This window comes from Vidua chalybeata, chromosome 2, assembly GCF_026979565.1.
Source record: "Vidua chalybeata isolate OUT-0048 chromosome 2, bVidCha1 merged haplotype, whole genome shotgun sequence".
Lineage (NCBI taxonomy): Eukaryota > Metazoa > Chordata > Aves > Passeriformes > Viduidae > Vidua > Vidua chalybeata.
Genome location: NC_071531.1, coordinates 3,752,177 through 4,328,892, shown reverse-complemented (window position 1 = coordinate 4,328,892; position 576,716 = coordinate 3,752,177). Strand labels below are relative to the sequence as shown.

Here is a 576,716-nt window from a genome sequence, read left to right as displayed (position 1 = left end):
AAAGAAATTTAACTTGCCTGTCACCTCAAGAGAATTGTGACTTTGTTAGGAATGAGCTTTGGCACTTGAAAGGATTTATTGAGAGATATTTATGAGACACTGAATTTCAAAATGTCAGATGTATTAGGTTCAGCCCTTAATATAATGACATGGTAAGGTGGTCTGCCAGACTTATAGGGTTTTGTACAAACACCATGTTCTTTTAGCTGCATATGAACAATTAAAGAAGCACCATTTACTTAATATTATTAAAATATAAACACAGATATACCATAAACATCCTCAGAACTTCTTTAGATGTGAAATTAATAACAGTGACATGGATGGGGGAGTACACAATGTTGGGTGTTGGAAGACAGTCACAAGTAATTCTTCCCCTTTCCAGTTTAACTGCATTTTACCCCCTCTCCTAGTGCATCTTTAATCCTGGAAAAAGCAAATGAAGATAGAAGAGACCTGGGCATGAACTCAAGGCTTGCTGGAAGCAATGGGAAAGAGTCCATTTGGCTTTGGTGTGACCTGCAGTGGCCCCTGCCCACCCATGTGCTCACTCTTTCTGTGCCTGAGGTTTCTGTTCCTTCCTTCCTTCTCCAGCGTGGTCATCATGTTTGCCTCAGCACAAACACCTCCTTGAGCTTCTGGCCCTGGAACAATCCACTTAGAGAATCACAGAATCACAGAACCCCTGAGGTTGGAAAAGCCCTCCAAGGTGATCGAGCCCAACCTGTGCCCCATCCCCACCTTGTCCCCAGCCCAGAGCTCTGAGTGCCAATTCCAGGCCTTCCCTGGACACCTGCAGGGATGGGGACTCCAAACCTCCCTGGGCAGCCCCTGCCAAGGCCTGAGCAGCCTTTCCATGGGGAAATTCCTGCTGCTGGCCAAGCTGAGCCTGCCCTGGCCCAGCCTGAGGCCGTTCCCTCTCCTCCTGTCCCTGTTCCCTGGAGCAGAGCCCAACCCCCCCGGCTGTGCCCTCCTGGCAGGAGCTGTGCAGAGCCACAAGGTCCCCCCTGAGCCTCCTTTGCTCCAGGCTCAGCCCCTTCCCAGCTCCCTCAGGAATTCTCCAGCCCCTTCCCAGCTCTGTTCCCTGCCCTGGACACGCTCCAGCCCCTCCAGGTCTCTCCTGCAGGACCAGAACTGGGCACAGCCCTCGAGGGGCCTCTCAGAGCCAGCCCAGAGGGACAAACCCTGCCCTGCTCCTGCTGGACACACAATTCCTCACCCAGCCCTGCTGCCAGTGGCCTCTTGCCCCCCTGGGCACCCCTGGGCTCGTGTCCAGCCCCTGGCACCCGCCCCCTCAGGGCCTTTTCCATGAAGCCACTTTCCAGCCATTCCACCCCCAGCCTGTATCATGAAATTAGAGCAACTTCAAGGGGCTGAAATGGAAAAATAACAGCATACAGGAGTTCTGGTATGTGTCAGACCACTTTAGTGAGGGACACATCAGGGAAGCTGTTCCTCATGAGCTAAATTCTTTGTTTTCTCCATCCAAGATAAACACCAGACCCTTTGACATTATGAACTCGAGGCACTGGCCCTGGCCAGGTGAGTTTAGGTCTGTGGAGCATTTCTTGCCTGAATCAGTTCTCTGGTTCCAGCAACACAATGTGTGGAGCAGCAAAATGCAGACATTGAACTTGAAGACGACAGATTATTTACAGAAAATGTGTGGGTGTGTGTCTGTGTGTGTTTGTCTGCAGTTTTTGTGCTGCTGAAATGCCAGTGGCCATTTCACTACATTTATAAACTTTGCAGAGCATTTAAACCATCCACAGGTAAACACGGGGTGGTTTAAGAGTCAGCAAATTCATGACCTGCATGGTTCTGGATGTAGCTGGCATGGCTCATTCTCAGCTATTTTTTCAGTCAATACTGAAAAAAATATTCTTTTATTGCACCATTACTGTTTACTTGGTTTTCTAGTTATTCACTTTTTGACTTCTTTGTTTTTTCTAGAGCATATTTTTCCCAAGGATTGCAACCCACCTGAATTTCACAGAACTCTGATTGCCTCAAAAATATTTCAGGAGTTCTTGCTGTAAGCTTACATTTTTTAAGGGGTTGTATAATACGTTTTTCCATCTTCTGTGGCACCTTCAGAAAAATGTGTCAGGGGAAACATACTTAACACAGTAGAATTTAATTATGCATTAAAGTGCATCAAAATCCATGCCAGCCTGTCGACCAGAATAATGGCACAAGCATCTTCACAAAGATTTGCTGGATTTTGCCAATATATGTTTCTTAGAGTAGCTATGCTACTGCTTTGTTTTGGACATGCATGAAATCTTTATTTGTATAAGTTCTGCAGTCACATTTACTCTGTCTGTATATAAACAAATGAAAGCATCCCAGCAGTGTGATTTCATACATTTATCTCAAAGTTTATGATGAAAATTTGGTGACAGAAATATACCTAAGTACTTCCAGAACAACAGACCTTATTGGAGCTTGATCGCATTTTCTTCTTCCTCTTACTTTAAGACCTCTTTGTTTTAGTGATCTGTGATTTTTGCTTCAGTGATAGTGATTTATATTACAGAATCATTTACTGCCAGTAATGGATATGTAGGTACTCACAATCCTTTTGATCATTCTAAGCTGAAGAAATCCTCCCAGTGGAAGATCACAAGGAAAAATCAAGTTCTAGTTTTTCATTGATACATCTGCCCTCACTAGGTGGTGGCCTGAGTTCAATTTATCTAATATTGTGCAGAAAATTTGTGGCCAAAGGTAGGCTGGAACCATGAGTTTTTGTTTTCCTCATTGCCCACAGCAAGATTGCCCTATGGAGGGGCCAAAGTGTTGTGTAGTTGTGTTATTTCACAAAACAGCTCTTTCAACATGAAAATATCCTTTGTTTTTATGATTAAATGGGCCCAGTTTTTAAGGTGCAGAATGTGTTGTCTGCCCTTCTTTCCTCCTAAATGTGCTTTTAGAAAATGACTGCAAATTCTTGCAGAGTGATTATAGAGTGACAACTGCAGGAAACCTTCAGCTCTGCACAAAAATGATTGATGGTCAGTGGTGGACACCTGCATATTATGCCCCTCTTGAAATGCATTCACTCAATCTCAGGGGCATTCATTTAATCTAAACTGCATTTTGCAAACTTGAGCACACTGCTCAAGTTGAAGGGAAGTAGGGTTTTTTTTGACAGTATTCATTTGTGGGAATAGTGTATAACATGGAATGTGTATTACTAAACCTGTCTCAAAGTGGAAAGATCTGGACACTTGATGAGGATGAGATGGACTTCCGAAGTCCTGTTCCTTAAAATTCAGATAAAAATAGCCAAGCTCTTCCCTCACAGACACCACTTAATTTGTTCACTCTAGGTGACAGTCATTTAGTATTTCAGGGGCTGCAGAATCTTCTCTTTTTGGAGAAGAAAATTTTATATTCTGTCTCATTAGCTTCCTTCCAAGTTCATAATTTTTTTCCTGTGCCAGGCAATGTTTGCAAAGCTTCCAATCTCAGAAATTCCTTATCAATTTCACAGTGCTGTCGCTGTTTCAGTGTGTTTTTCCATTGACTCCACCAGGCTCCCTATCAGGCCAATAATGGCTATTTGTCAGCATATCCAGGAGTTATATTGACCTGTATCATGCCAAATTTCATCAGTGTGTTTGCAATTCCCAAGCGTTTTGGCACAGTAAGCACGTTACATAGTTGGCGACGCTCAGAAACTGCAGTTTTGTGGTGCTAGGAAAATGATCATAATTATAGTATATTTCCTATCAGCTAATGGGAAACATGAAGTTCTTTTAATTAATCCATAGGCTGCTGTTCTGATGGGGGCATTTGTCTCTCCACCACCTCCCCCCTGCCCTAACAAAATGGATTTTCTGACATTTCTGTGACCTCTTAGAGAAAGAATTAGGTGTACAGTTACCAAGCAACAGAAAGTCAGGCAACACACTTTCGAAGCCCTCTAATTGCCCATAATGGTAAGAGCAGAATCCACGTTCACAAAAGCTTCATATTCTTGGTACTTACTCTGCTGCAGGAACTCATTTACCTTTTATTGCCAGTGTGGTGTTAAGCTGTAACCACCAAAGGAGGAGATGGAAGTCTGAAGGCTCTGGAGCCTTGGAGATGCTGTGCATATAGAGGGCCATAAGGATTGTCATTTTCACATTTCATGCCTCACATTTCACTTATCCAGAATATTTTAAGTGCTTAACTCGCGAGAGAGAAGGCACATTCATCTCTACAATACTAAAACCAAAGTGAACGCAAAAAAAAAAAAAAAAAACTTACAAAGTCTTTCAAAGATTTAAATGAGAGACCAAAGAAAGGCTTTAAAGCACAATGTATTCTGACAACTTATCCTCTAAGGATTTAAAATGACATGTTTCATGAGTCACACAATGAAATCTCTATGGGGGGTGGGGGAGAAGTACATGAATGAGACTTTTGAGACTTCAAAGTTTGAGACTTTGAAGGGTTTGGGTTTTCTTCTCCTCCAGCTTGTGCCCTGACTGCCTGTGAGGAGTCAAACTGTCCCTTCCTTGCAGGGCATATCTGGACACTGAATGCCACTCTTCCTGAAGCTTTTCCAAGCTCTTCCATTTTATCCAACGACTGTAGGAGTCTCCATCCACTTTTCACAACCCACTTTCCTCAAGGGGGATTCAGGAAGTGTTTTTCTTCAGGCACTGAAGAAAAGGAGACCATCAAGAGGGGACAGTCCAAGTCTTTGCCACTGGACATTTTGGCTTTCCTGTGGAGGATGGTGCTGGAACAAGTGACAGTCACTGACTCCACTGTCCTGCTGCTGTTCCTTGAGGAAGCCCTTTCAGTCCTGGGTGGGAGAGGTGGTGTGTCTGTGCTCCAGATGTCAGTGATCTGCTTTGTCTCTCTCCAGCAAGGAGTAGTTTTTGTGTTCAAAAAGGGCCACTTGGTACTTCTGTGTGTGCTTTCATTTATTTTCAAGCATACACACATTTTTCATTAGAAACAAATAAAGCTCTAGATCTTCCTTCTCATGTCATGTGCACTGGAGTTAACTCTGGCAAAGTTAATAGACAATAAATTGTCATAAATGAAGACAGGGCCAGAAACTTCAGCTTTTGGTCCCAAGACATAAAGAAAACTGTGAGCTAAGCTTGGCACTGTGAGCAAGAAAGCACCTCGCACATAAGCTGTCCCTTCAATACATTTTTTTTCCTTTTGCTTCTGTCCTCCAGCAGAAATGAGGTTTAATGGAGAGGTATCATGGAGTGGAGGTGAAATGGCCAAGGGCTCAGCCATGCAATCTGTCACAGGCTGTAGCTCCAGCCCAGCAAAGCCCCGAGGCATCCAACACCTTTCAGAGAGTCTCACAAAATTATACAATTCTTCAAAATCAGCCATGAATTGCCAAGAAACGTGCACACAGGGTAGGTGGGGACTCAGAATTTTGAACTTAGAGAGAATAAAAAGAAGCTGGGGTTAAAGTATCTACAAGTACATAGACATTTGAGCTGTGTTTTTCTATTTAGGGCCTTTTTACTTCAATAACTGCGCAATTACCACCATTTCCAGTGGAGTTACTTTGAAAATACTATGTACCTTCTTGTATCTGTCTAATTAACTTGTCTCATGACTGTAAGTGGAATGTACCACAATTTCCAATGTGGAAAGAACTTCTTTGGAACCATGTTCTGACAATTCAAGAATATTTCTGCTGTTTTCAGTTCTAAGGGTGGGTATTGTTTGGAGACACACAGTCTGGAGGTATGAGAGGAAAGTGAGAGTTATTGTGTTTGCCTAGTGCCTAAAATGAAGCTATTTTTCCTGGGTTTGGCTAGCCTGTTTTTAATAGGAATTGATCATACTGTGAATTAGAATTTCCATTAGGAACTGCATGTTAGAAAAGTAGAAGTAGCTGTGGCTGAATTTGGACTTTTATCTCTATAGGGTCTCTTAGAGCATGTTTATGCTGAGTCCTGCTGTTAATATGGAAATACAAATTACAAATATACTAACCCCTCAAATCTTGCCCACCTTTCTATTATAATAAATTTAAATATTAACAATGTAATCAGCACTAGTGTTGATAGATACATCAAGGCAGAAATATCAAGGGTCCTCTATATGAGCCAGGTTGACAACTGGGAATAAGATTGGAGAAGCAGAGTTGTTGTGGAAGACTGCAGAAAAGTTCCCATTCTAGTATTTATTTTTAATTTTTCCCTATTATTGCAAGAGTTGTGGAAGCAAAGCTGATGTCCAGAACATCTCAGCTGAATTTTGTGTAGCATCCTGCTATCAACAATAGTTGTCTCAGTGTTTTGATAGCAGAAAGCCACACAGATGTGGTTCTCTAGGAATGATAAGCCTTCACAGGCTTTTTGAAAAAAAAAGGTTCATGTGCACAGGCATCTCCTGCAATATCCTAATGAAGGCTGAAAAAAATTCCTGATGAAAAAGTTGCTATTGACTCCAGTGAGGGCAGTGAGAGAGTGAGAGAAAAGTGTAATAGTTAGATACCTTCATGATAGAGGCACCCCCCTGGAGAAGGATGCCATGGCTCTCTCTAATTGGGCATGGTTCTGTTGGTATAAAGATACAGACCAGAAAAATAAGGGTTTTCTATTGGATTTTCATTGCTCATTCTTCTCCCCAGCCCAAAGGACACAATCATCCATACGTGTAGCCATCCACATGTGTTCTGTCCCAACTCTTTGTGAAAGCTCTGTAAGCCTAAACCACTACTTTCTCTCTTTCTCTAAACATGCTGCAAGGAATAAATCCAATATACCTCTGATGTTTTTCCTCTTAGTGGTTAGCATTAGACTGCATAGCAGAATATTAACTATCTGCCATGAATTTTCTTTACTATTATTACAGCTTTGATAAAGTCCCTGAAAGATTATTACTGGAACTTTAATCCCCCCAACTCACATCCCTGGACATTTCTATGTGGGTTACTTCAGAGCACTGAAATTCTGTGTTCCAGCCAAATCCTAATTGCAGAGTTCCACCTCTACACCACAACGAATTACATGGGCACCCCTCAGTCAGCTGCCTTAGGAAAATGCCAGAGGAAGTGATCTCTAGGGAGAAATTCCCTTTTCTGGTGTGTGTGGGGGAAACAAGAACTGCATCATTTGGAAACAAGTTGAGTGATCTGCACTGTTAAACAATTCCTTTCTGTGGGCAACAATGGTTCACTCTGTCCTCACAGTGTTTTCAAAGAGGAGAAGGTCAGACCCTAACCTCCTTTGCAGCACAAACCTGCCTGAGAAGTTTTCTAGCTCTGTCTTCCTCCTTGAGGACCTTTGGGTCTGACCTAGACACACCCTTCCCCCCCTCCCCCTCTAGTCAGAGTGGAATCTAGAGCTGTCAGTAGAGAAAAACATTAAAATATCTGTCATTCTCAAATTCCAGTCTCCTTTTTGCTGGTGGCACTTCTGGATTCTGGACTAGCAGCCCTCAGCATCTCACCCTCTGCAGACTTCTCTAGCTCTCAAAAATAGAAAATTGCTCTGGGATTTTTCCTGGAAGGCACCGTGAGTTTGCAAAAATGCTTGCTGCAGAGAACCTCAATTGAATAGCAACCCTTATGAATGTGCTCAAGAAAAACCACTCCGGAGTGTAACCATAACTGTACTTTCTTTATTTCATGAATACCATACAATATTACAGGCACAGATTAGTCAGTCAAGTCAGATGTAGCTGGCTGGGGCTTTTGGCCCTTGTTATGCAAATAGCAAACAGCAGTAGTAACTCACTCCTAAAGGTAATGACAACATATATCTGCTGCCTTATTTTGTGTGCTCAGTCTGCTCCTTGGAGCTGTCTGCACCTTGGGGCGAGTGTCAGGGGAAGACTTACTAGTTCCAGCCATGCACATGTAATATTAAAAAGCCAGGGAGCTGTGGATGGCATCTCCCTGCTCACTGTCAGACCCTTCTCCTGAAGGCAGTGAGAACCATTTCACAGAATTCACAGAATAAATTCACAGAATTCACAGAATCACTGGGTTGGAAGAGACCTTCAAAATCATCGAATCCAACCCAGCCCCAACACCTCGACTCAACCCTGGCACCCAGTGCCACATCCAGGCTTTTTAAAACGCACCCAGGGATGGTGACTCCACCACCTCCCCAGGCAGCCATTCCAGAACTTTATCACTCTTTCTGTGAAAAACTTTTCTCTAATATCCAACCTGTATTTCTCTTGGTGCAGCTTGAGGCTGTGTGCTCTGGTTCTGTCAGTGCTGCCTGGAGAAAGAGCCCAACCCCACCTGGCCACAGCCACCTTTCAAGGAGCTGTGGAGAGTGATAAAGTCACCCCTGAGTCTCCTTTTCTCCAGGCTGAGCACCCCCAGCTCCCTCAGTGTTCCTCACAGGGTTTTTGTTCCCAGCCCCTCTCCAGCCTCGTTGCCTCCTCTGGACATGCTCAAGCAAGGAACAGCAAGGAACAGCCTCGTTATCCAGCTTGCAGCATGGCAGCAATACAGCTGGGACTGATTGCTGCTTGTCTTCATCTGCTTGGCTCCAAAACTGTCACACTTGCAGCCTCAGATGTCTGGGTCCTGCCACAGATCATCTTGGATCTGGTCCTAACTCTCGAGGGCACAGCTCATGAGTAATTTCTGTGCCTGGCCCTTACAGACCCGCTCCTGGAGGTGTGATCCTGGGAAGGAGGTTTGAGCAGGGTTTTCAGAGAAGCTGAGGCAGCAGGGGACTGGCCGAGGGCCTCACAGCTGCTTCAGTCACTGCAGTGAGGAGCTGTCCCTGGTCCTTGTGGGCTCTGCAGAGCTGGGGTGTGTGCCCAGAGCGGTGTTGGGCTCTGGGTACCTTTGTGGAGCTGTCTGGAGCATCCCTCTGGAAAAGAGAGCTTTAAAAGGGAGCAGTGGGGTTTGATCACTGCAGGTGTCCCCGTTCCTGGTGGGGACACAGGGCCCACAGTGATAGAGGATTGGCCTTTACACTGACACTATTTCCTGGAAACAGTTTTGTTTTAAAAAATGAAAGCTGTCTTTTCAGCCAGGATGAAGATGAAGGGAAAGATTTTTGTATTGCAGAGCAACATTCTACAAAGTCTCCATTCCCAAATTATTTTCAGCTTTGGCAACCAAGAGGCTGGGTCATCAGAGTCAGAACAGAAATAAAATGGAAGAAAATCTCAAACTGAGGAGCCTTTCTTTTCCCTTCTGGACTTCCCCTGGTCAGGCAGATGTGGTTCTGTTTAGCTTTCTCTTTTTATTATTATTTTTTTTTTTCACGAAAAGAGTTAAGCAGCCAGCTTTTTGACTTTGACTTGGTTTGTCCTCAGTGCTTTTGTCTTCTCACCTCAGATCCTTATCCCTGTGGACTCCCTGCATGGGCTCAGCATCCCTGTCTGGGACTGGATTTGCAGGGCATTTGCTGCAGACCAGGCTTCCAACCTTTCAGGAGCATTCCTCACTCACAGCTTCCAAGCTCAGCTGGAGAGCAGAGTGCCCAGCTGTGAGTAGGGCAGCTTCACCCCTTCTCACTATTTTATTTTTCCTGAGGCGAGTTGCTCCAAACCTTCATGAGTGACAGCTTTGCTGTCCCTCAGAGGTGACCTTCAGTGCAGGTTTGGCTCAAGGTGGTAAATTTTGTGCACAAGCTCTTGGAGAGTGCAAGCTGCCACAGGGTGACCAGGTTGCAAACTCCTGGGTGCTCCAAATTAGTTTTTAACACTTCAGACAGACTCTTCAGGTGCTTCACTCAGCTGTTATCTCCATCTCTGAGATTTTTCTGGAATGCTTTGCCAGCAGAAAGTAAGATCCTCTAAATAACCTTTTCCTCATCTCCTGGAAGGCCCTTTAAGTAAGAGAAAATGAAAGTATCATTTCTGATGTAAACATGTTCACTTTCTGGATCTGCTTTTACAGATTGGATACATCTTATTGTCCTATTTACTCACAAATGAGAATAAGGCCAAATCTGATACTTTTCAGAAGCAACACAGGTTTGATTTTCAGGCTCACAATGACCTATGAATGCTCAGACTTGTTGGAAGCTGGGAACATTGTGTAGGAAAGGGATTTTACAGTAGCTCTTTCTCCTGAAGGCAGGGTTATGATCTGTTATAGTTTGTTCATGGTCTGTAGCAGAAATGAGTGGTTTGACCCAGCTTCTGGTGAGCCATTTCATTTCATCCAAGAGAGATGCAGTGTTTACTTCTCGTTTTCCCCATGGCAGAGAGGGCTGGTGCACTGCCCACTTTGCAGTGGGCGGGACAATGCAGGATAATGTGGGAACAGAGACAGGCATGGACCTTGTCAGCAACCTCCCAACCTGCCCACAGTCCAGTGGGCACATAATATTTCACATCAAAGGAGAACCAAGGCTGGAAAGCTCTGACTAAAGGCAGCTCTTGCAAACTGCTTTGCCAGGAGTGTGGGCTTAGCCCTGTCCTGCTCAGAGAGCTCATAGATCAGAGTATGTGACTGCATAATGGAATCTGTGCATGAATACAGAACTAGATTTATAGCTTCACATAGTTCCCTTTTGTTTGACTCTTTAAAAAAGTGTTTGGTTGAGCAATGCAATGTTTTGAATGTAGTCCTTTAAAAAAGAATCCTGGAAAATTGAAATCAAATAACATGAGACCTTAGTGAGTCCTTTGTACCAGCTGTCATTAGATTCCCAGTTCAGGTCTCAACCACATAAGCCCTGTGAATGTCAGGAAGCAGTGACTGCTTTTTCTTCTATCTATTATCCACAAAAAAAAAAAAAAAAAAAAAAAAAAAAAAAAAAAAAAAAAAAAAAAGAAAAAGTCTGGAAGGCAGACATTGCTGTGGGGTCATACTGTGTTTTCCAGCTAGAAATGTTTGAAGGATATATCTTAGATTTTATTTGTGACTTTGGGGAGTGTGGTCACTTAGAGATGTCACTGACAGGGACATAAACTTCATACACTCATGCAGAAAGACAGGATGAGTCATTGGTAGAGACCTGAATCTGCCACCTTACAGCTGAAGTCATAATTTCACATCTGCAGGGAGTGAAATATTCAACTGGCAAATGATCCCACATCTAAAATGAGCAAAATATTCTATTGGTCTGCTTCTCCTGTGAAGGTTTGAGACACAGTCTTTGTCCCTTGACTGGGATCTTACACAGGGAAGTTACAAGGAATTCCTAGTTTGTCTGGAATTTCTAGTCAGTAGTACTCTTTTTCCAAACCGAAGCTGATGTATCAAAAGGAGCCCACAAGAAAGATGGAGAAAAGCTCCTTACAAGGGCCTGGACTGACAGGAAAAAGGGAAATAAATAATGGGATCATGGAATCACAGAATGGTTTTTGTTGGAAGGGATCTTAAAGATCATTCAGTTCTAATCCCCTGCCATGGGCAGGGACACTTCCACTAGACCAGGTTGTTCAGAGCCTCATCCAATCTGGCTTTGAACATTTTCAGGCATGAGGCATCCACAACTTATTTGGGCAGCCTGTACCAGGGCCTCACCACCCTCACAGGGAAGATTTTTTTCCTGATAGCTAACGTAAATCTACTCTCTTTCAGCGTGGAGCCATTCCCCCTTGTCCTGTCCCTGCATCCCCTGGAAATTGTCTCTCTCCAGCTTTCCTGGAGCTCCTTCAGGCCCTGCAAGGCCACCCTGAGCTCAGCCCAAAGCTTCTCCTGTGCAGGTGAACAATGCCAGCTGTGCCAGCCTTTCCTCCCAGCAGAGCTGCTCCAGCCCTCTGCTCATCCTGGAGCCTCCTCTGGGCTCTCTGCAGCAGCTCCAGCTCCTCCCTGGGCTGTGCCCCTGGATCTCTGCAGCTGATATCTATTTGCTGTGTCATACTATAAATACAATAAATATCTGACCATGCAAGGGTCACTTGCTCGTGCTCCTGACAAATGGATGCTGCTTTTGGTGTCTCTATCAGCTTCCTGGATGAACATACACTAATAACAAGTGAATCAGAGCGAGCATGGGAATAGAAATCCAAGGCAATGCGAAAGAATTCCAAGCAATGTAATTCAGAGGTTGAGAATGAAACCAGTCTGTGAGGTCTGTGGGCAAATGGGGGGTGGGTGCTGCGTGGGCTCCTGGCTCACCCACTGGCACTGACACTGATTTGGGATGAGTGGCATTTGATCCAGTGCTTTAAAGGTCTAATGACATCTCCTGCTGTCCCAGCTAATAAACAAGAGAGGTGTGGACTGGCTGTGTGCTGATTGCAGTTTATGAAATGAACAGCAGGTGGGAGAGAAGCAATAGGCATCCTCCTAGACCTCCAGCTAACAATGCCACATCTGACAGTATGTAGCCTGCTGGACTCGAAATCAAACCTTTTACACCACGCTCCTTGGAAACGGGGAGGGGTGGGAAGGAGCAGAGTGCTGGGGTAGAGGAAGGGGGAAGGTGGAATAATGGGATTTGTGTATGAGATTATTTTTGGTTTCGCTCTCTTTAGTCCTTCTTTTCCCATATCATACTCACATTTCTCTGTTCCCTGAGAGTTTTGTCATCTGTCGGCCTTTCCCAAGCAGTCTGCCTCCAGATGATATCTGCCTGCCTTGGTGGCAGGCACCTCCCTGAGCATTCATCTGTCTCTTGCCTCCTGCCTTTATATTTTGTTCTCTGTGCCCTGTCTTGCTCTTGTCCTTATGCCTATCCATCTATCTCCATTAAAATCTGAATATTGAATATCAATAAAAATAACACAGCCTATTTGGGGAGGAGGTCGTTTGCGTGATGCTTTATGACTGACTGTTGATTTGTGGTCAAACTCCACGGTCATAAAAGGGTTGTGCATCAGGCAAACGACACAAAATGCCCACATCAGCAATTAAAATCAGCTGTATTATCTGGGCACCCAGCAGGGCTGCCTAGTTAAGGCCCCGCCAATGTTTTGATTATTACAACTCTGTACAAGAATTCACGCTGTTCCTCTCTCCTTACCCCCACCTCTGATACCTGACCCTTCCTCTCTTTCCGCACGCCTCGCTGCTGACCCTGCGCTTGGATTCTCCCCTGCACCATGGAGCTTTGCTTCCCTCCCTCCAACGCAAAACCCTCTTTTCCCCTCTCCTCCCTAAACACTGCATTTCTGCACTCCGGGATTCCTGCCGGCAGCGATGTTTTCCTGCCGTTCCGAGCGCCTGGTCGCGCTGAACCCCACCTGCCTCTGGCTCTGTCCCTCCCTTGGCTCAGCCCGCCCCGGCTCCCCCCTTGCAGGGCGAGGCGTTCTCATCACCTGAGCGCTGCAGGCTGCCGGCAGCGCCTGGGAGGACCTGGAGCTGTGCGGAGCTGCTGGGCTGCAGCAGGAGCCCCGGCTCTGCTGCCCGCAGCTGCACGGACGGGCTCTTCTTCTTCATCACCTTCGCGCTGGCTGTACGCTCCCGCATCCCTCCTCTCCGTGCGCCTCAACCTTTCTCCCTGCTGCATCTGCCTCCCTCCCCCAGGCTCTTCTCCCGTGCCCTTTCAGTCTCCCTGGATATCGAGCTCCACCGTGGGAATGCTCCCTGAATGTGCTGCCCTCTGTTCCCTCCGTGCCGCAGTGTATTTTTGGAGCCACTGGGCCATCTACCACTCACAGCATATATCGAAAAGAGCTCGTGGTGCACAGAATCTCTGGTTATATTTGAGCACTCACCTGTCTTTGCATCACTGTAATATTCCTAAATTGTAAACATTTGGGCTGCTTTTAATGAAATTATTTCAGAGTGGAAGCTCCAAGGAAGTACTGAATTTAGTGCTGTGGGTTTTTTTGGTGTCTGGCCAGTAGACACTCTTTAAAGTAATTCTGTGCCTCTCATTTTTCGCTATGAGCATGGTCAAACGCTGTCACAGGTTTCCAGACAAGTTATGGATTCCCCATTCTGGAAGTGGTCAAACCCAGGCTGGATAAGGCTTTGAGTAACCTGGTCTAGTGGAAGATGTCCCTGTCCATGGCAGGAGGCTGGAACAGGATAATCTTTAGGGTCCCTTCCAACCCAAACTATTGTACAATTCTAGGATTTTGTGATGTAGATTTCCTTCTGGTTGAGCAGTTGCAAAAGGGGCTGAAGAAAATTACTTCATGCACCCTCTTTGTGGACGTGTCTGGTCATGCAGTGAATCAGGGATGGTGTCACCTCACCACAGGCAGGAAATGCCATTTGAGACTCTTCAGAGCATCCAAAACACCAGCCAGTAGCTGGAAGATGTGAGGCAGGCCACTGAAGGGGCATCTGTGGGGACAGTGACTAAATGAACTCCCTCTTGACACTGAATCTTGCAGTGAGTGTCAAAACCAGACTGTCCTGAGGACACACCCAGATTCTGTGCTTCCTCCTTCCCACCTGGTAAGAAAATCTCCTGCAAGGTACAGGAATGGGCAGATTTAGGTTTTTCAGTTGCTTTATTCCCCCGTACTAATTATTTGCCTTCCACGCAGCCTTAGGAGACCAACTACTGGTCCAATAGTTAAGAGAATGAGGAGAAGGAAACCCTTGAGATGTTTTGGCAATCTTTGGATGGATTAGGAGGAACTCTGGAGAAAAGCCACATGCCTCCCAGAAAAAGCTTTTGCAGTCTATGAGATTTGAGCCTTCATAATACCCTGTTAACTCTCACAATCTTTGTTAAGTGATGGTCATTCCTGCTGGCAGACCAGGAGGAGGGAAAATTGCACCAGCTTGTGCTGACTACCTGTTGCATGAGGAAGGGATTTTACTGGGCGTTTTGCATGAAATGAAGATTTTTGCATGAAAGGATACAAAATAATATTTTTAAGTGGTGAGTTCCAAACTTTCGACTCATCATCTGGCTTGCTTAGACATGTATCTTACCTAACACATGGTTATAATTCTCTGGTAGAAGTTTTAGAATTATCCAAGATAATTAAAGAGGAAAACCAAGGGAAAGAAAAACTGTTTAATTCTCGTTTTCCTACTGTCTAGCATGCAAAGAAATAAAATCATCCAGGCAGCTGCACACCCCTAACTTTGTAATTGCTGGAAATGAGTTCTACTTACCTAGAGCACTGCTTCCATTTCCAACCACTTGTGGCTATCCTGGCCTTACTGGAACCAGTGACAAAATTCTAACTAGCTACAGTGCTGTTGGATCCAATATTCATGGCAAATACTTATGCTCCAGATGGTTAGGAAGATTTTCATTTTCCATGTGCGTTATTTCCATGTTTTGTAGATTTACAAACATATTTTGCTTTAATCTGTGGCATTTGTTTTACTGTGACAGTGAACAGTACATTATGCCTTAAAACTGATGCTTTCAAAGCTCTGAGACCAGCCTGAGGAATGTTTCATAAAGTTCTCTTCATGTTTGCTCAATGTCTAGCTTTAAAACTGCTTATTTGTGTTTAGTATTGTGTGAGGTCAAGCCAGGAAAGTGAGGCTGCTTGCTGAGTCACCACTGAGCAAACAGGGGCCTTCCTTAAATTCACAGAATCAGAGAATCACAGAATCCGAGAATCACAGAATGGTTTGGTTTGGAAGGGACCTTAAACATCATCTCATTCCAATGGGAGGCAGGGAACCTTCCATTAGACCAGGTTGCTTAATGTCCCATCCAAACTGGCTTTGATTGACAGGGATTTATAGCCCATCAAAACATATTTCAGTCATTTATTTTGGTGCCTTTTTCTCCATTCCTTTATGATACAACAGGCCAAATGAGGTGTATTTCTCTTGAAGGAAAATAAAGGTTGGTTTCCCTGTGTGTGTGATACAAACCTGAACAAACATTTGTCAGTGTGCTGCTTGGAAATGTGAAGTCAGCACCCGACCACAAAGGGAACATGTTAAAAAGTATTAACTGAGGTGGGAAAGCAGCTCCAAGGCACACCTAGAGTTTCTCACTCCTTTGCAGAGGTGTGACACGAGCATGGCCTCACACTTGAGGGTGTCAGCGGGGTGAGGCATCTGGGGCTGGGAGAACTTTCCCCTCCTGACAAACTTCTGCTGCTGTAGAGTGAAGAGGGAGGAGATGGAGGGGAGGATGAGGAGAGAGCACTGCCCCAGAGGGAGGGATGCATCTACAGGAAGAACAATTCCAGGGCTTAACTGAAGCTCAGGAAGTTGACAAGATGATGGTACAGGAGGTTTGTTGCTCTTACCATGCAAGAGGCTGCATGCCATGAGCTGGAAGGGTACGTGCCTGGGGAGGCAGGCAGGGAAATGGCACTTGGCAGGGGTATCATCAGCATGCCAGGCACGAGGCAGGAGCCAGCAGCAGGGTGCTTCCAGGAAACTTGCCTGTCTCTGCAACCTTTAGCAGCCTCATCTCCCCTCCGTGGCAGAGACTGGAGGGACGTGAGGGCCGTGCTGATGAGGGGATGGTTGTGCTGATTGGGAGCTTGGCTGCTGAGACTCTTCTCATTGGTGTGCAGGTGCCTGGTAATGCTCCTGGCTGCTGCTTGGGAAGAGGTGTTTTGCTCCCCTTTTAGTTTAGAGGGGTGGCCAAACACAAAACAAATTTAACATCAAAAATGTGTGTTGGGAGGATCCGAGATAAGCTAACAAAAGCTGAGAAATGTGGGGCTACTTTCAGTTTAATGCTGTGATTTTTACCAGCCTGGGGAGAACAAGGAAAAGGGTAGTCCCAAGGTCACTTCAAATTACAGGGCTTTGTGAAGCATTGCTACTGCTAGCAGAAGAGTTGAGCTGACAGAGGAGAGCTGCAGAGGTACAGGCCTATAAAATGCATTATTAAAGAAAATCTGAGTGAAATGGCAACCAGAATGGAAAACAGCAAATAATACTTACAGCATTAGAAATTCATTTCAGTTTTATGGCCTATAGCTTGGGTATAAATATAAAGCATTGCATTAAAATTCATGATAACAGATTACAGTCTTCTCCCCTATCTGCACCACTGCAGGCATTGTGCTTGCAAGAGAGCTGTGCTGAGCAATTTGGGGACAGGATTGATAACTCCTGTGGCAGTCAGTGGTGTCTTCCTCCATTCACCACTTCAAAAGCAGCCAACGAGCAGCACCACCATGCCCAGTGACAGCCATCCAGGCAATCCAGCCTGACATCAGGAGTCAGATTGCTGCAGGTGCTGAGTGATGCTGAGAGGAGCTGTGCTGCTGCATGGCAGTGGGGGACAGGGAGGGACACGCCTGCCTCCCCTGTCACTGCCAGCTTCTTGATCTTCTGCAATCTTCACAAATTATTTTCTGCAACTGTAATGTATTCTAATTCTCTTTTAAGATTATTACAGCTGAACTGGACACGTAGCTATGTGAAACAGAAGTAGCAGCAGCACAGCTAAGATTTTGTCACCATTTTCCTTTTAAGACAGCTTTACTAATCTTCTCACTCTGTTGCTACTGGAAGTTTTTGGTGTCGTGTGTGAGAGACAGAGATTGCCTTCTATTTCCCAGAATTTCCTGGAAAACATCATTAAAATTGTCAAGGTGGGATGGGGATTGATGGTGTAATTCAGTATGTGGAGGGCAGGAATGGATGTAGCTGCATTTCCTGTGGCTCCAAGTTTGGAAGCAGTTACTGTTCCTAAGTGTAAGGACAGCAGGGGTAACGTGTTCAGCTGCCTCTGATGGGACAGCATTTCTCAGTCAATTGATAGCTTTGAGAAACTTGCCTGAGGTATTTATTATGTTTCAACAATATTGTAAAATATGTTTTATATCCCAGATTCATGATTACTGGCCCGAGCTCCAAGTTCATGTGATGTTTCTTGTGAAGCTAATGTGCAGCACTGAGCTATTTTGCATTAAAATACTCTTTGATTTAGCACTGTGAGCAAAGTGCTGCTGTAGGGAATACCTGAGCTTAGGAGTTATCTGAGCTTTCTTTCTCCAAAAAAGACAACAGGGTTCTTCAAAAGACAATGAACATTTTGTAGTGAACATTTCGTGAGACACGGATGGCATTAGCATTGTGATTCAGAGAGAGAGGAAAAACTCACAGTTCTGATTGTTGTGGTTATGGCTCTGTCCATGCCTTTACACCTCCAGTTTCCTGTCCAGATTCACTGCCAGATTGCCCAGAGAGGGTGTGGAGTGTCCCTCACTGCAGAAATTCCAGAACCATCTGGACACAATCTGGTGCCATGTGCTCTGGGATGACTCTGCTGGAGCAGGGAGGTGGGACGTGATGACCCACTGTGGTCCCTCCCAGCCTGACCCATCCTGTGATTCTGTGACTCTCAGTGGATATCAGCCCAAGAGAGCTCCAAAGAGTGATTTAGTTATTTAGTTTCTCACAGCAGGCCACTGAGGGTCTCTGGAAAGCAAAGCAGCTCTCTCCTGCCAATGCATGATGTGCCTGCAGGAAGCTTTGTGTCTTTGAATCAGTGTTTGATGTGATAAACCCACATTGATCCGTGTCAATTCATGCATTTTACTTACTCCATTCAGTGAGGAAACTTCTAATGGTCACCAGTTTTGTGAGGATGTGCTTAATGCCATGAATAAAAATACTTAGCACTGCTCATCAGCAGGATGACCTCGGGATGAGCTGCCTGGAGGATCTGAGCTTCAAACAGGTGGGGGTGGACAGCACCGTGCCCAGGAGGAGCGAGTGGAAATGTCAGCGCTGGCTGCCTCGCTGGCTGTGCAGCTGGGTGCATTTTACACTGGACAATGCTCCTTTTTGGGAGAGGGACAGGGAATGAGCTCATCGCTCAGGGGCTGCATTCAGCAGCACACAATCCCCAGTGAGTCACTGCTGAAATGATGGCAGGGCAGGAAACCACAGCTGCCTCCTGTGCAGTTATCAAATGTTCCCCGCCGCTGGCAGACACAGCCACCACCAACACCAGCAAGAGGCGATTTTTGCCCTCTCCTTTGTCTAGCTCTGAATCAAGCCCAGCACTTCTACCCCCTCTATGTGTACAGAGAGGTTTTTAAAAAAATGACTCAAGCCATGTGTGACCAGTGTGGTGACAGCTCCTGTAGGCAGCAGTCAGGCAGCAGCAACAGCTCTGAGATGCATGGATTTGCCCAAATTAATCTTTTGGGTCAACTTGGAACCTGAAGTTGGGAAAAGCTAATGTAGCTAATTTCACTGCTAATCAATTTAGCAGAAACATCCAGTTAATATGGTTATGTGTTAATCCTAAATAATTTTCCTGGGCTTTCCCAAGGGCCTCCAGGATGATATTCTTTGATGCTAAAAGCTCTGGTTTTCTCCCTTTCACTTGCAACTTTGAATGTGCTGTTCTGCATTTTCAACAAAACTCTGCAGCGTGCAGAACACTGATGGTATAAAGCAGGATGAAATAAATTAAATTTACTGTAGTATAGATAGTGCAGTGGACACTGCATTACTTTATTTCTTTTCATGTTTATTTAAAAATATCCCTCCACTAAGATTATCTGATTATACTTCTCTGGATGTTTTTTTGCAGTCTTTTGTCAGATTGCTAGCTAGGTTGCTGGGCATACACAATTAAAGGAAAACCTTGATGATAGTGTTATAGATTAAGTAAATATATTTGAGGCCAGGACTGGGGATAAATTCAGAAATACAGCAAAGTCTCCAGGAGGGGCAGTGGTTGGATACACAGTCTGGGTCAGTAATCTGGCTGTGGAGAGGAAGCTGGACAATATGAGCCTTTCTCTACCACTCCTATGTGAAAATGTGCAGATCAGCTTCTCTGAGGTCCTGGGTGAGTGGAGCTGCCCCCACTGACAGACAAATTCAAGTGATGGGAATGACCTCCAGACCTTCTCGTGCCTTGAAGCTCTCCAGCAGAAGTGGCATTAAGAACAAGCCTTTCTGGAACAAGTGGTTTGTCCATTTTAGGGTGGCTGTCCCCACTGACTAGGTAATTCCCATAATTTTGAGCTGACTGTGTCTTGTGTTTGAGCTGACTTCAGTTCCCAGAGCAGATACAGGAGCTAAGAAGTAATTATGAACACCTGAATCTTCTGGATCCATCATTAGTGAGAAACAAAGGGATTATTTATCCATGGTCCTAGGAACTTTTGATATTCTTTTACATAATCCCAGAATCCTTTAAGTTGGAAAAGACTTCCAAGATCATGGAGTTCAACCTTTGACTGATGCCCACCTTGTCCCCAGCCCAGAGCACTGAGTGCCACCTCCAGGCCTTCCTTGGGCACCTCCAGGGATGGGCACTCCAAACCTCCCTGGGCAGCCTCTGCCAAGGCCTGAGCAGCCTTTCCTGATGTCCAGCCTGAACCTCTCCTGGCACAGGTCCAGTCTGTGTCTTCTTGTTCTGTCTGGGAGAAGACCCTGACCCCCCACCTGGCTCCAACCTCCTTTGGGGTATGAGCAGAACTATGAACCTGTACAGATTTGTTTTCTTCCATAGGTTTGGGGTTTTTTTTTCAGTGTTCTGCAGGGATAGGTAGAGAAAGAGAAAAAATTAATTTGCTGGATGTTTGTTTTGAAGGAATTGAGATCACCTGTCAGCCTGATGAAACAGCTTATGAATCAAAACTGGAAGTTTAAAGAGGAGAAACAAGTGTAATATTACAGAGATGGACTAAACCCAAGGAAATTAAGGGCTCAGGAGCACAACACAGCACGAAGGAAGTGTTGCAAAAATTGCAGCTGGGACTTTTTGGATGATCAGACAGGAACAGGACAGGATGGGTATGCACACACACTCTGAGCCTTAAATCCTCTCTTTTAATCTTTATCAGACACAACTATTTCCAGGGAATGAAGGCACTTGGTACAAAGAGAAGGGTGATATGACAGGAATACCTGTAAGCAGAAGCTGTCATGTGGTTTTGATCATTTTGCTGCTGTAAAAAACCCCCACATCTTGATGCATCCTGTCTTTCAAGAGATAACCATAGCTGTGTCTGTCATTCTGTCTAGTTACTTGTTAACACTCACTTCTCCACATCTTTGTGCTTTCCAGCTGCTACAGATGGGATAAGCTGTAGTGCCAGGCAGCCTTTGCATGTTTTGGGCATTCCTGTGTGGAACAAGACAATAAATTGAGCTACAAATGGGGAATATGGTACAGTGCTATATGGGAGACAACAGGGTGGGATTGTGGGGTTGTTGGAGAGACATTTATTGAGCCTTAGAAAGTGAAAATGTAGGAACAAGAAATACTCTTCACATCGATTCTGAATTTTGTATTTCCAATTTCTTTTATTACCCAGTAGTTCTGGAATCTTTAAGAAAACCAAGAGAAATCAGCAGGCTCACCAATCCAAGAAGCAGTTTTTTATAAACATGTCAGATGGTGACCAAACTGTGTTCAATTGCAAATGCACCCAAGGAAGCAAGAACACACCTACGAGAGAAACCACAGGCACCATCTGTCTTTATTTAGGAAGTGCAGTCTTCCCACTTCTTCCCCTTTCTTTCCACTCCCTTCCTCTCCAAATGACTTCTAAATATCAGACTGTCCTTGAATAAAACTCTCTCGTTCTGTCAACAGGTTTCAGTGCAATAACAACAAAAAAGCTTTATTTTTTTCTCCCTTATCATTTTGAAGTTATTCAGCTACTGAAATGAAATGTCCACCTTTTGCATGTTGCAAATTCCCTTTTTCTTGGTGGGGAAGTGAGTTGTGGGAGACGAGGATCACAGCCAATATTTCTTAGAATTCTTATTATTCATTAAGCTGCTGTTAGGGATCAAAACAAGCTGTTATTATTAATGGCAAATAACTATTCAGAGAGCACACTCATTCCAGCAGTGGACTTGCACCACCACGGAGCAGACCGCTCCCAGCTGGAGCAGAACCTTTGGGGCCATTTACCCAGAAGCAGAGGGTTGTACTGATGTCCTGGTGGCTCATGTGTGCACATGACCTTGAACAAATGCAGCAAACTCTTGGTCCTGTGTTTATCAATTCTTGCAGGTTCAAAAAAGGATCATCAGTCCCCAGGGCTCATCACTTCTCAGGAGGCTTTCACACCTTGCATCTCAGCATGTGTTTTTAATTTTGGCATAATATTGTCTTGCAGTTTCTTTTTCCAACCAAATTTACAGGCACTTATAGTACCCACTCTCATGGAAGGGCCTTTATGATGCTGAAGCTTTACATTGTAAAGTTTGCTGCATATTTTATTAACCTGAAGAAGCAATATATTAATGACATGCAAGCAGAGAGAAATAGTGGCAGTCATCACATTCATCCATCACCTCTGCCAAATACTGTGCTGCAAGAAGCAGCATAAGCTCATAAAACATTTCTTCAAGCTGTGCCTCGTCAGTTAAGTTCTTGCAAGTTTGAACTGCAAGATCAACCCCCTGACTGCTTTCAAGGGGCTGGATCTGTGCTGGGTGAAATGGCCAGAAAAAACAGATCCACCATTACCTCAGCATTTTTCTCCCTCCTCAAAAGTGAATCAAAGCCAAAACCATTTTTAAAGGTTAAAATATAAGAATTTATGTGAAAATCCAGACATAAGCAATAAATCTGCTGTACCCTGACGGTACTCAAATATTGAAAGTTTGAAACAACTGTGACTAGACATAGAAATGATGTGTTTATACTCTCTGAATTACAGAGTGAGGATTGGTTTTGCATCTTTCCCACTCCCACAGTTTCCCCCCTGTACTTGGCACTGGTCAGGCTGCACCTTAAATCCAGTATTCAGTTTTAGGCCCCTCCCTAAAGAAAGACATTGAGGGACTGGAACCTGTCCAGAGAAGAGCAGTGGAGCTGGGGAAGAGCCTGGAGCACACCCAGAGCAGCTGAGGGGGATGGGAGTGGTTCTCCTCCTGGAGAAAAGGAGTCTCAGGGGAGACCTTATTGCTTTCCATGACTATTTTGAAAGGAGGTTGTATCCAGGTGGGTGTCAGGAAACAAGTGTCAGGATGACAGGGAGCCAGGGGAGGTTTAGACTTGATATTATGAAGAATTTCTCCATGAAGAGGGTGGGTAAACTTTGGAACAGGCTTCCCAGGGAAGTGATAGAGTCATCATCCCTGGAAGTGTTCAAAAAACATGTGGATGTGGCACTTGAGGACATGGTTTATTGGTGAACATGGAGGTGGTGCTGGGTTGATGGTTGGACTTGATGATCTCAGAGGTCTTTTCCAAACTTATCATTTCCATGATTCTAAATTGCTGCATTCCACATGTAAAACTCCTTCCTATGTGAAATGCTTTTCCAAACATCTCTGTCTTGGCTCGACTTCCTCAGCAAGAACAGGGAAATCAAGGTGATGTTGAGGAGACTGACAGGGTGACTTTCCATGGCAGAAACACTGCACAAGGTCAGAGAAAATTTGTTGAAGCATGAAGTGACTCTCTGATCTAGACAAGTCAGGCAAGGAAGGAGCAGCCCTGGATGAACCTAACTGCACCCCAAGCCATCCTCAAGATTATTGTGGAAACTGAGGGCAAGGAAGGTGTCCTAGATTGCAAGGCAAGATGTATTCAATTGCCATTTGTTAGAGGTGTGGCAGTTATCTTCTCTTAATTGGGCAGTTTTCTTTATCTCTTCCACAAACCAATCCCCCCCCTCCCCCGGGGAGACATTTGCTGTTAATGGCCTATTGAATGTCACTGCATGACTGATAAGAACTAGAACATCCCACTGTGAGATGCTCCACCCAGAGGGAGGAGCCAAGCATTCCTACCTGGATATAATCTTGAGCTTCTGGATCACCAGCACAGCTTTTTCTGCACTAGATTTCCCAGAAGAACAGCTGCCTCTTCCATGGCATCTTCAGAGGAAGACTACCCCTTTCTACAGGATCACTGCTCCAACAGAACCACACCTGACATTCCAGGAAGACTGCAGCCACAATTCCAATTGGACTGCTGCCAACATCCTGTCCAACAGGGTGTCAGGTTGTATTCTGACTCTGTCAGTGTTGTTTTGGTTTGCTGTATTTTTTATTTTATCTTTTTATTTTCTTCCCTAATAAAGAACTGTTATTCCTGCTACCATCTTTTTGCCTGAGAGCCCCCTTAATTTCAAATTTATACAATTCGGAGGGAAGGTTTAAATTTTTTTTTCCATTTTAAGGGAGGCTCCTGCCTTCCTTAACAGACACCTGTCTTTCCAAACCAAGACAGAAGGTTTGCCTTGTCTGTTGTGTTGTTTGGGGTGGTTGTGCTGGATAACCCTGCAAAGTACAAACACAACGGCTTTCTCTAAGAAGGTCCTTGACAGATAGACTTTGTGCCAGAGTGTACTTTGGATTGCAGAAGGAGGGAAAAGTGTGCCTGTTTCTCTGCTTCTGGGGTCTGCACACACCCTGGTAGAAGCCACTAGTCCTATTTCTATGAGTCTTTGTCTGGGAAGAAAAACAGAGAAGGCAATTTAAGAGGGACTGCTGGAGTCAGAGAAAAAGAAGAGCACATTTGTCTACAAAATAGAGGTGGTACCTGGAATTGGAGAAAAGTGCCCCATTTAAGCCAAACAAATCCCCATGGCAGATGTATGAGTAGCTGCTATGTTTGGTGAGCACTGAGAGACACAACGTGTATCATATGTTTTCCCTGAGATTCGAGTGACTACTCAAACAACATATGTTTCACTGTCCTTGTTCATCATCAGAGCATCTTGACAGAATGATGGGCTCCAAATCATTCTGTTCCTTCCCTGTTACTCTATGATGTGGGACATGTCCTTCTCTGCAGTTTTAAAGTCAAAACCTAGGCAGTGAATGTGGAACCCACTGCTTTCCTTTTAGGCTTTTTCCTGCAGTGTGTTTGCACATCCATGGGATGATTTTGGATAGTCTGGCTCAGAAGAGAAGGTTCTGCCTGTGCACATAGACCATGATGCATATTCCAATGTTTTTTGCATTTTACAACATCCACAGCTTTTGAGTGACGTTTGTCATCTCCTCAGTAAGGTGGGAACAGAGAAAGCAGTAGATTTAAAAGGGAAATGTTTTCTCATTTTGAACATTTTCTTCTTTCAGAAGAGGAGTCCAGGTGCACCCAGTGGAGCGCTAGGGAAATATAGGGCAACCAAAGGAATGCAAAATTTTCAGTGATGGCCATAGACAAATTCTGCATCATTTTTTCTTCCTGCCTGCCAAACTAGTAATAAGGCACATCTTTACCACACGAGACTCATGCCCAGACTAGAAAGGAAAGGCTCTCTTTTCCCAAAACTCCATTCCAAACTAATTTCCCATCCAGATTTATTATAGTTAATTCAACTGTTAGCAGACCACCAGAATGCAGCAGTTCACAGAAAGCTCTGAACAAGCCAGTGTTTGTGTTCCTTTCCAGGTCCTTGTTTTCCAAGCCATTTGCATTAAATTTTACTGCAGTCATATTTCCTGAGACCCACCTCTTGACAATAATTTACAATCTTCTCCAACAAACCATATCACTGGGAGTTTTGCAAAAGTCCTGAAAGCAAATCCTGCATTTATTGACTTTCATCTTGTGGAATTGGCTCTGTTAATCTGCTAAACTGGTTCTTCCTCATTGCTTTTCTAGTGAGTAAAGGCCTTTGGCTTCATCATATTCAAAACTTCCAGAGTCTTTGCCTGTCTTTTCAGTTTGAGACCTCTGCTCTCTGCAGATCTTTCACAAGCGTCCCACAGATCTATCTTCTAGTAGTTGTCCTTCCTTGGGGGACCTGTCCTCCGTCACAGGAACCTGTTCTAGTCTCTTGTTCATGCTGTTTTTCCTCCAAAAAGCCTTTTTTCCTTAATGGAATCTCACTCCTTCCAATTGTTGCCAAAACACAGAGCAATGACTCTGAAATGTGACTTGCTTTGTACAGAGAATAACCACACTATGTGATATTATTTTTTTCCTTTAGCTTGGCCCATAGAAGATGAAACAGAACCACAGAACTGTAAAAGTGTTTCCTGGAAGGGACCTCTGGAGATCACCTGGTCCAGGCTCCTGCCCCTGCATAGCAGAATGATCACCACCACTGAGTCAGGGCAGCTGTGGCTTTGCCCATCCAAGCCCTGATGAAGAATCTGTGGTGCTTCTGGGTGACCCGTCCCAGTGTTGTCCTTCTCTCCTGGAGAGAAGATTTTGGCTATGTCATCTTTGTCAAAATGCTCATCAAGTAGTTGTTGGCTGACAGAGTTCAAGGAGTGTAAGGACAATGCTCTCAGGCACAGGATGTGACTCTTGGGGATGGTGCTGTGCAGGGCCAGGAGCTGGACCCCATTGTCTTTGTGGATCCCTTCAGCTCAATTCTGTGGTTCTGTGATCTACTGCATGATCCCAGATCCTCCCGTCATCAATTTAAAGAAGTTTAGTTCCCTCAGCTGATGTAGCCCTCCCTCAGCTGCTGTAGGCCCAGGGCCATCCTTTTGTTCTCCACAGGGCCCCCTACTTTTTCTTCTTTTGAACTGGGGTGCCCCAAGCTCAACACAGTAAATTCAGTTGTGGTCTGACCTGAACTAAAGGAGATTCTTAAGTTCCTTTGATCCCCTGATCTTGCTCCTCCAAGGCAGCCAGGCACACGGCTTGTTTAATTTGGACTGAGGCCACACCGGTGTCCACCACGACAAATAAATTTCAGCTGCTGCAGAGCTATTTGGTACTGATGTACAGGGTTGCTCCATCCCAAACTGCAGAGCTTTGTGCTTCTTCTTTAACCCCATAAGATTTCTGTTCACCATTACCGCAAGTTTTTCCCAGCCTCTCTTAGGGGAGGACTACAAGGAAGCCAGACAGGAACCCTTTTTCATGAACTGTAGTGACAGGACAAAGGGGAATGGGTACAAGGTGAAGTAGGCCAGGTTTAGATCAGCTATTGGGAAGAAATTCTTGTCTGTGAGGGTGGTAGGGCCCTGGAACAGCTGCCCAGAGAGGTTGTGACTGCTCCATCCTGGAAGTGTGCAAGGCCAGGTTGGACAGGATTCTGAGCAACCTGGGACAGTGGAAGGTGGGGTAGGAACAAGATGATCTTTCAGGTTCCTTCCAACCTAAACCATTCTGTGATTCTATGATTTCTCCCCCACCTACACAGCCCTGCTGTGGATGAATTTGTCAGGAAAGGGGAAGAGGAAACGTTCCACATCTGCGGCATCCCTCAGAAAAGCACTCTCCTGTGGCCCAGACTGCTGAAGGTGTTTCTGTGCATGAGAGTCTGGCTCTCTGTGCTGGTGTCTCCTCTGGTTTTTGGGGAGCATAGGGCTCCTGGGTGCCATGCTCTGCCATATTTTAGCCCTGCACACTGTCCAGGCTGAGGGAGCAGAGGGATTACCCAGCTGTGTCCTGTCTGCATGGGCAGAGATGTTTGTGCTATCAGTAGCTCCTGGGAAATTCAGCTGTTAGCGAGCAAAATGTGGCTTCTCCATCGTGCTGTGGGTAATGCACTCTATTGATCAGAATTCTTCACTACAGCACTGGTGAAATGTCTAATGACATGTCTGAGAGAGGAGTGCCTGGTGTCTGTGGTACCTCCCACATTGGACTGAAATGCCCTCTGCACTCAGAGAACCTAAAGCACTTTTGACAGCTGAACACAGTCTATGCAGTTCTTCCAAAAAGGTTTGGGGTGTGCTTCTTCTTCTGATTCTATGAAAAGATCATGAGCAACTTTTTAATGAAGCCTTTGTTTTGGAGGCAGTATGTTGTATAATAAAGCTGAAAATAGTTGTGTTTTTTTTTTTTTTCTGGGTCAGCTGTCTGTCATTTCTGCTGGTTTCCATATTCCTGCTGATTCCTCTGAGAAAACTGAAATTACAGAAAGCACACTATATGAATAAACAGATCAGTCAGGTAGCTTTCATTGAAGTTTTAAGGGGTTCACCAGCCACAGGCTCTGTAACTTTTTTCTGGTATTGTACTTTACAATTCCCTGCTCTTGGTTCCTCCTTTTCTTTCTTTGGTCAGCCTGGGTGAGTGATCTCCACACCTCTGCTATTGGAAATATACTTTTCCACCCATCCTCCAGTCAATGTGGTGCTCAAACCCACCCATTTAGATTCTCAGTTTAAAATTCAGTTTAAAAGTTTGTCCAAACCCCTTCCCATCCTCAGCTTCCCCATATCCTCTTTTCCTGGTACACAGTTCTCATGGAAAAAATCCATTCTGACTTTCTGTTTTCTGGGGTAAAAATCCTATATGTCTATAAAACTGTACTCTGAGATATAACTCCTGCACAGTGGCCTCTATAAAAACCTTTATAAAGCTTTTATGAAAAAAGCAACACCAGAACAGAGAAACGTGGGGGTTTTTGACTATGGCTCAGCCTTCTGAGTGAATAGAAATGAAAGAATAAATGCCAAAGATGATGAGTATGAAACTCCAGTACTTAAGATACTGTTAAAAGAATAGGTGAGGCTAAAGTAATATATGTGTTTCTCTTCTTTGTACACAATAATTCTACACAAAGAATGAGAGACGCTGGGCAGCGATGTCATGGTTTGACACAGAAGAAAACAGGGATTTTATTTTTAACTGCGCTGCCTCTTGATCCATTTTGTGATAATGTCAGGAGTTCCAAGAGGGCTGCAATTCCATGTGGTGACAAACAGCCTGGCAAAACCCTGCTGGTGCCTTTTCTGCAGCAGGAAGAGACATAGGTGTCTATTTGGAAACACTGCACTTGTGTAGTGCCTTTCAAGTCACTTTCCCTGCACCCCAGGACGTTGGATGCCCTGTTGGAGAAGTGGCCTCACGCTGCCGTTGGAAGAAATGTGAGATGAGAAAAGAAAGTCACAGTTTTCCCTTTCAGAAATGCTGCTGCATCAGGCCTTGATGCTGTAAATTCTGTTGAGGATAAACTGCAGGCGAAAATAAGGGATTCGTCATCAAAATGAGGTGATCTGGGCCACAATAAAATTGATTTGTCTGATTTAGGAGGTACCACAAGGACTATGCAGATAACATACTGGAGAAATTTATGCCTGGCATGATTAGTTCCTCAGTTCTAAGCAAGCAAAGGCTGTAAAAGAGAAGATGAGGGCTCCTGTGGAGATTTCTCAAGTGAAATTTAGAATTGGGTATTTATAGGATATTTGTACATAAAATGAAATAGTATGTTTTGTTTCAGATGTGATTTGCAAGTGAAACACAACCCTCAACCCTTGCTGACTCTCATAAGGACTCTCATTGTGGAGCATCTTTGCTATTTCAATGGATTGTCTTGACTGAAATTTCAACCAGACCAATCTGAAGTGCTTAGAAAAGATCAATGGAGTCCTTTTGTGGCATCTCAGAAGCTGACTGCAAATTTCAAAATAATTTTCCTGTCTAGATGCAGATACCAACATTTTTCCTGAGGTTGCCAAGGAAGTATTGTAGAGAAACTGCTGCATTGATTCTTCTTCCTACAATCAGTGACTCGAGGACAGGGGGTTTTGTGAAATAGTATTCAAGAGCCCTAATTAACACCACAATTGCATTTTGATGTTAGAGAAGGTGATGTCTTCATTGCTTTATACTCCCAACAGCCAGAGTCTGCTCTTCCAAGTTAATGGCACATGGGATACTTAAAATCCAAAGGAACTAATTTTCTGTCTTTTTTTCATATGTTGGACAAGTTCTTTTCCAGCCAGTTCTGGATTTTATCTGTGTTGCTCCTTAATTTTTGACATAGTTCATATCTTGTTCTGATATACTTGGATTTTCCATACTTAATTCCTAGAACTACTCCTGCTACTTTTAAGTTTAAGCATATTTGACTGGATGTATTCAGTCAATGGTATAATCACTACAGTTAATTGAAATAGTTGATATTTCAAGATTACTGTGAAATACAAAAGTTTGAAATAATAAAAACCCCAGAGCATTTTGCTTTTTTTTTTTTTTTTTTGGTGAACATTTCTGTCCATTACCTAGTACCTCTGGGGGATAATTTTGAATTCTTTACAATTCTGTTGGAAAAAAAAAAAAAAGGAACCACTCAGACTGCAGATATTATTTTAAGTGACAGCATTTTGTGCCTTTCTAACAACTCTCCTATTTGCAATTCAGGGATGGTACGGATCATCAGCTTTCACTTTTTGCACAGTAGACTGCAAAACAGCCACTCTGTGTATTGAACACAGAAAATTCAAGCTGGTGATTGTTTTTATAGAGAACTTCATTTTGAGATGCTGTGCCTATCCACTGGAAATTTCTGTTTCCCCTAATAGTTCACAATTCCACTATTTTCCTATTATGTATCCAGTGGCTATGGATCCCATTTGCCTTTTCTGCAAACACAAAAAGACTCCATCATCCTCTCCCTCATTCACATGTCTCAGGCTTTACTTCAGTTCTTGTCTTAACTTTCTCAGCAGATACATCAAGGGTCTCAATTTTCTCATGAATACTCTTTTAATTTTTAAAAATAGCTTTCATTCACAGAGTGAAAAGATTTTAGAGCATTTACCAGAATCTATACTAAGTACATTTTTTCAGAGTAATATAGGAATTCATGAATGCAAGCAATAAATCAAATTCTTATAATCTCTATCCCACCTTATCAATCATTTCTGTGTTCCATTTTGTAAAAGGTTAATATACATGACTGTGTGCATGTACACAGATAAAATTATAAAATAGTTTGGGATGGAAGAGATCTTGATTGAAATGAACAATATCAGTTGTTTTGCTCCATGTCCAAGGAGCCATTTCTGTATTTTTAACCACTATTAATCACACTGGTTAATAGTCTAGAGCAACATTCTTACAGAGTATACAGATTTTTCCTTCAAACCCCAAAATTTCCTTGTTACCCTATTCTTGTAGCTTTAACTTGGATATTTATCAAATGCACCTAAGAACTAATCAAATACAGTCCTAATGAGCAAAATTAAAACAGCAAAAGCAATGAAACTGTCTGCTGAATTTTGCAATTTTATGTTCCCATTTCGTAGCATTTACCTTTAAATGAAAGGGAGGTACACTGAACAAAGTCATTCAAAGCTAACTCAAATATTGGAAGCCTGCTGTGTCTCTTCTTTCCCCCAAATTACAGATAAAGTAGCTTTCCAAACAGCTCTACTCACTGAAAAAATTGAAATCAGCTATCCCTACAATGTGTTTCACTTGATAATGAGCGTGTCCCATCTGAAGGATGTTGCATGTTCGCATTCACATTATCCCAGTTTATACCATTTTTAACTATTCTTTTCCTAATGCCAGAAATAATGTAGAAAAATGTGAGTACAACTGATTTAAGAGCCTTTGTGTTACAAGAACACATTTCAGGAGGTTGGGTATAACTGTTCAATATGGACCAGATTCTGCTGCTTTCAGGGGTAGACATCGGGGTCCTGAGGGTGCTAAAAAGCCTGAATAACCCTAAAGAGCCTCAACTTGGACCCAGATCTGTGGCTATGGAAATCAAAATTCAGCCCTGCAAGGAGGTGTTGTATAAGCCTTTCACAGTAAGGAGCATTGTCATTTGCTGATATTGGCAAATGTTAATTTTATAACCATCATTAGTAATTGAAACAGTGCAAGCTGTTCTAGTTAAATTATTCCCTGTTATTATTATTCCTGCAAACCCCAGAGGTTTAGATCAGGGCTGGTCCAGGGTAGTGCTTGCTGTGTGAACGTGCAGTGAGAGACCAGCTCTGATCCTGAAGTGTTTTGTGCTAAATAATGAAAGGCTGAGGAAAGGGGAAATCATCACCTTTGCAGGGAAGGAACACCAAGATGTAAAAGGTCAAACTGATGCCAATCAGAATTGTACAGATGGAGCTGATCCAGCACTGGCATGAAAAAGCAGATGGAATGAACTTTTAATTTCCTTCTGGCACTCTATAATACTGGGGTTAATTTTTTTTTTTTTTTGTTTAAGTTTTGTGTGTGTTTGTTTCTGTTTGTTTGTTTTGTTTTTAGGGTTCATATTTCTAGTTCTCTCCATTAGGGAGGTGGTTGGGGTGTGGAAATGGAAATGTGAGAGGAAATGTGAGACTGGGATATGGTGAAGATCCAGGGTGGCTGCAGAGCTGGGGAACTTTGCTGCTGGGACTACGAGGGCCTTCAGCTCCACAAGTGCTTAAAGAAAGCCTTTGACTGAACACCATTTGTTGCATTTATTTATTTATTTATTTATTCACATTTAAAACTGATTTGGGTTAAGACAGAAAACCTGGGATGACTGTCAGCTTTTTCAAGAACATGGTGAGAGCTGTCTGTGACACAGCGTAGCAAAACTGAAATGGCAGTAACCTGTGTCACTGGGAGGTTTGAGACCTTTGCTTTCTCTGCATGTTTTTGGTTGCAAGGCTGGAGTTAAGGAAACTCTGTGTCGTTTCTTTTGGCAGACCCATATTCCGCAGAAAAATAGGTTTCTCAGATCCTTTTTCTCTTAAAGACCTTCCACAAAACTCACAAAATTCCCTGGTTCACAGAAATACCTGTGAACAGTGCACATCTATCACCATTTAAGACGTTTCACTCACCCATCACTCAAGAATTAAATCCCCCTAAGCTTTCTAAAACTTCATAAAGTTTCTGCTGAAGATTTTCCATTGCTTAGAATCCTCCTGCACTCCTGTCCTGGCTCAGATGAGGAGTCACTGCAGGCACCAGTCAGTCAGTAGTTTTTGCCTTTCCATCTGGGGATAATGGCAAGGGATTATAAGTGCTAGAGCTGAGGGATTTGGTATTCCTGCATATAAACCTGGAAAACTGTCTGCAGCTGCAGCAGGATATAATTTGAGCCAGCTCTGGTGCATTGGTGGTGGTTCACAAGGTGGTGATGAAATTGAATTATTCCTGTTGCACAAGATAATTATTTTCTTTCATAGAGAAGGAAAACAGTGTTTTAGAGAGCTGGTGGTGTTGCCTTCTCATGTTTGGGATATGCATTCTCTGCCACAAAAAAGAAAAATAACCACAAGTAACTCATTTTGAAGCAGATTTCTGAAGATAAAGCTCTGTTTCTCACCTCAGCACAATGAGTCAAGCTGAGCCCTGCAGAAAGGATGGGACAGAGCCCTGAGCTGACCTTCCCAAGCCCTGTCACAGCTCAGGTGATCCTCCTGGGGCTCTGCAAGACACAACCAACACCTGCCCAGCCGTGGCTCCTCCTGCTGCCCCATCACAGCTCTTGTCACTGAAGATGGATATGGAAAACGAGCTGGCTGATGGAGTAAAGCTCATTTGGCACACATTGCAGAGGAGCTGCTTTACCTGCAAGAAACGAGGTGCAATTCTCTGCTGCATTCAGCCCTGCACCATTGCCTCAGTGGAGTGACAGTGTGGGGGCAGAGCCAGGAGCTGCTGGCCAAAATTCCCCCCCAGAGGCTTCCATCATTCCCCAGGGCTTTGATGGTTGCTTTCAGTATCACATCTCTTTCCCTGAGGTCTCTGCTGACCCCACACCCCGGACACTGCTCAGCCTGTGACCCTCCAGCTTTTTGTCCTTTTTTCAGGGGTCCTGCATTTCCTAATGAGAAGAGAAAGCTCTGTTGGCTGGGTGGATTCACAGCTTGAGCTGCTGCCATCCCATCGGCCTGTTCTTTCCATGAGCACTAAATTCACTTTAGAAAGTTCCAAGGAGTTTTATGAGAAAAGCCCATCTTTTCATGGGTGTGCCAATATACAGAAACAGTTATTTCACATCTGGGATCTCTCTGTATGGTAGGTATACATAATTTTACCACTCATCCACTTTAATAGGTGCCCAAGAATGCTGAAAATAGGACCATAAATTTGTAAGAGATAAAACATTTTCATAGAAAAAGAAAATTCAAAAAAAATAAGCATGTTCTGGCACCCATTTGAAAAAGATATTAAAAACCCCAATCCTGCCTTTTATTTTATGACCGTGTATAAGAAAGCTGAAAAATTCCCAACTTCCAGTAAAAGATAAAAGATTAAAAATATACTTTTCCTCATTTTGTAGAAAACTGCTCTGTTAAATCTAAAATTTAAATCATAGTGCTTGATTATCAGTGCTCACCAAGAGGATTACAGAACAGTCATTAAATCTTATTACAAAGCGAAGTGCAGAAAGTAATTGCACATATTTGTAAGTAGCTTAGAATTGATTAAAAATGCATAAAGAAAAACTGGAAAGTTTTCTGCAGGCTCAAGGCTGCTAACCCCTCTGGGTAAACACACAGCAGCTCATCCCTCCAGGAACCTTCTCTGCATCCTCATGGTGTGGCAAGGGGAGGATTTCTCCGTGCTTTGAGGACAAGGGCTCTGCCCATGAGATCATTGGAGTTGCTGTGAGCTACAGGAGATAGGGAAGGCCTGCAGTCATGTTAAAGCCGGGAAGCTTTAGGAGAAGTTTAATTTAAGCTGTTCCTCGGGCTAAGCCTCCCCTTCCCCACCCCCATCCTGCACTGAAGGCCGCTCTGAGGCTGCATTTTCAAAGTGATGTGTGGGGAATTAAGCTCTCCGGTTCCATGGATGTTAATGTGATTTTGTGAGCAAATATCCTCCACTCCAGCCCGGCGCTGAGGCTCTGCTCTGCTCCGGGGGTTTGTGGATCCCTTGTGAGCAAAGGAGCTGTGCCAAAGCAAGGCAACTTTAGAAGCACATTTAACTCTGGGTGAGTTAGAGGCACACGGGATTTTGGCTGTTTGTTGGTCCTTTGGGATGGTGGGTGAGGAGCCTTCCCTGCAGAGGCTGAGCAGGAGGTTGGGATGGGTGAGGTGAGAAGGACATTGAGAGCCTGGAGTGCATCCAGAGAGGGCAACGGAGCTGGGGAAGGGTCTGGAGAGTGAGTCCTGTGAGGAATGGCTGAGGGAGCTGGGAAGGGGCTGAGCCTGGAGAAAAAGAGGCTCCGGGGGGACCTTGTGGCTCTGCACAGCTCCTGCCAGGAGGGGACAGCCGGGGGGGTCGGGCTCTGCTCCAGGGAACAGGGACAGGAGGAGAGGGAACGGCCTCAGGCTGGGCCAGGGCAGGCTCAGCTTGGCCAGCAGCAGGAATTTCCCCATGGAAAGGCTGCTCAGGCCTTGGCAGGGGCTGCCCAGGGAGCTTTGCAGTGCCCATCCCTGCAGGTGTCCAAGGAAGGCCTGGAGGTGGCACTCAGAGCTCTGGGCTGGGGACAGGGTGGGCATTGGGCACAGCTTGGGCTCGATGATCTTGGAGGTATTTTCCAACATTCTGTGATTCTCAGTGTACTCCCCCTCTGGATGACACAGGACAGAACAGCTTGAACACCTTTCCACCCTCCCTTGTGCTCAGCTGTGGGATGCTGAGCCCCCAAGCCAGCCTTTGCCTCAGCCTTGACAAGTGTGGCTCATAACACAACGCAAGGATAGTCTGAGCCTCTGCAACCCTGGCCTCAGCATGCAACTTGTTATTTTTAACTTTCCATTTCAGCTACTCACACATCTTCCCTGGCAGCGTGCAGAATATTCCTGAAATGCTGCATTGTGTCATGGTTTGCCTTGCATTTTGGATTCATTTTTTTTTCTCTCCACAAGAGTGGTGGGTGGTGTTTTGGAGGGGATGGAGGTTTTTCCTTGCTTGCTGCTTTTTTCTCTTTTAAACAGTGCTGTCTCTGATGGGAATCATACAAACCTCTTATTTTTCAGACTTTTTTCAGGGAGAGAGCTGGGCCTGTGCATGGGAAAAGAAGAGTGTTTCCATCAACACTCTTACCACACAGCGGCTGGACAGTGACAGAGCTGGGGCTGGTGTCTTTAACTTCTGGAAATGAGACACAGAGAACCATGGCCTTGAACCTGCAGTGCAGTTTCTCTACGGGGACCTTTTTGATCCAATTCCCAGAGTCAAGGCAGTTTGGTTATTCCCTGCTGTGCCCAAATCTGGGGATGTCCTGGTGAGGCCATGTTGAGTTTCTAATTGCCAGTCCCATATTGATAAATTTACACCAGTTCATCTTATTTTCCTGTTTCAGCTCTGACAATCATGTGAGAACAGAACTGGAGAGATTACAAAAGACTTTGCTCTTCTGTATTCATTTAGAACATCTATATGGGCTTTTGGATAATCTTTTTTTTGTAACTAGGAGAAAAATGCACATTTTGTCAGCTTATCTTCAACTCACTGCTTGGGACTAGACCTGGGTAGCTGTCCTTCAAATTAATACAAACATAGGAACTAAAGCACTACATAATGAGCTGAGAATATATCTCTCAGAGTTTACTATTGATTTACTGTCTTAATGTTTCTGAGAATTACCCAGTGCATAATCTATAGAACCAAATGATTTCTGCAAGGTTGATGCTATTTCTTAAGGTTTTATCTAAAGCCTTGAAAACTGATGTTTTTTCCTAAAAGCCACCTAAGAATCTCAGGTTTCTTTCCATACCAAGAAAATTTCTTGCTACAAGGAGTGTGGAGAAAATTCACAGATGTGAATGTCAGGGAGCAGGGAGGGTGTAAGGACAGGGATCTGGGCATGGAGATGACCCTGGCACTGGTCACCTCACTAACAGGTGCTGTCCTGCATGGTCTGGACATTGACACATTGGATACACCAGGACCTTGAGGGGTGCCAGCTCCAACAGACACAACATTTTGGTGCTCACACAAGATGATAAGGGAAAGATAAACCACAAAAAGCAGGTAATTGGCAGCATAGAAACCATTAGGTTGCTATGATTGCAACAGGGTAAAGTCCTGAATTAATGCCCAAAGGCAGGCTGTAGGCCCCTCTCAGACCTTGTAGTTTTCTTCAGTCTGTAACATCACAAGTCAGAGGTTATCCTACATCTTTTTGCTTATTGCTTCTTCTGGACAATCCTGCAAAGCACCTGTAAAAATGGTTTTCCTTGGAGTTTTTCCAAGTTCTTGCCATGCTGGTTTTTTGTGACTCAGGAATGGGAACTCCTGTAACAGGCTGGTTTGTTTCTATGTACAGAACTTAAAAAACATGTCCGTTGCATTTCAGATCCTCAATCCATTTGTCCCTATTCAGAAAGCTCCAGCTTGACTTGTGACTTCATATTTTGTAGCAGATCAGAGATTTCAGTGGCCCTTTAGCACTCTCAGATTATTACTCAGCCCAATTTCAGATCTACTTTTCTTCCTTTCCAGTCAAATCTTGAAGCAATGAAAGAACTTCCTCAAAACCCCAGAACTGAGTTTGCCTTGACATGCAGCTGGGAGAAGCCAGAGACCAGGTGTTACTTTTGAAAGGGGTATTTTCAGAATTCTTTCCATCCTGATTTAAGAAATCTTTTCTGTCCAGAAACATCACTTCAGCGTGTTTTAAGCACATAGTGAAGCCAGGGAAGTCAGAATATTTCTGCTCATGTGCTTGAATGTGATCCTGAATCTTTGCTGGTGAGAAGGATTCCTTGTTATTGTTTTCACTGCTCTGCATTTTTCTATGCTCACTTACACCATCATTTGTTTATCAGCAGCCAAGTAAACTTAAGGCAAACTGCAGTTTGTTTAATCACTGCCTTGAGAAAACTGTAAGCTGATCCTTGTATAAATGAGCAGGCACTAGAATTTGCTTTAACAGTTTTCAGTCCCTTTGGTAATGCAGAAATTTTCTTTGATTTTTGCCAAATTTTTTTTTTTTAACTCAGTGTTTTTAGGTAATCACTATTTAGCTGGCTTATGTTCTTGGATTTTCCTTTTTTTCTCCTTCCCAGGAGATAAACCCAGTAAAATCCTCCCCTATTGAAGTCAGTGGCAAAACTCCCACTGAAGCCAGGGTTTTATTCAGCCAAAGAGTTTCTTGCAAATAAGGTATTTAGATACTGCACTCTGGGGTGATAGTCATAAATTTAATGCTGTTTCCTCAAAATAAAAATTCATATATGTTAGTGAGCCTCTGTGTGGCTCCCACGGAAATGCTTCTCCTTAAAAACCTATTCACTGTCCTGGAGTTTAATGCTTTCACCAAAATCCATAAGACAGCAGTGAACTTGGCTGCCCTGACTGCTTTACATGGTGCAAATAACATTGTCAGTGGTTTGAAAAGGAAAATAAACAAAAGACCCCACAAATGGGAAGGCTGCCTTCCTGCCTGGACAGGTGGGACACGTTCAGATATGTCACACTGGGGTAAATCTCAGCCAGACAGTGGTGCCAGACATAAATTTCTGAATCTGTGGGAGCCTTTCAGGTCCCAGAATCACTGAGATTGGAAGAGACCTCTGGGATCATCGAGTCCCAGCTGTGCCTGATCCTCACCTTGTCCCCAGCCCAGAGCTCTGAGTGCCACCTCCTGCCCTGGACACCTCAGGGATGGGCACTCCAAACCTCTCTGGGCAGCCCCTGCCAAAGCTCAACAACCCTTTCCATGAAGAAATTCCTCCTGATGTCCAACCTGAACCTCAAGTGCAGCCTGAGGCCACTTCCTCTTGTCCTGTCCCTTGTTCCCTGGGAGCAGAACTCCACCCCAACCTGGCTTCAATCTCCTTTCAGGCAGAGAGCAATAGTCTCCCCTGAGCCACATTTTCTCCAGGCTAAACCCGCTCTGCTCCCTCAGCAGCTCCTTATTTCACTCACAGGTAGCTTTAGTTAGGTACTTGTTGGGGAAGATGAAACAGGAAAGCCTCATAAATATGATTGCCTGGCAAAAGATTTTGAGAACATGGAAACTATAAGTGAGATTGAAATGAAAGCAAGCTTTTAGATACCAAGCCTTAGTTACTGAACAACTAGAAAACAATAGTATGGCCAGCTGAAGGTAATTCCCTTTTGATTAAACAATACCCTCTGCTTGCAGACAAGTCCAAGACTCAGAATAAACCCTACTAACTTAACAAAAAAAAAGTCCAAAAAGTAGTTTTTAAAATGTAAAAAATAACACAATATAGTAATATAATAATTCTCATAAACTGTATATAAATACTATAAGATTTATATCATATACTAAATTAGTTAATAAAAATTAAAATATTCAACACAAAAAAATGTATTGTATTATAACAAGGACTTCTCTCTCTTTACTCTCTCTTACTCTCTTACTTTTTCAACTCTCTCTTTTGGGCCTGCTTGAAGCTGCAACTGGCAGCCCCTACACCCACACCCTTTACAATAAACCACAAGTTCCAAAACCTAACTTCTAAAATCTCCCATCTCCATCCATCCCAACCATCCTACCCACCCTCCCTCCTCCAGGTACTGACCTTGGAATTACTTCTGCATGAGCCACACTTTGCACTTGGCTCCCAGAGTTTTCCAGTGCTGGTCTCACAAGGTCTGCTCAGACATTTGAGTTTCTCTCTGGCCCCAGAGTGAAGATCCCCAGCTCACCAAAGGCCTCTCATGGGTGAGGTTGCCCAACAGGAAATAATTTCTCCCCAGGCAATGGAAAGTTCAGGTGACAGGGTGCAACAGGGACCTGTTTTCCTGTGGCAAGGCTCCTTTTGGGGCAAGTTCTCACATATTGGCTCAGGGCCCATTTACCTGTGCTGAAATAAGTAATTTAAGAGGGAAGCAGGGTTACTTTGTGTTTAAGAGTACCCCCAGGACTCTCCACTTCCATGGTGATTGTTATTTTTGTCTTACCTGGGTGACATTAAACAGCCAGGTTTGCATGGACCATGGTGCTGTGAATCTTTAAATTTGAAGAGATTGGGCAGGTTTCAGCTTTTTATGTCTGTCTTCCACTCAAACTGGTTGCTCCACACAGGGACATGCACAACATGAGATCTGTGATATGACCTAACCTTTAAAAAATGACTGCTGAGTTTGAATATCTCTGTGCCTCCAGGCCCCTATGGGCAACACTCAATACATACTGAAAATTATTCCTCTTAAAAATGTCTCTGGATAGGCATCCAGGAGGAAAAGGCACACAAAATCACAGGTCAGCAAGCTGAGATCAGGAACTGCAATTAGAGATGTGCATTCTCACACATGCCGACATGCACAGACTGCAAGTCTCACCGCAAAGCTAACAGGTAAATTCTACCTATTGTTAAACTGCATGCCAAACCTACATAAAATGTACCTAATTATGCTACATGAGCTCTAAAAATAAAATATTAAGGTAAAATGCTGCCATAGTCTTTATGCAAGTACTTCAAATGGAATACATAATACAAAATATTGATTCAAGAGGGGTTGGCATATTGAAAATCAAATGAGTTTTTGCCATTGCTGAGAGCACAGGAGCCCAGTGTAATCAGCCTGTTCAACTAATCATTACAGCAGTGCTGTTTGTGGCCCTCTACTTAACAGTCTGTCAGCAATTCTGTGAAAAAAACTTATTTTCCAGGGATTTTTATTTCAGCCATAAAAGGCTGCTCCAATGTGAAATTAAAAATACATACAGAGATGTGAAAGAACAGAGCTCCCCCACCCCTCCACCCAAGTGGCTTTTGGAAGGTTTGATGCTGGGTCACCAAGGACAGCAAGAATTTTGCCTTTTATGTCAGTAGGAGTAGAATTGGGATGAAAGGGTCTTCTGGTGATTAATTGCAGTCAACAGGAGCTTTGCTTTTGACCTTAGCTGAGCTTAGTTTTGCCAATGTGTTTTAATCACCACTGTGTGGGGAATTATGAGGTGTTTTTCAGATTTTTTTTTTTTTCCTAAAATCATTGTTTCCTCTCTGGTAACACCCTTGGAAAAAGCTTTTCTGATGTGACACTTTAGTCAATGAAGGCCAATGCTGCAGCCCAGGTTCCAAGTCCAGGAAAAGCTGTTTCCTTCTGTGCCAAAATGGAGCTGTTCCACCACAGCATTTATGCTGAAAGCTGGCATCAGAGGCAGCAGACATCAGGATGGGGAGTAATGTATTAGTTTGAACACTCCTGACTACCCTGCAAGGTAAGATCTGACACTCCTGAACCAGATCCTGAGCAGCCTGATCTAATCTTGATGCTGGACCTGACTGGTGGGGGTGGAGGTTGGAGCAGGAACGTCTGAGGTGCCTCCCCATTTCCATTATTCTGTGTCTCTGGGAAGTTATGCAGGACTAATAACCTCTGCTGACACTGAGAGCTGGTCAGATCCCAGTTTAGGGTCAGCTGTGAGGATAAAACTTCCTGTTTAGGACATTTAGAGGCACAGTTTGCTTTGGGCCCTTGGCACAGGTTGCCCAGAGAAGCTGTGGCTGCCCCATCCCTGGAAGTGTTTAAGGTCAGTTTGGATGGGGCTTGGAGTAACCTGGGAGAGTGGAAAGTGTGGTTTGGAACTGGATAATCTTTAAGGTTCCTTCCAAACCAGGCCATTCTATGATTTTAGGATCATAGACATGATTAAACTTGCAGGAGAAATGACTTGGATTGCTGTTCCATCTCCAAAATGAGTGATTTATCTGACAAGATCTGGATTCAAATTATTCATTTTCTACTCTCTTTGGGGACCACTTAAAACTTTATTTATACAAAAATTAACTTGAATTCAAGTGTTGAAGTGCTTCTGGAAATGTTGCCCTGTAGACTTACATTAGCAGTAGCACTGGAATTATGTTCCCTTTCATTTTGTCTGAGCTGCTAAAGCTGCATTGATGTGGTGGAGGTTATTGAAAGGTATTTTTTTACATTTCTTAGACAGTGACTAAGACATAGTTTAGTAGCTACAAGAAAATTCTCAAAATCAAGGGGCATGTGAACAAAGTACACCACAATGCCATAAACCATGCTAGATCTTAATGAGATGCTAATTAACTATTTGCAGTCATGTAATATAAACCACACCAGTCTCTTTGTTCAAAAGAAAGAAAAATCTATCAATGTGATGAAAGAAATATCAGTTGCCAAGTAAAAGTAATGAGTTTTTTTGGAAGCTGGCAAGCTCTCCAAGGCAGAGAGGGGAGAATATGACCCTGGGGAAAATTTGAAGTATGGGTGACTTGGTGAACACTCTGACTTTACTTCTATTCCTAAAATGGAACAGCAAGCTTGTATTCAAGTTGTGACAGATAATATCAGAGTGAGAAGGTAAAAATGAACAACATAAAGCTGTGTCACTTTGCAATATTAAATGTATTAACAGATTTACCTGTGGTACAAAAATAAAACATAAAATCTGTATTCACATTTATGGGAACACTCTCTAAATATTTTGCTTTTATGTTGACTTGTTTATGAAGTTTCCTGCATGTAGAGAAGCCTTTCTCAAATTCCACACAGCCCTTTCCTCCTTGTCTGATTACATTCAGACACATATGATCCCTCAGTTACTGGGACTTTCCAGCCATCTTACCAACCTTTAAAATACTTATTTTCCTTCATCTTTGCTGCCATCCTTTCAGTGACTGCTGTTTGCCTTTGTTGGATGTGATACTATCCTTTGGTCAGCAGCTGAGGTAATTTCTAAGCTTGGAAAAATGGGTTGCTTATAATGCAAAAAAAAAGGGGAAAAAAAAGGGAAAGAAAAGGTTGTTCTCTTGTGTGGATTTTAAAAATAAATAAACAAACAAAGAAACAGTAGCTTCTGTGCTCAGCCATTTTGCAGCCTTACACCTTCCTCCTGAGTCAGCTCCTGTGCTTGTTTGCTCCATCATTATCCTGGCAGAAAAATGTCAGAGTGATGGAGTACCTATGAGCAACTTCCCAGAGAAAAAGAGAAAGGGATTTGCTGAGCAAGCACGAGAGGTGTTCCACAGAGAATCCTAATATCTGACAGAAAATCCAGGACAGGAGCAGGCCCCCTTGCAAGGAGTCACCACTGGTGGAAGCATGACTGCCACAGAAGCAGAACTGCTTCTTACAGGTTTTATTTTTATGATGGGCTGTGGCAGGACCCACAGATATACATATATATAAGCTATAAGAATGCACAAATAAATAAATAAATATTATTTATTTATTTATTAAGAATATGTTTAGCCAGAGATATATTTACAAGTAAAACCACATCCCTAAAATATTATAAAAATGGTAAGGCTCTGAAGCCAAGGCTCCAAACCTTAGGGGATGCCAGAGTGAAGTTCTAGTGGTATGTACTTTAAATGACATTCCCCTCTGTATGTGGAATGATATAATCTCTAATTACACGACTCCATACTAATTTTTTTCCATAGGCAGGGTGTGCCCTTCAGCCCATGCAAGAGGCGGAGCCCTTGGAATGGGGTGAAATTTTTTTGTGACTTGACTGATTTTTGTGTGGTTTTCTGTCTGTATTGCTGAGCAAAGCTTAGCATCTGAAAAACAAAATAATCTCGCTGAATATTTCCCTTCCTCAACCCCTTTTCTGCCCTTCCTACAGACAAGTGGGGCAGCTGCAGACAAGTGAAAATTTGAGAACAAAATAGAAATATTCCTCTTGTCTTCTGCTCCCATTCCTGGTATCTCTGTAGTAGGGCTAGAAATTTTAGGAGGAAATCTCATTTAGCACCTCCATCTCTAGAGGGGTATTTGTTCAGTAGCAATGCAAGAATTTATTTCACATGACACCAGGAACTTGTAAAGACATGAAGCAGGCCCAGCTCCACCCTTGTAGTTGCCCAAATAAAACATGGAACATGCCAGTCTGCATTAGTGAATTGGAATTTTCACTTTTCTCTCGAGGTTAACCCTTAGCCAAACTCAACCCCACAGCACATCACTGGGGTCAGCCTTCCTCTGCCTCCCCATCATGTTTCAGGTTATTGAAATGCAATAAAACACCTAGAATTTCTGAAGTAAACGGTTATGATGAGGTTATTTTTCTACATGGTCAGTTGTATTTTGCAGAGAAGAGTCCAAAAGCCTTTAACTGAAACCTCTTGTTGGAGGCTGTGAAAGCTCCATAAGTTGGTCATCACAGTTCAGTAACAATGAAAGCTGCTGAAATGGGGTGGGTTTGAATGGAAAATTCTGGAAAATCTTCTTGAGGTATAATGCTGCATTACCAGCCTGATCTAGGACAACATCCATCCATCCATCCATCCATCCATCCATCCATCCATCCATCCATGCAGCACTGGGGGGAGAGGGGAGGCTTTAACTGTCTGATGTAGGGCTTGAGGTGGTTCTACATTACCTGACCCACACCATCACAGCTGTGGAGAAATATTCATCATCTGTTTGTGCCAAAAAGAGAAAATCCCCAGACTAGGGAGCCCCGGAGCTCTCTAACCCAGCTGGAAAGCAGCAGGATTTGTCCTGTAATTCCCACTGCACATAGCAGGAGTATGGTTCATATCCTCAGGGAGGAGAGTTAAGGTTTGTGCCCCACATTGCTTTAAAAAGTAAAACAAATCAGCTTCCTGTCCCTACTCTGATTTGAAACGAAGAGATGTTCTCCTGTGTACTGCCTGTTTTCTCACTCATTTGTTTCTTTAGGAAAACTGGCTCTCTTTTCACTGTTAATTATTGTGTTCCACTGACGGCAAAACCACCAAAATTATTTGTGGCTGTGGAGAAATTAATTATTTTTTAGCTCAGGTCTGAGACCATACAAAAAGGGAAACTTGAAACCTTTGTTCTGTGCAGTTTTATTCCGTCCAGCTCTGAAGAACACAGAATGACGCCGTTCACTGGAGAGAGATGTACTGTATTATTTCAGGGGTTTATTGTTACCAATATAATTTGGGAATGTGCTTTGCTCCCCATGGAAAAAGAACTGTTTCACGATGTACTGTACTTTCTCTTCTGAAGTTCTGGGTCCTGCTGGATGCAAGCGGTTTGGAGACGACATTCATTCTCCGACAAAGTGGATAAAAATTACTCAGAGGATGTCTCCTGGTCGCACACTGATCCTGTTTCTCCCACAGTGGAACCCACAAATAGCTCTAGCAATGTCTGCTGTCTCCTGTTTCTCCCTATTTTCCATAATGGAAAATAGGAATCATGCAGGTGAAGGGGCGGTGGCTCTCAAGCTCGGGGTTGAATGATGACAAAAAGCAGGGGGTTTGAGCAGCCTTTCTCTGTCCCAAATCCCTCACAGGCGAAAACTGGCATAAAAACCTTTTTTCCTGTAGGAATTCTGTGCTTGGAAGTGCCATGGGAATGTGTCAGTAACATGGGATGGTGTAAGAGAATATGGGATGTGCTGAACAAAATATGAACCCCACAAAGGCTGACTTGGCCACCGGGCACACCTGATTCAGGGGTGAGACCAAAGATCTGACCACTGATCCAACCTTCAGTCAGGAACTATGTCGGAATCACCCCCAGACTGGGGTGCCCCGGGTGGTGGTAAAGTCTCTCCTCCAACCCGTGCCTTCAAAGAAAGACTCAGTAGTCTTCAGTTGTCCGGTCTCAAGGCAGTTTATTGCATGTTATCTCAAGGCACACAGACTCCCTGACATTGTCCCTGACTCCTTCTCCCTCTGCGTCTCTCTCTGTCTCCCCCGCCCAAGGGCTGGTGCCATCTTTTATATCACACATTACGTATTAAATGTTTATAGTTTTTCCCCAATGCCTATCACCCATATTGAACAGTGACTTTCTACTCTAAACCAATCTGTGAGTGCCAACATCACCAAGAACATGGAGGACAGGAAGGAGAAAGAAGGAGGACGGGACACGCCCAAATCCCTCCATCTTAGAACTTCTGACCCCCATGTACAAAACTCAGACCCCTCTGTACAAGGCCTAAAACCCCCCTGTACAGCACTTAAAAATCCTACCTTTCACTCTGTGACTACTTCTATTATAATATCTAAACTTTTGTGATTTCTTGTTCTTCCTGCAAAGTTGGTAAATTGTTCCATGGGTCAAATTCAAAACCACAGGGGTTTCCAGCTGCCTGCCAGGGTCTCAGAGGCTTCTGACCTGGACCTGGAGCATCCAAGAGTGTCTGAGGGACATCTTGGGTTCAGACAGAACTACAGGAAGGGAATTCTCACCACAACACCACTTTCAGAGCTGTCCTCCCAGGAGTAATGAGATGCTCCATGAATTGATGTGGGTGGGTGGGGTGCTCAGGGATATTTTTGTGCTTCTGGAGATAGAGGGGAGTTTTTGGCTTCTTTTTAGTCACATTTCAAACAATAAAAATATTTTTGGTTGCACTAGTTTTAAGAGGCCTTAATTATCTCTAAGTAGAGAAAAACATGATCAATAGGAATGAAAAGAGGATAAAAGAAGGCTGTTATTTTATCTCTTTTTCAAGAGGAACACAAAGGAAATTTTGGAGGAAATCTTACTTTTAACCAAAAAAAAGAGAAGGTCCTCCACTCAGCAGCTGGCAGGCAGCTGATTTTTATGCCTCATACTCACATCTCAGGGGTGTTGCACACTGTAATGACCATGGTTGTAGGAATATAAAAAGGTAAAAGACTTTAGAAAGTGCAGAAAGGCCCCAGAAAGTAGACATAAAGCTGAGAAAGGCTGGGAAATTTCTAAACCTTCTCATGAGAAAGCTAGGAAGTTAAGAACCAAGTGAATACATTTATATTTACCATAAGGAACAAGAAAGAACAAGAACTTATTGATAGCTCAAGATGTGAAAAGTCCTAGATATATGCTTTGCAAAGATAGAAAAAGTTTCCATCTTAAATAATGAATTATTGTGTATTGTTTGAGGTTCATAGAAGTCTTTTTGTGAATGTTAAACCCACGTGGGTCCTTTTCTAATTGGTTAGAGTATAATGACTTTACACCTTTTCTTTTATGCTGTTGGTTCAAAGAATATGTAGAAAAAGGCTTTGCATGGGCTGCCATCTTGTCTCTGATCATGTTTGCATGGATGTTGTTATTTTCCTGTGTCTCTTGCTTTTTGTTTGTATGATACAGTCAGATAATAGATCCTAAGTCTGCAACCAGTCAGGGTCCCGTCCCGCTTGTGAGACACGGACCGATCCGGCACACACGGAGTCTTAACGAGCAAAACCTCTCCCCAGTGACAATGAGATGCTGACTACCAGAAAGTCAACATCCAGCCAGGTCAGATGTGCTGCCCCAGACTTTTCTTTCTGATCTGTTAAAATATGACAGACTCCAGGAGTGACTGTGTGTGTTTGGGCTCAAACTGCTTTCTTTTTGCTGAGGGTTGAGTGGTCATTCTTTAATAAATTTGAGAACAGTGTTCTGACCCTGCCAACTTTTCCTCAGAAATGCAACCACTGTAGTGTGGTTTGTTTAGGATGGAGTTATTTTCTGGGAGAAGTTACTCCCCCAAAAATGTTTCTTGTTGACTATAATTTTAGTTAAAGTGGACAAATGCCCACAGTCAAAATATGTATTTTTGTTCCAGAAATGACTGGATGTGGCACTCAGTGCCATGCTCTGGCTGACAAGGTAGTGATCAAAGGTTGGACTCAACAGTCTCAGAGGTCTTTTCCAACCTAAATGATTCTGTGATTGTTTTAATAATTGAAGTGAACTTTTAACCCAGTTTTTGTAACCTAAAGATATACAACTTACTATATTCCCATATACTCCTTTATCAAACACTAACAGAACAACTAATTTACATTTAAAAGCCCCCTTTTTTTTTTAATTTAGAATAAATATGGCAATGAAAAATGTCATACTTCTCTAAGAGGGGGAAAAGTCATGTTCTCTTAAAACCTGTATTTTAATAATTTTAGAGTGAAAGTTAAAATCAGATTAAAGGGAGATTTTAGAGCAAATAAGTGTAGAAACCAGGTAGGGAAAGTAATTCAACAGATCTCTTAGTTTCAACTGGAAATTTTGTCACACAGTAAAAGCTTCATCCTTTCCCTCGCATAAAGAGCTTTGTCAGGAAAGTTTGCAGAAGCAAAATGTTATGCTTTATTCATCTCACAAATGGATCTCAATCTCTTGTAACCTTAATAGCAAAGGTTACATAAGGATTGTTCAAAATTCAGTTTTCATAAGGAAAAACCCTGGAGAACAAATGATATTAGTCCCGAGGAAATTACTTTTACTGCATATATGTGACTGTAACAGACTGAGAGCAAAAATCGATGGCTTATCCGCACACCAAGTACCCCGGAGATTATGAAAAAGCAGGGCCTGAATAACATATTTTACTTTCTGAACAAGCATTGGGAAAAACATAAAACAAAAGCAGGAAGAAAAAAAAAACAAACCAACCCATTCTTTGTGCCAGGTTCAGTGCTTGCAGCCCTTGGCCTTATTTTCCCAATGTCTGTGGCAATGCTGCAGAGCACCTGGGCCTGAGGGAACACCAACCTCTTCCTGGTGCTCAACAAGAATATGAGAAATGCAGGTTTTTGCTCCAGTGCAGATTTCCTGAGTGATCCTTAGGAATCCATTTAATCTCCCTGTGTATCAATTCCCTACACTACAAAAGGGGGCTGCTATTTCACATTTTTTCCAATGGTATTTTGAAAGTGTATTGTAAAAATTTTGGAAGGTAGACAGCCATGGAAAGAAAATATGATTATATATATATATATATATATATATATAAGTTCTTCCTTCCCTTTTTCTGTTTTCTTTTAGTTGCCTTTATTTGTGATTTTAGTAGAAAGTAATGACATAGGAGCTTGTGTCGTCTTGAGAACTAATTGCATCAGGGTTTTTTTTTCTTTGTAAGGCAATTGGGTTTCTCTTCTGGCTAGAAGCAGTATATTTACAGTGGAAACTGCCCTAGAAAATACACAACCTGAGTGGCTTGTTGTAGTTTTATATGGTCATTTGACAGGGGAACATTGCTCTGCCAGTTGTTGTAATTTAGCTCAGTTTCTATCATAAATTCTTCTTCTTTTTTTTTTTTTTTTTACTAGCTGATCTGGGCAACAGATTAATGTTGGTTTTGAGTTGCTGCACAGATGACTCAGCTTTGCCAAAGTAATTTGCAGTGCCCTGTTTCTGGGTTCCTTTAAGTCAAGAGGGTGATTTTAAGGGTTATTAATGCTCCCAATCTGATTCTTCTGCCCAGATCAATTCACAAATAAAATCCTGGCATTTGCTGTTGCACCCTGGAGTTGTTAAGTCAGGGTTACTCAACCTGCAACTGGTTTTAGTACAAGCATGAGAGAAAGAGAGTGAACAAGATGGCAACTCTTCACGTTTGACTCATGTAGGTGCAATGGATATAGACAGACAAAGATGAGATATAGATGATATAGATATAGATATAGATATAGATATAGATATAGATATATTTATTATTTAATGATGTTTTTTCCCTCTGGATTTACTTTGGAGCTAGGGGATGGCAAGCAGCTTCTGAGACTTAAGAGTAAATTTAAACATTCGTATTGGGCACCACGTCCACACCAAATGCTCGGAACTCTTTATTCAACCCCCCCAACTCATTTTCAGCCTATGACAGCCCAGGGGCTCAGGGCACTTGGCCACATGGGCAAGTGACATTGTGGCTTGGTAGGGTGAGTGGCAGCTTCAGTCACTGGAGGTGACGAGTGTGTGTTCAGCTTGTCACGGCTGGGTCCCATTTTCCTCCCTATTTCAGCCGTTCCCTTTTCATCGCAGGTTTCCTCTTTTGTCTTTCCCAGGCAGTGTTGCCATAGCAACGATGTCTCTTGACCACCCTGCCTTCCTCCCACCAGGGCCACCCCTGCCAGCCTCCCACCTGAGAGGTTTCACCCACCCCAGGAGCTCTCCCTTCAAGCTTTCCCTTCAAGCTTTCCGAGCGTGCACACGGGAAGTTGACGTCCTCTGCTGTTGAGGTGTCTCTGGACATTGCAAGTGGATCCACCGGGCTGGAATCCAGTTTTATGTTGGTAACTGGCACAATTTTCCATGCAAAGTGTCTGCAGGAAGCTGCTCTTGAGCAGTTCAGCCAAAACTCGAGGGATCTGTCAGTGTTTGTAGGCAGGGATGTGGCATGGTAGACACAATACTCTGGTAACTTCAGTGTTTGAATCTGTCTTTTCACAAGCCAAGAGCTTTTCTGAAGTGACTAACTTATGATTTTGATTTGCAGAATCCTTTTCTCTTGAAAAAAACCACACTTTTTCAATATCCTTTTGGTAGGTCAAATATTAACAGCCTCTTTTCCCTCCTGAAAATCTTCTCTGTATTTAGACTTGACCTGAGCCTGATGCTGTCCAGCATCACTTTACCAAGGCTAAAACCACAACTTCAAACCCATTTCCTATTTCCAGGACAGAGTTTTATTTTTCCAGAAAAATAATACAAATAGAATCATAGAATGGCTTGGGTTAGAAAGTACATTAGAGATCACCTAATTCCAACCCCACGCCATGGGCAGGCACACCTCTCACTGCACCAATTAACTCAGTGCTCCATCCAACCTGTCCTTGAACACTTCCAGGGATGGAGCATCCACAATTTCTCTGGACAACCTGTTCCAGTGCCTCAACACCCTCACTTCTGAAGAATTTCTTCTGTTACTGGTTCCTCCTCAAGCACCTTCCTAAAGCCTTTTTGATTTATTGCACTTTTGAACGGGATCCATTCAGCAGTTGTAAATATTTCTTCTCAACAAGACCTCAGTGTATAGAAGAACCTTTTATAGGGTTTGAGGAGTGTGTTGAAATGATTAATTAAAAAAAGGTTTCCACAAATATCTAAATGCATAATCAAATACATTTTTAATGAATTATGTAACAGTCTGTCACAACAGTCTATTTATATGAGACATTTCCATTTGACATGAAGTAATGCAGCTGTTTATTAAAATAAGGATTAATCTCATGTGTGTTACATTTGCATGCCATTTTATACTTTATCACAAAGAAATGCAAGGTCAGACTTAAATTATAAACTTCCATATGTGGTGTAGCTAATGAACAGATAAATGGGTCTGAGATGGGTGGAAAAGAATATCTAGAGAGAAAATATCTGGGAATAGACAATATCATCTATTCTGGAAAACATGTTATTTAGCAATAATTTACCCGAATCTAAGCTGAAACTTCTATGAAGAACAGAATTAAGACTATAGGAGAAAATTGCACAGTACTGTGTTAGTAAACTGAATTTCCTGTGTGTCATGTAATCACTGGATATCTGGGCCAAGGATTCTGCCTGACATTGCTAAAAATACTGACCCAAGATACTGCTGTATCTATTGTCCAGTGATCCAGTAGATAATGAGTGGAAGGGTGGTAATAAAGTTTGTGAAACTAGTAGCTTATTACTCTAAATGGTGGAGTGGATAGGGTTGTACTCAATATATCTCATAATTTTAAGCAGAAGCATAATAGACTCCAAATTAGCAGATACTAAAGAGTCCTTAGGGAAATCATTGTGAATAATCCTCTGAAAGCATCATCTAATTGTCTGTAGGGTTCAAAAAAGCAAGTTGGATCATGAAAAAAAAGAGAAGTAAATACAAACTGGAAAGGAAAACCTTGTGTCTGTGCTAAACTCCTTGGTGTATTTATATCCTGAACATTTTACAATTCTGGTCATGGCTTCTCAGAAAGAATCTCAGTGAATAAAAAAGGTATGGAGAAGGGAAGGAAAGATGGCCAAGGACACAGAGTAACTTGTCTGCTGAGTGAGAACAAAGTATGCTGTATTTTTAACTTGGAAATGAAATCTGCACTAACAAGGGTAACATGGGTGCTGTGAACAGTGTGAATAGGGAATAAGTTTTGGGGTTTCTTGTCATACCAAAATACCCAGCAAGATGATTAGGTAATACATTAAAACACACACAAAAAAGTAGATTTTCATAGACTATTTTATTTGTGTTATAGAGTTCATAGCTCCAGGATGCTGTGGAGTTTAAACTATAATCAGTCTTGAAAGGAAAAAAAAGTAGATCAAAAATCATGGACATACCTTTGTCAAGAAAAGAAGCTCAGATGCAGCTGAGGCTGAGGACCTGTGAGATTTGTTGGGACAGTGGGGACACTGGGGACACTGCTCTGTGTCCTTTCCAGGGCATCCACCACTTGGAGTGGGAGACCTTTCATCCATGTGAACTTTTGATCTGGTGAAACACAGCTGCTCCAATGTACCCTCTGATGTGATATAATGGAGAAAAAAATGTTGCTCTTTACAGGTGAATGTGTTTTTCTCAATTTCTATATTGATGGATTTATGTAGACATAGCCACTGCCCAAAATATATATCTGATTGCTCCCTGGGGATAATTTTCTCACTAGAAAAAAAGTATTTAACCTAATTTAGTATTTTGTTTAGTAAGGAACTTACCAAACCAAGTTATTTCAACAATTAAAAAAATTTAAACAAGTATTTTAAAAACGAATTATTTCAATCATTTCATTTAAGTTAGAGGACATAAGGTTTCTTATCTTAGAAATACCCCAACCTATCAAGAAGCAGCAATAAAATGAAATAGAATAGGTCAAATTCCTGTAGAACTATATAGAGGTTGAATTTGATTTTAAATAATGCTTTACATCCTTTCTGTCAAAGCACTCAGAGTACTTTGGACTTACATGGCTTAAATCTCAGCTGGGTTTTGGAAGCTTTTTTTATGTATCACCACAAAATGGTTTTTTTTTCAAGTTCGTTTTCATAGGTTTTTTTTCCTCCCTATTGCTTTGGGCATGAATTACTTTTCCATTCCTGGTAACTAAGTCCTGGGTGGCATTCACTGCCTTGAAGTAGCAACAGGAAATGGAAAAATTACAGTTTATTTTGTTGCAGTTGGGTACCTTTAAAAACGTTTGTAGACACTGCAGTTCTATTGAGACTTTCAGTGAACTGTTGCATGTTCCTTAATTACAGAGAAAATCAGGTCAAGAAATGGATTCTATCCCCAAAGATTATTTTATTCCTGCTAAAGCCAAGCTGTGGTAAGAAATAGCACATCTCTTCTTTTCCCTTTAGATAAATTTCAGTTTGCACTGTCAGAGACCAGCATGTGATGTGGAACCTAAGCCAACCTGTGGGCAAAACATCTCCAGGCAGACATAAAATTACACCAGGAACAAATCCTCTCCGTGTATGTGTAAGAATTTCACTTTTGTTTGGAATAATTGTAACATAGCTACATCATTGATACCTGCTTGAAGATGTGGATGTCCCTGCTTTCTGATAACAATTCTGAATGAAGATGTGAATGACTCCTGGTCTTCATTTTACTTTCAGTTTTGGGGGAGCAAAGGAAAGAGGCAGATGGGAGCTCTTATTATGTTCCCACTGTTTATGCTGGGGAGCTGCAAGTGGGATGTCACATCCTACTTCATCCGTCACAGTGAGTCAATGCATGTGAAGAGTTCAAGATGTTCCCTTCAGCAAAGCGAGGCAGAGCGCGCCAGGGAGAGGAACTCAGAGGTTTTGTGCACACAAATAACTGCAACTACTTCAGGAAACTACACAAGTGCAAACCTGAACAGCACAACTCTCTCCCAAGGTCAAACGGCAGCGCTCGGGGAAAAACAACGAAGGGTGAAATGTGCCAACCCCAACCACTGCTCTGTTTTGCTTGTCCCACCCAAGCAAGGGGGAAGAAGTGGGAATGACTCAGAAGAGACAATGAAAATGATTAGCAGTATGAAAATGTTCCTTGACAGAGTAGATTATACAAGGTAAAAGTAGATCATTCCTCAAACGGGAAGCATGGCAGGTCTGCAAGAGAAAGTCTGATGGAGACGATGGTAACAACTTCAAAATCTTCTATCAGGTTATTTTTCCTCATATTATTCCACACAAAAAAAAAAAAAAAACAAAAACCTGATGGAACTTATAACATCATAGAATGGTTTTGGTTAAAAGGACTTTAAAGATCATCTCATTCCACCCCCCTGCCATGGGCAGGGACACCTTCCACTAGACCAGGATGCTCAAAGCCACATTCAACCTTTCCTCGAACATTTCCAGGGATGGGGCATCCACAGCTTCTCTGGTCCAATGCCTGACCACTCTCACAGTTAAGAATTTCCTCCTAACATTAAAAAGGCTCACTGCTTTTCTTTTTCATAGAAAAAACCTACTGCTACAAGACATTATTAAACAGCATGCTGATAGCAGTGAAAAGAGCAGAGGATGAAAAATGGAAGCCATTGTTTTCCAAAGGATGCAGTTTTATGAGAGCCCAACTCTTGCATTTCAGGATATAAATTAAGAACTAATTAACTTTCATCCTAGTTATGAGGGTGTTTATTTCTCTGTAGCTCTCTGTAAAGCCGTGTCAGACACTGGCCAAAGCTGGTGACATGTCTGACCACATGTGAGAATGCTCAGTTGGTTGGATTGTGGTGCAGGTAACACCAAGGCTGTGGGTACAATCCAAGTGTGGGTCATTTACTTAAGACTTGGACTCCATGATCCTTGTAGGTCCCTTCCAACTCAGAACATTCTGCGATCTGTGAATGGCCTGACTGGATATGGCAACACTCCCACATTTTGGAGAGCATGGGGTTGGGTTGTTCCTCTTGTGTTTTATCCTACATGCTTTGTCAATCCCAATAGTGATAAATATGAAGAGATTATGCTTTCAGGAGCTTCATGTACTGAGCTGATGCTGAAATACAGAGCAAAGCTTAGAAGGCAAATGCTTGGAAACAGAAGTTTAAGGAAAGAGAATGTAAAAGGTGTTAGGTTTGGGATCAGACCACAGCCATCTGATCAATTCTGCATTACATGGTGTTATTGTCAATAAAATATTCTCTGAAATGTTGTCTCGTGATACTGTCCAGGCCAGAAAGGTTCTTAGTTGCTCAACATAAATATACCAGAACTGTGGTCCATAAAAAATGTGTTGAATTGTTCATCTGACCTCACAGTTCTGTCTTTTCAGTTTAAAAACCTGAGCATTCACCAGATTTGTGGGCAGAGTCTGCAGCCTGTGCTGAGCAACATCACTGCAGCAATATTGCCATAATCTATGGAAAGCAAAAAAAAAACACTTGGAGAGAGATCAAGGTTTTCCAGTGGTGTTGGCAAAGCTGAATGAAGGCAGCCTTGGGGGAAATATGGTCAGTTCTGATGGCAGTAAAGGGTGGAGGAAGGCTAAGATGAACTGGATGATGTAGGCTGGAATAGGACCACAGCTTCAGGAACTTGCAGATAAAAGAAAGATATTTGGATGGGTTCCTGGAATTTCTGTGATCCTGGGACTGATCTATGGGGTTTGTGGGGGCTTGTGCAGACTTTGGAAGACTGTTGGTGTTCATAGGACTATTTCCCTCTCTTTCTTATCCCCGAGATTTTAATTTTTTGGAAGAAAACCTCCTGCTTCTTTATCATGCTTCTCACATGGTACAGGAGCTTTTCCATCCTGCCCCAAGTGTTGTGAATGAGTGGTTCAGGTTAATTAATCAAATATTTGGGCAAAAGCAGGTTTAATATCAATATGACCATGTTACCTGTGCATCCCTGACCAAATACTCTCTCCCTTCCGAGTGGCATCCTCCTCCTGCTGAGGTCTCAGGAGCTTTTTCTCACCTGAACTGCTGCTGCTGTGTGAGAAGGAGGGGACAGGGTGGGGGCAAGGCCTTCCCCTGCAGCACAGAAAGGCAAACAGAAGTGAGCAGTGGGAAATCAGTCAGGAGAGCAGTGGCAGAGGACTTTGGAGGTTGCTCAAATGCTGGACCTTCTCTCTCCTCTCATTCTCCAAAGAAGGGACCCTGGGGTGTTCAAGTCAGCTGCCAAGGCACACATTGATTTTGGCTATACATAAATCCAGCCTATAATTGCCTACATTTGTTTGAGCTACACTCATCTCTATGGCTTACAACAATACTCTTGAGTTCCCCAGTGTTATCTGGGCACTTTTTGGGGTGTTTGGGAGGACAAAAGGGAGGAAAATTAAAGAGAAGGGCTCTGGTGTCCCCAGCACAAGAATGGCATTGATCTGCTGAAGTGAGTCCAGAGGTCACCAGGTTGATTAGAGGAATGGAGCAACCCTGCTGTGAGGAAAGGCTGAGAGCATTGGGATTGTTCAGCCTGGAGATGAGAAGCTTCAAGGTGACCTAATTGGCCTTCCAGATGGAGAGAGACTATTTACAAGGGCCTGGAATGACATGAAAAGGAGAAATGGCTTCAAACTGACAGAGGGTAGGGTTAGATTAGCTATCAGGAATAAATTCTTGAGAGGGTGCTGAGGCCTCAGCTCATATTGCCCAGAGAAGTTGGGGCTGCCAACCCTGGAAGTGTCCAAGGTCTGCTTGGAACTCTGAGCAGCCTGGGATAGTGGAAGGTGTCCCTGTCCATGGCATGGACAAGAACTAAGTGATCTTTCAGGTCCCTTCCAACCTGAGCCATTCTATGATTCTGTGATTACTGCTGCACTCGCAGAAAGCTCCTTCACATTGCCAAAGTTGTTTGTCTGAGAGTTAGACAAACATCTTGGAAAAATAGTCTCTTTTCTTGTGAGCATCCCACAGTCAAAGCGCAGGCACGCATTTATCAGAAACCTATCATGTACCAGATGGCAGAATAAAGTGGTTGTTTAAACACACTGTGACTTAGGGTAACCTGGCATAGCACATTCTCAAAATACGCCGCATGTGTTTCTTCACAGATCTCAACTTAAGTATAGCAATGAATAACTTCTTCAAAATCCTGGTACAACAACATGTCTTTTGTTTCCCGCATGTTATCTAAGAGCTGCTGCAGCAAATGCAAGGAAGGAGTTAGGCCTGGAAATCAGCTTTGCTGAAGACAGTGCTGAAAGTTTTCTTTTAAAATGTAGGCCTGCACCTGTGCTGTAGGTGAAATCCTCAGGGACTTGCCTTCTAGAGTCTACCCAAAGCACTCAGCTGCCATCAGGTTGTCTGGCTGCTCTCCTCCACAGGAAAAATCTGTGCCTTTCACAGGATTCTGGCCCAGGACAGAGCTCTGTCTATGCACAGAGGTTTTGGTCAGGTGTGGCAGGAACATGTGGAAGAACTGGGAGCTGTAGTGGGTTCTCATTCCCCTATTTTGGGATTCTGTGAGGAAGTTTTGTCAGTCCATGTGGCTAAAAGAATCTTTGCCCAAAATCTGGCCATGAAGAGCAGCCCTCACTCCCTACCTTAGTGGTTGGTGTTAGTCCTGCTTCCATTCATGCATTATGGAATAAGCTCAGCAGCTTCACAAGACAATGGTTGTGGTAAATCTCAATAAACAAAGCAAAATCTTTTTGGGGAAAGGTAACTTTGTTTGCTGTGTGTCACTGCCTTGTACTGATGTGTCAATGTTCTGGGACTCAGAGACCTGGACAAACTCCCCAAAACTTTAATCTTTGATAATTTGCACCGATTTCCTTGGAGTGAGCTTCTCTGAGATTTTGACCAAACCCAGAACTTCATAAGAAAACATTCTTATTGAATTTTGACCTGTATCCTTCCGTAGTTTCCAAATTACCCTTCTCAGTTCCTAAATCTTCAAGTAGAGAGAAAAATGGAAAACATTTCACATGAAGATTTGCTACAGTTTGATTGTTTTCCCTTCTCTCTCTGTTACATAACTGTTTTTCCCTTCACTTGGAAGAAGTGTTATTACTCACATGTGATGCATAATCCTCTCCCACACCTCCCATCTCTGCTTTCCGTACTGAGCATGATCTTCTAAATTTTCTGACAATGTTTTTTGAATTACTTTCTGTGTCTGCTGATGCTGTGAGGGGAACACAGGCAGCAGAGAGCACGGAGGTCTCTACTGTCGCTCGCCTGCTGTCTGAGGAATTGTGAACTAAATTTTGCTTGCAGAATCTCCACCTCAAATAGAGGCCAAAGACACTTTCAGACCTCAGCTGGTCTTCCTTATAACAAATGTTGTTTGCCAGATTTATTGGTTTGATGCCAGTGAGAGAATCTGCAGTCGTGGCTCTCAGAATCCAGCGGGTGACAGTCAGAACAAACTGAGTGGGCTGGATCTGAACGTGACTGCAAGACAATAAGCACAGAACTCTCACTGCAGCTACTTGCACACAATCTCTAGAGAAGAAAAACAACAACTTTTAAATCTGTCAACAATGGTTTTATCAGGAGACAAGATTTCTTGTGAGAAGTACCCTGTTCTGTTAAGCATATGGTCAACAACTTGCTGTGTCAAACGAGCAGTAGCACATGTCTGGGAAATGCAGAACACCACAGGATCAATGAAAGCAGAAGAAATGTTCAACAACCAAAAATATATTGGAATGTTCTCTCCTGTCAGTGCAGGGCCCAGCATAAAATCTCAATGTTTAGTCTTTTAACCTACTTGATCCTGTTTCTATCATTGAAACAACTTAATCTTTGCCATATTTATAATGCTTTGTAGAATTCTGCTTTGTTTTTTTTAAAAATCTGTGTGTCACCGCTGCTCTTTCTCTGTAAGCTAAACATATGTCTTGTAAAATGGTTTGCCATTATCTGAAGGTTCCCTTTTCTCCTCCCCAGCTCTGAAAATTAAATATATTTCCTTCAGGTGTTTGCCATAAATATACAATGATTTGGGACCAAATGCCAAGGAATGACCTCTCAATACCCTCTCAAGCCTTGCACTCTATGGCCTTTTTGCTTTAATTTTTCTTCCTCTGTGATAACAGGATGGTGAGGGGGGGATAAAAAGGGGGCAAAATAAAGTATTTTTGTATTTAGATTTTAAAGTGATGATGACTGGGCTCTGCAGACTTTTCTCAGATTTGTGCTTCCTGGGACAGCACTTTAGGGGCTGAGGAGCCTGTGGCAAGAGAAATCCTACAAAACATTGGAAGGGTAACCCTAGAGACTCCTGGGATCTGATGTCTCTAAAACTGGAAATCACAGAGAGGAGAATAATTCATCAAGTGCTATTCAGTAGTTAATTTTTACGTCAATTATACAGCAAAGGAAAGAAAGCAAGCCACACTACAAAGATCAATAGTAGGATGGGATTAACTGAGTTTTTTTCTTAACCATCTTAATTCATAAATAAATATAACCCATGGAATTATCGATAAATGGTGTTCATGAGACTAATAGTCCATTCCTGTCCTTTTAGGGTACTGAATGGGGTTACTGAAATAGAAAAATAAAACCACATTTCAAAATAAACAATGTTTATTAAAGTAATTGGAAATAAATAATTGAATCATTTAAACCAAGAAAGCTTAAAATATACAGATGAATAATACTTCATGAAGTAGAAAGGTGAGTGAAAGTATATATCTTATTGAAATATATCTGTCACCAGTTTTAACAATATTTCCATTTCTATCTGAAAGAAGAAACTTTTTTTTTACTCAATATTCATGCAGTGCTGCTCTTTCTGGTCTATGACCAGGTCTCTTGGGCACTGCAGTAATTAGTAATGAATTAGTAAAAGAAATAATAAGTAATGTGGAAGCAATGACTTCAGTAAGAAACAGAATTTCATTGTGGCATTATTTAGCCTATTACTAATACCACATAAAACTTCAAAGGATATTTTTATCCCATAGTTGCAAGACAAGAGTAAGTCATTATTGAGATAATTTAGTAATCAGACTTAAAGGGATAATTCAATAATATGTGTTTATTATGCCCTAAACCAGGACATTAGTGAAGAAAAATAGTCTCAAATAATATTGTTTTCTACTTAATACCAAAGATCCTTAAAATAAAAATAAAAAAAAGAAAATAAATAGAATGGATAATACAATGCAGTCTAATTAAGACAGTTAAACCTCTTAAGAAATATTCATACTAAATCAAAGTATAGGATTTATAAAGAATGTTCAAGGTCATTTGCCAGTGAGTGCTCAAGGTCATACAGCATCTTTGTGCATATTCCATAGAAGGTAGAATAATTTTCAGGAGGGTTGAGTTACAATAATTCTGTTTTGTATGACTGTCAAAATTGCTACAGGAGCTCCAATTTATTATAGGATTAGTATTAAAAAGAATGGAAGGTAAAAAATGAGTTCAGTTAAGTACCATATAAGGAGAAAGTTGAAATTAATTAATATGAATATGGATTAAATGCTTTCAGGAAGTGCAGTGAGGTGTAGTGCTGGTGTTGTTCTGGAGATTAGAGATGCTCTCCCAAAGTGTTGTCAAATGCAAAGCCCACATGACAAAAAGGAGTAAATGCTGACCAATTTAGGATGCATAAAATAAAAGAAGAATGATAAACCCCAAGCTCTGAGCTTTTGGTATTTATTTAGGGTAATCACTATCTGTTTTAATTATTGAGCAAGAATGGAAATACAGCAGGATTCAAAGGAATGTGGTATTTGCACACATTGAATGGCTTCCATAAATAGAAATGCAGAACAAATTTAAAATGAATGTAAAAATGGGTCCTCCTTTTTTTATTCAACACAGCATGAAGGTTTAGAGCAAGACTCAGAATTATGGGGAATTTCTCCTTCCTTTGCCCCTCAAGCACACAGATGAGAGCTGTTACAAAAGGCAGTGAGATGCTTTTTTTTTTCTTTTGCTTGTGTTACTTGATATGCAAGCGCACATCAGAAGATTGGTTGGGAATGAGCTAAGCTGAACTTTCAGGAAAAGAAGGACAAAGCCTTGTTTAAATTAGTAACTAATTGCATTATGGTTAGTGTGACAGTACTATGACTAAGGAGTATGGCTTTGGCAGGGCTAAAACCTTCACTTTTCTGACAATTCTTTGACCTTTAGAATGAAAGGCAACCCTAAGACAATAAACTCAAAAGTATGACTTAATACAGAGTACTCTTGGGTGAATAAACTGCATATTATTGTCAGGCAAACATACTTCAAGAATTATGACTTCTTTGTACTTTAGCAATAATAAGACCAGTGGAAAATGTAACTCAGTATATTAGGTTATGATAAAATTCAGCTTAAAAAACAAAATGCAAACCATGTCTTATGGTTGCCACACACTCCATGTGTATTGCTTGTGTAAAATAGAAAATTTAAGTAGTTACTAGGGAAAATTTGTCTCAGATATCAAATGTAAATCCCATAATCCAGCCCGATTACTGTTTTCCAGAGAACTGGAGGTTGCTTTGGAGTGGCCTCTTTTCTCTTTTGCTTTTCTCATAGTCTTCTCAGTTAATACATGGAATGAGAATTCTGCAGAGAAATCTGTGTGAGCATGCTAAGGGTATTGATTTTGGATATTCCTGAATTTTTAGAACTAGGATTTGGATTCCAGTCAGGCCACTGTTCTAGAAAAGCAGTTTTTTTCACTCCTCAAGGACAAACTTTTGCATCCTTTGAAGCACAGAATTTCCCTGCAGAGTTTTTTAGTAATAAATATTGATTCATCTTCTCTCTGTCTGTTGGACTAAATTGCAACAGCCCCTCTCTTAGCTGTCATTGCATTTTGTCATGTGATTGTTAGTTTATGTTGGTCCCTTTGGCTGGAAAGCACCAAACCCATAAATCTCTTTCCCACCAGTTCATCTTAGATCACAAGGGAACAACCTCCTGCTGTGCCTTGGAGATTTCCTTCTTGAGGAATCTCCAGCCTTCCTGGACTTCTTTGCCCTTCAGCCCAGCTTCTCCTGTCAACCAGGCTCCTAAAAAATCTGAAGTCTGCCATCTGGAAGGTCAAGGTAGACATTGTGCTGATCCCCCTCCTTACTTCTCCAAGAATTGGAAAAACTCTATAATTTGATTATCTTTGTGCCTGAAATAGCCTCCAACCTTCACATTCCCCACCAGTCCCTCACTGCTCACAAACAGGTCCAGCAGGGCACCTCCCCTGGCTGATGCTCTCACCAGCTGTGTCAGGAATTACCTCCCACACACCCCAGGAACCTCCTGGACTGTTTCCTCTCCACTGTTTTGTATTTCCAGCAGACATCTGGTGAGTTGAAGTTTGTAGAGAACAAGGGCTAGCAATGGTAAGACTTCTCCCAACTGTCTACAGAATGTTCTATTGATTTCCTCACCCTGGCTGGGTGGTCTGTAACAGAATCCCACCATATCTGATTTCATCTTTGCCCAACTCTTACCCATAAACATTCAACCCTGTCATTGCCATCATTTAGCCCTAGGCAGTCAAAACTCTCCCTAACACACCCCACCACCTCTCCTTCCTTGCACTTCCTTTCTGAAGGGTTACAGCCATCCATTGCAGCACTCCAAGTGTGGAAGTCAACCCCCCATGTTTTCAGGATTGCAGCTATATCCTGGTTTTCCAGCTGTGCAGTGGCTTCCTGCTCCTCCTGTTTGTTGCCCACACTGTGGGCACTGGTGCAGATGAATTTCAGCTGGGCTATTGATGCTGCCACCCTTTTTTGGTGGTGACCATTCCCACACATGAATAACCCTTGTGTCTTTTCTGCCACGTGGATTTCCATCCCCTATCTCCACTAACACGGCAGACAGCAGGACCTCACCATCACCATCCCTCCAACATCGATGTGCCACCCCAGGCTTAGCTCTAGTGAGCCTGGTTTATCTCCTTCCTCCATCAAATCTAGTTTAAAGCTCTTTCAGTGAGCCCTGTTAACTCCTGCACAAAAGGTTCTTTCCCTTTTTTAAGAAAAGTGTGCCCTGCCTGTCCCATAGACCAACCCACGATTAAAATTCTGGTGACAGTGACACCAGCCTCGAGCCAGGTATGGATCTCTGGACTCTTCCTGTTTCCTCCTTCATCATTCCCTGCAGCTGGAAGGATAGAGGAGAGCACTGCTTGTGCTCCCGAGCCTTTAAACAGGTGTCTCAAGGATCTCTTGAGGTCTCTCTTGAGGTTTCTTATTGCAACTTGATCACAGCCTATTGAAAAAAATCACCACGGATAATAATCTGAGGGCTGTAGCAGGGTAGGAAGCTTTAACCCTGGTCCCAGGGAGGCAGCAGGCTTTCCTTAAAAACTGGGGACGTCTGCATATTCGACCCTCTGTTCTCCTCAGGACAGTCTCCTATGACAATATCCCTTTTCTTTCTTTATTGAAGTGGTTTTGGTGCAGGACATGGACCAACTTCACCTTGGAGACTCCTCCAACTTAGATGAACCATTGTCCTCATCATTGCCTGGTTTCCCTAGCACTGGAATCAGTTTGCATTGATCAACACTCTTGGCATTTTCCTGGATAGCTTTGAAAACACCTACAACAATATTCTTATTTATATTGCTAACAAGAACTCAAATTCTCAGATTTTACTCCTCATTTTTACAAAAATTCCTCTATTTAGTAGAAAATTGTTACTGCTGAGATTTATATTCATCACTTCCTCTAGAAGCCCCTTATTTGCTGCAGTCTGAGGGGCCCCTCTTGCTGAGGCAATAAAAACATGCAAGTCTCTTCGGTGAAAGGCATATAAGGGTTGATTTATCTGCTCTCATAACTCCAGAATGACAGGTTTGGAGTAGAAATGGGTAGAAAAATGAGACTCTGTCCATAGCAAGATATCTTCATGCTCTAAATTTGTATCCTCTGCCATATCACATGAGAAATTGGTAAGATAATGTATAGACCCTGCAAGACTTCCAGCAATATTAGATCATGGAGCTTTGCACAAAGGTAGAGCTCCTACAGGAAAAGAATTTGGGAGTGTTGGCTGGTCTGTTAAAAACAAAAACCATTTGTGCTTCCATGGCTGTGTGACTGTAGAACAAAAAATCACTGCAGTGTTTACCAAACAAATCTCAAAATCTGGGAACTTGTGTGGAAATAACACTTCCTTGCACGTGTTTTGAGTCACAGGAAGAGTGGCAGACTGGATGACTGGTTCATAAACAGAAAAACTTTCTCCCAGATAAAGTGGAACGACTGTGTTAACAATTCTTAGTGGTTTGGAGGCCTGCCTGTAGCCAGTCACATCATTTGTGGCTTCCTGGGTGTATTTGAAAGTGCCTCTCATAAAAGGTCTCATTCATTTTGGTGCACAGAAGCTTGAATCAAAGCATTCTTTATACAACTCTTGAAAAGATGCTGTTGAAGTTGTGCTTTAAGAATAATTATTTTTTGAATCTTTGGTGCATTGTATCAGAGCATAAATGGAACAACACAACCACCTAAACAGCCAAAGTTTAAATTTGGGCACGGAAAGGAAGGGGAAGAGTGAAAGACTGTCTTTTCTGTTTCCCAGAATATTTTGAAGAGACTATTTGTGATCAACAACAATTGTGTATTTTTCGCCTAGAAAGTAGGATTTGCAGACATATGGGGGCTCTATCTGAGGTTGCAAAGACCCAAAAATAATAAAAAAGCCATACTAACCTTAGTGTAAACAGGACAGTGGCACATGAGATGCAGATTGGTACAGCCATATGTGATTTAGATCCAGTTATTTGCTTACGAGGTCATTTTCTATTAAGTGAACAAAGGCAAAATTTCATATTCAACAAAAGTTTTTGTCTCAGTGACATCACAGGATCCTGTTTCATGGCAATTTCCCAGCTCTTGATGTGTGTTTTTCCAATTACTTCATACCCACTCTGCATTCTGGGCACTGGGTGGGCTGAAACCCCTGCACAGGGAGATGTGACAAGGACAAGGCCTGATGAAACATGGTGCAGACAGACTGGGAGCCAGGCAAAGCTGCCTCCAGGGAAGATTCCATCCCAGACTTGGAATAAAATAAAATAAAATAGAATCCCACAATCATTTGGGTTGGAAGGAACCTCAAACCTCATCCAGTTCCATTCCCTGCCATGGCAGGGACACTTTCCACTGTCCCAGGCTGCTCCCAGCCCCAGTGTCCAACCTGGCCTTGGGCACTGCCAGGGATCCAGGGGCAGCCCCAGCTGCTCTGGGCACCCTGTGCCAGGGCCTGTCCACCCATAAGGAAGAAATTTTTTCCATAAATCCTAACTTCCCCTCGTCATCTGTGGTTGAAAGAAGCCTGGTGAGCTGGGTGTGCCCAGAGCAGCCTGTGGATAATCACTGGGTCAAGAAACTGGAGAACCTGACTTTTGCCAGTGCAGAGTCCTTGAAGCTGCAAAAGAACCAGTCCCTGAACAAATCCCCTCAAGAGCAGAAGAGGGAAGTCCTTTAGCACATCCATGTTCCCTCAGCAGCATTTTTGCTCTGCCTGGGCCATGGTTTGAGCAACTGCTCATTTGTCACACATTGCATCTGGAGTGACTCCAAGAAAACTGGGAGATGGTCTCATTGACATCTGGTTGCTGACATATTAACGAGGACTTTGGCCTCCATTTCTCACTTCACCTCCTGAAATCATTATATATCAAATGGCGCCAGCACAAGGATCAACCAAACTTTAAAAGTTCCTTCAAAATCAGGAACTGTAAGAGATGATTGCAATTCACAGGGTGTTTCTACTCTATCGCATAATAAAATACACTCTTCTTCTCTTTTTCTCTTTTTTTTTCTCCTTTTTTTTTTTTTTTTTTGTGCAAATGTTGGAATGTTGGTAGAAAAAGAGCCTGCAATTTGATTCCTTCAAGTGTTTGTGTTGGGAGAGCTCTTGTCGCATATGTTCACAGAGAGTGAACATAAAAGGGGCCCGAGGATAGACAAAAAATCTGTTTGACTATCTGACAAATAGTTACAGAAACATTTTGCATATTTACCCATCTTCTAAGAGAAACATATTGCTGTGCAACAAAAATGTGTTTACTGTAAAACGACATAGACAGCAGCACTTAGAACACACTTGAAAGAGTTGGATTTTGTAAGCAGCTCATTTGCATAGAAACACAGGAACATTTGAAGCCTCAGAGACAGCATCAAGGAATAAAAGACATCCACTGGGACCAGTCTGCATTAACCTTAGGTTTGTATGGTTTTCTTTTCCTCTTAGGACTGTATATTTCTTAAACTATTAAATCAATTCATGAAATCAATCCATGTCCTTAAAAGTGCAGTGAGTTACTGCCTCGCCACCAGATTACTCTAAATTCCTCTTGGACAGATGCTAAATTTATATAACTTTGTTATATCACTGGCAACTTATAGTTCTATAATTTCATGCAAAATAGATTCATTCTCACTTATGGGGTAGTGCTCCTTCTCAGTTACAGCCTGAGACCTGCTGATTTTTACTGATTTATCCCAATGGATGGTTGGCATTCATGTTCATTTTTTCCTCTTTCCTCAGCCAGGCTGTGAGCCTGAGTGAGGCATCAAACTGAAGCCAAATTGATGTAGCATATTCAAATTTCAACCTTGTTACTGAAGAGAATGCCAAGAGTTTAAAAAAATGTCAGGCCCTCAAGATGGAAGAATAAAATGCTGGAAAAGAAAACTTTCAAACTCAGCAAGATGATGACTTTTACCTCTGGGAGTTCTATGTAAAAACTTCTGAGTAGAAAAATGAATGATGTCCTCAAGCACTAATAATAGAATGGTAAATGTAGCTATTATGATGCACATAAAAAACCTGAAAATCATTTCATTGTGCAATTTAGTAGCTAAAATCCTTCTTCCCAATCCAATACTTTAAACAGCTACATGAGAAAAGAAGCTTTGGAAACCTAACCAAAATAGCAAGTTTCAGTTACTTTCAGCTAGTGGGAGATTAAATATATTTTGCTTTGGGATTAATTAGCAGAAAAGAGAAATTTTTCACCTCTGTATAGTTCTGCAGAGTTCACCTGAGTTTAGAGCTGAAAGCTGTTGCCCTTTCTATGTAGCTGTTTAATATTTTCTCTAATTTCCTCTATGTTTTTGTAGTAAAGACAACCTTTTTCTGTTGGTTGCAGTGAAAAAGGTTAAGGCTTCTTGTTGATTTGATTGTACAGCTCTTGGACTTGCAAATTTGAACTTAAAGGTAAAAATAGAAATCTCTCTTAAATATTGCTCTCCCAGGAAGCATCTCACAATGTTTCAGTGGTACTGGCAGAGGCTGGTGCTATGCTTGATTTATGTCTTAAAAAGTGACAGGAGAGCTGTCTGAGGCTAAAAGGAGACCAGGTCTAGCAAGGCCAAGTGCTAAAATGGTGCATGGTAATGCTGGAGAAGGTGAGAAACAGCAAATTAATGTCATCACAAGAAATATTCACACTGGTGTGCATGACATGGGCACAATGTTCTGATGGCACCCAGGAATGGAATCACTACCAAAATTTCAGATTTTCTATGTCTGTGGAGATCTAGAAGAACAAATTAAATTATCACCTATTAGAAATAACACAATATTAAAAGTGGCCCTCTTTGGGGTTAGCTAACCCTTAACTGGGTTAGCTTCAATATTGCTTTAAATTTGTGTTTAATACAAGGTATTAAACAATTTAATTTAATACAAGATATTAAATTAATTATTTATTTATTTAATTAAAATAATTAATTAAATTTAATACAAAGTATTAAATTTGTGTAAAATACAATATATTTTCTGTCTATACCTGTGTTTTCTTAATCCCTCACAATCACATAATAATTAAACAAGACATCCAGTATATCTGATAGCAACTGTTCTATGTCCAAGTAACTTTATGGTGGCTATTTAACTGATAAGATAGGAATATATATTGATAATAACAAAGATGAAACATTGGTAACCTCAAACCAGGCCAAGGAAGGGCAATTAACACCTCTGTTACCAGTAGTACCAGTGTCCCAAGGGGCTTTCTTTTTTTTTTTTATTTACAGGGTACATCCTGTCTGCACCAGCAGTGCTACATGAAATGCAGTTCTAGCTGAGAGACATTTCATTTAGAGCAAATACTGAAACTTTACAGATGCTTGCCTGCAGCTGTACAGAAAAGACAAACAGCCTCGAGACAAGCTTCCCTTGCTCCGTTTTAGCAAGGCAATAATCCGTGCAGATGGGAAGCCAAGATCTGGGATGAGACATTCCCAGAACCCACTGGGAATCGGGGTCCTGATGCTGTCAGAGTCAAAGCCCCTTCAACTCTTCATGCAGAGGGGGAGATGTGAAGGTGCACAAGGCTCTGCTGAGCCAGAACACAGGGAGCAAGATCTGCCAAAGCCCCATGGCAGTGTCAAGAGCTGGAAGGAGGCAAGAGGGCTGTGCAAATACCTGTGGCAAGAATGCAGGGGAGGAGAACAGGAGGGAAAGCCTGCTCCATCACTAAAAGTCCAAGACATATTTTACAGATGAAATTTTGCTTCTGTAGAGAGAATTTGTGTCTCAGAAGAGGAAGTGACCCTGTAATGTGCACTCACAGCCCAGAAAGCCAAACTGTACCCTCTGCTGCTTCCACAGCAGTGTGGGCAGTGAGGGAGGGAATTCTGCCTCTCTGCTCTCGTGAAAATCCACCAGCAGAGCTGCCTCCAGATCTGGAGTCACCAACACAGGACAGAGGTGGACCTGCATGAAGATGATCACAGGGCTGGAGCACCTTTTCCTTGAAGTCAGGCTGAGAGAGTTGAGGTAGTTCAGCCTGGAGAAGAGAAGGCTCCAGAGAGACCTTGGAGCAGCTTCCAGTGCCTAAAGGGGCTGCAGAAGAGCTGGAGAGGGACTGTTTACAAGGTCATGTGTTGACAGGAGAAGGAGTAATGGCTTTAAGTAGAAAAATTGTAGATTTAGATCAGATATTAGGAAAATTCTCTGCAGAGATTGCCCAGAGAAGCTGGGGCTGCTCCATCCCCGTGAAGTGCCCAAGGCTCTGCACCTCCTCACTCCCATGAGGACATGCTCCAGGCCCAAACAGATGCCAAAGCATTTATCAAAAGGTAAAAACCCATCTGCAGCTTCTGCCTGCCTTTGTCCTTATGGACAGTGCCATTCCCAAAGCCACCTCTGTCTCCCTAAGGAATGCTCCAGGACCCTTCCTCCTCTCTGTTGGCCACCCCCAGTGTGGGCTGATGAGGTTTTAACCTCTAATCTGGTGTGGGAGTTTGACAGACAGACTCCAGCTCTGACACAGGAGGCCAAAAGCCTTTGAGGAACACGACTACCTGCTTATTAAACCTGTCCTATTCCAGCCAAGGAGTGCTCAATCTAATCTCTGGTAATAGCCACAGAAAGGGTCACTGCTGGAAAGAAACAATGTGATCAAGTGTTCCCTTGTGCTCTACTTTTCCAGCTTCTTTTTTTCCCCCCTTTGAACTGGAAGACTGTGGGCAATGGGGATAATATTTCATCGTCTATTTGGAAAAGACCTTACTAGGAAAACTAATTTACTCAGAAATATCTTCCTTTTCCTAAATATGCAGAAAATCAAAGGCACAGTGGAGCAGCAAAAAGGAGGGTCTTCCTTGGTTACAGTTTATTGCAGTGAAATTCCCTACTGTGCCAGAAGTAATGTCACAGTAATGAGTAATGTCACAGAGGTCCTGGGTAAGTGCAAATTTTGGGTGAATATCATGCCATACTTATTGTGAAACAGAATCACTGCTTTTAGGAAGGTTGAAAATGAGCTTTTCTACAGAAAAAAAGTGTGTTTTCCTCCCTTGCAAGTATAATGTATTTTGACGTGTTGAAAGTTGAAGGAAGTAAAAGACTTGTACTATCTAAATTGATTATGCTATTTCTGCTAAGGAAAATTCTGTATGCCAAGGATCACCTCTGGGTGGTAAGGGTCACAAAATGCCTCAGCTGAGTTGGGAATAATCTACCGGAAGGTTTTTTCACTGAAGTCAGAGTCAAACAAAGGTATTTTAGTTTCAGAGACAGTGTAGAAAATTAAAATAGAATTTGAAGTTCTCTTGGTTTCCTGCAGTGCTCCATAACCCTATAATACGCATGTGGGAGGACTTTGATTTTCCTTTATAAACATGCCGAGAAAATCATAATTTTCTGCATTCCCAGATCCATCATTCCTCTGTGGTCAGGGATTTTCAGGGCTTATATGATTCCAGTACAGGTCAATGACCCAAGTGCTGACACTTATTTCTCTCTTATGGATAATTTAAAAATCCTTTGACATGAAGCAAAATCAAATTTTGAAACCATTGAAAATGTTTACTAGTCATTCAGCATCTTAAAAACATTGTATGCTGTTTCCCTGAGGTGCTGGCATTTATTTGATGGTTCAGCAACAGACTCAGTGGTCCAACCCAAGAGATGTTGAGGTGAGCTGGCTTTCCAGCTGTTCTCTGCATGTGTTTGTGTGTGTAAACCTGTGTGTGTGCACACCTGAAAGTATCAGCACATTTGGTGCTGCATCAGCAGAAACATATTTCACTCTGTCACCTATTTGAGAAGCTGCTGTAAATGATGTGTAAAATATCATTGGATAAATGCATTTTGTGCCATAAAACTCTTATCACCTGCAAAGGCAGGTGTTGATGCTTCAGGAAAACACACACACAAACACACACGCATACACACAGTGTTGCAGAAACCTGGAGTGTGTTTGTGTTTCTTGTAGCTCTTCCTTTAACATTCGATTATTTGTCCAGGGCCAGCGTGTTGCTGCTGCTTATCTATATATTGACAAGATTGATTCCATGTAGAGCATTTGCCTGTATCTAACTTTGTTTGCAAAGACTACTTCAAGATGATGCCAGTGGGGGTGGGGACATGAGAGAAAGAGCAGGAGAGAATATTTTTAATTAGTTTTGTGTAGGCAGGAGGGAGAGGACAGACGTACACTGTAAATGTATCATATTTTTTACATTTTTGTTGTGATCTCAAGCAGCAAACAGACCAATCACAGCAGCCCAGCAGCTTTATTTGTGCTGTTTTTGGAAGACTTGGCGCTGCTAAGCACCCTTATTGTTGTTCCTGCTTGACATTCCCTGTCCTTGACATCTCCCTTCCCTGGAATCGATGATGACTGCCATCTCAGCCCTCAGGCTCCTCCGCGGCTGCTTTCAACTGAGATAGCCTCATCCCTTATTCCTTGCTGCCCTACTTTTGCCCCTCACCACCCCCTCTCTTAAAGTCTACAGCAACTTGAATTCAGCTCGCTGTGGAGAGAGGTTTTGAAAGGCGGGAGCTTTGCGCACCCGGCTGAATCCCTGGCGGAAATTTCCCCGCTCTGGTGCGCGGCACTGGTGGGGTGTTGAGGGGCTGGCTGCAACCAGCCCGTGCCTTTCTGCCTGCTCTGACACAATGTGGCAGCTGGGGACCAACACACCACATGGCTGGGTAAAACAGTTAAATATAAAAGCAAACAATTTGTGGTACCTCTGCCTTTCCCGACGGGCGCAGCCAATCCCGAGGAAATCGCGCCCGTCGGCGATGAGAGGCTCTGGTTTCTTCTTGGTGTCCCCAAGGACACGATTATCCCATGCCAGTAGTCATCTTTCTCGTTAGACCTTATTGCTTAATTGCAACAGCACAGCAAAAAAATAGGGGGGAAAACAGGGGAAAGGGAAAAACTGGAGATCAGGTGAGATATTGCTGAAATCATCGGAAGAGACGGTGATAGCTGGGGAGCTGCTGGCTATGTGTGTTAATTAACCCTTCTCAGAGGAAATCCACAGAGCTGTACTTTCAAGAGAGATCTCCCCCCGCCTCTCACACACGCGGAGATGTGGTGGAGTCTCTCTCTTGGTATCTCATGCACTGCTCCAGGGCTCTTGATGTCAAAATATACCAGCTGAGAATGTAGGATAAGAACAGCCATAGGCTTTCCTCTGGTCCTCAAGACATTTCAAATCTATACTTTCCTGATTAGTATAATACCCTGCTTCATCAGGAGCACAAATATTTTTTTTTCCTCCTGGTCTCCAAATGGGCAACTTTTTACAGAAATACATGAAAAGCCTTGAAATAAAGAAAACAGAGAAACACAGAAAATTCACTTGGGAGTGTGGAGCTCTAACCTATATTTACTTTTCCCATTGTGAGAAACATTTAAACAATTCCTTAACATTTATAACTGCACATCTATTTGAAATAATTGAAACGGAAACGTTAAAAGAAATTACATTTCGCTAATCCATTTACAATGGTACAAATTGCTTCTCATAGCCAACTGCCAGACTTGCTGTTTTATTTAATAACTTTAATGCTGAGGTTCCCTGAGGCAAGGAGACAGTTATCCCACCAACTGCAGGAGGTTTTACTGAAGTGTCCCCTGGCTATTGTCCAGGGACTGTGGAGGAGCTCAGCTAACGGGTTCACTTGCGTTCCCTGTCTCTGAGAAAAATATGCTTTAATGCAAACTGATTCTAAGTGAAAGAGAAAAAGGTGTAAAAGATGCACCCTAGAAAATCATACAATTTTATTGGTATATGATTGTGGCTGGGTGGCCAATAATTTATCACTATAAAATATGTTATTATTACATTTTGACAGCCAGCAACTGAGCAATGACCTTACTCCCCAACAGAATCACAAATAAATCTCAAATTCAAAGGTCTCTCAGGCAGAAATAGTGTCCAGTAGGAAAAATCCCAAGCACAGTCCCTTGATACTCATTGCTTTACAAGCTACAACTGTTTCTGTAGCTCTAATTCTCGTATTCAGTTGTGTCATGGGAGCTAATTCTTTCTCCTCTCCATGATGAGCTGCTGCATTAGGCTGACTTACTTTCCAGGATGTGAGTAAATATGCTTTTCCTGGCTCAGATCCCCTTTTTGTGTGTGTGTGTGTTGAGTTCCTCAGCGCAGGGGAGATCAGGATACAGCCCATTTCCCTGGTGTCAGTTCTGAAGTACTCTCAGTCTCTTGCTCATCCCATGAAGGACAGAGTTAGGCTCAGGCACACTGTCAGTTCCTGCAGCTTGAGATATGTGAGAGGAGCCTCAGGTTTCTGCAAAATCTGAAAAATTGCTGATTACCAAAAATGAATCCACTTTTCAACAGACTCTGCACATTCAAATGCTGCCAAACATTGTTTCTGAGGTTAGAAGAATTTGCACTTTCTTATAATGTGGAATACTGCAGAACGAGCTGTGAAATAAGTTTTTATAAGTCTTATAAAGAGAATATAAGGAAATTAGCAAAATGTACTAAAATATGTGGAATCCATGCTTTTGATTAAAAACACTTAAACGCTGTCAAAACAGCAGAGACATTCCCAGCCATGTTTGTGTTTTCAAATGGTATTGATCAAAACTGCTCACCATCTATGACTTCTATAGCATCATGGCTGCTTTCTTTCATCATTCCTCTCAAAGAAATACACTTTTATTTTTAGGAAACTTGCCCTGAGGCAAAGACTAGAAATTGTTCTCAAGCAGATAGTATAATTAAGGATTGATCTGCACAGTGGGGAGATGTTGGATGAATCAGACACTGACATTTCCTTCTTTCCACTCTTTCTTACGACTGAGAGCCTGGATTCCTTCCCAACAAAATAAGACACTTAACTATGTAGAAGATGTGGTGTTAGGAGTTTAGATACCCTTGATTGTCAAGGATTGTCAAAGCCCCACCGGTGTTTCCAGCTGGCAATTTATTCTCTGTTTTGTCATTGGCTTTAGCAGAAGCCTCAGGCAAACATTCTCCTGACATCTCAAGCAGGTGCCTGAGGTTGGAAGTGGGATGAAAGCAGGCTGAAAATTTTGGTTTAGTTCAGCAGAGAATACCTGTTCCCAATTACCTGATGTTGAAATAGTGATAAATATTCACACAGCAAACCTGTGGTCACACAGGGAGGTCTTTGGCTTGTCTTCAATGCTTTGATTCCCTCCTTTAAACATATTTTTGGATTAAGAATTGCTCAGCAGTGTGCCATGATTTGGATCCCCAGTGAAGGCATGAAACCTTTTATTTAAATGTCCCAAGTTTAATGCCAGCTCTAAATAAATTTAGCAAAAAAATTGTGTCATTTTTCCCACAGCAAAGTCTGGGTCCTGAAGTCATTGTATTTTTGCACATAGGGATATGAGAGATGGATATCTTTTGCCTTGTTCCTTCATGCAATAGTAGAAGACAGGAGATGAGCAATTTAATTTGCTTTGCCATGCTTGATATTTGCTTTGTTGAAAAATTATTTCCATAATAAATCAATTAAAGTATATAATTAATGAGCCACAGGCATTGAGAAAAAGTATAAAAAGTCTTTCAAAATAGCACCTGGTTGAGAAAGATTAAAAATACACCAGAAAAAAAAAAAAAATAATTTGAGTTTTGTGCCACCTATCAAGCTCTTTGTGAGCAATATGAAGCTATCTATCAATTATATATAATCATGCTGTCACATACAACAGTGAAATGCAAAAGGCCATAAAACAACAGCACAGAATATCATCAATAACACTTGTGTGCTTTATCAAGACCCAAGATTGAGATGATCAACACAGAGATACAGGTCATTATCTACAAATGCTTATGAAATTCATTTTGGTTACGATGAAGAGGAAACAGGAAGATAAGTCTCAAAATAAATTGGAATTTAATCCAAGAGTTCTGCAGATTGACCTGACTTAAGACAGTCAAAAACTTATGCTCAGTGAAGCCTCAAACAACAATTATCAACTTGATAGAGCTGGAGATATTCCTTAGCAATAGATCCAATTATTGAATATTATAAAACATTTTGGTCTTTTCATCAATGCAACTAAATAAGCATTTTCCTCCAATACTTTTTATTTTATGCTGTGAGAATTGATCACATCAAAATATTCTAAGTCTGCCAAGAAAGAAGATCCATGAAGAACAGCCCTTCCCCTGGATGAAAGGGCATTATCTCTAATGGGCTCTTCACAGGAAATGGAAGGAGGAACTGAGTTTATAACTCTGCAGATCAAAGAAATCAAGGTATCCGGAACCCCTTTTGTGAATAGAAGGACAAAATTTTGGTATTACCTACCTGACTTGAGGAAGCCCTATGAAGCTTTATGCAACCTCTTTAGCAAGACTTTTTGGCACCGCTGATTTTAAGTTCTGAGCTTTCTGGCTTTAAAACAGGCCAAACTTTTTATCTATCAAAGCAGAGAATTTACTTAAGGGACTACAATTATGATTTAGAAAACGAAAATCATGGTCAGCTGATTCAGCATTATTCAAGTAAGAGTTCCCTTCAGTGCCTGGCCAAGCCATCACTTGTATCTTGATTGCAGAGTTTCCCTCTGGTGCTGCCTCTCTGGCAATGCAGAGTTTTTTGCACTTTTCAATTACAGTCGGGGCTGCCACAATTCCCAGCTAGACAATCCTCCAGAATATATTTATTTAGTGCTATGGCAGTTTTTTCAGCCTTTTCCCCTGCCTTACTTCATGTTTTCACTTTGTTCCTTTGTTTGGTTAGACCAAAATGAAAATTTCTCTGACCCCCAAACCCAAAAGAAAATCCCATTTTTTGTAAATTTTGTTCCACACTCTGGCACAACCACAACTCTGCTATTTCCACACAATAATTCCTCTGCCAACTCTAAAAGTCCAAGCTCCTTCAGACTCTATAGATATATAATATTTTCCAAAATGAACATGGATACAGCGAGATTTAGACCTACAAGGTAGATGCGACCCCCTCTAAGAAATCACCTGTGTCCCACCTCAAGCAAAATCTCTCCTTTCGTCTCCTTTCTTGTTGGTTCATTTAATTTGTGAACCAAGAGGAAAAATTAGTTGTGTGAAAAAGACCCAAGTAGAAGACAAGCCTCACTTCTGTGCAGGAGGGAGGTGGTGGTGGAAAAGTTGCATCAGAAAGGTAAAACGACAGACCCCAAAATGGCACCTGGTGCGTCACTGCCTCTAACACTCACGAGCTTGTGAAGCTGTCAGCTCCGGAGAAAATAAACTGAGGTGGACTTGAAGAACCCTAGAAGTCCACGTTTTTATGTCTTTTTGGCTATATTGCAGAAGAAATGTTTAGCAACTCTTCTTTCCTCCTGGAGACAAATAGTTCTTACATGCTAATTTTTGTTATTTTGTTGTTTTACACCTCTTTTGTGTTTTTCAATGTCATCCTGACCTTCTGAATACCGTGAGTGAATTTTGTGACTGTGCCTGTATGACTGCTTCAAAAGCAGGGCTGTATTTCCTTTTTAAACCTTGTGGGAGAAAGAGACCAGAAGAAACCCGATCCATTACAAATGGAGATGTTCTGAGCCATTAAACCAGAAAAGACAAAATCTGAGGCAAGAGCAGAACAAAAACCTGGTCACAAATTTTTGGAATACATTTTTTTTTAATGGGGAGTTTTCCTGGAATTCTTTGATAAAATGGAGTTACAAGTGATATGACTTAGAGATGTTTCTAAATCAAGAATCGTCATCAAGAAGATGTGATAAGAGTAGAGAAGGGTTACATGGAATTAATGGGAAGGTCTGTGCCACAACGGTTTCTAAATCACTTTAAATATTTTTCTGTAGAAACAAGGACATTATTCAGTGGGGTTTGGATGTCAGATGTCTTTAAGTAAAAGCTTGAGACTCTAGAAAAGCAAAATAACTTTAAAGCAAGCTCTTATTTACTGATGGTGAAAGGTATTCTTTATGGGTTGGTTTTCTTGTTCATTGAAAGCCAAAAATTTTTCAGAAATCATTACAATAAATCACATTTCTGGTGTAAAAAGTCACCAGGTTCCTTTGTTAGCACCATGAGCAAGGCACATCTTATTGATTTTTACAGAAGTCAGAATGGAAGAAACTTTCATTTTTAATACTGCTTCTCATTTTAGTGTCTTTTTATTACACATGGATCAACCTCACCTGAAACATTTCCTAAACTTGTTCTTCAGGACAACTTCTATATTATTTTCTTTTTCTATTTATTTTTGGAATGGGGAGAAAAAACACCAGCATTACAGCATTCTTGGTGTCAAAAGCATTCACTCTCTAAATAAAATTATTTCAATTCCCTTTCAGCTAGCCCATGATGAGAAGAGGGGAAAATCCAATTTATTCTGCCTGAATTTCAGACTACCCTGAAAGGTACTAATGACAAAGGCTGTGTGGGAGTGAAACTCAAATCAAGGACTTTTTTGGGAGCTGTTCCATCTCCAGGGGACAGAGAACAGGGGAATTTCCGAGGACACTCTTTCTTTGCACATCTCTTTGGAGCATCTGGATGTGGAAGTTTCTCACCCAATCCACAGGGAATCTACTGGGGAATCCACCCCAATCTACTGGGGAAGATGCTCTGAATCCCAACATGCTTAGGGGGACACATAAATTTACTGTATAAGTGAATTCCTTCGCCTTTTGAGGCCTTTAGGAGGCAACTTTTAAATCTGTGCCTGGTCAAATGTGTGCAATCTTTAGAAGAAGTGATGATCACCTCAGTGAAAATGTTCTGACATCATTAATAACCCCAGTGAAGGCAGACCCAAGGTCACTGGCTCCCTGGGTATTGTTGCACAGAAGATATTAATGATAAAACTCTGCTCATGGAGCAGTTTGCAATTCATGGTTATGCTGGACCCAGCAACATCAGTTTCCTGGGGAAAAAAAAAAAAAAAAAAAAAAGAAATAAGGAATCTTTTGGGCTAGGTGAACAATCTTGCTTGAATTTTGATAATGCAAGTGGACTTTGATTGGTCACCATGTGGAAATCAACCAGGGAAAAAGCTCACTTCCTTTGGTGTGAACCAAGAGCAACTAAATCCCAGAGAAAGAAGGAGGAAAAAAAAACCATCAGGGCAAATATTTTCTCAGTCCTCCTATGACATTGGATGGTATCAGCTGACTGAGAGATCACCCATAAAACAGCAAGAATAATGAGGAAAATGCAAAAAAAGTGCATGTCCAGCTGATAAACTGTGATATTTTTGTGGCTACCAAACAGTTATCCAGGGGTATTTTTTTGGAGGAAAATTTGTAACAACCCTTGAAGTCACTTTACCTCTCAGCTCTGTGGTCTGAAGTACAACTTTTCTTCTTGCATCTTTGTTATTGCTTAAAATTGGTGCTGGAGGAGATTAGGATTGGTCTAAATTTGAGTCTGTTTTGTGTTGTTTTGTTTGCTTGGGGTTTTAAATTTTTTTTCTAAACTGGTGTGATTTGCATGCAGCTTTTGGAATTAATGTTTTCCTAAAAATGTGTTTCCAAGAGACATTTGAAAAATTTTTATATTTAAACTGAAAATAAGAAAAAAAATCAAATAAAATGTTGCTGACTTAAAAACTGTATTTTCAAGGTTAACTCTTTGTCTCTTCCCTGAACCTAAGAATTCTTGCTAGTTTTCATAGCTGAGTTTGAAGGCAGTGTTGCTATCACCTCTAAGGAGAAAGATCTACCCCTCTTCAATTAGACAAAGGCAGAAAAATGTAAAATACACTGATTTTTCAAACCTTAACATGAAATGCATTTGCTCTAATAGAAAGCCAGAGAGACTCAGTGCAGACTGCAGGGTGTGATTTTCAGACACTCTCAGCTTTGGCCAAACTTTGCTGCCCGTGAAGGAAATGTGATTTTTTTCCCTGCACCCTCACTGAGAGAAGGGTTTAATCCACTATTATCAGCCCTGGGTTAGAACCAGATTTCTGTTTCCCTGGCCCTAAAAAGAACCCAGGAAAAGTGGTATTGTCATATATTGATTTTCTTGGCCAGAACAGGGTTTGCTTATGGCTCTCTGCAGGATGCTGGGGAGTAAACGTGGCACAGCTCGTGCTGCCCGTGTTAATATCTGGCTAGAGAGCTTCTGTCCCATGAGGTGTGAGGCTGCAATGTTTCAAAAGCACTAAAAACACACTAATGCAGATGTTTTGGTTTGAAAAGACAGATGTCTGCTAAGGAATGTAGGAGCCTCCCTTGAAATGGAAAATGCAAACCACCTCCCTCCGAGTTATTATAATTTTGAAATTAAGCATCTCTCAGGCAAAGATATGGGAGTAGGAATAACAGTTCTGTACTAGGAAAATTAAAAATAAAAATGTAATAGTACAAACAACAAAAAAACCGACTGTCAGAGTCAGAGCAGGCCCTGGCAGCCTGTGGGTCAGGGAGGTGGCAGCAGTGCCATTCCATGGTGGCTCAGCCCTCCTGCAGTGCCAGCTGTGCTTCTGCTGGAGCAGGATCCTGGACAAGGCTGGAGTTTTCCTCTGCAGCTCCAGGGCTGCTGGAGATGGGCCTGGGCTTCCTCTGGGAATGCAGTGGGGAAGAAAGCTGCTCCTCTGGGAATGCAGTGGGGCAGAAAGCTGCTCCTCTGGGAATGCAGTGGGGCAGAAAGCTGCTCCTCTGGGAATGCAGTGGGGAAGAAAGCTGCTCCTCTGGGAATGCAGTGGGCAAAGGCTGCTGTGGTGTTCCCCAGGTCAGATTGTATCCAGGTAGGAATGCTTGGCTCCTCCCCTGGGCAGAGCATCTCCCCATGGGATGCTGGAATTTTCTCAGCCATGCAGGGACACTCACTGGCCATGAATAGAAGAGATCTCCTGGAGGGAGGATTGGCTGTGGGAGAGATAAAGAAAAAACTGCCCAATGAATAGAAAAGAACTGCCCCAGCTCTGACAGATGGTGATGCAACACACACCCCCATTTCCAAGCTAAACCAGAAGAGTTTTGAGGAGGCTCATGCCACCCCTCACTGCCCCAACATCTCAAGGCTCCTCGTTTGCCGGAGCTTGGTGAGTGACCTTTGGGGATCTCTGGAGAGCTCCCTTCCCCAGATGTTGTTTTGACAGAACTTGATCCCAGCAGCTTTTTGACAGTGTTTGAGGATTAACAAAACAACCAGTGTGGGAGATTCAATGGTTTGGGTGTTGCTAAATTTGAGTTGTCTTGGAAATGACAAATAAGTTAATTGGAATATAAAGCGTGCTACACAAGGAAGAATTTTTTTCTGGTTCAAAGTAAAAAAATGATGACAAAATCCCATAATAAATATTTAGAGAAAACTGATCTGCTTGCAATGTATATTCTAGCTCCCATATAAGGTTATTTTTTAGAACCTGCAGAAAAATTGCTGAGACTTTAAATCCTTAAGGACGGTCATTCCACACAATGTAGTGGAAGCTCTGGGTTTGCTACTTGTGAAATTTGATTTAAGGGAATTAATAACATAAATGAATGCTCTTAAATAACAAGTACAGAATTCGGGGTCCTAGGATAGAAACAAATTATCCTTAAATGGGCACATGGTGCCTCAAGATAGAGATGAGATATATTTCTCTATTGGTTTGCCAACAAGTTTTTACATCGTTGGTGTTTTTCACACTGTACATCAGCCAGATGTAAAGATGTCTATTTTCTAGGAAAAAAAAAACCCAAACAAAAACCCAACAAAAAAGCGTATCAGACATCAACAATTTATTGTAATTCTATCAATGATTTTTAATAATTATGTAATTGTGAAGTTACTGAAAAAAATGCACTATTTTTACTCTAAAATTATTTTCTTTTGCCTTTTCCATCATTTAATAACCTTGTGTTGATTATTTGAGTGTTGTTTAATAAAGACTCTAATCTCTGGACTTCGCTAAGTACTGCAAAAATATCAAATACACTGTTATTTCAGAAGTCACCCCTGGATATAAATTAATTATTTGGATGTTAAAAACAGGCTTATCAGCAAAACCAGAAAAAAACTAAATATCTCAATGGTAGTTTGGTGAGCTTCCATACAAAGTCTTTACACTTTATGTATTTCTGGGGGGTTTTGTATTGCCATGTGAATACTCAGGCTGTTACTCAGAGTTTTTCACACATAACCTTTCATCTCTTGGGTCTGAGCATCCTCTGAATTGCTGGAGTTTTATGCCAGAGTGACTCCATTTAGTTACTTCCTCATGGAGTCCCCTGGATTTACAGAATCTGCAGTAAAATCAGTTGGCTGCCTGGGGAATTGTGGTAGAAATGCATCTTGGTGAAAGTGGTGAAACGTGCTGGATGTTTGACCCTGTGACAATTTGGGGGTTTTGTTGCTGCTGAATTTCAAAATATGTTTCAACATTTGCTTGTTTTTAATGGTAGAAAAATCCCTCATAAAAGCTCTGTTAATAAAATTTATTAATCTAATATTTGCTGTGATTTTTTTTTTTATCCTGCTCCTCTTTTGTCCTGTTTAATTGCTGTCATGGAGTGCACTTCTGGCTGGTCTTTTATTTCCTTTCTCCCTGGTATTTACAATTATATGAACATGTGTGTATTTGTGTGAGTGTTGGCATTCAAGGTATCAAGAACGAATTTGTGTATCAGGCAACAGAGGAGAAACTGTGCAGCCTTCCTGCCACTGATAAAATCACTATTTCCATCCCTATTGCTAAATATTCTTGGTGTATTCAGAATTAAATTTTCTTGATTTTTTTCCCTTGAAGACGCATTGGATTTTTTCCCTTTCAGGAAAACAAAGGTCTGTGTTTGTTTTTTTTTTTTTGTTTTGTTTTTTTTTTTTTTTTTTTTTTTTTTTTTTTTTTTTATGCACATTTTTCTTGACCTTGGGTTAGTATGTTCTTTTATATTGAAATCATGTCCTTTTGATGAAAATGTTTTCCAGTATTTTTCTGTAAAATTAAAAAAAAAAAAAAGATAAAATGCTAAAACATTGCAAAACAGCTACTGAACAGAACATTGAACTCAGCAATATTGGTTTTGCTGAAGTTTGTGTATTTTTTCCTTGCCATCACTTTGCAGAATTCTAATAAAGACCCTTGAACTCCAGTGGGATTCAAAATAAGATAAACTTCAGTTATTCTTAACCCTATACCTTGAAAATTGAGATTTTTTTTTAAAGATGATATCAAAATGGAAGTGTAAATTCTCATGTAACTGTGAGCTAATTCTCAAATTGTCTCAGAGTTTTGGTTTGCAAATCTCTTCATGTTCTGTAGGTTGGGTTTTTTCCCTTATATTTGTAATAAAAAATGCCTGCTTTCAGATAACATAATTAAAGAATCAGCATTTTAGTTCAGGCAAGTCTATTGTTAAAAATAAAAAAAGTGAGACTATAAAAAGAGGTTACTTTAGAAGGAGGCAGAAACAGCAAAACAGGTTTCTAGATCAATTAACCTTCCCATAAAAAAAAGATAATAAAACTTGTGTAAGTTTCTATTTTACAACGTTCTACACTACAAAGAGTTACTCTTTCTTGAGAAGTTATTTATTAAGTAAGGTAAAATTGGAAATCTTTTCCTTAGAACACACAGCTTAATCACTATTTTAAGAGCTGGGAGACACTCCCAGCTTTAACCCCAAATCTGAACAAGGCTGGGAAGTGGGGAGAGATTTTTTGACATGTGATTGTTTCTGCTGTTTCATCTGCTGCAATAATATGACTTTTGTCTGTGTGCTGTTGCAGATTCTGGTTTTTGAAATACACACAGCAAGTAAAGTGATGCCAATTTACAGTGCTCAAGTTCAGTCTTTCCAAGCTGAAAGACTGGACCATGAAATCCTGACCATGAGCTGCTTGTGCAGCTTCACTGCAGCTTTCCATGAAGCCCTTCCCATCTGCCACTCACTCACACTCGTGGCTGCCCAAAAAGAAAATATCCAGCCTATCTTAAAAGTGATACATGTTTTGTAGGTGATCACAACAATAAAGTCTGGGACGGCTCAGATTATAATTAGAAACAAAGAAAGATAATTATCCATAGATCAAACCCCATTTGTAATTCCCTCAACAAAATCGTTCTGTTTTTATTTTAAAGATAGGTTGTTTAGATTTTCAATACCTTTTGTATTAATAATATTAAAATAAGTTAAAACGTTTATAAATAATATCATTCAATAAGTTGAGTGTTAATAAAATTAAGCAAAGTTAAGTTTTACTACATTTAGATCCAAGTACGCTTAAATTACATTTTATCACTTTGATATCCTGTTAAAATTAAGTTTTTATTCCTTCCTATCAGAGTTCCTTCATTCCAAGTTTAAGTGTTGTTTAATATAAATTATCCTAAGTTTAAAAATAATTTGTCCAAACTGTAAGATATATAATTATTTTCTTAGAGAAATAAGACAGCTCCAATCAAAACAACTGAAAAAATATATTGAGAAACCTGTTTGTGAGTGAAAGAAGATACAGTTCATTATATCATCAGTTTCATCAAAAGTTCTATTTTTCATTACATTTTCATTACATTTTTCATTTTTTTTATTACAGTCTCTACTATTTTTGTCTTCTAAAAATAACATCAAAGAATAGTGACTATTAATGTTAAACTGTTTAAAGTGTTTACTGTCTCAATATATAAATGTTTTAAAAATATTATCTTAACTTTCTCACTTATTACTATATATTTAATTATATGATGTAAATTTACTGATTTTTATAATAAACATTATTTATAAAATATTGTTATTATATTTTTAACCAGCTCTCATCTATTTTACAATCTCCTTGTGTGATCACCTACAAAACATGTATCACTTTCAAGATAGGCTGGATATTTTTTTTTTTGGGCAGCCACGAGTGTGAGTGAGTGGCAGATGGGAAGGGCTTCATGGAAAGCTGCAGTGAAGCTGCACAAGCAACTCATGGTCAGGATTTCAGCTTGGAAAGACTGAATTTGAGCACTGTAAATTGGCATCACTTTCCTTGCTGTGTGTATTTCAAAAACCAGACTCTGCAACAGCACACAGACAAAATTCCTCACTTTCACTATGAGGAATGCAGCACAGGTTGAACCATTTATAACTATTATTTCCTCTTTATCAAGTGGAACATTTGTGTGGTTTTCACATTTTCCACAGGAGACTCAGAGGTGGTTTCAGTGCTTCCATTGGGCCATCTAAGAGGAGTGAAGCCCCAAGAGCAGCCAGTGATTTCTCACTATTTTTTTGCCATAACACCACTGTCACTCTTGGAACTGGGGTTTGTAACTCACTGATCAGTGAGTGCTACAACCCACTGAGCCCAGCCCACATGAGAGCCCAGCCTCACATTCAGCTGGAGCTTTTAGTTAACTTTCAGCGTGATGGCCCTCATTCTCTCTTTGCAATACTGGGCTTTTTTGGAGTCCTTGGAGGAATATAACTCTTCCCAGGGCAATCTCATTTTGGCTTCTCTTCACAGGCTCCTCAGATGCTCGTCAGTCTCAGGAGGGGGAAGATAAAAAGCACCATGTTTGTCAATAGCTGCTTTGATAGGCAGGATCAGCCTTAATCTCACACCTAAATCCTGCCTTCCACCTCTGATCTGATGGAGAATGGGGAGCTCACTCTTCTAGGTCTGGCTGAAGGTGGCTGCAAGATGAACTCCAAATATCACTGTGGAATGTCCCCTCTGACAGAGAGGTGTGACTGATTTTGCAGCTAAGGGTGAGTCTAAGTAGGAACTGTCATATGTATGAGGAATCTTCTGGGATTTGGATGGCAATTTATCTCAGAGCAAGTTTTTTTTTTTTTTTTTTCTCTTTGGCTGATCTGAGTGTGTGGCAAAACTTTACCTGGAGGGTGCCAGAGCAGTGGAACAGGTTAACCAGAGAGATTGTGGAGTCCCCTGGCTGTGCATCAGCTCCAGGTAAACCTGGTTTAGCAGAGGATTTGGACTGGGTGATGTTCAGAGGTTCCTCACAAGCCCAACCATTCTGTGATTGATTCTGTGATTCTGATTTGGCAGTTCTGTGATCCTGCATTCTGTGTGCTGTCCTGTCACAGGAAATATTGGGCTGTCAAAGACCTCAGTCTGAGGCCCTGCTTCACCAGCTGAAGCTGCAAATGCTGCTGCTTTTGGTTTTGCAGTTCTCCCTCTCAGATCTTGAACCTGATATGGGCCATTGGATAGACCACACATTCTACTTGTTATTATAAAATTTCTGTAAGGTTTTCACTTGTGGCTACAAAAGACCACAAAGCAACACAGCACCTTTGAAATTCTTTTTTACTGTCCACACAAACCATGTGAGCTTTAATCAATTTTTTTAATGAACTGTGAATCTCACTGCTGCTGTAACCCCTCTGAAGTCAAGCCTTGGTCTGATCCCTCTAGACTAAAGCAGCAGAAAGTTGTGCCACGGAGTGGCAACTCCAATTCCTATTCCTACCAGTGAATGTATGAAATATGATGGCCCAGATCCTCTAAATATTTGTGTACCTGTGTAGTCTTACTCACGTGAGACAAGCACACAGATATAGAAAATAACCTAAGCAGCAAGGGAGAAAATGCAGAGTTAAAAATAGCTAAGTACTTCAGCAGTTATTGCTATGTTGATTTTAATGTGGAAAAAAAAAAAAAAAAGAGAACAGTTTTCCTTTGTCCATTTGCTGAATGATATGTTTTTGGCTTTAAGCTGTTCAGCTTTGCCTTGTGCCACAGCACAAAATAAAATGTCAAGTCCAAATATCCAGGCATTCTCTGTGTTGGACAGTCATGGATGGCTGTTTTTTTTCTGAGTGATTACCAATAAATATTCCTGTCACAAATACCGACTTGAATTTTTTGGGAAGTAATTAATTGTACAATCAATCCTCTAACAGTTGCAGCTGCAAGACACATCTTAGCTTTTTTCCTCACTAATAACAGGGCTGTACTTAACTGTTCTGAATGCCACCACCATTCTGCACATCTGAGAATAACATTTTCCGTCCCCCCACAAATTAATCCTGGCATTTTCTGTGAGCATCTTATTGTGTTATGAGGAAATTTAGAGAAATGGTGTGGGAAGGAACATTGTGGAAGAGGGGAATCATTGTCATTCTTCTTTCCAAGGCAGTCTGCAGTTATTTTGCAGTTGCTCTGCAGATTGTTGGGGACAGAATGTCTTTTAGCTTTGATCCTGGTGTACTCCAGTACTGCCTGCAGGTGATGACGAGGAAGGGAAGGAAAGAGAAGTTAATCTGTGAACTAGAAAAGAATATATAATTCTCCCAATTCCTTAAAAAAAAAAATTAAAATGCTCCTTTTTGGTGACCACCAGCACTGTATTCTTAACATATTCACTCCTTCTGTTATATGAACATCACCTCAGTATTACCAACAATAGTTCTGTGTAATACTTGCCTCTTCCACAACACTTTGTGTGCATCTCTCCTAAAATACTTTGGAAAATCAAATGGAAATTCTCAATTTTTAGAGGAAAATGTGAGCTGCACATTGATTTTGAGACAACAATATTGTTGCATGTCTTTTCTGTATGTGGAAATTGTAAATATTTTTTTCATATATAACATTAAAATTAACTATGTAAATTTTATTTGCAGCCTCTGGGAAAATATAAAGATCAGAGTTGTTATTTATTCCTGTTCCCTACAATCCAGCATCTATTCCTATTCAACATAAAAGAAACCATTGATGAACCTAAAAAAATGAGATCAGGCCCCTCATTGGCAGTTGTTCTGCTTCCATCAGTCAGTACTGCTGTGACCACAATTGTTTTCTCTATTTCAATCCTGTCTCCTAATCAAATGTTCCCTTAAGTCTTTAATGAAATAGCTGAGAAGAAAGAGTTAGGAATGCATCCTGGAGACAAGCTCAAGACAAAGGCTGGCATGTTTATGGAAAGGAAAAAAATCACTGGGAAAAAGCTCCACCTCCTTAAATGATCCTCAAGGAACCTGAGCATAACTACCTCACTAAATGTAGCCTACAACTGTGAGCTTGCTCTGCCTGCTGTATTGGCCTTGCAAATAGACAGGAAACACAATTCAGACTGACAGTCTGAATGGCATGTGCAAGGGGACAGTAATTAGCTGAAATACAGAAAAATTGAGATAATCTTCTTCCAGTTTATGTCTAAAAACACTTCCAGGAAAACAAGCATCTAATATATATAATATACATTATGATTTCTTTATTCTGGGACAATAAAAAAACACCAAAAAAAAAGAAGAAAAAAACAACAACAACAACAACAAAAAACCCAACCAAACAACAACAATAACAACAACAAAAATTAAAACAAACCAAAAACAACAACAACAAAAAAAAACCACAAAACAAAAACAACAAAAAAGGGATGGGGATAGGGAAACTACTAAAGAAAAAACTAGTGAAGTATAGTTATCAGAGAAAAATAACCTTTGCAGGGCATTGCCAGACATCTGCAAGAAATAGAAGCTGCAAGAAATGCAGGCGTGACAATGTGCTGGAAGCATGTGCAGGATACAGGAATAACCACTGCCAGATCCTGCAAAACTCCCCATTCCTGAAGGCTGCTGAAAGCATTAGAAAATGTTAATTTTACAAAGTGAGAAACTGTCCTTATTCATGTCCATAGTTAAACCCAGAAAGGTGAAGGCTGCCTGTTTGATTAAATAGAAATAATTGCAGTGTCTTCTCAGAGAATGACCAACCAAGCTGCCTTTTACTGTCTAAAAACAGTTCTGTAAGTTCTGTTTGCTCAAGAGACTCAGACAAGAGGCAGGTGCAGGTGCTGCCACAGTGGTGAGGAGAGACAGGATGGAATTGTTGTGTCACCAGCGAGACTGAGCTGGCAAGGTGAATTAAAAACTGTAATTATGACTCAAGTCTTTTAAAATATTGTTCACAGCTGACAGTAAAGGGATAAGTTCTAAAAGCACTGTTAGTCAGGCAGTAGTTCTGCTTCCATTGAAGTTACTGGGTAAAAATCTCTTTAATTTTGGTGGTACTGAACTCAGGCATATTGATCATTGACAATTCACTTTTAATTCCTCAACACTCCCAACACAGAGCTGTGTGCTCCAGGTAAAGCTGGCAGCAGTGGGGAGCAAACTGCTGCTACATTTCTCTGTGTATTGAAATGAGAGAGGACTGAGGGGACTGGAGGAGAAGGAGTCTGCACTTTCATGACTGCCACGTTTCAATCTTTGGGTTTCAAAATCCATAGCTCCTTCTTTGTGCAGCAGGTCCCTGAGGGAGAGCCACAGGCTTCTGTTCCACGCCTGGTTCTGTCCTGCTCTGCTTTATAAATGGACTCCAAAGCAGATTCTCTCCTTTATACACTGTGCTTTGAATCCTGGGACTTGCCTTCATCAAAGCTGCCTGAGCCTTGCAGCCAAATCGCTCCTCAGCTCTCACTCCTGCCCTGCTGCTCAGGCCAGGGGAAGGGACAGGGACACTTCTCTGCAGCCCTGCCCTCCCCACACACTCTCAAAACCCTGCCAACCGTCCTTCATGCAAATGAGTTTCCAGCTGACAATGTATGTTTTTAATTTAGCTCACATGGTTATACATGGGCAGGTGAGAAGGGTGCCATTTCCCTTTTTCATTTCTTTCTTTCTTTTTTTTTTTTTTCTTTTCCTCCTGAGCTGGTAAACGTATTTCATCTTGTAACTCTTCCTTTGGATTAAAAAGCTGTTGCCTTTGGCAGTGAAGCAGCACAGCAGGCTGAGGAAAGTAAAGCTTCCTTTCATTGCCATGTTTGAAACTAGAGGAAGTCATCATATTACTTTAACAAGCAGAAATGAATGAAAATGTTTAATACGATTATGCAAGCATGAGGAGCTGTTCTGGCTGCCACAGATTTTGCTCCGTGTGATTCATCGTGCTGGGGGAAAACGTGATCCTCTATTTTCCCCTAACAGTCAAGTCAGGATTTTGTTGTGAAGACTCTTGCAAGGTGAGATCTCTCCAAGGATCTGTTTCTCTCTCTTCAGAACATCGAGTCCTCAAACACTAGGCTGAGCTGCAGATCTGGCAGCAGGGTTTTTCATTTTTTTTTTTTTTTTTTTTTTTTTTGCCACTGAGCATTTCATACCTCGCACTGAAATATCACAGAGGAAGGAACACCCCTCTTCTACCCCAGCTTCTGCTGTGGGGACCTGCAGGATGAAAATCAGCTCCTGGCTCTGCTTGAGCAGAGCAAACTTGTGGCAAGCACATTTCTCTCTCTCTCAGGATCTTTATAAAGGCGCACAGAGAGAAATGAAAGAGAAAACAATTTCTATTTCTGCTCCTTGTTTTTCTCTTGTGGAATGTGTTTGGAGAATTGTTTAACTAGAGCGAATGCTTGGTTGGATCATGGTGGATTGTTTGGCCCTGATGGCCAATCGGATCCACCTGTGTCTGAACTCTTGAGAGAAGGTCATGAGTTATGAGTTAGTTCGATATGATAGTTAGAGAAAGTAGCATGTAGTTTTTAGTATCCTCTTTTATATAGTGTATTAATGTATTATAGCGTAATTATAATAAAGAAATCATTCAGCCTTCTGAACTGGAGTCAGACATCATCATTCTTCCCATTGGGTTCGCTGACATCTACAACACAAACTGCTCAAAGTCATTTGAGCAAACCCCTCTGTCACAAAGGCAGCCATGAGGTAACTGGGGTGTGTCTTGGTTTGAAAAGACAGGTGTCTGCTAAGGAAGGCAGGAGCCACCCTTGAAATGCAGAATGGAAAACCCCCTCCTTCCAAATTATTATCTTTTTGAAATTAAGGGGCTCTCAGGCAAAGATATGGGAGTAGGAATAACAGTTCTTTATTAGGGAAATTAAAAAGAAATACAAATGTAATAGTACAAAAAGAAAACAAACCACTGTCAGAGTCAGAGCAGGCCCTGGCACCTGTGGGTCAGGGTGGTGGCAGCAGTGCCATTCCATGGTGGCTCAGCCCTCCTGCAGTGCCAGCTGTGCTTCTGCTGGAGCAGGATCCTGGAAAAGGCTGGAGTTTTCCTCTGCAGCTCCAGGGCTGCTGGAGATGGGCCTGGGCTTCCTCTGGGAATGCAGTGGGGAAGAAAGCTGCTCCTCTGGGAATGCAGTGGGCAAAGGCTGCTGTGGTGTTCCCCAGGTCAGATTGTATCCAGGTAGGAATGCTTGGCTCCTCCCCCTGGGCACAGCATCTCCCCATGGGATGCTGGAATTTTCTCAGCCATGCAGGGACACTCAGTGGCCATGAACAGAAGAGATCTCCTGGAGGGAGGATTGGCTGTGGGAGAGATCAAGAAAAAACTGCCCAATGAACAGCAGAGAACTGCCCCAGCTCTGACAGATGGTGATGGAACACACACCCCCAGCCACATCTTGCAATCCAGGACAGGGTGCCAGGCGATATTACCTCATTAGCATGGTGCTGATTATGATTTAGTGGAGAACACTAGAATTCATCCCATCTGATTCTGGATGTTGAAGGGAGATCTGGCTAAACTTTGCTCATACTGGGGGAAAAAGGTGCAGCTGTTGTTACCAGCCTCATTCCTGTCTTGGCAGAACATGAATTTTCTTCTGGTGTTGATTCCTTTTCTCTAAGGACTGAATTCTTTCTAGAGATTGTATTTTTTTTTTTAACAGTTTTGATTTTGAAGAAATTACAGAATCAGGGAACAGTTGGGGCTAGAAAGGAGCTCTTGAGATTGAGTCAGTCCCTCTGCTCAAAGCAGGGTCAACTAGAGCAGATTTCCTTAGGACCATATCCAGACAAGTTTCTAGTATCTCCAAGAATGGAGTACTCAACAGCTTCTCTGGGAAAATTGTTCCCCGTATTTGATTAAAATTACAATTTAAAAAAATTAATTTTTTAGGTTTAAGTGAAATTTCATGTATTTCAGCCTGTGCCTATTTCCTCATGCCCTTTCACTGGGCAGCACTGAGGTCACAGCATCTTCTTTACCCCTCCATCAGCTGCTTTTACACACTGGCAAGGGATCCCCTTGAATCTTCTCTCCTCCAGGCTAAGGAGTCTCTGCTCTATCAGCCTTTCTTCATTTCTTCCAGCCCATTAATTGTCTTTTGAGGTAGGGTCTTTCTGTGGGCCCATGTCTCTTGTAACAGAGACTTCAGACTGTCTGAATTTGCCCTGAGCAGAGGGGAAGGATCATCTCCATCAAACTGTCAGCAATGCAATCAAAAATCAAAAAACTCAGACTATCCTAATGCAGCCCAGGCTGATCTTGCCCTACAACCAAAACTTCTTTTGAATTTTACCATAATTTAATGTTTTCTGTGACGCTTCAATTTTTAAGGTGACATTTTTTTATTTCACAATTCCAGCAACAAACTTGGCAAGTTCTGGCAGCATTAATCATGTTTCTCATATCTCTGCTCTGACACAGACAGCCCTAACTGCATCCAGACCCAAAGCTGGCCTTATTAGTGCACTAATTGGCCCACAGTGATATGACCTACCCCTCATTAATGAGGTTTTATGGCTTTTGGGCTGGAGCTGACTCATACCTGGCCAGATCAGAGGATGGGTGGAATTAACACACAACTGTCTGCATGTGGCCATGGAGACAGGCCTTTCCCCTTGGGCTGTAAATAAATTAGGGAGAAAATTATTAGTTACTGTGATATTGGGCCACTGCTTACAATCAGGTCTCTAATGTGTGAATATAGTTTGGATAATGCATGAAAGCAGAATACCCCTGTTAACATCCTCATCATTTGAGAAGGGGCAGTGATTTTACTAATTGAGCTTTTTTTTTCTTAATCTTAGGCACACAGATATATGTGATTTAGTGTTCTTATTAATCCAGCTAGTGGTGAATCTCTGAATGATATTTTGGTATGCTATGATTTAGCCTTGTGACTTTTCCTAATCCTCCACCTTCCTTTCTTCCCCTCTGATTTAAGTTACTCAGAGATTGGCACTCAACAGTAAAGTAGAAGAGCTGGGTTTCCTATTAATCACTCATTCCTTTTTTTTTTTTTTTTTTTTTTGCCATTACCAGCATAATTCAAAGCCATATATATATATATATATGTGTGTGTGTGTGTGTGTGTGTGTATATAGGTGAGTTCCTGTAATCATTTATTTTACTGTTTGAGCCTTAATTAAGAAGCAGGCCTGTGTTGTACTTGGCTTAGTAGAGAAAACTACAAATAAATAAATAAATTCTCAGTTGCAGGGAGCACACAATGTGCTTCTGGCAGAGAAGGGCTGGTAAGCACAAGAAATAAAGTTGATCAGGGTGTTTTGGAAAGGTAAAGGAATGCTTAGGGAAAAAATCAACAAAAATTACAGACTATCCCTTTCCTAATTCATACATGGCATCATCTAGATACAGTGACAGAGTGAGGGCCTGAGAATAGACTGAGGGTGATTTTCTCCAGTCCTGCAGGATATTAGTCCTCCCATGGAAAAGAGAGTATGGGAGTAAGGATGCAACCATGTGGTATCACACAAGGATGAACAGGACTTGGGGAGCAGGAAAAGTGGTGTCAGATTGTTTGCTGACTGGAAATGAGCAGATGCCTTCAGATTCAGGGTCCTCCTTGGAAATGGAAAGGAGGATTTTCTGTTTGCATGGTTTTGGTTTTTTATTTGTGTTTTTTTTTTTTTTTTTTACTAGAGAGTTATGATGTCACTCGGTTTCTGTGACCTACCTTTGGTGGAGCATGGTACTGAAATGTTCACTTGAGGATTATTTTATGTTGTGAATCTTGGCTCCTTTGCCTGCATCTTTTGTGAGACGTTATTTCACACAGGCAAATACATTCAGAGGCTTTTTTTTTTTTTTTATTTCCACAAGATATTGGACGTCAAATTTCATCTTTAAAAGCATCCTGAAGCTCATGTTTTCAGACACCTCTGTTGAGAAAGAAATCTCTGCATCTTGTGAGGCTGGAAGGTATTTCTAAGCATGAAACATGAGCCTTGCTAATTTAAACGATTCATTTGGATCTGAAAGACTCTGATTTTCATCGCTAGAAACACATTGGCTTATGTAAAAGCAGGTGCATGTAAGTTTAGCTGTTACATACATCCTACTTTCACTTCCTTGCAGATGAATTCTTGGTTTCCAAAGGTACAGCACATTTTGAGAGCAAGCAGTTGTTCTGTTAACTAGAAGTTGCTAATTACAAAAAAGCAGTGCAGTTCTTCCTATAGATCTTGTAACTGATCAGGCACAAAAAGAGGTTTTCCATTAATCTCTCCACAGCCATGGGAGCCCAGTGGAAACAGGTGTTTTAGGGATAGCACTGAAGGCTTTTTTAATATACAAGAACATTTCACAGATGATTTCTTAAAAAAAAGGTGTAATCATAAAGTTTTGTCATCAGAAACCTTTCACAATCCTGGTGTTTCTGTTTTCCCCAAGAGATATAAATTAAGACATTATCTCTGCAGTACTTGCAGATGAATCTCTGCAGCATTGCCTCGCAGAGGTGAGATAAATCCAAGCCATTTGGAGAAAACTCAGCATTCATAAATATTATCAGCTCATCTACAGATAACAATATAGGATTGAACCATTTAGTACCAGGTTACAAATCCTTAGCAGCCTGAAAATCAGTTTTATTTTTTTTTTTTTAAGTAACATAAATGGCTCTGGTTTGATGTCTTGATTTCTTTGGATTGACATAAACTGGAAATAAAATCTGCTCCTTTTTTTTGACAATATGATTTTTAGGAGTATATTATTGAAGGAAACTGAATGTTCAACACTTCTTGAAGCCAACAGCCTGCCCCCATGTATTGTCCAACACTGAGCAATCAATGAAATTCTGTGAAAAGTAAATTTCAACCCCAAAAGCTCAGCTCTTGCACTGAGGTGAGGCAAAGTCTCTTGTCCCTTCCCTGTCTTTCCTGCAACTTGGCACTTATTTTTCAGGGATGCAGAATAATTCAAAGCAATTGTGCTCCAGAACATGGAATAGAGAGGCACAGAGCTGATTGTGAACCTGAGTCTGATTTTACAGGCTGGAGAGAAAATGTGGGTTGTTTTTTTTTTTTTTCCTTTCTTGTCACCACATGGAAACTGTCAGTATTTTCAATTCTTGGTAGCACACTCAGAATGTGATGAGCTGTAAGTGTGAAACTCCTGTTTTCAGATATCTCTCCACTGAAAAAAAGAAAAAAAGAAAGACAAAGTCAAGAAAATATAGGTGTAAAGGAGCCTTCTCAGAATGGAGTGACCTTAATTTTATCCATGGTCTATTGGAAGACCGTGTAAGGTGCAAATACAATTTTTTTTACTTAAGTATGTCACTCTGAGTGCTAATAATTACAAATGTTATTTAGACTGCAGAATTAATTACCTCAGGAAGTCGTTAAGGTAATTCTAAGCCTCATGCTCCAAAGTTTAGGACTATTTAAGTTGTGGGAGAACGAGGATTAGAATTCCTGAGTTCTGTATGAAGTTTGAATTAATTTGGTGGTGAACCTAAACTTTGCCCCTAATGACTTCTAGGGGTGATGATTTCCATGGTTTAATAAGACATTGTGTGAAGAGGAATTTCTCCTTAGTGGTTTTAATCACATTGACAGACCCAACTTTCTAAGCTTGCTCTCCCTTTTTGATTTAGCAGATACAAACCTAACAAAACTCTATATACTTCCACACATTCACATTTATTTTATTCACAGGCACTTTCTCCTTGAGAAGGAAGAACGGGGAGGGGGGGAGGAAGCAATTTTAAAAGCAAGAAATACTGTTTTATAGGATTGATCTGAACTGAATGGCACAATTACATGTTTACCTTTGAAGCAATCAGTGGAAGCCTGAGGGAGATGAAGTTTTAGAACATTAGAGCCACAAACTTTGTTTTTAATAATACATGAAGTTGCCTTAATAAATCCTTATGGAAACTGTTACAGCAGAAGGTAATGGCTGGTTTTAGTTAATGACCTATTAAAATGTTAGCAAAGCAACACTAACTGTGATATTTGCTGAGAATCAGTCTCAAAGGGACAATTAATATTAAAATCGGATGTTGATTTATTAACCAATACATTTTTAAGGTATTAGTTTCTACCTGGAGCAATGAGTGCATGCTGCCATGACAGTGTTGGTAAATCAGTAATTCCATGAGGGTTAATAATCTCTTTTGCTCCAATTAGGCAACAAAAGAAAGAAATAGCTGTCCCTTCCCATGGATGTTATTGCTGAGGTAAATTTCTGTCTTGGATGATGCTTTGAAATAATGTTCCTGCTGTGGGTCTTAACTGGACACCCACAAATCTGAGCCACCTGAAAACAGCAGAGATGAAGACCTAGTTTTGCCTAATTAGGCTGGGGTAAAGGACCCTCCATCAATTCTAGGAAATAATATAAAAAGCCCACAGGCCTCTTGCAACTAAGAAACTGCATTGGTTGAAATAACTAAAATCACTTCTTTAACGTAATTACTTATTAACTGCTTTTTGTGCTCGTGTCACAGGCCCAAAGTCTCAGTTCTGCAGTGCTGCACAGTTGTGCACAACAGGAGACTCAGAGGCTGCATCCTTGTGGCTCTGCCTGCTGCTGGAATCAGTGCTGTTTTGGCAAGGCTGGCCTCTGTTATGTGGGGATAATTCTGCTTTTCTGTGTATTACAGGTTAGTGTCACCCATATCTCTGCTTTTGCTTTGTTTTCACCACAGGTAAGGTAAAAGCCAAAGAAATCCACCCACTTCAAGGGAAGGGTGGGAAAGTCTGTGCTGGCACGTTTTGAGGAGCAGGTTCCATGTTCTGTGGTAAACTTAATGAAATTGCTGTGTTTTGTGCATTAAATTTTATGTTGCTCCATGAAATTCCAGAATTATTGATCGTGGAGTTCATCTTCATTGCTTCTCAGAAGCAAAAGCTGCAAATTCCCCAGAGGAGCCTTTCCCTGAGCTCATACAAAAGCTGAAATTCAAGCACATTCTTGATGTGTTCATTAGCCAGCCTTGCCTGCCTGAGCAATCACCCAGTCCCAGCAGGCTTCCTTCCCTCTTCCCTCTTCCCTCTTCCCTCTTCCCTCTTCCCTCTTCCCTCTTCCCTCTTCCCTCTTCCCGTCTCCAGTGTGTGCCAGCCTGTGCCGTGTCCTGGATCCCTGTGGCCTTTCAGGAGAGCTTCACTGCTTTGGAAAGAAGGAAGATTTTCCTCCTTCAGCTCTGCAAGTGGAGTCACTGAGGTACAGAGATATAAAATTGAGGTCTACCAGTTCCAGCCCCTCGAGGGCTTTGGTGCTGTGACACCCAAGTGGTTCTGCTTGGTAGTTAAACCCCTTTTCTTGTTAGCAAATAGCATTGGGGTAGGGCTGAGGTGCTCAAACATTTCTCTGGGGGGTGAAATTGCAGTTACAGCACAGGAACCGAGTAAGAGGCCAGGTCTCACATCCATCACGGAGTGGCAGATGGCAAAGCCATGCCAGGAGGTGCTTTCCTGCCTGGACATGTCCAGGCACAATCAAAAACGATGAAGAGGTCATTTAACAACCATTATAAGCCAGCTATCCCCTGACTGGACTCCTGCCAGAGACATTTTGGCCGGTCACCTACAGAGAACATTCATCTGATGTTGACCCACGGCTTTGTTTTCCTCTGCGGTTTGTGTGTGTGTGTGTACTTTTGGTTTTGAACACTTGAATTATTTGCCAAACAGTTTGAGATGCCTGTCTTTGACCATTTTACTTCTGGAGCCACTGGGCCAAGAGAAAATGAGCCTGGCTTGTCACAGACCTCTCAGGTACAAGGCACTGCCAGGGTGTTGAGGGAAGATGGAGCTAAAGAAAAAAGGCAAAAAGCAATTAGTCCATGAAGAAATGTGGAGAAATGTGTCCAGTGGAGAATCATCTTTTGTGTAATCCAAAATCCTTTGTGTTCCCTTGAAAAACCAACAGCTTCACTGTAAAAAAATATTAATAAAGGCAGAGCTGATTCATGAGTCAGTGACAAATCCACCAACTGTTTATCACTGATCTATTGCTATGTGAAGTTTTTACAGGGTGATTTTTTCAGTATGACACTGGAACATGAAACAACTGACCCCAATGAAAAGTTCCCCCAATGCAGCACTGTCTTGAGCTTTGCCTCTTTGAAGAGAAAGCAGATTTATTTGGGGTTATTGCCATGTCAAAGGAAATTAGTTCAGTCATGCTGTTTCCTTATTGGTACCTCCTACTGTTTGCAGTTGCTGGGAATCACTAAAAACACTCTAGATTTGCTTTTAGTTGATACAGATAGTGTTTCATTGCAGGAGAATGAGGCCTGCTTTTTATAGGAAGCATTATTTAAACATCTGCTCAAGAAACTGTCTCCTGTCCAAAATGTCTTGCCCTATTTTTGAGTCTTTCTTTCTTTCTCTTCTCTACGGGTCAGCTGTGGAAGACACAGTTCTAAAAACCTCAGGAGTTCTCTGGGATGATAAAGGGAAGTGGAGCTGAGGCATACTCAGAAAGACAACTTTGCCTTTTAATTTATAGCAGTAACAGCACCTCAGCAGCATTTCCATGTGACAAAAATTCTAATGCTGCCTTGCCCTGAGAAAACCTTCCCTTGTCGGTGACAGCACTGTGAAAGACACTGGTCGTTTTGACTTTGGCTTGGATAAAGCCTGAAGCTGAGCTCTCAATAAAAGCAGTGGTCAGGTAGAGGTGACAGGGGGAGATTTTTATTTGGCCTAGGGGTTTTTTTAGATTCCTTGGCCCAGTTTTGCATGGCTGATACAACTTATTATTTTTAAATTTTTTAAGGAGTGCTACCAAAAATCACAGGGGGTGATACTGTGCAGTTCCTCACTGGCCTGAGGAGAGAATTCACAGCTCTGAAGTGACCTCCCCACTCTGTATGTTTAATGTGCAGCTGAGAGGGTGAGATAAAATAAAAGTCCAGGCCATGCTACCTTAATCTTACTTAAAACACCCACCTTTGATGTTTACCTAATCCAGCTCTGATGCTTGGAATGAGCACTTTGGTTGGAACTTAGGCGAGGCTGGGGCTTGGATAAATGCCAAGTTGCTGATCCTGACTGATGAAGACTGAGGAAAACAACTGGAAGATTTGGCAGAAATTATATCAGCATCCCTGATTGAGAGTGTGCACCTGCCACTCGCTGTTCAAGTCTGTAGCTCAGGTCTTTCTAAATTTACACCTGCTCCTTTTTCATGTTTAGTTAAAAGTTGTTGACAACACTGTGTGTTTTATTATCTGTGCATCTATTTCTTCTCCCTAATGTGGGATGTCAGGGCTCAGCGTGAGACTGTTTGGAACTTCAGCTGGCCTGGATGTGAGGAGAGAGCCTGTCATGACTTGCCACGTGCTCAGACACATTGAACCAGACCCAGATATTCTGGGAAGAAGGGGGAAAATGGCTTGAGCATGAGCATGAACATGGTTGCTGAAAATATGGTTATTTTGGGATGGAAAAGGGCCTTGTTCATCCACTCAAATAGGTTTTGTTCCATCTGGCTACAGGTTTCAGATGCTTCCATCCCTCTGAAGAGGAACTAACCCAGGAACTGTGGCATAAATCTCTGTGAGAATGAATCCTGTGGAATAATTGCAACTAGACAGACAGAAATATATTATAGCACAACCAGGTGCTGTGAGGAGATAGCTGGGCATGGACTGTCTTTCCTTCTCTATTCTCTCTTTCCCTCCTCTCCACTCCTCACATTTAATTTTTGAACATGCACAGATTCAGAGCAGTAACTGGGAGAAGAACAGTTCTGCATGTTGTTCACCCAGCCTGGAGAGAAGGTCGAGGTAATTTCAGCTAATTACAGAGGGCAAAACTGATCCTCAGTTACCTCTGGGGAGGTATTAATAAAGCTTTCACATGAAGATAAGATCTTTCATAAGATCCTTCATAATGTTATCTCTTAGAACTATCTCCATAACAATATATATAGTATTAGAGAGATATATATAGTTGTACTTGCATTTTTAATGACTTTGGATACTCATAGAAAAAAAGAAAGCGCTAGGCAGACGACAGAAGGGCTTGAGAACAAGCTGCAAGGAGGCTTTCATGAATTAGAAATTGAAAATAATGTTTAACAAATCAGAGGGTATGGAAGAGTCTGTATAAATTCTCAGGTTATTATGTACATTGCTCTAGGGTTTTGTGCAGAAAACCTTTCAGCAACAGAGTATCGCTGTGGGACTATCTCTAGAGTTGCTTCCTGCTATGAAGATGCTGATTTTGGAGGGTGCTGGAGGCACGAAAACCTCATCTGGCTCCCCAGGACGTGCTGGTCTGCTGCACTTGTGCCAGCAGGAGCGTGGAGATGGAGTAGAAGTGTCCCTCCTGCTGCCATACTCAAACCCCAAGAGCACAGGCTTTGAAAGTGTGGGATCCATAACCCAGTGCATTCCTGCTTGCTTTGGAGAGGGACTCCTGTTGTAGATGTTGGCGAACCCAATGGGAAGAATGCTGATGTCTGACTCCACTTCAGAAGGCTGAATGATTTCTTTATTATAATTATGTTATAATACATTAATATGCTCTATAAAAGAGGATACTAAATACTACATGCTACTTTCTCTATCATATCTCACTAACTCACAACTCATGACCCTTTCACAAGTGTCCAGACACAGGTGGATCCAATTGGCCATCAGGCCCAAACAATCCACCATAGTCCAACCAAGCAATCACTCTAGATATACAATTCTCCAAACACATTCCACAAAAGAAAAACAAAGAGCAGAAATAGGAATTGTTTTCTCTTTCATTTCTCTCTGTGCACCTCAATAAAAAATCCTGAGAGAGAGAGAAATGTGCTTGCCACAGACTCCCACTCTTTATCCCTCAGAGAAGATGAGGTTAATGTGGCATCATGTGGCATCTTCTGAGTCACAAATGGTCTCTCTGTGAAGAAAGACTATTTTGGAAAAAAGTAGGAGTAGGGCATTGAGTCTCCTAGGGAAGTGAACTGCCACAAGAAGACAAGGTAACTGGCATCAATCAATGTTTTAGTATTTGTCAGGGGCTAATTTGAACCCAGCTCTCTCTCTGCTGGGCAGAAAATGAGTACAGAAGTCAATTTTCTCCTCCTCTGCCTCTCCTGAGAGAATTCAGCCCACTGGTTCCTCTGGGCCACTGCAGGGTGAGTGTCAGGGCACTTTCCTTACAGGTGTTGCCCAAAGTGGCTCCCCACATATTTCAAGGGAAATTGAAATTTTACAGTACCTAACACTTCCACATCAACCCCCAGGACACTGGGTACTACCTGAAGTTGTGAGTTCCAAAATTATGAGACCACCTAAAACTGGGCTTTTGCAATATGGACAATTTCAGTGCCTGAATCTTCTGGTGGATTCGCCCTTGGCTTCCCTGAGCTTTAATTCTTCTTTGATACAGGAATAACAAAACACTCCAAACTTACAGGGATGCTGTGGAAGATCAGTGCTCAAAAGGTTGTCAGGGATTCTGAGGAGGGAGTAGATGCAGCTCTGAGGTGAGTCCTGATGTCTGGATCACATCACTTCAAATAATTAAAGGAAAAAAAGATCCTGCGCATAATTATCCTGTTTTAGCATTGATACATTCCCAAACATTCACTACTGGTCCTCATGGAAGCTTTTGCAGTAGAATTTCTGGCCTAGACAACGCTCTCAGGCACAGGATGGGATTCTTGGGGTGTCCTGTGAAGAGCCAGGAGCTGAACTTGGTGATCCTGATGGGTCCCTTCCAACTCAGCCCATTCTGTGATTCTGTGAATCAAGAAGCCAACAGCAAAATTATTTAATACAACAACCAACAATAAAATCATCCTTTTTTCCCCTCTGCTGGATTAAGAGACCATTTTGATAATTTCAAATCAACAAGAGAGTATTTGTTTCACAGCTGATCATTATTTTTTTTTGAGGAGGGTATATGTAATATAGCACAGGGAAATGTTTCTGGGCACAAACCACCTGCTATCCATCCTATAATAAAGAAAATGGCATGGTTCCACAGAATTCTTGCTGAGTTTTTTGCTTATTTAATTTATGCAACAAGTGAGAGGAAGCCAAGCCTATGTTTAGAATCTCACAAATAATTAATTCAGTATTTTTGAGGTTTGCCTTAATTTGAGAATTGATGATTCCCCCCTCCCTTTTATTCTTCTTTTCCAACAGTTCTTTAGCAGCTATTATGAAGTATTGCATTTGCAGTAATAACTTCTCAGAAGATGACTCAACTTACGGAATTACATTTAATTATTTCATAGCCAATGAAAATAAACTTTTAATTACTGATTTAGGTATTGAGAAGAAAGAAGACATTCAACTAAACAAACACTCAGAGAAACATCTTTCCTGCCATTCCTAAGACCCAAGTTCAGCTCAGACACCCTCTTCCCCCTTCCTATGTCACTGCCAATGTTTGCATCCTTACAGCTGCTCCAAGCCATACTTTGGACATTGTTTTTGACATCTCCCTCTTTCTCCCACTTCATGTACCCACAGCTTGCTGCTTTTTACTCAGCATGAGCATGGCCTGATGTTTTTTCCCCCCCATAACCCCATCATGTGTCTGTTCTCCACTGTAGATATTCTCTCTCTGCAGGACCTTACATTCTGTCCATCCAAGTACGTGTGTACAGACCTGTCTCATCCCAAAATCCAGAAGATAATTTGACTTTCCAGTGTAAAAAGTAAACCAATAAATATTTCCATATTTTAAATGCTTTGGCAACTTTGCATCTACTATTTTGTCTTATTCATCAATTCAAGTGCTCATGTACTAATCATCCACATTTTTTTTATTATTTGTTTGTGTTGCTGCTGTTTTATTGAGGAGTTTTATGCTTTTATCACAGACCCTCCTTCAGCTCCCCATAAAAACACCTCAGCTATTCTTTCATTCAGCCTCTTTATGGTGCTGCTGAGTTGGTGGTGGGACTGGAGGATCTTGAAGGTCTCTCCCAACTTTGATGATTCTGTGGTTCTGCAGGTCATGAAGTGCCCAAGACCTCTGTGACCATTTAAAATGCCAGTTTCCACCCTCTTGTCAGTGTGACTACATTCCCTTTGAGGGGAAATAATTTTTAACATCTTTCCACCTTGAGCTGCAGCTCATCTGTGTGAGAACCTAAAGAGAAGATGTTTCACTTTTCTCGTGCAGAGGATGAGCTAAATACCTGTAGGACCCAGGTCTGTGGCTTGGATCTCAAGCTAAACTAGCACCATCACCAATCTAGGAGAAAGTATTACATTCCAGAGAGCTCCAACACCCTCTCTCTGACTTTTACATGAGTGGGAAATCAAGGTATTCTATTCACTGGAAGCTGTGTCAAGGGAAATACAGGTTGGATATTATGAAAAAAATTTTCACAGAAAGAGTGATAAAGTTCTGGAATGGTCTGCCTGGGGAGGTGGTGGAGTCACCATCCCTGGGTGTGTTTAAAACAAGCCTGGATGTGGCACTGGGTGCCAGGGTTGAGTTGAGGTGTTGGGGCTGGGTTGGACTCGATGATCGTGGAGGTCTCTTCCAACCCAGTGATTCTGGGAATTCTGTAAATTCGGCAAGGATATCTCAAGCAAGAAATGTCAATAGCCAGAATAAATTATGTACAGTACATATAATTTCATATAAATGATTAAAAGTCCTATGAAACAAAGTAAACACTGCCTTAAACATAGTCCAGCCTAAGAGTTCTTCCCGCTGCTCCCTCCGGGGTGCCACCCAGGATATGCCGCTGGGTGAGACTCCTGCACTCTCCGTGCACACACCGATATTGTCACACCACAACACATCTCACACTGCCTGTTTCCTTAGGTCTCGCCTTCCCCCGCGCCGTGCGGACCTGGCGGTGCTCTAGGACTGCGGAGGGCTGGGGTTAGCGCTGGTCCCTCCGCCGCGCCGGGAGGCAGGGGAGGTGAGCAGCGGGCTCAGCGCGCTCCGAGCTGCCGGAGAGCGAGGCAGGAGGGGAGCAGAGCGAGGAAAGAAGCAGGCAAGGAAGGAAGATGTGCCCGCCTGCCCGCCCGCCTGCCGCCGGGCCGAGGGGAGCCGTGTGAGGAGCAGCGGCAGGAGGAAGAGGAGGAGGAGGAGGAGGAGGAGGAGGCGTGCGAGGAGCCGGCTCGCCGCGGCTCGGGGCCGGCCGCCGCTGCTGCCGGGGATGCTGGTGTGGCCGCGCCGGAGGATTTTGTCACCTGTGGCCCTGCCCCCGCCGCCCTGCGGGCGCCTCCCCGAGCCAAGGACACACCTGGGCCCCGCCGCGCACCCGCCCCCCGCCCCCGCCGCCGGCCGCCTCTTCCCCCGCCCGAGCGCCGGGCGAGTGTCGGCGGAGCCGCGGGGCTGCAGGCGGGGCTGAGCGCTCGCTGGGCGGACGAGCGGCCCCGCAGGCTCCGAGCAGCCACCAGCCGAGCCAGGCGAGGCGGGCGAGCCCGGAGCGGGGAGCGGGGGAGCGGCGGGGGCATGTGGATGTTGGCCGTCGCCTTGCTCCACAGCATCTCGCATGGTGAGCCCCGCCGCGGGCATCCCTTCCCTTGTCCCCTGCGCTCCCCGGGTCACGGCGGTGCCTGGCGGGGTTGGACGCGTCGCGCCGGCTGCGGGAGCCGCCAGGAGAAGGGCGGGCGAGCTCTGTGATCGCTCCAAGTCGCCCACCCCGCGAAGGGACAGCCCGCAACTGAGCGGCATTGTCTGCGAACATCAGAGCATCCTTCGCGGGGGGAGGCACGCAGGACATCTTCTTCCCCTGCCGTCCTCCCGCCCCCCCCGTTTGGCTAAAGGACCTGTTCTGAAACGGGAGAAATAGCCACCCCTGTGCCATTTGCCACCCTGCACAGGAAAGAAAACTAATACATGTGGCATTTGGAAGACCTTAGTTTGCGTTGTATGTTCTGAGAAGGTTACATGTGGTAGCTGTATCTGGTTTTTCTGCTGGGTTCTAACAGTTTCCTGTTACTCTTTAGAGAAACATCTCTTCCAAGGAGCTGAATTTATAAATAGGTTTAAATAATACCTATTGCACTCGTGGAAGGGCATTGGTACAAGAAATGATTGGGGCGGACTTCCAGTGCACAGAGGAAAATTCTGTTTCATGATTACCAAGCACTGACTTGTTGGGAACTCATTTCTTCATATTAACTATTGAAAACAAATGAGATCTCACCTGTCCCTGCCCCCATCACCCCTCCCTCACCTTGTAAAGGTTGTTTAAGGGGATCTGCTTATTCCTTATGTGAAAAGTGTGTGACACTTGAGCTGGATGTGTACATGTGGGCGTTTTGCCATTTTCCCACAAAGCTTTGCCAGCTCCCATCAGTCATGACCTGAAACAGCTGCTGATCACTTTTGCAAATTCTGAGGGCAGAGATTTGTCTGTGCCATGGTCTATGATAATTATCTGTTAGGGCTTAAAGTGAGATCACCAAACTTCTTTTTCTAGAACATCTAAATACACAAAAACAATTAGAAAACCACTCCTTACAGTAAAGTCCTCAGTATGTGTATTAAAACTAACTGGAAAACAGAAGTTTATATAATGTCCAATGACAAAAGCTAACCTGCTATAATTTCAGTTCTAAACTGACAGGAATCCCAAAATTCATATGGAAAAAATTAAATTACTATGTTTTTCTTATTCTGAAAAAAATGTTATTGTCATTTGAACATGCTAGTTAAGAAACTGCATTGAAATTTTGAACTCATACAGGAGAATGTTTCAAATGTACTGAATTCATTTTTTTCCAAAAATGAGGTGTTATGTCAATTAACTTTGTGTTCAACCTTAAACTTCGACCTAAATATGAAAGTTAGTACAATTCAATAATGCGGTGCCTCAGCATCTAGCATATTCTGTGAGTTTTTTCCTTTAAATAAACTTATTTTGATAGAATATCTTCTTGATTAATTTATTGACTTGTAACTAATTAAGCATAGCTTTATTTTTCCTATCCATGCTTTGGACAATAGCAGGGAGAAAGAGTAAGAAGTTATTCTTTCCACATTGCTGTGCAGGAAAGACGGGAGATGTTATGCAAGACAGGTATGTCTTTTTAAGATTTCTGGCTTAACCTTCAGCTAAAAAATGCTCAAAGCTTATTGTGTTGTGGTCATATGTTTCAAAGAAGGCGACAGCAGAAACAGACAGGACCCAGATATTCAGGAGAGTGATGGGAGCAGGGAGGGATCCTGTGTGAGAGGAATGTCAGGTGGGGAGAGAGGAAACAGCCTGCGTGGGGCAGAGATGAATCAGCAGGGATGTGATCCGTGTGGATGGAACAGGATGGATGGAACGTGCACCCCTGATGGCTCTGGAGGCAAATATTGCCACTCTGTGCCAGGTGCCATGTGCCAAAGTCCTTCCCTGCACGTGACTGTGGCCTGCACCCCAGCCACCTCTGTGTGCTGAGGGCTGGTGTTTTGGGAGAACTATCCAAAATAGTGGAGGAAATGCATTTTCAACCTGCTTCCCTCTCCACTGAACTGCAGCCCTTTACAGGGAAGGCAGGAAAGCTCTTTTTATTTGCCCATTTTTTTCTCTTGCACAGATGATATTGACACTGTTTACTCAATACATTTTATGAGCACTTCAACTCAGAGAAAACCCAACTGTGGCAACTGTTAGTAAATGGAGACTTTTTAAATGAACCACCATTACCTAAAAATACATGTTGGTGGTTAAGGACCACTTTTGACAGGTGGCTATACCTAAAAAAAAAAAAAAAAAACACCAAAATAAAACCCCAACCAAACTCAAAAAACAGTCCCCAGGGAAATGAACAAGAAGTAGCATAGCACCTGTCTGTGGAGAATGAAATCAGTGGTTTTACTACAGATCCATAAGGCTGATCTTGGCAGGTCTAGGCTAGTCCTGCTGTCTAAAGCAGGGTCACCTACTACAGCAGGTGGCTCAGGACTGTGTCCTGTCAAATTTTGAGTAACTCCAAGGATGGACACTCTGTAGGATACCTCTGTCAGTGGTTTTTACCCTCACTGAAAAAGTAAATGCATTATTTACATATATATAAAATAATTTCTTTAAATGTTGCTGCGTGGTTTCTGTCTATGTGTTTTGCTTTTTTTCTGTTCACTGAATACTATCAAGAAGAGTCAGCTACAGCTTCTTTACACCATCCTATCCACTATTTTTACTAATTACTGAGATCCTCTTGAGCCTTCTCCAGTCCAAATAATCACAGCTCTCTCAGCCTCTCCATGAAGGAGAGAAGGATGAGATTCTCCAATTCTTTAACCATTTTTGTGGTCGCTCTCTAGACTCACTCCAGTGTGTCTGAGTTTTTTGTGGTCTGAGGAGACCAGAAGTGGTACACAGTGCTGCAGATGGGTTGTCATCAGTGGGTGCCATGACAATTTTGATTTTTCTCCTTTAATACCAGTTCAATGTATTGCTGTCACGCATATTTACCCAGGCTTTCATTTTAATCTGAAACCCTTCACAGGGCAGGATATCCCACTGTTTCTCTACCACATAATTCTCTGCTGCTGAAGTTCTCCACAACACATCCCTACCAAACTTCTCCCACTAAGTACTTGGAGTTATTTTCTGTCTCCAGCCAGCATATGAAATCCCACTTGTTTGCCAGACTTACAGCCAAGTGCTTTTCTGCTCTTGTAGAAGAATTTCCTCCCCCAAAAACAGGATCTCCATTAGCTGCCTTCAGATCTTGCCTGTGGGCTTGCTGCTATTTAAAACCTCAGCAACAGTTGGCTGCTTTGGACATTGCTCATCTCGCTTAATTTAAAGTGTTTATGGTGCAATCCACTGTAGCCTCTCCACATAATAATTGGAGACAGAGGAATGGGAACTTCCAAGGTGTGATTTCTGTTCTACCTTGGCCAATCACTTTCAGGTGAGAGGAATCACCTCTTAGATGTGTTTTCTCCTCTCTTTTCTCTATTAAAGGAGACCAAAATAGATGGATGGAAGAGAGATAAGTGTCTGTTTTATAACCTTTTGTGTTTCCCTGCATGACTTAATGACTTGAAATGCACAGAGAATGTATCCATCTTATCTGTGAACTATTTCCATTGGTAAAACTTATGTTCTGTATTTAAAAGTAAATGCAAATGCAGTTTCCTCCACAGGAAGGAGGAGGTCCATAAATAATGATAAATTATTGATAAATTATTGATAATGATAAATAATGATAAATTTCTTTGGTCCATAAATAATGATAAATTACAGAAAATGCAATATAAAGCCAAAGTTTTTTGTGCAATGGTGTATAAGAACACAGTTTGTTGGTGCTAATGCCTACAAAGAGTGGACAGGCAAGAAAGTGTTAACAGAAGAGGGAGGGTCACAAATAATTTTTGTTGTTAAACTGAAAACCTTGAGTTACACCAGGGAGGAGGCAGAGCAGCACAGGGAACAGCTGGAGCCAGCAGCTGGCTTTGGTGAAAGCTGTGGTGTGGGGCATGGCCATGAGGAGCTGGGTTGGTGGGAGATTGTCCTTGCAGAGAGAGGCTTGGGGTCAGCCTTCAGAAAAGTCTTTCCAGCATCGGTGGCCCAGCCCCATGAGTTGTCAGGAGATTTTATTCTTGTTTATTCCTTCCCCTCTCAAACTGGTCCCTCTTCACCAGAATAGGTGAAGGCTGAAAGCTTTTAGGCTCTTGCCTAAAAACTTTTTGAAGGTCTCCTCTGATGGCATGCCCTCAAATGTTTATGTCCTCACAGAACAGGGACAAGAACTTTAGATGGGAAAAACACAGAGGCTCCACTTGTTGCACAGAATGGTGTGAAGGAAAAAAAAAATCTCCCCTGGATTGTGTTTCTGAGACATGGAGCATCCCAGACACAGATGTGTGAATGGGGCAGGCCTGGTTTCATTCTGTGTTCCTGAGTCTTGGGGCAGGCTGTGCAGAGAACCTACAGCAGCCTGCTCCTGCTCCTGCTGCATTATCCATGCCAACAAGTTGGCAAAGGAAGTATTTCCTAGGGTTCTCCCTGCTGCAACCTCCTGGAGCTCATGGTGCAGGACACACTTGTGGCCAAACCCTCTCGTGAAATCCAGACCCACAACTCAATGGAAGCAGGGGGAAAGGCAGATGGGAGGACTGCTGTGGCCCCACACGACCAAACACAGGTTATATCCCATTTTAACTCCCCCCCCTTCCCGTGGTAGGCTGTTGCTTGGCAACCCTGCATCCTTGCTCCACCGCTGCTCAGCGGTGCTGCTGCTCCCCTGCAGCCCCTCCCTTGCACCAGGCTTGGGGAGAGCCATGCTCACACGTGCTCCCAGCAGCCTGCAAGCAGAGACAGCATCTCTTCTTCAGTGCCTGCAGGTAGGTGGGAGTCAGGAAGATGAAAATGTGGAGGACTGCATTGCCCGAGGCATGGGGAGCTCTGCTGCTCCTGGTGCCTTCCTTGTATTGACTCTGGCCAGGGGGGTATTGGCTCCCAGTAGCTCAATTCTTGTTTTGTTTATGTGGTTGCTACTCCTTGTGAGCCACTGGCATCCAGAGCAGGCAATAGAAATCAGTATTTGGCTCAGGACCAGGGATAACCTTCTTCCCACATAATTACAGTCCTTAATGGATTGCACTGTAACAATTATTAAAGAGAGGTCTGCACAGCTTTGAAGCCATCATTAATTTTTTTTCAAGCCTTGTTGAAATTGTGATATTCCTTCAAATTTCCTCTTTTTCTACCACATCGTCTCAATGAGGAGCAGTTGTGTGTATGTAGACATGCCTGCATCCAAACTCAGAGGAGTTCTAGATCTATTGCTAAAATGCTCTGACTGCTAACCCAAATAATGGAAAATCAGATTTAGAAATGAAATCGTCCTCTTGACTCATCCCTGTCATGCTGCAAGGTTATGATATGTACAGAGTGGCACAGCTGTCCCTGTGATTTCAGTGTCTGTTAATTCATTCCATCCTATCTTGGCATTACAATTGTTCTATGCCAATTGTTTAATGTCTTGTCTTGGCACACACATCAGACACAGAAAGGGGTTCAGTTCATCTTTATATTTGGAGGCTTTCAATGGGTATGTCCAGTGCCATAATGCTTGGGTATGCTACTTCCTCTACTGAGAACCAGTTAGCACTGAGAGAAGCCTCTCTGCCCTTTTTCAAGCTCATGTTTTCACCCTGGACAGTTGGCTGAAGGGTTGTGAGCTTTGTCCCCACCTTTCTGATTTACCTATTTTTCATGCCACCTTCCTCCCCTACCCTATTTCATGTGTTAGGAACAAACTTGTCATTATGAAGATGTGAAAATTTAAAAAAAAATTAAATATATTTCTCCTGGCTTCTTCCCTCTGAAAGGAAATATTTTTCTTCTAGCTGACAGTCCTTTAAGCAATGAGAATCTTACCTTCTCTGTTTGTTTGCAAGGTGCAATGCAAAGAAAAGTCTACAGCATCAAAAAAAATAATCACTACCCTATGTTTTGATGATGTTGCTTGAAATAGAAAAATCTGTTATTTTCTGAAAAGACATGAATCATACACGGGCTTTAAAATCCTTCCCACAGACTGGATTTTTCCATGCCTTACTCTAACATGGATTTCTAAGAAACATCTTTGTCAGCTGCTCTCCTCCTTCTCTCTAATAATTTCTGAACCTACTGTCCAGTCTCAATCCATTTGCTTGCCAAGTTTAAGTAGAATATAATTAATTCATTGCTTTAATATGTGTATAAGAGTATAAACACTCACCTGGGAGAGAGAGAGACCAATCCCACTCCAAACTCTTGAAAAAACTGGAAAAATTCATAGACATCTGACTTAGGACTTCAGTCTTCTGACCAAATATCCAGAGGAAATTCCTTTTCCCTGTGATCCTGTGCTCACAGAACCACCTAATGGGGAGAGCTGGCTTGTTCACATCTTCCAGATGCTACTGGAACCCCAGGAACGAGCTGCACGAGAGAAGAGTAACTTCAGGCAGGGTAAAAAAAAAAAAAAATAATAATAACCCCCATTTTATGCTTTAAAGCTCAGTGTGTGTTAAGCCATCCAGAGTGTTTTGAAAGCTGCTGCTTTAATTCATGAGCATATCAAGACTGAATGGCTAATTGTGTGTGTACTGTAAGAGCAGGTCATGCGAGAAGAGCACATTTTTTTGCCAGATAACAATATTCCTGCACATTATCAGCTTGGAGCAGTCAATGGCTTCAAAGGAAGCAAATTGTAGTTATTCCCTTGCATTTTTGGGGTGGAATAGATAGGTATCAGCAGCACAGATGCTTTCACAAGTAGTTGCATGCAGATGATTAAGATTTCGTTTCTCCATCTTGAGCATTCCCAGATGCATGGCAACAACTGGTATCTTCTTAATGGCACTTAGAGAACCAGAAATTCCTTTTCCATTCTTAAGTGTCTCATGGAAAATATTTAATTTTTGCAGCTTGTCCTGATAAAAAAATGGCTGACTGTGAGCTTATAGATAGGAGCATTAAGCTTGGTAGCCAGTGAATATCAGAAGGTTTAGCGATTGGTTTTGACAAGCATTCAACATTTATCTGAATCTTTCCAGTATCAAATCGGGCATGAAGTCTTCTGAGGAAAACCTGTTCTCACAAGGCTTTTGATTCTCCTGTTTCCAGAGTGATGGAAGCTAATAAAAAGCTTTCCCACTTCTGCTCCTCTTCCCTTCTTAACTCCTGGTCCTTTTATCCCTCTTTGAGTTTATCTCCCATTATTATGGGTGCAGTGACAAAGCTTTAGTTTACCTGAAAATTTGGAGAGGAGTGGTTCAAACTTGTCTTCTTTAAAACAGATATGAATCAGAGAGAAGATGGAGAATATTTCCCAATTTGTTTCAGAAGATCGAGATTCAAATGTTTTGGACTATATTTCAGCCAAATATTCACAAATTCTTTGCATATTTTCATTTAAAAAGGATAAAAAAATGCTTCTTGAGCCACTCCAGATTTTGTTTCTTTATTGTTATTATCTCAGAGGAGTATGACGCTTTCTTTGTTTTTAAACTGACTGGGGCTACAATTCCTTTCTTAGCAGAACTGAAACATTTCTGAATCTTATTAAAATGAAAATCATGACTAAATGTAGAACTAAGTGAGTTTTCTTAGTTATAGCCCTCTGTGCTTATCTTTACCTAGTCTACAAGACAATAACTCATATTTTCCTTTCAAATTGCTACGCTGCAAGAAAATAGTCAAGAAAACTCCAGTCAGGGAAAGAGGTCAGTAACAACGAGAGACAGAATGATTTAGAAACGCAGGGATGACTGAGCCAAGGTGTCATCTCTCCCAGAAACTGGGCTGATCATTCACTTAGATTCTGATTTCAGGCATGTTCATTTTTTATTGTTTCTTTTCCCCAGGTCTTCTGACTGTTGAGAACTTCCTTTCTCACCACGCTTTCCCTTCACTTCCTCTCTACTTCCCTCCCATTCTTTCTTCCTTCAGGTGCTTTTAAAACCACTTTCAAAGCTGAAATTGCAAATGAGTTTTTTGCATTCTGAATGACAATGAGGGGCTCTGTTTGAATAGCTGAATGCTTCAATGGCAGATATTTGACTGAGTTCCCTAAAGCCCAAAGCCCATGAAACCATCCACGATCTGAATAGAACCAATTACCAATTACAAGGAGCTGCTGCTCCTTGGAAGATTCTTTTGGTTTTTTTTTTTTTTTTTTCAAGTCCCAATCAATGCAGACTTATTGTAGACAGACCATTTTATCTTTTTCTTTGAAGAAACAATTTCCCTGCAAGTCTGGTTATAGGTTATATCTGTCATCCACCAGATACATCATCTTCCAATGTGGGAATGTGAAAACATTCAACCACTTGGATCCTTAATTTTCAACTTCATTTTTACAAAGGCTTTCCACGAGGCAGCTCTTACTTGTGCTGGTCTGCTGTGGTCATCCCTTGTGTGTTTGCTCACTTAAGGTGAGGATATGATGCAGGTGCATTGCAAAATTGGTGTGCAGATCTCACCATTTAACCCTTCCCATGATTTTCAGTGGAGATATTTCAACAGCAAGCTGATGACTGGGTGGGATGTGGTCAGACTGATCATGCTGGTGATGTTCTGTATGTTCTTCATGCTCGTGGCTTGGGGTAGAACTGGAATGTGCATGGCCAGAACTGTCAGAAAAATTTTTGGTGTCCTGGATATCCCATTGGAGCCAAAGCCTCAAATGCTTTAGGGTTTCAGCGAGGTCCTAATATAAACTGTTCTCCTTGTGTATTCTGCAGTACATTGTGACCTGAAAAATTGCCTGAGATGCATTCAGGGTGATCATCAGCCGATTTGAATTGTTGCTGTATCTCTGTTAACTTCAGGAGATCTTCCTCATCAAGCTGTGTGGTAGCTGCAGAAAGCAAGGATGGTCAACCCAATACAGTCAACCAGTAGATGGTCTAAATCCAGATTAAGAATTTGAGACTACTTTAAGATTTTTGATCCTTACAACTAAATCAGTAACTTCAAAAGCTTTTTTTTTTTTTTTTTTTTTTCAGATAAGATATAGTTATATGCTGGGTTTAATTGAGATACTTTGCTGGAAAATCATTGAATTTGTTTTAGGAAGAACTAAGTATTTTCTAGCCACTTAGTCTAAGACATTATATTTTAATCAAACAAACAACAACAAAAAACCATAAATGGGGATTCTCCTTCATGACCTTGAGTAGCCTTGATTGCAGCTGAAGCCTGATCGTGCTTGATTTTCCAGACTTGAAAAGCAGCATCCTGACTGATGTCATGTACTTTGCGTGGAAGTTGTCATATGGTCTTCTTTCTCCACTTTGACAGATGGCTGACTTCAGGTTTCAGTCAAGTCTTTCCCTGAGCAGCAGGATCAGTGAACACTGCTCTCATGCAAAATTGCATCCTGCCTTCCCCCTCCCCTCCTTAAACCCAGCCCAGGACAAGATTATGCTGCCTAGTTGGTTGGATTCTGCTAAAAAATGTTAAATACCCTCTGGAAGTTGGTCCCTTTGCCTTTTGGTGCCACTGAAGAATAAATTAAAGATTTACTCTTTTACTTTGCAGCTGCTGTGGTTGTTTTAAATGAACTGAAATGCACACAAACTTGTTTGAGACAGTTCTACAGGAAGCTGAAATTTGCCAAGGGCTAGCAGAGTTATGTAGATGAGTAAAGGAGGTAGAAATGTATAAGAAGGAGGTTTATTTATTCTGTCATTGTAGAATGTCTAGAGCACTGTATCTCTTAAGCCCTAAACATGTTTTGGGCTTCAGAAGAGGAAACAAAGCAATTCTGAAAGAGCTGCCTGAAGAAATCTGTCATGAACTTCTCCCAAATGCTCTCAAATCTATACTTAAACGTTTCTGCTAGTCATCAGCTCTCTTCTAAACAGATTAAAGTTTTGTTATTTTTAACAGAACTTCACGCCCATTAAAACCAAATTTCTCTTTTTCCTTTTTTTTTTCTTTTTTATTCTCTGCCAAGACATTTGCACTTCTCTTTTTAATTTTTGTTTAACAGCATCAGATTCTATTTTCCCCTGAAGAGCTTCCCTGGTTGCCCATATCTTTTTTCTTAAATGCAGCCATGACTCCCTGCCCAGTATTGGTCTCATCTCTCCTGCTTTCCCTTCAAGGCTTCAGCCTCTCCTGGCTGATAGCCCAGCACAAATGGGATGCAGGGACCTGAGCTCTCTCCTGATGGCTTTCACTGTCCCTCAGTTTGGTTTTCTCAAGAATTAGAAAGAAGGGCCTTATACAACGCCTCAGGGTTGTGTTCTGATCTGTCCTCTATGGCTTCAGAAACATCTCCAGGCAGATCTCCTTCCCTGCCCAGTTCTGCTGCTGCTGAGCTTCCTGCAGATGTCCATCCCAGTGTCTTGCTGGGGGACGTCCTTTCTTGGATTTCATTGCAGTGCACAAGGCAGGGTGTTGGCAGCAGGGCAAAGTCTGGTGCTATCTTAAAAAAATATTGTCCCCTAAATGTGAAGTCATCCTGTTGGTAACACACTGGGGATGCTGCAGGTTCCTTATTGCTTTGTTGCGTTTGCTTTTCATCTTACAGCTTAAATCCAGAGTTGCCCTAATGCTGTTATGTATTTCACAATATTGATTTTTTTAGCTGTCTTCATTTAATGTTTTCCCCCCTTTTTTTTCCTTTTCCTTTTTAGACCAACCTTCACATCACAGATGTGAAGGAAGAATAGGCGCAGAAATTGCTTTTAGTTAGAGAGACTGTAATTTACTCTTTCACTACAGGAGGAAAAAAACGTCTCACCACAGAAAGAGACGCAGATGAAAGGCCAAATAGTATCTGGACCTGTGTAAGCACTGCAAGATGTGTGTGTGTGTGTATGTACGTATTTTCCTTCAGTGGTGCACAGAATCCCAGTCAATTATTTGATGCACTCGCCTGTCTGGGCTGTGACCTTCTAGAAGGGCCCCCTCCTCCAGTCCCCCCACACGACTTGTCAACACATTAGTCATATACAACTCAGCTGATGCCAAACGGCCGCAGTTCAGCCAACTATTGAGAGGCTGGAAATTCTGCTGCCTTCTTCTATTGGTCTTGGGTTTTTCCACTGTGCGGACCTGGTGGTGCTTTAAGACTGCGGAGGGCTGGGGTTAGCGCTGGTCCCTCCGCCGCGCCGGGAGGCAGGGGAGGTGAGCAGCGGGCTCAGCGCGCTCCGAGCTGCCGGAGAGCGAGGCAGGAGGGGAGCAGAGCGAGGAAAGAAGCAGGCAAGGAAGGAAGATGTGCCCGCCTGCCCGCCCGCCTGCCGCCGGGCCGAGGGGAGCCGTGTGAGGAGCAGCGGCAGGAGGAAGAGGAGGAGGAGGAGGAGGAGGCGTGCGAGGAGCCGGCTCGCCGCGGCTCGGGGCCGGCCGCCGCTGCTGCCGGGGATGCTGGTGTGGCCGCGCCGGAGGATTTTGTCACCTGTGGCCCTGCCCCCGCCGCCCTGCGGGCGCCTCCCCGAGCCAAGGACACACCTGGGCCCCGCCGCGCACCCGCCCCCCGCCCCCGCCGCCGGCCGCCTCTTCCCCCGCCCGAGCGCCGGGCGAGTGTCGGCGGAGCCGCGGGGCTGCAGGCGGGGCTGAGCGCTCGCTGGGCGGACGAGCGGCCCCGCAGGCTCCGAGCAGCCACCAGCCGAGCCAGGCGGCGGCCGGACCCGGTGCGCGCTGCCTGCCAGCTCCGGCCCGGCCGTGGGCGCGGCGGGCGAGGGCGAGCCCGGAGCGGGGAGCGGGGGAGCGGCGGGGGCATGTGGATGTTGGCCGTCGCCTTGCTCCACAGCATCTCGCATGGTGAGCCCCGCCGCGGGCATCCCTTCCCTTGTCCCCATCCTTCCCTTTCTGCCGGCCGGGAAGGGGAGCGGGTCGCGGTGGTGGCTTTTGTGCCGGGAGCGTCGCGCCGGCTGCGGGAGCCGCGGGGAGAAGGGCGAGGAGCGAGAGCGCCGTGATCGCTTAAAGTCGCTCACCTCGCAAAGTGACAGCCCGGAACCTCCGTGCCTGCCTCCTTCGGAATGAGACGGTGCTTGCAGAGGCGAGGAGGCAGAGAGGCGCTTTTTCTTTCTTTCTCATCTGGAAAAGTAGAGAATTTTTGCCAAGTGCCGTAGAAATCCGTCAGAGCACGCGGGGATAATTTGAAGGGCTTTCATCCTAAGCGGTCGCGTTGAGATATTGCTTCCTTTCGCATCTTTTTTTTTACTTCGCCCTCTGCTTTCACCTTACGTTTTTACATATATTTAAGAAGTAGTATTTTAAATTTATTTAACTTTCATAATTTCTCCGTGAAGGTACCTGTTCCGATTTTTTTTCCCCCCTCACTCATTTATGTAAAAATATGCACGGATAAGCATTACATCATCTGGAAAGGTTGAAGACTTTTAGTCAATTATAAAGTTAGGAAGGGAAATTAGAGTAGAGATAGAATAAGGGTAAACCTGTTATTCTTTATTTTTTTTTTTTTTTCCCTTCTGCCAACTCTTTGACTGACAAACATTTATTGCAGTTTCTGTGCGTTTTTAATAGTGGGTTGGGGTATTTTGGAACATTTAGATATATTTGATTGAAAACCATGGCATGTGTAAAAATATGCTTAAATTGCTTAAGTTTTATTAGAAATGCACGTTTAGCATTGCAGTTTTAAGGACAGAAAACAAATTATTCTGGGGTGCCAGCTATTCTATTGCACTGCCTCCTCCGATCCGAGAACGTAACATTGCCTGTAATGCTTTTCACCCTGCCAGATAAATCAGATTAAACACACAATTCTTGAAATAGGCAAAGCAGGTAGAACAGGGAAAAGGTTTCTCGTGTGGAATGAATGAGAGAGGAGCACAGGACAAAGTGTGAGGATTCCTGAAGGATGGAAATAATTGAACCTCTGGCAGAGGGTGAGGGATGAATGCTGGATGAGGGTGCCTTCACATCTTCTTAAGTAGACACTAGATGAAAAAATGCACTGACAGGCATGGCTGGTCCAGTGTGAAGTGCTGGGGAGGGCAGAAATCAGGAGGTGAATCTTAAATGTGTGGATTTAGAGCGACCTTAAAAGCATTTTTGTCTTCTGCGTGCCTCAGAACACGAAAGGATTGAAATCCCCCAAAGTGTAAACTTGGAAATTTTTTTTTACATTTCTTTTGGCAGTAAGAAAACTGCAACAAGTTTTAACATTAAGAATTTATTTATTTATTTATTTATTTATTTATTTATTTATTTATTTTTAACAGACAGCAGCACTCTGTCTTTCCCTCTGTCCTCTCCAGCCAGATACCTTGGAGGGGGAGATTTGCTGTTAATAGGACAGACAGAATCAGCCTGGAAATGCGCTCTGACCAGTGCTATTCATTTAAAACTAGATTTGCATAGAAATGAACCCTGGTTCTCTCCAGAAATCATATTTTACAAGAAAAAAAAAAAGCGGATATTTTTTCTACTGTACTGGTGCTACAGATTCTATGTTCTATCCTAGTTAGTCCTCCTTGCAAGGGTTTTTTGAAAAACACAATAATTTTTGCTTTATGAGGTCTAAGTACCATAAAAATCACTTCCATTTTTTCCTTGATCTATGAAGTCAGGAGTAATTTCACTTTCAGTTTCCAAGTGTTTTTGGATCACAGTCAAACCTGAATTTGTCTCCCAAAGAGTGAAGAGTGTAATGTGTACATGATGGATGCATCTGCATGGATTCTGTTCTGCCACACAGCAACATCTGTACAACTGTGACTCCAGAGGGACTAAAATTAAATGGTTTTGTGTATAGTAATATTTTAAGATGTAAGCATTGTGAAAACATGTAGTGGGTGGTTCAACAATTCTTTGCAACTTAAAAAGTCTTTTTGTTTTTGGCGTCATACTTGATGTCAAAATGCAGATTTTTAGGGTCTTCTTAAGGGAAATCTTTGAAGAAAATGGCACCTACCTTCATGTTAAGACTGGATAAGATGGTTTTATTAGTTGATAACACTTATTAGGACTTATGAGGACCATTTTATCAGAGTCAAGAGTCGGAGAATAATATTTTTAAAGGACTTCAGATTTTAATGCAGTGTCATATCAGATATGTATCTCTTTGAAGGAAATGACTGCATATATAAATAGATATGTCACGTACACATTTATTTTCATTATTCTATCTATAACTCCATCTGAACTCCATTGTGTGACAGGCAGGGCTCTTTTATGAGTGTATCTGGGTGGGGGGGGGCAGGGGGACAGATTTCTGCTTGGCTTCTGCCATTGCCTTTTCTAACCCCTTATGGAACCACACCATGTTTGCTTAAAATACCAGCACAGGTATAAGTGGTTTTCCAATGTGCTACATCTCATTCTGATTTTAACTTAAAATTTTGTAAGATTATTCATATTCATGTTGGGTTTGATTTTTTTTCCTTTTTTTTTTCTTTCTTTCTGAGGGGAGAAATAGGTTAAAAATAAACCCACAGGTTTAACTCTGCAGTTGTGGTCTTGGGCTTAATTTCTGTTGGAGATAATGGAAACCGTCTGAATAACAATAACAAGGTTGGCCCCCATATTTCCCTACAGTCACTCAGCACAAATACATTTTGTCAAATTAGATATGAGCAGTGTCACTGGGAAGGCTTTATGTTTGTGAAATAGCTTCCTTCTGGGGACAATAAAGTACTGACATGCTCTTCCATCCAATTAGTATTTCTGAAGCCTGAAACAAAAACCTCCTCAAATACCTGGTTAAAGTTTATGTATTTTGTTGAGGGTTTTAAAGTCTCGTTGCTGTGAGTTCCTTAAGAATACAGGTAACTATTAACCATAAATGCATTGCAGCCCTGGAAAGTGCGTGGGATGATATAGACATCAGTGGGAGCTCTGCAGCTGAATTCACTACCTTGAAAGCCTGAGTCATGCAGTTCTAATCCTGAGCAAGGCTTTTGAGTTGCCTTTCAGGGTTACTCTACCTGCACCACCTTCCCTGTTACTCTGCCTGAGTATTCCAGAAGTGAGCAGCAGAAGTCTGCTGTAGCCTGGTCATAATTAGTAATAGGGCATTTCACTAATTGCAGGGAGAGAAGGCAGGGGAGGCTCTGAGGGGAGAATGGCCTCCTTCAAAATCCTGTCTCTTTTTGGTAAGGGCTGTGATCAAGCTAGTTCAGGTGCTGCTTTCAGAAATGAGGCTCTTTCAGTATCACTCAGTCTCTGCTGTGGATATGCTGAACCCATTTCCAGGCTTCTCCCTGGCTGCATTTCTTACATGCCCGTTGCCCACAGATGCTCTGCTCAAATCAATCGAGCATCGGGAGGCACCAATACAGCACAGATGACACTAAAAATACATTTCCATTAAAATGATTTCCTGTTTGAGTCCTCTCCCTGCCGTACTTCTATCAATGTGGGTTTTAGCAGCGTTTTGGAAGATGGAGAAGGATCACACTGAGCTGAGAGCAGGGGTTAGGCTGGAGCATGAGGAGCCACAGCGACGGTGGTGCTGAGCCTCCCCAAAGAAAATGGTGATTCTCAGTGCTGGGGATGCAACATCAGAGCAAAAGAGCAAGCTGCTCTCTTTGTAGAAACATACTGAGTACCTGCATAGCTTGTGTGGAATTGTGTAACCAGATCCTCAGCTCGAGGAGTTGAATGGATGCGCAGGAAGCATTCAGCTGGGCGCTTGTGTGTGGATGGCACAGCACAGCTCAGGGTGTTTTTAATCCGGTGTTACACGAGCTATGAATAACTATTAATTAATCACCAACTGCCAAGGGAAAAAAACCTGTTATTGCTGGGCAGTCAGAGGACATGGGGATATCTATATCTGTTTCTCTTGTGCTCGGGGTGTGCTGCTCCCCCAGGTGCTGGGGCTCTCCAGGGGGATTTCCTCCCGTGATGTACCCAGTGGCTGTGCTGGAGCTGGAGCCACAGGACACTAGTGGGCAGCAAACCACAGAATCTGTGTCTTCCTAAGCTGTGGGAGCACACAGAGGCAGCTCAAAGAGGCATTTTGCCTGTGTTTTTTTCTAGCAAAGGTCACTAAAAGCTGGTGGATGCTGCATCTTCTTCCCGTAGCGCTGGACAGCAGATGTGTGTGGTAGTGAAGGTGTTTTTGGGAGTGGTTCAAAGAGAAGTTGTTTTCTGCAAGTTGTAAAAACAAACTTCTAAACCATCTTAAAAAGGGCTTTATTACAGATCTCAGCTCTTCACTGTGATTTCATGCGACCACGGGATTGTTTAGGTTGGGAAAGACCTTTGAGCCCAACTGTTCCCCCAGCACTGCCAAGTCCAGCACTAACCCCTGTCCACAGGTGCCACATCTGCAGCTCTTCCTGCAGGAAGGCTGACTGTTCCAAGGCTGGAAAACCCTTCCCATGAAAAAATTTTTCCTCATATCCAATCTAAATCTACCTGGTGCAACTTGAGGCCATTTCCTCTCATCTTATCCCTTGTTCCATGGTGAAAAGATCCCGACCCCCACCTGCCTCCAGCCTTCTCTCATGGACTTGTGCAGAGCCACAAGGTCCCCCCTGAGCCTCCTTTTCTCCAGGCTGAGCCCCTTTCCATTTCCCTCAGCCCCTCCTGGGGCTCCAGCCCCTTCCCACCTCCATTCCCTGCCCTGGACACGCTCCAGCACCTCCAGGTCTCTCTTGAAGTGAGGAGTCCAGAAATGAAAACAGAATTTTGAATGTATTTCAGTGGAATTTCCTCAGCGCTGCTGCATCTGGAAAAGTTTAGAAGCTGATTTTAATTTTGTTTGTTCTTGAGCAAATTTTGTCTCACAACATACTGCTAATTTGAATTATTTGGGAAAATCTCATGGGTTTTGGTGATTAGCTCATCCAGAAAGTTCCTCCAGCTCATGAGTTGTGCAAGTCTCTGAGCTGGGCTCAGGTTGGGCCTCACTTTTTGTGTCTTTGCCTGAATAAGAGACTTAACTATGCTGTCCTCTCAGGTGAGGGGGTTGTTTGGGGTGGGGAAATAATCTCCTCTACCTATTTAGTAAACAATTGGAGTGATAAAAAAAAAGTTGAAAGCAACAAAATGAACAATCTTTTTAGGCGTGGGAGGTTGGGGCAATGGATTTAGGAGCAAAACATATGGAATTTTTTGTTTTCTCCATAAAGTTTGCTCTAATTAAAAAGTTAAGATGTGTGTAGGATCAGGGCCTGTTTGAACATACCACTCATTTAGCCTTTGATTTTATTTGGCACATGCCATTTATCAATCTCTTGGTCTTGGAGTCTTTCAGATTTACAGTAGGAAGGACTAATTCCATCTTCTACTTTAAAAATTGAAGATGAGACTATAACATTATATTCATCTTTTATGCTAATGTACATTTTTTGACACTTTTAATGTATCATTTCTTTTGAGTCATTGAAACTCTAAATATACTACAAAAATCCATTTAACCAACATAGGTCTGCAACATACTTCAGAACACTTAATTATTTCAAGGTGAATGTGTAGGTGTCTGCAGTTAAATTACTTGTTTCACAATATATTTTGAGTTATTTCATAATCTTATTTAATCATCACTTTCTTTTCATTTAAGCTGTTATGAAATCAATGAAATTAAGATCTGAAATTACAATTCTTCAAAAGAAGCTTTATCTTCTCAGTCTTCACCTCCCTGCCCCTTAAAAACATTTCATCAAACAATTTGTATTTCTGAAAACAAAATAACACAAAATGGGAGGTATTCAGTAATAAAATTCTTTCACAGCTCAATATTTTAGAGCGCTGAAGAGAACATCTTCAAGAGCAAGCCACTGATTCCTCAGGTACTTGTTGGCATTGGGAGCTTTTCTTGTCATGGTTTATCTTTGGATACTGCCATTCACAAAAAAACAAAATTCTTATTACCTCATAAGTACTTTTTTTTCCCCTATCAGAGCATTGAGTTACTCGTCAGAAAAATAAAAAGTAGTGTGTGTCAATAAATACCTTTCGCAGTGGAGTGGGCAACAAATGCTATGATCTGTTTTGAGGGAGGAAAGAAAGGCAAGTGGATGGACAGACAGGCTGACAGAGATTAGCAAGTCTTCCCAGCATCCCTATTTAAGCTATTTTTACTCAGAAGGCAGGGAGTAAGACTTAAGAGTGAGCCAGCAATCCTATTTATAGAAAGCCATTTTTAAATGCAAAGGCTCTGAGAAGGAGAGTCACCTCCATCCTAAACACCAGGCTCCCTGGAGCTCCCTCAGCACCGAGGAGGGAGCAGCCCGAGCTGCATCACTGATGTGCTCCTGCTGAAGCTTCCAGAAGGACATTTCCCTCAGAAATGCAGGAGTTTTGGCCATGGGGCAGCCCAAGAGCACGGCTGAAAATAGCTCTCTGCTCCACATCCACGTGGCAGAGGCAAAGGCACACACAGGGATCACCTGAGGAATTCTTTGCCTGGTGCCTCTCCATGTATTCTCTTGGAGATCCTGCTCGTGTGGCTCTCAGTGTAATTTGTCAGGGGTACAGTTCCTTCTGAGATTTTAAAATAAACATATATATTTCTGCACATTTACATATGTAAATCTACATGGCTTATAATTGCTTAAAAACTACTGCGTACGGAAAATCTGGCACTTGCTTTGCTGTCCAAGTGTGCTTGATGCTATTTTCTTCCATTAATTACACTGTAATCCCATGCAGAAAATTTGTGGCTTAAGGTCTATGTTTTGCACTAGACTAAAAATTATTCTCAGTAACTTTCTGCCACCTAAATTTTTGGAGTAACTTTGGGGAGCCCTCCAGTGTTTTAAGAACATCAGAATCATATTTTTGAAGTGACCGGGACTATTTCAAAGCAGCCAGAATATAATTACACTGCACTGTAGCTGCAAATAGTTGCCTATCTACATAATCTACTCACAGTGATTCTGTAGATAAGATTGTAGGGTTGCTGTGTCTATATAAATATCTGTTGGTGTGAAATCCTCTCACGTGGTTTTGCAAATGGAGTGGCTCGTGCTGAGCCTGCACGCTCGGGGCGTTCGTCTCTCAGCATTGCAGAGTGGCAGCCCCCAGTAGCTCCAGTTTTTGGGTGCCAAAATGGAATTCAGGAGTTTGTGGAAGACCTGGCTCCCTGCTCTCTTCTTTATCCCCATGATAAGAACTTGTTCAGTAAAGTTTTCTAGATGTTTAGTAGTTAGTGTGGAGTTCAAACGACAAATGTCAGTCTTTGAAGTGTGGTTTTTGTTTAAGCTGGCTCCTGTTTTAGCTGGGAAGAGTTTTTGGGATGCTGGAATGTGCAGGCTTGGAGGAACCCATGTTCCACCCACTAATCTCATTGTAGGATTTGAGTGCACCCAAGTCTACTTGGTTGCTGTTTTTCCCAGGCCAGGGAAATGTGATGCATAAAGTGCAAGCTCTGGCTTCTGTTAAATTCTCTTGTGCAATTGTTTTTCTATCGGAAACCATTGTGTTTTGGTTGGGTTTTTTTTGTTTTTTTTTTTTTTGTTTGTTTGTTTGTTTGTTTTTGTTTTGTGGTATTACCTTCTGAAGTCTTTGGGTTTTTTTGTGTGAGTTTTATTAGGAATTTTGGCCCTGACTCAGGAAAATGCTGTGAGTGCATAGAGTCAGTCACTTGATAATTATGAGGTGAGCATGTGACAAGCTGTTAGAACACTCCTGGCTTGAGCTAAGAACAGAACAAGTCCTTGACAAAGTCCTTTTTGTTATGAAAAGCAGATTCAGATGTCCCTGGAATGGGATCTTGCTGGAAAAAAAAGTCATTCAAGCAAAATAGGCTTTAGGTGGACCTCAGCTTAAACTGCAAAGTGGTTCACCATCCACATTACACATTGTTCACCTGAATTTTTTCCTCTCATTAAGTGGCTTTTCTGTGGGGCAGTTTAAAAGCCAGTTCACATATTATTTCTAGGCAAGGAAACCATAATTTGTGTTGCAACTGCACTTGTGAAGCACAAAGCAAAGTGTTTGCTGTGTCATGATATGAAGGAAGCAATTTGGGAAGCTGTCAGTGGAACAGAAGTTCTCCAGTTATGTTTGCAGACATCCAATGTAGAGAGTTTTTTGCATAGTTAAGTGATTTTCAAATGTCTACAGTAACATTTGCATTATACTTTATGCTTTTAGCTGTATTTATTTAGGGAGCTTTCCTTTGTATCTTTCTATTTTTGTTGTGTGACCTCAAGGTTTCTCTTCCACAATGACGACCTTTTCCACAGCCCTGTTGTGTGGGGGCTCTAGAAACCAGATTTTCATCATTTCAGGCACGGACAGTGAGGTTCATCCCACTATGGAACTTGAGTGCTAGGTGATGATTACCATGGTTTTTGTTGTGTCAGCTGTGGCTGAGGCTTTTTGTTCTCAACTTTTTTTTGTAAATATTGATCTATAAAATGCAGAATGAATGCTTAGGGGTGAGGGAGGGATGGGGGCACAAAGATAACTTTCAGTGGGGAGGGTAAAGGAAGTGAAAAGGGTGAGTTGGAATTGCACAGGTCTCCAGCCAGCGATGTAAGATGAGAAGAGGGAGGGCAGTCACAGGGCATGAATCCTTGTGGGTCAGCAGGAGGGCAGGCTCTGAAGGCCAAATTCGAGCTGGACAGGTTATGGGGAAGGATCCTGAAGTCCTGGCTTCAGTTTGCAGTGGGGAAGGCAAAGCTGAGCCCGTTCCCCTGTGAGCTGTGGGTGGAGAACACACAGAATTTGGCTCTGGGACTACTCAGTGCTCTGTTTTGGCTACTGGTCTGTGCCAGAGGAAGCTGGTGCTCCGCATGGATCCTGCTGTGTGCCTAGGGACAGGGAGCTCAAAATCTCAGCTTTACTGCCTGTACTCAGATTTTTCTTTCATTCTTATCTACTCCTGTTATTTAATCTCTGCTGTGGGCTTAGTTTGAGGCCTACTACCTGTCTTCTCTCCAAATTTTCCCTAGTTATTTATATTTATTTCAACTCTTCCCATGGAGGCAAATGGATTTGGGGGAGTGGAGGAGATCAAGGATGGGCAGCAATCCTACAAATGTCAGTGTGGCTGTAGGGTAGGAAGGGCAAGTTCCTCATCTGAGCGAAGGAGGAAGGAGCTGAGCTCCTTTATTGGGCAGGAGGGACATAATTAATCCTTGGAAAAAGAGGCTGAGCTGTCAGGCTTTCAGAGCAGCCCTGGCAGGGGTGATTTGCTGTTCAGCTGTTGGGAGCTATCAGGTTTAGTGCAATGTGGTCTGCTCAGGGCATGTGCCTGATCCCCCAGCCTCTCTCCTGCACCTCTTGGGGTGGGAATCCTGGGAACACTCCTGGCTGGAGGGGAGCAGGTCCCCAATTCCCCACTGGAGAGCAGCTCTTTGTCTCTCTACCAAATTGGAGAGCTGCTGGCTTAGCAAGTCCTGAGGAACACCCAGCAGTCATGGTGGGAACACACCCGTGGTGTGAAATTTTCTTTCAGGGGATGAAAGAAAGGATCAGGTTTTAGCTTTTCTGTCCTAGTCTAGAGTAAAAATCTTGTCCAAAAATTCTTCTGCTCTTCGCCAGTTTTTGCCCTTATCCATTGTTTGTGCTCGAGGAGCAGTGTGGCTTCAGAGAAATATGACTGTATATGCTCAAACTGTGCTTCTCCCACTGGTGATGGAGCTGGAGGCCTTCTGGAATATCCAACCGCTGGCACACATGAAGGCAAAGCAGGGCAAAAGAAATGCCTGTGTGAAGACACTCCAGCTGCAGCAGTTCAGTGCATATTTATTAAGTCCAAAAGTTAGTCCCTAGTGGATAAAAGCAATTAGAGCATTTCTACCACATCTCAAAATGCGTTTCCACAGAAGAGAAGAACACTGGGCCTTAGTAATTCCAAAAGGACTTAATGAGATTTAAAAAAAAATATTTTCCTAAATAATAGTAGTCTGATTGCTACTTAATTTCAAGAGGTTTTGAGAACTTTTGATGTCAGTAAATTGAGTTTCTGTCTTGTCTGTGTTCAAGGATAACAGCCTTGCTTGCTCACCATGCAATGCCATTGCTCTCCTTCCCCACACTGTTTCTGGTTCTCTCACTCCCTGGCATGGACACTCATTGGAATAATTGGGGTAGGGGTTAAGGTTGGCTGAGCATTTCAGCTCTGCCATTTCCTAAGGCATGTGCAGCTGGACTGGTGCTCAGGAAATTTTACACAAAATGAGGAGCATGTATGGAACAGCTTCCAAGTGGGAACTGAAGGCATCATGGCATGGCACAGTGCTGGTGCTCTAACGGGTTGGGAGGTGGAAGATGTGGGGAGCTGAGCTGGGATTGCAGCAGGGGATGTTCTCACTTGGCTCAGGACCTTCCAGAGGGCAGGAAGAGAAGACAGATTTAGGGGTGATTTTGGGGAGATGGTTGCTGTGTTCCAGCCTCTGTCTGATCATGGAGCAGTCTCAGGTAATGTTACCAGCTCTGTGTCCCTCCCCACTTTGCCATGTTGGAGCTTTTGGGAAAAGATGCAAAATCTCCTGAGTTTCTTTTAAGCTGTTGCTTGGAAAGAAACAAACAGGAATTTAAAGCTGGATGTTTTAAACAAGGAACATATTTTAGACACCATAACTTTAAAATCTGAATGGAACTACTTTCACTTTTTAATTAAGTGGCTTCCATGTGTGGTGGTGTGGGATCTCTCTCTTTGAGTCAGGAGTGTGTGCAGCATGGTGGTTTAACCTTCATGTCAGTGAGAAACTGATTTATTGCCTTATAATTGGGCAACCTAAAGCAACCTGGTCTAGTGGAAGGTGCCCATGGCAGGGGGATTGGACTTGGATGATCTTTAAGGTCCCTTCCAACCCAAACCATTCCAGGTGTTTTTTTTTTTAATTAGTTCATCTATCAGTCACTTATTGAAAGTGTTTTAAAGGGACATACAGCTCTGTTGCTGGGATGCTTCTGGCATCATCACCTGCAAAGGAGAGCTGCTTCCTGCTTTCTTGAGAGTTTCCAGACTCTGAACATTGATTGCACATAGGAGGGTGCTCAATATGGGCAAACCCTGAGGTATATTTGCCCTGTGCTGTATCTGGTTGCCTTATTTTATTAATGTACACTCATTCTGAGGAGCTGAAAGGATTATTAGCAATACCTCTGTAAGAGGGATGCAATCAATTTAAATTAGCTCACGCTTGAGCCTGTGTGATCTGGAGCCTTTAAAATGTAGGTAAGCAGCTCATCACTTTGCTCCCTTACATAACATTGTAGGAAACTTTTCCCAAGCTCAATCCTGTGGCACGTAGGCACATGGGTTAATTGTGAACTAGTGATTAGATTCAATGATCTCTGAGGTCTCTTCTAATCTCAGTGATTTTATGATCTTCTCTGTAAATGTTGCAGTTCATAACATTTGGATGTTTTTACTGTCCAGAGGAATTATCCATTTGAAAACCTAAACACTTATTCAGAGTAATTCAACTGTGTTAGTTTGTGTAAAAAATCAAACAAGAGACACCTCTGAAGATCCTTTTCCCTGTCCAAATCCTGCTTCTCCCCTTCCTCCTTTCCATAAATTCTTCCAGGCTTTGCCCTGCCTCTATATATCTCACCCTAACCAGTGTCATTTGATTGTGTGGGTAAAGAGCAGGGGTGATTTTCCTGGTCTCTCCAGATTTCTGCCTTACAGAAGTGGTGTGATTTTGCCAGGAAAGCCAGACAGTATTACACAGCAAAGCTCCCTTAATATCTCTTGCTTTTCCATTCTCGCCTGCCCCAAGCCAGAGAAACCCAGCTGATTTAGACTAATTATTTCAAATGCAGTTTGTAAAAGGATGCTAATACTTTGCTGTGTCCCTGAAGGTCATCTAAGAGATCCATAGTTAAACATTCATGTGGGAGACTCTGGGGGAAACAGTAAGGGATGATTTTAATGGAAACACAGTGGGCTGAAGTGTGTGCTCGTGCTCGAGTCTTCACAAGGCAAACGAGTGTAGTGGAGTGCTCCTGTGCTTTTACAGCTCTTAAATCTGAGTAAACTAAAGCCTGCAGACCCTGCTTGAACATCTTTCACACTGGAGAACTGTGTGTGATCCAGGACTGCTTCAAACTGCTTCTTCAGCACCACAATCCTCAATCTCTGTTGTGTTTTATTAAGGGAAAAAAAAAAAAAAAATTATCTGTGCACGATCTCTCGTCATTAAAATGTGCTGGGTGCCCAAGGTGTTTCTTCGTCTGTTCCTCTGGCAGCTTTTCCCCTCAAGTGATTATGCTAATTAGTGTTTGATCAGATGATTAAATTATAATTCGATTAATCCTACGTGCTAAACGCTCTGAATGCATTTCCACCGCCTGAATGCCTTGTGCTTAAGCATTCCTGTTTGCAGCTTGATAGGAGGCTGCTGCCTTTCCCCGTGCCTAATGGATTTTCTGTATTAAACCCACTACGGTTCCCTTTAATGCTGGGATGCAGGGGAAAGGGCTTTTTGTTTTCCTCCTCTGCTGCACAGAACCAGAAATAGGTAGGTTCCTCCTAGAGGATCTGAATGTTGCTAGGGATTGCAGAAAATAACAGAGGGGGGGAAGGTTCCAAGCTTTTCATTTTCTATTAATAAACTTACCCCATGTCCCGTTCATAACTCATAACTTACCAAGGCATAAAACTATGGTACAGCTAAATCCTCAATCTGTTTGCATTCTGAGTGGTATTTTCCCCAAATAATTCCCTCCTTTTCAAAGCCAAAATATATTTTGGTCCAGAGACTCTCTTCTTTGCAGAAGAAATTTTCTGTCTGTGTGAGAGTGGGGTAGAGAGAGAGAAGGTTGTTTCCACTCCTACTACCTGCTTTGCCCTCCTTTCCCCCCCAGGTTTATTTTTGCATGCCATCTCTAGGAGGTAATCTCCAGCAAGGGTGTAGAATGAAGAACACACTGAAATTATAACCTTGGTGCTGCTGAGAGATTAATGCTCAGGTGCAGCATTGCTTCCTTTGTCTTTGGGGTCCTGCATTTTTAGGTCATCTAATTTCATATGACTCAGTTCTACATACTGGAGAAAAACAAAAAAAAACCCCACCAATAAAAACATTATTTTTTTTTAAACAAGAGGTGTTTTGGCTTTCAATATTAAACATTTACAGGTGTTACATAGCTGAATATGTTAACTGGCTTCTCTGTTTTTATGGGGGTAGGCACCAGTGTCTTCCTCTGTCAGAGTCTGATAGTAATGAGTGGCTGGAGTTTAGAGGGAGGATGTTAAATTTAAATCCCTTGGTTTGTTTCCATCCTACAGTGCAGAAAACACTCTCATGGAACAGCCTCCCTCCCTCTTCCCCTCTCTCCCTCTCCTGAATTTATCTCAGGGGAAGTGTGAAACAGATTGAGCACAGGGTTGCCAAGACCTGTCTAGGGGGATTTTGCTTTTTTGTACCCCAGGTGTGGGAAGGTAGAGCGAGGGAATAGGGATGTAAAGGATGTTTTCTCTTCCCTCTCCTTCCCTTTGTTTACCTGAAAAGCTGTCAGAGATTCATAGAGCTCCTTTAACATCTTATTTTACTCCTTTCAGACTGTCTAGGAAAAAAATTTACCTGTGAGTTGACTGGCATGCTACAATCTATTGCCAGCTCTAAACCAACGTGGGGTAAATGAGTCCTCTGTTATTAAAGTCACAGAGGCCAAAAGCACCTTCATTCTCTCAAAGAGCAGTTGTGTGCCAGTGATGGAATACTGAGATCTCATGATTTAAGAGAATCTATGCCCTGCCAATGAATTCAGCCTTATCCTTTGCCAGAGACCCCATCCTGGGAATCTTCCCTCACCCTTGGCTCACCAGTTTGCACTCCTGCCTCAGTTCTACTCCCTCCAAACAGATTGTGGGCAGATGTTTGCTCTGCCAACATCTGTGCAGATTTAAGAAATTAAAACCTATGGCTGTCTCCTGCTACGTGTCTGGGAGGGGGAATTGCCCCTGATCCCACATGGGATGGATGCAAACCCCCTGCTTTATATTGCAGCTGGCCCATTCCCATGAACCCCTCCTCTGTCAGGGTTTTGGGGTGCAATCCTCCATCTGGAAGGCAGTGATGAGTAGCTGCAGGCAGTAATACCTTCAAGTGATCCAGATAAATAGATCTGGAAGTAGGCTTGTGTCACCATCCTCATTTTAGAACTGAAAGAATTAGGCTAAGCTGAATTAAGGCTCTAATTCTAAATGAAAGTGCTAGCTTAGGATGCTGCTTAGCTCATTCTTTTTAAAAGTTTAATTTCAGATTCATTTCCTGAGTATCCCCATGTGGACAGGTCCTCAGACTCTGCCTGGCCTTGGGTAAGCTACTTAAGCTTGTGACCTGAGGATGTTACTGCAAAATACACTAAAGCATGTGTGGGAAGTGCATTAAAAATTCCTTGGGAGATAATTGTATGCCTTCTTTGGTTTTGTTCTTGTTTTGTTTTGTTTATTTAGCATTCCCTGTGTGGTTTTCCAAACAGAAATCAGCTTTGCAAAGGTGATCTTGGAGTAGGGGAAAGATATCCAAGTGGGGAAAATGGCTGTGCTGAATGAGGCACTCCAAGCTATTCCACTGAAGTCTCTAACTCACCTCCTGTCTGTGTAGTGGGAGCATATCCCCTGCCCACCTGACAAGCACTCTTTTGGATGGATATAAATATCCTTAGAGCTTTGAGCCTCTGGAAATAGAGGAGCTCATGGTGAGCAGCATGAAAACCCTTTGGAAAATGCCATTTCTGTGTCACTGCCTTGTCCTTGCTCTTTCCATGGGAAGAACACATTCCAATAGTCCAGCAGCAGAGGTCAGTGCTGATTTGCATTGGAGAGGCAAATCTAAGCTCAGAGGGAAGGGGTGTAACCTATCCACACCTCCTGTGTCCAAATAAAACCCCACCACACTCTTCATTGCCACTGGTGCCACGTGCCTCAGTCGTGTTTTCCTGCGGGTTCTTCATGTAAGAACTGCTGGCTGTTGATAGGATATCACCATCCAGGTGAACAGCATGAACCATTGCTGTTTTAAGCATAAAACTCTTCCTAAATGCTACTGAAGCAGAGCTCAATATATCTGTAACTAGTCTGGCTTCCCACCTTCAGGCAGCTACAAACAGATACAGATGAATTTTGAAGAGGATCTCTGGGGGAGAGAGGAGGGACACATGGCTGACATGCAGCTCTGACCTCAGTTAAAGTCTCTTGAGGCTTGCACAGAAATCTGATGGACCTCTTCCTCCTTTCTAAGGGTGGCATTGAATATTTTCATGTTCTTTTTCCCCTGAGCACCAGCAGGTTTTTCAGAGTGCTGCTGTTCTGCCTGGCACACCTATTGCCCTTGCTGGGAGCAGTCACGCTTCCCTGGCTGGTTTTAATGGGTGTAAACCTTTCTCTGCTTCCCTCCCTGACCTTTCTCAGTGTGTTTGGGGCTGGCTGGTTGGTTTGGCCACAATTTGAGTGTCCTGTTTTAAAGGGAGGATCAACTGAGGTTGTTCTTCATGGTCAGGGCTGCACACAATTGCATCTGACAGTGGGGAAAAGGGAAAGAGCAGGTTCACAAGCTGGGGCAGCCCCTTCCCTTCTTAAGTCTTTGATTTGGGGGGACAGCCTCACCCCAAGGTTATCCCACTCTCCAATCTGCCTGTATCTAATGACTCCTAATTTTTCCTTTTTCCCCCCAGAAATCAGCACTTACATGTTGGACAGTGAGAAATATTGTCAACTGCCTCCTTGTCTTTTTTCGTATGTGTTTTTTTTTTTTTTTTCCTGTTTTTTTTTGGGTTTTTTTTTCGGGTTTTTTTTTTTTTTTTTTTTTTTTTTTTTTGTTTTGTTTTGTTTTTTTTCTGGAAAACGTGGCTTGTGTCAGGTGCAGCTCCAGATTGCCCCCAAACCCTGTAAATAGTTTGGAACAAGTGCATGCAGTTAGTCCTGTCCAGTCTCTGAGAAATCCCTGTGTCTTGCAGGTGTCTCAGTCCTCTGCTGTTTGCAACATCTATTTTTTGTATATCTCAAGAGAAAAGGAGGTACATGAGGTTATTAGAATGAGGAAATGATCCTCTGCTACTAATCTGGATATTTTTCTCTTAAAAAACCCCAAAACCAAAGCAACAACAACAACAAAACAAACCCCTCAATGCCCCCCCCCCAAAAAAACCAAAAAAACAACCAAAAAAAAAAAAAAAAAAAAAACAACCCAACAAAAAATCCCCTGCAGCTTCCTCTTGGAATTGGGTCCATGAGCAGCTGACTACGTTTGCCATGACAATTAGTAATGCCTAGAAACAACAACTAAACAGAGCAGAAATAAGATTGTCTGGGGAGAGGGGATAAAAAAAAAACCCAACAAAAATCACTGGATAACCCATATGCTTTATTTTCTAAGTGGAATTAGTGCATCCAAACTATTTAGCTACTGTATGCACTTCAACTCTGGGCTACCCATGTGTGGAAGGTTTTCTTGGCTGGCGGGCAGGAAAATTTAAATTTTTCTGTCTTTTGCCTTTTCCTCTTGCATTAACAGCTAGTGCAGCACTAGCTCTCACCTCAGGAGGAAAAGCTGCTTCTTCCTGCTGTCCTCCCTTCTCCTGCCCAGGGCTGTCTCTGGTGCCATCTCACAGCACTTGCCAGTCCCAAAAAATTGGTTTGAAAGTGAGGAGAGTAATTTACCCATGTTTTAACTTATTTTTCTCCTACTGTTCCCTTTTCTGTCCCTCCTCAGTCAGACCAGAAATGTAAATATTCATCTTCAGAGATGACTAAAATTGCATGAGAAATTTTTCTTTAGCTCTGCCAGAAAGAAGTTTGGATTCACACACCTGGAGTGGATCTTATTCCCACTTGGAAAAACTGACTTAATGATAATAAATGTGTTTCTACAAAATCAATACTCCTTTCAAGTTCTGCCTGTGCTTTCATCAGCTTGGGGTGTGTATGTGGGAGAATGTTTAGAAAGAATATTCACAAAAATGCTTTCTGGCAAAGGAAGAGATCACAGATCAGATCAATGAGATTTCCACAGAAAAGAGAATTGAAGTGATTTAATTTTATCAGCCAGCAATCTTACATTCGGGACCAGTTATGTTTTACTGGTGTCTCTAGCAAATAAACTTCTTTGAGGAAACATCACAGACAAATAATTTTATAAAACCTCAAAAACCAAAGCCTGGAATGCAATTTCAAAATGAGCACATGCACTTCTATAAAACCATTAACATGCACGGCCTTTGATAGTGACAGCCTCTAACAAATGGGAAGGTCCTGGCAAAATGGTGTTTAATTAGTTGTTCTCTGGACTAAATGTGCAAATGTTGGAGAAAATCTGTCCTTTCAGGACTGAGGTTCTCAAGGGACCAGACACATCAACAGTGAGGAATAAGCAAAAGAGTTGAAAGGTGTATCTTGAATTTTTCCTTGTCAGAGTACCAGACCGTTTTCATCCTCTCATTTATGAGACCATGTCCAGTTTATTTTACCTGATTAAAAGTGGCTACATTAGCCCTCAAACCCTGCACAATTTGACTTAAACCACATGAGGAATTGCCCCCTAAAAGATTCTGTTATTCCTGTTTTCTCTGTCCTTGCTTCTCAGGAATAACAGAGCTGTTCTCTTTGTGTTGGGGCTGAGCAGTTGGTGGTGATCTAGTCTACAATTTTTTGTGTATAAATGATCTTTTGGGATTATTCCAGGATAAGAGTGTTTCTAATGAACTCTAAGTACAGAAATTGAGACTCCTTTCTGGAGGGTGGCTGTGGCAAATATTATCACCTGATGGACACACAAGTGCTTCTGGAAAAAGGCCTCTATAATTTTTTTTCTCCCACTAAGCAGTAACTGCAGTTGGAAATGTTATTCAAGTCCTCCTTATATTTAAATTTTCACTCCTGACCTGTGGTAGCTCAAAATTCCTTCTGTCTGAAATGGGCAATTCACAGTTTGTTCCACTTCATAGATGGAGTTGTGGTGCTCCAGAACCCAGGGAATAAAATTGAGGCAGCATTCCAGCCCCTTGAGACCTTCCTAAGTAATAAACATTAATAAAGACACCTCGTGTTATGCACTTACAGAAATTCCTAAGTATTCCAGTACATGTAACAAAGATTTGCTTGTTCTTGACTGTAGCTCATTGCTTTTGGATCTGACTGACAATTGCATTTGCCTTTACACAGCTTCCCAATTCATTAATAAATTGATTGGAACATGAAACACTACATAATACAGGATTAAATAACAACTCACATTTGCTAGCTTGCTCTTATCTTTAGCCAGAAAAGAAAGAAAAAAAAAAAAACAGTCATCACTGAGCCATCCCATTGGTCAATAAATAAAAATGTTATTATATGACCCTTTCCTAGAACTATTAAAAAAAAAAAAAAAAAGCATATAAAAGTCTTCAATTTTGTGTTCATAGTCTGTGGTTTAATGTATGTGATGGAAGAAAAATCCCATCACTTTCTAGACTCCTGATATACTTTCAGACATGCTGATTGACAAGTCATAAGTAGTGCTCCCAGCAACATTTTAGTTCTGTGGATTTACAGCTCATTATCACTTATGCTCTCTGGTAAAGATTTAAAACTGCCACATTTTTAGAACCTGAAATAGAAGTAAAAAAAAAAAAAGAAAAACACTAAAATAATTACCTCTGAAATGTGTATTACTGGCATTATCAAATCCTTATTTTAGCAGAAGGATGTATTGGTGTTTTAAAACTCAGCAGCAATTGACATAAAGTTTCAGTGGAAATATTTCTGCCAGGATTTTGAAACTATGTTTGATCTTTAATGGCTCCAGAATGAGGCAGAAGAACAGTTACGTGTTTTAGCATTAGCATAAAAGACCTGAGCTCAAATCCCTGCTTTCTTACCCATTTCCAGGTGCAGTAGCAGAAAAATCTACTTGGTTTTCATGGATTCCTCAAAAATCAAGAATATCCCGTGCTCAGGAATACGATAGGTGCACTCCATGCTGCTAGTTCCTACATGGAAGTCCAAAAGGAAAACCAAATTAATTTGCTGTTGAGTGAACCATTGCTAAAGAAAATAGCCTGCAGAAATGCTTATTTTAAGCAGTGTTTGCACTGTTCAGCAGGCACTTCAGAAGCCTTGGGGGTGATTGGAGAACAAGTGGTGGGATGCAAATAAATCAATCCCTCCTGTGTATTTTAGTGTGGAAAACACAGAAAACCTGAGCTGGAGTGCACACACAGCCAACTGCAATGCAGTCCGTGGCTGAGAAGGAAAAATGTGTTATTCAGGTGAGAAATAAGCTCCCAGGTATCAATTTTATTTTTTCTTCCCTGGATCAAGGGAGCTCTTTCAAGGTAATCTGATTTCAGCGTTCGCTGTGAATTCTGCTGGCTGCCTCTGGAAAGCTGTGCTCTCTGTGCCAGGCAGTAATTGCGTTAATCATCCATTTTTAAATAACTGCATTTGAAGTTAAGTTGAGAATTGCTTTTCAGATCTTTAATTTGCTTTGGAAAAGTGAAATAATTCCCACAAGGGTTGTGCTAATCAATATTCCAGAGGCAAGTAACCTTTGCTAATACTTGAATATGGGATACTCTATATTCTTCTGCTTAAAGAATTCTGGGGGAAAAAAATACAGCAATTCCTTCTGTAATATGGCAGGTTAATAACTTTTCTGACTGCCAGGCATAGGGGTTTTTAGTCAACAGGAGATTCATCAAGTACAAAATTGCATTATATTATCTTCCTTTCATTGTTGTTGTTTTTATTTTAAACCTTCTTGCTAATAGAAACAATGACAAATTGCAGGGCTGTAAATTTGAAAGTCCCTAAATGGCATTTTTGTCAAAGCCTTTCTGCTGAAATGCTTACTTGGAAAGATTTTTAAACCTTAGGAGCTGGGGGAGGGGTTTTAATTATTATTATTATGCATCATGACACAATGCATTATGCATCATGGTTGTTTTTCTGCTTTTTAAACACTTATTATGGATGATGAAACTAATACAAATGGACATCCAGGGAGAGCTTCTGCAAAACCTTCCTGTGATGTCATATTCTGTTTCCAAGGAATTGCAGTACTTGGAAAGGAGAGGATGGGCAAACTTAGAGCACACTAATAATTAGCTGACAGGTAGTCATCAAGGGAAAGTCACTTTTTTTTTTTTTCTAAATGTGTCCTCCTGTGGAACTGGATAAAAACCTCATGTTTTAAAAACTAAAACTGGTAGAATGTGGGCGTTGCTGTCTTAAACATGGGAGTGTTCAACCCTGTCTCCTTTGAAGCCACCTGCAAATTACTGCTGATGCTCAGAGCTTGCTTTCTTTACCGTGTTTTTCCCACCCAGACATGCACATAACTGAAAAATTAATTCGTAGTGAGGCTGATTGAAAAGCTGATGGGATACAATGGATTCAGTGCTAGAGCTGCTTTTTCAGCTTGCCTCTCTCCACCAAGTAAATATTTCCTATTCCCTTGAAATCAGTTTGATATTTAGGTTCTGCACAGGTACAAAAGGAATGAAGGGGAGAACTGTGCATTCATTTCTTTAATAAAACCTATTTTGTAAATAGTCACAAAGCTTGCATAGGCTGCTTCCTATAAAAAATAAGGGGGAGAGAGAGAAAATCTGAATAGATTTTTAAGGAGTCACCGCAGGCAATGGATTTGAGAGGGGAGAAAAGTAAAAATACTGTGCTTCCCCAGGAGTCAAGGAGAATCCAATATTTCATATTTCAGGGTTGGGGAAATGAAATGTCAGTGTCATTGTGGACATTAAAGGTGATACTGGTGGTGACTCACAGACAATTGGCAACTACATTTGTTTCCTGAGATGCTGATAAGGAAAGTCTGAAATCTGTGTCCCTCCCCTCCATGTATCCAGAATAATTGCCAGGTATTTGCACCCTGCTTTTCTAAAGGAAAAAACCCCAAAACCCCACAACAGTCTTTTCTACCTCTATACATGCTCTGCACCTCCAGGTTGGCTCCAGTTTCTGCCTGAAGTTGAAATCTGTGGTTGTGGTTTGGGGGTTTTGCCAGGAGGTTGTAAAATTTATTGATTTGTTATTTTTTTTTTCCCTGTGTTTACTATTCTCCCCTTATATTTTTCCAACTTTGTGGTTACAGAATGATTATTGTTTTTTTCCCCCTACCCTCTATGGCCCAAATTCAATGAAACCATAACAAAACCTTTGGTGTTACACCTTGGTGTTGCTGCTCTGCTGTAGATTTGGGATATGAAATCCTCCTTGCCTGATCAACCTTCTGCAAAGATGTAGAAAAAATTACTCATGTGTTCCCTTTTCTACTGCCATGCCAGGGAGCAGAAGCCTCTGCTCAGATTCACAGAATGGTTTGGGTTGGAAGCGACCTCAAAGAGATCCAGTTCCACCCCACAGGGACACCTTCCACTGTGCCAGGTTTCTCCAAGCCCCAGTGTCCAACCTGGCCTTGGGCACTGCCAGGGATCCAGGGGCAGCCACAGCTGCTCTGGGCACCCTCTGCCAGGCCCTTGCCACACTCACAGGGAAGAATTTTTTGCTGTTATCCCAAGTAACCTTGCCTTCCTTCAGCTCAAGGCCATTCTCCCTCATCCTGTCACTCCATGCCCTTGTGAAAAGTCCCTCTCCAGCTCTCTTGTAGCCTCAGTCTGAAACACCTGATGCCTCCAGGATGGATTCTCTTGCGCCCTCCCTTCTAGCAGGAATGGTGTTTGTCACCTTTCAGCAATTTCTACCCAGGGCTGCTCCATTCTGACACACTTTGCTAAGCCTGAGCCTGCTGAATGTATCCCCCACAAAACTGAAATCCTTATTGCCCTCAGGTGCTGCCAGCTGAATCAAAGGGAATTTTGACATCATGGAGAAACTCTTGCTGGATTGTTCCCTCTTCATTGTGCCCCTGCTGTTTAGGCAAACCTTTCAGGCATCTCTTGAGAAGAAAGCACAACCAGGTTGTGTTGTTGAGCTGCTGACTCCAATCTGAGCATGTTCAGCACATGTGCCTTGTTAGTTTGGTCTCCCTCCTATTGAACCCACAAGATTCTTTCAGTCACTTTCTGCAGGAATTGGAGGAAGCTGGTGGTATTAAATGGTTTTGCAAAGATCTCTGCTGGTTTTGTTTGTCCTTATAAATATTTGATGGCATCATGGCTCTGTGAAAATGCAGTGGTTTTGTGTAGTAAACCTAAATAAGGATAAGCCTGCACAAGGTTTTTTTTTTGTTTTTTTTTTTTTTTTTTTCTCTGTGCATCAAAAGAGAAAAGAAGAGGAGCAAGTTAAAATGCATAATGAGGCACAGCATGTTTCTAGTGCTGGGTAACCTGCATTGTTAGAAGATTTAGTAGAAATGTTTACTAGAAAATACAGTATTCAGGCTGAATTTAAACAAGGAATGTTAAGCTATTATTTGTATTTGATATTCAGGCTGGTGACAGAGAGAGCTGCAGGTAGTGGTCAAAGATTGAATGACAAACCTTGACTCACATTCCTTTTTTTAACCCTTAAAACTTACTCTATGTGTTCAATTAACTTTTTCCACTGCAAAAATGGAGTAGGAGTTCTTGTGGTTATTCTGTAGATTGCTTAATTTTTTTTTCTCTTTGTGTGTGTTTTTTCTTTTTTTTTTTTTTCTTTTTTTTTTTTTAACCAGGTAGTAAAAAATTAAGTTCTAATGAATTTTTGATTACATTATTATTAATGTCTTTATTTCAGAATCTGCCTCTACTGAGCACAGAATGGGAATGTCTGACTAGAAGTGAGGAGGGAAGAAAGACTGGATCTGGTTCTTTACAACTAACCAAAAATATTCACAGAACTTGCCCTTAAGGAAAAAAAAAATAGAGAGGAAATAATTTGGGAAAATTATGCCCTTTTTATTTAGTTAGAAACTTTGTCTTGTGTAAAAAAAAAGCCTTCAATTGCTATTAATTGACTGAGAACTCTCTCCCTCCATTTTAAAAATACTTCCTAAAAGTTTTAGTCAGAGAAAAATGTCATTCTGAGTGGAAGTGCTAAATAGGTTTGTACATAATTAAGAAACGAGCAGCAGGCTGTGCCTTTGAATGTTTACAGCACAGAATGAGGATTTTCCCTTTGCTGAGATTCTATTAAATTTGACAATGAGAGAATTCATGGTTGACTTGCTCTTGGTGGTCTGTCAAGGCTGAAGCCAGGGGCATATATTGAGGTTTATAAACTCTTTACAGAAGCTGGGTAAATCCTTTGCACAGAAACACTGTCTGGTACAGTAATTCACCTCCTTTTCTCACCAATCATCTGTACAGTTAATGGGTTTGGGTGTTTAATAGCATTAATCCAGTAGCAACATCTTGAGAGCACAGTAGCCACTGGAAAAGCCCAGCTCTGTGGTTTATTTGAATTAAAAGGTGGCTGCAGGACGTGTGCCTTGGCCAAACACACCTGATCATGTCCAGTTTGTCAAGTTAAACAAAACATTTTTAACAGGGGGAGATAAAGGTGGGGAGAAAAGCTGTTTTTCAGAGTGTAAAAGAGCTGAGTGCCCTACTTAGGCAGACAAATGTTGTGACAACGTGGAGGAGAAGCTGATATTTTCTAAGAGATTTCCTAATCTCTTTCTCGATGGAATGGGTTTTTTCCACAGAAAAAAAAAGAGGCTAATCCTCATTTTTTATTTACTTTTGTGAAAGTCTTGAGGTTCTCTGCTCTGGATCCAAGGGTGGGGCAATCTGTCTCTTATTTATTACTTCTGGATTTTTCTTGCTTGTCACATGTTGTCAACAATTATAATTGACTTGACAGTTATTATACTTAAAGTTTTAATTTGGAGACGTGTACATTTCCAACGAAACTTGATGCTATTCTTTAAAATACAGAGTTATCATGAGTTCTATTTTTTATCAAAAAGAATTTTTCTTCCCTGCTTTCCTTCCACTTCCTTTCTTTTGATCTCTTTCCTCTTCCCTGGAGAAAAAAGGCATTGAAGATGAAGTTAGAGGACACTCATATGGAATCTGAGGATACTGAGTGAGATGATAAAAAGCAGACAAGATGAAAATTTTGTTTGTGTATCAGTGGATATGGAGAAAAGTAGTTTTTAGAATTAGAAAGGCTCCAGCATGAGCTTGAATAAGTCTTGAGGACATGACTTGGTGCTGAGAGAGTTAAAAAGGGTTTGAAGTATTTCTATCCTTTAAAACATGCTGTCTAATTAGCTGATGTTTTTATACTTCAAAAACAAGGGAAATTATGTTTAACTTTGCACCAGCAAAATTTTTTTGCAGCTTTGCAGTCTTAAAATGTGGCGAAAAGGTGTACATGGATGGCTGCAGAGAGGAGAGGGAGACAGGGTAAAACTAAACTGTACTTCTGATTCACAGTAGCTAATTCAAATTATATGTGTTCTGTAATTATGTTGCCTCGAGCTCCCATTAACGTTGATGAGCTAAATGTATTTATCAGTGGAAAAATAGGCTTCATTTTATACATCTAAATAGTTTAATGTTTTTAATGCAGATTGCCTGATTTGCAGAGGCAGCATCATCAAATGACAAGGTGGATGAAGGATGTGTGATTTTTTTTTTGGAGCCTGTAAAATGCTACCAATTAATTCTTTCTGAGAGTGACTCTCAGCAACCTGAAGTTGTTGCTGTGTGATAGAAAGTCACTGCTCTGCATCTTTATTTGTTGTCTTCACCCAGGCTGTAGCTTGCCTGACTTTGTGGGTGCATCCTAAAAAAGGATGACAGCTGGGAAGTTGCCTCTGGTGTTAAAAATGTGTTTAAGGCCAGGTTGGATGGAGCAACCTGGGAGAGTGGAAGGTGTCCCTGCCCAAGGCAGGGGTAGGGACTGGATGAGCTTTAATGTCCCTTCCAACCCAACCCATTCTGTGATTCTGTGTTGCTGCACTTTAAAACAATGGATTCTCTGAAGTGAAAGTAAGGAAAAAGACAGGTTGGAGTGCTGTGGTATTTTAGATATACTTGAGGGCAAGAATCTGAAGAGATCCTGGCTTTTCTGGAGGAGTAGAGTTTTTTCCCATCTTCCCCTGACACTTTACTGTCCTCCTCCTTGCAAGCACGGATTTTGAGCTGGTATGAAGCATCTTCTTTTTTCTTTCAGCACTTCAGAATCAGTAAGAAGAATTAAAACCTGCCAGTAGTGGTCCCATCTGTATTTATTTGGGCTGCAGCTCAACTGTATGATTCAATTAGAACAAGCAGAGTAACCCCTCAACAAGCAAATAAGCAACAAGGGGTGTTTTCCTCTGAACTTCTCTGCTGGAAGTGTCCAGACAGGCAAGAGGGAGCTGCCCCTTCCTTCCTGCAGGTGATTTCTTGGTGGAACTGGGCCATGTCCTGCAAACCTTTTTCCATTAAAAGAAGATAATGGTGCCATTAAGTCTTTCTCATCTGACAAAAATGATGTTGCCTTCAACCCTTGCTCTGCTCCCCCTTAAATTCTCTCTTATTTTTTTTTTTTTTTGACTGGGAGATTTGCTCTGTGAGGGTCTGAGGCCAATATTCAGCCACAGTGATTCAATTCCACAACATCATCTCCAAGTCTTTTAAAAAAGTCAACTCTGTAGGTGAAATAAATCCTGCGTAACAGAGTGAAAAATTAAATTCTTCTTTCTCATGTTATTTACGCTGTTATTCTGTTAGTCATTGCTATTATCTGATTCATCATTCATCAGGATTGCAACAGCAATCCACTGGGCTAGCATTGGCTTTGGGCACCTCATGGTCTTGCTTCAGCAGTTAATGCACCTTTGGATCAGGTGCTTGTTGAGTTTCAATGATGGACTTTGAAAGGTGCTTTACAGGGGGGCTCAAAGTGACTGCTGAGGTGCACAGTGTTATTTTAGTCTATTTGTGTTTGGAGACGTCTTTTAAAAGCTGAGGGGTGTAATGTGGTACAGCTTGAAGTCAGCTGCCAAGATCACAAGACAACTTATTATTTTCCTTTCTTCCACTTCCATCTTGCCCTCCATTCTTTTTTTCTTTTTTTTTAATTTTCTTTTTCTTTTTCATTTTTTTTTCTTTTTGAATTTTAAATTTTTATTTCTATCATGAGTGGCCGTTCACCTTGAGATGTCCCTTAATAACCACAGGATCACCTGTATCACCTACAAATCCATATAAAACATTAATCCTCTATATAGGACTACTTGCCAGGGATCTGCTGTGGGGAGAGGGAAGCTAAGGCCTTCTCCCCCAACTTGGGGTCCTGCAGCTGTTGGTAGAACATGGGCTTGAGAGTCAAACCCTAAATCTGTGACAACAAAAATACCTTCAAGTGATAGGAGAGCACTTGAAATCCCCGCAGCGCTGTGCAGCATCACCAGGCAGGCTGCCAAACCCACAGCTTTTTAACTAAACAAACAAACAAACCAAAGAAGCCCTTAGGCCAGGCAACAAGAAAGTTTGTGATTCTGACAAAGAAAAACAAAAAATGTTTTTTGGAAAGGTAGGGTTTGTGTAACCAAGCAAATTAAAACATTGTAGTACCTGAGGGCAAGGGAATCCCTGTGGGGTTTTTTGCTTCAAGTCTTATTTGCATGAGGATTTGTAAAACTGCTCTTGAGTTAAATAAATCATCAACCATAATAAGCCTTTACTTTAAGAGGGAGATTCAATCGGAGATCGCCTGCTTTGAAAGCATTTCTAAAATGGTGAGGGGAACATGAAACAAGATTAAATCAAAAGGTGAAATAGAGGAAGAACCACGTGCAATCCTATGTAACTTTCATATTAGAAATAAACAGTGCAATCTAGCAGCTTTGCATAGAAGGGCTGAAAACCATATTTATTGTGGGGGAGAACTGGATTGTTCTTGCATTTCAAGATGCAAGAATCCTGTGGCAGGATGGTGTATTGCTCACCTTGGGCTCACATTTAGCTGTGTCTCACAGAGTTCCTCATGTTTTCTGAGCTGGATGTGCCAGTAAAACCTACACTGTAGAGGAAAGATGGACCCCCCCAAACCAAAGAGATCTGTTTTAATTGCCTTTCAATTTATATTTGTTTTGGTTGCTGACCTTTAGCATCCTGACTGATTCACTCTACCCACGGGATGTGTTCAGGTGATGGTGTGTAGTCATTTCTCCCTCTCTGTGCTTTGGGGACGGGTGACATTTTTTTTTTTTTAATTAGATGGTTTTCTGTGTGAGACGAGGGTGCAGTGAGCTTTTGTGAGCAGCAGCAGCCCAAACCTCCTGAGGGTCCAGCATTCCCTGGTGCTGTAGAGCTGGGAGCTCCCATGGAGAGCACCTGAGGGAGCCCTGCTTGAGCTGTGGTGAGGAGCAGGGAGGGAGCTGCAGGAGCTTTGCTGGGAATTCCTCTTAGTTCAGCTCCTGGGACCATGGCAGTCTTGCACAAAGAGCCCTGGAGGTATTTGTAGTAAGTCCTTCCATGTATCCTTCCATTACTGATTATGGGTTTTCCCATTTATTTTTGACCTTGTGAAACTTTTTATGTTGGACTCAGACGTGATGAATGGGAACACGTGGAATTAGCAGGTTCTTCTCCCCTCAGGGACACCACCTTAAATATTGCCCCAAACATTCTCAGTGTGAGGGTGGGCAGGCCCTGGCACAGGGTGCCCAGAGCAGCTGTGGCTGCTCCTGGATCCCTGGCAGTGCCCAAGGCCAGGTTGGACATTGAGGCTTGGACCCACCTGGAATAGTGGAAAGTGTCCCTGCCCATAGCAGGAGGTGGAATGAGATGATCTCTAAGGTCCTTTCCAACCCAAATCATTCTGGGATTCTATGATCTTAGAAGCCATGTAGGAGTGGCACTTTCAGGCACAGTTTAGTGCTGTACTCGGCAGTGTCAGGTCAGTGCTCGGAGCCAGTGAGCTTAGAGGAGTTTTCCACCCTAAATAATTCCATGTCAGATGTGGCAGGGGTGAGGACTGGGGATCTGTGGTCACACAGAGCCAGTGCACAAACAGTGTGTGCAAAGGAGCAGGCTTTTCATGGGACAGAGCGGTTGGAGGGCATCAGAGGGGTGGCACAGGGAGTGCTCAGGTTATCGTGGCTGTTTGCTGGGTTGGCACTGCCAGGGTCCCGCTGGGCTTGCTGCCAGCTGGGCCCCACAAACTGAACCTTGTTTTTCCTGTTTCCCACATAAAGCTCTGTGCTCAAGAGCCTGGTGCTCTCTCTGGGGCTGTGAAGGATCCTTCCAGCCACTCTGGGATACCCCAGTCTCCCCCAAGCTGGGCGTGCAAAGGGATGCTGCCACTTTCCCCCCCAGCTCAGATTTGGGATGAAGCAGCTCAGTCCTCCTCTCCCCTTCCTTGTGGCCATTCAGTGGTGCAGATTTCAGCACACCTTTCCATTATTCTTCATTTAAAGTCTCATTGTTACTTAGTCAATTGTTAAATTGAGGCAGGGTATTTGTAAGTGTTAGAAAACATAAAATATCTGTTAGGGCATTACTGCATGTGAGATCTGACTGCCTTTGCAGAGTTTTGTTCCTTCTTGAGGCCTCACATTTTGAGTTTTGGGATTTATACAGGAGAAAAGGAGCTTTTATTGTACTGTCACCAGGTTCCTTGGGAGAAAGTGAGCTTTAGCAATTTCTTAACCCTTCATTAAAAATAATTTGCACATTTGTGCAAATTATCCAGTCCTGAAGGGTTTTTTTAACATTTTCCTTGTTTTATAAGTGCAGCACTTTTTGTCTTTTAGAAAAAAAAATCTTTTTAAGTTGCCTTGGATTTTATTGCACAGCAAAATACTTTTTCTTTTCTTTGAAAAGGCCCACCTGTGTGTGGAGCCCTGTGATGGCATATGCCTGTCAGTCTTTGTTTAAAAAGAGGAATTTTTCTGACTCTTGAGACCAGGGAAGAAATCTTAAATCTTTTATTTTCTACTTAGGATTTTAAAGCTAATCATTTTAAAGCTTATAATTTTAACCAGAGACAAAAGGAAACTTTGAAATCTTGATTTTTTTACTTCTTTTATTTTCCAAGACACCACTCTGAGAGGCCTTAAACTCCCCCTCCTGCCACTTACTCACTCAACCCCAGTGTGCATAACTACCCCAGGCCTTCTCCCTATTTATTTCCAGCTGGGATAAACATGGTAGGATAAAAACTGTGGTCCCTTAGGCTGTGGTGAGGGTAGTTTGGTGCAGGCAGGTGTGAGGAACAGCTCCCAGTGCTGCCTGCCCTGGTCCATCTGTGCCACGTGAGGAAGTTCTGCTGCTTCTCCCATCGTGTGCAGAGTGGGATGGAGCCACCCCTGGAGCAGTGTCCTGGTAGAAGAACAACATGGAACATCTTCTTCCCATTTTCCTCCAGAATTTATTGCCTGCCCTGCTTCTTGTAAGCAGTTTCCCCTCTGTTTTATTAGGTGAAAGAAAGAAATTGCTTGCCTTGCTCAAAACCAGAAGTGCCCTTGGGGTTGTTCACTCAGCTACAAATTTTTCCTCTTGTCCTGCAGTGGAAATGAGGAAGAAAGACCTGGATTTAACTGGGATTGATCCCAACCTTTCCCTCCTCACCTCTACACCTCCAGCAGCTCGTACAGGTGTGGTCTGGGCACAGCTTTGCCCAGCACCTCTCCCTGGGAAGGTCCTTGCTGTCCTTTGTGTCTTGAGAGGGTTAATGCATTAAAGCCAACCAGGGAGTTGTTTGAATCTCTGGAGCAAACTAAAACAAAAGTGACATGAGAAAAGCAGTCATCCATTGTTGCCTGATGATAGAGGAGTTTTTAAAAATCAAACGCTCTGGTATAGCCTGGCTGTGCACAGAGAAAAACCTAATTAATTATAAATAAGATGGATAAATAATTTAAATGTATCACTTATTTCTCCTTTATAGTTTAACTCATGAAAAAATCATTTCAATTAGAAATTTCAACTCAATCTGAAATGCAGAGAAGCATGATGGTTCAAGATGGATGTGAACTCCTTTATGATCTTTATGATTTTCTTTCAAAAATGTGAGCTTTCTTTTCTCTTTTCGTTTGGCAACTTGGGTGATGAAAAAGAAAAAGGAAAAAGACTGCTGAGGGAGACAGAATCAAGCAAAATTTCCTTTGATAGGGTAACAGAATATATTTTTAATTTATGAATTAATAAGTATGTTGTGTGCAATGTCCAATTTGTCAAAAATGTCTTGGTTCCCTTAAAATTCATGTTAAATGCATGAAATAGATGCAGTTTCTCCCCATTAATTATAATATCCCATTTCCTCAAGAGTAACGAAAGATGATTCATTTCTCTCCGCTGGCCCTAACTGGCTTCTTGGTATTACTGATAATGGGTTTTCCCATTTATTTTTGACCTTGTGAAACTATTTATGTTGGACTCAGCCGTGATGAATGGAGTGGGAACAGGGAACACATGGAATTATCAGGTTCTTCTCCCCTCTACTCATGGACACCACCTCAAATATTGCCCCAAACATTCTCAAGCTCACTCTGCTCTACTGAAAGATCTTCAACCTTGAAAATGATGTCTGTGGTCTATAAGTATAAAAAATAATTCATGATCCCGTTACCCCTGATGCTGATTTTTCACCCCCTCTACTCCTGTGTCTTGGTTCTAATAATTTCTACATTTAGGGCTACATTTATTTCTCCATAGTTCTGTGTCTTTATGTCTCTGTGTTTTCCTCAAGTTTAGAGATGTGTATATATAGTAGCTGTATGCTGATGGCTCTCATCTGAAGCACAAAATATGTCCTAATTGCTTCAAATTACTGCTTTTGCTTTCAGTTAATAGTCTCCTGTTTTGTTTCAGTTTCTGCTATGCAATTTTCCTGTTCAAAATTGTATATGCAGAGTACATATATGCTTACATCTGTGGATGGCTGCAAGGGAAATATACTGGATGTGGTGAGAAATGGGGGTTTTTATTAAACTTGATTGAGATAATGTCAGGAGGAGACCAAAATCAGCACAGATGGAATCAGAGCAGCATCTGATGACTGTTATTGAACAGGAAGGTGTAAGGAAATGATGAGATTTGATTAGGCCAAGAGCTGGTCCTGCAACAAGCTTGGGGTGATCCCCGGTATCAGGGATATAGTTCAGCCTGGGGAGGAGAATCTTTGGGGTGACCTAATTGTGCCCTTCCAGTGCCTGATGGAGCCACCAAGAAAGATGAAGAGAGAGACAATTTCCAAGGGCAAGGGGAAATAGCTTCACTCCAACAGAGAGTAGGGCTAGATGGGATATTAGGAAAAAATTCTTGACTGTGAGGTTGATGAGGCCCTGGCACAGGTTGTCTGTCACACTACGACATGAAATAACTCACGCATGCACACTAAGACTAAAAGAGAAAAAGGAAGCAAAAGGAGTGAACTTTATGTCTGACCTCACAATATATAGAATTCTAAAGGTGACAGTGGATTGGAAGATGAAATTGCCACCTCTCCAACCACACTGGTCAAACTGACAGTCCATCAGTTCTCTCCTCCCACAGAGAAGAATGTAAAACAATCATTATTTACATGACAGTGCATGAGGAACTCCAGTAGAAATATGTAAACACCAGAAGGCATAGAAAACTTTTAGAAGAACTTGAAAACTTTTAAAAGAACAGGGCGACAGTTGCCCAAGGAAGCGGTGGCTGCGCCATCCCTGGAAGGGTCCAAGTTCAGGGTGCCTGGAACTTTGAGCAGCCTGGCATAGTGGAAGGTGTCCCTGCCTGTGGCATTGGAACTTTATGATCTTTAAGGCCCCTTCCAAGCCCATTTTGTGATTTTATGATAACTTTGATATCTAGGAAAACAAGATGAACTTAGGTCTTCAGCTGTCTTCAGGGCAGTGGGTGATTAGCATACGGACATTTTAACACCAGAGTAATTGGTGTTAGTTTTTCTATTGCTGGGTTTGTTTATCAGCAAGGGTGAATTCCTCAGCCACTGGTTCTGTCCTCTAAGACCCTAAAACAGAGACCCTTTTGAGTATTGAGGAGTTTCATTACTATAAAAATAATTTTATTGTTATTTTGCTGTAACTCTTAGAAACCAAAGCCTTAGTGCAAAAAATTTTAGTATTCCAGTTTCTATTTGAATTCCATTTTTGTATTTTCTCGTCATGACACATGAAAGTCCTGATGCCCAACAGGTCAACTGTGCACATCTATATTTAATGATTTGATAAGCTTCTTCCACCTTTTTCTGTTCTGAATTTCCCGAGAAGAACTTGTGAGTACGCATTTCTGATGAAGCATTTGATGGAAAAGCACTGGGATTTTTTTTCCTCCTTTCCTCATTCAAAGTACATTTAATGTGCAGATCTGGAGGGCTCAATTTTTAGCCTAATAAAAGAATCTGAGAGAGGATGGTGAGGGAAACAAGGTTTTGGAATTGAATTGAAGCTAAAAGTGTAGTAGAGGAGAAGTGCTGAAAAAAAAAGCTCTTTGCTCTTAGGCTTCCTTACATTCGTACCTGATCAGTCGAGGCTTTTAATTCCAGGGGTGTATCTGGAAGTTTGAGATTTTAGCATTTTCCCAATGATGCCCTGTGAAGGCTGACCTAGAACAGAGGCTAGACTGAGCTAAAGAATAAAGTAGGGATTTATTAAAAGGCCTCCATGGATCCACCTTGGGCAGCACCAGAGCCCAGCCAGGGCTGCACCCAAGAGGAACCAAAATGGTCCCAAAATGCACGAGCGCTCCCGGGGGCTCTCACTGGGATCAGCTCTGCTCCATTTGCACCTTGCAGTTCATTGTCCCATTCCAGCTTTAGCCCATGCACTCCCATCCTGCTTGTTTTTCTCTCTCCAGCCCACGCTGTTTGTGCTCCTGGGCCTGAGCTTTGGATCATTTGTCCTTGGTGCCCAGCTGGGGAAGGAATTGTTTTGTCTCCCTATTCTGTGAAGAGAGTTCACCATCCCCTAATATGAAGCTCAGACCCACACACAAAAGCAGCACAGAATCTGAAAAATATAAAAGCTAAAACCTGAGGAATCACCAAGGCTGCATTACTCATGGATGATGTGTTAATGACACAGATATTTTGTTTTGAGGCTAATAATGCACATGTCACTTGTGGTAATTGCCCAGTGCAATGTCGTGACCAGGGCAGGGATTGTCCCTCTGGGCTGGCTCTGAGAGGCCCCTCGAGGGCTGTGTCCAGTTCTGGTCCTGCAGGAGAGACCTGGAGGGGCTGGAGCGTGTCCAGGGCAGGGAAGGGAGCTGGGAAGGGGCTGGAGAATTCCTGAGGGAGCTGGGAAGGGGCTGAGCCTGGAGCAAAGGAGGCTCAGGGGGGACCTTGTGGCTCTGCACAGCTCCTGCCAGGAGGGGACAGCCGGGGGGGTCGGGCTCTGCTCCCAGGGAACAGGGACAGGAGGAGAGGGAACGGCCTCAGGCTGGGCCAGGGCAGGCTCAGCTTGGCCAGCAGCAGGAATTTCCCCATGGAAAGGCTGCTCAGGCCTTGGCAGGGGCTGCCCAGGGAGCTTTGCAGTGCCCATCCCTGCAGGTGTCCAAGGAAGGCCTGGAATTGGCACTCAGAGCTCTGGTGGGCATGGGGCACAGCTGGGACTCCATGGGCTGGGAGGGCTTTTGCAGCCTAAATTGTTCTGTGATTTATGTAGTTCAACAGCTGCTTTTCTGTTCCCTGACAGTTGTCTTAGCCCCTGTTTCTGGCTCGTGCATGAAAAGCTGCAGAAGCACCTCTCGAGAGGTAGCACCACCCCGGGCCTTCTGTTCAAGGGTCCCTGTGCCAATGGGCTGCCCTGTGATTATGGATTTATTATGTGATAGAGTGGCTGGAGAATAATTTTTCTATCTAGAAATTCCTTTGATTTTTTTTTAATGAAGTAAAATAAGGAAAAGTATTCCTTATCGAAGAACATATAAAATCAGGTAGTTGAACTTTGATGAATTAGTTTGCAACCCTAGTGAGCACAACAGTTACAGAGCTGGCCTCTTCACTTTTGGGTTCAGTAATAATTTCTGATTAGCTCTATTTGAAAATGAGCTTCAGCTGGTGATTTACACAAACTAAAGCTCATCATTCTTGCAAATCTAGACAAGTAGTCCTAATATGGCAAGGCTCCAAGTGGAATATATTCAAAATGTGGTGGAAAACTGTGATTTGTATCTGTGTGTTGAAATTTTGGTATTAACAAGGAGCACTGTGATCTTGCTAAATTTCACAGGGGAATCTTCCAGCAGCCTTAAAGAGAAACAACAGTGCTGGTTATACTGGGATAGACTGACAGATTAGGACAGAAATCAGAAAATTGTCTTGTGATTTTTTTTTTTTTTATTATTCCCTACTGAATTTAAACCAGCAACTTCAAAGTTAAGATGGGAAAAAAAACATGAAAAAAATATTCTTAGGAGAGTGTACAGGCCAAAGAGTCCGGGACAAGATTTTTTCTATAACAAACATTAAATGTAATGGCAAAAATAAGAATGGAGGAAGATTTGGGGAGCTGGGGATTGGAATAGGAATAAATAGATATGAAAATTCCAGCAGTTTGGAAAAATTGCTAACAATTGCATTTCACCCTTTTATTTTCTCACCTTATCTGTTCAGTGTAGTTCTAGCATCATTTAAAGGAACTCTTGATTGCCTTGTGGCTTTGGAGATTTTGTTAAGGTCTATACCCAAGCTCCAAATCACTGCTATAACTTCCATCCCCATTATGTTTTTGAGGGTTGTTTTTTATTCCTCAAAACCATGTTTTGTTTATGGAGAGGTAAGATGACCTCTTAGCTGTATGGAGAGAACTCGATTTGTTTGGCTTTTAAACCAGACTTCTAATTTCCCACCCTAAATATTTTCACAGCCACCTTTGTTCTTCTACCAGGATTATGCTTCAACTTAAACGTTTCTCCTACTCCCTCAGTGTGCACCTCTCTGATATAATTATGCTTGGAGGAGGACAGTATTTATACCTTTCCATTAACTTCTGTGCATTAGAAATCAGATACAAACATAATTGAACAAAATTAGATGCATTTTCTTCCAAAGAGTCTCACAGAGCAAAAAATGAATCATTGAGCATTTTATTTGAGTTCTGTGTGGGACTTGCCTGGCACCTTTTGACACTTAATTTAATTTTGTTAAATTTGATATTGAAATATATATTAAAATTCTTTGATGAAACACCGCTCTCTGCTTTCTTTCAATCACACTTTTTGGAAGAATTAACTCTTCTGTGTGTTTAAAAATACCTTTTAGACCAGCTGCTTCAAAATGCAAGGGACAACACTAATTTCATTTAGCAGTGGGATGTAGCTACACTGTTGTGGCTTGGAAAGGGAAGTGTCAGTGAGCTTTTAAGGATGCCAGGGCTCCCCCTGGCACTGGGGCTCACCTTTTTGGTGCAGGAATGAATATATAACCTCAGGAAATAGGGTGGAAAATCTGCCTGTATCACTGTATTATCTGCCACTCTAATCACATAAGCAGTTCATCAGTGCGTGTTAAGGCAGTGGCTGATTTTTTACCTTAAAATATTCCCAGTTTTACGTCTTCCTTAGTTCCCTTATCAGCCCTCTGCTGTTCTGTAGTTGCACTTTCCCTGATATGACCATTTTTGTTCACTGAGAGAACCAGCAGCAGCTTCTCTGCCTTCTCCTTGCATCCTCTAAAGGGCACAGATGCTGCAGGTGTCTGTGGAAATACTCCTGAAGATGAAAAATGATGTCTTAAAATTATGTCATAAAATTATGACTCCGAAGCTGTCCTGCTAAGATCGTTTTACATATTGGAAACATGCCCTCATCCTTCTTCTGCTCTCCTGTGTCACAGCTTCACTTTTAAAATAGCAGTAAATGTTATGCTAATATCTCCTTTAAAATCACTCCTTAGTGTATGTGTTCATCAGGGTAAAATGCAGTGCCCTAAAATATTGTTAGCACTGAGCATTAACATTGGGGGAAAAAAAGTCTAAATCCTACTTAAATGAGTATTAAAAGTTGTAATATTCTTTTAAGACAAGTAACTGTTGGATATTCTTTTCTGGTGCTTTGTAGCTCCAGCAATTTTTGTCCACACCCTGCATTGAACTGAAGCAGAATTTTTGATTAATTTGGCTGTTAATTTTGACATTCAAAGGTCAATGGAACTCTCTATTAAGATATTAGGCATAACATATGCTCATTATATCATAATGTAACGTTTATCTCACTTTGGTAATGCAGCAGCATAATGGTGTAATAATATTCTGTAAATCACAGCCAGGTATCCAACATCTCCTCTAACATCTATATGCAAATGGAATTGGGAGCAGATGGGGTTTTTTTGTCTTTATGAGTATTTATGGTGGTACCTGATATCCTGGTTGACCTATATACATGTCCTTTTCAGTGGAAATCACATTTCTGTCACTCCACATCTGCCATGTTCATCCATGGGCCTGGACTTTATTGGGGTTGCCCGTGGAGTTTGAAGGCATGGATAAAACACTTATTTTCAAGGTTGTCCAGTTCTCTGCTTTAGCTGAGCAGCATTTCGATCCCAAATGCCTCCCAGCCACAAGAATTCATGTGGAATAAAAGATCTTGAATGAAAGGTTTTTAAATGAAGATCTTTTAGTGGCTTTACACTTTTAAATTGTTGTCTCTGCACTTGGAATAACCTAAGAGCACTTATTAATATTTGATGGCGTGGTAAAAGCCCTAGGTATGCAGATTTATGGAGGCCACAAATGGCTCACCTGGGTTTAGACATTCTTTCTCCTTATCCTTTAACCAAGGTCTGAAAGGTGTAAATTCAAGGTGATAAAGCAAATATATCACTCAGAAGGGGCTTTCCATATGTGGACTTAATTTAATTAAAATATGGTCCATTCCATATTTATTTTGATAACTTTTAGGCAATGCTGATATGAAATGAAAGACTTTGCATTTTGCTTAGTGAGCAATACAACGAAAATGATTTTTTGTGTGTGTTTGGATTTTTTCATTAATAGTTTGGGAAAACTTTGAAAGATTCTTTACAAATGTTAACTTGTTGCCTGAATCTGCATGCTGAAGAAGGGATTGCTGGGTTTTTAACAGCTGGCAGCGAGATCTGTCAGTATTTTTGATGGGGATGCACTCTGATTTTTCTAAGCTAATGATTTGTAAGAAATTAGATTTGAGATCTGGAAGATTTGGGTTAAGGAAAGGTCAAGGAATTAAAAGATTATTATGGGCAATAAAAACCAGATGGAATACAACATTATGCAGTGAAGAGGAACTTCTGGCAGGGCGGGGTGTAGGACAAGTGGAGCAAAGCCAGGACCAGCAAAGCAACTGAGGTTTTCACATAAAACCAGCATGAGACACCTTAAATCTTAGTTTCTTTTGTGTGAGTGCAGTAACTGCTCTCAGACTGACACCTGTAAAGGTTCTGGCATCAGCCACCTTGCTTCCCTGCACTGCCGTTTCCACATCTGGTGAGAAATTCAATTTAGAGACATAGAACCTGAGCTGGGACAGCACCCTGAGCTCACTCCCCTGGGAGCTCAGGTGCCACATGTCCTTTGGCCACGTCAGAGCATTGTGCCAGTGCCAGCCCAGCCATTTCCCATGTGGGAGAGGAGGGTAAAGGCGTGGAGAGGGGGTGCAGGGTGGGGAGGCACCCCTGGGGGCCAAAATTCACGTGCAGGCAGCACCAGCAGCCAGGCAGCTCCTAGCCAGACCCATTAATCTGCTCAGCCTGTCAAAGATGAAAGTCAAACTTGCTGTGGGAGCACTGCCAGGCTCGGGTCACCCCCATGTGTTCAGACTCTGGAGGAGATTGTGGCTTGTCCTGGAAGGATTAGACAAGAGGGTGACACAATTATATTTTTATTCTGTCCGTGCTAGACAAAATATTGCCCATTACACATTTGTCCTGCTATTTAATTTGCTCTGATGGTGAGGTGATGTGTGTTGCTCATTTTTAGTGGCCATGTGCTGCTGCAGGAAGTTATCAGGACAGTGTCCCTCCAATTATGTAATGCAGGTTACTTAAGCCTATGGATGTGTTGCTGGCCATAATGAGAGCAGGGATTAGGAGCAGCATGTGCTCCAGGTTATAAAAAAAAAAAAAAAAAAAGCTTTGGACTGACCCAGAAATTGGTTTTTTGTGACCTTATCCTGCTGTAGGAGAATTTAGGTAAAGGTGAACTTTGGCTGGTGACTTCTTACTTGCAAAAAGTGATGCTGCTTTAAGCAGCGGGAGGAAAAACTAGAGAAAAATGTCTTGTTTCTACAAGGGAAGAATCTATAGGCTGAAAGAAAGATACTACAAATTTGCATACCTGCTCATTTTAATAGGGAGAGGAGGCACCACACGTTATAGATCAGGTGAGAGTCCCCCAAAATGGGGCAGGTGGGGTGCCCAGGTGGGGTGAGGGTTCCTGACTCTGTAACACACCAATAGCAGTGTCTGGGGAGCTTTCAGTGTGGGGAGCTGCATCTAACTCAGCCCACAGAGATCCTGCAGCCTCCCCATGGGATCTGCAAAACCAGACCCACATCCCTGGCCAAGGACATCCCAGATGGGGAGAAGTTTCAGGGTTTCTCATACTTATAAAAGCAAAGCTAAAACTTCACTTTTTTCTTCCCTAGCCAACAGGCTGCCACTTTCTTCTCTTAATTGTATTTTCTACTGAGACTTGCTCCAGGTGTAACATGTCAAAACTTTGTTTTTAATGAGGAAAAACTATTTTGATGAAATTCTGATTCAACACCATGTTTAACAAAGTTGCACATTTTTTTTATATCACCAATTTAAAAAACTGCAATGAAAATTAGAGCAGATGAACTCTTACATGTGCTTTCAGAATAAAGCTAGCAGGCTCCATTGTGCCATCTTTAATACAAAACTTATTTTTTTTCCTAGTTAGAACAAAATTGTTCTGTATGATTTTTTTTTTCACCTGAGAGAAAAATAACATTTTTCCTTTACACCCTAATTTGGGGAGAAGAAGAGGTTATTTTAAAAGTTGTTATTGCCTCTTTCATTGTTAAATACCACAAAAGATTTATTCCTGAGCAGCTTCAGGCCTTCTGAACACACTTTTATGCTTCTTTTCCCCCTAAGATTCATTTATTTGTTTTAAATGTGTTTTATTTCTTGCTTGAATGTTGCTGACTGGCACTTTTGATGCTATGGCTGAAACGAGTGGCACCAACTTTGCTCGAAATTCCATGGTTACAAACATAAGGAGCAGCAGCCAGGTCTCCATCACAGCAGCACTGAATGTCTCCAGAATTATTGCTTGAGCAGTCACTTGGGTAAGATGAGCAAAAATTGGTTTAAAATACATTTGCCACTCATTTTCCCAGCAAAGCATTGAAGTTGTGCTTGGTGGTGGTCTTGGCTTCATTTTTTAAGAACCTTTAGATTTGTGCTTGAGAAATGGCAGTGAAGTAAAGATTTTGGATTTAGTTCTGTTGGTCTGAGTCTAGAATTCTGGTCTCTTTTAGAATTAAGTTCTGACAGAAACGCTGTATGCATCTTCATCTTCTCTTGCCCTGCTTTCATTTTCACTTCCCTCCAGCCCATTTTTCCTCTTCTTTCCTTCCCTTTTTTCCTCTTCTTTCACCTTCTTACCTGTCTGCTCTGAGCTTAAGATCCCTCCTGCCTCCTGATGAAGCAACAAGAGAATGAAAACGAGTGAATTTTGAGTTCTTTATAATGCAGTAAATTAAATGCTGGACATGAGGAAGGAAAATTTGATTACTTTTTGTGGGTGAACTTCTGAGTTAAGAAATAGGAGGTGAATTTCATTTTACAGAAGAAACATTAAACACTTCACCAGGGCCCATGGATTTATGTAAGTCTTGTTCCTTTATGTATTCCCTGACCTCATCCTCTTCCACCAAGGTCCTCCTTGCTCCAGCCTTTCTCCTTGGTCTCTGGGGAAAGATTTTGGGATTCCTAAGGCTGATCTTGGATTAAATACTGGGGTGAATAAGGCCCTCAGTGCCTCATCCTTGTCAGATGAAGATGCCCAAGTGTTTGACAGCCTTTTCCTGTAGACATTCAGCTTTCACTTGAAAGTAAACATGTTTCCAGTGAATATCTTCATCTGGAAGTTACCCGTGGTTAGATATTCTCCTGGAAAGAGGACACAGCAAGCCGTGGTCCTGATGGCAAATTCTTTCTTCTTGTACAACACCTGCTCTGCTGTGCATTTGTTTTTGTCTTATCTGAAGGATTTTGCACTGTACTGAAGGACTTTCAGGTAGTGACACAGCCCAGATGTGGTACCTTTCTGCCTCTTATTTTTTTTTTTTATTTCCCAATTTAAATCTAGCACCATTCTGATCTTTCAGAGCTACATATAATGAAAAAGAATAAATCTGTTCAGTTACTGCCTTTTGGTTTCAACTACTATGAAGGCAAAATAAAGGTCAATTTTGGCAAAAGAAGTGTAGCTCTAACAATGTGACACTATTATTCTACTGTGCTGTTTATTTCCTATTAAACACATTTATTCTGTTTTCACCAGGTATCTATTTCTACTTAAGTCTTTCCTACAATCCTGTGTAAAATCTCCATGTTTTACAACATTTCTGTAATGTCAAATGCACAAATATTTGATTTTTCTGGGACATTTGGCCTCTAAATCAGTCCCTGTGTTTTGTTTGTTCATACTGAGTGGAGAGTTGCTGACTTACACCTGTGAGAGAGCCTGCTATAAATATGATCAATAGCTGTTTGCATCCTATTATTTTTATTCTAGGCACATTCCTGTGGTCAGGATGTCAGATTCAGTGTAATGTGGTATGTTGTCTAATCAATAGTAATAATGATAAGACAGCTTTTTATCCTGATGGCAGCTTCATGGGGGGATTTGGAAACCATTTGTTATCTGAATGGTGATATGAAACCCTCACATTAATGCCAACTATGCTGCATGTTCCCTCCGAGTTTTCAGTGCATTGTGTCACCTTCCATTAAGTTTTATCATGTCATGCAGCTGTACTTTGAAGTGCTTTACTTGTTCCTACATTGAGAATTTGAGGCAGAAGGTTGTATTTCGGCTTTCCCTGCTGCCAGTGCATCGCAGGAAGCATCCAACTTTCCTCGGAGTTGGGGTCTAATTGCTGCTTATTAAAAATAATGAACTATCTTACAAGTTGTACTTTTCTGCTGCCGATTTAATTAGTGTTCACCTCTCCCCACCCTCCCCGCGCTTTCTGTCCCCCCCCCCTCAACTCCTTTGCTAGGCTGACAGAGCTGAGAGGAGGGAAACTGAAGCAATTTGAAACCTTGTTAGAAATTTATGAAGTGCTAAAATGTTTTATTCCCAGAGGCTGGTTTGCCAGCTGTCACTGGTAAGCCATTCGCTGCCTGTGATAGCAGGGGGAGGCAGCAGGCCACAGCCAACACGAGCGTGTACATCGTTTGGCAGATTATACACTCTGTAATTAGCAGGAAGTAGAGTGAAACTAATTATTTTTCTCCTCAATTGGGCCAATGACAATTGAGAGGAGGACGGATGTGGTGCTGGATGGGGAAGTTGTGGAGAGGCCACAGATTCCCTCCTTTCCCTGCTCGCTGTGCCGGTGGTGACCCCACTTCCAGCTGGGAAAGGCAAGGAAAAGCACCTCTGCCTGGCTCCCAGCCTGTGGCCAGCAGGAAAAAAGCTGTGTGTTTGCTCTGCAAACCTTTCCTGGTCTGAGGGAATGATCCCTTTTGGCTGTGGAAAAGCTGGGCAGGGTTTGGTGTCTCGGGTGTCCCCTCGAGTGATGCTGTGTAGGGCAGGATGCAGGTCTTGAGAGAGGAGGTGCTTTTGTGTCCTCTCACTAAACCTACAAAGGCTCCTAAGTGGCTGATTTGGCTACAAAGTGCACTGCCAGTAGGTTCTATCCAGGAAAGTCTGTTTGTGAAAAAGGGATAAGCAGTCTATTAGAATTTTTAGTTTTGATTTCCTGAAATAAAATGAAAATCTGTCTGCTTCCATCTTACAGTTCTCATTTGCAAGCAACGCAGCCACCCCTTACCTGCACATATGAGCTGCAGCCTGGAAACCAGATCTTTTTTCTCTCCCCTCTAAGGCTGACCTTTAAAGTTCATTTCTATCTGTGCATTTCCAAGGGAAGACTTTCACAAGGTCACTTCAAAGACCTTATTATTTGAGTGGAGTCACTTGAAGTACAGTGCACATGAAGCATACTGCTAGAATATGAACCACTAGAAAATGCATTAAGGGCATTTAGAAACATAAAAATAGCTGCTGCTTTCTGTCTTTAACGCCAGGTGAGCTTCAGTCTTTTAAAAAAGACTAGCTTTGGCTTTTTGTTTTGTTTCTTTCCTATATCCTGATAAAACTGCTGCTTTATATTTTAGGTGCTGGGCCTAGATTCTGTTCTCCACCTCCTGTGTCATTTGGTCAGTCCTTTAATCAGACCAAGAAGTGTGTACTGGCTTTTTATTTTACCCTTTAAAAAAAAATTACCTTTTATTTTTATTTTTATGTTCCCCCACCTTCCATCTTGTGGTGGTCCCTTGGGTTTTGCACTGATCATGTTCTTAACAAGTCTAATGACAGTCCCTCAGTTCCCTCCCTGAGCAGATCATTTCTGTGCCTAACTGCTGTTAAAGTTAATAAAAGCCTAATGTGTGTAGCCTTATTATTTTCTTCCCCTCATTTGGTTTCAAAGTCTTTTCTCTTCATTATGCAAAACAGGAGTGAGGAAGTTCTTTTCAGTGAAATGTTAAGACCAGGAAGAAGTGGGTGTTTATGTGTACTCAGGAAGGGAATTCAACAATAACAAGGCATTTTAGTGTCAGCTGTGTATAAATTAAAGTGGATGTTCCCTGTAGACAACGCACATCCTTTAAGAATGAGCTATTTGTAAAAAATAAGGTGTTTTTTAAAAAAAACAATCATGTCTTTCTCAACAGCATTAGGTATTTCTTCAAAGTAACAATGCTTTTGTGTGAAAATTGTTAGTTTAGGTTGACTCTACATTGTAAAATCACAAAGGAGCTCAAGTCTGGAATGCATCAAATGGGTAATGCTGCATTTGCATTAGGGTGATGTTTACTGGGCCTTCAAAAGGCAGGAACTGAAAGTGTGCTTCGAGACTCTTGACTTCTCCCTCTTTTCCTGCCAGCTCTTCTGCACATCCTGAGAAGCCTCGCTCACGGAGTGCCTGGTTTTCAGCTACCAGGGTTTGTGTTCCCACTGCTCACAGGTTCCACAAAGGAACCCCGAGGTTCCTCAGCAGTGTGGGCAAACTGAGTCCTGCTTCAGGCAGGAAAATGGAGTTTTGTGTCACATCATCCCTCAGACACCTTTAAATTCCTGAGGGTGCCCAGCCTGTGGTGCCTGGTGCTCTTTGTCACTTGGCTCCTGCCAGCACAGGTGGCATGGAGAGTGGTGGCCAAGCAGGGACTGATCTTCCTGCAGCAAAGCTGCCCCTGAAATTAGGCAGTAATTCAGTGCAGGCATTGCAAAGCAGGCTTTGAAACTGTTTCTGTGGTAGCAGGATGGCTCAGTGGTTGCAGATCCTTTTGCATGACCAGAGGTGCGTGTCCCTGGCAGAAGGGGCAGTGCCCCCAGTGGAGTTTGCAGCTGCCTTAGTCCTTCCAGTAAATAATCATATAATTCTCACAGTTTTTTGCCCATCTGCTTCCATTCCCCTCCTTTACACCAGCCCCAGATACTTCCTGTAGACCTGAGAACAGTGCTGCTTCTGAGTATTTTTTCCTCTTAGAAGGTTTCTCTCAGACTGCTTCTTGTGAGGGAACTTTCTGGTCTCTGCTGCAGACTGTTATGATGTCTGAGTAGGTTTTCATCCCCTGGTGGGACTAAAACATGCATTTGCAATTGTAATAAATACTGCACTCTATAAAAAATATTCTGTAAACATATGTTTTCTTTAATAATGAGGTCTACAGCAAACCAACTGAGATTAAAGGGTCTTTCATATATTTATTTATCTTTTATTGTTCTTGTACTTGACATGTTAATGAATCATCTCACCATTCTAATGAAAGTTAACAAATATATGGTTTTCACAAAGTCAGAATGTAGTTACTGAATCTGCTGATTATTAACATTCTGGAATCCCCATAAGCTCTTATTTTTTGTCATGAGTGTTACCTGTGGTTTGCTAAATCCAAACTTAATCTACAAATAATACCAATACTATTGTATGCTGTAAAACTGTACTTAGATATCAACCAAATAGAGATAATGTCGAGTGCTGTTTCTGCTTGCACAGGCCTCCCTGGGAAATCTGGGCTATTTTCTTTCTGATTGTTTTTTAGTTACCTGCATGTAAGCTCTGCTCTCCAAATTCAACATTTCAGATCAAGACACATGACATCACCTGAGCATAGGCTGCTGGGAAATACAAAATGGGACTCACCACCTCCAAAGCACTTCTAGGACTCATCTGATACTTTATGTATTTTTAAGAGGGAGAAACTAATTATGCTTTTAACAGTTAAAAGACTCAGCTTGGAATAGTGCTTGTGATCTGTGTGGCATAATTGGCTTTTCTCCCACCAGATCAATTGCATTTGTTTATTAGTGAGTGATATGCACAGAATAAGGATCCCAAGGAATATGGAAGAAAGAAATTATTTCCAGTCTTCTTAAGGAGAAGAAACTCAGAATTTAACACTATTTTAAATCTCCTATTTTGAACCTGTTATATCAGCTGAACAGCAAAAGCATCAGGTTTCTATATAATGGAATCACAGGATGGTTTGGGTTAGAAAGGACCTCAAAGCTCATCCCATTCTTCCCCCTGCCATGGCAGAGACACCTTCCACTGTCCCAGGCTGCTCCAAGCCCCAGTGTCCAACCTGGCCTTGGGCACTGCCAGGGATCCAGGGGCAGCCCCAGCTGCTCTGGGCACCCTGTGCCAGGGTCTGCTCATCCTCACAGGGAGGAATTTCTTCCCAATATCCAATCTAAACGTACTCTGAGTTTGAAGCCATTTCCCCTTGTCTTGTCCCTCCATCCCTTGTGAAAATTCCCTCCCCATCTTTTCCCTTGGCTTTGTGAATGCAGTGAGGTTCCCAAGGCCCAGGCACATGCCCCATGTCTGCACACTGGCATCCATCTCACTGCTGGGGCATTGTTCTTTTAAATTATGTGAAAAGCAGCTCTGATATTTGTGTGCACCTTGTTCAGGATGGGGAGGTGCTGTGCTGGTGACTGATGGACTAGAAAAACCTAAAAATACCTTCTTGCTACTGTGGTTCTTCTGCAGACTGTTCCTCACAGTGGCCTTTTGTTTAATTCAAACACAGAACCACTTTATTTTCACATTTTCAGGGCTGATATTCTGGGAGTCTAAAAAGAACACCTAAGCTCATGAAACCTGATACAAAGGTCAATTTAAGCCCATCCTCCCCAACAAATCCTTGCTGTAATTAAATGTGCAGTACTTGAAGCTTACCCTACTTGCTACTCTTTTTTTTTTTTTTTGTTGTTGTCTTGATTAAACATGACAACAGATCAATGAGAGAGTTAAAACAGGCCATTAAAAATGGGCACAGGCTTAAGCCAAGTATTTGGTTTCACTATAGAATAATAAAACAACCCAAAATGTTTAGAGTGTTTTTAAATGGGACAAATCTAGATGTGAACTATATAGGGGATGGGATGGTTTGGTTGGATGGCATATTTTTTAAATTATTTTATTTTAAAGCCAGAAACCTTAGAACAACTCAAGAGGGATTTTACCAAACAGCTCATTGTATTGGGTTTTTTTTTTTTTTTTTCAGTTCATGAATGGAAATGGCTCAAGGTGATCATAATCAATAAAGCCAGATACCTTTCTTTAAATTCTGAGTGAAGAAAGGAAGAAATGGAAAGATGAAAAAATATTGCTGGATAAACCCCCAAAATTTCTCTGCTACATCAAATTCTGTATTAGGAAATGCAAACAGGCCCTAGGGATACTTTGGTATCAGTCTATGCCCTGAACTCAACTGGTGCTGCTGCACAATCTGATATTTCTACAGATTACATAAGGTCTTTTATTTGATTAGTGTGTCCTTTATGTCCTGTCCCCTTCACATCAACTTGAGGGTGAAATAACATTTGAAAGTCAGTATTTTTTTGTCACTGAGTACTCCTGGCCTTCTGTTTTATTTATTTTGTTCTTCTCATGTTACATTTTCAATGATGCATTGAAATATTAGTAAGGCCACATTTGGGACTTGATCCCCTGAGAAATGTTAGATATAGAAACACCTCTATCAAAAACCTGTGCAAGACAATGATGTTTGCAAACCTGCTGTCCTGATGATGGACAGAACTGACTCCTGTAGTTATCCTTTGAACTGGTCATAAAATAAAAGCTTTTACAAATACATAGGAAATATAAAAGCAACTAGATTTTTTTCTCTTTTGCTTCTGCTTTCTCATGATTTGCTGCTTATCAGGTTCATGGGAGCAAAGGAATCTTATTCCTCCTTCCTCTGCCTCCCCTTTACCCCTTTAGTCAGGTTTGTGTGTCACTGTCACATCCATTTGAGGTTACTTCTGTACCTTAGGTATATATTTGTGTGTGTGATGGGGTAGCAGCCTCCAATTGTGGCTTTCCAGTCTTAATATTGATATTTAACACAGAAAGCAAGATTAAAAGGATAGATATTAGGATTTTTGCCACACACAGCATGACCTCCTCATGTCTCACATCCAGGCCACTGCAGTTGGCTTGGGTTCTGAGTTTGCAGCAGAATCACCTGCTAAAGATTCAAGCAAAGGCTGATGTTTTGGTAAGCATTTGGAACCAACACAGAGTTAAAAAAAAAAAAAAAAAGTAGTAATATATATGAGACACTTTAATTCCTGTTCATATTCCTATTCTAGCACAAATGTCATTAAATTGTAATAGTGATTACACATAATGACTACTTGATACTTTGATTTTGCTCAAAAGATCCCTTTTATCTCATCATTATTTACACTTTAAACTCTGCTTCAGAATCTACATGGCTGTCAATTTGTATGATGCACATACTTAATTATCTCTGATTAGGAGTAGAAGTGTGTGTGGGAGAAACTATTTTGCCAAATACAGTGATTGTATTAAGCCTTAAATATTATGGTTTAATGTGACTGATGAATGGAAAAGGTGTATTTTCAGCTTGGTAGAGTTGGCTCATGAAGATGAGAGGTGAAAGGTGGGTGCTGTGGTTTGGAACCCCCAGGGAAGGTGATTTTGTCTTGGTCTAGCACAGAAGATTCAGATAGAATATTCCAAGAGGTACCAGCAACACAGGAAATTAATATTAGATAAAAAACAACACTTGCTTGAAACAGATTGTTTCAAGAAAAGGTTGAATTTTAGGAACTCTCTGCTCAGCCTTTTCTTGTAGGATCCTTTATCATCTGCCCTGCCCCAAAAAATGAGCTTTAAAAAAAATAATGGTGAGAAGAAGGACTAAGACTTAGAGGAGGAAAAGGAAATATTTAAAGGTAAGTTTGAATGTAATACAAAATGGATGGTTTCAAACTTAAAAGATAGAGGGATTTGACAAGTGTGGGGGTAATTGGCAAGAAATTCTCATGTAATTGGTGAGAATTTGTCTTCCAAGGGTGAAATCTTGAAGAAAAACCATGTTAAATCCTGCAGTCTTAGACAAAAAAGTGAAGATGAAAGATAGAGAACCTGGAAAATTCCCAGATAACCTAAGTGTTTGAAAATGGGCATCTGGGACAAAGCATCTCAATCCTTAAGGAACTGATGTTAGAAAATGAATTAAAAATAACTTTTTAAACTTCTGTAAATGCCAGACATCAGATGTGTTCTTGCTATTTTATTTTGGGTTCTTAATGTCCCAGGTTTTTGTTGTCTTAAAGGACTAAGGTAGAGAATTATAAGTTATCAGGCCTTAAAGAACAAAGTTTTTTAGAACACATAAATAAATGCAACACACTGGGGAAGGAAATCTGACAGACTTAGAAAAGGAAAGTTGTGCTTGGCAAATTATTACAGATTTTTTCTTTGAGGGAATCGAAGCAAGAATGGAGTCAGTATAACATAACTAGGTCTTTAAAACAAGTTCATCAAAATGTCATATCAAGCAGAATGGAAGAAAGATGCCATGGGGTAGGAGAGGTCCTCATGTAGATTAATGATAGGCTAGGAAAGAAATAGGAAACATATAATTGATTTTCCTGCTGGAGAAAAAACACTGTCAGTGATCTGTGCTGGTTCGCGGGTTGGTGACATAAATGAACTGAGGAAGGTTATAAATATTAAAATCTTCTGATGGAACACTATTCAAGAGACCCAAAATGCACAGAAGTGGAGCTGCAAAGAGTTAGAAAGATCATGCAATAATGAGGAATAAAATGGCAATTGGGGAAGAAAATGAGTGCAGAGCACTGCAAACAGCAAAGGTAATTCTAGTTATTTGTGTGATACTGGGCTTAAAATTAGCTGTCACCACTAGGGAAGGATTGTGACAGACTTTCCCTAAACATCCTTTATCAGCCACTGCTGGAGCACAGGTGATGGGTACTTGGACATTTGGAATAACACCCTATTCTACTGTTCTACAAAAGAAAAGGTGATTTATTTTTTTTAAAAAAAAAAGAAACTGAACACTGAATAATTATTTTTCCTTTCACTAAGATTTATGTTGAATGTAGTCATCTTTCTCCCAAAAGCGATAACAAAATAAATGAGTTTGTGCAGTTTCTCTTGAGGCTTGGTCTCTGTAAAGTGTTCCCAAGGAAAGCTGGAAGGGAACAGGTTTGTTTAGGCTGAACTGACACAAGTGTGGTCAGCAATACCTTCCTTGGCTGCAAGAAGGTGCAAGGACTTCATTTTCATTGCACTTCAGTGAAAAAGTGATACGTTATTTTTTAAAAAACTGTTTAGGAAAACTATTTAGGAAAGGCCCAAGCTCAGGTTGTCACTGGCATTTAAGTGTTCAAATTTCAATTAAGTTCAAATAATGCTGGTTTTTGCTGTTGGTCTTTGAGGCTTGTGATTGCCTTGATGTGACACAGAAATCCTGATGGGGGGAGAAAAGGGAAACCAGGATTTTCCAAGTAACAGCTCAGCCAGTTGTGTGCTTATTTTTCAGGTAAACAAAGAGACCTTCAAGGCAAGTTAGTGTTGTGTTTTGTCAAGAGTATATCATAAGTAAGTCTGTGTTATATACTCATCCTGTACCATCTTCATAGTATTTTCATATTATTTCTACTCTTCAACTGATTAACATGCTAAACGTGCCATTTCCAAACTGATTGTTATCTTGGGATCATTCAGAATGTTAAAATACTCTTGGATAACTTATTTTTTCATTGATAGTGTCTCCCCTCCATTTAACATATGATATTAATATTGAGTGATGTTATTTTAATTTATAATTATAAAAATAATAAATTATAACTTTGAGATATATTTATAAATAAATTATATTTATGAGATATATTTAATTTCTACTTAAAACCTTTCCTCCTCCAGCAAAACCCAAATTCCTGAGATCTTGTCTGCCATTGAGGAAAAGAAATTCCTCATGGACTGTGTCTATTTTATAATCCTATTAATATACCTTTTTCTTTGTATGCTATGCTGTATGAATTATACAGTAAGCCCAGGACTAAGAGAGTACCAGATTGCAGTTGTTAAGGTAGTGATCATTCCATAAGTTGTCTGTTTGCTTTTGTTAAGAAACAAAATTAAATCCTGAAGACTTGTTTTGCACCTACCCTTTTTAAAAATCCTCTTTTCCTTTCCCCTTCAAGTGATAGGTAGAGTGAAAAATCTTGCTTTTTTGGTATTCTTTTTAATTAAGATTGCAGTAGCTTGTCATAGCTATAGTCTTCTATAAAAATAGCCATGAATGCTAGGGCATTTTCTTTTCCTTTAATTTAGTGAAAAGTAAACAAAAATCAGTACATCATGGTGATCTTGAAAGCAGCTTAGGAAAAAAATGTGAGCAGTAACCAAATTATAATACTGCTTCTCATCTTCATTGTAAAATGGAATCATGGAATGGTTTGGGTTGGGAGAGGACTAAAAGCTCATCCCATTACACTGCCCTGCCATGGCAGGGACACCTCCCACTGTCCCAGGTTGCTCCAAGCCCCAGTATCCAAGCTGGCCTTGGGCACTGCCAGGGATCCAGGGGCAGCCACAGCTGCTCTGGGCACCCTGTGCCAGGGTCTGCTCACCCTCACAGGGAGGAATTTCTTCCCAATATTTAACGTAACCCTGACCTCTTTCAGCTAAAGGCCGTTTCTTCTTGTTTGTCACTGCACGTCCTTATATTCTATGTACACTTAAATTATGTTGTAATATTCTATTCTATCTTGTTTTGATGTCATATGTGAGTTACTCTCTGCCTCTGTCAGTCCTGGGTTTATTTTCATGATTAATACAGCCAAATCACTTTCAGAGCCTATCAGCAATTTCATTATTAAAATAGCAACTCCATACAACTTCTGTTTGCTCTGCAGCAGCGAGACTGCTCAGATCTGTTAGTCCTGGATGTTTGTGCTGAACAGAAGCAATTGCTATGTGGGTTTTGTGAGTTTCTCCTTCTTTTCCTTCCTCTCTCCTTTTTTATTTGGATGTTCATTGAGAGCCATCCCCTGAGCAAGAGAGGCAGCTGTGCCCTCTTCACTCCTGGGCTGGTGCTGGGTTTGGAGCACGGGGAAGGGCTGCCCTTGTTCTGCTGCTGTGACTCAGCCCCAGCCAGCCCTGGCTGAAATGACAGGCAAGCTGTCAGAAGGAATTCAGTCACCCAGGGCTTGTCCCCATGGCTGCAAAAACCCAGCAGGGATTTTAGTGCAGCAAAATGTTTGAGACGTGCCGCGTGTTCTGCAGAGGCTTGAGAACCCCCACCAGACAAGGAAATCCAGGTGGATCTGTGGTCCTGGAGGGATTTCTAATCCACAGAGCCATTTCTAGATCGCATGTGTCCTCTCCCTTCAGATTAATGTTCAGGGGTGTGTATTTTTTGCCTGTGACTCGGGAATTTCTTCCATTCCTGCATTTTCATGTACCCTGACCTCTTGCTCCTCTGCAGATTTGGGGAATAAGGACTTGTTCTTGCATAAATCACCTGCAGTTAACTTTGATATGAAAGAAGAAGAATCATGCTGGGGAAGTGGGGGACAGTAAACTTAACACTTCCAGAATGCAAATGCTCTTATACCCTGATATTATATGAAGTTTGATGCAAAAAATTCATCACACTAATACTAAATTTTGTCCTTGATGAGCTGGTGGTGACGGTGATGAATTTGGACTGTTAAGACTACAGTCTTTGTTCAACATTTCCTAACTAGGAAATCCAGTAGAGTTCAGTGCTACTCGTCTCTTTAGCAATTTCTGGAAGAACTCTGCTTTTCAGGATGTGCTTATTATTCCCATGATGGGCAGGTTTTGCATTTTCCTTTAGCAGGGACTACATCATGTGGTACCTAAATGGTGTCAGTGTTGGAAATACTGTGCCACCAAAGCTTTCACCTAATTCTCGTGTTTAGGAGTTTAGGATATCTTTCTGGCTGCCCTGACTGTCTTGAAACCCTGGCAGGGGGCTCGGAGACCTTGGCATGAAGTCAAAAACACCTGTGGCTTTGATTTTAGCCCATGGAAAAAAACTGCCAACTTTGTATGAGGAATTCTAAGCCACAAGGGTTTGAGTAGTGTGGTTGTTGAATTAGCACAGGGTGAAAGAATAGAATTTTGGGGCTTTTTAGAATGGAGTTCAAGGGGACAAGATGGAGGGATTTGGGCATGTCCTGACCTTCTTCTCCTTCTTCTTGCCCTCCATGTCTTGCTGTGCTGGTGACACTTTTCTATTGGTTTAAGGTAGAGATACACTGTCCAATATAAATGATAGATACTGGCACATTGTTGTAAACACAGTACATGTAGTTTTTGGTATAAAAGGTAAACACTGCCTCAGAGGACAGACAGAATGCCATGGCTGACTTGCTGGACAGAGCTCAGCAGGTCAGAGAAAGAATGTCATAGATAAGAGAAAATAAACAGCCTTGAGAAGCTGACCCTACGCATTTCAGACTCCTTCTTTGGCTACACGGGCTGGGAGAACAAGGACTTTTACAATCTTGGGGTCATCCCGACACCCAGACCCCGGGATTCTCCCTGCATTTTCTTTCAACACCCAGTGTGTTTAGCAATGTTTGTGTGATTTCTTACAGTAAAACCTCATGTTTTGTATGCCAGTGGCTGCCAGCCTGTTTCAGATCCTCCTGCTTGTCCTTGCTGGAGGAGCTCACTGATGGTGTCTGGGTAGAAGCTGTGCAGGCTCAGCCAAACCCCAAACCTCCATTCTTACCTTTCCCTTGGGGCAATATTGTTTTCCCTCAGTGCATCCAAGAAAAATAAAGTTTTTTTTTTCCCCCAAAGTGGCTCAGTGTGGGGGAGGAGTGGGACACAACCAGGCATCATCCAGATCTCCTCCTCTGCTTTCCTTTCCCCTTCTCTCCTCTTGTAGTTTTGGAGCAGAGCTTTCTGTGTTGTATGTTCAGCCCCGTTTTGGATTTACAGAAACTTTTAAGGCAGTCAATTTTCAGCTGTGACAACAACATTTACATCCAGGTTGTAGATGCAGGAGCCTGTGGAACTTTGCCATCATTACTAGTGAGAACTCCTGCAGGCTTCCTGAGGGCAAAAGTAGCATTATGGAATCATGGAATGGTTTGGGTTGGAGGAGACCTTAAAGAATATCTCACCTTCCACTATCCCAGGCTGCTCCAAGCCCTGTCCAACCTGGCTTTGAACTCTTGCAGGGGTCCAGGGGCAGCCACAGCTTCTCTGGGTACCCTGTGCCAGGGCCTCAGCACCCTCACAGTAAAGAATTCCCTCCTAGTATCTCATCTAAATCTCCTTTCTTTCAGTTTGAAGCCATTTAGCTGATTTATCTTTTGTGGGCCACTTTTGTAGGTACTCAGGAATAACAGTGGTGTGGAATAACAGAGCTGAGAGGTTGAGGTTTAAAAATCCCTTGACATTTTGGGGTTTTTCTCCTTCTTTCCTAGCTGGGTGGTTGGCAGGATCGTCTGCTCTGCTGAGAGGCAGTAGGGTTCACTCACTCACCACAAGCAGAGCTCACCCACACAAAAACCCAAAGGATAAGGTCCTGTCCCAGAAGGGTGTCCTGGCTGTTCCCTGCATCCAAATGAAAGAACTTTCAGGCTCTGGCTTGCAAGAGAGGCAGAGTCTTCATCTGGGATGTGGGAAAGGTGACAGAGAAGTCACCAGACTCAAAATTTAGCTGACTGCCCTTCTCTAAAGCATACCCTCATGGAATTTTGTGAATCATCCTGACACTTAATTATTTTCACTGAAAATTTTGATTTATTTTGCTTTCATTTTTGTGTGGAAGGGATGATATTTTAAAATTTTTTCTCCTTCCTGGACAGGTCTAATAAAAAGTATGCTCGGCTTTGCTGTTTATTTGTAAAACTCTGTTGTCCCTTTAGGATGTGAAGTTGGTGGCCATCAGGACTCTCTCAGAAGCATTAGCTCTACTGCAGCACTTTGAAGACAAGCCCCAAATTGAAACCTGTTAAATCTCAGTCAAAAAAGCATTGAAAATAATGGCTTTGCTTATGGAAAAATGATAATTTTATAAACCAGTTAAAAGAAATCTATGCAAATGTGGATTAATTCCATTTTTCAAAAACCTGAGACACATCTAATTATCTTTATTTCTCTTTCTCATTAAATATTTTTGAGAGAAAAATAAATCTGATGCTCTTCTCTAGTTTCTGTCCTACTGTTTTTGGTTTTCATGCTGTATGTTTCTTATGATAGGAATGAGTGGAATTGGGTTTTTCAGTTCAAGTACAGATGCATATTTTTTGTCCATAGATTGTCAGTTATTTGGGGCTTTTTGGTTTGGGTGTTTTTGGTTGGTATTTTTTTTAACCACAGATTATTCCTGTTTAGCTGATTAAAAGCTCCCATCACTTGCATTTATTGCATTTGCCACTCTGCATTTGTGCACTCCAACAAAACCCAAACTTCTCTCCCTGCCTTGAGAGTTCTGCTTCTTTTTATGGTTTCACCTGAGAACCTTTTCTTTTAATTGTGGAAGCCTGCTTTGATTTAATGGAAGTTTCTGTCCTCTGAGAATGATAATGTAATGCTGAGTGCTTTTTTTCCATAGTGATTATTATTTGTGGGCAAAACCAACTGCATACTTAATTATCCTCATTAGTGGTTCTGATTTTGAAACTGATTCAAACGAGTAACCCTTTGGAATAAAAGGTTGAGCACTGGCACACTGAATCAGAGTAGCAATTTGAAAAAACATCAATTTTTGTTGGGTTTTTTGATAGCAAATTTATATTGTTGAACCCTAAAATACTGGCTACCCTTACACAACACACAACATGGGAAATAGTTCTGCATTTTGAGATTTTATATTGTGGGAAGGATTGTGCTCTCCTTTGTTGACTTGACTTAAACCTGTTGTGGGTGGTGGTGCTTAATTGGTGTTTTTGTAATTATATTAGTTTAATATCTTCATCTCTTTGCTAATTATATTTTTATTCTCAGATAATTTTGGGCAATTAATTTAATTTTGTTTTTCACGTTAAAATATTTTGATTTCAGCATTATCTCATAATTCTCATTTAGGGCTTTCACTCCTCTTCATTTTAATAATTCCTTTTTAATAAGACTTTGTTTGGAGTCTGGTCAGAGCATCTTTATCCAGTGCTGTTTTCCTGTTCTTGAAGCTACTTATTCTGCTTCCACCTGAAACTTATTCCTCATGTGAGCTGTGTTTTACCCTCCTTCCCCTCAAACAATGAGGAATGTTCAATCCCCATCAATTTAGAGGAGCGAAAGAAATCCCTGTCCAGAGCCAGAATCAAAGCCAAGTTGTAAAAGTACATTTGCTTTACCCTTGCTCTAATAAAATTTATAATATTTATCAACCTTGTGTGCTAGTCATTAGATAAAACCCCTAGAGGGAGACACGATCACAGATGGATTATTGTAATGCCTCATCACTCTGATCTTTCCACAATAGCTGCAGTAATTTCTCTAGGTCACTTTGCATAGCCTGTTACTGGATAATTGAGTAGTGATAATAACATTCTTGTTTGTAAGTGTCTAATCAGGTTTTGATTCTTTTCAAATAAGGGCTTTTTTTTTTTCAGTTCATCAAGGGGAGATGTATTGGAGGAAAAAAAGGCCAATTTAGCCTCCTTTTTTTTGTAATCTCTCTTTTTAAAATCTCATTCATGGTGATCCAGTATAGAATCTTGAAAAACAAAATTAAAAATCATCCTAAATAGTGACACAGCTCATCAGCATTACACCCTGCCACCCACCCAGGCTCTCTCTCCCTCCCTGTGTTCTGCATTGAGTAATCAGCATATTTGTGATTGCATTTGTAATGTTTCTACTGGTTTGAAAGGCACAGCAGTGTATTCAGAAATGTTTCATTTATCAGTTCTGTGTGTGTGTTTATGCAAAAAAGATTATCTTAGTATACTGTATTGTTTGGATCTCAACAGGGTAATTAACCTGTAGCATGATCCTGGTAATTCAGTTTCCTTAAATATAATTTGTTGTTTAGATGGCTTCAGCCATTTTCCTACACAAGTTGGTTTGGATTTTTTTTTTTTTTTGACTGCTTTTTAGATTAATTCCACTAAATTTTCTTACAAGATATTTGTGTTTACAGTGAAAAATCAATATTTTATTTTCCTCTGTTAGGGAGGACTTCAATATTTTTCGCTGACCATATGAAAAATGAGGCTTAAATTCTCACTTTAAAAACGTTTTCAATTGTTTTGCTATAATTGTGTCTTTTGTTCTCTCTAGGTCTCTACCTCACAGCCATATGTTTTTAATTAATGTGGTCACAATGATGTTTTCTTGCCTGCTTTTACTCTGATTTCAGGCCAGTGAAAAAGGGGCTGTCTGGCTGATAGCAGATTTTTCAAGAGATATGAGATCCTGAGGAGTTCCTTGACTCTTCACATCCTTCTGACTCCCACCTGTCTTGTCATCTTTCTCTTCCATTTTGCCAAATAATCTCTTATTTAATCTCTTCCCTGTCCTCTTTTGGGGATGAAAGGGAGCATCTGGTGTGGCTCTTGGGGATGATCCTGTGCAGGGCCAGGAGCTGGACTCGATGATCCTTGTGGGGCCCTTCCAACTCAGGATATTCTGTGATCTTTGTCTTTTCTTGCTCTGATTCTACAAAATGTTTTTATGCGCCACCACCCGCACCAAAACAAAAGAAAATCAACAAAAAAAACCCCACCCTATTCTTGAATTTTCTGAAGCCTGGAGATGCATTTAGGAATTGCTGGTGTAAGGACAGGCAAAGGCTGTGATGCTTTTAGGCTCACGCATTAGCCAGACAGGCTGAACTCACAGCACAAGTGTCCAAAAATGTAGACAGCAAGCATCCACCCAGGAGCTAAAAATGTTGAGGCACCCAGTGTTGAACTTCTCCAGTTAACTGAGATGTTCAAGAAAGTTGGGGAGTTGTCCTAATCCTTCCCTGTCTGCTGGAGATGGTGGACCAAGGGAAGTGAGTGATTTGCCCCATCAAGGCAGGCTCTCAGCTGAGCCCAGGCTGTGGTTGTCCTACATTACCTGTGGAGAAGGCTCAAAAAACTTTTCTCCTACCCAAGGCATGATGCCTGAGGTATTTTAGGAAAAGGCTTCTTGCAGAAGTCATGCAGGATATTGATATTTTATTGTTTTTCTTAAACTTTGATTACAGCTTGATGAGCTGATAAGAATACACAGGTTCTTAGTCCTTAAAGCTCTTAAGGGAATGTGTCTCATCCTGCTGGGCATCTGTTTGCAAAAATTTTTCCAAATGTCAGCTTTTTCTGGAATGTGTTGTCCCATCATGGTAAAAAGGAATCCCAAGTGTCTGCCATTCCAATTCAGCACTAGGAGCTTAGACTTTATTAAATACTGACCTTTATTTCCTTTATTTTTCTTTTTCTGTTTTTATTATACTCCTTGGGTTTGCTTCTATGTTTCTTGTGTTTAGGCAGCTGTATTTAAAGTTGAGAAATTATTTCTATTGAAGGTGGCACCTTATACAGTCCAATAAATCTGAAGGAAAACTTGATTGCTGCTCAGTTCCTCAATCACAACCTCACTGAAGGGAAAAAGAGAGGGAGCATTGATGTCCAAAGCTGTGGCAAACCTGAAGTTCCACTGTAACACAGTTCAGGCTGTTTCTACAAACCTACTGTAGTGCAGGAGTGCAGTCAACTGCTTAATGACATAATTTATCTTTTCTCTTTTGATTTTTATTTTATCTAAATAATCTCAGTGGTCTCTTGGCTCCAGACTTTCACTTTGATTCATATATTTTAATTTATCTATATAAATATTTCATGCTGGCTTGATTAATCAAATGGATGAGAAATAATTTTTTCCCTTAGTTTGAAATTGTTATTCATTTAAGACCAAACCTTCCGCTTGCAAAGACATTACAGGAACAGCATTTAGTCCTTGAAAAAGGTACGGAAGGTGAATTAAATGTAAGTATCAATAAATTGTTCAGAGACATTTTATTCATATTTTTGAGTGTGCTGAATGGTCTCTCAACCAAAAGTATTTCAGTTCTTTCAAGAGCTGAAGAGAAAACTGGGGCTTCAAATGGCCAATTGCAGAATAGGGGAAGAGGGCTTTGGAAGAACATGAGGCCCAAAAAGACAACTTCAAAATCACAGAAGTGTTATTTAAACTTACTAAAAGATGAAAGAGCACATGATGAAAAGGAATTATGTACAACACTGAGGCTCAGCATTGCATTCTGGCACTGAGTTAAACAGATACAAAATTTTCTTTTGTTCCATGCAAGCTCCAGGAAAATTTTCACTTTTGGCATCTTTAGGATAAAGGTTCTTGCAGCTGAAGCAACGTGAACGGGAAACTTTGTGGAGGAAGGGAAGAGAACAGATGGTTTAATGGCTTTTGCATTTATTCTCTCATCACTTTGTTGGTGCTGATACATCCTTGTCACCAGATCCCACACGGGGCAAGCCCAAGCTGGATGCAGTGCTGTCATTTAAATGTAGGATCTTCTCTCTCACACCTTAGTGACACCCCCTTCTGCCCAGGAAACAGGAGAATTGAGAAACAGCAGTTTCAGCCTGGTGTGCTTTGTGAAGCCTTGACAAATCCCTCATAGGCAGGAATATCACAGGAGGTATTGGCTAGATCCTTGTGGAATTCCTTCAAGTGCTCAGCATGCACACATGTAGGAGCTGGAGACCTGGAGGAGTGACCTGCCCAAGGAGAGAAAAGGCCACCTCTTTAAAAACAAAAAATTACTCCATTCATAGCTGTGCCAATAGCTACAGGTGTTGGAAATGCCAAGCCCAGGCTAAATGTTCACAGCTGTGTGTCCATCCTGGTTCCTCCTGCCCAGCCTGGCTCGCAGTGCTCAGTCTCCCTGCCTGGGGGAGATCAGCTCACAGCCCCACTGAGCAGCTTGTAAAGAATCAGCTCAGTTGAAAAAAGAGCTCTCAAATGTCAACAGGAATTTTGCATCTGGCTGATGTGTTCAGCACTTTGCTAAGCACAGCAGCGTTGTCTCCCCTGAAAATCAGGATAAATTTCCTTGGCTATAACGCTTTTTCAGTTCCCCTTGTCGCTTCATATAGTAAAAATGCAGCGGACCCCGACTCAGGGAAGAAATGATGATGTCTGCTCCAGATCAGGAGGCTGAAGGATAGCTTTATTAAAACTATACTATATTATATTAATATACTATTTAAAGAGAGACTATCCCATTCTACACACTTACTTCTTACTTGCCTCTCTAACTAACTCAAACTCGTGACTCTGCTGAGAGCCTGAGCCACAGCTGGATCCATTGGTCACTGAGCCCAAACAACCTTCAGCAGAATCCAACCCAGCAATCACTGCAGGTGAACAATCTCCACACCACATTCCACATGGGGAAAACAAAGGAGCAGAGATAAAGATTGTTTTCCCTCCTTCTCTCTGTGCTTCTCCAAGAAATCCTGAGAGACAGAATTATGTCTCTCTGTCCAGAGAATGTGAATGTCACAGCTTCAACTACTTGAGCATAAGGAATACTGATTGAATTTGCAAAAAAATTATCCACCTCCCATCTTCCTCCCTCTCTCCCCTCTATTTTTCCCTCCCCCATACCCCTCTCCCCATTTTTGTAGGAGTGAGATCCTGGCATGTATTGAGCTTTAGACTCCAGAAGTGCTTCTTGTCCTTTGATCTGATAAACTGTTGATGTTCTTCTTTAACCACTCAGCCGAGGACACAAATCTCTTCCTTCCTGCCCCAAAGTGCTTGCAGGTGCAGATTGTTTGTCACCTTTTCATTCCAGCTGGGGCACCTGAGCACTGCTGAGGTGCAGCCTCCCTCTTGTTTCCCTCAAGAATTATTGATTTGATAATAAATAACCCTCATTCAGGAAGAATATTTTCTTCCTTTTCTTCCCTTACACTGTGAAATGATGTGATCTCTGTCCAGGCCAAGTGCAGTCTCTTAGTTGCAAGAGTTTTCAGTTCTGGTTCTGCCTTGGATATTATTTTCTCTTCTATGATTGCCTTTTTTTTTTTTTTCCTTCATTCTTCAGGTATTTCTCCTTGCTGTTTTAGTTCCATAACTTTCATCAGTTTCCCTGACCACTCTCCCTTAGTCTGAGTTGCTTCTGCTTTCTGGAAAACACAGTGTTTAGTTGGCTCATATTCTATCATTAAGTAACATATAATTAATTACACATCATCTTTGACTTAGTTTCAATTAGGTTCCAATAAATCACTTGTTCTGTCATTCAGCTACTCCCTTTCTTCCTATGGAATGCTGAGGAGAAATATCTTTTTAATAAAAACTTCTGAAACCCCATTTTTGTCATTGGATGTCTCCAATGTGGCTTACACAGTGCATTCCACCACAAAAAGCATCTGGGCTGTCAGCATTGTGTATAAGTGTGTGTATTACAGCACTGTGATTATTTTCCAGGGACATTGGTGTGTTTGTGGCTGCCATTAGGATGAATGTGTAGCAGATGCTGGTTTAAAATGAAGCGCTATTGTACTGGCTGATGGATGCAAAGTTTGTCAAAAGTAGTGAAAGCTTCTACAGGGGATACAAAGCAGCTGGAAAAATTCATTGTTATGTGCTGCTAGTATGAGTCTCTAGTTCAGCTGTGCTGTGTTTGATTGGGAAGTTAGATTCTATGGAACTGTCAAACCGAGTTCCTGATATTCTCTATTTTTATAGCATTCATAATTCGGTATTTACCTCTTTGTTCTTGGCCAGGAAATCTACTGGATTTGCTTGAATATCTGCTAAGAAGCAGCACAGCATAATAAAAGCTGGCATATATGAACTGTGTTTATTACTTCTACGTGAATGTCTTGTTGGCCAATGGAAATTTAAATGCCCTGTTGATTGTTTCATTTGTATTTGTAGAGAAAAGCTTGTACAGCAGATGAACAATGCTAATTGGTTTTTTTTCCCCAGTTCTCTATTATGTTACCAACAATACTGTTCTCTGCTTCAAAGTACAACTATAATTAGAAATGTGATTATGTAAAAGTGGCACCATCTTATTCACTCCTTCTGAATGAGGATTCAGCTTCTTCCTGTGTTTAGTCCTATTGTGCCTATTTTTGCTTTCCAGATGCCTGAGTTCCCCTTGGGATTGCACCCACTAGGTGGAACTTTTCTTGCAGGAGACTTTATTCTGTGCTGGCACCTGCCTCATCTAAATGCGGGAGCTCAGCTCCAGAGTTGAAATTTCTCCTTTCTGAAGCTCCAAGTGCCTTTCAGCCCTCTCTGTGCCACTCATTTATCTGTCTCCTGCATGCCAGGCATCTTTCCCTATTGGAGAGGGTATTTCTCTTTTTTTAATTTCCAGGGATTCCCAGAGCCAATTTTGCTCTCTTTTGAGTCTCTCCTGATTGATATTTAGAATAAACACCTTCCCACCTTGCATCTTTGCAAATTATCAAGAGAGAGAAGGAAAAAATAGTGTATTTTGTGCTCCAAACTATCATAAAATGCAGTGGCAGAGTTAGAGATCATGGCTTAGCATTGGGATTGCGAGTTCTTTCTGCAGGATAAAAGAATCCATCTTGTGCAAACGAAGGCTACCCTGAAATCTGTCTCATCACTGCTCACCGGGATTTCCTCCAGTGGGGTCACCTTTTCAAAAACTGACCCCTTACCAGCCTTGCTTTAGAAAATCCTGTCAGAATCCCTTGCATTCAAAATGTAGTGAAACATCCAAATTTCTGTTTGTGTCAAACAAAACTGACCATTTTTTTTTTACAAGTGAGCCCTATATGTAAATACAAAGCAGATTGGTGGTATTGGAATATATCCTACCATTTACTGGAAAACAAAAATCATGCATTAGGCTTATCAGCTCTCCAACAGAGGTTGAGAGGAAATGCTGGGGGACCTTTAAACCACCTGGAGACATCAATAGCCCATGGCAGAAGTGGTTAATCTGGTGCTCTGACAAATATTGACTCTTTCCAGTGATACAGATTCTTCAGTTTAAGGCTGGGTGTGGGACTCCATGGAGTCGCATGGATGGCAGAACCAAGATTATCAAAGGCACCTGGGTTTAGAGGTCTTTGCTAGAAAGACTTGACCAAATGATATAAAGCATTGACTAAGCTGTATCTGAATTAGGTGTGGACGTGTTACGATTAATGAGTTATGGAAGGTTTTTTTCCACTGTTTGCTCAGTTCTTTTTATGACTTCATAAATAATTTTTTGCCATGGAAAGACTGTAAAAATAAATTTAGGGATGCTAACAGAAGCTGCCTGTGTTCCAGGCAGAAATTTAGTCTCTGGAAATTCTATAAAGGCAGATTACTGATAGATTTTTGCTATTACTGATAGATTTCTTACAGATTTCTTTGTATGAAGAATGCTGCCTCAGCAAGTGCAGAAGTGGGAGGATCTGTATCCGAAACACCAAAAGTGGTTTCTAAATTTACTTTTGGGTGCAAACCACTTACTGTGTTTAACCTGGCGGTATTTTCTTCAAAAATAATAACCATTTTATTATTTTATTTATTTATTTTATTTTATTAGAGCAGACATTAGCATCCAGATTAGCTTTGATTGCCTTCCCTGGGCGCCGCGTTTGACTTGGTGCCGTTGCGCGAATCTCGTCGCGCGCCGCTGAAACTCCTCAAGTTTTCAAGGCCTGCTCTTTTTTCTTTTGTCTTGCAGTTTTCGGTGAAGAGCTACACGCCAGTCTCTATTTTGTCAATGCATCTCTGCAAGAGGTAGTGTTTGCTAGCACCACAGGGACTCTGGTCCCCTGTCCAGCAGCGGGGATCCCCCCGGTGACGCTCAGATGGTACCTAGCGACGGGCGAGGAGATCTACGATGTCCCAGGGATCCGCCACGTCCACCCCAATGGCACTCTCCAAATTTTCCCCTTCCCTCCTTCAAGCTTTAATAACTTAATCCATGATAACACTTACTATTGCACAGCTGAAAATCCTTCAGGGAAAATCAGGAGTCAGGATGTTCACATTAAGGCTGGTAAGTAGAATCTTTTATTGGGTTCACACAGGATTGAGGAGGGAGGGAATTTGGGGGTTTCGAAGAGTAGCAGCAGATATCAGTCAAGGGAGGTTGGCCAGAAGTGTAACATCTAAACTCTTAACCATATTAAATAATATTTCTTTCCTCTCCTCCCCAGTTTGAATTATTTTGGTGCTGAAAAGTTAGTTTGCCAAAGATCAGTTGAGCACAAATATAAGGAGAAACGAAATGATAATCAAATCAACAGTCAAACCATGCTTGCACATTAAGAACTGTGTGAGAAGAAGATGGATTTTGTACATGGGCTGGAAGAGAAGAGGAATGATTGGCCTAAAATCACACCCCTCCCCGTTTGTTTGTGGTCACTTGTGCTCTGTTTTGAGAGAGAAATTTGTGTCCCCTGCAATGATTCAGAAGCTGATGTGGGTCCACGGGCAGTGCTTTCTCTTTAAGCTAAAATATGCAAATGAGCAGGATGGTTTTGCATCTGTTTTCTGCACTGACTGGGTCAGCCAGTGGGGAATTACACAGGGATCAAAATCAGGCCTTTGTTACAACACACAAACACATGATTGCACAGCTTTTGAAGATTTTTGTCTAGCTGCTTCAGTTAATTAAAATATTCAAACAAACAAACAAAAAATAGTCTGGGAGCTGACCCTTAGCAAACGCAAATCCTTGGAAGCTCTTTGATTTTGGTGGAGCCATGCTTGGCTTTTCTCAGAAGAGAACAACCTTTCCTCTGGAGATTTGTCTTCACAGGACTCTCACAGGGGAAAAAAACTGTGAAGAGTTAACAAATAGATTTGCCTGAGACTTTCTTTTTAAATAATAAAATGCATTCTCTTCTTAACAGTAAGTTAACATTCAGAGATCTGTAGTTTGTAGGCAGCTGGGAAGCAAGAATAAAAACCAGGTTTCCATGAAATTTGTGTCTCATTAAAATTTTAGTCTAGGAAAGTGGGTTTTCTTGCACAAGAAGCATCCAGTAGAAGCAAGTTATCATGTTACATATATGGGGAGTTCTGTGATGGTCCATGCTTCTTATGAAATTATTTAGTTGTCCATAAAAAAAACACCCTTGAAAATCAAAGATTCATGTGAACACATTGTAACCAACTTTATGTTTGAATCTCCATTCTGGTTTTTGAGCTTTTGGTTTTAATGTCATGGATTCAAGGGCAAATTGTCTGGTAGAATTATATTTAGAGACAACATAGTATTTATTTTTGTCTTTTCTGGATTTGTCTCCATTTTGAACATCTTTTGGGCAGTATTTTTTTTTTCCAGGATTGCTTTCCAATTTTTACATTTCTTAGATAAACTAATGTGGTGATACAAAGGACACTAAACTTGCAGTGCTGCTGGCTAAGGCTCTGAACTGTGTTCCTTTAGGTGTAAAACATTCATCCATGGAACTCCAAAACAAGACTTCTCCCTCTGCTTGAGAAATGAACCTTGCAAATAAAAAAAGGACCTTGGAAAAGGACTTTGCTGTTGGTAGTGTTGGTGCTTGGCTCAGAAGTTAACAACTTTTTATTTGCCAAGTCAGGAATGCCCTCTTCACCTTTTTTCTTTCCTTTTTTAACCTTTTACCCAATTTCCACTAATTTCTCCACTTAATTACTCAGTTAAGCTGAGGTTTGGGTAACGAGTTCCCTTCCTTCACATGAGCTGATGCTGAGTGTCAGAGCTGTCCCTGTGCCTGATGGCAGACCACAGCTACCAGTGAGCATCTTTTCCACGGGCTGTGTAACCCCTCAATCACAGGAAAACACAATTTGGAAAACACAATTTGGAGAGTCTTCTGTGCATGGCAGTCAAGTGTATTTTATGCTCAGATGATAAACCCTGGGTTGCTCAAATTTGAAATTAGAAACTTCATTTCTTTATGTGGTGCTTGCAAATTATTGCTGTTCGTGTGAAATCTGAAAAATATTTCAGACTGGCACAAATTAACATGGTTTTGGGTTTTTTTTCCTAATTTCTTCCTTCCGGTTGCACTCCAACAGCAATTGGTTTCCTAAGAATGCAGAAGAAATCAGTGGATAATCTGGTCATAGCACAAAGACTAATATGGTTCTGCACATTCTCAAAGTCAGCTTGAGAAAATCTGGAGCTTATTTACCCCTTTTCCCAGGAATAAGGGCAGCAGATACAAAAATTCCAGCTCACAGATAATTGTAATTGTGGTTTTGCATGTAATTTGGGATACAGTGCAACAAATATTCCCAAACTCCTCTCAAAAAATCATAATCCCCAACCTGGACACCCAAACCTAATCCTCTTCCATGTCAGTCCCACATGGGAGTAAAGGTCTCCATTTTATCTTCAAGCTCTCCTGTGCAGTCATGGCAGTGAAGAGTCTATTTTTTTTTTTTTCCTTTAGCAAAGGCTGACATTCTTATATAAATTAATGACCTAGAGACTTGGGATTTAAAAAAAATAACAGAAAAAGTAAAAATCCACAATTTATTCATGGAAGCTGTCACAACCATGATCTGGAAATAGCTGAGGAGCCTCATAAATCACAATAATTTAAAATTTTTTAAACACGGAAATGAATCAGCTTCTTTCCAGTTTTTGTGCCCTGCATAGTTTCTGTGTCGGATTTTATTGACAAGATCAGTTGGGCAGATTTTCAAAGGCCTTTCCTGGGAATGATGGCTGGAGCAAGAGCACAGGCACAAATTAGCCTCGTTAAGATGATCCATGTGCCATTCCCTGGGTGTAGGACAAGGTTAGGGGACTGCTCCACCACAGGGCAGCCAATGCTGTAAAGTCACCACATTAAAAGTGCTTATAATATCAGTTTAACAGTCAAAACAGGGTTAAGAATCCTAACCTTTGTTAGAAATCAATTATTGCCTTTTAAAAACTATTATCTTCTAATAGAAAAGGGATATTATTTCCTTTTAAAAAACATATTTCATTTTAAATTAAACTTATTTTCAATTAGAGCTTCTATAAGTTATATTGTTATAGCAATATTTGGGATGGAGAACTTCAATCTTACTTTTTGCAGTGGTAACAATGGACCTGAAAATTTGATGCTGTTTGCATTTTGTGGTTACATTTCATTACAACTTCATTTTATCCTGGCAATATTAGTTTGGTGTGGTGGGAATGATTTTTCCAGTTGTGCTTTATCCACCTTGTCCATCCGGTTGTTCTTTTTTGTCTTTTTCCATTAAATTAATCATTTCAAACTCAAGACAATTACTATGCTGATTCTAAACATTTTTTTGAATCATGTTGGATTTTATTATAATGTGGGTTTTTTTTAAATACAATTGTGGCTTTTTTTTCTGGTTATTTTTTTTTTTCCCATTAACTGATCTCTTTCAGGGCTGGTCAGTCAAATATAGCTCTCTTCTTACTCTCATTTCTGTGTGCTCCTGACACATATTTCTTTTTTTCTTTCTGCAACCTCCATCGATTTTCTCCTTTGGTTCTCACTTCTTCAAAATCCTAAATGACACTGACCTTCTCCTCTCTCCTCTGGATGTCTAACTCACACACAGCACCTGCATGTCCCTCTGTGCTCTTTGATAGAGCACAAAACCCTTTGTGAAGGGAAATGTGGCTGAGGAAACTGCACAAGTAACATGAAACATGACACCCTTTACCCACACAAATATGCAGTTCCTACCCGAGCCTCCCAGAATCAGGTGAGGAAAGAACACAGAGTCAGAGATGGAGATGTTGTGGAAACAAAAAGATCTGGGAATGCTTTTGTATCAACTTGTAAATGTGTGTCATGCACTGAGATGAGAGCTCACAGCCTGACTCTGGGGGCACTTTGCAAGGCTGGCCGAGGCAGTGGGTGAGTTGTGGGGCTGCAGTTTATTTCTCAAACCCTCCTCTTGTCCCTGCAGTTTTACGGGAACCCTATACAGTCCGTGTGGAGGACCAGAAAGCCATGAGAGGCAATGTAGCAGTGTTCAAGTGCATTATCCCCTCCTCTGTGGAGGCATACATCACTGTTGTCTCATGGGAGAAAGACACAGTCTCGCTTGTCTCAGGTAGGCTCTTATGGCTTTTTATTTTTTTTTTTTTCCCAGCTGGCAATGGCAGAGATGTTTCCTGTTTCTTCCCCCCACCCCTGCCCCCACCAAATGCCTGATGTTTACTTTGGTTCAATTCTAACTGAGTGGGATGTCATCCTCCCAGTAATGTATTTCACTTCAGTGTTGCTGCATCCCTGTGACTCTGTGTGTGTGACATGAAGGCTTCAGACAGCCCTGCTTTTCTAGCCGACTTGAGGGGAAAATAACATGGTTTTTGTTTTATACCAGACATAAAACCAGCTTTCGGCTGCTGTGGCAGTGGGTTTGCATTTTAACTTTGATAAAGAGCTCCTGCATGCCAAAGAAATGTGAGTGTCATAAACATGTGCTGGGTTGTAATTGTTTTTAGTAGTGATGTTACTCACGGATTAGGAGAAATCCCGAGTCTAAATTAGTTTGGTTATGTTTAAATTAGGTATGTAATCAATATTTATAGTTTCATAACATTTTAATCCCAAATATCTTCACAGATAACAGGGGAGGCTTAAGCACTGCCATAAGCTGAAAATATTGAAGTGAAACAATCTGTACTAAAGCAGTTATGTGCATTAATCTATTCACTGATAGAGGGAGAAAATGTGAGGCATTGTTCAGGAATTTGAAAAGAAAATCTAACATTTTAAAACATAAATATTGTAAGAAATTCATGGGAGAACAAATAGGTTGGAGAAATATTTTCCGTATAGTACATATCTGAATTATATATAATGCAGAGTGCAGCTGTTGTTACACATACAAATGATTTATGTGTGCAGAAATTGGAAATGTATTGTTCCAGGGCTGTAAAGAATGGAAAAAAATAGTTTGAGTTAAATGTTGTACAGTCTACTCAGGAATATGTTTGTGTTTATGATGCTCAAGTGTGTGGAAATGTTTCTGTACACCTCCTCAGTATATTAATAATTTTTATTTTCTGACAAGCTGTGTCATTGATGGCAATACCTGTGTCTCTATATGGCTCATATTATAGATTTAATTTCTCTCCATGTTTTACTGATTCCTGACATCACCTTGAAATATTTTTTACACAAATTATAATTCAAAGAATTTTCTAAGCATTTGGTAGTTATTTAAAACCCATGTAATTGATGATCAGTTGTTCTATGTTGCTAGTGCACTGTCTAAGCTTGGTAAATTCACTTCCTTATTATGCTCTTGGATTTTGATAATATCATAATTTTTGGCCATTGAGTAACTGCAACTGGATGTGTTTGCACAAAGAGGTCTGGAATACCTGGATTGCTGGACTCACCAGCACTTCAGCCAACACAGGTCAGAGCTGTATTTAAATACAAAAACAAACTTTCCATTATTCTGTATATATTGATGCAGAATTATGCTTAAGGTTCTCTAAACTATGATTGCAACTATTTTACACAACAGTGGATGGGTGTGTTTATTTTGCTTTATCTTAAAATAATCTGCTACATGGTGCATGTACATCTGTATGTGTGAGGCTGGAGGAAAAAATATTAATTTCTTCATTATTAACTACCTTAATTTTTTTTCCAAGTTTATACATTCTCTGTTATAAGAAAATATGCATGTTTTCTGTGGAAACATAGGCTGAGAGGACACAATCTGAATTCCTTCTATCTCTGTGGTATCTTAGAGTGGCTCAATCCTATCTTCACCCTGGAATCAGGAGCAGGGGACACCCAGGTCTCTGTAATCTCTTCTTTAGGGAGAAAATAAGGCAGCTCTTCAAAACATTATGGCTGCCACTTACAGATAATTTATTTTTTTAGCTTATATTGGTTTTAATCCCAAATGTGGGGGGATAAAACAATGTAATAACATTTAATTATATGGATCTAAATCTGTTTTTTTTTTCTTAATGGACCCTCTGACAATGGTTGACAAGGCTACAATCATTAAAAATCTATTACAAATTTTAGCAAGTTTCTTATTATCTCACAATCCCTCAATTCTGCACTTGGGAATTTAAATGAAAATAAAACATATTTCATCAGAATGGATGTTATTAAAAAACCCATTTATTGTATTTTTTTTAGTGTGCAAGACCAGGTTCTTGCACACAGGAAAGTATTGTAAGCTATTAAGTACTGGAAAATATCAAATTCTCATTTATTTTCTTTTTTTTTTTTTTTTCTTCTAAATAACTGATTTGTTGGTCATTCATTAACATCTTCAAAAAGGAGAGCCAGCCTGAGGGAAAACCACTACTGTAAAAGGAAAGAATATAATTATAGATATAATTGTACATATATATTATATATAGGATAATATATATTATCTATTATAGTTATATAGTTATAAATATATGTGAGAGTGATGCTTCTCATGGTTTGAAGAGGAAAAGTTTTTTGTGGGGAAAAAAAGGTAGTATTTACTTGAAAAGTAAGAAAAGCAAAGAGAAGAAGAAAGTGTTAGTGAAGAGGATAAAGATGAGAACGTTTTCTGAAGGGAGCTGACAAGAAAGATGGGGAGAGACTTTTTACAAGGGATGGAGTGACAGGACAAAGGGGAATGGCTTCAAATTGTCAGAGAGCAGGTTTAGATTGGATATTAAGGAGAAAATCTTTACTGTGAGGGTGGGGAGGGCTTGAAACTGATTTCCCAGAGCAGCTGTGGCTGCCCCTGGATCCCTGGCAGTGCCCAAGGCCAGGTTGGACACTGGGGCTTGGAGCAGCCTGGGACAGTGGGAAGTGTCCCTGCCATGGCAGGGGTGGCACTGGATGGGCTTTCAGATCCCCTCCAACCCAAACCATTCTGGGATTCTTTTATTTCCATATTATTTATTTATGATACAACCATTTCAAACAGAAGCCAGAGAATTTTTTTTTTCCTGAAGGAGTTAAACCCCAATGCAATTCTTCCAACAACAACCTAGAGTAAATATTTAATATACGTGTCTATCTGTAGTCCCATTCTGACTACGAGGATAGAGAGATCTGGAGATGTAAGATGTGCCAGAATCCTTTATTTCAGCAATTACTGCTGTAGATGCCAGCTATTCTTTCTTTTCCTTCCTTCCTTCCTTCCTTCCTTCCTTCCTTCCTTCCTTCCTTCCTTCCTTCCTTCCTTCCTTCCTTCCTTCCTTCCTTCCTTCCTTCCTTCCTTCCTTCCTTCCTTCCTTCCTTCCTTCCTTCCTTCCTTCCTTCCTTCCTTCCTTCCTTCCTTCCTTCCTTCCTTCCTTCCTTCCTTCCTTCCTTCCTTCCTTCCTTCCTTCCTTCCTTCCTTCCTTCCTTCCTTCCTTCCTTCCTTCCTTCCTTCCTTCCTTCCTTCCTTCCTTCCTTCCTTCCTTCCTTCCTTCCTTCCTTCCTTCCTTCCTTCCTTCCTTCCTTCCTTCCTTCCTTCCTTCCTTCCTTCCTTCCCTCCTTCCTTCCTTCCCTCCTTCCCTCCTTCCCTCCTTCCCTCCTTCCCTCCTTCCTTCCCTCCTTCCCTCCTTCCTTCCCTCCCTTCTCTCCCTCTCTCCCTTCTCTTCCTTTCTTTTGTAATATTAAAAAAGCCCAAACAAACAAAACCCCAAAAAGCATGATGTTTTTACTTTTCTAGGGTAAAAATATCCTGCCTTTTTTAGAAAGAGTTTAGAAGGGTGTTCCTTTATTAAAACTGTACAATGTTTTTGGTCTTGCCACAGTGCACTATCCTGGGCATATCTGTATATTTGGTTTTCAGGGAGCACAGTGATGTCCACAGTAATCCAAGTGTGTAATAAATAGAGCTGGACAAGAGCATCTTCTGTTTCCTGGCTGCAATTTCATGTTATGCCTCCAGGTTATTGTAAAGTAATTGGGAGTTGAAACATATTAAGACCTATTACCAGAGCTTTTCCAAGGAGTAACCCAATAAATCACCCTCCATGTTCAACAAAGGGAAAGGTGCCCATGTTTGGAGCCAGAAATACCAATTTCTGTAAAGTTTCCATGTGCAGTCTGGAAAGGTGTGCAGGGGCTTGTCTGTCTGTTAGGAAACAGTTCCAGAATTGGGGTTTTGCTCCTACACTTTCTCTTCTGATGTGACAGAAAACCTGAGGCCAAATAGATTTTACAGGGTCTCCTCTAGGGGCAAAGGTAGCATGAAAAAAGATTTTTAAAGCAAGGCAAAACCAATTATTTGGATTAATCTATTTTGAGAAAAAGCAGAAAACACTGAGCTCCAACAGCAGATACAGAGAAATCTTTTCATACTGGAAAACTCCATTTTGAACAGTAATGGTGAGATGGCATATTCAGCCCTCTTCACTGGATACAGCTGTTTAACAATCAGACTTTGCAGTGGTGTCTGACAAGCTCTGAAGTTTCAGCAAAATTAAGGATTGATGGTAACTCTGAGAAGTCTCAAGGGGCTCACAAAGTGCAGGTAAGTGCAGCTCTGCAGCTGCAGCTACAGTCTCTTTTCCTAAAATTGTTATTTTCTGAAGAATTTTGCATTGTCAGTTGACTTGAAACTGAGTCTGAAATTAATTTGAATTATAACAGGGAGAGCAAGGCAGTGCAGTTTGCTCTTGTACCCATAACCAAATCCTATGTGTTTTTATTAATGGCACTAAACATAAAATCTTACATCAGCCTAGAGCATTGTGTTCATCCTAGAATCACCCTGGAATATCTGATGGATAGCTGCACATGGCTTGCTCAAAGGTCAAACTTCCTTTCCCTCTTCCTGCTTTCCTTCACAAACCATTTCCAAAGAAAAGAGACTTTTGGAATCAGCTTTGTGCTGACCTCGTGACCATTGAAAGCAGACTAAGCCCTACAGGACCAAAGAGCTCAGCAAAGCTGAGTTTTTTGTAATAACATCCAAATAATAATAATAATAATAAAATAAAACTAATAAACCCATGGGACAATAGGAAAGTGCCACAACACAGATTGTGCTTCTGCTCCTGTTGAGCAACTGTAAGGCAGAGGGGAGTCAAGTGCTTGGCTCATTTCTTCTTCACACACAGAACTGTGAAGCTGGACTAGAAAGGAAAGTGAAATAACTGCTGATTGGGCTGTGCCCAGGTGAAAGAACAGAGCAGAACCCACTCATGTCTTAATTAGTCCCGGGGAGAGCAAAGGATGGGTGTGGTTAGAGGGGAAGGAGGGCAGAAAGGGATTACTGGAAGTGAAGGTCAGTGTAAGGGATCAGCAGAGAGAAAAGAGCAGAATGAAGAACGGATGTAAACAAAGCCTGAAGAATTAACTTGGGTCTGTCACTGCATTCTGTATTTCTGTTAGGAATGCCTCCTGCCCTCATCCTGATAACTGCAAGGGATTTTGAGTTTTTCTGTGTTTCTGAACACTGCCAAGAGCAGGATCATGAGTGGGTTCGTGCCGTGACCTTTCTGAATTCCCATTTTCCTGTCTAATGACACACCATGCAAGAATCTCTCTGATTTATATATGGACTGTGACTGCTTAAAAAACGAAGTAGAAAAGGGGAGAGACAGATAATAGCACAATGTGCACAATGGCATATTTGAGTGTGCACTGGCAGAACAGCAGCTCTGAGGAAAGGTGGGCGAGCATGGATGGAACATGGTTCCCTGAAGGAGCCCTATGATTGACATGCTGGTGACAAGTGATGAGCCTTCCAGCCAGCCTCCTTCCCATCAGCCAGGAATTAGTCACACTGGACCACAGCTTGAGAAGTGTCACTGATGTACACTGACCCACATTTGGCCTAATGAATCGCATTATTTATTTACACACAGCTCCTCAAGTCTCGTCTCTAAAAGACTCGGGGGCTCTTGGATCTCTTTCTGCACAAAGGGCTTTCCTGAACTGCTGTGGTTGGCAGTAAGCAGTCAGAGTTTGCCAGGAGTTACCACGTGGTGACATCTGAGACGCAGCACTGCAGCTCTGGGCTCTGCTGGGGTTTGGAGATTACAGCAAGGGCTCGGTTTGCACAGGGCTGTTTTGTCAGCCACGAGGTTTGTACACAGTGCAAGAAAAACCAAACTCTTTATGGAGAGTGGTCCTGTGATCAGAATTAGATTATTGCTGGTGACTACAGGGATTAAGTCCAGCCATTTGACTGAGGCTGGGTCTAGTAGAGATGAGCAGTGATGTTTCTTGCTTTGCTTTGATGTCAGTGCTTAACCACAGCTGCCAAAACCCAAGCATTGAACATATATTTAACCTATATCCCTGAATGCTCTACATGCAAGATTTCTTCTGGCTCCAGGTGGAGTGAGATGAAGATTATATTTTTTTAATGATTAAATATCAGCAACATATATAAAATTTTAATAGATTTGCACGTAAACTGCCTTCTATCAAAAACATGTCAGTGAGGTTTAATTCTTTTCTTCAGAGTTGTATCAGCACTCAGAAAGTACAGCAGGCAAATCTCTCCATGTGCTGAGCTTCCTTCACTCCCTGGAAAGCTGATGGGAGCAGCATTCAGCCATGCTCAGGTCAGGCTGCAGGTTTGCTGTTAGAGTAATGTGTTTTCTGAGCTTCCTAAAGTGCACTTGCCCATCTCTAAAGACAATAAATTGCTTCCTCACTTTCTCTTTCAGCAAGGTTATTTTCCTGAGGGACCTAGGAAAAAATTATTTACTGCATTATTTAAGAAATGTCTAGTTTTCCATGTTTTTCCTGAGAGCTCTGCTCTTTTAAGAGGACAGTGTCTTATAGCACCAGAAAGTGGAGATGGTAAAAAATTAGCACTTCCTGCCTGTGCAAACAATTTTCACACTTTCCTCTGTTTCATGAACTAAAATTCTAACTGAGGCCATGTACAGACAGTTCACTGAAGGAAATTATAAGTAACAAGCAATAGGAGAAGAGGAAATGGCCTCAAGATGTGCCAGGGGAGGTTTAGGTTGGATATTGGGAAAAATTTCTTCACTGGAAGGATGGTCAGAACAAACTGCTCAGGGAAGTGGTGGAATTGCTGTCCCTGGAAGTGCTAAAAACACACCTGAATGTGGTACTTAGGGAGATGGATTAATGGTTGGACTCAGTGATCTTAGAGGTTTTTTCCAACCTAAACCATTCTTCTGTCTTCTCTGGGCTCCATTTTTGCTTCATATTGGAGTATTTTGATCAGGTGAATAATTTTAAAGTTATGCCTCTGGTATGGGTAGCATTGGATGCAAGGATTTCAACAGCCTGGTGGGAGTCAGGAGTTGGAAGCCACTTGAAGAGATGAAGATGGAAAGCATCTGATTCACATGTCAAAAAAATCACATTTTGGTAGCAGAGAGGAAAGTGAGCAATGTGGTTGTAGCACAGGAGTGGTTATTGGTATTTCCCTGTAGAAGAAACTTGTGGATTTTCCTCAGTGCGACTGGACATTTTGGCTGGTCTGAGGGCAGAGAACAACGGTGGCTGTTTGTGAGAGATGGAGGAGAAAAATATCTCTGTTGTGTTGTGGTGGTTAAAATCCAGAAAGTCAAAATTTGCTCTCTCTCACTATTCCCAGCAATTTTAATTCTAATGGGATTCACAAATAGTAGCAGTGGCTTTGACATTTCAGTAATGAAGCGTGTCTAGGAGAAAAGTGTGTCATGATTTTTCTTTCCCTTCTGTTGCTGCTGAGTTTTGGGCAGCCCTTCATTTCCATCAATGGGAGGGACTCTTTCCCTCTTCTCACTTTAAAACAAGCCAAAATAAAAGCCTCAAACCCAACAACCCCTGAATCCTCTTTCTCAATTTTTTTTCCTCAACTCTTTAATTTATTTCCTCTCAAATTAAAGCATGTGAAAAACTTGATTGGATTCAGGTCCCCTTTAGAATTGCTTTTGCCTTCTTGAGAATTAAACAGAGAGAGAGAGAAAGGATTGGAAGTCTGCTTCTGGGTAAAAGCTTCAAATATTTATTTTCTTATGATTTATGCCCTTCTCTCTCTTTCCATCTCTGTATCCATCAGTGTGTGTGTATATATATATATATATATATATATATATTCACACATATATGGGCACTTATCACATCTCTCCATGGGCCTGAGGCTCTGTTGGACCATGCATAACATTATCCAATCTGATGCCCAAACTGTTCTGTTTTACCACCTTGTTATTGATGTTGCCAGTCATGAGGAGGTTTCTTTCAGCATGGTTGAATTCTGTGACACAGTTAGTCTTTCACTGGAAATATCTGTGTCACATTATTTTCTATCCAGATGTGCTTGAAATTTCTTTCATTTTCCTGGGAGAAACCCATTTTATCACCTGGCCAGCTTTTTCTATTCCCCATGGTTTCTGTAATATTAATTCTCTCTGGGGCTTGAAGAGCCTTCAAATAAATATGGCCTGCATTTAAATGAACTCGATGTTTACCAGCTCTTTATTAAAGGTGAAATAAGAGCAGACTGACTGCTAACCTTCCCAGGTGTTCATTCAACATTCTTCCATTTTGTCTTTGCTCTTATTTCACCATTTTTCAGGCAGTTTTTTGGTTCATAGATATTTTTTGAATACTTAAGGCAATATTTTTATCTCTTTGGTTTAATTGCATGATTTGGGGTGGAAGTGTCTGATTTTATACACAGCAAAGCTCAGTGCTGTCAGATTTGGTATTAAAATTCTGTAAACAGGGACATGCTTTGATGAATCAGTGTGCTGGTTTTAGGTCCAGTTTCATGATTTTTTTTTCATTTTTGCTTTTTGAAATAGCGATTGTAGCACTGTTTTCTTCCTTATAAATCTCCCCTGCCAGGAGCTTGTGATCTTGTCACCTTCCTGAGCAGCAGTGGATAAGTAAGTGACCACACTAAGCGCTGTGTGCTTGAGGTTTCCCATCAAAACCCAGCCTAACCCGAGCCAACACCAACGAGCTGTGACAGCTTTGATGTGAGGGGACAAAATTGGTGCACGAGATTCATTTTAATGAGTGTGTGCCTCGCTACTGGGAATCCTTTCTGGCTGTGGACGTGGTTTAGCTGCACTCTGAGGGGAGCAGAATGGCAAAACTGCCACCAGCTGTGATTTTCAGGTTATTTTTAATACATCCAAAGAGATAGCTACAGATGACATCTGGAAAAAAAAAAAGAGAAACAGAATATTCTATTGTTGTGTGTTGTACCAGGTAACTGATTTCAATTAAAGCATTATTGTGAAGCACAGTGTACGAAGTTCATAAATCCACATTTTTTTTAGGGCTGTAGATGGTCGTACAATGCTCATTTGATTTGCCCTCCCTGTCAAGAGTCCAATTTTAATTGAGAGGCTCATTAGAAGAATGACTCATTAGAAGGAATTGGAGGTGCCTTTCTGGTAGGGCTTTGTTTCATTTGCTGTGACATCAGTGTTGTACCTGGACTGCTGATCTGTAAAGCCACATTTTAATTGCATGTGTGTTTTCCCTTTGGAAGAAGGTTATGATGGAGGCCAGGTGACCTTTTAGTCAGAATCAAGTGAAATTTAAAGCCTGTGATCTGGTGTGTGAGCTCAAGCTGTGCTGGGGCAGATGCTCTGACCTGATGCAGAAAGGTGATAGATGCAAAATCTAAACTTTTTATGCTGTGAACAGTTGCCAAAAGTACCTAGAAAACTTAAAGCCAGTGAATTTTTTGTAAGAGTGAGAGTACAGAAAAAAGATTAAATTGTTTAGATGCTGTCTACCACCACCAAAATCACATTATAATTACGATTACCTGTATTTTTCACAGCAAGAGTAGCCGACCAGTTTATTTTTTCATGGGTTATTTTTTTGTTTGTTTTTTTTTTTTGTTTTGTTTTGTTTTTTTTTTGTTTTGTTTTGTTTTTTTTTGTTTGTTTTTTTTTTTTTTTTGTTTTTTTTTTTTTTGTTTTTTGTTTTTTGTTTTTTTAAATAAGTCCTGCCCATTCTAGCCATGCACTCGAGCACTGGTGGTGTCGAATGAGTTGAAATGTTTCCTGTGGGCCATTGGAGACCAACGTGATGCCAACGCTTTCAGCTGCCAGAGGAGTGTGATCCACAGAGACCTGTCAACAAAAGCAGGTCAACAGGATTGAGCAAGGCAAAAAAAATCAATAAATCTTTGAATTAATCATGCAGCTGCCAGGGAGAATTATGGGTGCATGAAATGAAGGCTGTAGGTGTATGTCTATGGCAACTTATTCTCTCCTACCTCATTGTGTACTTTTCTGCAGGTTTTCCTTTCCCTGCTGCCATCTGAAGGGCTCTGTGTTTATTTGGGTACCTTCATGGATTACTCGCCGTTCATTTTAAAGTAACCAATTCTGTTTCGATTACAGAAATTCCCCTTTTCTTCCTCTCTGTCTGCACTGTCACTTTTCTCACTGTTGTGTGCACTCAGTGTGAATTAATCCCGGGATTTCACCTTCAGGATTGCACATCTTGTGCAGTGAATTGGACTGAAAGGCACTGCTGCCTGGGTGAACAGAGGAGTTAAGAATTCATGCCAGTGCTGCAGGTGAGGGGACATCCTTGTGAGTCCTTCTGCAGCAGCAGGGCTGGGGAAGGAGCTCTGGGCCAGCTCTTCCTCCCTGGGTGATGCCCAACTCTGCCTCACAGGCAGATGAGGCCACTGAACACCTCTGCCAAGGGGGGATGTCCCACACCCTGCTCCCTGAGGCTGGGATGCAGCCATGGGGAGCTAAAAGGGCAGCCCAGGGAGCAATGTGACCCTGGGACACGCTTGGGAGGGATGTGTGGAACTGAGAATTCAGAGGTGCATCCCATGTGTATCTCTGTGGCTTCAGCTCTGTGCTTTGGTTTCATTCTCTCCTCCTCCTCCAAAGGATTTATCTCTCACTGCAGGGCCCTGGAGGGATTGCTCTCTACAACTTCCCCATGCAAAACTTGAGTGTTTTCCTGCTGCAGCTCCTGGGCTGGCAGCAAGAGAGGATGGGGAAATGAATACCTCGGCATCTTTGAGTCTTTCATTCTGCTGCAGATGATGCAGAGGTCCCTCCTCTGTGCCCAGCTCGGCTCTCCAGCTGCAGAACTTGGTCCTGCACCATGCCAAGGATGCCTCCTTGGCTCCCTGCCCAGGGACCAGTGCTGGCTCTCTTCCAGCTGGGGTACAGCCCAGAACTGGATGCTCAATCTCACTGCAAATTCAAATTCATTTTCCTCTTTCATCCAGGGCTTTCTTTGCAAATAGACACTGATATTCATAAAATCCCGCAGAACAATTGCCCTGCTACTTGTGGAAGGTCAGGGCAGGCTCTGTTCAGGGATTACATATTCCAGTTGACATACAGCACTCTTGTTTTTCAATTGCATGCCTAGGGATTTTTTTTTTTTCCTAAAGGTTTTTCCTTCCTTCTCTGTTAAAACAGGGAATCAAATTCCTGACACACTCAGAAAATACATTGCAGTCCAGCTGTGGAGGTGATTTTTGAATTTATGCACTAACAAAGAGACAAGTAGATTATAGTTTTCTAGAGGAGGCAGAGATTTTTTTTTTTGTTGTTGTTGTTCTCCTTTTGTCAAACACCCTGCTGGTTAAATGCCATTGTTTAGTAAACCCACATTTTATTCTTTAGAGAGACATAAACCATAGGAAAGTAACATCTTTTTTCTTCTGATATTTGTCTTGCAACTGATCCTCCAGGCAATACCTGAGTGATAATGATGGAAGAAATATTTCCTCTCTTCTTTCAGACTCACATTTGTTTTGTGCCTCCAAGAGTGCATTTTCTCTACTGAGCACTGAGAATCCTTCCATGTACTCCATTTTCCCATCCAATTTAAAACTGCTTTTCACAGAACACTGACTAAAATGTATTTGTTTAAAAACTAAAAAGTATTTCTGATATGAAAAAGTAAAAATGACACCAACTGAAATGCTAATAATCACCATGTAGGTATACACAACTAGACAGTATTAAAACTCATCTTTTAAATGTGCAAAATATTTTGCAGATTTGTAAAAATAATAAAACTATATCGATATTTTCAATTAAAGAAATGCTCATTATATTCTCCTAAAATCAAAACATTTCTGGAAAATAAATTTTCAATATAAAATTTCACAAAAGTCTCCATAAGCACTGATATTTTTACATGCATGTGCAACAGAATTGAAAATATGTTGACTTATAGTATATAACATACTAGTATATAATATTTATATATAAAAATGTATCTATTATATAAATTATTTATAACATAAATATATAATATATAAGTTTATATATTTATATTTTAAATACAATTAGGAATGTACTGCAAAATAATAAAATGTGGAAGCAGCTGTGGATGTAGTGGTTAGCTTAGGAAAAAAACAGTGTGGATAAAAGAAAACTTGAAAATAAAAAATTGCTGACCTTGAATTGTATTTAAATGGAGAAGTCTTAGGGAAGAATCCAGAGGAATAAGGGGATTGATCATCCACATAATACTTTTTCTTCTGCTTAAATGTTTTTTGAATTCCTGAGTGTGCTGGATATCATGAACTCCTTGTGCTGAAAACAAATAAGACATTAATTTTCTTGGAATAATTCCATTAGAGCCACAGAAGCAAAGTTGATCTGCTTTTCAAAATGCACATTAATGACCTGCTGAAAGGCAAATTCAGGGCTGGGAAGCCAAAGTGCATCCATAAATAAGAGGTGATGGGATAATGTGTGCTGTGTCACAGCAGCAGTTCAGCAGTTTTATAGAAGGGGTGAGGAAAAGAAAACCCCTCTAAATGTCAGCAGCCCAACAAGATCTTGTGAGATTCTCTGTGTGCTTTCAAAAGAGATTTCAGAAAAAGAAGTTATTCACTGGATTTTGGCCTTCCTTTTCTTTCATGCATCTTCTCCTTTCTTGCACGAGCTCTGTTTATTATTAGGATTTCTTTGACCCCTTATCAATGGTTATTCACAGCACATTTTAGAGCTGACTTGTTTTTCAAGTGCTAAAGAAATTCTGTATCACAACCTCTGTCAAAAATCAAAGGAACCTTTATTTTGGCATCTCTCTTCCTTTATGAAAAGCCCAAACCCTCTTTTTAGTTAATTGGAATTATCATTCTCGTTTCATATCCAGGGAAACTGAAAAGCAAAGAAACAAGACTTCCTCAGTTTTCTCATTGCAAATCCTCAGGCAGGATCTCCTAAAACTTATCCTTTCCTTGGATCCATGGTTCCTGTTTCTTCCCAAGTACCAAAATATGAAATGAAAGAGATTAAGTGTGAAGGAAGCTTGCTAAATCGGTAGGACTGTTTTATATAATCAGTAATAACTTCAGATTTGTGTTTGTGCAGCTCTTGTTGCCTTGGACTGGAGTTCCCCGTGTGAGGAGGGGGAAGAGGAAGTTCAGTGGGAGAGCTGGTTATACACTGCTTGTCATTAAAAAATGCTAAAAATAGTTAGCTAAAAGAAGATGAAATGGGTTGTCTTTTTTTTTTTTTTTTTTTGCTTTCATTTTTATTTATTTTTTCACTACATCTGATACCTGATAATAAATTTTTGGAAGGAATTGACAGGAACAGAGGACCATAACTATGAATGCCGTAAATTTTCCATCTCCACCATCCCCAGACCTTCATTTTTAATTAATGAAAATTAATTGCATTTAGAATCAAACCTCTCTTCCTCCTTACTGTTTTGATGTGCAGAATTCTTTTCTCTCTCTTGGGATTGATATCCTTTGCTGCCAACTACTTTATTAGGAAAAATGTTTATGTATTTTGGTTAAAAATGCTGTCTTGCTATTGAAGAAGTTATGTTTCAGCCAAAACAAATAAATAAAAATCTGCAAGGGATGCAGAAAAAGCCAGAACTTTTCCTTTCAATATTTTCAAAATTGTGTATTTTCCTCTTTTCATTTCACAGTGAAAGCTGTTTGAAAATTACCCATGTAATTCTCTAGGAAAAAATTATTTCTTAGGATAAAGAAGTTGCGTGGGTTTTTATTGATTGCTTGATTCCATACCAATCTTAGCAGGTTATTTTTGTTGGTTTGGTTTTTGGTGGTTTTATTAGGTTTTTTTGTTTGTTTGTTGTGCTCCTTATTTTTTTACTTTCCTCCATGAATTCCTGTTTTGGGAGAAGGAGTATTTTGAGCTAATTAACATATGGCTATTAATTAACATATGGATATTAGCAAACTCTGTCACATCCAAATAGGATATTTTCTGTGGGAAAGAAATTGCCAGAGCTCAGAAAAATTTTGTGTGTAGCCATTTAACCACACCATTTATCCGGGATGCCCTTCTTAAATAAAATCAATGCTAATTTTGCATTTCCCTAATGGGAGACTATTAAGCTGAGTACACAGGCATTTTTAACCTCAGACACGTTGCAGGGGCAAGTCAGCACTGGATTTAATGTGGTGTATTAATGAGGAACAGGGAAATTCTGTGTCTGGATGACTTGGTTCCTGGATTGGGAAGGTTCAAACACTTATAATTCACCAAATATCTCTTTTACTCTTATCATGAAACATCATTTAATGCTTCTGTTCAGGGTCTTTCTCTTCTGGAGTTCAGATGCCCATAAAATAATAATCTGGGTTGAAACTTGGCTCCAAATTATTTTTATTTGAACAGCAAACAATCTATTAGGCCACTGAAGACCTTTCAAACGCCAATATGGACAGGAATTTCAAAGCAGTCTGTGCTAGCTGTATGACTGAATTCCTTCTGAATAGAATGGAGCAGAAAACTAAAAGAGCAGGGAAAGAAAGAGTAGTTTAGATTTATTATGATTTGGGAAGCGGCTTTTTACATGAAGGAAGAGAGTAATCAAGCTCAGGGTGGAACAGCGGCAAAATGTGTGGGCAGAAATGAAATGCCTTTGTGCTCCTCACACTGTTCTCAAAATCCCATTAGTGTTTTGTCCTGTCACCCTGGAAGCATTGGGAAGACACTGAGGAGGAGCAATTAGGCCAGGTCTCAGCACAACCAGCTGCTTCTGGCACAGTCCAAACGTGTCCATATGTTCCCAAAAGAAGAGGGAATGTTTCTCTCCACTTCTGAAATGCCAGGGGAGAGGTCAAGCCATGAGTGCTGCAAGCTCAGAGGAGCAGGAGATTCAAATAGAGTTGTTTTCCACTTGAAACCTTTTCATTAGGAACTTGAATATTTAACATTTCGCACTTAAAAAAAAATAAGTTATAAATTCCCACTTCCCTTTTTCCCCATCTCCCAGTGTAATTCAGAATAAAAGTCTGAATTTAAAATTTGTGGTAATGAAATAAAATTTGTGGTAAAAAAATCACCCCCACAACCTCTAATTAAGGAAATTTTAGAAATTGCATAATGTCTGCAAATGAGAAATGAGAAGTTGTGGAGGGAAAGAGGTGGGAAGAGCAAATGGTCGAGGTGTTCTGCTGCATTCAGTAACTTAAAGAGGGAGGAGAAAGGTGGGATAAAACCACCATGTCATCCAAATTTTCTTCTCCCTTGCGTGTGCATTTTGCCTGGAAGAGCAAGTGGGAAGTAATGCTGGACAGTGGCTGAGGAGAATGAATTCATTCTTTCTATGAATTATTTCCCTTTGGTAGCTCTGTGCTGATTCCAAACTCTCTCACCTACCACTCTGTTAAATCAACGTATTTCACCTCCCCATTCTCCCAGGAAACAAGCAGCAGGGTAAGAGGGAACGGCCTCAGGCTGGGCCAGGGCAGGCTCAGGGTGGCCAGCAGCAGGAATTTCCCCATGGAAAGGCTGCTCAGGCCTTGGCAGCGGCTGCCCAGGGAGCTTTGCAGTGCCCATCCCTGCAGGTGTCCCCTGGAGGTGGCACTCAGAGCTCTGGGCTGGGGACAAGGTGGGCACAGGGCACAGCTGGCACTGCATGGGCTGGGAGGGCTTTGCCAACTTTATTGATTGTTTAATTCTATTCTATCATTCTAAGATCCACAATCACTCCCAGGCCACAGGCTCTGGTGTTTCTCTCAGACTCAGCTCTTTCAGGTGCCTCCACATCAGAGCAGTGGATGAAATTTAATTTTTTTTTTTGTTTTCCCATCACCCTCAGACACCAGTGCAGATACTTACTTGGATGTAGCAAATGTTGAATTTTTAGATATGGGGAAATGTTGTTTTGATAAACCACAAGCATCTTTCAGTGGCTCAAAGGATATTAAATGTCACAGCCAAGCAACTCAGCATTCTCATTCTTTATTCTTTTCTTTGAGGACACACTTTGCAAACTGTGGTGGAAACAGATAATTTTCTCTAGGAAATAGGAGAGTCAGAATATTGCTGTACTGCAGTGAACAATTAATGATATTTATCTCTCACATAAGGCTTTACCCTTTTCCTCTATAAATCTTTTCTGCAGGAGCAATTTATGGAGTGATATCTCCATTTTGCACATCCAGAAGCAGAGACACTGCATGAGCACAGGGAAAATATCAAATCTGCTGTAAAGCTTTAGTAGATTTAAAGTTATGTGGGCATTGGGGAGATTCCCACTGTGCAAACTTTGGGTCACACTTTCAAAATGTTTCTCTCACTAAGTTTGTGGTTTATGTTTGATCTGTACAGCTTTCTTAATTTTGGTTGTTTTGGGATTTTACTTAGAATACTTTAAGACATTAAAAAGTAAAAAAGTCACTTATTTTATCTTCATAATAATTTATATCTATAATAATTTATAGAATTCATAATCCACCTGTGAACTCTATAATATTTATCCATCTACCTAAGCATTGCAAAATGCAATACAAGCAAAACAAAGAGTTATGAAAATGAAACATAACACCTCCTATTTTATGAGGGAAGAGGAGGAAGCAGGCAAATTAAGTAAACACAGAGTTATATTAATTTTTGCTGTCTTCTTATTTGACTTGAAAAATGTCAAATCTAAGTCTACATACACTTTTTTTTACAGATTTTTCTGTAGAAGAATCCTCGGCTCTTTGAGACCAAAGGAAGCTCCTAGGTTTTATTAGCACTGAAGATGAATATTTTTGTGATTCTGAAGATGAATAATGCCTTGTTTCTGATAGCTCTGGCTGCAACCTAAAACTTGTTTTTAGGGAACATTAGTCTGACAGAGCCAAGCTTGAAGCAATGTAAGATGTTTAAAACTTGACTTTTGGCCGGAAACACCTCCTTACACATTCATTATTTTATGTTTTTTTAATTACTCATAGTACCTGAAATAAGCAAGAGAGATATTACTTCAGAAGACATAAAAGAGTAATTTGCAGTCTAACAAATGTCCCTATATGTGATTTATTTCTTTTAATCAGCACTGACCTTTTGAATTGATTATCTGTGATTTACAGGAGGGCCTGTGTAAGACCAGAAACCCATGACTGAGAAGACTGAAATGACTTGCATTTCTAAAGGCAAACAATTTACAATACTAATTGAAAGAGTCACAGCAGAAACAGAAAGATGTGACTTAGAATTTTTGCAATTTGAAAAACATTCCATGTTGATGGCTTTTTGTTTGTTTTTATCAATGGTGTTAAATATTTCTTGACATTGTGGTTGACATAAATAGTGACAGGCAGTTTAGTTGAATTATTAAACTATAGATGCATGTGCATTTGGAAGACACTTACCTTGCAAATAAAGATAATAAATCAGATTTTTCAATCAGCTTTTCACCTGTTAAACATCCTATATAAAGCTATCCTATATAAAGCTACACGTTGAAGATCTAGCTGTGCATAGATCAGAAAATGAATTTTTTTATTGCTACAGCTGTTTGGTATTGGCCCTCAAATCCAAAGTGGATGACAGAGCTGCTCAGTTTGGAGCACTTTTTATGTTTACCTGCCTGTCTGAGGAACATGTCCCTCACATACAGGATAAGGAGCCTTTGGGGGATACTTGGTAACTGAGCTAAAAATGTGTGTGCCCCTGTAGACAAGTGCAAGTCTCTTCCTCAGGAATTCCCATGCCAAGAGATGAAGCTCATTTCTGTGAAGTGAAATTCTGAAGCCTGTCTTGTTTCTCTCAAGTGGAAAACTCCTAGATCAGGAAACGATGCTGAACAAAATTGCCTGGTTGTGTTGGATTTTAGTTTTTGCATACCTGGTTCTAGGCTGATTGTCTGATGTTCCTCAAAACAAGGGTTCTGTTCTCTGAGGGAAGAATATTGTTTCCTTTCAAATAATAATGATCTAGAACAGAAAAGAGAAAAAGACAGATTCTGCAGTGGGCCTCAACTTAGTAGGAGGTATTTTATTCCCCAAGCAGCACTGCCAGTTCCTGCTCATGGGAAGTCACAATTAGGACTGTTCATGTAATTATAGAATTACTTGGGTTTGGAAGGGACCTTAAAGCCCACCCAGTGCCACCCCTGCCATGGCAGGGACACCTCCCACTGTCCCAGGCTGCTCCAAGCCCCAGTGTCCAACCTGGCCTTGGGCACTGCCAGGGATCCAGGGGCAGCCACAGCTGCTCTGGGCAACTCATGCCAGGACCTCATAAACCTCACAGTAAATGATTTTTTAATAATATTCAATCTAACCCTACTGTCTGTTAGTGTGGAGCCATTCCCTGTGTCCTGTCCCTGCATCCCCTGGAAATTGTCTCTCTCCAGCTTTCCTGGGGCTCCTCCAGGCCCTGCAAGGCCACCCTGAGCTCAGCCCAAAGCTTCTCCTGTGCAGGTGAACAATGCCAGCTGTGCCAGCCTTTCCTCCCAGCAGAGCTGCTCCAGCCCTCTGCTCATCCTGGAGCCTCCTCTGGGCTCTCTGCAGCAGCTCCAGCTCCTCCCTGGGCTGGGACAGGGCTGGGGCAGCTCTGCAGGTGGGGCCTCATCCCCTTTCCTGTTCCCCATGATGCCTGGAGAGGCTGCCTGGAACTGAGGCTGGACAGTGTTAAAGGAATAAAGCAGGGATTTATTAAAAAAGCCTTCAAAGGATACACCTTGGGCAGTACAAGAGCCTGGCTGAGGCTACACCCAAGATGGACCCCTGACATGAGTTTTCACAAAAGTTTTGGTCCACTTCCATGTTGGGGTTAATTGTCCAATTCCAGCTCCAGGTTATGAAGTCCCATCCTCCCAGATTGCTCTCCTCAATTTGCTGTTGTTTGCACTTTTTGGGCCTGAAGCTGCAATGGTTGTTGGGCTGGAAAAGGATTGTTTTGTCTGACTAAACTGTGAGGAGAACTTGCTAACACTTTATATGAAGTTCAGAATTCTATACTAATGCAGTACAGAACCTGGAAAATGTGAAAGCTAAAACTTAAGGCATCACCCACGCTGTGGGATCAGCCCAAGACACAGTTGGTTCATCTGTAGATTTTGTGTTATCATTGCTTGGCAAACCTTGTAGAGAAACTCTGCTGATGTCAATTAAGGAACATGACAATTTTATCTATAGTGTTCTTAATCTAAGAGATTTACTTGTCTTGATTTCACACCTAATTGCTGAAAATATTGTGACTAGACAGGAATATAAAAGCAGTATAATATAATACCTGTTGACAGAATTTATTAAGACTGAAAAACAGAGGAAATCAAGTACCCTATTATGTGCCAGAGGTCACTGAAAAAGTGTATTTAAGGCTGCTGATATAAAACAGCTCAATATTCTGTTATCTATGGATGATTTTAAAAGCAAGTTGTTCTCTAATGGAATTCCCTTTTCACTGGACTGTCACTGCTGACTGCTCTATTATGTATTCAATTACTATATCTTTACAGAAAAGTACTTGTTCTGTAGAATGATAGTTTAAAAAAATTGAAATTATGAACATTTGAGAAGATGTAGCTGTTACCCAATATGCCATCTGATTTTCTCATTGTGCGCTGAGGCAGTTATTGCAGAGTTCCTATTTTATGCAAAGGCATAGCCCTTTTGTTTTGCCTTAAAGATGGATAATTTCTCTTTTAGAAGGAAAGGAAACACTTGACCTCTGTAATCATTTTGTGCTGGAAAAAACAGAATCATCCAGATTTGGATCTGCTACTACCACTTCCTCTTTCACATGTGTGGATTCCTCCCTTTTCTTACAGTGTGCTGTGTTTTAGTTTGTTAATATCTAATATATAACCTCAATGGCAATCCCTATGTAGCTCCCTTCTTACTGGAAATGCCAGATGTTTCTTCCTTGTGTAAAAGTCATGATACTTATTTTTGTTTTGCTCAATTTCATCTAAAAAAGAGGTATCACAAAACCTCCTTGGGTGCTTAACATTTGTGTCAAAACCATGGTTATTAATCAGAGTGAAAATGAAGAGAGTGTCCTCATCTCGCAAAGCTTCTCAATAATTTTATGGAAAATAATTCCAGTGGTATTTTCTTCCCGTGGAAAGTGTGGGGATGTGTTTTATTATTCACCTCAGTATTCTGATGAGACAAGCCAGTCTCTAGGCTCCAGCAAATGAGGCAATTGCCTAAGGCAGAGCCTGCCAGAGGGGCCTGAATGTCCTTGGCCACACTCTGTGTTTCCCAGAGCACAGGGGAGCCTTGGGGGGATTGAGCCACATTCCCCCACCACACCTGGCAGCAGGGATCTGCAGTGCCAGCTGCTGCTTTGTACAGGTGCTGCTGGGTTGGTCTGGAGCGGGACCTTACAAGAAATTTTCTCCTGGCTCCACCAAGGTCCCGGCTGTTCCTTTGGGATTTCTTCTGAATATCTTTGTCCTACCCCTAAGGAGCAAACACAGGATGGTGCTGCACCTCTCAGCTCAACAGCTGCCTGCCTTTGGGGAGGGAGCTGTCAAATCCCTCTCTGCTGAGCAGACCTTGGGAATAATTACCCCTCTAAAGATGGAGTACCCTGGGACTGTGACCTGTGGGACCTCTGTGTGGGTGTGAGCAGACAGAGGTAAGGACAAGGCTGAGGAGAGGAAGATGTATGGCAGAGTGTTCCTATTAATTGCTCCTGCTCCTCCTCGCTGCAAAAACTCTGCTTGGAGAAATGCTCCAGCAGCAGGTGACTGCACCAGAATATGAATGGGGAATGTAGAATCTCTGTGTTGCCCTTTGTAAATGGATTATTGCCTTCTGGCTGTGGTTTACTGTCACTGGCGTGCTCTGCTCGTAAGCAGAAGGTTGTGCCTTCCTAGAAATTGTCTAAAAATGGAAAATCTCCCATCTGGATTTCAAAAGGGAGGCTGGTTGTTGGCTGGTTTTGTGCAGACAGAACACATACAGAGGTAGATGGCAGCTTCATGCAACGTGGTTATCTTTGGGTTTTGCTTTTAAACAAAGCAAGCAAAATTTGGAGCATATTTCAGCGTGGAGGTCAGAGAAATGTGTGCCTTGTCTAATGATAAGCAGAGGACATCTGGTTATACCATCCATCAATCTATTGCCTAGAGCAAGAGATATCCAAGTTTGACATGTCTGTTTTGGGAGGGGGAGGAAGGAGCAGAGAGATAACAGACTGTTTTATTAAAATGCTGCAGCTGAAGTTGTTGGTTTCCTTTTTTTTTGTTTTGTTAGGCTTTGGCTTTTTATTTGTTTGTTGTTCCCCCCCCCACCACAAATCACTTTTAATTATATTTACTGTATTCACTCTTTGTGGGTGCAACCCAAAAAGTTGATCAGCTAATACTACCCACAGGATGAACATACTAATTATCGAAAATATTTAAATAATTTGAACATTAAGAATGTTTGAATATTATTAAAAAAAATATTCCAGCTTTAAGTTACAGAGGATTCTAAATGTGAGAAGTTCCTGCTCGGTAATGTTAAAAAAAAAAAAAAAAAAGACAAAAAACTAAAAGATAAACCCCCTTTATTTACACTCAAAGATACTAACAGTGCTCTTCTAGATTTGAAAATGGGTCAGAAAATCAGTCCAGCTTGCTTATTGCTTGATTTCACAACCAAAAGATTTTTGTTGGTTATGAATTCACAATATTCATGCTGTGTTGCTAATCCTAATGAAAATAAGAATCATTGGGAATTTAAAAAAATGTTTCATAGTTCTGAAACATTGTGCATTTCTAAAATATGTTATTTTTTAGCTTTCTGGTATTTTTCATGCAATCAGTTCATACAGATTTCCAATTATTTTAAAACAGAAAAAGAGTACTGAACAGTCTTTTCTTTCTTCCATTCATTTTTCTTAATTTTGCTTTTCCTTCACAGAATAATCAGGAAAGTGCTACATTGTGACATTTCTTTCAGATTTTGCCACTTACATCCCTTTTTTTAAGTGCTCTTTTGACACCAAGAAAATAATTTCTTGCCTGGATTTTGTTTTCTCTTCAAAAGAAGAATTCCTTTAGAATGGGCTTGTTGTTTTCACATCTAAATATCTTTGAATGTTCCAGATTTCCTTGAATGCTCCTGATTTATTTTATGGAGTTGCAGCCTGGTTTGTGTACTTTGTTTGAAAGCAAACTTTGAGGAAAATTAGGCCAGGTTGGACACTGGGGCTTGAAGCAGCCTGGGACAGTGGAAGGTTCCCTGCCCATGGCAGGGGTTGGAACTGGATGATCTTCAAGGTCCTTCCCAACCCAAACCATTCCATGATTGAAAATCTGTTGTGTTTATTTTTATGGGAGGTTTGGTCAGAGATGGATGTCATTCGTTTGAAGAGGGGTTTTATTATAAAATTATTAGTATTGAATTTTAGCTGTAAAAGCATTTCTGAATTGAAGTGAAAACTTTCCTCCGAAGTTAAAACCTTCCTCACCAAAGCATGTCTGGTTCAAGACAGATGCAGTTTTGAAAATCTTGTTGTTTAAAGATAACTCATTTTTTTTACAGACAAAATTTGTTTTCTGTCTGTGTCTTGGTGGTAAAGGGCAAATATAAGTTTTTACTTAGCTTTTAATAGAATTTAATAGAACTGCTTCTGGCAATGACTGATTTTCTTGTTCAGTAATAGGTAAAACAATTCTCTGACTGGGCTTTTATAGCAGCTGCATGAATAATCAAAGTTCTGTTCTGTTTGGTTACAAAGCCAAGTAAACACGTATTTCTTCTTTTTTTTTTAACAATATGAATCAAAAGTTGCTCTGTCCAGTTTTTCCCTAGTTTCCCCCTTCCTGTGAGTCTCCCAACACATTTATCACACTGAAGGAAAACCTTTGTTTGCACTATCAGCGTATATTCAGCTAAAGCAATAAACTACCAAGGATTAGATTTGAACACAGCTGATTGATTTTGGTATCTAACACTGAAAGTTTTCCTGGATATTATGCTCTTCAGAGCTGTGCTTCTTTTGCCTCATACCCATTTGGAAACCTAATGCTCTTTTGAACCCTACATCTAATCAGGTTTCTCTGGCTCCTTAGTCTGTCTGTCTATTTTTTTTCTCCATTTTTTTATAGAACTCATGGGATTATTCATACTTTTCCATTTGTATTGTAGTGAGCACCTTGTCCTGTGGAAGCAGTTTTATAATTGTAAATATTATGATGTCCTATTTTGCAGATGTAAAAATTAAAATAAGCTAGGACCAGAGCTGGTCTGTTTTGTGTCTATTCACCACTTGCTACTGAGACAGGAATTTATAAAATCCCCCCAAAAGATAAGTAACTTAATTTCTGGCCTTTCAAAGCTCAGTCACTGCAGTTTAAATGCAAATGTTATTATTTCTTCTATATTTAAATGAAAATTAGCATTTCAATAATAGGTGCTGTTTGGGAAGCTGGAATTTTTTTTTTTCCCCCCCGCTGTCTAAAGTTACAGAATTAAAATCTAGTAGAAAACAAATGTTGAAAGCATCCAAATTAATACTCTGTGTAGGTAATGAAGTCATAGGTTTTGTGATTCATATCTTGTGATAGAAGAATGATTTTCATAAAATGATGTGTTGTAAAATACATGTTCCCATTTTTTTTCCCCGTTCAGGTTTAAGCTGCTGGAAGTGCAGCTTTGGCATTTCTCAGGATGTTAATAAAGTGTTAAAACTTGACACTGAATTAAACAGAATATAGGAGTGTGTGGAGTTGTTGGTAGGTGTTTTGGAGCACTTTTAAAAAGATGTAAAGCATTTATATGTGTGAAGATAAAACCCCTCCAGCTGGCAAAAGGAAAAAAAAAACACAGAAAACATGAAGAAAATATTGCTGGAGTTACTGAAATAATAGGATTTATGGCTGGTTCTTGCAAGCTATCTCTCTGACATGTAGGCATTAATTGGGATTTTTTCTTCATTCAAAGTTGTGGTCTGGTGTGCTATTCTTTTCTGAAATTGCCTTATCTATAATAATGTAGAGAATAATTTGTTAGTTACATTCTAAATGAGGAGGTTTGAGCCAAATTCATAGGAAAAGTAGTTCTAAATACTTCTTGGTTTTTGTACAGGCAATCACTTTTTTATGTTAATCTGCCTGGAGGATTTTCTTGAGAAGGTAAAGAAGAGCATCTTTCAAAACAAGCAAGGTGGAAATACTCCCTTAGGGGAACAAGAAATTCAGCTTGTTAACCACAGGCTAATGAAATGCAGATTTAAATCTCCCAGTACCTGTCTTTTTCCAGCACCACAAGTAACACAATGAGATTATATAGACATTTACTACTTAAAATCATTTTCTGCCAAGAGATGGATGGATTATGGAGTTAGGATGGAATGTAACATTTATACTGGTTACTGTGGGGAAATTGAGATTAAACCTTTTGGACTATGGCCACTTGCCAAGTGGTTTTCCTTGAAATACTTGTATAGTGACAGTATTTTTCTGTCCCACCTGAAAAAATGCAAATGACATTTCAAATAACGGCAAAAACTGATTAATCACCAGGAATGACACAATATACCCTGTTCAACCACTGTTTCAATATTTTTGGCTTACAAAAAGCCTGTCCCTATTTGCCACTCTTCCTGGCGAAGAAATTTGTGTTCTTTGTCCTCTAATGTTTTGCAATCTCTGAGTTCTGTGATTTATTTGGTATTTTTTTGTGATAGCCATGTAACAAGAAGTGCAGCTGCTGTAGACCTTTTATCCAATATTTTAAACTCCCTACATCCCCAAAGGAATGTTAATTCTTTCCTTGGCTGCTGCTCTAGTTCTTCCATGCTATAGGATCTGTTGATCTGTCTTTTTTGATTTTTGCTTACATTTGTGCCTCTGCACATCTTGTAGAGGCATCTCCTGGGAAACATCTTCTCTTTGTTCATGTTTTAGTCTTGAAATCAGTACTTGAACGTAGCTGTATTTTACAGATTGGTTATTTTGCTATAATTAAGCCTCATGAATATGAAGATTCATGTAGTATTCCCATGGTGTCCTAGGAAGTTAAGTTTAGCAGTATGATTTCATTTCATCTCTCTGTAACCCATCATCATGTCACTTTTGCTAAACTGAAATATCACGTTGGTCCTTAGGAAATACAGAGGATGTACTTGCCAAATTTTGGTTTTATTTTTAAGCCTAAGTAGAGAGACTTCAATAATTCTTCTCTGGAGAGCTGAGACAAAACTTTGCTGGGAGAGAGAGAGCGGGGGAAATAAGGTCAATGAAAACCTTAAAATAATTTTATTTGAAAATTTATCCTAATATTGATATTTAATAAAACCTCTAATAGTTGGCAGTGTAGTTTACTGAACAAAGCCATGAATAAAATGTTTGGAGGCTTGATTGTATTTTTACGACTATCCTTGGTTTTCTGTGTGTTTGTTTTGGGGAAAGGCCCTATAGGTCCTTGCTTTTGGACTTGTTCCCATCTTGTTCTCTTTTTCTATTTTTGCTCTTTTTGTTTTGTGGTTTTTAATTTTTTTTTAATATATATATTTTTTTTAAAGATGTAAAAGATTTCCTGGGCAAGTACCACCTTTCATTTCATGAATTCACAGTGTGCAGTACAAAGGACACCAATCTCAGCTTGCTTTTAGGTGCCATACATATCCTGATAACAACAGAAGTTCAAAAGTATGCCTGTAAAAATATTTCAATATTTTCTAGATGGTGGAGTGGCTTTTAGTTTACTGATTGCAGCAGAAGAATGAGTAGAAATAAATCTAAGCAGACTGCTTAAGGTGGGAGGAAGACGTCTGAGTCCCAACAGAAGTCTTGCTTGACCCTTGTTGGTGATAAATCATAATGAAAATTTTATATTTTGCTCTGTCACTTTGCCTCTATAATTGTTTGTTTTGCAATTTACTCTCCTCATTATGTATTAGTGATTATGAGTAGCTCTGACTTGAAAGTTAAAACTTTGATTCTTTGGAAAATTAGCCTCAGTCTATAGGTGGCTGAAACCTGGACCATGTATTAAGATTTTATATTTAACCGTTTATAAAGCAAATTACCTCTGTGACCAAATGCTGGTTTTAGTTGTTTTACTGAGAATGGAATTCCTCCATTCAGGTTCTGGGACATTCTGCTTTTCCAGACAGTCCTAGTAACTTCAAAATTGTACCTTCAGCAAGTGATTTTAACCATCTAAAGATATCTAGATTAAAAATAGGCAATTTTTTTTTTTGTCCCCTTCAATAATATTTCTGACTCAAACCCTGCTATAATTAGTTAATAGATAATTATATATAGTTCTGCATAACTTGCTGATCACTTTCATAAGTTTCATCTCGTTTATATTCAGGATATAATTCTAGCTTTCAGCAAAGTGCAATTGCAGAGTACGATAGGGAGGTCTCGTGCTAATCAGATTTATTCATTCCCTCAGAATATAGTACAGAACATTAATTTCATGCTACTTCAAAATGTATTAGCCAAATGGCAATCCCATTCTGAATCACAGAAAGGCTGATCTGGGAATAAAAAAGAAAAAGACCCTCACAAGAAAAGAAACCCATCCCCCTCAAAAAAACCCTAAAACCTCCAAAGATGCCAACATAATTTTCAGTTTTATGGAAAATACGCCTTGTCTGGAAATTTGATCATGATTTTTTTTCCTTTATTTTTTGAAGACTCAGAAAATATATTAGAGAAGGAGTACTGTGATAATGGACTGTAACATTAAGTAATTGACTTACTGTCACGAAAGTAATTAAAAACATTTATCAGCATACAAAAACTACATGGAACTTTATTAAACAGATTGCAAAAACAACCCCCAGGTCACACAGGATACCTCAAAAATGATGTGTTCTGCGGTCCATTCTTGGCTTAGTCAATATTTTTTTCTACCATCCAGAAGAAAACATGAAATGATCCTTGTCAAATTGCTCGAGGGGCTGAATGTCAGGCAGTGAAGAAATCTTGCCCTCAGAGGGTGGCACTTGATCACACAGGACAAGCTGGGCACAAGAATTACCCTAAAAAAAGGAGATATTATTATCTCCTAAACAGAAATGTTAGCTCCAAACTAGGTTTGTACCATAATATCCCCTCCCTTTTGGGAACAACCTTAAGGGTCAAGCAGAGAGGGCAGGACTCAGATGTCCATTTTCTGCTCCATGTCCTAGGATAGCCCAGTGACCAGAAGGGAGCAAGGATTGGCCATTTGGATGTCCCACTTTGAAGGGGAAGGGAGCATCCAAGGTTTGTAAATGCTCTTGGTTGAAAGGAACGACAAAAGTCAGAAGGTCTGCAAAAGAAACAGAGTTTTATGACTGAATTACACACTTGGCATGGAAATTGGTGTGTTGGTCCCTGATTTCTTGGTATAAGCACGCGGGTTTAGGTAAAGGGAAAAGAGAGAGAAAAATATGAATTATAGAGCAGGAGAGAGAGAAAGAAAGGGAGAAAAAGAGGTCACCAGTGTTAATCCAGTGCCCAGGTTTGGGTAAAAGGAAAAGCGAGAGGAAAATATGAATTAAAGAGGGGAGAGAGAGAAAGCAAAGGCTCACCAGTGTTAATCCGGTGTCCAGGTTTGGGTAAAAGGAAAAGCGAGAGGAAAATATGAATTATAGAGGGAAGAGAGAGAAAGCAAAGGCTCACCAGTGTTAATCCAGTGTCCAGGTTTGGGTAAAAGGAAAAGCGAGAGGAAAATATGAATTATAGAGGGGAGAGAGAGAAAGCAAAGGCTCAGCAGTTTTAATCCAGTGTCCAGGGTCTTGGGATGCACGTGCTCCCAGGCTTTGTGGCATGTGACAGATAACTTGTCCCTGCCTTGGAGATAAAGTTCTTGCTTTCCATGCAAATTAATTCTCATGCACAGTCTGCTTTTCCAGACCTTTCTAGAAATGGGTTGGAGCCCTTTGGGGGTCTTTGGTGATCTTGACCCCCCTCCCAAAGTCCATGCCCACTCCTCAACCTGCTCTTGCACTGTGCTGTGTTGTGCTGATCTCCAGGAGCAAAAACAAGGAGTTTTGTCACAGAAAAGGGCTGTCCTAGCTCTGAATGGCCCCTTCTTCAGCCACATCTTGCTCTTTCCCACAGTGTTTTCACCAACAATCCTGCTAGGAACCATGGATGGAATGTGCTCTGGGATCGTGTGGCTGCAGCCTACCCTGCACTGGTGTGCTGAGACTACTGAACTGCCATGGGATTAAGTGAATATTAAGTGAATATTAACTAGAGTTGAGGAGAGGAGAAAATTTTGCTTTTAGCTTTGGTAAGACATGCAGCTGAATTCTGTATTCCGGGAGCAAGTCTAGAAAATGGTCTGGGTTCTGGAAAAACTATCCCAAAGTGAAGGCTGTAGGAGTTTAATCTCCAGCTTCTTACTGAACATCTAGGCAGAAATTCTTTATTCCCAGTTGACCTGGCTGGAAGGACTGTGGTGATACAACTGGAGCTCGTTAGCATGACAGGAGGAATAAATGCGAGGTTTTCACAGCAAAAACAATCCTTTAACAACTAGTGTTTACCTCAAGGTGCAGTGACTTGCAGAAAGATGTGCTGCAGCACAGCCAGAAACGATTAGCTTCGATCACTGGAGAAGGTTATAACCTGTGATGTCAGAGATTATTATTTCTTTCCTTTAGAGCTGCATCTCTCTTTAAAAGCAAATTAAAAAGAATTCGGGGCTTGTGTGTGCGCTGTCCAGGGTACTGATACGAGAGGTTTCTTCTGTCACTAAAATAAGGAAATGCTGTCCAAGAATTTTAAATATGTCAGTTTAAATTTGGAAAAAATACATTGAAAATGGAAATAATGATAGCTGTGTCCTCCTCCCACAGATGAACGTATTTGCTCCTGGGAATGTTTTGTTCATTGTGGGATATCCCCACACTTCCCAATCCCATTTTCACCTTTCTCCATGGGTTGAAGTATTTAGTTCTGTGTAACCATTTGTCTATTCACTGGCCAGGCATGGAAAAATTCCACATAAATTGTGTAAAAAAAATTAATTTCAAAATAACAACTCTGCCATAGACCGACCTGCTTCTCAAGGGCTACTTTTGATATATTATCCATGCCAGCAGCAAAAAAAAAGCTTTGTAGAGATGAGATCATCCAACATGTAATTTCATAATAAAAATAGGTTTTTTGTGTTGTGCACCAGTGTTCTGTAGGGGTGGGGCTGAGACTCTTCCCCTCATTCTGCTTCTCTGATGGTAAATTCTAAACTGGATTTCAGAAGTTTTTCAGAGACTCCTGCATGCAAGCTGGAATTCAGGATTAACTCTGCAGAGTGTTACAGTATTCATGTGTTGTCCCATCCTGCAGCTAATTTTCCCTGTGTTTGGAAAGTAATAATTTTGTTCTTTTCAGAGATATTTGTGAAAAAACATTCTATTGCTGAGTTGTGACCAAACATGTTCCACACTGCTCATATTTGCCTTTTCACTTTGTTATTTCTCTTTGGCTTGGGAAGTCACAACATCTGAGAGCCCAGAGAAGGTCATGCTCCGTACATGTGTCAGGCTTGATTGTAATTCCATGCTTCATTCTTGACTTTTCTTTACCCTGAGGACAGGCAAGCAGAAAAGAAAGACCATAATATCACAATTAACTCTCCTAAAGCAATCATGCTGGGGGAAGAAAAAGAAAAAGAAAAAGAAAAAGAAAAAGAAAAAGAAAAAGAAAAAGAAAAAGAAAAAGAAAAAGAAAAAGAAAAAGAAAAAGAAAAAGAAAAAGAAAAAGGGGAAGGGGAAGGGGAAGGGGAAGGGGAAAGGGGAAAGGGGAAAGGGGAAAGGGAAAGGGAAAGGGAAAGGGAAAGGGGAAAGGGAAAGGGAAAGGGAAAGGGAAAGGGAAGGGAAAGGGAAAGGAAAGGAAAGGAAAGGGAAAGGAAAGGAAAGGAAAGGAAAGGAAAGGAAAGGAAAGGAAAGGAAAGGAAAGGAAAGGAAAGGAAAGGAAAGGAAAGGAAAGGAAAGGAAAGGAAAGGAAAGGAAAGGAAAGGAAAGGAAAGGAAAGGAAAGGAAAGGAAAGGAAAGGAAAGGAAAGGAAAGGAAAGGAAAGGAAAGGAAAGGAAAGGAAAGGAAAGGAAAGGAAAGGAAAGGAAAGGAAAGGAAAGGAAAGGAAAGGAAAGGAAAGGAAAGGAAAGGAAAGGAAAGGAAAGGAAAGGAAAGGAAAGGAAAGGAAAGGAAAGGAAAGGAAAGGAAAGGAAAGGAAAGGAAAGGAAAGGAAAGGAAAGGAAAGGAAAAAGATACAGGCAATTGTTGATGGCAATATTGCAAAAAAATACTGCCCTGCTCTCTGAAAAGTTTGTGGAGGAAACTGCAGGAATTGCTCAGGCCGTCTTTTTGCACTGAAGTACATAATAATGCAATTTAGTTCAATCTTGTCAGCTTGAGGAGGTATTAAAGAAATCATGAATTGTTTGACAGCCAGGGACTGATGGAACGAGTGACAATCACTTTTTGCTCAGTGCACATCACAGGGTGCCCAGAAACTTTTTGGAAAATAGAAATGCAGAGATATCAGTGGATTGTGGTGCTGAAGGGACTGGTGGCATCACTGGGGTATAAAGTAGAAAAAAAGCCTATGAAAAAAAATGAAAGTGAAAGTGATTAAAAATAACCCCAAAACAATGGGGTTTTGTTGATCAACAGCATGAGAACACCATGCACTGACCTGAGGTTGATCTAACTGGCTTGGACAGTCAGTATTTGTGGATGTAGTTTGGAATAGCAGCAAAATTAATAAATAGATTGATTTCATAGCTGCTGAACTTTTGAACCTATAGCTTAATGGAGATATTTTCCATGTGTCACAGATGGTTACTGGTTTATTTTTGTGATTTTTGTTTTGTTTTGTTTGTTGCTGCTGTTCGGTTGGGTTTTTTTGGGTTGTTTTTTTGGGTGATGATTTAAAGAATGCAGAAATTTTACCTGAAAGAATAAGGAAACGGAACATAATTGTTGCAAATTGCAGCTCTGTAATTTTGATAGAATTATTTTGAGGGATTTTTTTTTTCCAGCTAACCATTCAGTCCAGTGTCATAATTTATGTCCAGAATGTTTCCTGATATTTATTAAATTCCGCATGCAAAAGTGAGATCTATTACAACCTTGGTATGTGAAAGTAACACTTTGCCTCACCTCATGTATGTAAATTATATTATTTTCTTTCTTTCTTGGATAGAAAGGGGAAAAGTTTAGTCACATGGACATAAATCCATCCATCAAAACAGAAGAGTTGGATAAGCAGGCTTGATATAGCATGGAGACAGCTTAGCTCTTCAAAAAATAAAATTTAGGCTGGAGAGGGAATAGATCACAAACCAAAAGCAGATCTTATTATTGTGGAATTTTACAATGTATTTGAAATCTCTTTGGATGGGACTTGAAAGCTTTTACAGACATTTTGCAGCACCTCTGATCAGGCAGCAGAAAGCAGTTTTCCTTTCAGTTCCTTCCCAAGCACACCTCCAGTGTGACACATCCCCAACACATTGCCATGGAGTTTGGAACTGAACAGCTCCTGTGATCTGGTTACAACCCCAACCAATCTCTGCAGTGCACTAAAGAACATTTTGTACTGCTCAGTGTCAGGAATACATAATTAACTCTCAAAAACCTGAAAGGGCTGCACAGTCTCTAAACAAAAGGAATCCTCATTCAGTTTATATTCACTGTGCCATACCTTTTTGTCATTGCATTACCAATTAAAAACATGAGGTCACTATGACGTGAGCTTTGCATTTGCTTGTAGACCTGAATTTAAACTGCTGTCATTGAACTGCCTGCAGATATTCCCATGTTAAGAGTTTAAATACAAAATATAAAGTGTAAGATGGAAGTTGATGTGTGTTGTTGGGGATTTAGTAGCATTGAATTTATAGGTTTAGATGACAAATCTCCTGTTCTTCAGAAGGCACCGCTGGAATCATAACTCCATCTGATCTCTCATGACATTCTTGGTAAGATAGAAACTTGGTAAGGCCTGATGGTGCTGAGGGTGGTGACAACAGCTCATGGGCCACTGAAGTTTGGGGTGGTGGCCTGTGGCTCTCATCTGCCACTGTCAGGGGACTAGCACAGAGGAGATTTTAAGATGGAAGAGGAGGAAAGAGGATGCTAAGGAAGAACTGTGAGGTGTAGCAGCCAGGTGGGAGAAAGGATCCTGTGACTGCTTTGGAGTGTGCAATGGGAAGGGGATAAAGTGCAGGAGGTAAAGAATTGGGTTTGAAATGCTTGAGAAAAAATATCAGGATGGTGCAGACAGAGCAGACTCAGATAAAATGTTGGAAGTTCTTGTAGGGAACAGGGCTTGGGTGTCCCTGTATTTACATAAGTAGTACTAGGTCCTTTCTATTTCACCTTTTCTGTGTCTGGGATAATGGGATCACAAATAATTGTGCCTGATGGGATTTTAATGTGAGCAGGTTTTTTGTGAGCAGTTTAACAGATCTCCTATTTGTACCTTGGTATTTCTGGGAAGTCAACCAGATTCACTCTTGCTGACAAATACTTGCATAAATTCACTCATAAATCCACCACACTCCTATTTTCTGCCATCAGTTCAGTCAGTGTGTGTTATTTACCTGATAGTCAGCCCTTTTTTTTTCCTTCACTTAACCTTGTCTGTCTTGCTCAACTCTTTCCATATGAAATAAATTTGAAAGCTCATTTATTCTGTACTGGATAGGGAGTACAAGGAGGCTCCTATTCTATGCATCATCCAGATTCTTTTTATTAAATCAGCCACATACACCAATAATCAAAAGAAAGACAATTTTCCAATTCTGTGGGCTGCTCAGCTGAGTCCTCAACTATATAATCCAGTCTCTGTGTTCAATTTCCCAAGCACTCATTGCCTTTGAAGCTCACAATCCTTTCCCAGCTTTGCATCTTTATCTGATGTCAACCTTTCTGCTTATCCACAGCCCTGTGCAAAATATGGAATACACTTTGCCCTTTCAAATGGACTTTGTTTAGCTTGGCTGTCTCAGTGTTTCTTTAGCCACATATTCATATTTACCCAGACATGTCATATTTACCAGGTAAGCATTAACAAGACATCATTTCCAAATGATGGACAGGGAACATTGTGAGTAATTTAGAAATACCAGACAATTAACTTCTGTGTGGCTTTGCTGAATCAAGAATAATCCCTTGCTTTGGTTTTTCTGTTAAGGCCTGAAAATGTGTGATACCTCAATGGCTTGATCTTCTTTTAATCTGGTCTGTGCTTTCAAATTTAGTTACAATATTTTTTTTTTTTAATTGCAACCGTACCAATTCAATTGCTAGCACCTTAACCCATGTAGAATCATCTTTGCTCTTTCACCTCTTGCCCCTCAAATTAGCTCATCTGTGACAGCTGATGAGTTTTGGCAACAAAGCTGTGAAGCCACCAACAAAAGCTGTGGTTATGAACATTTCTAAAGTGTCCCTGTATAAAGACTCTGTGAAATCAGAGTTTTTAAATCTCAGTTTGAGCATGACTCTGACCTTGCCTTCCAACTCTTCTGCACAGAAAGTGACTGAAATTCTGTTTGTGCTCACCAGGGGAAGTATTTGTTCAGCCACAATTATTCTGTTTTAACCTTGAAGAGGAAATGAGCTAAATATATATCTATAGATCTATATAGATATCTTCACAAAAATCTCCATGAAAAACCTTCTGATGATAATTTTGTTTTCTTTTCTGAGACAGGGCTCATAACTCAGTCTTGATAGGCAGCAAATGAATCAGCAAAAACCTTTTTTTGGCTCTTCCTGGAATAGATGCTGCCTCTGTGACAAAGGGCCTTGCCTTATTTAATCAGGCTGGAAAGTTCACTCCTCACGTTGCTTTTTGGACTCCAGGGCAGAAGTGAGGAGTTATTTTTCTTTATCTAAGAACATTTCTGCTCATAATCCCACCAAAACAATGACCTTTAATGCTCAGCTCCATTTCTTAGCAGTGTAATGCTGATGGCAGGGAGAATGTACCAAGAGTCATCCCTGGGTTCAGATCAGCTCAAACCTGAGTTCAGCTCCTGACTTTTCCACTGCTCCTCTCTCTGACCTTTAGGAAAGGAGTTAAATAAAGGAGTCACAAGTGCATTTGTGACCTCCAGCTGCTCTGAAAACCTTGCTGAGTGCCAGCCTCTATCTCCCAGGTGCAAGGTAGGAGGATGTTTCTGGAAGTGTTGGCCACCACCCTGTGGCTGATTTCTCCTTGGGTCTCTGCCTCCTCCTGTCAGGAATATTCTAGTTACTAATAAGTGGAATGAAAAATGCCTCTGTTCTACATTTTTTTCCTGTGTCTAATAATTTCTTTTACTTTTCTCACAGCAGCCAGGGGAATGAAATGCTTTTGTATGTGACAGTGGACCAGTTCATAATAAAGCAAGTTTTTCAAAATAGCTGAGATTTTAGGTGGTTTTTTTTTGGTTTTTTTTTTTTTTTTTGGTTTTTTTTTTTTTTTTTTTTTTTTTTTTCCCTCAGAGAATGGCATGTTAAAATGCTAGTAGCTGGCTGAAAAGTGTAAGTAGTGTATTTGTCAGAAATTTCTGCAGGAACCTGACAGAACAATGGTGCAAAATGAGACACAGTACAATTAGTAACATCAATAACTTTATATTCACTGTTCTGGTGGTGTCTGGTTTAGAGCAGCTGTTACAAGAGTCACTTGGCAATGCAGCATCTGTTCAGTTTAACATTCATCTTCATCCAGCCACCTTACTGGCAAAATTATACATTTTCTTTAGCAATTTTTCCTGCTCCCAATTCTTTTTGTGCGACACCTGTTAATATAACCTGTGCCTTTTTCAAAATGTACCCATGGAGAATTTTTGCAGGCCATAAAACAGACACATTCACTGCTGTCTTCATCAGTGTTTATCACCTATTTGTTCCTCACCATTACCGAGGCTCTAGGTAGAAGGCAAAATGGGGGAAAAATGTTAAAAAAAGGTCAAGGGAAGCAAGTAGATTAATACTTTATGAAGGAAAGCCTATTAAGTGGTTATACTGGGTGAAAATTTGTTTTCAATTTGTCAGCTCTATCAGAGACTTTTCTCATATTGAAAAAGCTGGTGTTAAAAGACAACTTTGCTAAACTTCTGTCTCCCTCAGCAGTGACACAGTCCCTGTAAAACTTATTTTTCGGGGGGTTTGTTTTTCTCCTTGGCTTCACTTTGCACTGTGCATTTCTAAATGTGAATTTTCTAGAGAAGCTGTAGAATGAGCTGGCAAAGATTTTAATTTAGTGCCCCATGTTAATAAAAATGGGAGACCACTGGTGGAGCTGTGCTGAGTAACTGGCCTGGGGTGGGTAGGGCCGGTCAGGCAGCAAGTGGCTGTGAGGAAGTAGAAGTGTCCTCCCATACTCTCTCTTGAGCTCCAGGGATGCTCTGCAGTGGTCAGTGCTCAAGGGAAAGGATGATGGGAACAGGCAAAGCCCAGGATTTTTCTGTGTAGTGTAAGGGAGACAAATTATCTGTGAAGGCATGAGGGAAAGGAAGTTGTATCAGCTCAGTAGGGCAGGTATGTGACTTTTCTTTCTAAACCTGGAAGCAAGTTGTAAATGTCCTCTGACTTCAGTGGGGCCATAATTTCACCCTATTTTTGTTAGTTAAACACTGCTATTGATTCACAATGAAGTCACTTACACTTGAACCCTGGGCTAATTAAACTCTGTGCTGATAGTTGCCCTTCACTCATATACACACTTCAGCTGAAAGAAGTTGGCTTCCTTGAGGGGGAAATAACCCCAAAAATAAAAGATACATTTATCCAGAGAAGTCATGGCTGCCCCATGCTAGCAAGTGTCCAAGGCCAGGTTGGACACTGGGGCTTGGAGCAGCCTGGGACAGTGAAAGGTGTCCCTGCCATGGCAGGGGATGCACTGGATGAGCTTTAAGGCTAAATCATTCCAGATTCTATGATTTATCTATCTGGAGTAACAAATAGAATTCAGCTCAGCTGTCTTTCCACTTCAGCTTCCAGCAGTGTTTCTGATATTACCTACTTCTTAAAAATGCAGCAGAAGCATTTAGATGTATTAGTGCAAGAACTGCTGCAGACCCATGCAGCACAGTCTGAGTCTAAAGCTGCTGAAGCCCTTTACAAACCAGCTTCTAAAATGTGTGTTGAAATATTCAGGGTTAAGGGAGATATTTGCGATGGTCAACAGAATTTTTTAAAGTTGAGATTATCAGTAATGAACCTCTTCTGCCTGAAAAACAAAACTGAAGGGATTGTTGTAGCACTATCAGTTATGTTCTGGTTCTGAAGTAAAGACTCTTCTTCAGTCCCTCTGCATAATGTGGGAGAAACAAATATAAAATAATTACATTTTCCTCAACCAGCAAGGTATTCCAAAGTCTTATCCAGATGTCCAAGGAGTTTATGAATTTCCTCACAAAAGCTTCCTGCTCTTTTATATTAATGATAATTAAGTGCTGGCTTGGGTTGCAGGAGGCCATTAAAATGTGACCTCCCTGCCAGGGGCAGGGGCATCTTTCACTAGACCAATTTTTTATACTTTTTGAAGGCTGCCTTAGATCAGAGGCTGGACAGAGCTAAAGAATAAAGCAGGGATTTATGAAAAGGATCTCCTCCATGGATCCACCTTGGGCAGCACCAGAGCCCAGCCAGGGCTGCACCCAAGATGAACCAAAATGGTCCCAAAATGCACGAGCGCTCCCGGGGGCTCTCACTGGGATCAGCTCTGCTCCATTTGCACCTTGCAGTTCATTGTCCCATTCCAGCTTTAGCCCATGCACTCCCATCCTGCTTGTTTTTCTCTCTCCAGCCCACGCTGTTTGTGCTCTTGGGCCTGAGATTTGGATCATTTGTCCTTGGACCCCAGCTAGAGGAGGAATTATTTTGTGTCCCTGCTCTGTGAAGAGAGCTCACCATCCCATAACGTGAAGCCCAGACCCACACACTAAAGCAGCACAGAATCTGAAACATAGAAAAGCTAAAACTTGAGGCATCATTTTCTCCAAACCCCATCCAACCTGTTTTTTTGAATGCTTCCAGGTATGGGACAGCCACAGCTTCTCTGCGTAATCTCTTTCAGTGTCTCACCACTCTTACAGTAAAAAAAAAAAATAATTCTTCTTTAGGTCTACTCTACCTTCTCTCAGTTTTAAATTGTTGCTCCTTGCTCTCTACAGGTCCTGGTAGAAAGTCTCCATGTTTTTATAAGCCTCCTGCACCTTGCAGACTTAGAAGCAATAATGTTTTCCCAAAGCCTTCTCTTCTCTGTGCTAAGCCACCCCACCTATCTCTGCCTTTCTTCACAGAAAAGGTGCTCCAACATTCTGAGGTGGTTTTTTGTGGTCCCCCTCTGGACTCAACCCAACAGGTTCATGCTGTTCTTATTCTGGGCACCCCAGAACTGGATACAGACTGAAGTGGAAGGGGAAAATCATCTCTCTTGACCTGCAAGAGGTCATGTAGCTCAGGATACAATTGGCTTTCTGGGCTGGAAGAGCACACTGCTGACTCATGTCTCATTTTTCATCCCTAAGTCATATAAAGAGGATGAAACTAAGCAAACCCCACCAACCAGATATACCTTAGCACCCAGAGAAGTGCTGAGGAAAAGTTGAGCTTCTCTATCTACCAAAAGATTTTTAATTATCACCATTGTTTATGAAATGCACGAGTAACTAACTCTGGGATGCTTTTCTTCTTGTTCACTTCATTTTAATTTTGAGAGGAAAACCCTTAGGACAGAGTCCTCATGAATAGTGGTTTATAAAGTTGACAAAGCACATTAATAAAACAACCCATTAATGGAGTTGCCTTGGATCGATGTTTGAAAGAATTTGGCTGTGAAATTACATTGGTTGTCTGCCTCCTTAATACGTGGAGAAATTATTTCACTCAAAGCTGAGTCAGAAGTGGGAAAGGGAATATCTGCTTTAATATTGGAGCAACAATTTGTTTCGTTTGCTCAGCAAAGAAGTTGGTGTTCTAGCACAGTCAGCAAGAACCAGTTCATAAATACCTGCTCCGAGCCCATGTAGGTTTTGCTTGGAAAAGTAAAGGGAAATTTAATTTTGTTGTGCTTCTGCTGAAGTAAACCTGCTTTGTAAGTGCTAATTCATCCATGACCTCTTGTTTTCTCTGGTCCTGCTTTTCTGCCTAACAAAATACTCTTCATTCAGGTTTTCATGCTATTTAAAGCGCTTTTCCATATATTTGGGTTTAAGATAAGCAATCACACTTTGAAAGTTGTTTTAGGAAGAATTTCTGAATGGAAAGGGTTGTTAAGCATTGGAAGGAGCTGCCCAGGGAGGTTTGGAGTCCCCATCCCTGGAGGTGCCCAAGGAAATCCTGGAGGTGGCACCCAGAGCTCTGGGCTGGGGACAAGGTGGGGACTGAGCACAGTTTGGGCTCCATGGGCTGGGAGAGCTTTGCCAATATTAATGATTCCTTGATTCTGTTTGCCAGGGAACAATTTTGGGTTCTCAAAGGTTGTTTTAACTTTTCACACTGTTTGTGATGGTGCAGATGTAAACTGACAGGAACTTCTATAAAAAGTGAAGTTGAGGCGTTTTTCACTTTTTTCAAGCTGAAATACATTGGACATTTTTGAAATTCTTGCAAAGGAAAGAGAGAGAGACTGATTATTTCTCAAGAGTTTATGTATCAGCTAGGTTCAATATGTTTGCATATTTATTTATCTATTTATTTATTTATTTTCTATCCAGTGGGATTCTTTCAGTAGAGGTGTAGATGGAATGGAATTAAAACAAATTCATTTTAGGCACCTTTTTTTCTTTCAAAACAAACATAAAATGATCTTCATAAAACTATTCTGTATCACTTGGTGGATTTCAATACCGGAACATAAATTTCATTTATTCTTATGCAACCCAGATGCAAGAACTGAGCAGCCCAAATCTCATGCAACTCAAAACAAAAGCTCTACTCCAGAATAAAATTTTACCTTTGTTACATGACCCAGTGCTATTGTTCCAAATCTTTTACTAAGATTTAGTGTTGCCATATATATATATATGTTATATATATATGTATAATTCCATCTTACTTTTACCATCTTTAAAATAATAAAAGAAACCACCTCTGGTCAGAACAGGTCACTCCTTATGGACTTCTAATATTCACATTTATCCTCCAGGACATATGTGGGATATTCTAAAAATTGCTCTGCAAGCCATCCAGGAATACGATTCAAATGTTATATAACATGTAATTAATAATGCAGGCTCCTGTGGAGACCCTGATGAAGCACAGTTCTGATGCTCTGAGAATCTCCATTTACAAAACTACTACATAGTGGAGCAGAATAGAAATTAGAGAGTTATGAGCTATTAAAAAAAAAATAGGTGAGAGGTGCCTTTGGGTTCTGCAAAGTAAGAAGTTTGTCATACTTATTTCAGGTTTATTGAATGCTGTGTACAGCACTCAATTATTACAGCACATTTATAAAAATTGTTATTTTTCTTTAACTCACCCTGTGTAGATCAAATTAAGAGTGTCCCAAATCTGTGCTTCTGCTTGGTGTCCTGGTGCAAAACCTTTATTAGGGGGAAAAAAATAAAATATTCAAGCAAATGTCACAGGACAGTTCTTTTCACCCCTCTGTGGAATGTATCTGTGTTATCAAAGTACCTTGGTACTGATAAAGTGCAACAAGGAAATGGAGCCCAGCTATGACTGTGCAGATGCTTGATTTTGCCATGCTTAGTGCCAAGGTTAAGCCCCAGCTTTGAAATTTTCCACACTTATATGCACATTAATCATCTAACTAGGAAAATCCTTAGGAGCCAAAGATGGAGAGTGCCAGGTGTAATTAAGCATGGGTAATTAAGTATCATTAACAGCACAGCTTTACAACGAGACAGAAATTCTCTTTCTTCTGTCACCATGAGGAAAGTGCTGTTTTCCAAATTTTATTGAAAATGAGAAATGTGAAACTGCCAGTGGTTTTATTTTATTCCTTTTAGAGCACAGCTAAAGGGAAATTATGATTTATTATGAATTGTGAGTTAATATAAATTTAAGATACAAAAAGAGACTGAGTTATTGTGAATTTAAGATATAAAAAGAGAGTGCTATACCTCGTGCTTGTCAGTAGTGTGCTCCCAAGTGTTCAGGGAGTGAATAATATTGCAAGGACAATTTCCAGCTGCTCTTTGCTGGTCAGAAGCTTGACTTGGTGTAGAGTCTCAGCTCTGTTGGATCACATTTGTTCCAACTTCAGAAATAATAAAAAACCAGCTGGTTTCCAGTTCCCCACCTATTTGAAATTGCCTTCCAGCATTAGGCTGGATAAATATAGCCTAGCCAAAGGCTGGACATGAGCTGGCAATGTGTGTTTGCAGCTCAGAAAGCCAATTGTGTCCTGGGCTCATCCCCCAGTGGGGGCCACAGGAAAGGGGGAAATTCTGCCCCTGTGCCCCCACAGGTGAGAGCCCACCTGCAGAGCTGCCCCAGCCCTGTCCCAGCACAGGGAGGAGCTGGAGCTGCTGCAGAGAGCCCAGAGGAGGCTCCAGGATGAGCAGAGGGCTGGAGCAGCTCTGCTGGGAGGAAAGGCTGGCACAGCTGGCATTGTTCACCTGCACAGGAGAAGCTTTGGGCTGAGCTCAGGGTGGCCTTGCAGGGCCTGGAGGAGCTCCAGGAAAGCTGGAGAGAGACAATTTCCAGGGGATGGAGAGATAGGAAAGGGGAAATGGCTTCACACTGACAGAGAGTGGGATTAGATGGGATATTATAAAAAAATTCTTCCCTGTGAGGGTGGTGAGGCCCTGGCATGAGTTGCCCAGAGCAGCTGTGGCTGCTCCATCCCTGTAAATGTCCAAGACCAGGTTGAGTGAAACTTTGAGCAACCTGGGACAGTGGAAGCTGTCCCTGTCCTTGGCAGGGGGTCTGGAATCAGGTGATCTTTAAGCTCCCTTCCAATCCAGGCCATTCCATTTTTCTTTTCTTTCTATGAGTCTGTGATCGATGTTACACCTTTTTTCTTTTAGAAATTTCCACAACAGCCCCATAAGTAGGAATTGCCTCGTGCAGAAGAGTACCAATGCCTTGCAGAATATTTTGCTACATCATTTGAAGTCCTCTGTCACTGCACACTCTTTGCTCTTTCAGCCAATTTTCCTGCTTTCCATTTCTTTGCCATTATTGTTTTGTTGCTTTCTACTGCTGCAACAATCAAAACTTCTGTCTTGCTCCTGTAGTGATGGTGTTTTTTCCTCCCCATCATTTCTAACTCTAGGGTGTGTAGAGCCTCTGTTTGGTCTTCCAGCTGGCAGTATAGAAGAAGAATCCACTGCTCATTATTCTGGAAAAATAACTTGAAACTATAACTAAAGGGCACTCAGAAAAGTCTTAAAAATAATATGCATTCAAAGACTTTTTTTTTTTTTCTTGGCAAGAAAACCTATTTCAGAGCTACTTTGTGTTTCAGGTCTTGAAAAAGCTGCTTCATGTGATGCCTTGTGCTGTAGAGTTCATTGATGTTCAATTGTGGCATCAGAGAGAACATTTATTTAGTGTTGCTGAGAAAACCATTGACTATGAGTTGTGAAAGGAGAGGTGGATACAGTGCCTGGCAGCTTTGAACCAGGCAAAAAAGGCTGGCAGTGGGAAAACTTTCCCAATCATAAGGTTGCCCATTCCAACCTGACTAATACAGGATTTATGAGTCATGCCAAAATTTTGTTGCCCTAAAAGTGCTACCGTAAAGCCAGGAAACTTTTCTAAGGCATTACATAAATGGGAGATTATCCACTGCTGCCTCATGTGAAGTTTACAGCCAGATTTCATAACAGGACTGGTTTGATTTTTCTAGGACTTCATTAGCGTTGTTATTCCTTCAAGTGGTATTAGGTTATGTGCGTCACTGAATTTAAATCAATTTATCAGTGATGCACCCTGTCCCCAAAATTCAAATCCCATTATATTTGCAGGGAAATAAATCATTCTTTTTTTCCTCAGGTTTGTTGCTTTGACCCTTTATTTTTAAAAAACTTAAATGTAAAAGGAGGCAGAGATTGTTAGAAAGTTGATGAATAAATTTGTGCTGGAGATATTTGAAGCAAAGCAGAGTGATTGTTTGGGCCTTGGCCTTCAGAACTTCCACAATCACTGAATGGATTCCTGAGGCAAAGCAGGCTTGATCCATCTCCACCCCCTCAAGATCTGTCTAGTCTGTAATGTCAGAGGGATGTATTGATAGGAACATTCATTTGCTTTTTTCCCCATCCTATCTATAAAAAATGTGAGTGATATCCAGGAGTCTGGTGCAGGACAGGCAGGGGCTGTGCAAGGACCTCAGTGATGCTGGACTGAGGAAGGAACGAGCTCTGACCTGCACACTTTGGTGTGTTTTTCTCTAAATGTGTCAGGTAGGGGCTTAGAAAAACCTTGTCATGAATAGAATTAAACCAGGAAGTCTTTATCCCTGGTTCAAAGCTTCAGTATTTAGAAATCTCTCCAAGTGCCTGATTTCTCTGGAAACTTTGGGTGCTTTGCTCTGCACAGGTGACAGTCCCTCCCTCCCCTCAAATCGTCCCCAAAGATTAGGAGTAAGGCACAGTTTGTACAACATAAAGGCTCAGAAATCCAAAATTAGGTAGGAGGGGATAGGGAAGCAAACTCCAGCAAGGTGGAAAAATGGAAGTCCTGCCTCCAGCCTCTCGTGTTTTCCTGCTTACCTGGGGTAAAGGCACTGAGAATTCCCTGCAGCTCCTGCCCTGCGGGCTGGGATCTGCCTCAGATGCCTCTTCTGACTAAAGCCTTGTAGCTGCAATAAATATAAACCAATTTATGCAATAGCTTGGCAATATGGAGCAGTGCCCACCAGGAAGCTGCCTGTGACCCCAGCAGTGTTTTATCAGCCATTCTGGAGAGGATGGTCTTTCCTGCACTGCCTCAGTCCTTTTTCTCACCAAGCTCCAGAAGGTGCAGCCTGATTTTAATGAAGTTTTAAACAGAGATCTTGTTCGTCTTGGAGAAAATGGGGGAAGAACTGGCTGTATCACTTTAAGGATGTAAAAATGAAAAGGCTGTTCATTTCTTTCGTATTTTTCCTAGCCTGTAATTATTCCTAATCAAACTACAACAAACAGTAAACACTAAAAATGAAATAAACGCAGTGACAGTTTGCCAATAACGAGCAGAAAATGTTCCATCTGTCTAGCAGTGAGTAAAATGTGTGTAATTACTGCTCATTTTTCTTCTAATTGCTGAGTTATTAGTTTAAAGCTTACGCACAACTGGTGAACAGTGCCGACTACCCATTCTCTAATTACAGCCCCTGCTTTGCTGTGCTTGAAATCAAGAAAAGCAAAAAGCAGAAAATTTGCATTTTAAAAGAGTTGTCTGAATTAACCCCTCTGGTAAGAGCATCTTTTCAGTTTTGGCATCACAGGTCAGACTCTTGGCTGACAGAATCAGTGTCTACTTCTATCAGCTGGAGATTCCTGTCTCAGTGGGATTATCATCTCTTTTTTTTCCCCTTATTTTTTCCAAGTTTACATTATAATTTCTAATTTAAAGAAGGTTAACGAATGCTCTGAAGTGGATGGTAGGTCAAGGGAAGTAATTCCTGTGAGGAAGCAAAGGTTATGACAGCCACGAGTTAGTAAAACTTTCTTCACATTGTGCTCCTTCTTCTTTATCTGATTATCTCCAACTGGGGCAGATGAGGGTCTGTCTGTGGTTCAGCCTGCTCTTTAGCACAGAGGGAGCTGAACCACCTTTCTCTGTCCTCCTCAGGCTCTCTTGGAGCCAGACTGTGCCTGGGATGACAGAGAGGTGGTTGCACATCTCGTGTGCAATCTCTGTTGGGTATCAGAATCCATCCCTTCACATGGGATCCATCCCTTGGGGTCATCAGAGGATCATAGGATGGCTTGTGTTGGAAGGGACTAGAAGGATCATCTGATTCCAAATACCCTGCCATGGCAGGGACACCTCCCACTGTCCCAGGCTGCTCCAAGCCCCAGTGTCCAACCTGGCCTTGGGCACTGCCAAGGATCCAGGGGCAGCCACAGCTGCTCTGGGCACCCTGTGCCAGGGCATCATCACCCTCACAGGGAGCAATACCTAATTCCCAATCTCCCATCCAGCCCTGCCCTCTGGCAGTGGCAGCCATTCCCTGTGTCCTGTCTCTCCATCCCCTGGAAATTGTCTCTCTCCAGCTTTCCTGGGGCTCCTCCAGGCCCTTCAAGGCCACCCTGAGCTCAGCCCAAAGCTTCTCCTGTGCAGGTGAACAATGCCAGCTGTGCCAGCCTTTCCTCCCAGCAGAGCTGCTCCAGCCCTCTGCTCATCCTGGAGCCTCCTCTGGGCTCTCTGCAGCAGCTCCAGCTCCTCCCTGGGCTGGGCCAGGGCTGGGGCAGCTCTGCAGGTGGGCTCTCACCTGAGCAGGGCACAGGGGCAGAATTTCCCACTCATCTGCATCCCAGGCTGTGGGATCAGCCCAGAACAAGGGGTTTTCTCTGTCCCAACACCCATGGACAGGGTATATCCAGCCTCTCATCCACCAGATGATCCCAGGTGGGTTGATTTGCTTTGTGGGCAGTTCAGTGTGAGAGGTGAACAATTGAGAACAAACCCAGTTTGGTCATTTTCAAAAGCCTGGTGATACTGTTATTGGCCATGAATTTCTCTTAAAATAGATGAAAGAGCAAGAATTCTGAAGGAGATTCAAAAAGCTGAAAAACAGAGGTGTCAGCTAAGCACTTTCTGGGATTACACCTCAGAGGGATCTGAGAAGGACAGCAAGGCAGATTTACTGGCAGGAGAGTGATAGTCACAGCATGGGATCCACACTTCTACTGGGTGACATTTAGGGGCTCACAAATGGGCCCAAATTGGGTGTGTTAGGCTCTTGTAAGCAGCCTTTTAATCACTTGCTGTCTTTTTAGGCTATTGGGAAGAAGGGTGAAGTCACAGGTGGAAATTATGCAATAAGACACCAGAAAAATCTGATGTAGAAGTGCAACAGTGAAATTCATTTCTCTGTGTGAGCTTTTAAGTGGGGAAATCTCCTGCTTTAGCAGCTCAGCATGAAGTCAGAGCAGTTAGGATGTCCCTTGCACCAGTTGTTCCAGTTGTGGCAGCATGGATTTCAGTGCAGATGGCAAACCCCCCTGGAAGCTGAGGAGGTGTGTAGGCTTTGTGTTATCTTGACTTGATTGCCATCAGCACATGAACTACTCAGTTCAAAACTTTCTGTCTCAATTTGCCCCAAAACAAAAACTTATTTCTCTCTAGCTGGTGTCGCTGCTGGTGCACAAGGTATGAGTTAAACTCTGTGGGGAAGCCAAGGAGTATAAATTAATACAAAAAATCCAACCAGCTGCCATTCCTTAATACAGGATTCCTTGGACAACTTTGAATGCTCAAATTTTAAACCCAGCTGTTAGCAAAGTGGGATTCAAGGGGGGATGTGCCCACCCACATTCACATTCTTTGAGGACTTCTGGCAATGGAGAGAAACACTTAAACAAAATTAAATGCCATAAAAGTAGAAGTCTGGGCACCATATTTAAGGGCTTGTCCTAGCTGTGGGAGTAGTATTTTCAAAATAGTGATGAGTGATGCAAAATATTTTTGGGGATAAACTATCATCAATAAAGCAACACTCTGCTGTGTTGTTTTTTTTTTTTTTTTTTTCTTTTTTTTTTTTTTTTTTTTTTTTTCTTTTATGTAGTCCTGTTTTTAGAAGATCATTTGCACATTTTCTTGCCCAGGAATAAGTCTGAGGAGAATGAATTATTCCCTTGCACTCACACCTGCCAGTATCCACAGCAGCCTTGTCTTGATGGGAGCCTGCAACTCTCACAAATGTCAGTGACAAATGCTTACCTAAGGAGGAGGAGGGAAGAAAAGATTCTGTATATCCATCTAGTTTTAAGCAAAAAAACCATCCAGAATCCACCAAAAAAAAAATAAAAAACCTCCACAAAAACCCCAAAAAAACCTCCAAACCTTTTTAAATCTGCAGTGGCTTGGCAGGGAGCAGGGTGGGTTTGGTGATGCTTTTAACCTTGCCATGAAAATGCAGGTGCAGGTGGCAAGAGGTTGGGATTTGAGGAAAAGGCTGGACGAGAAATAGAAATTTATTTAAGCCATTTTTCTCTGTGGCTCGGGAAGTAAAGCTTTCCTACTTCTTTTCAGTCCTGAATAAATGCATTTGCTTCATGGGCTCACATGCATATTATGCATAATCCTTTAGATATGCTTGCCAGCTGTGTGGTAGAGATATGGGCTGCTGGGACTTTGCTACATTAAAAAATGGTGGAGATACTTCACCAAAAAAAAGAAGAGAAATGGAATAATTATTTGCATAATCTTTCTAGAGTCACCTAGATTTCTTGAAAGCTGCTTAACATGTTTGGAATAATCTATTAGGGAAATATTAAGGGAAAAATACCTCATTTTCATACTGACCACATGTATTTTTATTTTCTCTCTTGGTCTAACAGATTGAAATTGCTTTATTGTAATTTTAAAAATCCTTTATTTCGTAAGAATAGCTTGTATTTTAAATACTGTAGGTTCATTTGCTTCCTACAGAAAAATAGGGATAAAATAAAGTTTTTCTGACAAGTGAGCTCACAGCAACTTATTTTTATCACTAGGGATAAAATAAAGTTTTTCTGACAAGTGAGCTCACAGCAACTTATTTTTATCACACATTTTTTTTTTTCCAAATATTATTTCTTTTCCACTTGGTCTTTATGACCTTTTGTTCTTTGTTTGTGATGCTTTACCTAGAAGAGAATGCTCACATCTCTGCAGAATGTCAGGAAGAATGTGAACACTATGTAGATATGTAACTCCACCATATTTAGCTAATTTACTTTCTTACAATAAGGACTATTTGTATAAAAGTATTTATTTTTATTGTCTATCTAAACCATCATTCTCTCCCATGTTGTTTTGCCTTCCCCCCACCCCCTTCCCCTTCCTCCCAGCAACTGAGATGAAAATTAAGTCACAGAGGAGAGATGCTTTTTCTCTCAGATTTTCAAATCCCTGTGTAGTTTTGGCTCAGGGAACAGCTGTTCTTCCGGAGAAGGGACAAAAATTCCATATTTTCTAATATTTTCAAGGTCAATTTTTGTGCTTGCAATGTAAACATCCAATATTTACACTCTAAATGTCCAGCAGAGCAAGGTAAATATCCAATTCCAAATCAAAATAGATGTACCTCACAGATGTTATTTTATTTTTTAATAAAAATCTGTTCAAGCACTTTGGTGAATTGATAAGATGGGGCACCGTGGATAAATATAGACAAAAAGTTTTGCACAGAAGCACCATCACTTTGATCTGCATTTCTGTTGAACATTATGTTGTGACATTATATTTGTATATTCCCATGAAAATAAGGATAAAAAGGGCTGGTAGGTGCTTTTTAATCATCTCAGTAGGTTTCAAATCAAACATCTCTTTAAGAGTACTTGGAAGCATGAAACAATTGTCTTATCTCCATCAGATGAGTCCCTTCTTGCTTTCAGCAGCTACATCACAGGCTCCACAGCTTTCCTGCACCTGCTTAATTTGTCAGGGTTAATCTATTTATAGGCTACAGTTTTGTTTGCCCCAGAAAGTTGCATTTATTTTAATAACAAGCATTTTTACGCCCATTAGCTTGCCCAGTGTTTCAGGCATTTGAAATGTGTTTATTTTTGTTCCAGCCTGAAGAGACTCTTGATCGCTTGGGAATGAGAAAAAAAAATCTGATTTAAATTTGTATGCAACCTCAGGTTCCTCACACTGGTTAACTGAAACAGTATGAAATAGTAAAAACAAAAATGATAGTAGAAGTCTATGATATCATCATAGAAGAAAGAAAGCCTTGAAAATAACTATTGCAGTCCTTTAGTGCTCTTGGAAATTGAGAAAGAGCAAGGAATTTAGAGGCAATGAATATTCCTTTGCCAATGTATAAAAATCCAAAGCCATAATTTTTTTTTAGACTTATGAGATGGTGTTACAAACCATACAGTAATGAAAACAAAAAGTAAAAGCTGTAAAATGTAGCTTTGTGACATAAAATTTTAAGAAAAATGAATTTGTGGGGTAGTTAACATCCTTTATAATACAAAGATAATTATCGCTTTTATTGTAACTGTAACATATGCGAGGATGTTTGTTTAACTCCCCAGTTGTCAGACATGAGGTTGAAAGTTTTTAATAGCCTCTGGGTATCAACTCTACAGCCTCAGGCTGCTGTTTGTAATTTAATATGAGTAATTTATTATGAAGAGAGAGAAAACAAGAATTGCCCAGTAGCTATGAAAGCACATTTACATTATAATTATTAGGCACATAACAGCTCAAAAATAGATAAAAGGAATTTTAGAGTAGCATTGGCAGTAGCAATAGTATCATCTGCTAAGATAAAGCAGGGAAATGTAGCTCTAGAGAAATTACTTGTGAGGGGAGCAGTGGTTACAGTCGAAAGGTCATCCCCATCTCAGCTGCTGACTTGGTTTTAATGCAAACCACTCATGCGAAGTTGTGTATAACTTAGAAATATCATCTTTCTGAGCTCTCTGAGGCTGTGTGGTGATAGGTATTCATCAGGACAAAAGGGGTTTTCAGGGCAGACTAGGTGATTTGTAATTTTGCTTGTTTTATGGAATGTTTCCACTTTTGGTAGACTCGTTTTTAATTAGACACTAATATTGAAAAGTATGTAGTGGTCCTCCCCTGAAAACTCAGAATCAGACTTCCCAGAAGAGCTTGGCACTGGAGAGCAGCCACCTGGATCCCAAGTTTGCAAAGGGTTGGTGTTCACTGCTTACAGCAGTGAACAGCTGAAAAACTCCCTGACTGAATCTCCGCTGGGACTGATTATTCCCATGGAGAATGCTGGTATCTCCATGTATTTCCTCCACATTTTAATGTCTCAATATCTGAAATAATGTCACACAACTGGCCTTCTAGGCAGTTAAGAAGATGCCAAAGCTTTGCTTTCTGTGTGTGATGCAGATTTACCTTATGTGTGGCAACCTAAATAACCCCAGGCATGGCAACCTGAGAGTTTCTAGGAGTGTTCCCTGTGGTGATTTCTCTTCTCTGCCTCCCCCAGCATTTTCCTTGTACTTTCTCTGTACCAATCATATCTCACAGTCTTGTATATGTGTTCTCAATAGAACTCTGAATGCCTGCTCAGAGTCCTCATTCATGGTGTTTTTTTTGGGGGAGTTATTTACAGGCTTTCAAAAATGTCTGGATAATGTTTTTTAGGCACAGGGTGGGATTCTTGGGGTGTCCTGTGCAGGGCCAGGAGTTTGCCTGTGATTATCCTTATGGGCCCCTTGCAAATCAGGATATTCTAGGATATTATGAAAAGTCTCATGGTGCACTTCCACCAGCTGATGTAAGTTGATATTTTTTTGTCCTCTTCCTGCTCCCCACCCTGGACACCCAGAAATTCATTAGTGCCAATATTTCCTGTGGGTCCTGCCTTCTGGAGCAGCTGTGCTCACAGATGTGTGCCCATCCATTTTTAAGAAGTTGATCCCATCCCTGGTGCCCTCAGAAGGAATCATATCCTTTTCCAGGTCATCTTATGGAGGCACTGCTCACCACGCTGCTGGAATAATGTCTGTGCTGAAACTCTGGGTTTTTTTATGTCACTCTGAATTCTGCAGTCTGCTCATACCTGCTCCTGTCAGGATCCTGCAGAGGAAAGCTTGTAAGGTCTCCAGGTCCTGTGTGATTCTGTGATTCCTCAGGGGTGTGGTACACAATGATACGTGGCTGTGCATTGCCTGGTTGCAACACGAACAGAAACTACTCCTTACCCAGGGATTTAAGAATCTCTATCCTTAGAGAATAATATCACCAGAATACCTCTTAATTTTGTTTTATTTTTTCACAACCATAGGCAGAACACATTTTTTCTAAGGCTTGAAGAGCTCAAATGTGTGCATTTCTTTCCTGCAGTGAATCTGTCCTAGTACAGCAAGGACCTAGGGGAAAGCACATCCAACAAGGCAGTGAAACCTGCAAGTGCACATCTGGGGATGCCAAGGGGGCAATAACATCCAAAATTGCTGGAATAAAATAGGAGGCTGTGGCAGAAAGATGATGCATGCAATTCAATTCAAAGTGCAATGAAACTACAAAGGAAAATCCAGGGGCAAATAAGATTTTTAAAAGGTGCTTATCATAGCAGCCTAATCAAGATAATGGGATTACTGAGCAAACCCTTTAAAATCATTCTCACAGATATTACAGACCATTTGTCATATCATTAAATGCAATTTGAAGATGGCTGTCAGGTATACAGCAGGGTCTGTGTTCTCTCTCTGCGTGGAATTCTCATACAATTTAAACAGAAAAAAATAGAAGTGCTTCTGTTCAGGACATAGAATCAGACTTAGGGAAGCAGCCACAATCACTGCAGGCCCTCAGTTCATGATTAAGTGCCTCCCTGCACTGGAGTCTTCATTCTTTAATTCAACTTCACCTTTAAAAACATTTGCAAATTCTTTCATCTACTCTGCACCTTTAATAAGAGATTCTGAGTAGTAAAGCAATCATTTTTTGACAAGAATTAAAGTATATTTGCTTCTGTTTAGGGTGGTTTAAGGTTGCTCACAATGAAAATGAGCAGCACAGAAAGGTTTTGCTTGAAGTCCCTTCTTTTCTTCAAGTTTCCAAGACATGTCTATCTTGAAAACTCAGTCACATAACTAAGTCATGTCAAGTAACTGTTTTCAATTTCTGCTAATAGAGAGATGAAAATATTTCAGTGAGATAAAAACAATGCAAATTCATGTTGACTGGATGCTGCAATTACTTAATTCACAAAAAATATTTTTAAAAACCATAATAAAATTGTGAAAAAAATATGTACCCTGATGCAATGGATTTTTTTAAACAAATAGCACATGACACCTTCTAAATGAGATGAAACAATAGAGGAGGATAACCAATAACTATTGCTACCTCAAATAACTTCTGTGGGGTTGTTATTGATTTGCGTTTTTAAGGGGATGACTAGCAGAGACTTTAACTTTTTAGTTGCAGCCTTGAGTGATTTTAGTGTATTCTGCACTGAGCTTAAACTCTTCCTGTAATTTTGGGGTACATCTTGACATCATAGATTCATTTTAGTTGCCTGCCATCCTCATTCCTTCCTTTTAAAATGGGAAAAGCATCAAGAGCAAGGTGGTCAGACGTGTGTTTACTTGATGGTATTAGGTTGTTTTCTAGGGTTTGGTAGAGGACCTGTAAATCCCTATTTCCTGAACCCTGTGAATCTGCTTGCTGGCCCAGCCTGGAGAAGAGAAGGTTGTGTGGACACCTTAGAGCAACTTCCAGTGTCTGAAGGAGCTACAAGGAAGTCAGAGATGGCTCTGCATCAGGAACTGGAGTGACAGGACACAGGGAATGGCTTCAAATCAAAAGAGGGGAAATTTAGGTCAGGTATTAGGAAACAATTTTTCCCTGTGAGGATGGGCAGGCCCTGGCACAGGGTGCCCAGAACAGCTGTGGCTGCCCCTGGATCCCTGGCAGTGCCCAAGGCCAGGTTGGACACTGGGGCTGGGAGCAGCCTGGGACAGTGGCAGGTGTCCCTGCCCATAGCAGGGATGGGACTGGGTGAGCTTTAAGATCCCTTCCAACACAAATCATTCTGTGGTTCTGTAATTTAGCATCCTCCAATCACCTACTGGATTACTGGATTTTGTTAGCTTGCCTGATGGTGGGAAAGTCAGCCATGACTTTTTTGTTTCTGTATGCTGTGAAAGTCTGGAGACACCAATTCCTCAACTGAGTGGTGTCTAGGAAAAAAAAAAGATATCTGTAACCCTCTTATCAGCATAATGTATGACTTTACTGCAGCATCAAATTTGTTTGAGACATCCCAAGGGTTGTGGAGTGTGCCTGTATGATATGGGAAGGAAGTTTTTGTGTCACCAGCCTTCTTGAAATTCTGTTTGAATTCAGCTGTAGTTCTGTGAGCATCTACACACAGAAGGTCATGCTGTTGTTCTAATTAGGGCCTGTCATGTAATTAGCTGCAACTGTTTAGAAATACTGATGTCAAGTCTCTTGTTTGCTATGGGAAATTTGTCACTGCTGAATTAACTGTGGGCAGGAGAAGCTTTACAAAGGTAACCTCCTTATTACTGCTTGAAGCATGCTTGAGACAATTTTGAGGAAAGCAAATATGCTTAATTACCAAAAAATCAATTACCCAAAGAAGCACCTGGGTGCCCAACACAAAGTTTTAATGGGAATGAAATTGTCTAGGTAGAAGAAACCACTTCAGATATGAGGAGACCTTTTTTAAAATATGAATGGCTATGAAAATAATTTACCTGAACTAATCATTATAGGTCAGGATCAAAATGTGAGAGACACTTCAGAGTATTAAAAAAATAGATTAAATTATTAAAAAAGGAGTAATTTGTGTAAGAGCAGCTCAGGACAGAGGAAGTTGACTAATGTCATGCCACAGAATTGCCATTATAGGATGATTGCTGTTAATTTTTTGATTACCCAGTAATAGAATAAGGAGTACAGTGATTAACTGGCTTGTAGAAGAATAGGGATCAGTTAATCTGAAGCAGTGCTGTCATAAAATCCAGAAAAACTCCGAGCTGGATTGCTGCAGATAAATGGCTGCTGTGGATGCTATGTAGGGCACAGGAGCCAAGGCAAAAAAATGAATGTAGGCCCATCAGGGACCCAGAACAAAAGAGTTAAACAAATAATGCCTGGCCATTATGGTGCACTGTTGTGTCAGAGGTTTGAAAGCAGTTATGTAACAAGAATCTTTGGACAGCCTTCCACGCCTACTGTTTTAAATCAATCTTTTGTTGCAAACTGAATGGATTGTATATGCAGAGCTAATTCCTCTGGAAATCTGCCTGTTGGGATTTTTTTTGCATCCCGATCAGAAGCGGCGTGACAAAATCAGTAATTCCTACCTGGCCATGGTTTGATAAGCAAGCTGGGGAGAGGAAATAGAAGAGGTTTAATTTTGCTTCCTTTCACATCATCACAGGATGGGTCAGGCTGGAAGGGACCACAGAGGGTCACTGGTGCCACCTCCCTGCTCCAGCAGGGCCATCCCAGAGCCCAGGGCACAGGGCTGTGTCCAGATGGCTCTGGAATATCCCAGGGAGGAGAGCCCAGAGCCTCTCTGGGCTCTGCTCAGGGCTGGGCACTGCCCAGGGCAGAAGTTGTGCCTCCTGTGCAGGGAATTGCTGGGCTCAGCCCCTGCCCGTGGCTCTGGGGCCATTGCTGGGCCTGGAGCAGAGCCTGGGGCTGCTCTGCCCTCCTGCACACAGGGACAGACTGGGACAGACTGGGACAGACTGGGACACAGAGGGACACAAAGGGACAGCCAGGGACAGCCAGGGACAGCCAGGGCTGAGGCCCCTCTCACTGGGGCTCCTCTCCAGGCTGAGCAGCCCCAGCTCCCTCAGCCTTTCCTGGGCACGGAGATGCTCCAGGCCCTTGCTCAGCTCCAGGAGCTCCTGTCCCTGCTGTGCTGAGGAGCCAGAGCTGGACACAGCACCACAGACTCTTCTAATTTAAGAAAGTTCTTTATTTTAAATAAATATTTTGACCATAAAGTAGTTCTTTTACTCTTTCATCGGCCATCAGATTTATTTGATTGCATTCAAATTAAGAGGCCATATATAGGTCACTGCAGCGTAGCTGAGCAAGCAGCAGAACTTCTGCATGCCAGAGGTACCATTCTGTTGACACTAAAACATTATTGGTGTCTCTCATTTGAGCCAACTGGGGGTGAGAATCACCTGAAACTATAACCTTGCCTGATCTGTGTACTTTGTGCAGTTGTTATTCTGTCTTGGCAGAAGACATTGCCACCTTCCTCCTCCCCATTGCCATCCTCACTGGAGGAGCTGAGATAAATATTCCTCATCTTGCCACATACAGGGGGACAATAAATCACTCTGCCCCAAATTTCTCCTGAATGATGAACTACCTGTTGGAAACAGCTCTGAAACTCTCACATCTAAATCTGAGTTTCGGGGATACAGATGAAATACTGGCTGATGGTGACATGGCAACCAGGAAATTATAGAACAGGATTCTCAGTGGCCAAATTCCCCCCAGCTCAGTGCCACGAACCTGCAGCAAGGCAAAACTGAAGGGCCCCAGCTGATGGCAGAAGGTGACACTTCAGAGTTGTGCTCACCTTATCACATCCCACCTGCCTTGCTCTGGCAGCTGCAAGTCTGAGGGGAAAATGTTCTAAATGAGCCTCACGTGGTGTTTAATTCCAAGCAGCAGCAAGGGCAGCTTTGAGCACTGTCAGCTTCAGAGGTGTGTTGCACTGGTTGCTTAGGTGACTGTTAAATACTCAAAAACCTGCTCTGTTTGTACACTCCAGGCTGGTGGCAGCTGTGGCTCTGTTTATCGAGCACTTACACCCGTGTGCACTGGAGACAGGGTCTGCTTGCACAAAACTCTTTCAGAAATAGTGCAGATTTCATATTTACCTTTGCTAATCCATGTGCTTGGGGGTCATATTGGAAAAGGGGATGAGCAGGTGTTGGTGTCACTCATGCACAAAGGAACAGCCTGGAAGGTCAGAACACCCCATTTTGAGGTTCAGATTTTGGTGGTATTTACTTTTTATGGGCCCATATGAAGGCAAGATTAAATAGCTTTGATTTTGAGAATGTAATTTTTATAGATTGGCTCCTATCAGCTTTCTAAACTCTAAAATTTCCTTTCAAGAGATGATTCATTTGTTGTCGATGAAGCCTCTATTAATTTTTCTTTCTTCAAATCAGATTTGGGGGACAGCACTCATTTTATTTCCAAGTGATGCAAAGTAGTATGAAATACATACAGTAGATAAAGATTTACCTTTATTGATTTTTTTAACTAGTACATAAATGGAGAAAGAAATGCTGTCTTTTGGCAAACTATTTACAAAATCTCTGCCTTGCAACTTTCCTTGTTTATGATGCTCTAAGTCTCTGGGCATCTCTTATTTTTTAAAACTACATTCTCATATTCCTTATTTATTCCAATAAACTGTGATTTCTATCTACAAACACTTCCAGGCCTTATTTTCTTATTGTTGCAAGGTAAAACCGAAAATTATTATAGTAAAGAGCAAATTTCATATGTTAAGACAAAATGGTGTTTTGAAACACCAGTTCTCAACTAATGGCACCAAAATTTTGCTTAGTTTAATGGAAGAAATCAAAATTAAGATGCAATTTTGTGAAGATAAAACTACATTGAGGAGGGCTTGTGTCAGTGCTGCCTTTGTTGTCTATGCATTGAGAAGACTGAAATGGGCTTTGGAGCATCCCTGCAAAGACAGAAGGAAAAATCAGAGTGTTCTGCCCCTTCTCTGATCTCCTCTGTTTCCTCAGACTGATTTTGATCTCACATTGATCACATTTAAGCACCACATACAATAGTTTTGCCAGCCAGCTGCCATTTCCAAGAACCATAAAACTATACAAAGTGGTTGGAAGGGACTGTAAAGATCACCCAGATCCAACCTCCCTGCCATGGGCAGGGAACCTTCCACTGGATGAGATTGCTCAGAGCTCCATCCAACTTGGCCTTGAAGGGCCAAGTTATTTTATATTATATTTACTTTATTATATTAGATATTATTTTACATTATATTAACATATTATTTACATATTATTTTACATTATATTTCTTATAATAAGTAATAATAAATAATAAGAAATGCTAAATAATAAATAATAATGAATGCTAAGCCACGTGGTGGGTGCATACAAGCCACATAGGAAGATACACTTTGAACATACATAATGTTTAAATACTTTAGTAATTTTTTTTTTTTTTAATAGAAAATCAGTACAGGATGAAAATTCAGGGTAACACAGAGAACTTGGTGGCTAGGCAAATTCACATGGACTTGCCACAAGGGCTTTTGTAGGAAGAGTTCACAGTGCAGTTCATAGTGAGCCAGTTCAAGGACCCTTATTTGAGACCAGGAGGAGCAGGTGCCTTTCCTGTGGTGCTGTTACCTGTCGGGCTGGGGGCACTGACCCTTTTCCTGTGGTCACACAGCAGCTGGCATGCCATCTGCATGGCCTGGGGTGGCAGCTGGTCACTGGGGGAAGAGCAAACACTCTTTGCAGCAGGAGCAGCAGAGAGCACCTTTCAGTCGTGTTTGCTTTACCTTCCCCAGTGTTTGCCAACAGCAGATGTGTCCAGGAAGCTCAGAAACTTGCCTGGAAGGGAAGAAGTGTGACCCAGAGTGTGACAATTGGTTTATAACTTTGAATAGTAATTTTAAAAAGTCCATCCCCCCAAAAAACAGTTACCTGCCTGCATTTCAAGCTTGGCATAGACAGGAGGGAGTTTTTGTAACTGTATTTCTCCACACACAAAAATCCTGGCTATTTTACTGGCCTCAAACTGATCCTCAGGAGCCTTCCGAAGGATGTTTAGTGGATTGCTGTGCTTACTGTAAGCAATTGACTTACCAGAGCATCTTGCAGGTTGGGCTTCATTCCTCCTAGGCCTCAAAGCCTCACATGCCATGCTCAGAAACTTGCCTGGAAGGGAAGAAGTGTGACCCAGAGTGTGACAATTGGTTTATAACTTTGAATAGTAATTTTAAAAAGTCCATCCCCCCAAAAAACAGCATTAGAGGAGAAAAATCAGGCTGAGAACAATGTGTCCTTCATGATGAGCTATTTATTTCATACTGCACTTATATTTTTATTTAGAAGTCAGTGTTTATCACAGGCTTGTCTCACAGTTCAAACAACACAGTTTAATCTGTATATTTAGAATTTCTTTACTATGTTATACATTGAATACTTTAACACATTCATGTATTTTCAGTTACTAAAACCACAGAAATCTCTATTGCAATCTTACCAAAATGTGTTAGAATAGACAGTTATTGTTCCCATCCTTGCAAAAAAATTGTAATAGTCGATATTTTCACCTCTGAGACTCTTTCAGGGAAACTGGAAATTTTGCAATTTCCTTTTAATTATCATATAAATTAGCTATGCTTCTGGGAAGGGTGGAGTTGGAGGTAAAGGTTTTGGTTATTTCACTTGGTTGTTAATATTTCATTGTTAGCTGCCATCTGTAGAAGAAAATGAGAGTGTGAAAATTCCTGAATATTCAAATGCCTCAGGGACAGGTCAGGAAATAAAAATTGAGGCGATATTTAGCCACTGCAGGGCCATGCTATAAATTACAAAATATTAAAAGGCACAATCTTCTTTGTGGCAAGGCAAGACTAAAATGAAGGCAACAAAAGCCTACTTCAGCATCTTGTACTGCAAGCAAGGACATAAACTTTTACATAAGGTGTCATCAACTTTATTGGAAAGTTACAAGCCTTGCAGGTTCTAGCACCTAAATTACAATTTTCAGTACCTCATTTAGAATAACCTGAACTGGGGGTTGAGGAGGTGGATATATTCCTCACTCAAAAACTTCAAAAAAAGAAACAAAATATAGAAGGAAAGTGCAGGGCCTGCATCATCTTAGTGGTTGCCCCTCTGCCTGTAAGTACTGCAAGTGAAAGCTTTTCTCTTTTCTTTGTTTCTATTTTCTAACAAAACACCTGGTGGCCAAAGGATCTTCCTCAGTTTCCTGTGATTCAGAACAAACTCCATGTACAATTTGAGGCCCAATATTAATTTCCTGGTATGAGTGTGAGGAAATTTCCAACTACACACTTGGGTTTTTTTGTTGTTGTTTTTTTGTTGTCGTTGTTGTTGGTGGTTTTGGGGTTTTTTTTTGTTTTGTTTTGTTTTGTTTTGTTTTTTTTTTTTGGTTCTTTTTTGGTTAATTTGTGCAGTCCCCAGCTGGTTAAAGGGTTAAAACAACAGAAATGCTCCAGTCCTCCAGGGAAAGGTAAAAGGACAACCTTGTGACTTAAGGACATTATAAAACTCATTGGTTTTTCTCCTCCCTCTGCCTCTCTCCACATTTTTTGTAGCACCTTCTTCCTCCAGCATCCTCTGAAACCCTTTGAGGCAGCTGAAGGCCAATGGTAAAAAGAAAGAAATAGAAAAAAAAAAAAAAAAAAAAAAGAAAAAGTATTAAGAAAAGTTTAAAAGGGATGATGGGAAAAAGAAATGGTAAGGTCTGTTATGTTAACACATCAACAAAAATATGAAGGTTGGTACTTTTAGAGCAGAAAATGGTATCCAGTTCCTACTGGAAGCTGATGGGAAGTTTGGAATGGAGAGCTATGCTTGTGAAAAAGTCAGTTTTCAGAGACACAAAGGAGGGGGAAAAAAGAACAGATTTAAAGATATTTCCTTTTTCCTGCTGATTTGTGAATTCTCTGGGAAGGCTGATCTTCCCTTTCCCTTTTGAAGCTGTTCAATTGCACAGAGGAGGGCAGGAGTTGGTGCGCAGATGTCACCAAAGCGGGATCCCCTTTGGGATCAGCAGTGTCAGTGTGGGATTTAGCACATCACAAACATCTACATAGTAAATGCCTGTCCCTGAGCTATTTTACCTTCTCATTACAAAACAAGAGAAATAGACATTTCTAACATGTGATTTTTGTTTTCAAGACTAAGACATTTTAGTTTGGTTAGAAAAATCATTCCCTAAAATTATGTGTTTATCCATCTGATGTCAAGCAAGGCTGGACTGAAGAGCTTCAGACACAGACATGAACAGTGAAGACATGGAACATCAGAAGAGTTGAATCCTGGTTTTGTGCTTAATTCTGAGGACTCATGATTCCCTTCATGAAGAAGGGATCTCCTGACTCCCCTTGAAGCATTGTGAGGGACAAGATTTCCTGTTTTTCTTTCTGGCCCTTGTGGAAAAGCTCTTATGCCAATAATATTTTTATGGAAAACCACATTACTCCTGAGAAAAAGGCACCATGGAAAGCAGAGTACTCAGAATTTACATCAATAACTTTATCAGTAATCCCCTAATGAATGTCATGGAAAAATATTTTGTCTCCCATATCATGGTCTATGGCTATCCCAATGGCACAGATCTTGGGAATAGCTGCAGGTAATTTGAACTGACAAGTCTGGAAGCAGTGATATTTTGTGAAACCAGCACTTTCCTTTGAAAGTGTAATTTGATTGTGTAATCCAAAGACAGCTGGAGGATATTGAATTTCCTTGCTACTTTAGAATGAACTATGAGGCAATGTGGTGGCCTCAAGCCACTATCATTGCTGAAAAAAAAAAAAAAGTCCAATTCCCAGAAAATTTTGAATGTGCTGTGGTCATTTGTAATAGGTTCTTGTTTCTTTAGCAGGAACTTTTAGGGAGTGGCTTTGCTTGAAGAGAATCTTTTGAGGAATGTAGTGGAGAGCAATGAGCAGTGGCAGGAGCAACGTGTGATGAGCTGTCCATAACCCCCATTCCCAGTTTCCCTGCGCTGCTGTGAGGGAGAAGGTAGAGCTTGGAAGGAGGGAAGAGTGGGGGGAAGGTGTTTTTAAGGGTTTGATTCACTTCTCATTATCCTGCTCTGATTTTGTTGGTAAAAAAATACAATTAATATCCCCAGGCTGTGTTGCCTGTGATGGTATTTGGTGAGTGATCTCTCTCTCAAATCCTCATCTCAACTCACAAACTTTTGCCGTATTTTCTATCTCCTGTCCAGCTGTGGAGGGAAGTGATAGAAAGGTTTTGGTAGGTGTGGGGCATCTATCCAGGGTCCACCCACTACACCATCCCTCAGGAGCAACCACTAATTAATTAAATTGTCCCTCTTTTAATGAGAAGACCCTATATTAAAGACCCCCTTCTCTTTAGGTTTCCACACTTCCAAGCAGCAAACCCAATCCAAACCAGAGCCCTTGCATGCAGAAAAATGCTTGTTTGCAGAGAATAATCCTCCCCAGTGTTTATCACATATTTATTTTGTCTCAGCACCATAAAAAGGGGTCTTGTTGCTGACTCAGAAGGAGCTCATTACAGAAAGACTTCACCTTTCAGCTGCAAAGGATGTTTCCTTGAAATGATAATGTAATGAGTGTTAGATCAGCTGTATGTAGCCGTTAGGCGATTCTTTTGATCGGTTGGAAATGCATTTGTTAAAAAGCCACTTTATTGATTTCCTGGCTGTTTTTTTGTACTGTTTGGATCATCTGTACACACGCACACACACACGCACACACACCCCACATTTTTTACCACTTCAAAGCTGTTAATAAATTCACACTACTCAGGAGATTGAACACAAAATGGAGTGAATTCTTTCCGTGGAGAACTGTGTTGTTCCAACTTTGATGGAAGGAGTCTTAGCAGCACGCTGAGCATCTCTTTTAAAATATTTTAAAAGCAATCTGCCACAAAGAGAGCAGAGTATGCTAAAGCAAAGGAAAATTGCTCCTGGGGATATAAACATAGTGAAGGGTTGTGATTAAGGTTTGAGTAAGTCCCGAGAAGAAAATATTGCTGAGCTTGTAGGGGCTCAGTGTGGATCTTCTTTCCTGCTAACCTCTCCACATTTACATTTCCCACTTCATTGTTTTTATGATGTATTTGCAGTAAAAAGTTTAGACACACTGAGTGTTGCAGTGAAATGTACTTCTACTGCTTCTACTGCTTCTACTGTACTTCTACTTCAACTATACAAAATACCTCTAGTTAAATATCAGAATCAGAATCATGGAATGATTGAGGTTGGAAAAGACCTCCAAGACCATCAAGTCCAACTTGTGACCCATCCCCACCTTGTCAACCAGCCCAGAGCACTGAGTGCCACATCCAGGCACTCCTTGGACACTCCAGGGATGGGGACTCCAAACCTCCCTGGGCAGCCCCTTCCAAGGCCTCACCACCTTTTCCAGGAAGAAATGTCCTGGCCTTTGTTGGCCTTGAATCTCTCACAGTTTCAGAAGTAGCTGATTGCATTTAAGTGTGTTTTGTTTGATAAAGTTTTAAGATATTTCATCTTTTTTTTTCTTTCTTTCTTTCATTATTGGCTTCAGTTTAGTTTGCTAACCTGCCAATATTCTTTTGGGATCACAATTCTGGGGAGCTCTTCTTGAATTATTTAGATGAGCCTTGTGACTGGAACTCTTACAGAACTGTTTTAACTTCTGTGATGTAATTTGTCATGGATTCTCTGGCTGAGGACACTCATACTTCATTTCCTCTCTCTGAGTAGAGTTACTAACCTGTATTTCATACCAAGGTGATGCCAGTGTTATCAGGAAACTTTTGCACCTCTGTGATATCTATGAAATAAAATCTACAATTTGGCAATGTATTTACGAGGCCCTTCAAATGATCATGCTGCTTGATTAAGTGCTGGGCTTTGGCTGAGTCCAGGGTACGTTATCAAATCACAAGATGCTCTCCTGACATGCATTTAAAGGTTTTTCCCAGGTGTTTAAATTAAAATGAAGCTTTCCAGTCCAGTGAAATTATTTCAGTTATCAGGTATGAAATTATGAAAATGAAATTACTCAAGAGGGCTTAAGCATATTTCTGGTATTTTTTGCATAAATGTTCACATATGTTCAGCATCCAAGGAACCCTGAGCATGAGGAATAGAATAGAAATATTTAGCAGAAACCATTTGAATTTCCATACCTGAGTCCTCTATCTATAAAATAGGGATAATAGACTTCCTTGCCTCTCAAAAGGATTGTGAAAATAAATATATTAAAGATTGCAAAGAACTGGAGTATTATGGTAATTGATACCATATGCCCAACTAAGATAGCTGGGAACAATTTCTGAAGAGGCAGGAGTTTTATTCACAGATTCCCAGAATCATTAATGGAGTAAAGGACCTTTAGAATTCTCCTGGTCCAGCTCCTCACCAGGAGCTGGGCTGGCAAATCTTCCCCTTCTCAATCTGAATGTATGAATAGTAGGTATCTGACCTTGGAAAATATTGGGGGTTATTAAACAAGTGCTTTTAAAATTTTATTTCATTGGCAAAATTCAAACAAAGCCAGGTAAAAAATAGAACACTCCTTTGAATTCTTGAAAAGGTACAATTTGCAATACAGGACAGAGTTTGATGCTTTGTTTCTTTCATTTTTAAAGTCTTCAATATTACAGTTTTTAGATTAATGACTTGTGAAATTTGTTCAATGTTAAAATTCCTTGTTTATTTATTCTTCAATTTGAGGGAAATCTAGCCTGATGATTGCAATCCCAGAGATGTTAAAAATCAGTATTTGTCATTGGAAGATGAATATTTATCACAGAAAAGTATTGCCAGTTTCTGTCCTTTTGTTTATTCTTTTCCTTTTAAAAATAATTGAGATCTGTTTCTTCTAGGATGCTCCTTTACCTGGATTTAGATTTATAGATAAAATGAAGAAAATCACTGGTGTTTCTGATGGTGGGATTTTATTTCTGGACTTGTGGCAGCTTTTTAAGTAGTTGAATTTCTTCTTATAATTCCTCCTTGATCCCAGGAGTTTTATTTTAAACCATTCACAAAAATTTCAGATTAATCTTTTAGGCTAGTGAATGACTGAAGCCAGTCAGTCTTTAAAGTTTATCTTCTTGTTGATGATCAAGGCCATTTCTAGGTGAAGTCTTTCCCAAGTGGCACTTGGGGACATGGCTTGGGGGTGACCATGGTGGTGCTGGGATGATGGTGGGACTGGAAAATTGTGAGTATCTCTTCTAACCCTTATGATTCTCTGATTCTGTAAAAAAAAAAAAAAAACAAAACAAAAAAGCAAACAACTCCCCACACCACAAAAATAATACTGAGTTTTAATAACTGATTTCCTGAATATTTATATTAAACCATGATTGGTTTTGAGAGAGTTATTCACCTGATGGGTGTACTTTTTAAAAAGGCATGGTAAACCTATGATATTCTGATCAGTTGAACCTCTTTGTACGTTTTCACCTTTCAGAGACCAAAGCATCATTTTTGTAATTGATATTTTTACCCTTTGATCAGCTGTCACTCTCATTTCCCTATATTTCTTTTCAGATCATTGAGTCCTTCAGATATTTAGTGGCCTGCAGAAAGCTTCTGCCCCATGTTTCTATCTTTAGCTAAGCCTCATTAAGCATATAAAAATATAGTAATATAGTCTCACTGTTACTTTTCCATATAAAAAGTTGTTTTCTTGTGACAGGTGTGTCAGAAAAATAAGTGTAGTATATGGCCCTAAGGTGGGATTAATGCTCTCTCTCTTGCATGCCCTGGATAATACCCAACCTGGGAAGAATTTTTTTCAACCAGTCCTTCAAAGGAGAGGGGTCCATGAGCTTTGGAAATCAACATATTAAATATATAATTATTCTGAAGCCAAACAAAACTCATGATCTAGTTCTACTTTTTTGTTTGTTTGTGGTGTGTTTTTTTTTTGGGGGGTTTTTTTTTTTTGTTTTTTTTTTTTGGTTTTTTTTTTTGTTTTGTTTTGTTTTTTTTTTTTTTTTTTTGTTTTTTTTTTTTTTTTTTTTTTTTTTTTTTTTTTGTTTTTTTTGTTTTTTTTTTTTTTTAGATTTTGTACTACTGCTGTACATCCTCTTGTTTGGTCTCTTCACTGTTTGAACTACGTGGCGAACGCTGTGCATTTCCCACTGGAAATAGGGATAGTAACGCTGTGTTATCCTGTGTTTGTTAAAACCGCTGTCAATTTTGTTCTGACAACTGAAAATTGTTTGTATCTGATCAGGTTACAAACACCAAGGACTGTTTACAAATGTGTCCTGTGCCTCAGAAAAAAAACAGAGGGAATGCTAAGTAGAGTTTCAAATGTGTGCTTTAACTGACAGAGAGGGAGAGGGAGGAGAAGTCAGCTGCTCTGAGTGGTGTGTGATGACTGCTAAAAAAGCTGGAAGGTGGCACATTCAGCAAAGCACCTGCAGCCCCAAAAGGGTCTGGATCTCAAAGATTGCAAAGCTCTCAGTGCTCGAGTAGAGATGAGAAATTAAATAATGGAATCATGGAATGGTTTGGACTGGAAGAGAGGTTTCAAGGTGGTCTAGTCCAACCCTGCAATGATCAAGGGTAGCATAACAAACCAGATCAGGCTGTTCAAAGTCCCATCCAGCCTGACCTTGAATGTTCTAGGGATGGGGCAACCACCATCCCTCTGGGCAGCATGTCCCAGTGTTTCACCACCCTTGTACAATTTTTTTTCTTATACTAGTCTGAATATTTTAGTTTAAAACCATTTTCTCATGTCTATTGCTACTAGCTCTTCTCTGGACCTCCTCCAACAGGTCCATGTTTTTCTTGGACTGAGGATTCCAGAGATGGATGCAGTCCTTCAGGTGGGATCTTACCAGAGTAGAACAGAGGTGCAGAATCACCTCCCTCAGGAGACTCTTTAAGTCTCTCTAGTGATTTCTTCTGCAATAAAAAGGTTTTCTTGATCTACACTAAGTTTTAACTTCCACTTCAAACCTAGGACAGAAGGAACTGCTTTAGTTCTTGAGCTGTTCCCGGGTGTATCAAAATCAGTAGTCTACAATCAGCACGTGTGAGATCGTGGCTGAAGCTGTGTGTCACTCAGTCTCTGTGCCAAAAAGATTGTGGCAAATTAGAGCTCAGATAAGGACATTGAAGAAAGCTCCCAGATAATCTGACAGCCCGAAAATGCACTTCAATGTGAATAATATAAGAGCAGGCTCTATCTTGCCTATCATAGACAATGTTTAGCTTCCAAGAATGATTTTAACATGAAATAAGTAGGCACTTAAGAAAAAACTTTGCTACTTTCAGGAAAGTGCAATGAAATCTGGAAACAATGGGCTTGAATATTAGAGTGCTTAAAATGGTTTAATTTTTAGCATGTCTCTTAGGCCAAAGGCAGCCTGGGCTTATATAATTGTTGGAATACATTGGGAAGGGTTGTGGTCATTTCCCTACTCTGTTGTCTCTCTATCCACTCCTCAGGTGACCTTCTAAAAGGTAAGGTTAGGACAGCCAAGGGTGGTGAAGACAGTGCCAAAATTCCTGAGGCAGAATTCCTGCACCCTGTGATAACAGAGGTGAGGTTAGATGCTGATGATGTCCATGAGAAATGTTCTTATGTAGGTTAATTGCTCTCTCAAAACAAGGCTAAGAGTGTTTTCTATTCCACCTGGCCTTTTTCCAATTTGCTTAATGTAATCAAAGTTGCATCAGAGTGAGCAGAATGATTGCAGCCAACTTAAATGGTTGTTAGATAGGGCTCAGTGGCCACATCTCCTCTGGTAAATAAAACAGGAGCAGGGAGTGAGGTGGAGTGCCAGGCTGTCCTGTGCTGACTGTGCAAACACTGCCTGGCTCTCACTGGGATCTTGGGCATGATTTTGGCTAGGGCCAGACAGATACTACAGCTCAGAGGAGACCAGGTACTTCCCAAGCACAAAGGAGGGACAAGAGTAACCCATGGATGGGTCCTGTCATCACCCATGATACACTCAAAGTATGTGAGAAATCCCGTTTTTCATTTGTTTCACTGAATCCCATTTGTGGACTCCCAGTCCCTGGAGGTCTCCAAGGCCAGGCTGGATGTGGCTCAGAGTAACCTGATCTAGTGGAAGATGTCCCTGGAAGATGTCCCTGCACATGGCAGGCGTTCGGAACTGGATGGTCCCTAATGTCTTTTAACCCAAACCACTCTATGATTCCATGAGTATCATTTATGACCTAAATGGTAAAATGGAAAAGAGTGACTTAAAAATAAATGAATTCCTGTGTTGTTTTGATAGAAAGCACATGTCTGCTGGTGGGCAGCAGAGCAGCAGTTTGCCTCAGGAGCCTTACCAGACCATGACCTGCTGACTGAGTATAAATACTCAGTGTGTGTCCAGCATTGTTCTCGTTTTGTTTCTTTGTGGAGCCATTTCTTGCCACACAAAAAGTAGAGAGAGGATGGAAGTCCAAACAAATATGTCTTTGGGACAACAACCTGATGGCTCAGAGGACTTGCTACAGACACTTTAGCATGTTCTTGGGTTGAGAATTGATATTCATATCTCTCTGAATATTTTTCCCTCTGTTTGTGACTTTTTTTTTCCATCTGAACTTGGTCTTCTAGAAATCTACACTAAATAAAAAAAGGCAAAACAGACCACTTTTGTAAATAGCAGAATTGAGCAGCCTATAGCCAAAGGGCAGCAGAGCTGGGAAAGGTCTGGAAAACATCTCATCCTATGAGGAAGAACCGAGGGAGCTTGGAATGTTTATCTGGAGAAGAAGAGGCTCAAGAGGGGACCTCATTGCTCTCCACAGCTCCCTGACAGGAGGGGACTTGGCCTCTTCTGCTGTGTCCCAAGTGAAAGGATGAGAGGAAATGACTTTTGATTAAACCAGGGGAGGTTTAGTTTAGGTATTAGAAAGAAATTTTCACTGAAAGAGTGATCAGGCATTGGAATAAGCTGCCCAGAGAGTTGGAATTAGCATGTTCAGTGTTCTGGAGGTGTCTGGTTGTGGCCCTTGGGGACATGGTTTTTTGGGGGGATGATGGTGGTGTTGAGGTGACAGTGGAACTGGATGATTCTGATGGTCTCTGCCAACTTTGATTTTATGGAGCAGCAGTTGAGTTGCTGTCCCTTTTTCAGTCACAAAAGTAACTTAACAGAACACTGCAATTAATCTCTGATTACTCTTAAAAACTTATGAGGTTTGTCTAAATTCATGGGATTTGACAAGAAGTGAAGCTGAAATACCTTATTTAAAATGTTAAAAAAAATCCCAGATGAAATAAACTAGAAGTGACTCAGGGAATCTGATACATTTTCACTATTCCATAGAGACTTCTTAGTTGGAGAAGATGGTTTATTAATGAATATATCAAATCCTGGGACCACTCCTGTTTTATAGACTCCATTTTCACACGTTCTTTTCACACACAAATAAGTCATAAACTTAGTTTTACTTCTGCCTTTCAAACCCACAAGAAATGCTTACTGAAAAGAAAGAATAGAGCTCAAGGCCAGAAACCTGTCAGTATTATAATGAGGAGATGTTTTGTGCTTCCTAACCCTTCCTGTCTCCAAGGGAATGTTTTCTCCTCCAAGGTGAAATTTTGGAGGGCAAGTGCATGTGCACACATAAATGCTAATGACAAAGGCTCAGCACCAAATCCTGTTCTTTCCCTCCACCTACAGCTACAACACACTGGATTCACAGGCAGAGTCTGCTGCAGTTCATACTTGCCTGGAAAATGCCCACGTTTTAGAACTCACTGACCCAGAAATGGGAGAAACAAAATCAATCAGTGAGTCAGTGGCAGTGAATCTGACAGATCCCAGTGCTCTGCTGGCATGGGTGATGTTCTCTGCTTTCAGGTTCAGCCTTAATAACACCAGTGGGGAGACAAAATCAGAATGAGAATGTTCTGTCTTTGCCGACTCTTTCCCCATGTTCTGCAATCACTGGAAACAGATCTGGGTAAACAAAATTCTCAGTGCTCCTTTAAGTGGTTGTGCAATCTTGAAAGCTTTGTTAAAGGAGGACAACAGCCCTTGTGCTTAATATCTTGGAGGATCAGTGAAACTAAGTGGTAGCATCCTCAACATCTTAATCCTTTCCTTTTTCTTAACTTTATAGAGAAGGATATGTTTTGGTTTTGGTTTTGGTTTTGCTGGGATTATTTTTTGGCATGCAAGTGATTCAGAGGAGTATATTGTACATGTATTTATATAGTATTTATCTAAGAATCATAGAAGGACTTGGCTTGCAAAGGACCTTTAAAATCATCTTGTTCCACCTTCCACTGTCCCAGGTTACTCCAAGCCCTGTCCAACCAGGCCTTGGACACTTCCAGGGATAGTACAGCTCCATCTTCTCTGGGAAACTGGTTCTAATATTTCACCATCCTCATGGGAAAGAATTTTTTCCTAATACCCAATCTAACTCTGTTTTCTCTTAGTTTGAAGCCATTCCCCCTTGTTCTATCACTCCAAGCCCTCGTAAATTGTCTCTCTCCATCTTTTTTCATGGCTCCTTTCAGGTACTGAAGGGCCACAAAAATGAGGTCATCCCAAAGCCTTTTTTCCATTCTGAACCATGCCAGCTGTGCCAGCCTTTCCTCCCAGCAGAGCTGCTCCATCCCTCTGCTCATCCTGATGCCTCCTCTGGACTCTCTCCTGCAGCTGCACGTCCTCCCTGTGCTGTTCTCTGTTTATTCAGAGAGTTACAGAGTGAGAAGGATCCCACATCATGTACTTGGGCAGCTTTTTGAGAAGGTTCCTGCTAGAATTAGCCTGAGCAATGCAATTTCATGCACCTGTACATCAAAGCATGGCTGGTGCCAACAAGTCATCATTTGTACCAGGGAAGTTGAGGAACTGCAGGTAGTTAAATTATGTTGCCAAATGAGCCCATTAGATGCCAGAAAGAGGAAAACATACCTTTTTAAAAAGTCAGATGTGTGTTTTGATGCAGATAAACGTCCTCCCTAGATTCCTGAGGAAAATGCTGTTGGTGTGTTGGGTGTGAGACTGGGATATATGGCATATAAACATCATGCACTTGTGTATGAACTTTGTCTCCATGTAATTTTCTTTCTGTCTCTTTGTCTCATTGCTTGCTGCCAGGACTGAATGAGAAGTTACACTGCTCTATACATGATATATGTACTTCTCAGATCTTTTTGATTTCTTTCCTTTGTCTTATTTTCCTATGGTAAATTTTGAGGAGCTATGTGTTTTCACCTAAGTTGAGTAGATGTTCACACAAGATAAAGAAATGACTGATTAACTTTGCAGTTTCAGTGTAAAACTGTTTCTGACTCAATTGTTTTGAAAATGGAATAGTTCCTCTTTCTCCATTTCCCTAACTTGAAAATGCTGACTCTTTTGAAGACATGAATACACCTCTATTTGGATATTTCAACTTTGGGGGGAAAAGTAAATGAATTGAGTGCCAATGTAAATGTTTTCACATGAAAAATGGTCCCTGCATGTGCAGGGAAAATGCATTAAAGTGACAGTAGGTGGCTGAATGCATCAAAAGGAATCAGATTTGATGTGCACTGAATTACGACAGCAGTATGTTAACTTTTTATATTGTGACTGGAAGGGGAAGAGATCTATCAGTATGCAAATTGACTTTATGCTAAACCAAGAATCTTCTAGTAAGCAAAATTAAAGTGTGTGTATGAGGCTTGTAGTCCAATTCAGGTTCAAAGGGTTACTTTGAAGTAGTGTGTGTTGTATCAGCAGAAATTGTCATGGGTAAACATTGAACAAACATCTGCTGGTACTGAGTTGCAGGAAATGTGAGATATGCTGGTCTGTTTTATGAAGAAGCAAATTAAGAATAACTTTTGACAAGATACCCAGATGCTGTTTAAAAAATTAGCAATATATCTAGAGAATAAGGTAACTATGGGGTGTTGGGAGGAGGAGCAGGCTCGGGATGAGCAGCACTTCAGGTCGCATGACAAAAGTAGCTCTGGGTTCACAGAGTGCTGAATAAACTGGCTGTGGTCACTCAGCCACATGGGAAATTCTGTGTACAGGGGCTTCCTGAGCAGGGAATGTGGAGATGGAATCAGGGATGGGATGGAGCAGATTGTACATCAAAGGAAGCTGCAGCAGAAATAAGCATGGGAGCTTCTCCACTGCCCTGCCCACCTCTGCAATCACAAAGAAGAAACAGAAATCAGAATGCCCTTTGGGGCTTTTCTGGACTTGCTGATGCTAAAAGACAGAGATGGTGTAGCCTTCCAGAGTCTGAATGTTTCTATTCTGAGGGTGGCAGGGGAACATTTCCTCTCAGCTTAGCACTGAGGAAAGCTGGGAAATGTTACTGTGCTGGCAACTGACTGGCCACAGGAAATATAGCCCACAGCCAGACACCATAACTCTGTTTAACTCAGGGATGTTATTTTTGGACCTGTCATGGTATCTGTCTCTTCTTGTTCTTTACCATACCTAATGACAGGAAAATGGCTGCAGGGTGCCCTGCTTGCATGTTTTTCAGTGTCAGTGCAGTGCTCTCTGTGCTCTGGAAGCCTCTCTGTGCGTGCCCACAAGAGGATGTTACTCACCTGTGGTTTATTTTGCAGCCATAGGTGAGGGGTGCAAAATGTGTGTGACATCAGTTTGATATTGCTCCTTCAGCTGGCCTTCATTCTGGCTTCAGAATTCACTTTGTGTAGAGAAAGGAGGACAGATGCATCCAGCTGTGATTTTTAGAGGCTGCCTCTCACAGCGCTCAGGATTCTAGGGGGAAAGAGCTTTCTGCTGCTTCAGTTGGAGGACAGAGCAGAGTTGTTATACCATTTAATTCCTTTTTATGCAGTCAGGAATGCCTGTCTTCTCTGGCAATAACAATTTGTTTTTATGGCATCTGCTTTGGGAGGCAGCCAGATTACTTTCCTATTGCCAGCTCGGAATCCCTGCCTTAGTGTGCATCACATTTGGTTTTTGGCTTTTTTTTTTTCCTTTCTTTCTTAAAAAAAAAATACAGAAACACTCCCCCCCCCCCCAAAAAAAAAATAAACAACCAAACAACCAAACAAAAAAAAACCCATCAAAGTATCCTGAGATAATGGTCAATTAGCAAAAACCAAAGTTTTTAGCAGCTAGTGAAATGCACCTTCCTCTAGTTATTTCTGGTGTGGATCTGTGTTCACTAAAAAATGCCACAGCTCTGCTAAGAATGATAAGCCCCTTCCCTGCTATTTATTTATTTATAGAAATGGCTATCTGCCTCCTGGGTACAGGATCTGAGGATCTGGACTTGTGCCTCCAATAATTGCACCAAGCAGCCACTCAGTGTGTGCATTTAGCAGTGGCAACACAGGTTAAATACAACCTGCGTTGGATAGTTTAATCATTTTTCATATTACCTGCTCCTGCATTTTAAATGGTACTGACAATGCAGAATATTATCTTCCACATTGGATGGATAGAGTTGCTCAAATGATGGTTTGTGATCCAAGTAAAACTGACAAGAGCATTACAAAGTAACAAGTAGAAAATAAACCTTCACTGACCACAAATTGGGTGTGAGTTGTATACAATTTGAGGAAGGGAGTCTTCTCTCTTGTTGCAAATGGTTTGCACATTCCAAATTATTTCTTTTGCCTAATGAAAAATGCCTCATGCCTCATCAAACATGCTTTACATCTGAGATCAGTGCACATTTAACCAAGAGTTAATTAAGTTAACAGGGTTTAGAAATGAACATAATGCACAGTTTGGAATTTCCATTCTGGCATGATTTGCATTTGGCTGAAACACCGTGTAATTGGCAAAGCCCCACAAAGGTGTGTTGCTCTTTTCATGTTCTAAATGAATGTTAACTATGCTCGGGGCTTTGGATGGCTTAATTGGTTAATTTTTTTCTGGACATGCCTAGAATGTGGGTGTGTCCAAAGCTTAAAAAAAATCCAGCTGTAGAGGCAGTCAAAGGAAGAAGAAAAGAGGTTACTGGGTTAAAAGCAGTTTGGGGAAAGAAGGCAGGGAAGAAATGCTGCATCTGTGAGCACTGAGTTGCAGAGGAAACAGTGAGAAACCAAACCCACACAGACTAAGCATTCAAACTGCCTCGTTGTGCCAGGGGCCAAATGATGCACTCTGATTTACTCATTAGGTGGAGGCTTTTACACGCCTTTGATTCTGTAAATAGTCGAATAGTGCTGGGAAAAAAAAGTTTGAAATTTCAGACAATTCTCTTTTCAGTTTTTGCCATGGTCCCCCATCTTTTAGCAAACAAACCAAAAATGAAATAAAGAAATGGTGATGCCCTGCCAAGAGCTCTGCTGTTAGAAATAACAGGAATGTAGGATGGGAACACTGTGCTTCTGGGAGTCCTGAGGAAGGCTCAGAAGGGCCAGGCTGCCTCAGGGAGCAGAGGACATGTGAGTCTGGCCCCTGAGCAGGGACCGGCACTGAGCAGTGGAGTTAATGTCACTCTCTGCCTGTAATGTACATCAGGGATGCCCAGCTCAACAAAGCACTTGGTAAGTGAAAATCCAGGCTGTCAGGACAGGTTCCAGTTTCCACATCCTACCAATGTCTGCTTCCTCAATTTCCTCCTGCAGCAATGCCCTTCTAGCAAGGTCCTGACCCGCTGTCTTTCCCAGGATTTGTCTTCTCTTACCCAATTCAGATCTGTACCAGTTTATTCAGGAAAAGGAGAGATCAAGCTTTCTTCTGGGACTTTCTGCTTTAGGCCTGGTTTTGTTTACCTGTGCACACTTTAGCCAGCTCTTGCAGCCAACCAAGGGTGTTCTCCTGGCCTCTTTTCTCAGGGAACAAGAGACAGGACAAAAGGAAATGGCATCAAGCTGCACCAGGGGAGGTTCAGGTTGGACATCAGGAGGAATTTCTTCATGGAGAGGGTTGACAAGCATTGGAAGGGGTTGCCCAGAGAAGTTTGGAGTCTCCATCCCTGGAGGTGTCCAAGGAAGGCCTGGACATGGCACTCCATACTCTGGGCTGGGGACAAGGTGGCCATTGGGCACAGCTTGGACTCGATGATCTTGAAGGTCTTTTCCAACCTCAATGATTTTGGGATTCCATGAGCCAAATATCAGCTGTGCCCTTTCCAGATGGGCTGCAGGCATCCTGCAAGGGTGTCACTGTCTATGAAGGAGCCTTTCCATCCCTGGAGAGGAAAACCCAGTGTGGGGGATGTCCCATGCTGTTATCAGGCTGAATGAGCTGTTTTGTAAATCTCAGTGTTGGCATAGGCAGGAGTGAGCACATCATGCCACTGGGCTATGTGTGTGTGGTTATATTTAGTTTTTTGGGTGTCTGAGAGCAATTGAAAGGATTTTTCCCTAGCATACAGGCTTGCAAAAAGCTTGAAAAAAAACCCCAACAAAAAACCAACCCGTAGAACAAATCTAGTTTAAGGCGCAGAAACGCTATTTTGGTGCTGCGCAATTTGTTGTTTATCGCTTCGCATTTCTCATTGCCCTTTTTATTTCTGGTTTCTTTGTGTTTACGGTCTCCCAGCCTTATTAACTCTGCAGTGCCATCCTGCTTGGCTGCTGGTGACAGGCTGTCAGAGCGCTGCAGATCTCCCCGCTGCAGAGCCCCGTCAGTGACAAGCACTGACTCATCGCCCGGCGCCGGCCCAGAACCACCACTGGGAAAAACCACAAACCCGACCTCTGAGAGTACCCCAAACTCCTTCAGCTCCTGCCCTCCCCTGGGTCTGTCTCTTCCACTCACCCCTGCTCCCACAGCTGCTGCTCCCAACGTGACTGAGCCGCGTTCCCTGGGCTGCAGCGGGTGCCGCGCTCCGGTGCCGTCAGGAGATGCTGAGGGCTTGTCGGGGCCCGCGCAACAGAGCAGCCATTAATGGATGTTAATTTTTTCTGCCTTTTCCCCCAGTTGCACTTAATCTCTCTCTCCACACAGCTGTTGATGCCTTGTTGGGCTACCTAATAACAGAGGACAGACAAAATTAAGGGAGCAAATAGCAGTTCTATTTGTTGAAGGGCCTTCAGGTGCATTTCGGGCAGATGAAGCCCCCCCAGGGGCTACACCCAAAATGGATGATGGGTCACGGTTTTCACACTTTTATAAGTTTGGTCCATTTGAATATTGGGGGTTAATCTTCCAATTACAGCTTCAGGTAATGAAGTCATTGACCCCAAGTTTGCTCCCCCCCAAACTCACTTTTGTTTACATTTCTCAGGGCCTGAGGCAGTGAGATGTCCCTGATTCCCAGGCCTGGAGAGGAATTGTGTTGTCTGACCAAACTGGGAAAGCAGCAGCTCACACTCTATGTGGAGTTTAGAGCTATACACTAAAGAACTGCAGGATTACAAATGCGTGAAAAATATAAAAGCTAAAATCCTGAAGCATCACTGTGTTCTCTAGGAATACTGTGGTTCCCAGTGCCAGCTGGGCACTGGGATAATGCTGGAGGAGCTGTGAATTTTGCACATCCCTGGGAAGAGTTACAGACAGGGACATTACTGGTCCTAGTTCAGGTCAGAGCAGCTCGAAAAAAAATCTGAAAGCTTCCTTGCACTCAGTGCCTTAAAAAAAAATTAAATAAATCAGTTGTGTGGTTATTTCTTTGCTGAAAGGTTGGGATGGTGGTCACAGAGCAGTGGAAAACACTACATCAAGTTGATGGGAAGAACCTAGAGGAGGTGAGTGGTGTCACTTGCCAGGGGAACTAATTTTATCTTCTAGAGAGGGAGGAAAAAGGAAGGTCATGCAGTACAAAGCTGGGCAAAGGCTGAAATTGCATTTTGCCACTTAATTAACAAGCAGCCAATCTATAGCCTGTAGCTGTCCTGCAGCCCCATAATTGGGAGCTGAACCCATTTTCTTCAACCCTCAGAGCTCCCCACACATGACACGAGGTATCAGTGTGTGACAGATCAGCAGTGTAGGACACCTGTGCTGTCACGTGTGCCACCCCTAGCTGATCAGTTTAATTCCTTAATTAATTATTGATAGGTTCTGAGGCCTCCATTGCTTTTATTTTTAAAATTTAATTTTAATTAATGAGTGGAGGAATGCAATGGTTTATTTGAAAAAAAATAGGGACAAAAGAGCTTTCCTTAATTAAGCTTGTTATTTGGGTTGTTTTTTTTTTTTTTCTGGGAAATATTTGAATGAATATTCTAGAAGACTTCATTAAAAAAAAAAAAAAGAAACCCACAAAACATCAGTCTCATAAAATGATGAAAATGGAAGAAATGCTGATGAAAAACACTAAGAAAGAGAGGGCAGATGAATCTGGGGGAAGAGCATTTCAACAAATGGATTCCTGCTCTCCTTCCTAACCTGCATCTGCAGGCAGCACTGACTGGAGAAATGAGATGACAGCTTCTCCCTCCCCCCTCTGACTGTGCCCCCAAGGACTCAAAGATGTTTAATTTGATATGCTTTTGAGTCCTCCTCCCCCACCATCTCCAATCTCCAGGGATATTTTATTACTCAACACTGTTAAAATTTAGATGTTGTTGTCCCACTACCTCAGCTGAGTTTGTGTTTAAATTTTTTTCCTTCATCAAAAAGTAAAGCAAGTGGAGTACCCAAAATATGCACAAACCTAAGTTTTTAATGGCAAGCTATAAGCAAATATGGGTTTCAGGAAGCAAAGGCTTCTGCAGGCTCCAGGTTCTGCTTTTCCATGGATCAGTGGGTTAACTAAAGCCTATGAGAAGGCTCTCGGTGGTGTGATGGCTGTGACAGGTATTAGATTGGAGGAAAAAATAGACAAAAAGAACTATCATTCAAAATGACACGAGATTGGTGCTTACAAAAGGGAAGAAAAATCCTGAGCTTAGGCAGAAAATGTTACTCCTGGTTTACTACTGCTTCAGGTTTGCCATTATCAGTGGGCAGTAATAAATCAGATGCTCAGCTTTTTCTTCTCAAGTTTGTTTATTAATATAATTAAAAAAATATATCAATTTTCCTCTCCTGAAGGAGAAAAAAAGAAGAGGTAAAATTAAACCTTACAGCCTCTCTAAGTGATCACTCCTGATGTTCATAATTTTTCAGGAGTATGGGAAAAAACATGAAATTCAGTGTAAGGATACCCTTAATGTTCTTTGATGAGCCAATATTTGGGTGGCCATTTCATTACAAGAGGAGCTGATGTTAGACAGGTGAATGATGTATTGTAAAAATCAGCTTAGTGAAGCTGCCTGGTTGTGAAAAGCTGGCAGAAATTGCTCTTGCAGCAATTAAGACCTGCTTGGGTGTCAGTGGAATATCAGCCCCATTGTTTTTAATGCTGCTGCACCCTGATAGGAAAGTGAGGAAGCAGCTCCCTGGACTCAAGGCCTGCATAAAGGTGTCTTTATTGTGAGGTTTTCAGCTGTGGAATATTGCCAGCAGGTTTTGTTTTGTTTTTTTTTTTTTACCTTAAATAAAAGGGAGGGTGGAGGGGAATTGTATAGGAGAGGGAGTAGCAACGTCTTGTCCCGTGAGGTAGCTGTGCGTTCAGTTCCACTCTTGGCGTCGTGATTTCATCATTGCAAGTGTCAACACTCTGAGGATTTTTGTTTTGTTGCTGATGCGTTGCTGACCCCTGTAAAACCATGAGAGAAATCTGGAGAGAGGGAGCTTAGGGCTGTCCCTTATGGAGGAGCCCTGGATCAGCATTTTGCAGGTGCTCTTTTGTGGGGACAGGTCATCCTCGATGCTGTGGCAAAGCTCACGTATCACTACCATCCTTCCTGTTTGGATCTAGCACCTCCAAGAAGCCCATAAATAGTCACATGGCTCAACTCCTCTTCATGGAAATATAAACTGAGATTCAGGTTAGCATTTCACAATTTCATCATTGCTGGTTTCTGTGTTATCTACAACAATGCAGCCTCGTTTCCCAGTTCTGCTGCAGTCTCTGAAATGCCACTGCCTGAGTTTATATTCATGTTTCATTTTCAGGGCTGTGCTCACGGGCTAGAAAATAATTTAATAATGAAGTTTTAGATTTAGATGCAGCATTGCTGTAGGGGAAAGATTAGCAGCAAATTCTCCAAGCATGGGGTCAGAACAGACAAGGTTTTGGAGCCTATGCCTAATTTTGGGGAAGCATAGAGGTGCAGGAAGATATTTATCATCCAGAGACTCAAAGGAACTCCTAAATTTGTCTTCCAAACTTCTGTTAGAGGTTGACTCTAGGTGGGTGCACAGGCTTCTTTCTTATTTAGAGCTCAAATGTTAATTTTTAGTTGAATCCAAAGGTTCTTTTGGAAACACATGGAGTGCAAGCTGCAAGCAGCCACAGTGCTGAGGGTGATGCAGAGAGGAAAAATCTGTATTTGAATTCCTCTGGCTGAGACTGCTCAGTGTGAGCTGGTTCAGGTTTTTTTCCCTTTTCCCTGGAACATTGCAATAAGGAGCCTCTCTCCTTTTTGATAAGATTGAGTTGCAAATAGATTAGTTTGAAGAACTCGGAATAAATGAGATCTGCAAAGGTTCCTCTTTCCTCTTAGGGTTAATCTCCCCCCCTTCCACTTTCATTTTCATGCTGCAATATCAACAAAGACTTGACTACACCAAAATCAAAGCAGCTGGGGAGGGGCAATAGTGGAAAGCAAACAGAAGGTCAGTCATTGTGTTTATTCCTGCACATATTTGCTTATTTTTTTTCTTTCCTTATGCTTCCTTTATATGATTTTTAGCAGTTTCCATCAGGTGGGTACATTATCTGATGCAGTGTCATTACATTGTAGAGACTGCAGCATTTCTGCAGTTTCCTGGATGTCATTCTGCCAGATATGTGAGCCTACAGCAGTTTGCATTTGTTACCCTTTCTGGTATGCTCAAAATATCTCCCAGTATTCATGTACAGATATGAAAGATTGCTTCCCATAGAGATGAATTGAACCAGCTTGTCATACCTATAAAAATCAATGTATTTTTGGAAAGGGTAGACATATGAGGAATAAACCAGAATCCAGATATTCTCAGCATTTTATAGTGCTGTCAAAACTCTGAATTATTGCGACAGAAGTCATGGATCTTAAAATGAACATTTTCAGTATAGTCTCCATTTTGGTGGAGGGAATCTCCAATTAGGAAAGCTGGGATTTGTGATTCCACTGGTAATGTCTACATTTCACATACAACTTGTGCTATGTGTCTTGTTCCATGACACCTGCCTGTGATTAATCACTGCTTTTCTCATGACTCAGAAAGAAATACAAATGTCTGAGAAATAAAAGACTTTTTTCTTTACTCTTCTCCTTTCTCTCTAGGTTTTCACAGAATATGTATGTCTGGTTTTTTTGGTTTTTTTTTTTTTTTTTTTTTTTTTTTTTTTTTTTTTTTTTTTCCTGAGCTGTGTTTTCTATTCCTTATGCTGTTTTACAGTGGTAGTGAATGCACAAATGCTGCAAAGCACCTGGGGAAAAATCCTCACCTGCAGCATGCTCAGCTCCTGCACCCTGCCTGGCATAAAGTAGAGGCAAGCTGAGGCAGAGGAAATAAAGAAAATCATGTATTTCACAGGAGAAGGCAGTTTGCTGCAACAGATCTATCTCATTAGTGCTGTGATGACATTAGATGCCAGGATATTCCATTTTAACTAGATCATAAATTTGACTTTGCCTAAAGGATCCATCATCAGTGAAGTCTGTGTTCCAGTAGCTTCCTTATGGTTTGCAATCTCAACTTGGGCCTCCCTCCTCCCAAGACAGGTTTTGTCCAGAAATGGGAACTTGGTGCTCTTGTAAATTAGGACTGGAGTGGAAAGCTGGATTCTTGTTGCCTCCCTCCTGTTGACAAATGTTCTTTCTTTTAATCTAGCTAGCTGACAAGGAAATGAATTAAACATTAGCTGAATTGGTGAACTAAGTGTTGAAATCCTTTCCTTGTGAAAGGAAAAAGCATTTCACCTGGCAGGTGTTTAACAGCCATTTAGTAGGTCAAGATTGAAAGAAAATGGGATAATTTTGTTTTATTAAAAATGGAAGAAACCAGCAAAATTTTTCTTGAACATATTTTCCGTAGCAATTGCTTTCTTAATAAAAATATCATTCTCCAACTGCAGCAATCACAAATGTCATTTTACACTCTTTGGGGGGAAAAGCAGACAGGCAGAGACAGAAGAATAAGTAGTGGAAGTAATTAATCAATTTAAGGAGAAGTGATATGACAAGCTGCTGCATACTGGTAGCTACAAAGCTATAAATAAAATTCTTGAGTATTTATCAGAATTTTATGTTATTAAGTAAGTCCCATGGTAACACAACTGTTTTAAATGCACACCTGCTTGTATAGCTCCCTCCCAGGGTGGAAATGAAGTTTATGGTGGGGATTTGCCTCTTGAGTGGCATCTTAACATTTCTAAAAATCAAAAATATTATTAATTTCAGCTGATTGATGCTATAAGGTGCCTGCTTCACAAGCTAGGTAAGTACAGCATAAATATAAGTAAAGCATATATGACATTACCCTCACCAAGCCAAACTGATCTTCATTAAAAATTTCCTGTACATATGGATTATTTTTTACTGCTGTAAAAATTCTGTCATTAATTTATTTTTTTTCCCCATATCTTTGTGGAAAAGTGTGCTGAAAGGCAAAATTGAAATGGTGAGGTTAGGAAGAGTAAGCTGAAGATGTCCAGGTCTCAGTTAATATAAAATCCTTTACTTTTCCTATAAGCACAGCTGGATGATTTTAGGATCATAGATACAGCATTAAAAAAAAAGAAATACAACTGCAGTGGCCACTTTCACAGTAATGAGTTCAGAGCTCCTTTTTTTAATCTGTGGGATGCTTTACTGGGGAGTTCCTTGCTGTACTCGCCTGCTCACAGTTCAGTGGGGCTCTTTTGGGTTTGTTTTGTTCTCTCCTCACTTTGGCAGGTTTGATTTTTCCAGCTTGTGCCAGCCCTTCTGATCCAGGAAATCCCAAGAGAAGGAAGTTACACTTTGGAGCAGGGGATAATTTTCACTTCATAACAATCCTGGATAATATAAAGGGAATTTTTTGAAGCAGATCCCATCAGAGTATGAGGCTGTGTGAGTTAAAGCTGTGGCACACCCTTCCAGACAATATCCCTCTGCCAGGGACTAGGACAGGATTTGTCCCTGCAAGGAAGTGAAGCAGTGCCTTACTTCTCCATGTGTGAAAAGTAGCCTCCAATTAAGATATCAGACAATATTTCAGAGCAAACACTGATGTCTATACATGAGGGAGAGAGCTCTTGGCAGCTGAATAACAATACCTCCTCAGTCCACTGCCTTTTGAAAGGGAAGCACAACTTCCCTTCTTGTCCTTATCTGAACTGTGCTTATGAGACAAGAAACATCCTTTCTGCTTTTATTTTCTCATGTACTCAGCATAATCTGATAAAAGTGAAAGAATCAAAATCCATCACCCGATGGGGAGAAGTATCATTTACTGCCTTATTGAGCTCTCACTTTGCAGCTGTCTAGACAGGCTTTTCTTTAGGAGGGTTTAACCTGAGGCTGGTTGGTTTTTTCCCTCCAGATGAAAAATGTCCCACGGTGTTTGGAACACAGATAGTTCTTCTCTTCTCTTCTCTGCTCTTCTCTTCTCTTCTCTTCTCTTCTCTTCTCTTCTCTTCTCTTCTCTTCTCTCCTCTCCTCTCCGATTCCAACCCTCCTGCCATGGGCAGGGACACCTTCCAGTATCCCAGGCTGCTCCAAGCTCCAGTGTCCAACCTGGCCTTGGACACTTCCAGGGATTCAGGGGCAGCCACAGCTTCTCTGGGCACTCCATGCCAGGGCCTCACCACACTCAGAGTCAAGAATTTCCTCCATATATCTACTCTAAATTTCCCACAGCCTGTGGGCTGTTTACTACTACTACTACTACTACTGCTACTACTATTAATAATAAAAATAATGATAAAGTGTATTTCCTTTCGAACGTTTTCCTCAGAGTAGGTTCTTTTTAAAACATGTTTGGCTCTGGGCCCATTCATCCTGTCTCCCAAACTGTCTGGTGGGCTAAGGACCATGAGGACCAGGCAAGTATTATGGCTGTGACCCCTAACACAGGGCCTGACATTCCAGGTTCATCCCCTGCGAATGAAGGATTGATGCAGGGTCATCCACCTTCCCTGGGGAGCAGCTTTGTTGGATGCTGCTATTGGACATAAAATGAGTACACAGAAGCTTGGTGAGTTCAAGAGAGAAAAAGAGCTAATTTTATTTCTGATTTTGTAATATATAGAATTCTAAAAGTAATAGTGGATTGGAGGATGAAATTGTTACCTCTCTAACCACACTGGTCAAACCAACAGTCCATCAATTCTCTCCTCCTACAAAGAAGAATGCAAAACAATCATTATTTACATAAACAGTGCATAAGAACTCCAGTAGAAATATGTAAACATTATCAGAAGGCTAAATAAATTTTATGAGAACTTTAAAACTTTAAAAAAAACTATAAAAGAAAACGTAACACTTTTAAAAATCAAGAAAACGGTTGGGCATGTGACTGTACATGAGGCACACACAACCATGCTCTTTACACAGTTATTTCCCTCAGTGTTTTCCCTTCTATTGGTAGGTTTATTGTAATTATCCAGACTGAATTGAATCCTCTGCTCTTCAGCAAGTATTACACACCCCCTGGGTAGGATGCACACTATGGATGCCACCTATGGACACTCCATGCAATCCAAACCCGCCCATGGGCTCTGCAATCCCACAATTAGCTGGGAAAGGATCTTGAGAGCTCACCTGTGCTATCCCCTGCCTGAGGGCAGGATCCCCTGACATCTGTGCTATTTTTCAGGGATGCTGAGCTTTTTCTGTGCCTCTTGCTCCTGACTGAACTGTTCTCCTGAACTGAAACTAAATCAACCCAGTCAAACCTATGGTGGATGGAGAAAATATTTTCTCTCTTCCACTCTCCACTATGGAAACTGCTGGTTTATCTTCCAAAATATTTTTTCTTGTTTAGTCTAAACAACATCCACTCCTCCAGCCTTTCTTTCCATGCTCTGTTTTCTAGACCTTCTCGTGTTCTCATGTCTAGCATTTAATACTTTAATTACTTGTAGATCCAGGTCAATACTCTCAACATTTAACGACTAAATTCTCATGATACATGACTAAATTTAGATTTATCTTCAGGACATATCCAAAAAGAAAAAACCCATATGCTTATTGATGTCTGTAATTGTCTCTGGTATGGTTTTCAAACCCTGGCATGAAAGATTCAGAATGTTGTGTACCCTAGCACAGAACTGCTGCTGATATAAAACAATTTTCTTCCCAGGGTGGTGGTAACCAAGCAAAACTTCTCCTAGTCAGTGGCATTTTGGTCTCTTGGCATGTGTTGTGGAGCTTGTCTTCAGTACAGGATGATGACCTTTGTGTAAAATAATGTGGCACCCTGAAAAGTCTGTAAAAATGCCACCTGCCTTTCTTCTGCCATTCCCACTCCTCCAGCACTTCACACAAAGGATTTTTCGTTCTGCTTCTTTGAAATCTCAGACATTTTGATATGAGAAGTTTCAAGATAAGGGGCAGGACATATTTTGTACTAAAGTGTCACAACAGATCAAAATGCTGAGGATGCTCATTACATCAGATAACCCTGGCTGGGCTCACCCTCTGTCTTCACCAGCCTTTCCTGGTGATGGATTGGATCCATGTTTGGGTTTAAGAGGTTAATTTTTAACTGTGAATAGCTGGATCTGCTGGTTAAGCAGAGGAAGCTGAAAAAGGAAACAATAAAAAAGGAAACAATAAAAAAGAAAACAATGAAAAAGCATTTCCTGAGGCCTTCTGGGTGATTAGGTGGGCCATAGACATGAATTAGATTTTATACTCTTATTTTTAGAGCCCTGGACATTTGAGTCATGGAGATAAAACACTGTATCTTCAGCAAGACAAATGTTTGCTGTTGAGAGAGGGATCATGGCAGTTCAGCAGGGAGTGCATTACCAGCCTCTTAGGAGCAGTCAGCACTCACTTGGATGGCCAGAAATCTACCTGATAACCACAAATACAGGGCCCAGAAAATAAAAGATTTTTAGTGGGACTGAGTTTTTAGCTGGCACGCACTTTGATACAATGGGATTGTGCATAGATTCCAGAATATCTTCTCTGAAAATCATAAAGATGCTTTAGTGTGACTGCTGCATTCACTGAAGAATTGCCTTCACCATATATTTTTTAGGCTAATATTTTATTTGATCATCTGCACCACTTATTGGAGCCCTGGAAAACAAACAGCAGATGACATTTTGGTTGTTCTCAGATACAGTGCCTTGCATCTCAAAAAGATGGTAATATTGGAACAAGAAGTGTTTGTTTTTGCTGTGGTTCTGCTGTTGATAAATGTTCTGTCTTTTCATCTTGCTTCAGGAAGAAAGCATGAATTAAACATTAATTGAACTGTATTGACTGCCAACATGCAGAAATCTTATTGTAGACATTGGAGAGTGCAGAAGGCTGCAGGGCAGATTGCTGTTCCTTCATTGATTATTTCAGTGGTAAAAAAGACTTGTTGACAGAGTGCTGTTCTTATGTGAATGATATTTACTTCCCAGAGTATTCCTGCGGAGGTGAGAAACACAGCAAAGACAGCTTGCAAGAGATGTTCTGTGTGACACTACGGGGCAGGGAGCAGAGATCTCACCTTCCATTTTTATTTGCCTCTAATAACATTAATGCTTTTGGCATTCCTAAGAAAAAGATATTGTAGAAAATTACGTCCTACGAGTGACAGCCAATTTTCTTTCCTGTTTGCCTTTATTTTTTGGGCTTTTTTTTTTTTGTTGCTGCTGCAAATCCTTGTGCTTTTCCCGGCTCGTGGCTCCCACCCTTGTACAGTAATAGGCTTTCCAGTACCCATAGTAACACAGATTGAAGGTGACGGGCAAAGAATCCCAAAGCAGAGATTCCTGCCCTGGATGATGGCACCGGAATTTAAACGAAACAGGAAGAAGCAGGAAGAGACCCCTTAAGCACTGGCTCAGGGGGTGAATGGAGGATTTCAAGACATGCTGAGACTTGCAGATTTCCACAATGTACCTGTGGAAGGGAATCTGGCTAAAAGGATGCTTTTGCTTTTGGGGCTGGACACGCAGGTTTTGCAAAAAAACAGCCTAAAAATGAATACAGCTCTGGCAAAGCGCTGGTGCTCAGAGCAGGTGGTGATATACTGCATATGAAAAATAATGAATCCCCCACAAAAATTGCACAAAAAGGCTTTTCTGGATGATTTTTTTTGCTTCTTTTGCCATGATGGTTGCTGCCATTAACCCTGTAGGAAGCAACAGCATTTTTATATAATAAATCACACACAATTTTCATTGTTTCTCTCTGCATCACAGGCCACAAAATATCCTTTTTTCCTCTGTTATTTTTTTTCTTTTTGTAACACAAATATGTAAGAATTGCTACTAGAAATTCTGCAGGAGTTTGATTTTAGTGATACTGAACATTTAACACCTGTGCTGACAAATCCTTTGGAGCCACAGTAGGTACAAATCCTATTTTAATCTTCCATTCCAGTTGTGTTCATCATCACCTTGCTTAAGTTTTAACAGTTGCTAACAAGTGTATAGTGCACCTTGTACATGCTTTTCATATTACTGAAGCTGGGTTTTCTTGCTTCTCTCCTCCCTCCCACACATTTTCTGAGTGCATTCACTTCTTGCTGAGTTGCCCTGGCTGCAAACACTTGTTGTTATTCTCAGGGCAAGGGTGATGCATGAATCATTGGATGTAAATCTCCCTGGATCTCATGAAATCAACCTTAAATATAAGCAAACACCAGTTGGGATTTTTAAGAAAGATTAATTTATCCCTTCATTCTGAGAAGTCCATCTTCCAGGATTTCCAGTCAGGCTGATCATTGTGAATTACTGATGGAGAAATTCAATAGTTTGCTTCAGGAATATAAAGTTTTGATAAGCAAGGGCTATGAAAAAGGGTATTTTTGACACATTTTTTTCAGGATCTCTTATGCCTATTGCTGGATGCTTCAGGCATCAGTTCTCAGAAGAATTAAAATGGATTCTTGATTTTGTATAATTTTGGGCAAATAGTATGGATGCTCTTGCATAAAATGCCAGAGTCAGCTAAATTTGTTTGGAGAATATACAAGATATTTGGAGTCTGAATGGTCTCCTTGCCTTGTGTCTTTCTCTGCTGGAGGAGAGGGCACAGATTACAGTGAATCCAAAGATACCTGGTGAAGACAAGAGATTAACACATCAATACACATCCAACTCTGCCTAAAGCACTGCAATCTCCTTCCTCAAAGCATATATCCTTTATTAATGTTAGGTGAATTGGCTTGGATTAAAATCAAATCACAGAATCACAGAATCCCTGAGGTTGGAAAAGCCATCTCAGCCCATGGAGTTCCAGCTGTGCCCAATGCCCACCTTGTCCCCAGCCCAGAGCTCTGAGTGCCACGTCCAGCCCTTCCTTGGGTGCCTCCAGGGATGGGGACTCCAAACCTCCCTGGTTATCTGAAGGTTTGTCAGTCTGGAAAAGGTCTGAGCACTCTGAGCTGTGAGGCACTGCCACATCTTCTCTCTGCCACAATTCACCATATGGAACTTTTTGTTTAAAAGAGGGGAGGGAGTTCGATGTGAGCTGAAGAAAACCGTGGCACCCTTTGCTTCCAACAAGGCACCTTATTTCAGCCTTTGTGCTGACACCCTTGGTGTTATTCAAATTAGTATTTGTCCAAGGGCTCTGAGCACTTTGCTTACTCTGGCTTGTAAAATGCCTGAGTTCATTCAATCAAACATTAATTCAGTCCTCAAAAGATCCTTGTGTTCCAGATTGATTGTATAGTTTGCATTAAACCAGCACACTGGTGTAATCCCAACTGCTACAAGCAGCTGCTTCTAATTGTCTCCAATGGTGACCTGTCAAAAATTGATCCTCATCTTATTCTGAAACCTCAGTCACTACTTTCTAATGTAATTACCCAGGTGAGCCCCAGAAAGGAAAAAAGAACTGCATGATTATAAATTCTAGCATACAGAATCGAGTAATTATCAGTATGAAGCATAAAAACTTGAACTGTCATTTTCTTCCTTTTGTTTTTACCTTTGTTTACGGTGGAATAGTGAACTGTACCTAAAGATCCCCAGCAAGGACCATTTTTCTTGTTTGAATGAGACATAACACCCTGAATATCTTTGAAATCATCAATACATGCAGTTGCTTAAATGAAAGCGGGATGCCTTTTGAAAGTTGATTTTGCAAAGTAGTTATTACATAGAGATATTTTGTGTCTGTTAACTGCAAATACTCCACATGAGGTTTAGAAAGGATGATTCAAATGCCAAGTTACTGCTCTGGTTGGACTTGATGCAGGATGTGACTCTCCATTTTTCCAAAATCAACAACTCCATGGTGCAAAAGGGTCTGGGAATGGCTAGAAATTTTGGCCAGCAGTAACTTTTACCTGAAGGACTGGTTTAGGCTCTGGTATTGGGTATATTTCCTTCAGTTGCTTTGAAATCTATGGGATGTGCTGTACTAATTGGAGAAATGAAATATTTGCTTTTGGGGCAAAAAAAAAAAAACTTTGCTTCCATTAATCAAATTTTTTTTTCCCTGTGGTATTTGTATAAAAAGGTGGTAAAGAAATTATACATTTGTCACAGGACAGAAAGATTCCTCTCCAACTACAATTCCATGTCAGGCTCTTCTAAATACAAAGACATGAATGATTTAAAGGCAAATGGTATTTGCTGCTATTTACTGAGCATTGTTATCAAAAATGTCCCTATGTTTGCAAATCAAGGGATTATTTGGGTTGGAAGGGACCTTAAAGATCATCCTGCCACGGGCAGGGACACCTTCCACTGTCCCAGGTTGCTCCAAGCCCTGTTCAACCTGGCCTTGGACACTTCCAGGGATGGAAGCCTTCTAAATATGTATTTTTCTGCTAAGAGATTTCAGCTGAATTCTCCAACCTTAAGAGCTCAGAAACTGCAGAAGTTTCTGTTTAGGAGGCACTGGATCAGTGAGCACTGAAGTTTGCTGGGGTTTTCCTTGTGCAAGGATGAATTCACCACTACACAGGAATGGTATATTTGTATTTATTTACTGATTAACTTAATAAGGCTCAAATGCCAGATTGTCACCAAAATGCAATGTATCATTAAATATGAAAAATGGGAGGTATATGTGCCTTTGAAACTCTTTCTAGGAAGAAATTAAATTAGTGCTCATACATTATGCTCTTTGTATAATCTGCTTTCTGTATGTATCTAATTATCACTAATGCGGGGTTTTTTCTTGTGCTAGAAAAGTATAAACAGACACCTTATTGCAAACCCAATGTGGATGGATTTTATAGCCCAGTGGAAAATATTTAACTCCAGTGTTGCTGAAATTTTCCTGGTGTCACTAATCTTTTAACCTCTTTAGCAGTTAGAACATTCCAGAAAGCCACACTACCTCTGCAAGGAAAATGTCCTTGTGTGAAATAAATCTTTTTGTGATCAGTGCTTTTTGTCTGCTTTTCCCCATTTTTTACTGGTAGCCTTGAAAAAATAAAACTAATTTCCCATTTCTTATATCCTGATTTAGATATCCCCTTATATTTGCATTTTGCTGCATATTCATTGCAGTAACTCAGTTTCACTCCGATGTCTCTGCAGTTTATTGTCTCACCTTTTATTTATTTGAAAATAAAACGTGATTTAAGCCTACAGCATCCTTAATTGGCTAAACACAATCCATTGTGTTGTCCTGAAACATTATTCTTTGCTCTTTAGATCAGATTCATTGCACACTTTTGCATGTGGCAGTTGAAGATTCCTGACATTTTTTATTTTTTTCCTCCACACGCTGATTCTATTAAACCTAGGTTGGATGGTTTTGTTGGGTTGTTTTTTCCTCTTTTTTTTTTCTTCTCTTTTTTTCTTTATTTTCTATTTTTTTTTTTCATTTTCCCAAGCAGCTTCAATTTGCAAAGGCTGAGCAGGTCAATCCATTGTCCTTGCTGGCGGCCCCAGATGCTGCTGGGCTGCTGCACAATAGGCAGCCTTTGGGGGTCAGAGCCTGCATGAGGCTGATAACAGAGCTGTTCCAGGCTGGAAAACACCATGATTAGCCAGCCTCACTCTGCCTCAGCGTGGGGCTGGAGCCCAGTGGCAAATCCTAAAGATGCCACATTCTGGGATCTCTTCTGCCTCATCTTTCTCTTTTAAGGATGGAGGCGGCAAACTGAGAAATCAGAACACTGCTGATTGGATTTTATTATTTTTTAAAAAATTATTCTTATTGAAAGTGATGATAAATAAGATTGAAACCTGTAATAAATAACATTGTGTGTGTGTGAAGGGCAGATTTCAGATTTGCTGTCTTGTTTGCAGGTGCAGCATCTGCACAGTTCTGCTGTCTCTGACATGTATGAGCCTCCTGATTTCCATCCACACCAACCCACCTCCCTCTCCCTGGCCCTGGGATGGACCAAGCCCTTGGCAGGGCCTGGCTGGGCGGTGGGAAAGGTGGGAAAAGCCCTGGGGGTTGGGACAAGGAGCTGGACACGAGGCCACAGCATGTCCTGGCACTGCAGCTCCCTGCAGCAGGTCCTCTTGGGCAGGAGGGTGAGCAAAACCAAGAAATGAGCTTGGGTGTGAAGGAACAGCTTTTCCTCATGAGAACAGCTGGATGATGGTGGGGATTATCCAGAGAGTTTGTCCTGTCTCCATCCTTGGTGGTTTTCCCCTTGTCCTGTCTCCATCCTTGGTGTTTTTCTCCTTGTCCTCTCTCCATTCTTGGTGTTTTTCCCTTTGTCCTGTCTCCATCCTCGGTGGTTTTCTCCTCGTCCTGTCTCCATTCTTGGTGGTTTTCCCCTTGTCCTGTCGCCATCCTTGGTGTTTTTCTCCTTGTCCTGTCTTCACCCTTGGTGGTTTTCACCTTGTCCTGTCTCCACCCTTGGTGGTTTTCACCTTGTCCTATCTCCATTCTTGGTGGTTTTCCCCTTGTCCTGTCTCCATCCTTGGTGTTTTTCTCCTTGTCTTGTCTTCACCCTTGGTGGTTTTCACCTTGTCCTGTCTCCATCCTTGGTGGTTTTCAAGTCCCAACTGGATCAATGTGTCTCAGAGCTGGCCTTGTTTTGATCATGAATTTGGACTGGAGACCCCTGCTCCTCATCTCTTTTCCCTTTATTGTGGGAATTGTATTGGAAAATACGATTTTTGAAATCTATTTTAAATATTTAAACACTATGAGAATAGTATTTAAATATAAATTAAATATCAATATTAAATACTACAAAATACTACTACTAAATAACTATGAAAATAGTTTTGAAAATAATCACCTTGAGATTAGCTGGCATTATAACCAAAAAAAAAAAAAATAGAAAATCTGGTGAAATTCTAAGTCAAAATGTGGGAATAAAATATTATTTCTGTAGATTTAAAAGAGAGTTTCAAGTGCTTAGATTATGTACAAAGAAGTTGTGGATGGCCCTGGATCCCTGGAAGTGTCCAAAGCCAGGTTGGACAGGGCTTGGAGCAACCTGGGATAGTGGAAAGTGTCCCTGCCGTGGCACAGGGCTGGAATGAGATGAGGTTTAAGGTTCTTTCCAGTCCAAATCACTCTGTGATTAAATGAATGAGCATAGGGAGCAATTCTGATGTAGTGTAAAGAAAGAGTAACCTCATGTACTACAGTTTGGTCATTTGTGTTACTACAAAGGTAAAAAATAAAAATTTAAAAAACCCAAAAGCATTAACAAAGTAATTTTATGAAGTTCTGTTGTGAAAACAAAAGATAAAGCAGGCAGGAAATAAAGATATGTGATGAAAACAAAACAGAAAGGGGGTTTTCTTATATGGTGAAAAAAAAGAGTAGAGAGGAAGAGTTTTTTACTGGTGGGGAAAAAAAGATCAAAAGAAAAAAGATCAAAGAAAGATCACCATATTCTAGAAACCTACAAATACAGAAGTATATCCTACAGAATAAGAATCAATCACTTCATACGAGCAAGTATGCCAGAGGAAAAATAAAGTTTAAACTGAAAATAGTTTCATTAATAAATGAAAAATGTAAAATACTGTTGGTTTTAGATGTTTTAGCTAATTAAGCACTTCAAGAAGTATCTTCATGTGGAATGATAATGAATACGTACAAGAATGAATTCAGTGTTTTAGTCAAAGCTGATGCAAAACTGAAAAGGTGTCTCTGTTTTGTGGTATTGCCACATTTTGATTCTCTTCTCCACTAGCCAGATAAGGTGAGATAACCCAGTTTCTCTGCAGGAATGCATTCCCAAATTCCTTGTTGCTTTGACAAAACCTACAGCATTCCTACTTCATCACAAAGCCAGAGAATTAAAACTGGCCACACTGTCAAATAAGCAGGGGGGGAGAATTCATGTTTGCTGGGTTATTACCCTTATTACTGTAATTTTAAGATGCAAATACCTTTTCCTTGTGTTATAATCTCAATAAAGCTCCACCAATATAAATTAGAGGGAAAAAAAATTGCAGGATTTCTTCAGATTCCTCAGATTGAGGAGAGGTAGACTGGACACAGCTTAGAAAATTTTTGAAATGCTTAACACCAAATAAATCTGTAAATGCAGAATTGAAAGATGTTTGCTTCACAGAACTCCTGCTTTATTAAAACCTTTGGTACACTTATTGAATAAATTAATCTTAGGGGAATTAAATCAGAATTTAACAGCTGATATTCTCACAGGAGCAATGTACACATGAATCCCTGGAGTTCTTTGGTTTTTAAGCAGTCTGTTTTCTTTTGATATTTCTTATGATGTTTCATTTTCAAAAATACTGATGAGATACAGTTTGGTACTTTTTGAAGTTGGTAAAAGGACAAGAAAATTTGTTTAGTTGCTCTCATGCAATTTTTTATTTATTTAAATGAATGCTGATGAATAGAAAGTTACCTCAGCCATTTTATATATAAATAGACTTTTTGTCTGACTGACTTACTTTTATACCACTAGGCAGAAAGCAAAACAAAAATTGTATTTCAGTGTCCTCTTCAAACTAGTTTATTTTAACTTTAAATCAATAGATCCTTACAGTTACTGACTGGGTTATTTTCCATCTTGAAGAGCAAATCCATTAGAAGTTCACCTGAACTTTTGCAGCTCTGATTTCTTGTCCAGTTCCAGCTTCCTGGTTGGATTCCATCAGTTTCCTTTGTGTTGTCTGTTGAGAATCAGCAAGGAATGCAAATCCAATTTCATACATCTCCCCACCATATTCCACTTTTCCATGTTCTTATTTGGATTTTAAAAGCAAAATATCTTCTGAAGGGAGAAAAGTCAACTTATATAGGAGGAATAAAATATTTTTAAATGGCCTCTTGGCAATTTCCAAATTTTCTAAAGAATCAACGAATCTAAAACACTCAACCTGTGAGGGGTTATTTACTGGAGAAAGGAGGAAAATGTACAATAATATTAATATTCAACTAAAGTCTCATTTAAATAAACAGAAATAACAGTATTTAGGTAAGGAAATAACAGTTAAATGCCATCTAAATTCCTAGAAATAAAGTCTAGGAGGGAAAGAGAAGTAGCACAGGAAGAAAGTATAATACCTCCTATTGGAGCAGAAGGTGCCTAATTATCTATGATGAGGAATTTTACTGAACTAAATTTGATTTGTTATAAAAAATCTGGGGAAAACAAATTGTGACTTTTTTTTTTTTTTTTTTTTTTCTTCCATGAGAGCTGAAAAAAAGCAGTCAAGAAATATTTTCTTGACTGTGTCTAAACAAAATCAGCACAAAATCTGTTCCAAGACCTCAACTGAATAATTATGGTACAAATTTTTGGGTTCAAAAACCTCAGGTCTAATAGCAGAAGAACATAAGGCAAAGACCAGCTGGCATAATTTAGTTCTCCCTGGCACGTTTCTTTTTACACTGGACTAATTTAATTTATTTCTTTAGAGTTTTGCAAACAGCAACAATGAGAAGACAAGAAAGCCCATAAACCAAAAAACACCAAAAATAGTTCAAAACCTCTCTGCTCTCCTAAAACACATTTCATGTGCAATTGTGGAGGGAGGATTGGGCAGCTCTAATACAGACAATGCTCTCAAGTGAAATTTTAGCACTGCTGAGACTGTAGGAGAGATTTGGGGGTGTAGATGCCTTGAGCACTGTGGTATTTCCAGAAATGTTTGCATCTTATTTAACTGCATCTTTGACATCTCAACAACAAATATGGTACCTTGTTCTGCGTCCCTCTGTTCCCAGTGGTTTCCTAAGCACAGATTCTGAGTTTTCAGGTGGGAATTTTGAGCAGGCAGACAAAATTTTTGTTTCTAAATTTTTGTTTCCTTTTGTGAAGTCCTTCCAATGTTTAGAGAAGGGTGAAAAACATCTCAGTGGGAAAGAAAAGCACTCATTGGTAGGACTATGAAACAGCTGCAGCTGCTCTAATGTTCTTGGAATATATCTCCAGTTTGTTGTTCTTGTCTTCAGTAAATGTTTAGGTTCACCTTACACTTCAAATTTGCCCCAAGTCAGACTCCACCTGACACAATTTCTTGTGAACAGCTGGGTGCTTTAGCAAAAGGAAGTTATCCATTATGTGATGAAAACAAAAATTGGCAATAAAGCAAACGCAGAGAAAACCCAGGTCCCACAGATGAGCAAATGCCAATCCTGCCATCATGGCAGCTGAACAGTTTTGGAGATGAACTCTTTCTCTTGTATGATTGATGATACACAAATAATGAAATTACTCCCTGAAACATCTGGAGTTCTATATCCAGCTTGGGTTTATTCTCTCACCTGATCACGCCTCTCATTTACAGGAGGGTATGGTCAGCTCTGTCATGTGAGCAGCTTTGCATGATGAGACTCTGAACGTGAATTTTTTTCCTTTTAAGATATAATAAAAAAGGGTTGATTAGGAATTAGTTTTCTTTGGGATGTAACAGTAGAATTCTTCGTAGACAGGGCAGGGAGATCATAAAACCATCTGATGGGGAGGGTTCAGTAAACTGGATCTACCAACAGAGGAACTGGAAGGTAGAAATGGCATTTGATAGGTGTGGGAGGGGGTGGTAGCAACATTTTAAGCTTCCAGGTAATTTATTTTTTCTCCCTCATTGCTGATGAGATTGTGTTTTTCCTTAAAATTTCCCCAAATTCCTTCTCTCTTTGAAAATTCTTTTGTGGTGAGTCTACATTGTTATTTTCCTCTCAATTTCCCCTTATATTCCTCTCTATTCTTCACAATATTATTATAAAAGAATCACAGGAAAACCCCTGTGATTTGTTCACACAGCAACACACACACAAGAATTGTAATAGTTAAAAGAGTTATTTTAGGATGCATCCACCAGGTTCTGATGAATCACACCACACCTCCAGGGCAGCAGCGAGGCATTTTAATTACCACAAGCACACATTTTGAAAGAAAATATCAGCTATCTTTATTAACAGCTGTAATAATGACACCTCTGGGACTACCTTGATTAGAAATGTGACGGAAGGAAAGTCATCAAGAAAACACCTGTGACTCTGAGTTATTTTTAAGTCTTACCTACAGCACCTAAGTAGGTTTCAATGTTTATTTTACAGAAAATATTTTCGTCAAGTCTGTCTTTTTTATGAAACATGAAAACTGAATACCCATTGTGTTTAAGTTATCCCTTAAATTCTCAGGTCAAAGTGAAAACCTCCCTAAAAGTCACTAAAATCAAGCCCCAAACTGCAGGCTTTCTTCTCTTGTCCAAGCTGTTGGATTGGATGTCATCTTGAGAAATGCAGTTGTCCTTTAATCCAAGCACCATTTTATGCACATAATAAAAGTGATTTCTACCCAGTAGTCACATCCAGCCATTGCTTCATAAATTCTCACCAACTCCATCTTGTTGTCCCTGATGAAGGACGTTCCTTCACTGGAAGCCAAGAGCAATCAGGTATTAAAATTGCTTCCAGCAGGCACTCACATGGTGAATTATGAAACAAACAACTGCAGGCACCAGAATTAACAGAGAAGAACCGACTAGAGCAGCTAAACCACAGCAGAGTTAGCAGCCAAGCCTTTATCTTGCTGTGATGTCCTCTGAAATAAAACACAAAGCCCCTGTGTGTGTGTGCATATCTATATAAATAAATGCGTGTGCACATGAAAGAGCAATGCTTCTCAAAATATTTTAGGAAATCATTTCCCTGTGAAAGACAGATGAAAGTCTTTTGGCAATTTAGTTCGTTGGGGAGTGATGAATAACCTCAGCCATTACTAAACCAGAGGTGAAATCAGGTGATAGTAAATAATAATAATCATACTGCAGGCTGATTACCAGACAACTATTCAATAAACCTGGTTTATTGCAGCAGAGAAACCACTTTGCTGGAGCAGTTATGACCGCTGCTAAATCAGATTTCTACGTAATGTGTCAATTCAGATTCCATAAAACCATATTGCTCCAACTCTGAACACCGTGTTTTCTAAGGACTCACTTAAAACATGGCCAGGCAGGGCTGCCTCTCCCTCCGAGTTCTTGTAGGGTTCTCAGCAGTTTAAACTGAGCTCAGAGGGTCCTCACTGTCATTGCCTGAAGGTTTATTGTGTAAAAACAATGCATAAAGTTCTTTAAATGCTTTCTACACTATGTTTTTCTGCCTTGGAAAACCAATTTCTGCTTTCCTTGGAAATATTGGAAGGGAGGAGTGCTTGCTGTACAGGGAAGGAAGTGGCAGCCTGTCTGTCATGGAAAGGCTCCATCTTCTCCAAAAAGAGCTGTGTTGGTCTCTTTTCAGATAAACTACAGAAACATGTGACTAATTTCACCTCCCTGATCCAAGACATATTCCTTGGAAAACCATAACACTCTCTTCTGAAAAGGTCCTACTCTCTCCATTGATTAGATGGTGCCCACCTGATCACCTCAAAAAGCTGGAGGAGGTGGATCTCATCCTAGATTTCCATGGTTTTGAAGTGGATCTCTGACGTAACTCCAGTTGGGAGACTTTGGTCTGAACCCCTCTGCAGGTGTTTTCTGTGCCTGCAGTGTGGCCCTAGGCTGGTGTTGATGGGGATTCCACAGGGATTTTGGCCTTCCTTCAGGACATTCAGCTGGCCCAGCTCCTGATGTCATTTTTTGGCTGCCCTTGGTCTACTATCAGAGAAAACAAAGAGAGGTCTGTGCCCTGGTGTTCCTTAGTCCTGTTATTTAGGCTGGCTGTCCTTCCATTTTGGAAAGAAACATTAACAATCCCTTTGCACGAATTCCCCCATGGGTGGATGGAAAGGAATGGGGAGGAACAGCCATTCTTCTTTTCCCCACCTCCATAATGAGCAACTCCTGAGGGCAACTGAACAAGCCTGCTCAGAGATTTATATCCCCAGAGATCCATATCCCATTTAGGGAATATGATAGAATTTGTTTGACAGATGTGGCAGGGTCAAGGAGAGGCAGAGAGAGCTGTTGGGAGCAGAAGTGTGAGTAAATATGTGTGGGGGAGGGAGTGCAGGGGAGAAAGGAGTGCTGGTAGATGAGTTGAAAAGAAAATGGGATAAGATTATTTGGGAAAAACAGAAAGGTGGGAGAACAAAATCTGACCTAAGGCCAGAATGAGCTGGTGGGGAAAGGAAGAGTTTCAAGGAGAAACACCTTGGGGAATAGGAGTTGCAGGGTAATGACAGAAGTTCCTAAACTGAGGAGAAACTAACCTAAGTGTAAGGTATCTCCTGAAAAAAAAGGAGGGAAGGCTCACCAAAACACATCCTAAATGGAAAGGAGAAAGGAATGGAATGAAATTAAAAGGTGACTTTCTAATTTGCTGGAGCAGCTAATGCTGACATTTTATAACTTGAAATCTCTATAAACCCATTTCAGTGTCTTGACAAAATACAATTAGAAGTTTCCCAGAGAAGAGCACTCTGATAATCCTCAGTGTCACCCTCACACTTTGGAAGCCTTTTAGGGATCCCAGCTGTGCAAAATTCCCATCAAGAAGTCCAGACTGAACTCTTACACTTGACATAACATCCAGTAGGGAGCCAGTTTAGGGGATAGGTGCATTATATCCAGCCTTTAGCTTCCTCCAGGCTGACAGTTTTATGCTTAGGTTGATTGTTTCATACCAGCCAGGAGATAATGATGACTTCTGTAAATCTGGAATCTCTCCTCTTTGGTTTGTTTTCTTTTTCAGATTTTTTTTTTTTTTTTTTTTTTTTTTTTTTTTTTTTTTTTTTTTTTTTTTTTTTGGTGAGGGCAAAGGTGATATGAAAACATGAGCTGTGACTTATGAAAAAAAAACCCAGCTGTTGTTTATTGTTGGGATTGTAAATTCAGATTAGAAACTAATCCCAGCTGCTGGGGGTGGTGTTTACATTGGAGTTGTAGTACAACCAGGTAATTTTCTTCATTACTGGCAAAAAGATGAGCTGTATATTTCTGTTGTGCCAATTGTTCTTTTTGAGCTTTTTGAGCTTTTTTCTGGTGTTGTTTTACAAGTTTCTAGCCAGAAAGAGATTTCATCTCTTAATTTTTATAAAGATTAACTTAATTGCTCTGTTGCATTGAGTTTAGGAACCTAAGGTATAGGGTTAGAAAGAATACTATATAAACAATTGAATAATTAAATTAACATTCCTGTTATTATGGTGTTCTTAAGCAATACCTGCAAAGCTTTCATTGCTATGAAATATTTTAACCATAACAAATACTTCATTGTTTGTCTCAAACTTCACAGAATTGTATATTTATATCCTTTTTATCCTTCCACACATAAATAGTGGCTTTATTTCCTCTGGTCTAGAGGATCAGTCATTTTATGACCTCAAATGTCTGTGTATCTTTGTATGGCAGAAAACAGAACAGGATCTGGCTGGCAGAGTTAGGAATTATAAAGATTATAAGATTATGACAATATTTAGTTATTACACGATTTAACTGCCATAGTTTAACCCTTTCAAAGTGTCACGTCTGTCTTGGAGGACCAACTTTCCTCTCTTGGATAAGACAGGAGGGAAGCACGAGGCCATGAGCAATCCTGGCTCATCCTGGGAGACACCCAGGACTACAAGTCCTGCCTTGGAAGGGGGAAAAAAGTCATGAAAAAACATGAATTACCTCAGAGCAGCTCAAACATGCCCTAAAAAATGCTTTGACAAGAGTGACTTCCACTCGACTCGACTTAGTTTTGGTTTTTGGTTTGGTTTTTTTTTTTGGGTTGTTTTTTTTTTTGGGTTTTTTTTTTTTCTGTAGAAAATTTGAGCAAATCTTTCATTTTGAGGAGCTTCAATGAATAGAAGTTCTGGGGGGTTTGGGTCTTGGGTTTTTTTTCCCCAGAGGGATTTCTGGTTTAGAGTCTCTGCTGTTCTGCAGTCTTTGATGGGAAGTCGATGTTAATCTGAATTTTGGGGATGTCCAGCAGTCCTGGGATGACTCCTCTGGAAAAAATGAGGATTTTTCACAGTGGTCACTGTGCATCTGCATTGAATCCTGGAGGAGAAACTGGAATTAACCAGTTATTCCTGGAGTTTCTGACCCACTTCAGGCAATCTAGAAAATCTGGAATATCCTTGATTTTGAACATAATGAGCACATGTACAAGACTGAATTCACTGATATTTTTATACGCTTCTCCTCAGAAATCAAGAGGAATCTCAACATTTAGAGGTTGGGAGCCAAACTCAGCTTGTTGTTGTGGCTCTCACATTTCTCTCCTTTAATTTTTTATTTTCTCTCCCCCTTGTACATTGCAATCATTTCATTGATGCAAGTGTGGTGTGCACATATGGGAATTATAACATTATTTGGGATGATCTGTGTAGAACAAGCCTTAAAATATGGACAAGAAAGAAGGTTCTGTGTGGGTTTATGTGAGAAGAATATATTTGTGAGCTGAGTTTCATTAAGCAGATATCTAATTTTTTTTTTACACTAACTCTAACAAACAGTCTGTCTTGTAATTTAAAATGACAAAGAAATGTAATAAAATGGAAAAGAAATTTCTAAGAAATAGATAAAATAGTTATTAATTTTCACCAGATCTTGCCTAAGTAAAATTAGCCAGTGAAGTTGAGACTTAGAAGCTTATGAAGTTTAGAACTACTACGAAGTTTAGAGCTACACAGTGGAACTAATAATCAGCACTGAAAAAATACCTGAATAAAAATTACTTTGTATTATTAACTATTTCAATGTGTTACAATGTGTAGCAGGCATGAAAAATGAAAATCATTATTAGAATAAATATCCTACAGATAATTGGAGCTTGGTTTTGGTTTGTCCTTTTTCCCAAACAAACACAAGTTCAGATTTTTTTCTTGAAAATGCTCCTAGCTACTAAATTATCTTAATGATGGAATAGGATCTTGTTGAAAAGCCTGGAAGCATAAAAGTAAAATTTTAAATATAGAACAATTCTACTGAAATGTCCCTTTCAGGAAGTCCCATCTTGCCCAGGAGGTACAGACAAAACGCACCTTTTTAGCACATCTATATGAATTTTCCTTAAAAAGATTACTTCTAAGGACAGCTAGGCATGTGTGTAGATATAAAAGAGGATAAAAAAATCAAATTAAACAGCTTCATTTGAGACCAGGAGGTTATGAGGCCACAGGCATTTGCCCTCGAGGACGTGCTGTTTGTAGTTTCCACATTGACTCTTTAGCTTTTAAAATGCAGCCTGGAATCTTAATTGGATTTATGAGTTGGCAAAGGCAGTAAGGCAGTGGGCTTAAGGACAGCACTAATTCTGAAATAATCCTCATCTCAATGCACAGGGATACGTGAGACTGGATCCCTCTAACTTCTCATTTTGTCATCTTCTCAAATTATAAGTAAAATAGCAATTAAGTGTAAGGCTGTAGAGCTACCTTTGCTTTTAAAAAAATTAAAAATTTAAGAAATGGTTCTGCTCTATCTTTTGCTAATTTATTGAAAAGCAAGTAACTAAAATGAAAATGGAGACATTAATAACAACTGATAATGAAAGAATTTAAAGAGGGGATAAAGGATGTGATCTTCATTTGCATGAACCTCAAACATATTGACCTTAAATATATCTTTTAACTGACAAAATGTAGAGATGGAGTTGTTTACTGACTGTCCTCGATGAGATTTGACCTTTTTGTGTTAAAAATAAAAGATTGACCCTTAAAAAAATGTGTTGAAGACAAACTTTTAATCTGGACTCAGCCAATATCACCCAGCTTTTCAAAGATGGAGAAACCTTTTAGAGCAGTCTGTCTGCCAGGCAGACAATTCTTTATTACTGCATTAAAAAATGTGCATGTTTACTTTAATGAGTAGATTATTAGTTGTAACATCTCACTCAACTTTAAATATTTTACAAGTTATTATTAAAGCATCTGCATTTCATTTAGTGCATAAGAAATCCCAGGAGACATGCCACTAAGAGCTTTTTCACGGTTTTTGATGTGTTTTAGAGAAAGCTTGAATTTCTTTCTTTTTTTTTTAAATTTCTTTTCTAAGAGATCTAAGAGAATGAAAGAAATTAAAGAGGAGCTTAAAGACAAGAAGAAAGAGCCCTAAAAGGAAGTTTTTTGGCAGATGTACAGGTTTTTTCCTTCTGTAGATATGGATTTCTTTGGGAGATGCACCAAGTGCTGCTTTAATGAGGAGAGCTGCAGTTGGCAGGTGGGCAAAGTGCTGACTTTGACAGGTCAATGCTGGTTCTTCATCTCATGAATTGTTATTTAATTGCACAATAATACTTTCTAGCCAGTGATTGAAACAAATCACAGCTGGCAAAGGGAATAAATTAAAAAGAATGCAAGCACAACACTCCAAAACATTTTGGAGGTGCTCAGGACACTGAAGTTGTTCATCAGGAAGAGATGGACATAACTCCATCCACACCAAACACTCTTGGATGACTCTTTAGGTGACTGACACTTCCATTTCTCCCTTCCACCCAGCAGTAAAATCTCTGTCCCTCACTCCCCATAAATGAAATTGTTCTCTTTGCTACACGAGAAGCATGACAAGCAGAATGCCTCCCACCCTACTCCACTGGCCCAGTTCCTCCAGTTCTGGGAGTCAGTGGAGCACTGGAGCTCAGCAGCTGGGCTTCTCCCCCTGCATGAACTTCAGGGGTAAATGTCAGCCAGCTCTTAAGCTATCAGTGGATTTCTCATCAAAGTTTAAGACCCTGATAAACCTCTTTACTGCTGCTGTGGCAGTGATCAACATGCTCTATGTATTTCCATTCTGGAAGATAAATACAGGGGCTTGACCAAAATAAAACAAGTGCAGAAGAAGTGCTGTGATCTGAGAAGTCTTTAAATTTCTCTAATATAAACAGTCCATAAGAAGCTTTGTCCTCTTAATCCTTGCTGGTTTTTAGACAATTTGTTGTCTTACAATTAAGTACAGATGGTTTCGAGCTGTAATGCTGATAAAAAAAAAAAAAAAAAAAAAAAAAAAAAAAAAAAAAAAAGAGGAAAAAAAAAAAGATGCTTAGGATTGTTTCAATTTCCGGGTTGGATTTTAACAGTAATCCATGTCTGAAACATAAGAAATCTGGTTTTATCTGATCTTTAATGCTAGTTTACAGATCACTGACATATTTCAGTGATTACAGTACGTGCATGAAATAATACCATTATCATATTTAGAGCAGGAATAAATCTGTGGGAAGGGTCTGTAGCAGCCTCCAGATCTTCAGTGTGCGCTGCTCATGGCATAACTTGCTTTTAACCATGCAAAGAAGGGTCTTGTGACACAGGGGAGGTTTGATTTTACAGCTGGAATAGCACTGTCAAGGATTTGGGTAACATGTGGGAAACTCTTCAGTATGATTATTTAATGTGGAGAAAATAGCTGAAGACTCCCAGAATGACTCACTTGCCAACATCTGTTTAGGAAGTTCTGTCTTTCTGTTCTGAAAACACAGACATGAGCAAATGTAGAAGTTGAAAGGCTGTGAAACATTTTTAACTGTGTCAAAGCAGGATGGGAATTTGTGGTAGGGTTCAAAAATCCACTTTGTCATGAGTCTATAAACTAGGCATTTTTAGTTGGTAAAAGAAGTCTACTTCTATAAACTATAGCACTTCTGTAGTACTTATTTGCTCCTCTAACTGTAGATAGTCCTGTCCCCCTTCAGCCTCTTTCAACAAATACTCATGGCTTGGTCTTTATAGCTGAGCTGGTATTATGCTTGGGCCAGTGAGAAGGTATAAACTACCTAAGATAATAAAAGTTGATGCTGAATTAGTTCTCCTGTTCAAAAAAATTTTTGGGTGCTCTTTGATACAGGTGTTGAAGGCTTTTCTGATGAAGCAAAAAGCTTTGTAAGCTAAAGACAGCAATGTTTATTATTAATTGAAGGTCCTACTCTTTAATGCTTGGACATCAAAATTTAAGGGACTATTTGATGTGAATTTACTTTTCTCTGTTAACTTGCAGCGTTGGGGAATTTTGAGGATTTAATAACATGTAAAAGACAATTAGCCCTCTGCCTGCTCCTGGATGAGAGGGGCAGGGAGCTGCTTAGGGAAGGAGTCAGCAGGGGGTAGTCCACAGATAAACAGCCAAGACCATTTTGAACAAGCTGTACAGGGGGGTTCCCTGCTCCCTGCCCTCTCCTGGCATCTCTCCACACTGACAGGAGCTTAAAGGCCAGAAAATATGGAAGTTTTCATTGGTGCTCTGCAGCAGCAGGCATCCATGGTGGCAGCCTTTGGGCTTGCTGGTTTAAGGTCTCTTCCTGCTGGCTGCACTGCTCCTGTCTGTTCCTCAGCTCCAGGTTTGAACACGTGCAGAGTGAGGGGAGTCCCCTTTCCCTTTGGAATCAGGGCAGCAGGGATGTCTGTCACTTCTGTCTCCACAAGCACCAACTTACTCCTCACTTCCAGCATTTTTTCCAGCCTTTCAATCTGGCCCTGCTCCTTTGAAGAGGTGAGTGCAGGCTTTAAGAACCATTTATTTCAGCCATAGATAAACCACCAGAGATAAAACCCATAGAAATTTACGCCTTGGGAGCAGAATCAGAGAGAAGCCCCAAGTGACAAAATGCTCAGGGGCAATTGCTTTTATTATATTTTTTACTCAAAAGCTGAATATTATCGAGGAGAGAAGCAATGGCTGATCTGAGCCCAGGATCCCTGTACCTGGATATATTTTTTCAGTATTTGCAGCCTGGTTCAAAGAAAGGTTCTGGCAGCACAGCCCCTGTTGTGGTGCCATTCTCCAAATCTGCCAGTAAAGGATCTTAAGGAAACGGGCAACGTCAATGTTTAGACAAAATTCCTGTAAATAAACACATTCAGAGCTTAAAAGGCATACAGAAAGTGCTAGCCGTGTCCATCTCAATTATTCAGAATGATTTTGTCTAAGGAAAAGGAAAAAAAAATAAAAGAGAAATCACTTACCTGGCTTAGCTTTGCCGCAGCAGCTAAACAAACCCTGCAGCATGCACAGGTGGAGAAATGTGTGCTTAGTTTTCATTTTAGTTTGCATTTTCAAAGGAAGGAGTGGTCATGTTTGTAAACATTCAGGTGCCCTGGCGAGGAAAACAATATAAAAATAAGATCTTAAAGATGAGGAAGCACCAGTTTCATTCAGCTGCAGTTCACACCTTCAGAGACCAAGTAAATATTTTAAGAACATTCCTGGGTTTTGATGCTTGACAGCTTTCCTTATAAATACAAATAAAAGAAAATCAAAAATGAGAAAAATTAGCATTATAGCAAAATGTTGCCAGAGGCCTGCTGCCACATCCATAATTCATAGGGAGCCTGCAAGGAACTGCAGCTTTCTGCTCTCTTCTGAAGATGATGATGCTGTGCACTCCACTTCCTTGATGCTTGCATGTTTTTCCAATCTGATGCTCAAACAAAACAGTATTTTTCCCTCTCTAGGTTAAATAGAAGTACTTTTATTTAGCCCAGAACACTATGATTAGAGATTTTATATTCTGAAACGCAGAGGAAGAAAGGGATTTCTTGCAATTTTACAAAAAAACCCATTGTGTTTGTATAATTATATGATGGAAAGCTTCATTTTAATTTCTGACTCACTGTTCTTTAAAGCCATTCTGGCCTGAATTTTGTTTCTGAAGCCAGGGACAGCTCCAAGAGGCACATTCACAATGTGATTTTGTGATCATTTGCAATGTGTGCTGAGCAGTGCCTCAGAAAGCAGAGCCCCTGTCTGATGGTGTGATTGCTGCTCTGGTGGGATCTGCCCAAAGTGGGTTCTTTTCCTGTGGGCAGAGAAGTCAGGCAAGATTTGCTCTGTTATCTTCCCAGCTCAGTCAGAGCTGTGGATGCTGTCCTGAAGTACAGACTGCTCTTATTTGGGTATAGGGTTCTAAGATCTGGGATCATTTTTACAGTAGCTGCTTTGTAATACTCCCCTATTTCTGAAACCACACCTGGTTATGCCAATTTCTATTGGCATAATCTAAATCTAAAAAAAAAGTCAGTTTAAATTCCTCTTTCTATGGACACTGTCCTCTCTCTGGCCCATCAGCTTGAATTGTTGTAGAATTAAGTGCATCTGTGTTGACCCATTATAAATTTTGGATCTTTATTTCATAGGGAATGAATTACTTCATTAAAAAATATTCTAATCCTGCAGGTAGAGGTGGTGGAAAGAAATGTGGTAAAATAATTTGGAGGAGTATTGCAGGAAACACAGATTGTATAAAACTTTGTGAGACACAGTTGGTCCAACTGGGTACAAGAGTCTCTTGTTTCAATGATTTATGTCTGCCTGTAGGTAATGGTGTGGGATAATTGAACACAAGACACAGCAGAAAGAAAAAAAAATCCATTTTTTAAAATCCCCCTTTCTAGTTTATATCAGCAAGATGAGATTTATAACTGAGACCTCTAAATTCAACATGGCTTGCTGCCAGGCAGATCCAAACCAGAGCCTGGCTTCTGCAGCATCAGAGCTGGGCAGGGAAGAAACCACTGAATCTTTAAGAAGTGCTTATTTGGCATTTACTTATTTAGTTAAAGATCATTGCCAGGCAGAACTCCCGTGGGAGGAGTGGATGGTTCACTGGGCCTCATGGGGAGGGCGGTAATTAAACTCTGAAGGCAGGCAATGATGTTAAGCTAAAAGCTCATCTTTAAATAGTAATACACTTGCAATGTAAAGTGGAAGGCCCTCGGGTGCCTGTTGACACAGCGTTAGGAGCTGGCACTTTTTTATATAAAAGCTAAATTGAAGAAACTGTTATGAGCTCATCTGCATAAAGCAATATGATTCTGCCTGAGGGTGTGGGCAACAGGGAGTGATTAGCAAAACGTCTTTTTCCCTGCTACTCTGTTGCTCTGATAACATGCCACTTGTCACTGAGAAATTTGAGATACCATATGCCAACCTGCATCTACAGAGACCCCCTTGCTGATTGCACATCGAAGAATTCCTCTTCAACACATGAGGAGCTGTCAGAAAGCATTTCTGAGGCTGCATGAGACACGCTGGAAAGGAAAATCTCGTGTTGCCTTCCTGATTCCTCCTCTTGTGTTGCATCCAGCCCTTCCTAGTGAACCTTAGATGTGAAGCAAAATGCATTTACACAGGAAGAACTGGGGATTGTCTGCTGGCTTTCATCTTCTCTTCATCCCATGTGGGTTGGAATTGCTTATACAAAGTAACCTGCAGCAATCTGGGGCTCTGCTTCCGATAGAGCCTGACTTCCATGGAGATGTGGATGGGGCGATTTTCTTTTCTAAGCAGCAATTTGGATTCCTTGTGTCTGTGCCTTCTGGGACAAGGTGGAGGTGTCCAATGGAACAGCACTGATAATTAGGAGAAAATGAACATCAAGCAATAATATAATTTCCTGTCATGGCAGTTGCAGAGACCAATGACTTAAAATAAATGAAAAAAGGGATACCATAAACTTACGTTCAAGTGGCAATTTTCTATTTTGAGGTAAAAGTCTTTTTTTCTGTCCTAACAAAACAACCCTGATTTTTTTTTCCTCAGCATTTTGCTTTTTGTGTCTGGTGTTGAGTGGAAGATTTAATTAGCATATGTAGTAAGTGTGAGTCTGTGCAAGTAAACCTTGTCTTCAGAAACATAATGCATCCTAAAAAATTTTGTTGTTCACATGCTGTGCTCTCTGTGCCTGTTTGCTGTGGAAATGCTGATGTTGGTCACTTCTAGATTTCATTACTTGGAAAGAGATTGGCTTCATTGCACCTCATACACTGAAGATAATTTCCGAAAAACAAGTCTCTTGGGACTTTGGAATACCTTTTTCCAGAATACAAAGAAAACCTCTCTTTTTTTTTTGCATGAACATCCCTGCAGTTGAAATCCCAAACACAGAGCGACTCAATATTCTAATAACTCACCATTAACTCCTTGTTTCTCATACAAGACTGATAGGGAGCAAAACCATTTCCAACTCTTCAGCACGAGGTGAACAGTCTAAAATGATCCTGTCCATAATGATTAGATGCCCAAGTCTAAGGTCTGCTACTTGTAGGCTTGTACATGTAATGGTTTTTCCAGTAATAAATCAAATATTGGCAGGATGCTGAGGCTTCCAACTTGAGGAAGTTTGGTTCAAGCATTCAGCACCGATCCACAGAATTTGGGGCATGATCAGTCTGAGAGGAAGGTGAAAGATGATCCCTTCATGAGAAGGACTGAAGCAGAATGACAGGCTGGGTTTGGGAAGCTGGTGTATCTATTATGGCAATGCTGCTCCCAGCCTGTGCATCCAGGGTTCAGTGCCCCAGGCTGGCTGTGTGCTGAGTGTGAGGGGGAGGGTTGTTTATTCTCCTTCCCCTGTCATGCCACTCATGACAAGAAGAGACATGAAAAGCTCAAGGGGCTAATCAGTTTTTAGGCTCTGACCCATATTTTGAGCTGGCAGTAGGAATTCTCATGTCTGATTATACCCATGGAACTGCAGCACTCCCACAGTTGCTCCGGACTTAACTCTGTGTGGATGAGAAATGAGCAGGGACTGTATTTTTGAAAGAAATTAAACTGGAAATGAATGGCATTGAGGTGATCATGGAAGAGAAAAGACTCAGGTGTTTGGAAGGTTTTTTTGTTTGTTTGGTTGGGATGTTTTGGATTTTTTTAGGGTTTTTTTGTTGTTTGTTTGGTTGGTTGGTTGGTTAAGTTTATTTTTTTAAGCTGTGCCAGGTTGTTGGAGGTAGCAGGGAAAAAGAAGACAAATGGACAGCCTGGCCCCCAGAACTTTGAAAATATAATACCAAGCTGGTTTTGGCACTGTGGAAGAATAGACCTGATGGCTTACTTTCCACTGTGATACAGGAGAAACTCCTGTATTTCTTGACCTTTGATGCTTTCATTGTCAACAAGGGGCTGTTTTGCACAGCCAAAGCTAGAAAAGGCAAACCTGTTGCAATTCCCTTTGAATATCATTGCTGTAACAGTAAAATTGCCCATTTTGAGACTCTATAAAACTCACATGACTGTAAAAAACATTAAGACAAAATCCACAGAGTCAGGTGGACTCTCTCTCTCTTTAACTGTGCTTCAGTTTTTTTTCCTGTTGATCCAGATAATGGGCTGAAAATTCCTGAAGTAGGAACCAGAAGAGCTCTCAAACATGACAAGGAGGTCTCAGCTTCATTTTATGCTGTAGAACAGCTAATTTCTCATCTGGGTAAACAGTGGGAAGAGGCACTTTCTGCTGTGGCTCTTCTTTGTGTGCCTTGATTTTAATGCAGATTGAGAAGGGCATCTGCTCATAGCACTTGTAAGCTTAGGACATTATATTAAAAGAAAAATATCCTTTAATGTATCATGAGACAAAGCTTAAAAAAATCCTGTTAGTGTCAGTGATGGTACTTATTTCTCTTGTCCTCCCTTTCTCTGTTCTTTTGCTCTAGCGGCTTTGACCATTGATGCTAATTAGTACTGAAAAGGACATTTTTGGCAAGGCTTTTAAATACAGCTTTTATCTTCTCTAGCAACAGACAAAGTTGTATTTAATGGTATTTGACATCTAAGAGTGACTGCAAGGTCTTTTTTCTGTTGATTTTTTTTTTCCTAAAGGAGTTCCTTATTCTTCTAATTTATTAGGAAATCAGATGTACTTTTATTCTCAACAAACTTCTATACTTAGCTGAGAACATGCTGTGTTTATATGACTGTGCAGTATTAAAAAGCAAATGATAATTATGTCAATGTTGCACTGAGTGTTCCTTTTATTAGTTTTCCCCTGCATATTCTGTTGAGCTACCGCATATCTTTTCAAATAACAAAATTATGTCTTTTATTTTCTGAAAGGTTTTAAGGCAATTCCTCTCAGCACCACCTACTTATTGGCTTGTATGGAACAGTTGATAAATATTTGCAAGGGACTCTTGGGAAACAGTTGATCCAAATGATTGCTGTAGGTGTTTCCTACATGCCTCTCACTGCTGTCTTCCAAGGCAACATTACCAGATGTAGCTGTGCCAACGTTAGGTGATAAGATCTGCCACTGGATCAAAATTTCTAGAAGCAGCAGCAATAAAATTACTACAGCCTTCAGATAGTGTGGAGTGACTGGGATTTTAACAAGAATCCTACAAGGAGACGTCTTTCCTTTTCTCTTTCTTGATGGGTGTGTCCCAAATCGAGGCAATCTTCTGCTCCCCCAAACCATTACTTTGTCATACTTTTAATCCTTTTTATTTTAAACTGCCAAAGCCCAGCTGAAGAGGATGTGGAACACAGGATGGAAAGAGCAGGCCCTGTAAGACACCAGGCATATTTTGGATTCAGCTGGTGTGTAGGTCTAGACTTGGTCAGAGGGTGGCAATCAATAGTCTGCAGAAATAAACGGTCATTTTCCACTTTCACGGCGGTAATTCTTCTAAACCTTTAGAGCTACCATTAGGACTGGATTTTGGGATGCAGGGAAGGCAGTTCCTCAGGCCAGAACTCTTGGGAGCAGTTTTTCAGCTCCTTGCCCTCGGTGTCCCTCCGGAGTGCAGCTGCCTGGACCCGCGGCACGCGATGCGGCGCAAACGCTCCCGTGGATTTCCGTGAACTCTTGGCTCGGGTTCTTGGCCCTGCAGGGGTTGCAGCCATCTGTCACCAGAGAGTGATCTAACCCAGCCTGGCAAACTGGCCCAAGGGAAGGCAATCTAAAGATGAGATTCCTCTCATTTTTTTGCATTTCTCAGCTGCCCAGCATGCCCTGCCACAGCCTCAAGGAATGATTATGGCCCTTGCTGTTGGACTAAATCATAGATATGACATGTCAGCAAATCCCAGGACTCCCCCCCACTCCAGTTCTCTGTGTCCATGTTTGACTTTTGAAGCTGGTTCCCCTGAAAGAAATTTCAGTTGCATTCTATTATTTTTCCTCAGAAATATTTTTTTGTTTCCAAAGCAGTTGAGCAGGACGCAGTTCCCCAGCTCAGCACAGCCTTTTTGGAATCACAGCCTGGATGTTTCCCCACAGGTCAGGTTAGTTTGACATCCACATTTCTCAGAAGACAGAAAAGATTTATTTTGGTCAGCTTTTTGCATTGGAGCAGGTACAGCTGGATTATAAAGCTGTGCACAGGAAATATCAATTTTAATATTAATATCAGTATTAATATTAATAAACAATAATAATATCATAATAATTCCATTCAGCTCTCAACTTTACTCCCCATGGGGCAACATGTGGGCTCTGCTAGAATAATAATTCATTATCCCTGGAAAGGGCAAATCTTCAAGGAATTGTTCTGTTGGTGAAAAAGATGATCCAAGCCTTAGCCTCCATATTTTTTAAACAGGTGGAAAATGAGAGTTTAGCATCATTTTCCTCAAAAAATAATTTAGGAATGCTAAAATGTTTCACTTTTATTGGAACATTAAAATGACATACTTCAGAATCTGGAACTTATTTTCCATGTTCTTTGAAGAATGTTAACACAACAGCTTTTAGCCTCCATACAAAATTAACCGATGATGAAATGTAATCATTTCTCATGACCTGAAAATTCAGTATTTTGTTTATCATCAGAAGTGGGATTTTTTTGGTTTCTTTTTCTTTTCAGTTTAACTATGTCTGTAGGAAGTGTGTGATGCATCAGGAGCCCATCCCAACTGATGCGCATCCTAATAATTGGCGTGGTGCACATAATTGTTCACAACCTGAATTAGACATAAAATATTTCCCACCTGAAATGTAATTACCATGACTCAATAATCAGTGTGAAAATAACTGTTTTACTGTTCCATATATAGAACTTTTCTTTGGAGATGAGAATAATAATCAGCATTTGCTGGGTGGGACAATTCCCATATTCTGGAATTGAAATTTGCAGCACTTATTGTCAACTCAGGTGTTTAAATGTGTATTGCATTGGTGCTTTGGGGAAGAGCAGAATTTGGGATAATGCTGTCACTAGAGTGACATTCTGTCATGAAAGACCTGTAAATTAAGCTTTTTGAGCCCAAACCAAGAACTCAGAGTCTCTGAAAATCTCCCATGGCTTTGGACCATTGGCTTTCGGAGCCACAGTCCTGCAATGGAGCTTCTCAGGGGTGTGGGAGCTAAAAAATTATCTAATGTCATATTGTAGGGCCAGCTTTTCATCCAGGTTTTAGTTGGAATCACATTTCCCAACAGGTGCTTAAAGTGTTCCTATGAAATCAGGGATAGAAGCAGTTTACATCCCCAGTGCTGGTGCCTGCATTTAAATTTAAATTAAGGGTCTGTGATACATACATATACACAAAATATACATATACACATATACATTGCATATACACAAAAGTCCTTTAAAGGCCTTAAGGAACCTTCTCTAATAGTAAAATGTTGCATGTAATCTCAAATAAATATGTATATAAATTTCTGATTTTCTGAATCTTGGCCAGGAACACTTGAGTTTTCAGTGAACCCATTAAATAAAAGTGTTCTAAACATATGCATTATGTATGTACATAAGTTCATATATAAAATAAGAGAGAAAAGGGATTTCTCTCTGAGAAAAAAAAATCTTACTTTTCAAATGTTGTTGACTATTTCTTCTTATTGATAATGCCTAAAATTATTCTTAATAGTAATGAAGATATTGGCTTCATCTAATAACCAAGATTTCTGCATAAAGATGAGTCAAACTATTTTATATTTCACATTGACTAAAGATGAAATATAGCAGAATATTCATTATTATCAAGAATGTCTGGACTAGACTGAACAAGTAGTTGCACTGAAATAAAAACCTCCCACCACCTTTTGCCCAGAGTCAGGGTATTATTTGCAGGTTTTTTGTTCTCTACAATGTTACCATGGCCTTATCTCAGGGCTTTTTAAATGAAATTCCACTGCTTATAGGAGGTAATAAAAGAAAGTACAAAGCACGAAGACCAGTGTCATATCAATCAGTGCAATTAACATGCACGAAAGAAAACACGAAACATCTCCTTTATTCTGCATTTAAATGAGGCACACATTCCAAGCAGACAGAGGCTGGCTTCTTCCAGCTACTAATAGACACAAAAAATAGGATTGGTGGAGGGAAATATGAGTATTATTATTAGATCCTTACTTGTTAGAACTTGGACATGGATAAAAAAGTAACAGCAAGTTCTCACCACCTATTTTGTCTGGCACTGTCCAACTTCTGCTTGCCTGCTTACTTTTATAATCCAAATAAATCACAAATACAAGATTTTATGTCCATTTTCCGACGTAGAAAGAATGCTTAAACAACATCTTTTTCATATGAACCTCTTTAGCTTCATATGAATTCTCAGTTGGGTTTTTAACATGTAGCATTGTCCTTGGAGGAAAGAGTGGCAGGAAAAGGATATTTTTCTTTATTTGGCTTCAGCAACATCTGGGTTTTAGGAAAATCCTGTGTACCTATCATTTCAGAGAAGAATCCAAAAGTATATTCAAGTTCAGAGAAAGACCTTTCTTAACCAGTTGTCGACATTTTTCATCCTGGTTTATTTCCTGATTTTGCTGCATTTTGTCCCTTTTGTTTTGCTGGTGCCCTTTCCATGATCCACCTGCTGTGAGACCTTCTGTTCTCCAGACCTCTTTATCCAGGCTGGGTGTTTTTCCTTTCCCACATCTCTGGACTGGGAGCACAGAGGAATATCAGTGACACGAGCTCTGGGGTCTCCATCTGGCCTGCTGATATCCATGGAGGAGCAGCCACAGGAATTCCTCTGCTTGCCCCAGGGTTACAGAACATGCAGGATATTTTGAGTGCTGGAGTTTGTCACTAACTCCTGTTGACTCAGATATCTCTGTTTTGGCTGTAGTACAGAGTAGCAAAAATTTATTTTCGGTGACAAAAGTATAATTGTAAATAGTAACCCAGATGTAATTACACTGCAAAATACTCTTCATTTCTCAGTGAGTTTTCACATTTGCAAAGAAGTTATTGCTGTTTCAACAACCTAAAACCATATTTTTTGTTTCCTTGTGGCACTTCTGCTACATATTTTTTGGCACCTTGGTAAAGACACATGCGCAGCACACAGAAAGACTTAAGAAAACCCAAAACAACAAACCATTTCAGGATATTTTCTTGCTTTCTTGTTGCATATACACAAATATTCTGTCTTGGAGTTTCCTACTACTTCAAAGCTTATCAAGAGAGTATGTGAGAGGATTATATTATCTTGTAGAAATAAGAGAGACATGAATCAGAGAGGGAGAGAAAGGAAAGTTGAACCAAACCTTGTGTTCTTCCATTTTAGTTTCTTTGTTTCTGCATTCTTGCAGGTCTTGTTGCTGATGTCTTGCTGTCCTAATTGTCTTTTGTTTCAGAGCAACTATCATTTTAGGCCATCCAGTCATATTAAATAAATAAGTATGTCAAGTAAAGGAGAGTTAAAGAAAATAGGCAGGAGGGAGATTTAAAAAAAAGAAATGGTTCCTATCAGTAAATCTGTTGTGTAAAACATTGATAATTAATTTGCACCAAGGTTGTGTTTGCACCTGGATATCTAAGATGCTTTTATTAGACTATAAATTGATATCTCTATGCATCCTGTTTAGCTCTGTTTTTTTTTTCTTAAATGGCATGCTTTAATGATTGGAGCCAAAAGCAGTCATTTTTGCTATAGGTGCAAATTACAGCAAATTTAGTTTATTCAGAGTAAAGTGATATCACTGGGGTGTAACAGTGCCAGAACTGTGGAAAACTGAGAGCAGCTAAATAACAGAAACACCAAACGTATTCTCGTTCAGGCTTGTCTGAAGAGAGTTCACAATATCCAGAGATGCTAATAGCTATTCACAGCTTGGTTGTCACTATTATTTGTTTCTCTTTCACTTGTGAATGCATATGGTTTCAGAATGTCAGGCTTGCTCCTAAATGCCTCCCAGATAGGATGGCATTTCAGGAAAATTAAGCTTATTGCAGAGGAGGGGAAGGCTTCCCTTAGATCTGGTACCAGTAAAGATGGCTAAGATTAGGGCAAAGAAAACCAGGTCAATTACCTGTTTATTCCCTCTTTTCCTGTTCAGATTTTGTTTGAATTCTGTCCATTTAGTTTAAGTATTCATGTGTATGTCCCTGTTAGAAATGCTAATGTTCATAACAGCTTTGAACTATGAACCAGAGGTTTTATCGTCCTGACAAAGTGCATTTATTTTTAAATGGGTAATATTTTAGAGAGAGATCTCTTTATCTCTCTATTAGTTTGGAAATTAGGTTAGAGATGCCAAGTATTTCCCTCCTACTCATGTCTCACAGTACCATAAATTACATTTAAGGGCTTGTCCAGAAGCCAATCCAATTCAACCCTCTGTTCAGAAAAGATCTAATTTAGATCATGTTTCTCAGGGCCATGACTGGTCAAATCTGGAACACCTCTGAGGACAAGAGGTCCCACAGCTTCTCTGGGCCTCTCTTCCAGTATTTTACCATCGTCATGAAAAAAACAATAACCACCAAAAAAATGGTCTTAGCACACCCCCAAAAACACAGAGCTCCTGTGTCTGTACTCTCTGATCATTCAGGTCTGTTTCTGCCCTCCTTCCTAATGCTTTGGGAACCTCTCAGCTTTTATTGATCTGGCAAGCTACAAGGTCATCTGAGAAGAAAAAAAAAAAAAAAATTAAGATAAGTTGCATTATATTTGTTCCATGTCCAGGAGCAAAATCTGTTGCCAAACAGCAACACACTATGTGTGGGTGGAGTAAAGCTTTCTACCTGCTGGGAAAATTTCCATTAAATCCTCCCAAGCATGTGACAATTTGCTGCTTTATTGCCATAAACAAATAACATCTCCTGAACAGCAATAGCAATATCAGGACTTTGCATTTTAAGTGCAAAGAAGTGAAGCAAAACTTTACTGCATTTCAGCTTTGAAGAGGCTGATGGCAATCCATGCTTTTCATCTTTCAAGGGAATTGCCTCTGACTCCCACTTCTCTCCTTTTTTTTTTTTTTTCTACTCAGCCAGAGGTGTAGGTGAGTGGTTCAGGGTTTTGCTGACACACCAACACCTATAAAATAATATGTTGTACTGATGCATGAAAAGCACTCAGCATTAAGTTCTTGAAATAATCAATTATTTAGCAGCTCATCACATTTGCTGTCCAAGGAAGGATCTTTAGAGCAATAATAAGGTCACTGCAATCAGATTCTCTGCTTTTGGCATTTCATCTGCAAAGCCTGCACGTATCCACCAAAAAAAAATCCCCAAGAAAACCTCAGCTGCAGTTTGGAATCTGTTCTAGTCTCAGCAGGAGATGATTGCTTTTTAATTCTCCCTATCTGGATATCTGCTTGTGCAGTAAAGTCCTCTGGCAGAGGGATCTCTGGCCATTAGAAACAGTGGCTGTTTATTGGCTTCACTGGCCTTCAGTCAGGCCTGGGGAATGGTGTTGGAAAGCTTGTTGGAAAATTGCATTCAAGGAGGTTTGGGAAGCAGACTTTCTGGGTTTAAAAAATAATAACCTTTAAGCATTTTATGGCATATCTCTCCTAGAGGAAGAAATGCTATTGGAAGAACAGCAGGCAGTAAATGACTCTGAAATATTGGCATTTTCAAATTATTAGTGTTTCCTCAATTTTAATTTTTTTTCATCTTTTCTTTTTAAAGCAAAAAGGAATAATCTTCAAGGAGCTTTGATACACAACAGTTGTTTATTTTGCTAGACTTCTCAAGCAGCCTGCATCCAATGTTAGTGACACTGTGTGGGATTGAAGAATTACCCTTAGGTAATTACAAATAAGAATAAAAATAGGAATTATTTCATATTGATTGTTAGGTAAAAGGTGTGAAAATCAGTGACATTTGGGGGAGGGTTCTGAACTGACAAGGGCATTTGCTGTTGGCTGTAACTTTGTGCTGCTCTGTGCAGGTGCTGACAGTGCCCACAGCTGTGGGAGTGACTGTCCTTCTTCATGGTCACAGCCAACATCTGCAGTCCTGCCTTCATTTATTAATGGTCCATAATTTCTTAACATATCTTAATGAGCTCAAAAACGGGGCATTTATGTCCTTTTTTTCTCCTTCCCATGTGTCCTCTGTGAGGTGTGAGGGGGCTTTGAAACTCAGTTTGCTCTAAGCCAAGATCTTTTCACAACTCAAGTTGAAATGTTTGATGTAGCTTCAACTGCTTGATGTGGCTGATGATGGCAGCAGGAGAACTAACAACAGAATGAAATGGGATAAGGAAATACAGAGTCGTTGAACAAAAAAGAAAGAAGAAAAACAGGCATTATTTGAGTTAATTTTCAATGTGCATGTATTAAATACCAATAGCTAACAGATACTCTAGATGATAATACGTGAAAATTAAAAAAAAAAAAAAAATCAAGGGATTCATGCAGAATAAGCAAGCCCAAGTTAGAATCTTTTAAGGTTATAAATGCAAGCAGAAACAGATGTATTAACTCGTAGCCAGACAGGCTGCTGGGTTGACAAAAAATGTGATGTGTGGCTGTGGAGAGAATCCTGCATTGAATGTCAGCAGAGAAATATTTATTGGCACTACATTGCATTTGTGGATGCAATACTACAGCCTAAATACAATGTCATTTAAAAATACAGGGCTAGAAGTCATTAAATACAAGTAGGATGTTTGAAATACAATTTGTTCTTAATGGTTGCTTGCTATTCACTTGTCCTTGTTCATATTGTATTAAAAATAGGAGGCTGGATTGATGTTCATCACCACAGAACCCAAAAACCTGGTGAATTTACCATAAGATTATTTTTGCCCTGAATCATTCAAAAGCAACAAGGGGTGTGGTAAATGTCAGCTCAAGTTTAAAGGCCTCAGTTCTGGAACTAAAGCAAAACATTTAGGCTGATCTGGGGAAAAAAGTGACCTTATTGATAGATAAATCTGAGGTAGTATGGTTACTGTCGAGGCCTGAAATAATCTGAATATTCTAGAGATGTGATGAATGCAATTTCTTGTTGCACATCATGTTCTGAGATGGCCCAGGATCCTGCAAGGTCAGATCAGCAGTGAGTTACAGATATGCCCCCCTCTCCTTAGCCTTTGCAGAAAGCAAAGCCTCTTATCTGCAGTATTAAAGTAGAAAAAAACCCTAAACTGTAAGTTTGTGCAGGGTAAATGCAGGTACAGGGCTTCCTTTGTCCTTGATGTGTCTGATAGAAAATTTAGACTTCATTTGCATGTTAGACTGTGGTTTCATACTTTGCACTGGGAATATAAAAGAAAATTATAGAACCCAGCAGGAATGCTCATTTATGGGGAAAAAAAAATAAAAGCAATAATTAGAACAGGAATGAAATTCTTGTTCTGCTGCAGACCGTGGCAGTTTTCCTGTTGATTCCAGTGTGACAAAATTCCAATCAGAATCACAAATGAGTCCATAAAAAGTTTTCACAGGGAAATAACCTTTCTTCTTCTTTCTTTCATTCAATATTTCCTGACTCTCAGGCTGATATGCAGTTGTGAAATCTTCTATCCCATTAAGTAAATCAGGTAAATATGGGTCTGCCTAAATGCATGTATGAACAAAATGATTTTTCCGTGGTTTTAAGCGAATAAGTTTCCTCAGATATCTACATTAATCTTTAAGCTAAGGAGAGAGTAAATGGGAAGTGCTGGTGCATGTGGTTAAATATTTATTAAAGTAGATGTGGAAGTAAATGAGGAAAGGTAAAGAAAATGTGAAGACCTAGAGGGGCAATGGTGTTTACATTTATCTAAATCTGAAGAATTTCAGCAAGAAGAAGAAGCCTCAATTTTTCTTCCTTGATTGGTCTGTAGCTGTTTAAGTGTAACTGCTGCAGTGAATTGGAAGATCTTGCCTCTCCCCTGAGGTTTGAGTAGGAGATGAAATTACCACAGTACAAAAACCAGTGTATTCAGCTACAATAATAAAAAAAACCCAGACCAACAACCCCCCAAAAATCCTCCATGCTGTGCCACAAAGCGCTTATCAGTTTTTAAGTTCTTATACAAAGGACACAAACCCTACTGGCTTCTGGCAAGGCTTGTGCTTCTAATCTGTGCTGATGAAAATCCCAACCTGCTGTGGATTTGTCTCTCACCAGCATCCCTCTTAGTGCAGAAATCACTTGTACTTAACCCGTGTGTTTTTAACTTCTTATTGTGGTTTTTCTGTCTGCAAGGAGCGTGGTCCTACTTCTCAAACATCCCAAGTTCTTGGGTTTTTTTGTCCAACTGAGGTAAATTCTGAGTTTTTCAGCTCCTTGGCTTTTGGCTGGAGCCTTTAAAGGAGCACAGCAAATCAGCATGACTGTGTCAGTGATGCCACTCTTTTGTGAAATGCTCCCTCTGTGAAAACATGATTTGCAGCAGGTTCAGTGACTTCATACTCGTGCAATTTGAAGTGTCCAAGGTTCAGGCACTGTCTCATGAAAGGACAATTATTACATGACTGTATGGAAATGTCTCCTTGATTTTTTTTTAAAGATGGAGACAGGCTGGGGTGGGGAGGTCTCTCTGAGAACTGCGTCATCTCAGGGCACATAAATTTCACTGCTTGGGCTTCTGTTGTCGTGCAGCTGGAGAGTCCTCCCGTATGTGCAAAGGTATAAATTCCTTTATTGCATATTTGTAAGCCTTGGCTGCATTTATGATGTTCTTTCATGCAGCAGATTGTGTTAATAAAAATGGTGAAAGAGAACAGAACTGTCCCTGTTGGCTTTTGAAAAAGACCCATTTTTGTGGTTTGATCAGTATGAAACATTCAGTGGGAAATACATGGCAGTCATCAACAAATGAGGATGAAATGTGGATTTTTTAAATTTTTCACCTACTTCCCGTTTAGGAAGAGAAACTCAAGTGGTTTGTCCATAAATGACAAATTTGAGATGCAAATAGCTTTCCAGCTCCCTCCAAGAGCCCTCCTTGTCTTTCATTCTTTTGGAGATTGTTCTTGAACTGATTTCCGTGCTTGGGCAAACCCAAATATGCAAAGACAGGAAAAAAAAAAAAAAACCCACAAAAAAGAAGTTATTCTATTTCCATGGCAACATCAATTCCCATTCTACAGGTAAAACAGCTGCCATTTAGTCCACTCACTGAACAAAAGCTCCTGAAGGCTCTTCATATCGTAACATTTGGCCAAAAATAACTTGGCATGCCACAGTTTTCCCACAAACCCAGAGAGAGAGTGAGATTAAACTGACTGGCAAGCAGACTGTCAACTCATTTAGTGTCTTTGTGCTAGAAGGAAGAAAACAGTCTCTAAACATTTGAGAGGGAAAACATGGGATGTTTATGGCTGGCACATTGTTTTCATGGCCTAAAATGTAAAATATTTATGCTGTTGAAAGGAATATGAAATTTCTTCTGTGCTGTTCACCCCAGAGGCATCAGGTAATTTGTTTTTTCAGCAGAAAACTGTTATAATTACATACGTCCTGATTTAGAATTAATTAGCATTTTTTGAAGTTACGGTGACAAAACTAGGCAGCTCCTTGAAATTAATTCTAATGGTAGTAAATCAGTTTCTCTTAGCCTTTGTGGCAGTGTTTGCTGAGGAAGAATGAAATTATTGCTTTCATAACCATTTTATGATGATGTTCTGTCAGTAATTAGATATTACCACCCCATACTAAAATTGGTATCACTGTTACCTGTCTTTAGCAGATCTTAATGTGGAGCAGGTGCTGCTCGAGCTCTTCATAGGAGAATTTGATAGGAAGCAGTGAGAAAAAAAGTCAGGCTTTTTTTGGCAAGTGCAGAGGAAGTGTTTAGACCTGTAATTACAACTGATTAACTTAATTAAAAACTGAGACAGACAATCCCGAGTTGATTTTTTAGAAACCTGTGCAAATGGGCCATCAGGAAGGAGTTGGCGTGATGGTTTTTCTAATGGTTGTCTTGGGAAAGCAAAAATCAGCTCAGGCTAGAGGGAAAAAAGTGTGCATTTTACCACTTAAACCTGGGTAGAAATGAAAAGATTCCTGAAGGTCAGTGGTTACAATCAGTATAAATTAAATTAGGAAAGAAAGAAATTTAAATTAATGATTGGGTTGTTTTTTTGTGGGTTTTTTTTTGTGGGTTTTTTTTTTTTTTTTTTTTGAGAAAGAATTTCTGCCTTTGTTTATTATCCAAGCTCTGCAGACCAGCCCTGTTGAGTTTACTGGTAGGTTCTTGCTTCAAGAAGTAGCTGACCTGCCAGGTGAGTTAGGTTTGGGTAGAAGATAGATTTAGGCTCACAAAACAAGCTCATTTAGGGTATTGTGGCAATTGGGGTTTTAAAACCTCTCTGCTGATTTTAACAGATTTATGCAGCATTCTTCTCTTCAGTTCTAATCACCACAAGTATGCTCAGGTAGTTAAAAGGCCACATTCACAGAAATGAAATGTTGCAAAGCTTCAGAATAAAAGATTGTTTACACACAGGCATGAAAAAATAGCTCCCTCCCATGTTGGTTTTCTTTTTTGCGTTGATCACCCCTGTTGGATGATATTACAATATTATATAGTGTATTAAAACCACTGGAAATGCCTTTAGTACAGTAATGTGTTCACTGTGGGGTTTTCACCTTAGCTTTTCTCACTAATTTCACTAATTAATTCACTCATTTATTTCACTAGGATTATTTCACTAATTTTTTGATAAAGTTGGGTCTTTTGATAAATTAATTTTTCATTTGTAATAATGACTAATTCACTTTTGGCCAATTTGTGTTTATTTTAACTATTATCTATAACATAGATAGGTGCCCAGTAGTAAGGCACCCACTTTGATGATTTGAAGATGCAAGCATTGCCACCCAAACACCATCCCATTCCCTGGGGAATCCTCTGCACTGGCATTATCTTTCAGTGAGTTTATTCCTTTAGGAATAATGCCTTCAAAACTCTTCTCACACACACCTTGGGAATGCATCCGGCAGCACTGGTGTGGCTTTTTTTGTTTTTTGAGCTAATATATACAATGACTGTGTGTTTAAAAGTGATCATTATGTATTTTCCTTGTGGCCTTGTGTTCCAGGGAGTCTGTTATGGATCTTTTACCACGAGGGCACTCACAGGTTTGCCTTCACACAGCCCTTCCAGGGGGCAATCCACACTGGGATACTCCTGGAATGCTCTTCCCATTAGGCAAGGGTGATTGGCTTCCGCCAAACCCACAAACACAGCGTGTGGGAATGACATGAAAAGAAGGCATAAACATTTCCAGGGAATGCTGGCTGCTGGCAGGACACGTACCTCACCCCTCTTCTGTCATTTAAAGGAGCATCAGGCAGTTCCCATCTTGTTCACACCGTTAGGCACTGCCATCAACCACTAGAACACACATCAGTGCAACCTGGATGATTTTAATGGGATCTGTAAATACAGGAGCAATTCAGAGAAGGCAGCTCACATTTTGGTAATGCACCATTAAAAGGCAGAAAGAAGAATAATAGGGAAAACAGCAGGGCCATTCATTCACCTCATTTTCATTAGGAAACACAATGTGCAGCATCTCTGGTCATTCTGAGGAAAAACAACCTTGACAAGGAAAGTGTTGGTGCCTCACTCATTAAGCACAAGCAAATTTAATTCTGCAGAGTTCTCAAAAAGTTGCAGCCTCTCTTTCTGGTTTCTGCAAAACCAAAATCTGTTTATTGTTCTGATCAGTTTCTTTCCTGTTTTCTGTAGAAATTTGTATATCCTACCAGTGTTTGAGAGACCTTACTATATTTTGTGTATTATGTGCATTATTTATTCTACCAGTGTCCTGGGACGTAGAGGTGAGCCATGAATTCTGCTGGAAATTTCTAATTTTCCTCATAAATGTTCAAGCAATTCAAAATGGTAGTCAGCTGCAGGTATTAAAATGCATTAAAAAATAAAAGAAAGGAAAAGAGCTCTCTGGTACCAGTTACCAGTAACAGGAATTAAATGAGCAGAAAGCCTGCAGGAAGGAGTTCACATCTGGAATATTTGGAAGTGGGGCACCTTATGGAGATTGAGCCCCTGTAACATGTTCACCCCTTGCTGGTGCCGTGCTGGGGTCGAGTGAGGATCCTCTGCCTCTCTCTCACACAAAGGCCAAATATAGATTGCCACTACTGCTGAGCACTTTGCAATCTTCAGTGAGAGACTGACCCAGATTTCCTTGTGGATCTTCCTGCGTGGCATGGCTTAAAGGCTGTAACCTCATCCTCCCTCCCCAGGCCACCCATCCCATCCTCTCTGAGGCAGAATGTCGCTCTGAATTTCTCTAATCTCCAACCCACAACTTTGCAAAGCCATTTTTATCTCCTTGTTTCTCCGCTGCTTCGTAGTTCTGTCTCCTCTATATACAGGCAAGAAAATAAACATTCCAGGCCAGTGTACTTTAGAACTGTAAATTGTTTTAATGGAATATATGGATTAGAATGAGGCTTACCTGATGGGTAAAGGGGTACAATTTAGCAATACATAAAAATATAATTTTATGCCTGGTAATGAGATGTTAGACATAAGATATAATGGACACAAATAGAGATAGGAACTTGTTCCATAAATAAATACCCCAGAAAATGAACCATTTCCTTATAAAATAAATGCGAGCAGCGCATTTTCTATTTTTGCCTTAATAAACCTTAACAGCAATTTTAAATTCATAAGTCTTAGGAATCCCAAATACTCAGTGTTTATTCTCTACCAAGCTTATAATTTCCACTCAGAAACATTGAATTTTGACTATTACGTTTTGGTGTTAAAAGCTGATTTTTTTTTCAGGGATACAGTAATTGTTGCCAAGCTAACAAGTCACATTTTTTCCCATGGGATATAATAACATTATTATGATAATAATCCATGTTCTGAAAAACAAGAGCACAGTTTATTTTAAACATAGGAAGATTGACCATAGGGAAGATGAAGTAAAATATATTGAACTACAGCATTCATTATTAACAGAAAGCTGACTTTTTAAAAATTCTACTGAAAAAGTATTGCAGTAACATATTGGATTTATAGGAAAAACACTGATTATGTAACTGATTTGATGCTATGTTTCTATTTAATACACTTTCCAATGTAGCCATCCTTTTTCTTACCAGAATGAAATGTGTTTTCCTTTGGAATCTACTTTTCCTTCCCTTTCTGACTGCAAAGAAAATGAAAAGGTCACTTTCTTTTATAAAATAAATATCCTGGTAATTTGTGACTTACTAAAACAATATTTCTTGGGCCCAATTCTGCCCCATCTCCCAAGTGCTTGTCCACAGGACTGTGTTCACCATGTTCACCTGATGTGGACACACATTTCAAATTAAAATTTGTGTTGGTAGAGGTCAGTCTCGGAGAGTTTGATAACTTTTCCTCACTGTTAAGCAAGGCAGGACTATGAAATGCATTCCCTGAAGGTTTCAGTTCCCTGCATTCACAGCAGAGAGAGCCTGGGGATGGATCTAAGGGAGCTTCTTTCCCATTTTGGTGTTGGCCCAGCCCATCCTTTGACACATCCCTGGTGGAGACTGAAGCAGAGAAGTGCAGGTTTGTGACAGGACAATCACAAGAATTCAAATGCAGCCTGCAAGACTTTCCTTTCCCCCCTGTTTTGCAGAAGCATCATTTTAGGAGCACATTAATCTGATCTGACAAAGAGTCGAACTGAAAATAAAAAAAAAGTCCAAGCATATGAACATGGCCATTAAACCAAGTTCTTGCAGAGCAATGCACTCAGAAGTTAATTACAGCTGAATCTTCCTGGACCTTTGACTTTTTCATCTCTTGGCATTTTTCTACATTTGTTTCTGGCTGAAAGCAGGAAGCTAAAAAAACTGGTTAAAATCCCACAATCACACAGTATCACTAATTTCTTTCCCTTCAGGTTAAGAATGTGCAGGTTAGCACTGGTGTTTGGCACTTGCAGTGTCTCATTAGTGAAACCTACAGCACCAGCTCCTGGAATATAAGATCAACTGTCTAAATTGAGTATTCTTAATTACTTGGAATATTCTTTTTCCCCACACTCGAGAGCAAGTGGAGTGTTGCTGTTATTGTCTCAGTGCACGAGTGTTGGTGGTAGAGATAAGTCTGTAACAAAGCCCTGACAGGAGTAATTCATCTTCAAGATTAACAGAGCAATTCTGCACGTTGGTTATGTATTAATGAAACACGAGTGTGGTACATGGTAATGAATGTTCCCCCAGCAGCCTGAAAAGGTGCTCTGCTGCAGAACAAGTCCTCTAAATATGGTTTTTTCCACTCACCCTGAGAGCCTAGCACCAGTCCTCCTAATTTATATCAACCTGTGTTGCCATGCACTTGAATGAGATTAAGGTCAAATGTTTATTATTGCTTATTCTCATTAACTGCAAATATATGTTTATCTCTTAACAATCAGCAAAGTGTGGTGTTAAAATATTTTTTCCTCACGGGTCCCTGAGAAACTGGAAATGGCACTAAGAGGGTTTTGGGTTTCTGTAACTAGAAGCACTGTTTGTCACTGTCACTGGGCAGGCCCCAAGTGACCTGGTTTGGTGGGTGGAAGTCCCAGGGGAAGAGTTTAATTGGAGTCCTGGAAACTGAAAGTTACTCCCTGCCCACCATCTGTGCATTGGGCTGGTTGATCACCAACACAGGCTACTGCAATGAGGTTTGAAATGAGGGAAACTCAACCAGGACGACACCATCAGAGTCAGATTTTAGTGCTGTGAATTACAGCATCACTTTAAAAAAAAAAAAAAAAAAAAAAGCAGATGTTACAGTCGGGAAGGCTGCCATCTTTTAAAAGTGATGGAAAAGCAATTTAGGTTAAGTCCCTTGTTTCTAAAGATTACAAAGTATTTAGTGTGAAATTCATGAACAGCTTGGGGAAACAGCTACCACTTCTTTTGGCCCAAAGGATTTCTGCTAAGTATTGTAGCAGTAAGCAACTTTTAAAAATTAAAGAGGAGAAATCTCCATAACTTTAATTGAAGTTCAATATTTTCCATGGTTTCTAAGGGATTTGTCTTGCTGATTCTACTCAAACCCTCTACCTAGTTTTAAAGATAAAAAAAAATATATAATGCCAGTGCAGCTTGAGTTTCTTCTTGCTCAAAGATGTGATTTTTCTTCTTTTGTAAAGAAGATCATTTCAGAAAGAATGCTGATTCAAGCACTGGTGTTATATACTCAAACCTGCACTTATCACCAATGAATATCACTCTAAAAGAGTATTTTCAAAATAAAAAGAATGGGAAAATTCTGATCTCGTTCCTAGAGTTAACAGATAATATAAAAATATGCAGCCAGATTTATCATCAAATCATCTCTACCACTGCTAACAGTACCTGGGGAATGCCTGTGCATACAGACATAAATTGTTCATCATGGGCAGGACAGAGAAAAAGTTCTGTAATATGAAAACACATTTAGTTTGTAGCTGGATGAGTGAGACAACTCATGGAAATTGGGGATGATGAGATTAGAGACAGTGAAAGACAAACAGACCATCCCCATACTAAGAAAAATGAGCACCTGCCTTCCTTTCCCTTCACTGATTTACATTTTCACCCAAAGTGAGAGAAAGTCCTTGAATTAGGCTGAAGAAGAGCTCATTGTTTTAAAGGGACACCCCTGACACTGCATAAGTAAACCCAGGCAAACCCAGGAGCACTTCACTGTGTCTGGTTAAAAGTCACTGGGGAAGTCCTTCTGCTGACATTGTTTTTATTTGAATTGTGATGTCTCAAGCCTTGCAATGATTTGATTTGCTTTCAGTTTAGGAGCTGTAATTAAAGGACAAGTGGTTCAACCAAAAAAAGTTCCCGTTCCTGTAGTTTTTACCTATTAGGTGTCTGCAACGTCCAAAATGCCACGTCTGCAAGTGTAGAACATCACAGGGTTTTAAACTGAATTGGAACTTTCTTTGGAAAAGTTTTCCACTTTAAATTTCATGTTTTTTGTAGGTATGTGACATGTTAAGTATCAAAGCTCTGCTGGGTAAGACTAAAGATGTGTCAGCTCAATGAGAAAATGAGCACTTGCTTGCTTGCTTATTCTAATTATTGCATGACAGTGATAAGCGGCAGCGCTTTCATGTCAGAAATTTGTTAATAGTTTTCCTTTGGTAATTCAGAACGGTTGATGACTAAAGTAACTGGAATTTGCCTGTCAAAGTTGTAGTCCCAGCCAAGGCTGCTGTGTCTGCAATAACACAGAGGTAGATCAAGTCAAAATAATTCGTGTAGCAAGTTATTGATGTCCTGATGTAAGCCTTCAGGGCCAAAAAAGACAGAGGAAGGGAAAAAAAATAATGAGAAAAAGCAACTAGATGTTATGATATGTGAGAGGACTATGTACTTGCAGAAATAATAAAGGAGGAAGGAATAAATTGTTATCCAGTTTGCCCTTCTGGACAGCATAAACCATATGATTTAATGCAGATTATAACAACTAAATAGTTTAACTCAATTATTGAAATATGTTTGTTTCCTTGACATTGTAAAAGTTGAGATAACTATATTTCACCTCATATTTCAGTGTAATTAAGTTTAAATTTACATTTTCTGTTTGATGCACATATATGCAAATACACCCAAATCTAACGTACAGTGATAAATAATGATCAAGCGGAAAAACACTGAAAGAAGGAAAAATTTTAGTTTCTTCCTTGAGAACTGCTGAAATTTGGGCTGGGAACATAGCTGTCTCTTGGATTGGCTGCAAACTTAAAAATGGAAGAGATAAAAAATCCCCAGTTGAGATGAAACTCGGAAAAGGATCTGCTGGAATTGTACTGGCGTAGCAGAGTGAGGAAAGTGAGACTCTGCCTTTCCCAAACCCTTTGAATCGTGGTGTTACTGAATAGGTCACATTGGTGTGGCTGTGAGAGAAACTTAGTGCTGATTGACATCCCTAAAATTTGTGAACCAGGCAGATTGGAATCTCAGACCTGGATGGGAATGGCGAGGCTTCCCTGGGGCAGAGAGACAACAAATTGATGGAGGATAACCAGGGAGGGGAAGTGCCAGCCCTGCCTTGACCCTGAGGGGGGCACAGGCCCTGCCCAAAGTCCTGGGGCACTGAGGGGCTCCCTTGCATTGACCAAGTGGCCCCTTCCACTTGTTACAGGATATCATCAAGGTGGGAAGAGCCCTCCAGGATCACCCAGTGCCACCCCAGCCCCACCAGCATCACTCCAAGCCCTGTCCTCAAGGGCCACATGCAGACTCCTCCTGAACGCTCCCACAGACAGTGACTCCAAACCTCCCTGGGCAGCTCAGCCCAAGGCCTGACCACTCTGCCAGGGAAATTTTCTGTCCCAACTTCCAACCTGAGCCTCCCCTGGTGCAATTTGAGGCCATTTCCTCTCCTTCTTTCCCTTGGGACACGTCAGCACAGCCTGATCCCCCCGGCTGTCCCCTCCTGGCAGGAGCTGTGCAGAGCCACAAGGTCCCCCCTGAGCCTCCTTTTCTCCAGGCTCAGCCCCCTCCCAGCTCCATCAGCCTCTCCTCATAACTCACATATTCCAGACCCTTCCCCAGCTCCATTCCCTTCTCTGGACATGCTCCAGCCCTTCAATGCCCTTTTAGAAATGAGGGTCCCAAAACTGGACACAGGACCTGAGGTGTGGCCTCACCAGTGCTGAGAAGAGCAGGGCAGGAGTGACAGAAGCCAGTGATCACTTCACACACACTTTTTTGATGACAAAAAGGGGACTCCCAAGAAAAATGAAGAAGTATTTTTAAAAAGGAAACCAAAAGGATCATCTGAAAGCATAAAATCTTTGCAGGTGTCATGGCTACAGCTGAAAGATCATGTACTGGGGACAGTGTCATCTGTAAAAAAGCTATCGTCTATCAAATGCTGCCATGGTCAAACAAGAGGCTAAAGAAGGATTACAAAAGAAAGAAATCATCCTTCAGAAACTTAATGTTTTGTCCAAAATCAGAAAACAGGGAATAACTCAACCTCTGTTAGATTTTATTGTGTGGAGACATGTCAGGCCACAAAGATTTTTAGAAACAACTTGAAAAGGTATCGAGGAAAGAATGCATTTATTTACAGACACAACAGAAATAAAACTTCTGCCAGAGTGTACAGAGGGCCGATAGATTAGGAATGTGTGAAGGGGCTGATAAGAGAAGATAAAGCTGTATCAAAAAACCCACAAAGGATCAGTTGTCAAAAAAGAGGTCTATGGAACAAATAGGCAAAATCAATGTTAGCAACCAGATACTGAAAAAGCACTGAAAATATCACAAAAATAAAAGAAACCAAAATGACATAAGAAGTGCCAAAAGGCATCAAGAGACTCAAAACTGTTGAGGAAGAAGAGTTCTGCACCTGTACAAAAACCTGTTTAAGCAGCAGGTCTCGGTTTTAAGAGAGTACTTTGGGAAGTCACCAGCACGAGAGTGAAAGGTGTGAATGGTGAGGAGACAGAGGCTCAGGATAGATTCAGAGAAACCTGAGACAGGTGTTTCTAATGGATCTGCTGGTGCAGAATAATCCTAGAGTGTAAAACTTAATTATTGTGTAGTGTAGACAGGAGGCAACAAAATCCCAGGTGCCACGGAAGATGTGGTAACAAGTTAATATTCTCTTTCTCTCTCCTCCCTCCTCCCCCCCACAAAAGAACGAGCTATCAGCTTGCATTATCTGGTGGAAGATTGGAATGAGCAATGGGATGCGCGTCCTCACACCTCGCATAATTAAGCTGAGAACCTCATTGCACAGAATGTCACAGACACTACAAATTTACATGGATTTAGGAAGTGCTTGGACAAATTCATGGCAGGAAACATCCCGCTGGGGACTATTCAATGCAGAGATGCCACCAGAAGCTCAGGAGGGCCCTAAGCTACAGCCTGCTAGAAAATGGGAAAGTGTTCTGAAATATCAGTATGTGCTTGCCCTGTTCTTACAGTGTTATTAGGCCATCCACTGCCATTCACCATCAGAGACTGGATGATCTGATGCAATCTAGCTGCCTCTTTCTAACATATATATAAATATATTTTGATGAAAAACCTGGCTTTTATCATGATTTTAATTTTTTTTTTCAAAATTGCCAAGCAAAGGAGGCCCTTTATGCAGGGGATCAGATATAAAACATGTAGGAGACACAGGCCCGGGTCACTCCCTGTCAGAAGGGAATCAATCCCATATTGTTTACCTGTTCTGGAGGAAACCCAGAGTCACAGGTATAGGTTATTTATGTTCATAGAATATAAAGTACATTTCATGTCTCTCCTGTTGACACTTTCATTCTATGTAAATAAGGAAATGTTCAGTAATACATATGCTGGAGCCATTGAAGCCTCTTAAATGGTTTCTGAAACCACTGTAACACCTTCCCTCTCCCCCTCTCTGCTTTAGTTGCTACTTTAATATTTTAAGATGAGTGTGAAGTCAGAGCCACCTTAAAAAACACCCCACAAAAAACCCAACAACAATGGACAGGAGGCTTATTGCAGATGTGAAAGAATTATCAACTTCATTCAATCAGCTATGCAAAGCAGAGAAAAAAAATCCAAATATGCTTACCAGGCTTCTAGTCATGGTACCCTCCAAGGAGGGGAAGATTTGTGTTTTAGCTTATTTAGGCAGAAAAAAAATTGATCATCTGTGTATATTGAAGTGTTCAAAGCACTAAACCACAGTTTTGTGAAGATCAGCTTTTAACACTCCTTTTCATTTACGAGAAAATCTTTGGTGAATTTCAGCCAAATTTACAACTAGATTGAATCTCACCAGATTGTCTTGTCATTGGCAGACAGCATTTTCAATAAATCTTTGCTTAGACCTGTTCAGAATTTTCTTCCTCAGTGGTTCCAGGAAGAAGTAAATATTACTTATTGTATTAGGATTAGAATGAAAATTAAAGTTTTCCCATTACTATCAGGAATTCCAAAACAAAGTTGTGTCAAACTGGTAAAGTTATAATAGTGACAGAAAAAATTTGCTTCCAAAATTTTCAAAGATATAAACCTGGGCAGTGAGCAATCCTCAGAATTATAAATTGTCACCTTAATACTGATTTCACAGTTTGAAATTTGCCATCAGGTTGTTAAGGGCTTTTTGTTTGCTTCTGTATGATCAATGCAGGATTTTGCTCCTTCATTTTCTTCAGATTTTGTTTTAGGTTATCTAAATTTAAATTAAACCAGAAATTGGCTTCAGGCAAAAGGTAAGTTACATGTAATTTTCAAAGAAAAAAGTAGCATAATCCAGAACGCTGAACATTGCCCATCCATAGCTGCTTTGGCTCTCCAAGGTTAGCCAGAACAAAATCCAGCCAAATTCATGCCAAGTTAAGTTGGGTATGGAATCATAGATAATGATCTGAGAAAGGATATTCCAGTTCTGTGTATTTTTTTTTTTTTTTGGTAGCAATGAATAATATTTGGATTTAAAATTATGTTATGTGCTCACTAGAAACTGCTAAAGTGAAAACTCATTTACAGAGATGGATATTGAAGTGCCAACATTATGTCATGGCAGTTCCAGGGGGAGCTTTCAGCCTCCTTAGAAGAAGTTTGAACAATTTCTGCATCCAAAGCAGCGTGGGAAGCAGGTCAGGGGGGAATTCTGCCCCCTGTGCTCAGGTGAGAGCCCACCTGCAGAGATGGCCCAGCCCTGGGCCCAGCACAGGGAGGAGCTGGAGCTGCTGCAGAGAGCCCAGAGGAGTCCACGGGGTTAAAGAGGGGGCTGAACACCTGGAGGAGAGGAGAGGAGAGGAGAGGAGAGGAGAGGAGAGGAGAGGAGAGGAGAGAGGAGAGGAGAGGAGAGGAGAGGAGAGGAGAGGAGAGGAGAGGAGAGGAGAGGAGAGGAGAGGAGAGAGGAGAGGAGAGGAGAGGAGAGGAGAGGAGAGAGGAGAGGAGAGGAGAGGAGAGGAGAGGAGAGGAGAGGAGAGGAGAGGAGAGGAGAGGAGAGGAGAGGAGAGGAGAGGAGAGGAGAGGAGAGGAGAGGAGAGGAGAGGAGAGGAGAGGAGAGGAGAGGAGAGGAGAGGAGAGGAGAGGAGAGGAGAGGAGAGGAGAGGAGAGGAGAGGAGAGGAGAGGAGAGGTTTTGTGGACACCTCAGAGCATTTTCCAGTGTTCGATGGGGCTACAGGGAAGTGGGATAGGGACAATTCATGAGGAATTGGAGTGACAGGAGAAGGGGGAATGGCTTCAAATGAAAGAGAGTTTAGATTAGGTCTTAAGAAGAAATTCTTTACTCAGAGGGTGGTGAGGTCCTGGCACAGGGTGCCCAGAGAAACTGTGGCTGCCCTTGGATCCCTGGAAGTGTCCAAGGCCAGGTTGGATGGGGCTTGGAGGAGCATGAGTGTCCTGGTTTAGGGCAAATTTGGGAGGAAACCACTCCCCCGGAATTCTTTTTCACTCGGATCTAGTTTTAAATGTGCAGAACTTATTTCTGTGCTAAACAGATGAATGGGGATACAATTCAGAGGCATAAATCCCAGGACACTGGCATAGTGGAAGATGTCCCTGCCTGTGGCAGGGGGTGGAACTGGATGATTTTCAGATCCCTTCCAACCCAAACCACTCCAGGACTCCATGACTTTCCCTTCCACTCCCACCACAGCAGTCAGACCTCAGTGAGAACATTGCAGTAGCCAAGCACCCTTCTCAGATTTTTTTATAGCTGTGTTTATCCCTTCCCAGTAGAAGAAGATATTTTTTTGCCTCTTTGTTTTGAAGACTTGGAGAAAGGACACGTGATCCCTGTAAATGCTCCCTGTTATGGCAGGGTCCTGGTACTGATGGAGCCCTTCCAGTAATGCAATATTTCCACAGCACAGCTGGCATTTTGCTCTTCAAGGGACTTGACACTACTGTATAATCTATGACTGTGTTTTTATACTGGTTCACCAGTATATTGACAAGGAAGTAAGAGAAAGGACCTTTTGTGCTATGAGGTCTGTAGGTGAGGAAGATGAAGGTAGGAGAGAGTAAAAGCATGGTGGGAGTGGAGGGAGGGTGGACATCTGAAGGTTCTACTCAGGGGAAGTAACATTTTTGCTCTTTTCTCCCAAAATGCCAACACACTGTTCTTGCTAACATGAGGAAAGTCCCATGAAAGATGCACAAGTGCTAATTTCCTAAATAATCTCACATTACCACAATGCTTGGAGTCTTTTTTAGTAAAGGGAGTCAATAAAACAGGAAAAGCAGAGCTTTATTTGCACACATGGGCAGGCACAAAGCAGGATTTTAGCTGGCACTAGAGTGATGAGAGCAATCCCTGAAGAATGCTTCCTCCAGACCAGACCTTGAATATTTAATAATGGTGAATTACCAGAACCCTTCAACCATAATGAAGGAATAAGCAGGCAATTAGAGCAAACTGCAAATCCCTTGCCCTAAAAACCCTCCAGCATTTTAACTCTCTCTGTGCATCTGCCATTCCCTTCTGATTTCTCCCACTTATTTAAAAATCACAGTGAGAAAAGGCTTTTTGCCATCTCTTAGGAACCATCCTCCATCCTCCTCCTTCCCAGAAACAAACTGTATTGGTGTCTTCTCTTGCAAAATTCAAAGCCACTGCTGCTAACCGAAGATTCCTGTGGCATCTTGAGTTGGTATCACAGCCATTCTCATATGAAATGTGAGATATAATCCAGAAACCAACTTTCATGCATAGAAAGCACAATGTTTAATCCTTGCAGAATGTCAGAAAAACAACTCAAGTTGTCAGGAGCATCTGAGGACATGAGCAGCCAGTGGTGTGTTGGCCTCCTTTCTGTTGGTTAGTGGTTTGTTGGTGTTAGACAAACCCAGCAAAGCTGAGAAGAAAATGATTTATGTGTGCGGTGATAGCTCCATACTTCTGAAATATCTCTGAAATCCTTAGAAATTTGGAATAGGCTGAGCAGATGAGTGAACATTTGGACCTAAACTTGCAACTAAGCCAGGAGTTTTATACATGGAACCACAGAATGGTTTGGGTTGGAAGGGACCTTAAAGATCATCTTATTCCACCCCTGCCATGGGCAGGGACACCTTCCACTGTCCCAGGTTGCTCCAAAAGCCATCCAGCCTGGCCTTGGGCACTGCCAGGGATGAGACATCCACAGCTTTTCTGGGAAATCTGTGCCAGGGCCTCACCACCCTCATAGGAAAGAATTTTTTTTCCTAATATTTAATCTAACCCTACCCTCTTTCAGTGTGAAGCCATTCTCCCTTGTCCTGTCACTACATCCTCTTATGAACAGTCCCTCTCCATCTTGATTAGTATCATCTTTTATACCATTTGAAGAAATAAGTGTCCTGTGCATCAGATGTGGAAATTCTCCAGTGGGATCTGACCCCCTAGCTTACAATCTTAAGATCTATTGATACATAGAAAGGATGGAGAAAAAGCCCTCATGGCTTATGGATATTACTGAAATGGAATTTGAAAGGAATAATGAGAAACTGCAACCAGACTGAGGAGGATTTGGATCATTTAGGTAATTGGGTCAACAGATGGTAAAGAGTGTGGTATAGAAATATGTAAAATAATTAGTCTGGGAAAAGGAAACCAATCATCCAGCACACTGATGGGGAAACAAGTGTTGATTACTGTGGAGAAATCATTGAAATAATCAAGACAGTGCCCAGCAGTAGGGAACAATGCAAACAAGTCATTAGGCTGTGGTAGAAAAAGGATAAAGAGATAACAGGTGATCTAATTGCTGTTTGCTAGATTTGACTTTTACATCTGGTCATAGGATTAAGAAGCAAAATCAGTGCTTCCTTATAAGTGATGCTTAAAGCCTTGTCTTAATAGACATGCACTGCACTAAGCGTGCACTGCTGAGAAGATGGAAGTACCAGCACAGCAAATTTTTGGACACCATCTTGTATTTTTATATGGCATTGCTCTATGGATGTTGGGAATGATGTCATGGCCTTGGAGTGAACATTTCATGCAACAGAGCAGCACAAATAGTAAGAGGATATTATGCCATGCACATTTTTTTTTTTCAGTGTGGCTCTAATTAAAGATTTTGAGATATTCAGAATCATGTTTGTCGTTAGAAGTACCTTGGTTTTTACCTTGACAGGTGACAAACCTCCTCATTTAAAGAAATACAAATTAGGAGCAGTAGTTTGGCAATTTCTAGTATTTATGTACCTCCAGATGGACTGAATTATCTGATGTTGTAAGTTCTTAAGCTGTTGAGAAGCTCTGTACTTTGCTTTAGCCCAGGCTTGGGCACTGTGCCTTTTAACAGATGTAGAGAGAGGGTTTTTTTTTTTATAAAACATTCCTTTTAAGCTTCATCTTTAAAGTCTGGTTTCCTGGATAACACACTAAAGAGATCTGCACCCAAAGTCCCTGTCAGAACCTATTGTATCTAGCATTTTGCCTTTAACATGGGTAGACATCGCCCAAATTGTACCAAATTCATCCCCAGCTGGATGAAAATGTGGACACACAAGCTTAGATTGCCCACACCAATCTGAAAAGTTGTTTTTCCAGAGAAAAAGGAAGGTGGGGAAGCTTAGTGTGGGGAAGAAGCTGAATTCCTTTTTATTGGAAAGGACATGTTTGCATTCTAATTCATTCTGTACAGGAGCTTAAACTGTTGTTTCTGTAACCTGGAGAAATAATAATGACCATAAATTCCCTATAGATATATATTCCTTTCTGTTCTCATGTGAAGTTCTATTTCCCATTGTATTATTCAGAAGAGAACCATGATACATCTGAAGTCAGAGAGAATGATGGCACATTTGAAGCTTTTTCAGAAACTGCAGTGATAGTATTTATGATCTGGGTGTTCCAAAGCATGGGCCACATTTATTAGAAATTAATTGTACCAGGCAGGACATTTCTCTAATTAAGAGTTTGGATTTTTTTCATGTAAAACCAGCACAGATACATAAACCTTATCTACAACCTTCCACAAAAAAAAGGGATTTCCTTCTCTGCTCATCCTATTGGTCAGAAAAGCCTATTCTAAATGTTATTGTTGCTGTTTGAGGAGTGAATCTTTATGTTTGCAGTAACTTTTCTAGACAGCAGATACAACTCCTTTCCCACTCTCAATCTACTAATGCTTCCAATGGGTTTATTGTGTGGTGCTATCTAAAATCACATGGCTGACAATGTTGTTTCCTCTTGCTTTTATAGACTTGAGGGAAGAAATTGTGTTTCATAACCCCACTTCCATCTTCTTCTTTAGATAACTAGCAGAATATGTTGGAAGCAATTATTTTGAAGAAAATTTTTTTATTCTCATAGTAAAAATTTAGAGTTCTCTGTTTGATTGACCTCAATTTGATACCAAATTGTGGTTATTTCCACACATTTTTGTAAAGGTATTTTGCTAGAAATTATATTCTATCTAAAACGTGTTCATTCAGGGCTCTGAATGTCTTGTGTAATGATTATAATAATATAAAAATAATCAATTTTACACCCCCTTGCAGCTTGCTCTCATGTTGCAATTGCTATCAGCTTTCTTGCAGCATATTTATAGGTTTTGCCTGTTTCACTCTTTTGACCATTAGGTATTGGAGACAAAGACTTTCACTGGTTATTCCTACCCTTTCCAATGTTTTGAGCCTTTGCTCAGAGGAGTTGTGAATGAAGGTGAAATAAGGAATGAATAAGGCCATTCATGAGACTGTTTTAATGCTGGCAACAACTCTAGGAGTCCTTTATTGCTTGAAATAAATCCATTTTTGAATCTGAGTTCTGAGAAAGTTAATACTCCTCTGTAGCATTTTTAACACCTCCTGTTTTTTCAGTCTCTTGTCAGACTGGAATAATAATACTTAAATTGCAAGAATCTTCCTGTCTTCTCTTCCAAGGATTAAATCTACTCCATGTTGATACTTACAGTGAATTTAAAAGTTGCTGAGCAGTGTGGTCCTATAGACAGAGTTGTAGTTCAAGGCTAAAAAAGATGAGAACTTTGAGTAGTGGTGCCACTGTGGCTCTGCTGTGTCCACACAGTGACTCCAGGCAGCTGCAGTGTGACCTTGGACAGGTCATCTTCCGGGTAATTCAGTTTTCTCTCTATTTCCCTCTGTCTTGTCCATTTATATTGCCCATTTAGAGGCTCTGGATAAAGTTCTGTGGCAGGATGAGTGTGTACTCACACAGTGTAGAAGATAACAGTGCCCTGCATGACTCCTGCAGTGCCTGGGAGCTATCCTGTTATAAATACTAATGCTTTGCTTTTTTACGTTTTTAGAATTTACAAAAATAAGTGTGACCTGATCTTTTTTTTTTTTTTCCCCTCAAAAAAACTACAATGCAACTGTGCTGGATATAGTAGAAACTAAGGAGAAAATACATATTTTTTTTTCTGGCCCAAAGTTATAATGTCTAAGGCAGGGGAAGAGAAAAAAAAAGCCATGTGGCAAATTAATGGTCATGGCACAATCCCCTGTGGCACTTGATGTATCTACAGGTATATGTGGGTCCTAAAGCCTCCTAGCACCCTATGTAGCATCAGTTTCTGCAGCCTTTTGGATTATTTCAATTATTTTTCACTTAATAAATTTGTTCTTGATGGTGAAAACTCAGCTACCTTGATATAGAAAACAAATTTTTCGTGTGTAAGTTTCAGTCAGATTAGAATTGTACTGGTGCAACAGCTCTGTCTTCAGGTGGGATATTGGGAAGAGATTGAAAAGTTAAATTATTTTGGCAGGGACAAAACTGTGTTGTGAATGTATAAAAGGGGTCATTGTATAGAAGGGATTGTTGGTCCTTTCACTTACAACAAGCAAAAGAAATCCCAATGGGTTTAGGTAGAATGTAGAATCACAGAATCACAGAATGGTTTGGGATGGAACTTCATCCCATTCCACCCCCCTGCCATGGGCAGGGACACCTCCCACTAGCTCAGGTTGCTCCAAGCACCATCTTGCTTGGGCTTGAACACTTCTAAATTTGGGGTAGCCCCTTCTTTTCTGGGCAACTTGTGCCAGGGCCTCACCACCATCACAGTAAAGAAATTCTTCCTAATATCCAATTTAACCTTACTTTCTGTCAGCGTGAGCCATTCTCCCTCGTCCTGTCACTCCAGTACCCCATGAAGGGTCCTTTGGATATTTCACTCTAACTTATCTTTAAAACCCTTATAAAGAAAATCTTTTAAAGTCTGTGTTTGAAAATACTTGTAGGGTGTCTGTCCAAAGGGAAGTGCTTGTTAAATTAATATACACAAACATCAGAGAGTCCTCCTTGGAGAGAACATTGCCAGAATATCCTTTTGTAAAGGAAGGGGATGGAATCACTCAGCTTCAATTTTCCCAAAAATTTTGTGATTAAATACATGTCACTATTCTTAATTCAGTAACAATGCTGAGATAAACTCAGTACTTATAAAATAAAATGCATAAAGTTTTTGATGTCTGTTGGAGTAAAACCCCAAAATGGAGTAACAAAATATTTTGAGGGGAAAAAAACAAGCAAAACATGAGTAGAATCACAGTCAGCAGCAGGTCATAAAAAGCAATTACCTCAATTTAAAAATGTTTCAGAGGCCATAATTATTTTTTGTTAGTGTAAATGCTCTTGTAGCATGTTTTATTTCCTTTCATTTGGGGAAATAAAAAGAAGAAGAAAGGCCCAAATAGAAACAAGTGTGAAATATGTTGGCTTTTGTACAGCTTGTTTCTCACCCATTCAGTACAGCAGGTGGTCAGCAATACCTCTCAAGAAGTGCTGTTACTCCCATCATTTTTTCCATCTTGGCCATTTTCTCCCTCACAGGAAAATTTGAGATCTTCCATGCTCACAAAAATATTTTCAGCTCACTTTTTATAAAACCAAACTTGCTTAAATTCACTAGTGAAAGATCACATTTAACATATTTATATCAGGCATAATGCCACTGCAGGATCCTGATCATTCATAACGAGGAGGCAAATTTATAGTTCATTCTGTTCTATTTGTCTTCCTAAGTGCAATCTTGGATGGCAATATGGGGATAAATTATAACTGCAAATTAGTTTTCTGCAAAATGGTTGTTGAACATTGAAATTTTCTATGCCATAAAAGGGAATTGTACAGACTTATAAGAAAACAAAAATTATTTTTATTGTGCTTACCGCAAAGAACCCTAAGGACACTTTTCCAAAGGAACAAATCTGCAAATGGCTGATAATTGAATGTTGGGATTTCATAACCTGCTTGGAAAACCTGGTCCACTGATTCACTACTCTGCTATTAATTTTTTTTTTTTCTTAAATGAGGAGTAATTTTACTGAAGCAAACAGACTTCTAAGTGGTACAAATGACCAATGATGCTATAAACTCTGTGTCTAAAAGGAAAAACCCTATGTTAAAGCTGATGTTACAGGATCAAAGGCCATTATATTACAGAAAATCACTGAATCTGGGCATGAAAAGTCAGAAGAAGCTGGTTGAGAATGGCCAGCATGCTGCTATGAAGCAGAATCCTGAAGTTCAATTAAATTCTATTATGGACATGATTTTTTGTTTGGTGTTTCCATAGGGGCTGTTCAAGCAGAGTTATAGTGCACAGGGAAACCACCATTATCAATAATTATGTTTCTAAATCAACTCAAATAAAGAAAAAAGAAAAAAAATCATCCTAAGTTAGTAAAAGGAAATATGAAAAAGGTTTTTTACTGTATGACTTTTTAACCATAGAGCATTTACTGAGGTGGACACAACAAAATCCATTCTTTCCTTACAAAAAGACCTTGAACTCCAAACTGAACTTCCACTGTGAATAAAAAAAAACTAAATTTTGATTTATTTTAGGAGTACCATGGTCAGCTGAGGGAGGGAAGTCATTTTCCTCCTCTAGCTGGTGCTGGTGAGGTCACAGCTGGAACACAGCTGTTGGGATAGATGTGGAGAAGCAGGAGATGCTCCAGTGGAAGGCAAGGCAAAGAAATAATTTCTCCTCTTAAAGCTAGAGCTTTGGAATTTCTTCAATTCCAAGAGTGTTTTATACTTGGCAATAAATTATTTTCTTTTCATCACTGAATTTTATTCAGTAAGTACAGTGTAATCACCAGTACATAAAACAATTTGAAAGAAAATTAGACCTTGTGTAAAAACTTTAATGAATCTTATATCTTTATAGGTAGGGTGGTTTTTATGTTGGATTCTCTATTCTGATTCCAGTCCTTTAAGAATGTGCAGAAATTAATTACAGATCAAGGCTATTCTAAAGTTTAATTTATTGATAACCTAGGACAGCAATAAATATTACCTTAGTCATGTCTTGTGAATTAAAAGAGATGATTCACCATTGGGCTGGAAGAAGAAAAACAAACCCAAAGTACTGACATCAACAGAAATAAAAGGCCATTTTTCTGTAGGCAGCAATGATTTAATGAGTTATGTCTAATGTGGCCAAGTCAAAAAGTACCCAGGCTTTGCTATGGCGTGGGCCATCCATGAGTTTCACAGGGGTCTAAATCTGAATTTTGCCTTTGGTTGGTCACTTGGCAAAGATCCCAGCTGACTCTGTCCCAGAGCCATAACTGGAAGCTGTGACAGCATGCAAAGATATCTCTCCTCTGCTGCATTTTCTGCACACAATACTTTTGTTTTTACACCACAGCTCCTCTTTGGATCAGAGCCCTCCCCTGGGTCAAACATCAGGCAGGGCTCAAAGACTGCTCACAAGTAGTCCAAGGATGGTTTCCTACCATGGTAGTGTTGCCCCAAGGTGCAGTTTGCCTACTGCAAAAAAAAAACCCTATAAATGGGGTTTTTATTTATCTGTGAGAGATCTCGCACCAAGTACAGTCACTCATCCAGACAGAAATTTGCAGGATCAAGCCATTATGGAATCACAGAATCATTCAGGTTGGAAAACATCTCAAAGATCATCTTTGACTGACCTCCAGGGGTGGTGACTCCACCTCCTGACAAGCCTTTCCATAAACAATTTCTTCCTGAATTAGCTTAACTACAGGTGAATATGAGAAACAGTAAAACTTTGGGTGAAGACTCATCCTTCTAAATTTATTATGAGTTTAGTCATTTATATCAATGAGGCCCTAATTCTACCTTGCAAATAGAAGTCACTGTCAGCACAAGCACATCCTGTGTGTGTCACTTGCTTTACAGATGAAGAGTGCAGTGGAGCAAATTTGGTAACAGTTGTGTTTGGGCAAATTAGTAAAAGTGTTGTTGGGAAAATTATCCTTTGATAAAACCAAGTAGTTTGTTTCACACCACAACAACAACAACATCAACAACAACAAAAATCAAACAAACCAACCAACCAAAAAAAAAAACAAACCAAAAAAAAACCCAATGAAAAAAAGACACAGCTGCAAGTCTGCAATTTCACTGCTACCTTATTTTGAATCTCTCATTTTTCTCCATCTCCAGATTTATTTCCATCTACCTAATTCTGTCTTTCCATTTTCCATGTGGAAGTGTTGTCTGAGATAGACAGGATGTCTACATTTACTCAGAAGAACTATTTAAATTCTATTGTAGTTTTACCTGTAAGGAGAAATACTTTTTTTTAAAAGATATCTTCCTTCTGCCAATACAACAGAGGTAAACACAAAACTTTTCTAAGAGTTCCCTGCTGATTTGGTTTAATCAAATCTTGCCTGACTTTCCTCCTCAAATCTTACGGGAGTAAAAATTTTGCTTCCCATTAGAGATGTCCTGGAGTTTGATGATCTCAGACACCAAATAAGTTGTAAAGTCTTTGTGAATCCACCTGCCCTTTCTGGATTCATAGCTTGCCAGCAATGTCTTCTGGGAGTTTTGACGACTTCCAGTATTTTCAACCATATTTTTGATTTTGAAAGATCTCAGACCTATTTCCAGAAGAACTAGTGAGGTGGAAAGGAGGAAAGCGAGATGAAGAAAGAAAGTTTGAGTGTGAATACATTGAGATTTCTCTCAGCTTTGGAGTGTACATGTTTAAAAGACATTAAGCAGTGCAAGATGAAAATTTTTGTAAAACATGAGCAATTAAGGACTCCTTTTTTGTAATTTCTGTTTAATTCAACTGCTGAAAACTAATTCTGCTTTTCTGAGACTCATGAAACTTAATTTGCACAATCTTTTCATGCACAAAACAGCCTTTAAATCATGCTCTCCTTGGAGATATCATTATGATGCTGAAAACAAGATGTTTTAACATTACACAGAGCTAGAACAAATTGGGATGTAGAGGCCTGGTATAAAGTGTTGGAGGAGTGAGGAGAGTGTGTGTGAAAGCAGAACAACGTTTGACAAGCTGAAAATGGAGGAAACCTTCGGGGGTTGTTCTTTCAAATGTGGGGATCAATTAATACAAAAGACAAAGTAAACAGGAAATATCAAACCCGTTTGTTGGGGAGGAATCACTGGAAAAATCACTGGTTAGGAGGCATAACCTCCATTAACTGTAGGCTGCTATTTTCAGCCTGTAACTCTAAAAAGAGAAAAACAGTTTTAAATTAGTTATCTGTAAAATGTTGTGTTTGTCCCTTTCCCTCCTTGCCTATAAATATTTTTTTCACAGCAACCAATCTGAACCAAACCCTCTGTACAAGTCAGGGCCACAGTTATATGTTCACTTCTGGCTATTGGCTGGAATGGGAAATGCTGAAATAACTAGGAAAGCTATAACTGTGAGTGGAAGGAAAACTGATAAAAATCATATGTGAAAGGATTAAAACAGACTTTGAGTGACTATTGAAATGACTAATAATTTACAAACCATCTGCTGTTAATTTTTGTTGTTTTGTGGAGGGACAAGAGAAAAGATTTCCTTTACCTTGAATTTTGCCTACTTTGAATTAGACAATGATAGAATTTATATTATCTCTAGAGTAATTGCTTTTAGGATACATTAACCAGTCCCTCAGAGATGTTTTTGTAAAGCCCTATTTTGTCCTTCAAGTTTCTGGGCCATTCAATGAAATATTGCAAAACAAGGCAGAGAAAATGTCCCTGCCTTACAAAGTGAAGAGCAGGATTGTGAGCACAGACCTATTGTTCCCCACAATTCTGCCTCCTTTCTGTATTTTTTGCTGGTAGTCCATCTGTAGAGAAAATCTCAAGATGAACATGTAATTTACAAATTAATGGAGAAATTAATTTATAAATCAATTTTAGAGAAAATCTCAAGATGAACATATAATTTATAATAGTATTAAACAGAGGAAATGACGTGGGGGGCTGTGATGAGTTTGCTCTTCAACCACTGGTCTGTGGAGATGGTGTGAGATTTTTGGACCAAGAGTTGGGTTCTCCTGCTGTGGAGGAGTGCAGAGCTGCCTGTCCCAGTTGTTCCAGCATTCCCCCATTTTTCAGAACAATCTTAAGCATGGATTTGATTGGCAGGCAAAATCCCCCATGGCACAATGGTATTGATGGGCTTGGACAGGGTGCAAAAGTTGCCGCCCTGTGAATAAGGAAACTGGTGGAGGGAAAGGAAAGGGTCATGTTAGGACTTCTTGAGTCCCAGGAAGTGGATCTTGCATGTTTTAACACTTCCCAGAGAGAGATGCTGACTGAGTTCCTTGAGCACAGCAGTTACTAAGCTCAGCATGAAGAGGAAACCAAGGAAAAGGGGGATAAAAGGAGATAAGCACAATCCCTGGAGCAGACACAAAGGACAGACATACCAAGGTGACAGCAAATACAAGAAAAATGCTTTGTGTGACTTGGCTAACAGATTTCAAGCAAAAACTTCTGGGGACTGAGGTCAGCCATTTATCTCTCCTTCCAATCCCATGTCTTATATACGAACCCCCCAGGGGAGATTGGACATTGGGACTGGGCTAAAAGGAGGAATAATGAGGAATTCTTGCCCTCTACCTGAGTTTCTAGACCTGGGTTTCCTAACATAATATCACAGAATAGAATCACAGAATCATTAATGTCGGAAAAGACCTCTCAGACCATCGAGTCCAACTTGTGACCCATCCCCACCTTGTCCCCAGCTCAGAGCTCTGAGTGCCACCTCCAGGACTTTCTGGGACACCCCCAGGGATGGGCACTCCAAACCTCCCTGGGCAGCCATTTCCAAGGGCTGACATCCTTTATAATGAAAAAATCCCTCCTGGTGTCCAAGCTGAGCCTGCCCTGGCCCAGCCTGAGGCCGTTCCTCTCCTCCTGTCCCTGTCCCTGGGAGCAGAGCCCGACCCCCCGGCTGTCCCCTCCTGGCAGGAGCTGTGCAGAGCCACAAGGTCCCCCCTGAGCCTCCTTTTCTCCAGGCTCAGCCCCTTCCCAGCTCCCTCAGCTGCTCTTCCTAGGACTGAATCTCCCGACCCATCAACGTGCACCCTGCTCTAAATTATTAGGAATTATTGAAAAGAGTTTTTAGGTTTTCACTGATGGTTCAAGGAGCCTCAGGAGAAATCTGCTCTCTCCATTCCTCTCTCAGAAGTCTGGTTCTGGTGTCTAACACATCTTGGCTAATGCCAAATAGCATATGGTGTTAGCTACAGTTGCAAATATAATTCAGTGAGAAAGAGCTGAGAGCACCTTTGGAGTTGTCACAAGCTACCTAACCTTATAGTAAGATGTTGTTGTGTGTTTTGCAGCTTGTCACTCATCCAGCTTTTTCATCCTTCATGCAATCTTGTTTACAAAATTTTCAGACAATAAATGCGTTGTGGAATGGCAAGGATTTAACAAATAATGTGCTGCTGAAGCACCTCAGAAATATTTTTTTTTTCTCAACTACATTTCAACCTGAAGTAAACACATAGATTAAAATATTTTTATGACATGCTGGGATCTAGACCTTTTTAAAGGCTTTATAAAGTCTAGATGATATTGCTCTGCAACAGCACCTTGGTCTGACAGAAATCCAGTCTCTTAACAACTGCATCAGCATCGCAGCAGCTCTGCTTTAATTAAATCTTCACAATTAGACAGGCTTGTTATTGTATGTCATTAGTCTTCCTAATACCTTTTTACCTATTATCACCTCATTTTCAAGCACGCATCTGTTGCAGGGAAGCTGCTTTTCCACCTCACTTCATTGCTTACTGATTTACACCTAAAAGGCTTTAGGCAGTTATGTTAACAATTATGAATTGTCTCAGTGAAAGTCTAAGGAACAGATAAAAAAAATGTGCTGGAGCAGTGAGCTGAATATAAATGTGAGGAACAGATTCTGGAATTCAGGAAGTTTTTTCCTTTTGGGGCTTGCATTGCCAGTTGGCTGAATTCTTTCTGAAATGTCCCTTTCAGGAGACATCTGAGTACAAACTCTTTTCTCAGTTTGCTTTCTGGACACAGATGGATGCAGGGAAATTGTTATATTCATTCCCTAGAATGGTGGCTGAGCATCAGTGTTTTCCTGGTTTACATCTCTGAGAACTTAGTTAAGATATTTAATAACAAAAACATATAAAAAAATAAATTCTGCTCTTGACTTTTGAGAATGTAAAATTTCACATAACCTTTTATTTTTCCTTGTGTCTGATAATTAGCTTTGCACACCTCTAAGATGTTTGGGATACAAAAACTGGACTGTTAGTGTGAGCCAGAACCTACATCTTTTGGGTTTTATGGTCTTCTATTAATGTTCATGACAAAGTTACCATGCCAGTTATATTCTCTCTCTCTTTGTGTGCATATATATATATATTTTATATATATATATATATATTTGGCTTCTGTGGTATTGACTAGAGTCTCTGTCAGATCAAAATGGCTTTCAGCTGATAAATGAAAATGCTGATAATTCTTCAAAGACAAGATTTGGGCCTTTCTCACATCTATTTCTTGCCTTTCTCCCTCTTTTATATTTGAAGCATAGTACTAAAAATGCAATTTTACTTCTTTGTCTGGACAGTGAGTAAGAAGGAATAGGGAAATCATCAGAAGATTAAATGAATCCTCTAAAAATAAGGAAAACAAACCTCATTGCAAGTAAGAAAATTCCACAAGGAAGAGATGAGAAAATTGGAGGGAAGCTGGAGAAGCACCACAGCTTTAAAACTCCACCAGGTCATAAAACTGGATAAAATACAAGGGAAAAGGGAAATATTTTCATTTTTAGTTGCAGCTATTGCATGATTTGCCATTTATTTACCAGCAGTAGTGAACAATATGCTGGCATTCCAGTAGCCATGTTGTCAAAGTGACCTTTTTTAATGTCACATGTCACAGAAATTCATGTCACACTAAGACAACATGACAGGACAGAGCCAAGCTTTTCTAATGCTTCCCTTTCACCTTCTCAGAAGTGCTGGCATGCTAAGGAAGAAGATGGGGGTGTGGGATATTCATTGCTTGATGATTCAGTGACCACTCTAAAGAGAAAGGTCACGCAGCAGAGCAGCTTGTGCGTTATAATTTTTCTTTTTTTTTTTTTTTCTTTTTTTTTTTTAAGCTATAAAATTGAAATAAAGTGGCAAAACAAGTAGTGGTGCTTTAACACTAGGTGACAAGCACAAAGTTGAAATGTCAGCACAGGTTTGGGGTGTCACTCAGATGATTCATGCAGTTACCACTGTGCTTCTGACAAATGCAAACTCATTGGAAATGCCCCATTCCAGCTCCAATTTGCAGCTGGAGAACACAGAAGGGCATGGACTGTGCCAATAACAGATTCCTTTTTAGAGGCACCCAGAATGGCAAAAATGATCATAAAATGGGGAAACTTGGTTTAGTGGAGGTGTCCCTCTCCGTGGCAGGGAGGTTGGAATTAGACCTTTAGCCCAACCCAAATAATTCTGTGTTTCTATTATTCCACGACATCAGCTTTCATATGTGCCACTGTTGGCACTGAACAGAATTACAGATAACAGATTATGAGAAATTCCATTAATGATTTTTCAGATCTTTTTGTCGTTCTTTTTAAAACAGTAGCACTGAAACTATGACGTGAAGAAGACCCTTGATTTGATACTTCATTTTTCATGTTGTTCATCTCAAGGTAATGCACAGCAGAACAGGGTTAAATTGAAAAAAGTTATAATAAATTATTTGTGCTCTAAGTGAAACAGGCACAGAGTCATTTTTATCCAGGATTACTGTTATCACTATGGCCAGTTCTTTAGTTAATATAAAAGTAGTTCATAATTCATGCACCGATGCCTTTGAAATGTGTGTTGTCAAATGTCTGGGCAGAAACAGATAAAGCAGAGATACCTTGATAGAGTTTGCTACTGCTTTCCAAACTTAGCTTGGACTATTAAATTATTTTTTCTCACCAACATCAAAACTCATCCCAATCCACAAAAAAAAAAAAAAAAAAAAAAAAAAAAAAAAAAAAAAAGACTTAAAGATTAGCTTCCAAAGAAAATAAAATAAGAACTATCTGATCTTGTTGCTGGTGTTTTCATCAGTGGCCATAGAATCACAGAATGGTTTGTGTTGGAAGAGACCACAAAGATCATCTCGTTCCATCCCCCTGCCATGGCCAGGGACACCCTAGAAAATCCCAAGAATCTGCCCTAAGTGTACAGTAATTCCATTTTCATGGAACCATTGAATGGTTTGGGTTGGAAGAGACTTTTGAAGATCCTCCAGTCTGACCCCCAACTTCTTTTCAGCAGTTCTTTGACTGAAATTTTCATTCCCTGTTCCCTCTCCCTGCTATCACTTCCCTTCCTACACAGCATTTTGGGTTATTTGCAAATGCTTAAACATTGCCAGAGCAGAAGCATGGAAATGTTTTTAAATCATAACAACTGGCTTCCAGCTGGTTTGCAAGGAGGGGTGCCTTCCTACATGTTTATCCTTATTCATCCTGTAATTATAGCAGACTGACTAGGGGAGCTTTTTAAAACACCAAAAGAACACTTTGCAAGTGTAGCAAATAATTTTCAGACCTTAAAGGGAGTAGCTTTAATGGTCTTGATTGGCATTTGAATTGTGGTATGGTAGTTTACAATAAAAACCTCAGAAATATAGTGAATTTGGGTAGGTTTATGAGTTGAGTAATTTGCCTTATTTAAAGTAGGCTCAGCTAGATACATTTTTTTAAAAATGTCCTTTGTTTTTCTGCATTTTACCTTCAGCATCTGCATTTCAGTAGAGATTTTGCTTTATTTTGAAATCAGTGGTACACTCTGGAAAAACAGAAAAGCCACTGTGTTTATAAAAATTTGCACTGAACTGAAATCGTTCAGCAGTGACTCAGCAGGCAGTCACAGAAGGCTTTCACAGATCTGCTTTCAAAAATTTGATTTCAGGAATAGATGTTTTGGGGTCCTGAAGGCAGATCTCAGTGGTTGATTTCAGTCCCCTGGATGCCACAGCCTGAGCTGCAGATGAGAAAAGACCGGAGGGAGCCACTGCCAAGGAGAGCTCCTCTCCTCTCCTCTCCTCTCCTCTCCTCTCCTCTCCTCTCCTCTCCTCTCCTCTCCTCTCCTCTCCTCTCCTCTCCTCTCCTCTCCTCTCCTCTCCTCTCCTCTCCTCTCCTCTCCTCTCCTCTCCTCTCCTCTCCTCTCCTCTCCTCTCCTCTCCTCTCCTCTCCTCTCCTCTCCTCTCCTCTCCTCTCCTCTCCTCTCCTCTCCTCTCCTCTCCTCTCCTCTCCTCTCCTCTCCTCTCCTCTCCTCTCCTCTCCTCTCCTCTCCTCTCCTCTCCTCTCCTCTCCTCTCCTCTCCTCTCCTCTCCTCTCCTCTCCTCTCCTCTCCTCTCCTCTCCTCTCCTCTCCTCTCCTCTCCTCTCCTCTCCTCTCCTCTCCTCTCCTCTCCTCTCCTCTCCTCTCCTCTCCTCTCCTCTCCTCTCCTCTCCTCTCCTCTCCTCTCCTCTCCTCTCCTCTCCTCTCCTCTCCTCTCCTCTCCTCTCCTCTCCTTTTTGTGCTTGCAACAGTGGGCAGAAATGCTAATATAATTTAATAGTTTGGGTAGCCATAGGTATGTTCTCTCCAGTTGGGTAAGAAATTTCATGCCTGCCAGGACCATTGAGAAACCATTCCAGGAATGTTTTATCACACCCTTTGCAGATGGCCATGATCTGAATATGGGTATTTGTTGGACAGGTTGCAGAAATACCATGTCAAAATATGTATTTATGCTGTTGCCTGTAAGGAGTTCACATGTTCAAACAATGCCTGTCCCTCATTATTTTCATCAGGCCCTCAGAGCAGGTGCTGAATAAATCCTGTCTTTTTCCAGTACCACTAATTCAGGGGTGACTTGCCCTTGGAAGATGAGCAAACCAAGCCCTAAATCACACAACTGCAACAGCTGTGGCAGCCCAAGGCAGCACTGAAAAGATGTTTGCAAACCTCAGTGCAGAAGCCCAGCAGTACTCTGAGTGTTAGATTTGCAAGTTCAGGGTTTGATTAGAGCCTGGGATGATTTATAAGAACCAGTTGCAGATGCAGCCAGAGCTGTGTCCTCACTCCTCTGCCTGGTGAGAAGGTTCTGACTTTCCCTCCTAATTCAGCCTCTCTGTGCTCATCTAAGCCTCAGCTGCCTCAGGGCTTGGATAGGAATTTTGATTGAGCAGGATCTGGGATCTCAAATGGATGATGGAGTTGTAGCTTCCTGCTTGGAAAATGCAATGCCAGTTTTTCCAGTTTTTGTATCAATTCCAATATGATTCTGGATCATTTTGTAGTTGCCAGAGCCAAACAATCCATTTCCTGATTTGCGAGGTTACTGCCCTCTCTCTTCCAGTGATGCCAGCTCAGCTGGAATTCACTGACATGGGCAAAGGTCTTGAAACTGCCTGTCAGGTGTTGTCAATCCCTACTCCCTCATCTTCCCTCATTGTTTGAACAATCACAGAGTCATGAAGTGGTTTGGGTTTGAAGGGACCTGAAAGATCACCCAGTGCCACCCCTGCCATGGTAGGGACACCTTCCACTGTGCCAGGCTGCTCCAAGCCCCAGTGTCCAACCTGGCCTTGGGCACTGCCAGGGATCCAGGGGCAGCCATAGCTGCTCTGGGCACCCTGTGCCAGGGCCTGCCCACCCTCATAGTAACAAATTTCTTCCTAACATCCCACCTAACCCTGCTCTCTTTCAGTCTGAAGCCATTCCCCCTTGTCCTGTCCCTCCAGGCCCATGTGAAAAGTCTCTCTCCACCTTTCCTACAGGCTCCCTTTGGGCCCTGCAAGGCCACAATGAGGTCACCTCAAAGGCTTCTCCTGTCCAGGCTGAGTCCCAACTCTCCCAGCCTTAACAATCGAATGCTACCTTCACACTGCAGTTCATAAAACTGAGATTTTTCCCTGGCAGATTTCTGAGTTTGGGCAAGGAGAAGCTATAAAATGAAGGCGAGCTCAGACAGTGTCTTATGGCATGTCTGGGATTCTTACCAGGACAGTCTGTGCAGTTGCAAAAGTCATGATAGAAATCGGCATAAAGAACTGTCATTGCATTGAGAATTCTGCAAAAGCACTTCCTGGCCAATAATAACCTTACAGTGCTCTCAGGGATCTGTGTGGATCTGTTTTCCTTTATCCATCCACAAATGTTAGGCAGCTACTACCAGACAAATCTCTCTCTCTTTTTTTTTTTCCCCTTACAAATGTTAAAATTTCAGTATGAAAGTAATCTCTTTGGTACTGCATAAGCAGAGCTTCACAAAATACATATGTACTGTTCCATTTCTCTGTAATAAAAGCATTTCCCAAATAACAGTGATGTGCAAAGGAGCAATGTGCTGCTTTCTGCAGTGTTGTTTTGAGTAATGATATCCAGCAATTCCTCAGTGGCTGAGGCTTTTGCTTCAGTCTTTTGTAAGGGAGTTTTATGCTCCCAGTTTGAGAATAACAACAAGGCTGCCAGACTCCCAGGAAAAAAGAGCTCAAAGCAGCCACTCCTTTGTGTATTGCCATAGCTTGGAGGAAGCTTTAGGCACAGCAGTAAACTAAGCAGAACTGAATTTTGCTCCTTAAAGATGAGGGGCCTGAATCACAAGAAATTATGAGAGGTAGAAAAAAGGGGCAGGTGACCTCAGAGGATCCTAAACTAGTTCTGGCTGCAGCAGGGGAGGAGGCAGAACAAGGTTGGTCTGTGCTCCACTGAGGTTTCCCTGTGATTGGTCTCCCTGCACTCCCCAACATGAGGATTGGCAGAATAAGTTATGAAAAGCCACTGGTTTATGTTAAACAGGACTTAAAATATATAAATATTGTGGTCTTGGGCCCAAAGATCTTAAGATGTGGCAAGCACATTTCTCTCTCTCTCAGGATTTTTCATAGAGGTGTACAGAGAGAAGAAAGAGAAAACAATTTCTATTTCTGCTCCTTGTTTTTCCCATGTGGAATGTGTTTGGAGAATTGTTTCCCTGGGGTGATTGCTTGGTTGGATTCTGGTGAGGATTGTTTGAGCCTGGTGGCCAATCCAATCCACCTGTGGCTGGACTCTCAGAGAGGGTCACGAGTTGTTGGTTAGTTAGATATGGTAGATAGAAAAAGTAGGTTTGTAGTTTTAGTATCTTCCTTTATATAGTATATTAATGTATTATAGCATAGTTATAATAAAGAAATCATTCAGCCTTCTGAACTGGAGTTGGACATCATAATTTCTTCCCACTGGGTTCGCCTGCATGTTACAATACTAAGACTTTATAATATTAGTGCTCAAACATGAGGCAGAGTTGAATTTAGCAATTCTAATTTTCCATGGTGCAGACTTAAGTTGTTGGAAACAAATTTATGTTTTGTCACTTCAGTATTGTAATGCTACAAGCGACGTGAAAGTAGTTTTCACTCATTATAATATAACTTGCTTTGTTCAAATAGGTTTTAGTGTAAAATGTGGAAAAAATATGGCAGTGAAATTGCGCTGTAAACTTTGAACATAACTGCAAATTCTCATTTGCTGTTAGAGGCATTTGGATCCTCATTTTGGCTTATTGCTCTTTTACAAAAGAAAATCAAGCTGAAAATCACATGAATTTCTTCCAATCTCAATTTTTAGAAGTGTTTTAGCTAAAGGAAAGGGAGTTCAGAGTCAGGGAAAAAAATAGTTCCCTTACTCCTTACATTTTGTACATACATTTGTATAGGAATTTGTACTCAAACAGCTGAAAGGCTGTACTGTACTTCATGTGCCCTTCCTTTTTTCAAGCTTTTATACTTGTAGCAACCCGTGAGAGGCAGCATGATGTCATTACAATCATAGAACAATTTTCTTCCTACTGGAAAGAAACATTGTTCCCCCTCAGTGAAAGAAAAATGAAGCTTTCAGTGTTGCAAATAAGATACATCTAAGTTGCTGTTTATCGTTAATTACTTCAGGTCTCTGAGAAGAGATGTTGCATTTCAAAATCAAATCTCTTTCCTTAGCCTTTGTTTCATTAAAAAACTGTGGGTTTGGTGTTGTTGCAACCCCACAGGGGCTGTGTTTGTGTGCATGTGTGCGGATTTTTGGTTGTGGTTTGGGCAGCAGGAAATGGGATTGACTGGTTCCTGGATGTTTGTGGGGCAGGGAATCTCTGTACCTGAAGTCCCAAAGTTCCCACGTGGGGTGACACACCGTGTCTGATCAGCATTCAGAGCTAGAGTGGGAAAGGGAAGGGGCTGTGGGGGGTAAATAATTCAGGAGAAAGACAAAAGGAACACGCTGGGAAGAGCAAACAGTCATTTCCTAAGTGAGCTGGGGAGGAAGGGGAGCAGCCTGTGGCACACTCCCTCTGATCCACCCTTCCTTTGCACGGCAGGGTGGGGCTGTACCTGTCAAATTGTCAGCCCAGGGACAACAGGGAGGAACAATCACAGCTGCCTGATGGTGCAGGGGATTAAAAACCACTGTCATCCTTTGCCAGAGTGGCTATGCAAGCACAGTAAAGGCTTGCACACATGCTGGACCTCTCTGTCTGAGAAGCTCAATTCCATCCCCAAAGCAGTTTTTGCAGGCCCTGTAGCTGGTACTTGAGGTGTGAGGGGTTGCATTTCCCCTTCTCTTAGGGTAGCTCAATGCTGTGAAAAACACATCCACTCTCCTGTGAAAATTTAAAAAGTTTGATAAAGGACAATAGGCAACAAAGACCACAGAGCAAAGATGTTACAGCTGGGTGTGTCTTGGTGCTCAGCCAAGAGCACACCTGCTATTTTGGAAACACCCTGTATAAACCATTCCTATTGCATCAGCCTGTTACATATTCATAAACAGTTATGCAGAGTAAACTTTCCCCCAAACTAGTTTACATGTTCCAAGAACTCCTTAGAACATGGCTCCTCCTTGGGTCTGCCTTTTTGGAGCATGCACATTCCTTGGTTGTGGTTTTAGTCTGTTTTTATCACTTTGAGTTTTGGGTCTTGCTCCACTGTCTTCAGACAGTGAGTGCTGATGGTTGGCAGATCTGTAGCAGGGTCCTCATCCTGTGTTCATTGGATGTTATCCCATCCAAGCAGGCATTTGAACACAAACATACTTATATCAGCTATTTCACTGCTATGTCTAAGCTTAATTAACAACAGAAATAAAAACTATATCTTTATAACAAAGCTACTTTAACACCACACATATAAAATCCATTTTAATATTTGCGAAAAGCCAATATTATAATGTGTATCTATAACAATGCTATGAGGAAAACCCAGAGCAGGGCTGCCCACATGGTGGTGTTTTGACTGTAAATCACTTCCCCTGGTTTCCTGATGGCTCTCTGAACTGGAGCTCCAGGTGGGGATGAGCCAGCTGAGACAGAAACAGAGCGCTCCATGGTCTCTGGTGTCCTTGCCACAGCAGGTTCCTTTTCATCCAGCATGGGGCATGTGGGATGTTGTTGCCATTCCTTGGCAAAGCGCAGCTCTGGCACCTCCAGTTTGTGATATTTGTGCATTGTATTCCTATGATATGCTCTCCTTGGGCCCAGATTTGTGGCTGGCCACTGAAAGGCTTTCTGCTGCTCTGAAAATCACTGGCCTGACTCCTGCAGGAGCTGAGCTGCCTGGATTAGAGACTGTACCTCTGAGAAAAGGTTTGATTTCTTTTCTAGGTTTCTCTCAAGGAGTTATCCGAGATTTTTACATGGATGACTGATCTAGAACCTCATAATTTGACTTGGTGCTCTCCCTTGATCTTAAAAGGAGATTGGAGAGCTGTGTAACCTCGTGCTCACTAAATCAGTTTAATTATTCATTCTCTGTGAACCTGATTAGGTTAGAGTAGGTTTAGATGGGATATTAGGAAGAAATCCTTCCCTGTGAGGGTGGGTAGACCCTGGAATAGAATTCCCAGAGCAGCTGGGGCTGCCCCTGGATCCCTGGCAGTGCCCAAGGCCAGGTTGGACACTGGGGCTTGGAGCAGCCCGGGGCAGTGGGAGGTGTCCCTGCCATGGCAGGGGTGGCATGAGATGATCTTTCAGATCCCTTCCAACCCAAACCATTCTGTGATCCTTTGATTCCATGATTGCATGATTACTTGTTTTCTAGCTGTCAAAAGGGACCACCAATGTGGGAACATGTTTCTTTGTGTCTGCAATTAATTTTTACTGAGTGTGGGCACTTACTGTAGGGAGCAGGCAAAGATTAAGAACTTGCTGCTTGTGCAGAACAAGAAGGGAGGGCTGTAAACCTGAAAGACAGTGTGCATGAAAGGAGATTGTCTGAAATGTTATTTCAAAGGAGGAAATAAGGCTTATTATCTGCAAAAATTAAAACCTACTTGCAGTAAAACCCCTACAGTTCTGAGCTCCCTCTGCAATGCAAAGCCTGCAGGAAACACTGAACAGGGAGCAGAATTAGGACCTCAGTGGAAAAAGCTTTCAATCTCTATTCTGAGAGTAGCCACATTAATTAAATCCATAATATGCTTTGTAAAAACCAAAAAGAATCATGTTGTATCTCAGCCAGGCCAACAGAGTGACTAGTTTTACATGAAGTGTGAAATTAGGTTTAGTGTGTCTGAATTTTACCTCTGGGGGAAATGTGCTGCAATTGCAAGTTAGTAGGGCACAGGTCATGGTGTGTGTATTCCAAACTACACAGAGCTGCTGTTCTGGCACTATAATGCTTCTATTTTCGTACTTGCCATGACATAATCAGTTTGCCAAATGTACAAGGATCCATCTTCAAATAAAACAAATAGCTCAGCTTGTCAGAAATGTTCCTGTTGTAGAGGTGCTGAATTCAGATTTATGATACAAAACTGAAAGTGTTGAATGCAAGAATGTGTAATCTCTTGGACCACATAAATAAAACACATTTGTGATAATATTTTTTTTTTTAATGAGGAACCCAAATTGTGCCCTCATGATTGCACAGCACTGATTTATTTTCCTTGCATTATATTCAAATTCTGTAAAATTCCTGTGGAATTTGAGCATCGTTTGCTCTTTCCCTCCTTGTAGGAAGCTTTGTTTAGTTGAACAACTGGTTTGCAAAACAACCTATCATGAGATTTGCTTCACTTTATCACAGTGTCTTGAATACTTCTGCTTTACTGAAAATAATCTGAAGTCTACAAAACAACTGTACAGAATTATCTGTTTAAATTGGGCTCATGTTTTAATCCCTTAGAACAGATAAGAATGCCTGACTCAATGAGGCAAGCCACTGAAAAAATACTGTACCTAAATTTCCAATTTAAAAAGACACAAAATGGTTTGATTTGTATTTTAATGGGTCATTGAAAAATCACTGTTTTGTAATTACAAGCTCAAATCTGCTCAACATAGTTAAATGGCATTTTCTTTCATTTTTTCACCCCCTTTTTTTTTTTTTTTGTCTTGAACTTACACCTACAGCCCTTTCTTGAAACATGCCTAAAACACAGGAGCTCCCCAACCATCCCTACCTTTAAAAAAGCAGTGCTTTTAACTGCTTCCACCATAGTGCAGCTGCAATTCCAGCCCAAGTCTGGAATTTGGGGAGGGTTGTTTTGTTTAACTGGTTGGTGGGAAGGGAGAAGAAGAGGGAATAAACATGCTTTTTGTCATTATTGTCTCCAAACCAGCCTGCAGACCAGACTCCATTAGGGAGCAAGGAGGCTGGAGAGAGCTGGCTGCAGCAAGTTACTTGTTGCCTAGTGACACCATCAGACCTATAAACTCCAGTTCTCTTAACCCTCTAAAGTCCAGGACCTGCTGGATCTGATTTCTGGGCTATTCCTGTTTTGACCAGCAAAGAATTCGCTTTTTTAGACAAAAATCCTACTGTACCACTAGATGCCAGTAAGAATCAGAGAGAGAGAGAGAGAGAGAGAGGGATGGACAGCTTGCAAGAGAAATTAAAAAAATTCTTGAATGTGGGGTTGAGATAATTGTTTATGTCCTCTTCCAGCACAACTGAACCTGAAAATGACATAGAAATATTTTATATAAATACAAGTGTGAGGTTGTTTTTGCAGCCAATGAAAGATGAAGGGAACATCTGGTTTGTCTCCTGATATCTGTTAGTAGAAGTTTCTCTCCTGGTCAAGTGGGTGATTAATTGTTTTCTATTTTTTGTTGCTTGGTCATAATGTGTCCATTGTTGATGTGGGTGAAATTTTTGTCTCGTAGAAGTCAAAAAATGCACTCAAACCTGATGTAATGGATGTGTGGAATGGATATTTGGTGACAATTACCAGGGCAAGGTGACAAGGCAGAGGTGCTCAGATAGTCATGGACTATCCTGAGTTGGAATGGACCCACAAGGATTAGCACATTCCAACTCCTGCCCCTGCACAGGACACCCCAAAATCCCACCCTGTGCCTGGGAGTGTTGTATGCCTGCTTCACAGGGATATTATGTAAGAACAATTACCACTGCTAGTTAGGCTGTAACTAATAGCAAGAAGCCAGTAATTTTATAGGATGGACTTTTACATCAAAAGAACTCAATTAACTTCAGGTTTTTGGTGTTTTTCCTGTTGACTTTGTTTCAGTTTTTCTATGAAGCTATATTTTGGAAAATCATAGAAAATGAAGAATCATAGCAAAAAAGTCCATAGCTCAACTGCTGTGTCTCTGCAGACCAGTGTATTTGTAAGTGATTTTTAGCATTACTAACTTTTGCCACAATTAGATTTGGAAATGCTTTACATCTAAAATAAAAATGCCAGACTGTTACTGTGAGATCTTTACTGGCAAAAGCAATGAGGCTTGGAAAAATCTCTCCTGTTGGAAAAATACATACTAGATGAATATAAAAGAAATTAAAATTTATGGGTCAAAGGCAAATAAATGTGTTGATTGGGACCGTCTTTTGCCAGTCTGTTCCTGTTTCCTGTAGAATATCCAAGTTACTTTATTACTCTTTCCTTCAGGGTAGTGGCAATAAGAAACCCAAAGGGTCTATGCCCTTTGTGGAATCATAGGAACTCAGAATAATTAAAGTTGGAAAAGACCTCTCCGATCATTGAATCCAAGCTGTGCCCTATCCCCACCTTGTCCCCAGCCCAGAGCACTGAGTGCCACCTCCAGGCCTTCCTTGGACACCTCCAGGGATGGGGACTCCAAACCTCCCTTGGGCAGCCCCTGACAATGCTTAACAACATTTTCCATGAAGAAATTCCTCCTGATGTCCAACCTGAACCTCCTCTGGTGCACTGAGATCAACCTCTGTCCTCCACCACCTTCCTTGAGCCTCCCCCAGCAGGATCCTTTGTCCTGAAGGGTTTTTTTAACCTGTCCTGAGGGACCAGAGAAATTTTCTCCCCATGTGCCTCTCCAGTAATTGTTGTTCTTCCCTGATTTTTGCTCAGCACTTAAATAGAAAGAAGATTTCTGAGCTGGATAACAGGATGAAATGAAACTCCTTTCCAAGGCTTTCTGTGGGCCAGAGGAGCTCTCAAGTGCTCAGACAGAACACATGTAACCTGTGTTTGGGTAGAAATAACTCACAATTGGGTAAAAAGGACAGGGTTGCTGTTTTACTGATTGTTTCACCTCATTCTCCTGAAAACTTCTCTCCTCTGTAGGATTTCTCAAGACAAGGGGGCTTCACTGCTTTCCAAATCACCGAGGGGTGAAATTCTGGTGCTCAGGGCTGAGTGAATTGCACCAGTGCTGTGCCAGGGCTCAAAAACCTCTCCTTCACCCCATCTGGAAGTTGTGCAGTGGCACTGGTTTGGGGGCTCAGCTGTGAAAACAAGCCCAGGTTGGATATAGTCAACTTTGGAGACCTTAAGCTGAGAGCAATAAGCAACAAATTTTTTTTTAATCCACCCCAAACCTGATTGGAAGTATGAAAATCCAAAGTTACAACTTAAACTGAAAAAGAAATATTTTTCAGATTAATTTTTCATAGAATTACCTGATCCAAGGGCTCTGAGCTTCCTGTAAACGAATGTAGTCCTCACATATGCAGGTCAGATAGTAACTAATGGGAATTAAACATGAAAGCAGAGACAAACTGAAGCTTCTGCTTCATGAATTTTATTTTCTGCTTTTTTAGCCTGTTCTTTTCCGGTGGCGGCTGGTTAGCAATTAAAATGTGATTAGCATATAATGGTAACTGCTAATGTGGAAGCATTGAAATTCTTTGTCCCAGTGATTGCTTTCTCATTAGCAGCATGAATTATGGGGTGTTTTAGCTGCTAGCCAAACTTGGAAGCCACAGGACACTGAAGTTTCCTTTAAAAACATGAAAATCGGTGATTTCTGTCACAAGATTTAGATTTGTAGAAGGAATAAAAATATTTTTCCAGTGACTAGGAGGCAGTCACTAGAATGGAGAAGTGAAAACAATCTCCAGGCTTTGATGGTACAAGGCCATTCAACTCCATAGGGAATAAATTCCAGTAAAGATAAATCCTTTTTTTTTTTTCTTATCTCCAGAAATCCTGTGAATTCCAGACACTGGATAACCTAGGTTGCTGAACTTGCATAGAGTCAATAAAGCACCATCTAAATGGAATAGTTGGTAGAGGTTGTATTTCTACAAAAGAGGTGGAAGCATTAGCATTGTTATATAAATAAATTTAACCCTTCATTTGGAGCATTTTCCTCCTGGATGGTCATCCACACAGATAAATTCACACTGGGATAAGAGTAGAGAAGGCTGACTGAGAGGAATCAGGGGGTTAAGAAAATTTCTCAGGAAGCAATGCTAAAAAGATTGTGGTTGGTTCAATTCATTAGAATAAATATATCAGGGAAATACCATGGTCTTCTCTGAAGAAAATAATATAAAATGTCAGAGAGGGTGAAAAGCTGTTAAAGGAAAACATCAATATCAATTGATCCCAAACACATTTAGCCTGGAAAATGGAAGAAAGCTTCCAGGCATCAGCAGAAACTAAGCTCTGAAACTGCCTTTCAGGAGAGAGCAGCGTGGATACAGAAGAGACCTGTGTGATTCTTCCTGGGTCTACAAAAATGTTTACATCTTGGTTCCCTACTAAAGCAGAAATCACTGGTGGGTCATGCAAGAAAATCCCTTCACTTTCCACTTTCTCTTCCAAATAATCCTTAAAGAACTCCTGTGTGACCTGAATGAAAGTGCACAGGGAAGTGACCAAAGGCATTGCAGGTTAAACAGCACATTTTCTTTATTTTCACTGCAAGGAAGAACATGGTAAAGTTCAAGACTTAATTTACCATTTAAAGTAATGAAATAGTTGGAAACTCAGCAGCTATAGATTACATCATAAGTGTAATGAGTGAACTCTATAGCTATTGCAAATTTAGGAAATGACTTAAATGTTTCCACCTTGAGGTGGCTTTTTAAAGGAATTACTGACATGGATTATAGCTTTGTGTGCTAATAAACCCCCAAGTTATTAATCAGGTAATTTCAATATTTAACTATGTTTACCCAGTTAGGTATTTTGCACTTTGTCATGATTATTTGCCCCCTTTTCCTTGGCCACATGAAACTCCCACTGGATATAGGAAATAATTTTTCTGTCCTAGAAAAAATACAATTTATTTTTTTTTCTCTTATCCTGCAATAAGGTGCCTATAGGATATATTTCTGAAACTACCCTGGCTTGAAATATGTCTGTCATCCAAAGTTCTCCCCACACAATATTTGAAGAAGTTTCTGCAGTTATCCAAGATTTCTAAATTAAATAGCATTTTGAAACACACATTTAAAAGTGAACCATTCAGACAGGTTCAGAATACCTTTTTGGTTTTTTAAGGGAAAAAAAACACAGATTAATCATTTACAAATCAGTTTATTCCAGTGGAATACCATTTTCACTGCACACTTGCTAACTGACTCTGTCTATATCAGTGAACAACTCACGTTCCTCAAATAGTTCTGCCTTTCTTATTGTCTGGACCATCTGCTGTGCTGTGAGCAGCTACTATTTTGAGCCTTTTCCCTTTAAGTACAACTTTCAGATTAAATAAAGCCTTTGTAAAAGCTGAAATTATTGCCAAAGCATGTTCAGGAGTGTTGATGTGCTTTTGTGGTGGTTTTGGTTTTTTTTTTAAAAGCCTTTTAAAAAATTTCAGGCAGTAATTGTAGCACATCCCTTCTAATGATAACAGCATGAAGGGCAGGATGATGTAATGCTCAACTTGCTCTGAGGATTGATTTCAGTAAGCTGGTTACAAATCTTTTATTGAAAAAAACCCACAATTGACAGCTGAAAATAATAAAGCAAAACTTGAAAAAGAGTTGTGAAAACCTCTCAAGGAGTCCAATTATTTGTGGCATCATTAACATAACAAAGCAAAAGCAGAGACATTAAGGTTGGCACAGCAATCATTGGTTGCATTCATTATGGTATTGGGGCATTTGAGGCCTCCTGGCCTTGCCCACACCAAGGAAATTGTCTGTCATGAAGATCTTTGATGGATGATGGTGAAAACAGCACCTCTGCTGTCAGGAAAGGCTGGGAGAACTGGGATTGTTCAGCCTGGAGAAGAGAAGCTTTGGAGTGACCTCAGTGTGGCCTTGCAGTGCCTGAAGGGAGCAACAAGAAAGATGGAGTGTCTTGGTTTGAAAAGACAGGTGTCTGCTAAGGAAAGCAGGAGCCTCCCCTGAAATGGAAAATGTAAACCCCCTCCCTCCCTCTGAATTATTATAATTTTGAAATTAAGGGGCTCTCAGGCAAAGATATGGCAGTAAGAATAATAGTTCTTTATTAGGAAAATTAAAAATAAAAATGTAATAGTACAAACAACAAAAAAACCCGACTGTCAGAGTCAGAGCAGGCCCTGGCACCCTGTGGGTCAGGGTGGTGGCAGCAGTCCCATTCCATGGGGGCTCAGCCCTCCTGCAGTGCCAGCTGTGCTTCTGCTGGAGCAGGATCCTGGACAAGGCTGGAGTTTTCCTCTGAAGCTCCAGGGCTGCTGGAGATGGGCCTGGGCTCCCTCTGGGAATGCAGTGGGGAAGAAAGCTGCTCCTCTGGGAATGCAGTGGGCAAAGGCTGCTGTGGTGCTCCCAAGGTCAGATTGTATCCAGGTAGGAATGCTTGGCTCCTCCCCTGGGCAGAGCATCTCCCCATGGGATGATGGAATTTTCTCAGCCATGCAGGGACACTCACTGGCCATGAACAGAAGAGATCTCCTGGAGGGAGGATTGGCTGTGGGAGAGATAAAGAAAAAACTGCCCAATGAACAGAAAATAACTGCTCCACCTCTGACAGATGGGAATAGAATACACCCCCTCATTTCCAACCTACAACACAGAGAGAGAATATTGACATTTTATAGATGCAGTGGCATTGATCACAACAGGTCTATTTAGGCAAAAGAGGACATATATTGAAAGGAAAGAGTGAATTCATCCTGTAATATAAGTGAGTTGAATTTCAGGCTTAATGTTTTATTTTAGTTCAAAACTATAAGCAAATAACTGGGTTCAGCTGTGATAAAATGTTGTCATTGCCTAATTCCCACTCTGGTTACCAGACAATTTTTCTTATTTCAAACCCATTTGACTGAACTGGAATTGTTCCAGTAATGCCAGTGACTCTTGAGAATTGACATTTAAGGTCCTTTCTATATTTACTTTAGCTTATAACTTGCTGTAGCATAACCTCCAAATTTTACTTTTCAGATTTTGTTCCCTAATTCAAGTGTAGGACTCTTGATTTTTGCTGTTCCTAGTTGTTTATTCTGTCTGTAGGGTGCTTCCAATCGAGGATAAGAGCACAGCCTCTGCTCTTCCCCTCTCCTTTGCACTTTTGACTTGCACCCAGAGGCAAAGAGGGAAAACCTGCAGAAAAATCTGAATTATCACTGGTGTGAATTGTGTTAGGACTTGATGATCTTTGAAAGCCTTTCCAACCTTAATGAGCCCATGATCTCATAGTGCAACTGAAGCAGTGTGGAGGCTTTGGTATAACTGTTGTGACAGGGTTTATTTTCTGAGAGGATACATCTGGATACAAATTTGAAAGTCAAATATTAGCTTTTCATTTTTAGCTAATATTCTGTAATGAGGATGCCATGGCACAAGCAGTAGTTCTGAGCATGAAACTGAGGAAAATGTACTCCTTTTCCTGCTCACCCTTGGAAATGCAGCACTTGTAAGCAGAAGAAATGCTCGCTTTAAATCACACTTATGGTTAATGCCCAACCCAGGGGTAAAATGATGTCAGCAGAATTGTTTTAATGAAAAGTGCTCTTTTTTCTCTGCGAGGATTTTATTTTATTACAGGTTCCCTTCAGATTTCTTCAGTATGTGTGTGTTGATTGTCTTCTATTTGATGCATTAATCTAAAACTCAGAGAAATACTGCCTGTACATTGAGTATATCAAGCAGTTCTTCCCTTGCTTGAAAACTCAGAGATTAAAACTGTGAATTACCTAAATAATATCAACTAATGCTTCTTTTAGCTGTCTATGGGCTCTGAAACACAGTGTTAATTTATCCCTCACTACTTGAAAACTTATTGCATTGTGTCTTGGTTTATTTGCCCCATTTGTGAAATTGTCTTGGAATGTTTGGCAAATAAAATGCTCTGTCATTGCAATTTCAGTATCTTAGTGATGCACAGAAACTTAATGGGATTTTATCTATTTTCTTGATTTATAAGCCAGAAAAAAACAAAACAAAACAACAAACAAATGGGCAAAATATACCAACCAATGTGCTCCTCAGTAAGTCTATTTTTAGCATACATGCAAGTGGGTTAAACTAGTTTAGTATTTGTCATTAACATGGTGGAAATTAGTGCAGCAAATTCACTGGATGTGGGGTTTCTTGGAGTACCTCAGCTCTGTTAGTGCTGTTCCCTTGCTACTCACCTGTGAAACTGTTGTTGTCACTGTTGTCCCACCTGCACCTGAACGTAGCAATGCCCCTTTATTTCTTCCCAAAGCCTGCATCTCTTAGCACTTCATCTGCTTCAAACCCTCAGCAGGTGTGGTGCGTGTCAGGGCGTGAGGAGGGAGCTGGGGAAGGAAATCAACACTTGTGCTCTGAGTGGAGCTGCTGGGTTTCTCCGTGGCTCATAAATACTCGTGTTTCCAGACCTACACTCCCTGTGAACCGTGAAACCTCAGCGAAAGCAGAGCCTGGCCAGAGCACAGCCACAAGCTCTCCTCGTTTTGGCTGAAGCTGTTGGGCCCAAATTGAAGGGATTAACTCCTCATCCAACAGCTTTGCATTTTGGGACAGTCACTGACTTCTTGATTTTTGCATCAGTTCCAGCTACTGCAGTTTTCTCAAATGCTTCAGTGTTTAATTTTAAAGATATCCTGGCAGAGAAAGCACTTCTTCCAGATGACAACTTGAAAATCATGATGATTTTATTGGTGGTGTTAATGCTAGCTGTAGTGTAACATACTGATAATTATTGCTGGGTTCTGGCAAATTATGTTTTGTCCCATCTACGTGCATCACACTTTAGCAAGCAGTTAAGATCTTCAAAACACATTATTAGGTATTCTCTGTGCATGGTTTTGACTGTGAAAGAAATGGGGTGGAGATGGATGCTGGGGCTGTACAGGAGAAAGAGGGAGCCCTTCATATTCTCCTTTTCTCATGTGATCTGTGAGTTTTCAGTTTTCCTTTCTGTTTGGCTTTTGGTTTTGAGAGCTAATAAACAGATGATAGCGAAGTAAATAGCAGTGAGTGGATCTTGACAGCTTTATTATGGCTATTATGTTACGGTACATTAAATTTTTAATGAAATAAAATATGGCAGATTGCCAAATTATGTGATGATAATTTCAGGAAGCTGTAAACAGGTTACTCAGTAGTTCATAATTGCCACAGGTAATTTAACATTCAGGAAACTTCCACCCACTGATAGTAATTAAGATTGTGTTTTGGCTATGTGCATTGATTATGAGTATCTGATCTTAAGAATCTCTCATTTTTTTTTTTCCTTTCATGTGGTATTTCACTCTTAGAATTTTACCTGATGGCAGCAAATACTCCCTTTTTATTTCACATCATGGAATGCAGCAGTGGAAAATATTGTAACAATATGTAATCTGCCTGTGAATAACCTCACTGCTGGACTTCCAGTGTCAGAGAAAGCTCAGCTTCTGCCTGCAATGATAATTTCTTTTATGGGGCTGCCTGGTGGAAAGGACACCTTTCAGCTCGAGTTTGGCCAACACAAAGCTCTCAGTGTTTCTAAATCTTGCATTAAGGCTGTGTGGGAGAAAATCACCCAGCAGGCGTGTGGGGATGATGTCAAAAAAACCAGAAAATGCAGGAATTTCCCTCTTGCCATGGGGCCTGTGTGAGAGCTGGCTGCAAGATACTGGCAGCAAGGTGGAATGATCCAGGGAGAACATCCTCAAGGATGCTCTGAGGTCACTGGTAGCAGGGAAACTGAGGCAGAATTCACAGAATGACTAGGTTGGAAGAGACCTCCAAGATCATCAAGCCAAACCCAGCCCCAACACCTCAACTCAACCCTGGCACCCAGCGCCACATCCAGGCTTTGTTAAACACACCCAGGGATGGTGACTGCACCACCTCCCCGGGCAGCCACTCCACTTTCTCACCCTTTCTGTAAAAAACTTTTTCCTGATATCCAACCTGTATTTCCCTTGGTGCAGTTTGAGGCTGTGTGCTCTGGTTCTGTCAGTTCCTGGAGAAGGAGCCCAAGCCCAGCTGGCCACAGGCACCTCTCAGGAGCTGTGAGAGTGCTGAGGTCACCCTGAGTCTCCTTTTCTCCAGGCTGAGCACCCCCAGCTCCCTCAGCCATTCCTCATAGGCAGGCTGGAGGCTGAGGAATCTGAGCCCCAAATGGAGCTCCAGGAATCCCAGCATCATTAGAACTGGGGGATCCTGCCTGTGCCAGCTGGGGAAGGGGGTAACTGGGTTATCCCAGCGGAGCATCCTCTGCCTCGCAGACTTGTGCCACTCGCTGGAGTCGGAGCAGGAACGGCGCTGCCACGTTGCCACGGCAACGGCAGGGACCTGTCAACACCTCTCTCCCTAATAGTGACAAATGGTACTTATTACATCAGCACTAATTTCATCTGATCCCTTTCAGATGAAGATACTTAGTTCTTGCTGATCAAATTGTGTCGCTGTAATTACTGAGAACGGACCTTATTAAATGACAGCGCTCCTTACTCATTGCCTCGTCTCATGGCCGAGCTTATCACTTTCCCTCTTTCCCAACTTTTGGTGATACTCCCGGCTGCCCCCGGGGCACACTCCCTATCCCAAGGCAGTGGTGTTTTGCTTTGTTCAGGGACAGTTTATGTCATGGGGAGGAAGCTGCATCTGGTTTCCTTATTTTAATAGATGTGAAAGAGTTTGAGACCTTCAGAGCATGTGAAGCAAAGCTGTTAAATGTGTGTGGAACTGCACAGCCCTTGCTACAAAAAACAAAAATAAACCAAAAATAAGGAGAGAAAATGTCTATTTGTTTGTGGAAAGTAGCCTAACTTAAGGTTAGGCTAACTGCATCCTTTGGAGAACACATGGCTGCAGTTATCTTCTTATTGCGCTGCTTGAGATTTCAGGTTTAATGAAACTTAGCACAGTGCAGAGAAATAATTACAGAAAATCATCTAGGGAGGAGGAAATTAGACTGGGAATGCAGATGATGCAAAGCATTCTCTGCCACTGACCTGCAGGCTGATTTGGGGTGTATTATTTTCCTCCACAGCTCAGAAAACCACACAGAGCTCTCCCAGTCTGGGAAGTCCTGTGCAGTGAAGATGGTGATCTTCAGGACATTGAGAAGCTCCAGTCTCTTACTAGAGAGTCAGAAATGTGAAGAATGGCTGAGAGAGCTAAAGGGGCTCAGCCTGGAGCAAAGGAGGCCCAGGGGGGACCTTGTGGCTCTGCACAGCTCCTGCCAGGAGGGGACAGCCAGAGGGGTCGGGCTCTGCTCCCAGGGAACAGGGACAGGAGGAGAGGGAACGGCCTCAGGCTGGACCAGGGCAGGCTCAGCTTGGCCAGCAGCAGGAATTTCCCCATGGAAAGGCTGCTCAGGCCTTGGCAGGGAGGTTTGGAGTGCCCATCCCTGGAGGTCTGACCTGGACGTGGCACTCAATGCTCTGGGCTGGAGATGAAGTGGGCAGCAGGCACAGCTGGGACTCGATGGTCCTGGACATCTTTTCCAGCCTCAGGGATTCAGTGATTCCATTCTGTGATCAGAACCTCCTTGTCACAAACAAATTCAATAAAATGTCCTTTGCCCTGGAAGATGTTTGAATTTAAATTGGCTTTATGGTTTTCCTGCTCTGCCTGGGGGTTTCTGATGAAATTGTCTCTTTCTAGCTTGCAGGTGTGATTGATTTTTCCTGAAGTTGGGGTGCCACATTTACTTTGATGCCCTTCTGCTTGAGAATAAATGGAGCAGTGAATTGAAGGATGGTCTTTTGTTGTGGAATAATCAAACTGGCTGGAAAGGGAAGTTCAGTAGCATCCAAGTTAGCACTCAAGCTCTCACACTCTTTTGAAAAAAGATTACTCTGAAAAATAGTGTGACAAGTGGCACAGCAAGTCACAGGGCAAAGAGAATTTTAAATCAAGGTGTCCTTCATTTCTGTCATCATTTTAAAAAGGAGAATGACTTCTCTTTAACAGATGGCATGTGACAATGTATGTGCAAGTATGATTTTGCACCTTGGCATTATAAAAAAATTCAAGATTGCTACTGGTATCGTTTCTTGGTCATCTTATTAATGGACCACATAATTCAAGACGTCTGGATTTTCAAGCCTATGTAACTCTGAATAACTCTTTAAGGGATAATAATATTAGTTTTGTTATTATATAATAAACAATGGATAACAAATCCATTCCCCTCATCATCAGAAAAAGCAGAGCAAGTCATTACAATTGTGGCAACTAGTTTATGTGCCAGCTAGCAAGAAGTGGGGGATGCCAGCATAATTCCTTCCCAGGGTGTAGATAAATCTATTTTTGCTTATTTCAACTTTTGTCAGAGACCTTTTAGCCAAGTCATAGGTTTGGGACAGTTGGAAAATGTTTAGTTGGTCTCAGGATAGTAAATTATCTGTGTCTGATTCCCATATAAAGGTTAAAGGGTTATGTTGTTTGTTTGTTGGTTGGGTTTTTTTTGTTTGGTTGTTTTCTTTAAAATTTTTAATTTACATTGGGATTAGGTTTTTTCCTAGACTGAGAATAGAATAGACTTTGTGAGCCCATGTTGACTGTGCCTGATGATTGCTTTATTTTTTAACTGCCATGTGTAAATTGAGTAAGGCAGAGAACTTGATTTTTCCAAATGTCTGGGAGGCAAAAGCAGCTGTATTTTGTATTAGGTCAACACTTGCAGAATTGTTATGTGGCTCATTTTCATTCATGTTAAGGAAATTCTCTTGTAAGGAAATGTACAAATATTCCACATTGCTGAATACCAAGCACAGATTCCAGGGTTACCATGCAATTTTTTTAATCTCCATTTAATTACTGGAACATAACTGGTGGTTTTTTCAAGGCAATGACATTTGGTGGGTCCTCTGAGAAAACGCAGCCACAAATCATCTCAACACAAGAGCAGGTCAAATGGTAATAATCAAGTCATATTCATAACTGATTGGAAATAGACTATTCCAAAATTGCTACCTGATACAGAACTAATGCCTCATTAATCAGAAATACATCAACCTAGGAGCGCTGGTTATGTCAGCTGGAATTATGAACGAGGTTGCAGGGATTGCCAAGTGCAGTGCTGCATTTGGGTAGATGCAGCTTCGTGCAGGCTTCTACATGCTGAGAGGACCTGCTTTCATCATGGAAATGAACCTAGAATTGTGCATAAATGTGTTGAGTGACAAAGAATCTCTGCAGCTTTACACACTCAGTGTAAATAGCCCAGTAGAGGAACCCTCTTTGGGGTATATCTTAGAGCACCGTGAAAGGTTCAGTTTTAAATAAGTGAATCACAAAATTCTCCTTGTCGCTGGAGGAAAGGGGAGATTAACTAATGCACACACACATATCAACAAAAATATATATATATCTGTCTAAACTGGAGTGTAGGGAGGTGATTCTGCCCCTGTGCCCTGCTCAGGTGAGAGCTCACCTGCAGAGCTGCCCCAGCCCTGTCCCAGCCCAGGGAGGAGCTGGAGCTGCTGCAGAGAGCCCAGAGGAGGCTCCAGGATGAGCAGAGGGCTGGAGCAGCTCTGCTGGGAGGAAAGGCTGGCACAGCTGGCATTGTTCACCTGCACAGGAGAAGCTTTGGGCTGAGCTCAGGGTGGCCTTGCAGGGCCTGGAGGAGCCCCAGGAAAGCTGGAGAGACAATTTCCAGGGGATGCAGGGACAGGACACAGGGAATGGCTCCCAGTGCCAGAGGGCAGGGCTGGATGGGAGATTGGGAATTGGGAATTGTTCCCTGGCAGAGTGGGCAGGGGCTGGGATGGAATTCCCAGAGCAGCTGTGGCTGCCCCTGGATCCCTGGCAGTGCCCAAGGCCAGGTTGGACACTGGGGCTTGGAACAGCCTGGGACAGTGGAAGGTGTCCCTGCCATGGCAGAGGGTTGGAACTGGATGATCTTTAAGGTTCCTTTTTCCCCAAACCATTGCATCATTCCAAGTAATCCAGACCTTTCTTTTCCTTCTTTTCCAGACCTCAATTCTGCAATTGAGTTCTTGTGCACAAGCCAAACACCTACTGTGCTCACAGGTGCTGAGTCTAATTTAAAATCCTTCACAACTCAGCAAAACTTCATCTCCAGGCTCAGTAAAATTGCACATCTACAAGTTCAAAGGTAGTGCAAGTCCAGATGTCTTAAACTATAGGTAATATTTTAAGTGCATTTGGACTGGTAGTCCTGAAGACATTTAGTTGGTTTGTGTTTCAATCCAGCTCTGAAACCAGCTCTGAAATCACCTCTGAAGTCCCTCAAATATGAAACATGCAACTTAAAAGTGTGTATTTCAAGTTTAGGACCACTATAAGCAAAATACTACAGTCTTTGGTTTTAAAACTTTGATTTTAAAGCAGGAAGACCATTCCAGCTGTTAGGCACTGAAATAGCAAATTCTTTCAATTGCTCATAAATTCTTTTATGGATGAAATTACAGCATAGCAATGGATAAACCAGTATAAATAGTAGCTTGATCCTTTTGCAAAATGTAGTAACCAATAAATCAATCATTTATTTTCAGTCCCAACAACTAAATGGATTGTCTAGTTCTGCCATGTTAATGCTTCAGTTTTCCCACCAGTGCGATGGCTTCAGAAATATTTATATCAAAAAGTGAACCTTCTCGAATTAAAAGATTAAGCTTCTGAAATTCACACACAGTCCCATTTCTTATGTATTCCTGCTTAACTATTTGGAGTGATAAGACTGGATTTTTTTCTGAGATTTTCAGCCCTGGTTGACTTTGAATATGAAAATATTTTTGGATGGAAGGAGGTAAAAGCAATGCATGCTATATGCCTTTAATGCTTCTTTTCAGGATACAATCTTTAAAACACTTGTCCTACCTGACAGTCCTTCTATGACACAAAAATAAGTGATTTTGGGGTTCCAGTTGTAAAAAATGTGATCCTTGGGTGATGTAAGTGTTGTAGTAATAGTTAATTTTTTTTTTAAAACCTACTCTGTCTTGGTAACAAATAAGTGAAAAAATATGGAGGGCTGTAAAAATTTAGATCTTCTGACCTTCCTCTTATCTGTCCCTTTGCTGGCATATGTGAATTTAATATGTGCTTTGTGCACCTTCTCTTTATGAGCAGCATTTCTGAGGAAAAGGCATTAAGTTTGGCAAATACATACTTTGTAAAATATACATGGCTTAGTAAATGTAGTAGAAAAAGGAAGCACTAAGGGTAGCTTAAAAAATGCAAAATCATATAAGAAATAGTTCTAAATATGCTGTCTGTTATCTAGAGAACAAGGTGGCTGATCTGTCTGGGTTTTGCCCTTAATTTATATTGCAACATCTAATGAATTTTCTGTCATTTAGTATGTATTCTAATACTGACAGAAAGTCAAAATGTTAAAAGCGGTATTTTATGCCACAGGCGGGATAAAAGGTATCCTATTGTTGAGGAGCTAAAATCATTAATATTGCAACAGATTTTAACACTACTTCATAAAAGAAACTGCTGATTAAGCTTTTGCTGAAGGTCCTCGGCCCTTGTCATTTTTATAACACAGCTTTCAGGAGAATCTTCAGAGCAGGGGAACCTTTTGTTTCAGGCTCTGTGTTGCCTGTTCTGTGCTCCATGATATGGTCCAGCTGTGACAGCTGCTCACACGAAGGGTTGGGTTTAAATAAGTGAGTTCTCAAATACTAAATTTGGGGATTTCTATCCATGTCCCACTTTATGTCTACACCTAACTCAGGTGTTGTAATTACAGGAATGTCACTTGGCTCTGACACTAACAAAGCTACCAATAGGAATTGGGTGCATTGGGAAGGTCATTCCCAGCAGGTCAGGGGTGTGGCAGCAAATTTCTCTCTCAGGATTTTTTCATAGAAGAGCACAGAGAGAAGAAAGAGAAAACAATTTTGATTTCTGCTCCTTGTTTTTCCCATGTGGAATATGTTTGGAGAACTGTTTACCTGGGGGGATTGCTTGATTGGATTCTGGTAAGGATTGTTTGGGCCTGATGGCCAATCCAATCCAACTGTGTCTGGACTCTGGCAAACAGGGTCACAAGTTGTGAGTAGTTAGATATGATAAAGTAGATATGTAGTTTTAGTATCTTCCTTTATATAGTATATTAATGTATTATAGCATAGTTATAATAAAGAAATCAGTCAGCCTTCTGAACTGATGTTAGACATTATTGTTTCTTCACATTGGGTTTGCCTGCATTTTACAATACAGGGGTGACCCTGCCCCTGTGCCCAGCCCTGGAGGCACCTCTGGGTGCTGTGTCCAGCTCTGGCTCCTCAGCACAGCAGGGACAGGAGCTCCTGGAGCTGAGCAAGGGCCTGGAGCATCTCCGTGCCCAGGAAAGGCTGAGGGAGCTGGGGCTGCTCAGCCTGGAGAGGAGCCCCAGTGAGAGGGGCCTCAGCCCTGGCTGTCCCTGGCTGTCCCTGTGTGTCCCAGTCTGTCCCTGTGTGTCCCTGTGTGTCCCAGTCTGTCCTTGTGTGTCCTTGTGTGTCCCTGTGTGTCCCTGTCTGTCCCTGGCTATTCCTGTCTGTCCCTGTGTGTCCCAGTCTGTCCCAGTCTGTCCCTGTGTGCAGGAGGGCAGAGCAGCCCCAGGCTCTGCTCCAGGCCCAGCAATGGCCCCAGAGCCACGGGCAGGGGCTGAGCCCAGCAATTCCCTGCACAGGAGGCACAACTTCTGCCCTGGGCAGTGCCCAGCCCTGAGCAGAGCCCAGAGAGGCTCTGGGGTCTCTTCCCTGGGATATTCCAGCCCTTCCAAACAATTCCCTTAACAACCCCTGCATGTTTGAAATGCCCCTTTCAGGAAAACATCCGTGCTGTAGAACAGAAGTGAAGACACTTCCATGTTGGGTTCCTCAGAGCCATTCCACCATGTGAGGGAAAGTTTCCATGCAGAAGAAAATTATCATTCTCATTAGGAAAGGAATTTAGTAAAAAAGACAAGCCCCTGGGTAAACCAGATGCAAAAGTTGTGGTAACAGGGGAAAAAAAATCTCTGGGTCTCAAGTTTCAACAGAAAGAGATTTTCACCAAAAACTATAGTCATAGGACAAGGAGTAATGTGACTGACCTAGATCTATATGGTGCTTAGACATCTGATTTGCTTAAAATCAGAGTGAAATAAATATTAACTACTCTCATAGCATTACTGAAGCATCCTGCTTAGAAAAGTATCCTTAAAAAGAAGTAATCAAGCATAATTGTGCCACAAAATTAAGATCTAGATAGTTTTCAGTTTTCTAAAGCTCCAAAATAGTTGTCTTATTTAACTCTGCATAATTTTCCAGCCTTGTAAAATCATTTGAAAAGAAAGGAGAAGACAACCCTTTTTATCTTTAAAGGGGAAAAATCATGAATAATTTCAAGTAAAAAGTCAGTTCTAGGACTCTAGGATCTTGCTAATGCATTGTGAGCAGAAAAAAAATGTGAAATTGGATAAATAAATGATTTGTTATGAATTATTTGCAGGGAATGGTGCATCTTCTAGTTACCTGTCTATCTTGCTGTCTTGCATTTATAATGACTTTTTTCTGCTTTTGTTGCTGCAGGACCTCTTCCTTTTGTGAAGATTTGTTATGGTTTCTCAATCAGGTGAAGATAAATAATCTGGACACATTATGTTCCAATTATAGAATGAGAAACCACATGAAAGACATATCCCACACAAATAAATGAAAAGTTGGTCATTTGCTCAATTTAAAATAGGAGGAGATGGTGGCATACCTGAGAGCTGAATTTCTATTGGAATATTCATGAAATGTTCAATTTCCTCCAATTTTCAGTCAGGATGAAATTAAGGAGGTGCACGTTGTTGAGCTTTTCACATTTATGTTTGGTGGCCAGTCCAGACTATTTCAGCTCAATAGCTGTTGATATTTCTTTGTGAGATGTTTGTGTTTGTGATTGTGTGTGTTCTTGGAGTGAAGGTTGGGCTGGAAGGAGAGGCAACACCTCAGTTCAGTTATAACTCCGTGCAGAAAACCATCCCCGTGCTGAGCTTCAGTTCCCAAAAATCAATCTGTGGCAAATATAAAGCTTTTACCACTTTCCTACAGGATATTTCATAACGTTGTGGATAAAGGTTCTCTAGGAGTCATCTCATCCACTCCTGCTCAGAGAGAAATGCAAAATAGCCACAATATACTCCTTGAAAAAGGATGTTTGGTTAAAAAAAAAAAAATGCAGGAAAAAATGTGGAATAGTTAAAAAATTTTTGGTAGAAAAGTTTTATTATTTTCTAATTGTATTTTTCCAAGCAACTGTCATAAAATCTCTTTACACACCAGCAGAACATTTTAAATACATAATGGATAAAGGCACAGAGAAGAGAGAGGAACATGTGGGCCTGTTTCTGAAAAAGTTCCCTTAAATAAGGACAATATCTGAAAATTTAATGAATTCTGACTCGTCTTGGAGTTTTAACACCACAAATGCTATTCAGAAGTGTAATGAATCACCACCCAAACACAGGAGCACGGGTCTGGTGGATTTACATGCACTTGGGAGGAAGAGAAAGACACAGCTTTTCGATCAGCCTAATGGCTTGGAAGTAGCTTCAGGAGGAGTGCTGGTAATCACATTTGATGGTCTGAATTGATGGCTGATGGCTTGTAAAGGGCAAAGCACTGGAGTGATTTCAGGGAGCTTTTAATAATGCTTAGCAAATGATCAGGCTGCACAGTCAATCGCTTTGCAGGTGCCAATATTCTTTCCCCCCTTCCCAGTAAGTACAAAGCATAGGAAAAAAAAAAAAAAAAACCAAAAAAAAACCAACTCAAAAGAAATCACAGAATCACAGACTTAATCAAGATAATCCCACTGTCCAGAAGAAAGAGAAACAAAAAGTCAGATTGAAGGAATAAACTTGATCTAGACAAGGAATAATTGTAATTTTTGATTTGAGATTTGAACACTACTTATGGGTTCTTCTAGCATCCAATTCTGTTTATAATTGCATGCTAAATCCTCATTCATTACTTATAATTAGGAAGACACAATCAAAGGAATGTTTGCCACAGAAGGGTGTTGAGGAATTGACTCCAATTTCTACCTCTTGTCTGTGGGTACAATATTTGCAAGATTTTTCAAATTCTTGTCCTGTAGGGGTGGGTCATACAGTTTGTAGATGTCCATCAGCCCTTAAAAGGATCCACACCCTCTCTCTTCTCTCTCCTGAGATCTGGAAAGAGCTTTTTCTCTTTTTCTATTCAGTTGCAAAACTTCCTGGAGTAGCTGAAGAAACAGACCAAACTAGGTCAGTGGCTTCTCCAGGAGATCCAAGGTCAAGAATAGTTAAAATATTAATGACTTCTGAATGCCTCTGCTTCAGGATGACTTGTAATACTCCAAACAAGATTTTTAGAGGTCGTTATGCCCAACAAGATAACAATTAATTGTATGCATTATGACTATTTCATAGCTTGCTTTGCTCTCACAGTCTTAGTTTTAACTTTTTAAGTTCCCTGTTGCCAGGAGCAACATAAGAGGGATTTGCAGGTACTTTATGACCTGGAAGGAATGATTTTGGGAACAGCACTCAGGCTCTCAGCACAAAGGAGCTTTGGGGTTATATACAGCAGGTAATAACATTTTCATTTCTAATATTCAGGATTTTCTCATTGATCAGCAAACTGGAGCATTGTCTTTCAGTGAGGTCTGTTATTCACCCACCTGTGAACAGTTGTGGCCATTTTCTGTCTTTAAAATCAGCAGGACATGACTGAGCTCTGAGTCATTATTGTCCCCAATTTATTTAGAGGATGGACTGCTGGGACATCACATTAATTCTGTCCAGAACCTTATAGCATTTAAATATTTTTATGATCATCCATTTTGCATATTTTGCAACTTTGTTGTGATGATTCTGAGAGTGAAGGAGTGGTTTTTTTTTTCCCAGGGGAAGGACCTCCTGTAGATTCCCTGGCTCCACTGTAAATTTCAGTTCTCAGGGAAATGATTGTGAGCATTTTTGTGGGTGTGAGATAAAACCAACCAATATTGTCCAGGAATCCATTATGAAACTTCAGAATCACCCATGCTCTTGGTGTTATTGGTTTGTCTGGATAAATATGATATTACTTTACACATGCTCTATGCCTCTGCAGCTCCAAGAAAACTTGAATACCAAACCTCTGTTTTGTTGCATTTTTATTTTCCTGAGGTTCACATTGATATTTTGGTGATGAGATTCATTCATTTCTGCTTCATCAGGTGTTCACCTGCATTTCCAGCAATGAGGTGGCATCAGTCATTACTAACCAAAATCAGGACACCTTTACTAAGAACAGTGACCAGTAGAAATATTGTGGTGGCTTTTTTTTTCAGTGACACTGTGACAGAAAATAACCACAGTATTTAAGGTGTAAATTTGGAGAAATCCAGTGTTTGTCACTGTGTACAGGCTTTTTTTTTTTCTTTTTTTTTTCTTTTTTTTTTTTCTTTTTTTGTGGATTGACAAATCCTAAATTTTGCAAAGCAGGGTGTAAGGCAGGAACAGAGGTTCTTATAATTCTCATTGTGAATAGACTTCATAGTACAATCTTCATGTGAAGATCTTATTTTCAAGAAGTACCAAATGGTTTAATTTTCTGTCTTCAGAGTGCATCACTGTTAACCTTCTGCAAGTAAATGCAAGAACTATGCCAAATTAGACATTCCATTTTTCTGGAAGGAAGTGAGCTTCCTCAACCAAGTTCCAAAAGGGTTTTGTCCTTGTGATTCCTTACACAGAACTGGGGAGAAAAAAAGAGAAAAACCTCACAAGAAAAAAGAAAATTGATCTTTTGCTTTACTCCCAGCTGTGAAACTTTCAGAAACTCAGTTGAAATGGGGACATAAAAGCAAAAAATAACTGCAGTTTCCATTAGAATTTAGGAAAAGAGTGACCTGGGTCATCAAGTTCAGTTCCATGAGCATAAATATATACTCAGAAGAGTTCACAGAACATCTATTCTTAGTCTCCAAAAACCCCACAAAACTAAAAGCACTCCCTAAGCTTTTCTCGACTAATCTTGAAACTTGTGCTGTTCAGAATCTAAGTTCAAAAAAGAAAAAAACCAAACCAACACTCAAGAAGCTACAACCAAAACAAGCTGCTCAAAACAATATGGCACAATGAAGGGGAAGGATGAAAAACTGATATCCTATAAATTCCATGGCAGGACAGCTCTCATAAATAAACTCCCAAGTGGCACAAAGAAAAAGCAAACAGCCCCTGGACCTTGCCAATCTGGTTGTTACCATAATTCTTTATTATTCCCAAATTAGGAGAGGGTTCATAATCCTAAGCATGCAAACAACAGATGCCAATTAAGCACTTTAGGTTTTTCTAAGCCTTTGCTCTTAGAATGTTGCTGTTTTCTGCCTGGCAGCAAGGGGAAGCTCAGAAGAAAATAAATACACCAAAGAAGAGCCTGGTGGACAAAAATTTCCTCAACTCTATAGTTAATGATTGGATCTTAATCATAATATCAACAAAATATGATAAGCTCCAAGAAATCTTAACAAAAAAATATATATAAATATTTTTCTCTTGAATTTAATGTCCAAAGGATCCCAAATTCCCAGACTGTGTTACACAGTCATGGCAAATTCCATCCCAGGCTCCATCTTGGGACAAGCAGATTTCCCCATGCTCTGTTTGGGACATTCTCCATCTTCCAATCTTCTAATCTCCTCCAATTGTCTAGACTAAGTTTTATTAATGGATAACTCAAAGCCATTAAATCTCATTCCACTAAAGCTCTTTAAATTGAACAATTCTCCTGTCCCTCCCTGGCATATACACCCAAACATACACATTTTGTTATTCACTGTAACATTCTTATTGACACATTTATTGTTACATTTATTTTGGCAGAAGAAATAAACCATTTTTTAAATGTCTCTCTAAAAAATAGGCTTTTTTTTTTTTTAATCTGTAAGCACTTATATGCCTGATTTTTGGTTCTTGTTGGAGATCTGTGTGAACAAAATCAGCATGGATTACAGATGATATCCTAGATGAGTTCTTTTCTTATTCAATGGTGCTACTGCTTCATGTTTTATCTTAGAATCCTATTAGGTTCTTTCATGGCTGTGTCTCACTGATAGCTCAGAGATGTCCCACCATCCTTCAAAACATCCACAGTCCTCTTTCTCCATCCCTTCAAACTGATGGAATTCTGTCTCACTTTTATAAAATGGTTGTTGTACAGTCAGATACGTGAGATAATTAGTAAGCTGAATTGCAGACTAATTTTAACCTCTGAGCTAGAAACAGCATTACAGAATGTTTTCCTTCTCAGATTTATGACACCAGAACAAGGACCAAAAATAAAGGAATGATTTCATCATTTCAAAATTAAAATTTCCCACATTCAGGGCCAATGCTAGGAATTAATATTCACAGAAAACATCGAGGATGCTTCAGAGAAAGGGAACTAAGCACAAAGCACTTCTTTTTTTTTTGACTGTGGTTTTGAACATGTTCTTGAAAAGGCATCTGTGGCTACTTCACCAAAAAAAAAAGTGAAGTGGACCAGTGTGAAAAAATGAGCAAAATATAGATTTATATTAACATGAAAATGACTTAAGTTGAAAAAAAAGAGAAGAGAATTTATGTTTTTGTAATACTGAAAGAATTAAATGATAGGAAATCGTAAGTACCTCTACTATTTTTCTATCAAAGATTAGGTCCTAATCCAGACTGAAACCAGGAATTTCAGAAAGACTGATCTAGATCTTAGATTAACATACATGTCTTTTCCTGATTCCTCTAAATCTCAAATTTTTTTGGAGATTGGTTCATGTGATGCTGGATCAGGCTGACAGCACTTGTTGACAGTAATTCTTGTTCAGTGAAAAGTTTGTCACTGTGTGGAAATTCCAATAGGAAAGATAATTGTCCTGCCTTTTTTTTCTTTTTTTTCTTTCTCTATAGAACCTTTTAAATGTTTTGTCCTTCCACATTTCTGCTTGGAATTTACCGGAGAATTCCTGTATCCACTTTGTAATTTCTGCATGAACTGTGATATGTTTTGTGAATAAAACAAAAAATTGTTTTATTGTTCCTTGAATTTTCCATCTTCTGCCTATGCTCAATCAATTCTCTTTTCACTTTCTGATAGGGTATGAAGATATGAAGTGACCTGATAATTTTAAAGGTCTTCTCCCTCATCTTTCAGGCAGTTGTTATTTCTCTTTATCAGCTCCTTTTTCATAGCTGAAGGTCTTTGTCTCCTTACACCACCATTTTAAAACTGGTCTTTCATTTCTTGAATCATTTCTGCAGCTCTTCTTTCTACCTGCCAAATTGTCAATAGAATTTCAGTCAAGTGACATTTAATTTTTGCGTATTTATTTATTTCATTTTATTTGTTGCTTTGGTGGAAAATGTTTCCATAAACAGAGCAAAGAAAGCTGCACAGTTATGGAATCTTCAGATCTGCTTTTCTGAACTAAAACGTGAATTGTTTGCCACCTCTCTCTTGCAGGATTTAGTTCTTCCCCCAGCTTCTTGTGTGTGAATGATTTTTCCTGCAGTTAACTTTAATTCATATATTATACATCTCATCCATAATTTATTAGAAAGAGGGACCTTCTATTATTTATCACCCACATGATGCGGACATGCATGTGCACACATGCATATATAGGATATTTTCCTACATAAAAATAAAGAATAATATATAAATATTTAACAGAGGCTATAGTCTACGTAAATATTGCTCCTAAAAGTGTTGGAAAATGCTTTTTTCAGCAACCCTAATATGCACCACAGGGTACAATCTGGTAAGAAAGAGGTGATGCCTCTCCACAGAGTATTAGTTGTTTGAAAGGAAGAATTAAGGTAATTTAAAATTTTAGCACCTTATTAATGTTCTACTTCCATGTATCCTGATTTCTTCTTCAAAACTTAATGTCTTTTAGGAGGCAGTGTTGACCTTAAGCATAAGTCATATTTTATAGAGACAGGTTTCTTCTTATAATTAAGCACTGGAGACTCTTTCAGTTCTCTAGATCATAAGCTGGGATTAGAACACAGTGAAATGATCAGGACTGCCCTGAACAATCAGACTATTTCATTTAAGTGGTGGCTGTTGTTCAGAAAATGAGTTATCAAACAAACTTTGAAATATTCACTCCTCACTCAGTCACTCTTTCCATACAGAGTAAAACCCTGTGAGAATTTTGTCTGAATAAGGGGAGAGAGAAGCTTGGCTCTCACAGAAAATACTTTTTATTAATCACAGAGAGATTTTCAGTTTCCCAAGGTGCAGTTTTCCATTGTAACCACAGTTCACTGCAGCAAATACTCCTTCAAAACACAGAACCAGCATTTAACTACACATTTGCAGACCTTGGGCAGCTTGAAATGGTGGCCTTTCCTTCTCTCATTCAAAGAACTTTAGCAACAAGAAATTAATGGACACCTACTCTTTCTGTCACCCAGCTGTGGTGAATGAGTTAAGCAAAGATTTATTGTGCCACCTATACTTGAAGGTGGCTGAGAAAGCAGCATCAGAGTTAAAGAGAATGCTGAAGTCGTGCATGTTAACAGATTATGTCCACATTAAAATTAAATGCAGATTATGTTTGAGATGTTGTTCATCATATGACTTGGCTCTGAATGTTCAGGTGTCTGCAGTTTCTATTTACGTGGGTCTCAGGGTCTGTGGTGTCTCTGTGTGTGGGGATGACCCCAAGATTGTAAAAGTCCTTGTTCTCCCAGCCCGTGCAGCCAAAGAAGGAGTCTGAAATGCATAGGATCAGCTTCTTAAGGTTGTTTATTTTTCTTTATCTCTAACATTCTTACTCTGACCTGCTGAGGTCTGTCCAGCAGGTTGGCCATGGCATTCTGTGTCCTGCCTCGGGTGGCATTTACATCTTATACTCAAAACTACGTGTACTGTGTTTACAGTAATGTACCAATATCTATCATCTATGTTAGACAGTGTGTCTCTACCTTAAACCAATAGAAAAGTGTCACCATCACAGCAAGACATGGAGGGCAAGAAGAAGGAGAAGAAGGCCAGGACACGCCCAAATCCCTCCATCTTGACCCCCTGAACTACATTCTAAAAAACCCAAAATTCTACTTTTTCACCCTTTGTCAATTCGACTACCACACTACTCAAACCCTTGTGGCTTGTAATTCCTCATATAAAGTTGGCAGCTCCCTCCAAGGGATAATCAAAGCCACAGGTGTTTTTGACTTTGTGCCAAGGTCTCCAAGCCCTCTGCGAGGGTCTCAAGACAGCCAGGGCAGACAGAGGGATGTCCGGGACTCTTGACAGTGGGGAGATTGGTTTATGAAAAGTTAGCTAAAAAAATCTCTCAGAAATGGAGTGAGAACCGTGTTGGGGTTTTGATTTTTTTTTTTTAGGGCTGGTTTGTTGAGGGTTTTTTTTTTTTGTTTGTTTGTTTGTTTTTCCAGGGGTGGTGGCTGAATTTTTGGGGTCTTCTAGGGCTTTATGTGGTTTAGTTTGGGTCTTTTTGGATTTTGTTTATTTTGTTTGGTTGGGGTTTTTTTGTGGTAGGAAGAAGTTAATTAGTGAATAGCTGTTACCTTTGCTGATGGCACTTTCTTTTGCCACCCTTGATTTTTTATTTTTTGATGGCTGCATCTATGTAATAGAAATTAAAAGAACTTTTTATAGAGACTAGGCAGGCTTGGAGCACAAAGTCCTATTCACCCACGTGACATCAGGGCTCTCCTTCAGCACCTTCCATCTCATGGAGGGCACATCCTGCAGGCTCTGCCACAGAGGAAGAGACAACCAGGAAATAACGAAGCATAGCAGAGTTTTGGTTTTAATATCTCATTTTGAAAGATTAGGTGAAAGCAAGTCGATATTAACAGGTTGGTCACACAATCAAATCACATCCAACCATTCACAATTAATTATTCAAGCCTTTCTTTGTGCCCTTGTCAATTTGAACAGAAGAGCTGTCAGCTGTTGAGTGTCTATTGAAGACCAGCCTTAGATCGTTATTATTGAGCTGCCCCTGACCAGGCTCCAGGGCCAGAGCTCCTGTCAGAAAGAAAAAGAAATGAAACATGGAGTATTGACTTTTGGATCTTTGGGATATTATTTATTTATTTATTTGTTTGTTTCCCCTCTGTCTTCCCTGGTCTTTGCTCTGCGGTGCGCTCTGCTTTGTAGGATGTTCCCTTTGCTCCACAAAGAACTAAAAAAATTCCAGGAGGCTCAATTTACAGGGATTGCATGTGTGTTCCACCTTTTTAATGGAAGTGCTCCAGGGAGGGAGATAGTGTGTCCCGACCACGGACATGGTGTAGAATGCAATTCTTCAGGTCACTGATACAGACTCTTGGGGCTCTGCCTAAGAGGATTGGAGTGAAGAAAAAAATTGGCTTTCTCCCAGGAGATAAAGACTGTGAACTATGAAAGCAATAATGTTGACCCAAATAACAGTTGCTCGAGAGATTGAACCAACACAGAATTTGCTTAGAATAAATACCATACAGCTGTCAGATTTTGCCAGGTTAATTTTCTTTTTTTAAGATTCGTTTATGGCTGTTCACATCCCTAAGCCATTGACTACATAAAAGAGTATACCCAGATTAAAGCTGAGTATCAGGAAAAGAGAAGAAAAGTACTTTTAGTTCAGAGCTTTTTCTTCATTACTTTTCCACTGCCTAGTTTTGAAAAATAGGGATAATTTTTTTTAAATGTTCTTATCTAAGTGACACCAACATTTTTTGAATGCTCATGTAAAATGTCAAAACTGTGCTGAGTTTTCCCAAGAGAAAGAAGTACATTGAAGCAAATTGGGTGAATATCCTTACTTTAGATTAATTTGTGCAAAAAGGGAGTAATTACAGACCTTATGCATTGGAAGCACCACTTGCAGAGTCACATCTCTTTTTAGGGAGCTGACAAGCATAAATAAGAAGAACAGACTGCTGGTACATAACTTAAAAACCTTTTGAGCCCGTGGTCCCATGCTTAAACAAGACACACATGTTTGGTTCACAGGTTTCATAGTGATCCTCTCCTTTAAAGGTGTATTTTATGTCCTTGTGGTAATCATGGAATGGTTTGGGTTGGAAGGGATCTGAAAGATCATCTCAATCCACCCCTGCCATGGCAGGGACACCTTCCACTGTCCCATGCTGCTCCAAGCCCCATCCAGCCTGGCCTTGGACACTTCCAGGGATGGGGCATCCACAGCTTCTTTGGGCACCCTGTGCCAGGGCCTCACCACCCTCACAGGGAACAATTTCTTCTTTATATCAAACCTAAATTTCCCCTCTTTCAGTTTGAAGCCATTTCCCCTTGTCCTGTCACTCCAGTTCCTGATGAATTGTCCCTCTCCAGGTTTCTTGTAGCCCCTCAGACACTGGAAGCTTCTCCAAACAACCTTCTCCAGGCTGAACATCCCCAACTTTCCCATCCTCTCTCCATAGGGAAGGTGCTCCAGTGCCCTTATCAACCTCATGGCTTCCTCTGGACTTGCTCCAACAGTTCCACATCCTTCTGATGTTGGGACACCCAAACTGGGCAAAGTGCTCCAGGTAGGATCTCATGAGAGCAGAGTAAAGAGGAGAATCCCCTCCCTGGACCTGCTTCCCACAGAGCTTTGGATGATCCTGCTGGTAATTCCATGCACAGTTTTGGTCTCTGTTCTCCATCTCCAGCGGTGCCAGAGGATGTGGATGTGTCTGATTCATGCTGGGGATGCTACTCAGAATGTCTGGGGTGGCTTGGAGTGTGCTGGACACGAGGGGGCTTTTCTGTCAGGTCAATCCTCTTTAGGGAACTTCATGCTGCTTGCAGCTTCTGGGATTGCAAGACATGTCAAACATATGGATCTTCCCATGGAAATGTCATTAACATGGCCAAGGCCATCTGTGCTAATGTCATGTGGTGCTGGCAAGGTCACTCTCTGACTCCACACGTTCTTTAATGGCCTGTGGGGATAAAGAAAGAGTTTGACTGCTGAGGGAAGTTCAGGCAGTGCAGGTCTGTGTCTGCTTGGCCATATGTATTTTGTTGGTTTTATAATTTAGTGCTATGCTCCCTGAAAAAAACAAGTTTCAGAAGTGGAAAATATGCTCTGTGTGACTTTCAGCCTAAAGTCCCATATGTAGAATATGAGTTTGCAGGGGTGTTTTTTTTTTGCCCTAAAACACCTCTGTTTCCTTAACATTCATCATTTAAAAGACACAACAGAACACATTATAGACTCTAGCTGCCTAACAAATGCTGAAATGCAACCCTAAACCAAATCTAAGCATTCACAAAATAGATGGCTTAAATAATTTGTAGAGCTAATTGCATCTGTAAGTACAGGGAAAGCTCAGGAAAAGTGGAAAAATGTTTAACACAGCTTGCCTGAAACATTAATCTGGCCAAAGGCTGTATTTTAAAACTAATTTATTCTGAGGTATTTGCAGAAAATGAGCACTGGTGCAAACAAAACATGTCCAGCCCACTGGTGAACACTCTGACAGTGGAAAGAGAACAACAATAATCATATTTAACTCATTCAGAGAGATTTACACAGTCAAACTATGCCCTTGTTGTGCATCTCCATATAGGATTGAATCCAATCTGGCAGCTTTTCAGACACAGGATGTGAAAAAAGGGGTAAGAAAGGATTTTTAGATGCTCAAAACCCAGAACTGGGATTCCCAAATCTGCCACAAACTCACAGGATAAAGTTAGGCAAATCAATTTGCTTCACTGTGCCTCAATTTCCCAATCAAATAGAAATTGGGAAATGACAAAAATTATCTTAGAAATGTCTCTGGGCATATTTGCATAATCATCCTGATATTTGGACAGGCTACCAAGTCATGATTCTCTGAGCAGTTCAGAGAAGGAAATAAAAAACCTTAAAATACATTTATTTGAAAGGACTGATGCTTGTTGTGCTTATAATGATATTTTCTTTGTGCTTCCAGTCTAAGGAAAGTAATAGTACAGAATCACAATAATCTTTATGAGACGGTATGGAATTACACATCCTTGCTAGTTTTACCTCCCATAGATCTTTGAAATGAAGTTGGATTGAAATATCCCATAATCTTGAGTTGATGCTCAGCATAAATCACACTGTGAATTTATTCCTTGCTGAAAAGTTATATTTACTGAACCCTTTTCATTGTTATAAAGTTAGTTTGACAAAGATGTCAGCAAACAGAAAATAAATAGTGTGAAAACCACATCTATTCACACTGCTATAATATGACTCTTGTTCAAAGTGTTTCTGTTTATTGAGAAGTTGCAAGAATTACAAAACTTTGTAACTATAAAAAAATGAGGTCTGCTAAATCCCCATATGCTGATGGAATTCAGTCTGCAAACAGATTCTCAGGAATTGCTTGCAGTTATTTCCATTTTAAATCAGTGGGTTTTTTTATTTCCTCCAGCAATGTTGGTAATGCATGTGACTTATGTAATACTTTAAAGCTGGTTTTCTAATATTCTTTTATGGAATAATTTCATTGGATCAGGGATGGCAGGAGTTTTGTTTATTTTAAGGTATAGAAAAGTCTTTACATATTCTGCTCTTACTACTGTTATTTTTTCTGTTTAAAACACTTCTTCATCAATTGTTCTGAAGCGACACCAAGTACAAATGGTTTTGTATGTTTCCATAATAAGGGAAATTTGTACTGAGTCACAAAAGATGGGAATAGCTCATCAGGAGACAATTATTTTTAAAAAATGGTAAGTGTGTGAGTGGTAATGAGAGCTGAATATTTAAATACACAAAATGCACAACATGGAGCTCTGTGCCTGTGTGAAGGGTAAAGAACAGACAGAAGTACAGTCCCATCTTCTAAAAAAGCTGGTTATGCTGAGAATCAAAATTTGTGTGTATGAGAGAGAAAGGTAGAGGAAAAATTGTTATAGTGAGGGGAAATTGCAAAAACTATTTTAATTTTTATAGAGCTATTGAAAAGCAATGCCATAGATTTAACACTATTGTATTGTTCAAAAAGATGGAAATGTACATCATTAGCAGCTTTTTCCCTTCATTTAAAAAATTATTCACTGAACATTGAATTCTTTTCCCAGTAGATTGGCCAGGAGTATCCAGAAGAACTTATTTATTTTATTTCTAATTCCTAGTGGAGCTGGTTCTTCCCACAGTGAATATTCTGAATATTTTTTTATCCAAACATAGGTTTACTTTTTCAAATTGGGTGAGGAAGGTGTTAATTCCTTCCCATATCATTGCCATAAAACCAAATTAGCCTGTTCCACTTTCCCTCATTTTGCTCTCTCAAAATAAAAACACTACACTAGAATGTACCAAGTGAAGCTTTGTCTCTGCTACTGCACATGCTTTAAATAAAAATTCTGACTGCTCAGGTGTCTTGGGAAGCTTTGAATAGATCTTTTCATGGAAGGGAGTGGGTGCTATGATAAATTTCTCATAAAACTGTTCCTTCAGATTGAGATGCTCCATTACCTTCCCAGTTACCTGCAGAATAAATGTGGTTAAACATGTGGGGCCAGAGAGTTGCAGCTGCTGTAATTACCATGGGATAATATTGGCTGTTTGCACTCAGTCAAAGTAATTCTGCTGCTGTTGGAATTCTGTGTCTGCAGGGCTGTGCCTTTTTCTGATCATATTGTCCATAACAGTTTATATTCTGGAAATACAATCACTTCAAAGCTCCAAAACTATTCAGGTGCACAATTGATGGTGGTGACATAAAGCAGCTGCTGTTGAGGCCAGAGGAGATGGAGGTTTTCTCTTTAATTAACAGGCTTGTGTTTAAATTTATATGCAGATAGGAGGGGAGATGGGTTCTGGTCCTTGCTGATATAAAGAGCAGAGAATAAGTTTATTTGTGCTAAGCCACTGGTCAGCTCCAGGCTATTTATTTATATGGGATGCACCAGTAAAAGCCTGAGGAAAAAGATTTTAATCCTCCAGACAGCTCCATATATCATGGGCAAAGTTGAATCCTCTTTAATCAGAGCCCCTAAAACTAGCTGGTGATTTAAAATTATCTGCTTGCTTGCCAGCTGAAATGAGGAAAGCAGATTCTACAGCAATGTATGCAAGCACTCAAATAATCTAAAACTGAGGCATTAAAGATTATGGGAGTTTTATTCAATATCCTGGAGGATGACAGTTAACAACAGCAGGTAGAGAGCTGTAACTGCTCATGCCTAATAAATTCATCAAAGATTAAGAGGGGGAACAATTTAATAAAAGCTTTGTGTGATCAGTCAGGTCTATACTATTAAATCATAAAAGAGTAGCCATTAACAAAACCCAGTCTGTGTACACAAAAGCACAGCTCCTGCATCTAGTTATGCCTTATTTGAAAAAACAAACAAACAAACAAACAAAAACCAAAAAAAAAAAAAAAAAAAAAAAAAACAAAAAAAAAAAAAAAACAAAAAAAAAAAAAAAAAAAAAAAAAAAACCAAAACAACAAAAAAAAAAACAACAAGAAACACCCCCACAAAATCAAAACAAGCAGGTTTATTCCTCCTTTATAAAACTTGAAGATTGCATCTGTAACATAAGCAGAACTGGTGTGGACAGTTGGTATGAAATACATTTTTGCAGTCTCAGAAACACAGACAGGGCAACAAAATATGTTTTGATTCGGGTAATTTACAGTGTCTTTTTCAAAAGGGCCAAACTCATTCAGAAAATTATAGCACTGCACATGTAAGAGCATAATGTCTTTTCTTATACTGAGATTACAGAAGCACAAATAAACTCACGGTACTGTTGGATTTAGAGCAGCTAAAATGAGGAATGCAGCTGCCTCCAGCATTCAGGACCTACCTGATTTTGGAACACTGGGCTCAGGCCTCATCCTGTCTCAATGAGAAACCAACAGGGAACCACAACTCTTATTCCTATTTAAAGCTGCAATTGACTCAGCAGATGATCTCTCTCAGCTCAATTTACAAATCCAAAACTGCAACTTTGTTTTGTTCAGCCCCCACTCCCTCCCCTTCCCTTCCCTTCCCTTCCCTTCCCTTCCCTTCCCTTCCCTTCCCTTCCCTTCCCTTCCCTTCCCTTCCCTTCCTTCCCTTCCCTTCCCTTCCCTTCCCTTCCCTTCCCTTCCCTTCCCTTCCCTTCCCTTCCCTTCCCTTCCCTTCCCTTCCCTTCCCTTCCCTTCCCTTCCCTTCCCTTCCCTTCCCTTCCCTTCCCTTCCCTTCCCTTCCCTTCCCTTCCCTTCCCAGAACTTCCCTTCCCTTCCCTTTTTTCTTTTTTCCTGTTTCCTTCTTTATTTCCTTTTCTTTCTGTCTCCTTTTCTCTTCCAATTGCATTCACCCTATGATTCCATAGGCAAGGAACAGGCAGGTTTGTTGTCTCAGGTAGTAATAATTCATGCAAAACATCAAGTGAAATCTGGAGAACTGCAGCTATGGCAAAATCCCCATTTATGAAACAGAGAGACATTTTGGAATGGAGCAAACACCACAGCATTTAAATTTGTCTAGATCCATTTTCTTTGGAAAGATGCAGAAGGATATTGCTAGTCCATGATATTCCTTAGAGAAAGAGATGCCAAAATTCCAGCTTTTTTTTTTATTATTATTCTTTTCCTCTTTAATCTTTGAAGAATCAAGTGGAAAATATTCCATGGCTTTGGTGGCATTTTAGAGCCATGGTGATGGTGGCTGTGCTGGGCCTCCTACACTTGGAGCAGCTCTGAATTCCACTGGCTGAGAGGCAGAGTGACTGATAAGGAGCAGATTTATTTACAATAAGCCCTGATTCACCCTGAGCTGCCACCAAAGCTGGTGCTTCTAACCCTAACTGAGGTAGAGGAGGTGAAGGAGGGTAAAGAATGATGATATTAGAGACATCTTAGTTTTGACCTGTCAGTTCTGCACAAATTTTGCCAAGCTGTGAATCCACCTCTGTTAGAGCTGGAACCACACCAGGTCATAGGACTGGAAATATTTATGAATGTCCTTAGCTCTCTGCAGAGATCTTTGCACAGAGATAATCTCAGTTACTCTTTATTGCGGTCTAAACAGATTATGTGTCTAAAAAAATAGAAAGCATCTCATGTAAGGCTGCTGGCTTGTTTTATAAATTCTCAAATTTAATTCTGCGGGGCAGAAAAAGCCCATAACAAACAACAAAACAGAAGGGAAAGGGGAAAACAACTGCTTTGGAACTGAAAAAAAAACTTCAGACCTGCAAGCTTGGCTTTATGATAAGACACACTTCTGTGAGCTTTGAGGAGCCTGGAATTATATACTAAATATCACAGCAGCCTCCCTCACCTTGGACAACACTTCCTATGGATTTTATGGCTTTCTTTCTTTGTGTCAGGAAAAAATGGGAATATCAAACACCTTAGTTCCTCATGAGCAGCATCGTACTATGGTGGCATTTCAGAACCTTTGCCACTGTTTTTGTTCTGCCAGGAAATGAGGCATGATGGCCTCTCAAGGTGTCTCATGAAGGCTGAGTACATTGAGTGGGTGATACTTGGAGAAGTGAAATCCTGACCTTTCCCTCCACATTTCCTTTCCTCATCTGATCTTTGGGCTGGGTATCAAAATCCTTCCCAGGACGGTGACTGCAGGGCAGAGTTTAAGCAGGTTCTAGCACACTTCCCATGCCCTGGGCAGCAGCCTGGTTTGTTTGAGGATGTTCTAGCAATGCCATAAAGCTGAGTTGTAGGTTTCTGTCCCCTTTGGCTCTGTGGGGAGCTCTCTCCCCTTCCATGCACAGGTCACACTGGAAACTTGCTTAGCAGAAGCGATTCTATCCAGTGGAGGTGACAAGTGCCACTGGCAAGAGTTGATTTGTTCTATATTGCCATTTGGCACAGGATTAGAACAGCCATCTGTTCTCTTAATTTTGATCAACCCAATTTAGGCTGCAATAACACAACGCCGTTAGATGTGTTTCCAACAAAGGAAAAATCAAATATGGTTTTCTAAATCATCTTGGGGGTAGCATTACCCCTATTTAAAGACTACCAGCATGCTGGGGGAAAAGGGCATGATAAAAGAATAATTAACATTGTGATTTTAAAATATTCTCATTTTCGTAGAAGAATATGATGTGCTAATTCGACAGGAAAGTGTTCACATTTTCTTATGAATAATACATGAGAACAATCTCACATAGGAAACCTAAACAGAATTTTATTTTAATCTCTAATATTATGCAGTCTAATGGAAAACATTAAAACCTTACATAAGAGCAATTTCATAATTGTTAATGTGACCTCTTCTCACTTAAAGAAACGAGCACACGATTTGCTAACACTGCTCAGCTTTAAGGAAGTCAGTAGGTTATTTAGGGCACTGGTCAGCAGACAGTAAAATGAGGGGTGTGTTTCAAACATGTGGTGGGTTTGGGGGCCCTTGGGCAAGCCTAGATGTGACCCAGTTTCCTCCACCTCTTCCTGGCTCTCTTTAGGACAGTGAGATCCACCTCTTTGGGGTCCATCTCTTTATCTCCAAACCAAGTGGTTTGCTAATATCTCAGATGAAGACATGAATTTAGAGTTTCTCTCAGGGAATGAAATTTTGTTAAGAAAAGCAGTTGGCAAAATGTGCCAACTGTTAAAATGTTGTTGTAATGGCAAAAGATGACACAGCTCGGTTGTGTTAAAGAGGTTTGATTTGAACACTGAGGTTTTCATACCAATAATTCTAGTTCTAGGACAGTCAGGTGTAGGTCACATCTACAGAAGGAGGGAAATCCCTAAATCCATGACTCTGAAAAGGAGATCACAGTTTTCAATGATGAGTTCAATTACTGGATGGGTACATGGAAAAGAAAAATTATACAGAGGAAAATGGTGACATTTTGCCTTCACTATGACCAGAAACAGAAATTTCAGAACTGAATTTATGTGCATGATCCAAGCTTGAAAAGGAACTTCAAAAAGTTGTTAAGGTGTTGAGTGAAAAACTACAGGAATATTTCAAGATATGAATGATTCACAGTAAATGATTTAGGAAGTTCAATCTGTATAACTAATTAAGGAGAAAGATGGTATAAGAGGTAATTTCCTCGTGTTCTGTAAGGACTTAAATGGGCAGAAGATTTCTGACTGTGGAGGAAATCTTTAATGAAGGCACAGTAAGATCCAATAACTGAGGCAAAGGCTGGTGGACCCAAACAATACACTAATTTTCAAAAGTAAGAATAATTGGAAGAATTTACCCAGGGCTATCACATGCTCTCCACTTACAAGAAATCTTTAATCATGACTAATGTCTTTTTAAAAAAGCTATAGTGTAACTTCCAGATATGGACTTGGGCAGGGGTTAATGGCAAAAGGATGGAAGTTGAAAATAAATTACTCTAATGGTCTTTCTAGTCCTTGGATCTATATATTTTCAGTCTCACCATGAGGCAAAGTTATGTATTATGTTGGATGCTGGGGAAAGTTTTGGGTTCCACTCCCTCGTTTTCCACTGACTTTTATGAATTGTATGAATCCATGTATCTCAGAGATCTCCTTCGTAAAGCATTTAAATTTTCATAAAATCATAGAATTCTTTGGCTTGGAAGGGACCTTAAAGAACATCTAATTCAAACCCCCTGCCATGGGCAGGGACACTTCCCACTAGGCCAGGTTGCTCAGAGCCCCATCCAGCCTGGCCTTGGGTTTAAATTCTATTTTTAAGCAAGTTTAAATATTATTTTAAATGGTAATATATTACTATGATTGCCCACACTACCAAGGCAAGAGATAGTGAGGGTTCCTGGGAGCCTTTGAAGTCTTTGAATGAGACACATATTCCAGATATTGGACCAGGTTTTCAAAGGCATCAAGCATTGAAAGCCAAAAGAGATTTCAACATCTCTGTAAATCAGATGCTGAAATTATTATAATCACTTATTCAAGGCATTAATACAAACACTGCTGAGGAGGAATAATAAATGGGAATTATGAGCTATATTTTGACAGTGTTTTTTTTAAATTGTTGTGAAGGAGGCTTCTCTGTCTTCCTCTCTTGAAGCCTGTTAGCAGCCAAACAAGCAAAAAGCTTCAGATGATCTGAAAGGATTTTTCACTTTAGAAAAATCTTTATTTGGCATATTAAGTAGGTGAGTCAAAAAAATTAAGACTTCGTTAGAGCAAAGCAGGGGCGATTAAATTAAACGTGCCTGAAGAAGAAAGCCCTCCCCTGGATCAACAGGGCAGTGAGAGCTTGTCTGTCCCATCCTGGTGCTTTTCTAAACACTTTTTGAAGTGTAGAAGGCAGAACACTCAACACTTCGGCTTTGTCACAGCTGACAGCCTGTCGGGTTTAATGAAAATGCTCTCAGTTTAGAAGATGACAGAAATTACATGCATTTCCCCTTTTATTTCTCTGTCATCTTTTTCTGTCTCGCATTTCTACGGGAGAAGGAGGGGTTGGTTATTAAAAGCATTACATAAGTATGCAAAATATGTTAAGAAGAAAAGAGGAAAAGGAAAATCGTTAGCCCTGCAATTATACACAATGTCTGTTGGTGGGAAATGTGGGATAACATCTGATGTGTGGCAATAACTATTTACTTTCAGCTATCTTTGAAGAGGGTGAGGTAAAAATCTCTAGATAATGCTTTAAGTGAAGGTTTTATTGTACAATTGCCTGAGTAATTTCCAAAAGGAAGATGATCTAAGCAGTGTTAGATAGCTTGAATGTGTTCATAACTTCTCCAGAAAATACAGCAAGATAACACTGAGCAATTTCTTGGCTCTGCAAAGCTTTTACATTCCTCCTTTATTAAGTGGTGGGCTTTTAATAAGTGTGTCTGCTCTCACAGAGCCAAAAGTGTAACTGCATCTGAGGAAACTCACTGCCAGGGCTGAGCAGGGAACGCTTCACCTGCAAGTATCAGTGACTACTATGAGATCTGGAAATAGCCCACAAATCCTTTAAATTCATCACCCAGCCACTCCACGTCCTCATCCACATCCACAATCCACACCCCAGCTGTGATTCCAGAACTGCTCTCTAGAGTTTAAAGGGAAGCTCTGAATTTGATCTTCTCACTTAATTTCTGTGGCAGCTTTTTTCATGCTTATCCTGAGAAGAGAGACAAATTTGACTACTAATGATGCCCTGTGTAGACCATCTCTCAAAACTGTGCAGAGCATCTGAAAACAGTGACCACTGTGGAAGAGCACAGAGGAAGGTGTGACATTCACAATTTCTGGACAGAGAGACATAATTCTGTCCCTCAGGAGAAGCACAGAGAGAAGAAGAGAAAACAATCTTTATCTCTGCTCCTTTGTTTTCCCTATGTGGAATGTGGTGTGGAGATTGTTCACCTGCAGTGATTGCTGGGTTGGATTCTGGTGAAGGTTGTTTGGGTTCAGTGACCAATGGATCCAGCTGTGGCTCGGGCTCTCAGCAGAGTCACGAGTTTGAGTTAGTTAGAGAGGTAAGTAAGAAGTAAGTGTGTAGAATGGGATAGTCTCTCTTTAAATAGTATATTAATGTAATCTAGTACAGTTTTAATAAAGCTGTCCTTCAGCCTTCTGATCTGGAGCCAGACATCATCATCTCTTCCCTGAGCCGGGGTTCTCCACATTTTACTATAAAGAAGGGATTTATTTTTAAACTTTGGCCTCTTTTGTGTGATTGTAAACTTGTGCATACTGTTCATGTCCAAAGGTGTGAAATGGAATAATGGAGAAATGGAATTATGAAGAGAAATGGAATTATATGTATTTAGCAAAGGTGAAGATGGACCCCAGAAAGAGAAAGCTCCAGGAAGCCTTCACATGCCTCTCAGCTGTTTAGGCTCCACTCAGTTGACACAAATGCACAGCAGGTGCAGATTTACTGGAGGGACCAAACAATCCCAACCACCCCATTAGCACCTTTTTATCTGCTCCTGGGCCTGTGGTGTGGTTGCAACCTCTCCACTGCCATCCACCCTGGCACACTTTGGCACCAGAGTCACATCCCAGCTGGAAAACCTTGCTGTAAGCCTTGCCTGGGCTGCAGAGGATGTGTGTGCACAGAGCAGGCAGGGCTGGTGGCACTGCTGAGGGCAGGCACAGGGCTGTGCTGCCTGAATGCAGAGCTGGTGGATGGATGCTCACACAGCTGGATACAAAAGCAAGGCAGGGCTGGCTTTGCTGCACCACCCACAAGCCAAGCCTTTAAATGTGATTCCCATCTCCTGAAGCTGTCATTTTGTGCTGCCCATGGAGCATAAGGGAGACAACTGTGCCTCAGTTTACCTGTAGTTCTTACAACATATTCCCTGCAAAAGATAGATTTGCTTTATGAATATCTCAGGAGTGCAGAAACTGCTTGTGAACTGAAATTTGACATCTCGTGGTTTTCACACCAAAATTCTAAATATCCTTCTAATCTAAATTTAGGGGTGAAGGCAAGCCTTGTTAAAGGGCAGAGATGTTGAGTAGCATTATTTGATAAGAAGCTAGGGTGGCACAAATGGTTTTGAGTAATGTATACACTCAGACAGTGTTCTGAGTAAGTGGGAACATGAAAGGAAAAGGAAGAAACACTCAGCATAGGGCAGAACATTAGATCAAGGAGTTACAGTATATCTTATTGGTTTAATTTGTTGCTACTACGTGTCTATATCATTTCATCCAAACATTACAACTAAAATATTAAAATGTAAGATGCTTTTTTTCATGTAAGCTTTTCAGTGTCACATTTCAGACATCTGGCTGTGAAACTGAACTATTACTCATTCAGGTGATTTTACTGCTGCACTCCACAATATCTTTGTTCCTAAGTCTTCTCTATGCAAGCAATTTAAGTTTTCAGAGGCATATGAAGTCGGAATAACTTCTGTATACAAGAAAGAACCTCTCTAGCCCGTAAATCTGTAAATCCACCTGGGCTGGAGTACATTGTTGCTCATGGCTGAGGAGAGAGCACTTCTCACAGTTCTCCCTCCTCCTTTGCATTTTCCCTTGCTCTGCTCTTCTTCCTCAGCAAAGGAGCTCAACACCTTCTGTGCCTCTATTATGGTGATTTATTTTCACAGAATCCCAGGATCCCTGAGAGGGGGGGGAAAGTCCTTCCAGCCCATGGAGTCCCAGCTGTGCCCCATGCCCACCTTGTCCCCAGCCCAGAGCTCTGAGTGCCACCTCCAGGGGACACCTGCAGGGATAGGCACTGCAAAGCTCCCTGGGCAGCCCCTGCCAAGGCCTGAGCAGCCTTTCCATGGGGAAATTCCTCCTGGTATCCAACATGAGCCTCCCCTGGCACAGCTTGAAGTCATTCCCTCTCCTCCTGTCCCTGTTCCCTGGGAGCAGAGCCCAACCCCCTGGCTGTCCCCTCCTGGCAGGGAGATTTAGAGAGAAATAACATCACCCCTGAGCCTCCTTCTCTCCATGCTAAACAACCACTTATTTAACCCTGGTGTTGTTATTTAATAATTCTGGATACTTCTAAGGATGGGAGAGATGGGCTGGTGTTGTTTTATTCAATGTTCTCTGCTTTGAGGGTCAGACTGGTGACATCAATTTTTTTTTTCCCAATTTCTTTTATATTATGGTTTAAAGGATATCACCCTCTGTAATGAAACCATTTCCTTTCTGTCTTCTCTCTGTTGGATTGCCTTCCCACTGATGCATCTATGAGCAAGCATCCTGACTACACTTAATTATTAAAAAGTCATTGCTCAAACAGAGCTCTGAAGAAAAGGAATTCTTTCTTACTGCATATTACTGGATATTAGTTTATAATGGGTTTCACCCTTGTGTATTTCTCCCCTAATTCTGGAGCCTGATATATTTTATAATACCTAGGTACAGGTACATATATTGTGAGAGCTACCGGCTACACAGACATTTAGCAGGCATGAAAAGGAAAAGATACTCACATTTACCTCAGTGTAAAAGTTTTGGAAAAGCACACACAGCTTAGACTACAGTATTTTTTAAGTGGATATATTAACCAGGTGAGGGTTAAGTTTACAATGCATTCTAAACACATTATTTCAATTTATTATATTATAGAAAGTGCATTGGAGCAAACATGTACTGTGTTGATTTTAGGGGGATTTGTGTCCTTGCTTTTAAAGTGGGCATGAAACAGAACAGTTTTGTGGGTGCCAAAAGATCAAAACTGCTCATGTGACCATATAAACAGTGGTATTTTCCAAATATTCTAGAACTATAATAATAAAAAAAAAAGTTATATTTGAAGAAAATGTAACCTGTAATATTTTTATTTTGAGAGAACTCTGACCTTGAACGTGTCAGACGTGTTTGGTTTTGGAGTTTGTGGCTTTGCTGGGCAGGATGGGGTGGGACTGCTCCTCACACTGGAGCTGTTTAACTTGCAGGCATTGCAGGTGTGAGCAGCTTCCCTGCCTCTCCAACCCCTACAGCTCTGCTGCTGAACTGCATCAGATCATCCTACAATACTGAACTAAACTGGGTTAATGCATTGGTTCTTTACCCCTTATTTTATTTCAGATGCTCCTTGTATGTTTGTTAATAATCATATAGACCATGGCACATTTCTTCATTCCTCATATTTTCCTTAAAAATCCCTCTGTTTCTGCACATGAAGCGCAAATAAAATACACATTAATTCATTCCTTTTGTGCATTTACAGTGAGCACTTGGAATTATCAGCTTCAAACCTGGCAACAAAAAATCTTCAGCCCCTGTGTCCTCCATCCTCCAGTGTGAGAGTAACAACCTGCAGATATTTTAAACCCTGCAAATTCTTGTGTCTTTCAGGACCTAGATTTCTCATCACATCCACGGGAGCCTTGTATATTTTAGACGTACAAAATGAAGATGGACTGTACAACTACCGATGTATCACAAGGCACAGATACACTGGAGAAACACGACAGAGCAACAGCGCAAGACTTTTTGTATCAGGTGCTCCTTTTCTGCATCTTGCTAAATGAAATGCTGCCTGTGTCTCTCTCTAGTGTGCTCAGCTGGCAAGGCACGTTCTTGTGTGGTTTCTGTCAAATGGAAGTGGGAAGCTGCTGTAAAATAAGATGGGCCATTTTAAAATTCTTTATTTTTAAAATATGTTTTGCACATCATAGTGGCTATTTCCTGAAGGCCCATAGGGTGCACCTGCATTCAGCATGGTGATTTTTAGCAGGTTTAGAGTACTTTATACAGGGGACTGTGGATGGACTGATGGACTGTGGATCCCTCCAAAACTAGACTTGTGCAGGGGAACTTTCACCTTAACCTCACTGTTCAGCTAAAGAAGGGGAACACTTTTAGGGGTAGTGTACCCTGCTTTGGGGTGATCTGAACTGCCCCTTGGTGCCTGCTCCTCTCTGTTGACCTCAGCAGGAGTTCAGGACGTTGCACTCAGCTGTAGATATTCCCACCTCAGGATTCTCAGGTTACCCGAGGTGCATTTCAGCCTTCCTTTTCATTCATCCCATTCCTACCTATACTAAAGTAAGCAAATATTAAAATAGCTATGATACTATAAGAAGTTGAAAGAAAGAAAGAGAAAAAAGTAATAAAGATCTTATACCCCCACAAAAAAAATATTTCAGAGATAAATAATGAAAACGTTTACCTTTAAACAACTCATCTTTAAAACAATACCCTACAAGTTAACATAACCCATAAATACAACTATAAGAAAAGCTTATAAAAAATAAGAGAGATTTCACAATTACAAATTTCCCAGGTGACTGCTATTCATAAAATTAAAAACCACAAAAAACTATTTTCTTATAAAAAAGTCTCTATAACATTAATAAAAAAAAAACCTTGTCTCCCTAAGTAAACTAAAAAAAGACTATTCTAAAAGTAGTAAACTGACTAAAATCTTAAATTTTATTTCTTTACATTATCATTAAGAAAGAAAAATTTATAAGAAGAAAAGAAATGTCCTAAAAGTTTTATTATAATTTTTATTACTCTTAATTAGTAATTATTAATAATTTAATTATTTTATTATTAATAAAATAATTTATTAATAATTTATATTATTATGAGATAAATATTAATAATTTTTTCTTTATACCTTTTTAAAATTTTAAACCTACTTCACCTTTCTCCTAATCCATCGCAAAAATAAATAAATACATTCTAATAAATACACTAGTAACCAACCAACACAAAACCCACCACACTCATTAATACATTAACAAAAAAAATCTTAAATTGATGACCCAAAACCACTACACATGGGGAAAGCAGCACATTCCCCTGCTTCCAGGAGGGATCTCCAGCCAGAAGGAGAATTTGCCCCATGCCAGTGCACCCAGGGGTGCTGCAGGCAGACAGGAGGACTGGGTGGCAGCTCTGGGCTGAGTCCCAGGGCAATTTGTGCAGCAGGTGGGAAAACCAAGAAGGTGGATGGGCTATTTTAACTTTTCCCTGTAGTTTGAAATGAGCTCCTGATTGCTCTGTGTGTGTGTGTGATGGACAGTTGGGCTCCTCACAGTCACCACACACTCAGGGCTCTCAGTACATTGCTGCTCCAACATTTTTCCCCATTTTTTTCTCAGTGAGAGGTAGTGCCAGTTGTGGGTGAGGTGAAGGAGGAGCTGATCCCAAGCCTGGGTCTGGAACTTGCTCTCAGACATTTCTGTGTAGGATTAGCACTTCTCCACCTCCCCTTCCTGTCCCTCATTTGCTGCTTGTCCACAACTGCTCCCTTTGTTTGCATGTGAGCAAATCCAGAGGGGTTTTCCTACATCCACAGAGCTCACTGAGGCTGTATCCCAGACTTTCTCTTTCTCCCCAAATCCTTACCCTACATAAACCATCCCCACCATCCTACTGAAAGCCCCACATTGCTTTTTCTCCTTTTCTCTGTTGCTAATTTGACCTCCTTAAAGGTCAGTCAGGATTTGGTGACTTTCCCAATCTGACAGTCAGTGGGGTCATTCCCTTTTTGACCCTTTCCTCTCCTCTTCTGTCAGAATAAAACTCCAGTGGTCAGGTCTCACCTCTCCACCCCTCTGTTTGAGAGCCCTAAGGGAGACAGAAGGTGAGCACAAGGTTTTCCATTATTAACCTGCCTCTTGCCCTCCTCCAAAATGGATGTTGTTCAAGTATTTTGGAGCCCTCTGAACACACAGGTCAGTACTTAAATATAGTAATGATAAAAAAAAAAAAAATATATATATATATATATATATATATATATATATATATATATACAGTGGGATTGTTCAGGTTAGAATCACTTACCAGTCAGTTCCAGGATTTGCTCCCTTTGATAGGTGTCCCCTGTGGGTAGAACTCTTGCCTCTGCTTTCCCCAACCAGATGAAGAAGTTCTCCTGGACAATAATCTGCCTGCTGTGGTCTTTTGAGAACAGGCAGGATTCTACCCTTCCAGCTGGCTCCATAATATGGTCTGCTTCCGTGTGAAATCACGTTAAGGCTGAGCCAGTGGGAACATAAATAAAATCAGGCTTGTATCTTGGTTACCACAGGAAAAATTCTGGTTATCTCACTGAACAAAAGTGGGGAAATGAAAGCTCTGCCTTGTTTGAAATTTAGGACAAACAAACACCCTAAAGGATGTTCTCTGTCTGGAGTTGCCTTTTCTATTCTCCTCCACAGACCAAATTGAAGTAGCAAATTTTACCTGTGTGCAATAACTGGCTTTTTAAATTCAACAGGGTTAGTTATTCTTGATCAGGGCTCTGATTTCCAGTCCTTTAACCTACTGAGCAAGTGCAGCAATCAGGGGCAGAGTTTATCTCTTAATATTTCTCTAACAGGTTTTCCTTTTTCTTTACTGGAATTTGTATTTTTAAAGAGTTACTCCTTTAAGAACTGGGATCGGAGAATCCATGAACATAGTTCTGAAAACTCTACTTGCATGAGACCTACATTTTTGCCTGCCTTTTCCATCCATATTTGTTCTTCACGTGTTTGGGATGAAATAGTTTGTGGTGGATGTTTCTCATGTTTCCTGGACACATTTAACAGAAGTTAAGCTTCATTATTGTTTTGAAACAGTGAGAATGGTAATGTGTAGATAATAGCAAATAAAATAAAAAATTAGCAAAAATAGTGAATAACTAATATGCCTATATTAATGAAAAAAAAAAAAGTTCCAAATTTCATTTTGAGTAAGAACATCTCCTTGAAATTACATGACCTTTCTAAATAAAATTAACCCAAAGCCATTAACATGCAACAGAATATACTTCTAAGACTCATTATAGTGTCCCTTTCCAACAAAAAAATTTGTCCTGACATGAATCCCATCTCCCCAAATCATTACTGCTTTTTAACCTCCACACTCTGAAAAATCCTTATGATTTTTAAAGCACAAAAAATTTTCCTCTTCTGTCCTTCAAAGAAGGTCCAAAGTAGAATATTTTAATACAACATTTTTGCCTCAGTTTTTCACCATTGTCCTTGCTGGAAGTCATTTGCAGCCAACTGTCAAAGCATTGTAAAATAATAATTCAAAGGAGGCTAAACACATATTGGAACTGGGTTATGTTACTTTGGTATTTTTTGCCTCATTGCAGGTGATTGCAAATGAACCCTTGGGTTTCTTTTGTGCTTTGTTTAGTTTTTGTTTTTTTGGATTTTTTTTCCCCCTTAACTGGAATATATGAACTGTACTAGTTTTAAATAGGAGTCTGTTCCAGGGACAACCCAAAGAAAAGTTTTTAAATTTTTTTTTTTGTCCAATTAAATGTATAATATATATTAATATATATTATATAGTAATATAATACATATTTCCTTCCACAGAGTGGAAGAAAACAGGTCACTGGAATCATATCTTATGTATCCCTGAATATATTTGTAAAACCTCCTCTATAACAGCAGAGTGAAATTTTCTTCATTACGTAGGCAAATCTCAGTTTAGCTGCCTTGCAACTGGGACTCCAGGCTGTGCTGCTGCTGACAAGGCTCAAGTCGAGAAGGAACAAAGGGAAATGACCCTGGGATAGAGAATCCAGGATCTGCTGTGCTGCTTGAGCAGGAATGCGCTGACAATACCTCTAAAAGACAGTTATGCTTTTTTTATTATTTAAATATGTAATTATTACTTCCATCTGAAGAAATTGATTTCCTGCAGATGTAACCTTCTTAAGAGCCAGAAGCTGTAATTTCTTGCCTGCTTGTGGTTTTACTCTCAGTTAATTCCCTACAAAAGAATCTGTGCCTGGTAACAGGGACGCCTGATGACCCAAGGGGCGAGAGAAGAGCTGGCTGATCAATTAGTCAAATTGACATTGGCCTTCCCAGCAGCATCCTGGCAGATTGTGCTTTCACTGAGCCGACATAAACAGCATGGCAAGCTCAAAAATTTGTCCCATCTTGGTGCCAAATGTGGACCTCGAGGCCACTGATTCATCCAAAACCACTCATTTAACCACCACAGACGTCTTCCTAATGAGACACTCAGCAAGCTGAATGTGGCTTTGCCCTCAGTGGCTCAGTGTTTTCCTGGCACCTAGAAAGCAGAAAAACCTCTGCTGTCACCTTTCACTGGACTTGGCTTTTTGGGGGTTTTATCGAGATATAGTCACGCCAAAAAAAAAAAAAAAAAAAAAAAAAATTAATCAAATTTTTAATATCATGGTTTTGGTTTCTGGATTAATAGTTTAACTTAAGTATCCTTAAGATGTTTGCTCTCCTGGGTGCCCTCCCAGTTGTGGCTGCAATTCATAAATATATATTTAAGCTCGTTTTAAACCAGCTAGCTCAGGTACTGATTACTTTTGGAATAGCTTGCATTCAGCATGCACTGCTCCTTTAATCTCTCCAGCTCCGTACAGGAACCTGCTGCAGCTGCCCTGTGAGCACCACCTGAGTTTGCTAAGTTAGAATGACTCTTGAAAATGCCAGAACTGTGGCAATCACACCTACATCCAGTCAGCTGTGATTAGATATACCCAAAAAGAGGTCACTGTGTCAGGTAGGAGCTTGTCAGCATGTAGAGTTTCTTTGTGAGACATAAATCCTAGCAAAGTGTGTTCCTGTGATGAAAAATTACTTTGATGAATATTTGTTCGGTATTTTTGTTGCAATAGCTCCAGGATGGGCAGCACAAAAATTTTAAATAGCGTCAACCTCTGTCTCCAAAATTTTCAAATTGGAAATTACAAACCAAGCACTATTTCTGATGGGTACATGCACCTCTGGTGAAGGCAATCCTGCCAGACATCTGTGAGATACATAAATCTGTGCCAGGTGCTGCACAAGTGAGGGCTGCAATTGTCAGCAAATTGAGCACAGAAAGATGCACTATTAAGCTGTAAGTTGGTCTTGTCACGTTAAGTTCTTTTCCCACAGAAGAAGAAAAGGCTTGTCTGTCATTTTGACTGCAGATAGAAATCCCTGTGCCTTTGCCCATTTGTCTCCTGACAAGGGAATAAATTGCTCCTTTAATTCAAAGCCTTCAGACCACCGAGAGAAGGGACAATGTGTTGGCTCCAATCTAGTTGAGAAGTGGCAATAATTGCTAAGGCAACACATTTCTGGCTCTTCGTGCCTCTCACAGGGAACATGAAGGATGACCAGAAAAACGTTTGCCACCTGGAAAAAATCCAGTGAGAGGATTTCCAAGCAGTGATGAGTTGCTTCAGCAGCATGTGCTGCTGGATCCCAGCCACCACAACTCAAACTGGTGGCTGGGTCAGAGAAGCAAACTGTAGTGCCCAAAACACTGGGCAGGCGAGTCAGAAAATGCAGGAGAAAAAAATATTGACACATCGCTTAGTGAGTTAATTTTAAATCTCTGGCTGAAAAAGAGTTCCTCTGTGTTTTCCTGTTTCAGACCCAGCGAATTCAGCTCCATCTATCCTAGATGGGTTTGACCACCGCAAAGCCATGGCAGGACAGCGAGTGGAGCTGCCTTGCAAAGCATCAGGGCACCCGGCACCAAAGTACCGCTGGCTGAAGGACAACGTGCCCTGGGAGCCCGACAGCCGCTTCCGGCAGACGGTGACGGGGCTGCTCATCGAGAACACGCGGCCCTCGGACTCGGGCAGCTACGTCTGCGAGGTGTGGAACAACTACGGCACCGCCGAGGTGATCGGCCGCCTCCACGTCAAACGTAGGTCGTGGGTTGGTGTGGATATTCTCAGCTCAGTCAGAGAGAAAGAGAAAGGTTTTCTAACCAGGCAAGAGCCTGGGAAGCAGTTGGGAAAGAATGTAAATAATTCTCTAATCTATCTTGTTATTCATATTGTTTATAGATATGTTCTGCCTCTGTGCGTCATTCACTGCCCACCAGTGTTGTGGGATGTTTTTACTCTAAGACCAATGAAATTAGTCTTCTCGATGTTCTCTATATATAGAGTGGTACATTTGAAATAAAGGAGAGTTCATTTCCTTAGCCTTCTTTGTTCCCATCCTGCTCAACAGCGTCAGGTTGGTGTTTCCAATCACAGGGGAGAGCTTGGACCAGTCCCTGCCTGGGACAGGTCTCTGGCAGTGGACAGCAGCTTTTATGGAGGTGGCCAGTGTTATGAGTAGATGTGGGGGTTTAGATAAGTCCCTGCCTTTTGTCCAGGCCTCTGGAGCTTTATTGAGGTGGCCAGCACCACAAAACCCACTCTCATTCACAAGTTCTTCAATAATGGCTGATTTGGTCTATTATAGAATAAGTTATCCATTTAATAGACATAAAACTAACAGACACAGGACTTAAAACAGACTATATACTATACAGGAATAAGGACAAAAGAGACTACTAGTAAATAAATACAGCAGGAGGCTAAAGGTACCATTAATTTTACAGCTAGCGAAGAAACTATTTAACTTAGGAACCAATGTTTCTTACCAATTTATCATGGACCACACATAAAAATCCTCTCCGTCAATTCCTAAGAATGTAACCATGGAATCTGCATCCAAACTCCTGGGAGAAGTCCCTTATGTTTATCAGGGTGTGTGTGTAGGAGGATTCTGCCTCTGTGATAATTCATGTGTATTTTATAGCCTTTGTAAAACAGTGTCTCTCAGTCAAGAATATTTATTTTTCTTTTATCTTTTCCCACATCTGCTCTCCAGACTAAGATGTTGATTCCTAGGTGGGGCCTGAGCCCTTTTTGGCAACAGACCCTTTGGGCCTTTCACCCACCTGGGTTATCTCTTCCATATGCATCAACCATCTATGGCAGAGAGGGGGAGGACATGTCCTGCCATAGCCAGCACCCCAAAACCCACTCTCACTCACAAGTCCTTCATAATGACCACTCAGGTCTACTACAGCATGAATTATTTAGAATAGACATGAGGAAAACAGACATAAGACTTTAAACAGATTTACCACACAGGATAACACAAAAAGAACTACTAGTAGAGAAAAACACAGCACACAATAATAAAGGTAGCTGTGTTACAGCCAGTGAAGAAATAGTTTAGATTAGGATTAGGAGATTAGATTAGATTAGATTAGATAAAATTAGATTAGATTATGGATTTTGATTAGGAGTCAATGTCACCTACCAGTGAATGGTAGTGATGTGCAGAAGTCTCCTAATTTCTCTCAATCCCAGGGCTGTATCTCGATACCAACATCTCATCATCGAGCAGAACTCTCCACACACTCAGAAAGAATATAAGAGACTTCTGATTTTATGGAAATCAGATTGGTCTTTAATAATGGCAAAAGTAGTTGTCGTTGGTCACTTATTTCTGCTTATCCTTTCCTATGCATTCAGGGCAGGATGTTTATTTCTGCCTAAGGTTGTTTTCAGCCAAGATAATTCATCACAAGACAAACCATTCGGGCCTATTTTAGATTTGGGGAAGTAGGTAAGTCTTTTGCTGTGCCAGGGGGCAAAAGGTCCTGTCACAGTTGATTGTTGGTGTTGTTGCCTGATATCGAAAGAAAAAAAACCCTTGCAACAGTGCTGAAATAGTAAAATAAAAGCCAGACCTTGACTGGAAGCTTCCAGGTGTCCCAATGGTCATGGGCACACCCAGCACTGGATCTCTACAATTTTATAAGTTTAACAAATTAGTATTCTTAACAAATATTGTCCAATTAAAGGGCAGTTGGTTAGGTAATTTTTGGAGTAGGTCCAGGGTTTCTTTGCTCCACTTCTTGTTATGTCTTCTCCGATTCTGGTTGTGAAACAAAATGTTCTTCTTGTAGGTCCTCTACCTGAAAATAGGACAAAACAGTATTTCAGGAATGTGTTAGAAGGGTAGCTTATTGCTCTAAGATTTGAGAGAAAGGGTGGGAAAAATACTAGGAGCTACATAACTCCATGATAATATTCTTCAGAGCTGCAAATATATGAAAAAATCATAAAAGCAAAACTGTTTAAGCATCAGTATCAAGTTGTTATCTTACCTTGCTGTTATTTCTGGTTCCTTAATTTATCCTAGCAATGATTAAAGTCCTCAAAGTTGTGGAACGACACAAAGCAGGCTCTGTGGAGATGAGTTAGTTGGCCAATTGAGCGATCAGAAGTGCAAATGGATGCAATTTCCAGTGTAGCTCTATAATTTATCACATGGAGGATATGTAATTTAGAAGCATGAATTGGGTGCTGGAAAAGAAATTGCAAATGTTCTCATAAATAAAGCTGCCAAACCCTCATTGCCATGACTCATGGTGCTCAGTAATATTGAATACTCATACTTCCCCTCAGTCGAGTATTCATGTGTGAATATTCTGAATGTTTCACAAATTCTACAAAGATAATTGTTACTTCAGGAGCACCACACTGGAAAAGTGTTATGCTGCTACTGTTTAAAAAAACACAGAATTATTTCCTGGAATAGAAATAATGCTCTGTGAACTAACATTTCCACCTAGACAGCATGACTAGCAAACTGAAAAGGAAGAAGTTTTTGAGAAGTTCAGGCCATAAAAATATCTGCACAAATAATTGCACATAATGTTTTTGGGCAAAATAAAACTGAGGTGAAAAATCTGCCATTCACAAGTTATAACTGAGGAGCTTTGTTTCTAAAAGTATTCATCAAAATACTCATAAAAAAAGAGTTGAATTGTCTTGTATGACGCAAAGTCCAAACTTGCAGAGACATGATGTAATTGTAGTGTTGATGATACCCAAAGCATCCCCAGTGCCTGGTGATGTGTTTTTCCTAATGACTCTGCACTCAGACAGTGGAAATTCTCTGGATCAGGCTGGCAGGAAGTAAAAGCTGGCCAAAGAAATTTTACCCTCCTCTGCAATGGAAGATGTGGCTCGCTTGCATCATCATGGCTCTGGGATATTAGTGATGCTCTTGAGTGTGACTACTTTGTTTAAAGGATTGTTGCCAGTTTTTTGCTTTTGTAGTGTTTTTATAGGAAACAGAGATATTCAGTGACTTTTAACATGCATCTGAGCACAGATAATTATTGCTTTGGACCTTTGTCTGTAATCCAGAATGTCTGAGGCCACTGTGTGGTTTTTTTTCCAGACCTATGTTCCTGAATAACCACTATGGATTTATTCCAACCTTGATGTTATAAAATATTTAATCAAGTGAACAAGTTCCTTTTCTTTTTTAAGTGTGTTTGTGCACATGTGTGTGTATGCAAACTGCTAAAAGAAAAAATAGGATGGTCTTTATTTTGTGTCAGAGATAGTATCAGTGGTGATAGCAATCCCTTATCTTTATAAGAAAATCAAACCAATTTATACAAGGCATGGGATGAAATCTGTGTTCTGCACTGCTGATAAATCCTAAGTAGCAGGATAAGGATTGTTTTCCTTGCATTTACATTTATGACTTTCCTTCAGTACTGTTCATCCTCTTTTTTTGCCATGTAAAATTTGTTTCCTCCTGTCCCACTGTTTCTTTAGACTGATTTGAAAATATTGTAATCCTCCCACATCAAAGCAGAAAATCTGGTGAGCCCACACACTAAAACACTTCCATGTGGACATATCAGATGGATATCCATGGGTGTACCTACATTAACATCTTCCACTCTTGAAAGCTAATCTTGTAATTGGCATTTATTACACTTGTTCACATCAGGGAGTAGTTTGGGAAAGTGTAAGTTTGGTTCCTTTTGCCAGAAATTAAACCAGAAAATGAGTTTAAGGAATGCACTTAATGCACAAGATTCAAATATCCACACTGAACTAATGTGAAATAACATCCTGCCCTCCCAAAACCTGTGCAGTGCCATGTTAAATGCCTCAGCACTAATGGTGTTACTTGTAGGTCTGATCCTACTGTTCACCTGGGCATGGAATTACGTGTTGAATTTGTTATCCCTGTAGATCTATTTTTTTTTTTTTGTCATGGGTGTTGGTGGCAAAAATGTTTTTTTAGAGCAATAGAGTTATCTGTTATTTGCTTTGGTGTTTTCTTTTAAGAAGGCTACGTCTGTGATTTTCATTGTTCTCCTTAACTGAGAGTTGATTTGTTACTTGCACACAAATGCACATTTATACTGAATACTCTCTCTATTTCCCTTTCTCTCTCCCTTATTTCGACTCAAACCTCCAGAACCGCTAAAAGCCACCATCAGCCCACGCAAAGTCAAAAGCAGCGTCGGTAGCCAAGTGTCCTTGTCCTGCAGCGTGACGGGGACCGAGGACCAGGAGCTGTCCTGGTACCGCAATGGGGAAATCATCAACCCTGGCAACAACGTGCGCATCACCGGCGTCAACCGCGAGAACCTGATCATGGACGGCATGGCCAAGAGCGACGGCGGCGCCTACCAGTGCTTTGTGCGCAAGGACAAGATGTCAGCTCAAGACTACGTCCAGGTGGTGCTGGAAGGTCAGTCGCCACCTGCCTGGCATTTCTGGTTTCCAAAATTGCACACAAGTCGTCTTTGGTGCTGTCGTTTTAGAGTAGTGATGCCCTTAAAGATCTAGAGATGAAGCAATGTGCTTTTGAGACAATATTCACAGAATCACAGAATCAAAGAGTTGGAAGAGACCTTAAGGATAATTGAGTCCAACCCAGCCCTACCACCTCAACTCAACCCTGGCACCCAGTGCCACATCCAGCCTTGTTTTAAACACACCCAGGGATGGTGACTCCACCACCTCCCCGAGCAACCATTCCAGAACTTTATCACTCTTTCTGTGAAAAACTTTTTCCTAATATCCAACCTAAATTTCACTTGACAGAGCTTTAGACTGTGTCCTCTGGTCCTGTCAGTGCTGCCTGGAGAAAGAGACCAACCCCACCTGGCTACAACCACCTTTCAGGGGGTTGTAGAGAGTGATAAGGTCACCCCTGAGTCTTCTTTTCTCCAGGCTGAACAACCCCAGCTCCCTCAGTTGTTCCTCACAGGGCTTGTGTTCCAAGCTCTTCACCAGCCTCGTTGCCCTCCTCTGGATGTGTTCAAGCGTCTCAACGTCCTTCCCAAACTGAGGGGCCCAGAAATGGACACAGTATTGGTATAGGAGGTAATCTATAATAAAAATAGGAAGGTAACAGGACCTGGTCTTTAATTGGAGGCCTCCAGGGGCAGATATGGAAAAATACCCACGCCACACAGGGTGAATACAGTTTTATAAGTTCATCAAATCAGCATAACTGACAGGAATTCCCAATTAGAACCTCAAGTAATGAGGTAATTCTCCCCCTTGGTTCCACCTCTTCTGGAGGCCCCCTTTCTTGCTACTAGCTGTACTTTGTTTATGAGAAAGTGTCATGGGAGGGTAGCTCATCCTTGGTTCCCAGGAAAAAGCAAGATAGGAATGGGGCCTTTGGGAATGTGTTTTGTCTTTCTGTCTATCAGGGTAGGAAAAGTACTGGAGTGAGCTAGGAACTCTGCAACTATACAATAATGGTCTACAGAGTTATGAATATGTATGAAGAACATATAAAAGCAAAAATCATTTTGGCATCAGTGGAGTTTACGAAAAAGAGGGTACTCATGAAATGTCCATGGGGTTTATTGTGCCCTATTCATAAGAGAATGGAAAAATCAATTTGAAAAAAAAAAAAAAAATCCTTCCCAAGCAGATCTCTGTTAAAAATCCAAACATTGCTTTTCTGGTTGGGTATATTGGCTGACGGCTTGGAGATAATCTTAAATAACTGATACAATGTTCTACATGGTAATCAAGTGAGGAAAGTCATCAATTTGCACAGAGGAATCTCTCTAATGAGGCTGTGGTGCAGGCATGGCATGGACACTATTTTTAGAGTCTCTGTAGAAGAAGAAGAGATTACCTGCCTGGACCGAGTTACCTCGGCAACCATCTCCCGTGACTAGGAAAGCCTAAAGAGCATATTGATAATCTATCATGGTGTCGGGAGAGTGCAGGTTATCAGAGAGCAACAGCAGGGAAGATTTCAAAGACACTCAGGTCTCACTGGGAAAATAATGTCTGCTTTCATCTCAAAAAAAAGCCTGTCACTTGAATTTAAAAAAGGGGGGAAAAAAGAGGAGGAGGGGTGGCAGAGGTACATAGTGTGCATGCTCACAGATTTATTGGTCCTGTGTCAGCTCCCTTTCAGGATAAAAAGCTTTTTTCTTTGTGTTGCTGCTGTTCTGTTTTCTGAGCGGTGACAGTATCCAGTACACCACAAAGGAAAGGGAGAGAGTCAGGAATGAAAATAAATAAATAAATTAGAAACTTTGTCACATAACCAATGGGACAGAAATAAAAGAGAGAGGAAGCAGAGGGAAAAAAATGAAATCAAATAAAATTAAATGCTCTTCCAGGGATGCTGAGGCCTTTCAACATTCTGAGAATGCCAGTGCTTATCTTTTTACCATGTGGCAAGCAAGGGAATTTTGCAGCCCTGTTTTTAAAGTAACATTTTCAAAGGAAAACAAACACACAGTGCATAACCACAGAAAGGTCTTCCTAACAAATACCAGGGTGTCAGCACTCCCAAATGTCACCCCACTGAACTCTCTGGAGAGGTGGGTATTTAATCCTGCTCCGTGCTTACAAAGTTTCTGTGCCCACCCATTTTCTTTATTCATTTCCCTGGTACAGGCAGAGTATTTTGGGAGATAGTTCACAAGATAAAGTGTTTGAACGCTCTCATTCAGAGAAATATTTATCTGTAGCACAAAATGACCGCTGACAGAAATTGGCATCACTGCTGTTACTGGCAATCTGTATTCAGAAAAGCTTCATTTAATACTTTCTTAAATGGGGCATTGTATGTCAGGACTAAACTGCTGTGTGAAATCAGCCTATGCAAGTTGTGCCTGGCTCTTGGCAAGAGGATGCATCCTTAACTTCCCAAGGAGATAAAATCTACCAGGAGAAGAGAATCTCCAAATGCATTGAGGTTTTGCTCTATGTCTTTTATAATTAACTCCATATGATTTTAAAACTTTTCTGCAGGAACAGAGCAGTTCATAGACATGCCTGATCCTATTCAAGAGTTCTTCCTTCAGCAAAGCCACTACCAGGTTTCCCAGAAGATGTAGAAGCAAAAGGTCATTTAAGTCCTCTATTGGCAGAATTTATTTTCCACCCTCAATAACTAGGGTTACATCCTGAAAAATCATTGCTTGTGTTGCTTCTAAAAAAGATCTTGGTTCATGGGATATGCTGCAGGGTAGAAGGGACAAACCTTACACCATGTAAGCATTGTTTTCCTGCTTTTCTCTCCCTTGGCAGATGGAACTCCCAAAATCATCTCTGCCTTCAGCGAGAAAGTGGTGAGCCCAGGAGAGCCAGTCTCCCTGATGTGCAACGTGAAGGGGACTCCCCTGCCCACGATCACCTGGACACTGGATGAGGATCCCATCGTGAAGGACGGCAGCCACCGGATCAGCCAGATCATCACGTCCGAGGGCAACGTGGTCAGTTACCTGAACATCTCCAACACCCAGGTCCGCGACGGGGGCGTTTATCGCTGCACTGCCAACAACTCTGCAGGAGTCGTCCTGTACCAGGCTCGAATAAACGTAAGAGGTGCTTGTCAAATCAGCTCCTCAAAAAAAAACACACATAACTCATTGTAGTGGAGAAGAGGATTGTTGCATGTGATGAGATTTTGGAATGCCAAAAAACGACTTACTGTTTTCGTCCTCTCCTTTTCTACCCCTGCTCTCTTTTCCCACCCTGCCTCTCCAGCCCCATCTAGAAAGTGTATGGTATGGTTAAATGTTGGAAGAACCCTTTGGCTTGTGTCCTTTAGTCTATTTTTCCTATACTCATCTCTACTAGTTCACAGTCTCTGTTTTAGTCTTGCTGTGCATGTTTTGTTTTCCTTTTCCTTTCCTCCTTTACTTGTTCAACATCCATTGTAATTATTCATTTATACAGAACTTTAGCTTGAATTTCTGACTCTACATGGCATAATACCCAGTCTTATGGGTATATATATATACTTTATATACATAGCAAATAAAAAAGCTAATTGTTTCAGTGTTCTTATGTGTAACAGGAGTCTAGCTCCATATCAGTGTTGGTATTTCACATTAATTAAATCACACTCAGCCTTTTAATTTGTAATACAGCAAAGATTTTATCAGGCAAGTATTGGATAACACAAATATATACCTCCACATAATTAGCATGGATGCTGCAGGGTAAGGAAAAAGTAGAGCATACAAAGATTAGGGAAACTGCTTAAGTAGCTCTTAAAAGTAAAAATCTGTCAAATGCAAAGAAGTGCGGCGCGAGCCGCATCCGTTAACATCTGTATATCCAGAAATAATTGCACACATTCCCTCGAGCAAATGTACCTTTAAATTGTCTTCAAGAGCTCCTTTCCTTGCCTTGGCAGGGCCAGCGAGCATTCGGCCCATGAAGAACATCACGGCCATCGCTGGGAGGGACACCTACATCCACTGCAGGGTCATCGGGTACCCCTACTACTCCATCAAGTGGTACAAGAACTCCAACCTGCTGCCCTTCAACCATCGCCAAGTGGCGTTCGAGAACAACGGCACGCTGAAGCTCTCGGACGTGCAGAAGGAGGTGGACGAGGGCGAGTACACCTGCAATGTCCTGGTCCAGCCCCAGCTGTCCACCAGCCAGAGTGTGCACGTGACAGTGAAAGGTGAGGACAGCTGGGAAGAGCAGAGCCCGGCTAATTGCTGGGTCCTTGGTGGAATTGCGCACGTAGGATTGTCCTGGCAGGCGGATAACGAGCGGTTTGAGGAGGTTAATCCAGATTTGTGTTTATTTTTAATGATGACACAGAGCTAATCAGTCATTGTGTCTTGTTCTCTCCTGACTTTTACCCTCCTTGGCTCAGCTGATCCTTGTTGTTGTTGCCTCTGAGTGGGGGCCTTGCAGCTCAAATTTGCTATGAGCACTTTTCACTACTACTAAATCAGGAAATTAATGGTTTGCCACACACGTTTCACTGGTGACTGTTTGTCTACTGGACAACAAAGTTCCAATTTTCATTAGCCAGTGACTTTCTGGCTTTTAAAGCATGAGATGAGAATTTTAATGTCTGTACTTTTGCCACTAAGCAGAGACAGGAACTAAAAGCATTAACCTTGCTTTCCTCTTATTAAGTGATTATCTGAGTGCTCTTCATGCTTAGAAAGATAACACTGTAAATAAATGTGACCTGAAATTCTAATAGGATGCTTCAAATCTATTCAAACAGTCCAAAACAAGGATGTTCAGATGGCCCTGAAAGGCTTCAGAAAGAGACTGAGAATAGGAATTTTTTACTATTGTGTCCTGACTGTTCTGACATTGGCAATGTTCAGACCTATTCATGAGGATACAAAAGACAGAAAACCTGATTGCACTGAGCAATGGGGCCACTAAATACTGCATTTTATGTGAGCTGTAGGAAGAATTGGGGCATAATTTCACTGTTCCTGAAGTTATTAGAAATTTTTCCTGGGTTGTTGTTTTTTTTTTTTTTTGGTGGGTTTTTTTGGGTTTTTTTTTTTTGGTTTGGTTTTTTTTTTTTGTGGTTTTTTTTTTTTGTTTGTTTGTTTGTTTGTTTGGTTTGTTTTGGTTTGTTTTGAGGCAGAGGAGAGGAAGGAAGGAGGTTGAATCTTGTATCCATTTTCAGATAAGATGCAGAGAACAGTACGGTAAAATGACTTTGTTACGGACATCTCAACATCCTTCTGCTCTGTTAGTTTTGCCCTTAGCACTCTGGAGTGATGCAATTGCTATTTTTTTCCAAGAGTTTAGGGATTAGCTTTAAGCCATGAGCAATTTGGACTCTGAAAGGCATGACATCTCCCACACCTGAGACCATCAGGGGCACTGGTCACAAGCTGTGGCATAAAAAGCCAACGTCACCTTTTGCTTTCATGTGTGTTGGGCTTTGCTTGACATTACAATGGTATCACAGATCTGTTGATAGAGTTTAGGAGCTGAATGAAAAATCAGTCACTGTGTTGCAGCTGCACTAAGAGGCCACCATGGAAATTCTGGTGGAGAAAAGCTGCCTCTTAAATGATACCATTTTTCAAATGACTGTCAAAATGAATGTAGCCAGACAAAACAAATCCAGCAGTCACGGGCATTGAGATCAAAACAATACCAGTCACTGAGAACACTAACTGGTATCTCAGGTGAAATACTGCTTTTTCTTCAATTAGGTTACAGTTTCCAACTTGACAGTTCCTCCCCCAGAAAGCAGATTGCCAACTCTAGCAATTTGGATTGAGCTGTAACTTTTGTCAATGATTTTACTTCCTTGATTTTACTTCCTCACTAGACCGTGTTGCTCCAAGCCTTGAAAAGACATTGTAATTTGAAAATAAGGTTAATAGCCTGACTTCATCTACAGAGCCCAAAATGTCACAGGTGAGGTTTTTAGGTCAGACCTGAACAGTTCTCAATGTTCTGCTGTTGTAGCCTGAGGTCAGCAGTGCCACAGCAGATTTTATCTAACATGCTGGTGGGGAGTCAAAAGTGGCCTGGTGCTTTAAAATATTATTAATGTGTGTGTGTCTGTTGCCTTTTCATTTTGTAGATTCCATACCTAATGGGATGAGTTTTTAAGCACTTCTATTTGATACCAAAAAAATACAAAATATGGCCCAGCTTGCATACTGGAGGTTAAAAGTACTCTGAAATATGACATTGTAAGGGGAGTTAAAATCAATGCTCAAATACCCTTATTTACAGTTCAGCTTCTCCTACCATCAGGATAATTATTTTTTTCCAGAGAAACAGAGGGGGAATTATTGTCCATCCTCAATACGACAAGTCCTTTGCTTTGCTCTCAGTTCTGCTACAAGCTTTGTAGGTGACCTCAAACCATTCACCTGAAGGGTGACTCAGAATAGATGACACTGAACGAGCTGCTACTTAGTGGTTTTTTTTCCTGTCCATGTTCTGAGGACATAATTATTAATTTCCTCATGAGTTTTATCATCTCTGTGGTATCAGAATGTTTCAGAAACAATGTGTTCATTTTCAAAAGCCACCTGGGTCACCAGGAAAAATGGTAATAAGGCACAAACTAAACTCAAAAATATCCACAGATTTTTTTGTATATTCAATTTCAGAAGCTTACAGCTTAATTTTTCCAGTTCACCTGTAGCATTTATATGTTCAAAGCTCTGCTCCCATTGAAATGAAGTTGCTCCTGAGAGTTCTGTTTCCTCCTTCAGAGCAGTCACGTCACCCAGCTTAGCAACCCCCTGGAAAAGACAGATTTAAGTAATTTAATTAGCTTTATCTGACAGATCTGTGGCAAAGGTAAATGCAGAATTTGGCTCTATTGGGGCAGCATTTACTTGCATTAGGCAAACAACTGGTTTTTAGAGCTGGCAGCTCTCTGCCACATTTACTTTCCACTTTCCAAATCCTCCAGCATGTGACGCCTCCTGGTTCTAGCTTGGATGAAGACTTGCTTAAAGCAGCATTTAAATAAAAACATACAACACCATGAGCGTGCCATCAAATACAAGAGTGCTGTCCACTCTGCAGAATATTTTGATATTTGCAAACATCCAAAAGAAAGTGAAATCATCCTTCAGAAATCATGATAAGGTCACAGATAGGAGAACAGAATATTTCTTGACAATAATTTTAAATTAACTCCTGGCTGCCAGAGAACCTGAGAGGGGCTTTCAGATCCTTGCTGTGCATCCTCCCACCTGGCAGGCTCTGGGAAAGCAAAAAAATTGGGAGCTGGGCCCTTCTGTGCTATTTGACCTTAGATCCTCTGTTTCTTTGCCCTGCTGATCAGAAGAACCAATGAAACACCACATGAAATCCATTGTGCCATTTTTTAGGAATAATTGCTGCCCTTGTCTGCATAGCCACCAATGCCAAGGGGTCTACAGGCTCCAAATAAATCTGTCCCACAGAAATGTGGCATTCCTGCCCTGCCCTCTCCCCCAGGCTCTTGCCTTCCCCTTGTCTCTCCCAAAATCTGGATTTGGAAGGCAGCAGTCCCCTGAGCTGGCTGCTGGGAGCTGAGTGCAAGAGCTGGCAGGAGAAGGTGCAGGTTTCTGCTTGGCAGATTTAACTCCCATGGAACTGTGCCTGAGTTCTAACCTAGCCTTTTGGAAATCAAGCCAACTTGGCTTTTTTTTTTTTTTTTTTTTTTAGACAAATGATTTGGCCAGTTCTTAGTTCTGACAGAAAGCCATGCAAAATACCCACCCCGTAATGCACAAGTAACAGAGGGAGACTACAACTGTACTTCCATAATTAATTTCTGTATTCCATACCTGCTGACCACTCACCTTTGCAACTGTAATAAAACCTCTTCAGCATGTTTTGCTTTGGACAATGTTAGGTGTAATTTTATTTTTAGTTTTTTTGGTGGTTTTTTTTGTAAAGTAAATTGAACCCCCTTTCCCCTGCCTCCTGCAAAGTGGGAACAGCAGTTACTGCCAGCATCAGAAGTAATTGAGATTAGCCTTGCTAAGGATACTGCACACATCCTTGCCAAGAACAGAATTATTCTTAGCAGCACCAGTTTGTTGCTCTGTGTTCAGCCCAGCTCTTGTGGTTTGCCAGAGGGGTTTGTACACATTTGCCAAAGGCAGAGAACTGTTGGAATCAGAGATCCTAAAGAGAAGAATATTCTGTAGAAGATGCAGATTTTCTGTTCATTCCTTCTCAGAATGATCTGTCCTCCTCAGTTTTCTCCAGCTCCTCCTTTCCCAAGTTCTGGCTCTTCTCCTCTGGCTTCCAAAATCAGTCTGAACTCAAAGTGTTTATCATTTCACCTCTCATTTCCACACTGCCTTGTTCTCAAGATTCAAAACTACCCTTTCTTTTGGATCCCCCAGCCTTTTCCCCAGCCTCCAGTTCCAGTCCTCTTTGCCATCCTTCAGGTTCAAGCCCTGGAGTGATAAATCTGCCCTGATTTCTGAAATCTCACCAGACTGACTCAGCCACTGAAAGGTGGTGCTGGGATGTGCTCAGTGCTGTTTGGACTCTGTCACTGCAAAATATCCTCTCCACGTCTGATCATGTGGGGGTTTTGTTCATTTATTGACTTGGTTTTGCTCAGAATGCAAAATTTGGGCACCTTTGTGATGACTTGTTATAATGTAGTAAAAACATCTGAGGCTGGTGCCATCACCTGAATTTGAAATCCATGCTGCTAAATCCATGGGGCAGGTGGGACTTCTCAGGGTCTCACAATACCTTTGTTTTCATTTTTTCTGGTTTTATGGTAGAATTGATATTTACCATGTCTCAGTTTTCCCACTCTCCCACCTTATTCTTGGAAATGGCCGAAGAATTGTAGCTGAAACCTTGCAGCTGAAATGACTCAGCCTGAGGCTGGAAAACCTGGCCTGGAAAACTGCTACCCAAACAAAAGTCAAACTGCAAGCAAATGAAAATAGTGTAATCATGGGAAGTGTTGGCAAACAAAGAAAGAGCTTATATTACCCACCCTATCTCTAATTTTCATATTTCCATTAGAAAAAAAAAAAAAAACAAACACATTAAAGTGGAAAGATGTTAAAATAATAATAGCATCATCTGTTTTACAGCATTTTAGTAGATCTCAGAGCTTTTAAGAACAGGAGCGAGTTGTTATCTCCATTTTTTTATTATGCAATTTATAGTAATAGTTTTCCCAGCTACAGTAAAAGCCATCAGTAGTAAGTGATGATTTTTTTGTCATCAGTCTCATGGGACACATTCTCATGTAAACAGCCTGCTGCTATTCACACTTCTCCAACAGGAATTAATTGAAAAAGAAGACCCTGAGAGAGATGGGTACCGCATCATTAAAATAAAAAGTGTAGTGTTCAAAAGGACTGTTTCTGATCTTGTCAAGCTTATGTATTTCATTGATTTAGAAAGGTTCTTGTATATAAAGCGAGCACCTCACCTGTTGTGAACCACAAAAAGGAATTGTACCAGCCTTGTTTCATGTTAGAATACAAGCAAACCAAACAGGGGCTTCTTCTAAATAGCTTCATGTTTGCAACTCTTTGAATAGATTCTCCTCATCTTTCCCGGGAAGTGTCTGGCTTTCTAGCTTTTTCTAATACCTGAAATACTGTTGGAGAATTTTCATTGCAAATCAGTTCAGGGAGGGCTGGTTTAGGTAATGAAAAATATGCAGGCACAAAAGGGAAAAAACATCATTGGAAATCTTTGCAGGGTTCTTGGGACTGTGGTGCATTCAATCAATCTGCTAATCTGTGCATGCTTCAGCCTGGAAGTGTGGATTATAGCAAGTGGGAGTTCAGCTTCATGCACAAATCTCAGATCTTACTTGTCCTACTGACTGACTTTGCCAATAGATTGAATCAGAAAAAAAAACTTCTGGCCCTGACGTCTTTCAGCTATTTCTTTCATTATATCACTTTCTGCCTTTTTCCCACTCCTCCACACTATATGGTTTTGGATGCCTTCAAACCTGTCACAACTTCCTTGGGAAGAAATGCTCAGCTCTCTCAAAGTGACTGAAGTTGTCATGTACAGGAATCACACCAGGGCCATGTGGTCAGAGTGGGTGAGAATGTGCCATAATGAAAAACATCCTGGAAAATGCACTTAGGAATTATTCTCAGGTCACATCATGGGTATGGGGAGTAGTTTTGGGGGGCAAGCAGTGGCAGAGCCTGATTTAAGGTAATTTGCACTTTGATAGGGATGTTTCAAGTGTGTCTAACCTGTAGAAATTCCTGAAGATAAGACTGGAACAGGCTGATATTCTTGACAGGTTTGTGGGGTTTTTTTTTGGTTTTTTTTTTGTTTTTTTTTTTTTTTTTTTTTTTGGTTGTTTTTTTTTTTTTTTTTTTTTTTTTTTTGGTTTTTTTTTGGTTTTTTTTTTTGCCACTCAGCATACAGGAGCTTAAGGTTAGCTTTGCACCAAAATACCTGATTTACATTCTTTAAAGTCTCACAAGTGTCATCTGGATATGACTTACTTTACACCAGTCCACTTCTCATATAACTACTATAATGACTTCACCCCGACACTGCAGAAATGGTCACCCAAAAATTTCTGCTGAAGTTGTTTCACCACTACCCCAGTATTCATGACAAGGAATTAGTATACACAAACCTAAAACTTTCCACTTAAATCTAAATTAAAACTCTCTGGATTTGTGCACAGTCTTATATCTTCTCTCTTTCAAACGTAATTTATGTCTGTGATGGATGCATTTATTTGTGAATTATGCAAACAATGTGAAATGAGCCTTTATACTTCAATAAGTGCCTCAATTAAGGAGTTCAAGATGCTTTGCATCCAATGGATGGGTATATCAAAAACTGGCTCTCTTCTCTCTCTTACAGTGCAGATTTGTTTATTTAAGATTTGTACGAAGGCGTGTTCTTGCTCTTTTTCTGTGTTCATTTTGTCAATTATCTTTTGGCTCCAGTGATTTAATTGGACTTTTCACACTGATACCTGAGGACAAAGATCACTTTAGATCAGGTAGGGGCTGAACAAGGGCAATATCTCTGGAGCAGGTTCCAAAAGCGAGGCCTTTAATTAGGAAGCAGTTTCCCAATGAAGATATAAGCTTGTTGCATGAAAATACTCCCACAGCTGCTGTCTTATCCTCAAATCAAGGTTTTCTCTCTTACAAATAAATAGAAAATGCATCCCCTTGGGCAGGGAAGTGAGCTCACCACCATCCCAGCTTTGCAGGGTGTTTCAGGATGATAAGGGCTTGCACTTTTCCCCTCACAAAGGAGGCTGAAAGGAGAGGGCTCTGTAGATGGATGAGATGTGACTTAACAGCACTTTTGGTTTCTACACAACATTTTAAATGCTCTCTCCTTTTGGAGAAGCTCCCACTATAGCATCAGGAAGCCTGTGAGTGTTGGATGGCAGGAAAGGGGAGTGTGGACTGTGATGGCTGTGAAAACCCAAAAATTGCTAGAGCCTGGCTAGGGCTTGTGCAGAGACAAAATAATTTTGGCTTTTTCACTCCCAGTGCACAAAATCTGGGATCACACGGCTGCCCTAAGAGACTGCATAGCCTGGTGGCTCTGATTTTGCATCAGCCATAAATATTCATTGCCAAAAGTATTTTATACTGCAGAAGCAGCCCCTGCAACAGTGCTGTTGCAAGAGAACCCATCAGGGAGCTGTTTAGAATGATAAAGCAGGGGATGATTGTCGCTTTGCTGTGCAGAACACCATGTTCAGCTGGCTGCTGCAGGAAACAGGAGATCTGCAGGATGCTCTGTCTTAGTGAATCATCTCAGCAGCTCCTCCCAGCAAAACTCCCGTGGAACAGAGGGCAAGAAATTAAGGATGTTCCTCTGCTAATGGAGAGCAGCGTGGAAGCCCTCTTTGCCCTCTTTTCCAGCAGTCCCCCCAGAGGAACAGAAGACCTTGCTAGGGCACAAAAACGTAATTTAAATCTTCCTGTATTAGCACTAATGAGGCTGGCCCATGATCCTGTTCTTAAATAGACACTTAATTCAAGCTCTCATCAATAAAGCATTCCCAGGACACAGCACTTGGTGGCACGAAGCAGAGATTTTCACTCTTCTGCCCGTTGTGGGTAGAGAAAGAAATATCCCTTCCATGTACACAAGCACAAAGACTATTATATAATATATCTATATATAATAGATATAAACATATATAAATATATATATATATATATATACAACTTATATATAAAATAGCACCACTTCACCAAAAAATCAAATGCAAGCTCTGAAATATGGTCAGGCTAAAGCTACGTATAGAGAAGGAAAATATATAAACACACCTTGAAGTATTTTAAACAGATTTTAAATACATCTGTACTACTGTAAATTTTCTCTCTCAAAGTACTATATGCCCCTCTTATTTTTTAGTGCTGTTTGGCAATGGTACAGCTTTAGTGTGCAAAAAAACCTCCTCATGTTGGTTAATCAAGCTTGATATTTTCTTCTATCAAGGATATATCACTACTGCAGATATTGACAGAGACAGAAAATTTTATATTTAAGAAATTATTTGCCAAATATCATCACAAATTTTTAATATGTGATTTTTTTTGTGGTCATTTCCTTCTTTAAATGAGCAGATAGCTCAGAAAATATCATCTTCAATGAGATGATAGCTCATCAAAAACTTCCTTTATCAGTTTAAACTGGTGAATACCATAGCTGAAAAACATTCTTCAATACTTCAAAGTTTCTACAAGACTATTTACTTTCTTCTAAGTACTGATTTTTAAATTACACACTGGCTTTTAAAATAAGCTCCTCGTCAGGACTGAAAGCTGCTTCAAGTTGAATATACATTATATTTTATGAAGCAGAAATGTTGGCTTCCTCTGTATCTTGAAAACCTGAATAGAAGGATAATGTGCTGCCTAAAAATATTTCAGCCAATTTCTGAAATACTCTGCAGGCTGCTACTTATATTTTAGAGCTGGTAAATGCAGCCTTGCAAATCAGTATTTTCTGAAAAACATTTCAATGTCACCTAATGATCTTTCTCCTTGTTTTCTTCATCGGGGAGATGGAGAGTGAAGATGCATATTATAATCCTTGGGCAATATTTCGTCTGACTTTTGATATCATTTTGTCTGTGAAAGATTGCCTCAAATTTGTTACACACTCAGCAGAAAATACAGAAGTAATTTGCCACCCTGTTGTGAATTTTAGCATATTTTTCAGTAATGTTGTCTGAGACAAAAAGAAGGGTTTGTGCAGAAATGTGTTGGGCAGCACAGTAAGGAAATGACTTGGCATTTAGTGGGTATTTACACTCATCAAGGGGAAAATTTATGGCAAAACCTTTTGAAAGATACATTCAGGTAATTTCTCATTCCCATTCATATTATGAACTGTTTGTCAATAAATGCTAAGAGAATTTTTCTTCTGCTGATGTACAAAGAATCTGAGATATCTCATGTGATTGAGTTAGCTGGGCTAAGGCAATTCCAAGAGACTGCAGGTATTTTGCCTCACTTTGTGACAGCAAAAGTCCCCAATTGAACAGGCAGGTAGTGCTCAAAGTTCAAATAAACACAATAATTTATATCTAGTTTCTTTTTTTTTTTTCTGTGCCTGATCTATCATGTGTTTAGAATGCCAAAGGACACGTTTTAGCAATTAGAGAGTGGGCAGCCAGGAAAAAGTCTTACAGCCTGTGAGAAAAATGGATGGCAGTGGCACCCTTCCCAAACCCAGACGGTGAGACACTTGGGAAAAGCCAGTGAAGGCCTGAAAGGATGAATTGTGTTGTCCTGATGTCCCTGATGTCACCTCTCTGTGGCAGCTGAGCATGGTCATAGCTTCCCCTCATCAAATGGCACCGTGGCTGTGCTGGAAACTGTGGAGTTAATACCAAATTTGTGTTTGTCAACCTCTTGCACCGTGAGGTGAATCTGCACATTTGAACATGGCTTTGAACAAGGCCTTAGTCCTTTGGCGGGCCTGGAGTCATGGAATTATAAATCACAGAATGGCTTGGGCTAGAAGGGACCATAAAGATCATCCAGTGCCACCCCTGCCATGGCAGGGACACCTTCCACTGTCCCAGGCTGCTCCAAGCCCCAGTGTCCAACCTGGCCTTGGGCACTGCCAGGGATCCAGGGGCAGCCACAGCTGCTCTGGGCACCCTGTGCCAGGGTCTGCTCACCCTCACAGGGAAGGATTTCTTCTTTATATCTACTATCAAGTTTCTTCCTTATATCTACTCTACTCTACTTTATATCTACTTTCTATCCCACTCTCACTGGGAGCCATTCCCTGTGTCCTGTCCCTGCATCCCCTGGAAATTGTCTCTCTCCAGCTTTCCTGGGGCTCCTCCAGGCCCTGCAAGGCCACCCTGAGCTCAGCCCAAAGCTTCTCCTGTGCAGGTGAACAATGCCAGCTGTGCCAGCCTTTCCTCCCAGCAGAGCTGCTCCAGCCCTCTGCTCATCCTGGAGCCTCCTCTGGGCTCTCTGCAGCAGCTCCAGCTCCTCCCTGGGCTGGGCCAGGGCTGGGGCAGCTCTGCAGGTGGGCTCTCACCTGAGGGGACAGAGGGACAGAATCCCCTCCTGCTGGCCAAGCTTGATGAATTTTCTTACTCCTAATGGAAGACCCAACATATGGATCAAAAGAAGCGCCCGGAGCTGACTCAGTGGTCACCAACACTTGTCCCTGCATTCCAGAAATAGGACACTGGCAGAGGAGGAAAAATGCTGCTGGGGAAGTTCATGGGCGCACACTGCAACCACTTGAGAGATTTTTTTTTTCTGCTTCAACTCTGGGGAAAGCAGAACCTTAGAATTTCTGAAGGGAAAAAGGACAAAAGAAATACAATTAGACAAAGCCACCAATTCCATTTTCTTCTGGAGTTCAAACATATCGATCACTATAAATGTTCTGCTCTGGCTATCCTTCCATCTTTCCTGTTCAAATGTAGCACAGATTATGTGTAAGTAAGTGATCTCCCAGGCAATAGGAAAATGCACTTCTATCTGAGGTACACAACCTCTAGGAACCTTCTATTTTGATAAATTAGGATTTGAGTACTGCTTACAAAGTTGGTTGTGCAGCCCTTTCAGGAGTGATTGATAAAAACCCATCTGAGATAAATGCCCTGGTTGTTTGAATGCTCCCCTGAGAAGGGCAAAAGATTTTGAGTGCTTCATCTGGACAAGTATTTGCCTCTCAATTTACCAATTTTTTAGTAAACATTCCAACCACAACCCAAAGAAAACATGGCAGCCCCATTATTTTTTCTGTGTTTATGTAATCTGTCTGTTTCACTAGTTTTTATTAAAAATACCTGAAAACAAAATTATTTTAAGAACTAGAATTCTTTACTTTGGTAGAAAATATGGTAATTTCTTTCAGTTTTTTTGCTTCAGCCAGAGAATAATACAGTAAAAAAGAAAAGGAAATAAAAAAATATTTTTCAGGCCAAATATGCTTAACAGGAATTGAATCCCAACTTGAACACTCGAGCCTTGTACCATCCCTCTAATTAGAAATCAGTTTTACCTTAATTTGCTGTCCTACAAGTGTCGCTATTGGACACAAAATGAGTACACAGAAGCTTGGTAAGTTCAAAAGAGAAGAAGACCCAGGTTTATTCAAACATCTGGTATTTATAGAATTCCAAAGGTGACCGTGGATTGGAGGATGGAATTACCACCTCTCCAACCACACTGGTCCAAAGATCAATCAATCATTTCTCTCCACCCACAGAGAAATATGTGAACTATTCTATTTATACATGAAATTGTGTGGGAACTCTGACTCTCAAATATGTAAACATTATCAGAAGGCTAAAGAAGTTTTATGAGAACTTTAAAACATCCAAAAGAACTATAAAAGAAAACTTAACACTTTTAAAAATCAGGACAACATACAAGTACTGTACATGTATTCCCTTTCCTGCAATCTTAGTGAGAATTGTGACTTGAAACATTAAGAAATAAGTGAGAGAGGCACTTAAGGAAGCAAAGCTGGAGCCTCTTCAGGTCTATTCCATGACCTTTAAGCAAAGCCCTTGAACCAGACCTTGAAAGCTGCTGAGCTCTTCCTGGCAATGTCACTGCTGGCAGCCCTGGAGAGGCTCAAGCTGGCTGTGATTTCTGGAAGAGCTGCTTGATCCTTTTGGTAGGGGTCTGCCAGTGAGGTCAAGTGTCACTAGAAGCCAGGACATCCCCTGCTTGTCATCTCTGCTTATGCACTGGGTGGCCAAGAAATGAGAAGGTGTATTCAAAAATGTGATTTTTTTTCCTGCTAAACAATGCTTTGTGGCTGTCAGAGGTGTAGATTCTGCACATCTTGATGCCTTTTTGGGGCTACCTAATAACAGAGGACAGACAAAATTAGGGAATAAAAAGCAGTTCTATTTATTAAAGGGCCTTCAGGTACATTTAGGGCAGATGGAGCCTCTCCAGGGGCTACACCCAAAATGGATGATGGGTCACGGTTTTCACACTTTTAAAAGTTTGGGACATTTGAATACTGGGGGTTAATCTTCCAATTACAGCTTCAGGTAATGAAGTAATTTATGCCAAATTTGGTTCCTCCAACTCACTTTTGTTTAAATCTCTCAAGGTCTGAGACAGTGAGGTGTCCTTGATCCCCAGAACTAGAGAGGAATTGTGTCTGACCAAACTGGGAAAGCAGTAGCTAGGGCTGTATATGGAGTTTAGAGCTATACACTAAAGAATTGCAGGATTACAAATATATGAAAAAACATAAAAGCTAAAATCCTAAGCCACCAATCCCACGCTGCACATCTGCCCCATTATTTCCATAAACAAAGCCGTGGCTTTAACAGCTCCCTCTTTCCCTCTCTCCTTCCAGTCCCACCTTTCATCCAACCTTTCGAGTTCCCTCGCTTCTCCATCGGGCAGAGGGTCTTCATCCCCTGCGTGGTGGTCTCGGGGGACCTGCCCATCACCATCACCTGGCAGAAGGACGGCCGGCCCATCCCCGCCAGCCTGGGCGTCACCATCGACAACATCGACTTCACCAGCTCCCTGAGGATCTCCAACCTCTCCCTGATGCACAACGGGAACTACACCTGCATAGCCAGGAACGACGCAGCAGCCGTGGAGCACCAAAGCCAATTAATCGTCAGGGGTAAGGAGGTGTAATTACTTTGAAAGGCGCCCATTAAGCGGGAATCATCAGTATTTTGTGGTGACACCTGTTTGATGGGAAGTGTGAAAAAGAGGGGTGTGGGAATCAGTCAAATAGAAACTTCCACAGGCACGGAAAGGTTTGATTTGCAGCCTTGGGAGAAGCTTGGATTGATGTAAAAATATAATACACAGACATTAAGCAGAAAAAATCATAAACTTGTGTTTCTATAGTTGTAAATAAGAACATGCCTTAAGTAAGTGAGAAACTGTATTGATAAGATGGTGAAGGGTTTGTAATGTAGGGGTGTGGTTGTATAGAGTGAGCTAAGAGTTTAGAAGTTATAACAGAAGCATTTGTGTGCATGTGAGACAGAAGTCATTTGGACAAAAGTATCCAAAGTGCAGTAGAAGTGAGTAAAGGTGATAGGTTAGAAAAACAAAATAAACCATGTGGTAACTGTCTGTTGGGTTAGAAAGTTCTATATTGCCTTGTAACAAAGAACTTATGACTACTCTTGAGCTATGGCTGACTGCTTGCCCCTCTAAAATCTCACGGCCTCTGAGACTGATGTTTACCTGAGCAATAAATCGTTCTTAGCCTGAAAATAGTCCCATCCCTTCATTAAAAGTAGTGACAAGGATAGAGGGGAATATGGTAATCCCTCTCTCTGTGGCAGAGAGCACAGAGAGCAATGAGGCACAGAAAGTAATGTGGTCTCTTCCTATCTAAAGTCTTGAAACGAATGAAAAACCCTGGAGTGTATGGGATGGGTGGGGGAGCCTCAGGAGTGACTTCCTGGGAAATTCTGTCATTGGGATGAAGCCTTTAAAATGGTAGCAAAGTATTCTGTGCTAGTGTTTTAGTCTGATTATATCCATTTTTTATTTACACCACTCTCTCCTACAGCATTATGTCAGTAAAAAAGCAGAACATTGATGCTGACTTCATGGGGAAAGGACTCTCTGCTGTGACATTGTTCTTTTCCTGGTTTATTATGCAATTAGCAGGATTCATGCCCTCATGATGATTTCACAACATTTTGCCTTGAAATAGATGTGAATATACATTCAGTAAGCAAATATTTCATGTGGGAAAAAACCTTTCTAGTCACACCTTAGCCAAATTATCTAGAGATTATTCCTTGTGACGTATTTTCAAACTTACTGTGCACAAGTTCAACAAAAGTTGAAGTTCATATTGCTTCCTTTTCTTTCCAGGAGTTTTTCAAAGTGTTTCAAATTTTTATTTTAAAAAACTCAGTTAGACCCTTCCCTCTCCAACATCTCTTTCTTGCTACCAAGCCACTGGGCTTCTCAGAGAAAGAATAATCATTCAAGGAACCTCACTAATTTCCACCTGCTGCACATTGCTACATTTTATATTCCCTCCTATATGTTTGCCAAGATAAACCTTAAAATCTTAATGGAGCCTTTGCAAATTTTCCCAGGGTTTATTCCCACCCAAAATCTGAAGAACTCTTTTAAGTCAAATGTTCCCAGTGTCCTAATGCTATCCTTAAGGAATTATTCCCTAGTTTTCCAATATGCTTACTTTTTTAATGCTAGTATTCCCAAAAGTCAGTGGTAAACAGATTCATTACTTTTCTACTAGTTTTGATATAAATATTTCATTATTTTTTAAAATTTCACTGATTTTAATCTTGCTTAAGATTATTCAGTACAGGTGTCTATTATTTTCCTCATTTATTTAGTAATTCTTAAATGAAGTAGTCTAATTAACTACATGCATTTAATTATTCCTTTCTAAGATTTTCTGCTAATTTTAACCCTATTCCTCACTCTAATAATGATTTTCCTCACCTCCTCTTTTGCTGGAGAAGGGAAGGTTGAAAACCTCACATGTGTCTGCCCTGCTCAGAAATGCTGCACCTAAAACCAGCTGGGATTTCCCCTGTTTTTCAGCTGTAATTCAGCTCTGGAAGTGATGGGAATGAATCTGCAGCAACCCTGTGTGGGTTCCTACAGGCATTTCTTACTCCCAGGATGGATTTACCAGCTCAGAACAGGTTCTCTGCCACCACTGTCTGTCCTTGCCAGCACTGAGACCCACGAGTGTAGAGATTTCTGCTCTGTGCAGGGATTTCTGCTCTTTGTAGTGGTTTCTGCTCTGTGTAGGGATTTCTGCCCTGTCCCCCACTGATGGGGACAAGCCCTGCCATGCCCTCACTTCTCCTGGCTTTGCCTGCACTGCACTTTCCCTATCTCTTGCTGTCTGTGGGTAATTCCTCCCCTGACCTCTGTTCCTGGGACACATCTGCCTCTTGCTGCCTTTTCAGGCATTAATCAGTTTTCCCCTCTTGTCCAGCTTCCCCTCTTGTCCCAGAGTTTTGGGAAGCCTTTCTCACCTCTCCCTCACCCCAACACCTCCATTTTCACCTCCACTTCCCCCTTTTATGCTTTCTGCTCTAATTACACCTCCTGAGGAGGTGTAAAAAATGCACGGACATGACAGAGAGAAGCTTCCCACTCTCTTATACCCAAGGGCTTGGAGAGCAATTCTGGATTCTACAATTTTTAGGATGTTATGAAGGCTACATCATGTTCCCCCCCTTGCTTATCTTTCTGCCCATGTAATGCTTTGCAGAGCCTCCTTAAATCCTCTCCTCTCTCTCGCTGTCACTTTAAATGATAATGTTTTAATCAGTTTTGGATGTGCGTCTGAGATAACAGCTCTCACACAGAAGAAAAGGGGAAATATCATGTCTGACCTGAATTCTCTGCCAAAACCCTACCCTAACCTCTTTCCCTCGTACTGAACTGCTTCTGCTGCCTCATCCCACAGAGGTCAGAGCTCAAACAGCCACCAAAGAGTCACTGTGATCACTCCTCCTCTGCATCCAACCTGACCTGTACACATTTCAAGTCAGACTTGTTTTCCTGCTGCCTGTTTATTCTCCAGGCTTTCTGATCCCTCCTCATCTTTTTGTTCATAACTGAAGCATTATATTTTTCTAAATAATCTAAGTGGTTTACCTCCAAATACAGGGAGAAGTGGTGCTTTAACTCCTCTTGTCTCTAATCCCCATTGTTTGAGAGTTTCTCAGCAGTGTGCTTTAAATTTAAATGTTGGCTATCCTAAATGCTGGGAGATGTGTTCTGGGAAAATCTTATTTATGTGCACACTGTGCATTTTGATATGAGAGCAGACAGTGAATGGGAAAGGAAAATTAAGTGAAATATGACTGTCACCCACACAATCCCTTTTTTCCTTATTCAGACTGTCCTTGTATTCATTCCAAAAGTAGACATTAAAACAGTGCAGGCCATTGTGTTTCCAAACTAAATGGGAATCCACATCATTTTACAGCACATGGGTAGGAGTAGAAGTAGACTCTAAAGACAAGACATTCCTAAGGTGAATGAAGAAACACAGGCCAACTGCTTATTGCTTCATTTGGATGAACACACATTCATTTGATTTGTGAACACACAAATTTCTGCAGATTCCATACACAAACCTAAATTCATCATCTTTACATCTTCAGATATGTTTTCCTCAATAACTTCTGTCAGATCACATGGATCTGCTCTTTTTTAATCATCATATATTCCTGTTTTAAGTCTATTAAATAGATTTCTTATATTTGTCCTACAAATATTATTTTTCATATCTGAGCTGCACTGCCATTTTGCCAGGGGTGCTAAATGGCAAAAGGAAAACAAGAACTGGTTTCTTAAATTCTTGGCAAATCTTCACAGTTACAATTATTTGGTGCTTTATAAAAGCAACCAAGTGGTGATGAGAAGCCCTAAAAACACCCGGCCAGCAAGGCTGGCTTCTGTCTGTGTTAAATATCAGAGGAAGATGATGGCCAGCTTCCACAGCATCTCACAGGAGATGGAAGGCAGCAGCTGAGAGAAAGGGAGACAACAAAGCTTTGGAGCACCTGGGTGAGATCATCTCAGGGCAATCTCAGCTCTCTCTGAGCCCCTTGGTGACAACCTAGAATGAGACAGAGCCAAATTCTCTGGACTGTCAGAACTTGGGGCTGTCAGTGCTTCTCTCCACAAATTATTGGCTAATTTTAGACTAATTGGAAGAGGGGAAAACACCTCCAGTGGAGCTGAGCTCTGCAAACTTCATATTAAGAAGTGATTGATAAGAAACATTGGGTGTAATACTCGAGAATCTAAACAGGCAAAAGCTTCTGCCAACACAAGAATTCTTCCAACTGGCATCTCTCCTCAAGCACAAGATACAAATCCACAGAAAAGCAGGCTTGATTAGTCCCAATGTTTATGGAATATCTTTTGAAAGCTCAGTAGGAAGTGAGTAAGAACAGGACTTTCCTTCTCAAAATCGTAGGCGCTTTCAGATCCTGGTCTGCAGATCTTCTGGAAATGCATTACAAATTTGGCAGCTAGAAGGGCTTCTCAAAACCTCATTAATAATAATAATAATAATTTCTTGGCACACTCTTGGTTTGCTAGTCATGCCAATAAGAAAAAGGAAAGGATAGGATCCTGTCATGAGAGCCATAGATAGAAATGAGGAAAATATCTTCTCTGTCAACTACTTAAATCATCACAAGGAATTAATCAATACTTTACTCATTAAGGTTGTCGTCTAAGTGTGATTAAAAATCTATATACACTTTATCATGTGTTATTAATTTCTGTAGTTTCCTAAAATGAAGTACTTATGAAATAAAATGCAGTGAAAAGAATTCCAATGGGTAACCAAAAAGAAAAAAACGATAAATGTATTATGAGTTCAAAATTTTTCTGATGCTACCAGCAAAGGGAATTCAAAGATAGTAGTGGATAAATAAATCATGATGTTATATGTGCTGTTAGTGAACACATCATAAGTTAAAATTGAGATAAGGTCTTTAGATACCTAATAACCCCCCCATCATGCATTTAGTGCATTAAATGTATTTTCATTTTGCACTTGCCTGGTGTGTTGAATATAATTAGATAGTTGGGCACACAATGAGGAGTCCCTGAATTTTCCAGATGGTAAGAGAGAGTTTCCACCTTTTTTGTGATGTTTGGTGGTGGTGCTGGGGTGATGCAGCAAAAGCAGTTTGGGACAGGAAAGCAGGGAGGGAAGATTTAAGGTCAGAGCTGGTGTCTAAACTAATTTACCTTCTTTGCTGGTGTTTACACTGTGGCTTTGAAGATAACTTCTAAAAGATTCACTTATTTAATGTATTCATTAGACAAACCTGATCAACACAAACCACTGGGGCACGGTGTCATTTTGCAAAAGTACATCTTTTTTTCTTGAACTGCAGAGCAAATGGTTTCACTGAACCAGCTAAATTGACCCCTTAGGTCCAATGGCCAAATTTAATAACTGTTCATCTTTACTAAAGTACAGTGTTTAAGGATCTCATTCATTAATACATCAAGGGTTGCTTTGGCTGATTAAATTTCCTCCATCATTTTGACAGTGAGATCCAAATGTGAAGTACAAATATTCCATGTAAAAATGAAACACTGCATTCCAGGCTGATGCCATAGATAATTTTTTAACTCACTCCAGCAGCCCACCAGAGGAGCTCGTGTCAGGAGCCTCCAGAATTACTCTCCAGAGGGACTCACTGATCTCTGGGAGCCAGAAGTGCTTGCATGGATTTGAAATCCGGGAAGGAATGTGTGAGTTTGGCACTTGGCTCCTGGCAGGTCAGGAGGGATTCTTGCAGGTGCACAGAGCAGATTTAAACCAGGGGTGGATGTGGGACCACAGGGATCTCATGATGTTTAACCTCACCAAGTGCTGGTGCTGCACCTGGGTCGGGGCAATCCCCAGGATCCATCCAGGCTGGGAATGAAAAGATGGAGCAGCCCTGGGAGAAGGATTTGGGGGTGCTGAACCCTGTTCTGATTCACCCTTTGTTTTCCCTCAGTGAGAGCTTGAGACTGATAACCATAATATTGACTGAAAATACCTCTTTTTTTTTGTTATTTTAGCTCTCTTTAACCTTTTACCTCCTTTGAGTTCACCCATTAAAGAGTTGGCATCTGTCAACTTATGGCTCTTACCCTAAATAATTCAACAGCTCATTTCTCACCACAGACCTGTGGGCTGCACTGAATGAAGGCCTACCAGAAACTCACTCTTAAATAAATTTTAAATTCCCTCCTTCACAGGCTCAAGGAACTGTGCTGCTGAGACAAGGAGGGTGATAAAAGTAGAACTGTTCAGCCACATACATGAGTAATTTCAGAGAGTTTCTGAAATTGTTTACTTTTTTCTATTAACTCAAACATATGAGACAAATTAACTTGGTTAAATTCTTGCTAAGCATATTTTCTTTAAGGGCTAATGATCTCCTAAAAGATAATGAAAAAGTGAACGTAGGTTTATCATCTAAATCTAAGTATCAAAATCTAGCACAAGTTTTTAACAGCACTGTGCCCTGAACTAATGCAGCACTTAGCTCAGAACAAGTTATTAAATTGAAATAAAATTGAGAAGCAAACAAGCAAGAAGGAAAAAAAAATGTCAAGGTCTGCTCTGTTTGATTTTTCATCATTTATATAAGATGAAAAATCCTCTTGCTTTACCTAGACAGCAATACAGAAACCACTGACAGGTGATTGAATGAGTAATTTTATTTTGTTGTGGCATCTCTTCAGATTCCTATTGACAGTCTTAAGACTAAGTGGCAAGGGTTTGTGTCTCCAAAACCAGAGCAGCAGTTGGCATTTTTATAACCAGTCCTAAAGGATGGCCAGAGCTTTACCAAACATAGAAACTGTTTCTATTACTGGGTGTGGGCTGAGTTTTTTCAAGTAAGTTTTCTTTATGGATCCAAAGAAGGAAATTCTCTGATTTCTGATGATACACCTCATCTGGAGCTACAGAGCAAAATTTAATTTTGGCAGTTACCATTCTAGTATTTTTCTCTACTGAAAGTAATAATTAGAATTGAGAATATCAAGAATATCTGAGCAAAAACTTAGGTTTTATATATAACCAAAAATACAGTGATATCAATGTGATGAAAAGCCTTGTTCAGAGTTTGTCAGTGTTAAATACACAACATATCATGGATATCTCTATGAGGTCTTAAAAGATGTGGAAAAATGTGGCAGAATTTCCATAAAAAAGCCCAAAGAATATTTCCACTTGGCATCCATCCTTTTTTTTTCTATATGTGCCCAATGGGATCACACAAAAAAATATGTTTTAGCAGATAACTTTAATGCAAATAGTATTTTTAAGACTGAATGCATTTATTCTATACTAAGCAGTTTTGCTTAACTTTTTCCAGAACTTTCTGCATATGTCTGCTCATTTAATTAAACAATTTCCTGAAAATTTAGCATTTCTTGCCAGTGTCATCCATAGCAAATGAAGAATATAAGAAAAATGTTTTTCAAAGAGAAGGGAAATAAAACAAATTACATAAATTTTGTATTGGAAGACAGATATTAAAAGACATTTTGCTGTTCAAACTCTTCAGTGGTAGAGGAGGACAGTGATGATCAGTCACTCCATTGCATCTTTTGTAATAATTTACCTGTAAGAATGGTGGGTTCATGGTTTGCATTGGTTTTTTATCCCTCTTTATGGATAAGCCCCTTGTAATTGGTTTTTCAGAAGCTACAAACACAAATTTACTCACAGCTACCGAGGTGAAACAAGCTGATGCCACCATGCCAAGTCGTACAAAATCAAATCTATTTGTGCAACTAACTGTGCTTTTCACCTGCCTTGGAAAATACCTTATTGTGTGTTTGGGGATGAAACGAACACAGGACAGTGAGAAAGGAGCTACTGAAGCAAATGTTTTCTCTGAACACATAATTAGAACAGGATGGGTGATTGCCCAGATCTGTTGCTGCTGGGATTTCATGTTTGATGTTTGCCTATTGTGAATTAACATAACCTACAATAAATGTTTCTCAGCGTGGCAGCCATTTGGAAAGCCACAGTGTTTGCCAGCAGTAAATATATTTTCTAGTACAGAGGTATCTCTTGCCTCTACCACTGCTGGTTCCTTCTGTTTCTTGTAGCCGTGTTCCAAAGAGCATTTCTGTAGTTAGGCAATAAACAGCTTTGCATTTTGGCCATAGTGAGGAAAAGGTCCAGTTAGGGGGATGTCTTGGTTTGAAAGACAGGTGTCTGCTAAGGAAGGCAGGAGCCTCCCCTGAAATGGAAAATATAAACCCCCTCCCTCTGAATTATTACAATTTTGAAATTAAGGGGCTCTCAGGCAAAGATATGGGAATAGGAATAACAGTTCTTTATTAGGGAAGTAAATAAAAATGAAATAAAAAATGCAGTAATACAAAACAGCACTGCCAGAGTCAGAGCAGGCCCTGGCAGCCTGTGGGTCAGGGTGGTGGCAGCAGTGCCATTCCATGGGGGCTCAGCCCTCCTGCAGTGCCAGCTGTGCTTCTGCAGGAGCAGGATCCTGGACAAGGCTGGAGTTTTCCTCTGAAGCTCCAGGGCTGCTGGAGATGGGCCTGGGCTTCCTCTGGGAATGCAGTGGGACAGAAAGCTGCTCCTCTGGGAATGCAGTGGGGAAGAAAGCTGCTCCTCTGGGAATGCAGTGGGGCAGAAAGCTGCTCCTCTGGGAATGCAGTGGGCAGAAAGCTGCTCCTCTGGGAATGCAGTGGGCAAAGGCTGCTGTGGTGTTCCCCAGGTCAGATTGTATCCAGGTAGGAATGCTTGGCTCCTCCCCTGGGCAGAGCATCTCCCCATGGGATGATGGAATTTTCTCAGCCATGCAGGGACACTCACTGGCCATGAACAGAAGATAATTAATAATTAATGGGCCATGGACAGAAGAGATCTCCTGGAGGGAGGATTGGCTGTGGGAGAGATCAAGAAAAAACTGCCCAATGAACAGCATAGAACTGCCCCAGCTCTGACAGATGGTGACAGAACACACACACCCAGCCTAAAACAGGGGATTATTTGCCCTCCAGAGGACTGTTCTTTTTTAAAAAGCAGCTCTGTCTATGACTGTGGATTAAGAAAGCTGGAGGGGAGTCGGGATTGTGAAGGCACAGGGAGGAAGGCTCAAGCTGGTGTGAGGAGGGGTCTCTGAACCTGCACAGAGAACTTCCACAGACCTTCAACTCTGAGCTGTCCCACCCTCACCAACACTGCCAGCTCCTGTTTCTCCTTAAGGAAAACTTGGGGCACTGCCACAATGAGAGTTAATATTTGCATGAATTATGAGAGTGCTTATACTGAAAAAAACTTGAGGCACATATATTAGAGCATTGGTGCTTCTGCTGTGTTTCTGCTGCACAGATTTTCTCAATGGATAATTAGTCCCACATTCATGGGCATTAATAACTATTTCAGGCCCCAGGGAAAATATTTACAGTGCTGAGGTCCCCCTCTGTGCTCCCTTGCATTTTCTTGTGCTAAAACTTTTACCAGACTTTCTTTCTTAATTTCTGGCACTTCTGGAGAGACAGCTCAGGGGTGGAACAGAACAAGGACGGATGGTTGGATCCTTTGTTTTGTCTTCCTCAACTTTCAGACAAATTCAGCACTGCCTGGACCTGGAGAGTCTTCACAACTTTCAGCCTCTTTTTCATGATTTTGTCAAATGAGACTTGGACATTTAGAATCAGGCTTTCCTGTCAAAATTTTGGACCTAACATTGTCACAAGCTGTTTTCTTCACTGTGTACCCGTATTTGGATCATGCAGAGTTTTTCCTTGAGATAAGCAGCTCTTATTTTATTTATGTATAAATAGGTACATGTGGAAGACTCACTGCAGTGGTTTTATGCTACTTTGGGATAAGTTTAATAATATGTGCACATTGATGCACTGAAATAAGATTTCTTATCAACTTAATGCAAGCAAACTGTGTTGAATCTCTCTCTGGCTGGTTGAAAGGCAAAGTCCCATCAGAAGTTATGGTTAAGGGATGCTCATTTAAATACAATGTGATTTGATTGCTAATAAAAGCATTATTTGCAAACATTATTTATATTAAATAATCTAATTATTCTTTTTTTAAAGCTTGCTAGTTCACTGTTATAAAAAAGCAAACAGAAAAATTCTACTGTTCTTAGACATCTGACAAACCTACCTTTGGTAGAAAGTATTTATTTTCTGTCCACAATAATATGATTTATCTATTACTCCATTTTTAACCTCTCCCGTGTAAAGGTCTAATAAACTTATTTTGGTATAAACTTATATTTGGTAAAGACCGGTGTTTTTGTCATGCCTAGCAAGAAATACATTGAGGATGTGCACAGGAAGTGAATTATCTGGAAAAATCAACCTTAGTGTGTTACTGGATCACAAAAACCTGGTTTTAATTTTTGCTTTTCACTATGAAATGTTATAATTCTGCATGTGACTGCTCTGCCATTTTGAGATACCAAAAAATTGCCAATAAATTGCTGGAAATCTGATGGCTCCCTTTGCTCCCTTCCCACAGTGCCCCCCAGGTTTGTGGTCCAGCCCAGCGACCAGGACGGGATCTATGGGAAAGCCGTCATTCTCAACTGCTCTGCCGAGGGTTATCCCGTTCCTACCATTGTCTGGAAGTACTCCAAAGGTAGGATTCCTCTGGGGACCACTGGGGACAGGCTAATTCTGCCTTAATAACGTTCTACTCACCTGTAAATTGCTATTTTAATCTCCAAGTTGCCAGGGAGCAGCAGGGTCCAATGAGGGACATACCAGTCGTGTTTTATTCCTCATAAATCATCTCCCCCAGTAATGGATTCTTTGATTCTTTTTTGCCAAGGTCAGGATTAAATGTGTGAGATGGTATTTCTTGTTGGGACTCAGGTGTTTATTAGTTCTTATCTCTGTTATAGTCTCAAAAATCCTGAGTTCTGAAGCACTTCACTCCAACAAACTAAAAATGGAGCCCCATCTCTCTCTCTAGAAGGCCTTTCAAGGATAAACTGTCCAATTAAGAAATGACACCTAAGTTATTTTCACTTTTAACCCAATAACCAACCACCCGTGCCCTCAATGGGGACTTTTTTATCCAATTCCACAAAACCACCCAAACCCAGGGAGAAGGAGGTGAAGAAGAAGGATCAGCCTCTGCCCTAAAACCTCCACCCTAAAACCTCCATCTTGCTTTGTATCTATTCCTGTATTCTAAGCCCTTAAACTCTGAGTTTCCCACCCTGTGATATCACACACTTCTATTCTAACTCCACCCCCACAATCCCAGCTCTGTCATTCCATTTTGGAATCTTCTCCACGGCCTCAGGTCAGTGCAGTGTTCTCCTAGGGGTCAGTGCCTGGCAGCACAGAAAGCCTAAAATTCTCAGCAGCCAGGGTTCCAACACCCCAGCACAAAGTGCTGGTCACTGTCCCAGACAAGGCTGAGCTGGATGGACTTTTGCTCTGCCCTGGAGATGTCCTGGCTGTGCCTGTGAGCCCGTGTCAGCTCAGCAGGCAAGGGATGAAAGGAATGGCTGGAAGAGAACAGACACGGCTTTAATTAAAACAACCAACAAGGTTCACTGGCAGCATTTGGCTGCTTTTTTTCCCCCCACTTCAAAATTTGTGCTAACATGGCCAATCACATCTTTTCAGCAAAGAAGGAAGGTCAGGTAGCATTAACATAAGCAGTAATTCAGTATGAGCTTTACATAATGCTTTAACATTTTCTCCTCGTGTAACAGAACATTAAAGGTGGCCCCACTTGACCCTCAGTAACCATAGGAAATTGACTGCTTTTTAGTTAAAATGGGCTGCCTGATAGATTATGTCTTCTGGCCAGCTGTCTTCCCGTAGGTTTTAGCAAAAAAAAACATTTTCTGCAAACTCTGTACCCAATCTAAATGAGTTAACTCCTTAAAAAACAAAATTAGGTGCTGTTGAGAAGAGATCTTTATGTAATGCTTTATGTAATTTTTGGTTTTCTTAGGATCTAGGTCCAAATTGTATTTGAAGAAAAAAAGAGTATGAGAAAAGTTCATGTTAAAGACTATTGGTACTCTTATTGATAATTTATGGTTTGTTGCAAGGGTGCAGAATTCCAAATTCCAATAATCTCAGTGGTATGTGGGATTTAAATTCTGAATATAGGACACAAAGAGCTAATTCTGGTTTCTTCTGTTTGTGTGCTGAAGGAGCACAAGCCAAGCATCTACAGTTGTAATTAACTGTAAGGAGATAAATAACCCATCTTGGAATGGTGGAATCATAGAATAGTTGGATAAATCCCCTTTCAGACTCATCCACACAGATGTACGGGATAAGATTCTCTCCTGCTCAGGAAGGACTTTGGCTGCAATAGCACTAAAAAGATGTGCACAGATTAAGAAATCTGCAAACTGCTGCACAAATTTTTCCAGTAGCTTTCCTCAGGAGTATCAGCCCTTTCCTTTCTGTGAACACTAAATTGTTCTCACAATTTTTCATGTGAAGGAACACAGGAAGTGAGTGGGCAATCAATGGCAGGCATCTACAGTTAGTAAAGCATAAATGTGCATTCCAGCTAAATGACAGGAAAAATGTCTTGCTCAAGGAAAAAAAATGACAAAAGAAAAAGTGGGACATGCATAGGACTACAATAGGGGAAAAATCATCAATGGCAACTGAATTTTGTAAGAAAACATAATAATTTTAACATTTTTAAGTTCATAGTATTGATCACCAGGCCTTCAGTGTAGACATAAGTTCCCAGAGCAAACTCTTCTAGGACTAGAAGTGGTTTTCATATGCACGTCTGGGTTTTTTTTGGGGGGTTTTTTTTTTGTTGTTTTTTTTTTTTTTTTATATTCTAGATGTTGTATTCATTGTAGCTCACCATGTTACACTAAATAGTTCCACATAATATTTATTCACTGTATTTCCTTCTGCGTTGGCTCAGCCAACTGTTTATACTGATTAATGCTGACAGATATTAAATTTGTGTACAGAAGGTGGTGTAAGAGAATTCCATTGAAGAAGAACACCTTTTGACTTTCCTGAAAAATCCCATGTCCTGCTGCCAAAGTAGGTTGTAAACCCCTATTTCACAAGAAATGTGTCTTAATATACATTTAGGGAGTCTTTATTGTTGAAGGAACCTGAACTTGTGGTGACAGTACAGAAGGATCCTGTTTCCTGCTCCCTAAATAACTCAGTATCTTATTTCCAAGGAAAAGTATATTTTTTCTTAAAACTTAATACAAAAATCTTTAGCTTCCTGTTTTTATGGACCTTCCATTTTTACAGTGCTGCCAAAAATGTCTGATCAGTGATCTGAGCTTTTGGGGTTTTTATTTTTTTGTGGATTTTTGGAGGTTTTTTTAATAGTCTCAAAAAATCCTGTCTACAAACATGGCAGAACAGAGATTTTTTGTGTCACCAGTCCATCAGCTGTAGCAGGAAACAAGAGGAACAGTCACTGATGTGGTTTTCCATGTTATCCAGGGTTTCATAAACAAGGGCCTAGAGGTCCCCTGAGTGTGCCATGTTGACTACAGCAGACATCCCTCTCAGTCATAAGAAATTCATTTGCTGCTTGCATTAGGGATGCATACTGCCATGACCGTTCAGCTGTAATCGTCAATAATTCATCAGCCTCTAAATGTACAACAAATGTGCCTTTTCACCCATGAAAGGGCCGAAAACCTTCATTTCCTCTCTCCCCCTTCCTGGTTCTTCTGCTCTGTTCTCCTTTTGCCCCTTTAAAATGGGCAAATTGTTGCTGCTGTTGCATTCCTTCTTTTCATGCAATGAATTCAGTTCGGATAACTGTCTTGGTTTGAAAAGAAAGGTGTCTGCTAAAGAAGGCAGGAGTCTTCCCTGAAATGGAGAATATAAACCCCCTCCCTTTGAATTATTATAATTTTGAAATTAAGGGGCTCTCAGGCAAAGATGTGGGAGTAGGAATAACAGTTCTTTACTAGGAAAATTAAAAATAAATACAAATGTAATAGTACAAAAAGAAAAACTACTGCCAGAGTCAGAGCAGGCCCTGGCAGCCTGTGGGTCAGGGTGGTGGCAGCAGTCCCATTCCATGGTGGCTCAGCCCTCCTGCAGTGCCAGCTGTGCTTCTGCTGGAGCAGGATCCTGGACAAGGCTGGAGTTTTCCTCTGGAGCTCCAGGGCTGCTGGAGATGGGCCTGGGCTTCCTCTGGGAATGCAGTGGGGAAGAAAGCTGCTCCTCTGGGAATGCAGGGGGCAAAGGCTGCTGTGGTGTTCCCCAGGTCAGATTGTATCCAGGTAGGAATATTTGGCTCCTCCCCCTGGGCACAGCATCTCCCCATGGGATGATGGAATTTTCTCAGCCATGCAGGGACACTCAGTGGCCATGAACAGAAGATAATTAATAATTAATGGCCCATGAACAGAAGAGATCTCCTGGAGGGAGGATTGGCTGTGGGAGAGATCAAGAAAAAACTGCCCAGTGAACAGCAGAGAACTGCCCCACCTCTGACAGATGGTGATAGAACACACACCCCCAGCCTAAGACAATAACAAACCACCCTGTTCATTCTGATGATGTCAAAAGCCGTTTTCACTGCACTGAGCCTCTAAGAACAGGAAGCTGTATCTTGTCCCTTGTTAAAAATAAAGACATGAGATGCTTTTTAACCATTCTCCACGGGTTTCTTGCTGCAGGTGCCGGGGTTCCCCAGTTCCAGCCGATCGCGCTGAACGGTCGGATCCAGCTGCTCACAAACGGCTCCTTGCTGATCAAACATGTGCTGGAAGAAGACAGTGGATACTACCTCTGCAAGGTCAGCAATGATGTGGGAGCAGACGTCAGCAAGTCCATGTACCTCACTGTTAAAAGTAAGAACTGAAACGCTTCTCTGTGATCCAGATATTGCCATTGAGTGAAAATAGGCTTTACTGCGTCCTTAGTTTGGAGGGAAGGGAAGGGAAGGGAAGGGGGTTGGGATGGAAGAGGTCGGGTTTGCTGGTTTTTGACTTAATTTTGGCTTTCAGCTGCGTGTGGTAGGACCTGGAAGTTAGGACGGTTAATAAAAACCTTTGTTTGGTAGAGGAAGAAAAGTAAATTTGTACCAGGTCTGAAAGCTGTCCCTGAGTCATGAAGGGAAAATAAGAAAGTTGTTCAGGGGTACCAAAAAAAAAAAAAAACCAAGGGAGAAATACTCACAGAAATTGTCATAAATCTCAGAAGCTGAAGGAAATGTGGATTAAAAAGATACTTTATCAATTCTCAATGTATCATAGATGGAAACTATAGGTACAATTACTATAGGTAGATATCACAAGATATTACAACATACTCTCAGATTTTACAGATACAACCACAGTAGTTATTTTGACTTAGCCAGGTAATTTTTGGAAAATCCATCTAATTGCACAAGCTCAACCTACCTGTACTTGCCAGGCACAAGAGACAAAAGCAGTCAAATTTTCAAGTGCATGTCAGCTATAATTCCTAGAAACATCAACACAGTTTAGAAAATAGAGGAAATATAATGGGGAAAAAAAGTGTAGAGATAATATAATTTCTCTCACTAGAGAAAAAAAGGGACTTAACACATCAGTGTGCCAAATATTCCTGGATGACCTGTCAGACCAGTATTGAAGGAGGTTACCACACCATGTACTTTCATGTTTGTAGGGTTTTTGAAGATTTACAGAATGCTTTGAAGTTCTGGGATGCCAATTACCTTGAAAAAGTTCTGCCCTTGAAAGTAAAAGGATTTTTTTTTTTTGTCCAGAAAGGAGGAAAATAGAATTTATTCTCTATTGGAGATAGAGAACTTTAGACCATTACTGTTTAGGTTGAGGGGTGTTGTTTGTTGTTGAGAATTAATAACTAAGTTATTTTAAGAGTGTCAAACATTTGCAAGTCCCAATATCTCAGATGTCCCCTCCACTATAATATACCATAGTGACTTCATCTTCTAAAAAACAACATGATGACCCCTCCAGCAAATATATGAATTGGACATTTTTTCTGCAGGCTGGTTGAAGTTCCAGCTTCTGTGGTTTGCAGAACTGGCTATTTTTGGGCCAATCTTCACTTGCAGGAGCGAGGCACTGCTGTAATATTCTACCAAGAGCCAGCTTCCCTCTGCTTGGCAGCCGTGCACGCTGCTTGTCTGATCACTGCATGCAGTTTCATGTGTGATAAAAGAGCATCCCTTATCAAATAAGAGCAGGAGCTTCCCTGGGGAGCCAGCTGCTGTTTGAATCTAATGAAAACCCCTCTGGCTCTGAGATAGCAGGGAGCAGCCTGTGCCCCTCACACACCCACACTGACACCAGTCCACTCCAGAGCACTGGGAGAGTGCTGGGGTGTGCGTGGAAGGGGCAGAGCTTCAGCTTCCTTCAAACACTCCTTAAGGACAAGATGCTCTGGTGAAATGAGCTGCATTATGGCTGGATCCCGTGTTCTGGTGGTATGGTTGTGGCTCATAATGTTTGTACCTAGTCAGGTGGACTGACTCCAAAGTGAGGGCTTGGATTTGCCTTTCATCTCTCTCGTCATTCACTGTTTCCTTTTTCTGTGTGGTTATTCAGGATCCTGTTCCTGGACCTTGGTCCTCAAATTTAGTCCTCCTCTAGATAAAAAACCTTGGTCTTCCTTCATGAAACTCATGGTTTTCTTGATTAGTTGATCCTTCTCCACAAGGTCACCCTAAATGCCTTCTTTAGGCAGATGTAGAGGGTGAGACCTGGCCCATGCAGTTGTTTCTGGGTGACAGAGTTGGTAAGTAAGAAACAGCTCCCAAAACATAAACAAGGATTAGCACTGGTGAATATTTTTGTGGTTTCCTTGTGACAAATTGCCTTCCCACCTTCCTTCAGTCTATTTATGGGTTATCCAAGAGCAGTAGCTCAAAACTGATAGAAAAAGCAAAGTGGCTTAGATGGATTTGGTCACTGATCATGAAATTAGACTGGCCCTCAGAAAGAAAAACATGGCAGCAGTCCCTTTACACCTAATTCCTTCACTTCTAGTTCCTTGTGCCACAAATGCCACATGCATGCAGGTGCTAACCACTGATGGCATCACTGAACTTGGAAATAAACCCACTCGTGCACAGGAGATTCTTCTCCTCCATGTCTGATAGAAGTTTTTACCTACTCTGTTAGTAACTCTGCTGGATAAAGTTTTACCTTTCATAGATCTTATTGAAAAAATCTCTTAAATGAGCTGATGCTTTACTCCTCCAGAATTTCCACTGTCACCTGTATCGAAACAAAAAAGATATTGACCTTTGTTGTCAAAAGAGAGTAGGAGTTTTTTTGTTTCAGTAGTTCAGGATGAAAATTGATTTAATCTATTTCCATTACTTACTACCTCTAAAATGGATGGATTTTTTTTCTTAGTAAAAACCCATGTCAAGCTATATACCAGCTTGGCTTGCTTAACAAGACCCTTAGTGTTAAGGGGGAAATTGTAATAATTCCAAATATACATTTATTTAGTGCCTCAGTGTTTGTTGAGTGACAGCCTGGTGTCAGAGGAGCTGATCCAAATTCTTAACTTTGTAAGGAGCTGATCCAAATTCTCATGCAAATGGGAGATTGCATGAGAAGGGAGTGCAAAAAAAAAAAAAAAAAGAGGAAAAGAAAAGAAAAAAAGAGAAGAAAAAGAGAAGAAAAAAAGAAAAGAAAGAGAGTAAAAGAGAGGTTTCAAGAATACCATCAGAAATGTGAAAAGAGCAAGCTGCCAGCATCAATGCTGAATCAGGAACCACAGGGCAGAAAATTTTCATTTATCAGCTATTATCCTGCTCACTTTCTTTTCAAGGAATGGACATAAAAATCATGACCAGTGAATTTTTCTCTTCTTGTGATTCAAGGATTAGTAGTTCCCAAATTCCATATTCACTAAGACACACAATAATAAAAAGTTACGAGAGATCTGGAACAAGGAATCTAGTGCTGTCTTGAGAAATGACTTCTGGTGCTTGGGATGAGAAGACTTCTGAAGAATTTCTATAAAGGATAATGAGCCTTTAACATGAAGGGAAGAACTAAAATTATTTAAAGGTTGCCTGGGAGTCACAGGGGAAGAGATGACTGCTTAAAACAGACTGCCTGCCTTCATCTGAATAAATGTCACACTTCCTAATTCCACTTTAGGGGCTGTATATAACGTGATAGAATGGTGTCCTGAAAAAATTACCTCCTGAAAAGCAAGCTTGCATTAAGGCATGCATTTTCCTGTGTAAATAATCTGTTGGAGGCAACCATGTTAGCCCTGCCCCTTCTTAAATCTATCACTTCTTTTTGTGACAGTGTGGAGCCTCACAAGTTTTAATCTGATCATCAAAACATATCCAGCAAATCCTGTCTGCCAAGAAAAGAGAATTGCTTCATTCACTTTCCCCTCAAATATGCTTCTTAGCTATTGGCATTATGTGTGTTTAATACATAAACCTAAAGCTGTCAGTCAGATCCACAGCTCCTTCCAGCAGGAACATGCTAATCCCAGCTAATTCTTTCAATGCCAAGTTTTCCTAGGAAAAAAAAAAAAAAACTTTAAAAATTGTTGCCTATGACAAGAGCTGATGGAATAACAGGAGAAGAGGCTGATGGTGAAAGGCAGCCTGGTAAAACTGGTAAAACATGGAGGCTGTTCCTGCACCACGTCTGTTCTGCTGCCCCTTCCTCTCTTACACTGCTGCTTGCCCATGTTGACCGTGACCTCCTCCAGGCCAGATTTGTTCTCACCATATTCAGACAACTCATGGAGCAAAGAGACCTCAATCACACCTGCTACTGCAAAAGAAATAAAATATAACATTGGTTACCAACACAAATAAACCCAGAAGATGCTTGTGGATGGAGACTGAGTGGTGTGGAGCTCTTTTCTCCTCTTCAGGCTAACAGTTGTTCCACCATATGGCTGAAGCACTGCAGCATTTGTTTATTGAGATGGATGGAAAGCTCTGCCTGTGAAGCTTTATCCAGGCAGGATAAAGGGACAATTTCCATGTGACCAGACCTTGCTCTGCTGCGACACCAGCAGCAAAGCCAGCAAGCTGTGATGGAGAACTCACTGTGCTCTGCTCACCAGGGTGCCTCTAAATGCTCATTTTAGTCTTTGGGAAAATAATTCCTTGCTGAGAGCACGGGAATGTTGAGATCAGCTCGGCTGCTACTTTTGTTTGTGTATAAAAGCCAATTTCTCATTAAAATGCATGTATCCCACAAGGTGTCAGTAAGGGTGGCATTGTGTGTTCTACATGTGCAAAGATAGATTATCCATGATATGTGGTAAAGAAAGCTTAAAATCACTGTCTCTAATACCTCAAAAAGACACTTATAAGAAGGACAGCAATAATATTATGTCAAATTCACCCGAGCCCAGTTTTTTTGGTATTTCTTAATCTTTCTTTGCTCCATTTTTCTCATAGTGCCATGGTCTGTAAATACTATTTTCTGTGGAAAAAAAGAAAACAAGACAAAAGCTCCCTTCTCTTTTTGTGTGCCCTGATTTACTGCTTTCTTTTTCTGACATTCTGCCATATTTTTTTTTTTAAAAAAAAAGCTTTTTCATTTATTTGATTCTTCATCCTTATTTTGCAGTTATCTCAAGTACGGTACACTTTTATGAAATGGACAAAGTTAGCCAAAATTGGTTAAAATCTCTAGCTAGATGGCTTGCATGTGTCCTGAGAATGAAAGAGTGGGGCAAAGGCAAAGAAAACAAAAAATAATTTCCTTGAATTGCAGCTCCTCTCATGCCCCAATCAGAGCATGAGCTGATGAGCTGCCCTTGCCCACTTTTGCCCTTGCCCTCATGACAGGCAGCTCTCTCCTTCTTTTACCACCAATTTCTTGGTAATCAAAGGTAATTAAACATGAGGTTGTGAATAAACTGCCCAACTCCATGTCAGCGGTGATGAACTTAATGCCCTTTATGTTTTAATTTTTTGTCCCTGCCCATAGCAGGGGGGTTGTAACTCAATGATCTTTAGGGTCCATTCCAACCCAAAGTGTTCCATGGTCCTATAACTCTAATTGTTTATTTTCACAAATCTAATTGTTCATTTTCACAACTCGGATTGTTTATTTTCATGAAATGCACAGTCTAAAAGACGCCATGAGTGAATCCTGGAACCACAAGAGCTCTCCCCGGATGCAAGCGCTCCCTCTTGTTAACAAAACAGCCCTGTTCTTTCCCTAACGAGGTCCTCCCACAACGAGAAAGGAACAGGGGTCTAAATGCTGTTCTCTGCCTCTTCAAACTGCTGGCACAGCTTTGATTTAGGGACTTGCACTTTAATCACCCATCATGTGTCATTACCCCGACAGGCGGCAGCAGCCGCCAGACGCGAGCGCCGATAAATTGCGCCGAGAATCGCTGGAGCGATCCTTTGTTGATTTTCCTTTACAGCTATTCCATGGCAGATCAGCTGTCATAACAACACAGCGCCTCTGGCAACAGAGGGAAATTAAACATGAAGCATGTTCAAGGTAGCTGGTAGAAGGCTGGAATATCCCTTTTCTTCCGTGCCTTCAGATGCTCCCTGCTCCTCGCGGTAACGCCAAGCCCGTGGCAATTCTCCTGTAAGATAATTGCCAGATGTGCTGCAGCACAAATACTCAAGTGGGTTTGTATGCAAATCTTTGCAATGCTCTCATTTAAGGAGGAGAGGAGAGGTAAGAACCCCTCTCTCTCTCTCTCTCTATCTCTCTTTCTTTTTCTTTTCTTTTGTTAATAAATATTTTTTTGAACAATATAGCAGCCCTTTTTCTGGTCTTCAAGGCTGGTTGCACAGCAATGTTTCCAGCAGAAAGGTGAAGCAGATTTTTCCCCCACAAAGCACACACAGGCTCTGCTGTATCAACAGTGCCATATTTATTGCCTTTTTTTTTTTTTTTTTTTTTTTTTCCAAAATAGCTGTCTCTCTCAGATTTTTGATGCCCAAATGGCAACATTCAAAAGGGAGCATGGGTGAGGTTTATTTTCAGAAGTTTTCTTTCTGGGGAAATTTTCATACTGGATGCAGACTATTGAGGCTTTCCTGAAAAATAATCAGTTTAAGAAAATTGTAACAATTTAGTCTTTCAAATGCCTTCGCATCTTCGTGGTTTTTTGAAAGCCTCATAAGGGATGGGATTCAGCAGTTGCTGTTTTATTTTCTCCCTTTCTTGAAGAGATTAGTACTATAAAAATCACAGATATTTTAGCATGCTCTCCTTCCTCAACATTAATATTTCTTGTGTCCTGTCAAATTATCACTTACTCACTTTATTTCTATCACTTTATTATTATGTGGCTCTCAGATTGCAATGAACTCTGTGTCCAGGTTTGGCCAGCTGTGGTCAGAAAACTCCGTGCCACAGAGATCATTTCAGATCAAGGGCTGCAGCTCCTCTGTCTCTGAACACTGCTGAAACAAGTCTTGAAAATAATATCTGATCTATTCCTTCAGCTGAGGTGGTGGTGTGGCAGGGACTGATACCAGCTAGACAGATAATCCATTCAAAATAACCATCACTGAGAAAGTACAAATGTCAGTATATTGTATTTGGCACGATTCTTCTACTGTGCTCGAATGCAATAAGCGATAATCCCAAAATGTTCTAAGCTGGGAGGAAATATTCTGGGAATTATTCTTACTGGTGGTTTAGAATCATAGAATCACAGAATATCCTGAGCTGGAAGGGACCCACAAGGATCATCCAGTCCAACCTCTGGCCCTGCACAGGACAGCCCAAGAGTCACACCCTGTGCCTGAGAACGTTGTCCAAATGCTTCTTGAGATTCTTGGCAGGCTTGGGGCCATGACCACTGCCCTGGGGAGCCTGTTCAGTGCCCCAGCACCCTGTGGGAGAAGAACCTTTCCCTGATCTCCAGCCTGAACCTCCCCTGGCTCAGCTTCAGGCCTTTTCCTCGAGTTTTGTCACTGTTCACAATTTTTCTGCCCAGGGCAGAAGTTGTGCCTCCTGTGCAGGGGAATTGCTGGGCTCAGCTCCCTGCACACAGGGACAGCCAGGGACACACTGGGACAGCCAGGGACACACAGGGACACACAGGGACACACAGGAACAGCCAGGGCTGAGGCCCCTCTCACTGGGGCTCCTCTCCAGGCTGAGCAGCCCCAGCTCCCTCAGCCTTTCCTGGGCACGGAGATGCTCCAGGCCCTTGCTCAGCTCCAGGAGCTCCTGTCCCTGTTGTGCTGAAGAGAACACAGTAATTGCATTTGGACATTTATCCCAGAAATTCTTGTCAGAACACACGACTCTTATAAAATAAAAATTCTTCAAATATATTTATTTCTGATGTTTTCTTAAAATTACAAAGTGTTTCTAAATCTCAAAGTCAGCTGCACAAAATAGGTGCTAATACAAATAGTGTTAGGACAGTGTTCTCCTAAGTTATTTCTTTTATTCTTTCAATTCTTGTGATACAGGAGTAAAGACTAATTACTAACCATGCCCACAATCGAGTGTTGATGTTTACTGTTTACCTGAATCAAATGGGTTTCAAATGCAGCATGGATATAGGTTTAAAGTCTTGATTTTCCTTGAATATTTACCTTTATTTAATGCTTAGATCTGTACATTTACCTGGATTTTCATGCTATGAAACCTACTAATTTTTCTGAGTAATATTTTAAAATACAAATGCTGCTGTGAATACATTACTTTCATTTGTGAGGTGGGAGTTGTTTGCAGTGTGTTTGATGGGTTTAATATTGGCTTCTGGGGGAGGAAATGAATGCAGGATATATTGCAGCTTATTTTTATATTTGCAGTGTCATCAAAAGCTGGGTCTATGTCTTGCTAACAAAGATTAAATAAACTTAAACCAAGAGAGCATTGTAAAGCAATTGTGGGATGTAAATTAAATTAGTGGGTATGTGCAGTACACGTGACTATTTCCACTTCAGAAAAGGTAGCTCTTACAGCACTGTCCTTTTCCTTTTCCTTTTCCTTTTCCTTTTCCTTTTCCTTTTCCTTTTCCTTTTCCTTTTCCTTTTCCTTTTCCTTTTCCTTTTCCTTTTCCTTTTCCTTTTCCTTTTTCCCTTTTCCTTTTTCCCTTTTCCTTTTTCCCTTTTCCTTTTCCTTTTCCTTTTCCTTTTCCTTTTCCTTTTCCTTTCCTTTCCCTTTTCCTTTCCCTTTTCCTTTTTCCCTTTTCCTTTTCCTTTTCCTTTTCCTTTTCCTTTTCCTTTTCCCCTTTTCCTTTTCCTTTTCCTTTTCCTTTTCCTTTTCCTTTTCCTTTTCCTTTTCCCTCATCTCTTTTTGTCTGTGCCAGTCTTGCCAGCTTTAAGGTGCATCTCATTTAGAAAGTAACCCTGTTCCAGCAGGACAAAACCTCAGAGCTCCCCATTATAATTTTATATGAGTTTAGGATTTGCAGTATGCTGTCTGAACAGCCAAAATAGAGTCTTAAATTATATTTCTTCATATATATTTCTTCAATTATATTTCTTCATATATATCAGCTTCTTCTGCACTTAGAATTACTTAGCCACTGTCTTTTTCAGTAAAAACCTTACATTTCAAAAGGTTATTCACTCTTTTTTAAAATTACTGAATGCTGTCATAGGACCTGCATCATAATTCTTTATAGTTTTTCATTTTTTAATTTCTTTATTAATATTTTGTATCCTTCTCTTTGACTTGAGGAAAGAAAACCTAAACTGAGTTATAACAAAAATAGTAAAAATTATTTCACAATATCTGAAGAAATGTGGAGGACATAAACTACATTTGAGTATCAAGGGACACAGATGCCAAGTCAGTTACATTTTTCTGTATAATTCTCCTGCAGCAAAAGAAAACTGTAAAAAAAGGTAGTTTATATGCAAATATTTTATGCTTAGGATAAGAGTTCATTTCTTTAAAAAAATGGTATCACATGTAACTATCAGCCAAATATGATCTTTTACAACACCATCAGTGCAACTTTAAGGTTTTTTTTAAAGAAAGCAATTTTGCCTTCAAACGTAAAGAGTCTTTTTTTTTTTTTTTTTGTAGTACTTTCTTTTCATCTTAAAAATAGTTTTCCAAAAATTGTGTGGTGGTTTTTTTCATATTCCTCTGGGAAAATCTTACATTGGTGCCCAGTGTGAGAACAGTGCATAGAGTCTGTGATAATCAACATAAACAAGAATTAAATTTCTATCTGGGGCGGCTCACAAAAGGAATAGAAATGCAAGGTGGGAAGAAGAGCTGCCTGCAAGCTGAAGATGCTGCACTCAGGGCAATTTAAGGCAGAGCTTCCTACACCTCTTCCTGCTGTGCATGTCAGGCACAATCAGAAGAAAGGATTTGCAAATGCAGATTTTCTTTCAGCAATCTGTCTGCTTTGTGGGAAACGTTTCCTTCACCCCACGCCCCTCCCTGACCATTGGGATTCACCCAGTGCATGTGAGCTCCCACCCTACTGCACATTCAAATATTTGTAGGGTATGAGATGCTTGAACAAATCTGAATATGCTGCTTTTATAAAAAAAAAAATAAAAATTAAAAGGAAGTGTCCACTTATGGCCATAGCAATTGATTTCTGCATGGCCTCACAGTATATATAACTAAAGAAACAAAGAGCAAAGAACATGGCTCCATTTTTAGATAAATCTTATTAGAATCCTGCAGGGCTGAGGAATGAATCGATTTGGTCTGTCAAACCAGGAGATAATGAAAGAATGAGCTCTCACTGTTGGCCTAATTACTTATGATTAATCTAACCCCATCAATTTTTTTTTAACTGTCTCCATTAGGCCAAAGAATAATTATTCTTACATCCAATTTTTGTTTTCTTTTCCAATCCTGAGTTGGAATATTTGATCATGTAGGAACTGTGTTGTCCAGGCAGTTACGTATCTTTGTGACAATAATTTTAGATTCTCTGTCATCAATTATTTGGTGTTTAGCTTCCACCTGGACAAATTCCTGCCCTGGGAAAGCAATGTTTTGTAATTTTATAGATGTAGGTGAGCACAGCACCAAATTCAGAAAGGAGAAATGATCTTTCAGGGAGGGAATAAATTTTATAGCTTCAAGCACTATTCTTGACTTCTGAAAGAGGTTTTTTCCTTTAAAATTCCCTTTTACAAGGTGATGTGTTCTCAGGTGATGGGAGCAACCCAGTGTGTGCAGGGATTGGCATTGACATTTAAACTCCCTGCTTTTACAAATGAAACTTCTGGTGAGATTTCCTAGACATAATTTTGCAAAAAAGTGCTGTTAGGCTGTAAAAGATCTCTTGCAGTGTTTGATCTATGGAAATTAAAGGCCTCAATTACCAATATTTCTGTGTCCACGTGCATGAATGTGTGACCACTCACAACACAGAAATACAGAATCATTGAATGGCTTGGGTTCTGTTGGTGATTTGGTGACATTTAATCCCCAAAGGTAGATTAATATAAAAAAATGCATCTTAAATATTATGCTCCTACAGCCATTTTTTTCACCAGAGCCCTGATTTATAGAAGTAGTGTGGACACAGTTGTCTTTCATGTGATCAGTGATCTGCTGAAGGATGCTTAGCAAAGAGGATGGCTATTGAGGAAATTAAATATATGTTGTTTAGATTTGGTTTAGGTTTGGGGGTTTTGTTGTTGTTGTCTTCAAATCTGGCTTAAACTTTCAAGAAAAAGTCCTCCAGCAAATGTTGTAACCCTTTGGGAATGAATGGTAAAGCAGCGATGTCAATGGCCTGGCTTTCAGTCAGCACTGCAAGTTCTCTCTGTTCTGTTTCCCCATCCTGAACTTTTCTCATATTAGTTAAAATAAACTCTAAAATCACATCATCAGCGACCTAACAGGAACATATTTCTACTAATAGACTTGCCATATTGATAGATATCAATCCTGTTCTCTTGCTTCCATTTCTTTCCTTGCAAAGGGCAAAGGATTCAAAGGATCTAATGTCATTTCTGAAAGTGAGATGGTATAAATTTGTGATCACAAAATCAGAAAGATACAGAAAACAGAGCTATTGCATAAGTCCATTTTCTTGCAAATCATCAGAGCAGTAGAAGGAGCATCTGTTAGATGATTCTTTTTCCTGGCTTTTAATTACTAGCCATTGATTTGGGTAATTGCCCACAGGTACACACACAATAGTGCAGCAAGATCTTATTTCTGCAGTCTTATCTCAAAACTGGCTTTTAAAATAAGTGCCTGTTACTGTGAGTGCTCTGCAAGAAAGCAGCACTCTGCTGTATTTTTGTCTTACTTTGCAATGCAACCTAAATGTTGCATTTACAACTGGAAGGAGCTGGCTCCGTGCCATGCACTTACAGCCATAAACCCACACTCTGAGCAAGGCAAATCTCCTGCTATCAGATTTTTAAGTGGTGACTTGCCGAGCTGAAATAAGGGAGAACAGACTTTCCATAAGTGGTTGCATATTGTTGTGGAAAATCCAATTACCACTTGCTAAATGCCCAGGTCTGAGATTTAAATAAGAGCTAAATGAAGTGCCTGGCTTTTAAGGAAAATGGGAATGCACCTAAACAGTGAGGAAAACCTTTGCAGGAGAGCACAGAAATCCCTGGGTGCCCTCAGGAGTTTTTGCTGATCCCCTGTAGCATCCATGACTGTTCCCAGTCCTGTTTCAGGGAACTCCCCAGTGGAGAGACAGCTGTGAATGAAGACTTGTGAGTTTTATTTGCATATCTGATGAAAATAATGCATTGCATAGAGGTGTTAACTCTCTCCCTTTGGGCTCTTAAACCTCTCAGTGTGGAAGACCTCCCAGAAATGCTTAAAGAGGTATTCAAAAACTGAGAAAGGAGAGAACAACCTGGCCAGAAGGAGAAGGCTGGCACAAGCACTATTTATCTTGGATAGGATGGCTTTTTCCTTGGCTGTGATCTGCTTTTACCCCCTGTTATCTGCTTATTACACCTGTCAAGGCCCAGGAGCAGAATAAATCAGTCTGTCTTCTGAATGAGGGGGCCCAAATGTACAAAGCAGTGGCTTGGCAGCTGCTGGGCTGTGCTGGGTGTCCCAGTGTCTGCTGAGCATGGGCATAAGCAGAGTCATAAACCTGACAATTAAAGAGGTTGAATTTCCTCTCATTTGCTGTGGGGTAGGCTTGTAGATCTGTGCAGTTACCATGGCCTTGCTGACACCCAGCAAGCCTTTCAGATGTTACAAATGTACTTTTTAATATAAATATACACATTGAGTCTGCTGTTTTTCCCAAGTTCCTTAGATCTTGTCCAAATTCCAGAGTTATTTCTTCCCTTGCTGATTATTGCAGCTTATTCCAATGGCATCATGTCTTGGCTATATAACTCTAAACCTCTCACATGGACACTGTTTCTGGAGCAAGAGTTGACTTTTTGCAGCATAGTTACAATTACTTCCAAAAGCAGGAGACAAGAGAACAAACATGAGCCTGAAGCAAATTTTGCTTCAGCTCTTGAGTTTGAGCGAGCTGAACCTGTGAAATGCAGGAGCTTGGAAGCACCAGGGGTTTAACCTGGGCCCATCCGGGGATATTTTAGTTCAGAATGCACAGGAGTTTGAGTGCTTTTAAGGGATCTGTCACATACTCCCAGCTTGCTGATACCAAGGCAGCTCAGCTTAGCAGTGTGTCAGCCTATCTCTCATGCAGAGTGATGTCAACTAACCCAGGGGAGCATTTCAAGGATGCTGAGATGTGAGTGACCTTGAGGAGCTGCACTCTCACACGGGCATCAACGCTTTCATACCCAGAAAAGGGGAATTTAGAATATATCAAGTGTTATCAACAATCCAACTGGTTTGAGTCAGGGGTATCTGTACCCTTTTTTGTCTCTCCCCATAAAACAAGTGGATTTTTTTCCCCAAGTACCATTGGATACCTAAACAGGCACATTTATCATTATGGAAATAATGATCTGGAGAAGAAAATTTTCCGTTTGCTTTAAATCAAATTTTATTTATCCCTTCCCTTCCCTTCCCTTCCCTTCCCTTCCCTTCCCTTCCCTTCCCTTCCCTTCCCTTCCCTTCCCTTCCCTTCCCTTCCCTTCCCTTCCCTTCCCTTCCCTTCCCTTCCCTTCCCTTCCCTTCCCTTCCCTTCCCTTCCCTTCCCTTCCCTTCCCTTCCCTTCCCTTCCCTTCCCTTCCCTTCCCTTCCCTTCCCTTCCCTTCCCTCTCTTTTCAGATGTATAATCAACAATTACAAAAAAATAATGGAATCAAAAATTAAATAATATCTGAATTGTAGACATTGATTCATCTAAGGTTCCTGTAGAACAAGATTAGGTTTTCCAGTTCTTATTTTTGCATGGAAGAAAAAGCACACTTAGTTCTGAATCAGGAGCTTTAGGAGGAATAATCATACTTTGCTTATTTTTAATATAATCACAGTATTTTTAAAATCCAGCAGTACATGTATGGAACATGCATGTATAAATACAGAAAAAACATATTTTTAAGGCAGAGGGAAGCATTTCTGTGTGTTAACTCCTTTGTTATGTCTCTTACATTGGCTGTTGCTAACATTGCTCCAATTTACTATTCTTGAAATTATTGATCTAATTTACTAGTCCTGAAATTCTGACTTTGCATTTCTTGACTTTTAAAATGTCATATATATTCTGTAGCTTACATAATGAAAATACATGTAGTTATTTTATTTACTTTAACTTAACAAACTAGTGCACACTGAAGTAAGTCCATTGATGATTATTCTGGAGGTAAAATGTGAGAAGGGCTACTAAGTACACACATGTTTAGTGTTTCAGGCCCCAGAGCAAAGTTAATGTTGCATATAAATAATTATTGCTGCATATACTCATAATCCATTCGGTGACTCTATGAAAATTACATGTATAAGGCAGTTAAAGTCTCAGAGATTGACTTTGCATAGTTCTGAAACACCTGGACAGGAGGGGTGTGCTGGGTCCTCTGGACTGCTGTCCATAAAAAAAAAAAAAAAAAAAAAAAAAAAAAAAAAAAAAAAGCAAAAAAAAAAAAAAAAACCAAACACACAAAACCAAAAAAAAAAAAAAAATACAAAACCACTTTGATGATTTTGTTTTGCAGGAAAATATCCCACCACCTCTATTCTGGAAAAGCCCAGATAGAGCTCTGTGCATCTTTGAGCCCCATTCAGAATTTAACCTTTGGGAGGAGCAGCTCAGCTCAAGGTTCCCTGGCTTCCTCCTGCCCCTTTTTTTTATCCTTCTGGAGGATCCAGCATGATCCAGCTTTCAGCAGTTGTAGCTCTTCTGCACAAAGACAATTTTCAAACATCTTCCCAGGGATGCAGTCTCATAATTTTTGTAGAAACATTGTAGGCAGCTTTCCTGAGCGCTGTATCTCTGGCAGGTTGGAAATTTCATTCACCTGCAGTTATTTCTGTGTGGCTGCTCCTGCATTCAAACATCTCCATGAAAATATTTTGCACTCCCAAATAGAACCTTCTGAAAATCCAAATAACACAAAAATATATATGTGTAATTTGTGTAGCCTTAAGGGAGAATAGTGGATTATCAGGCTTGAAAGCAAATTTTGGCTGTCTGAATATATCTTATTTTCTTGGGAAGCTCTAAGCAGGGAGAAGCAGAATTGAGTTTGTGGTGACATTATACCTAAACCATGGCAGGACTTATATCAAGACATTGAACCATCGAATATATTGGCAAAAATATGGCAGCAAAAATCTACGAGGAAGCCAGAGAGGGACAATTCATCAGGAACTGGAGTGACAGGACAAGGGGGAATTGCTTCAAACTGGAACAGGGGGAAAATAGGTTAGATTTGAGAAAGAAATTTTCTACTGTGAGGTTGGGCAGGCCCTGGCACAGGGTACCCAGAGAAGCTGTCCCATCCCTGGCAGTGCCCAAGGCCAGGTTGGACACTGGGGCTTGGAGGAGCCTGGGACAGTGGGAGGTGTCCCTGCCATGGCAGGGGTGGCACTGGGTGACCTTTAAGGTCCCTTCCAACAAAACCACTCTGTAATTCTGTGGTTCTTACATAAAAAAGCTTCCCATGTGTGAGCTGCCCTTGTGACAGCCTGCTTTCCATGCAGACAAGGATGTAAGGAGAGTGTTTTCTGTCTTGGGGCTGCAGGAGCAGGAGGGGACAGCCAGAGCTGCAGCGGGTTTGCTCTCCACGTCTCCAGCTTCATTATTTCACCGTGCACACTGATGAACTGTAATTGTTTCCTGGCTCCTCTTGGTAGGAGATTGGGTGACAAAGGGGTTTGGAGCACTGCTAGGTTCCTGTTTCCCTCACTGATCTCTATTAGAACAATCATTATGATAATGATTCTAATCCAAGCTTCTGTAATATAACTGAGAAATAAATGCTTCTTGGTTAATATGCCTCAATTAACGGGTCACCCAGCGTAGCTGCAGCAGGTTGCAAGTAAGTAGCTTTCAGGATCTGAGCCCAAATGATTATAGGTTTTCTTTCCCTTTTTAGATGAAATGGATTCATAAGCCTTACTCAAATGAATCGCTCTTGTAGTCATTAATTATAGTATACACATGTTAATGACATCATTATCAGGAGATAACATAATGTCCCAAGGACCACGTGCTACAGTTGTTTCCTGTGCAAACAATTGTGCTTGATAACACAGCCTGTCACAAAATGTCAAAAGAAACCACATGGTGCCTCGAAATTATTGTGAAATTATCATGTGTCACAGCTATGTGTATCATAAAAAATACCATCACGACAGATTTTGTCATTAGCTTTTGGGTGAGGGATACTGAAGAGAACAAATAATTAAGATCTTGAACATCTCAAGTGCAGCACATAATGCAGCACTGAACAGTTTAAAGCACATCCTGTGACTGAATTAAAGTGCATTAGTCATGAATTCAGGATATGCACAGTAATAGGCAATATTAAGCACCTTGGGAGATTTTTATTTTCTCTTATTTATTAAAAATAGACAGAAAGTAATCAGTCCTTTAAATATCCTACAGTTTAGTTCTCTTTTAGCACCTCCCTTTTAGCTTGTATCAGGACTGGGTATTAAGACTGTAAGAGACTAACCAGTGTAACTCTTATTTTAGCAAATTAAATCCTGCTTAAGTGAAAATCAGAGCCAAAGTTGCTCAAGATGTCTGTGGGAACAGAATATCAATCATGGGGCCTCATTTGAGCAATCTCATTTTCATCCTTTCCATGATGCAGCAAAAATTTCAAGCCCCTGGCCAGCCTGTGGGTTTGCTGCTGACAGAATAGCAGAGCTATTCACTAACAAGGACTGAACTCTCCCTTTTTGCCATCCATGGATTTTGGCAGTGTTACCACACTCTGCACTTTTCCTCCTGAACGCTGCGATTTTCCTCCTGAACTCAAGTGGAGATTTATTGGGCTCTATATTTTGGGTTTTCCTGTTTTTCTTTCACCACCAAACTGAAAAACAAGATTATTCTCCTGCTGGAAGGAAGCTGTGCAAAATCATTGCCCAGAGCCACGGGGTTCTGCAGGCACAGAAAGGTGGGACAGTTCTCCCCAGGACAGCAAGGGCTGCTTCTTACAGAGGTGCCAGAAGTTTTCCTCCTCCAGGGCTGCCTCCTCTGCAGGGTTATGTGGGACCTGCTGGCAAACAGCTCCCTCAAAAACCCATCAATACCCTCACCTCCAGAGCTGAGCTTTTTGTAACACAAAAGACTCTGTTTTCAGATGCTCTGATGATAACAGGAATACTGCTTTAGTCACGCAGTAATTAGTAATTTAGTAATTAGCCATCAGCAGCAAGGCAGACAAAGGGAGATACCCAAAATTTCTCCTCCATTGAGAGTCTACCCCTGTGCCCTGCTCAGGTGAGAGCCCACCTGCAGAGCTGCCCCAGCCCTGGCCCAGCACAGGGAGGAGCTGGAGCTGCTGCAGAGAGCCCAGAGGAGGCTCCAGGATGAGCAGAGGGCTGGAGCAGCTCTGCTGGGAGGAAAGGCTGGCACAGCTGGCATTGTTCACCTGCACAGGAGAAGCTTTGGGCTGAGCTCAGGGTGGCCTTGCAGGGCCTGGAGGAGCCCCAGGAAAGCTGGAGAGGGACAATTTCCAGGGGATGCAGGGACAGGACCCAGGGAATGGCTCCCACTGCCAGAGGGCAGGGTTAGATTAGACCTTAGGTAGAAATTCTTCCCTGTGAGGATGGTGAAACACTGGAATAGGTTGCCCAAAGATTTTGTGTCTGCCCCTGGATCCCTGGCACTGCCCAAGGCCAGGTTTGGACAGGGCTTGGAGCAACCTGGGACAGTGGGAGGTGTCCCTGCCATGGCAGGGGGTGGGAATGAGATGATCTTTAAGGTCCCTTCCAGCCCAAATCATTCCATAATTCAGTGATAATTTCAAAATCTGTTGCTCTGAGGCTGATATTCCTTTACATGAAAGGTACATGTGAGCCAATCAGCCTTCCTGCAGCAAGCCCAAGAGAGATGGCATGCAAGTATTTTAGAAAATTTAAAGGTGAAAGTCTCTAAAGTAACATCTTAGTTTACATTCTTGGACTTTGTGCTTCTAAGTGATCCCAAAGGAGCAAGAGAAAACCATCTCAGAGGCTGCTTTAGAATTATATCTTTCCTTACCAGTAATAATGCCATGGGAATTCTTGACAGATGACCTGGTTTTACACTTCCTGAGAGGATTCAATAAGATTAAGATAAGGATTCAGATTCCTCTCCTTTTCCACCTGGAGTTCCAAACCTTCCAGCGCTCCTACACAACTCATTATTCAGGTTTACAGAGTCGCAGTTACCAGCTCGCTCAGCCCTGGTACACACAATAAATTACCAGTGACCCTTTTTTCACCTCTTTGCCTCAAATTTCCATTCCTGCAAAGAACACCATCTAATTAAACACCACAACAGGGGCCTTCTCAGGCAGGAGGGGGGGATGCTTCGTGACATTACCGGAATTTATTCTGGCAAATTCTGAGGCAAGGAACAGCCTGGAGACAGGGGTGGAAGAGACCAGTGAGATTTATGAGAGACTGGCAGAGCTGGCAATAGAAATTGGAAGAGTTACTGGAGCTGCCAGCAACTTTGCAATCTTCAGGATGGAAAATCAAAGGACTATTATTTGTTAGCAGCAGTATTAAAAAAATGTATTTAACTGACAGAGGGCTGAGAAGGCTTTTCCTTTCTTCAGTGCTGCAGATTTGGTTGCATATATATATATATATTTTTTTTTTTTTTTTTTTCCTACTTCAGCTTCTTAATGAGCTGTTTTTTTTAAGATCAATTCTGGGCACTCTGTTGATGCTGCTCATACAGAGGAACTGAGTCAAGGACACAGCATAAATATAGGAGCATTTCAGGAATCACACACTTTAAGATGATTCCAAGGTATCCTTGGAAAACCTTTGTGAAGTATGAGTTTAAATCTATGAAATAACCTCAAAAGACAGCAGACATATCCCATATATTATCTGAGGAATAATTTACTCTGTAGACAATTAGGGCATTTTTTAGGAAGGCTTTAGTTGCACTCAGGGGTGTTCAGCAATTCTGCAACGCCACTTGAACACTTAAAAATAAGTGAAGGAAAACAACATCTGTCAAAGAAGGTGAGAGGTAACAGTCTAGAAATCCTTAATTTTGCCACAGAAAAAGTATAAAATGAGAGTATCCAAAGTGACATTCAGCAAGGACTAGCCAAATGACTTATTTTCTTTTCATTTACTATTTTCTAATCCAGGACATGATCAAAAATAAGGCAAAAATAGAAGTAGCATCATTCACCAACTTCATAACCCTGAGCACCACGTAGTCTGCTAAAGAAGAACTTATCTTGTGGGGAAACAATGTTTGTGTAATTAAACAAGGCATTATCAAACATGATCACAACAGTCTCACTGGAGACTGCTTGGATGTCTCATTTTGAATGCTTGAATTTGCCATTTAAATTTTCTTTTTATAAAAAAATCCAATAAATTAATCCAGAGGAGATATCTTTTATATATATATATACACACACACATATATATACATACATATATATATACACACACATATATATATATATTTAAATTTTTACATATTTTATAAGGCAACGAGTAGATTAAAGGTTTGATTGGAGGTCTTTTCCAACCAAAATGATTGTGATGCGGTAGAGTCTCAGCAGTTACTTCTGAAAATAGACTTTTGTAATTCAAGTTGCAGAATTCCATGCTAAAGGAAGACGGAACAAACTTTTTTAGACAATTGTTGCATCTGGAAACTTGGACAAAGCAGCCTGGTTGAACAGCCCCCCATTTTTCTTTCCTAGAATTGACAGGACAAAACCTGATGTGCACAGCACGACCTGAAGTTGCTCAATGTTACCAATGACCCATTTATTGGAGGGAAAAGAAGGAAAAATAAATAAATTGGGCTGGAGAAACAATCTGCTTCAATCACCCTTTTCTTCGCACGAGTGGTTGAAATACTGGGAGTCCACTGGTTTTGCCCCAGTGATGCCTTGTGAAGGCTGCCCTAAGGCAGAGGCTGGGCAGAGCTAAAGAACAAAGCAGGGATTTATGAAAAGGATCTCCTCCATGGATCCACCTTGGGCAGCACCAGAGCCCAGCCAGGGCTGCAGCCAAGAGGAACCAAAATGGTCCCAAAATGCACGAGCGCTCCCGGGGGCTCTCACTGGGATCAGCTCTGCTCCATTTGCACCTTGCAGTTCATTGTCCCATTCCAGCTTTAGCCCAGGCACTCCCATCCTGCTTGTTTTTCTCTCTCCAGCCCACGCTGTTTGTGCTCCTGGGCCTGAGCTTTGGATCATTTGTCCTTGGTGCCCAGCTGGAGCAGGAATTGTTTTGTCTCCCTGCTCTGTGCACAGAGCTCACCATCCCATAATGTGAAGCCCAGACCCACACACTAAAGCAGCACAGAATGTGAAACATAGAAAAGCCAAAACCTGAGGCATCAACAGTTTGGAGTTGTAATTGCAGCTGCTTTGACAGTGGCAGCATCTTCCTTTTTGGAACATTCATATCCAGTTATTAGTTTGGCATCCTGCTGATGCTGTTATTACTTCAATTTCTCATACCAGTAAGGAAAGTTTAAAAGCCACATCATTTTCCAGCATTTTCCACTGTGAATTCCCAGTGAAACACTGTGGGACAAAACTGTAGCACTTCAACAACGATGGATTTTTCATGCTAAATTCCAAAGAACAGACAGATTTTCCTTCCGTTAAAAGAGAGCAGAAATGCAGGAGCTTCTCAAGATTAAATCTTGGGATGATTTTTTTCCAAGGTCTTAGGTAATATGATACATTTTTAATTACAGCTACAGAAAAGTGGTTGCTTAGAGCAGTTATTTGCAGAGGAGGAGCAGCGTGGGTCTACAACACAAGACCATCCTGCCCATCACTCCAGCAGTGTCTTCTCAGCAAAAAACAGAATAATTCATCCATGGGGAAATACATTAAATAAGAAGCTGACTAGAAGATAACTAGCAATTAGTGACAACTTTGCTGGATTAAGAATAAGGAAATGTCTACCTTTGATTCAACAGCACCATAAGCTTTTGTTTTATATTCCATGTGTCAAAACTATCCCTTCAGTTCCTCACAGAATTAAAAATTTGGGAATGTATTCCCAGATGACCACCAGGAAATCCATGTCCGTTAGAGTGCTTTTAACTTGAATGAATTTGGGTGATTTTGCCAGTATTATTGGGCTGAAAAAAAGACTCAGTTTTGAGAATTCTCATGAATTTGCGTAGCTTTTTCTTTTTTCCTTTCCTGCCAGAATTTTAATTTTGAAGATGTTGTGAGGACGTTCGCCTGATTTTTAAATGCTGAGCTAATAAAGCCTTCTGAGAAATGCCTTTTTTCAAAGAGACCACATTCTTATAAAAAGTTTTAGGTCAAAGAAATTAGCTATTCTCTAAAGAAAAAATAACTTACAGTCCAAAGCCTCAACAGAAATGGTTCTAAAAACCTTTCTACCAACTTACAAGAACCTCTAAAGTGTATCATAGAAGAAGCAATAAAACTTAAAATCTCCGTGGGGATGTGACTAATGAGGCTGTTATACAGTGTATAAACTCACACTATACCTTTGTGATTATTCTTTTTATAATGAAATACAATTTAAAACACTCAAAAAACAAAACCCAGAATGACCAAATCAGCCCTTAAACCTCCTGTATTTCCTAAGGCCAAATTACGATAATTTAATAATTTAGGTACAAAGCTTAGATCTAAGCACAGCTTTTGTGTTTCTGTGTTTCAAGGATCTGATTAACAAAGAAACACTTGACAACCTGATTTAAAAAAAAAAAATCAAAGAAGCATTTTGATATTGCCCTTGTAACCAGCTGCTTCATTTATCACACTCAGCATCTGTCATCTACAATATGTCAAACCCTGCTTGGAAACACGACTTTCTTCTTCCTTTTCTGGTGGTTACATTATCAGCAGTGCCATTTTGGCCTCTGCTTTTGGGCACGTGGAAGAGGTAATGGGAGTTTCTATTCCCTTGAAATACAATTTAAAGGGGGAAAAAAATTATAAACCAAGTCCTTTGAACTCCTTGGAACGTGGGAAGGAAAGTGACCCCCAGCCCTGTGCCACACTCTGTCCAGGTGATGGATGGCTATAATTTACTCCTGCCTCAAATACAAGTATTTATGGTGCCTCCCCTTGGCTGAGGGGTAAAAATGGTCTCCAGAGAAACAGAAACATTTCTTTTTAAGAACATATTGAAAAGAGGGATGTGTGGGGCAGCTGAAAGTCAAGGGAAGAAGATGATCAGGGTTGCTTTGTTCTTTTTTTTTTTTTTTTTTTCCAGGTAATAAAATAATTCACCTTGTTTGCCTTTGTGGAAAATATTTACTGGTTTTTCCCTTTTTTTTACTCACTCACACACATATGCATGTGCAGGCACAAAAATACTTTGACCTAAGTTATAGGGGTGATAAATCTCTAGGGCCCCTGTACAGCAAAGTACTGTCAACATCAGCACTGTAAAATTTAGCTTTAAAACTTCTTTTCAGCTGTTCTCTGGCTCACAGCTGGATGAGCCCATTGGCAACTCTGAATGAGCCAAAATAACTATAATCCAGGTCCAAATTAGGGTCCTCTTCCTCTGGCCTCAGACGTTTGGGCACTTGGAGCCAAATTATCAGCCTCTGCTTTTGTCTGGAAGTGTTAACTATTCAGTGAAACAGTCCCAAAATACTCAGCACATAAGGCCTAGAATTCAGATTTCATAAAACACTGCAAAGACACGATAACAAGGAATGTAAAAAATCACAACAAATTCCTGAGGAAGGTTCCTCATTTAAGATTTCATAAAAGTGAGAAAAGTTTCCCTTTCTGATTATATTTTGCTATAAGAGCTGCTTCTAATTCATGGGTGATTGTATCTCAAAAAGTATTACATTTAATATCTTCATAAATATTGTGCTTCTCTAAGCCCTCTTTGTTTCTCTTTGCTAGTAATTCCCTCTTTCCATGGGACAGGTATTAAAAAATTGTTAATTAAAACTTTATTTATTTATTTATTTATTTATTTATTATTAATTTAATTGATTGTTAACATTTTTTGTCAATTTGTTAATCAGCTTTTCCTAGGCTGTACAGCCTTCAAGATGGTTCCCAACTCTTCTGGAAATTTTCTGCTTTTATTGAAATTCCCTTTCCCTCTAGAAACTCGTGGCATGCTGAGCAGTAAAAGTAGAAACTAGACCATATAAAGGAAAAGATAAAATAGATAAAGAATTAAGGTTTTGGTTTTGCAGAAACAAGCCAACCAAGGTGGTCAGACCATTCCCAAACTATTCTAAGATGGTCTCTCTAAAAAGGTGCAGAATTTTTACTGGATAAACCAGATAAAACTAAAATAAATATCTTCAGAGCTTTTTATTAGGATCTTATTCTCCCTCATTGAATCTCCTTTCCTGTCTTTCCTGGGACTGTAGCATTTATTAACATTCTGAATCTCCTTAGTTAAGAGAATGTGGAGTTTGAGATCAAACCTTTAGCACTTGATTTCCCTGGACTTCTGAAGGTTGGTTGCAAAAGTCTGATCAGCTCACCCTGAGATCCTTTTATCATCAATAAGAACGTGTTTGTTGTCTTTAAGACAAGACCAATGGCCATCTGGAAGGCCTTTGTTTTGGTCCCCTCAATGTCCACTACAGAAACAAGCCTTAATTTTTAGCCACCTGAAGACCAGTTGTGTTGGATCACTGATGGGTTTCATGAGCATGCTTGACCCCTGTGCCCAGGGAAATGCTTTTGAATATTCATCCAATGCAACAACACCTCTTTGTCAGTGTTCATGTGCAGAAAATATATATATTTATATTGGTTGTGCTAATAAACTCATATAGAGAGTGGCTGCTAAATATAGAGGGAGTTGTGTCTTGCTGATTTAAATACATTAGAGTCTGCTCCTGCCATCACAGCATCAGATGATATTGGTCCATTGGCAACTATGTAGGAAATAAAATTATAATTCCCTCTGAACAGCTAGAGGAGACTGGCTCTACCACAGCCCTCTTTCTTATACACACCAGCAGAAAGCATTTCATGGCTTTTTAGCTCAGAACTGAGCTGTTATAGACCCAGGTCACCATGCTTAAAAGTATATTTACTTGCATGAGTGAGCAGTGAATGAAAACCATTAATGTCCCGGCATGCCCTGCTCCCCAGTACTCATTTTTGTTGGAGCCAGAGTTTCTCCGTGTGTTTCTGCTTCATTTAAACCTGTCAATATCCCAATTAGTGTTTGCTTCTCTTCCCCAGGGAGGGACATTTACACATGTCACTTCACTGCTTCCAAAATCTAAAAGACTTATGGGAGCTGCTGGGTCATAAAATAAAGCCTGATTAAAGCTTGTGCTTTCCAGTGACTTTGTCTTTTTTTTTTTTTCATTTAAATTTGTAAAATGTTTAGGTGATCTTAATGAAAGGACACAAATAGGGAGTTTAAAGCATAAAAGCTTGCTAAAGAAAAAAACCTCAAAAAAAAAAACCCACTCTCCCATGGGATTCCACAGTTTCTGTTTTTAACTAATTTGCATTCAGTAAGTCACCAAAAATTAGAGCCTTGTGCTTTACAATTATGATAGCAGTAACCCTCTCATTTCACATTAAAACTTGATGCCATCTTGATGGCAGACTGAATTCAATTTAAGATCAAAGCATTGGAGAAGTTATCTAAAATTATGTGTTGCTAGTTTTAACTATTTAACATTCCTGCTCTTTCCAGCCTGGCTTTTATAGCAGGCTGATTAAAGATCATAATTGATTTGGAATGGAAAGTGGCCCAAGGAATTTGTAATTAATGGAGACATGTTTCTGGTGCTAATTTTTAGGCTTCCCAACAATGACAATGATGGTAAAACTAATATTGTCCATAAATTTCTTCCATGGGAAGATGATCTTTGTGTCTTCATAAATCACAATTACAGACATGGTAATATAATGGTTTTTTGATGACTAATTTTTGTTTTGACAATTAGCCAAGCTTTGATGAGACTGATTTCCCAGTGCCTCATGTGAGTTCCCACAGTTTGTAACTAATTTCCACAGGCTTTCACTACACTGACTGCAGGGGACAAAGCTGTCAGCTTATCATCCCCCATTCCCTTCCCACTGGTTACTGGGAAGTGCAGTTGGACAAAATGGGAATTGAAGCTGCATAGCAATGCAAGAGGAAGTCACATTCATTTCAGAACCATGTCAAAGTCAAAGGAAAGCCCAAGAAATAGCAGCAGCTGTGCATCATCTGAAGCCATCAGTCTACACTGTACAAACACAGAACTAATTCAAGAAAAGAGCTCAGGAAGAGGAAAGAATTGCCTTTATGATTTGAGAGAAAAGCCCTTTTTTATTTTATTAAAGCGTCTTTTGGTTAAAATTCATAGTTGTCATGCAAAATAAATCAACTTCTCTTCCTCTAATGTGACCTGAAACCACTTCTGAGTGAATGAGATACGAACCCCAAATGTTCACAGCCTTTGCCCTGACACATTCAATCAGATCAGGAGGCACTGGTGGAGCTGCCAAGGACTCAAGACATCGTTGTCATTTTATTCCAGCTCAGCATCAAACAAGGCCCGTTAGAGCTTGTTGGAACAATATTTATAATCAAAGTAACTTCCTTTATACCATTTACACCAGGGGAATAGCTGGCTGAAATGGTATTTTAGGATGTACAGGACCCATATTCATTTCCACTCAGTATTTATTTATTTTAAATATATTTATTTAAAATTTAAATATATTTATTTAAAATATATTTATTTTTAAATGATCAAAAAAGAAATGAATTTTTATACAGCAGTGCTGGTTTTTATACTTTTCTCTCCGAAAATTATTTTGATAATAGAATCTAATGAATCTCTTGCCTTTTGTCCAGCAATTCATTCATACAAAAATGTATTAAAAAGCTACTGGTCTTACTTTTAGGGCAGGTTAGGGGTAGAAGGTAATTTGCTTTGTTCAGTTTTATATTAAAGATATTTTCAGGAATATATTTATTAATAAATTTTTCGAATTTATTTCCTATACACTACAGATTCCTGAAACTAAAGCTGAGTGAATAATTCAGTCTGTCATATGAATTCACCAAATCTTTACTTCTCTCCTCAAATTTCTCAGGTTTACATGTTTGAAATTATTTTTTCTAATCTGAAACATCAATGGCAATTAATTTCAAAACATTGGCTTTTTAAATTTGAAATTCATGCCACATTAATACTGGCACAATTCACCCAGAATGGTTTATATCTATTGTTGCATTGCTTGGACAGCAAATTCTTTACTGATTCCAAGCAATAAAATATTCTATTCTAAACTCACCTTCATGAAATGATTAAATAATTGAAATCGAATTTTTTACATATTTAACCTAACAGAACATGTCTCTGAGGAGGTTTTCACAACAAACAAACACAAGTAGGTCCAAAATGTAAAGTTAATTTTAAAAATTAGTGAATATTGGTAGAAAGATGTCATTAATTATATTCCCATTATTATTACCTATAAGAGCTTGTATACATAAAAATGGGAATTTTTTTTTGTGTGTTTACATATTTCTTTGACCCTCTGAGACATGGAATTTGTTTCCTAATCTTGGACATCTCTGGAGGATGAGGATTAAGAGCATGATTTTCTCCTGCTAAACAGGCTTGACTTTTACCAAGGAGCTATGAATTTAAATTGAAGTGTTTGGGAAATCCTATTGATTTTAAATTCTCTTTTTTTCACCATGTGAATTCCAGAGAGATGTTATTTAAGTAAACCCAAATGTCTCTTATCAGAAAGGGAAAACTGAAGTTAGAAATTTTAGCAAAGCTAACTCCTGAAAGTCTGCTAAATTTGAAAATAAATTAACAAATATATATATCAAGAAATAGAAGTGTGACAGCTAGGCTCCCTTAAATATAAGTAATGCATTTGCATGGAATTTCACTGCCTGAGCAAAAGGGGATGGAGAAAAAGGGAATTTTTGAGGTAGGAAAATCCTATTTTTCATGGACAGAAGAGTGTTCTCACTGTGACTGACCAGAATGAAAGGACAGTTGAATTTGGCTTAAATGTTAAGCTCAAATTTCAATTCATTTTTCCGACATTTTCTCAATGTTTGCAAGATGAACCTCTCACGGTTACAGATATTTCTCCAAACTGGCCAGGTCCAGCATAATCCAGTTGTATTAAAAATGTGGAGAACCCCAACGGGGAAGAAATGCTGATGTCTGGCTCCAGATCAGGAGGCTGAAGGACAGCTTTATTAAAACTATACTGTATTACATTAATATACTATTTAAAGAGAGACTATCCCATTCTACACACTTACTTCTTACTTACCTCTCTAACTCACTCAAACTCGTGACTCTGCTGAGAGCCCGAGCCACAGCTGGATCTATTGATCACTGAGCCCAAACAACCTTCACCAGAATCCAACCCAGCAATCACTGCAGGTGAACAATCTCCACACCACATTCCACATGGGGAAAGCAAAGGAGCAGAGATAAAGATTGTTTTCTCTTCTCTCTGTGCTTCTCCTGAGGGACAGAATTATGTCTCTCTGTCCAGAGAATGTGAATATTACATCCAGTGATGGAGCCAAAATATGAGAACACTCTGCCAGGGCAGAGGTCTTCAGACCAGCAAAATCCCAGAATGGTTTTGGGTTAGAAAGGACCATAATTCTTAAAAATACTGAGAACTTTAGTCAGTCTTACAATCATTTTTGAATGATACATGGGTATTTAGTGTTTAATAAACTGAAAGACAGGGAGATTTCTAATTTGCTTTTTCCAATGTGGTTATTCCCATCTATGAGCTGAAAGAGAGAAAAAATACCTCCCTACCTCCCTCCACCCCAGCTCTCTACATAATTTTTAAAACTGATGTGAATATTTGTTTTCTATTAATTCGTAGAGATTTATTCTAAAAGGAATCAAAAGTTTCTGATATCCTTGACAAGCTTTACTCAACTTCCTACAGTCTTGTTAATATGGATAATGAGATTGGTCTTTATCAAAGTAATTAAATATTTTCATTTTAATTTGTACTCAGTTCCTGATGAAACACTCAGCAATAGCAGAGAAAAAATAAGTCAGATTAAGTAATTTTTACCGAATCTTAAGAAAGTCCCAGATTCAGTTTTCTTCAAGAGTAGAACAAAAAGTTCTTGTTTTGTCTGAGCTACTCTCACAATTCTTAAGGATAACCCTGATTACTGAATTTTGCACTTTGATTTTAATGAAGTAGGTAATACTATAAAGCAATCATTATATCAACAAGAAATATAATTACTAATTAATATCATTGTACAATCTAATATTTTGGCATGCATTAGTATTGCAATAATATTTAGTGCTATAATAAATAATGGTTTAATATAATAATTTAAAATAATAAAAATAGTACAAATAATAAAAAATTGAATAAAAAATTAAAATATTTTAAAATTATGTTTTGCTGGTTTGCTATGAAGAAAGAGAAAAACAATGGGTTCACCTGTGAAAAGCAGCAAATAGATCATCTTTCCAAAAGAAAGCCCAACTCTAGATAGAGAAAACTCCTGGATTAATGCTGCTGGCAGAGATATGAATACTTTGAAAATGGAAATTGCCATGATTTATAAATTGTAGCTTCTACTTTGTCCAGTTTTGACCAATAGATCTCTAACTGTGCCCAGCACCCCACAGCTTCAGACAAAGACATGGAGAAACCCAGAGCTGCATTAATTTGTTCTGTGGTGAAACTACTCCAAAACTGTGGAACATGGGAATACCCACTCCTTGAACCTGCACAGCAACATGCCCTTCCCTCCCAAAATTCTCTTATATAAATGTATAAATATAAATATAATTATATAACACACATTTTAAGAGATAAAAGGCACAGCCACACTTAATATATGGCATCTGAATAATCTTGATACATTTCTAAATGCCTTCACTTATTTTTAAGACATCCTAAGAGACTATCTCATGCATATGTAGTGCAGATTTAGCTTGCTTATTTACAGTTTTCTAGATTATTTTGTCAGTAAAGAACCAGCATATTTATCTCAGTTATTTGCATCAGTAATTTGATTAAAGATAGTTGGAGGATGAAGAAATATGTTGCCTAAAATATCCTTGGGAATGTGGCTTTGTTACCAGAAATCTTTTGACATAGACGAAGATAAAAAGAAGAGCTTATGGTTTAGGATCATTGGAGATAAATTGTGAAGAGGAAAAAATCAGCTTTGGAGGAAGGGGAAATATTTAGCTTTGAGGCATTGCTATGGCAATAAGGAATCCACGTGGAAGATTATGTGAGGAGAAGGGAAGGATAAGCAGGGATAAAGCTGTATCTGAGGAATAAAGTCATCTTTCTTTACATGTTTTTATGCTGCTCTTATTAAGAAAGTTTGTTGCGGGGGGAAAACGAGCTTTGCAAGGTAGCCTCTGGTTTTTAAAAGCAGGCTAGGGAGTCATGGGGATTGGTTTGGCACTGTCACCCAGCACAGGACCTGAAAGTGAGGCAGGAGTGTCTGGGACAGGCTCCTGGATGGCTGTGGGATTTCAATACAAGTCCAGAAGTCACATTTTCTGTGTGCTCCTGCTCGTCGAGTGGGAGGAGGATGGACCTGCCAGGGCAGGGTTCACCTGCACAGGAGCTCTGGTACCTCGTGGGGAGGTAAAAATCCCTCACCCCTCATCTCCTGTGTGGGCTCAGAACATTTTCACCATCACCAGGGAAACTCCAAGGAGGAGATATTGAACGGAAGGAAGACTGCAGCTGTAGGGAAAACCCTTTAGGTGGCTTGGGGGGTTGGCTGATTTAATTAGGGACAGGAAATGAGGCTGGAGGAGGAAAATATAAAAAGTATAGGGATTAGGGGACATGTGAGAACCCGAGGAGGCCAAAGCAGGAAGAAAGAAGGACAGGTGAAGGGGACTGAAGCCTGTTGTGATGAAGGGAGAGAGATGTGCAGAGGAAGGGACATGTGGGAGGCTGGGGACATTGTGGAAGGAAGAAAGGAGGTGGCACAAGTTAATTATGGTAATGGGGACTCCTTATCAGCCTGGCACTCTTTTGAATTGGGTCTCCTACTGAACAAAATGAATAAAAGGATGTATGGGACTATTTCAGGAAGAATTTCTTCACAGAAAGGGTTTTCAGACATTGGAAGGGGTTGCCCAGGGAGGTTGGGAGTCCCCATCCCCGGAGGTGTCCAAGGAAGGCCTGGAGGTGGCACTCAGTGCTCTGGGCTGGGGACACAGTGGGGATTGGGCACAGCTTGGCCTCCATGGTCTTGGAGATCATTTCCAATCTAAATGATTCTGTGATCTTGCATAGCCCTGGTTGTTCTGGGTTTGGAGGAACAAGCAGATGGCCACAAAAAAAACCCAACTTTCTGAAAGTAACCTCCTTGTGGGTACATGGGCACACATCAGATGAAACTGAGGCTATTTCCATTCTCTGGAATATGGAAGCAGACTCATCCTAATCTTCTATTTTGATTATGCATAATTTCTTCTCTTCAAATGCTCCTCTTGGGACAAAATTGATGAGTACCTGATACCCAAACAGTTAAATAAGATGTTCTTCATCACTACTGCAATGTGGAACCTCCTGCCTCACCCAAGACCTTTCTCAGAGTTCCTCCTGGAATTAGATCCCACTGGTAACTCAAACCCACAGCTCCACAGGCCCTGTTAATCTCCAGGTTAGTTTGGTTTGGGTCAGGAAGCCTTTGAACAGAAAGGGCTGCATCCTGACATATTGTCATCTCCAAGCATTAACAGCTCTGGCATGTGAAAAGGTCATGCCACCAAGCATTAACATTACGGGCTGGCAATTAAAGTAATTCATTTAAATGAGGGTTTTTATTCTGCTGTGTGGCAACAAACACAACCTATGCAAGGGGAAAGCCTGGGAAGGCCCCAAATCAGATCCTCTGCCAGTGTCATCTGATTAAAACAGGGACCCAGAGAAGCTGAAATGGAAGGAGCGATTTGTTCTGATAAGAAGAGGCAACCATTCATGCATAAAAACAAGGGACTGGGGCTACTGCAGGAGGCAGCCCTGGAGGGCAAGAGCTTAGGGAGGGGGTTCATTGCTGATGCCTCATGTGCTCTAGAAGAGTGGACAGATTCATTCAGAAAGAACAGCTCTGGGTGCTGTCCAGGGTTTTCCAGCTTCTCCTGGGCCTGAACTGAAAGATTTGTAGGCTTTGATTCTTTCTAGAGACAGAAATCCAGGTGCCATTCATTGCTGGACAAACCATGTGGGGAGGGAAGGACAGCAAAGGACACCAAAGAGATCATCCTGTTTCAAAGATGCCATGTTTGGAATTTGCAATTAAACATCCCAAGGATTTTTTTTCTTCCTGTTTGCAGGAAATTTTTATTCCAAAACATGAAAATACTTCAGGTTTAAGACTATTCTTGCTAAGAAGAGAGTACTTTTTTCAACATTAAAATTTAAGCCCTTTTTTAAAGAGTGGCTAATGAAGTTGACAGGTATGTCCAAACTGTTATGCAAAAACCTTCTGAGTACAATAAAAACTCAAATCTAGCTAGGTTTGTTGTCAGTTTAATTATACTTTCAGTTCAGCATAGTTCAGCTATGCACTCAACACATCCATAGTCTGTAAGCTCCTTGGTGCAGAGCCTTTCTTTTAATTTTGTGCAGCTCCTGGCTTAATTGAGCCCTCATTTTGATAGATCATTACTGTCACACACACTGGTAAAACATGCAACAGTCAGCAGGTAGAACAGCAGCTCATCAGAAGGAGGCAGACATTTTTATCAGTTCTTTATTGTCCACATATCTGAACGTTTATTAGTTAAAGTCCCTTTATGTGCTGTGAATATTGAATATTGAATTATGTTGAATATTGAATGTTGAATTAAGTTGCCCTGTGAGCAGCAAAATAAATGAAGACAGGCTTCCTTTGGATTCACACCCTCTATTGTCCACTTCCAACTCCTTTCTGCTAAGTTCCCTTTGAGGCCCATCAGTTCTCTTAACACAGGAATGAAAATAAAATACTTTTTCACATTTATTTCGATCTGGTTAAATATGGACAAGCTCGGTGAGACACAGATTGAAAAGCCAACCTTGTATCATCAGACCCTTCAGCTCACTGAGGAACAACCTTGTTTAGTTGTGTTTTGTCTGTTTCTAGTTCCAGCTATGATAACCTCCTACCCAAACACCACCCTGGCAACTCAAGGCCAAAAGAAGGAGATGAGCTGCACGGCACATGGAGAGAAACCCATCATAGTCCGCTGGGAGAAGGAAGACCGGATCATTAACCCCGAAATGTCCCGTTACCTGGTTTCCACCAAGGAAGTTGGGGATGAAGTGATTTCTACCCTGCAGGTAAGGAAACAAATTGGCCCCCAAATCATCCAGCTATGTCAAGGTGGGCTTGGTTTGGTTTTGATCCAGGTGCAGGGCCAGCCTGACAGACCGGAGCCCCAGCACTCGCTCCGTGTGGAGTGTGGAGAGCTGGCAGACAGAGGAGGGAGAGGAAACTTCTGCAATCCGTCCCTAATGGAAAATTCCCTCTTCCCACACTGCAGAGGCAGCAAGAGAGTGAGCCAGGCTCAACCCTCCATCCTTTCTGTCTCAACGTGGCTCATACCTGTCTTTCCTCAGATCAGTTTGACCAAACTGCTGATAAACTCTGGCAAATATCTGGCCCCAAGTTCTGATGTGTGTCACACTTAGCAAAATCATTAAACTAGTTTGAGAAAAAATGCTGCCTTTTTTAAAGTGCTCTTCTCCTTCCCTTTCACTTGGTGGGGCTTGTGAGATCACTTTATAAAGTCAGTATTCAAAGTGGTGTTTTATGTGTGCTTTTATGAAATCTAAAAGAATATTTCTTCTTTTTTCTCACTCCAAAATCTTCATTATCCATTTTCAGTCACATATAAAAAGTGTATTTATCAGGCCCAAGGAACCAATTCTCTATCTGTCTGGTTATTGTCTAAATTTTAGCGTAACTCTTAGGAAATATTTCTTTCTTTACCAGCCAAAAACTGTGTTGGATGATATCCAGTAAAATTCTGGATTTGCTCTCTGTGAGGGACCTCTTGTCATTGATTTCTATGAGGAAGAAAAAATTCTATATGTGACTTTATTCCTATTAGTATATTTGTGATACAAATAATATTTAGTTATAGTATTGACCCCTAGACCTCTCTGCCATCATTCTTCTTGTTGATTTTAATAACATAACCCCTGGATACACAACAATATTTCTATTTGGAAGGCTGGAGTCCTGCTCGGAGAGTTTCCTGAAGTAGTTGTGTACAGCAATGGTGTTCTACATCCATGTGTGTTACATACAAAACCTTTCACTTCTGAGAGATGAAACAACCCAAAAAAGCAGACAACGGCAGATAAAGGCTGTCTCTGAAGCTTTGATCTCAGTGCTTTTGCATGATGATGTAATCTTTAGTTGTGTACTCAGCTTTTATTTTTTCTGCAGGACCCCTGCCTCAGTGAGACAGGACTTGGATTTTCTCTGGGGCTGAATTAGGGTTGAGTAATGTACGGCACTGTGTGGTGCAAAGCTGATCTTTGAGACCAAACTTTTCACAGGTGGCCAATAATTGTGTGTTCTTTGTTTTCTGGGCACTCGCCTTGAGCCCTTGGGGTCTGATTTGCAGAAGTACTAAGCCCTCCTGGCTGCAGCTGAACTCAGTGGAAGCTGTTATGAACACATGAAAGGCTATTTATTGCTCAGGATGCTGAGGGAGGGGAAGGAAGGCCCTACGTGTCTCAAATTGGGCTCTGGAAATTTTTGTTTCCCTGTCTCCAAGCTCAGCCACACGTGCAAGTGAACACAGCTTGACACGTTGCCACATCTCAGATGATAACTCTCCAATTTCCTTGCAGCAAGTGGGAAATTAATTCATTTATCTTAACCAGTGGTGACTGGGAGTTGTGCTCACATCACCTGGGTTTTGCTGAGGAATAAAGAGCACGTGGAGTTTCCATGGCTCAGCTAATATGTGGCAACTTGTCAAGCAGCCACAAACGTTATCATACATCTGCTTCCTTAATTCCCTACATGAAATGGTGGCAATGCTCTTCATGGTGTCAGGGCTGATGAAAATAAATTCACTCGTGTTTCTGCAATGGGTGAATTCAGAGGAAAATGCTGTGAGAAAATGAATGTCTGTATTCAGGGCACAGTTTGAACAGTGAGCAGTAAATAAATTGTGGAGCAGCACACTGAACAATGAGAAGGAAATGGTATTTCAAATATCTGCTCATTTAAAAAAAATTCTTTCTTTCTTGTACCTTGAATGAAGCAGTGGTCCTGTAGAAAAATATCATTATGATCATGTTTGTAAATATTATATATAATTTTCCTTGCTGCTAAACAACAAATTGAAAAGAAAGACCACACAAAACTTTATTATGAGGCACCATGCTAAACGCTACAGGGTTCACCACCAGTTTTTGAACCTTTATTTCCTCCATGCAGACTTCAGCCACTTGAGTTATTTTCAGAAATAGCCGGAAAAATTTGGAGGCAGCAGGAGGCACCATTTTGTATGGCAAATTTCAGCCAACACTTAAATACTTGGCAAACTTGTGAGGAACTGGAAACAAGGCTCCTAAGGAGAAGCTGCAGGAATAGGTGGAGCTCCAGCTCCTGACTACACATGTCGAGCTGGTAGCCTGTGTCTTCAGCCCAGGTGCTGCTGGCTTTGATAATCTCAGTATTTTGGAAGCTTTCCTATGCAATTGTATGTGTGTAACCTGCAATATCTATTTATTGCTGTCAAGGAGAACAGTCTGCGCGATTTTTCTTGCGCCACACAGACAAGCTGTTGGTTTATTTTCTCTGCGTGCTGTTCAATCCATCACCTCTCTTCCAACCTCCTATAGATTCTGCCAACTGTGCGTGAAGATTCTGGCTTCTTCTCCTGCCACGCCATCAATTCTTATGGGGAGGATCGTGGAATAATTCAGCTCACTGTGCAAGGTAGGGAGAGGACAACACAAGGAAAAAAAACCCACAGCTATTGTAGGACAGGAAGTGTAGAAATCTGCTGATGGGAGGGAGGTTCTGATTCCTAATTAAATGTGGTCCTCATTGTCGAAGAAATGAGGAGCTGCATTAAGGTTCTCAGTCTTTCATTTTCCAGCATCACAAGATTATATAAAAATAAAAGATAAGCTTGAGTCCTTCGAGATCTTTACAAATTAATTAGAATTTTTTTCTTAAATACAGTAGTTGACAATTGCCAAAGATACTTAAAACTACTGAGGACTGTGGATATGGAGGACTGAGGAAGAATAGGTTGCTCTTCCTCAAATGTGCTTCAAACCCAGGTCTGAAATAAAGCAAAAGTGATCTCACTTAATCTCTAGAGAAATGTTAAACCTACTGTGGAACTTAAAGCAAAATATTTCAAATTTAATCAATCAAAATAAATTGTGAGCAGTTTGAACGATCCAAATTCTAGGAATTTATGTTGCCTGGGGCTGGGGTTCCTCAGCCACAGGGCACAAACGGCAAATCCCGGAGAGGTGACAATATTTGAGATGCAGGCACAGGCAGGACTCAGCCACTGGCCACTGCTCCATGTGGTGCTGGCTCCTCCTGTGCCTCTCTGAGCCTGCACACAACAAATGCCTACAACTTGCAGGTTTCTCTCTCCCTGCTCTTGATCCCAAGTAGCAGCAGATTCCAGACGATGCCTAAGGCAGCCCTGTTGAAAAATTCAGGTGAAGGTCAGGGACAGGTTCCCAGTTCCACCACTGCTCATCTAAGCTGCCATGACAATTTAAATGGACATTAGAATGGGTCTAGGTGCTGGTTATTTATAGCATTAACTTTAGAGGCAGAAAAAGCTTTTAGAGTGATTTCATCAAATTATTCTGTTATTAATCTTTTAAACACACTCAAAGAGAAAGAAATTTTATTCTCTCTCTCCACCAAATTTAGCACTTTTGAGTTTAGTACTCAAATTTCTACAATCACTTTTTGAGTAAAATCACTGATAGCAGTATCAGATAGTAGTATCAGTGATCAGGGAAATGTGCTGCTCGAGGTAAAGCATCTTTCCTGGGATGAAAGTCCAAGCTGGAGTGATTTTAAGGAAATGCAGCCGAGAAGGTTAAAGAGGAGCCAGTATTCACGATTACACCAGTGACACCGAGCTGAAAAGTGCTGATACTTCCAGCAGGTGATTAACAGGATCAGGGTCCCTGTTGTAGATGTCGGCAAACCCAATGGGAAGAATGATGATGTCTAACTCCATTTCAGAAGGCTGAATGATTTCTTTATTATAATTATGTTACAATACATTAATATGCTATATAAAAGAGGATACTAAATACTACATGCTACTTTCTCTAACTCTCATATCTCACTAACTCACAACTCGTGACCCTGCTCTCCAGAGTCCAGACACAGGTGGATCCAATTGGCCATCAGGCCCAAACAATCCACCATGGTCCAACCAAGCGCTCACTCTGGGTAAACAATTCTCCAAACACATTCCACAAGAGAAAAACAAGGAGCAGAAATAGAAATTGTTTTCTCTTTCATTTCTCTCTGTGCACCGCAATAAAAAATCTTGAGAGAGAGAGAAATGTACTTACCACAGGTCCCCATGAGCGCCCAGAGAAATGCCAGGAAGGCTGAGCCAGTGCCACGCTGTTTGCTGTGCCCCTGTTAGGAGGATGGGGTGTGTTCTGAGCAGAGCTCTGTGTGTGTGTTTGCCCAGAACCCCCTGACCCTCCTGAGATAGAGATCCGGGAGGTGAGAGCTCGGAGCATCGCCCTCAGGTGGACCATGGGCTTCGATGGCAACAGCCCCATCACCGGCTACGACATCGAGTGCAAGAACAAGTCAGGTAAGGAACAATCTCAGCAGTCCCCGTCGCTGCTCATTCCCCACCAAGTTTGTGCTGTAAAATGCAATTCATAAATTGAAACTGCCTGATGGAATTTTTTTATCGTGGTTTGTTTAATCTTCCACAGGAAGATTTATTTTCATTTGTTGTCCTTTTTGTTTGTTTGTTTTCTGGTAAAGACACTAAATTTAGCAATTGCTGCTTTTCCCTTTTACAGCTTCATGCTATAGTTACTGAGGCAAAAATTTTGTGATGTTTTCATTAGTAGAAGAAATATTTTCAAGAGTGTTGGATCATCAGTCATCATTTTAGCCCTGTCTTTGTAAATTAAATCAATAATGTACAGGAGAGATTGATAATGTACCTGAAAGATGAGGAGTGGAAATTCTCCACTGAGGCTGAAGTCAGGAATTGAAGGTTTGGAGATATGGATTGGGCAAGGATGCCTTCAAGGGATATGCACACCTAAAAGTTTGATTATTTTTTATTATTTTGATTACATTTGATTATTTTCCTTTCTTTCCAACCACCCACCCACTTCAGAAAAGCTTTTGAAAGTCATTCTTTCCTGATTGACTCCTTTCTCACACTAAAACATCTCTTGTATTTCTCAAATACAAGAATAATTATTTAAGAATGATGTAACTCAGCACAACCCCATTTAAGATGACTGAGTGCTTCCATTCTATTGAAGCAGTGACAAGAAGGGATTTCAGAGCTCTAAAACATCTTTGTTCGATTTAGTTTGATGTTTTCAAGTGATAATGCAGAATGCAGGCAAAGATTAAGTGGGGGTCACCATGAACTTGCATTGAAAAATTATTTCTCTCTAATATGGAATGATAAATCAAGAGCGAGACAGTAAAAGAAGCATCATAAGGTTGGTTGGAAATATCAGGACAGAATATATTGATAAAGGTTAAAAAATTAAAGAAAGGCAAAGAAGTGGGCAGCAGAATTGGTGTCTAAAATATTTCTTTGTATCTGAAGACAAATCCTGGAGGTCATGTCCTAACAAGAGCAGATTATCTTCTTCTTCTTCCTGCAAACAACAGAAATATCATTTTTTAGAGTCTGAGACTGAATATTTGCAGAAACCAGGATCAGGTCTTTGAATTCTTGCATACAAATTTTGTCATTAATTAAATCACTGAGAAGATGAAATACCAAAGACAATTAATGGAGAACTTGCATGGGGTAGTTGGGGGAATTTAGAACAAAGAGGAAGAATTAGGAAAACTCCTCAGTTTCCAGGTACTAAAGGAGTGGGACAAAATTTAGATTATATATTCTACCAAGACCAAAGTGAAGCTATAAACTTCACAGCTGTGTTTTGTGAGCATTTTCCACCTCTGTTGCCTTTCCCGAGGACTCAGGAATGAATTTAGATTAGATGCACCATCGAGGCTTCTCAAGCAGGAAAACTTTCCTGTTTCAGAGAAGGTGCGGGTGACCACAAAGAATGCATGGACTGTATTTAGGAGCCCTCACATATCCCATCATAAAATCATAGAAATTAGGTTGGAAGAGACCTTTAAGATCATTGAGTCCAAAGTTAGCTCAGCACTGCTGATGTCTACTTGATCGGACAAAAAAGATACACTAATTACCCCAATGGAATTAGTTACTCCATGGAAGGACCCTGGAGTTGCCTGTCCTGTAGGGTCCAGTTGCCATTCCAGAGCATTATGACTACCAGGAACTTGGTGTTTCAGGATGTTTTGGTACTTAGAGACATCACCTGTCTGTACAGACATGTACCTGTGGCACTCAGACCTGGCTCTTCAGGGAGACCAGTCCGGTGCAGCCTCCAAACCTTCCCATGGGAGGTGCGCAAAGAGCTCTGGAGGCAGGAATGGGGTTGTGTGTCCTCATTTGTGCCTCTCTTCCCATACTTTTAAATTTTTTTATGCCATTAGAGCAGTCTTAGGGACAAACTTTGAACAGTTCTGTTTAATTGCGCTTTCTTGTGCTCTGATGTGAGCGGGGCATGCCCCGGGTCCCCGATGATTCCGCAGAGTTGCGGATTCCCAAAATTTTTCCCGGGATCCGCGGCGATTTCCCGGGATCCGCGGGGTTTCCGGCCGGGCGCGGGGCTGGTGCGGTACCAGCGATGGCCACCGGGCGGCAGCGCCGGAACACCTGAAACCTGGAGGTTGTGAGGGGAGGGATGAAAAACACCAGACTTTCCCGACAAACACGAGTCTTTTCCGTGCTCTCATGCCCAGCTGGGGCAAAGCCAGCGGGAGTTGAGGTCACTCCCCGGCACTCCTCGGCAGCGCCCTGCTGGCAGCAGGGAGCGAGCCCCGGCCTCTGTGCCCGTGGCGCCGCAGAGGCCGGGGCAGAGCCGCAGGAGTCGCTGCCTCGGGCCCTGCCCCGGGCCGGGGGCAGCAGCCGGGCCCCGGCCCTGCGGGAGCGCACGAGGCTCTGGCGGTGCCGCTTCTCCAGCTCGGCCCGGTGCCCGTGCATGGCCCCGTCCTTGCGCGCTGCCCCTGCCCCGCTCAGCTTCCCGTGCCCTGCAAAGGCGCTGAGGCCGCGCTCGGTGCCCCTGGGTGTCGCTGCTACAGGCGGGGACGAGCCCCGGTGCCCAGGCAGAGCCCTGAGGGACAGCCCTGCTCCCCGGGCTCCCGCGGCTCCTGGAGCCGCTGCCCGCAAGTCCCGGCACGTCCGTGCGGCCAATTCCTCGTGGGCTGGGCAGCGCGGCCGGCAAAGCCAGGGCTCTGCAGTGCGGGGCCGGGGCTGTCGTGTGCCAGCGTGGCCAAAGGCTCCCAGGGCTCGGGGCACAGCAGGGCCCACAAGGCCACCAGGCCGGGGGCTGCTCCGAGCCAGTTCCTGTCTGCCCCGCTGCTGTTGGGGTGCCGGGGGTGGCCCTTTGTGACACAAAGGGCACAGGGTGTCACGGCCCCCTGTGATGTGGGACGTGGTGGTGGCCAGAGACCCCTGTGAGATCAGGGAGCCCCGCCCGGGCTGAGGGTGTCCAAGGGGCGCAGAGCCCTGGGGTGCCCAGTCCCAGGAGAGCCGCTCTCTGAGGAGGAAGCAGCTCCCTGGCTCTGTCTGCGCCAGACGCCGATAGCGACAGACAACAGCGACAAGGACAAAGCCAACTCCAACTCCCGGTCCCCCAGCCCCTGACCCAGCTGGCTGGAAGCCCCCAGTGGGCAGGTCAGTTCTACCACTGACAGAGACTGAGGAGGAGGAGAGGCTCTTTGCTGAAATGGACTGCAAACTTTCCCAGAGGGAAGGTGATAGTGACGAGGAGCTTTCCCAGTGGGAAGAGGTGACAGTGAGAGAGAGGGACCGACAGCAAGTACTGACAGTTGAAGAAATTTCCCATCGGGAAGCCAGGAGGAGCCGAGAGCTGTACCGATGCCAGGTATGTGTGAGAGTTCAAGATGTTTCCCAGTACAGCAATGAGACACATGAAGAGCTCTATGAAAGGATAGAAACTGTCAGAGTCTGGGAGCTGTACCCGTGGGGAGAAGACAGTCAGATAGACAAAGAGGTGTGTGAATGGGAAGAACTTGTCACAGCCCAAGAGATACACCAATGGGAAATAGATGGGAGTGGGCAGCAGGAGTTGGGATGGGAACAAGACGAGAGTTCCCATGAGTTGTGCTTACGGAGAGATGTGAGTGTCTCAAAAGATTCCCAATGGGACAGTATGCAAGAGCTGGATCAGAGGGAAGGTGAGAGGTACCAAGACCTCGTACCATGTGAAGATGTGCACTCCCACATCTCTCAATGGGACGATGTCCAAAAGCTTTCCCAGAGGGAAGGTAAGAGGTATGCAGAACTCTCACCATGGGAACAAGATGTCTGCTCCCACATATCTCAATGGAAAGATAGCAGAGAATCAGAATTGTACCAAGTGAGAGACAGCCATGAAAAAGAGCCGTTGCAAGGACCAGACGCCAGAGCCCAAGAGCTTCCCCAATGGCCAGATATTAATGACCAAAAGCTGTTGCAGCGGGAGGAGCATGTGACCAGTCAGGAGCTGTCCCAATGGAGAAAGGATATCAGCTCTAAAATCTGGGACAGACCCTTTCAACCACTGAATGAGCACCAGCCTTGTTGCTGGGTGGGACCCAGCTCTCCCAGCCCTGAGGGCACAGCAGTGGCAGCAGAGGCAGCACCTGCCCTGCCCCACAGAGTCCCACAGAGGCCGAGCCGGCAGCTGCTGCCCCGGATGGAGCTGATGAAAAGGAAGAGCCACCCAAGCCTCTCACTCCTGAGGAGGTAAAGGCATCAGCTCCTTCTCTCTTCAGTGAGGAGCTGCTATCACCAGGGACACAGAGCTCATCCAGTGTCCCCTCCGACACCCCGACCAGTAGCCAGTCTTCACCATGCCAGCATCAGAACATCCCTGAGGAGATCCTGATCCAGGGACTGATGGACATCTACAAACTGATGGAGAAGCTGGAGGAAGAGTATGTCCTCCAACAACAGATGGCTGTAGAAGATACACAGCCCAGCTCTCCCAGCTCTGAGGGCACAGCAGTGGCAGCAGAGGCAGCACCTCCCCTGCCCAGCACCTCCTCTGTCCCAGGCAGTCCCACAGAGGCCGAGCCGGCAGCTGCTGCCCTGGCTGGAGCTGATGAGAAGGAAGATCTGCCCAAGCCTCTCACTCCTGAGGAGGTAAAGGCATCAGCTCCTTCTCTCTTCAGTGAGGAGCTGCTATCACCATGGACACAGACCCCAACCAGTGTCCCCTCCAACACCCCAACCAGCAGCAAGTCTTTGCCATGCCAGCATCAGAACATCCCTGAGGAGGTGTCCCTGATCCTGGCACTGATGGTGTTCTTCGTACTGAGGCAGAAGCTGGAGGAAGAGTATGCCCTCCAACAACAAATGGCTGTAGAAGAAACACAGCCCAGCTCTCCCAGCCCCGAGGGCACAGCGGTGGCAGCAGAGGCAGCACCTGCCCTGTCCTGCACCTCTCCTGCCCCACAGAGTCCCACGGGCCAGAACATCAACAGGGAGATCCTGAGCCAGGTGCTGCAGGAGAACCAGGCACTGAAGCAGCAGCTGACTGCCCTTCAACAGGGGTTGGCTGTAAAAGAATCAGTAGTCACATCCAAAAAGGAAGAGAGCTCAGTGCTTTCCCCGCACAGCACCCCCAGCCCCTTGCCTGCCCAGCTGAGTGCCCAGGCCCCCAGGGAGCAGCAGGAGGAGGCAGCAGTGGGGTCAGTGCAGGCAGTGGGGGAGAGGAAGGAGGACTCCAGCGAGGAAATGAAATGGTGGCAATTCTTGGATGAGCTGGAGCCTTTCCTGGTGAGAGATCCAGAGCTGTCCCAGGTGTCTGTCACAGGACACACAGTGAGAATTTCTTTGGGACAGGGGATCCCGGAGCTTGCCCCTTGTGAGGCTTCTGTTGAGCGCCCAGCACAGGAGCCATGCAGCCAAGGGCCAGTGCCTGCCCCACACAGCTCCTCTAGCCCCTCGCTTGCCCAGCTGGGTGCCCAGGCCCCCAGGGAGCAGCAGAAGGAGGGGGCAGCATCAGCATCCGTGTGGGCAGTGCAAGAGAGCGAGGAGGGGACCTTGACTGGGGAGGACAAAGAGTGGTGTTGTAGATGTCGGCGAACCCAATGGGAAGAATGATGATGTCTAACTCTATTTCAGAAGGCTGAATGATTTCTTTATTATAATTATGTTATAATACATTAATATGCTATATAAAAGAGGATACTAAATACTGCATGCTACTTTCTCTAACTATCATATCTAACTAACTCACAACTCGTGACCCTGTTCTCCAGAGCCCAGACACAGGTGGATCCGATTGGCTCTCAGGCCCAAACAATCCACCATGATCCAACCAAGAGCTCACTCCAGGTAAACAATTCTCCAATCACATTCCACAAGAGAAAAACATGGAGCAGAAATAGAAATTGTTTTCTCTTTCATTTCTCTCTGTGCACCGCAATAAAAAATCCTGAGAGAGAGAGAAATGTGCTTGCCACAGAGTGGGAAGATGACATCGAGCCAGAGCTTTCCCAGTGGGAAAATAAGGAACAGGCAGAGGTGTCCCATGGAGAAATGACAACTCCCAAGAAGTGTCCCAGGGGCAAGAGTGCCCTGAGCAGGAGCCATCCCAGGAAGAACTCTCTGACTGGGAAGAGCGCATAGAGGAAGATCCGTCCCAGGGAGAAGTCACAAGTTACCATGAACGCTGTGACTGGGAAGAATACTTCCCTGAGCAAGAGCTGTCCCTGACAGAAGTCAGCAGCTCCCAAGGCCTCTCAGACTGGGAAGAATACACTGAGCAAGGGCTGTTAGGAGGAGATGCCATCAGCTGTGCAGAACATTCCAACGGGGAAGAATACATTGGCCAAGACCTTTCCCAAAGGGAAGCCTGCATTGGCCAAGACATGTCGAGAGGGAATGGCAGCAGACCCTCAGGACAATCCAGTTCAGAAGATGGTAGCTATAAGGAGCTCGTGCAGGAGAACTGTGAAGACAAGAGCAGCCATGGCATCTGGACTAAGCCCTTGGTCCCAGAGGAGGAAGAGTGGGATGAGGTGAGCATCCTAGAGCTGCCCCCAGAGGAAGACAAAGAGCAAAAATGGAGAGTTTTTGCAGCAGATGGGCTCCCAGTGCCTGTCCTTCGTGAGGCCTGGGTTGAGAGCAGGAACCAGAGCTGTGTGGCCCACGGCCACTCTATGCCTGGCTCATGCCCCTGAAATGCCAAGCCCTTGTGGGACATGTGGCTTCTCTTCCCTTCAAGAAGCCAGAGGCAGGGACAGAGAGCCGGGTGCCTGTAGATATTCTTAGTTTATTTAGAGAGAAAAGAGAGAGAATTCTCCCAGGCCTAGGCTGGGAAAGTTAGGAGAAGGAATAAAAACAATTATCTCTTTCTGTTCATATTGTTTATAGATATGTTCTACCACAGTGTGTTATTCATAGTGCACCAATGGCGTGAAAGGTTTTCACTTTGAGACCAGCCATATTTCACCTTAGTGATCCTGGCTATAAAAAAGGAACGCTACTTGTTAATAAAGATTATTCTTTGCCTTCTGAACCGAGTCTCTTCATTTCTGTCCCTGCCTCAACAGCGTCAGGTGCGTGCCCTGCACAGCCCCCCCAGCCTCTCGTCTGCCCAGCTGGGAGCCCAGACCCTCCACAGGCGGCTGGCTGCCCCCAGGAAATGTCCCTCCTGCTTCAGGCAGGCACTGCGGGCACTTCAGGGGCTGTTCCAGCCCCGGTGAGGCCACAGACTGAGGAGTAAAACAGACAAGGAAGAAGATGAAGAAGAAGAAAAAGAAGACAATGAATACAAAGAAGATGAGGAAAAAAACTCTGGTGTCTCTCTGGCATTGACCTCCTCTCTACAGCAGAGGAAGCAGCTCGGCTGGAATCTCTGGCTGTGCTTTCTCTGCTCGCATCGGCTCCCCGAGACTTGCGTCTGGAATGAGATGGCCCCACTCCTGCTGGTCCCACTCCTGTGGTGTCAGAGCAGCAGATGTTCGGTTCATCTCAAGGGGCTGAAAGATTGCTGCTGCAGCTTTTCCAAGCCAGGGAAGGGAAAAGCTTTTGGATGGGCCAACAAAGCCAAGCAAAACCAAACCAGGCAGAGCCACGGACACCTGGGCAGTGAGGCTTGGAAAATGCCCACCCAAAGAGCCCAAAGCTCCCCACTTCCCTGGCCCCACATGCACCTGGCCCTGGGCCTGGAACGTACAGCAACCATTTCTTCGGCACAAAGCAGAGGCTCCTGGAACTGACTCCAAGCATAAACCACTCAAAGACATAGAAGATGAAGACGATAAAGACAGAGACGCTGAAGACAATGACAAAGCAGATGAAGACCACAAAGATGAAGACTTAAGAAGACAGAGAAAACAAGAATAATTTAAAAATACATATAAGAAGAATAGTTATAAGAATTTAAAAATAGAAGAAGAGTAATAAGAATAAGAAATTAAAAATACATAGAAGGAGAGTAACAGGAATATGAATAAGAATTTAGAAACATAGAGGAAGAGTAGTTAAAGTAGCAAAGAAGAGGAGTAGTTAGAACAAGGAGAAGAAGAAAAAGAATAATTTAAGAATACAAAAATGAAAATAAAATTTAATGAATAAGTAAAACTAGGAGACTTTTTATTACATATTGTAGATTACAGTCTATGATATAAAAACATGAATATACGTGTTGTAATTATGATACATTATAATTTCACAGAAAATAACCAAAGAAAGACAGAACTGTTCAAATTACTGAAGAATCTGTGCATTTTCTAATAAAGATTGTAAGGCACAAGAGCAGACTGCCCCGATTGCATTTGCTGTCTCTTAGAGGTGCCGATGTATTTTCACAGCCAGTGCCACGGAGTGCCCTGTGAGCAGCGAGTGCTCAGCCCCAGCGGCAGCGGGAGAGTTCCTGGCAGGGCAGGGCTGTGGCTGCTCTCTGCAGGCAAACTGACGGCGCAGGTTGAGCCCGGCTGCGAGAGAGCTGTGCTGGGAAACCCTTTGCAGCAGGGCTGTGCAGCCACCACAGTGAAGCCACCAGAGCCCTGCTCTGACGCTGCCCGTGGCCAGGTCTCGGGGGTCTGGTGGTCGAGGTGACCCCGAGAATGCAGAAGTCCTCGCTTCCCAGCCCACGCAGCCAAAGAAGAAGTCGGAATGCGTAGGGTCGGCTTCTCAAAGTCGTTTATTTTCTCTTATCTATAACATGCTTTCCCAAGGAGCTGCGGTCTGTCCAGCAGGTCAGTCTGTGACAGACTCCCACCCCCTTGAGGTGGTGTTACCATTTTATACTAAAAACTACGTGTACTGTGTTTACAATAACGTGCCAATATCTATCATTTATGTTAGACAGTGTGTCTCTACCTTAAACTAATAGAAAAGTGTCACCAGCACAGCAAGACATGGAGGGCAAGAAGGTCAGGACACACCCAGATCCCTCCATCTTGTCCCCTTGAACTCCTTATTTTAAAACCCCAAAATTCTACTTTTTCACCCTGTGTTAATTCAACTACCACACTACTCAAACCCTTGTGGCTTGTAATTCCTCATACAAAGCCGGCAGTTTTTCCCACAGGCTAAAATGGAAGCCACAGGTGTTTTTGACTTCATGCCAAGGTCTCTGAGCCTCCTGCCAGGGTCTCGAGACAGCCAGGGCAGCCAGAGGGATGTCCTGGGTTTGCACAGCCAGGGAGCCAGGCTGGCTCAGAAAGGCAGCACCCATTTTGTGTGGGCGAGGAGCAAGAGCTGCTCCTTCCCAGGCTTGCTGTGGCTGTAAAGGTGCTGCAAAGGCTCTTGTCCCCATTTGCACTTCTAGTTTGCATGCAAGACATCCACCAGAGGGAACTTGCAGCTGACCCTGTGGCTAAAGCCTTGCCCCCTCTGCTCCCCTGTCCTGCCCAGGGCTTGCTCAGCTGAAAGCAGCTGTGAATGCACTTCTGAGTCCATACAACTTCTACAATGGTTGGGGCTGGCAGGGCCCTTTACAGCTCATGTAGTTCCAGTTGATTATCTCCTGCTCTGTGCCTCCTCTCTCTGACAGGTGTTTCTTCTTTCTTTCTCTCTCCCTTTGTCACACTTTTTGGGAAATAAAATCTGTGTTGTTGAGTAAAATCCATCTGTTGCCATCCCATGGTCTCATTTGCCTCTTAATCAGGGTTGTATTTGAAACAACCAAGTGAAAAGTAAAGTAATTTGATAAGATAAAGACTATATTTAAAAAAAAAAAATCTCATCATCCTCAAGGGGAATTTAACATGATCTCCATAACAAGCAGGTCTTTTTTGAAATTCCTTTCCTGAAAGTATCCCACAGAGGGAGCTGTGACAAACTCAGTTACCAAAGTAAAAGACATTCAAGTGATTTTGATTAGCACTAAAATGTCCCTTAATGAGGGCAGAGGCATCTCTCCCTCATTGGATCGTGACACACGGGCAGGGACACCTTCCACTGTCCCAGGTTGCTTCAAGCCCCAATGTCCAACCTGGCCTGGGACACTTTCAGGGATGGGGTGGCCACAGCTTCTCTGGGCACCCTGTGCCAGAGCCTCCCATCCCTCACAGGGAAGAATGACTTCCGAAAAACCTCTCAGAGTTCTGTCCCTGGAGCCAGGCTGGGGGTGTTCCTGCAGCCCTGCCTGCCTGGAGCAGCCCTGTGCCAGGCAGGAGGGGTTCCCCTGGTGCAGCCCCAGCTGAGGCAGCAGCAGCTCTGTGCTGCTCATGACAGATCCCTGTGGCAGCAGCTGCACGGGGCTGTGCAGCCAAAGAGCCCAAAGCAGCACACACAGAACTGGGCCGGCACCACAACACTGGAGCTGTGCTGGTCCTACTGGGCAGCCCCACAGGGCTCTGTCACAGTGAGGGTGGCTGCAACAAATTTTTGGGTCCCCTGACTTCAGGGTGAACATGGCACAAAGTAGGAAAAAAGGAGCAGGAACAATGGAGTGCCTGAAAAGGAAATTACTTTTAATGACAAATTAAAATAGGGACAATGCCCAGGAACCCAGCGCAGCATAGGGACAAGCTCCAAAGACCAGAAACAAGGGAGAGGTAACAGTATATAGCCTTGGGGGTGGAACATTCTTAAAGACAATATATGGAAAACAAGTAACCAGTAGGGGAAGAGAACTTGGATAATTAACATAACAACTCCAAAGGCTTTTGGGAGGAGATCTCAGGCTTGCCTGACTTAGATGAATGTTTCCCAGGGCTTGATGCTGATGGTTTGGTATGAGAGGGGTGAAGTCTGGCTGACTTTGTGTTCCAGTCAGGCTGCTTCCCCCAGGGTCAATGCTGAGCAGCTGTCGCAGGAGTTTGGTGTTGCCATTTCTATTTTTGGGAGTGCTCCAGGGCAGGGTGTTTCTCCAGGATTTATTTTTCTTTTTTTCTGGGATAACTTTTGGAGAATTACAGAATCCCTGATGGTAGAAAAGATTTCCCAGCACATCAAGTCCAAACAGTGCCCAATGCCCACGTTGTCACCCAGATAATGTGAGTGACAGAGCACTGAGTGCTATGTCCAGGTGTTCCTTGGCCACCTCCAGGGATGGAGACTCCACCACTATCTTGGGCAGCTGCTTCCAATGCTTAACCACCTTTCCATGAAGAAATTCCTGCTGATATCCAAGCTGTCCATCCCTTGGCCCAGGCTGAGGCTGTGTCCTCTCATGCTGTCACTTGTTGCCAAGGAAAACAGGCCAGTCCACACCTGGCTGCACCCTCCTGTCAGGGAGCTGTGGAGAGCAGTGAGGTTTATTAACTCCCTTCCCTCCCTTTTTTTTTGAGCACAACCAACTTTCTCACTGAGTGAAGATCCCTTTGGGGCAGCAACTCCCATTTTTGTGCAGTTTTTCCAATGTCCCAAAGGTTAGAAATCATGCTCACAAAACTGAGGAATCTTTGCTGCTCTCAGCACCTCCTCAAGAGTAGCTATTTCTGTGGATTTGCTGATGACCCCAGAGCTAAGATCCCATTGTTCTCAGCAGCACTCTTGGAGCAGTTGGGAGTGCTGTCAAGGAAGGGGAGGGATCACTGGATTTGCTTGGAGCAAAATGTGTTTTCTGGATTAACACAGCGGTGGCATGAAACAGTTTAACTTCATGCTTGTGTTACCCACATTAACACCACAATTTATTTGTCTGTTTCTACTGATATTTCTTATAAAACAGACTCTTGGGATTCTGTCCAGAGAACCAGAGACGTTTCCCCTCAGCTAAACCAAGCCACCATCATTGACCTGCACCCGTCCTCCACCTACAACATCCGCATGTACGCCAAGAACCGCATTGGCAAGAGCGAGGCCAGCAACGAGCTCACCATCACCACTGATGAAGCAGGTATGACCTGGCTTTGCAACCTCTAAATTCTGTGGGAATTATCTCTCTCTGATGTCAGGAATCATTGCATGAAATGTTGCTTCTGTGGCTGCAGCTACATCAAAAGGAATACTGAGTTATTCCCATGGAACATTGTGAGTTTTGCAACTTCATTGTGCAGGGCGGTAATTAAAGCTGTTCAGTGGCATCTAGTGGTCAAAGAACACATTGTGCTCCAAATTTTCCTTGTGATGCTGGGAATAAGACACCTGTATCTACAGTGAGGCAACTCAATCAGCAGCATCCTGGTTTTAGTGGTGGTGCCTCCCCTATGGGTATTGTGGCTTTCCTTACATGTTTAGATATTAATGTAGGTAACTAATTTAAATTTTTCCCTTTTGAGAATGTTGAGCCACATGAATCAACTCTTCATTTGAATATTCCCTCACTCAACCCAACCTTTATTTGAATATTTCCAGACTCTTGGCTGTCCCTTGTTAGTGTCATCCCCCTGATCTTTGTTCTGTTGTATTACAGAATCAGAATCATTTAAGTTGGAAAAGACCTCCAAGGTCATCAAGTCTGACCTTTATTTTTACCTTTAATCTTCAGCACCAGGAGTACTCTGTTGGTGGCTGGAGCCACTCTCATGTACATGGAACTTCTGCCTTCCTTTACCTTATGCTAAGTCAGCACAGCTTCCTTCTTTGGGGATTTAGAGACAAGAACATTGTGACAGTGTCCTGGCAGTGAAAATTCCCTTTCTCTTTCAAGATTTATGTTGATCTTGGATTTGAACACCCAGAGACTGATTTTTATTTAATCTCCTATGAACGCAACTGTGAAATTCCCACTTAATTTTTCTGGGAATTTCCTACAGTGAAAACACGGTCCTTGTCAGCACATGGTTTGGGTTCTGAGAGACTTTCTGAGTAGGAACAGGACACAAGAGCTCACAGTGGAAAGCAGAATAAGCTGGAGACAACATAAGTTGCATTTCTTTTATCATTCCAGCAGAAGAAAAGTGTGTACAGATGTAACAATGAATAGTTTGTTTGAAAAATACTTATTTTTTGATCAGAAATTTTCTCTTCCTTTGTGCAAAGAAAATGTGAAATCACTAGAGAAAATAGACTATCCATTCTTCCAGCCAGAGCCATCTATAACCCCAAAATGCCCATCCTTCTTTGTGCAAAATAGAGGGCTGGGTCTTGGATCAGCTCTCTCATGCTCTCTTATTCACCCATGCTTGGAATGTTTTTTTACTTGCCAAGTTTTTCCTGGCTGGTAATTAAGTTGTCAGGATCAGCGGCTGCCCTTGGAATAAAAAAACAGCTTCCCCCTGAGCAGGGTGGAACCTTAACATCACATTTTATTCAGTTCTTTGTAACCAGGTTTCAGAATAAATGATCCTTTCGTCGCTGTCTTTTGAAGAGCTGTTTGTTGGTAAAAAAAGACCAGCAGTGTGGAACTGTATTCAGAAGTCACTGATCTACCTAGGGAAGGACTGGGAGGGAGGAGGTCAGGCTTAGGCAGAGTTTGTGATGTTTTTCTCTTGGGTTTTTATTTCAGGGGATGCACAAAGTGTAGGAACATCCTTTTTTTTTTTTGATCACTGTTTACTTCTGTTCTCTGCTTTTACAGCAGGCAATGGGGAACAGCATGGGTGCAGGGGATGAGAGAGAAGCTAATGAGCAGGGAGCAAAATAAAGGCCCAAGAAATACAAGATAAAAACCAAGCAACTTGGAAAGGGGGTGCAGATTCTGTATTATGTATCACAAAGAAATATCTCTATTAAAAAGAAACCTGTAAAAGATCTCTGTGGCAAAAGAATAGGTAAGGATGGAATGATTTCAAAGCTTGCAGACCACATCTTTCTTTCCATACAACCACAATTAGCTCATGTGTTGGAAAATAGATGCCAGTACACACTTATAATAATGCTTGTCAGAAAAAAAGAAGCATTATGGCCGTGACCTAATACTGAAATCAATAGAGGAAACAGGGATATCTGGGTTTTCTTTATGTCCTTGCCACAAACTCTGTATGACATTAAGTATGTAAAACAAATGTCTTCTTATTTAACATCTCCCTATGGTGTGCTGGGAGCACTTAACTCTTCAGGTTTGTGAAAGAAAAAAATTGGGGTCTTTTGAGGAAAAGTCAGGATTTTTGGGGGCACATTTTAAACCCCATTTTTAGGATCAAATGCTTCACTCAAATTCCACTACATTATAACGTACCCCAGAGAAGTGGCATTCATTTTTGTCAACAGGAGGACAGAATCAAGGTCAGGCTTCAGAAAATTCATAGAGATCTTATTTTTGCCAGTGGACTTTTTCCTCTTCTCCTTCCTTTGTATTAATGCAATAAGAATGGAAATAAAGTTCTTTCAAGCTTTGGAAATTTCCCATATAAAGGACAGTCAGGAATGGCAGAGAATAGGGCATATTTAATATCTTAAACATATTATAGGCTGTATTCTGTGTCTCTGCTTTCATCAGTTAAAGCAAAACCTTCTGGTTCCTTTCACCACAGCTATCATTTATTGCTGCTCCACCTCTAACAGCCCCATCTCACCCTTTTTATTGCTTTCTTTCCTTTGTCATGCTATTAAACTTAATTTAATACCTTTTACTGAGGCCATATTCTGCATCAAGGGAACCCTCTGCAGCAGCTCGAGGTGGCTCCATCCCTCTCCTCAGATCTTTCCTTTGCAGTGATTTACCTCACAGAGCAAGCAATTTACTGCACATCTCTCTGTTCAATCCCAGCTGATCCCCATCTGCTTTGTAGCTGCCCAGCTGACGAGGAGGTGCCTTCTTTTTTCGTTCACATTTAAAGCCTCCTGGCCACCTTTGGCATCATGTTGATGGTCCATAAAAGTTTCCCTGGCTCAGGCAGGAGTTGAAAGAAGGTTTTCCCACCTGCCAGTTGTTTTTTTTTGGCTGATTTCCAGACTGGAACTCTTACTGGGGAGGAGGAGAATGTAAAGTGTGCAGGATTTTGTGTAAAATATCTGATATTGGACTGAATGTGCTCAGTTTCCAGTGAACAGAAGGGATCCCACTGGAAAATTTGCAACAAGTTGAAAGCAGGATTAGGAAACCCTGGATCACTTGATTTAAATGGGTTCTGCTGCTTTTCTGTGTGGATTAGGAGCTTCTGGCTCACCTGCTTTAAATGAACTCTGCTGCTTTTCCATCACCCCCAGGGTTGTGACTGCTGAGAACTCCTCTTGCCTATCTCCAGATATGCAGAAAGAGCACTGTGAGAGTATCTCTAGCCAAGAAAACCACAATTATTCATTTTATTCTATTAATTTCATTTGCCAGCTTGGTATGTTTTGGCACATGTTGTATTTTGCTGTTGGCCAGAGAGGACACCTGAATGCAGAGATTCCTGGCCCTGCTTTCCTTTGGTGAAGTTTTCCATCTGGCACTGACTCCAGCCTCTGTGATGCTGGGGTGTAAAGGTGGTGACACTTTATGTGAAATGCTGAATTCCTTGGGCTGTGAGGGCCACTTTTGATGCATTCTCCTTCTCTTTCCAGCCCCTGATGGTCCACCTCAGGATGTGCAGCTTGAGCCTATATCTTCCCAGAGCATCAGAGTCACCTGGAAGGTAAATACTCACACATCCAGAGAAAACATAGGCTCTGTCAGTATGTGGATGCTTTCAGGGGAGTGTTATAACAACTGTGCTTTGGTTGTTTTATTTAAGAGAAGCATTGCAGATGCCTTTGCCAACAAATTTTAAAATATTTGCCACTGAAGGGAACATCATGCAAAGAAAGCCTTCCATTGAAGAGTAAAAGTAGCAGCTGCTTGCATTTTTTTCTTCTTTCTGATTTCAGAAATAAGGCCACATGTTTAGGAAATGAGCACTCACAAAATTTCACTGTGTTTCTGGGCAAAACTTCACCAGAAACCATTGGAATGAATGGCATCTTCTTCCCATTGCAATAGACTTTGGGACAGATTTTTGCTGCACAGAGAGTCTCAGTCTCAGTATAGTCCACGAGAACTGATGAAGAGTAATTAATATAAAAATATCATCAGCTGGTATAATTTAAAAATCTGGCATCTCATGTGACTCAATTTTTCTAGGTTTTTCACAGTATTTTGACAATAACAGAAAGTTTTAAATGCTTTGGTATGATACCAGAGGTACTTAAACCATGTTTTAAATGGTTTTGTGATATATACTCCTTGTATATTGTGTTGATAATTCCATATATTTAAAATTCTAAAATATGTTAAGAGCTAAAGTGGCATAATAATAATAATGATTAATTTCTATATGAATGTTAATTACTTGTGCAAATGTGGATGATGTGGCTTTTGTCCTTTTATATGGATTATTCAGAAAATCCGGAGCAGTGAGGTTCTGCTTATTAACCAAATAACTATGAGTGATTGGTTATTTATTGCATAATAATGAATATATTGTAGGTTTAAGGCAGTTAGTTAAAAGGCAAGTTCAGAACCTCTTCTGCACAGGTCACAAAAAATGCAAGGCTGATTCTTGGCTCTTGTCCACATCTTAAATTTATAGCAGTGTTGCTTTTCACCAAAAGGTTTCCAAAACCAAAAGCTGTGTGGTCACAGATCTACCTGGAGTGAAACACAACAATGAACTTAGAGAAGACATGGATTTAAATCCAGCACACAGTCAGTAGAGCAAAGGAAGTAGTTTTTGAAGCCATGCAGGGGTATACAGTGATTCTCAACAACTAAAATAAATTCTTAATAGGATTTTTTGTTTTTTAAACCACTTAAGAACTGTGACTATCTGATGAAGTCAACTATGATCTTCAAGCTTCTACACCTGGATTTGTTTTTATGAATTTATAGGTAGGCAGATTGAATGGCTTGGTTTGCTTTATCGGAAAGTTCACTTTGGGGGATGTTTTTAAAAGCAGCAAGATGGGCACCACTGGCTCATTGCTGGAGTTTATGGCTGCTGTTTGTGCAGTTCTGCCATTAAATTTTATAGCTGCAGATGTGAACAGGCAGCTACAGGACAAACAGAATTCCCACACCTACATTTCAGGAACTGCCAAAAATGCAGTTCAGTTTGTACTTCAAGGACACTTCAAGTACAACTGAGTGTGTCCTGGGCTCTGGGTGTTGCCTGATATTGAAGGATATCAAACGAGGTGCTGGGGTTGTGTTCTCAAGCTCGTGTTTGGAATTTGATTTGAGAATTCTTCTCAAGCAAAGTCCAGTATCTAATACAAGAAGATACTCACAGAAATGAGTTATATATTGAATACATACTTCATTAGCTTTGTCTCATGAGCTGAAGGGAGAGATGGATTTTCACAATTTGGTATGAGCTTAAGGTGAAGTCACTGGGCAGGGTCAGAGCTTGAGTAGTCCTACCTTTACTGGAAGAGTTATTTCCTAAATGACAATTTGTGGGCTGATTTTCCCTCTTAAGAAGTCCCAAACCAGGAGCGAGCCGCTTACTTCCCTTGATTTATTGCAGTTTTCTCCAGGTCAGAGCAGTTTTGGTTCATTACTCAAAAAGGAACTTTAAGATGGTCCCACAGACACAATCCAGTTTGGTTCCAGGCTGAATCCTAACTTTTGGGTCGGTCACTACAGAAGGCACTCCTTGAGTGTCTAATAAAACGTAGTTAAGAATAAAGAAATACCCCATGAGATCAATCCTATGTTGTCATGGAAGCCAAAAAACAAGAAAAGAACCTGACCTTGGTAGTTTTTACTTTGGAGGCATGTGGAGCTTTAGCCATGAAAGGCTATGATAACATTGAACAAACAGGATTGTTGTGAAAACCATGGTATTTAAAGCTGGCAAACTTTATTAAAATACAGTGTCAATAACAGCAAAAGGAGCAGGGAATACCACATTGATTATCTTTCATCTTGTATTAAATCCCATTTCTGCAGCTTGCTTCGGCTGTAAATCTTCATTTAAAGTTTTATCTCAGCCCACTCTTAGAAAATCCCAGTTAAGCAAAGTTGTGTTGGTCTGTGATTTTTTTAATCCAATATCTGTGTGTCCACATAAGACACTGGGTTTCAGAATGAGCTGGTAAATAAAACTCACCACTTTTTGGTTGATTAAACTGGTGCAGAGATAATGGGAATTAAACAGGAATACTCATTCAGAAAACAGCATGAAAATATTCATTTTTTCCATGTAGTACTTTACATTAAATTTAGACATGGGGAATATTCCATTTCCTCTTTATTCCTATTTGCACACACACAAAACTATAGAATGTCATACTTTACAAAAGTCATTGATACCCTGTTTTAAAATATTGAATTCTTTGAGAAAAGCAGTAAGGGCATGGACTGAAACTTACTTTTTCATTACGTTCTCTGGCTACTGACAAGGCTCACAATATTTTTCCCCCAGAACACTAAGTTGTTTCACTCAATTTTCTACCAAAAATGTATCTATACACCAGAAGGAGTATTTATCAAATGAGTCATGTGCAAGAAGTCAACTCAAAATGAAGTTTTCAGGTCATAGTAACAAGGAACATTGAAATTGTTGTGAAGCAGAACATTTGAATGTTTTGTCCTGAAGTGACTTGAAGTTTGTTTTATATTGTCTAATGGTTCAAAGTGGGGAAAAAAAAAAAGTAAAAGGTTAGTATTTTATTTAAAGAAAAAAATCCCTTGACTTAAAACAATTATTAAGAAGTTCATGAAAATTTCAAAGCTTGTCATTTTATTCCAATTCAAAGTGAGAAAGTATAATTGTAGAATTTCCAGTGAAGAGGCTGCTGTGGCTGCTTTGCTCCAAGTGTTTGTCTGGAAGTCAATTTGTTGTCAGTCAGGATGAGCAGAGGGCTGGAGCAGCTCTGCTGGGAGGAAAGGCTGGCACAGCTGGCATTGTTCACCTGCACAGGAGAAGCTTTGGGCTGAGCTCAGGGTGGCCTTGCAGGGCCTGGAGGAGCCCCAGGAAAGCTGGAGAGAGACAATTTCCAGGGGATGCAGGGACAGGAGCCAGGGAATGGCTCCCAGTGCCAGAGGGCAGGGCTGGATGGGAGATTGGGAATTGGGAATTGTTCCCTGGCAGGGTGGGCAGGGGCTGGGATGGAATTGCCAGAGCAGCTGGGGCTGCCCCTGGATCCCTGGCAGTGCCCAAGGCCAGGTTGGACACTGGGGCTGGAGCAGCCTGGGACAGTGGGAGGTGTCCCTGCCATGGCAGGGGTGGCACTGGATGGGCTTTAAGGTCCCTTCCAAGCCAAACCATTCAGTGATTCTATGAATATATCTGAACTCAAACAACAACGAAAATCTGACCTTAGTTTCCACCCCCAGATTAAAGCTTCCTCCTTCTGCAAACATTCAAAGATCACAAAGCCATGGAATTGTCCAGAATAGGTAACACACTTACAAAGGGCTCTGATAATAAAATGACCAGTGTGTTTCTAAAGCAGCTGGGGAGTTTTTGACCAAAAAAACCCAGAGAAATATTCAGACAGGACACAGTTATACTCTCACACAATCCCTATCCCTGCTGTGTGACTTACAAGGATCTCAAGATCTGAATCTGCTAATTCAATCAGCTACATCTGGTCAGAGTAATGCAGTGGGAATTGGAATTATATAATCACTTCAAGTTCTGTATCTGTTTCTCAAGCAAGAGGGAGGAAAAGAAACATCTCAAGAGATTGTTCAATCAATCAATGACAAACATTTTAAATTTGTGAGGGGACTGGCTTTTGCAGAGCAATGGTTTGATGGTAGTGGATGAAAGGCAAATCTCACCCTGATTTTATTACCTCCAGTTGACTATAAACTCCCAAAAAAAGCAAGTCCTGTGGCAGAAATGAGTATTTTTCTTGAGAATCTATTCTTGAGGAGATTTAATGGGATATGGAAGCAACAGAAGTTGCTGCCTCTGCCAGTCCAACCCATTGCTGATAAACTGCATCACAAAGAGCTTTTTTGTGGGCCAGTGGGACAGATGAGCTTGTGGTCATCTGTTGGGAGGATTGGAAAGAGATTTTTTTCTCCTGGATTACAAACTGTGCCTTAAAATGCGTATAAAAATATATATACTAAAATATATATACTAAATACTTAAAACAGATATACTAATTATGCCTCATACAGACAGAAGATCAGGCAGGAACATCATCATATATGGAAATTGGTCCAATACTATTTAAATATAATTTTTGTGGGTATTGCTGTCAATAACAGGCGTTTTCCCTGAGCAGAAAATCTCTGCTTTGTACTAGATCACATTTTATATTGCAGAGCACACAAATGATTTCCACTAATCAAGAGCAGGGAATCTTGCACTGTGACTGAGAAATGTGGCACATAATTATGGCCAACCATTTTGTGCTGTCCATATCCCTGAATGCCAGATATATTGCAGCTATTCAGTATGCAAATCCCTGCTTTCCAAATCATTGTTGCCTTCAGCACTCATTATCTAATCATCTTTCTACACTACACACTGAATGAACAGAAGCATATTTCAAAGCACAGCATAAAATTTTCCTAATGCACGGGACTGAATAAACTCCTGTGACTGCCTTGCACAGATCAAAAAATTCCTTCCTAAAGGTTCAGTGAATGGTGGGGGCTGCTGGCAAAAACAATTAGTAGTGAATGGTGGTCTGGAATGCAAATATACCCTTATCAATTCAGCTTGGATTGATTCACCTGAAAAGAGAAAAAAAAATCATAAATTCACACTCAAAAGTGTCTCTGTATTGGATTTTTCTGTGCATGAACCATTTAAAGGTCTTTCAGCACAGATTTGAAAAAGACACACCTGAAATTTATATGTTTGAAAAAAAGTTGTTGTTTCATGTGCAGGAAGTATTTTTGAATTGTTGCCCAGAAATAGACTTGCATTGAGTAGGAAAAAAAAAAAAAAGTTAAACTTTTTTTGTTTTTTTAATAATTTTAAGGGAAACAATTTGACTTTGTATGTGTGCACTTAACGTGTAACTTTTCATTTTCTGTTCAGGCTCCAAAGAAGCACTTGCAGAATGGAATTATCCGCGGGTACCAGATAGGTTATCGGGAGTACAGCGCAGGGGGAAATTTCCAGTTCAACATCATCAGCATCGACACCACCGGGGACAGTGAGGTTTATACACTGAATAACCTGAAAAAATTCACCCAGTATGGCATGGTGGTACAGGCCTGTAACCGGGCTGGGATTGGACCTTCTTCTCAGGAAATCATCACCACCACTCTTGAGGATGGTGGGTCCTTGGCAAAGAGCTCTCATGGGACATGTTATTAATGTTATTATTATTTCTTGTCTTTTAATCTTGTTGCTTTTGTTGTTTGATTAGTGCTGATGAAAGTAGGGATGATAAAAGGCCAGTCTTTAGGTAGGAAGATGTAAGAGAATAGCCTGCTCAATGAGCTTGTCTGATTTTCATTGCAAGAGTGAATTTATTTTACCAGTTAAATAAAAATAACTCTACTAATGTGATATATCCTGCTGTGAATGATGTTGACTGAGACCAAACGTTTCATTAAGAAGCCAAATGCTTTGGTGTTCACATATTTGCAACTGTTGTGATCTCATCGTTGCCCCAGAGTGATCTCACCATAGTTTTGAGAAGTGAAATTCTGAAAGGTGAAGCAATATTGTGGTTTTTGTTGGATTACTGCTGTTTTCAAATGAATCTACTGTGTAACCAGAGCTCTTGTACTGCGCTGTCTTGTCAATCTTAAGAGAGATGTGTGTTTTTTCAAGGATGTCCAATGACAGAAAAATCATTGCTATTTCAGGCAAAATTCACCTGTCTGATCCAAGGAACAATATAGATTTTTCTTTTTTTCAAACTGCATGAAAAGTACTTCTCAAACAATGAGAGGGAGTCCTCTAGTGGAAAAAGAGAATGATCCCCTATCCAAAACAAAGAGTTCAGTATTTTAGAGGATTATAACAGCAAATAATAATCCTAAAGACCATGCAAGTCAGATTTTCATCTACTGTAAATCCACATCAGTGTCCTGAAACCAGTGCCAGCTTGGAATCTGACCTTTACGTGGACAAAATGGAATATCAGACATCGAAAATCCTCAAGAGCCACAGATTTTGAGGCAGGCTATTCATGAAAGGCTGATAGCTTTTTTTTACTCTAAATGTTTCTAGGCTTAGCTTGCTGCAAGACCTCAAAAGGCAACATGCTCACACAGGGCATATGTTTTATATTATAATAAATGGGATTTTTTTTCCTTCAGAATCCAGCATGCTTGCTTTTCTTGGAAATTTTTTTGGTTGTCACTCAATTTTGGGTCCCTCTTAGAATTAAATATGCCACGAGCTTTAAAAGCAATGCCAGTTACTAATACTGCTGTATTGCTTTGACACTAAATGGCCAACAGAAAGTGCCTTAGATTTGTTTGATTTTTTTCCTTTTTTTTAAGTATCAGTAAAAAAATATTATGACCATTTCTTCTTATGTTTTTTAAAGATGTGCCCACTTTTTTCTCCCTCCACCAAATTAAAGGGACATCAGAATTGTCCACAAAGGGGCAAATTTGGCTGCAAACTTTAAAAACTATATTTAAATTGCTTACAGAATGTTCTACACATTGCAGTGTCAGAACACACTTATATTTCAAAAGAAGCAACGAAAAACCTATTAAAAGAAAAGTCAGCAAGTAAGGAAAGAGTACATCAAAAGTCATTCCAGGGAAAACAGCTGCACTTGCAGAAACATGTGGATTGTAGCAAGAATAAAGGATTTGCATTGTTAAAATGTGTAATGGTAATTAAATATTGTGTGGTGGGATAGAGGGGAAAATAAAGGGAATGAATATTGAGTTGTTTTCATTGTGTTAAAATGGTGAATATCTTATTCCAGTGCCCAGTTGCCCTCCAGGGAATGTGCAAGCCACTGCCACGTCCCCAGAAACCATCTCCATTTCCTGGTCAACGCTGGCAAAGGAAACCCTGAATGGGATCCTGCAGGGATTCAGGGTTATCTACTGGGCCAACCTCTTGGATGGAGGTGAGAGACAGCAATCTGTTACCAAGTAAAAAGCTGTATGTGGTCTTTATATCATTTTCTCTCTGGTGTGAAGGCATTTTACTCCTTTTTCTTTTTGGTTTAGAGAAAACTTTGTCTGCCTGTGAAGGAACAGTTTTTCCTAGAGCCTGAACAGAGCAGCAAAGCTGCCTGGAAGAACGTCAGGGAAGGCTCCCACCATGGGTTTGCAACCCTCCCCAGGCCTCCCGTGGTACCCAACACGACCTGAGCAAATTTCACCTCAGTTACAGAGTCCAGAATGTTGGGTTTTTTTAAAGAATGGTGACATGGATCTAGAACAAACCAGCCCAAACCTGATTTTTGCTATAATTTGATTGGTTATCTCTTTGCCTACTTGATATGCTGTCACTTATTTTTTGATAGGATGCATTTCCTCTCCGTAGCTGAGGGCAAAAGAAGGAAGTGTCTCTGGGAAAAGCTTGTTATTTCCATGCCAGCTTTTTCTGTTGTGTTTTTGTACTCTTAGCATAATTCCTGGGGAAATAGGCTCCAGAGCAGAGACTGAGTGAAAGGATCAAAGGAGAATTGTGATGCTTTACTAATCTGCAATTTATTGCGTGGTGATAATTCCATGTATGACCGTTCCTTGTAAATTAAACAAATTAGTATGTTTGAGATGCACATGATTTTATTCCTACTTGCCCTGTGGATTTTTCACAGCTGTCTCCCTTCTTTTGCTTTCATCCACCAGAACCACAGTTCACTCTAACCTGCAGTGGTGCAAATCCTGCCTCTGTTAGTGTGGAGAGGGGAATTTAGAGTGGAAATGTCACTCAGAGGCCCATTGTCCTGCTGGTAATGGTAGACTCGAAAATATTTGGAAATTAACCAGCAATTCCTTTAAAAATAAAGATTAAAAAATGTATGAGAAGCATACAGAAAAAAAATGTAAACATGTAGGGCATAAAATGTTTACATTGACGCCTGTAGTTTTGGATCAGATCCTGTGTGGATATTATCACATCTAAGCTCCTATGTGATGTCTCACAACATGATGAAAAAATATGATGTTCATGCCATGCTTAAAACTGGATTTTCTTTATTTACTCATCTTTATTTGCTGCCCTAAATATGTTTAAAGCTTTTTTTTTTTGCCATATGGATTGTACTTCTTAGCTTGCTGCAAAAAAAAAAAAAAGATTAATATGAAGTGCATCATCTTTCTGCAAGTAAATCTGATTTTACTGTGTTTAAATCTATTGTTTGGCACTATTGCTGCTATCAAGTGCTTTGCAGCAGCACTTGCTGCATATTTTAAAATAAAGGGGACATTTTCTTCATTTTCCTTATGAGAAATGGTCTTTCTCATAACCAGAAAATCTTTATGAATATAACCAGAATTCTCTTTTTTTTTTCTTTAGGGGATGTTTCACAATAATCTCTTCTTGTTATTGGTTCTTTATAAAAATCTCATTACTTTTAGAATTTCTTCAATTCTCTTCATCATATTTTTTTTTTTAAATTGCAACAAAAAAAAGAGTTTGAAAATGAAAAATGAGTCTGCTTCAAGTGGTGGTAAGAGGTCAGGACATAAATGAATTAATTTTAATTCATTACAGTTCCTTGCCGTTCTGTAATAATGAAGCTTTCCTTGTTTGGGATACCCAAGATTTCCACAGCAGGTATCGATACCTGGAAAAGGAGTGATCTTGGCAATAACTCCAATTCCATTATTTTATTTTATTTTTTTAATTTTATTTTATTTTATTTTTATAGAGCTGGGAGAGATAAAGAATGTGACTACTACCCAACCATCCCTGGAGCTGGATGGCCTGGAAAAATACACCAACTACAGCATCCAGGTGTTGGCTTTTACCCGGGCTGGGGATGGAGTGAGGAGCGAGCAGATTTTCACCCGCACTAAAGAGGATGGTAAGGAGTGAAAGCATTTTCCATTCCACTTCCAGGAAATGTTTATTTGTTGCAGGCAAATATTGCACACAGGCACGCAGAAATTGAAAACTCAGCCCTGGGGTGTCCCAGCCCAGGGAGGAGCTGGAGCTGCTGCAGAGAGCCCAGAGGAGGCTCCAGGATGAGCAGAGGGCTGGAGCAGCTCTGCTGGGAGGAAAGGCTGGCACAGCTGGCATTGTTCACCTGCACAGGAGAAGCTTTGGGCTGAGCTCAGGGTGGTCTTGCAGGGCCTGGAGGAGCTGAGAAGAAAGATGGAAACAGGATATTCACAAGGGCCTGGAGTGGCAGGGTGAGGGGGAATGGCTTCAAACCAGCAGAGAGTAGCATTAGATGGGATCTTGGGAATTAGGAATTGTTCCCTGTGAGGGTGGGCAGGCCCTGGCACAGGTGCCCAGAGCAGCTGTGGCTGCCCCTGGATCCCTGGCAGTGCCCAAGGCCAGGTTGGACACTGGGGCTTGGAGCAGCCTGGGACAGTGGGAGGTGTCCCTGCCCAGGGCAGGGGTGGCACTGGATGGGCTTTAAGGTCCCTTCCAACCCAAACCATTCTGATATTCTATGAAAATGGGAAAAGGAGGAGAGACTGTTCTGGAATCTTATATTACTTGGATCCCACTAAGAATATTTTTTTCAGTATACGTACATATACATATGCATACACATACACATATACATACACATACACATATACATATATACTCCAAATACCTCTTCCCTCAAAAGCAAATAAAGAACAAAAATGTCTTAGCTTTGTTTCTAGACCAAAGCATGGAAAATTAAATTCCTGAAAGTTCCTGAAAGTTTAAGAAACTTTTAATCATACACAGACACAGACATGTGAGATTCCATAATCGCTTTATTGTAATTGTAACTATAATAATCACTTCAGGTCACTTCAGTAGGATGCCATGCACTGATCTATTTGTGGAGCACTAAAATTCCAAATTCAAGGGAGGTTTTGTCCCTAACCTTTTTTAATGCTTTTGAAATGCTATGAGATGTACAAATGTATTTTTTGATCCCCTAAATGCTTTTGAAAAACTGGATCAAGACTTTTTATGGTACTGTCCTCTCAATGAGGTTACTTGAATAATGTTTAATTTGTAAATTCTCCTGTGAGTTTTACAATAAGTTTTCAAGGAAATTACTCAATAGATTTCCTTTCTTATTTATCCACTTAATTGGTCACCCATGAATATATGAATATGCATGCCAGTTTTTTTATTTGTAATGAGATTTACAAAAGTGACAAGAGAGCAGGCTCAGTAAATTAACTGACTTGATGAATTCTGTGCTTTTTTTCCAATAAAAAATTATGTGAATAAAGTTAACTCTTTTTTTTTCCAATTAAATATTAAGGGACTCATTCTAAAATGTACATACATTGTAAGGTCACCTGGCCCCAGCTGTAGCTGCATCCAGGGAATGCAGTAAATGAAAATTGCTCAGCTCTCAACTTGTGTGTCTCAAACACTGAAGATTCTGATATCAGCCTAAAGTCCTTTAACAGTTACTTTGGAGCACCCAGGTCCTGACTCAGATGCTTTTGGGACACCTAGTGCCTGGAAGTAGATGGATTTATTTCAGTGAAAAAAAGAATCTAAAATGTAAAATCTAAACACATGCAGCATTTCCAAGTTACTTTTTGTCAAGTAGGTCCCAGCATAGCAGACCTTCCCTGAATTCTCTCTGAACACAAAGGCTCTCAGCCCTGAGCCTTGGGAGTGGGATTTAAGCCACCAGGAGCCAGGAGTATTGTCCCACACTGCTCCAGGAGCTTGGGGACAGGCTGGTCTCGGCGACATCTGGTTCATGTCAGAAGCCTCAAACATTTCTTCTCCTCCTTCTCCTCCCCCTCCTTTTTCTCCTCCTCTTTCTCCTCCTCTTTCTTCTTCTTCTTCTCCTGGTCCTTCTCCTGGTCCTTCTCCTTGTCCTTCTCCTCCTCCTTCTCCATCTCCTCCATCATCTCCTTTATCATCTCTGTCTTCTTTTTTCCTCCTAGCCCATCTCTTCCTCATTTGGTCATCCCAATTCTTGGTGGTGGCTCTTTTGCTGTCTCCATCCCTGTGATCAGACAGGCCCTGATGAGGGCAGCACATTGCCTCAGGCTGTGTTTGGCAGCTGTGCAAAAGCTCATCTCTCACCTTTAATCCTCCTGGCAGCTTAGCAATAACTCGCTCTGAGACAGCCTGATGAAAATTTCCAGAGATTTTCTGATGCCTCACACTGGTTCCATTCATTTAATCTTTTGTCCAGAAAACTAAATGGAAAGGTGTTCCAGAAAATACAATGATTTCATATTCAGCTTCAGCTTCACAACTTTTTACTGAGGGCAGGAAAGGTTTTGAGTGGAATATACAGAGACCTGCAGTTAAGCATAAGCCAAACCCAAAATCCTGGATCTAAACATCCTGAAGGTGTGGAAGTTAAAGAAGAAAAGAGCATTCACATTGGCAAACTCTGTGCACTGAACACGTGCCTCATTCCTCAGAAGAAGGGACTTTTCTACTGTCATTTTCTAAGGAAAAGCGTTCTGTAGAGGATTATTCAGTAGGACTAATTCCAGTGCACTTAAAAGATTCTGCCCTGAAGTGAGTTTAAGCACTTCCTTGGCATGTGAAAGAAATTAATTGGAGTCCTAACAGAGCTTAGAACTGGAAACTTTCTATCTCTGCTCCCAGACCTTCTCTGGCTAAAATTATGACACAAGATATTCCACCTTCCTCTAATAACATCTGGAAAACTGGGACATTTTCATGTGGCTGCCAAGCCCTCCACATCATTATTGCTATGAGGCCATATCTGATCATTAATTCCTTTCTCTTTTTTTCTTTTTTTTTTTTTTCATGAGAGGAAACTTTTCTTTGTAAAATCAATGGTGCAACATTTTCCACTGCTGCTGGAAAAGCCAGTCAGGGCCTCCTGTGACTTCTCTGTTGGTGTTCAGCTAAAGACATCAACCCAAAATTTCTTCAGCAGGCTTGAAATCTCTAAGGGTAACCCAGCAAGAGAATCCAGGATAGAATATGTTCATACTTGGATTTCTTGTAATGTTTTATACTGATTTTAGACACCAGAGGTCAGACACTGCTGCTAATCAGCAAAGGGAATGGGAACAAATCAAGCAAGTAATAGGAAATGAGCCTTCAAGAAATGAGCTTTCCTTTCAATGTGATCATATTTATGAGTTTTATCTAGCTTCCCCCCCCTCCTTTCCTGAATGCTGACTTCAGAAAAAATGCTGCTCTTTTTGGAGTTCCTCCTGGTAGGAAAAATAAGCCAAGAAGAAATGTCCAATTTAAAAAATTTCATTCTGGTTTTGTCCATTACCTTTTCCACTTTACAGTTTCTAACAAGCTGCTCATCCTCTTCACCTGGAGACTTGATTTAATAAACCATTAAAAATTAAAGCAGCTCTTCCAGTTCTTTTCCCTGCTGTGATCAAAATGCAGTTTGTAAGGCTTCTTTCTCCATTTTGCAGCAAGAGGGAGCGTGTGTGACAAATTCCTTCTCTGCTCCTGTGCTGCAAATGCAACATGAGCCAACTACGGTTGAAACAAGGAATTTGCTGCCTGAACAAGCCTGGGACATGACACAGCACCTTGGCTGGCAGCAGTGCCCCGACCTTGAGCAGACCATGGGAGGACACAGACCCCAGAGCCCCCATCCCAGGAAAGCTTCCTGCAGCTGGGAATTTGGTCTGGGTGTCTGTCAGAGGTGGCATCTGGGCTGGCTGTGACACAGGAGGATTTTTGCAGCAGTGCTGTGCTTCCAGCTCTCTGGCATTCAGAGCCAGGCAAAAGCTGCAGCAGGAAGGAAGGGAAAACAGTACCAAATCCCTCTGCCAGCCCCACTCTGCCTGGATCCAGAGAGGTTTTCCTCCTCTCCTTCCTCTCCCTGGACACCAAGCTTCCTGACCATTGGCATGAGGGGCACAGACAGCATCTGGCAAGCTTGACATTATTCTGAAATGATTAAGCAGAAATCCAGTCAGGTGCATGTTCAGTACTCCTTGGAGGAGAGCTCAGCTTGGGTTTGTTCAGCTGATGAGGGTGACCGGGCTCTGTGATGAAAATTTGCCCTTGATGACCCCTTAATGCACATTTTTCTAGTGGTAAAGATCTCTAATTTTATCTTTTTAACTAAGAAGCAAAAGGCACAGAATAGTAAATGTTCTCCTTGGGAAACTGGCAAGATTTGATAGAACTGGTGTGCTTAATATGAGGCCAGTTCAGAGTAAATTCATGTGTGGATGTGTTTTGGCTGGCAGAGATCTGCATTGTAGGTGGAATACCTACATGAACAAACAGACAGCAGTCAGGGGTTGAGTTTATTTTGGTTTTTCTAAGTGCAGCCAGCAATGGAATAGTCCCGTGTCGTGCAGAATTAAAACCCTGTTACAGAACAAGGCTCAGATTTCTGATTTATTTGCCATATCACTCTTAAATGCACCACAGTCTGTGCATTTGCCTCCCTGCTGCTCAGTACTGTGAAGAAAAATGGTGATAATCTCTCTGCTTATGAAAAGGAGAATGAGAAAGTTCCTGGAGCTCCTCCCCATTATCTGGCACATCTAAATGCTGCTTCCCAGCCCTGTTGTATCAGGATAATTGCCTGCTCTGCTTTAGCATTTCACTTGCACTGTCAGGAATACAAAGTGTTCTCCTCCACATGAAAGCAGGATGCTATTTCCGTGTTTTTCAATGCCTTGCTAGCTGGAGAATGAGGCCATCTTTGATCTTAAATTTGCCACATCTGCTCCCTGGAAGGCTGCAAAGTTGTTTAGAAGCAGTCCTCAGCTTCTCACCATAGTTTTACCCCAGTGACCATGGGGGGAAAAGAAGGATCTAAGGCATTGTGCAAAATCAGTTTGTTTGTCTTTCTGGGAGCTGTGGGAGTCAGTGTGCTAAATAAAGGTCCAGGGAGAATTCAATAAGGCAGCTCAGGTCTCCTGATACTGCTGGCTTATAATGACTGAAGCCTGAAAGGCTGGGGATGCAATGGCAATGAGGGAAAATACCTTTAGTTTGCTTGGCAAGACTCGGGATTTTCCTCTCCAGGATCAGGCAGAACACATTCCCCAACCACAACTTCTTCAGATGCCCAAGGAACCCTGTTTAGTAAGAAATGCTTCAGTTAATGCTGAGAGAACTCTTAGGAGGTGCAGGGGATGGGTTTGACCAATGATTTTACCCTCTGGACAGAGAACAGTGGGGGTCTGTGGAGCACCAGATGAGATTCTGCAGGATTCCAAGCAAGGAAATGTAAACACTTCCACACACACAGTGGAATGACACACAGCTTTCATGTGCACAACCCAGCAGTGCAGCAAAAAGAGGACTAATAAATGAGTATTCAGAATAATTTTGGCAACACTGCAGAAACTGCTGCCTGATTCCAGCCCAGTGAGGTGGAGGGGTCCTTGGGTTGAAAATTTCACCATATGGCTCCCTGAGTTTCTTTCTGGCCCCTCTTTCTGCTGGTCTCACACCAGACAGCAGCACAGCAATGACAAGGAATGTCTCCTACATAGGCCCAGTGACTGGAAATGCCAGATGAATTCTGAGTTTATCCCTCAAAAGTTGGCAGCCATGACCAATTACCATCAGAACCTGTCCCTATAGATCACACCCTAATTTAACAATAAATTGCATTAACCTCATCCATCTATTTGCAGTGATTTCCAGAAAACATTGCTATCCATAAAGGAATCCTCCTGTGGGTTAGGTAATTACCCTGGAGAGCCAGCTTTCACTCCTCAGCAGCAGGAGCAAATAGCATTTCTAATGAGCTGGGTATAAATAACAAGTTGGATGCTGTCAAGCATCAATATTTACTCTGCATTGGATAGAGCTGCTAACTGAATTAGCCCCTTTGCAGCGAGGGGCTGGGTTTGCATGCAATTATCATCATGACGTTCTCACTTGATGCCTAATTAGCTCTCTCAGCACACTATAAATAGAAAATTCACATCCAGAGACGTTGCACTAAGTGGTGCCTGTCAGTTTTCTCACGTCTTCCAGGACCACCTATGCAGGTATAAAATTGAGGGTCTCCTCACATTATTTTTACACAAAAGATGAGGAAATTTAGATCCCAGGCTGGCTGACTTCTCTTTATGGGTGAAGTTCTGTAGCAGAATAATATCTGCTTGCTTAATTGAGGCAGAACAAAGATTCAGAATTTATCTACAAGTATCAGCTTGCTGGACAAGGGATTTTGTACCTCTACGGCACAATAACTGTTTTCTGTGAAAATAAAGAAAGCTGATCAAGCATTGCAATGGTAATTGCACTAGAAACTTTGACATTTTAGTAGTTTTACTTGAAATCAGACAAAAATATGAGATTCCTCACAAAGCAGTAGTTCTGTAGAGAACAAAGTCCATAAAATTGTTTCATTTTGTCTTTAATAACCTATGTAGCAATAATCAATACAACATACCTATTTTAATAATTTGACGTATATAAGGACCACACACAGTGGTATAATATCTTTCAAATTATTTATTTTCACAGTTTTTAAAATATATTTTCAAATATTTTGACACAAGGCGTATTTTTCAGTAAATTTTAAACCCATTTATTCTGACATTAAGTGTAGCCCTTGTTTTGTTTGAGTACAAGCTTATGTGTAATGTGATATTCCAGCATGCAGGAAAATAAATCTAGCAGTTTTGCACATTAGTAAAAAAGTGTTTCCAAAGCTGGAGAGCTCCGTACAGTGTAATGTGTGTTTGAAAAACAGCATATGCTCATGAAATCAAAACCCTTCCCAAAATGCAAGGCTGCAAAGGGATGTAGTTAAGATTACACAGCAAGATTTTAGCATTTCCAAACAGAAGCTTTTTCCACTGGTTTTAGACAGGAGGTTTGGAGGTTTTTAGCTCTTTCTCTGTGATAACTTTGTATTATTATGTATTATGTAGATATCTGCTGTAATTAGAGAAATAGATATACTGCCAGAGAGAGGTCTGAGCTGCTGAGGGCAGGGCAAGGGGCAAGGATTTTTTTGGGGGGAGATGTCTGCTCACACATCGTGGCACTTGCTGGCCATGGGTCACATCAGGCAGTGCAAACTGCTCGTTTACCCTCCACTTCATTAAATTCACAGCCCTGCTCTGGATGTCCATTAAACTGTCCACATGTGCATTATTTATAACACTTTGGCATGGGTTGTGTATTCAAAGCTGGCCATTTTTAATAAGGTGTTGTTTGGCAGTTTCTGTGACCACGGACAAGATATTTTCACGTGTGCATTTGGATTCAAATTGAAAGGGGAAATTTAGGTTGGATCTGGGGAAGAAATTCTTTACTTTGAGGCTGGTGAGCCCTGACACAGGTTTCTCAGTGGATGCCCCATCCCTGGAAGTGTCCAAGGCCAGGATGGATGGAGCTCTGAGGAACCTGGTCTAGGGGAAGGTATCTCTGCCCATGGCAGGGGTTTGGAAGATATCTAAGTTCCATCCTAACCCAAACAATTCTATGATTTTATGCAGGCTGGAGGGGATACTTCACAAAAGTTTAACCAACAGTGGCAGGTTCTGCTTTGAGATCCTCTGAAGAAGAGTTTCTCCCCTTTTAACTATGGGGTCACATCCTCCAAACCTTCTCCCTGGCATGGGCAGCATGGAGGCTGCTCCCTAACACACAGTGTCCATCTCAAGTCCATGGGGACACAGCCACCAAAGCAGCACACTCCCCTTTTCCTCTTCAACTCTTCTGTTCCACTGGGATGATTGAATAGCTGCCTTGGGCCACTCTAACACATTTTGCTTCTCCAGTTCCAGGTCCTCCTGCTGGAGTTAAAGCAGCTGCTGCCTCAGCCTCCACGGTTTTTGTGTCCTGGCTGCCTCCCCTGAAGCTGAACGGCATCATCCGGAAATACACCGTGTTCTGCTCCCACCCCTACCCCACAGTAAGTGCCACAGCCCCTCTGTGTAGGGCTGACACACAGCATTTGCAGATTCCAGTCCTTGATCTTCTCCCTGCTGCTTCCTCTCCTGCCCTTTGCTCGCCCTGAGCAAAGCCAAAGGGAGATCCTGGAGCTACAGAGAGAAGTGAGAGTTGATTTGGTTTATCCCGCCTATCAAATTTTTGTTTAAAACCTATTGCAGAGCATTAGCTCAGAAATAATTTCAAAATGTACAGTTGAAGTGGAGTATTTTGCAAGGTATGGTTAGTTTAGAATGTAACAAGTTACATTTTCCAGGACCAGCTGCACAGCCCTGTTGCAGCTGGAGGCGTGTATTCATTTACCCTGTTTGCATCGAAGTTCCTGCCTTTTTGCCTTGAGTATTCATGTGTGAAGGAACATAATGACTTACAAACAAACATATTTGCTTGTGAATAGGCTTATTTATGCCTGGAATATTTGCCCAATCTAGCTCTGTGTGCTTTTACTTGCTGAGAAAGTGACAAGAGGAAATTTTGAATGGAGTATCAGGTTATCTTTCTTCCTGTCTGAATCACAAAGAAATTCAGCAGTCTTTAAACACAAGGGCCAATTGCTCTCTCTAAATGCCCATGTATATTTATTTTCATGTGGATTGAAAAGAATACTCATTCATTTTATATCTGAGGTTTGGATTTAGGTTATATCTAAGGTTTGGATTTCAGTTTTAAACAAGACTTCCCACCAAAGGTAAAAAATGCAATCTTGGTTTGATAGGCAAGGAAAATATTTTTCCTGAAATTTCCAAAAGTGCTTCAGGCATGTGGAAATTTGCCTGTCCCCAAGGCAGGGGGTTGGAACAAGGTGGTCTTTTAGATCCCTTCCAGCCCAAACCATTGTTTGAGTCTCTGATTTATGTTTTGGGATTACTGTCTCCTAAATCCATTAATTTCATAATTGTAGCAAACCAAACTATCTTTAGCACACATTTAAATGTAAAGTAGCTGGAGATTTTCCATTACAGTTCATATATTTCTATGGCACTCAGTGGGTTAAAGAGGTCAGAATTTAGAGGACAGCTCTGAATGGAGATCAGGAACTTCTCTGGGGGCTTGGAGAGAACACCAGATGGTGCTGCTGCCTTCTCCAGATACTTTCCATGCACAAAGCTGCAATGCTTCTTCCTGGGGCTTTGCTAGCAACGTTTTTTCCTATATTTACAACCCCAAGAAAATAAACATCCTCAGCTAAAAATGTTATTCTCTACCATGTGAGTCTCTCACATACAAAACTTCCTATTTTGTGGTTGCCTTTTGGAGCACCTCAGAGATGGACAGTGACAAGAACAGTTGCTCTGTTTTTGCTGCTCTTGGCCTGGACAGAATCTTACTGCTGTATTTTTGTGGTGTTCATTATGCAGGGGTGTGTATGAACCATCATGGAACCATACCTTAGCCCCAGGAAGAGACACATGCAGGTGTTTGTACATTTTATTAATTGCTGATGTGTACATGGATAGTTCTGAAAGGTGTCCCTGTCCCTTCCAGCCCAAACCATTCTGTGATTCCATGATCCTGCTGTTACCTTCATGCAGGTGTGTGTACATAGAAATATATACATGCACACACAGATATATGTATAAATATGTTCAACATGTGTTTATGAGTCCCTGTCCCAGTGTTCTGCAGATCAGCAGGAGCTGTGGCTTGCAGAGAACTTCTGTAGCAGCCCTGTGTGCTGAGTGAGGCACAGATCACACTGGGGGCTCAGTTTCCAGAAGCCAAGTTGGACATTTTTAAACAAATGCAAGCCCTCAGGACATATTTAATATAGAACACACTCCCTCAGCTTTATTTCTAACAAAATGCTTTGTTATCTTTTATTCTGAAATGGATTGTGGGCAAAAAAGCTGTTTTATTCAGAGCTGCTTTGCAGTGAAACAAGCCTGCTGCAGAGCTGCTCAAATGCCAGCACTGCTGTGCAGATGCACTTAATATATCCAGGGAACTTCTTGTTTGATTCACTGCTGGCAGAGACCAGCAGCTGACAGAGGGAGAGGTCTTAAATTAGGGTGAGGAGGAGAATAAATAAAAGGCCTGTGTCTTTATCATCTCCTCTGCCACCATAAGTAGCAAGTGCTGTAGCTGCAGGTATGGAGCCCTAAAAACTTCATCCATCAGTCACAGCCCTGGCTGCAAAAAAGCTTTGCTGAAAGTCTGCTATTCAAGCAGAAAGGCAAACTCAGTTTTCAGGCATCAGTGAGAAGAAAGAGAAAAGGACAGGGGTAAAGGTAAATTTATGGGGAGGCTGCATTCTTTGCAGATTGTATTTTTTTGCTGAGAACAAGTCCATACAATAGACTTTAGACAGGTTAACAACAGTCCTTTGCACAAGAACACTGCTTTGGCGTTTAAGTCACCAGCAGGAGAAATAATTAACTCTGTTGGTAGTATTGTGCATATTTTTATTACAAACATAACACTTATACAACCCCGACATATTATAAAATGAAGATTTGCTGCCTCCTGCGCTCTTCAGTTTGCTTTGCAAAGGCAGAAGCCTTTAAAACTTCTGCTGCCTCTGTATAGAACAAAAGACATTTTCTCTTTAAATATTTTGAGCCCTAAGGACAGTATTTGCCTGGGATGTTTCAAACCACAAATATGATTAATGTGTGAAAAATGGAAAAGATTCTCCGCTGCAGTCTATTCTCTGGCCAAGATAAAGGGCAAGCAAGGATCCAATTTCATACTGTTTAATTGTTGTGTCTGTAGTATTCTACAGGCATAAGTAGGCAAAAATTTCTCTTTTTTATTCTGAAAATGTAGGAAAAAATACAGAAATATGAGACTTCATTGATCCTTTCTTTTTCAAATATAAGACACAGAATATGCTAGAATTTAAGTTAGAAAAATTATCCTTTGTGCTAACTCATAGCCTACATTCTTGCTTCTCCCCAATTTCTACCACATCCATGTCCAACTGTTTGAAGGATCTGGCTTCTCAAGACCACCTGTAATGGTCCATTGGTGGCCAGATTCCTTCTGAGTGGTGATTCCCATTGTACTGGCAGGATGCTCATCCTGGCCAGGTCTCAGGGAAGTGCTGTCACTGCTGTCCCATCCTGGCTGGGGGATTTTCCCCCATGGTGCCACACACATGGAACACAGTTTGAATGCTAGCACAAAAATTAGGCTGGTTCAGTTTCTGCTGAACTTACCTCCTTCCTCAAGAGGCTGCTCCAAGCACTTCCAGCCTTGGGCTGTACATGTGCACTGCCAGGGCCTTTCAAGTGCAACAGAAAAGGAGATTTGGGGGTTTTCTGAAGAAAAAAAGACAAAAAAACTCCCTAAAAACAACCACCAACCTCGTGTTGCATTCAAGTCAGTACAATGCTTAAGGAAGAATCAATGGGATTAGATTAAATAAAATTTAGATGTCAGAAGGTGTCTGGAAAAGGTCACTGTGACACACAGGTAAGTCAGCCTGGGAAACTTTGATCTCAGAACAGGTAAAAAGCATCTCCTAAAGAATCAGGAGAGTGCTGAGGGCAGGAGAAGGAAGGTTAAGGATCAGGATTTCTTGATACAGGAAATTATGAAAAAGTGCCTATGCACAAAGACAGGGAATTTTTGATATGGGAAATTCTGATCAGTGAGGGGAAAAATTACCATGAGATCCTGGTCAAATCTTGAAGCTGGGGCCCAGACTGTGGGATCTCCACATGTGGAAATCTTCAAGACTTCACTGACACATCCCTGAGCAACTTGATGCAATTAAACTTGCTTTGGGAAGGGGCTTGGACTGGGTGACCTCCAGAGGAACCTTCCAACCTCAATTCTATTATTATGAGGCAGTTTAAAACTGGAAAAGTTGGTCAGAAACTGTATACAACAAGGGAAGGCAGACAGTGGTAGAGTTAATGTGCAACTCTTGGAGGAAAAGACACATTTAATTGACACCAAGATGTCTCATAAGTTAAAAGTCTCCAATAAAATTGTATGACATTTTAGGCCACTGGCAGGACTGTTTGTCTTTCCCATCTGAACACTTTCTATGCACAGTCTCCCAAACAAGTTCTGCTTTTAGCTCTCACTATCAGGAAATCAGAGAGTGGGAGTGAGGTCACCTTATTTCACATCTTAAGTGAGTTCCACATGAGTGGAGGAAAGACAAGAACCAACTGACTGTGTCCTGAAAAGGAAAATCACTGAGAAAGGAGAATGGTCTCCATTTATTATCCTTTTATAGTGCACTTCTACTTACAGGACTCCTTTCCATTATCTCCAGGCTTTCTATGGAGGAAGCATAGAGTGATGCACAAATTAGTGACCTGCTTTGCTGGAAACAGCAGGAAAATCCTGTTTAATGTGTTTGCTTCTATTAGTCAGTGACCCACCAGCAGATCAGCAAAACCCAAACAGCAATAACAACCATAATGACTACATTTTTCTAATCAACAAGTCAAAATAGACTTTAATATGTGTATTTCTGATTGGGTGATGTCATACTGTTTATTGACACCCAAATGATTCTGCAGGTCTGTATTTTCTCAGCTCTTTACCTCACTTTCTAGCATAAGTACCCAAAGATTGGCAAATATGACAAGAAGCTTGCAAAGCATACAGGTATATATGTAAAACCCTAGATTTCAGATAAGAAGAACCAGTTATTCTCTGGTCTTTAATCCTGACACTAGTTTTGAAATGTTGGTTGATGAAACTGTTGCTTAGCTGTGGGATTCTGCTGAGAAGCTATTTGTCCCTCAAACCCACCTTTGACTGAAGTCTCAAAAGACCAGAAGTCTGAGAGCTGGAAGGAAAAGAAATTCCAGAACTGTTGAAGCAGATGAATGGAGTGAGAATATTCCTGCAAAGATCCCAGATGATGCTGTCATGATAAACTGGATTAGCTGAATGAGGAACCAGAGCACAGAGCAGATCCCTGCACTGAAATAGGGGCGATGATTTGGAATTATCTCATAGTGCAAACCCTACAGTCAGCCCCAGGTAGCTGTGTTGGAAAGAGTCTTTGAAAACTGTGATCTACATTTCTGGACTACTCCAAAGGATGTAGAAAGATCCAAAAGCTGAAAGCCCAGCAAGGATTCATGCTGGCCTGGAAATATTTCTGTGAAACAGTTGGATTTGGAATAGGTGGTATATGAAGAGGTGCAAAGCAGTGATGGAGAAGAGGGAAATGATCTTATATTTGGCCAAAGCCCAAGTCAATTTATGTGAAAACATGATCAATATTGAAAATTGACCAACATCTGAGGCAGACAGTTACTGATCCTTTTGTTTTCCTTATTTTACTGTGAGAAACATAACTCTTCAGCCTGTTAGACTTCTATATTTGTTTCATTCTTTTGCTTTTATTTAAACTCACAAAGGGGAAAATATATTATGTGATTTAACCAGCATACACAGGAGTCTCTGGGGTTGCTCTGTGGAAGAAGAGAGTAATTGCTGCTCTTGGTCTGTAATTCATAGACTCTAAGTGGGATTTCATTAATCTGACTCCAGTCACATTGAATAGAGTCACAGATACTTATTCTGGGGTCATCAAGGATTTCCTTTCATTAAGGAAAGAAGCTAGATGTCTGTGATAAACTGGATAAATCTTCTGACAGTTTCCCTTCTCTTTGTTTAGTCTAGAGAAAGTATATATGCTTATCTTAAACCAACCGATCTGCACCATAAACTAGATGTGGAAGTATATACAATTATCTTAACCTAGATCTTAAAACTATTAGCTGTCATAAATTCCCATCATCCAGGTGTTTTCCACTCAATTCTTTCAGGCAGACCCAAGTTTTGTCTTGATTTTGCATAGGATGTGTCTAAATTCCAACTTCGGGTTTGCATCACACTTTCTGATCCTCATTTCCTCTCTAGATTAAAGATTTGGATAAAAGAAAACTTTGGAAAATAGACTTGATGCAATTATAAGGCAGAAATTATTTGTTGTTACATACTGTAGATCTTTCAGTGATTAGAAGGATGCTGAAAGTTTCTTGGAAAAAAGGGAGAAGTAGCTGGCAAAAGTTGCTGTTGAACAGAAGTTTATTTAGAGTCAGCAGATTCTGTAGGATTGAATTTTAAATATATTTTCATTGATTTGTGTATTACATGCAGTATTTATCACTGTATCTATATAGCACTTTCTACAGCGTGAAGATATTTATGCTTATTAATTCCTGTGTGCTTTATTTAGCATAGAAATAGTGCATAATTTGGGGGTTATTTTAAAACCTTATATTGGACAGTATTTAAAATGTGTCTTTTTAATATACCACATGTTCTATTTTTAGCCTTTTTGTCGTCGTTTCACATCTTTGGTGCCAGCTTCCAAACATAGTACATTCATTATTTTAATTGCTTTGTCAAGTTTACATTTTTTACCTATCTTATGTTTGTCAGAGAGCAAGACCTCAGGAGGGATGTGACCGAGTACAAATTGATTCTGAAGATGTGCTGGTTTATATGATTTTTAAAAGGTCTCCTTGAAAGCCCTACCAAAACAAATTTGCTATTGATTTTTTCATAAACCTCCCTTCTTGTCTCACTACCTCGTCTCACACCCAGGGATATCAATACAGTCTGACAATAAGTCCTTGGTGTCCTGACCTTCCTGTGGTCACCAGCCCATGACACCACACTCTGCTTCCCTCCTCAGGAGCTCAGGGACTCTCCAGGAGGTGCTCCAAAGGGACAGGCAGGTGGTGGACCCTAAGTGAGCTGCCTGGAAATCCAGACAGTGGGTTTTCTTCCAGCTGTAATACCTGGAAATGAGAATTCAGGAGCAGCTGAGGGAGCTCCAGGTGTTTATCCTGGAGAAAAGGAGGCTCAGGGGCAACTTTTTGGCTCTCCACAACTCCCTGGCAGGAGGGAAGAGCCAGGTGGGGATCAGGCTCTGCTCTGAGGACAAGAGGAGATGGCCTCAAACTTCACCAGGAAAGGTTCATGTTGCACATGAGGAAGAATTTCTTCACAGAAAGGGTGCTCAGGCCTTGGCAGGGGCTGCCCAGGGAGGTTTGGAGTGCCCATCCCTGGAAGGAAGGCCTGGAGGTGGCACTCAGAGCTCTGGGCTGGGGACAAGGTGGGGACTGGGCACAGCTTGGACTCCATGGGCTGGGAGGGCTTTTCCAACCTCAGTGATTCTGGGATTCTTTGGATTGGCAGGATTTTCCTGCCTGTGGGAAGGCAGGGAGCTGCCCCTGTTCTTCCAAAAATTTCCATCTGAAACTTTCTAACATTTTAATTGTGCAATTAAGGTGGAAAAAAAAAAAAGTTACAATATGGCAGCTGCATTCACTTTTGTGCACAGCTTCTGTTTCCAACCTTCAATAATGCTGAGTGAAAAACAGATGCCACATTTCAAAACATGAGCCAACACCTGAACAGAAACCATTGCTAGACCAAAGTGGCATCCAAGAGCCTTACTGGAGACCATGGTCCAGGATCAGTGGTTATTTGGAGCTTTGAGAGTCTGTCCATCTGTGAAAGGAAGGCAAAAACCAGCAGTCCTCAAGAAAAGTACAATTTGTGACCTCAGGCAGACTTTCACATCTTTAGGGAGTTCACTGAGAGGGCACAACAGTGGTGTGTCTGCTCTTCTCAGGGATGCAGAACTTGAAGTTCATTCTCTTATAAATACAGACATGTTTAGATATTTTTTATTAGCCCACTTTGCTTCCAGGTAGAAACAACTTAGTGTAGCCCCCAGTACTGGATAACTTGTGAGTCCAGGAGACTCTAAAATGTGATTTTTAGAATAAAACATCTCAGTACTCTCTGCCCCTTGAGTTCTGTGTTGAGTTTTGGGCCTCCCACATCACAAAAGGACCTTGAAGTGGTGGAGTGTGTCCTGGGAAGGGACTGGAAAACAAGTCTTAGGAGCAGCAGCTGAGGGAACTGGGGTTCTTCAGTCTGGAGAAAAGAAGGTTCGGGAGGGACCTCCTTGTTCTCTACAACTCCCTGAAAGGAGGTTTTAGCAAGGGTTGGTCTCTTCTGCCATGTCCAAAGTGAAAGGATGAGCAGAAATGGCCCAAAGTTGCACCTGAGGAGGTTTAGATTGGACATTGGAAATGGAAATTTCACTGAGAGAGTGGTCAGGCCTTGAAATTATCTACCCAGGGAGGTTTGGAGTCACTGTCTGTGGGAGTGTTCAGGAGGAGCCTGGATGTGGCCCTTAGGGACAGGGTTTGGTGCTGGGTGATGGTGAGACTTGAAGTTCTCCTCCAGCCTTGATGATTCTGTGATTTCCAGGAGCAGCAATGCCTGAGGAAGGGCAAGGTAGACAATTCTGTGATGGAGTTGTACAAAAAGATGGAGATTATTATGGTTTTACCACGTAGAATTGAAGACTTACTGCAATTTTTCATGAGGCTCAGTGCCTGTTCTAGGCCTCATGTGTAGCAGTGATTAAACAGGGCCCAAGGAGCAGCACCTGGCCCCAGCCGGGTGTGGTGGTGGCTGATGTCAGCCTACACTGCTTATCATGAGCCCCTCCAAAGCAGAATTAAAAAGAGCTATTTAGAGCAGCACAAAACTGAGCTAGACACCAAGTTAAAAATCAGTGTGGATCACTGGCATGGAGTGCTCCACTCACCACCTGAGTGGAGCTGAGCCCAGAGGAGGGATGTTTGTTGAGGGAGACCCAGCTATGCAAACATCATTTCGCTGATTTAACTCAGGCCAGAGAGAACAAACTCAGTGCTGTTCTGTGGCTGCAAAAAAAAAAAAAAAACAACAAAAAAAAACAAACAAACAAACAAACAAAAAAAAAAAAAAAAAAAAAAAAAACACAACAACACCAAAAAAAAAAACACCAAAAAAAAAAAAAAACAAACCCAAAAAAAAAAAAAAACACAAAAAAAACCCAAAAAAACCCAGTGGCTCGTTGTTGTGGGCAGGAGGGAGCGGCCTCAGTGTCTCTCCTCAGCCCACTTCTGTTCAGTGGCTCCATTACTGACCTGGCTAATGAAATAGAGAGGCTGCCTATTAAATGAGCAGGGGATACCAGGCTGGGAGGGATTGCATGTACACAGGAGACAGAAGCAGAATTCAGGCAGGTCTTGAATGAACTGGGAAATTTGTCTGGAAAAAGCTGGGTAAAGTTTAGGAAGAAAATGGGTACCCTGAATAACCAACTGCAAAAGTATTGTGTAGAGAGCAATTCTCTTGATTCTTCAGAAGAGGATTTTGAGGTTATTGTGCATCCCAAGATGAACATTAACAGCCTTTATAACCCTGTCCTGAAAAGGCAGATGAGAATCCCTGGAATTGTTGAGTGCAGGTTTGGAAACAGTGAGAAAGCTATGGACCATCTTTAGACAGTCTGAAGGATAACAGAAGATATTATTAGAGAAACTGATAGAGAAAATGGGATTTCTGGACAATGTTGAAAGCAACAGAGTTATTTAGTTGTAAAAAGATAAGGGTACTGGTGGGGAAAGAAACGATAAAACTTCATGTAGATTAAAGACTGGTGCAAAGATCAAGGTAATAATCTATTCTTCATGTTCCTAATAGACTGGAAAAAAAGCTGTGGGTTGAAACTGCAGCAGGAAACTCAAGCTAGATAAAAAAGAAAAACTATTTCTAATCATGAGATTAGTTAAGCAGTGGAATAGATTGTGCAGCCTAGAGAGTTGCAAAATCTCCTTTTATTGTAAGTCTTCAAAATCAGGTTGGGGAAACATCTGTTTGAAATTGTGCAGACACAGATGAACCTGGTTTAAAGAAGAAATATACACTCAGGTGATCTCTCAGAGTCCTTTCAGCTCAATTTTTAGAAGATGCCATATTTTCTACCTAAAATTGGAGTGAAAACACACCCCCCACCCTAGGTAGTATATTTATATTTATATTTATATTTATATTTATATTTATATTTATATTTATATTTATATTTATATTTATATTTATATTTATAATTTATAGTTGTAGTTATACTTTTATATTTATATTTAATTTTCAGCATGAGGCAGCCATTACACAGGTAACCAACCAATATTTTCTTACTTCACAACACACACCACAAGCCTGGGCTGTTTTTTCCCTTTTCACTCATGTCCTTAAAGTCTTTATATGGCTTTCCCAGTTCTCTTCCAGGTTTCCTGCAACTTGCAGAGAACAGAGATAGAGATCTGTAGCTCACTTACCTCATCAGAAGTTGTGTGGAACCAGCTGTAAGCAAGGTGCAGGCTACCTTTCATTAAATAACCTTCCAGCCCACAGTAAATGCTATCTCTTGTCTTAACTCCTTACTTGGGAAACTCCCTGACTGCTTGGAAAACTGTTAGAAATGTATTTTTTTTTTTTTTATAGCACTCTTCTGAATCTTTCCCAGGTTGTGTTAAGAACAGGCAATTAAAAACAGAAGCCAGAGGGATCAGAGTTTATGCACAGTACCTATTAAATTGTGCTTTAAAGGAGTCAGAAATGCCAGGAGATGGCATGCTGCTTCCAAGTGTACAAAGAAATGCACACCAATAGGGCTCGAGTTGCAGAGGAAAATGATGTTCCCTGCACCAGCTCTTCCTCAGCATCTCTTGCCATTGCCTGGTTGGGGAAGTAGATTGACTGCATCCTCATAAAGGACTTAGATTTCATTTTATTCTTCACAGCCCTTGCTGGCTTTCAGAGACTGATCTCTGTATCTCCTTCTTAGACTGTGAGCTAAAGGCAGAAGAAAAATTAACCCATCATGTATAAGCTGAAGAAAAATAGCAGTTAGGAAAAGAAATCCCTTGAGCAAGCATGTTACTGCTTCTAAGATTGAACAGCAGTTTATGTTTTATACTGTCACATGCACGGACCAATATGTGACAAGGTGACATTCCTTTAAATATTTCTTATTTCAATTGTTTAATCTTCTCTTTGCTGACAAAGCTGCCTTTTTTCCTTCTTGTGTAATCAAAGTCTCTGGCATGTTAGGCTAATTGAAATGACAGGCAAAAGTTTAAAGTAAAATCGATTCTTTGTCACTGAAGCATCCCCAAGTGTTTAAAAGGGAATGTGAGCTGAGGAAAAACAAGATGTGTGTTAACCGGTTAGAAACCAAAATCTTTTGCTATAGTAGCTTGTTTTAAGAAAATGAGAGTCATTAATTTAGTGAAGATGCATTTAGCAGATTTAATTAATAAATTAATTCTGAGAATAATTAACTTTACATTTAAAATAGCCACAGATGCAAATGGATGAATGATGCTGGGAGGAAGAAAGGAATTGAAAACAAAGCATTTTAAAAGCCTTACAGCAGAAAATCCTGCTGTTTGTCCATCTTTGGAGTTCCAGTGAGAAAGAGCTGATGGTTGCTGGAATGAAAGTTAGCCCTAAGGAATTCTGTGATGTTTAGCTGTTCCTAAGTGCTGTATCCATGTCCCATGGCAGCTGGTGGTTTAGAAGGAACCTGTGCTAGGTAACTGCAATAATGTGTGGAGCCAGAGACAGCCTGGCCTTTTTGACTTTCAAATTAACCATAGGAAATGCTGCCTCGTGAATATTAAATTTCAGCTTCCTCTGCCGTGATCAATACATTAATTTTTATGTATGACCTCACAAAGATCCAGCCTGTCAAGCTACGGGCATTTGTCCAATATTCTTGTGTAAATGTCAAGGCTGATGGTTCTCAAAACCTGCTGCAATATTTCACGTAATAATAAAGGTGTCTGGCTGCATTGACCTCTTCATATCAGAAGTGGGAGCCCAGGCAAACTCTGGCTAAATGGGACAAACTAGTTTGGCATTTTGACAAGCAAAGGGGCAATGAGTTTGGCTAGAAAATATGGCATGTTCCCCCTCTGGGCTTGTTCTGAGCCTGGGGAACTTCACTGGAGCAAGCCAGTCTTCCCAGAAAAATCATTGTCCGTGGAAGGAACAAAGTGTGTTCTTGTAGAAGCCTTTGCATGGTCTCTGAAGGGAGTTGAGGTGCCTGGCTTAGAGACAGATGTCTTCACTCTGGATTTCAAATGTGAGAGGAGATGAACGCCACTCTTCCCTAGGCTGTAGGAGAGGCCAGCTCAAGAGCAGAGAAGTGCAGTGACCCATTCAGCAGCTGAAACTGCCAGTTCACATGGAGAGGTGTTTAATGATATCTCAGAAACATCTCTTATTTATATGGAATTCACTTTGAAGGACTACATATTCCAATGTTTTCAGGTCAATGTGCCTTTTGAAATGCTAATCAGGTGGAATTGGTCTTTACCACAAGCAGATATTTGTATATCAAAGAGATTCCTTGCACACTTTGTCAGTCTGAACCAAGTTTAGATTACATTGATGCATTATTTTTAATGCTGATTCCTGCTAAAATCTTCTTTTCTACGTCATTAACCCTCTAATTATTTTTAGCCTAGTGTTAGTTAGCCATTACCAGGCTCAGCACTGCACAGGGAAGTGAGTATTATTCATTCCACTGGTTCATTACCTCTCTATTTTTACGTGCAGGCATCACAAAGCCTGTGTCAGAAATAAAAGTGGCAATATTGAGCACTGTGACACTGTTCAGAGCTGAGATTTCCCTCCCCACACTTCCTGTGGAGGATACGCTGAGGCTCTCCAAGCCCCCTGGAGGGATCTCTGTGTTCCTCCACACCTTTCCCTGCACAGGTTGCTGCAAGCAGGATGCAGAAGCTCTCATGGATGAGCAGGGACTGCAGAGCAGCTGGTTGGCTCTGCTGCAGCCCTTGGGCCGAGGCACTTGAGTGACAGAGGAGAGACTGAACTGGCATTTCTTCCAGCACTTGTCCTTCTCTGCTAATGCAGCCAACTGGCTGAGATGACCTTCAGCTGAGAGTCTCTGAATGGAAGTAATTTGGTGATTAAACAAAACTAGACTTGGGGGAAGTTTGAACAGTCTGTTGCAGAGCACAGTTTTATTCCATGCTTCACTCCACTGCTGAAGGGATAAGCCACCAAAACCCAGGAATAAGGAACATCAAAGGTTCTAGGTGACAGAAATAGTAAACTCCAGATTTCACAGCAGATGCAGCACTGAATCCTCCATTGGGAAAGTTTTGTGTAGAGATAAATCACTTTGTCAGAACTACTGATGGTAAAATTTAGCCATATTTATCCACTTCCATTGTTTATCCAACCCTGTAAAAATAAATGGCACATAAAAGTCCTGATCTGAATAAAACCAATCTGTAAACAAGGCACAGGCACAAATGCACTGAATATGAATGGATTGCAACAAGTTACTGTGTCTGCTCTGTTTATTGCCATCTGCCATCTGTTTGGAGCAATCGATACCCATCCGAGGAGCCCTGAAGTAACAGGCTTTGTAGCACTCACATTTTACATTCTCCAAATACTGCTTATTTTAGCCTGGAAACATTTGTCTCTCCCACCACAGGTGATCAGCGAGTTTGAAGCCTCTCCCGACTCATTTTCCTACAGAATCCCCAACCTGAGCCGGAATCGCCAGTACAGCGTGTGGGTGGTGGCCGTGACGGCTGCGGGGAGAGGCAACAGCAGCGAGATCATCACCGTGGAGCCACTGGCCAAAGGTACAGGGACAGCTGCCCAGAGCCAGCCAGGCTTCTGTGCTGCCAGTTACTGCCAGAATTGGCCACTCGTGTGGCCTCTCCGTGCCTCACCGAGGGTGGGGTTTGTCACCTTGCAAAAGGCGAGGTGACAACTTGCAGGTAATTGCTCAGGTTTTGCTGGAGTCAGCAGAGAGGGGATGACGTGCTCCTCCAGGGGGTAACTCATCCAGCCTACCTTAGAAGGGAATAGATGGCTTTTTGGAGCCATTTTTATCTTCACTTGTTGGGAATAGATTGCTTTTTGAAGCCATTTTTATCTTCCCTTGTTGGGTACAGGGTGTTTGCAGATGATGCCTCTCCCCCTCTGAATATATTTCTTTTCCTTGCTGTACAAGGTAACTTCTTTATCATTCCTTTCCTTAGTAATATCTCTTGTGTACTCCACAAGTACCATCTTCTGTATAAAATGGTCTGATTAACATATCTAAACTCTGAACAATTGTTCTCTACTTGCATTAGCTTTGAAGTTTGCTGCTTCTATTTCAGATATGATGAAAGGATAATGTGCCTCAAATCTTGAATATTTATTTCCAGCTGTATTAGTTGTTCTATTAAAAGATATTGCTAGGGCCTGTGGATTCTGCCTTTTGAGATGTGATGCTTGCAACATTAGAGCACCTTGGCTTGGAAATGGAGGCCTAACATTTTGAACAGCAAAGTGAGAAGAGTCCCATCCCACTCAATCTCTACATGGGGTCTTGAAATTGTTTTTTTTTCTTTTACTACTCAACTTGGTACCATTACAGCCTGTGCCAGGATGGGCAGAGAAATGCACAGATCCCTAGAGCTGCAAAATGAGATACATTTAATTGGCTTTACAGTTTTACAAGCCTGGTAATTCTTCACTTGGGTGTTTAATGATGTAAAGATGTAAAATAAAGTGTCTAGTGCATTATGATGACAGGTTCTATTTGAAAAGGCTTTGCTGAACTTCAGCCTAGTGCCACCAACATGAAAGCACTTTCTGCATGGCAGAGCAAACTCCATCACCATGGGAAATCTCCCTGTTCCTACCTGTCTAGCTGGTAGATCATCATTTTAATGCTGGTAGATTAACTTCAGAGCTGTTACCCTGGGCTGCATCAAAAGCAGTTTAAGCAGAGGGTTGAGGGAGGTGATTCTGTCCCTGTGCCCCCACAGGTGAGAGCCCACCTGCAGAGCTGCCTCAGCCCTGGGCCCAGCCCAGGGAGGAGCTGGAGCTGCTGCAGAGAGCCCAGAGGAGGCTCCAGGATGAGCAGAGGGCTGGAGCAGCTCTGCTGGGAGGAAAGGCTGGCACAGCTGGCATTGTTCACCTGCACAGGAGAAGCTTTGGGCTGAGCTCAGGGTGGCCTTGCAGGGCCTGGAGGAGCCCCAGGAAAGCTGGAGAGAGACAATTTCCAGGGGATGCAGGGACAGGACACAGTGGCTGCCCCTGGATCCCTGGAAGTGTCCAAGGCCAGGTTGGACACTGGGACTTGGAGCAGTCTGGGACAGTGGCCCATGGCAGGCACTTGGAACTGTTTGATCTTCAACCTTCCTTCCAACCCAACCCTTCTAGAATTCAGTGATTATGGTGGATGGTATTGCTGATTTTGGAGGTTACTGTTTGAACACATGACAGTTTCCCAGTGTGGAGAAGCTGCAAACAGAGTTCTTCAGATCTGAAAAAACTGGAGCTTTTCCATTGTAGCATTAGTGCACACTGCATTATGGACATCAGTGAGACCAAAGCTGAGATCCTAAAAGGGGGATGTGGAGTGTAAAGGACACTAGGGAAGGAAGATCATGTAAGAACAACTCAGGAAAAAAGGCAAAACTGTCAGTGTGTTCCTCCTTTGCTGTCACCTGTGTGTAATCAATGTGTGGTGGAGAAAAGAAAAAAGCAAACAAAAATAAGCATAAAAATAGATGCTCAAATAAGGGCAAAAATTATTAGACGTGGTGCAATTCTAATAGATTGAGGCTGCAGGCAAACCCTGCACAAAATGCACTGGAAGTTCTCTTTTGCCATGCCCTATGCATTTTAAAAAGAGGGAAATGTTCAAAGAACAAGAGGGAAATGTTCAAAGATGAACGCAGATCAATTCAGGCTTTGCAGGCACCAATATTCATGACCTCAAGTTATGAGGAATTGCAGTGTGCAATTTCTCTCTGTTTGCCAAAAATTGAGGAGTTGCAACTTGACCCACATGTACTTAAACTGATCCAGCTTACCAGAATTAATTCTGCTCCTCTGAAGCTTATATAACATAATCCACGATGACAAATAAGTGAACTTAAAAATAACTTTTATGAAAAGGCAAGATGACTTAAAAGAAAAAATAATTAATTACTTCAATACAGACAGGTCAGTCTGAAGAAGACTTTATTTCAAAGGACAGTAGAATGCATCCAGTCAACCTCAGAGTTTGTAGTGATGCTCCAATATAAAGTCTGCATTAGATGATGCCCAGGAAAAGCCTCTTACATGCACTTAGGACTGTAAAAGTAATGAATAATCCATTTGTGGAGGGTTTGATGGGCACTAGGAATACTGATAGCAATTTTATGAACTTTGGATGTGGCTATGTTAGAAATTACTGTATCACATACAAAATTTCCTTTATGAATGCATCACAGAGCTTTTTAGGGAGCTGGGAGAAAGTGGTGATCAGTGCTGAGGGCAGTGGATGCTCAGTGAGGAAGGATGGGCAGAGCTCAACGCCTCGAAGACCTTTTTCACCCCCCACTGTATCTGTAGCAAGCAGCACATCCCGGGGTTAGAAGCAGTTAAAGCCTGGTTTTGCCATAAGTTCCCAATGCAAAAACATCCTGTAGGCCATTATTTTGTAGTTGTTTGCTTCCTTTTTTTGTTCCTCTTACTGCACAGTAACTGTCCAAGTAATGATACCATCACGACAGCTAATAAGAGTTAACTTTGAATTGAATTATGTCAACTTAATTATAACCCCTTTAAGAACTCCTTTGAGAACAATGAGAATGTCTAGATAGGGGTTTGATGTGAAATGGATAGTCCAATTTAAATGAAAGCTTAATTCAAGTTAACATTTCTTTCTTTCTTTAGTGTCTTCATTTCTCAGAACAGATTGTTATTCTCTGTAATTAACTGACAGAAATAATAAAAAAATCCCCAACAAACAGAAAATAATCACGGCAATGAAAGTTCAGCTTCCACGTAAGCAAGCTGTGCTTCTGCCCCTCAAATTACTCTTCACTGCTGACTTGAAAGAAGTGGGTTTAGCCTTTCAAATATACTCAGAAGACAAAAAACTTTGCATGCACTTGTCCCTCTGATTTACTGACCATGGCTGATGGGGAATGGCATTTGCTGCCAGTGTGACAATAACAGATCCAGACCCCCGGCAATCCGATCCTCTGGGGACAACTCTCTGACTTTTGAGTTTCCCTTTTTGAGTTTCCCCTTTTGAGTATTTCTGAACTACCTGAGCATTAATTTTGAACAGATTTTCCCCCTAGTCTGCATTGCTTTGTGTGTTTAATGTTTTTAAGTAACATTTACTTATGTAAATGCGGGGTTCACATGATACACACTGCTCTGTTTCTTTGATCAGACTGGAGTACAGGGGATATTAGAAACAGAGAACCACGGAATGGGTTGGGTTGGAAGGACCCTTAAAAATTATCCAGTTCCACCCCCTGCCATGGCAGGGACGCCTCCCACTGTCCCAGGCTGCTCCAGCCCCAGTGTCCAACCTGGCCTTGGGCACTGCCAGGGATCCAGGGACAGCCCCAGCTGCTCTGGGCACCCTGTGCCAGGGCCTGCCCACCCTCTTCTGTGAGAAAGTAAATGAAAGAATCTCCTGACCCAGGGTATTCACTGTTGGAGCTTTTATTTTTTTTTTAAGCTGAACTGTAGTGAAATGTCATAGCTCTTGTTCAGTTTCCTTCTGAAGTTCACCTTTAAAATGCAGTTGTGTCCTCTAGAGGAAGAAAAACCCGCGTGTGTTACATCGTCTTACAAAGAATTTCTGCCCATTGCTATTTCTGTGGCAGTAAATTTAGGTTAGAGGATTTGTAATTTAAACAAACAAACATGCAGAAAAGTGCGTTACCATAAGGGAGTGCACCGTTCTGTGAAGGAACCTCTTTATCTTCAATTAATAATTGGGTAATTTGTAAAAATAATAGGAACAGACACAGCCCTAATCCAATGCCACGCCATCAAATGTAAGGCTAGAGGGAGGTGTGTAGGCATGTGGGTAGCTTTGATAACAAAGAAGTAACCCTGCAGCTTACCCATATGATTCCAAAAATTCCCCTGGCTCAAAAGAAAGAGGTCTGTGAGATTCCAGGCTTTTTTACCTCATGAATGCCTGCTAGAATTTCAAACCTATTGCTCTGAGGTGGATTTCACTTGACATTTATTTTGTTTCTAGTTTTCTTTGTGCACCTTTTAGCAGTCTCAGGACATCATTTGAAGTTCAGCTATAAAGAAAATTGGTCTTGAAAAATTTCCTGCTGTTTTACCATTTCTTTTAAAAGCACTCAGTACATGGGAGGAATAAGAAAATCCATAGAAAGCTGTGGATGCTTTCACAGAAATAGTGCACTGTGCTTTTCTGATGATTTTCTGAGTCATGGTCTATCATCTTACCAGTGGCTTAGGCTCCTGTGAGATTTATGTTACTTCCACACATCTCAGTAAAATGAGGGATACAGGATATTGAAAACCAGGAGCTACAACATTAATGTTGCACTTTCAACATCTGCTCTCCAGCCTATGATTTCTTAAGGAAGAATTCACATTGAAATAACTATTAAAAACAAAGGGAGAGCACGGAAAGTTTGCTGACAGTGGTGCCATGCCATGCTGAAGGCTTCAGCAGGATTCCTGTGTTCCACGTGTTTTGTCCTGCAGGAACTGGCAACAGCTGGGAGTAGCTGGATGTTTCAAGAAACACTGGAAATGTGGGAAGGCCACAGAGAAAATGATTAATAGTCAATTTTAAATGAGTTTTCAGACTTCATGTTGCAGAGGGAATTTTGCACAGAACAGGAATCAGAGCAGTGCAGATGCTCACAGATGTTTTGCAGATAGAGCTGACAGCATCTCCTGCTGCTTTTCAAAGATGGCATGAGAGCCACGAGGCACCTCCTGCAGCAAAACCTGGCACCACTGAAGACAAATGTGACTTCTAACACCAACTTCAGCAGAGTCAGCATTTCACTCTGTGTCTCTGGGTACTCTGAGCATTTTTCTGTTTGAGTTACTTTGGTTAATTAGCCCAACCCTGGGTGTGGTGGGTTGACCCAGGCTGGGTGCCAGACACCCACCAGAACTTCTCCATCACTCCTCTCTGCAGCTATACAGGGGAGGGAAAATATAACAAAGGTTCGTGAGTTGAGATGAGGATGGAGAGAGACCACTCAAAAAATACCATCACGGGCAAAACAGACTCAAATTAGAGATACTAATTGAATTTACTACCAACAAAATCAGAGCACGATAATGAGAAGAAAAATAAATCTTAAAAACCCCTTACCCACACCCCTCCCTCCTTCCCAGCTCTACCTCCTCCTCCCCAGCAGCCCAGGAAGATGAGCATAGGGGTCACAAGCAGCTCATCACATCTGCTGAACATGAGGGAAGCTTCTGGCAAGCTGTGACCTCCCCACTACCAAAACCTGACCATACAAACTCAACACAGATGGCCTCTGGGAGTACAGCCCTGTGCAAGTCTTTTCTAGAAAATGTTATCTTAGGAGTGCCCAGGTGGAAAACCAGCCTGATCCATCAGGGCTTCTGGCTGCCCAGTGTCTTTGCAGCACTCTGGTGTCCGACCTCCCCAGGGCAGCACAGGCCACGGCTCTGTCCTGAAAGGGTTAAACCTCAGAGCTCTGCAGGGAGGGAGCCAGGGATCTCCAGCTGCTCTTCAGCCAGGACAGGACATGTTAGGAAAGTAGTGCTGGCCAATTACCTGACCTTCACTTCGTCTGTTACCTGAATCTTCAGCTTGTGTTTTAGTTAAAATTTTGACCAGAGGGAAAAAAAAAAACCTCTTGAGAATCTTGGCCTTCAACAGTGCTTGAAGAGAACATAGGCAACACAGTCCAAATTGATTGTATAATCTGTGAAATCTTTTCTTTTTATGAATATCTCAAGTCCCATTGCAGCCTACTCAAGTAATTTTGCTTAATTTTTCAAGGCCTGTTCTTTTATGCATGAATCTTTTTCCAGATTAACTGTCCCAGTTATATTTGATGCTGGGTCTCATTTTCATGTTTTCCTAATTGGTGCAAAATGGATTATTAAGTATAAGTGCTGATCTGCGTGCACGATTGAAGTAGATCAGGACTAAAAATACAGTATTTTGTCTACCTGTATTCAGTATGTGCTTTTAAAATGTATAATTTAGAGGCCAACAGCAAGTGTATTTCTATCAAGGGTCATTCTTGAGGAATAACAAATGAAGTTTAACATAATCTATAAACTGAAAATACACAAGTAATATTTTTAGGTGATCTGAGAGCTGATAAGAACTGATTTCAGTTTGTTCACATTTGTGGATTTTAGATAGACTCTACAATGTAGTAATATACATGAAGGTTTGTTTCGCTTAATATCAAAATTGTTGTAGAAGAAATGTATCAATAATTTGGTTTTTATGAGACACCTATCTGCTGTGGACAATTATTGTTGGAAGTGTTGAGAAAAGCATCCCTTGGACATAATTTTCATCCCTAATTTCTATTCCAAAATACATAAAAGTTAGTAAAGATGATAAATAACTGGGTTGTCTCTCTTTCTCTACAAAGATTCTTCAATGCCATGCCTCATCTCTCTTTTAGTTACTTGTCTTCCAGGTACTGAAACTGATATTCTGCTTGAATAAGTAGCTAATATTACAAGTTAAATGGAATTAGTACCCTAAAAACATAATTTTTGGATTGGTTTGGTTTTCTCCCTTTAATTGTGGGTGTCTCCATTTCCCTTCCAAGGGCTGTATGAATGGACACCTCACTTCAGTCTCTCTTGCTGTCTCCCTCCCAGCTCCTGCCAGGATTCTGACGTTCAGCGGGACGGTGACAACGCCCTGGATGAAGGACATTGTCCTCCCTTGCAAAGCCGTGGGGGACCCTGCTCCAACAGTCAAGTGGATGAAGGATAGGTAACCAGCAACTAAATGTACAGCTCAGATAAAGCCCATTTCCTTAAAATCCTGAGGGTTGTGGGGAGGCTGATCCTGGGTCACTGGCAGGAAGGAGAAGGACCATTGGTGGTGATTTGGTCACAGTAGATAAGGAGTTTAGAAATTCCTTCAACTAATTGGCTGTGGTGATTACAGGGCATCAAAGGGAGAAAAAATAATGAAGAAGGACTAAAGGTAAACGTTCAAAATGTAAAACTTAGGAGTGTTTTTGTTTTATTCTCAGGCAGACAGAAAGGTTTTATTCTGAGAGAGCAAAAGTGCCTGATACAGTGATTTGTGCTGAGGTGGGCAGTAAATGTCTTGCACATATTTAATTTTCCATTATTCTGTTCTCAGCTTTAGTTTCACAGTCTGACAGAGCCACTTGGAAACACACATGAACAATAATTTTCATCCAAGCACTGTGTAAGCAGGGAAATTACAGTGCTATCAAACCATCTTGTGCACTGATATAAATATCTATGATTTCATAAGGATGAACTTCATAGCCAGGAACTGCCTATACCCTCAGTTCAGCATTTTTATGAAATAACAAGTTAAGGAAGGAGTGAATTTCTGTTTTCACTACACTGGGTCCAGGAAAAGTGCATTTTTAAACGAATGATAGATGTTTCCCAACAAAAATCACTCCTTTGCTGCCTTATTGAAGGGACACACCTCACCCCACACCTTTTCCTCTCTTTCCATTCTTAGCTGCTTCAAAAAAAAAATCCACTTGTGAGTAATTTTGATTGTAACTTCTTTAATGTATGCACTTTGTTTCCTGTGAGGCAGTAACGGGACACCCAGTCTAGTGATGATTGATGGGCGAAGGAGCATCTTCAGCAACGGCAGCTTCGTCATCAGGACTGTGAAAGCAGAAGACTCTGGCTACTACAGCTGTGTGGCCAGCAACAACTGGGGCTCAGATGAGATCATTTTGAATTTGCAGGTACAAGGTAAGGCTGTTGGATCTGCTCCAGAATCGTTAACACTGCTTTTACTGGTAATGCAGAGGTGTGTCTGTTTGAAATGCAAAATATCCGTATTTATGTGTATTAGTGCAAATCTAATTCTTCCAAATTCACACATAAGTCATTCTGAGTCAGCCACAGGCATTTTATGATCTAGAAAATGGTGCTTTAGGTGAAACAATTCACACACTCAGTTAAGTCTCTATGTGAGTTTTTGTAAGATTGACAACTGTGTGTTTGCATTCAGTTATCTTCTAGTTCTTCACACAGAAAGTATCAGCTTCTGCCTTCTCCTTACAAATATCACATGTATCATTTCAATATTACAAAATTCAGAAAGACGTGAAGGCCTTTAATTTAGCTCTTGAAAAGCTATCAGCAGAAATTTACCTCCATGCTGAGACCTTGCACAAAAACTTCATGATGCAGGTACAGAATTTTATTATGAGGTGAATATGAGGAAGCTTTGGAAATGAAACATCAGCCAATGCATTTTTCCAGCTACATTTTATATTCATGCTGAAAAGCACAAAGTGCATCCAGAATGGTGTTGATATGTACAAAAGCAGGGACAATATAAGAATATAAACTAAGAGAAAAGTGAAGCACAGCCTGTGTATTCACATGCCAAGAATTCCCTGTGCAGATTTCCTTGCTCATTTGCGCAAAAGCAGATCCTTCAAATGCTTCAATTGATGCAAGTTTTTGTACCAGGTTGGACATCCCTCTCCTGGATGTGGAATTTAAGCTTCAAGTGCAAACACATGAGAGCTCAGAGAAGTTGTTTCCATTGCAGTCCCCCTCTCTCCCTGCCTAAACCATTCCACTAAGCCTTGGAACAAACATCATGGCAGATATTGGCATATATCAGCTTCCCTACAATCCAACGGAAACTAAAGATGCTCTTCTGTGGTGTTTGAAGCATGACCACAACAGGAAGTAGGGAGAGAAAACACCAGCAAATGGAAACCTTATATATTTATATTTCACTAAGTACTTCTGTAATTGCATATATTTGCTGTTATTGGACTGCAGCAACTAAAAGCAAATCAATATTACTTCCCTAAGGGACAGACAAAGAGTGGCTTTTAATATGTGGGACCACCATTTTTTGTAGATAGGGTGAAGCTGTGATGAAAGCTTTTGCAGTAAATCTTTCCCAGTGTAGTGTGTGCAGTCTCTCCCCATGGAATCAGCCAAGTCACTCAGAATAACAGAACAAATCCATCTCACAGAGGGAATTTTCCTTCAGAGCATAAACTGTCTCTTTTGTTTTCTTCAGCCCTGTTTGGCCCTGTGAGGGCAAAAAAAATCAACTTCTCTTTGAAGTAATCCATAGCTGGAAACCAGCAGACTCTGCCTTACATCAGGACCCATTATTCTGCAATCTGATGACTCGAACATGAACTGCAGTGAGGAGCTTTCCCTGGAGTTTCACTCTGCAGGAGGGGCTGCCCCTTAAGCATAGGCAAAGCAGCAATGTTCTCTGGCAGCAGAATGCTGGACACAGCAGAGCATTTTGGACTTCTGTCCTGCCTGGTCATGGCACTGTGTCAGGACAAGGGCAGCTCCTGCCAGCACGGGTCACTGACACCACCACCCTCATCTGTCCCGGGCCAGAGGAGCTGTGGCCATCCTGTTGTGTCTCCTCCCCAACTTCCATCCCATCTTTGCTGCTGTTTCTTGATCCTTTGCAAGCATGGACACTGTCCATACCTCACTCCTTATTCTCCGTATGAGGCAGCAAACCTTGATTTTGTCTACATTTCTGACAGTTGAACATTCCCACTCTGTTTCCAGTCCCAATTCCCTGTGTCAGTTCCTAGTCCCAGTTTGCCCTATCCAGTGCAACTTTTTGAGATGTGGCAGGACTCCTTCTCTGCCCTTTAATGCTGGAAGAAATTCCTCCAGCAAGGATGGTGAGAGCCTGGCACAGGGTGCCCAGAGGAGCTGTGGATATCCCTGGATCCCTGGAAGCCTCCAAGGCCAGGCTGGACAGGGCTTGGAGCAGTCTGGTCTAGTGGGAGGTGTCCCTGCCATGGCAGTGGATTGGAATGAGATGATCTTTAAGGTCTTTTCCAACCCAAACCATTCCATGATTTTCCTCTAAAGGAAGCTGGGAACTGGGAAGTGGATGAGAGTTGAGACCTCTGTTTTACTCCTGCACTCAGCCAGCAGCTGGTCCTTGGAACCTTGATCTTCCATCCCCCATAATGTTTATGGGGAGCAGCAGAACAGAAGTGTTTCCAGGCTTTGCTGACAGGGTTGGGAATTCTTTATACCAAAAGCCTCAGTGGCTGGGAAGAGGACTGGATCTGCCTCCAGTCACAAATCTATCTATGATACCTAATTAACTCTCACATTTGCACTGGCAGAAGCCCTTGATTTGCACCTTTTTTTCATTTTTGCCATAATAGCCTGCAAACACAGGAATGAGTAGGGCATCATTTTCAACAGCACATGTTTCCTGTCACTAAAATTTTATCTTCTCCTCAAAACAGATACCAAAACAATGAAAATTAATGGCTGGGTAGCTCATGAGCCATTGAGGTCTAACAGGACAGATGCAAAAAAATTCAGAGAAAAACAAAGGTTAAGAATTGAAAGACAAAATTGCGCATAAAATTAAATTAAAAAATGAGAGCTCATCTGTTCTCATCTTAACCAAGGATGTCAGCTAAACAGGCACTTTGACAGAAATCATTTGCATTTTTTGCAACTCAAAACAGCTATTTGATAAATGACTGTTAGAAGTGATTAACATGGTGTCAAACCATTTGATTGCATTTTCTATTTTTAACTATTTCCCATCTAGTTCCTCCAGACCAGCCAAGACTCACTGTATCCAAAACTACATCTTCCTCTATCACTCTTTCCTGGATACCTGGAGACAATGGTGGCAGTTCTATCCGAGGTAATGTAATTCAGATTAATTGCTGCTTCTTACTAAATTATCATATGTTGATAGGATTAGTATAAAATTATGAATGGCTCAAAAAAAAAAAAAAACAAAGAAAAAACCCCCAATCTGTATTGCTGTCAACCCTTAATGTGCACTATCATGGCGATAACAGCTTTCAGTAAATTGCAGTTTGTCTTTGTGGTGGTTTATTCACACATTTAATCACTTTCTCCTCAGGTGTTATGACAGTTGCTCTATCTGATTTTCCAAATGTGTAATCTCTAACCACTCATTTTGGAGGTGCGTGTTCATCATCTGGTTGTTGCTGATTGAAGGGTCCTTAGAAATATCCATCCTTTTATTTTCCCCCTTGAAGCCATCATAAAAAAATTGTATTTAAGCTGTTGTCAGGGCGGGCAAAATGCATTGCCTGGTATCTTTCAGTCAGGGGAGAGCTGTATGTTTCCCTGCACATGGGATTTTTTTTTTTTTTTTTCAGTTTTGTTAGGTCTTTAAAATGCCTACTTGTGTTACCTGAAGGATTTGTGATATCGTTGCCCTCCGCGCTTTCCCTCCAGGTTATATCCTGCAGTATTCAGAGGATAACAGTGAGCAGTGGGGCAGTTTCCCCATCAGCCCCAGTGAGAGGTCCTACAGGCTGGAAACCCTGAAATGTGGCACCTGGTACAAGTTCACCCTGACTGCTCAGAACGGGGTGGGGCCGGGGCGCATCAGCGAGATCATCGAGGCCAAGACGCTCGGCAAAGGTGCGTTGGTTCCATCCCCTGCTCCCTCCTAAAGCTCCTGCACTCCGCTGGGGACCTTGGTTTGATGAGAAAACAGGCTTGGATATTTTAATATTACTGGCTTTGGAAACATTTAAATGGCTGGGATAAAAAAAGCTGTGTCTGTGGGACTTGAAGCCCACACAGGCTGATGTTCTGTCCTTTTATCTCTAATAATTTTTTTCTAAGATGGGTTGGCAGATACTTGGTAAGAGGGTGTCTCCACTGTCACAGACTATAGCAATTCCAAGTATTTCATTGCCATGAGGAAATTGCCTCTTCTCTTATAAAAATTCAGGGGTTTATTTGTCTTGATGTTGAAGGAAGACAGGGAGTATATTTATGTATAAAGGAAATGGAGCCAGTGTCTGATTTCTGCTCCAAGCCAGTATTGCAGAAGTGTGCAAGCAACATCCTCTGAACTGGATAAGTGTTAAAAATAAAGGAAAAGTTTGTGTCAAGTTCTGCAAGGCAAAACAAACCAAATTTTTGGAATGGATGTTTGGATATTTTTTCCACATTCTGATTTGAAATCTGGATTCGTGAGTCTGGCACAAAATGGGAAAAAACATTTAAGAAGGAGGAGAGGGGAGGGAAATTGAATAAATAGAAACTGAGTTTAAGCTAGAATCAAGATTGCCCTAGAAATTATTCTCTAGATTTTATATTTTGTGAGGCGTTATCTGCAATATTTAAGCATTTTGTCTGGAATATCCCACTGCCTCTAGAGCCACAGTTTTCCAAGGAGCAAGAGCTCTTTGCCAGCATCAACACCACGCGGGTGAGGCTGAACCTGATCGGCTGGAACGATGGTGGCTGCCCCATCACCTCCTTCACCCTGGAGTACCGGCCCTTTGGGACCACGGTCTGGACAACAGCCCAGAGGACATCCCTGTCCAAGTCCTACATCCTCTACGACCTCCAGGAGGCCACCTGGTACGAGCTGCAAATGAGAGTGTGCAACAGTGCTGGCTGTGCAGAGAAACAAGCTAAATTTGCCACGCTCAATTATGATGGCAGTAAGTATTTCCTTTAATTTACACCTGTTTTACTTGGGTTTCAGGTGTGATTTTTTTTTTTTTCTTTTTGCTCATCTTCCCCTCAAAAACCCCATTTTGAATTTGCCAACCATGCTGTCAGAGAGGTTAAAGTCTCAAAGATGTAAAATAGCTCCTGATTCCCTGACAGTAGGCTGTCAGGCAGAAAAGAGGAATTGTTTATTTGTCCTCACTTTGGAAAAATTCCGAAGTCAATCAGCCATGAGACACATAATCATAGGACATTAAAAGTCATTAGTTCCAGTGGTTACAGGGGCCTTTCCTAGTATTTCATGCATTTTTTCCATGAAATTTTAGTCTTCCATGGAATTTGTTCCTGCAGCCATTCACGGGGGTGTCTGGCTTAATTGCTATTCCCTGTGACACAGCCCAAAACCCATGATGGGACACAGTGGAGCAGCCAAGCAGTTTGTCCTCTGGGAAAGCCCCTGGATAACATCCTCCAAGGGCAGAGCAATGGCACTGCAATCATCCTCGTTCACAGACAGGGGACAGTGAAACTAATGGCCATGACAGATGGCTCTGTCAAATGGCCATGACAGATGGCTCTGTCATGCCCAGCAGCAGGACACAGCCCATGAAGGAGTTGTTGCATCCTGCCCTTCTGCCAGGGGTTACTGCCCACCCTGCAAAACCCAGGACACAAGGGCAGGAGCAAACATGCCAGATTGTCACTCAGTGCAGCTCAGGTCCTGCCAGGCTGGGTGAGAGCACTTGTGGCTCCACAGTGGGGAACGGCTGCGTTCCTGGCAAAAAGGCAGCACAGATGGCTCCAGATGGCAGCTCTGGATTGCTCCAGTGGGAATTGCCAGAGCTTTTCTGGAGACATCCAGTGCAGAACCTTGCTGTGTTGCCAGGGATGTTGTGCTGCATTGTGCAACCACTTGGCAACATCTGTAGTGTTAAATTAAGCTACAGCACTGGTGAGCGAAGTTCAAACAAGAGCTGATGGTTGTGACAGCACCAAATTGGTAGTTGTTTGTAACTCTGTGTTGGTAACATGCCTCCACACAAACATCATCACTCATGTGCAGCTCAGGGGTCATTCCCAGGCAGAAATGTGGGATATGACTTAGGCAGGGTTTAAACCTCAGCACCTGACACATCCTCTACTGCTGTACCAGCCTTTGTGCTGGGTACTCAGCAGCTCTTGCAGATAATTAATTACACATGCCCTCACCCTTTGGAAAAATATCATCTTTGGTAAGCTGCCACACAAGTCCTCATGTTATTTCAGACAGTCTGGAAAATTAAGAGAGAGATCTTGCTTCAGCACTCCAGAGGCCCACAGGAAACCAGGATCTAAGCAGTTACTACACAAATGTTCCAGGTTTTTCCAGGCATGTGAAGGATTTGTTTTACTGAGAAGTGTAGCTGTTGTCAATAATAACAACTCTTTCAAGTATTATGAGTTAATTTCTTCTCATTTTACTTAACCTATCCTGGTTTTGTTTTGTTTTCCAATATCTTTCCACTGGCATCATCCAACTTCCAGTTGATCTGCTATCATCACTTTTATTTGACTGGGGCAAACAGTGTTAAGCCATGCCTTAAAATGAATTTATATCAAAATGCAGATCCAGAACCTTAAATTTCCACTTGTAGCACTCAAATCAAAACTATTCTTACAGTGATCTGATCTGAAATGTTGTCAGGTTCTGCTCTTTGATTGGGTGATGATACTTACCCTGGTGTCACACATTGTGACCTGCATACCCTTTGATTTTTTATGTTGCTGTATAGCATCTTTAAAAGGGATAAAATGAAACAGTAAAAAATATTTGCAGCATTAAATTTCCTGGGCCACTGCTTCTGGTCAGCTAGAAAATTTCCTATTTGTGATATTGCTGGTTTTGTTTGTGAAGTGTGCTTTGCCAGGACTGTATTGTGCCTTAGAGAGGCAGAGCGAGCTCAAATACTGACCCCGAGGTTATGAGAAGAAAACATGGATGGAAAAGCAAATTTCAGTTTTCAGATTTTCTAGATTTGCTATGTTCGACTCAGAACCGAAATTTTAAATGATGATGATGATGATTATCATTCTTACAAGTATTTGATGCAGAAATTTTTGCTTCCTTAGACAGGGAATTTTTTGTTTGCAGAAAACATGCCAGTGGAAATCTCTTGGCCAGCTCCACTTTTGAGTGCTGTCCCTGCCTCTACCTTTGATTCACTCTGTGATGTGAGATTAGCCCCTTCCAGCTTCCAGGGGTCACAGCTGCCCCTCAGATAAAGCAGATACAAGAGCAGCACTTTGAAGATTAGATAATACAGTGTATGAAAGTTGTGGGATGCCAAACGCTAAGAACTAGCTTAGAAGCTTTAGCAGCTTTAAGATAAAGCCTTTGTAAAGTTTGCAGAAATCCCAGAGTTACATGGTTTTGGGTCACTTTGCCGTGTGTGGGAGAGCTGCTGAGGAATATCATGGCTCAGCATCCTTCCCCTCAAATCTCCCCGTGCTGAATCAGGTCAGAAGGTTAATGACAAACCTACGTGCAGCTTTTTGCTCTCTGTTCGTGGGCATTTCAGCAACGATTTCCAGCTTACAGGTTTGCTGACCTCCCTGCCCCTGGTTTTTTCAGAAGCACGCAATCCATAAGGAGATATTTTTAGCCCCGTGCAGCTGAAGTTGTGGAGAGCTGCAAAGGAGCTTCCCAGCTCGGGGATCAGCTACTCGGTGGCCCTGGCGTTAAATCGGATCAGCTCTAAACTCTGCTAATTGATTCTGACCCACCCAGGCACTCCCTGCCCCGAAGGACACAGGAAAGCACTCCTGAATTCACGGGGTGCAGTGGGAGATGCTGCAACCAGGGGGGAAAAGGAGTCAGAGACATTCAGATGACAACTTCTGTGAGGCACCAATCAGGCTAACAAAGGGTGATGGTGAACCGACCTGGAAAACAAAACAAAGCCTCCCCGTTTGTCTGGCACTGAGTCCTGAAAAAAGCTTTGAGCATCCCGCTCCCAGCAGGCACCTAGAATGACAGCAAACGTTGAAGTGGTGTTTTCTCCACGCATGGCAGGATTAATTTTTTGGTAATTTCTAATACAGTTGCTGAAAAGCAACAAAGGGGTGATGTGAAAACGTGCAGTATGTTTTTTTAATTAAGCTCCAACTGCCTGTTTATAATGTTGTGAGGTTTACATTTGCCTAGAGAGAGGTATGGATAGTGATAATCACATATCTAAACACTTCAGGTTTAAATGAAATAAAGGCCACTCATAATTTGATTTTCATCAAAGTGTTAAGGAAAGCATGACATAATTTTAGGCAATCTTGAACCTAATGGTCTCTGTGTCTGTAATTCAGAGAAAACTTTGTCCCTTTAGTATCTAGAAGAGTTTAGGAGGATGTAGAGACAGTTATTAGTATTACCTCCAGGAGCTTGAAGTTCTTTCCATTTCTTCATCTAATAATTTTATTTGCCATTAAAGTAATGCAAAATGTGCATCTCAGGGCAAGATGAAAATATCCTGCTGTGTGTTCAAGAAACAGAAAATTACAAAAAAAAAAAAAATTAAATTATGGCAAAGAACTGCAGTGGAACATTAGAAAAATATTCCAAATGCAATTGTAAGAAAACAAATTTTCCAAAGTACCTAATATAGGTTTGGATGGTTGTAGCTTTTCTTCTTATCTTTGTCCCTTTAGGGAGCTGCTTTTCTCTTTATATGCAGCTGAAATAGCTCTTCTGAAAAAAACAAGACTTGGGATTCTAGGTTTTTTCTGTGGTTATGGCACTCACACTGTACTGCATCAGATCTCAGTTCTGATTCTGATACTGTATAGCACATAATGAGATATAACTATATCACTTAATGCAGCAATTAAAATGTAAAAAAGGATGTGCTTGTTTTTCTCTCTCACCCTCCTTTCCTTTTAGCAAGTAAGTAGCCACTTTTATGTTTCAGTAGCTGGTTAAAATTTAATAGCTTCCATCCAAAGTCATCACAGTTCACAATACTTATGTGTTTCTACGCATTTCAAGCAAATCTGCATTTTATAGCCTCATTTGTGGTTGCATTCAGCAGTTTAATAATAATCAGGAAACGAGTGAGAAGTCTTCCATGACTAAACAGCCTTCCACAGAAGGTGCTGCATTCTTCTCACGTCCCTTAGAGGTAAAGAAGAAAAGAATTGAAAAGTTCAAGTATTATATATCACCAGGAAGCCAGGTATATTCAAAATGCAAATATGTCCCAGAATGAAAAAGTGAGCTGCCTGCCAGTAGCTGGTAGATTCATTTCCCTCGTTTCCCTCTCAAAATTTGATTGTTTCTATCCAGCATTACTCTCCTGTTTTACTGATGAGTATAATGTCAGACAGTCTTTAGCAGATTAGTATCAGGTTGGCTGTCTGAATTTCAGATCACTATCACTGCTGCACCCTCAGAACTGATAGCAGAATGTCTGGGTGCAAAGGATTAATCTGATGTATGTGACACAAAATGAGCTTTGTCAAATGAGTTCCTTGCACAGCAAAGCCCGGCAGAAATGTCACAGCAGTGCTATTTCCCCATAATAAGGAATAATAGACATAGGGAAGAATTCTGAGCTCTCTTACAGCTTTTTAATAATTTAATAGGACTCAAAATTAATCATAGTGTTTGACTGTATATCAGGCATGGTTTTCCTTTAATCAATGAATGCAGTTCTTCTGGATTCCTGATAATCTCTGTCTCTGCAGTCAGTCCCTCATTACCATGAGCCTGGTTATGTGTTTGTGGCCATTAGACACACAAATGTAGCCTCCACCCCAAACAGAAAAATCCTGCTGAGGGTTCTGCCTGCAGCTGAAGCAATAACATGCCTTATTCCCTGAGAACTCAATGTTTTGTCCTCGTTAAGAGGCCTCTAATGCCATGGCCCTGTTTCCAGGTACAATCCCTCCTCTCATCAAGTCGGTTGTGCAAAGTGAGGAAGGGCTGGGAACCAACGAAGGGCTAAAGATGCTGGTGACCATCTCCTGTATCTTGGTTGGGGTCTTGCTGCTCTTTGTGATGCTGCTGATCGTGAGGAGGAGGAGGAGGGAGCAGAGGCTGAAGAGGCTGCGAGGTAAGGGGGTGTCTGTGGAACTTCTCTCTGCCTGAACATGAAAATAGGAGTGGGGCTGCACGTGACCAAAGTGTGCAATCCCCAGCTGGGATCATTTTCCTGCAATACAGAACAAAGTGTCTGTGTTTCCTATAGAAATTCCTTCTTTTTCATTTGGTCATAAGTTTCTAAAAAAATTATTAATATATACATTGCTATTATTTTGCATGGGGGAAAGGAAGATATTTCTCATTGATTTGCTTTCCTTCTTTTGTCGTTTGTTTGCTTCCCTTGATGACCTTTTTTTGAAGGATGAAATCAGATGTTCTGAAGATGAGGGAATCTCAGTTTTCCAGCAGATGCTAACCATTATTTCCAAATTATAAAATGAAAATAACAAGATTTTAGTGGGATAGAACACACAACCAGATACTCTCAGATTTGTTACCACATTTTCCCCATTATTTTTTATAATAGAACATACACAACGCTTCATTGTTCACTGACTTTTCATTGTCGCTGATCTGTATTTTCCTCTAATCCTTATTCAAATTCAGTTGTTTGTTATGTGAATAAGATTTAGATCTGTGAATTCATTCAGCTTTATCATTTTTCTAGCAAAAAAACCCTGGCTGAGCCGCAGCCAAGTTTTTGACCCTTTCAGTCTGACACTGCTGCCCTTTAGCTTTTGCACTGGCAAAAGGTATTTTGGGAAGGTATTCCCTGAAGGTATTTGGGAAAAAAACATTCAAATCCAAACTCGAATTAAGAGTAAAACAATTTGTCATCAGCAAAAAATAAGCCAAATCTCTTCCAGAAGCTACCTAAATAATTAGTTATTTGTATTTTAACCAAAATGTGGTCATGGTACCTATTAAAACCAGGCTCAGCTCTATGTTTTCCTTCTGACCTTCCTACTTCTCTCTCTTTTGGTTCTAATTTTGTCCTTTGCAACACTATTTTGGAATTAAAAAAACAAAACAACAACAACAAAAAAACAAAGATAGAGAGCATGGGCAAATTCATATATAAAGAAGGACAACCGACCTTATGGTTCATACACAGTCCTGGAAACCAGGACATCTGGATGCTTTAGCTTGTATAATCACTTTTTCTTCAAAACCTTATAAGCCCTTTACCTTGCTAGTTTTGGGGGTTTTTTTTCATTTAAAAAAAATATGGTAAAGAAAAAGAAAGTGTTATCTTATCTTCTTAGAAATACTGTGGAATTCAATACAGTAATGAGCAGGACATCTCAAGCCCTTTGGCTCTAGAAAATGATATTTCTACACATTATTTTTTCATGGTTAATTTGCAACTATTATAGAATCTTGAGTTACAGTCCCTTGAGGAAGGCTGATGATCACTGACCAGGGTGGCTTTTGCATAAAATAAAATAAAATTTCTCTGAACTATTTCCTCTCAGAAATGAGAAATTTAGAAAAATATTGGAGCTTCACTTAAACACTGATTTCATCAGTACTTTTGATAAAAGAAATCAGTATTTAACTACCATTTCTGCAAAAGTTGGGTCTCACTTAGCTGAATTTATCCCACTACAGCTCGACATCCCATCTGCTCCTGTCTTACTTTACAGTACAGAAGTTCTTTTTTGTACCATTTTCAGTCTCCAAGGATATCCTTTCCACATAGTGGTAAAAAAGTCATTTCTTAATGCTTTAATTGGTAAATGAAACAGATTCATATATTTAAATTTTCTTCTGTAGTTTTCCCATCATTTACATCCTTAACATTTTATCCATTGAGATCATTTACCAGTTCTCTGATTGCTCTGCAACAGGAAAATATTCCCTGTTGTACAGCCCTGGTTTGTGTTCTTGATGTATGACCTTATGATCCAGATTATTTTCTTAGTGATCTGGCACTTTCCTTATATTTTAGCTACCAAATTCTTGTTTCATTTTCAAACTTTTATCAGATATTATTATATTTACTCCAGACCACTGATAAATGTCCCGGATAAAAAATACTGAATAAAGATTCTCTGCTTCAAATTGGGGTCTGAATACGTTGAAATCCATTTTAAATAGCTGCTGTGTTAATTTTTGCATCATGCTACTTCCTGTTAAAATACTTCGAGTTACTGAAACTTTGTTTTAGGGAAACATAAATATGATCATTTACTGTTATTTAATCATATCCCAGTGAGAGGTTTTTTTTTTCAATGTCATTAATTCTCAGCCAATTTTAATCTCATTTTAAAAAATCCATTTTGTTTGACATGGCTGCTTGACCACAAATCTGTATTGATTGGTCTCAATTCTCCTTTTAATTCATTTCATTAAACTTCACTCAATTTTTTTTATTATTTTGTGCATTGCCAAGATCAGACTGATAGGACTTCAGTAATTCAGAAATTTTTTTGCTCATTCTTTTTGAAGACTGATCCCATGTTTGACATTTTCTGCTCTTCTTGAAGTTACTTCATGTTCTAAAAGCTTTCCTGACAATAAGTATTGCTGTTCCAGAGAACTACTTACTAAGTTTTTCTGATGTCCTAACTAAAAAATAAATGGTTTACTCCAGTAATTGTTGTGATTAACATTCATACAATTTTTGAAAGGGAAATATCTCAGTATAACTTGGTTTGTATGACCTAGTGGGGTTTCTTTGAGGCACAATATTCTTTTTTCCTAAATCAGGATTTCCTCTAGCCTACATCAGAAAAATAATCTCCACAGTGCGACCTTCTGAAATAATTTGTGCAAATTACAGATGTAACTCTTGCTTTTGTGGCTGCAGATGTGGGGTTTTTTTAACCTGTTTGACAAAGAGGAGAGGGAATTGCAGATTCATTTGCAGTGTGCTCTGCGTGCAAACATCTGTACCCCTGCTTATGGACCATGGGTTTGACTTCCCATTTCTGTTGAAGAACAGCAGCCTCTCCATTCTTGATCCTCTTACCACTTGTCTGGATGTAGGAACAGTTAAACATTTTTCTTCCTCCTTTATAAAGAAAACAGATTTCTCAGCAAAGTCCTGATTTTTGCCCAGTTTAGTTGTTCCACCAGCCAAGTCACACAAAAAGGTCACTTGGCTGCTGGAGTTCATGCAGCCATTCAGGAGTTCAGCAGATATTCTCAAAGAGAAGCCTGATGGTTTAATGCTCCTTCTGGCTATTAAACCAGCTCTGCTACTCCTGGAATGGTTTTCCCTTTGTTTTTGAATCCAATTCACCTTAACACAAGCAGAAAGGATCAGCGTGGCTTGATAGTTCAGGAGTGGCAGGATGCAATTTAAAACTCTATCACTGTCCCTGATTTCCCATGGGGCAAACCTAAGTGTGTTAAGAATTTTAAAGGTGGCTGTGCCAGCAAAGAAAAGTGATGGCTGTGGATTTTTCACTGAAGAGATGCTTGGCTGGAGCAGAGATCATCCCCTTCCCTCTGTCATCAGTGCCCCCTTCCCAGGCCCTGCTTTCACCACCTCAAAACTGGGAGGTGATAGGACACAGCCAGGGATGCTGGCTTATTTTAGAAAGTATTATCAATCTGCTGATCAAAAGGGTACTGCAGGAAAAGCACAATAAAATCTCTGGTCATTGGTGTGTGACATTGACATTTCTCCTGGAGATGATGTTTTGGACACATGATGTTGTGGTGGAGGGGTCCAGCCCAGGGAGGAGCTGGAGCTGCTGCAGAGAGCCCAGAGGAGGCTCCAGGATGAGCAGAGGGCTGGAGCAGCTCTGCTGGGAGGAAAGGCTGGCACAGCTGGCATTGTTCACCTGCACAGGAGAAGCTTTGGGCTGAGCTCAGGGTGGCCTTGCAGGGCCTGGAGGAGCCCCAGGAAAGCTGGAGAGAGACAATTTCCAGGGGATGCAGGGACAGGACACAGGGAATGGCTCCCAGTGCCAGAGGGCAGGGCTGGATGGGAGAGTGGGAATTGGGAATTGTTCCCTGGCAGGGTGGGCAGGGGCTGGGATGGAATTGCCAGAGCAGCTGTGGCTGCCCCTGGATCCCTGGCAGTGCCCAAGGCCAGGTTGGACACTGGGGCTTGGAGCAGCCTGGGACAGTGGGAGGCGTCCCTGCCATGGCAGGGGTGGCACTGGATGGGCTTTAAGATGCCTTCCATCCAAACCCACTCCATGATTCTGTGATATTCAGTTAATTTTAGGCTTCTAGATTTTGGTTTGATGGATAGAGAGGAGCCCTTTATATTCCTGCCAGCTTTGTTTTTGTCCCATCCCACACCAACCTGAGTGCCCATCATTAACTCCAGCAGTTCTGCTCACCATATGAACAATCTGCTTGGATAATTAACAAATTTAAAATCAGCTGATGGAGTTTTTTCCTTTCAGTGCTTCATTATTCAGCTTTTGGCACATTACATGGTCTTGTTGATGATGCCTCATGTTATTTTTTACTGCAGGTGCACAACCTCCTGTGCATCTCTTTAACCAAGAATCAAGATGTGTTAAGGAGCCCTTATGTGCCACGTACATTAATTGGTGTGAATTTTTTTCCAGATGCAGCATGGAAATCATCTGTGTGCTGAGCAGCACCTGAGAACATGTGAGGGAAATTGTTTGCCATTTAAACCTGATAAAAAAAATATGAAAAGCAAACTGAAGTACATTGTAATAATTTTCACCTTTGTCCCTTCTGCTTTTCTTGAGTTGTGAATTCCTTGCACAAATACAGACTTCACTTAAGGAGGCAGCAATTGCTTCAAAAAGCAATTTTTGAATGAAAATGGAAGAAATATTTGCATATTAAACCACCCAGAGGTAGAATGTGTGCACAGGGTCTTCATGATGCTGGTGCTGCTAGAATAGCAAGAAGCATCATAAAATTTGCTAAAAACAGCCCCATTACTTGCAACCAGTGTCATTATTATTGTTGTGTTGGATTTGTTTGGCTTTTTTGTATTCTTCTGAGGAAATTTGTCCCTTCCTGGGTTTTTGCAAGTCAGAAACAAAACTCCTTTGGGAGCAGCAGTGTTGGTCTTTTGCTTTATGACTAATGGCAAAGATATTATCATCAGCTAGGCACTGCCACTTCCAGGTGTTAATGGCAAAGACAATCTCATTCCAGGTGAAAAATAGGAATTCTGAGTGCCCAAAATGAATGTTTGGCTTAGATGAGACAACTCAGATGAACCATCCTTCCCTCCACCAGGAATCTTCCATGCTTTGTGCTGGAAAGGGTTGGAGGAAGGTTAAAAATGAAGGAGTGGAGCAAACAGACCTAGAGGGAGCACGGAATTCCAGCTTCTCCAGTGGTATGTGAGGAATAAAGCTTAAGAGAGGCAAGCTGGCACTGCGTCAGATAAATACAATTCAGAAAAGTGGTAAAAGGGGTTTTGCTGAGATTTTTTAACTAATAAAAAGAGCCCTCTGTCCATTCCTTTTAAAAATTAGTGCAACACAAGCTATAGAGATGTGTTTAAGATGGTGGCTTGTTTCTGTCTGCATCCTTGGAATTTTAAAAGCAGGATATTTAATAGGATCACAAGTAAGGAAATTGTTGTAGGTGTTGGAGACCCAAGAGGTGATTGAGGAATAAAAAAGGTTGAATGGAGAAAACAAAGACAAATTCAGTAAATGTCTTGGCAGGTGCTGGTAGATTTACAAGAAGCAGATAAAAGAAGAAATGTAAACTTCCATATAAGAGTTGTTTGAAGACTTAGAACTTGGAATTGCTTTCTTCTCAGATTTGCTTCACTTGGTTGCACAAAAGGCTGCTTTGTTGCTGTGTGATAAACTTAAGGACTTGGGAATCAGCATTTTAAGTGAGTTTGTTTAGCAGCAGACTGCAGGAGAACAAAGCAGAGCTGCCTGGTCTTGCTGGATGATACCACAGAAATTAGTGCATTATGTTAATAAAGTTTTACAGAAGCCTACCTGAAAAACCAAACTTCAGCTGTGCCTTTTGAACTGATAATAATTACAGCCCCAAAGGATTTTTTGCTAATAATAGCAGCAATGACAAGAACAGGAGGAATATTTTTCCTTCAGCAGTGTCTTATTTTGCAGGGCTGATCCATGTGGGAATAAACTATCCTCTGTTTCATGTGTAGACCACACTCTGAAAACCCAGCAGTAGTTTTGAATTATTGCTAGTGGGAAAATATTCATATTTGAGTGGAACCAAGCAAGTTTGTGCCAGGGGAGGCTCAGGGTGGACACCAGGAGGAATTTCTTCATGGAAAAGGTGCTCAGGCCTTGGCAGGGGCAGCCCAGGGAGGTTTGGAGTGCCCATCCCTGGAGGTGTCCAAGGAAGGTCTGGATGTGGCACTCAGAGCTCTGGGCTGGGAACAGGGTGGGAATCAAGCACAGCCTGGACTCTTGGAGGTCTTTTCCCACCTCAGGGATTTTGTTATTCTAAATTGACTCCTTGGAGACCACCCTTGCTCACATCTGGTGCAATTACATTTGGTTTGGAAATGACAGGTTGACAGCTGCTCATCCAGCCTGGCTTTGGCTCTTGCCCAGAGATGGGTATCAAAATTCCTATTTTCTTGCCTTTTCTTCTTCCTTCACCTGTTCATTTGCTACCCACAGCATGAAAGAACTGAGATCCTCGTTTTTTGTTAAATTGTTCCTATTTCTAATATGTTTATGTAGCTTTTTTCTAGTTAAGCCGATGGTAACTTCTCTTATCATTTTTGGTGCTACTGAGGAACTAAACAGGACTGTTTGGAGCAGAAATGCAATTTTAGCAAAAGTAGGGACTTTGAGACACTCTTTTATTCTTGCCATTGATCTAGAAACAACAGTGGTGTTACACATGGCTGATTCAAATCACTTGTTAATAATGCATCTCTCAAATAGATTTTCATTTGTGATGACATTTCTTCTGTTTTCTTCTAGATGCAAAGAGTTTGGCCGAAATGCTTATGAGGTAAGAACAAATTGAATTTTATTGTATTTTTTTAATTGAAAAATGTCTGTCAACTACAGCATCATATTTAAGAATTGTTGTAGGGACAAATGGAGAAGTAAACTTTTTATTCCTAAACTCTTTTCCAAAACACACCATTTGTCTGTCTGTTAAGAACTGTGATGCACTGGTGGTTAGACATGAGAGAAAGAAGTCACTTTGTGGGCAGTGTGAGGGGCTACAATGATAAAAAAAAATGGCAACTTGTGTTAGATTAAATAGTAGAAGCTATGTAGGTCCATTTGGACATTTTACCTATTCTGAAAAACATTTTCCATAATATATATCAAAGTAATTGCTCTTCAGAGATCATCTGATTAAAGGCAATAAATTTCTGGCTGTGAATATCTCTAAACTTTGCAGCTCTGTTTATGTAATTCACTGTTGTGAGCTGCTTATACCCAAAGGTATAAAAGAGCAGGTAAACCCATTTATTATTTTTCACTTCTGTTCCATCAGCTCAGCATTCAGAAATCTAATTCAGTTGTTGAATTGCATCATAATGACTATTCTGGCACCACAATTCTTTCAAAGATGGAAATTTCATAACTTCAATGTTTATTGTTTTGTCTAGGGAAAATATTGAACTTTAGAACCGCTGCATATATTTGAAACTGGGATCAGCAAGGGATTATTTTTGAGTTCAAATGAATTTTGGGTTGCTAGAAAATATTTTTTATATTCCAGCAACAAATTTGAGAATGTCATAGATATTTCACCACACGAACCACACTCCAAACTTCCTCACCCGTGATAAACTTCACTTCTATTGTAAGAATAAACTCAGCAGACATGGTGACAGATGGGTTTGGTGTAAATTCAGCTCTATGCCATCATATCTGTATAAGCCCAGTGATGTTAACAGGACTGGTCATGCAGTCCAGGTCATCTCCTCCCTGGCTGCCCGTGGCAGCAAATTGTGGGGCTCAGCAGCTTCAGGAACGTTTGCCCTGATGGTTTCTGGTGTCACAGAAGACAGAACAGATCAGCACATGCAGCAAGTCTGTTCCCTTGATGCCTTGTGAAGTCTGATCTAGAGCAGAGGCTGGGCAGAGCTAAAGAATAAAGCAGGGTTTTATGAAAAGGATCTCCTCCATGGATCCACCTTGGGCAGCACCAGAGCCCAGCCAGGGCTGCAGTCAAGAGGAACCAAAATGGTCCCAAAATGCACGAGCGCTCCCGGGGGCTCTCACTGGGATCAGCTCTGCTCCATTTGCACCTTGCAGTTCATTGTCCCATTCCAGCTTTAGCCCATGCACTCCCATCCTGCTTGTTTTTCTCTCTCCAGCCCACGTTGTTTGTGCTCCTGGGCCTGAGGTTGGGATCATTTGTCCTTGGTGCCCAGTTGGAGAAGGAATTGTTTTGTCTCCCTGCTCTGTGAAGAGAGCTCACCATCCCCTCATATGAAGCTCAGAACTGCACACTAAAGCAGCACAGAATCTGAAACATAGAAAAGCTAAAAGTTAAGGCATCATCCTGAAGAAACCCAGCAGGGACCAGCTGAAGCCCCTGCATGGAGACTTTCAGTCCCAGTGACAACCACACAGAGCCCCTCTGCAAATCTGGTAACGCTCTGCCCTAACCCTGGCTGGCTTCACAAGCCTTGCCACCACTTCTGCAAGGCCATTTCAGGGTCTCACTCCTCTGACACTTAGAAAACTTCACCAAACTTCCCTCAGAAGTGCCCAGGTTTTACCCACTTTTTCCTTTGCTGATGGTTACCAAATTAAGGAATTTTTGTCCTCCCTGCCTGATGTTCTCAGGGAGCAGCCAGGTCCCCACTCAGTCCTTAGTTCAGACCTGTTTTCCAGGTAACTCACCTGCCACCATTTCATTTGGCTTTTCCTTTCACCAGCATCGAAACATGGCCATCAATCTCTCATCTCATTTATTAACAAATAATCTTGGTTTTATCACATAAGCATATTTTATATTTCTTTTCTAAAAGTTTGAACAAAGGCAAATGGCTGTTAAATCAGAACTTCAGAGGAAATAGGGGATATAGGCTTACATTTACAGGCATGCCAGAACTGGGAACTCTCACTTGTGACAAATCTGTGAAATACCTTCAACCAAAAGCTGAGCTACCCACAAACAACAGATGTTCCTGAAGGTGTGGCATGTGAATAATCAAAGGATAATAAGCCCTCTCCAAAACAACAATCATATATGATAAAGCCCCTGATATAGTTTATTTTTATGATTTTATCAAAATCTGCTATGATAAAAATATCAAGAAAGGGGGTACTTGGGGAGAGGGCAGAAAAGATGATTTCCTGCTTGGTAGGAAGGGTGAGGCCTGGAGAGAGCTCTGTGTATCTTTCCCTTTGAGGAGATTTTTGAGTGTGTGTAAATCGGATTAAAAATGGAGCTTTAGTCTTTGCTTTGAGAGTCACTGGCTTTGGCTGTGTAAGGCAAATGTCTGTGGAGCAGGGTAAGTCAGCAGTTTAATGGGAGCTGCAGAACTCATTGTTGATGCTTTTCACACACAAATAAAAATCCCTGCTGTTGGATAAGCACAGCTTTTTAATGTTCTTTTGGGTGAAAGCATCAGTCCAGCCATGCTCTTTGTAACAGTTCACTGTGAATCAGTTTAGCAATTCACTGAATTTTCAAATTTTGAACACAAGGTGAAGAATTCTTCATCCCCAGATATTCTGATTTAGTTTCCCATATGTTTTTACAACAAACTGTGGACTCTTTCAAAATGCCCTATACAATGTACTTGCTCTGGAAAAGGCCTTTTTATCCACAGACTTAACATAAAAGCTGTACTCAGACCAAAGGACCACCTGCCCAAATACCTGTTTTAAATAGTGACAAAAGCAGGAGCTTTAGTAGAGTAAAAGAATACAGCAAAGCACTGAGAATGCTGAGGGATTCTTCAGAATGGAGAAATCTTTGGGGAGAACTCATTGAGGCATTTTCAGTTCCTGGAAGGATCTTAGGGAAAGGAGAGGGACTTTTAATATGGGCAGACAGTGACAGGAAAAGGGGCAAGGATTTTAATCTGAAAGGGGGCAGGTTTAATTAAATATTAGGAAGAAATTCTTTACTCAGAGGGCAATCAGGCACTGGAACATGTTGTGCAGAGAAGTTGTGGATTCTTCATGCCTGGAAGTGTCCAAGGCCAGGCTGGACAGGGCTTGGAGCAACCTGGGATAGTGGAAGGTGTCGCTGCATGGTGTTGGAATGAGATGATCTTTAAGGTCTTTTCCAACCCAAGACATGATTCTGTGAGTCTGTGACCCAGCCTCCTGACAGGCTCCCAGTGCCTAATGATTTGGAGCTCAGAGATTCTTTGAACCAAAGGGAATTAATTATATTATACACAGATCCGTACAAGGTCTGATAAGTAAAGAAAAGCACTTGCTTATGTTTGGGAATTTTATGTCTGTAAATATTAAAAAAATAAAGATAGATACATTTTATCCCTTTAAAGAATTAATCATTGGACTCCTCATCCACCAGACCATTAAAATATGTTGACCTGAATTTAGTTTAGGAAATACTTCTAACCAAGCTTCAAAACTGAAACCTTCTTTGCCCTATTTCCAAGCCCTAGAGGCTCTTCATTGCTTTTGGCACTTTAGGATTTTATAACTTGAAAGCTGAGCTGTTGTGGTCTGCAAAAAAGAATTCAAAATTCCCTGAGCCAGAATGAGAGAGCATCCTAATCAGCAACAACCCCCTTGCTTCTGCCAACTGCCTGTGCTGTGTTTGGACACCCCATGTCACTGCTGCATGCAGGGGAATTAATTAGCTCAGAAGGAGGAGGAGACACAGCCCACAAACCAAGGAATAACTCTCAAGAATAGCAGGGAACATTCCTGAATGTGGAAAGGTCTGGATTCCAGTTCTGGCTTGAAAAACCTCCCACATATTTTGCATGAAACTATCCCTGGAGCCAAGGTTGGGATTGGGAATTCTCTCTTGTCAGGTGAGACTGCAAATCTGGGGACAATTCTGCTCCTGCTCCCTGTGATCCAAACAATGCTTCCTGTGTTGGTTGAGTACTTTCCAATAGTGGAAATACAGAGCATTCATCCTGCTGAAGAGCTCCAGCTCTGGGATTCTGGGATCTGCATTCTCTGAGCAGGAGTCTGATCCCATCCCTTTGTCTCCTGCATCCCCAGTGAGTGCAGAGGGGTGCAGTGATGCATTTCCCAGACTCAGTCATGTACTGCACAGACTCTAGATGTATGACTATGTGTATCCTGCAACTATTGGATTATTGAAATTGGACATAAAAATAATCAGTTTTCTTCTGATTCTGAACTGAAAGAGGGCAGGTTTAGATTAAATATTAGGAAAAAATTCTTTACTCAGAGGGCAGTGAGGCACTGGAACAGGTGCTCTACATTTGCTCTACAACTTTGGGCAAGTCTCGAGCAGTCCAACATTCCAAGGGCCTGTATCCAAGCATATTTGGCATGCAGATAAAATATTCCTGTCTGATTCTCTTAACATTCCAGCCACCTGAGTGGCACCCACTCCATGCAGAGACTTAGAGAACACCCGTGTGGAATTTATCTGCATTTGACAATACTACATGTCTTTGAAAATGTATGTGTTTAGTAAGAGCCTGTGATGACCATTCTCCCCTCATTATATACGGAGAAAAGTCTGGAGGCCCTTGGGAGGCTCTCCTGATACTTTGCTTCCATGGTGATTGGGTGAGGCACCAGTTGTGGCCTGTTTGAATGCATTTCAACTATCCATGTGTATGTTATGGGAACAGCACCATCTAATCACCCAGGAGAAGAGAGAGACATTAAATTTAGGATGCATAGATGGTGCTAATGCTGGGGACCACAACAGCGGGGAAAGCCAGGAGGTGAAAATCAGAGAGGTGCTCCCAGGTGCCTTGTGGATCTCACCCTTGGATTTGGAGCAGAACCACTGACCACAGGGCTAGAAAATTCCTCCAAAAAAGGACTCCAGGAGAACCTCCAAACCTGAGGTTACTGACGTGGAGACACAGCAGGAAGTTCACACAAATTTCCCGGAGATGTGGGCTCACCACACGTGGATTAATCTCCCGTGCTCACAGAAGAGCTGAGCTTATCCCTTTAAGAGTCCTCTGCTGATTCCATTAACCACAATAATTCACTGCCAAAGCAGAATTAAACTGAGTGATCTGCAGCCATTTTATACTAGAAAATGAACCTCCACTTGGATCATACAGCTCTTTGAAGCCTGAGCACCTGGATCACACTGCTGGCTGATTTGTCTCAACTCTCCACAGCCTCCCTGCGTGAAGTATTTGCAAATATTTCATTTCATCCAGAGAGTAATTACATCTCAAAGGGCAAAATGTTTCTGTTAGTGCAATCTGAAGGTTTCTTGGTGCAGGTTCTGTGCTAGAAATGACTGTGGCACTTGGTTTTACCATCCATTTTCATTTGCTTTTGGTAGACAGCTCATTTAAGAAGTCATTTTCTGGTACACAAACTTCAAAATGAAATAGTTTCAATTTGCATGATGATAAAATAATTGGTTTATGTTCTTTTTTAGATTATTGCATCAATCAATTAGACATAATCCACAAATGTAAACAAGATTTGCAATTTTTGTCTTGGAACATCAATGGGGCTAAAGCCTTTATTTATTTTATGCAATCTATGAATATTATGCTTAGCTATTAATTTGCTTTTTCATTTATCAAAGTAATATTTGAAACGTAGCTAATTAAAAATAATGAAAAGATAAAAAAACAATTAGAAATTACTCAAGACATCATTTTCCTACCAACCTGTTTGATCAGCTGTGTGTTGCTTTACTCAGATTCATGAGGAGTGAAAGAAAAGGTCCATCTTCCAAAGTGTTTTTATTCATTTCATTATGACAACACTTGAAGAAAACCGTGTGAAATTCTCAGGTTCCTGCTGATAGAGGACAGACCACATCCCTCCACACTGTGCATTCATCTAATGCCTTGGCATGTGCAATAAATTAATACCATGCACTTGTTCTGAAGAGGGCAAAATCAAATGTATGAGTGGTTTTTGCTGATTATGGTCACATTGGTTTTTTTTTGAGCTGGACAGATTGAAAATTAGGAAGTTTGCAAACATCTTTTCATTTGGGCTGAATGTTAACATCTTAATTTCTCTTTTGTTTTCAGCAAGAACACCAGGACATCAGACACACTTAATAAGCAGCAGCAAACACTGAGGATGCACATAGACATTCCCAGAGCACAGCTGCTGATAGAGGAGAGGGACACCATGGAGACCATTGGTAAATTGAGCTTTTTCCCCCTGGTTAATGTAACAGGTCCTTTTAGGTGGAATTCCTTTACTCCACACCTTTTCCCTGCTGCACACATCAAGAGAAAAAAGCTACAAAGTAATTTGAAAACCGGACTGGGGTTTATTTTCCCTCCCCTTTGAGTCATTTCCCACTAAAAGTAATCTCAGTATAGGATCTAAAATAATGCAGGACATTAGGAAAATGAAATTGTTGGAAAGAGTTTCTTGAAGAAAATGTAATTGAGGATTGGCAGTTTTATGATTTTCATTCTGATTTCTCATTTGGCTCTGAATAGGCAGTTGGATCACTGACATTACTTAAAGGGAAAATGAAATTCTGAAACTGCACTCTCAGTATCTGAAGATTTGCTACAGCTAACTTTTAAAACTTACATGTTGCATATTGTATCCACCTGTTCATAGCACATGATATTTCAACATTTTGATCAGTTTTCAGCTTCTGTGTATCCACACAAAATTCAAATCTAAACTGTTTGATGCTACAGAAAACAAGATTTCTCATGGGGCTGGTACTTAACCGAAGTGTCACAAGAAATAAAATAGTTTGGTGTTGGGGTTTTTTTCCAAAATAATTAAAAAATATACAGAAACACAAAATAGAAATGCAGCCTGATGCTGTGACTGTATGAGCACACACTGTGGCAAGACACTCCTGACCTTGTTAGGCTTCTGACTTTACATTTTTTGGATAAAAATCTGTATAAAAGAAGCTGACAATGCAACAGCATCCAGCGATGGTGTGGCCAGAGAGGAAAGTCAGCAAACTGTGAGCAGCATCTCTGCACCTCCTGTTCATGCCCATTCCAGGTTTGAAAAGGAGACTTTCAGACTTTCTAAAATCATTATCTAAGCTCCCCAAAGTCTGCCCTTTGTGCCAGGCTTCATCCTAAAGACAGCTTTAACTTTTGAGTGGCAGCTGCTGAGCACTGGGGGGTTCCAGTGAAAATACTCTTAGAGCCTGAACTGCAGCAATGTGATCAGGGCCTTGCTAAGAGGCAGCTTTCCACCCAGAATAAGCAGGGATTTTGGCAGGGTTTGACAGAGTTTGCTGCCAAGAAGCTTTATTCCCAACCTGAATAGGAGCTCATCTTTTGCCAGAGACGGAGTGATTTGATTCCTAATGTTATTCTATTTATAGCCATCTTTGGGTAAAAAATGTGTGTTCTGTTATTGAGCAGAACTGTTCATCCTAATGGTGTCTTGTCAAGTTAAAAAAAAAAAAAATCCAAAACAAAAGCCAGGAATGCTTAAAAGGAGTGGATCAACCTCTGCTGACTAGTAAATGCCCAGAAGTCCAGCTGCTGCCAGTTCCTTAGAACACATTACAAAACTATATAGCACAGCACAGCAGGAAATCCTTGAGGCTTTTCTTGCAATTCTGAATGGATAAAAAGACTGTAAAGAATGCAAAAGAAAGTGTGATAGCACACCAAATTGTTGTTCTGCAAGCGCAAAGCAGTGAAAGATTTATTGCTGTTAAACCATCCATGATCAAGTGGGCCAGATTCCTCCTTGGAGCAAAAAAAAAATTTGATACAGAGATCACAACTGGAAAAAAAAATTAAAAAGGAAGCAAGTGCTGTATAGCACTGCAATGATCAAGGTCTGTGTAGAAATTTGGAGAATATATCCTACCCCACAGGGAAGAAATAGAAGCAGAACCACACAGCAGGAAAGGTTAGTGCTCATCTTTTTCTTCCTTCCCATGGTCAGGCTTAACCTCACACCTTTATCTGAAGCTACAGAAAAAAACAGTCCTGGGTCAGGGTCATTCCTTCTGCAATATTCTGTCTCTGCAAAAATGGGGAGAGGGGGTTGGTTAGCAACACCCCCAACGACCTCCTTTTGGGAAGACAGGGGTGGTTTCTCTGAGGATATTTCTAATCATGCTAATAAAGAGAAATCAATGGAATATGTTTTTGAAAAGCTCGTCTGAGCTCTCTGAAAGTGGAGGGGAAGAGGGCAGTGTTCAAAGGATGGGAAGGAAGGAATTGGGGCCACAAATGACAACACACAAATCAGCTCTTTGTGAGCATGTTTAACAGTCTGCCCCAGTTGCATGTCTCTAAGGTGAAATCACCAGGAAAAATGAAAGCTATTCTTTAGTTTTATATGGGATTTGAGTTTAAACCCAGAGGTTTAAACTTCCCTTCAAAGCCACCTGGGCCCTGCAGAGAGCAGGGAGCTGCTCTGCCCGCCGTGTCGCTGGGCTGTGGACGCTTGGGGACTCACTGCAAAGCTCTAACGAAGGCAAAGCCAGCACTCTGTGCTCATTATCTGATTATTTCCCACTTACAGACGACAGATCCACGGTTCTGCTCACTGATGCTGACTTTGGAGAGACATCCAAGCAGAAGTCCCTGACTGTCACCCACACGGTCCATTACCAGTCGGTGTCACAAGCCACAGGGCCACTGGTGGATGTCTCTGATGCCCGGCCAGGAACAAGTAAGAACATCAGAAAACAGGTTTTTTTTTAGAGGGGAGAAAGCTGTAACAAAATAAATACTCTGTTCCTGTATTTGTATCCTCATCCTTCTGTCTGAGAGTGGAGAGAAATCTATTTAGGTCAGCAGAGGACATTGTTTAAACTATTGCACTTAGTGATTCAGTATGGAGAAAATTGCATCTGCATCTGAAATGGAGGTGTAATTTGAAATAATTCATACCTGGCCTTCATTAAACCAAATGCATGCTAGATTTTAATTACTAGAATTTATTGGGTAAATTACCTTAATGGATTTTAGTATGTAATACACTTTTTTTTCCTCTGTGATCAATCTTTATTGTATTTCAAAAGCAACTTTCCTCCTACCTCTCCATCAGGCAAAAAAAAAAAAAGCAATTCTCATTATTACTTTTTCTGAAAAAGTTGTATTTCGGGCTTTAGTTATTATGGTAAATTACTTTTCTCAGATATATTCATGCCAAGTTGTTCTTATAGTGATTAAAATACTATCATAAATTTATATACTGATGCAATCCATTCTTCTCATTCCTGTCATGAATATATTCTCTATCTATGTAAATGGATAAAAAAAATACTAGGTTGAATGATTAGTTATGGGTTAGAAATTTTACCAAAATGTATTTCACTACAGTGTGCAATTTCTGAAATCTCTTAGATTATCTGTGCCTTGATTGTTTCAGAATTTCCTTGTTGAGTTTGGTGAACATAAATGCTGAAAGCTCAGTTGCTAGAATGCAGATAATTCAAAAAATCCATTTCCACCACAATCTTTTAAATAAGAGGTGTTCTAGTCCTGGCCTTGGTGCTTTTTTAGCTCTTTCATCTTTTTTCAGGTCATTCCTCGAAGACTAGATTTTCTAATAAGGAAAGAGGCATCACCCCAAAACCTTAGGCCTGTGTCATGCCACAGAACTTTATAGCACCTTCCTTTCTAATGCCTCTTTGTGTGCTGTTCTGTGCTCGATTCCTCTGCAGCCAGGGAGAGAATTCCTTCAAATTAAATACGGATTTAACGCATGTGTAAGAATATGATCATTGTCCAGCCCTGCTTGGAAATAAAAACCCACCAGCACTTTTATTAAGCAGTACAGATCTGACTGCAGCAGTGCACAGGGCTGGGTCAAAGACTTCCCGCTAATGTTCTCTGGATTTAAGACACTAATCCAGCTTTGCTGCGGGCTGGGTGATGGGATTTTGTCTAGAGCCACCACTTGTGCTGTGAAGAGGAGAGCAGTGCCCAGCTGGGTGGCTCAGAGGTTATGGACCCTCCTGTCTGAGCCCACTCACCTTCACTGAGTGACAAATATTCCTTTCCAGCATATTTGAAGTTCTTCTCTCGTCCTTATTTATTTATTTATGGAAGAGTTGTTCTGTGAACCTTTGCCTTGCTGACCTCAGCTCTCTCCAGTTGTGTTTGATGGCACAGCTGGCACAACCAGGGCACCAGCTGTGTTTCCATCCCACTGCCAGCTCTGGAATTGCTGTGCCTGTGCTGCACAGCCCCTCACAAAGGCACAGCACGGCCGGAGCTGAGCTCCTGCTCATCGGGATGAGGACTGAGCTCCTGTGGGCTGGCAGAGGCTCTCCCAGCTCATTCCCATTGCTGACAGGATCCTGCCAAGCCACAGGATCAGAGGTTGAGGTCCAGAGGGACATCAGGGCACTGCTCAGTCCAGCCCCTCTGCTGAAAGCAGGGTCAGCAAGGGCTGGCTGCTCAGGAACATCCCCAGATGACTTCTGAATGTCCCCAAGGTGGGAACTCCACCTCCTGTGCCAGGGCTCAGTCTCTCTCACATTAAACTGTTTCCTGATGTTCAGGACGAAGCTCCCAAGTTTCTCCTTGTGGCCATTGCCCCTGGTCTTCTCACTGGGCACCTCTGACAGAAACTTGGCTCTTGTCTTCTTGCCCCTCAGGTATTTCTGTACATCGACAGCATTCCCCCAAACCTTCTCTTGTCCAGAGCAGGCAGCCCCAGCACTGTGCCAGGAGCTGTTCCCACCAGCACTCTCCTCCTGTTCTCCATGTTGTCCCCTGAATGAGGCTCACTCCTGGCCACACCACAGCCACGTGCCACTTTCCCAAGTGTTGGTTTGTGCCACACTGAACACGGATTGGCATGTTGTCCATGTGAGGCAGCTCTGTGCTGCACTACCAGGAGGATCAATTATCAGTGGCACCAGGTTCTGATTTTTCCACTGCTGTAGGGAAAAAAAAGGAGACGGATCAGACCTTTATTTGTAAATAAATGCCTTGTTTCTTTGAAGCAGCAGGATACAAATTCTCACTGGGAATGCTTAGGCAGGAGCAGTGCTCAGAGTCATTATCTGGGTATTGCTTTTTCTTTCAATTTCTTCTGCTAAAGTCTCTTACCTCAAAGACTGACAACTTCATCATTTGAATGTCAAAGAACATTTTGAATAGATTTGAATTTTTCATTTCTAATACCCTTTCTATTGTTAGTGATATCCTTTCAGAAGCTTTGAAGAGAAATCCTTCCGTGCTGATGTAGTCACTCTCTGTTTGCCACATAATGACTTTTTCTCTTGCCCTTGCTTTTAGACTCACTTTTAGGGCAGAACTCTTTATTAATAAGTTCAAGGAGGTCAATTTTGGCACATAGTTTGCTTTTACAATCTTGGTCACTATATTATCTCTAAGTTAATTTTAAAAGTACAACATTGATGACCTTAAACTGGTAGCATATGATTTTTTAAAGTTTGAGAAATTGTATTAATTTACTAACTGTTCCAAAGCAGTCAAATCTTTATAAACCTGTTCCCCCTGAAACTCTGATGGCACTATTACATCTTATGATTTATGTCTTGGCCACTTGTTAAAATAGGAAATCTGCAGCTGATCAATACTGTAATATAGTGACAGTATGTCCAGAAGAGGGAATTACAGCCCCACATTTCTGAGCACATCTATTTCAAAACTGACAGCAGGTACCTGGTGCAGGCTGCTTCTGTGGGCACATCCATGCTGATAATTTACCTTGCACTTCACTTGAGGTGTGGTGTGAAATCCCTGACCAGATCTACTTGCCTTGTGCTCTTCCAGTTCTCAGAGTGGTTTTGGTGCTGGAGAACTGCTTGTCTTGGAGTAAAGGGATAATGAATGTGTCAATGGAAGAATGATGGGGCCTTCAGCTCTTCAGTTCTGCCCTTGATAAAATGTAGAGTTTCATTAGAAAGAGAGTAGTTCTAGAAAAGCATCAGCAGTTTGGTAATGATCAGCATTAACACTGTTCTTTTTTTTTTCCCCAAAAAGAATGTCTTGATTTTGGGGTTTTTTAACAAAGATGATTTCAGTGGCCATCCCCTTCTGGAAGGGGGAAGTGAAGCGCTGGGCACCGATCTCTCTGCTGACCAGGGACAGGACATGTGGAAATGTTTGGAGCTGTGTCAGGGGAGGATTGGGTAGGATTTTAGATAAAGGTTCTTCACCCAAGGTGGTTGGATGAATGGTCATGGCCCCGAGGCTGCCAGAGCTCCAGGAGAGTTTGGACACCGCTCCAGGGATGTCCAGGGTGGGATTGCTGGGGGGGTCTGGGCAGGGCCAGGGCTTGGACTGGGTCATCCCTGTGGGTCCCTTCCAGCTCAGGACATTCTAGGACTCTGTGATTCTGACAGGGCTGGTTTCCTTCCCAACCCCTCTCTGCCATCCCTCACAGATCCCACCACGAGGAGGAGTGCCAAAACCGGACCCACCGCGCGCAACCGCTACGCCAGCCAGTGGACCCTCAACAGACCCCACCCCACCATATCAGCCCACACCCTCACCACAGACTGGAGGCTCCCCACGCCCAGGCCAGCAGGATCAGTGGACAAGGAAAGTGACAGCTACAGCGTCAGCCCCTCGCAGGACACAGGTACGGACAGGGCTCCCCACAGGACACTGGGACAGCAGCAGCTGCTGCCATCCCATTGCTGACAGGATCCCAACAGCTCCTGATATCCCATTGCTGACAGGATCCCAACAGCTCCTGATATCCCATTGCTGACAGGATCCCAGCAGCTCCTGATATCCCATTGCTGACAGGATCCCAACAGCTCCTGATATCCTATTGCTGACAGGATCCCATTGCTGACAGGATCCCAACAGCTCCTGATATCCCATTGCTGACAGGATCCCAGCAGCTGCTGACATTCCCATTGCTGACAGGATCCCAACAGCTCCTGATATCCCATTGCTGACAGGATCCCATTGCTGACAGGATCCCAACAGCTCCTGATATCCCATTGCTGACAGGATCCCAACAGCTCCTGATATCCTATTACTGACAGGATCCCATTGCTGACAGGATCCCAACAGCTCCTGATATCCCATTGCTGACAGGATCCCAGCAGCTGCTGACATTCCCATTGCTGACAGGATCCCAACAGCTCCTGATATCCCATTGCTGACAGGATCCCAGCAGCTGCTGCCATCCCATTGCTGACAGGATCCTATTGCTGACAGGATCCCAGCAGCTCCTGATATCCCATTGCTGACAGGATCCCAGCAGCTGCTGACATTCCCATTGCTGACAGGATCCCAACAGCTCCTGATATCCCATTGCTGACAGGATCCCAGCAGCTGCTGCCATCCCATTGCTGACAGGATCCTATTGCTGACAGGATCCCAGCAGCTCCTGATATCCCATTGCTGACAGGATCCCAGCAGCTGCTGACATTCCCATTGCTGACAGGATCCCAACAGCTCCTGATATCCCATTGCTGACAGGATCCCATTGCTGACAGGATCCCAACAGCTCCTGATATCCCATTGCTGACAGGATCCCAGCAGCTCCTGATATCCCATTGCTGACAGGATCCCAACAGCTCCTGATATCCCATTGCTGACAGGATCCCATTGCTGACAGGATCCCATTGCTGACAGGATCCCAGCAGCTCCTGATATCCCATTGCTGACAGGATCCCAGCAGCTCCTGATATCCTATTGCTGACAGGATCCCAGCTCCTGCTGCATCCCATTGCTGACAGGATCCTCCCAAGTCACAGGATCAGAGGTTGAGGTCCAGAGGGACATCTGGGCACGGGTCAGTCCAGCCCCTCTGCTGAAAGGGTGAGCTAGGGCTGGCTGCTCAGGAACATCCCCAGATGACTTCTGAATGTCCCCAAGAGTGGGAACTCCACCTCCTGTGTGGGCAGCCTGTGCCACCTGTTCTGTTCCTGGGTGTGCCTTGTTTGGAGCTCAGGTGTTGTTGTTCTTCCCTTGCCAGGGTGGTTTTTCTGTAGGTTATTTATGAGGGGTGCCAAAAATGCTTGTAGAGATAATGACAACAAATATTGTGCCTCTGGTTCCTCATTCCACACACATCCTTTGAAAGACATCCTTCCTTTGAAAGACAAGGTCGTAAATTTTCCTGTAGCTTCCTGCACCAAAAAGCAAAAGTAGGAGAATTTGACTAGGAATGGACAATATTAGTCAGCAAGAATATCCTTGAGTCATATTTGGTATGATTTTAGGATTTGAATAACCTTCAGGTTAGTATTTTTATTTTCCTGTTCCTGTAATATGTTCATTCTCAGTGGGAAAGGGAAGAGGAAAAAAAAAAAAGGGAAAACTCTTGAATTAGAGTCCAACTAAAAATCCATTCATAGCACTGAATTCTGCATCAGCTGGCCAGGATTTTCCTGAGAAATAGCATGGGGTTTATTCCTCTAGATGACAAGTGGGGAGACACTGAACACACAGTCTACCCGCAGCCCTCATCTCTTCTTGATGCCTTCACATCATAAATGCAACTGGAAAAAAAAGCTTTTTCCACTGTCCTATGCTGAAAAAGCAAGCAAAAAAAGACAAATAAATGAATAAATTATTAACTAGAAGAACAATCATGAAGTAAATCTAATAAAGGTTAAAAAGGAAGAAATGTAAAATATTTCTCAAAGGGAAGTCTGACCAAAGTGAAGCCAGGCTTCCTCAGAAGGAATTGCCAACTATCTCTCCTGATTTTAGGAGAAAGGTGTTCATGATGTGTTAGGGCTACCAAGCAGTGGATGTGAGTGGCCTTTCACCATAAAAAGCAGTATGACTGGTTTGTTTTCTGTATGAGAACAAATATCTGACTTCACTCATATTTAGTAATTTACAGCCTGGAGTTCTCAGTGTTTCATAATTCACCCTCTTAAACCCCCATGTTTTCTCCATGGGGTAATGGCAGTCAATAGATTCCTCCAGCCAGCTGGCAATCTTCAGGTAGAATGATCATAAATTTTTAAGATTATTAAATATACAAATCTAAATATAAATAGAAAACCTCCTCTCAGAAACCCTTTCTGTAGACACTCCATATTTCAGGTGCATTTGGGTGTGTTCCAACCTGTTGTCACCAAAGGATATTTTCCAGTGTGTGTGGCAAAGGGCAGAAATTAAATTTACTGTGTGGTTTAGTAGATAAACTACATCCAATTATGTAAACAGACTTTATAATCTATATTTTACCAAGCCTACTTTTCTACTCTGTGTCTACCTTTGAGCTCATGGTGATTTATGTGAGGGATAGCAAGCTTTAAATCAAGAAAGCTTTTCTTGTGCCAAAAAAGATGTTCTATTACACCATTTGGTTTCTGGGAAAAGAGAAGAGCCCATTTAATTTAAGTGCTTCAGAAGTTTAAAACTTTCAAATAAACATATGTAGCCAAATTATGTGTTCAAGAATCAATTGAGCTAATGTGCACATTTGATCACTTCTCCAATCTGGAGTTCAGATTTCAGGAGCTGGTTGATGCAGTTGATATTTGGCAGAATTTAGCACTTATCAAAACAATTCCAGGCTTACAAAGCAGTAGCTTTTGAGCTTAGGAGAAATGCCTGGCAGCAGTTCATAGCTGTGACCGAGTTCTAATGTTTAACTAGAGGCCATTAGAAATTTCCTGATCAATCTGTATTCATGAAGTTCAAGAAGTTTCATACAGTTCACCCTAGGCTTGGATAAACTTCCATCAAATCTAAAATAGGTGTTCGGGCAGATTGGTTCTGGAATATTCTCCCTCTTGGCATGGGATATGGGAAGCTGAAGCTGCAGGTGCTGAGCTCCAATGGACCAAGCTGTGACCTTTGCATGACCACGATATTCACACGCACTGCTCCATGGCACTGGTCAACTGCTGCCTCCTGGGAGTTTCCAGCTGACCAGAAAGATGGGAAGACATCACTGAGGCCTGATGTACAAATCAAATGTGAAAAACAGAATGATGTTTCCTGTGGGTGGAAAGGAAAAAAGAAAAATCAAAAGAAACCCTGTTAAGTTCTAGTCAGCTCCGAATCTTAAGCAAGTTACAGCATCTTGCAGAAGTACTTGTCATTTTAAATAATGGATGGTCGTGTTTAAAAGTGGCAGGAGTATCATTCTTTGTGCACAATGAAAACTGATGCAGGGGTGCAGGCACACAATAAAAAAGATAAAGATTTGCAATAATGACACGCTTGCCTGCCTCTGGCTGCTGCAGGAGGTCCATTTTTATGAATTAGCTATTACACTGTGCCTGTTTATTGAACATCACCAACAAGCATTGTCTGAAATTGCACAGATCTTGTGATGGAACACGACTTCTGCCCAAGGAACTTTTCAAAGTCCTCTGCTCTTCCAGCCCACTGGAGTAGAAACACTGTGGGTGCAACAGCCCAGCAATTCCGTCCCTGCAGAAATGAGCCCTGCATTTCCAGAGGGCTTTTTAATGTATCAGTAGCCATTTACATCTTCAATAACAGTGTTGTTTAAGAAATATTGATATTCTCAGAAATTCATCAGCAGAAAAGAACAGCTTGTAGGTCATAATAACCTGTGTGTCAAATATGAATTCCCCCATTAGCTTCAGCAGCACTGAAAAAAGGCAACTGAATGACTGTAGGCTGTAGTTGCCAAATATTGCTTTCTGAAGACCTTTGTTCCGAATGAAATGAGTTAGTGTTTTACCTGGTGTCCAGAGAGATAATATCTGAGAGCTACTGCCTTCCTATCTGACCTTTGTTCTCAGCACTTTCCAGAAAAAAGAAAAAAATATATATATATATATGATGGAAACAGGACAAAAATACTTTCCTTTCTCACCTGTACATAGCCCCAGTGAAATATTTCTGAGACGCATTAAAAAGATAATGTAAAAGAGCTGTTTCTTATTTTGCAAAATCTGGTTTGTGGGTTCGTAACCTTTTGAAGGCTTAGATTTAGAGAAATAATTTTTTGTTGAAAAAGTAATATTTTCCATGTAGTAAAGGTTGTTTTTTATAAAAGAAACATGAATTTAATGCTAAGGCACCTAATGCTGCTCACAGGAGAAGGCTTCACTTTAGATTATCTGTAATTGTCGAGTTTCTGACTAAACTAACACTTGTGCAGGCATTTGAAGCAGATTCATGTAAATCACCTTGATAATTTCAAATGCTCTTTGCTTTGCGCTGAAGTATCGTGCTCGTGGCTTTCCTCCTAAAAAAAAGGACTGTGCAGATGTTTTCTCTCTCCCATTGCTCCCATTCCTGGCGCTCAGATCGGGCGAGGAGCAGCATGGTCTCCACAGAAAGTGCCTCCTCCACGTACGAAGAGCTGGCCAGGGCCTACGAGCACGCCAAGATGGAAGAGCAGCTGAGGCACGCCAAGTTCACCATCACGGAGTGCTTCATATCAGACACGTCCTCGGAGCAGCTCACGGCAGGGACCAACGACTACACGGACAGCCTGACGTCCAGCACGCCGTCCGAGTCGGGCATCTGCAGGTTCACCGCGTCCCCGCCCAAGCCTCAGGACGGAGGGCGGGTGATGAACATGGCAGTTCCCAAGGCACACCGCCCAGGTGAGGCAGCAGGGAGAACGTTTCTCCAGGGAGGGTTTCACACCACGCCCAGGCTGGGAAGCAGGAGAGGGTGGGTCACGATGTCGCCTGGTAGATGTAACTGGGGTTTGTCCTGTGCGGATGCCAGCCTGGTCAGGCAGAGAGAAACGGCGATTGTTTCTCACGGCGGCTTGTGAGAATTTTTAGGGAGTTGTAGGAATGTGATAACTTGTTAGTCTAAACAATCTGCAGGTGCTTTTTTTTTTTGCTTTTCCATTCCTCTCAAGGATGGTGTGTGAGAAAGGTGTTTTTATTAATCAACGAATCAAATAGAATGCATCGTACCAGTCAATTTAAGCCAAAGTGTCCTTTCCATAAAGGCCTTCTTTTCTTCCTTTTTACAATGCATCCTCATCTGTTCTTGTGTCATTCTTGGCACAAGGGTGACAGTCTTGATGCCTTTTTGGGGCTACCTAATAACAGAGGATGGACAAAATTATGGAATAAAAAGCAGATATATTTATTGAAGACCCTTCAGGTACATTTTGGGTAGACAAAGCCTCCCCAGGGGCTACACCAAAATGGATTAAATGGGTTTTCACACTTTTATAAGTTTGGTCCATTTGAATATTGGAGGTTAATCTTCCAATTACAGCTTCAGGTAATGAAGTCATTTACCCCAAATTTGCTCCCCACAAACTCAGTTTTGTTTCCATCTCTCAAGGCCTGAGCCAGTGAGGTGCCCTTGATCCCCAGGCCTGAAGAGGAATTGTATTGTCTGACCAAACTGGGAAAGCAGCAGCTCACACTCTGTATGGAGTTTAGAGCTGTACACTAAAGAACTGCAGGATTACAAATACATGAAAAATAGAAAAGCTAAAATCCTAATCCCAGCTAATGAAACACATGAGCATATTCTCCCACGTCCAGAAAACGTGGGAATTTAGGAGCAGAAAGAGGCTGGCTGAGCCATCAAATCCACTCCTCACACTTGCAGCCATCAGGCCATTGACCCTTCTGGGATAAATAAGACCATATGTGGGTGCATCTGCCCATCTCCAGCTCAAACCAGCCTCTAATAAACCCTGTCTCACTGCACTGCTTCGTGCTTGGGAGCAAAAGCTGGCTCTCATTAACTGCTCATAAAGACAGATTGCAGGAGATGTGCTTGTCCCTTCTGCCTTGTGGCTTGTCAGACATGTAACAGCCCTTTGGTGATGTCCTGGAGCTGTTCCACTCTCTCTCTTTGACATCACCTAATATCAAACTCGGGATATCTAAATCAGCAGGGAACAAAAAAAAAAGGAGAAAATTAAGACTTCAGCTCCTTGCTGCCTGAAGGTATGTTGCAATGTATTTACAAGGGTTAAGCCATAGTGTGCACCAGCCAGCCTGCTTCTAAGTTTGTTATCAAAGCTTCAAGAATTCATCAAAGCTACTGAAACATAAATTGTACTGAATTGAAAAAGAAGTGACTAAGAAACCAAATACCAAGACCATAAAAACTAAATAACAAAAAACTATAAAACACCTAAACTATAATCAATCATATTCTCCAAAAATACAAACAAAACACAAATCAACAAAACAAAAACACCAATCAAAAAATGTATACTTAATAATTTATAAAATCTGTAAATATTTATATTACATAAACAATAAACAACATTTACTTAATCACGTTAATCAGTTATACAGAAATCCTAAATTTCTCACAAAGGTACTTGAGGTACATCCAACTCTTGGACTCAATCACATTTCCAGACCACAAACACGGTGTTTCTACTGATACTTTAGTTCCCAACAGCACAAACAGGTTATTTGTGGTACTCTGAGATCAAGCAGGTTATAAAATCTGAGAAGATTTGTCAGTCTTTGTTACAGGATACAGGATGTGACACAGCAGAGTAGGATTCAAATGGGGAAAAGGCCTAATTATATTTGTTTGCTTTCTGAAAACATGATTCGTTTTATTTTATTTTATTTTGTATTTTTATTTCATTTTATTTTATTTTAGTATCTAATTTTGCCAGTGTGAGTGCTGCTACTCAGATCCACAGAAAGCAATCAGTGATGCTCATCTACGTGAAAAAGAGTAATGGATAATCTCTGGAGGGTCTTTTGTTCAATATTCACCATAACAAGCAGTGGTTGTGAGGACGGAGGAATGGAAGGGAGACAGCAGGATCAGGAAGGGTCATTCAAAAGCAAGAACACTGAACAGAAAGCATCAAGGATTTGGCTGGAGAAAGCTAGAAGAAAAATGTGGGAAGAAAAAGCCCAAGCAGAAGGTAGACAGTTATAATACTCAAGGCAGGAAATTAGTGTGTCACAAAGATAGATAAGAGGGAAAATAAGTAAGAAATAAAGTACTGGGAGAAATTGCTGATTTCTGTGTAGTCACAGCGTAGAACCTCAAACCCAGGAGCTGTAGAAATAGATAAAGATAGAAATATTTTTCATTTCTAACTCCAAAGAAGTAAGATAAATATTTGTCCCTGCTCTGCTAAAGGGAAGCAGCTGCATTCACAGCTAAGTCAAAACTGAACTCTTTCCTTCCAAGCAGTCAACAGATATTTTTTATCATTTCTTTAACAGATAACTTGCCCTCTTTCCTTTCATGTTCCAAATACATTACTTTTGCATATATAGTATTTGGAAATATTCTAATATATTCCATGTAAAGCTGATTTTCTTGAGGGCAGATAGAACCAAAATTTGGTCCCTGTGCTTGAGTAAAAAATCTTCCAGGGCTGGAACAACCCTAGAGCCCCTCCAGTGATTTACAGACGTAGTCATGTTTAGCTCTGTTATTTTTAATGGCTTTATTTTTTTTTCCTACTTTTCTTGCTTAGCTTTAGCTTTACTTTGCAACAAGGAAATTTAATATATTATAAAATTAATAGTTAGCTTCATTACCTTGAAAGAATAATTGAGTGTTCCAGTGGGGCAATTTGAATGTTGGCCCATAAATATTGAATAATGCATTATTAAAGGTCACTTTATGAAGGGTTTTAAACAAAACATATGGATAGAAAGAACTTTCACCAGTAGCAGACAGACCAATATTTTTATTTTTAAGTCAGTGAGGAAACACTTACTGGGCATCTTTCTTCTTTTACCCACCACTTCAGAAATTTGCCAGAGGTAATTTGTAATTCAAATAGAATTAATCATTCTCCATTTAAGGACGTGGCGAAGAAATAAAAAAAAAAACTTCAGGTATTTGGTTCCAGTAGACGAGAACATTTGAGATAAATCACTGTGCTGCTTCAGCACACCTTTATTCTTCTTTGAAGTAAATCTTTTCTTTCAAGAGAACTTTCACCTGTTTTCATGGTGCTTTGCTTTTATTCTCAGCCAATTCAATCTTCCTGGGAAAATGTCACTTTCAATCACTTCTGCCTCTACCTAATTTCTATCCTCCCTTTTCAAACAGCTGCCTGTTGCATCTTATGGGTGCAGTAAAGTTCTCAGAGTTTGCAATAAGTACTATTTGTTTTTCAAAATAATTCCCAACAATTATAAGTATGAAGAAAGACTGTGAGAAAAACTTATTTTGGTAAATGGGGCATTTGGAAATTAATCCACCCAATCGAAAAAGCTGGAAATTAACTCACAGAAGGTAATGATGGAGTTTGCTGGTGAATTCCTGGGGATGGAGATGAGGCTAAGAGGTTTCTTGGTTCCTGCATCCTCCTTTTTGTCCTTCTTGAAGACAGGAGTGGTATTTGCTTTTCTCCAGTCCTCAGGCACTTCTCCCAGTCACCATGACCAATCAAAGACTATGGACAGAGGCCTCAGTGGCATCTGCCAGTTCCCTCAGCACTTGTTAGGCACATTCCATCAAAGCCCATGGATTTACATTTATCCAGTTTGCTTAAGCATTCCCTGACCTGGTCCTTGTCCACCAGGGCTGAGTCTCTTGCTCCAGTTCCACTGATCTCTTGCACCTGGGATTCCTGAAGGCTGCTCTGGCCATGAAGAGTGAGGCCAGTAAGGCATTCAGGGTCTCAGCCTTTTCCATGTCCTGTGTCACCAGGTTCCACTCAGCAGTGGAGCCACAATTTCCCTGCCCTTCCTGTTGTCACCATAAACTTACTGAAGCCTTTCCTTTCCTTTCCTTTCCTTTCTTTCCTTTCCTTTCCTTTCCTTTCCTTTCCTTTCCTTTCCTTTCCTTTCCTTTCCTTTCCTTTCTTTCCTTTCCTTTCCTTTCCTTTCCTTTCCTTTCCTTTCCTTTCCTTTCCTTTCCTTTCCTTTCCCTTTCCCTTTCCCTTTCCCTTTCCCTTTCCCTTCCCTTTCCCTTTCCCTTTCCTTTCCCTTTCCCCTTTCCCCTTTCCCCTTTCCCCTTTCCCCTTTCCCCTTTCCCCTTTCCCCTTTCCCTTTCCCTTTCCCTTTCCCTTTCCCTTCCCTTCCCTTCCCCCCCTTTCCCCTTTCCCCTTTCCCCTTTCCCCTTTCCCCTTCCCTTCTCCTTTTCCCTTTTCCCCTTTCGCTTTTCCCTTTTCCCTTTTCCCTTTCCCTTTCCCTTTCCCTTTATTCCCTTTCCCTTTTTCCCCTTTCCCTTTCCCTTTCCTTTTCCCTTTCCCTTTCCCTTTATTCCCTTTCCCTTTTTCCCTTTCCTTTTCCCTTTTTTCACTTTCCCTCTCCCTTTTTTTGCTTTCCCTTTCCCCTTCCCTGAACTTTCCTTTCCTGAACTTTCCCCATTCCCCTTTCCTATCCCCTTTCCTTTCCTCTTTCCTTTCCCCTTTCTGTTCCCCTTTCCTTTCTCCTTTCCTTTTTCCTTTCCTTTTTTCCCCTTTCCTTTTTCCTTTCCTGTTGTCTTTCACATCCCTGAACAGGTTCAACTTTAGCTGGGCTTGGGCTTTCCTAACCACATTTCTGAATGTTTGGACAGTGTCTCTGTATTCCCACTGGTTTCTTACCTGCTTCCACCCTCTTGGGCGCTCCCTCTCTGTGCCTGAGTTTTGCCAGGAGCTTTTTGTTCATCCATAGAGGGCTCCTAGATTTTTTGTCTGAGTTTCTGCTCACTTAGCTTGGAGAAGGTGATCCTTGAATATCAACCAGCTCTTCTAGACAGGAGGACACTTTAGCTGATGGTACAAACAGCTGTAGATGTTTTGTGTATCATTGTCCTCACACCAGGCCAAAAGTTTCAAGTATATGGAAAACATTTTTTTAAGCAGTCTTCAATTAAAAAAAAAAAGACTTCAGGAGTTTCTCTGAGTTTTCAAAAGTCCTAGCTACAGGAAATGGAACATGGAAGATATTTTTTAAATTAATTCCTGCATTTGATGTTTTGAAAGCATGTCCCACACATCCTTGTGTTCTGATCTTCACAACACCCCAAGCAGATTTTTGGGAAAAGATAAGATTAGAACAGATTGGTGGCTGCCCCTGGATCCCTGGCAGTGCCCAAGGCCAGGTTGGACACTGGGGCTTGGAGCAGCCTGGGACAGTGGAAGATGTCCCTGCCATGGCAGGGGTGGCACTGGATGATTTTTAAGGTCCTTTCCAACCCAAACCATTCTGAAATTCTGTGATTATTTGTAGTTCATGCTTCATCATCAACAACACCACCATTATTTTCCCTTTTAGAGTATCACATTACAAACTTCCCAGCAAACTGGAATTGCTGCTTCACAACAGCCTCTGCACAGCTTCCAAAAAGTGCAGGGATGGATGCAGACCTGCACATGAGGTTTTGTGGACTGCACAGAGCTGTCAGACCTCATCTGCCCAGACCTTGAAAGTGACCCCCTGTAGATGGTGACATTTTTCAGGAAGCCATCAGAATAGTCATGTGTCCCAGGAGGCGCCTTAAAAGAGAAAACTGAAGCAGTAAAACCAGCACAGCAGGATTTTAAAGCTGTGGGATAAATCCCATCCTTTACAAAGGTGGATCTTCTCAGCTCCTGTGCAGTGTTAAAATCCTTCAAGCTGTAAAAATGGTGGCAACACGTTGTTTTCATTGCATCTTTCTCAGCATCAAAACTCCCAGAAGTTTGGGATTTGGATTATTGTTCTCCTCCCCACAGCTGTCCTTAACTACCAGTTTGGTTAGTAAGATCAGGCCTTCAAGGAATCATTTAATCACAGCAAAACTGAGGCAATTTTTCATATAAATATTCATAAATCTCAACAATTGTAACCCCAAGTTTACCTGTGAGGTTGACAAATGAGTCAGTCCCTCATCCTCCAAAAAAGGGACAGAAACTGGAAAGAAATGCACTCTCTTCCCACCTCCCACTGTGCCATCAAAAAGCCTGTAATGTAGAAAAATGGAATATAATTGTAGAGGTTCAAAGAGTTTCATAATAATGTTCCCTTTTTTCTGTTTTAAGAATAATATTCACAAATTGAGTTATCATAACAATTATTCTTCACTGCAATAAACATTGCTGGAGCAGTTTATTAAAAATAGATTCCCATTATTATAATTTTAAATCTCAGTAATAGCCTCAGCCAAGAAGCCTGTTGGGTTTTTTCTTCTCTTTACTCCTAAATTATTGTGCTGGAGAAAAGAACTGCTATTAACTGGGAAATATTTTGATATTTTTGCATCCCAAGTACTATTTATGTCTGGGGTTCTTTTGTGGACAGACCACTTACTTGTATCCCCTGGCAATGGAGTTCATGCTTGGAAGGAATAACATCAGACGAGGGCTTGAATGGGAAATATCTAGAAAATTTTCATTTCTTTCAATTTGCAGAAACTTCCTTTCCCACAGGGGTGCTGCAAAATCAGACCCCCAATTATATTTTTGTCTCTTGCTAATCAGCAGTAAAAAGAACCTTTGCTTATATTTGACATTGCCCTTAAGGGTTTGTTTGACTTGGACCAGCAATTTCTCTACCTGATGTCCGAAAACAAGTTCAAGGTCATTTTTGACCATCCCACCTCCTCTAAAGTGGGGAGACATCACATGAATGTAAAACCCCTGAAGGACTAAAGCATCCCAAATGTGATCCCAGGGAAGAAATCTCTCTCAGGGATCTCTAGTAGATTTGGAAATCCACTTAAAGCATCCCAAGATTTTATATCTCAGAACTTCCTCCACAAACTTTCAGCTGGTGAAAGGAACCACTTTGGAAAGAAACCTGCTTGTGAGTGGGGACAAATGGCATTTTTGGAGAGGCAGACTCTGAAAAAAAGATTTTCCAGGGACTGATTTCACAGCCATGAAGATGTCAGGGACACCCCACTCTGCATAGGGGAACCTGAGTGCTTTCTGGGTCCTTCCACCTGCACAAAGCAGGGGCTCCCCTTCTCCCAGCCCCTGCTCCCCTGGAAGCACTTTCCTCCTGCTGTCCTTGTGTTTTCAGCTGGTGGGCAAAGAACATTTCTCTCCTCTCCATTTCCCCTTGGCCCCCATGTCCCAGAAGAGATATGGCCAGCTGACATTGCCTTTCAACATCAGCTCAAGGCCAGGCCTGCTCTCAACCAAGCCCTCACCATGCAGATTTGGATGCTTTTTTGGGTTTTTACAGCTGGGAACCTCAGTCCAGCAGCCCGAGTCTAGCCCTTAAACCTACTGCATATTAACTAGGAAAAAATACTGATTTAACCTCTCCAGATTTGCTGTAAGATCAGGTTCTCTCAGGTTTTCAAATGTCTTAATTAGCATTCTTGACCCAATTTAGAAGTTTCTCACTGTTTTGACTAATCCTGATGATTGAACAGCAAAGCCTTAACATGTAGACAAGCCTTGAGCTAAAGAATGCAAGTAATTTATTAAAAGATTTACAAGGGTCCCTTAAATGCAGTCTGATATCACCTGCAGTGCCTAAATGGTGTTTTAAACACCCAAGTCAAGAAACAAATCTTTTCCAGAATTCAGTCACTGCAGCTAAAAATAAGCTGCTTATCATAATGAGAAAAATCAGAACCAGGCAGCAGTGGAAGGCACAGTATTTTTCCAATGTCAGCCCCATAACCTGAGATGTGAACTCTTCAGCACTGCCCTGTGAGTTCAGGGGTGAAGGAGTCCCTTCCCTCTGACACAGTGACTGGAGTCTATTTAGGGACTGGATTTCTGTTGGAAAGCTGCTGACAGAGCTCCACCGGCGTGGCCGTCACTGAATCCGATACAAATCCGGCCATGGGGGATTCAGCAAAGGCTGGGACTCTTGACAGCTCACCTTTAGCCTCCTTTCCCCATGCCTGTTATATTATCCTGACTGAAAATGGGGAATAATTCCACTAATTCCATGGTTTCCAGATCCAAAACTGAATTTCTTGAAGATGCAGAGGAATCTATGTATCTTTCTCTTGTTGTTGTTCAGAAATCATGAAGCAAAGTACACAAAGGCTGAGATATGGGTTGTTTTCTGTTCTGGTTTTATATTTGCACTGTCTGGCTTCAAATACAATAGAATATATATGAAAAAAATATGAATAGATGTACACACACTGTATATAATGTGTATACAGAACAAAGAAATCACCATCCTGACTCTACAGTGGGAGACCAAGATCCAGTTTAAAGAGAAGTACATAAGGAGACAAATCAAAATAAGCAGCTGGAAAAACAGAAGGACAAGCACAGAGTGGGGGGAAAAAAACCTTCTTGCCTACACTTTGAACAGCAGTAAATACTCTTAGCATGACTGTTAATTGTATATACACTTCTGTGGTGTATCCTGAAATTACTCCCCTAGATGAGCATCTCTAATGTTTCCATATTAAATCCTTTTGTGTATGGAACACCTCTTGATTTTCTGCTGCACTGTTGGAAAAGCAGGAGGATGTCACAAAAGATAGACTGTGCCATTTGCGGCTTATCCTAGAAATGGCACATCAGTGATGAGAGGAAATTGCCTTTATCTTGTCTCAGGTTTTATTTCTGTGCAGTATCAGGAGCTTTTTCTCCTTCAGCTGGGAAAAGCTGAATGTTCTGCAGGGATGAAAACCATTTAATTCTGCGTTTAATTTGACGTGACTACATACTTGATTTCGTTGGCTTTCGTTTTTATTCTGGTGGATTTGCAGACAGGAAGGATCACAGTGCAAATTTTTAACCATGCCAGTACAATAAAAATGAACTTAAACAGGTTCAGATCAGAAGCTGAAATATTCTGGGTTCAGAAAGGAAAATGGTATCGGTGTGAATCTTGAGTTTAAATAGGGCAGCTGATCAGTTACAAGGTTTCTGTGCAATTGTGATGTGGAAGTTCCATTTTAGGCACTATAGGAGATGTCTGCAATGTAAATTCAAGTCATTGGTGGTACTGGAACAGGTTTTCCAGAGAAGCTGTGGCTGCCTCATCCCTGGATGTGTTCAGAGCCAGGCTGGAGTGGGCTTGGAACAACCTGGGATAGTGGAAGGATTTGAAACTAAATGATCTTTAACATCCAACTCAAACCCTTCTGTGAGTCTGTGATTAAAGTAATCTAAATTATTTTTTTTTAATTATTACCAATGAATCAGTGATACTGGTGTTAGGAAGAGACTTCTTAATTAGAGGAGAGAAACAAGTGGTACCAATTCCTCAAAGACTCTGTGACAAGTGTGCAGCAGCAAAATTACCTTTTCCTGTTGCTTCCTAATTTATTCTTTATTTTGATCCCAAACTGTGCTGGTTCAGGATAGTCTTGGGGGTTTTATCCCATTTCTACCAGACTAAAATTTGCACCTTAAGGAAACCTTTAATTTTAGTTTTCTAAAGTGGCTTATTTGCTTTGTGGTACATATATATATATATATATATATATATATATATATATATATATATGTAAAGGCTGCAGCTCTTAGACTACCCATCCCATGTTGTCTGCAGCTTTAGACACATTTGACTGAGCTGTAGTTACTGAAGAGTTTTATGCCTTAAGCAAGGATTACATTTATCAGTAAATTTTCAGCTACTTTCTTGTTCTTACAGCTGTAACTTCAATATTAAATTGTTAAAACTACCAGCAGAAGTTCCAAGTCAAACCAAAGATGCTGTGTCCACTTCAATTAACACAACAGATATTTTAGAACATTTCTAAGTGTCCCTAACTTGAACCTCACTTCTACAAAAACCAGATTTTTAATTTTGAAAATGCCAAGTAATTTCACCTTCACAGTGTTGGGACACAGTATGTGTGATTTTTGCTATCAGCCAGCCCAAGGCAACCAGCAGCAGGGGTTTCCATCCAGACAAGAACAGATCCAGCCCTGCTTTAAGGTCCTGGCAGACATTTACAGGCATTCTTGATTTAATTAAGTCAGGCTCTGTCATTTCCCTGTGCCAAGAGGACCTGAGTGTAATCTGAGCTCTACAGGAGAGCTGGCACTACCACACCTGAAAATGGAAACCAAATCTTACCTGCAAGAAAGGTCATGCTTGTGCTCTTCTTGGAAATTAAAGCAGGAAATCATGTCACTAGAGAAAAAAACTTTAGTTTTTAACAGTCCTAACCTGACTGTAGTGATGGTCTGTGCCATCCATGGAAGAGCTGTATGTGCTTTAAAGCACAGCTCTGCAGATGGATTTCAGTATTGAAATATTCAGCATCCCTAATTTAAATGTGAGAGCTGTGAGAACCCCTGGTCCCAGGGGATTAATTAACAAAAATGCAGTGCTGCACCTCGTCAGCACCACTCGGGGGATTCAGACTAATGCACTTGGGGAGACTGAGTCACAGAAATTCCCCCCTAACTCAGCAGAGAGCAGGGCAGTGCTGATGTTGGTTTTCCTGCTGTAGCCAGACCTGCCCTGCTCTATGAGCAGCGTTTTTGCTCTCCTGTTGTTGTGGCATGGTCAGGTTTATCCCTGAGTTCACAGGAATGGCTCAGAGCCTGGATGTTGGAAAATCCCAGCTCTACAGAGACACGGCAAGTAAGAGGCATTTTAAAAGATTTTATTCCATTATCAGTCTTGTGGAAGGGTGAGACACAAGAGATGTAAAACTCAACGCCATTCTAGCAGAAGCCAACCTATTTTCTGGTTACAATACCTTAGAAATGTTTTGCAGCCTATTGGCTTTTGCCACACAGTGCTGCTAATACTTCTAACACCACCTATTATTTTGAAAATGCCAAATGATATCACCTTCACAGTGCTGGGACACAGTGTGTGTGATTTTTGCTGTCAGTAGTCAGCAGCAGGGGTTTCCATCCACACAAGAACAGATCCAGGCCTGCTTTAAGGTCCTGTTACTAGGACCTTATAAATAATTATTATTTACCTGTTATTTTACCCCACATGATCTTGCTACAATGCATCTTTCACAGTTCTAATTCTCCAAAATATCTGGTCTTTTTGCAAGGCCATCTTTTGAAACTTGTTTTCAGTTCAACCTCTCTCTCAACCATGGCATCTCTATTCCACAGCCTTCCTAAATCAATACACCTTATCTCAGATTTTTCATACAGATGTGCAAGGCTGTGTGAGTTTTCAGTCAGGTTTTGAGAGTCCTTTACAAATCCGTTTCTCACACCTGGAGAGGTCAACAGAGCAGCTCCTGCTGATTCCAGTGAACTCTGAAAACACCTCACCTCTCCAGCCTCTGTGCTGACTCCAGGCTCCCAGGATATCTCAGGAATAAACCTGTTTCCATGGAGCCACGATCGATTTAACCCCCAGCTGAAAGGGATGTGCAATTGAACAGCTTCTGTTCACTGCACCCAGGACCAGCAAATGAGTTCTAAAAGTCCAGCCTTGCTAACCAGGGGCACCTCGCTGAGGTTTTCAGCATGGTTTTCCAAGTTTTCCCAGCCACTGGGCAGGAGAGTGCTGTCTCAGAACATCCTTAAAAATGCATGAAGCCGCTTGCGTGACAAGGCGCAGACGGAAAGGGAGCACTCCTGGCCTTACCTTTTCTGTCACCATTTCATTATTTATTGACAGATTTGCTGACTTTAGTCCTGGAGTGGGTATTGATTTACATGGTGAGGCCTCTTTTACATGTTTTTATAACTTAGACACCTCATTAAATCCAAGCAGGAAGGGATCAGTTGTGCAGGTGCACCAGCCCTGTGAGGCTGGACATCCACATGGCTTATCCATAGGGTCTAAATATATCAGACCCCTGGAGTTAATAAATTTTTCCTTCCTTGCTCAGCTCAGTGTCAGAGAAGCCCTTAAAAATCCATCAGTTCTCCTTAAAGTTACTGCTGGAAAGGACAAAGCATCTGGCAGGCCTTTTGAAAGTGCAGCACTGTGTAAGAGACCCAGGTTCTGCTTAGAGAAATGCAAACCAAAAACGTGCTTCAATTCCTGTTCCATTAGATCTTCCAGGAAGAGGTAACAATGTGATAATCAAGGTTCTTGCCATCCTCTCAGGCAGCTGCACAGTCTGTTATGTCAATGGAGTTCAGATGGATGATCTCAGTTCAACTAAATCAGTCATGCTTTTGCTTTAAGACATCTTGATCAAAGGCTTTTTCTTGGAATCAGAAGGCTTAAATCTAAATAACAAAATGAATCACCTTTTAAAAAAGAGAAAAAAAAATCCACATTAGTTGGAATCCTCATTTTCAGTCACTTAAACCTAATCTCCAGTAAGTAGAAATCAATTTAAAGTCTTGCTGAAATCAATAAAGCCAGTGATTTATAGCAGTAGCAAATTTGGCTCTTGAACTACAGATTTCCTGATAGCCTAAAGTTCCTTAAGAGATAACTCCAACGATTGTAGTCAACAGCAACTGTTGTTTTTATTTTGCTCTGTGAATCACAGCTGGTATTTTGAGTATTTTTATGAAAATGCCAGTTCTAGCAGACTGCAACATGAAACATTTAACTAGGTGTTATGGATCTCCAAACCATCCATGAGGGTGCAGTTTTTGTGTAGAAAGTTATAAAGCACAGCCCCGCAGGGGTGACAGGGAATTCTGATTCCTCCAGCTAAAAATAGGAACATTTTTCACCTAAACATTTTTCACCTAAATAGGTGAAAAATGTAAACAGCATAAGGGTGGGGTGGTTTTCTGCCTGCTGAAACACAGAGAGAAGCACAAGAGGATGTGATGCTGTGGGTCAGAGAGCCAGGAAGGGCAGGCTGGCAGCTGAAATGAGTCCTGCATTCAGTCATTTTAAAAGTACCCCCCCCCCCGCCCCAGATGCTGAGCACTTTAATCATTTTTCCTGGGCACCTGAGCAGAGGTTGAAGCTGCTCTGGAGAAGGGAAGGGCACGTGCCTGCTCTCACAGCAGCTTTTTCACTAATGAGGAAGCTGTGCCCTGTCTCCTCCTTCCTTCCTTTCCTCTTCTGCTGCTTGGCTGTTCTCAGACCTTCTGCCATTTATTCTGGGTCACCTCAGAGGATTGTTAAATCCAGTTTTTGTCTTGAAAAAGTGGCCTCAGCAGGAGCCTGTGAGCTCCTGAATGTGCTGATAATGGTGTGCTCCTGTCGACAGAGAGTGAGCTGAGATTCTCACTCATATGGCCAGTCAGAAATTTGCACACGGGAATTCCATCTCCATTTCCATTACTGATCAACACTGGCTCTAGAGAGAGGACCCCTGGCATTCAAAGCACTCTTCAGAAAATTTTAATCTCTACTTGTGGCGTTTTGCTGCAAGAAAATAAAAATTATCCATGGAATTGGGAAGGCAGCTCCACACTGAGCAGATCCTGGGACCTGTATCAGCCAAGCAAGGAGGTGCAGGACTGATCCTCTTCACCCCACCCTTCCTGGCTGAGCAGGACACAGGACCAAGCTAAGCAAATAATTGGCTTTATTGCTCATTAAGTGTGCTTATCCCTGGTGCTGCAGAGCCCTGCAGGTGAGGGGATGGTTGCGGCGCAGTGCGGACACGAGATGGACGGGGAGGGAGCACCAGCAGGTTTCCAACACTGACAGCAGCAATTGTGAGAAATGTTACTGCTGCTATCAGCCTGGCTTCAGACCAAGCTGCTGCTGTCCAAGAAAGCTTTGCCTGCTAAGTTTTTAATGGTGTGTCAGTTCTGGATGTGACAAAGGCCTCTGAGCATCACTTACACTCTTTTTTTCCAGCAAACCTCTCACCTTGTCCTTGCAAACCCTCCACTCTTTCCTCGTTTCTAATGCAAGTTTTCCCTTATAGGCAGTCTTTGTCCTCAGAAACAGCCTGTGAGTAGCAGCAAGGGCTTCACTGATTTATTTACTGTGCTAGTGAGCTGGAAAAACCAACTCTAATTTTTTAATCAGCATAAACCTGAGCTTGGAACTACGTCAGCAGCTCTGTCTCCTTTGCTTCCTTTCAAAGGAAAACACAACATCCCATCAGTGCTTCCCCTTCCAAAGTCAGCACAAGCCAAGAGGTGCCCAACAGAGTGGGACTCCATCTGCACAGCACTTTTACACCCCCAGCACTGCACAAGGTCATAATTTTCTCCTAAATCAACATAATTACATCAGCACCTTGCCTGAGCTAACAGGGCTGTAGGGACTCAACCCTGGCATGGTTTCTGATCCCATGGAATCATCCCAGAGAAATCTCTGAGAACTTTTTTTCAGCCCACTCACCTCTTGAAGCAGGATGTGTGAATGCCCTATTCAAGCAGTCTCATCCTTTACCTTTGTTAAATAAAACACCCTGTCATGGTCACCAGCTCTGCTTCTCAAAACTTTCTGAGATAATCTCTCAAATAGCACAGAATTTCCTCCACATGGCAACCAAAACTTGAAAACCCTCAGGCTGTCACCCTCAGTGATGGTATCTCTTTTGGAGTGTTGTGAAGACAAATTGCTTTTGCTTTAGTGGAGGTTCTCATTCATGAGAAAATGCATAGACCTCTCATGTAAAAGCCTGGTAAGAGCATCCTTTTTTTGCAGTCTGTGATGATCCTTGTATTGAAAATAGCACAAATCCTTAGAATTTTGTTTTTTATGGAGTAGATGAAAGCAAAAATAAAAACACCATGCAAGCTCTCTGGCATTTGGAAGAGGAATGAGGTAAATCTTTTGGGAGAAAGGAGTGCTTCTCAGCTTGGTTTAGTTCTGCAGATGAGACAGCTATCTTGAATAAAATCCAAGAAAAATTCAGCCCTGCATGTAGCCTGTCAAATTCATCCCAGCCCTTCCCACACCTGAAGCTGACCTCTGGAATATGGCTAAAAATGTCTCTTGTTTTTATTGCCAAGTGTTTTATATCAGCTCAGTTGTACTGAAATAAGGATAAATGATTTTTATTCAGTGTCGCATTAACTCAGAAAATACTCCCTTTTTGGTAGAATGTGTTGCTTATCGTAAATATCACAGTAAGTGATTTTTAGCATTTGTTTACAAATATTTATTTGAACTAACATTTTTTCAATGTACTATCCTAAATAATTCATTAGAGGGCTGGCCATTAAGAAAAAAAAAAAAAAAAAAAAAAGACTGAGGTAGCTCTGGCTTAAATTGCAGCATTCAGATTTGACTGGTTGTTTATTATTTCTGTACAAACTCAAGGTTCTTATACAACAAATTCTCCTTTCTTAAAAAAATGCAGAATCACTGGAAGGTCAGGGTGGGAAGGGACCTCTGAAGATCATCTAGTCCAAACCCCATTTTTAAAAATGCATCAGAAAACTGCAGTTTTAGAATGTCTTTTGTACTAATTAAGCCAAAATGCATGAATTATTAAACATGCTCATTTACAGTGCTCATGCACTTGAAAGGTTTGCTTTCATTACTAATAAGGCACAAACATAGCTGAAAAGAGGTAATTAGAGCATCAAAGGCAATGAACCGTCCTGAAACTTCATGATGTTTTGCCCAAAAAAACATCATTCAGCTGAATAGCAAGAAACCAAAAAATGCCTATACTGTTGTGTACAGAGGACAAGAACCAAAGTCTTCCCAAGCAGCTCCAGAGATAGAGCAAGGAGCTTTTTTTCTGCTCACAAATACATTCAGAATTGATGTAGGAATGGCAAAGGTGAACCCCTGTGGTTACATTTCAAAGATTGTGTTTTCAAGTCAGAAACCCATTAGTTCTCCTAAATCAAAGACTTTTTTTTTTTCCATCCTGTGAGACCGCTTCAACCCCAGCACAGAAGAAAAAGTTCCATGCTCAAAATTTTTCTTTGCCAGTGATTTTAATAATGTGCCCTGTTTTACAAGCAGTTGCAGGGAGAGATGCTTCTTGCAGATGAGAAGGAGCACTGACGCTTTTTATGATGGGAAAATGTGTACATCACATCAAATAATGAGGGCTCTGCATAAGCTGTGTCAGAGATTGTGCTTTGAGTACCCAGCTTTGGAGAACAAGTTACACTCTGTGGTTTCTCATTACTGAAATCCTGCTGGAACTTTGCCCCCAGACATTTAGAAAATTGCAGTAAAATGACTGCATATTGTTTACACAGATTATTGACTATGCTTTCTTATGTAGATTTAAGGAGGGGGGGAAAAAGGTCTTTTTTACATAGCTCGGAGCTCCTAAATACACTTGAGAAATGTCTAGACAGCAGCTTGAAAACCAGCCTCCATCTCTGCAAGGTTCAATGCTCATCTATTTCGTAGTCCACTGATACCCGTGGCTCTCAAGAAGCAGCAAGGGCACAGAAGCAGCACCGTGAGGTACCCACGGGGAGCTGCCAATGAGCCACGCTCCAGCTGCTGCTCCACACCAGCTCCTTGCTGGAAAGTCAACCAAAAAAAAAAAAAAGCAGAAAATGCAGTAGAAAGAGGGAGTGGGTGTAAAATGTCTTGGCTGGTGTTAACAAGGCAGTGGCAGATCCTCACAGGCAGTGTTGGGTGTCAGACACCTCTGGGAGAAGGCCAACTGTTGTGGGAAATAGAAACATGGAGTGGTTTGGGTTGGAAGGGAGGGCAAAGATCATCCAGTGCCACCCCTGCCATGGCAGGGACACCTCCCACTGTGCCAGGCTGCTCCAAGCCCCAGTGTCCAACCTGGCCTTGGGCACTGCCAGGGATCCAGGGGCAGCCACAGCTGCTCTGGGCACCCCGTGCCAGGGCCTGTCCACCCTGCCAGGGAACAATTCCTAATTCCCAATCTCCCATCTAACCCTACTCTCTTTTAGTTTAAAGCCATTATTCCTTATCCTATCACCCCATGCCCTTGTCTGAAGTTCTTCTCCAGCTGTCTTGGAGCCCCTTTAGGCACTGGAGGGGGCTCTGAGGTCTTCTCCAGGATGAACAACCCCAGCTCTCCCCTCCTATCTCCTCAGCAGAGGTGCTCCAGGACTGGGTTCAACATAGAACATTTTTCCTCTTCTGCTGGGGCTGAGGGACCCCAATGGAGCATGGGAGTGGGAGAAAAACCCCCCTTTCTGACCCCAGCAGTCTCTAAACATTCCTGGCAAGAGAGGTCATCACTTTGGCATTAGAATTAGTTGAAAAGCTCTCACACCTGCTGTTGCCATCTCCGAGGTGCATTTTGCTGGCCCTGACAGTGAAACCCCCACACCTGAGGCAGCCAAACCCAGCTCCTCCATTAGACAGAGGGCAGAGGCAGATGTGGGGAGCATCACTCTCACTCCTACACTCCTACCTCTCTCCCACTGGGGAGGAGTGAAGTAGGAACAGATATCATTTTCCGGGATATCGCAGTGCTGCACAAGGCACAGCCACAGGGAGCAAGTGACACAAGAACTTCCCATCCTGGCTGTCTCCTCCCCTCGTGGGGAATGCTCTTTGGAGCAAACCAACCCCCCTACTGCATTTTGGAAGGACCTGGACTACAGGAGCAGAAGAACTGATGTGACCAAGGGGTCTGGGTGCCAAGGGGACAGGGCAGGTGCTGGACAGCACGGCTGTGCCCACGGGCAGCTCGGCTCAATGCCTGGGGAGAAGTGCAGTGAGTTGGTGCCTCCCTGCTCCCATGTCCATGTCCTGCTGTCCTTCACCCCAGCAGCAGCAGCAGCAGCAACACTGCTGTCTCAGCTGAAACAGGTCTGACATGCTTGAATTGTGCTTGGCATGAAAGGTACTGTAGGAGAATCAGGCAAACCAAGGAGTAAAACCAATTAAAGTTAACACCACTCCTTTTTCAAGAGGCAATCAGTGTGATTATCATGACAAACCTCCCCCTCTCCCTCCAACTCCACGGTGTGTGTCAGGCTCATCTTGAGATACTCCCATCTTACTCCACGGGGGTAATACACCACATGCTGTGAGCCTGTGCTGGAGATGCATCCAGAAAAAAACATATGGTGTTAGACAGTGCCTGAGGGATTTCTATAGGAATAAACACAGGTTCTGGCCAAATGCAACTCCTCAGCAATTCTCTGTCTGTGACCTGGAATTACAAATAGACAGATGCTGTTGGTCTTTTACTAAGACTTGCAGTGCCTTGACTTACGTGGGAAAGCAGAGGACCTGTTTTATTTTAGGTCATTGGACAGCTTTTAGCTGGGCTAGAAAGAACAAAATTGTTACACATTGTTTTGTTATGAAGAACTGCTTTCCTGGTCTGTTGTTTATGCCACTGGCACAGGTCAGCCTTAATTTCTCCTGCTGTAAATAGCTCATGGAGAGCTACACAGGTGGTGTGGTGCCAAGAGTCTCCTACTTTAAACATTCAGGATGCATCCCATCTGTAGATGAGGCTCTGGGTTTGATATCAGCCATTAAGAAAAAGCAGGTCCATACCTGCACAGATCTGTAAAGAAAGGAAAATACTGTTCTGAATGCTCCTGTTACTGTGCTTTTTTTTTTCATACATAGGTGACGTTACACCATCAAATATTTTTAGAAGAGAATGTCATTATGAGCCTGATTGCTTCTCATTTCCTTGAAGGAACATCATGAATGCCTAACAGTCCCAGGAGTCAGGGGAAATAATGAATAAGAGGTTTTCTTGACAATACAAAGCAGAAAGTTGATGCAAGAGCTCAGGTGCCAGTCCCAGTGGATTTTGTTACCACAAAACCAGCAGCATCTTGGTGCTCACAGTGGTAAAAAATTATTAGTGAATTAAGCACAGTGGTTGGCAGTTAAATTTTGTTATATGAGGACAAGAATGTTTCTGTTTTATTCAGAAATCTCTTGAAGATTACAGCCTTAATACTCTTGCTTCAATTTAAAATAGTTTAGTCATTCTACTCAAGACTGGGGCTTGTTAATTAGAAATGTGAAGGTTTCCATTTAAAATGGAAAATAAAAATTGGAAAATTACTGAGCCTCCACATTTTCCAAGTTGTTGACAAAGGAAAACCAAAACCTTTTCAGATTTTGAGAAAAAGCTCCTGGTCTTTTCATTTTATCTCCTTCATGCCGTGAGTGCATGTAAAGAACACTGCGCTTCTCATTCCATTGTGAAAACAAATATTTGGAGTGAATTCTTGTGGATCTGCCCAAAAGGAATTTGTTGCACAATTCTGTAAATCATAGCACAGTAAATAGCTGACAAATAATCTATCAATCATAAATTCTGATCACAGATCCTCCCCTTTGGGGGCCAAACCAGCTCGAGTCGCTCCCGCCAGGTGAGCGCCACGCAACGCGCGACCCGAAATAAAGACTCACTTCTCCCTTTTGCCTCCCCAGGTGATCTCATGCATTTGCCACCCTACCTTAGGATGGACTTTTTGTTGAACCGTGGCGTGCAGGGCACGAGCAGAGACCTGGGTTTGGGGCAAGCCTGCTTGGAGCCACAGAAAAGCCGAACCTTGAAGCGTCCCACCGTGCTGGAGCCGATCCCCATGGAGACATCCTCCACGAGGGATGTCCAGTCATGGCAACCTGGTGCTGTGGCAACGTTACCTCAGCGAGAAGGAGCTGAGCTAGGACAGGCTCAAGCAAAAATGAGCAGCTCCCAAGAATCCCTGCTGGACTCGCGGGGCCACTTGAAAGGAAACAATCCCTACGCAAAATCTTACACCCTGGTATAACGAAAAGAGCATGGCTGGACAGTGGCTGTAAATATTTACACTGAAAAACAAAACAAAACAAAAAAAAAAAAGTCCAATGAAAGCTACCTTTTTTTTATTGAATTCCAATATTTATAATTAAAGAAGAAGATTGCCAAAATATTTGACAAAAAAAAAAATAATAATATGAACGACAGACAGTGCAAAGACTCTCTTGCTTTTTTTCTGTCTGAGTGTGAGCTTCATCTGACTGGACATCTGAATTTTTGGGTAAAAGAGTCCAGTTTTCTGATCTTCACAAGCGTTTGTGTTTTTACTGATTTTCTACGAAGTGCATGGAGACTTAACAAAAACATTTTAACTGGAAGTTCCATCAGACAAGATTTAAAAGGGAAAAAAAATCACAAAAAAAAAAAAAAAGAAAATCACCCTCTTTGTGAATTCAACAGGAACATTGATTTGGAAAAACAAAGTCTTTTGTCATGTTTGCACTTTTTTTTTCTAATTAGAAAATGGGTCCTTGATTGTTCTTTTTTTGTTGTTAATTAGGATGAGTGATGTCAGTGGAGTGAGGAGATTGATTTGGGTTTTTTTTTTAAATATTAATTTAATGAGACACTCTTTGCATTTTGTCTATGCGAAATAAAAGGGTCTTCTGCCTTTATTTGTGATGTCTGCTTCCATCACCTTTTGCTGTGGTTTTCCCAAAGTGTGATAATCATGTCAGTGCCATCCACTGAGTAATGTCTTCTGTGCTTTGGGAAAAAGGAAAAGGAACTCAGGGGCCACATTTTTGGAAAAAAAATGGGGTTTACTAAACTTTTTTTGTTACCATGGGGCAAAGAGGCAGAAGGGTGCAAGCACTGAGTGCTCTGAACCAAACCCACCCAGGACTCTGAGCAGTTGGTCCATCTCACACCAGGAGGCTTTGGTTCAGCTTCAATATTTTTTGGATCAGAAGAAATGCATTGACGCTACTTTACTTCCTCCTTAGAAATGGATCTTTAGTCCATTTGGGAGCAGCTCTTATGGAAATTCTTTGCTTACGTAAGGACTGGGGTGGAAAAAAACCGACAACTTTTCCCATAATAGGAAAAATGGGAGGAAAAAAGTTATTCCAGGTCTTTCTCTAGAGGAAAAAAAAGCTTGTTACGTGGGAGCTGTCAGCTCGTATTACTTTATTGCATCCTCTGACTCCATGAGAAGTGATATTGCTTGTTTTATGCAGAGCATAAATGATTGAGTACCACAGTCGGTGTTTTTAACACAACAGCCCTGCAGCCGCCTCGCTAAGCGCCTCCTTGTGTGTGTCCTGGCCACTTGTGTGTGCCCTGGCCAAGGCAACACGGAGCAGAGCATCCCAAATTGGTGCCAGCACGTTGTTCAGCACTGGCTGGAGGTACCAGCTGTGCTCTGGCAGCCTCAGAGCTCGGAGTGCTCGGGCAGGGTGGGAGCTCCCCGCGATTTCCCTGGCTGCGCGCATTGCTAACGCAAACATTTCTGCACCGTGCTCAACTCAGATTGTTCTAAAACACAAAAGTGCAGCAATGCGTGGTTGTTTTGTCTCTGTTTTTAATGGGATTGTGCTGTTGAAAGGGCACAACTACTTTAAGTGTCTTGAAATGAATCAGGTTGCGTTTGCACCCATAGCTTTGGTCTGCAGAGTTGAACAGAAGAGACCAAATGAAGAAATCCTCAAGGTATGTACTTCTTCTAGACCTGCAGATTGCTGAGATGTCAATCAGTTAAGGGATCATTTCCCATCAGTCTGCATGTCTGACCAACATGATCATAAAACATTTATTTTTTTAAAAAGTACACCAAAAAATAACCAAACCAAACCAACCCCCCTCAAAAAAAAACCCAGAAAAAAAACAAAAAACAAAAAAACAAAAAACAAAAAAAAAAAAAAAAAAACACACAAAAAAAAAAAAAAAAAACAGCCAACCTTTTGCCTCCAAACCAGAAATTAAAAATGAAATGTTAAGAGTTACCCATGAAGTATTTCCAGACAGAATGAGGTAACTATCTGTTAGCACTATGTTTTAGTTGATATGGGGGTGTTTGGTCAAAGGTTGGGCTCAGATCTTGGAGGTCTTTTCCAAGCTTAACGATTCCATGAAAAGAAGATTAAGCTATTCATTTGCTTTGGTTTGATGTGTTATTTCTTTTTTTCCATAGAGAAAAATGGTGTTAATAAGAACCTAATTAAAACATGCAGAAAGAAATTTCTTTTACTATTTCCCATTGAAAAAGCACAGAAAATGGAACTTTTATAGAAGATTTTGGGGCAACTCAGTCCTATTTTATTCCCTCAAAAGTCTCTCTGCTCTGCTCAGCTTGAGGTGGATGGGGCATTAGCACGGCATGCAGAAATAAAAATTGATTTACTCAGTAGCATTCAGGACTTTTGAGTCTCCAAACACTTTCATATTCTATATTCAAAGCTTCCTCCTTGTCCTCTGTAAAAAGGTGAAAAGCTTTTGGACAAAACTGAGGTTTGATACATTTGTTCCTGTGGCTCTTGGCTTCCTTCAGGCACAAGAGTGATGGGTCCTGTGGCTGCCCATCAAAACTTCAGTGACGGGCAAGAATGAACCAGCAATGGAGGCAGGAAATAGCCACATTTTAAACTCCTGGTGCCTGCTGATAGTGGAAACATTCCAACATCTCCCTACATCTACATTTGGCTGATGATCTGGAAAAGTGTCAACCGTCCTTGACTTAATGAGAGTTGCTCCTCATCTGTATTCAATGTGCCTGCTAATATCCATCCTCCTTATGAACTGAGGATGCCTTTGGGGAGCCCATATTCAAATAAATCCACTGCAAGTCTCCTGCTGGTTGAAATCAGAGTGGAACCGGGCTGCTGCTTCCCACAGGAGGGCGGGAGCAGCGGGGAGCCTGGCTCCATGCCCGCATCCCGGCGGATATTCAGCGCGTGCAGCTGTAAACACAATGTCCTGGTTTGAAAAGACAGGTGTCTGCAAAGGAAGGCAGGAGCCTCCCCTGAAATGGAAAATGCAAACCCCCTCCCTCTGAATTATTATAATTTTGAAATTAAGGGGCTCTCGGGTAAAGATATGGGAATGGGAATAACAGCTTGTAACTAGGAAAAGTAAAAATACGAAAGTACAAACATAAAGAAACCAGCACTGCCAGAGTCAGAGCAGGCCCTGACACCCTGTGGGTCAGGGTGGTGGCAGCAGTCCCATTCCATGGTGGCTCAGCCCTCCTGCAGTGCCAGCTGTGCTTCTGCTGGAGCAGGATCCTGGACAAGGCTGGAGTTTTCCTCTGAAGCTCCAGGGCTGCTGGAGATGGGCTTGGGCTCCCTCTGGGAATGCAGTGGGGCAGAAAGCTGCTCCTCTGGGAATGCAGTGGAGAAGAAAGCTGCTCCTCTGGGAATGCAGTGGGCAAAGGCTGCTGTGGTGTTCCCCAGGTCAGATTGTATCCAGGTAGGAATGCTTGGCTCCTCCCCCTGGGTGGAGCCTCTCCTCATGGGATGATGGAATTTTCTCAGCCATGCAGGGACACTCATTGGCCATGAACAGAAGATAATTAATAATTAATGGCCCATGGACAGAAGAGATCTCCTGGAGGGAGGATTGGCTGTGGGAAAGATAAAGAAAAAACTGCCCAATGAACAGCAGAGAACTGCCCCAGCTCTGACAGATGGTGATAGAACACACACCCCCATTTCCAACCTAAAACACACGAGCACGGGCCCCTTGGCTTGAGGCTTTTATTGGCTATTTATCTTCCCAGCAGATTGATAAACATGGGGCAGGGGCTGGGAGGGGCTGCCTGTTCTACTCCCATCCAATCCATGCAGAGGAATCTCTTTGCATCAGGGCAGCCGGGAGCAGCCGAGCCCCTGTCGGATGTGCTGAGCTGCAGGACCCAAGTGACAGGAAAAGATCTGATGTGTCTCTGCCAGCACCATTTTAAACACTGGAAGAGAACCATCAAAATCCATGGAGCCTCTATGTGATATGCTTAGAATCGTGGAACCATTAATGTGGGAAAACTCTCCCAGCCCATGGAGTCCCAGCTGTGCCTGACGCCCACGTTCTCCCCAGCCCAGAGCACTGAGTGCCACCTCCAGGCCTTCCTTGGACACCTGCAGGGATGGGCATTCCAAACCTCCCTGGGCAGCTCCTGCCAAGGCCTGAGCAGCCTTTCCATGGGGAAATTCCTGCTGCTGGCCAAGCTGAGCCTGCCCTGGCCCAGCCTGAGGCCGTTCCCTCTCCTCCTGTCCCTGTTCCCTGGGAGCAGAGCCCGACCCCCCCAGCTGTCCCCTCCTGGCAGGAGCTGTGCAGAGCCACAAGGTCCCCCCTGAGCCTCCTTTGCTCCAGGCTCAGCCCCTTCCCAGCTCCCTCAGGAATTCTCCAGCCCCTTCCCAGCTCCCTTCCCTGCCCTGGACACGCTCCAGCCCCTCCAGGTCTCTCCTGCAGGACCAGAACTGGACACAGCCCTCGAGGGACCTCTCAGAGCCAGCCCAGAGGGACAATCCCTGCCCTGCTCCTGCTGGACACACAATTCCTCACCCAGCCCTGCTGCCAGTGGCCTCTTGCCCAGCTGGGCACACTGCTGGGCTCACCACTTCCCCCATTGCACCAAATGGCCTCTTGGAAAATATTCACAGAAGTGAAAACAGCAGCAGCATCAGCAGGGGCTCTCCGAAGAAAGCCCTGAAGGTATCAGAACATCAAGGTATCAGTGGGAGCACATCTTGCACAAAGCTGTGACTCCATCTTAGTCCCCAGGGCGACTGGAGACTTTACTTCAAAAGATGAATTTAAGAGCTAAAATTCTTCCCCGTCTTCTGTCTCCTAGAATTCATAGCTCCTGAGAGAGACTCACTCTTTTTCATGTTACACTTTTCCTCATACCCAACCTCAGCTAACCCTTTAATGACTCACAGATAGCAATTAAGTCTCCCTTTTTGTCCCAAGTGAGTTAGCAACTCCCTCACTCCTGCCTTTTCTAAGAACCCTTTTATCCTTTATTCCATTACTGTTTCATTTAAATTGTCTGATTAACACAATTGCAGTTTAACTGAGTAGAGTTTTTCCCTCTCCTTGTTTTCAGGTTGAAACTTGCTTTTCCTATCCAGAACCAAACCAATTTTCACTCTTTAAATGTTTCTCTTTTGGTCATTTAGTTTTAGCCAGGTGAGCTCCACGGCAGTGGTACCATAGCTAAGAAGAGTTAGGAGTTATGAGCAAGGTGAGGTATTATTCCACCAAATAACACAGATGAAAAACAAACAAAACCACCCTGGGCTGCCATTTAGGGCAAAAGAGAGTCCAGAGGAGCTTTGTGCAACCAGATTTCCCATTTTCCCAGGTAGCTGGAGGGATGTTACCCATCCCTAGCTTCCAGGTGGGCAATAGATCTCTTCTTGAATCCATTAATACAGTTATTAGGGGTAAAAGTCACAAGTCTTTGACACCCAACTCACTTTGGCAGCACAGCCAGGTTGGGTTTTTGCTTGGGTTTTTATTTTGGGGGGTGTCTTTTATTCTGAAGATATGAACAGTCAAGAACTGGGGGAAAAGGGGCAGCTGGACAGGCAAACTCTGCCAGCACATTTTCCTGAGCAGGCTGAAGAACTCTCCCAGGGAAGGAAGCTTTATTTTAAAAGGAAGGAAAGGTAAAAAGAAGGGAAAAAAAAAAAAACCCATACAGCCTGCTCATAGTTTTAGTGCTAGTCAGGTTATTTTAGGTCACAGCAGTTGCTTAATGGGCTCTCTTGGTTGACTATGAAGCATTCCAGCAGGGAAAAGAGAGTGCTTTTCACCATTAATTTTCTCTGAGCTTGCCTGAGCCTCCCAGGGGAAAGCTCCCCTCCCTGCCCAGAATGAAAATGCCTTTGTAGGAAGTGCAGGAGCCCAGCACACCCTGCTCACACTGCTGGGGAGTCATGCAGAGCACCTCCCTGGGGAGGGGGTTGGACTTTCCCAACTATTCCTCCTTTTTCCACAGTGAGTGTTGTGCTCATTGGTTTCAGGATTTCAGGACAGAAGGTGCTAGAATGGACAAAAAAGGGCTCTACAACTATTTTCAGGGTTGACAAGGGCCCTGCAAATTTCCCAGCAGGAATTCAGCATGGCAGAGTTTGGCACGGGGGCTCCACACCCTGCAGCACCCTCCTCCCTGCTCTGCCCTCCCAGATTAAGGATTTTCCCCTTGACAGGCACCTGTTTTTCTGTTTTTTACCTGGTGGGCAAGGGGACAAGTGACAGGGAGGACCCTGAGACAGAGCTGACTGTGGCAGGCACATTCTTCTCTCTCTCAGGATTTTTTCATAGAGAAGCAGAGAGACAAGAAAGAGAAAAATCTCTATTTCTGCTCCTTGTTTTCCCCATGTGGAATGTGTTTGGAGAATTGTTTCCCTGGGGTGATTGCTTGGTTGGATTCTGGTGAGGATTGTTTGAGCCTGGTGGCCAATCCAACCCACCTGTGGCTGGGCTCTCAGAGAGGGTCAGGAGTTGTGAGTTAGTTAGATGTGGTAGTTAGAACAAGTAGGTTTTTAGTTTTAGTATCTGCTTTACATAGTATATTAATGTATTATAGCATAGTTATAATAAAGAAATCATTCAGCCTTCTGAACCAGAGTCAGACATCAGCATTTCTTCCCACCAGGTTCACCTGCATTTACAATAGCTGACCAAACACAGCCACGGTGAGAGGGGACAAACTTCCCTCCTGTTGGAGCAGCCATCTGAGCATAAAATGCAGGCCTGTGTCCCTGCAAAGTGTTTGCACGTATTTGTTCTGGTGTTGCTGGACACACACTCAAAATTTCTAGGCAGTGGTTCTTTAAATTCTTTTTTTTATTAATGGGATATAAGTGCACATGAAAGATTTTGAAATCTCTGTGACTGAGCACGAGAGAAAATGATCCCTGCCCTTGCCCACAGGACAGTAATGCCAACACCAGTTTCTCACAGTACCTAAGCTAAAAAACTTGTTTTGATAGAAATTGGCAAAGTCCCTGTTTTTACATTGGAATCACCAATATTTCATCCTCTGAGCCTGTCAGAAAGCACAAACCCCCCCCACCTCAGAGCTCAAACCTTTGGACTCATTTAATTAGAAGTGAGAAAGATAGGTGTTTCATAAAAAGATAGCACATATTGGTGAAAGAAATCCACAACACAATGGCAAGAAAAGGTGGAAAACCTGAAGAAATGCTGTCATTAAGGCACCTTGTCATCACAGCAGTAAAACGATTTTGGAATATTGCCCAAGCTCAGTCAAGCCACATCTTTGCACCTTTTCTTTGCACCTAAAGTTTTCCTGTATGCTTTCTTCAGAGGTTCCAGTCTCAGTGGGATAGCAAAATCACCTGATTCAACACTTTGACAGAGAAAGCAGAAGTTTCAGGGCTATTTGCAGTGCAGTGGATGCTTTGGGTGGCGTGGGGAGGGAAGAGAGCCTTGCAGCAGGGGCTCAGAAATAACGAGCACATATTGAAACATTTATTGCCATCATTTTTCTATTGCCTATGGCTGATCCTGCAGATTTTCCCTGAATAAAACACACAAACAGCTTGGCAATCATCTCTCCTCCCACACCCTTCCAGGTCTCATCCTTTCTCCCCATCCCATCCTGCCCTCAATTTTCAGAGGGTTGAAGAAACTCAGTGCAGCTGCCTTTGGATCCCAGGGAACATCTTCTCTTCATCTCTGCTGGCATCTCCAGCATCTCCTGCTCCCTCTCACACCCCAGGCTGAGCTCTTGCACCCCTGGTGTCCCTTCCTCTGGCACCCACCACCCTGCTTCTGTAAAAGTGGGGCCTGGGGCTCCCCTGTGGCCAGGACAAGTCTCAGTGCAGACCATTCCCAAAAACCCTGGAGCCTGAAGCACAGACAGCTCAGCTCTGATGGAGAAGGGTCTGTCCAGAGGCTGGAAATCAAACAGCCACCCTGTCTGCAGTGCCTGCCTGGCCAACAGCTCCCAGCTCTCCCAAGCAAAGCACTCCTGTTTTATTGGAGAGGATAAATAGCCTGGCAACATTAAAGACCTCACCTCTAATCCCAGGTGAGGGCAGGTTTGCTGGAGCCCTCCCAGCCTTGGGCAGGTTCCACTGTCACCTCTGGTCTGCCTGGAGAGCCAGAGATGTGCAGGAAAAGTGGGAACTCACTGGGACTCTGGTGGATTTAAATAAAATTATACCCAAAAACACAAGGCAGGGACATTTCTTCTCGTGAAGAGAAGCATTAGAGAGTTGTAAGGTTCTGCTCTGTACCAGATTTGTCACCTCTGTGTAATTACTCCAACATTAGTAATAGTAAAATTATATGCTTCCATAAGGAATTTTAAATTAAATGTAACCTAAATCTATTTAATCTTTAAAACACTGAGCTCGTACCACCTGTTCTTCCTCTAGAACAATTTATATTGAAGCCCCAAGGTCAGCAGCAAAGGGAAAGCTTAATTAAAGTTGATAGCAGACTACATAATCACACCTGAACCTACATACAAATAGATGAAGAAGAACCAGGAGCCATTTATTTTATTCTGATACCCTTGCCTGGGCTCTAATAAGATTTTCCTTTTAAAATGGCAACAGCTTCAGTTGCATTTCATCTTACACAGTACAGGAGGGAATGGATACCTTGGCAAGCTGCTCTCCACCAACCACAAAAGCTCCTTCATTAGTGTCTGACACGTTGGGCCATAGCTCTTTGCACTTCTAATTAAAATACCATCTCTGAAGGTGAACCCTCTCCAGTATTTGTAAGCAGAATCACCTCAGGTGGAGGAGCCAACGCGATCGGGAACACAAAATTGATGAGGAGCTGCTAAAAATAACTCTGCAGCTTTCCTGCCACTTCAAAGAGAGCCAAGACAACGCTCCAGAGAGAGGGTGAAGCTCGTTTCAGGTTTTATTTGAGGGGAATTTGGGACTGAGCAGCTGGAAAAGAGTGGCTGTGACCCCACAAGGCAGTCAGCTTGCAACACACGGGGTGGGTTTGGGATTTAGGCTGCTCTTCCCTGGCCCTGGAGTCCAGCACAGCTGGATGTGGTTTTCAGGGCAAACAGGGGGAGCTGGAGCACTGGGAAGGGGTGGGATTGAGGGTTATTTGTGGTCAATGTGGCCTTGCAGAGCCAGGTGTCACCTGGCTCATTATGGTGTGGGCACATCCCCGGAGCACTCGTGCTCTTGGCCAAGATCCGTGTCAGAGTGACCATCACAGCCCCTGTGCCCAGCAGTGGAAGGGAGCAGGGACAGATGCTGAAGCCACAGCAGCAGCTCCTTCCAGCCACATCACTCTCCAGGGCTTGTCTCAGCCCTGTGTGTGTGCACAAGCAAATCTGAAATTTTCTGGCCCCCGCTTCAGCCAGTATTGCCCTATCCAGGAGATAATGTCCCCTGCTTCGCTTTGTAAATTTTTGTTCTGTTCTTTCCCCCTCGCAGCAAAAAGTTGAGCTCCTTAATCCATTCAGCAGCAGATCACAAGTCAGGGACTTGTAGAGACAAAAGCTCAGGGCAAGGTGAAGGGAGTAATTTACACTGAGTAGAACTAGAAGAGAAGAAAAAGAATTGGTTGAAATCTAAATGCTAGAAAGCCTGTGATCTCCCCTCACAGCTGTGAACCACTTTTTAGGCCCACATGCTCCCAGCAGGGCTCTGGGAGCTGCATTAAGAGCTGTCCCATCCCTTCCAGAGCAAACAGGAACCCCACAGCCATTTCCAAAGGTGGCACATGGAAATGGTCGGTGTTTTCCACCCCAGGAAAATGCAGAAAGCTTTATGCCAGAGCTGCCAGTGTCAGGAAGAACAGGTTTGGTACAAAGATTACCGCTACAAATTATGATTATTCTCAGTAGGTTTGTTCCAGCACTGATGCTTGATGATTTGTTCCAGCCTGATGTTTAGGGATCTCATTGGAAAAGTCCACACATTGGACATAAAATTTTCATGGCAGTCTCCTATTTTCAGTAACAACCAGCTTAAAAACAACCTGGTTTCCTTCCAGTTCAATCAGCAGGCCCAAGATAAATGAGGGTTATCTTCATCTGAGGTTCTGAGGTCAACAAAACCTCTCCTGGCATTCCAAGGAATGGCTACCAAAGATGCCAGTTGGTAGCCTCTTTCTTCTGGATTTGGGGTCTAGCAGAGGCTTGTGGGGTTTCAGCTTCTAGGTGGGGCCTTTGAGAGTCCCTTCCCAACACCCAGGCAAATCTCCAGCCTTTGGGTGACCTTGGACACTGCCCTCATTTTCCAGGAAGCAGCCCAAGCCACCATCTGTAGCCACAACAGGCTGGGATCGGAAAATAAACATTTGCATTTATAGTTTTGCAGGTTTTTTTCCTTATAAAATGAAGTAAGGCAAATTTCAGGGTTTCCATTCTCCTGGGAAGGTGCAGATCTCTCTTCCCTGAGAGGCAAACAAAGGATTCCCAGCACTCCCATTATCTAAGAGTGGTTTTGGCCACATCCAGTGATGAGCACACCGACAGATTTTCTCTGTGCTGCTTTGTCTGGTGTCTTGGTTTGGAAAGATAGGTGTCTGCTAAGGAAGGCAGGAGCCTCCCCTGAAATGGAAAATGCAAACCCCCTCCCTCCAAATTATTATAATTTTGAAATTAAGCATCTCTCAGGCAAAGATATGGGAGTATGAATAACAGTTCTTTATTAGGGAAAAAATGAAAATAAATGAAGTAATACAAAACAACCCTGCCAGATTCAGAGCAGGCCCTGGCAGCCTGTGGGTCAGGGTGGTGGCACAGTCCCATTCCATGGTGGCTCAGCCCTCCTGCAGTGCCAGCTGTGCTTCTGCTGGAGCAGGGATCCTGGACAAGGCTGGAGTTTTCCTCTGGAGCTCCAGGGCTGCTGGAGATGGGCCTGGGCTTCCTCTGGGAATGCAGTGGGGCAGAAAGCTGCTCCTCTGGGAATGCAGTGGGGAAGAAAGCTGCTCCTCTGGGAATGCAGTGGGGAAGAAAGCTGCTCCTCTGGGAATGCAGTGGGCAAAGGCTGCTGTGGTGTTCCCCAGGTCAGATTGTATCCAGGTAGGAATGCTTGGCTCCTCCCCTGGGCAGAGCATCTCCCCGTGGGATGATGGAATTTTCTCAGCCATGCAGGGACACTCAGTGGCCATGAACAAAGATAATTAATAATTAATGGCCCATGGACAGAAGAGATCTCCTGGAGGGAGGATTGGCTGTGGGAGAGATAAAGAAAAAACTGCCCAATGAACAGCAGAGAACTGCCCCAGCTCTGACAGATGGTGACAGAACACACCCCCAGCCACATCTTCCAACCTAAGACCTCTGGAAACCAGAGCAGCCAGGACAAGGCTGGGCAGCGCCTGGGGCTCAGCCAGTTTGGTGAAATCAGCCCTTACTGAGCCCAGGGTACCAACAGCTTTGCTGGTGCTCAGTGAGGGTTCCCAAGCAGCACCTTTTTTTTAGCTGTCCATGCTGGGCCTGAGAGATCCTTGAAATTTTGCCATGCAAATTAACAATTGCCCAAATGGCCAGGCAGCTGAAGCAGCAGAGCTGGAGCTGGTGCTGGCATGTCTGAACTTAGCAGGGAAATTGGGATCCACAGAGCTCAGGGCACATCCCAGTCCCAGGGGTAACCTCCAAACACACTAATGAAAAGCAGAGTTTTTGGGGGAAAACAGCACTTTGTGTGCATGAGAATGAAACCATTTCCAGCCCATGAGATCTGAAGCAGTCTTTGCAGCTCAATAAAGAGCATTAGCCTGGATCTTGTAAGAAAGGAGCAAGTCTTGCCCATTACCTAGCAATATATTGACTTGTTTCTCACGTGGTTCCGTAACAGAAACTCATCTCCAAAGCCTGCATACTTCCAGTTTTATATCCCAGTAAAGCACACATCAAGCTCTGACAGGGCAAGTTATTTTCACAGTCACTGAAGTCCCAAAGTCTTTAGTAAGGGTTTATGAGGAGAGAAGCAGGGAGATGAGTGGGTGATAAAGACACAAAGTGACCCAGTTGGGGGAAAAAATGGCAGAGACCAGGAGTTAAGGCATTGGCAAAATTCACCATAACTTTAAATTCACAAAGGTGTGCACAGGTGATGTCTGTGTCAGGACAATACAGCTTCTATCTTCTGCAGTTTTAATCCAAAATTTCAGCATTTAGTAACAGGGCGGTGCTAAATCTTAATGTGACCCTGAGAGTGACATGGTGCAGCCTCCGAGACAGCAAAATGTTAATGTCAGATATCTCTGGGCTTTTAATTTGGTCTTATTTGCACTAAAAAAAGATGGTACTCTTCCCCCCTGTATGGGTACAACAATATTTCCTGACCTAAAGGCTCGGGAGCTACAAACCTGAGAGGGGAAAAGCTGCAGGTAAAGGTAAAGTAAAGGTAAGGGGGTATATCCAAATAACTCAGTGCCTTACAGCCCCCCCACATGATGGTGGTGGGAGGGAAAGCTGCAGGGATCAGGTGATTTCCCCAAGGTCGTTCTGGGGACAAGATATTTCAGCCCTCACTGCTTTGCACAGAGGGGATTTGGCTCAGCCTCAACCTGGTGGCAGGCTGCCCAAAGATGTTGTAGATCAGAGAATATCAGTATCTTGGAGTGGTTTGAGTTGGAAGGGACCTTAAAGATCATCTCTTAAATATCAACCTGGCCTTGGAGACTTCCAGGGATGAGGCAGCCACAGCTTCTCTGGGCAACCTGTGCCAGCAGTTGCTTGGTAAATGAGGGAGAGGACCAGAGGAAGGAGCCTTAAGCTGAGACAGGAGAAATTCAGATCACGTATCAGGAGAAAGAAAAAAAAAAATCACTGTTAGGGAGGCCAGGCATGGAAATAAGTTGCCCAGGGAAGTGGTGAAGTCACCATTCCTGGAGGTGTCTAAGAGGCATCAGGAGGTGGTGTTGGGTGGTGTGATTTAGTGGTTATGGGGTCACAGTGTCACTGCTGGGTTAATGGTTGGACTCCATGATCCTAAAGGTCTCTTCCAACCTTGATTCCATGATTCTAGGAGGTGGAGAGGAGAGGAGAGGAGAGGAGAGGAGAGGAGAGGAGAGGAGAGGAGAGGAGAGGAGAGGAGAGGAGAGGAGAGGAGAGGAGAGGAGAGGAGAGGAGAGGAGAGGAGAGGAGAGGAGAGGAGAGGAGAGGAGAGGAGAGGAGAGGAGAGGAGAGGAGAGGAGAGGAGAGGAGAGGAGAGGAGAGGAGAGGAGAGGAGAGGAGAGGAGAGGAGAGGAGAGGAGAGGAGAGGAGAGGAGAGGAGAGGAGAGGAGAGGATGTTCCCCATGCCAGTTCTCAGGACTCTTCTTGCCTCACTGGCTGGCACGAGGTGATCTTGGCCAGCCCTGTCTGATCTGTTACAGCCATTTACCTTGGCTTTTCACATGCAGAATGCTCCAAGTATTTCCCAGCCATGACCATAATGTGAGGTCCCAAAAGCCAAGGTGGGGTTTTGTCCTTCATGTGCAGGCATTTGCTGCTTCATCTCACCGTGACCCCGTGCAGAGAAGCTCAGGGATCTCTGTGGAGCACTTGGACACCACCTGACAACGTCCGTGAAATGAAATTAAGAGTCAGGAAATCTCCAGGGAGACAAGGAATAATTTTATGTTCATTTCAGCCTCTGAACAGTGAATTCTGAATAAAATACAGGTAGTAGAAAAGAAAAATGTCCCTTTTCCTACGAATAGGAGTGGGCTGAGGGAGGGGGGATGGAGGGTGGTGGAGTCAAAACCTGTGTCATAACACATTTCATCATGGAAGAGCAAGAACCATTAATACTGCAGGGGTATCTAATTCTGGCCTTCCTCCACTTCAGATGGCTGCCTTTGCAACCCAGTTATTTTTGATGTGCTTTGTAGTGTGCAGAAACTTTCTGATGGGCTCCTAACCAATGACCTTGCCTGAAAAGATCATTGATGGTATTTTAATGACTTTCAGATAACTTTTATAGAGCTGAGGTTTTCAACCAGCAGGGTAGGCTTGGGTCTATACCTAAATATATTCTGTCTGAAGAAGTGTCAACTTTAAAAAAGCGGTGAAGGATGCCAATTACATCTCAACATTCCCCAGAGTGCTGGAAAATATCAATACATATATACATTTGTTTAAAAAAAATCACAACAAAACAGCAACAAAGTATGTTATACTGGAGAAAAACTTGCAAGCTTGATGTATTTATAAAAATTGAAATATTTTCTATACTTTTAGGAAAAGGTTGCTATTTATTCTTTTTTTTTTTTTCTGCAGTATTTACTACATAATTTCTACAGACATTATTTGCCTTGTGGAAGTAATTTTTTATGCTGTCTGAATATATTCATTACATTCAGTGTAGGAACATACCCAGAATATCTTGTGAACATATTCAGGATATATTCAGTAGGCTTTTACTGCAGGACACCTTTATTCCAGTTTCATTACCAAAATAACATTTTCACATATACAGAAAGCCAGGATTTCTATATACAGGAGTCCAGGATTTTCAAATATTGGTCACATCAGGAGATTTCAGGTATAACTTAATTCTTCAAACAGCTGAGCAATCGGTTTAGAAGAAGATTTAAAGGACAAAGACAGAGATTTCTTTGACACATGCAGCCCAAATGCCTTCCAGTTGCAGACACAGCTCTGTATTTATGATGGATTTCCAGCATTAAATGTCCCGGTGGGGTGGTGCTGTGGGCTGGGCTGGGCTGGGTTTTTCCTGGGCACTCAGCTCCAGGGATGGTGGATGGGACAGTGGTGCCATCCTGCTGCTGGTGGCACTGGCTGATGCCACCCTGAGGAGCTGAGGGCTGTGGTGGGGAACTCACTGAAGTCATGGAAATGCTGCTGCAGGCTGCTACAGCCACGTGCTTTGGGCTTTTTTTTCCTTTAAATACAAAAACATTTTAAAGGTTACCATCTCAGTGACATTTCCACGTCTCTCCTCTTGCTGGTGGTGGTGCAGCTGACAAATTGAAGGCAAAGTGTAATTGGAATTACTGTTCTCTGGAGTGCCCTGTTCTCCCTTCTTGGCTCCCTCTGAGAGCTGGGCAGTGTTCCTGGGGCTGCTCAGAAATGCTACAGAATGCTGAATGCTGAATTGGACCCCTCACAGCCCGGAGAGCATCTGTCAAATCCCAAAAAACAGCTCCTGACTAATGCAAGAGCAGATAAAAATCTGTTAAACACACGTGATCATATGAGAGAATATCCAACGAGGCTATTCCATGTTTTATAACCTTTAATAATTGTCATTACACTTGCGGGGGGGCTGTTCACAGCTGTTCTGTCTCAAATTTAACCTCCAAAGAAGCTATAATTTTTGCAAGAAAACTTTCCCTGAACAGCTCCTGCAGAGAGAGATCCCTGCCTCCCTTCCCTGTGTCCCATAAAATGGGAGCTCAGGCTGCAGGCCACATCCCCAGCTGGTAAAACTGAGCACTTCTTGTCCAACTGACGACAATTTATTGATTTTACACTACTAATAAAACCAGTTTCCTCCTTTTTTTTTTTATTTTTAGGGGGATCTGGCTACAGGTAAAGAAATATTTTTGTACCTCTCTGTACAACGTGCACCCTTTAAATTACAGGCACCTATGTATGCACACACATTTAAATTGATGTGTGCTTGTAACATGAACAGCAAGTCTTCAGTTCACATGCAGGTATTGGGTAATATATTACTTTATACATTGAAGTAATTGAGGTAAAGTGTATGGGGAATAACTTTTGTTAGATCAAAGGCTGGAAAAACATAGATTTAGAGGCAGGTGAGTTTTCTTCAGGTCATTTTCAGGGCTCATGTACCTCCAAACTTGTCTTTCTTCCCTTTTTGATGTTAGGTAAGCTAAAAATAATTGTTTTTGTACCCCCAGCCCATGTTTCACCTCCACAACCTTAACCCATCCTGGTTACCCAGGGCTGAGCACAATTTGGTCCTTTCTCCTGGAGACATCACAGGCCTGAAACAGCCCAAATTTCCTCTCTTTTTGACTTTTCTGGGTTTGGGTTGTTTGTCCTCTCACAATCCCAGAAGCTGCACAGCTCCTCTGTCTGGGGCCTGAGATCTGCTAATTTCTGTGGTGACTGAGGAGAGAAGGGTTAATTAAATCTGTCCACCAGGAGGTGAAAACTTCCCATTTTTTTTCCTTTTTTTTCCAGTGGGAAGATACACAAGTAATTGCCTGTTCCTGTGTCACCTACTGTATTGGGAGGAATTGCCCTCTGGCAGTCAGAGAGAAAGGGGGAGAAGATGTGGGGCATTTGTCCAGTTTTGGAAAAGCCTCTGGGAACAGCCTGGGAGAAGTTCGTCAGTTCTGCAAGAAGAAGCTCAGAAGCTGAAGCCTTTCTGCTTCCCTAAGAGCTGGCTAAAAGTAAACCAGATTCTGCTGCAATGAATTATTAAAAGCAGTTCATTTAACATCATTGTGATTTGGCTGAAGTACAGACAGGGCAAAGTGTTTTCCCAAATCTTATTGACTTCCCTAAGTGTCCTATTAGAGGACAAAAATGGGAGTTTGTCAGCAAAAAAAAAAAAAAATCTGATGGACAAAGCAACACAGAGTAAAATGTTCTTTTGAGAAAGAAGAGAATTGAATTGTAGCTCCTGGTGAACAAACAAACAAACAACAATTTCTAGAATGGCAATATTGTATTTTTAAGTGGCTTGATAAATAAAAATGTGCTCTGAGTGTTGTGTCACACATCAGATTCCCCCTCTCTTTTGCCCTTTTCTGCTCTGGTCACGGTCACTACAGGCCTTCAGCTGGGGAATAATTAGCATTGACTCCATGATTGCAGGAGGCTGATCAATTGCTTCATTATATCATCTTATACTGTATTATAGTATCCTTATTAAGAAACTCAGTAACCTTTACAGTTAGTTTGATACAGCTTTGACCTAATTGGTCAATCAATCCAAACACCATCCAGTGCCTAATTAAGAAATCACCCTTTGGTAAACAAATCTCCATGACACATCCCACATGTTCACAACAGCAAGTGGAGGTAAGAATTGTTTCTCATTCTTTTCTCTGCTCTTCTCACAGCCTCTCCCAGGAAAATGCCTGGGAAAGTCTGTGCCTGCTCTCTGTGCCCAGAGAGCTGCTGCCACAGGTCACTATTTTAATAATTCACCATCTGACTTAAGAGCTGACTGTGTGTGAACGTGCATGGCAGAACTCAGGGAATCAGAGAATGGTTTGGGTTGGGAGGGACCACAAAGATCCCCCAGTTCCACCCCTGCCATGAGCAGGGACGTCTCCCACTAGACCAGATTGCTTTGAGTCCCATCCAGCCTGGCCTTCACTGTTTCCAGGGATGGGGCATTCACCACCTCTCTGGGCAGCCTGTTCCAGAGCCTCATCCTGCCCATCATAAAAAATTTCTTCCTCCTGTCTAGTCTAAACCTACCCCGAGTTAGAAACTATTGCCCCTTGTCCTATTGCAACAGGCCCTGCTGAAATGCTGCTCTGATTCTTCACAATTCTTACAGCAGATTTTTTTTTTTACTTTCTCCAATTGTTCCTTCCTTGCAGTTCAGTTTCTCCCAGCCCTATTAGCTTTGTCTGCAGGGCTTTTAACTTCTGGGCTCTGCAACCACGAGCCTCAGTTCACTGAGCAAAACCAGGGTATGCCTAAAAGCCAGGCTGT

General features: G+C 41.3%; 1 protein-coding gene across 1 annotated transcript; it reads left to right on the top strand.

The window, feature by feature from the left end:
* The first annotated feature begins 113,432 nt into the window (after positions 1-113,432).
* On the top strand, positions 113,433-559,776 carry DSCAM (DS cell adhesion molecule). The gene is made up of 33 exons (XM_053936664.1): positions 113,433-113,493; positions 175,595-175,912; positions 179,794-179,940; positions 371,770-371,916; positions 377,779-378,057; positions 382,431-382,706; positions 385,529-385,825; positions 386,643-386,918; positions 399,539-399,817; positions 410,213-410,332; positions 414,354-414,527; positions 446,226-446,422; positions 448,949-449,045; positions 450,796-450,924; positions 462,551-462,718; positions 466,252-466,322; positions 471,675-471,915; positions 473,536-473,682; positions 475,438-475,593; positions 483,413-483,546; positions 496,888-497,041; positions 504,072-504,189; positions 505,006-505,169; positions 508,000-508,098; positions 508,665-508,853; positions 509,600-509,890; positions 514,808-514,984; positions 521,796-521,826; positions 527,993-528,108; positions 530,439-530,588; positions 534,285-534,482; positions 539,107-539,409; positions 558,790-559,776. Exons 1-33 carry the CDS (start codon positions 113,451-113,453, stop codon positions 559,131-559,133), a joined length of 6,030 nt encoding a protein of 2,009 aa, XP_053792639.1. The 5' UTR covers positions 113,433-113,450; the 3' UTR covers positions 559,134-559,776.
* The last annotated feature ends 16,940 nt before the right edge of the window (positions 559,777-576,716 follow it).

Bases quoted from the DNA above. Each gene is read 5' to 3' on its own strand.
- DSCAM (XM_053936664.1), top strand. From the start codon at position 113,451: ATGTGGATGTTGGCCGTCGCCTTGCTCCACAGCATCTCGCATG. The intron at 382,707-385,528 runs GTCAGTCGCCAC...CTCCCTTGGCAG, and splicing joins CGTCCAGGTGGTGCTGGAAG to ATGGAACTCCCAAAATCATC. The intron at 450,925-462,550 runs GTAAGGAACAAT...CTTATAAAACAG, and splicing joins CGAGTGCAAGAACAAGTCAG to ACTCTTGGGATTCTGTCCAG.